The sequence below is a fragment of the Schistocerca piceifrons genome, chromosome X (genome assembly GCF_021461385.2).
Source record: "Schistocerca piceifrons isolate TAMUIC-IGC-003096 chromosome X, iqSchPice1.1, whole genome shotgun sequence".
NCBI classification, from domain to species: domain Eukaryota; kingdom Metazoa; phylum Arthropoda; class Insecta; order Orthoptera; family Acrididae; genus Schistocerca; species Schistocerca piceifrons.
Window position 1 is genome coordinate 446,580,707 of NC_060149.1, and position 529,455 is coordinate 447,110,161.

The 529,455-nt window shown below is 41.8% G+C and overlaps 1 protein-coding gene across 1 annotated transcript; it reads left to right on the plus strand.

Annotated features, from left to right (window-relative positions):
- Positions 1 to 231,922: 231,922 nt before the first annotated feature.
- On the plus strand, positions 231,923 to 487,325 carry LOC124721710 (cytochrome P450 4C1-like). Its single transcript, XM_047246795.1, has 14 exons — positions 231,923 to 232,064; positions 333,980 to 334,139; positions 381,547 to 381,722; positions 399,804 to 399,910; positions 403,194 to 403,284; positions 414,172 to 414,357; positions 414,446 to 414,515; positions 418,184 to 418,310; positions 421,135 to 421,213; positions 446,654 to 446,754; positions 454,310 to 454,378; positions 454,496 to 454,664; positions 467,980 to 468,159; positions 487,073 to 487,325. The coding sequence occupies exons 3-14, from the start codon at positions 381,548 to 381,550 to the stop codon at positions 487,225 to 487,227; spliced, it is 1,509 nt and encodes a 502-aa protein (XP_047102751.1). The 5' UTR covers positions 231,923 to 232,064; positions 333,980 to 334,139; position 381,547; the 3' UTR covers positions 487,228 to 487,325.
- Positions 487,326 to 529,455: the final 42,130 nt, after the last annotated feature.

A 529,455-nucleotide genomic window follows, 5' to 3' on the forward strand; every position in this document is an offset into this window, starting at 1 on the left:
GTAGTGCTCACCAACACACCAGATAACCGAAAATTACTGACGATGAAGATCATAGCCAACACTGACGTCACAATTGAGGAACCTCGGGGCAAACGTGGCCCCACCATCTGCTATCGATGCCAAGGCATTGGCCATGTAACCAGACACTGTGCAATGCCCTTCAAGTGTGTGAAGTGCGGCCAAGAACACACTTCCAAAGATTGCCCTAAGGACAAAGACACTCCTCCCACATGTGTCCGTTGCAACAAAGCTCACCCTGTTAGCTACCTTGGCTGTGAAGTGATTAAAGCCTATAGCACTAGACAAAAGGCAACCACTCACCAGGGTCTCACTTATGCTGCTATTGCAGCTGCCAGGAGAAATACAAATGTAGCAACAACCAACACCAATAATGCTTCATCCTCTAAGGCCAATGCCTCCACTGCAGGCATACAGAGAATCAACCTACACCACCATAGGCGTACTCAGTTTACTCCCCATCGCCCAGCTCCACCTCTTCCGACCATTGCTGCACCTCAGCAGCACATAATCAGTGCCGGACCGCCAACAACTCAGGCACAACACAACACTTCCCGCCAAGAGTTTAATCTGACCTCAGTCATGCAAGTCATGACGAAAGCTATCACTGATGCCCTTCAGGCTATCATGGCTACTATTCCGCAACAGATTTCTGCTGCAGTTCAAGTTGCCCTACAGGCCATTCCAAAGCGAACCTCCACCACCCAATATGGCAGCTAGATATGGGCTAACTGTGTGCACATGGAACGCCAATGGAATTCGCGATCAAGTAGGAGAGTTCCGTCAATTCCTCCAAGATGAAAGAATCGACGTGTGCCTAGTCACCGAGACACACTTGAAACCCGACATCCAAGTACGAGTCGCCAACTACAGCTGTTTCCGGACGGACCGGCTGACTGCTGGTGGAGGAACAGCAGTATATGTTAGAAACTTCTTGATGCATCACCAACTGCCACTTCCAGCATTAGCCACAGTAGAAGCCACATCGGTTGCAGTCCAGACATCAAGAGGCCGCATACAATTCATTGCAGTGTACAGGCCCCCCACCCCCCCCCCGTGGCCATCTAGAAGAAGCAGACTTTGAGGTGCTACTGTCACAACAAGGAAATCTTTTTCTTGCTGGTGACCTTAATGCCAAAAATACTATCTGGAGTAGCCGCATCACTAACATCAGCGGACGTCGTCTCCTGCGAGTTGCAGAAAGAAACCACGCCATCATCGTGGGACCATACGACCCCACTTGCTTTCCGAACAGAGGCCAAAGTGATGTGCTGGATATAGCCATCATTAAGGGATTTCCCAATGGTGTACTGCCACTACCAGAAGGGCCCTTACATCTGATCACGAACCTGTCATTTTTGATGTCGACCTCGTCGGCATCAATAAACCGCCTAGACACTATCTTGATATTCGAGTAATCAGTTGGGAAATATATCGTCAACTGCTTGAAAGAGACCTTCTGGATACACCAGACCCAGAGACAGCAGGAGCAGAAGCCACTCTATTATACCTAACATCTAAAGCATTAGACGCTGCAACAGAAGCTACACCTCTGAGACGGCCTATACCACCAAAAACTCACCAACTGCCTCCACCTATCATAGCAGCCATCAGGGAAAAACCGAGCATTCAGAGAATGGCAGGTAATCCAGCCACAAAGCCCCTAGTAAATCGACTACAACGAGAAATTAAGGCAGAAGTAGAAAAACACAGGAATCAAGACTGGGCAGATAAGGTTGCACTGCTACAATTACAAGACCAATCGGTCTGGAAGATGAGGAAGTCTCTACTAAGAAGCGGACAGAAGTTACCGCCACTACATGTGGGCAACCATATAATTAGTGAAGCAGATGGCAAAGCAAATGCTTTGGCCGATGTATTCGCAAAAACTTCACACCGATGAATGACCCTGCCGACGCAGACCACATTGGCCTAGTCAACGAGAGACTTCCAAGATTCCTCGCCAATCGAGCCGAAGATGACCATATTCAACCTATCACGACAGCAGAAGTTACAAAACAGCTCGACGAATTAAACGGAAAGAAGGCTGGAGGACCAGACCTTCTAACAAATGAGCTGTTGAAGCAATTACCACCTACTGCAGTACCAATAATAGCGGCCGCGTTCAATGAGATCCTGGCAACTGGCGACTTCCCCCTCATATGGGAACATGCAGAGGTCATCGCCATACCGAAGGCAGGAAAGGACCCTCGATCACCTGCTAGTTACAGACCAATCAGTCTTTTACCTGCCATATCGAAACTTTTTGAACGTTTATACATAAAGAGACTTCAAGAGCATGTGGAAGCAGAGCATCTCATACTAGACGTCCAGTTCGGCTTTCGCCAAGGCCTTTCCACCACCCAGCAGCTACTACGCCTAGTTGAGGAAGCATTCAGCGCCATGGAAAGAAAAGAATTCTTCGGGGCTGTATTTCTGGATGTTTCTCGTGCCTTTGATTGGCACGAGGGACTCCTGTATAAACTCCTAGATATAGGGGTCCCCGTGTCACACGCAACACTCCTGAAGAGTTATCTAGAAAACCGGACTTTTCATGTCCGCACTCAAGATGGTATATTGTCCACCAGACCAATAAAAGCAGGAGTAGCTCAGGGCAGTGTTCTGGGACCACTGTTATACATCTTGTATACATCCGACCTACCATCGACGGCCAGACCACATCTATCTTTATATGCCGATGATACACCCATTTACTCCCGAAATATGAATGCTGCACACCTCCAGGCAAGACTGCAACAAGCATGTAATAAGCTGAGTGAACGGGCAACGAAATGGCGACTGTCTTTCAACGCCACAAAGACGCAGGCAATAGCAATCTTTAGAAGACCACTTCCACCTAACATCCAGCCCATTGAGATAAGGGGCGCCCCAGTCACGTGGTCAAAAACAGCAAAATACTTGAGTGTGACCCTTGATAGGCGATTGACATGGCAACCTCATATAGAAGATATTCGAGAGAAAGCCAGGAGAAGAACGGTACAGCTCTACCCATTATTAAATCCAGCGTCAACACTACCATCAAGACTGGGGGTGATATTGTATCTTACACTGGTGCGACCAATCTTAGACTACGCTGCTGTCGTGTGGGGCAATGCTGCTCCAACCCACATGCAACGGGTACAAAGAATTCAGAATCGTGCTCTGAAAAAAGCACTCCATCTGCCATACCGGTTCCCAACGAATGAACTTCACCAACTCGCAGGGGTACCCTATTTGAAAGACCGATTCAGAACCACTGCAAAAACCTTCTATGAAAACACGCAACAGTCAGATAACGAACTTGTACGATAACTTGGACACAGGGTGCACTACCTGGCTTCCACCAGATGGCCCGATGACCTACGCGAATAACAAGACTACACATCTTGTGTATATATTTTTATATAATTTTAATAATTTAATATTTTAACAATTTTAATAATTTTACCTTTAATTTTAATCTTTATTTTATTTTAACTTAAAATTTACTTTATTGTAATTATATTTTAATCTTATTTTATTGTATTTATCATTTACTTATTTATTATTATTATTTTATCAAAAAGTGAATGAATGAGTGTGAGAATGTGTTAACTGTAATATTTATGTGTGAGTACAATGTATATATTGTGTGAATTTTTTAGCGAATGGGAGGAAAAAAAGAAAATAAAAAAATAAAAAAATTTACCACAAAGCTATTGTATTTTTAAATCATTTAAAAGCAGAAAAAAATATGACAACCAAAAAGCTATTGTTTCAATGTCAATTTTTATTATTGAAGGCGTAGCCGCATGGCTGGAACTTATATTCTCAGACTGGGCAATCCTTGATGCCCCAATATATTCTGCAGCGCGGCCCCAGGAGCTCAGTTCGTCAGCGCACCTGACGATGGCGACATGTCTGATCGCTGAAATATTGTGCCCGTTGGACACTATGGACCGGCAGTGCACCCATGGACTGTTTGAGCAGGAAATACGCCGGGAGAAACTGAAGAATCACAATAATGGGAGGAGCTTGCCAATTGCAAGTGCGGAGTACCTTAAACATCAACACCTCCTAAATACACTACAAATGTCAGTGACTGCATATCATCTGTATAAGCTACTGTTATATACTGATGAGCCAAAACTGTCCACCGCGAGACTGCATGCCAGCTCCTCAGGGCAATTGTCCTAGGGTAGAAGTTCAGTTCAGAGAATTAGCTGGTAACTCCATACACAGTCTAGACGCTGTTTTGAGGTGCTGCAGTATACGTCAGTCGCAACCAAGCATGTCTTAGTATATGCAGCAAGTATGACATTTGCTGCTGAGAACAGCAGTGTTAGTGGATTTACATATGTTAGAGTGAGATGGGATATGAACTAAACTGCTGTAACGCTGGTTCCCCTCTCCGAAGGAAGAAGTATCCACCAGTAGCAAAGCGACGTAAAACACAGTTCTTACTGGCCATTCTACAAAGGGCAGTGACGTTTGGTTTTCAGCTCAATGCTGTTGCTACGAAGCATTGAGTTTCTTAGTTTAAAGATCAGGATCATCCCTTCCTATAGATTAGGAGACAGGGAAGAACCTGGACATGGTTGGCCACGGGCGTCATGGAGGTGCAGAGCTACACGAGACATTGGCCGATGCCTATAATGTAACATTAGGCTACCGATAGGCAGAAACAGCGCATCGTCAGGATCCTTTAAAAACCAGTGGCACAGTAAAGGGGTTGCGGGAAGGTGGGGGGGGGGGGGGGGGAGGATGCGGGCCGCACTGGATATCAGCCCCATGGAGGTCACAAAGCTTACTAGGTTCTGTGGCACGAATTCTCAAAATATTTTTTTTTCGGCGATTTACTCCTGGCACACGGGAGTGGGCAGGCAAATAGAAAGCTTGTGGACTGGTCCTGAGCTTGCATGCATGCATTTTACCGCTAAAACAGCGTGTCAACAAAGCAGTGTATTTTCTTATATCGTCTACAATTCTGGAATAGTATAATCGATGTCATCGTTGGAATTATTATTGTCTACATGTCTGGAATAGTGTAATCGAAGTCGTCGTTGGAATTATTATTTCACGTTAACCTGTAATTATTGTGCGTCTGACCCGATACGACTGTTAGTAATATTCTATTACCGTGCGTGACCGGTTGCGAGTAATACAACTTATAGAAGATCGAATAAAGTAATTATTCAGCTTATGTAATTAAATGGAACTCTTTATGAATATTTTTGTACATAATATTTTATTCTCTCAGTTGCACGGAAAGATACAAGAGGTTATTGTTTTCTTGACGCAAAAAGCCTGAAAATTCTTGCGCTATTACTTCGCTACGATGATGAAGAATCTGTGAGATGTCTCTCTGAGCTTAAATATGATAAGGTTTAAAAGGTGAATACGATACTTATTCAGATACTACAGCCACATTTAGTGTTCAAACACCACGAAAAAAAGCACTGAAAGTAGCAGTAATGTTTTATTTTATCACGTCTCTCAGTTACCTTTCCCTGTTCCAGAACACCTAAGAGTTTACTTAATTACGAAAAGGGAGTGAATCATTGCAAGACAAAGATCGACCACTTGTCTCTGTTAGCAGACAAGGTCATAAGGATAAGACCAAAGGTGCTAATCGAAGTTGAGGTCTAACTGGTTTCATAATAATCGATAGCCAAATAGCGAAAAAATTCTGAGAACGTGGGCGGCATAATCCACTAAAAACCACACTGTGTACTGTTTTTGTTGTAGGATGTTTAGCACAGATACAAGATGGAACAATATATAAGGAAAATATTTTAAATAATACAGAAAATTCATAGTACCTTAGTATCATCTTCGACAGTACGCCAGACATCTTACATAGATCAAATCAATGAAATCATTCATTAAGTCACAGAGAAATACAAAAGGTGGAAGTAAAGGAGTCATTTCCAGGTTATTTTCAGCAAACTCGGGAAGAGAGCCGTTAATAATGGAAGATAATTTTCAAGTTGCTGAACGGGTTGATCTGATTATAACGATGTGACGAGGACAAAGATACAATAGACAATGATGGAGTGCATTTAGTAGTTGAAGCAATAATTTGTGAACTACATCCTAGGGCATTGTTTGTACCCTATTCAAACCACTCTCTCAATTCTTCTGGATTACACACTTTTTCAACAGTTTCATTATGTGTGACATTTTTTCGAACCTTCGAAAGTTTGTACGTATTTTACTCAGTTTCGACCCACAAATGGACGATCTTCTGAAAACCCCAGAGTATCAGATACACGATAGAATGGTGGCTTCAGAGCTGTTAAACTTGTGTTTAAGTGCTTTAAAAAGTTTATCGACGCCACTGAGGAACTGTTTGATTCTTGTGAAACCACCAGGAGATAGTCCAACTCTGTGCCTGCATTGTGTGAGTTCTCTTTTTTGTGTTTATGGAATAGTGTGTTAGAAGAAGTCAGCCGTGCTCGGAAGAATTTACAGATTCTTGAAGTCAGCTTCAGAATATGTATTACTATGCCGAGAAGCCTGAACCTGTTTTTGAAACATAAGAGAAATTATCTTGCTGACGAAGTACATCGATAACAAAGGACAAATGTGATGATATGGACAACTCTGTGGAAAGATGTAGACATATCAGGAAGATGGAATTTATGCCCGGAAGGAAAGCTCCAGAAGAGAAAATAACTTTGCACAAGAAACTGAGAAGGTCAATGTTACAGTGCATCAACGGGCTTCTACAAGAAGTCGACAAACATTTAGCTCCCAGTAATGTGATTAAAACCTAAGAAACGGAATTTCTCAAATTGTAAAAAGTTTAGTTGACAATTGTGAAGAGATTTATGAAGATGGTATCCCTGCAGAAATTCCATGCCTGAGGATTTCTGGAAACTACAAGAACCAAAAGAAGAATCTGTTGGTTGGACATCTTTAAGACTCTTACAGTTGACCTTTGAATATGAATTTCCCGATCTTCATTTTGGCGTTAAGATTTTTCTTAACTCCACGTGCTTAGGCAGTACCACATCATAAGAGTTTCTTAAAACTCCAACTAATTAATAATTAAATATGCATGGTGTCTGTTCTGTCCGAAAGGACAGACATCACTTTGATCCTACAGCCACAATAATGAATTAAAACACAAAGGAATTACAGACATCAACTGCAAGTGGGCATTGATTTAAATCAATGGGGAAAGTTGAAAAATTGTGCCAGACCAGGAGTCGAACCCAGGTCTCCTGCTTATTTCGCAGATGCGCTCACCACTGGGCCCTCGAGTCACAATGGCCAGTGCAGCTGCAAAGACTACCCTACCATGCCTGTTGTAGTGTGTGACTATTTTCAAACAACTTACGGGTATTCATCCACGTAATATTTTCAGCGACCACCGATATTTCGGCGGGAGTACACCCTGCCACTTTCAAGGCAAACTGCAACGGACAGGCGATGTACAGGCAAATTTAAAACCTTGGCTCTTAGACTGATGCAGGAAAGATAACACACACTGAAGACTAGAGCCACCAAATGTGACAAAAGTCAGAGATATCGATAGTGAGACTATGAACTAGCAGGTGAGGTAACACTGACTCTATCCCTCTGGTTTTTGACAAGGGAGAGAGCAGGATTCCAAACAGAGTTTAAACAAAAACCTCCATCCTGTTTACAAGGTTGCTCGCTAATTTAATCTCAACTGACTCCTTAATTAATCTGTCCCAATAGCAGGACGTGCATGCCAATATCTCGGTGTTGTTATATAGCTTGGGGTATACAGCAGTATCCAACCAATGTTCGGCAATAGCAGATCTACTTGGCTGCTGTAATCATGTGAGCAGTTTATGCTCAGCACATTGGTCCTCCACGGTCCTGATAGTTTGAACAGTATATGCCATGCCACAGCTACAAGGAATGCGATATACACCCGCCTTACGCAAACCTAGATCATCCTTAACAGAACCCAAAAGCACTTTAATTTTAGATGGAGGGCGGAAAACACATTTCACATCGTATTTCCGTAAAATACGACCGATCTTGTTGGAAGTGCTTCCTACGTAAGGCATAAAGGCAGTAGACTTAGGTGTCGACTCAGACTTGTCATCAATCACCCGATGCACAGTTGGTCGATAGCACAACGCACGTTCAATCTGTCTATCACTATATCCATTTTGACGAAACGTAACTTCAAGATGGGACAGCTCAGGTGGCAAAGTCTCGGCGTCGGAAACGACATGTGCCCTGTGTATCAAGCCACGAAGTACCCCTTCACGCTGAGCCTGATGGTGACAACTATTGGCCTGTGAATACAAGTCGGTGTGAGTTCGGTTCCTGTAAACTGCATGTACCAATGATCCATCATCCTTCCTCCTAACCAAAACGTCAAGAAAGGGAAGACAACCATTCTTTTCCACCTCCATGTTCGGGTGGATCGAGTTCAGATGTTCTAGAAAGGTATTCAAATTCTCCCTACCATGAGGCCAAACAACAAAAGTATCGTCAACCTATCTGAAGAAACAGGCGGGTTTCAATGTTGCCGACTCCAATGCACCTTCCTCGAAGTCTTTCACAAACAAATTTGCACTCACAGGGGACAACGGACTACCCATCGCAACTCCATCTGTCTGCTCGTAATACTGGTCATTGAAAAAAAGTAAGTGGATGTCAACACATGCCGAAAGAGATTAGTTAATTCAGCATCAAACCTAACTTCAATTAACCTCTACGAATCAGACAGAGGAACACGAGTGAAGAGAGAGACCACATCGAAACTTACTAAAATATCAGAGTCATTCAACCGCAGTCCCTCCAAACTTACTAAAATATCAGAGTCATTCAACCGCAGTCCCTCCAAACGCCAAGCCCAACTGCGCTTAACTTCAGAGATCTGTTGGGAACTGGTGTTACTACTGCAGCAAGGCTGTTGGCCTTCACACAGCATGTTTACTCACTTCCTTAACCACTGGTATCAACCCCCACCACAAAAAATTATTCGGTCCTTTTGTGGGATTGATGCAATGATATCACCGGTTCGCGTCGGATCACCGAAGTTATACGCTGTCGGGTTTGGCTAGCTATTGGATAGGTCATCTCTAGGTCTGCTGAGTGCTGTTGGAAAGCGGGCTGCACTCAGCCTTGTTAGGCCAATTGAGGTGCTACTTGTTGAGAAGTAGCGGCACCGGTCACGAAAACTGACAATGGCTGGGAGAGCGGTGTGCTGACCACATTCCCCTCCGTACCTGCATCCAGTAACGCCTAGGGCTGAGGATGACACGGCGGTCAGTCGGTACCGTTTGGCATTCAAGGCCTGTTCGGACGGTGTTTTTTCTGTGGACTGTGTTTTTTTATGTGGGGCTGATGGTGGTGGGGGATGGGGGTGACAAGATAAAGCAAAGCTCCAGGTGCCAAACTACCTAGCTACGCCACAGTTAAAAACACCGGGTTTTCGTATTCAGACGACTCCTCAGTGAGAACGTTTCGACGCCAACTCTGTATTTTTTGACGCTACTCTCAGGTAAGCTCCAATTTAATACTGTCTTGTCACTTGGATTGATGCTTAAATATTTGTACTTTACAATGTTGCTAGTGATTGCTACTTTTGTTAGCTCTCACACCTCGGACTCAGACACTGAGCTAAATTTTGCAAACAGCCTATCCCTTTGCTTTTCTAATGTTTAGAAACATCCTTCAGCATATTACTTTAATCTGGCACATCTGGCTAAAGAATACAACACTGGTGCAGGCACAAGTGTTTCGGAGCACACCTTTCAGCGTACGTTGTTGAACATTGTGCTCTGGATGGAACGCCCCTACGAGTTTCCATCTTGACCCAATGACATCGTCAGTTACGATTACGATTGGCACAGAATCATCCAGGTTGACCGTTGTGAAATAGAAACGTGACACCTGGTGGGATGAATCACGTTTGTTGTTACTAAAATCCAATATATGCCGCCATCCAAGTAAACGGCTCCTCGAAACATGCACCGCCAAGATCGCAGGCTGATGGGAACAGTGTTATGCTATGGTACTATTCATCTGAGCTTACATGGGGTTTGTGGTACTAACTGAAGGCACCTCGACAGTTGTGGACTACATGAACAATATTGTGGATCACCTGTATCCCTTCATGCTTAATGTCTTCCCCGACGACGATGGCATCATCCAGCAGGATAATTGTTCGTGTGACAAGGTAAGAACGCATTACATTGCTTTTAGAAGAATGATAGTGAACTCATGCTGATGTGTTGTCACCAAACTCCCCTGATCTGAACCTGATAGAACACATCTGGGTTGCTGTCGGGCACCAACTCCGCGCCCACAAACCACTGGGTGGTAATTTGTGGAAGTTCTGTGATATCTGCCTACAAATATTCCAGAATTCTACCAAGGCCTTGTGGAATACATACCACGCAGAATACATCCCAAAGGCGGCCCAACAAGCTTTTAAGCAAGTAATTAAAACGTTTTGGTCCAGCGGTCGATTCAACAAATACTTATTTCGTGCTTATACAGGGTGGTCAGAAACAGTCTGAAGAGCTCATCAAGTTGTTACAGGGTTGATTGTGCTGAGAAGTAATTGTTAAACAAAAATTCGATACGTTGCGGAGTTTCTGAATTAATTAGCATTGAAGTTAGCGAATCCGACAGCTGCGCAGACGTAGCTTTTGTTCACATAGCTTATATTTGTCACTTCCCAAAAAGGCACATTTTAAGTGGTAATCAGCATGTGAACAAGCGGTAACTCACTGACCCATAGATGTCTGTGCGTTAACGCATTTTAGCGCGTCCAAGTGCTTGAATTGGTGCGCCCCACGACCTGATTGGCTGAAGTCAATCTTAATTAAATCAGAAAGGTCACAACGTATCGAAGTTTTTTCTTAGCAATTATTTCTCAGCACAGCCTACCCTGGGACACCCTTACAAGCTTTTCATACTGTTTGTGACGACCTTCTATATACGAGTGGTAGATCTGAAAATGATTTGCACCAAGAATAAACTAATGTGCAATTAATACATCAAAAATAAAATGATACAAGTAAACGTTGAAGTAAAAATATTTGTTACAATGGTGACGGTATCAGTTTATTTGTAGACCATCTTCAGACCACACTCCATTGGTGGCAGTCGGAGGTGGTGAACGGATCACGTACCGCCTGGTGAAAGACGAATGTCAACTACAACATTGGAGAATGATCTGAAGACGGTTTACAAACGTATTGAAACCAGTCGCCACTGTACTAATTATTTTACGTGGTGTAGACTATTTTAATTTGTATTTTTTTTAAATTGCCTTCAAGATCGCTGTTCTTCCAGTGATGTTTGCAAAAACCATAAACGATTAAGTCACAGAGCTAGATGATGAGTTCAAATATTTAGTGTAATCGACATTAATAACTGTACAGCAAAAGAAATAAATTAAAAAGTAAAGTAGCCTGAAGTGATTTTTGTAAGCTATAGCTTAGAGTTTTCAGAAACAAGCTACCAATGTGTCTGAAACGAAATGATTACAGTATGTATATATTACTAGTTTTGACTTATCGCAGTGAGAGAAGTGTTCGAAAAAAAAAATGGTTCAAATGTCTCTGAGCACTATGGGACTTAACAACTATGGTCATCAGTCCACTAGGACTTAGAACTATTTAAACCTAACTAACCTAAGGACATCACACAACACCCAGTCATCACGAGGCAGAGAAAGAAGTGTTCGAAATTTGTTCAGTGAGCAATGTAGTGGTTCATGGTTGCAACAGAAACAAAGTGGAAGTCATTAGCACAAGCAGGTGAATGGATGATAGATGGACCAAGAATGTTCTTTACTAGATGCCAAGAGGGATCAAGATGACGATAAACTGGACGTTGGGCAGATGAAATAAGAAAACAAAGAGGAGCAGCGTTGTTGCCTATAACCGAAGACTGTAATACATGGGAAAGTCTGGAGGAGACTTGTGGATGTCAAATGGTGGATGCTGGAGAGGATAATGGATAGCTTGTGATACTCTGAAACTCTGTATTAATAGCTCCTATTTTTTGCATGTATTTCCTTTTCTTTCTGATGATACTTTCATACTGTTGCAATGTGCTCATACATTAATGCATACCGCAGTAACACTTGGTTCGGTAGTAGGTCTGATGTTACACTGCCCGCCAAAGAAAGCAAAGGACCCAGAAGTAGCAACGCTAGAAGGCGGTATCGCTTTGCAGAGTGATCTGCAGAGGATTGATGAATGGTGCAGGTTCTGCCAGTTGACCCTGAACGTAAATAAATGTAACATATTGCGTATACGTAAAAGAAGGCAACAACTAAACAATTACACTGTTGATGAGAAACTGCTGGAAACAGTATCTACCATAAAGTTAAGTGGAATGACCACATAAAACTAATAGTAAGAAAAGCAGATGCCCCACTGAGATTCTCAGGAAGAACCTTAAGGTTGGTCTGTTGATTCGGGGGAGGGGACTAAACAGCGAGGTCAACGGTCCCATCGGATAAGGGAAAGATGTAGAAGGAAATTGGCAGTGCCCTTTCAAAGGAACCAGCCCGGCATTTGCCTGAAGCGATTTAGGGAAATCAAGGAACCGTCGTCCTCCCGAAGGTGAGTCCATTGTGCTAACCACTGCGCCGCCTCGCTCAGTGAAGAATCTTAAGGAAATATAAGTCATCCAATGAAGGAAGTAGCTTATAAGGTGCTTGTTCGATCGATTATTGAGTGTTATTCGTCAATACGGGAACCTTACCAGGTAGAACCGACAGAAGAAACAGAGAAGATCTAACAAAGAACGGCGCGTGTCGTCAAGGGATCTTTTGCCCTTTGAAGTGACGTCGCTTATGAGCGCTCGACGACAAGGTTATCAACGTTTGAACTGACTTACCTAGCTAGTTACAGTAAGACCTGCAGCTCAACACGAACACCGAACCACGGGGTAACTAAACATATACGAACCATTGCCGGTTGTAAAAGAAGCGATAAGTGATCATAGAATCAATAGAACCAAGGAAAATACGAATTTATAGCGACACTTAACTACCAAGCCTTTCCCTTGTCAGTTTACGTAAATAAAATAACGCCACTAACATTGGGCATTCTCATTAGCAATACAGTTTTTTTATTCACTTAGGCGTTGTTCGTATACCATATAATTTTTGTTATTCACGTATAGATAACCATGTCTTCAGAAGAAAACAAACTTCAGTAGGGAGCTAGCTATTGCTGTTAACCTAATTCAAGTAAACAAGAGAACAGTTTAACCAACAGCTACTTATTTATTTAACCACCTGATTAAGATGGACGTCATTCACCTGGTGTTGTAGGAGCAGAAAGGTAATGTCTTCTTTAAATAGTTTGTCTTACACAGGAGACACTTGTATAAACGCTGTAAATATACAGGAACTTCTCAGTGAATTAGATACGTAGAAGGTGACGAGAAAGAGTTCAGGAAAAGGACTGTCAATGAAAGGAAGCGAGGCAGGAGGTGAACACTCTGTCTCCAAGGGCATGAGACCCAGCTTACTGGCTTGCGGCAGACGTGGCAAATTATCAAAGGCTCGCCGCCCTGGGGGAGTGAGATGGTCATTTTATTGAATTGGCCCCCACTGAAAATTACAGCCGCTCTCTGGTCCCGGATGCTAAAGAGAGCGCCCGTCTCTCAGCTCTATAGAGCTTGATGTCACCACACAGTCTCAGGTTAAGGAATAGATATCCCACTATCAATGACAGAACACGGTGTCATTTAGTCAATTCCGGACTGTATGAGGAAAACCATGTAAGACTTAGTTCAGGTATGGCTGTCGCAGTGCTGTCACCGTGACTATTTTCCTAGACAATTTAAAATCAAAGTTTTCCACCTATTAAGGAAAAAAAAGCCAAACGCTGCGATAAAAGCGGCGATTATGTTTACTGAATTTGATTAATAGTGTGGACACGTCATAAACAGATCACAGAAACAGTGTTCCAGACAAAGAATTTATGTTCGAAGTTGGAACATATCTGCAGCATATAGAAAGGTTATGCCAATTTACTACACTCCAAGTAACGTCAATATGGAGATTACTTTGCATCCAGCATCGACACAATCCACTCACTGGTGTGTGAAGCAGTTGATCATTGTGTCTATAATATTCATAGAAAGTGAGTCACACATTCTTATTCTGCAGTTGCTCTCAGTGTGGCTAGTTTATGAAAAAGAGAAATTTCGAGCTGAAACACTACTTTTGATACCATCCTACAGATACTCTGTGGGACTGAGTTAAGCAGAACGAGCCTCTTCCCGCAACTGAACTGTTTACTGTTGAAGATACTCGTCTTCGAGATGTGACAAGAACTAGTGATCGTTATTTCGGTGAAGAGCCATTTTCACCTACACAACGACGTCCTAAGAATAAAGAATTTCATCTCAACAGCCATTCGCGATCACAGTTACGCGTGCAAGGACATAGCCGCATGAGTATATATCCAAACATTCACCACTCTGCTAACACACGGTCTACTTTGAAGGTAACCCTTTGACAGAAGTTTGAACTATGATAGTAGGATCAGTTTTCTCAAGAAATCATAACACTGATCATTTTTTCTCATTTGGTAAGCATAATTAGGCTAGCCTCTGAAGAGATTGGTTCATTAACTGATCTGCATTTCAAGCAGTATGTTAGCGAGCAACTGCTCCCGGCTTTGACTATTACTAAGCAGTATTACACATAACTGATCAATTCGCGTATATGCCAACTTAGTGAAATATGTACACGCAATACTGAAAAATCAGCTTACTGACGGATGTAGGAGCGGAATAAAACAATTACTGGTCATCACTGAGAGTCGTGCCCCATAACTTACTTCTAGAAGTTTTGGGTGCCAAAACTGGTGGTTAGAAATTATTGCAATCTGTGAGCAACCACCTGTCCGCTTTTCGCTACGTATACACCGTGCACGGTGCCATTGAGTTTTATAGAATTGAACTGGTTGACACTGAAATTCCACAGAAAATTATCATGATGAAACTACCCTCATTTATTTCTGAATATAGAGCTGTATAAATAATATCATGACGAATCTGACTACCTTTCAGGAAGAACTTAACACAGACACATATACTGTGCAAAGGTCAAATCGGGTATCTGAACTACGTATTTCTGTGAAATCACAGACATTAACACTTATTCATATACATATTTCCTATGTTGCTATTTACAGGCAAAACATGTGTCATGAGCATGCTGGGTTCCCGACTGCAATTCAGAACACCTTGCTTTCTATAAAGAAACCGATAACACTGAATTTCCGTTGAACATTGAATGGAACGTGGCACAACGAGCGTTGATCCGAATTCCTTGAAGGAAATTTACTTTCTGCAATCTAAAAGATGTTTACTAGAATAATGCAAGCAATGGCACACTGTCGAAAGACCTGTACGACCTGAAAAGTGATTCTCAAGGAAGTAATGATCGTGCTGAAAGTACGAGATAACAGCCACTGAACCATGAATCAGTGTGTAGCCTCCTGGCTCCTCGAAGACAATAGTTATAAAAATATGTATATAATGTTTCATGATGGGACGATATGCAAATAAATGCAAAAGATTTTGTATCAATTGATAATTGTTGAAATCCAAAAGATACGGTTAATTTACATGAAACACCATTATTGATGTTCTAAGAGGCACCTAAGACAAAGACTTCGTTTACAAGTTATTCGTGGAACCAACGAAAAATCCAAAAAACATTAGGCGATTGAAGAATGTGTTCATTATGCTCGATTATGATTCAAATGTATCTCATAGAGAGAATGGACTCTGGAGCGCATTAATTGAAAATTTAAGTCTCCTTTCATTACTCATACCGCCTCAGTGCAGACAAAAACTCATCATTTCAGTATGGCTTGCCAAGCCACATTTGCAGAAAAAAGTTGCCTTGTTTTCCAGTGCAGGTGCACAGAGAAATGCTGTTCATTGTTATCTCACATATACAAACCAGACTGCAGCTACATATCACTCTCTTTCCTTCTCAGTACATTGCAGAAAAGTCACGTTTCTTACCAAACTATAAAACAAGAAGCGGAAGACAGAACAGAATAGGAATCTTAGTCTGTCTTAAAACCAACAGGCCAGCCCTCAGATCTCATTGACTGAGCCCCAATGATCCAAAGACCTCAGTTAAGGTAAAAAAAGCATAGCAGAAACAGTAGTGACTACTTAGATATCACAGTAAAAGAGTGCTCGCAAGTCACAAGCATGTAAAACATACAGGGTAGTTTGCGATAATAACAGAAAAATTTCATCAGACTACTTCAATATAGGAGAGCAGAATTGGAATGGTATCTGATGAGAGATCAGCAGAGCACATTCCAGGCTACTTTAGAGCAAAAGCTGTACGAAAATTACATAAGTGGTTCAATATGGGAAAATACTGAAATACGGCTTCACTATGGTCTCAGTGAACATGCATCTGGGCGTAAACGTCCTTATGTTACATACCAAATACTCTGGCAAGGTATAATCTAATCATGTGGCTGTGATACAGTCCATAAGAGTGTAACTTTAAAATCAGTTTTCCTCGTTATTACTATAAATGCACAGATATAGAAAAACTGCTTAATTATGGCCGCACTTTAGCATCAATGAAAATGAGTTGTTGTTATTGTGGTCTTCCGTCAGAGACTGGTTTATAGCAGTTCTCCATGCTACTCTATCCTGTGCAAGCCTCTTCATCTCCGAATAACTACTGCAACCTATATCCTTCTGAATCTGCTTAATGTATTCATCTCTAGGTCTCCCTCTACGATTTTTACCCTCCACGCTTCCCTCCAATACTAAATTGGAGATCCCTTGATGCCTCAGAGCCTGTCCTGCCAACCGATCCCTTCCTCTAGTCAAGTTGTGCCACAAATTCCTCTTCTTCCCAATTCTATTCAGTACCTCCTCATTGGTTACGTTGATATGCCCATCTAATCTTCAGCATTCTTCTGTAGTACCACATTTCGAAAGCTTCTATTCTTTTCTTGTCTAATCTATTTATCTTCCATGTTTCACTTCCACACATGGCTACACTCCATACAAATACTTTCAGAAAAGACTACCTAACACTTACATGAATACTCGATGTTAACAAATTTCTCTTCTTCAGAAACGCTTTCCTTGCCATAGTCAGCCTACATTTTGTATTCTCCCTACTTCGACAGTCATCAGTTATTTTTCTTCCCAAACAGCATAACTCATTTACTAATTTAAGTGTCACATTTCCTAATCTAATTTCCTCAGCATCACCTGATTTAATTCGACTATATTCCATTATCCTCGTTTTTCTTTTGTTGGTGTTCGTCTTATATCCTCCTTTCAAGACACTGTCCATTCCGTTCAGCTGCCCTTCCAGGTCCTTTGCTGTCTCTGACAGAATTACAATGACGTCGGCAAACCTCTGAGTTTTTAGTTCTGCTCCATGCATTTTAATTCCTATTCCAAATTTTTCTGATGTTTCTTTCACTGCTTGCTCAATATACAGATTGAATAACATCGGAGATAGGCTACAACCCTGTCTCACTTCCCTCTTAAACACTACTTCCCTTTCATGCTCCTCGACTCTTCTAACTGCCATCTGGATCCTGTACAAATTGTAAATAACATTTCGCTCCCTGTATTTTACCCTTGCCACCTTCAGAATTTGAAAGATAGTATTTCAGTCAACATTGTCAAAAGCTTTCTTTAAGTCTACAAGTGCTAGAAACGTAGGTTTGCCTCTCCTTAACCTGTCTTCTAAGATAAGTCGTAGAGTATGTATTGCCTCACGTGTTCCAACATTTCTACGGAATCCAAATTGATCTTTCCCGAGGTCGGCTTCTGCCAAGTTTTCTATTCGTCTGTAAATAATTAGTGTTAGTATTTTGCAACCGTGGCTTATTAAACTTTTAGTTCGGTAAATTTCCACTTGTCAGTACTTGCTTTCTTCTGGATTGGAATTATTATATTCTTCCTGAAGTCTGAGGGTATTTCGCCTGGCTCATTCTTCTTGCTCACTAGATGGAAGAGTTTTGTCACGGCTGGCTCTCCCAAGGCAATCAGTAGTTGTAATGGAATGTTGTCTACTCCCGGGGCCTTGTTTCGACTTAGGTCTTTTAGTGCTGTCTCTAATTCTTCACCCAGTATCATGTCTCCAATTTCATCTTCATCTTCGTCCTCTTCTATTCCCATAATATTGCCCTCAAGTAGATCGCCCTTGTATAGACCCTCTGTACACTTCTTCCACCTTCCTGCTTTCCCTTCTTTACTTAGGACTGGTTTTCCATCTGAGCTCTTGATATTCATACAGGTGGTTCTCTTTTCCCAACTGTCTCTTTAATTTTCCTGTATGCAGTATCTATCTTACCCCTAGTGATACATGCTTCTACATCCTTTCATTTGTCCTCTAGCCACCCTGCTTAGCCATTTTGTATTTCCTGCTGATCTGATTTTTACGACGTTTGTATTCCTTTTCGCCTGCTTCAGTTACTGCGTTTTTATATTTTCTCCTTTCATCAATTAAATTCAGTATCTCTTCTGTTACCCATGGATTTCTACCAGCCGTCGTCTTTTTGTCTACTTGATCCTCTGCTGCCTTCACTACTTCATCTCTCAAAGCTACCCATTCTTCTTCTACTGTATCTCTTTCCTCGGTTCTTGTCAATCGTTCCCTAACGCTCTCTCTGAAACTATCTACAGCCTTTGGTTCTTTCAGTTTATCCAGTTCCCATCTTCTTAAATTTCTACCTTTTTGCAGGTTCTTTAGTTTTAGTCTGCAGCTCATGTGGTCAGAGTCCACATCTGCCCCTGGAAATGTCTTACAATTTAAAACCTGATTCCTAAATCTCTGTCTTACCATTGAATAATCTGTCTGAAGCCTTCCAGTGTCTCCAGGTCACTTCTACGTATACAACCTTCTTTCATGATTCTTAAACTAAGCGTTAGCTATGATTAAGTTATGCTCTGTGCAAAATTCTACCATGTGTCTTCCTCTTTAATTCCTTACATCTAGTCCATATTCACCAAAGCTACATAAACATAGAAGAATTGCTCAATTATGGCCTTTCTGTGACCTCATTGAAAGTTAGTAAAAATCAACAACAACTTCATAGAATTATGCACATATTCGCAGAACGAAACAAAATAAATATATATGGTCTATGAGAAGGGACTAAAATGATTTTGGACAACACAGGCAAATTGCTTTTGATTAAGTACAGTACGACAATAAAATTCAGAGGTGCTGCTGTCCCACGCCTTACTAGCTAACAAGGGAGCCTGTACACAATAGTACTTTATTATAATTATTATTATTATTAATAGTAGTAGCAGTTTTGTTTATCTGTATATTTCTCTTACAGACATATTGGATATGTCTTGAAATTACGGTGTAACGATAACAAAAATGGTGTAATTCAGATATGCAGACATCTACAGACTAACAGGTCTAGAATGACGAGGATGCAACAGGAGTTTTAGTAGGATTCATCGCGGCATTTGCCTGAAATAATTTAGGGAGAGCACCGAAAATCTAAAGCACCATGGATTGTTGAAGACTGGGGCCTCCACTCTCCAAAATATAAGGCCACTCTGTTTAAAACAGTGCTACCTCACTTGGTTTAACACTATTCTACAATACAGTTTTATAAATAAGTTATAAATTGTGTCACCACTCTTATATAACGAGTGAGAAGCCGAGCTCAGAAAGAGGACACGATGTTAGTATTGTACATTGCATAGCTTTGGGAGTAAGCCCTTCCAGAAAATAGAAAAAAGAAGGAAATAATATAGTGTGAAAGTTTTACGTGGAATGTTAGATGTCGTATTATCGTCATAATTATTTGTGTAACACTTTTTACCAAACAACAACTTTATGTTATCTAAGTAATCCTTCAACGTATAGAATGTTTGGGGTAACAGGCACTTTTTAACTATCTTTTTAAATAAGTTTGTTTTAGCAATTTGTTTAATCAGACAACCCTGCGCCAGGCGAGAAACCCGGGTTTTTGCGCTCTCGTAATAAACTGTAATAACAGTTTGTTTAGTATAAATTACTCATTAAATACGTATATCAGTGCGCTTTTTATGCTAAAAGTTAAAGGTATCACTTTCCTTTACGTATTAGTCTAGAAAAGGCGAAAAGATCGTAAGGTCGGAATGTAGTAGTATATTTGTTTACGTTTTGGCACAATTAACATAGAGAATCCCGTATAATTATTCTGTTCTTTTTTTTTACAACATTGTAATCTGAGCCTGTCCATTCACTGATAAGTTCATATTTCCAGAAAGTAGCGTAAATCTTAATTTGGTTGATTTAGAATCTTTCGCACTAGTCGATTGTTTACGTGCAGTTTGCGTACAATAAAATTGCTTTCTATTATGATTAAGACAATTTAAGGGATATTGCCGATGAATGAGTGCTAAGCTCTTGTTGTAAGCGGAAATACATAACTTTTTACGTTATGTCATACACCTGAAGCGCTAACCTGTAGGCCTAATTTTTGCTGATCATAAGTAACGGAAATTAGTGTAGTGTAAAGTATGTTAAGTGGTTTAATCCCATTTCTAAGGGTGTAATCTGTGTTGCAATGCTTGATAAGTGTGGATGTTGCCGTAAGAAAGTCAAAGATAGAGTGGTATGTGTAGGCTGTGGTTTGAAATTGCACTGGGATGACTATAGCGGGGAACTGAATGGGGAACTCAACGAGGCTCTCCCATGGAACTGTAGGCTTTGAAAAAAATACGGGAGACTCGCTGAGCAGGCGGCAAAAATTTATGCCCTTCACGCTGAATAAGATCACCCGAAATTTGAACTATGTAGGTTGAAGGCGGAGAAAGATCTTGGGAACTGGGCAAAGGTGACACGCAATGGGCGAAAGAAGAACAGCTCTTCAGCTTTATCACATCTGACCTAACAGTATCTAATAAACTTGGTTTGTTGCCTGAAGTAGGAGGGGAAGAGCCTCGTCCAGCTGAAGGTCACAGTAGAGTGCAGCAGACTTCTAGCAAAGAAACTCAATATAGATCAGGTACCAAAAGAGAGTAGGAAGAAAAGAGTGTTGTTGCTGGGTACTAGTCATGGGAGGGGTGTAGGCCAGATGTCACGGGGCAGATTGGTCAGGGTTGCAGACCACAAGCCGGTCACGGTGGTCTCGCGGTTAAGGCGCTCAGTCCGGAACCGCGCGACTGCTACGGTCGCAGGTTCGAATCCTGCCTCGGGCATGGATGTGTGTGATGTCCTTAGGTTAGTTAGGTTTAATTAGTTCTAAGTTCTAGGGGACTGATGACCTCAGATGTTAAGTCCCATAGTGCTCAGAGCCAGCCAGCAGACCACAAGTATAGCCTTAGCCAGGTGGCAGAGCACCTAGGGAATTTGTGCAAAGGTTTTGGCAAAGCGGGTCAAGTTATTATAGTTGGTGGAGCAAGGAACAGCGTGCATAAGAGCAGTAATTGCATTAGGGGTGACTTGGATGAAATAAGACAACGGACGTGCCGCAGTGGTAACACCGGTTCCCATCAGAACACCGAAATTATGCGCTGTTGGGCAGGGCTTGCACTTGGATGGGTGACCATCCAGTCTGCCGAGCGCTGTTGGGAAGCGGGGCGCTCTCAGCCCTTGTGAGACAAACGGAGGAGCTACTTTATTGAGAAGCAGCGGCTCCGGTCTCGTAAACTGACTTATGGCCGGGAGAGCGGTGTGTTGACCACATGCCCCTCAGTATCCGCATCCAGTGACGCCTGTGGGCTAAGGATGACACGGCGGCCGGTTGGTAGCGTTGGGCGTTAAAGGCCTGTTCGGATGGAGTCTAGTTTTTATTTTAGTTTTTTTTTTTACCTGCATGAAATAGGAGTGGCAACTACTCACACAAGTGTGAGTTTTTTGGAAGTCCTGCATTTCCCTGACCAGCCCTTGGTAAACATTGCCTTGTGCTGTGTAACCAATGAGTCGAGCAGGCTGCTGCTAACTGAAACGAAATCTCATGTGAGTGCAATGCCAATTGCTACAACTGGGAGATGGAAACGTACTAGACATGGCCTACAACTGAATAGGAGAGGGAATGATAGGTTGGCTGAGCTTCTTGCAGATAATATCACACATAGCAAGGTCGCTGTGGTTACTGGTGTCAGAGGGGCACCTTTTTTAAGTTAGAATCAGGATTCAGGTACCCGGTTTCGAAAGAAGTGAAAATAACACAGGAGCCTCACAAAATGCTTAATAAGGCGCAGAAAGTAAGGTTAGCTTATTTCATCAGAATATTAGAGGATTGAGTAATAAGGTAAAAGAGCTTCTTGTCTGTTTGGAAAATTTAGAGAGCTCTGGAAAGATAGACATCCTGTGGTTGTTTGAACACCACATAACCACAGGGTTAGATAAGTTACAAATAAATGATTACACTTTTGCAGCTTGTGAGGTAATGGGCGAGTTGTGGCGCCCTGGAAATATTCTGGCGTGGCCGCGCGGGGGCCTCTTGGCGGGCCGCGGCCAGGCAACAACCACGTGGTGCCGAACGTTAGCTGAGCATTAGGGGTAGCCCCAGCGCGTGATCCAGCTGCGTGGCTGGGAATTCCATACTGACGCAGTGTCGATAAAGGAGACACGCCGGGAGTACCAAAGATGGAGGACTTTGTGAAACTTCAATGGCAGACATTTCACAGTTCGTATAGACATTAATAGTAGCCATATGAATGATGATACCTCAAAAAGAAGCAAGTACATTACCATTATTTGCACGATGATTCTGTTGGTGTAATCAGATTTTCAATATCTTTATTAGTTTAAAGTTTAGTATCTGGCTGTAAATTATACAAGTAACATGCAGCAACGAATTTCCAAAATCTAAACGGGCCATCCAATTTCGTCGATCGACGTGTCTTTAGGAAGCTATTAGTGTAAACCTAAATTGATATAAATTACTGGTATGTAACTTGAATAGTACATGAGTTATTGGAGGTCAAAGTGGCCGATTACTATTGTTCACGTCAGGCCGCAAGTACTCCACAGTTACACGAAAAAACGGTAGCAACATCCTTATAAATATATTTATTCATCTATGTCTTTGTTTAGATCCGATATATACTATTCATGAAGAAATTAGTCAAATATTTACTGCGTTTTAGAAAGCACAGAGACATTAGGCTACTGGCCTACTTTTGCTTGCTATTCTTTTGATATATATTTTTATATAATTTGTTTATGTATTTAATAATGTACGATAGAGCGTGTTTATGGTCCATCTGTAGGAATATTTATTTACTTTCAAGTTATTTAACTGTAAATCCAGTATTTCGAATGTGTTTCATTATGCTTGTGAGTGAGAGTTGGCTTGAAGACAGGGTAGGAACGCTCTAGCCAATCACAGCGATCGTTCCAAAAAGGACATGTAGAGAGACTGTATGGAAGTGGGGAGGAGCACCGTTCCCGGAGAGGACAAGGGAGTGCTGAACAGGGTGGCGTGGGACAATACGGCACAGGACACGGGAACTGCTGGACGCGACGGCGCGACGGACGCACCGTCGCGGCAGAGACTTTGAGAGTGTGGAGCGGTTTGCACGTGGTCGCGAGAGATAGAAATACTTCGGAGTGGCGAATTGTAAACCTGTTAGATTTCCGTGGTTTCTACAGTGAAGATGTAGTATGCGTTTGGAAGTGAGTATCTCGGGAGCTATGTTGTCGTTCATAACTAATTACGCGCAGTAGAAATCTATTGTTTCCCTGTTATTTAACTTATATTTTATTTAATTGCTGGACCATCGACACCAGTAAGTGTTTTGTAGAAATATATCGCATTCTCAAAAGTACTTCTACTATCGTACTCATCATTTAAAGTCGTTAAGATAGTACCTGCGCCGGCCGGGGTGGCCAAGCGGCTCTAGGCGCTACAGTCTGGAACTGCGCGACCGCAGCGGTCGCAGGTTCGAATCCTGCCTCGGGCACGAATGTGTGTGATGTCCTTAGTTTAGTTAGGTTTAAGTAGTTCTAAGTTCTAGGGGACTGATGACCTCAGAACTTAAGTCCCATAGTGCTCGGAGCCATTTTTGATAGTACCTGCAGATTTTATTTAATTGCAGTCTTTCACTTACAAATTTCTACGTTACATTCGCAATTTCCGAGTGATAGGAATCTTCGACCATTCGATTCATGTGTATACTCATATTGTATACTGTAGACTCAGCAGTATTTGGCTTGTAATGCGACAACTACGTATCCCAGCCCCTGGACAACCAGACCAGCCAAAACTTTTAACATTTCAACTCTGAGTCAGAGGGTACATAGTTGAGGGCCACACCACACCATCACATCGTATCATTTCTATTTGAAAGCTCGCAAGCTTACTCATACAGAAACAACATAGGGAAAAGGAGGAGTTGTTACATATATGAAGATAGAGCACAAGTTCAGAAACAATGAGGCAAGTAGATTTTGTAGTGAAGAGCTCATATCTACATCTACATTTACATTTGCATAGATACTCCACAGGCCACCGTACAGTACGTGGCGAAGGGCACCCTACACCAGTGCTCGTCATTTCCTTTCCTACTCCACTCGCAAATAGAGGGGAAACGACTATCTATATGCCTCCGTATGAGAACTAATTTCTCGTATCTTATCTTCGTGGTCCTTATGCGCAGTGTATGTTGGCCGCATTAGAGTTCTCTAAATTTTCTCAAAAGTGTTTCTCGAAAAGAAGGTCCCCTACCATCCAGGAATTCCCATTTGCTTCGCGAAGCATCTCTGTTACACTTAACGTGTTGTTAGAACCTACCGGTAACAAATCTAGCATCCCGTCTCTGAACTGCTTCGATGTCTTCCTTCAATCTGACCTGGTACGGATTCCTAACACTCGAGCAGTACTCGAGAATAGGTCGCACCAGCGTCCTATGTGCTCTTTCCTTTTCAGGTGAGCCACTATTTCCTAAATTTCTCCTAATAAACCGAAGTCGACCATTCGCCTTCCCTACCAACGTTCTCACATGTTCTTTCCATTTCATATCACTTTGCTACTTTACGCCCAAACATTTAAACGACTTGACTGAGTCAAGCAAGACACTAGTAATACTGTATCCGAACATTACAGGTTTGCTCTTCCTACTCATCCTCATTAACTCACATTTTTCCACATTTAAGGCTAGCTGCCATTCATCAAACCAACTGGAAATTTTGTTTAAGTCGTCTTGTATCTTCCTACAGTAACTCAACTTCGACACCTTACCGTACACCAAAGCATCATCAGCAAACAACCGCAGACCGTTGTCCAACCGTAACGCCAAATCATTTATATATGTAAAGAACGACACTTCCATGGAGCACTCCTGACAATATCATTGTCTCTGATGAACACTCGCGGTCAACTACAACATACTAGGTTGTATTATTTAAGAAGTCCTCGGGTCACTCACGTATCTCTGGACTTATTCCATACGCTCGTACCTTTATTAAGAGCCTGCAGTGGGGCACCATGTCAGATGATTTCCGGAAATCTAGAAATATGGAATCTGCCTGTTGCAAAAATGGTTCAAATGGTTATAGTCGGCGCACGAGCGTTGGGGCACAGCATCTACAAGGTAGCGATGAAACGGAGATTTTCCTGCACAACCATCTCATGAGTGTGTCGTGAATATGAGGAATCCGGTAAAACATCAAATCTCTGGCATCGCTGCGGCTGGAAAAAGATCCTGCAAGAACGGGGCAAGCGACGACTGAAGAGAATCGTTCAACGTGACAGACGTACAACCCTTCGGAAAATTGCTGCAGGTTTCAACGCTGGGCCAGCAACAAGTGCAGCGTGTGAACCACTCAACGAAACATCACCGATATGGGCTTTCGGAGCCGAAGGCCAACACGTGTACGCTTGATGACTGCACAGCACAAAGCTTTACGCCTCGCCTTGGCCCACCAGCACCGAAATTGGACTGTTGATGACTGGAAACATGTTGCCTGGTCGGACGAGTCTCGTTTCAAATTGTATCGAGCGGATGGACATGTACGGGTACAGAGACTACCTCATGAATCCATGGACCTTGCATATCAGCAGCGAACTGTTCAGTCTGGTGGAGGATTTTTAATGGTGTGGGGTGTGCGCAGTTGGAGTGATATGGGATCCCTGATAAGTCTAGATCCGACTCTGACAGGTGACACCTACGTAAGCATCGTGTCTGATCACCTGCATCCATTCATGTTCATTGTGCATTCCGACAGACGTGGACAATTCCAGCAGGACAATGCGGCAACCCACACATCCAGAATTGCTACAAAGTGGCTCCAGGAACACTCTTCTGAGTTTAAAAACTTCCGCTGCACACCAAATTCCCCAGCCATGAACATTATTGAGCATATCTGGGACGCGTTGCAACGTGCTTCTCAGAAGAGGTCTCCACACCCCCGTACTCTTACGGATTTATGGACAGCCCTGCAGGATTCCTGGTGTCAGTTCCCTCCAGCACTAATTCAGACAGTAATCAAGTCATGCCACGTCGTGTTGCGGCACATTCGTCTTCTCGCGGGAGCCCTCCACGATATTAGGAGGGCGTACCAATTTCTTTGGCTCTTCATTGTATATGCAGATCCCCACTAGGAAATTTTGAACTATTTATGAGGAATCTGGATTCCTTGCTCTGCTACCTGTCAGACAGCAGCAAGCGGTTAGTAGGCTGTGGTGACTTCAGTGTAAATTTTCTAAAGGATTCTGGTTGGAAACACGACCTGGAAATCTTATTTGGATCCTACAATTTTGCCGCCATAATTAACTTTACAATACAGGTGGGTAAAGACAGTAGGACCCTGATTGATAATGTTTTCTTCGATGAAACTTTAAGTAAGAAAATTGCTGTTTACTCAGTGACAAATGCTCTCTCTCTGATCGTGATGCACAGTTAGGATAAATAACGTAGCACCTTACAATGTAGATACTTCTCAGTGGAAACCAGTTAGAATATTTAATGACTCAAAGACAAATGTTTTTAAGAACAGTTTCCAGGAGATGACGTGGGATGTAATTTATAATGAACCAAATGCTAAAATAAAATTTAATATATTAAATGATAAATTCATATCATTATCTGAAAATAGCTTTCTACATAAGCTAATCACCAAGGACACTAAACAGCCGTACAAAAAATCATAGACCACTAGAGGGATTAAAGTATCTCGTGAAAGGAGAAGGGAGATGTATCTTTTGGCAAGAATAAGTAAGAATCATTCAGTAGTTGCACACTACAAGAACTACTCAAAATTACTAAGAAAGGTTGTTAAAAATGAAATAACATGTACATAATGTCAGAAATCTGTACTTCCGACAACAACATAAGACTATATGGAATTTAGTGAAACGAGAGACTGGACAACCAGCAACAGAACAACATCACATCACTATCGAACTGTATGGAAGGGCTACAAATGATTAGTCACAGGTAGCAAACGCATTTAATAATCATTTCTTAAATATAGTAGAAAGCATAGGGACAAATAGTCCAAGTGCAAAATCGCAATAGTATGTTGACAATGTAACTTTCATAAACTTAAGTTATTTGAATGATCATATGAATGTGACTGTATCACCAACTTATCATTCTGAAATTGAGGACATCTTACATTCTCTCAAAAATAAAAGTACATCTGGTTTTGATGGTGTTTCCAACAGAGGTACCAAAAATTTGTTCCTATATAATAAACACAGTCTTCTCTAACATATAATGCTTCACTAACTCAAGGTATTTTTGCAGAGAGTCTGAAATATACCATTGTTAAAGCCGTCTTTAAGAAATTCCATGAGCTAGATGTCAACAGCTATCGACCTGTTTCACTGCTGACATCATTCTCCAAAATTTTTGAGAAGATGATGTGTTCTGAAACAGTATCTCACCTTAGCAACTATAGTATCCTTAGTAAATCACAGTTTGGGTTTCAGAAGGGTTGCTCTACTGAGGAGGCCATTCACGCATTCATAAATCAGATTTTTCAAGCACTAAATAATAAAATAGTGCCGGTTGGTATTTTCTGCGCCTCTCTAAGGCATTTGACTGTGTGAATAAAGTATTCTCCTAGATAAACTGACGTTTAATGGGATTGATGATATATCCAACCAATGGATAATGCAGAAAGTGGTAGTTAGTAATTCAAGCAATGTAATCAATGGGCGTAATACTGACTGGGGAGAAATCACGTATGGGGTTCCCCAAGGTTCAATCTTAGGTCCACCACTGTTCCTCATATACACTCATAAAAAAAGTTTTGCATCCAAGAATTCCGGAACCTGTACAGAAAACAGGAATAGAGATCAACATAAACATCACTTCCGCCCTTTTTACTGTTCATGAAAACCACACATTGCGTGTTGCACCACCATATAGCGAGACCTTCAGAGGTGGTGGTCCACACTGCTGTACACAAAGGTACCTCTGATACCCAGTAGCACGTCATCTTGTATTGATGCGTGCCACTATTCGTCGTGGCATACTATCCACAAGTTCATCAAGGCACTGTTGGTCTAGATTGTCCCACTCCTCAATGGCAATTCGGCGTAGATCCTTTAGAGTGGTTGGTGGGTCACATCTTCCATAAACAGCCCTTTTCAATCAGTCCCAGGCATGTTCGGTGGTGTCCATGTCTGGAGAACATGCTGGCCACTCTAGTCGAGCGATATCGTTATCCTGAAGGAAATAATTCACAACATCTACACGATGGGGGCGCCAATTGCCGTCCATGAAGACAAATGCCTCGCCAATATGCTGCCCATATGGTCGCACTATCGATCTGAGGATGGCATTCACGTATCGTACAGCCGTTACGGCGCCTTCCATGATTACCAGCGGCGTACGTCCGCCCCACAAAATGCCACCCCAAAACAGCAGATAACTCCACCTTGCTGCACTCGCTGGACAGTGTGTCTAAGGCGTTCAGCCTGACCGGGTTGCCTCCAAGCACGTCTCCGACGATTGTCTGGTTGAAGGCATATGCGACACTCATCAGTGAAGAGAATGAGATGCCAATCTTGAGCGCCGGCTGGAGTGACCGAGCGGTTCTAGGCGCTACAGTCCGGAACCGCGCGACCTCTACGGTAGCAGGTTCGAATCTTGCCTCGCGCATGGATGTGTGTGACGTCCTTAGGTTAGTCAGCTTTAAGTAGTTCTAAGTTCTAGGGGACTGATGACCTCAGAAGTTAAGTCCCATAGTGCTCAGAGCCATTTGAACCAATCTTGAGCGGTCCATTCGACATGTTGTTGGGCCCATCTGTACCACGCCGAATGGTGTCGAGGTTGCAAAGATGGAGCTCGCCATGGACGTCGGAAGTTAAGTTGCGAATCATGCAGCCTATTGCGCACAGTTTGAGTCGTAACATGACGTCCTGTGGCTGCATGAAAAGCATTATTCAACATGATGGCGTTGCTGTCAGGGTTCTCCCGAGCCATAATCCTCAGATAGCGGTCATCTACTGCAGTAGTAGCCCTTGGGCAGCCTGAGCGAGGCGTGTTATCAACAGTTCCTGTCTCTCTGTATCTACTCCATATCCGAACAACATCGCTTTGATTCAGTCCGAGATGCCTGGACACTTCGCTTGTTGAGAGCCCTTCCTGGCACAAAGTAACAATGCGGACGCGATCGAACCGTGGTATTAACCGTCTAGGCATGGTTGAACTACAGACAACACGAGCCGTGTACCTCCTTCCTGGTGGAATGACTGGAACTGACCGGCTATCAGACCCCTCCGTCTAATAGGTGCTGCTCATGTATGGTTGTTTACATCTTTGGGTGGGTTTAGTGACATCTCTGAACAATCAAAGGGACTGTATCTGTTATACAATATCCACCGTCAATGTTTATCTTCAGGTGTTCCGCGAACCGGCATGATGCAAAAAGGTTTTTTGATGTGTGTATGTAAACTATCTTCTGTTTAGTATACAACATGCAGAATTAGTTCTATTTGCAGACGAAACTAGTATTTTAATCAATCCAAACATAAGTACAGAATCAGAAGTAAAGAAAAACATAGTTCTGAAAATTTGAATAGGCTCACCCTAAATTTTAAAAAGACACAACATTTTCAGTTCTGCATATCTAGATGTACTACACCAGTTTTAAGTGTAACACATGGTGAGAAAATAATAAATAGGTTGGAACTTCAAAATTCTTAGAGGTCCATATGGATGAGAATTTAAATTTGAAAATAACACATTTTGGAACTCCTAAATCAACTTAATTCAGCCACATTTGGACATAGAATCATTGCAAATCTTGGCAATAGACAAATCAGTAAGTTCACATATTTTGCATATTTTCGTTCAGCAACGTCATATGGAATAATGTTCTGGGGTAATTCATATTTAAGGGAAAAAAAAGTCTTCATTGTACAAAACATGCTGTAAGAATAATGTGTGGTGCTCACCCACGATAATCTTGTAGACATCTGTTTAAAGATTTGCGCATTCTGATTACCGCTTCACTGTATATTTATTCCCTCATGAAGTTTGTTGTAAGCAATCGGCTACAGTTCAAAAGGAACAATGACGTACATAATTACAATACCAAAAGGAAAAATGACATTTATTACTTCACATTAAGGTTTTCTTAAGCACAAAAAGGGGGTGCACAATGATGCAACAAATATTTTTGATCACTTACCCACTGATAAAAATGTCTGACAGTAAAAATATGCAATTTGATAACAAATTGAGAAAGTTTCTCCTTTACAACTCCTTTTATTCTGAGAAGAATTTCTGTTACTGTAACGTGTAGAAGGTGGTGGGTAGAAATTACAAACTCACACCCGTATATCTTTCTTCTTTTTGAAAAAATCTTAGAAATATTCAGAATGTAACAGTATGTACAAATTAATTTGCGATGGGAATGTAAAATGACTTGTTCGACAGCACTACGATCTATCGTGCAAAATGTAACTAACTAACTGTCCATAGGTAATTTATTGTACAGTTTCATTCCTTGGTAGAAACTGCTGTTTTGAGTTTCATGTTGAGTTTTCTTGGTAAAAGTAAGTTCAGTCTACCAGAATGAGATTTTCACTCTGCAGCGGAGTGTGCGCCGATATGAAACTTCCTGGCAGATTAAAACTGTGTGCCCGACCGAGACTCGAACTCGGGACCTTTGCCTTCCGCGGGCAAGTGTTCTACCAACTGAGCTACCGAAGCACGACTCACACCCGGTACTCACAGCTTTACTTCTGCCAGTACCTCGTCTCCTACCTTCCAAACTTTACAGAAGCTCTCCTGTGAACCTTGCAGAACTTTGGAAGGCGAAAGGCAAAGATCCCGAGTTCGAGTCTCGGTCGGGCACACAGTTTTAATCTGCCAGGAAGTTTTAAGTTCAGTCTAGATCTTGGTCCTTTGTCATGGACTGAGCTCTTTGTCCAGTAATTATCAATGTTTCTTTTGATGTGTACAACAGTTAAGTAAAGGTATTCATGCAGTGCAGTTAAAATACTCAGTGTTTTGAAGAGATCTTAACAATGAGCTAGACGACTATTTTTGTTTATTATTCTTATGATCCTTTTCTGTAGTTTCAAAGCTGTGTTCATATTTTATGCTTTTGGTCTCCGGGGAAGAATGTTATGAACAAGATGCATATATGAGTATTATGTAACTAAAAGACACTGGCTGCTACATACTGATGACAGCAGTCTAAAAGCATAACATGCTGTTGACATTCTGTTCGTAGGTATCTTTGTGTGTTCACACCACTTCAACTGAGAATCAACTTTCATTCCTAGAAATATGGCGTTTATTGCACTGTGTATAGAGATGCCAACTACATTTAATTTAACAGTGTCATTTTCTCTCTTTAAACAGAAATTGATGGCGTTTGTTTTCTTTATGTCCGATGTCTCTTTATTGTTTATTGACGAACTGTAAACTTTCTTGAGGATTTCATTTGCTTCCTCTGCGACGAGTTTTCTTGTTTGTTCGGTGACTATAATAGCGCTTTTATCAGCAAAGACAATTTTCCTCCATGACTAAAATTAGTTGTAAAGTCAATAATTTATAGCAGGAACATTGCTGTTACTAAAATGCTACTCTGAGGAACTCCGATATTGATATATTTTGGCTCTGGTAAACGTTTTACTAAGGCTTTAGATTTATTTGAAGTAATTGTCGTCTCTGTTCTTTGTGCCCTCTCTGTTAGATACGATCGGAACCAGTCACTAGCTATCACACTTATTCCTACGCTTCTAGGTTATTTAGTAGAATCTTGTCGTCACAGGTATCAAAAGCCTTAGAAAAATTTAAAAATATACCTGTGACACACTCATCTTTGTCAAGAGCATCAAGTACCGCTTTTGTGAATTTTAGTACAGCTAACTCTGTACTTCCACCACTTCGGAAACAAAACTGACGACGAACACTTTTCTCCCAGCAAGTGACCAGTTTGTTGATGCCGTCATTGTAAAATGTTGGATATTGTTGGCAGAGCTACAGCCTCACCTCTGCCTGTACCGCTTCATCTCTATCGAAGTGAAGCGCTCGAAGGTGTTCCTGAAGTCTTGCAAACAGACGAAAATTGGATGGGCCCAAGTTGGTGCCGTATGGAGTATGATCAATGACACTGAAGCCAGGGTGTCGGATTGTTGCAGACGTCCCAGCGCTCGTGCATGGTCTGGCCAGTCATGCCGAAGGAGAGGGAGCTCCATGTGCCGACGAACTCTTCGAATTCGAAACTTGATTACAGCACGGTGTTCTCAAGCACCGACATAGTTACGTTACACACCACCTTGCTGCACCCTAAATTCGGAGCCCTCTAGTGGCAAAGGGTGGCTACTATGGAGACATGGGAATAAAGTTATAGAAAGTTAATAAGCTTTGTTTTATTTATAAAATTTTAGGAGTTTTCACTTACAAATACGGAGGCGTTACTTTTCAGTGTGCTCTTGAACGCAATTCATATTACTCAATAAGAGGAAATAAGTGATAAATATCTTATGAACTCTCATTCCATGACATTTTTGTGGTTATTCATTCTTTCCCCTCACACTCAAAATCCTTACGTATGTATAGGAAACATACTAATAGATAAATGAAAAGCACCAGTTTGCTTTTGTTCTGCAATATTACTATTATTTAATGTCTGAAGATGGCCTTGTAAGCCGAAAACCGGTTAACACAATAAAAGTAATATTGTAGAACAAAAGCAAACTGGTACTTTTCATTTATTATAATGTTCTACCAAGAACCGACGGAAGGTTCTGCTAACATCATACTTATAGATAGTCATACTTCATTAACAATACTCACATAAGAAAAAATCTGCTCCATCTAAAGGGAATAAATATAGTTCGAAAGAAATACAATATTACCAAGAAATTATTCCTATCGTTGACACAGTCATCTAATGAGTCTCTTCCCGTGGAGGAAGTGCCCACGAGTCAACACAATTATAGAAAACACACTGTACAATCTAGGAAACAATACATACAGTTTTAACATAGTATCACTACCTTGTGAGGCAATGTTGGCCGTACGATTTCTAATAAAAGATAGTTTAAGGAAAGGCAAACATACGTTTGTAGCATTCGTAGACTTAGAGAAAGCTTATGACAATGTTGACTTGAATACTCTCTTTCAGATTGTAAAGGTGACTGGTGTAAAATAGAGAGAGGGAAAGTCTGTTTACAAGATATACAGAAAGCAGATGGGAGTTACAAGAGGCGATGGGCATGAAAGGGAAACATTGGTTGAGAAGGGAGTGAGTTAGGGTTGTAGCCAATTGTCGATGTTATTCTCTGTGCGTTGATCAAGCAGTAAAGGAAACCACAGAAAAATTTGGAGTAGGAATTGATGTCCAGAGAGAAGAAATAAAAATTCTAAGGTTTGCCGATGACATTGTAATTCTGTCAGAGACAGCAAAGGACTTGGAAGATCAGATAAACGGAACGGACAGAGTCTTGATAGGAGGATATAAGATGAGCACCAACTTAAGCAAAACGAGGATAATGGAATGAAGTCGAATTAAATCAGGTGACGCTGAGGAAATTAGATTAGGAAATCGGGCACTTAAAGTAATAGATGAGTTTTGCTATTTGAGCAGCAAAATAACTGATGACGGTCGAAGTAGAGAGGATATAAAATAAAGACTGACAATGGCAAGTAAGTGTCTTTGAAGAAGAGAAATAGATTTAAGTGTTAGAAAGTCTTTTCTGTAAGTATTAGTATGAAGTGCAGCCATGTATGGAAGTGAAACATAGACGATAAACAATTTACACCAGAAGGGAATAGAAGCTTTCGAAATGTTGTGCTACAGAAGATGGGTAGATGACGTAACTAATGAGGAGATACTGAATGAAATTGTGGAGAAAGGACATTTGTGGCCCAACCTGACTAAAAGAAGGGATCGGTTGGTAGGACACATTCAGAGACATCGAGAGGTCACCAATTTAGTACTGGAGGGAAGCGTGAGGAGTAAAAATCGTAAAGGGAGAGCAAGAGATGAATGCTGTAAGAAAATCCAGAAGGATGTGGTTTGTAATAGTAGGTCAGAGGTGAAGAGGCTTGCACAAGATAGAGTAGCATAGAGAGCTGCATCAAACCAATCTTCGGACTAAAGATCACAACAACAACAAAAACAACACTACCTGTTGCATCTGTTCTCGAGTTTGCACTCTTTATACCTGTAAATAAGAGACACACAAATTAACTGATTACATTACAACTTTTTTCTACTGTAAAACATTGACCAGTATGTCAAGTCATTTCTTTGGTGCCCGCCCGGTTAGCCGAGCGCTCTAACGCACGGCTTTCTGGAGCGCCTGGTCCCCGGCACGAATCCGCCGGCGGACTTGTCGAGATCCGGTGAGCCGGCCAATCTGTGGATGGTTTATAGGCGGTTTTCCATCTGCCTCGGCGAATGCGGGCTGGTTCCCTCTATTCCGCCTCAGCTACACTATGTCGGCGATTGCTGCGCAAACTAGTTCTCCACGTACACGTACACCACCATTACCACGCAAACATAGGGGTTACACTCGTCTGGTGTGAGACGTTCCCTGGGGGGCCCACCGGGGGCCGAACCGCACAATAACCCCGGGTTCGGTGTGGGGCGGCTGAGAGGTGAAGTGGACTGCGGTAGTCGTCGTGGGATTGTGGACCACTGCGGCTGCGGCGGGGACGGAGCTCCTCCGTCGTTTCTACATTTCCGGTTAACATACAACATACATACAACACTTCTTTTGTCCCTGAGACAATCTGTTAGACATATGTTAGAACACATCAATGGAATAATCTTACAGTAACACAAAATCGAGAGATACAATGGATAATCACTCAGTAATTAAAACAAAATCAAATCGTAAACACAATCGTTATTACTAGTCTGCATAATCATGCACTTCCTAGTACCAATACATCACATATAATACGCACACAAGAATAAACGGTTCCCTAGGGATATATAATTATATATATATATATAATGAGAGGGAAGAAAATATCGGTGTGTGCTATGCTATGCTAAAGATGATAATCATAATTAAAGAGGTAGCTCCACTGACAGGAGACATCATAATGCAAAAAACAAAATGTAGAAACCGCTACAAATCAGCTAGGCAGTTCATTGAAAATAAGAAGATAATTCAAAACCATTCGTTTTATCAGTCGCCAGTTATTTGCTACAGATTCTTTTTTAAACCCTGAAGAACATCTACTTTTCCATTTCAAGAAAAAATCTTACGTCTTATTAACCAAATTCGTATCTCTATTCCAAAATGGTTAGTTTGGTTCACCGACATACGCGGATGAAGAAAGCGAAAATTACAGAATTATTATGCTCAGGTTCAAGTTCCAGCTGATGTTATCCTGTATGGGAAAAGTATTCTCTTTAGAAATGATAGTAACCAAAATCCAAAAGGAAAAGTAACCGATCGCACAGAAGATTTCAGGATAATAACGATACTGAAGGCTATCTGGATGTTATCAGGAAACTGAATAGCGGAATTTCTGAAAATTGCAAACGTCTACATATCCGCGGATGACATAATGCATATCCCACACACCGAGGATTGGTTCAAATGGCTCTGAGCACTATGGGACTTAACTTCTGAGGTCATTAGTCCCCTAGAACTTAGAACTACTTAAACCTAACTAACCTAAGGACATCACACACATCCATGCCCGAGGCAGGATTCGAACCTGCATGCATGAGGCTGTTTGCATGTACGTTTTTTACATTTGGTTCTGAACGAATCACGAAAGAAAACAAATGGAACTACTGTTTCACGGACACATGAAGGGCGAAGAAAGATGATATACATATACACAATGTGACACTTGTGTAATTGTCCTTAAATATCTGCATGGTAATAACACGTGTCGAAGTTCCCAAAAAATATGTGTCATAAAAACGGATTTTATTGGTGACTTAATTACTTTTTGAAACACATGGCTGCAGTTCCGCGTCAACTGTCAGTAAATGAGTGAATTATTAATATATACCTCTCAAATCATTTTGTACTTCAAATTTCTTGAATTAACTTACGTGCTGAGCTACAATAAAATACTCACTACAACTGCACATGCACAAATTCGGTAGACGAAAAAAATGTTATGAATCGTTACCTATCTAATAATACGTAATTGCTAATATAAGAAATTTCAGACTTTGAGCAAAGAGTTTAGTTGTTACTTGGATATAATCGGTATGTTAAAAGTGAAAAAACTTAGCGAATTGTCAGAAAGATTCCATAATTGTAATGAATGGTGAAAAGTGACGAAATTTTGACACCATCTTCGTTAAGCTTGAAGGAATGTGATACAGAAATGTGACACTTAAGTATCAGTTACTTAGTATCAGGAAAATGTGAAGTTACCGGTAAAGTGTCAAATTAGCACAAAATGACAAAATTATAAAAAAATTACTATTTATTTGGAAACACTATTTTCGGGTTTCAAGCCGACAATAGAAGTAAGGACGATTAGGATTAAATATTCCGTCGACAATGATGTCATTAGAAACGGAGCACAAGTTCAGCTTTTCGGAAAAGCTTTTTCAAAGCAACCATCTTGGCATTTTTCTTCATTCGATTTAAATAAACCACAAAAAATTAAATCTGGATGGCAAGAAGTGGATTTGAAGCGTTGTCCTCCCGACTGCGAGCCCAATGTACTAAACACTGCTCCACCTCACTTGGTAAACTCAGAGCGGAGCAGTAACGCGGTATAACTTTATGATGTGGGACGCTAGTTCAAGCTAATTAATTCCTAGTGTGGGAGAAATTTTGGAAAATTTGTGCAACTTTGTAGCTATGATTGAATCTGAGCAGAGAAAATTTTGTTTTTGTCGAGCTGCTATCAGGTCCTCATCCGACCATCAAGACATCATCTTCCAGTTGGCCTGCGGCATGAGAACTATGCGTCTGAACTGCTGTACACCCTACAAATCCACGTGGAAATGTTGTCAAACCACAAACACAAGGCTCACAACGCGAAGTATGTTCGTTGGATGAGATGTCTTGCCAAAAACAATCGAATTACAGGTTCAGCGGACTCTTATCCAGCTTTGCAGAGACAGAAATCTCGAACTCGCATTTGCACATCGTACGTCGCCATGGCTGTCGGACGGCTGATTATTGAAGCAGTAGACTGAAACGGTTTCCCAGCTAGATGGTTTACCGATGCTTCAGACTAGCTTGCTTCAGCCACAGCATGGCTCACGTGAATTCGTCATACAATTAAGGCTCCTGCCAGAGAAATTCAGAAAACACATGCATTTATTCCATCATTTAAACGGACCATATTGTACGTGTCCTCAAGAGTTAACAAAATTTCAGTTTTGTATATCCTCTGACTGGTAAAATTTCAGAAAAGTAACGAGAAATGAAGAAAATCTGGAACAAATTCCTTCATTCGACTCCGAGGTATTATAAACGCGACAACCTACCACTCTGTGCTCTCCTCACACAGGAAGTATCTGCACCGAAATGATTACAGGTTTCGTAATTGTATGTGAGTAGCGCTTTTCAGAAAGAGATTTGGTAAAACAGTGTGAAACATCAGAAAAATCACTGAAGCAATGTGTTTTAAACATTGCACTATATTGCTTTATTAACTCGTGTTGGTATGGGTATATTGACGAGATTATGAAATACGATACACATTGATATTCGTGGGGATATGTCCGAAACGTGTTTCTGCAGAAAATTTAGTAAATGCTACAGAAAGACGACCTTCACTTGAGTAGATAGTGTACATTATAGCTCGTGTGAATGTAGTGAAAATTGTGGAGGACAGGTAATGATCATCATGCCGTAGCCCTATAGTAAACACATACTTCGCCAGTAAGTAGCGGAAGCGTCATGGTGGTTGCTAGAAAGCACAGGAAGTGTTTCATGAAGGTCACCGCCGCCTCCAGCAGAGTTGCAGTCGTTTGCTAACAGCGCTACGGTTAGTACAAAAACTTTTGGTCTCCAAACAGAATCGGATGTTCGCAAAGTCAGCAGTCCCTACATCAGAGGCTGACGATATACTGCGGAAAACAATAAACAGCATCTCTTCGCCGCAACGAAAGCACTTCTGAATCATTTACTCGAATGCTGCATCTCTGACGTTGCTCGAACAGATGTGATGCACAGATTTTGCATATCAGCTAGGGGAAGTCCCCAAAAGCACTTTGCGAGATTTTTACGCAGAGTAGAAAATCTGTTACCTTGGCCAGGCTACAGTGGGTTCCTGCACCAGAACCTTGACACCTTGGGGCATCAAAACAGAATGTAAGTTTACGTGGGGTTGCTGACTGAGAATTTCTTTATACTACTATTTTATACTACTAATATTTTTATATTGCTTGATACTACTAGTATTTTACACCACTAATACTACCGGTACTTGACTATGGTGATACTATTCTAAAAGGACTGTCGAACGGAAACTCACTCAGGCTAGAACTGGCTATGAAAGCTCGTATACGATACATTTGTGAAGTACGCTATTTCGACCAAATCACTCCTGCCTACGTGACGCTAAGCGTAGGAACTATCATACCCTATGTCTCCTCTATCATCTTCTGAATCGTTGCAATCCGTCAAATAACTCTTACACTACTTTCTGAACCACCACATAACGCTGGCATGTTCTCTAAATCATTTTCTGTATGAGGAACACGATTTTGGAATAATTTTCCTCTAAATATCAGAGAAATCAAATTCACAAGACAGATAATGGTCCACCCTCTGTCACGATAGCCATCTTTCCTATACACTAGTCTGCAGCTCACTCTCGTCGGTCGCCCTCCCCAATAACTTGTCCTCCCTCTCCCCCCCCCCCCCCCCCAATGCGACAGAGTTCCTTACTTGTATTCTATTCATTCCTAACAGCCGCTGGCACTGTCATTTCAATCGTCTCCTCTTTCTTTATCCATTCCTAACAGCCGCTGGCACTGTCATTTCAATCGTCTCCTCTTTCTTTATCCCTTCTGCTTCTGACGATACTAAAAATGGCTTCAAATGTGCTAAACTGATATATATTATTTTTTATGTCTTTTACTTCTACTATTACTATTATTAGTGTTGATTAATAATGATATTATTACTGTGCTTATTTTTGTAATATATTCGTCACATGGTGTTTCTGATCAGCTGTAAGAGAGGTCGGGCTAATTAAGCAGTAAATAAATAAATATTTGGAGTGTTGACTGAAAAGTGGCGACAGTCATTCACATACATATCATTTGGTAAATATTTCATAGAGAATGTGAAATAGCCTCCACTTTGAAAATCGTAAATGGGTTTGTGAAGAACGGAAACCCGGGCTACATTTTTACATTACCAAACTTCATTTTATGCACAGTACATTATTCCTGAAACATAATGCTAAATTCATGATACATGTAGTAAGAGTCAATAGGGACCCAAGGAAATTCAAACATTGCGAGGCAACGAGCAGCAGTATATGTGTAGATAACGCATGTTACATCATAGTAAATATAGAAGTATTCAATATACAGTTTCAACTTACATTTCACAGAACAAAAATTGTCCCACCCCTGAAAATTCTGTCTAGCCATCTGCACTATCTGCCAACATCACAGGATACAGAAATGTCTGGAGGAAGTGTTGTCTTCCGCATGAGTTGTTAAAATGCTGTCTCTGCTCGTGGACCAGTGGAGAACGTCGGAAAATAGGCGCAGGGTCTCGAGCTCGAATCCACTCACACCTTACATTTTTGTAAACAGCTTTTCGGCTGTCTTCTAAAGATATCAGTCTTATGGAACCTCAATGATGATTTGCTTCACTTTCTAACCAGACAGTAATAGCAAAACCTTCCGCGAAAGAGCTCGTGGCTATGTCAAATTCAGAACACATGCTCGAGAGGTTCCTCGCCCTCCTGCGACCACCGGAACTGACCACCCGCCACTGGCCGCTTAACGGCCGTCGCCATCCGACCAGGTGAAAGCGGCGTGTCGCGTCTTCGGCACTTTTCTGCTCTCGTGTTAATAAGCATAACATTGTTTCTTATTTAACTTTGATTATCCACGTGAAATAACTTCGATAAACTGAGTGAACACCGTCCTGTTACGCAACACACGTAGATTACTGTGAGTGTGTTTATAAGCTGTCATTTTCTTACTTGAAATTCTAGTTACAAATTGAATTTAGCATGTTTCGATATTGTGAAGGCAGCAGAGGCAGCTTGAAACATTAGTGTCGTGTGTGTGGCTAGTGCTATCAGAAAAAAACCATTTTATCGTTTCAAGAAAGATCATTTTGGCATGAACTATTTTCCACATTCAGAAGGTCTCAATAATTGACATATGTGATGAACTGCGAACGTTCATATCCTTCAATAGGCAAGATTTAGAAGTTGGATGAAAGAGTGCTACATGCTCTAATTCAAAGAAACACAAACCAAACGAGTGAGCATTACTGAATTTTTATTTGAACGTCATCAGTTCGCTAACTGTGCATTCCTGTGCAATATGGTTATTAGTGACGAGTGTTGATGCCTTTATGTTAACTTCTTAAGAAGAAATTAATGGCTGAACCCTAAGAAATTAATGGCTGAACCCTATAAAAGACATCTCCTCGAGCAGTGTGAACAGATAATATTCTGCATGTGGTGGCAAAAAAGGGTGTTTTATACTATGAACTGTTCACATGGTTTTGTCCATCACATCTGGAATTTGTTGCCAACACCTGTGACAGCTTTTGGTGGCAATGTGAGACAAATGGCCAACAAAACTGCATCAAATGATGCTGCTATATGATAAGTCACTCTGTTGATCTAACAAACAAAATATGCCGCTCATTCATGACACCCAACTACCACTGATTCATTTTAATAGTGGTCATTGTTAGTCAGATTATAGTACGTATGTGAATGAGAGTGCACTACCTACTAACTCAAATAACTAACGGTCATTATATTTTCGAACAGTGGAAGTAGGATTGCTGTGAGCTGTTTACACAACTAGATGTAAGATATATAATCTCTGTAGTGACTGTCATTTCAGGTCCACAGGGGACGGTAATATCTTTTATGCAATTATTTGTAGAATTAATGTAATTACCACAACAAAGAACTCCATTGTCATTTTTGGTGCTCAGCCATTAATTTCTTCTTAAGAACTTAACACAGAGGTGTCATAACTAGTTACCAGTAACAGTACTGCATAAGAATGCTCAATAAGTGAACTGATGATGTTCAGACAAAAATGCAGTAACTGTCAACGATTTTATTTTTGTTGCTTTGAAGTAGTGCATACAGTACATCTACACCCTATTCTGAGCCTTGCCTATTCAATGCAAATGTTGCACGAATGGTAAATGGCCACAGTTCACCACATATGTCACTTACTGAGACTTCCTGAATGCGGAAAATTATTCATGCGAGAACGATCTTTCTTGAAACTAGAACATCCTATTCGCCCCACAGACACAAATTTTTCTGGCTGCCTCCGCTGCCTTCAGCTACAGTATCCATTAAAGTCACAGCGTACAATATGTCACCAATGTTAGATCTTTTTCACGTGCGTGTGTGTTTTGTAACTTTTACACAACTTTCGTAAGATTCAAGCACCCAAAATCCAATTCGTAACTACAAGACTAATACTACACTTTCTGATAAGAAAATGACAGTTGATATATACACTCATAGTGACCTACATGTGTTGTGTGACAGCCCGGCGTTCACTCGGTTTATCGATGTTATTTCAAATGGAAAATCAGACTACGATAAGAATCAGTTTCATGGTTACCAACGCGACATCAGATACGTGCTCAAGATGCGCCACGGAGTGTTCTCCTGATCGGACGGCGGTTGGCGCCAAGTGACCGGTGGAGTGGGCTAGTTGCCGGTAGCCGCTTTAAGGCGATGAACTTCTCGAGCATAACGTGTTCTAATCTTAATTCGAGGAAGGTTCTGCTATTACTGGTTGGTTAGATAGTGAAGCAAATTTTCTTGGAGGTTCCGTCAGACTGATCCCTCTAGCAGACAGCCAAACAGCGGTTTAAAAAAAAGTAAAGAAAGGAGACGACGAGGAGATGCAACATTGTAACAGCTCGAGCTATAGACAAAGCTTCCTCCTGTCGCTTCTGCATTATACAATGTTGCCAGTTCATGGAGATACCAGAAATCAAGTTTTGTGCTGTCAGGTGCACAACAGAGGAATCTTTAGATGTTGAAACCTTACATTGCCGTCTTGCCAATCAGAAATGGGCTCAAACTGATGGAAAATAAACACTGTCATGAAAATGTACAAATGGACTTCACGAAATACATTTATAGTTAGAGAAAGCTACAAGTTGTTAATTTCTTGTAAAAGGCAGTCTCAGACTTGGTCAGTTTACAACACTTCAGAAGACAATCAAAACAGTTGTTCCCAATAAGATGAGGGGTATCTGTGCAATGTTTAGAATATTTGAATTTAGTAGAAAATGTCGCAAATTTTGGACAGTAAAATACACAAGAAGAGAGAAAACGATTATTGTCTGGAAATCACTACTACTGGACTGGGACTAAAACTGGGTCAGCAAGCAGTTTTGGCAATTATGAAATATCTGGAACGTGAAAATAGGTGAAATTAGTGAAATATGTAGAAATGAGTCTATGTAAAGACACGGATACACGAAGCCAATTTCAAAACTCACGCAGAAAGGGCGGATGAGAAAAACAGCAGATCTGGGAGGAGGTAGAAGGAAAATTAGGGTCTAAAAACCAATTTGTTCTAGAAAAAGTTGTTATCTATGAAATTTAGGTTATTTCTTGATTTTCACGTCATTTTCACTAAGGACAAGAGGGCATATGGAAGTTACGACTCTTTGATTTACGCCAGGGGAGAGAGTCTGGCCGGCTCTAAGCACTATGGGACTTAACATCTGAGGTCAGTACCGAGCGAGGTGGTGCAATGGCTAGCACACTGGACTCGTATTCGGGAGGACGAAGCTTCAATCCCGCGTCCGGCAAATGCCGGGATGGTTCCTTTGAAAGGGCACGGCCGACTTCCTTCCCTGTTCTTCCCTAATCCGATGAGACCGATGACCTCTCTGTCTGGTCTCCTCCCCCAACCAATCCAATCCAATCCAATCTGAGGTCATCAGTCCCCTAGCCTTAGAACTACTTAAACCTAACTAACCTAAGGTCATCACACATATCCATGCCCGAGGCAGGATTCGAACCTGCGACCGCAGCAAAAAATGGTTTAAATGGCTCTGAGCACTATGGGACTTAACATCTGAGGTCATCAGTCCCCTAGAACCTAGAACTACTTAAACCCAACAAACCGAAGGACATCACACACATCCAAGCCCGAGGCAGGATTCGAACCTGAGACCGTAGCGGTCGCGCGGTTCCAGACTGAAGCGCCTAGATCCGCTCGGCCACAGCGGCCGGCCGACCGCAGCAGCAGCGTGGCTCCGGACTGAAGCGCCTAGAACCGCTCGTACATAGCGGCCGGTGGAGAGAGTCTGGATGTGACATATTTTCCTGTGTGAGGATGAGAAGGAAACAGAAGTCACGTCTTCAGGCGGGACTAATTAGCCGCCAATACACTACGTAATCAGAAGTGTCACGACGCCTATCAGGTGACATTAATATGGGGTGTGTCCACCCTTGGCCATTATGACGCCTCTGTCTCTGCTGCGAAAGCTTTCAGTGAGTGTCTGAATGTCTGAAGTGCAATAGTAGCCCATTCTTCCTCAAGAGTCTAAACCAGAGAAGGCAGTGATGCTGAACACAGGTGTCTGGAGCGAAGTCTGCGTTCTGACTCATCCCACAAGTGTTCCATTGGGTTCAGGTCGGCACTCTGGAAAGACCAGCCCCTATCAGATGCTGCTTTATGCCAGGGTGCATTGTCATGCAGATACAAACAATCATGGTCTCTGAACCCTTTCTCTACCGTATGAAGTACAGAATTTCGTAAAATGTTTTCGCATCTCACCATAACCACAAAAAGCATTCTCAGTCCCTAAATCCACCTCCTCGGTACTTCACAGTTGACAGTGCACGTGATGGCAGGTAACGTTCTCCATTGGTTTGCCGTAGAGTACAGAGACAATTATAACTCGTTTCCAATCATCCAGTTTCCAGTGGTCTCGCTCTTTACACCACATCAAGTATCGCTTGGTTTTGGCTACAGATGTGCGTGGATTATAAGAACCTGCTCGACCATATTATCCCACTATTTTTAACTCCCTATACACAGTCATTGTGCTAACTGATCTGTTGATAACACTTTGGAACTCAACGAGTGATTTCTTCCACTGAATTCATGCGATTTTTTACAACCATCCTCTGTAATGTTGGACCGTACGTGTCCGCCATTACTCGAGGTCTGCCTGGTCTTGGTTTTGTTGTAGTTGTTCTTTCACGTTTCCACTTCACAGTTACATTAACAGTAGACTTGGGCGCCTTTCGAAGGGTTGAAATGTCTCCGATGGATTTGTTACTCAGGCCACATCCAGCGACTAGTCAACGTTCGAAGTCAGTCATCTCACCTGACAAACCCATTCTGCTGTTACTGCTTCGCTACTGACAACACAGCTCTCTCCGCCTCCTTTCATACAGACGGGTCCGCCTTTTGTGACATCTAGTGGTCAGTTCCGCGTTAACTAGGGTTGCTCGGCTACTTTTTGTCAGATAGTGTAATGCTGATACTGGAACTGTCATAAAAACTTAAAAGGCTTTGCTCAGATTTCAGGAAAATTAATGTAGTATGCAAGCAACACCCTAGTACATACCAAATATATTCCATGTGGTTTGAATTATTTTGTTATTAGTATGTGAGTGCTTACACCAAGAATTTGTCGATTTCAGCTGGACCAAAACTACATTTTAATTAACTAATGTAGGAATTAAATGTTCAAGTAAAAGGCAGCAAGTAGTTTTACAGATCATCGTCAGATTGATGTAAGCAATTTATGTATGAAAGACTGCATAGTTTTTGTAATATTTCTTGGCGCCAAAGCTACAATCTTCAATCTATGAATACTACAGTAGTAAATCGGCAAACACAGGCCAGTTTAGGCTCGTGACGCAGATGGGTTCCTCTTTGTGGCAAAAATGATAAGTGAAGAGTAATGAAAGCTTTTCGCACACTAAGAATGTCAATTTGCAGACAATGTGAACAACACAAAAAAAAAGTTGGAATTTAACCAGAATCCGGCCAGCACTGACTTTGGACGCAAATCGGTTCCTCTTAATGACACACGAGATATGTGAGTATTAATGAAAGCCAACTGCACAGTAGGAATGCCAATTTGCAAGCAAAATGAACACCACGACGAAAAAGGTGGAGTCTATCCAAGTTGTACTGTAACCTCAAGAGTTCACGTACGTTCGTCTACTCCATCTTAATATAACGTTGTGACTTCCATGTAAAGTACTATTACAACTATATTTAAAGATTTTTTCTGGGATTCTGATGTGGTGGTTTTGCAGAAGAAAATCGTCTTAACAATGGTACGACAGGAACTCGATTCCCAAACCTAGTTAAGAGTTCACTGTGTCGGTGAAAAATCACTCATGGTTGATTTGTCCCTCTGTTTCTGCCAGATCATGTTTCTGGCATGTGTCATTGTTGTGCTACTCTTCCTACCTGATGAAACAAGGGTAGAGGTAATCGTCTACATGCGTATTATAATCTGTATGGTATTTGTTACTGGGTAAAAACCTACTCTAGTCTTCTCCACGTCTACCAGTCTGCAGGCTCGTATATCACATTAATTCAGTCGTATTCCGGGAATCCTACAGAGACTGCTCTCTGGGATGGAGAAATAAACTTAGAATTAGAGTACTGTTTGGGTTTAATAAATTATTTGACTTGACATTATTGATTATTGTAGTATTACTGTGTTAATATTAATTATATATAGTAATCTAATACAATATTTTCAAGAGTTCCTGTAAAGATATTCTTCAATGGAGTAAAAGCAGCTGACCAATACCAAGTTTGTACATTCTGTCCTAAACTCCATAGCATTAACGTCAAGATATTGCTGACAAGTTGTTGAAAACTTATGTACCCCCGCATCTGGAATTCTGAATACTTTCTGTGCTAATGCGAAGTACCTGTTGTTTTTGGTCCTTGTAATATATTCACATTTCACTCTTTTTTTTAGAAGCTGCAATATTAGTAACGATAAGGACATTATAAAAAGTGAAACAGTTGTCAAATTACCAAGTTTTTTGAGGAGGCATCGGCAGGATGTCCTAGAGCAGGAGTCGTGAATCTATTTTAACATGGCCCACTTTTGTACCTCTGCTAGTAGTAAGATTTTTTAACCGACCACTAGTTCCACATTAATGTTAATTCACGAAGTGGGGAATCAACTTTGCTTTTATAAAAATTATAAAGCAAAGTTACAGGAAGTTAAAGCACACAATAACAATTGTTTACCAAACATTTCACAATTTTCACAATTTTACGAAAACCTAACGAAAATTTGTTTAAAATCCGCAGAACGTACTGGCCATCATGAAAGCTGGGACGCCCACTAGTGAGCAATGGGGAACAGGTTGACTGCCTTGGTCCTACATCTAACACAAGATCAATTGTCATAACATGTTTCCAGAAAAGTTATTCTGAAATGATTCTGGATGGAAATAAACAGAATAACTAGTGACTTTTTTTATTATTCAGTTCTGTTATAGCAATAATCATGTGTACTACAAGTGTGGGCGAATTAAGAAGTTTTAGCCGGCCGTAGTGGCCGTGCGGTTCTAGGTGCTACAGTCTGGAGCCGAGCGACCGCTACGGTCGCAGGTTCGAATCCTGCCTCGGGCATGGATGTGTGTGATGTCCTTAGGTTAGTTAGGTTTAATTAGTTCTAAGTTCTAGGCGACTGATGACCTCAGAAGTTAAGTCGCATAGTGCTCAGAGCCATTTGAACCATTTTTTAAGAAGTTTTATTGATCCTACAATGTAAGTTTTCCAGGTAAGGTTGTGATCTATGTGTAACCCACAAACTTGACGCTATCTATTTCTTTCAGTGTTTGAAATTAATGACTGTATGAGCAAATTCTCTCGACACGCTTATAGATGACGTGACGTCAAACCATAAAAAGGCATAAATGAAAGCCAACCTGCCAAAACCTCTTTCACCCTCAAAAAAAAAAAAAAATTACAAACGCTCAGGTTATAGCTTTAGGCTTAAAATAGAAAAACAACCATGAACTTTCTGTATTATTTTACAGGAGATGACATATACGCATTGTAAAATCTCGTTCTGTGTGACTTGCTTTTACTTACGGGGATAGAAAAAATGTTGTCTGATTAGTGAGAGAACAATAATTTAATAGTTTTGAAAAGCATATAGGCCTCCAATTTGAGGATGATTCTTGATGGAATCGACAGTCGCAGCACACAAATGGATTTACATTAGCGAGAGTGGTACGAAAGGGTTATTTCCTAGTGCCATATTTTATGATTATGGTTAGGTTTACCTATCTCGCCTTAGATCGGTATGCAAGAGGCAGAGGGCTTCTTTGATGAGCTGTTTCCTTTTATGTTTTGACCGTGAAATCGGAAAGATAAAGACCACAAGCTCTTGAAAAGGATGAGAATAACTCTCTTAATTTTTACGTAGCGCACAAGAGGCCATTTCGATACACTCCAAGCCAGCCAGGAATTACTCCGTTCCCACTTATCTCCTTTTACAGCCTAGGAGAAGTGCTAAACTCATCGCCTTCTATACAGTAAAACGTCCCATAGGACAATAACAACGTTGTACACCGATTTATTCGCTTGATTAAGTAATGAACAGTCATATTCCAATCCGCCCACGCTCTATTCAACACTAAAAAGTAAAGATGCCAGACTGTGACAAAACAAGATCAACCTTAACATATCTACTGTTTTTCTCCAGAGATGATAATATTCCATAAGGCACGTACGTTATCTATTGTAACGTTTCGGTATCAAAACGTGTTTGGGTAAAAAGAAAGAAGAAATACATGATTTTAAGAGAAATACAGATCTCAGTCACAATTAAGCATTGAGGCACTGAATTAACTTCAATGGCGACGAGTGAAAATTTGTGACGGACTGGGACTCGAACTTGGATTTCCTATTTTACGTGAGCGGTAATCTTAATCATTTTTTTTTAGTGCGGCTCGATACATTAATACAAAGATAACTTTTGTTTCTTCACATATATCACAAATACAAACACTTCAAATAATGTTGAGGTGAAAAATGTGCTGTACCATTTGAATAAGATTTTTGTTTTGAGTCCAGTGGTCTTATATGGACCCAACAATGGTGAACACAATAAAATTACAATGGAAATAGAAACCTGTGTGAGAGTGATGTATTTTATTAGGAAACAACATAAAACAGAATATAACCAAACGGAGAATACTCTTCCATTAGCACGCCATAAGAGCGACCACTGCTCGAAACATAAAAAAATAAACTCTGTCTGTTCCCAACTCTCCACAGCAGGGACTCGAGTATACCTTCTCGGAGTACGTTCGTCTTCAGTGTTTCATTGCTAGACGCAAATCAGAGTCCACCAGAATCAACTTCTTATTCATCGTGTCTTTCTTGTAGGGAACTCCGAAAGTCAAGCACGTCTTTGAGACTACCCCAGAAAAGATAGTACACAGAAAGCCCTTTGATACAGTTCATCGCACGTGTCTTTCATTGGAGAAAGTATGTCTCAACCAGGCGAAGGAGTATTCTGGGCTTGTGGGACGGCACTCAGAGATAGAAGGCAGGCATCTTCCGAATTACAAGCCACATATCAGATGACGGTTCCAGGCGATGTTCATCCGCGTCGGTCCCACGACAACGCATGCACATTGGGGTTCCGGCCAGAGCAATGTTGTGCAGTATACGTCATGCTGGAAACTTTTCGTTAACCACAAGGTACCAGGTGGTGCATAAATTCGTCGCGAAATACGTCTGGTGAGTCGCTAGCTACCCATGGGTGGTGCCTCTCGGTCACATTCCGATGGTTATTCGTCATTAGCAGACCGTACACATCACGGACCGTAGGTGTTTTGATGTGTGAGAGCGCAGACACGATGTGACCAAGTGAAACAGGTGGCAGGCAGGACGGAGGCGCCACTTCATCAATGAGGAAACCAGTGGGTCCATATCTTGAGCAAGGTGTTGATATTAAGGGCCGCCGCAAATGCACTAACACTGATAAGTCCCAGTCCTCTGCTATGCTAGGGGAGGGTGACGATATCATATCGTACACTGACGGAAAAAGAAATCGCAATACGAAGGAAGAGTTGTGCGACATAACCTAAAGTTAGTAGGCGTGTTTCTACAACCGAAAGGTGATATCTATTCAGATTTCAAGCCAGCCGCATAAGAGTGGCACTCGTAGCACCACTATTAAGGATGTAAACAGGTTTGCTTTAAACACACACTGTAATGGTCGTGAACGTTAGTTACCTCTGAGATTGGATGTGGTGACTTTGTGTTAGCCGGCCGGAGTGGCTGAGCGGTTCTAGGCGCTTCAGTCTGGAACCACGAGACCGCTACGGTCGCAGGTTCGAATCCTGCCTCGGGCATGGATGTGTGTGATGTCCTTAGGTTAGTTAGGTTTAAGTAGTTTTAAGTTGTAGGGGACTGATGACCTCAGATGTTAAGTCCCATAGTGTTCAGAGCCATTTGAACCATTTGAACTTTGTGTTAGTCAAGGATGCCTTTAACGTGACAAAGGAGACAATACCAACACCTCTCTGATTTTGAAAGAGATCTTTTAACAGGGCTACAAGAAGGTGGATGTCCATTGTGCGATATTGCAGGAAGGGTTCGGATGAATGTAGCCACTGTACACGATTGTTGGCAGTAGGGGTAACAGGAATGTACGGTCGCAAGAAGGTCGAACTCTGGACGGCTATATGGCACTATCAAGGTCGAAGACCATCAAGTATGGCTATCGCTTTGGCGCTCACACTGCATCTGAAACAGCAGTCTGAGCAGTAGTTGGCACTGCAGTGACACAACGAACTGTTACAAATCGGTTACTTCAAGGACAGCCACAACCTGACACCCTGTAGCGTGCGTTCCACTGACCTCAAAACACCGTCGTTGGCGAATTCAGTGTTGTCAAGCGAGAGCTCATTGGAGGAGCGAGTAGAGGTCTGTTGCGTTTTCTGATACAAGCTGGTTATGCCTCGGTGGCAGTGCTGGAGATGTGTTGGTTAGAAGGAAACCATTTCCGCACTCTATACGTGATTGGAATAATAGAGAATTGTTAAGGTGGTTCGATGAACCCTCTGCCAGGCACTTAAATGTGATTTGCAGAGTAACCGCGTCGATGTAGATGTAGAGGGCCTGCAGCCAACCTGAATGCGTTCTAGACACACTGGACCTACACCTGGAGTTATGGTCTGCGTCGCGATTTCATATGACAGCGGGAGCACCTTAGTGGTTATCCCATGCACCCTGAATGCAAATTTGTACGTCAGTCTGTTAATTAGACTTGTTGCGCTGCCAATCATCAACAGCGTTCCAGTGGGAATTCTAAAAGGATAATTATTGCCCACATACCGCTGTTGTAACTCAATATGCCTTACAGAGTGTCGACATGTTGCCTTGGCCTGCCCACTCACTAGATCTGTCTCCAATCGAGCACATATGGAACATCATCCTGCGACATTTCCAATATAATTCACAATCGACATTAATGGTCCCCATATTGACTGACCAAGTGCAATAGGCATGGAACTCAATCGCACAAATGACATCCGTCACCTGTAAAACACAACGCATGCTTGAATTCAACATTCTGGCGGTTACACCGGTTATTAATGTGCCAGCATTTCACATTTTCAGTGGCTTTTCTCGAGCTTATATTAGCCTGTGATCTTGCAATGTTAATCATTTAAACATGTTACCTAGACAGACGTATCCTCGAAATTTCATTACTCAACATCAATTATTTTTTGGTCTAGCTATTTTTTCCATTACTGAATACTGAAGAGCAGTCCATAGCTAACGAAGTATCAAAAGGCTGCCTGAATCTTCTGTGGCATCACTGATATCATCAGTAGGATCTACGCCAAATGAGAGATTTAGGACGCTATGTGGGCATTAACAAGGTACCCTTTGTATCATATATAGCCCTCGGAGGAGGAGGCCTCGGACGTCTGTGTGGAGAGCTTGTGAAAGGCGTTTATAGCTCAGCACCGTTGTACGGAGGACATCTCTCGTAAATATGATGCCCAAAAGCTGAAGTGTATCCATTCCCTACAGTGGGGCCACCTTCCTCTCATTGAGCCCTCTGCCAGTTTTCATGTCATGTTAGTGTTCATGTTGATGCCACATTCTCATACCAGAGATAAGGCCGAAATGACTAGATCATCTGCATAAGGGTGGCATTGGAAATTGTGTCCTCTCAGCGTGATCCCCGAAAGATGTTGTTTCAGCCTACGTCGAAGTGTCTCTGTCGCTACTGCACAAAGGATCATTGAGAACGGACTGCCGTGTCAGACCGCACGTGAAATTATGATGCGTACTTTCACACTACCATTAATCATCACACTCGATGAGGGAAAATGAAGAAAGGACATGATCAAGTGGACAAGGGAGACAGGGAAGCCCGTGGGACCCATCAGGCAGCCAGGAAAAATGGCTCGCTTTCTCATACAGGCGATCGAAGTCTATGGAGACCACGGCACCACGCAATCGACAGGCCGACACAAGGGCATTCACATCTCGATAGTCACTAAGGGCTGCCCTTTGCTCATATGAAACAACTTGGCGCAATAATCGCTTAAGATGCATCACCTAGATTCTAGTGAAAACTTTGAAATCACAGTTTAGGAGCGTGATCAGGCAATAATGTTCATTCTATATGCCTCCAGCTGGTTAGTTCACCGGAATAATATGTACTGGCACTACCGTTTACGATAGGGAAAATCACTCAAAAGAGGAAAGTCCACTGGACCTGGCGGGATACTAATTCGATTCTACACAGAGTACGCGAAATAACTTGCCTACCTTCTAAAAGCCGTGTACCGCAAGTCTCTAGAGGAACGAAAGGTTCCAAATGATTGGAAAAGAGCACAGGTAGTCCCAGCCTTCAAGAAGGGTCGTCGGGCAGATGCGCAAAACTATAGACCTATATCTCTGACGTCGAACTGTTGTAGAATTTTAGAACATGTTTTTTGCTCGCGTATGATTTCGTTTCTGAAAACCCAGAATCTACTCTGCACGAATCAACATGGATTCCGGAAACAGCGATCGTGTGAGACCCAACTCGCTTTATTTGTTTATGAGACCCAGAAAATATTATATACAGGCTCCCGGGTAGATGCCATTTTCCTTGACTGCCGGAAGGCGTTCGATACAGTTCCGCACTGTCGCCTGATAAACAAAGTAAGAGCCTACGGAATATCAGACCAGCTGTGTGGCTGGATTGAAGAGTTTTTAGCAAACAGAACACATCATGTTGTTCTCAATTGAGAGACGTCTACAGACGTTAAAGCAACCTCTGGCGTGTCACAGGGGAGAGTTATGGGACCATTGCTTTTCACAATATATATAAATGACCTAGTAGATAATGTCAGAAGTTCCATGCGGCTTTTCGCGGATGATGCTGTAGTAGACAGAGAAGTTGCAGCATTAGAAAATTGTAGCGATATGCAGGAAGATCTGCAACGGATAGGCACTTGGTGCAGGGAGTGGCAACTGACCCTTAACATAGATAAATGTAATGTATTGCGAATACATAGAAAGAAGGATCCTTTATTATATGATAGCGGAACAAACACTGGTAGCAGTTACTTCTGTAAAATATCTGGGAGTATGCGTGCGGAACGATTTGAAGCGGAATGATCATATAAAATTAATTGTTAGTAAGGCGGGTACCAGGTTGAGATTCATTGGGAGAGTCCTTAGAAAATGTAGTCCATCAACAAAGGAGGTGGCTTATAAAACACTCGTTCGACCTATACTTGAGTATTGCTCATCAGTGTGGGATCCGTACCAGGTCGGGTTGACGGAGGAGATAGAGAAGATCCAAAGAAGAGCGGCGCGTTTCGTCACAGGGTTATTTGGTAAGCCTGATAGCGCCACAGAGATGTTTAGCAAACTGAAGTGGCAGACTCTGCAAGAGAGGCGCTCTGCATCGCGGTGTAGCTTGCTGCCCAGGTTTCGAGAGGGTGCGTTTCTCGATGAGGTATTGAATATATTGCTTCCCCCTACTTACACCTCCCGAGGAGATCACGAATGTAATATTAGAGAGATTCGAGCGCGCACGGAGGCTTTCCGGCAGTCGTTCTTCCCGCGAACCATACGCGACTGGAACAGGAAAGGGAGGTAATGACAGTGGCACGTAAAGTGCCCTCCGCCACACAGCGTTGGGTAGCTTGCGGAGTATAAATGTAGATGTAGATGCAGAAAGTTAGTTTTGTGCAATATTCTGAGCACAAGCTACAGACAGGTGCGGTCCAGATTGCAGTGAGTTAGGCACACCAACAGTAGCGAAGTAGAATAGAGGCTACAAGGCTGTCAAATTGCTGAAAGAGTATACGTAGCAGCTTTTAATGTCGCAAATCACAAGGAGAAGGGGCCCAATGGCCAACCTAGCGTGTTATGAGTTCGTGATGCAAAGCGGCGCGTATGGCAAAACAGAGGTGCACAACCGCATATGGCAAAACAGAGGGCACAGCCACATATAAATAGGTGCAGGTTTCTCACGAGATTCATTCAAGTGTGGTAGCTCACCTGGATGGTGGAGCGGGGGGGGGGGGGGGGGAGGGGGCATGTCACACCACCAGCTACATGCAGCAGCAGATGGAGCGCCAGCGTTCCAGTCCACGGCTGGTCGCTGGTTCGACCCTCTGAGGCCGATGCAGGGTTCGTAGCCAGCCAGCGGCGGGCCACTCCATGGCTCGCTACCATGGGCAGTCGTCCTGGCTTCCAACACATGCCAGAGGCATCCCGAGGCGAGGGCTGCAGATTCGGACGCTGGATCGTGGGCGCTTGTTGTCGCCGCGATCTCAGCGACGCCGGCGAGAAGCATTCAGCTGGCCGCCTGCGGCTCATACCGAGCGGCACCGAGTCGGCAGGGACACAGACTGCTGAGTTGACTGCCGGCATCCTGACGATGCCGCAACTCCGCTGGTGTACAAGGCCGACACACAGTGAATGCACGGGTTGCTGAGGCCTGGTGATGCAGACCGAGGGGAACACGGCAGTGCAGTTGGAAACAACAGATCACTTGGAAAGCTCGGACAAGTCTTAACACGGTGCCTTCTACCTCTTCCCACTACATTTGGTCATCTTGATACATTCGGTGGCAGAAGTCGCCACTACATTTGGTGTCAGAATAGCGGACGTCGTCTGTCCAGTACGATGTTCGAGCCCACCGCCCGCATTACATTCACAAGATGCGATGAGTTTTGACCAGTCTTCTTTTGAGTATTGGACGTTTTCATGCCTTTTTGTGTTTTTGAATATGGCTCATGGCAGGCCATTTTAGATGTTTTGCGTATTCATATTATTATTTTCTTTTTGTCAGAATAAGTGCTAGTGTATTTGGGGCAGTAAGTTTATTATTATGTATTTTGTGCCGTTTAATTACTTTAGTATTGGTTTGAGTGTGATGTTACCGATTATCATGATGCTGTGGTGCAGGGAGTCGGTTTATTCTTTTACTTAAATGTTTTGTTTCTGGACTAACTGGGAACGAAAGCAACACAATGGCAGAGTGCAAGGTGTTTCGGAACCAGAAGCGGTATGGATTTTGTTGGAAAAAGTAGCACAATTGACAGCAGACAATACGCAATTGAGAAATGAATTAACATCTAGAAGTGAGCGGGAAACCACATGTGATCAGTCGTTGTTGCCTAGGGTGCAGAAGACTGATCCTGTTGCCGCGAGTTTGATTATTCCGTTTTTGGCAAGGCATCTGAGGATGCGCGTTCGTTTGCGGAGGACTTGAAGACTTCAGCGGTGATGAATGGTTGGTCTGATGAGCAGTTGTTACATATAGCCAAGATTAGATGAACGGTGAAGGGAACATATGTAAGGTGTTCTGAGGCCTTAAGGAAGGCAGGACAGCTCAATCAGTTAAAGGAAGGGCTTTTAATAAGGCACAAAAAACAGAATAACTCTGGGTACTTTAGAGAGAGGTTAAGTACAATGTCAAAGAGACAGGGGGGGGGGGGGACGATGGAGAAATTTGCGGACAGGATAAGGGAAATTGATGAGTAGACTTACGAGTTGGGTCAGAGTGATGAAGCGAATAATGTTCTGTTGCAGGAGGCCGAGCAAAGGGCACTTGATGTGTTTTTGAGAGGGTTACCGGCGCATATGTCACGGAAAGTGCGTGAAGGGACTCCGAAAGCTTTGTATTCGGCCATTCAGCTGTAAATTCAATGTAAGGAAATACATGTGGCAACAGAGGTACGCGAGAGGCAAACAGTGTTTACAGCAGGTGTGAAATGTTTTAAGTGTGGTCGTACGGGACTTGTGCAGAGGCAATGTACCCAGTCACCGAGGAATAAAGGAAGGGGTGGAAATCGGCAGCGAGGAGGATGGAGAAATGGAGATAGGAGAGGTGGACAAACGTTAAACGGCAGAGTGGGCCCAAGATCCACCTAAGGGAGCTACCGTTTAATTTCAATGCTATGAATACGTATGCAGAGGTGGAATGTTCACTGGTAGGATCCATAGGAACTAAAAAGTTTAAGATTTTTTTGGACACAGGGGCGCAAGTATCAGTAGCTACTAGGAATATAATGGGACGAAGGAAGCTAGACCAACTACGTTATAGGTTGCGTGGAGTGGGGAATAAGGAGGTCACGCCTTTGGGGTCGGCGACAGTTGACTTTCGAATAGAGAAAGTCCGATTTAGTGCTGGCATGGAGGTAGTGCCATGGGTAAGCGAGGGCTACGACATGATCCTAGCAGTAGATTTCTTTCATCAACATCATGCCAAAATTGACCTTGGACAACGAACTGTGGAACTTCGTGGAATGTTATAAGCTAGGGGAAACTGTTGTCAATGCAGAGAAATCGCGAGGAGCGTTCAACATAATGAACAAACCAAATGAACATACATTAGCATTAAGGCTTAATTCGCATAAGTGTGTGTATAGTGGCACCGGGAAGTCGCTTTGGGCAAGTTTGTTATATTCTCATTTGTTGTTGATTAATACTGTCAATAATAGTAGTTACTTCCCTTGTAGAGCAAGTTTGTGATTATTGTAGTCAGTTTTTAACATCTTCTTATTGTAGTAGCGGAACTTAGATAAAGTTGTTTTCTTGTTTCAATAATTGTAAAATTTTACCATGAGTGAGAAGTGTGGGCTTTGCCGTAGGTTCGTGAGTAGTGGATTGCGGTGTGAGACTTGTTCGAAGTATTTTCACTGGGGGGAATGCAGTGGGGAAGCCAGTGGGCATTCTGGTGAGATCCTCTCCTGGAACTGCAGGTTATGTAGCAAGAGTAAATTGATAGAGGAGCAGGAGCGTAAGATCTGTGCCCTTCAGGTGCAGTTGAAAAACGCACAGGAGGAGCTAGATAGGATGAGGAGGGAGAAGGGGGTTGGGGAATGGGAGCTGGCTGTTGGCAAGAGATCTGCTAGGAGAAGGAGATTTTCAGATAGTTTTACTATTGGTGTTTGTAATAGATATGACCAACTGTCAGAGTCTAGTGGAGAGGAATCTCTAGTAGCTGTAGATGTAGGAAGTATGCAGCAGACCTCAGCAGTTACGGTGGCTAGGACAGTTGCAAAGTCTAAGAGAAAGAAGAAGGTTCTGCTGTTAGGTAGTTCTCATGGTAGAGGTGTAGGCCAGCAGTTGCAGGAAGTTTTGGGGAGTGAGTACCAGGTCACCAGCATTGTGAATCCTAATGCAGGATTGGCTCAGGTGACTTTTAACATAGGGGGGTTATGTAGGGATTTTACTAAAGAGGATAAGATAGTGATTGTGGGTGGGGCTGGTAATAGTATTGATAGGGATGGGGAGTATGACATAGATGGTGACCTGGAAAAGATAGCCACTCAGACTGGCAAAACGAATGTGCATTTCGTGGAACTGTTTCAGCGTCACGATCGGCCTCATCTTAATACAGCCGTCAGGCGTAATAACATGAGACTTGAGGGTGCGCTGATGACAGAAGGCATGAGTCACATTTCAGTGGTGTCGGTGGAGTCTATCAGCAGGACGGGTTTCACTAGACATGGCCTGCACCTCAACAAGTATGGGAAGGGGAGGTTGGCAAAACTTATAGGTGACAGCATAGGTGGGGATGGTGGGATCACTCATGGGAAAATTCCGGTAGTTGTGGGTGTTAGAGCTGTACCTTTTTTAGATTGAAGTCAGCTGATAGGTATTCCTGCTTAAGGGAAGTCTCTCTAACAAAGAAACCACTTTCTACAAAGCTTGGCTATCCGATTAATGAGGGAATTAGTATATCTCATCAAAATATACAAGGTATTAGAGATAAAGTTAGTGAACAGCTTATAGATGTTGACTCTGAAATTATTGGTATATCTGAACACTTCTTAAATAAGGAGATAATTCAGAGGCTTCCTTTACCAGGATACAGGTTGGCTGGCAGCTTTTCTAGGAGCTCTTTGCGGTGTGGGGGAGTAGCCATGTATGTAAAAAAACGGTATCCCATTTGAGTCAATTGATGTTTCAAAGTACTGCACTGAAAAGGTGTTTGAATGTTGTGCAGGTGTGGTTAAATTTAGTGGAGCTAAACTTCTTACTGTTGTTATTTATAGATCCCCAGACTCCGATTTCACAACATTTTTGCTAAAGCTAGAGGAGGTTCTTGGTTCACTTTGTAGGAAATACAAAAAGTTAGTTATATGTGGTGACTTCAATATTAATTGTATAAGTGATTGTGCAAGGAAAGGATGCTGGTAGACCTCCTTAATTCATATAATCTTATGCAAACCGTATTCTTTCCAACGAGAGTGCAAAGGAACAGTAGAACAACCATAGACAATATTTTTGTTCATTCGTCATTATTAGAAGGGCATTCTGTTAGCAAAAAGGTGAATGGCCTTTCAGATCATGATGCACAAATTTTAAGTCTAAAAGATTTTTGTGCTGCAACACATGTTAAATATAGTTACCAACTTTTTAGGAAAGCTGATCCAGTTGCTGTACAGACTTTTGTAAACCTTATCAAGGAACAAGAGTGGCAAGATGTTTATAGTGCTGATACAGTAGACGATAAATATAATGCTTTCCTCAAGACTTTTCTCGTGCTCTTTGAAAGTTGCTTTCCGTTAGAACGTTCAAAACAGGGTACTAGCACAAACAGGCAGCATGGGTGGCTGACTAATGGGATAAGAATATCTTGTAGAACAAAGTGGCAATTATATCAAAACGTTAGAAACAGTCAAAATCTAAATGCAGCAGCCCATTACAAACAGTATTGTAAGGTGCTTAAAAAAGTTATTAGGAAGGCAAAAAGTATGTGGTATGCAGATAGAATAGCTAAGTCTCAGGATAAAATTAAAACCATATGGTCAGTCGTAAAGGAAGTGGCTGGTCTACAGAGACAGGTCGAGAATATAGAATCAGTGCGTAGTGGGGATGTCCGTGTTACTGATAAGTCGCATATATCTACAGTACTTAATAATCACTTTCTGAATATAGCAGGTGAACTAAATAGAAACCTAGTCCCAACAGGGAATCATATAGCGCTCTTAGAAAAAAGTGTTCCGAGGCTGTTACCTGAAATGCTCCTCCATGATACTGACAAGAGGGAGATTGAGTTAATAATTAAATCACTAAAGACCAAGAACTCTCATGGATATGACGGGGTATCTAGCAGAATACTGAAGTATTGTTCCACGTATGTTAGCTCAGTACTTAGCCATATCTGTAACTTTTCCTTTAGGAGTGGTCGGTTTCCTGACCGATTAAAGTACTCGGTAGTGAAGCCACTTTATAAAAAGGGAGACAGGGATAATGTTGACAATTATAGACCTATTTCTATGCCATCGGTGTTTGCTAAAGTTATCGAGATGGTTGTATATACAAGGTTACTGCAGCATTTAAATTTACATAATTTGCTGTCAAATGTACAGTTTGGTTTTAGAAATGGCTTAACAACTGAAAATGCTATAGTCTCTTTTCTCTGTGAGGTTTTGGACGGATTAAATAAAAGGTTGCGAACGTTAGGTGTTTTCTTTGATTTAACGAAAGCTTTTGACTGTGTTGACCACAAAATATTACTGCAGAAGTTGGAACATTATGGAGTAAGGGGAGTAGCTTACAATTGGTTCGCCTCCTACTTTAAGAACAGAAAGCAGAAGGTAATCCTCCGCAATATTGACAGTGGTAATGATGTTCAGTCCCAATGGGGCACTGTTAAATGGGGCGTTCCCCAAGGGTCGGTGCTGGGGCCACTGCTGTTTCTTATTTATATAAATGATATGCCTTCTAGTATTACAGGTGATTCAAAAATATTTCTGTTTGCTGATGACACCAGCTTGGTAGTGAAGGATCTTGTGTGTAATATTGAAACAGTTTATGAAATAAGTTCGTGGCTTGTGGAAAATAATTTGATGCTAAATCACAGTGAGACTCAGTTTTTACAGTTTCTAACTCACAATTCAACAAGAACTGACAGTTTAGTCAGACAGAATGGACATGTTATAAGCGAGACGGAACAGTTCAAGTTCCTAGGCGTACGGATAGATAGTAAGCTGTTGTGGGAAGCCCATGTTCAGGATCTCGTTCAGAAACTAAATGCTGCTTTATTTACCATTAGAACAGTATCTGAAGTAAGTGACATTTCAACACGAAAAGTAGTATACTTCGCATATTTTCATACGCTTATGTCATATGGTATTATTTTTTGGGGTAATTCTTCTGATTCAAAAACGGTATTTTTGGCTCAAAAACGGGCTGTTCGAGCTATGTGTGGTGTAAGTTCGAAAACCTCTTGTCGACCCCTATTCAATAGTCTGGGAATTTTGACACTGCCCTCACACTATGTATTTTCTTTAATGTCGTTTGTTGTTAGCAATATTAGCTTATTCCCAAGAGTTAGCAGCTTTCACTCAGTTAATACTAGGCAGAAATCAAATCTGCATGTGGAATGCACTTCCTTGACTCTTGTGCAGAAAGGAGTGCAGTATTCTGCTGCATCCATTTTCAATAAGCTACCACAAGAACTCAAAAATCTTAGCAGTAGCCCAAACGCTTTTAAGTCTAAACTGAAGAGCTTCCTCATGGCTCACTCTTTCTATTCTGTCGAGGAGCTCCTGGAAGAGCTAAAAAATTAAGCAAATTCCAGTGTTACATTCTTGATTTTCTTTATTTAAACTAACGACTAGTCGCCTGAATATGTTTCTTATATTTCATTTTAACTATTTCTACAATCGTGTTATAATTTTATGTATTGACTCGTTCCATGACCATGGAGACTTCTCCTAAATGTGGTCCCACGGAACAATAAATAAATAAATAAAAAAAAGTGTGGTGTCAAATGTACCTGTGAGTACAGTATGTGTTATTGAACCATTGGAGTTCAATAACACAAGTTTTGGGTCCATTCGATTGTTTTGTGAAACGTAGTGTTGTACGCGTACAGGAGGGGAACGACAGGCATGTAGTTCCTGTGAACGTGGATAATTTTAGCGCTGTAGAGGCGAATTTAAGGAAAGGAGTTTTAGTAGCAAATTTGGATGTGCCACATGACGAAGACTGGTGTTCGAGAGGCAGGCGAAGTGATCAACCACTAACTGCCTATAGAACTGCATTATGTGACAAAATTAAGCATTTGCAAGGGAGAGAAAGAGAGAATTTGTAAGAATTATTGTGGGAATTTAAGGATTTGTTTTTTCCACATGTGCCGTTACCAGCAACTCCGTTAGTTCAACATAGGATACTAACAGGGAATGAAGCACCTGTTTACCGTAAACTATACAGAATACCGAGGTAATTGCAGCCGATCGTGGAGGGTTTCATTGATCAGCAGCTTGCGGACGGTATTATAGAGCATAGTAATAGTTGCTGGGGAGCGGGCATTGTCGTTGTGCCTAAGAAATCTGTGGATGGAACTAAGAAATACAGGTTCTGTTGTGACTACCGATACCTCAATAATAAGACAGTAATGGACCGATACCCCACGCCAAACATATCGGAGACTTTGGATCACTTAGGACAGTGACAGCACTTTGCTCCGATAGATTTGACAAGTGGTTACCATCAGTTAGAGGTGGCTCCATAGGATCGTCCGAAAAATGCTTTCTCTACTCCTGGAGGCCATTACCAGTACATCAGAATGCCATTCGGTTTGAAAAATACTCCGGAAACGTTTCAGAGGTTGCTAGACAGTGTCTTGAGGGGTTTCAAAGTCATATTATCAGTAAGGACGGAGTGCGAACAGATCCGAGGTTGGTACAGGCTGTAAGGGATTTTCGGGAACCAAAAACAGTTAAGGTAGTGCAGTCATTCTTTGAAATTTGCAATTTCTATCGAGTTCGTGAAGGGTTTTTCAGATTTACACAGCCGTTGACGCCGTGTTACAGAAAGGTGTGAAATTTAAGTGGACAGAAGAGTTTCAGAAAACGTTTGACAAACTGAAAGAAGTGTAAACCTCAAGTCCGGTTCTTGTGTTTCCAGATTTTGAAAATGTGTATTACAACATTTCATTCATACGCTCCAGCTTCTCAAACACGAGATCGAAAAGCAGTAGTACAAAATTTGTATATAAATTTAGAAGCGTCATATTCTTCCATATAATTTGTGTGATGTCCATGTTTCTTCTCCTTCCTCGTTCTAACAAAAAATCCTGTCATCACTAATTCTGAAACTATTCATGAGATTGTCAAAACTTATTCTCCGGTTAACTTCACTAATCCTGATAAAATCACCAATTTAGTTATCTCGTATTTATTCTCCGGTTAGGCGTTATTACGTGTTCGTACAACGCGTTTTCTAGCTATTCCAAGAACTAGTCTTAATAGGCTGCTAACTTGAGGCTGTACAACTGGCACTTAGTAGTGTAACGATCTGGCAAAAGATTTCTTTCAAAATTTCATTGTCTTGGATACAATGAGAAAGTGATCTTTCTTACCTATTATGCGTGTTAGCCGTTTATTTCCACTCTGGTAGTCTGAATCTATGGATTTCTCTACTAATTATAGCAATGCTGACCTTTTGCACATCCAGTCAATCACATAAACAAACAGCGATTGGCATTCATGTGCTCGGGTTTATTCGACGTGATTTCCCTAGTCGCTTTAGGCAAATGCTGGGATGGTTCTTGTGAAAGGACATGGCCACCTTCCTTCCCCATCGTTCCCTAATCCGATGGGAACGATGACCTCACTGTTCGGTCCCCTCCTCCAAATCAACCAACCAACCAATCGTTTATTCGGCTCATCTCGTACAGCCCCGTCCCCTTTTGTCTGCGGGAAAGTTTTTTATTTCTTGATGCGACGGGAATTCCCCTGGCAGAGACATCACATACACTATGCATGCATTAAAAAATCAACTTGTGATTCGTTCAGTAATCGACCCAGAATGTGTTCAAAAATGTTCGAAAACCAACAGGGATGCGTTTCAAAATCATATGAATTATCGAATTATCGATAGAACAACGTGCGCTGGATGAAGGCTGTTTTCTTCAACAATATGAATTTGGCGCCCATGAAATTGCTGTCCAGGGCAGATAACCTGATTTGCACCCCCCTCCCACCCCCCCGTCCCCTAGATCCAGGGGGCCGGTCGGTGTGGCCGTGAGTTTCTAGGTGCTTCAGTCAGGAACCGCGCGACCGCTACGGACGCAGGTTCGAATCCTGCCTCGGGCATGGATGTGTGTGATGTCCTTAGCTTAGTTAGGCTTAAGTAGTTCTAAGTTCTAGGGGACTGATGACCACAGATGTGAAGTCCCATAGATCTCAGAGCCATTTGAACCTAGATCCAGGCCTGACGTGACGAGAAGTCCTTCTCCTCCTAACGCCGGTTTTCACTGATTCCCACTATATCCAACTTCATCCTATCAATTTCCCTTTTTAAATTTTATAACCTACCTGCGCTGTTGAGGGATCTAACATACCACACTCCGACCCGTAGAACGCTAGCTTTATTTCTCCCGATGACGACATCCTCATGAGCAGTCCCCTCCTGGAGATCCAAATGGGGAACTATTTTACCTCCGGAATATATATATATATATATATATATATATATATATATATATATGTAACTCCGCCATTGTCGGTCCCAAGCCCGGATAAGAAAGGAGGAGGGTTAGAAGATCCTCCTCCTTCTGCAGAAAAAGAACCTCGTTAAAGAAAAAGAAGCAACCGGACATATCAAAATGATGATAAAACTGGATATGTGAATGGATTCTCTGGATTTAGAATTGGAACATGGAATGTGAAGTCAGTCATGACCGGGGGAATGAAACAACTTGCAAGAACACTAGGAAAATATCAGTGCCTAGTGACAGCAATTCAAGAAACAAGACTTTCTCAGGGAGTCATGAAGATAGGAGATACGCACACGCTCTTTAACTGCAAAGAGATAAGTCAAGATTGGACTTCAGGAATTGGATTTTCTGTCCATAATAAAATGAAATCGGCTGTCAATAAATTGTATCCAGTAAATGACGGCATATGCTGGATGAAATTAAATGCTAAATTATATAAGAACTGCTTAGTCAACTGTCATGTCCCATCAGAGGATGCTGACGAAGAAACAAAGAACAATTTCTATCTCCGGCTAGAAACTGTAGTAGATGGACCACATAGGCGTTCAATCCAACTGGTAATAGGAGATTTCAACGCCAAAGTGGGAAGAGAAAAGAAGTAATCGCCCAACAATTGGCCCTGATAGTAGCCATTAAATAAGCAATGAGGACGGTGTCACGCTAGTTAACTTCGCTGAAACAATGAGAATGACCATCAGAAGCATGTACTTTCCACGTAAAGAAGTACATAATGTTACCTGGATGTCCCCAGATGAAAGTGCGAAGAACCATATCGGTCATGTTCTAATTGACCGAGGGCATCATGGAAGTGCTGAACATGTACGAAACTTACGTGGGGCAGATATGAACTCCCACAACTTTTTGGTTGTAGCCAAACTACGTCTGAAGCTGTCCACCAAATGACGAAATAATGCGGAAAGGACGGTCCGCTTTGACAAGGATAAAGTGAAAGATGTAGCAATGAGACACCGCTACCAAGAAAAAATTGCAGAACATCTCACAACAATGGAGATCCTAACAGAGTGGAAGGTGCATGGCTGGCACTACGGAATGCAGTACTACTGAGAGCAAATGAAGAACTTGTATCCTTCCAAAACGCAAAAGTAAACTTTAGTTTGATGAAGAATATCGGAAATCGGTAGAGACACCATAGCAGCGGGGATGCTGAAATGGCTAGAGCAACCTTCAGAAGAAACAAGAGTAGCTTACTGTCAGGCGACGCGAAACACAGACCAGCTCATAAGGAGGAAGAAGCGGGAACACAAAAAAGCTCTGTTGATAGCAGAATGAAATGATCGTGTGACACTGTTGGCCGGGAGGCCCCATCCGGGGAAGTTCGGCCGCCGAGTGCAACTCTTATTTCAGACAACGGCACATTGGGCGCTTGCGTGCCGTGATGAGGATGAAATGAAAATGAGTAGAAGACGACTACCAGTCAACGAGCGGAGAAACTCTCCAATCCGCTGCATGGGAGGCAAGGGAGGCAAGCACGTTACCACTCAGATGAGGAGGGGGGGGGGCTATTGATAGCAGTCGAAGAGTCAAAGTCATCACGCTCTTTTTTCCAGGCCTCATGATTGGCAGAGGTGTCTACCGGCAACACATATTGGTTTTAACGAGTGAGACTGGTGAAGTGGTGCAACCACTAGACCAGATAAACCTATTTAAAAAACATTTTGAGAGTTTATTGAACCATGACAGCCCAACAGTGTTGACAACTCAGATACGGGTCCAATTTGATAGAGAGGAAATCCCTGAATCATCAGAAGAAGAAATCCGTGTTGTGTTAAAGGCCCTCAAGAACAACCAAGCTCCAGGTGGCAGCGGTATCACAGCTGAGATGCTAAGCCTGGCGGGTGAAGCATTGATGGAGGCGTTGGAGAGGTTAATATCTACCAGCTGGTCGGTGCAAAAAATTCTTGAAGAACTGAAGGGCGCAATTATATGTCCCGTCTTCAAGAAGGGAGATGCCACTTAAGTATCCAACTACCGCGGAATTTCACTACTTGAGACTGGGTACAATGTATTTACAATGCTGTTCCTAAACCGCTTAAAACCATTGGCTGAAAAAATTATAGTCCCGTATCAAAGTGACTTCATCTCTGGGCGGTCGCCTCTTGATCACATATTTACCTTGAGGCAGCCAACAGAAAAATTTTACGAGTTTTATCGGGAACTGCACCTCATCTTCAATGATTTTAGACATGCTTATGACAGCACTGACCGCTCCATGCTATGGAAAACGTTAGAAGAGCTCGACATTCCATCTCAATACATGCGACTAATAGCAGCTTGCTACTCTCAATCAACTTGCCAAATAAGGTTCGGAAGCCAACTGTCATCACCATTCGGTATTCAAAGTGGATTGCGACAGGAAGATCCATTCAACTTGGCCTTGGAAAAAGTAAGCCGCGACACTGGTCGAAAGGAGAGGCTGAGCGGTTCTAGGCGCTACAGTCTGGAATCGCGCAACCGCTACGGTCGCAGGTTCGAATCCTGCCTCGGGCATGGATGTGTATCATGTTCTTAGGTCAGTTAAGTTCTAGGGGACTGATGACCAGAGCAGTTAAGTACCATAGTGCTAGAGCCATTTGAATCATTTGAACTGGTCGAAATAGAGAAATGGAGATGGTGGGAACAGACACAATCCTGGCATCTGCTGACGATGTTGTGATCCTTGGCAACACCCAGGAGCAAGTAAGTGCTGACACTTGACGATTCCTCCGCAACGCGAAACAAATAGAGCTGGTAGTGAACGAGATTAGAAGAAAATATCTTGTTGTCTCGCGACATCAAGCTCCTCTCCCCTCCATAATATGCCTTCGAACGAGTAAGAGAATTCAAATAGCTGGAATCCACACTGTTCAATAAAAGTGAAGTGACGAAAGAGGTGCAGCAAGGAATAACAAACGCTAATCGCGTTTCCTTCAGCCTAAACAGTCTATTCAAATCCCGGCTGATAACGCTAAAAAATAAGATTCGGCTGTACATGACAATGGTACGGTCGGTACTTTTATATGATTGTGAAACAACAACTGAAGAAGCAATTTGTGCGTTCGAGAGGAAGTTACTTCGAAAGATATATGGACCCGTCTACAATTCCATGGAAGGTAAATGGGAACGAAGAACAAAGGAAGACCTTTACCAACGGTACGGAAAGCCACACATCGACCGAATATTGGGTTAAAATGGCTCTGAGCACTATGGGACTTAACAGCTATGGTCATCAGTCCCCTAGAACTTAGAACTACTTAAACCTAACTAACCTAAGGACATCACACAACACCCAGTCATCACGAGGCAGAGAAAATACCTGACTCCGCAGGGAATCGAACCCGGGAACCCGGGCGCGGGAAGTGAGAACGCTACCTCACGACCACGAGCTGCGGACGCCAAATATTGGGGCAGAAGAGGCTATAGTGGATCCCTCCGTGGATCCCTCCCTAAAAACCGTGTTCTCCGTTCCCAACCTGCTGGGAGACGCCCAAAGGAACGACCGAGGACGCGATCGAAGGATCGGGTACTGCCAGTACTCAAACAAGTGGAGCCGACAGCCGTAGAAGATAAGGCTAGGGACCGACAGCGATTGACCGCCATCTGCAATAAATGTTTCCTATACTGAGACTGTGACTGTTTTTTTTTTCTTTTTGTAATGTGTACATTTGCAATTTCTTATAATGTGCAGTTTGTTGTAATCTTTTCATATTGTACTTTGTACCCTTTGTTATTCTGCTGTAGGCCTTATTTGTTTATTTAGCGTATGGCTATACATGCAACATTAATACATCAAGTGTTAGACATTAAAATCTTATAACAATCATAAATATAATTTATGTTTATATTGGTCAGTTAAAAGGTTATATCGAGGTTTGAGATCCATTCTAGCGCCGATGGGGATGCCTCCAGGAAGTCGGACCAGTTCCCTGCATATACTCGCAAGGAGCATTCACCATGCCTTAAATGCCCGTAAATGCAATAAATGACGATGATCATCGTCATCATCATTTAGTCAGGCAGTAGAGCTGCATGATCTCACGAAAATTATGGTTTTAATTTTCTCTTGCTCTTAGCCGTTCGCAGTAACAGCACAGGAATGCCGTTCGGTTGATGCTACAAGGACAGATCTGTCCATCGCCCAGACTGTTGACTCTGCAACTATTGAAAAGTCTACTGTCCCTTTTCAGGAACCACAAGTTTGTCTGGCCTCTCAACAGATACCCCTCCATTGTGGTTACACCTACGGTATGGCTATGTGTATCGTTGAGGGACGCAAGCCACCCCAACACGGTTCATGGAGGGTGGAGGAGAGGCATAGACATTTGCATGGGCGCAGCATCTGCGTCTGCCGCCCTGAGTATTTCACACAGCATTTGAAGCTTGATACGTGTACCGCTCTTGTTGACATTGATGGAGGAAACCTTGCAGGCTTGCAGCTGTTCCACAGGCAGCGAGACGTTCATAACAACGCGGGAAGAAGGTGTAATTGTAGCACTAGATCAACCTCAGCGAGACGCCCCTTCACCACATAAGACATTCTATCGCTCCTCTGCCGCTGAGGCAACAGTCGCCTGCGCATCCTAGGCTGAATATTAGATCATCCGCTCAGGCCTTCGTGTGAACAGCAAGGTTTTCGAGCGTCTCCGCAATCGGATGTGGCAACTGAAGGGAAACTTGGCAAGACACAGAGCATCATTCGTCGGGGCGGATTAACAACCGTAAGCTGGTATACTGGCCAGCCTGAGAGTGGTTTTTAGCCATTTTCCCACGTTCATTTAGGCAAATACTGGGCTAGTCCTCGCATTTCGCCTTGCAGAATACACGAACAGTTACACTACTGGCCATTAAAATTGCTACACCACGAAGGTGACGTGCTACAGACGCGAAATTTAACCGACAAGAAGAAGATGCTGTGATATGTAAATGATTAACTTTTCAGAGCGTTCACACAAGGTTGGCTCCGGTGGCGACACCTACAACGTGCTGACATGAGGAAAGTTTCCAACCGATTTCTCATACACAAACTGCAGTTGACCGACTTTGCCTGGTGAAACGTTGTTGTAATGCCTCGTGTAAGGAGGAGAAATGCGTACCATCACGTTTCCGACTTTAATAAAGGTCGGATTGTAGCCTATCGCGATTGCGGTTTATCGTATCGCGACATTGCTGATTGCGTTGGTCGAGATCCAATGTCTGTTGCAGAATATGGAATCGGTGGGTTCAGGAGGGTAATACGGAACACAGTGCTGGATCCCAACGGCCTCGTATCACTAGCAGTCGACATGACAGGCCTCTTATCCACATGGCTGTAACGGATCGTGCAACCACGTCTCGATCCCCGAGTCAACAGATGGGGACGTTTGCAAGACAACAACCATCTGCACGAACAGTTCGACGACGTTTGCAGCAGCATGGACTATCAGCTCGGAGACCATGGCTGCGGTTACCCTTGACGCTGCATCACAGACAAGAGCGCCTGCGATGGTGTAATCAACGACGAACCTGTGTGCACGAATGGCAAAACGTCATTTTTTCGGATGAATCCCGGTTCTGTTTAAAGCATCATGATGGTCGCATCCGTGTTTGGTGACATCGTGGTGAACGCACATTGGAAGCGTGTATTCGTCATCGCCATACTGGCGTATCACCCGGCGTGATGGTATGGGGTGCTATTGGTTACACGTCTCGGTCACCTCTTGTTCGCATTGACGGCACTTTGAACAGTGGACGTTACATTTCAGATGTGTTACGACCAGTGGCTCTACCCTTCATTCGATCCCTGCGAAACCCTACATTTCAGCAAGATAATGCACGACCTCATGTTGCAGGTCCTGTACGGGCCTTTCTGGATACAGAAGGTTCTAGTGCTTCCTTGGCCAGCACATTCTCCAGATTTCTCACCAATTGAAAACGTCTGGTCAATGGTGGCCGAGCAACTGGCTCGTCGCAATACGCCAGCTAATACTCTTGATGAACTGTGGTATCGTGTTGAAGCTGCATGGGCAGTTGTACCTGTGCACGCCATCCAAGCTTTGTTTGACTCAATGCCCAGGCGTATCAAGGCCGTTATTACGGCCAGAGGTGGTTGTTCTAGGTACTGATTTCTCAGTATCTATGCACCCAAACTGCGCGAAAATGTAATCACCTGTCATTTCTAGTGTAATATATTTGTCCAATGAATACCCGTTTATCATCTGCATTTCTTATTGGTGTAGCAATTTTAATGGCCAGTAGTGTATAACACAGTAACAAAGAGAACAAAGTTGCGTATTCACTGATAGCCGCATCCCGGGGCTTCCCTCTCTTAAATTACCTGGAAGACTGTTTCCTACTTTCCTACCATTTTCTTTTTGGCAAAATACTGTCTGACAAACAATGCTATGTGTCTAGGAGCATTTTCAGGGCTGAGGGACCAATATTTTGTAGGTAAATTGTGGTACATTTGGAAACAATTTCATGGTGCAATATCCTCTTCATATCGAAAAAATGTAATATAATTTTCAGATTATTTCTGAAGTATCAGATCCTTTTCTCCACGATACCAGAGTATGTTCCGTAACACCAACACCCACCATAGTAGTAAAAGATGATGTAACTACTAGCTGTGCAGGTAGTTAAAAGATTGAAATAATGTCTGAAGAGATTAGAGAAAGTATTCAGATAGTTAACGGAGAAGAGAGTTCAATTGCGATGGGGAACTGGAATTTGATAGTAGAAAAAGGAAGAGAAGAAAAATGGTAGGAGAACATAGACTAGGAGTAAGGAATGAAAGACGAAGCCGCCTGGTAGAATTTTGTTCAGAGCATTATTTGATCATCAAGTACCATTAAAGAAGGTTAAACACATGGAAGAGACCTAAAGACATAGGAAGCTTTCAGATAAATTATATAATGGTAAGACACTGATTTCGAGATCAAATTTTAATCTGCGAAACGTTTCCAATAGCGGATAGGGACTGTTGCCCATATTTTTTAGTTTTTGTACTGTAGATTAAAACTAAAGAAACTGCTGAAAGTTAAGAAATAAATGTGATGGGACTTAGGTGAATTGAAAGAATTATTGATTACTGGGAGTTTCAAAGGGAGCATAAGGCAACCATTGTCTGAAACAGGGTGACGTAACACAATATAAGACGCATGTGTGGCTTTGAAAGTTAAAATAGTGAAGGTAGCGATAATCAAAGAAATGCAAAGGCAAGACCCAGCAGAAATTCTCGCATAATATACGAGATATTAAATTTAATACATGAAAATATAAAATAAAAGAATGCGACAAATAAAGCAGGCAAAAGTGTATAAATATGTCTAAAAATGATATTAATAGAAAGAGCAAAATGGCAAACCATGAATGGCTGCGGGATAAATGCAACACTGTAGAAGCAAGCACGACTATTGGAAAAACAAATGACATCCATAGTGACATTAAGGAAATATTTAGAAGGAATAGAAGCTGCTGTATAAAAACAAATTAGGGAAGGCTGAAAGGTGGAAGGAACATCTAGAAGGGTTACACAAAAGAAAAGAACTTGAATGCAGTATTATAGAAAGGGAAGAGCAAGTAGATGAAAATGAGATTGGAGGAACTGCGAGAAAAATGTGAAAAAACTCTGAGCACGTAAGTCGAAATCAGACATTTGGAGTAAATGACATTCCCTCAGAATTACTCAAATCCTTGGGAGAGCATACCATGACAAAACTATTTCACCTGGTATACAAGATATGACACGCACGTCAAGAAGAATATAATAATTATAATTCCAAAGAAAGCTGCAACTAGTAAGGCCGGCCGCGGTGGTCTAGTGGTTCTAGGCGCGCGCGGGGCTGCTACGGTCGCAGGTTCGAATCCTGCCTCGGGCATGGATGTGTGTGATGTCCTGAGGTTAGTTAGGTTTAAGTAGTTCTAAGTTCTAGGGGACTGATGACCGCAGAAGTTAAGTCCCATAGTGCTCAGAGCCATTTGAACCATTTTTTTTGCAACTAGTAAGTGTGGCAGCTGCAGGCCAAGGCAGAGTGGCAACAGTGAAGTAACCTATTTTGTGACTTTTACGATTTCCTAACAAGTAGCGAATAATACAGTTTCATCTGTGTGCTCTGGTAGTTTAGGTTTCGAATTTCTGCGTGTTAATTTAATATTTACTAGATACATTTCTCGCGTTCCCGTTTGTGTCGGAAAGTACCCCATTTTGTGACATTTTACTAGCTCCTAACCAGGAACGAGTTATTTAGTCTCACCTGTTTGCTTTTATAGTTCAGTTTTTGAATCTCTGTGTCACCCTAATTTACTAGACACAGTTATTGCGTTTACGTCAGTGTCTACAGTAGTGTTTTGTTGTGTGTGCCGACAGTCGTTTGTTTGTCTGTGTTGTGTAGCTTTCCACCGTATTTTAGTATGGATAGGGACTGTCATTGCTGTGTGCACATGCATGCTGAATTGGTGACACTTCACTCACAGCTGCAGGTTGTGTTGGCTTCGGTTACACAGCTTGAGGCTGCAGTGGCTGGGCATCACTGTTGTCGACTGATTGTGAGGATCCAAGAGACGTCCAGCACGACCTACGAGTCCTCCTATTGGTCCACACAGGTAGCTAGCCCATTTAATGATCGTATTAAGGTTGACTCATCACCTGTGGTCGAGTGGGAGGTCGCCTCAGGGTGTGGCAGGCTGAGAAAGTCTTCCTGGGGTACTGAACGTAAGGCCCCCATGGTGAGTCTGACAAACGGGTTCCAGGTGCGGTCTGTGACTGACAATGTCCCTCAGACAGATGCAGTCGCTTGTCCTGTTTCAGAGGAAGCCTCTCAGCCTGAAACACAGGGGCAGTCACAGAGGGTGGGATTATTGGTAGCCAGGAGCTCCAACGTCAGGAGCGTTGTGGGGCCCCTTAGGGACACGGCTGCCACGAAGAGGAAGAAGGCCAGTTTGCACTCCATGTGCATACTGAGTGGAGTCATTTCAGATGTGGAATGGGTCCATCCGGACGCCATGAAGAACACAGGATGCACCCATCTGCAGGTGATAACTCATGTCAGTACCAGTGATGTGTGTCGCTTGGGGTGGGAAGAGATTCTCTTTGGTTTCGAATGGTTGTCAGAAGCGAGTAAGACTGCCAGTCCTGCCTGCGAGAAGAAAGCACAGCTCACCATTTGCACCACAGTTGACAGGACCGGTTGTGGGCCTCTGGTACAGAGCCGAGGGGACGACCTGAATCAGAGGCTCAGACAACTCCGCGACAGTGTAGGCTGTAGATTCCTCGACTTGCGCCATGGAGTGGTGAGGTTTCGGGTTCCGTTAAATAAGTCAGGCGTCCATTATACGCTGGAGGCGGCTACACAGGTATCAGGGGCTATGTGGCGTGGAATGGGGGTTTCTTAGGTTAGAGGGTCTCGCGGAAACAAAGCAAGGGCTTCAGTCTCAAACCGTGTGAGTCGAACACAGGAGTAATGTAGATCTAGGAACAATAGGTATAACAGTTGAAAATTATCGTACCTGTGTTGGGAAAGTACCAGAGCTCCAAACGCTAATAGAAAGCACTGATGCTTAAATCGTTATAGGCACTGAAAGTTGTTTGAAGCCGGAGATACGTTCAGCCGAAATTTGTGCGGAGGTCCTAACGGTGTTCAGAAAGAATAGGCGAAATACAGTTGGCGGTGGAGTGTTCTTGCTGTTAGAAGTAGTTTATCTTGCAGCGAAATTGATGAAGATAGTTCCTGTGAGTTAGTATGGTTCAAATGGCTCTGAGCACTATGGGACTTAACATCTATGGTCATCAGTCCCCTAGAACTTAGAACTACTTAAACGTAACTAACCTAAGGATATCGCACAACACCCAGTGATCACGAGGCAGAGAAAATCCCAGACCCCGCCGGGAATCGAACCCGGGAACTGAGTTAGTATGGGTAGAGGTCATACTAGGTAACCGTAATAAAATAATAACTGGAGCCTTTTACCGATCTCAAAATTCTGATAGTAGAATTGTTGAAAAGTTGAAAGAAAATTTGAGTTTGATTTGAAATACGTACCTGATTCATACAATTATAGTTGGTGGTGACTATAATTTACCCTCAATATGTTGGCGAAAACACATGTTTAATTGCGGAGGTACGCATAAAACATCATCCGAAATTGTGCTAAAGGCATTCTCTGAAAATTATTTCGAGCAGTTAGTCCATGAGCCCACGCGAATAGTAAACCGTTGTGAAAACACACTTGATCTCTTAGCGGTGGACGTGTACTAGGCGCGGTTTGCTACCTATGAGCGCAGAAGAGGGAGCGCTCATAGGTAGAAAACCCGTCCTAGTACACGTCCACCGCGGCGCTTGGGGGCCACAGCACAGTTGCGACATCGGAGGATGGGCTTATAGGAGCCCGAACCGGTCGTGATAATAAAAGAAATTTACACTTGAATCGATATTTTCAACCTCTAGCCAACAAAAATAAACGAAAAATACATCTATTCAATTAAGCACATAAAAATTCGATTGACGTCTTCCTGAGAGACAATCTCCACTCCTTCCAATTTAACAGTGTAAGTGTAGACCAGATGTGGCTTGAATTCAAAGAAATAGTATGGACAGCAATTGAAACATTTATACCAGATAAATTAACAACCGACGGAGCTGATTCCTCGTGGTACACAACAGGTCAGAAAACTGTTGCAGATACAACGAAAAAGCATGATAATTTTAAACGAACGCAAAACCCTCAAGATTGGCGATCTTTTACAGAAGGTCGAAATTAGCAATTATTTCAATGCGTGACGCTTATAATAGTTTCCACAACTAAACATTGTCCCAACGGAAATACTACTGATGACAGTGCTGCTAAAGCAGAGTTACTAAAATCAGCCTTCCGAAACCCCTTCACCAAAGAAGACGAAGTACATATTCCAGAATTCGAATGAAGAACAGCTTACAAAATGAGTAACTTCGACATAGATATCCCCAGAGTGGTGAAACAACTTATATCACTTAATAAATGCAGGTCTTTCGCTCGAGACCGTACACCAATTACGTTCCTTTCACAGTAATCTGATACAAATTCTCCATATTTAACGATCATAAACTACCGCTCGCTCGACGAAAGATCCGTACCCAAATGCTGGAAAGTTGCACAAGTCAGAATAATATTCAAGAAGGGTAGAAGGAGTAAACTACTACATTAGAGGCCCATATCATTAACGTCGATGTGCAGCAGGATTTTGAAATATATATCGTGTCAGAACATTATGAATTACCTCAAAGAGGACGGTCTATGGACACATAGTCAACACTGATTTTGAAATCATCGTTCGTGTGTAACACTTATTACTCTACTCACGCGAGATGTTACGTGCTATCGACAAAATATTTCCGTATTCCTGGATCTCCAGAAGGTTTTTGACTCCGTACCTCACAAACGGCTTGTATTTAAATTGCGTGCTTATGGAATATCGCCTTAGTTATGCGAATGGATTAGTGATTTACTGTCTGGGTGGTCACGGTTCGTAGTAATTGACTGGAAGCCATCGAGTAAAACAGAAGCGATATATGGCGTTCCCCATTGTAGTGTTAGAGGCTCTCTGCTGTTCATTATCTATATAAACGATTTCGGAGACAATCTGAGCAGCCGTCTTAGTTTGTTTGCAGATGATGTTGTCTTTAATTGTCTAGTAAAGCCATCAGAAGATCAAAACTAACTGCGAAACGATACAGATAAGACATCTGTATGGTGCAAAAATTAGCCGTTGACAATAAATGTGTGTCATGGCGGCTGCAGTGTAACACGTGTTAAGTTCGGCTCGCGAAATTTAGTTGAATTCGAAGGTGTTCTCGCAGGTGGTGTTGTCTAGTACAAGTGGAAATCGTGAAAACAACAGTGTTCTGTGCAGTAGTGCTATTTTTTTTCTGTGCTCCGCCAATATCTTCGAGAAAATGGTAAACAGAAGAGTGAACAGCAGCGCGTCCAGCAGCGGGGAAGCAGCAGGTGCGGCGGGCCCGCTCTTGGCGGAAGGTGCGGCCGCGGCTCCCGGTATAGCGGAGCTGGTCCGCTCTGAGGTAAACGCTGCGCTTCGCGATAAAAACAATCTCGATCTGATAGCAGGCACTATATCAGATACTGTAACGGCAGCAGTATTGACCAAAATGCGTGAAACTGTTGAGGCCAATACTGCCGAAATTACAGCACTAAAAAAGTCTGTGTCTGAATACGAGAAAAAGGCACGAGAGTTGGAAGTCAAACTATCTGCCGCAACTGACGAACTAGAACAGTACCAAAGGCGAAATAGTCTACGACTGTTTGGAGTAGTAGAAAATAAGGAAGAAGACACGGACAACCTGCTTATACAGGTTGCGCGTGAAAAATTAGGCGTTGAAGTGACCAAGGCAGACATTGACAGGAGCCATCGGGTGGGACGAAAATTACCAGGTGCCACCAAACCTCGTCCAATAATAATTAAATTTGTCTCGTACCGAAAAAGGGCAGAGATCTTTACCCAGAAGAAGAAGTTAGCAAGGACAGGGCTTACAATAAGGGAAGATCTGACACACGAACGGCTAAAGATTTTAAACAGTGCCATATCCCATTTCGGTCTTCAGAATGTGTGGACTCAGGATGGCAGAGTAATCATTAAGACAGCAGCTGGAAAGAAGACAGTCACAAACATGACAGAACTGAATAGTATTAAGTGAAGCTACTCGAGCCAAAAGTGCAAACTTAACACCATTTGCAATTGTAACAGCCCCAATACTCAGATATAGTCTTGTAATTTTATTAATTTTTTAATTATACCCATATTTGTACCTTCAACTAATTGTTTTTGTAACTGTATTAACTTTTCACTATTTTTTTGTGTCTGTAGCTCTAACCATTACTTAATTTTAGTTACTGCCAATTCTTTTTTCATTTTCTCAGTTTATTCTCTTCCGTTCTGAAATAGTTCTATTGCAATTATTAGTCTCTCTTTTAGTTCATTAATCACCCATCTATTCGGTTTAAATTGTTCATAACAAAAATCACTACCAGTATCACTTTAGTAAATTTCAATTTAATTCTAGCTTCCTACGATAATCTATTAATTATTAAGCTTACTTCTCTCTGCTGGCAGCATCGGCCTCTTAAATCACTCCCTTCTCCCTTATTTCCACCCTAAGCTGTTTCAAATACGCTAATTACATTTCTCCTCGTACGACAGAGGATACACAGTGACACACAGCCGTCACTATTTTGGTCATATTCTCCTTGCACAGAATACCACTAATCCATTTTCTATACTCCCGCAACCTCAGGAAGTCTTTAGCAGGCGCCTTTCTTTCGGCACTCGCGGTGTCACAAACAGGGCGTGCAAAATCTCGGACACCCCTGTGTTATGTCACTTGGCGGAAGCAGCGGCCAGTGCCCCTCGCGGCAGGTAGTGCATAACAAAGGGACAAACCAGTCTGCCACCCTACTCCAGGCTGCTCGGCGGAACGCGTCAGAGCTTTTAGCAGCTCACTGCAACATCCAGTCTTTACCTGCGCATTACGAAGAACTTAGCCTCCTCTTCAACCAACTAAACTACCACGTAATCCTCTTATCCGAAACGTGGTTGAAACCACACATATCCTCTGCATCTTTTCATCTCCCAGGGTACACATTTCTTAGGGCAGACAGATCAAAAAAGCGAGGTGGTGGGGTCGGCGCATATATACGAGCAGATCTCAAAGCGAAAGTCTTATGTACGTCAAATCCTGCTGAAGAAAAAGAGGCTGAATTCATGTTCGTTGAAATAAATATACAAAGTCGGAAATTCTTGACTGGCGTCGTGTACAAGCCGCCAAAAATAAGCTCAATGAGTTCCTTCCAGTCGGAATTACATTCACTTTAGTGTCAATACGAACATGTCATCGTAATGGGTGACTTGAACATAGACCTGCTAAGAGACACTCCCTCCGCAATAAACCTAAGAAGACTGTTTAGTTGCAATAGCATGAACATTCTTCCATTACAACCTACACACCATACGGCGCACAGTCATACTCTTATAGACGTAATCGCAACGAAACAGACTGACAAAGTAAGAGATGTTGGTCAAACATCGGCCCCTGGCCTCTCAGCACATGATGTAATATTCCTGGCCTACTCTGTGCAGCCCCCAAGGATCAAATCGCGTTACATAACTTGTAGGAACATGAAACGTATTGACCTTGACGCTCTAACAGCCGATTGCTCAGAAATCTCATGGCATCAAATAATCAGAAAACCCACAATCGACGGCAAAATTAATGAACTTGGTGATAAACTCACTGCCTTCTATTACAAACATGCATCTGTGCGCACAATCCGTGTAAGAAAATCTCCTGCTCCATGGCTGACAGCTGAATTACGTCAAATGATGACTAATAGGGATGCTGCCCACAGGCGTTTCAAGGCAGATCCGAAACCCGAGCGTTTCGAAGAATATAGAAAGCTACGGAACAGAATGAAACAATGCATTCGCAATGCTAAAATCAGGCACGCTCTCTCCCTTATATGCAGCGATCTGACGCCCACGACTCTATGGAAGAATCTCCGTAGCTTGGGGGTCGGAAAGGCAAAATCGGAAACTACTTTTCATGTGTCAGCTAACGAATTAAATGAATTCTTCTCTGCACCTCTGAATACCAGCACAGCTGATAATTACCGTCCACAAGAATCCCCAAACAGGATAACTAACAACGATACCTTCCATCTAAAACATGTAACAACAAATACGGCAAGAAAAGCAATAATGAGAATCTCTTCTGATGCAATAGGCAACGACAGTATCGGTATAACCATGATTAAGAATGTTGCCGATATCTTAGTACCTGTCTTAACTGACATATTTAATTTTTCCCTCGTGAACGGAATATATCCCACTGCATGGAAAAGAAGCCTAATTCGACCCATCCCTAAGATCGAAAACCCGCAACTGCCTAGTGATTACCGACCAATTAGCATACTGCCTGCTGTTTCCAAAGCACTTGAATACATTGTTCATGACCAAATCACTGAACACTTGCATGAATTCAGCCTATATGACAAATTTCAATCCGGTTTCCGTAAACATCACAGCACAAACACTGCTCTAATTAAAGTAACTGATGACCTGAAATATGCCATCGACAATCGAAAGGCAACAATATTGACGCTACTGGACTTCAGCAAAGCTTTTGACACTGTTAACTTTGACATATTGCTCAGAAAAATGCAACAGCTTAATTTCTCTGATAGTGCAATGAGATGGTTTGAAAGCTACTTAAAAGACAGACAGCAATGTGTTGTCTGCGTAAATGAAAAATCTTCCTGGAAACATGTTTCCTCGGGAGTGCCACAAGGAGCAGTCTTAGGACCACTTTTGTTTTCTTTATATGTCAACGATATTTCGTCGGTTCTGTCCTCCTGTAAATATCATTTCTATGCCGACGACCTCCAGCTCTACCTAAGCGTCAGACCTGAAGATGTAAACACTGCAATCGCTCAGATGAATGATGATCTGTCTTCAGTACTGAGATGGGCGAAAAACCTGGGGCTTAAACTAAATGCAAAAAAGACGCAAGTAATCTTAATAGCCCATCAGAAATTAATAAGTTCAGATTTCCGCGAACGGCTACCTCCTATTCTGCTCGACGGTACTCCAATACCATATCAGAAAACAGTGAAGAACTTGGGTGTAACTTTGGATGAGCATCTCAGCTGGGCGGAGAATACAGTCGCAGTGTGCCGAAAGACGTCTGCTTGTCTCTATGCTCTCAAAAAGTTTCGGAACATATTTCCACAGGACTTGAAACGCCAGCTCGTGCAAGCACTCGTTCTACCGAACCTCCACTATTGTGATGTGATTCAACAAGGCATGAGTAGTGAAAACAAAAGACGGCTAGAGCTAACCATGAATGCCTGTGTGCGTTACACCTGCAACATTCGCCGATATGATCATGTTAGTGCTTCATACTCCGAGCTAGGGTGGCTGCGCCCGGACAAATTGCGTGACTACCACACTCTATGTCTACTCCACCGACTCCTCATCGCGCAAGCACCCCAGTACCTTGCTTCAGAGATTAAAAACCTGTCATGTCATCATAATCGAAACACGAGGTCACTCTTATTTGGTATCCTAACTGTACCCACTCACAAAACAAAAACTTTTGCAAACTCCTTCTCAGTTGCCGCTGTCCGCCTCTGGAACAAACTGCCCCTTACCTTGCGCAAAATTCGATCTCCTGCTGCTTTTAAGAAGAAGTTGAAGCATTTCCTACTATCATCCTCACAAAGTTCTCCACAAAATTAATGTACAAGGACAATCCCCTCATCTGTCAAATAGCAAAGCTAGCGTCTCCTATCTTGCTCCTGAGATGCCTTCCTCTTCATCTTTTTCTATTAGCCACGCAATCTTCTTTTCCTTTATATTTCCTTAATTATGTTTCATCATGTCTCTATTCTTCTCCTCACCATGAGTCTCCCTCATACTCCCTGCTTCCGGCAGTCCTATCTAAAATCTGTCTCTTCAATAATGTCTAATTATAACAGTACTTGTGACCTAAGAATATAAACTCTATATGTATGTATTTTTCCAGGTGTACCTTTCAAATTGTTTATTTCATTTTTTGTACTAGATCTAGTTTAACACGCCTACTAAAACATATGAATGTAAAATAAGTAGAATGCCTGGTTAGATGTAAGAGAGGGCCTGATGGCCCTAATCTTGCCAGGTTAAATAAATCAATAAATAAATAAAAAAAATAAATAAATGAGTAAAGGAGGGAGGTCATCCACATGAATGCTAAAAGGAATCCGTTAAACTTAGGTTTCACGATAAATCAATCAAATCCGAAGGCTGTAAATTCTACTAAATACCTAGAAATTACAATTACGAACAACTTAAATTGGAAAGAACACATCGAAAATGGTGCGGGAAAAGCGAACCAAAGATCGCGTTTTATTGGCAGAATACTTAGAACATGCAACAAATCTACTAAAGAGAGTGCTTACAATATGCTTGTCCGTCCTCTTTTGGATTACTGCTGCGTGGTCTGGGATCCAGGATTAACGGAGCACATCGAGAAAGTTCAAAGTTGGGCAGCACGAAAAATAGGAGAGAGACTGTTACTAACATGACACAGGATTTGGGGTGGACATAATTAAAACAAAGGTATTTTTTGTTGCGGCAGAATCTTCTCACGGAATTTCAGTTACCAACTTCCTTCTCCGAATACGAAAATATTTTGTCGATGCTGACTTAAATAGTGAGAAACTATCATCATAAAAAATAGTATAAACCAGAGATCAGACGGAATGATGTAGGTGTTCTTTCTTTTCCGTGAGCTATTCGAAAGTGAAAAAAGAGAGAACTACTGTGAAGGTGCTTCGATGACCCCTCTGCCAGGCACTTAAGTGTGATTTGGGGAGTAGCTATGTAGATGCAGATGTAGATGAACTACCAGTTACTTAAGTCATGGCTGAAAAACGCTTGCATAGATAATCGACAGAAGAATGGGGTGACTGGTAGAAGCAGACCTCGAGTAAGATCAATTTGGGTTGTGAAGAAAAGTAGAAACGTACGGGGCAGTATTGACCATACAGTATATCTTAGGATATAGACTGAAGAAAGGCAAATTTACGATTATAACATTTAGAGACGTAGCAAAGGCTTTTGGCAATGTTGAATGAAATGTGCAGTTTGAAATGCTGAAGGTAGCAGGGATAAAATATAGGAGCGAATAATTACCTATAATTGGTACAGAAACCAGACTGCAGTAATAAGAGTCGATGGACATGAAAGGGAAGCAGTAGATGAAAAGGGATTTAGCAGTATTGAAGGGTACTCCGAAATTATTCAATGTATACATTGAACATACAGTAAATGGAACCAAGACGAAATTTGGAAAGAGAATTAAAATTCAAAGAGAAGAAATCGAAAATTTAAGTTGATGATTATTATTTTCTTTCCATGACAGCTTCTGCGGCCTGGAATATATATATTGTGTTTAGATTATTTTGCTGTACGTTTTGGACTTTATATATTGAGGTTATAAACAGTGCCGGCACATTCTGCGTATCTATACTGTAGTGACAGTAATTATATTTCTTAGGTGCTGGTCTACATATGTTCTTTTTCCTATTTTACGCTGCTGTTCATCTTGTGCTTCCTGCCACACGCAATTTCGTTTCCTCAGACTAGGAAATGAACATTTGTTTTCTTGATGTTATGTTTCGGATGGTGATGCTAACTGCTGAATGTTTACCAACTGTTCAATGCCTGTTAATGATCTCAGTGACATATCCCTTTATGTATGTGTGTGTGTGTGTGTGTGTAGGCACTCGCGCGCGTGCGGCCGCGTTTGCGTATGTGTGTTTCAGTATGATTCGGTGATTTACAAAGCTCTCTTATTTTATTTTTATTTTTTATGTTATTTATTTTTTGTAATAATTATCAACATTGTCAATTGTAACACGCCAATGAGGGAGACAGGAAAAGAAATAGATAACGATGTGACAAAACTTTAAGGTTTGTCGATGACATTGTAATTGTGTCGAAGACGGCAAAGAGCTTGGAAGATCATTTGGATGAAATGAACACTATCTTGGAAAGACGATAGCGGATGAATACAACAACAACAAAAAACAAGAGTAATGGAATGTAGTTGAAGTACATGAGACAATGCAGAGGGAACTAGAGTAGCCGGCCGAAGTGGCCGAGCGGTTAAAGGCGCTACAGTCTGGAACCGCACGACCGCTACGGTCGCAGGTTCGAATCCAGCCTCGGGCATGGATGTGTGTGATGTCCTTAGGTTAGTTAGTTTTAAGTAGTTCTAAGTTCTAGGGGACTTATGACCACAGCAGTTGAGTCCCATAGTGCTCAGAGCCATTTGAACCATTTTGATTTGGAATTAGAGTAGGAAACAAGACATTGCAAATAGTACACGAGTTCTGATGTTTGGGCAACAAAATACCTGATAATGGTAGAACAAAAGATGATAAAAAATGTAGGCAGGCAATAGCAAGAACACCATTACTGGAAAAGAAATGTTCGTTAACATTGGATATAAATGTGTTACGCAGTGTTTTCTGCAGGTATTAATCTGGAATGTTCCTTTGTGCGGAAGTGAATCATGGAAGATTTGTAGTTCAGAAGCAAAAAGAACAGAATTTTTGAAATCTTATGCTACAGCAGAATCCCAAAGAGTAGATAGATCTAAAGACTAATGGAGGACAATGAATCGAACTGGAGAGAAAATAAATTAGGAATCGGTTGATAAGACACATTCTGAGGCATCAATAAATCATCAGTTTGGCAATGGAGGGAAGTGTGCGAGGAAAACGCCTTAGAGGAAGACAAAGGCTTTACTTTAGGAAACAGGTCAAATGGATGTAGGTTGCAGCAGTTGTGCAGAAATGGAAGGGCTTGTACGGGATAGTCTTCCGTGGACAGTTGCATCAAACCAGTTCTCGGATGGAAGACAGCAACTAAAACTGTAACATTCTGTGAATACTCAATACGTGCTTATAGTAAGAGTTTTTTATTCGTTCTGACATTCTACGTTCCAAGAAATGTTATTTAAAGAATGCTGTTCTATCACGCCTGGAACTCCACAATTAGCTAACACGTGGAACAGAGGAACAGACGTTGTTAGCCCCGTACCGAGACTCATATGTTGACACGGGCTTAGTCAGTCACCGTCTCATAAGACTTTCTCCATATACTTGGCTTACTAACGAAGTCGGATCAAAACACACAAGAAGGTAGTGACTGTTCTGGATTTACCAACTCGGTACGATTGTTATTCTCTCTCTTAATATCTTTATAATCCTAATATCTGCCGGCCGCGGTGGTCTCGCGGTTCTAGGCGCGCAGTCCGGAACCGTGCGACTGCTACGGTCGCAGGTTCGAATCCTGCCTCGGGCATGGATGTGTGTGATGTCCTTAAGTTAGTTAGGTTTAAGTAGTTCTAAGTTCTAGGGGACTGATGACCACAGCTGTTAAGTTCCATAGTGCTCAGAGCCATTTGAACCATTTGAGCCATCCTAATACCTCCTCTGTGAATTATTGCTACAGAATAGGCTCGCTGCTGCTTTTCACTGCTATGTATATGTTGGCCTGCCCAGCGACTCTAAATGTGTGACTGTTGTTTTGTTACCTTTTATAAAATGTAAAGTTGATACTGTGCTACAGTCAGCATGTAGATATCTAAAAATGTACCGCTTGATGATATTACATCATCTATGACACTTAACGATTCGTTGCAAACACTGAACTGAATGCTCATGCTGTATGTTGGCCACAGTCAATTCCTTCCTCGTGTCTCATCGGAATTAGTTTTTTGTAGCATTCCGAGTAATCCAGTGATCAGTGTCACGCCAAAACTCAACAGAAAAGGCTACCCTCTGATTCTCACTGTGAGAAAAAAGCTGCGTTAAAGTGTGAACATCAGCGTCTGCAGTGATATGTATTAACCGTCCAACAGTATTTTTAAAAAAGAGCCTAATTTTTGTAAAATTTATTAATTTATGTTATTACACGGGATTTTACTAATGCAGAACTCATTATTTGAACATGCTACCAAGTTCAAACAGAAAAAGGGCATATGAGACAAGTACCTTCCATACTAGCTACCATCATACACAGACGTTTCTGGTACCTAGTCACTTCAGCAGTCCATTAACTCCTGGACACCGTTCAATTGGCGCGAATGCCATGCTTAATTTTTGACGGACAGGGCTGAGTTAACAGGTCTGCAGGGTTAGGCTCCATTTGTGGAATATGGACATTTGCCCTGGAGGACCCGAGGGCTGGAGGGATGCGAATGACATTGGGATCCAATAATACTGCGCTGCCCCACGGAAATCGATGGCAGTTATTCTTCGCAAATTTAAAGCAATTCTGTCCCGTGCGGTTATTGGAAAGAGCACAGTTCACAGAGGGCACGAGCAGCATGTCAGCAGCGTATGAAGACTCGGACGAGCAAGGCTAGACTGTTTCTAGGCAGTCGATAACATCTGTGGTGCGCAGAGTTTCAGTAACGTAGCGACACAGAAAAAAGGAGGTATTTCTGTTGTTCCGCAAAATAATAGAAATGAAATATTTATAGTCTGACCCGAGAACAATTTGCACCGTTACGTATCCATGGCCCATTCTTCTTTACTACACGTACCTGCTTTTAAACCATTCCTAAACACAGGTTGCATCGCCACGTACAAATAGTCTGTAAAAATTCCGCACGACATGACAAGAAGTGCATTCTGGATTGTCGACGAAATTAATTCTATGAAGTCCCTCATTTGAGAGTATTACTTCATATCCTACTTTGTACATCGAGACTTCATTTCATTTTTAAATGTATGCGTTTGATATTGCCCCATGCATATTGTCAATATATGTTTTGTATTTACTTTCAAGTACATACCGTTGCTTGTTCTGTGTAAGCTACATAGGTATTTTCCTCGTGATAATTTTTTCATACGCGGTTTATTTCTAAAACGAAATTATTAACGTGCCTTTGGTTCTAGTGAGTCAATTAATCACTTTGAGTAGGGACTTTGGGTGATTTTCCATGACATCTTTTCATTACCTTCCTCTTTTATGCTGATATCTATGAGGTCTAAGCAGCCACCTTATGTTCTTAAAGTTGTAACATTCTGCATTACTTTAATACATTTTCAAGTCATGCAGGCCAAGTACACAAACAGTCTGAAAAGCTTGTATGGGCGTTGCAGAGTCGGTTGTGCTGCAAAATAAATGTTAAGAAAGAAATTCGAAACGCTACGCCGTTTCCGATTTAACTAGAGCTGAAGTTAGCCAGTCACGTCGTTTCGCCCGCAAATTCAAGCAGCCTGCCAGAGATGGTGATCCCAAACGTCTTCTTCTTTAGGTTTCCTAAAACTGAACAAGAGAGCATTACAAAAATAGGAGACTGCACGGTAGCAAGCATCGAACCCGAGCCAACATCTCAGAAGTCTCGTGCGCTGTCATCTACTCTATGAGAACAACTGACATTGATAGCTAAAGAAGTTCACCTCAACACATTCACATCTAACTAAATTATTTAACAGTTACATTGCAGACCCATACACATTCCCTGATACACTTACACATGGAATAACTTATCTGAAACCTAAAGATCAAGCAGACACAGCAAACCCAGCTAAATATCGCCCCATAACATGCCTACCGACAATATACAAAATATTAACTTCAGTCATTACACAGAAATTAATGACACATACAACACAGACCAAAATTATAAATGAAGAACAAAAAGGCTGTTGCAAAGGAGCACGAGGATGTAAAGAGCAACTAATAATAGATGCAGAGGTGACATATCAAGCTAAAAGTAAACAAAGGTCGCTATACTACGCATACATTGATTACCAAAAAGCTTTTGATAGTGTATCCCACTCATGGTTACTACAAACATTGGAAATATACAAAGTAGATCCTAAATTGACACAGTTCCTAAACATAGTAATGAAAAATTGGAAAACCACACTTAATATTCAAACAAATTCAAATAATATCACATCACAGCCAATACAGATTAAGTGTGGAATACACCAAGGAGACTCATTAAGTTCTTTCTGGCTCTGCCTTGCTCTGAACCCACTATCCAACATGCTAAATAATACAAATTATGGATACAATATTACTGGAACATACCCACACAAAAGCACACATTTGCTATACATGGATGATCTAAAACTACTGGCAGCAACAAATCAACAACTCAACCAATTACTAAAGATAACAAAAGTATTCAGCAATGACATAAATATGGCTTTTGGAACAGACAAACGTAAGAAAAATAGCATAGTCAAGGGAAAACACACTAAACAGGATGATTACATATTGGATAACCACAGCGACTGCATAGAAGCGACGGAAAAAACAGATGCCCATAAATATCTACGATACAGACAAAAAATAGGAATAGATAATACAAATATTAAAGAAGAACTAAAAGAAAAATATAAACATAGACTAACAAAAATACTGAAAACAGAACTGACAGCAAGAAACAAGACAAAAGCTATAAATACTTACGCTGTACCAATATTGACCTACTCATTCAGAGTAGTGAAATGGAGTAACACAGACCTAGAAGCACTCAATACACTTACACAATCACAATGCCACAAATATAGAATACATCACATACATTCAGCAACAGAAAGATTCACATTAAACAGAAAGGAAGAAGGAAGGGGATTTATCGACATAAAAAACCTACATTATGGACAGGTAGACAATTTAGGAAAATTCTTTATAGAACGAGCAGAAACTAGCAAAATACACAAAGCAGTCACTCATATAAATACATTTGCTACACCACTGCAATTTCATAACCACTTCTACAACCCTTTAGATCACATAACATCAACTGATATGAAGAAAGTAAATTGGAAAAAAACGCATCCAACACATGGCTAAGAAAAGGCAATATATACAGTGAGATGGAAGGATTCATGATTGCAATAGAGGATCAAACAATAAACACCAGATATTACAGCAAGCATATTATTAAAGATCCCAATACTACAACAGATAAATGCAGACTTTGCAAACAACAAATAGAAACAGTAGATCACATCACAAGCGGATGTACAATACTAGCAAATACAGAATACCCCAGAAGACATGACAATGCAGCAAAAATAATACATCAACATACAAGTATGCACCATAAAATGTACTGGAGAATGATGAATACAAATTATACTGGAACAGAACCATTATAACAGATAAAAGAACACCACATAACAAACCTGACATCATACTCACCAATAAAAAGAAGAAATTAACACAACTAATCGAAATATCCACACCCAATACAACAAATATACAAAAGGAAACAGGAGAAAAAATTGAAAAATACATCCAACTGGCTGAGGAACTCAAGGACATGTGGCATCAGGGTAAAGTTGACATTGTACCGATTATACTATCAACTACAGGAGTCATACCACACAATATCCACCAGTACATCAATGCAATACAGCTACATCCAAACTTATATATACAACTACAGAAATCCGTAATTATTGATACATGTTCAATTACCCAAAAGTTCCTAAATGCAATATAATGTATACCGTACAGTTAAAAGGAAGTCACGCTTGATCAAGGTCCGTGTCACTTTCCGTTTTTGAACAGACATAACGTCTGAGAAGAATTTTAAATAATAATAATAATTATAATAATAAACAGGGCAGCAGCAGAAATATTATTTATTTGAAAGACATACTAAACACGCTATACATGTTATCAAACAAAGTTTTATGCCTGTGTCAATGTGAATAATTTATGAATTTTTCAACACGATAAAAACTAGTTGATAGTAGCAGCTCTTCAACTCTTTCTGAAACCAACTTTTAAGTTCTTTATTTAAGAAAACAATAAATTCAAAGTTAATTAGTGTGGGTAATGATAACAATATCTGATACAAGGCCTTTTTATCTATTTCTAAATCTAAATCATATTAATAGGGTGACTTTTCGATGTGTATGGAAAAGCAAACGAGATACAGAAAATGATGAAAAGAATCGGAAACTTATGTACCATTTTCCCCGCAAATCAATAATTATGGAGCAATCATTGCATTTTTAGGTGACAAAATATAAGTTGGAGAAAAATAAAACTGACTAATTCATATGTAAAATGTTTACACCATAAAGATTTCATAGTGCTGTCTTGTCTAACTGAATCCAATTAATACAAAAAGTTGTAGCATTGAACCAAGGGGAAGAGGTTCATAGCGCTGGAAGAAGTTTTGCCTCTGGACTTGGCTGGAAGTGAATGTTATCGAGCAACTGTTGCACAATTTTCCTTGTATCATACTGACAACCTGTAACATACACTTTATAAGAAATGCTGTTATGTTGTAAATACATCAATCTCTTAACTATTATTCCACCTTTGACACTGTGACAATTAAATATATTTTTTTTACGTCTCAGCGTCCTTCCAGAGTATTGTTCACTCAGTTTTATTATAAGGGTTTACAGTTATATAATTTGTTTATGTTTATGTTTCCAGAGATGGTATTCCTACTGTAAATGTTGCTTAATGTTAAACGAAAAGTTGGTTTCCAACATTGTATTATGTTGTTTAACATATCAGGCAGAAAATACTAATATATTAATATGTTTTCCCTGAATATGAATAATTACATCATGGATCAAACAAGATAGTTTCAAATAAAGTAGTTTTAATGATTTTAGCTACTTCTATTTAACACATGACTATCTTACAGGTCAATATTCAGCTAATTTCACTGTCTGAGTGTGCAGTGGATGGGGTGTAAATAGTAACCGATTACATCTCAGTGTTCTTTCACATCAGTACTCATTCATATTGAGTATAGAGGTTTGTTGTCAACATCATAAATATTAATTACTTGTAGTAAATGGCAAACACCCCATCTATAAATTGTTTTGATTCGACTGTAAATTAATAATCAACAATGTGTAGTAACATGAACATTCCAAAGGCAGAAAATATTATTGACTTATTATTTGAACTTGGCTATGGGTTACTGTAATTTCATGTCTACTCTGACTTGAGCAAAATAACATTAACCCAATCTTAAGACTGGTGGGCTGGACAATTAGTGATCTATAATTTACGAAAAATGCTGTTATATTTTATATGCACTGATGTATTGTAATATTTGGAATATATTTTCTGTGTGAAGACTTGCATGTCAGGATCCGACCTGTGTTCCTGAAACAGATCATGTGGCACAAAAATTATGAAACCAATTAAAACTTGAATACACATTACTGATGCTCCAAAATAATATTTATTTAATAGTTCCTTATGAAACGGCTTTCACCTTCTTGGGTACCTTAATATTAAACAGATATTCCATATAATGTTAGCGAGAGTTCACAGCTGTACAAAGATTGTTTCTCAAAGGCAGTGACATTTTGTGACTATATATCGATATAAAAGACAAACATGATGTGACAACGAAAGAATCTCAGGATAAACAGATCTTATAGTACCTTATACTCGAAGATAAAAAAATATGGGAATATATAAGCCAGAACATTGTACAAGACAGTAAAAGCACAGTCTACTATGTTATATGGACGTATTGGTGAATGTGATGTACATGAAGTAAAAAGGGGGGGCGGGTAGGGGATGAGGGGAAAAAGGAGTCTACGGCACATCAGTGTGAAAATTGATAACAAGCGTATTATCTAACGGCCAGAAAAATGTTAAATGGATGCTCCTACTCTAGTAAGGATGAATTATAAAGCTGAGTTTGGTATTAAGGACCAGGCCCAGGTTCTTTGATGGGTGTTTCTTAATAGTCATAATTTCGGGTTGTGTTGGTTTTCTACCTTTACTCCGTCTCTGGTGAACATCCCATTTAATATCATAAGAATGACATTCATTCAGACTATTTTCCACAAAGGTGGAATATTTCCTTTCCAGTCTCCAACTCTTTCAATCTTAGTCAGTCTACTAGTTGTAGCTCTACTTGACTGACCTACATAAATGGTGATTCGGTAGTCACATCGATAGGACAAAAACTATACTGTTGATGGAATAATCTTGACACATAGGACAGAGTCGTGTTGAGGGATATGACAAGAATTATTATTCGAAGCAAAACAGTCCAGGGCTCTAAAGTACATACAGCGTGACAATTATTGAACTATATGAAATAAAATCGTCATAACTTCTGAACGATTTGCGTTAGGACGTTCGAATTGCATCGCTGATCATGGGACATGATGGAAATTAGTCGTTTGGGCTTCGACTGGCCGCCATATTCTGCGTATCTGAACACATGCGACTCCTTTTTTGGAGCTATATTAAAAACAAGATGTACAGCAATAACCCCAAAACCACTGCTGAGCTGAAGACAGCCATTCAGGAGGTCATCGACAGCATCGATGTTCCGACACTTCAGCGGGTCATGTAGGATTTCGCTATTCGTCTGCGCCACATCATCGCCAATGATGGCAGTTATATCGAACATGGCATAACGTAAATTCAAATATCTGTAATGACGTTTACATGCTGAAGACAGAGTGTACATGCAGTAGTTTGTAACTAATTTACGTTTTTATTCATATAGTTCAATAATTACCACCCTTTACCTTAAGAACTATGAGCACTTGTTCATCTTCGCCATTATGAAACACATCTCTTCTACTGAAAAACGTACTGACAGCTCTCAATGTATGCATTTAAAAGCCCTTGTATACTACACAATTTTGTTTTGTTTTTGTTCAATACTATCCCCTCCCAAAATATGGAAAGGAAATAGTCTGCAGTAGAAGGGATATGTTTCTCAGTATTGAAGAGGAAAATGTGCTAATAACTCTTAAGGTATGCATTTGAGTGCTCATGTTTACTTCACTTTTTTGGTTCGAATGGTTGTTCCTGTCATATCACCGAATATGACCTTGTGCTACGGGCCAAGACTGTTTAGTTAGCAATGTTTACTTTGTCCTATGGGACATTACTTCTGAATCATCCTTTATGCAGGTTATTCAGGTAGAGCTTCAACTACTACACTCACTGAGCATGAGAGAGTTGGAGAATGAAAACAAAAGTATTCCACCTTTGTTGAAAATAGTTTGAATGAATGTCATTCTTATGATATTAAATGGGATGTTTTCCACAGAGGGAGTAAAGATAGAAAGCGAACACCAATCTGAATTTTGGCTATTAAGAAACACTAATCAAAGAACCTGGACCTGGTCCTTAATACCAAACACAGCTTCATTATTCAACCTTACTAAAGTAACAGCATCCAGTTAATATTTTTCTCGCCGTTAGAAAATACGTTTGTTATAACTGCTCACACCCACATTACGTAGACTCCTTTGTCCCCTCATATGTATGTGGGAGCCAATCCTAATTCTACAATATCTATATTTGATTTTATTGTGGAGAACAAGAACATGGGTTGAGAAAAATATGTTTCTCTGGCGTTATATTAGGTTGATGCAAAAGACTGGGGCGTCTTTGTTTTGCATGTTGGTATTCCGACTGTTGTGGGCTTATTTATCGATTGTTGTTTTTTATTTGTAGTTCACCGTTGCTATTTGAGGATATGAGGATAATACCAGTTGACAGAGCACGGCAAGAGAATGGATTTCTCGTTTTAAGGAGGATCATTTCGACATTAGTGGCTCTCCACGTCCAGGAAGACATTCGAGGTTTGATGAAGATCGTTTAAACGCGTTAAATGGTTGAAATAGCTCTGAGCACTATGGGACTTAACTTCTCAGGTCATCAGTCCCCTAGAACTTAGAACTACTTAAACCTAACTAACCTAAGGACATCACACACATCCATGCCCGAGGCAGGATTCTAACCTGCGACCGTACCAGTCGCGCGGTTCCAGACTGTAGCGCCTAGAACCGCTCGGCCACCATGGCCGGCTTAAACGCGTTAATCCAGTGGCCCCCATGGCACTGTACTCGAGAACTGGCAAACGTGATGAACTGTGGTCATTCCACCATCGTGCGACGCTTACATGGAGTGGGAAAAGTTGAAAAAGTCGGATTTATGTGTATAGCAGGCTCTAAGCAAAAATCACAAAAATCATTTGACTCGTGAACAACACTGACCATTCCTGTCGCGTATCGTTACCAGTGACGAGAAGTGGTGTCTTCATGGTAACATAAGGAAATGGAAGGAATGACTTAGCCAGAACAAAGCAGTAACTCCCTGTACAAAGATCTGCGTGCATGCACATGGTGGTACCAACAATTGAGAAGGACAGAAGAACAACGACCAGGAAGACTGCGTGAAGTGATGCTACTCCACGATAACACCCGCCCGTATTCTGCTAAACTGACAAAAAATCACTATACAGGATTTGGGTTGGGCCGTCATTCCGCACCCACCTTATTCACCTTATCTTGTCACCTTAGATTTCCTTCTTTCTCGCTCTCTATCGAACAAACTTCAAGGAACTTCCTTTTCGGATGAAAATACACACCGCCGGCCGGTGTGGCCGAGCGGTTTTAGGCGTTTCAGTCTGGAACAGCGTTACCGCTACGCTCGCAGGTTCGAATCCTGCATCAGGCATGAATGTGTGTGACGTCCTTAGGTTAGTTAGGTTTAAGTAGTTCTAAGTTCTGTGGGACTGATGACCTCAGATGTTATGTCCCATAGTGCACAGAGTCATTTGAAACATTATTTGAAAATGCACACCGAATATGTCTCGACGAGTTCTTCTCCTCGAGACCACGTAATTTGTGCAGTCGCGGAATCGAAAAGTCATCCCAGCGTTCACAGATGGTTATACACTCCTGGAAATGGAAAAAAGAACACATTGACACAGGTGTGTCAGACCCACCATACTTGCTCCGAACACTGCGAGAGGGCTGTACAAGCAATGATCACACGCACGGCACAGCGGACACACCAGGAACCGCGGTGTTGGCCGTCGAATGGCGCTAGCTGCGCAGCATTTGTGCACCGCCGCCGTCAGTGTCAGCCAGTTTGCCGTGGCATACGGAGCTCCATCGCAGTCTTTAACACTGGTAGCATGCCGCGACAGCGTGGACGTGAACCGTATGTGCAGTTGACGGACTTTGAGCGAGGGCGTATAGTGGGCACGCGGGAGGCCGGGTGGACGTACCGCCGAATTGCTCAACACGTGGGGCGTGAGGTCTCCACAGTACATCGATGTTGTCGCCAGTGGTCGGCGGAAGGTGCACGTGCCCGTCGACCTGGGACCGGACCGCAGCGACGCACGGATGCACGCCAAGACCGTGGGATCCTACGCAGTGCCGTAGGGGACCGCACCGCCACTTCCCAGCAAATTAGGGACACTGTTGCTCCTGGGGTATCGGCGAGGACCATTCGCAACCGTCTCCATGAAGCTGGGCTACGGTCCCGCACACCGTTAGGCCGTCTTCCGCTCACGCCCCAACATCGTGCAGCCCGCCTCCAGTGGTGTCGCGACAGGCGTGAATGGGGGGACGAATGGAGACGTGTCGTCTTCAGCGATGAGAGTCGCTTCTGCCTTGGTGCCAATGATGGTCGTATGCGTGTTTGGCGCCGTGCAGGTGAGCGCCACAATCAGGACTGCATACGACCGAGGCACACAGGGCCAACACCCGGCATCATGGTGTGGGGAGCGATCTCCTACAGTGTCCGTACACCACTGGTGATCGTCGAGGGGACACTGAATAGTGCACGGTACATCCAAACCGTCATCGAAGCCATCGTTCTACCATTCCTAGACCGGCAAGGGAACTTGCTGTTCCAACAGGACAATGCACGTCCGCATGTATCCCGTGCCACCCAACGTGCTCTAGAAGGTGTAAGTCAACTACCCTGGCCAGCAAGATCTCCGGATCTGTCCCCCATTGAGCATGTTTGGGACTGGATGAAGCGTCGTCTCACGCGGTCTGCACGTCCAGCACGAACGCTGGTCCAACTGAGGCGCCAGGTGGAAATGGCATGGCAAGCCGTTCCACAGGACTACATCCAGCATCTCTACGATCGTCTCCATGAGAGAATAGCAGCCTGCATTGCTGCGAAAGGTGGATATACACTGTACTAGTGCCGACATTGTGCATGGTCTGTTGCCTGTGTCTATGTGCCTGTGGTTCTGTCAGTGTGATCATGTGATGTATCTGACCCCAGGAATGTGTCAATAAAGTTTCCCCTTCCTGGGACAATGAATTCACGGTGTTCTTATTTCAATTTCCAGGAGTGTAGATACTGAAGGAGAATATATTATTGATGACTATAATGTCTGTTGTGTGTGTCTGTTGTGTTTGTTAAACTTATGGAAAAACGCTATCAAATTATGCACCATACCAATATGACATTTATGTATAATACCTATGATGTTTTTGTTGGAATGTGTGTTAATAATTTCCACATAGTTTACAGGCAAATAATTAAAAGTGCTGTGGAGCTCACTGTAAATACTGTTTGTTGGCATTTAATATACTTAAACAGTCTTTCACAAGGTCACACACACACCATCCATTCTGTAGTTGCATATTGTAGCTTCCAGTCCGGTAATACCATGTTCTGTAGTGCAGGTAAACATAAAAGTTCCCCATAGATGCAATCAGGACGCTTCATAAAATCGATAAGATGCTTAGTGGTATCTTTGTTCACTTCTTTCCTGTGATTTGACATATAAATCTGTTATATATCTTTAAAATAGTGCTCATCCACGTGCAACAATGATTTTCGTCGGGCAATGTATGTAAACATCAAACCATGGTTCTGTATTACAAATCAGTTTTCTTGAAATACGGAAAAAACTGACATAACTTCAGTATGGTTTTCGATTTTATCTGATAGTTAGGTAGAGGATTCCGTAACCAAATTACGTCACACCGTGCCCTAAATAAGAGGCTGTAATTACTATTAAAAGACACACTAAATATTCTCTCCAAATTCTTTTCCCCTATGGCGAATTTGAAAAAAAAAACGATAAAACTGCTGCTAACAGCTCTGCCGGAATAGATGGAATTCAGCATTTCATGACAAAAAAATATCCTTCAGAAGAAGCTGTTACAGTCCAGTTGTGGCCCTTTTCCAGTTATGGTAGAAGAGTGAACTCGTGGCCACAAGAAGGGCATCTGACCGTCCTCTACCACTGTCATTGCCAAATCCACATTAACATGCTGACGTCGTGAAGGTACGGGATACGGCCTGACAAAAGAAGTCCAAAATGAAAAGGCAGCCGTGGTTGTAGTGTCCAAGTTAAAGATTAATGTAAGGCGTTCACCATATTGACTCAGCAGAAACCGTGCAAATCACGCGTGAATCTTGTGACTCGTTGCGTCTAACGAGACGCTGGAGTGCGTCCGCAGTGCAACGTTTTTTTGCGGCGCTACCGCCTGTTCGCAGCAGACGGCTTTTTCCACCGCGCCAGCAGGTTGCCGCGCAGCTACGCAGATGGGCCGTGCACATATTCACGACGTCCACAGAGGAACTAATACTGTCTTAGTCGACTGAGATGAAACTGTTCGGCTTAAAAAGTTCATATTTTCACATCCTATAGTCTCCCGTCGCTACTTGTCAGTAAATTAGATATCTCTTCATTATTAGTCACAGTGAATATAACATTTAAGTAATGACAGTATTATGGAAAGGATAGTTGCTACTCACCATATAGCAGAGGAACTGAGTGGTAGATAAGCAAGACAGAAAGACGGACTGTGGTTATGTGTGTGTGAGTTGCGCTTGCTTGAGTATGTGTGTGTATGTTGCCCAATTCTGATGAAGGCCTGTTCGGCCGATAGCTTTGTTTGGCAGTCTTTTTGTTGTGCCTACCTGCGACGCAGCATCTCCGCTATATGGGGAGCAGCAACTATCCTTTTCATAATACTGTCATTGCTCCACCCTGGATTTTCTATTGTTTAATATTTAAGTAACAAATTCGTAGAGTGTGCATTGAGAAATAAACACACCGTATTTTACATCTGGTGGGTTTTAGATCATACATTCTTGCGGAAGAAGTATGTCTAACTATCGTAATTTCTTTTAAAGCTGATGGATGCGTCATATCTATTTCCAATATACGCTAAATTGACGTAAAATTATTTATTTTAACAGTTTCAGCTGACATAGGCAGAAATAATTACTAGTTCTGATCAATCAATGATCATTTTCTGGTCTGATTAATCACGTGTTCTGGAAAGCCAAAAATATTTAGTTCAGGAATTCAGTCATAAGCTAAAAAATAACGGAAAAAGTTCTACGCCAGACTACTAAAAAAACAGTAAAATAAGATAAATTGCTTTGTACTAGGTTTCAGTATGATATAGAAACATTCCTCTTATTTTACAGCTTATGACTGAGATAGTTTACAAAAAAAGAATTTTTGGCTTTTCACAACTAGTGATTAATCAGATCTCAAGATGGTCTTTAGTTAATCGAAACTAGTAATAATTGGTGATAATTTGCAGGCGGAACTGTTAAAACAAAAGTTTGGAAAATATGAACTTGAGACATCTCTCAAATAATATTTCATATGCCACCGAAACAGATGAAAAAATGTATAGGTAAACCGTGCAGACACAGGCTATCATATTTCCAGTGGTATATTTATGTCACATATTTTGCTGTCGGTAGTGTGAAAGGTTTATTCACAAAACAATATGTAGTAACTGTTGCTGATAGTAACATGTCAACATCAATGTAAAGAAATATTAAGTACAAATGAGTTTAATGATATTAATACATTCACTATCAGATCAGAAGGAGAAAACTGTCTTTGTTTCCTTTAGTGATAACAGAAGACAGGACAATGCATGACTCATTGTAGCCTTTACTGTTATCGTTTACGTGAGATCATTTCATCTTGCAAGTGAGTTAGAAGTTAAAGGACTTGTAAGCTAAAGACCAGTGATGTTTTTGGCAGCCACCGATCCAAAATCACTCCTGCTCTGTTTACGGTGTGGTTTACGAGATTCTGAATGGAAGTAAAATAATTGCAGGTCATTCTGAAGGAAATATAAAACCATTCCTAACATAAAAAAACTTGTCGCCTCAACATATGCATTTGGGACAGGTATCTTAGGCAATTTATGTGATGCAGCCACCAACTTCATTCTCTGAAAAACTCTTCAACATTAACAGATAACCTTTTTGTTTGCCACTAATGCTTTTGATCTGAGGACCAAACATCTTTCATATGCATAAATCCATCTCTCTTCCCTTCTTCGTCTTCTATCACATTTAATAAACTTAATTCTTCTGTTCAGGCAGTAGTTCGTTGCTACAACTCCATGTTACCTGTCTTTGCAGACAATAGAGGTTCTTGGCATATTAGGTCGGTACGCGAATATCCTTCCCTGTATCTAAGTGTTTGTCACTGTATCTTCACTGAATGTTATATTGTTTTCGGGAGTCACTCCCCGCTTATGTCATAAATCAGAGAGCGGTCTGTTCCAAATCGATTACTTCAGAGGAAAAATGCTTTGTTCATCATTTCCTAAATTCTACGTGATAAAATTTGGTTCTAATTAACATAACAGACACTTTCGGTCATTACACAAAACTGCTTGAAATTATTTGTTCCTTTACGTATCGACGTTTTATTTTCACTATCCGATGAAAAGTTTATGGACAACTTATGTCCACCTTTCGTCTCTGTGGCGGCTCTAACGCTGGTGCGATCCTTTCAGTGAGGTGTCTAAATGTTTGTAGAGGAATGGCAACCCGTTTTTCCTCAAGCGCCGAAAACAGAGGAGGTAGTGAGGTTGGATGCAGAGATCTGGAGCGAAGTCGACATTCTGACTGACCTCCAAGGTGTTTGGGACTGTGATTAGGCAGTCGATTTCAGGAATGTCATTGCCAACAAACCATCGTATCACAGATGCTGCTTTATATCAGGGTGCACTGACATGCTGACACAAATAATCATCGTCTCCGAATTCTTCCTCAAATGTATGCAGTACACAATGCTGTAAAATGTGTTCATATAATTCCGAATTTATGGTATTATTAGGCGAAATATCGGAACCACATGCTAACCACGAAGAACACCCCCATATCGTAACACCACCTCCTCCGTACGTCACTGTTGACATTACATGTGGTGGCAAGTAACGTTCTACAGGCATTCGTCAACTCCAAACCGTTCCATCGGATGATAACAGGATATACCGTGATTCGTCACTCAAAATCACTCGTTTCCAGTCATCCACTATCTAGTGGTGGCGTTCTTTACACCACCTCACGCATGGTTTATCACTGACGACAGAAATGTGTGTGTCCGCAGCTCGTGGTCGTGCGGTAGCGTTCTCGCTTCCTACGCCCGGATTCCCGGGTTCGATTCCCGGCGGGGTCAGGGATTTTCTCTGCCTCGTGATGACTGGGTGTTGTGTGCTGTCCTTAGGTTAGTTAGGTTTAAGTAGTTCTAAGTTCTAGGGGACTGATGACCATAGATGTTAAGTCCGATAGTGCTCAGAGCCATTTGAACCAGAAATGTGTGACTTACGAGGCGCTGCTGGACCACTGTATCCTATTCTTTTTAACTTCCTACTCACAGTCATTGCGCTAGCTCGACTGCTGGTAGCACTTTGCAACTCACAAGTAATTCCATCTACTGATTTCATGTGATTTTTATATATACATTTCACAGTGCTGGACGGACCCTTTCTATCAGTAAATGCGTTCTGCCCGGTTTTAGTTTAACTGTGGTCATTCCTCGCCTTGCCACATCACAAGTATAATATCTGACGTCGACTTAGGCAGCTCCAGAAGGGTAGAAATGTCTCTAATGGATTTATTACTCATGTGACGTCCAATAATTAGTGCAAGTTTGATGTCACTGAGCTATCCTGACCGATCCATTCTGCTGCTACTTCAGCTCTACTGATAACGCAATACTCCTCAACTGCTTTTATACTGGCGGATCCGCCTCTTGTGACATTTACTGGCCAGTTCCGTTGGCTGGTTGGTTGATTTGGGAGAGGGGACCAACCAGCAAGGACATCGGTCCCATCGGATTAGGGAAGATTGGGGAAGGAAGTCGGTTGTGCCATTTCACAGGAACCATCCCGGAATTTGCCTGAAGCGATTTAGGGAAATCGCGGAAAACCTAAATCAGAATGGCCGGACGCGGTTATGAACCGTCGTCCTCCCGAATGCGGGTCCAGTGTGCTGAACACTGCGCCACCTCGCTCGGTGGTCAGTTCCGCATTACATAGGCGTGTCGTGATACTTTTCATCAGGTAGTGTTTTCTACTTTGTCAGCTTTCTCCATGTGTTTCAAGTCTTCATGCTGCGATTGTCTTTTAGAAATTATTCCCAGCTTTAGTAACATGTGTTGGGAGTCAGTACCATACAATTTTCACAGCGACATAAGAGGTTTTGTGGGGGTAGCTTCCTCCAAGTCCGGTATGAGATCGCCGCTCATCTTATTTTTGATTCATGTCTAAATAAGACTTTGCAGCAACTGATGTACTTAAATCAAAGCAGGAGGTCAAAGAGCCCCGCTTTCGATAACTAGTTTCAATTAAAAGACTATGGTTTAATTAGCATTAGAGAAGTAAAGCGCCGATAAAGCATAACAATAACTTTCGTAATACTTTGCCTAGACGAAATCCAATAACAGTTTTGTAATCCTTTTGTCAAGTAGGATCTTTTGATCTACATCACGATATTATAGTTTGGTTTCTATTTTGGTATTTTTCCAGTGATTTTTGTTTTTGTATCTTCCTAGCCCCTGCAGCCTGCTTCAACCAGAAAATCATCAACGCAGTTCGCATGCAACTAGAACACGCAATATATGAGATTCCCGATGTCATTTGGGTGCACTGAACTATCTGTATCGTTAGCCACCAAAATAACATAAATTTGCACAATACTTAATTTGATTCAGAATACACACAGTAATTCTGACGTAGGGCTTGTCTAACGTCATGCGGTGCACACGCGAACGAACTTACGACGTCACAATAGTCACCTTACCCGAATACACTGCGAATGCTCAGCTACGTCAGGGGCCTGGCAGGAAATCAAGATATGAATGAAAGAGTGCAAAAGAAAGTCTTTACCTTTGTCACGTGTTATCGAAAGCGTGTGTGTCAACGCGCAGCTACGAATTATTAAACTGCTCTGAATCAGTAAGTCGCTCCCCACTGAAGATAGTCGCTGCAACTCATAAGATCTGCAGTGTTCCGTGCTGTGACGTACATGGCCCGTATATCTCGTTAGCCTTGGACGCCATAGAAATGACGTCACTAGGAACTAGGGAAAAAAAAAACTGCAGCCTCAGTGGAGGGGGAGCTCTTTTTTGGCAGCAGCATTTGAATGGGCAGTTGTGGCGAGAGTCTTAGCAGGCGCTTTAGTAGACGACACTTGTGCATATATTTCCAAGACGGCGCTGCCGTGTTTTTGAGTGGTTTTTGTTTAGGTTGAAGGTGGAAACGCTGACTCACTGAGGTAGGAAGATATTTCAGTACATCGATCTCATGTTATTGTTTATGTATAGAGAAACAAGAAACCAAGATCATTCGAAGTTTTTGTTTGTGATTTACAAAGTTAAAAAGGTCACCTCAAATGTGCATAAGAAGCTACGGACGTGCAACCCTGGATATCGTACAACTAGAAGGTAAGTATAGCCATGGGAGTCTACACTGTCAGTGAGGGCTCGAATTAAAGACATTTACAATAAATTAGAAATAGATCTCAGCTGCTCCCCATAGATTTTTGTTTTGTTTTTGAGGTGACTCCAAGTATTTTTAGGAGAAGAGATTAACGATCTGTTGTGCGACACTTTTTTTCTTTCCAGATCATGGAAACTGCAAGGAATGTGTGAGGTGAGCCTTTTACCCCACCAGTCAGTAGTGTATCATATAAAACAGCGTATGTGGTGGAAGGATTAAGTTTTTGTTTAAGAGTATTCTCCACAGTTATAGGAAAAGCAGTGGTATTCTTCTCTCAGGTGTGAGGCATTAGAACATGACTAATCAAAGTTGTTTCACAGAGGAAGATTGCACTGTAGTTCCTTCTCTAGATTGTCGCACAGATGACAAAATGGTAGATATCGAAATAGACGACAGAGGGATAGAGAAACAATTAAAATCGCTCAAAAGAGGAAAGGCCTCTGGACCTGATGGGATACCAGTTCAATTTTACACAGAGTACGCGAAGGAACTTGCCCCCCTTCTTGCAGCGGTGTACCGTAGGTCTCTAGAAGAGCGTAGCGTTCCAAAGGATTGGAAAAGGGCACAGGTCATCCCCGTTTTCAAGAAGGGACGTCGAACAGATGTGCAGAACTATAGACCTATATCTCTAACGTCGATCAGTTGCAGAATTTTGGAACACGTATTGTGTTCGAGTATAATGACTTTTCTGGAGACTAGAAATCTACTCTGTAGGAATCAGCATGGGTTTCGAAAAAGACGGTCATGTGAAACCCAGCTCGCGCTATTCGTCCACGAGACTCAGAGGGCCATAGACACGGGTTCACAGGTAGATGCCGTGTTTCTTGACTTCCGCAAGGCGTTCGATACAGTTCCCCACAGTCGTTTAATGAACAAAGTAAGAGCATATGGACTATCAGACCAATTGTGTGATTGGATTGAGGAGTTCCTAGATAACAGGACGCAGCATGTTATTCTCAATGGAGAGAAGTCTTCCGAAGTAAGAGTGATTTCAGGTGTGCCGCAGGGGAGTGTCATAGGACCGTTGCTATTCACAATATACATAAATGACCTGGTGGATGACATCGGAAGTTCACTGAGGCTTTTTGCAGATGATGCTGTGGTGTACCGAGAGGTTGTAACAATGGAAAATTGTATTGAAATGCAGGAGGATCTGCAGCGAATTGACGCATGGTGCAGGGAATGGCAATTGAATCTCAATGTAGACAAGTGTAATGTGCTGCGAATATACAGAAAGATAGATCCTTTATCATTTAGCTACAAAATAGCAGGTCAGCAACTGGAAGCAGTTAATACCATAAATTATCTGGGAGTACGCATTAGGAGTGATTTAAAATGGAATGATCATATAATGTTGATCGTCGGTAAAGCAGATGCCAGACTGAGATTCATTGGAAGAATCCTAAGGAAATGCAATCCGAAAACAAAGGAAGTAGGTTACAGTACGCTTGTTCGCCCACTGCTTGAATACTGCTCAGCAGTGTGGGATCCGTACCAGATAGGGTTGATAGAAGAGATAGAGAAGATCCAACGGAGAGCAGCGCGCTTCGTTACAGGATCATTTAGTAATCGCGAAAGCGTTACGGAGATGATAGATAAACTCCAGTGGAAGACTCTGCAGGAGAGACGCTCAGTAGCTCGGTACGGGCTTTTATTGAAGTTTCGAGAACATACCTTCACCGAAGAGTCAAGCAGTATATTGCTCCCTCCTACGTATATCTCGCGAAGAGACCATGAGGATAAAACCAGAGAGATTAGAGCCCACACAGAGGCATACCGACAGTCCTTCTTTCCACGAACAATACGAGACTGGAATAGAAGGGAGAACCGATAGAGGTACTGAAGGTACCCTCCGCCACACACCGTCAGGTGGCTTGCGGAGTATGGACGTAGATGAAGACGTAGATGTAGATGTTGCTAAATCTCCATCATTTTCTGGCGATGGGTTTCTGAACTAAGAGTCATGTTTGAACATTCCTAGTATGTAATGCGATTATTCTTCAACAGTTACACCTGTAGATTAATCAAATTAATTCCCAACAGAATAACCAACATTCATTGTTTTCAAGAATTTCTGTATATGGTGGGTAATATGTTACAAGAAAAGTGAGTCCGGTAAGCTGAAACTGATTTCCTAAATCATGACCCACAACTGAGCGAACATGTCATTCACAATCTTTGTAACAAAAGCGATGTTGACCATTGCTATAGTAGAGTATGCTCTGTATCAGACGACTTATTGTTACGACATAATAAAGAGCATAGTGGAGTGCAGAATTATAAATGCTTTTCAGCCGCTGCACCGCTGATATTAGTCGTATCGTGCCGCCGCGACACTTCCACATCAAATTTCGACCGCCAAGCAGCCATACCAATAGAGGAACTTCGAAACTGGAATCTTATCGACCGGTTGCACTGTCCTCACATATTGCGACAACTGTCGAACGTCTCATGAAGCAGCGGATATAACGGCTACTTTATTGTAGAAAACTATTTCCTGAGTCCAAATTCAACAATATAAACGGTAAAAACGATGGATAATTTGAGCATCTTAATCACAGAAACATATGATGCTGCTCGTAGGAATGTTATACTACGAGGGCGTGTTGAAAAGTAATGTCTGCGAATTTATTATTCTGTTCTGAATATTGGTTGAGGTATTACATGTCACACATATTACCCGATCGACTATCCAGAATTGCTGATGTATGTTGCAACTGTCGACCGCTACAGGGCTCCGAATTGCAGCGTCTGACAGGGCAATGCCTAACGTAACTATGTCTGCGCGTGAGAAACAGCGTGCTGTAATATAGTTTCTAACCACAAAAAACGTGCATCAAAATTTAATCAACAGAAGAATGAAATCTTTGCATAGTGATGACTGTATCGACATCAGTAATGTGACAGGTGATGAAAGCTGGGTTCATGACTTTGACCTAAAGAACAAGTGAGCATCAATAGAGTTCGCCACAAATCATCACCGACGTCAAAAAAGCTCAAGATCATGCCATGAACGGGCAAATTCACGCTCACAGTGTACTGGGATGGTTAAGGTGTGGTGAATTCGGAATTCAAGTCTAAAGGTATCACCATAAACTCTGCAACGTCCTGTGAGACCCTCAGGAAACTGAAAGCACAACTTCGAAGAGTTCGTCCACACATAGAGCACCCTCTACTTCAGCATGACAATGCAAGACCACACACGAGCTCTGCGACATCTGCAACAATCCAAATCCGTACTCTTCCAGCTTGGTCCCATCCGATTTTCATCTGTTTCCAAAACTAAACATTTTCTAGGACTTCACTTTGATACTGATGAAGCGGTGCAAGCAGAGGCGAGGTTTTGCTCCATCAACAAAGTTAAACGTTCTACAGTGACGGTATAAAAAACTGGTCTCTTGTTCGAAGAGATGTGCGCGTCACCGGGGTGACTATGTTAAGAAGTAAATATGTAGGCACGAAGAATAATGATATTGAATATTCCACTTAATTTCGGGAATGCAGCCACGCAAATAAAACTTCCTCCACTGATATTTCGGCCGTGTATCGTCGGCCATCCTCAGAGTGAGTCCTGTGCATCACTCTTGAGGATGGCCGGAGGATCCGCGGCCGAAATATCAGTGGAGGAAGTTTTATTTGCGCGGCTGCATGCCCGAAATTTAATGGACTATTCATTACGCCGCCAGAAGTTGAAAATGCACAAAGATATAGAATGTTAATAAGGTTTTTTTTTTATAAAGCTTTCAGAGTTTTCACGTAAAGAATTGGAGACATTACATTTCAGTAAGCCCTCGTAACAGCGGCAAAGCTTGACGTCATATAGAAATATGACATCGACCAAATACATATATTAATACAAAAGTTACGCCAGATCGGATTGCCTTCTGGAATATCCTGTGGACTTAATTAATTCCTATCACCGAGCGAGGTGGCATACTGGTTAGGACCCTCGACTTGTATTCGGCAGGACCACAGTTCAATTCCGCCTCCTGTCATCCTGATATCGGTTTTGCGTGATTGTTCTAAATCGCTCCGGGAAAATGCAGTGATGGTTGCATTAAAAGAGCACGGTCAATTTACTTCCTCATCCTTTAGCAACCAGAGCATGTGTCCCGTATCTAATGACCTCGTTGTCACTGGTACGATAAACCCCAATGTTCCGTTTTTTAAATTCATAAAATATAGAAAGATATATGTGCGATTCAGAGATGTCGTAACAAAAAAGTACCTACGTGATCAGGCCTAGACGACCAAGCGACGATTATTGGTTTCCATGTCATCCAGTGCCAGATGGTGTCATTTGTAAGCGGCCTGAAGGGGAAACCACTCTCCCACAACACCACTCTCCCAACTGTTGCCAGCTTTCCAGACCTTAAATCGGTCACTTCTTACACAAGTGGTTGCTCAGTTGACGTCACTAAGTGGCTGTGCCCTGTTCCATCGTTCTTACCAAGGAAAAATTCTTGACGGATCGGGAGTACAACCTGTGTACTCTGCGTGGTGCTGACTGCTCAGGGCCGGCCAGTGTGGCCGAGCAGTTCTGGGCGCTACAGTCTGGAACCGCGTGCCCGCTCCGGTCGCAGGTTCGAATCCTGCCTCGGGCATGGATGTGTGTGACGTTTTTAGGTTAGTTAGGTTTAAGTAGTTCTAAGTTCTAGGGGACTGATGACCTCAGAAGCTAAGTCCCATAGTGCTCAGAGCCATCTGAACCATTTTTTTGATTGCTCAGCTACGGAGGAAGACAGAGATGTCATAAATTAAAAAAAATGTTTGGTGTCATGTGGACTGTATATATGCCCCGTGTATCGTTATCACTTCCCAAGATATTCTGTATTGTCGGTTGGCAAATTTTTCCTTCCAGATTCATAATACGCTTCTCGCAGCATACGATTTAAATATAAAGATCGTAACTTTATATACTTTATCTATTACTGTCTTCCTTATTTTTCGTGTTCTCCAAGGAGGCCCCCCCCCCACATGGATACATCCATTGTCATGCTGTATGCAGAAGAAGTACTCGTCTGAAAAGACGACGTGGTGCAACTCCTGCGTTGTGTTGTTATTGTTGGGAGCACCTATGATGGCGTGGCTGACAGTTCCTGGTACGCTAGTAGTCGTCGCACCAGTGTCTGTGCGGATACTTGTGTTGCTGCAGATAATCCCATTTCCTGGCTCAAGGTACGTTATATGGCTTTATGATCCAGCACAGCCGAGCGAACAATACGTTTATCCTCTAGGGCGCTAGTCGTGCCAGGTCACTGAGATCCTGCATGCCATTGAGAATGGTCTTGTCGATACCAGCGATTCCATATTCGCATGACAGTCGTTGGATCCAGACTAACGCGAGCAGCAGAAATGCGAAATGATGAACTACTGTCTCTGGAGACAATCCTGCCACTGTGGAATTTCGACACGTACTGGTAGGCTTTTCTTCATCTTGCACGAGACACAACATGAACTTCTCACAAACAAACAATACTCAAGTGAAATTTGTTAATAAGGAACCAGCTGCGAAAACTATTCCTACATACAGAATGTAGATGGCGTTAATCCTAACTCGTTTGAGTAGTTGCGCTGAAGTGCTAATCATTTAGCCTACATACCCAAACATGTAGTACCTTTCATACTAGTTCGACGTTTGTTTCATGTAGCCTTCAAGGAGCTGTAATTATAATGGACTGTAGTGTACAGTTTATACGTATTTCCACAAATATGGAATGCAACTCTTGGAAATAGTTATGACATATATAGGTTTATTAATAAGTACCTCCGCGGTTTCAGAAGGCAACTGTGTGAAAACTACAAGAGATGCAGAAAACATATGTCAGTGGACAGAGAATCTTCTCACGTCTCGTTTCACAATACGTACCATGGCATAGTTGCAGATGCACAGTGCACATTTAGAGACACAGTCGAGTCAGAACATGTATACAAATCATCTGCTCTGTATTGTTATATCTATTGAGTTCACGACTGCAGACTGGCAATCCAGTGGTTAGATTTCCAAAACGGGTTGCTATAGCACCTTCCCGGGCAACGACTTCAATAAATTACACACAGGTATTGACGTTTCCTGCGTAAAAAACGGTGCCCATGTTGAGAACCCGTAATGTGAATTAATTACTTGGAGAGATGCTCTATCCACTGATACGTCTCTATTTTCTATGTGTCTTGTAGTATTTGAGCAGTCGTCTTCTGAAACCCTTGTTTTAGATGTTGACTGTTGAGGTACTATGTCACTTATTGACTGTCACACTTGCTATTTCCCTACCTTTCTTAACAATGCTTGAAGCACCTCTAATCACTTTCACTATAACAGTTATATTGACAATGATTCCCTACTCCACGGTAAATAATTAGAAAAGTTCGAATCCATTAGCTTGTAGATCTCTCGGTAACTTCTCATGCTATTTGCTGCAAGTACCGGATGTTTATAACTAATTTGACGATGTCCCAAGTGCTGCATTGCGGCCTGTATACATTACAGGTGACGGAAACGTCATAGGTTATGTTCACTTATCAGTATGCTCACGGAGTATGCAGAAAAAACTAACAGCTCCACTTTCTACATCCCGGTGAAAATATGGTGTTGTAAACAGTCAGAACGTGAAATGTTTCCTCTATTGACGTCAGTATGATGTTTGTGTCTTAGCGATGCGCGTCGATTTCTTTTGTGAAGTGACTGTTGGTATAAACGGCTAAGAACGTTGAAGTTTTCAGTACGAAATGCAATTGATATTAAGAAGAGAAATCATGCGCTGCTGGTAAAGTTGTTTTATCAGAACGACCAACAGCAGCGCTCCATTGTGGGAATATCGCCGGCTGAAACAGCTGCGAAGGTCCTCCATGTCAATAAATGAGCTAAAGAATACGATCAAGAAATCCGAAGAAACAAGAGAATTAAGTGGTGCAGCAGGGAGAAAGACACGGCCAAATCCTATGGCAGTTGTTAATGAAGTTGCTGTTGCTATATAACCGACCGTGCAGCACATGCCTCAGATTCTGTAGCCAGTGCTCGAGCTGTATCATGGGAATATTCTGTCCCTTGGCCAACAATTCGAAAGATACTGCGACGCATTTTACGCTGGTATCCCTACAAGGTCCACAATGTGCACTGAATGAAGCCCCAAGACATGCAACAACGCCGTGACTTTGTCCTTCGTTTTTTTGCACACATGGAACTGGAGAAAATGTGGTTATGTGACTGTGTGGTGAGGTGTCACAAGGTCCTTCATTCTCCGTCCGTTTTCCTTCGAGGTGACACGTTGCTGCCCTGTTTGGTATACAATGACATATACACCTGCGCGTTATAAGGACCTCCTTGTGCAACACGTGATTCCAGTTTTGCTAGTGAGCAACTGTGTCCACATTACTATTTTCAAGCAAGATTGGGTGATACCAGATGTCGCTGGCTACACAAAACATTGGCTTTGGGAAACCTTCGGTAACGACCGCATCATCTCTAGGCAATTTCGAGATGTGTTGCCTTCCAGATCCCCCAACCTAAACCTACGTGACTTCCAGTTGTGGGGATATCTGAATGTGGTTCAAATGGCTCTGAGCACTATGGGACTGAACATCTATGGTCATCAGTGCCCTAGAACTTAGAACTACTTAAACCTAACTAACCTAAGGACATCACACAACACCCAGCCATCACGAGGCAGAGAAAATCCCTGACCCCGCCGGGAATCGAACCCGGGAACCCGGGCGTGGGAAGCGAGAACGCTACCGCACGACCACGAGATGCGGGCTATCTGAATGTGTCTGTGTGTGACCAAACTGCTGAGGTCATCGGTCCCTAGACTTACACACTACTTAAACTAACTTATGCTAATAACAACACACACAAACATGTCCGAGGAAGGACTCGAAGTTCCGGCGGGAGGGACCGCGCAGTTAGTGACATGGCGCCTCTAACCGCGCGGCCACTCCGCGCGGCGGGATATCTGAAAAATCGTGTCTATCAAGGATGTATCCAGACTCTTCCTGATCTGAAGGATGGCGTACGATGACATATTGCTCTGATTACATCAGATATTCTGCGAGCAACTGTCTATCGTGCCATGTTATGTATGGAGCATGTTGCTGAGTTGGGAGATCATGTTGAACCCATGTTGTAATTTGTGACCATATCCTAATAACCGTACTAGAATCAACGTTATCATGTGTTTGATCGTTCCACTCCTTTTCCTGCACTCACACCATATTCTAACAACTTACAGCAAAATTTTTTATCAGGTGACAGAAAGTGGATCTACAAGGGTTGCCAGGAAAGTAATGCACCGCATTTTTTTCTTCAGCTGTTCTTTACTGAACATGATGAGAAGTATAAACATGAAAGAATGGTGTTTTTTCTACACACCCTATTTTTTCACGTAATCCCCATCCTTTCAATGGCCTTCCTCCAGCGCGAAACAAGGGCGTATATGCCCTGTCGGTACCAATCCTTGCCCTGTTGGCAGAGCCAGTGCTTCACTGTGTGAACTTCCTTTGCTGATTGAAAGATGAAGCGCCAACCGCCGAGTCATGATGCGTCTGTCCTCGCGAATGACGTCAGCTCGCTGCAGCATGTCAGGTGTGACAGCCACGGTTGGTCTCCTCGACCGCTGCAAATCGTGGAGCTCCGCCGAACCGCCTTCTGATCACCTCACCCTCCGTGCCCAGTGACTAACGGTACTTCTGTCTACAGCAGATGCTCCATAGACTTTTCACAAGCGTTTATGAATATTTCCCACAGTTTCTTTCTCTGATGTAAGAAATACAGTGACGGCATGTTGCTTGTAACGTGCATCACCTACAGACGCCATTTTGAAACTGTCCTGCAGCTATGCTATCTGTCGGAAGTGACGGAAACTTGGCGCCCTCACTCGGGAGACTTTAAATAATACATACGTAGCGCTTCGCATTCGTAACATTGTTCTCGGCTGAGAAAAAAAAATGCGGTGAATTACTTTCTGGGCAACACTCGTGTCATTTTGTTCGACATTTTCTGCGAATGCAATGATTAATGAACATACAGGATGACAATTATTGAACTATATGAAATAAAATCGTCATAACTTCTAAACGGTTTGCGTTAGGGCTTTCAAAGTGCACGGCTGATCGCCGAACATGATGGGAATTAATGGTTTGATCTAGCGACGAAGCCCACTTTCATTTGGATAGGGTCATCAATAAGTAAAACTGACGCATTTGGGGGATTGAGAAAACACATTTCGCGATCGAGAAGTCTCTCCACCCTCAATGGGTGACTGTGTCGTGTGCAACGTCCAGTCATGGAATAATCGATGCAATAATACTTGGTGGCATGGTAACTATCGAACGGTATGTGTAGGTTTTGGAAGATGATGTCATCCGCATTATTCAAAATGACCCTGATTTCGACAAGATGTGGTTCATACAAGACAGAACTCGACTCCATCGAAGCAGGAGAGTGTTTGATGTTCTGGAGGAGCACTTTGCGAACCGCATTTTTGCGCTGGGGTACCCAGAGGCCACTGCCACGAGCCTCGATTGGCCGCTATATTCTCCGGATCTGAACACACGCGACTCATTTTTGAGGGACTATATTGAGGACAAGGTGTACAGTAATAACGCCAAAACCATTGCTGAGCTGAAAACAGCCATTCAGGAGGTCAGCGACAGCATCTATGTTCAGATACTTGAGCGGATCATACAGAATTTCGGTATTCGTCTGCGCCACATCATCGTTAATGATGGCAGCCATATCGAACATGTGATAACCTAAATCATAATATCTATAGTGACATTTACATGTTGAATAAAATGTGTGCACGCCGTTGTTTGTAACTGATTTACGTTTTCTTTCATATAGGTCAATAAGTATCACCCTGTACCTTCGACGGATCAGCGTCCTGCGATGAATACAGCCCACACTGCAGTACTCGAACACCTGCAGTTTAATTATAACTACCCCATATTTTTGTAAGAGAGATTTAGAACAGTTTCAGACGAATCTCTTCTCCTAGCACCAGATTTATTCAACTTTTAGCACGTGATTTCAGAACAATTTCACACAAATCTATTTCTGGCACCAGTTTTATTGGGGTAATTCCATCATTCTATAGCTTGAAAATTCAGTTCTTCCGCTATTACAACAGCATAATGAGGAAATTTATCCTCAATATTCTCCAAGTTTTCTCTGTAGCGCTCTGCCACTAGAACTTAACTAAAGCTCCTGGTCAGTTAAGCATCCGATTACTGAATTTGATACGCCTTTGATATTTGCCTCCACCCAATTTATTTGTTATTCGGAATCTGTAATAACTTTACTAGATATTATCGAATGCCTTACGGCAATAATTACATTGTCACCACTAGTGTATAATCTATGCTTGCCATACAGTGCTTCCCAAGAGGAATGGTCCATATTCAGGGATGTGACAGAAAAGATCATTTGAATAAAAAACTTCATATGGATATATTCCCTATTTCGAATGGTTTCCGAGATAGAACACATTTAATGAACATTGTCTACATCTACATCTACATATGTACTCCGCTAGCCACCAAGCGGTGTTTGGCGGAGGGCAAAATTCGCGCCAAAGTCATATTTCTCCCCCTCTGTTCCACTCGCGGATCGCGCGAGGGAAAAACGACTGTCTGAACGCCTCAGTACGAGCTCTAATTTCCTTTATCTTTGAATGGTGATTATTGCGCGATTTGGAAGTTGGTGGTAATAATATATGCTCTACATCATCGGTGAAGATCGGATTTCGGAATTTAGTGAGCAGCCCCTTCCGTTTAGTGTGTCCCACTTCAAACTTTCTATGAGATTTGTAACGCTCTCGCGATGGGTAAATGTACCAGTCACGAATCTTGCCGCTCTTCATTGAACCTTCTCAATCTCTTGAATCAGACCCAAGGTCCCATACAGACGATCAATACCCTAAGACTGGACGAACTAACGTACTGTAAGCAATTTCCTTTGTTGAAGGACTGCAACAATTCAGGATTCTACCAATAAACCGCAATCTAGAGTTCGTCTTGCCCGTTACTTGTGTAATCTGATCATTCCATTTGAGATCATTTCGAATAGTCACACCCAGGTACTTGACTGATGTTACCGCTCCCAGAGACTGGGTATTTATTTTGTACTCGTACATTAATGGGGATTTTCCCCTTGTTATACACAGTAGGTTACACTTACTAATACTGAGAGATAACTGCCAGGCATTACACCACGCATTCATTTTCTGCAAATCATCATTGATTTGTTCACAACTTCCGTGTGACACAACTTTCCTGTAACCTACAGCATCATCGGCAAACAGTCGAATGCCGCTGTCAATACCATCAACCAGATAGTTTATGTAAATCGTAAAAAGCAGCAGACCTATTACGCTGCCCTGGGGCACACCTAAAGTTACGCTTGTTTCTGTTGAAATCACCCCATTAAGGATGACATAATGCTCTCTGTCTGTTAGAAAACTTTCTATTCAGCCGCATATGTCATGGGATAGACCGTAAGCTCACACTTTTTGGAACAAGCGACAGTGCGGAACTGAGAGGAACGCCTTTCGAAGGTCGAGAAATATGGCATCAACCCGCGAGCTAGTATCTAGAGTCTATTGTATATTTTGCACAAAGAGGGCCAGCTGTGTTTCACATGACCTCTGTTTCCTAAAACGGTCCTGGTTTCTGCAGATGAGCTTCTCAGAGTCTAGAAAAGTCATTATATCTGAACACAAAATATGTTCCATGATTCTACAACAAATCGATGTCAGTGAAATTGGCCGGTAATTATGTGCATCCGATTTTCTACCCTTTTTATAGATTGCTATGACCTGGGCCTTCTTCCAGTCCAGTGGAACTTTCCGCTGTAAGTTAGTTGCTGTATTATTCAATACACTGTCAGGTTTACACACGTACAACAGTTATCAAATATACGTTTTACAAGGTATCCATTGCAAAATACGTATTTTTAACGCACTCACCGCTAAGCATTATCGTACACGTCACATTACAGCTGTTATATCGTTCATAATAACTGCTCTAATATACCACCGTCAACTTTAATGCATTTATGCTCTGTGGGGTGAACATGTAGAGTTGCTTATCTGAGTGCCTTTGCACGATCCTTAAAGAGAACAACAGCGTCCAGAATGCTACGAAGGGGCTCATCTCGCGTAGTCACTCTTCGTTTGTACACCTCAGACATCATCCAACTCCATAAATAAAAATCCACTGGCGTCAGGTATGACAATCCTTGCGTCCAGTTAACTATACCACCGCAATCAACCTACTGGTTAGGATAAGTGCACATGGGATGTTCCCTCACACATTAAATGTGGTCTACCTCAGCATCTATGGAATGCGGCACATGTCCACATGAAGATTTTTACTTCAAGTGAGCGTTTCGCTCGTATTTCTGAATACTGACATTTCCTCCTGGGACACTCTGTATATGTTATTATGTGAATCTAGCATTTCGCTGTTAGTCACTTCCAGTTTTGCCCAATTGGTAGCGGAACAGCTCGCGAAGAATGTATGAAGCACTGTATGTATCAGTTATGAAATTGCTGCCTTAACAGGCAATTGGCGCAACAAAAGAAAAACCCTGTTAAAGTAGCACTAAACTGCTACAAAATTAAATATCGTGAGCTGTTGTTACTACTGGTCTGTAGAAAATTCCGGTTATTTCACTGCAACGACACACATTTGATTCTGTTTCTCACCCAAAAAGTTAATTATTGATTGCAATCAATCTGGACTGGTTGTTACCCTGACTTTCAGCAATTACACGATCATACAAGATGACTCAAACATCGTATAAAATTTTCCCCTGCAAAATAATGCACCAAAAATTTATAACAACAAAGCAAACAAATTTTGTAAAACTGTTTTAATAAAAATTTAGTTTAAGTGAGTCTTTGCAACACTAATTTACTCACAACGCAGCAGTATCACACTATAAGAAAAGGAAGAAAAAGCAAAGTAAATAAATAAATAAATAAAGGTAGAAACAGAAACACATGCACTTTTAGATTCGTGACAGCACAGCCACACTGTTTTCAAACGTTCACAGTCATACTCCATTGTTCATAAATAATTAGAATAATGCAGTATCTTGGTAAAATATATAGTAATTCCACTGTATAAGTTGCCATGTATAATGCAACATAACTTTTTATATAGAATTCTGAGCAATAACTATTAGAATGGATTTGGAATAATTCAGGTTAAATACTGAAATAAAATTGGTTCAAGATTCTAATTACAATTTAAGACAGAAAAAATGATCTTAGTTTCGGATACAATGATTCATACTAACAGAAACACATCTAAAGTATGTTGTAATTCTGTACAAGTTGCCATATACAATGTAACGTAACACTTTGTACACTGATCAGCCAGAACGTTATGCCCATCGAACTATTATCGATATAGACCCATACAGGCGATAGCAGCGTCACTTGGCGAGGAATGACTGTTAGTCAGAGACAAGCACGGTGCATGTAGTAACAGTGAACGTGCTGTCCGTGTGTAGAAGGGGACGGCGCGCGATAATCTGAGTTTGACCGAGGACAGACTGTGATGGCCCGGAGGCTCGGTAAGAGCATTTCGGAAACTCCACGACTTGCCGGGTGTTCGAGGAGTGCTGTGGTGAGTGACTTTAACACGTGATGAAACCAAGGTGAAACCACTTCCAGATGTCGTGGGTAGCGCGGCTAACCTTCGTTACAGACGTCGGACGTCGTAGGCTGGTCAGACAGGTAAAACAGGACAGGCGGCGAACTGTGGCGGAACTAACATCAGACTTTAATGCTGCACAGAGTACAGGTGTGTCATAACACACAGTTCACTAGACACTGGGCCTCCACAGCCGACGACCCATGCATGTGCCCATGTTAACACCACGACATCGGCGGTAGCGTTCTCGCTTCCCACGCCCGGGTTCCCGGGTTCGATTCCCGGCGGGGTCAGAGATTTTCTCTGCCTCGTGATGACTGGGTGTTGTGTGCTGTCCTTAGGTTAGTTAGGTTTAAGTAGTTCTAAGTTCTAGGGGACTGATGACCATAGATGTTAAGTCCCATAGTGCTCAGAGCCATTTGAACCACCACGACATCGGCACCTATGACTGAAGTGAGCACGTGACCATCGGCAGTGGAAGTTGACGCAGTGGCAGAGCATTGGGTGGTCTGATGAATCCCAATATCTTCTTCATCTTGCCAGTGGGCGTGCGCGAATCATTCGTCTTCCAGGGGAACAGTTCCTTGACACCTATGCTGCGGATCATGTTTATGATTACAATTCAGGGCAGAGGAAGAGAGTTTATTTTGGTATAAGGTATTTCATATGGACAAAATCACGGCTAAAGTACATTTAATGCACTATATTCGCAATTGTAGTGTATATGAAGCTAGCGAATCGTCAAGCTACAAAGTCGACTGGGGCCTAACTAAGGTCTAGCAGTTCTTCACCACGTTACCAGAGCTGTTGACACGTAGAAAGATGTTGCCAGCGTCCTCACCTTCATGAATGAGCTAGTTCACACTTGCTTAATCGCATTGCTTCTCATTGAGTAATTTTATGGACATATTTAACATACAAGTAGTCCTCTTGATAATGCCGATTTACAGATGCTCAGCATTCCGCTCAATTCTGCTAGCTAGCCAGCTTCTTACCGCCCCGTCTGCCTTTTCCTAAAAAGAGTTACTTCAGAAGTGCTATAAATCCCACCCTCAGAATATCTGTTGTTTCAAAAGGTTTTCCAATATAAAAGTTTTCATTGCAGTGCTATACTTTCATACTAACTGATTCCAAAAGCGTAAACATTAAACGAAATTTGAATACGATAATTTACAAAAAATTAGAGTTACGTAAACGGCCAACAAACTTGTGAAGCAGCGTATATGCACATTCAATACAGAAAATATATTTAGAAGAAAAAAATTCTACTTGTATAGCCTTAACATTACAAATTTTCTATTCCTACTATTACTTGGGCATTATTACATGTAATAACAGAGGCTCATTCTCGGATCTTGTCATGGATTCTCCTGCTGTTTACTATACTGCATTGACATTTTCTCTTTCCAGTCTGAAAGAATGAAAGATCTGCTCTGAGAATAGCGTGCCTGAGTTTTCTAATTGCGTCAGGTAGTTCGTCGCTGATTCTACGGGACCTGTTCCTATAACCTGAAAAACACACGTGCGGGCCGCACGTACCTTGTCACTGGAGTAGCTGGTGCCATTGCATTGGTTACTCTCAGAACTATCTGTACAAACAGTGATGTCAGAAACGTCAGCATGGTGATGTTTGAGACATCAGTGGGCTGTCGCAGTATTATATTATTTCAAAGTACTTTGTATAACTCAAGTAGGAGAGTGTTTGAAATGCATTTGTACTAGCTCAGTTCTTTTGGACTGATAAAGTTACAGTCCCATTGTCAAATACATGAAAATCGAAGAAACACGAATTTTATGAAAAAGTGACTTTAGTTATAGTGTGGTGAGATTCGTATTAGATTACGAATATTACTTGCTTGCAAATTATTTTGTGTATTAGCACACAATGAAGCGCCAAAGAAACTAATACAGCTATGTGTATTCAAACACTGAGATATGTAAAGAGGCAGAATACGGCCCTGCGGTCGGCAACGCCTATTCAATATAAGACAAGTCACTAACGCAGTTGCTAGATCGGTTACTGCTGCTACAAGGCAGGTTATTAAGATTTAAGTCAGTTTGAAAGTGGTGTTATAGTCGGCGCACGAGCGATTGACTCAGCATCTCCGAGGTAGCGATAAACTGGGGATTTTCTCGTTCGACCATTTCACGGTTATAACGTGAATATCAGGAATCCTGTAAAAAATCAAATCTCCGACATCGATGAGGCCGGAAAGAACTGGACTAACGACGACTGAAGAGAATCGTTCAGCGAGACAGAAATGCAACACTTCCGCAAATTTCTGCGGATTTCAGGACTGGGCCATCAACATGTGTCAGCGTGCGAAACATTCAACGAAGCATCATCGATATTGGCTTTCGAAGCCGAAAGCCCACTGATGTACCCTTGATGACTGAACGACACAAAGCTGTATGCCTCGCCTGGGCCCGTCAACATCGACATTGGTCTGTTGATGACTGGAAACATGTTGCCTGGTCGGACGAGTCTCAGATTATATCGAGCGGATGGACGTGTACGGGTATGGAGACAACTTCATGAACCCATGGACACTGTATGTCAGAAGGGGGCTTTTCAAGATCGTGGAAGGATGTAATGGTGTTGGGTGTGTGCCGTTGGAATGATATGGGACCCCTGATACGGTTAGATACGACTCTGACAGGTGACACGTATGTAAGCATCCTGTCTGATCACCTGTATACATTCATGTTCATTGTACATTCCGACGGACTTGGGCAATTCCAGGAGGACAATGCGACACCCCACACGTCCAGAATTTCTACAGAGTGGCTCCAGGAACACTGTTTTGAGTTTAAACGCTTCCGCTGGCCACCAGACTCCCCAGACATGAACATTATTGATCATACGTGGGATGCCTTGCAACGCGCTGTTTAGAAGAGCTGCCGGCTGGTGTGGCCAAGCGGTTCTAGGCGCTTCAGTCCGGAACCGCAGGACCGCTACGGTCGCAGGTTCGAATCCTGCCTCGGGCATGGATGTGTGTGATGTCCTTAGGTTAGTTAGGTTTAAGTAGTTCTAAGCTCTAGGGGACTGATGACCTCAGATGTTAAGTCCCATAGTGCTCAGAGCCATTTGAACCAATTTTAGAAGAGCTCTCCACCCCGTCGTATTCTAACGGATTTATGGCTCTGCAGGATTTATGGTATCAGTTCCTTCCAGCACTACTTCAGACATTAGTCGAGTCCATGCCACGATATGCTGCGGCACTTCTGCGTGCTCGCGGAGGCCCTTCACGATATTAGGCAGGTGTACCAGTTTCTTTGACTCTTCGCCGTATATTGTAACGGTTTCTAGGGCATAATTTTACTTTTGTACTCTATACTGCCACATTATACTTCAAATAAAAATAATACCAGCATTGTTGTCAAAATTTAATTTCTGTTAATTCATTAATAACACATTTATTCTCATTGACGTCAAAATTTTCTTATTGTTGTACATAATGTTGTATTTTGTGTTAGTAATAAGTGCATCGAGATGTAACTTATCTATGGAGGAAGAATGTTCTCAGAACCTCCGTATATTGTCACAAAATTTTGATATCTAAGTTTGCTGTGTAGTTGTTTGACACCAGTAAAAATAAAGAAAGGAAAAAGAAAGACTGAGGTAGTTGAACCATATAGAACTGTGCCACGTAAGGTGATGGGCTCATTATTTTAAAGATTTGTAGTTATATCCTTACCATCTCACATAACGAAGACAAATGACTATGTTACCTAAGTACAGGGTGATCAAAAAGTCAGTATAAATTTGAAAACTGAATAAATCACGGAATAATGTAGATAGAGAGGTACAAATTGACACACATGCTTGGAATGACGTGGGGTTTTATTAGAACCAAAAAGTACAAAAGTTCAAAAAATGCCCGACAGATGGCGCTTCATCTGATCAGAATAGCAAGAATTAGCATAACAAAGTAAGACAAAACAAAGATGATGTTCTTTACAGGAAATGCTCAATATGTCCACCATCATTCCTCAACAATAACTGTAGTCGAAGAATAATGTTGTGAACAGCACTGTATAGCATGTCCGGAGTTATGGTGAGGCAGTGGCGTCGGATGTTGTCTTTCAGCATCCCTAGAGATATCGGTCGATCACGATACACTTGTGACTTCAGGTAACCCCAAAGCCAATAATCGCACGGACTGAGGTCTGGGGACCTGGTAGGCCAAGCATGACGAAAGTGGCGGCTGAGCAGACGATCATCACCAAACTACGCGCGCAAGAGATCTTTCACGCGTCTAATAATATGGGGTGCAGCGCCATCCTGCATAAACATCGTACGTTCCAGCAGGTGTTTATCAGCCGGGCTGGGGATGTTCGATTCTGTAACATATCGGCGTACCTCTCACCCGTCACGGTAGCAGTTACAAAACCGGAATCACGCATTTCCTCGAAGAAAAAAGGCCCGATAGCGGTAGATGTGGTAAATCCAACCCATACCGTGACTTTCTCGTCGTGCAATGGAGTTTCCACGACAGTTCTAGGATTTTCGGTAGCCCAAATTCGTTTTGCTGTCCAGCGCCATCTGTCGGACATTTTGTGAACTTTGTTTTTTTTCCCAATAAAACCCCATGTCATTCCAAGCATGTGTGTCAATTTTTACCTCTCTGTCTACATTATTCCGTGGTTTATTAAGTTTTCAAATTTATACTGACTTTTCGTTCACCCGGTATAATTAGAAATTTTCGTTGGCAACTCTGTTGAGGTATGCTGAAGTTCTTTCCGTATTTCTGGTGGTCCTGTCTACTTAAGTTAGGACAGTCTTCAAGGTGAAGTATTTTATATAATTTTTCTTTTGAAAAGTCGTAAGGAACATGTCCTGCCCATATAGCTCACAACGTTTGCATAAGTAATTCATTAAGTTTAATTTAATGATTTGTCTATGAACAGTCTCGAACTTTAGATCAAGGTAATAATACAAGAAGATAGTGTTCGCCAGTCAAGTTCAGATTTAGTAGACCAAAAGTAAATTTGCAATAAAAAGTTCTCGTCTAACATTGAATAACGTCAGTCGTCTACAGTGCCCTCGTCACGTAGATTTACACGGACAGAACACGAAACTGTGAAAAATGTTCTGTCGTCAGATTCACCGCTAAATTCAGGTCAGTCAATGTTCGATAATAAATTTGTCGCAAGAAACTGAAAGTCACTCAAGCGATCTCCTCGTGAAAAGACAGCCAAAAACAAAATCATGCTCAATACATTTTCCGAGTCAGACCAACATGAAAAATGGGTCTCACTTCACGTTCTACATCTACACCTGTATTCAAATGGTTCAAATGGCTCTGAGCACTATGGGACTCAACTGCTGTGGTCATAAGTCCCCTAGAACTTAGAACTACTTAAACCTAGCTAACCTAAGGACATCACACACATCCATGCCCGAGGCAGGATTCGAACCTGCTACCATAGCGGTCGTGCGGTTCCAAACTGTAGCGCCTTTAACCGCTCGGCCACTCCGGCCGGCTACACCTGTATTCCACCAACCACTGTGATGTGCTTAGTGGATGGTACCTTTTTTGTTATACCATATATTGATGAATCTTCTTGTTCCATTCGCGGATGGAATATAGGAAAAATAACAGCTTGTACCGCTATACGAGCAGTTGTTTGTCTAATTCCATTTGCATGCCATCTGCGGGATAGGGACGTAGCTTTTGCCATAAAAATTATTTTTGAAGTTGTGCAACAACGCAATCGTGAAAAGTAATCCATTTTTCTTCTATTGTCTGACAGTTTAGATGTAAAGATCTTTCAACATTTCTATTACGTTCTCTCGTCAAACAAAGAAGCCTGTGACCATTCGCATCGACATTCGTTACATACTCTCCTTCAGCTGAACTTTATAATGTTTTCATACACTTGAGCCGTATTGAAGTATGTGGCGCACGAATGTTTTGTATGCAATCGCTTTTCTAGACAAATAGCAATTTTCCGATATCCTGCAAATGGAATGTAATCTGCCGTTTAATTAGCTACGACTGAGCTTATGTGACCATTCGAATTCATACAATATCTGACTGCTATGTAGAGATCTGTCTTCCAATGCTGAACCCTTTCACTAAACTCAACTTCGTCCGAACAGGTCTCTGAAGGCCCGACGGTACCGACCGGCCGCCGTGTAATCGTCAGCTCATAGGTGCCAACGTCAATGAACATGGAGATGTTCAAAATGTTCAAATGTGAGTGAAATCTTATGGGACTTAACTGCTAAGGTCATCAGTCCCTAAGCTTACACACTACTTAACCTAAATTAACCTAAGGACAAACACACACACCCATGCCCGTGGGAGGACTCCAACCTCCGCCGGGATCAGCCGCACAGTCCATGACTGCAGTATGAAGATGGAGGGGCATGTGGTCAGCTGGTCAGCACACTGCTCTCCTGGCCGTTGTCAGCTTTCGTGATTGGATGAAGCCTCTCACTACCTGTTCTTTTTTTCAGAATGAAAGACATTAGTATTTTATTATTTTAATTAATGTCACAGTCAGAAGCACGAACATGAAAAAATATAGCCCCGTTTCGTTTTTCGAAAATGGTGTGATTGGTCATACACGGTTATTAATAACTACATCCAGACCTTCAGAAGACGATTATACAAAAACTACAAGACATACGGGAAAAAGGCACATCACTGAATAGATCATTTCTGCAAGTTTTTACCTCAGATTATGGGTGGCCACTGTGTTTGTGATGCGATGAAGTCAGTACGTGCATACAGTTCATTGGCACAACTCTTCCCGGAAGTTGCGACAACAGCTCGCTTTGCAAATTTGTTCATTGTGTTGCCCGCCTGCAGGCACGAACTAATTCGAGGTGACAATTCGGAGTAAAAGTTTTCATCGAAACTTGAATAAATCGTAACCTACAGGTCCCAGCTGTCATAGTAAGAGTTCTGAAAACCATTACCAGGCTTTCTTTTACCAGTCAGACACTGATACATCGCATTAGTACCCAGCAAATTCTCACAGACCCTCTGACAACTTACAGTGGGATACATACACTGAAGCGCCAGAGAAACTGGTATAGGCATTCGTATTCAAATACAGAGATATGTAAACAGGCAGAATACGGCGGTGAGGTCGGCAAAGCCTATGTAAGACAACAAGTGTTTGGCGCCGTTGTTAAGTCGGTTACTGCTGCTACAATGGCAGGTGATCAAGATTAAAGTGAGTTTGAACGTGATGTTATATCCGGCGCACGAGCGATGGCACACAGCATCTCCGAGGTAGCGATGGAGTTGGGATTTTCCCGTACGACAATTTCACGAGTGTACCGTGAATATCAGGAATCCGGTAAAACATCGAATCTCCGACGTGGCTGCGGCCGGAAAAAGATCCTGCAAGAACAGGACTAACCACGACTGAAGAGAATAGTTCACCGTGACAGAAGTGCAACCCTTCCGCAAATTGCTGCAGATTTCAGTGCTGGACCATTAACAAGTGTCGCCATGTGAATCATTCAACGAAACATCATCGATATGGGCTTTTGCAGCCGAAGGCCCACTCGTGTACCCGCTATGACTGCACGACACGAAGCTGTATGCCTCGCCTGGGCCCGTCATCAGTCTGGAACTGCGGGACTGCTACGGTCGCAGGTTCGAATCCTGCCTCGGGCATGGATATGTGTGATGTCCTTAGGTTAGTTAGGTTTAAGTAGTTCTAAGTTCTAGGGGACTGATGACCTCAGATGTTAAGTCCCATAGTGCTCAGAGCCATTTGAACCATTTGGGCCCGTCAACACCGACATTGGACTGTTAATGACTGGAAACATGTTGCCTGGTCAGACCCGTCTCGTTTCAAATTGTGTCGAGTGGTTGAATGTGTACGCATATAGAGACAACTTCATGAATCCATGGACCCTGCACGTCAGCAGGGAATTGTTCGAGATGGTGGAGGGTCTGTAATGGTGGGGAGCATGTGCCATTGGAGTGATATAGAACCTGTGATATGTCCAGATGCGACTCTGACAGGTGACACGTACGTAAGCATCCTGTCTGATCACCTGTATCCATTCATGTTCATTGTGCATTCCGAAAAATTGTGCATTGCGAAACACTTTTCTGTGTGAAATGTGTTTTTCATGTCAAGGTAGAAGAAATTAATCATGTTTAATTGATTGTTAAACCCGAAATATTTTTGAGAAAGCGTCAATCTCACGTAAGCGGCGCTATTAGAAAATCATCAAGAACACACTGTGCCTGAAATATTGACTATACACAGACCTCAGTTCTGCACAATCTCATAAAATTATCTACTCTAAAAGATCTTAAGGAATGGAGTCGACTCATTAGTATTTCCGGTACTAAATTAGTAAAATTTTCGGTGACCAAGCGAAAAATGTATAACATATGGAACAGGACTGAAAATAATGACGATTAGCGTGTGTGCTTCTATCGAAAGCATATCTAATGACAAAATTTGGGCCCTTCAGCGGCCTCAACAACATCTATAAATTTTTAATTAAAGACAACACAATAAAACGAAGATTATGAAATTGGGTACTTCTGACATTCTATTCTCTGTCGATTGATATTGCAAGGTGTATACGGAGTTATATGCTTCCTACCCTGAACAGTTCTAAATTTAGAAATCTGGTAATGCATTGCTGGATATAGTTACTGACTTAAATTTGCTCTTACCTATAGCAAAATGACTGAGGTAAATTGGTGTAAGTTTACTGCTTGCCATCTAAGGCAAACGAAAATATTTTAATTGTATCTTCATTTTAACACTCAGAAAATACAAAGAACCGATTCGTCTTTGTGACTTTTATAGTCAGTTTTCTATTAAAGTCCAGGACTTTATTCCGGCCTGGCAGCCCACGGGTATACTCATTCATAAGCTGTCTGTTTATTACAGGATGAATTAACACAAATGTTTTTGCAGCTATATCTCTAAATAGAGTAATGACTGTTTTTTCATGATTACGCTCAGCCACAGTTACGAAACATTTTAACAATTTTACTTCTACTACTTGTCTACCAATATACCATTCACTTTGGTTTGCTTGTTCCTTCACTCATTAGTAGCTGTAGCTGACGAAGCGACGGTGGATGCTGTGTAGTTCTCAACGGAGTGTTGCCAAATGCTTGCAGTAGTCCTTCAGGAATCGAATCTGTTGACTGCTTCCCGTGCCAGAGTTCATTTTATAACAGCGCTACAATAAACTTATCCGGCCGTTCCCCAATTGCTTGTTGTCTACCAGTCGTAACAGTGCTTTAAGTTGCACCATACCCATCTCGAGACATTCAAGATGACCGCCAAGTGAAAGACATAGTTTTTTTTTCTCAACTGAAGTTATTTAAGAATTTATGCCGCTTCACATGAATACGTTATGTAGTGAATACACACGTTAATATCTATACTTGTCGCAATAGTGAAAAAAATGGTTCAAATGCTCTGAGCACTATGGGACTTAACATCTGAGGTCATCAGTCTCCTAGGACTTAGAACTACTTAAACCTAACTAACCTAAGGACAACACACACATCCATGCCCGAGGCAGGATTCGAACCTGCGACCGTAGCAGTCGCGCGGTTCCGGACTGAAGCGCCTAGAACCGCTCGGCCACAGCGACCGGCCACAATAGTGAAAAGAAGACTTTATGTTCTGTAGGGCATTTTAGTGAAATGTTATATTGTTTAAAATTCCTTATTTTCCGAGTGTATTAATTTCTTAACGATGTACCACATAAAAATATTACCACACATTCTATAGTAATTATGTAATAAATTAAGTGGTATCTTGTCATATAACGTCTAAACTTGACCATAAAGAGTAGAAAGGCATGATTATGCGTACTTACTATTTGATTACATTGTGCTGACGTTAATTAACTCGTGCTTGTTGCCAAAATTTGCATAGTCTTACGTATTTACGCTTTTTACAGTTGATTCTTCGTTCGAAATTTTTTAAACGCCTGGAAAGTGTGAGTGCTGTCGTTTAGTTGAGATGGCGGTATTTATTGTCAATCTTAAAAAATATCGTTTCACTGAGGTTGACGCATTGGTTAAAAAAGTGGGGAAGGCAAAGCTGCCCTCTCTTGGAACGCCGGACACGATAGTACGAATTTTTTCATTAAGAAATTGACGCAGGTTCGAATCCTGCCTCGGGCATGGATGTGTGTGTGATGTCCTTAGGTTAGTTAGGTTTAAGTAGTTCTAAGTTCTAGGGGACTGATGACCTAAGATGTTAAGTCTCATAGTGCTCAGAGCCATCTGAACCATTTTTAAGAAATTGAAATGTTGAAATGGAAAGTCTGTGCCGTTTAGGCACAGTTGGAAGAAGCAAGGAGATGGTAGCTGAAGATGAAGGACGAAAGCAAGGAGGAGGATGGCTGGGAACTGACAGCTGGTGGAAAAGGTGGGAATAAGATGAGATAGTCTGAGAGTTTTATCGTGTGCAGAAAAAGAAAGTGTACTAGGGCCATCAAAGTCAGATGGAAAGACGTTTAAGACAGATGAATGATATCCAAATTCACAGAAGAATCTAACCATGATAGGGAATATTAGGAACATAAAACATCTTAGGAAGCAGAAACTGCTGCTGGCAAGTAAGAACCAGAGGCGAGATGTAGGCCGTTAGTTGAAGGAAATGCGAGAGACAAAGTACGAGATCATGAGTGTTTTAAGCTCAAGTACAGGATTGAGCCGTGTAAGAGAAGACTTAGAAGTTTCATGTAGATATTTCGCAAAGAATCAAGTGTTAATAGTGGATGTGACAAGAAAGAGTTTCATCCTAAATGGAAACTACGAGCAGATGGCCTCACCTGAATTGGAGCCTCAAACATCTTTTTTGAGTCGTCTATATTCTACGTCACTTTAACGCAAATGCAGCAGTGGTCCGTTAATCGTTGGTATCAACTGAGGGCACAGGATGCAACAAGTTTCAGGGTATGGCCCACGTCGGAGCAAACGATCCTTGTCCTATGGTTTCTGAGCTCATACTTGGCTCCTTTTGTCGTTTTACTGAGAAACTTGCTCTTAATGTTTCGTGGACGCTCGTAATCTGTAGCGTTGTTCCTAGAAATGGCGTGATCATTGGGTTTTGAACAGAGTGGAAAGCCTGAATCAAATACTTTGGCATTTCATCTACATCTGCATCCATACTCCGCATGCCACTATACGGTGCATTGCAGAGGGTACATTTTACCACTTTCGTATCTTGTCTTTGTTCTTGCACGAAATGTACATTGGTGGCAATAAACTAGTACTGTAGTCAGCTTCAAATGCCGGTTCTCTAAATTTTCTCAGTAGTGTTACTCGAAAAGGACGTCGTATTTCCTCCAGAGATTCTCATTTGAGTTCATGAAGCATCTCATTAATACTTGCGTATTGATGAAACCTACCGATAACAGCTCTAGCAGAACGCTTCCGAAATGCTTTGATGTCTTCCTTGAATCCGAATTGGTGGGGATCATCAACATTCGAGCTGTCGCAAGAGTCGGTGTCGTGCACACGGTCTTCTTTATAGATGAGCTTCACCTTCCTAAAGTTCCCCCTAGTAAAACGAAGTGGGCCATTCACCTTCCCCTACTATGAACCTTACGTGAACGTTCCATTTGCAATGTTACGCCTAGATATTTAATCGATATGACTGTGTCAAACAGCACACTAATAATACTGTATTCGAACATTACAGTATTGTTTTTACTACTCATCTGCATTTACTACCATTTTTATACACTTAGAGAAAGCTGCCATTCACACATCAAATAGGAATTCTGCCTAAGTCATCCTGTAGCCTCCTATAGTCACTCAATGACGACTTTTGCTGTACATCACAGCGTCATTAGCAAAGGTATTTGCTGCTCATTGTGTCCGCCAGAACGTTTATGTGTATGGAGAACAAGAGTAGTCGCATCGCACTTCTCCGGCCACTCCTGACGATAGCCTTGCCTCTGATGAACAATGTAGGCTGAGACTTCCCAGACTTGGGCCACAGAGTTGAAAGCTGCGGGATCACCCTTAACCAGTAAGGGGTGCACTACATGCCACAGACGGTTACCACTGCTGCTGACTGTGTGTGGAATGCATAGTAGTTTTCTTTTCTCAATATGAAGACCCTGCGTCCAGCCAGGATAAACGCTGCTGCACTGGGCTACCAAATACTCATATCATACCTCACGCCTCAAGAAGTGCCCCATATATATGTGAATATCAAGGTATTAGCGATGTGTTGTAGATGTTCCTGGATTTGACGCTCTATTGTAAATCTGTGGGGCTTATATAAAATTCGACACAGATAGTTGGCTCAAACCGAAAATTCATAGCAGTGAGATATTCTGAGGAAACATAAGTCTACACAAAAAATTGTGCGTGTGTGTGTGTGTGTGTGTGTGTGTGTGTGTGTGTGTGTGCGCGCGTGTACATGCGTGCGTGCCTGTGTAGAGGTCAAATCCAAATCAGTTTTTTTTTGTTAGCTAATGGGCGTTGGATAGTAGCTCTTAGTACACTAATCGCTCTTGGGCGGTGTTGGTCGAGGTGTTTTGATGTTCTACAAAACTTTCATGCTGTTGCTGTCCAACAGCTAGCGGCGTAAAGTATACTATACAACACCTGATCAGTTCAACAGGTTTCAGAAGGATTATAGTAACAATATGTTCTGTAAACTGTGTCGATCGTATGGGACGAAAATTTCATGAGAGTCAGGTCGCAGCACTTCATTCTGGATGGAGAGTATATCTGGTGTGCTACGGGGAGGAGTAACAGGATCGCAATTCTCAGTGCTATGTATTAACGACTTCAGCCCAGTGCATATTCAGTAACAAAGATAAGACCCAATTACTAGCCAACAGTAGGGCATACAAAATTGCTTGTCCTGATTGTGATATGTTTTATATTGGTGAGTTAGACAGAGACATATCAGCTAGGCTCACTATACAAGAACGCAGCTGAAGGTAGCAGAATTATGAATAATTTTTCGGAGCATGTACTGAGTGAGAGCCATAGCTACCAGCCACAGTCCAATGTCTTCACTTATCGGACAAAGGCCACAAACTCAACCTGCTGGAAGCTCTGGTATTATACAGATATCTAGCCCAGAGCCCTGTGATGAATAAACACAACTTAATACTTTCTCTCTTCTAAACGTCATCTAATGGTGACAGCTTTCCATTAATTCCTACACTGACTGTTCCTTCCTGTTCCTCCATTTTCCTGTACTTACTCATTCATTTTATTTTATTGTACTGCCGCTTGAAGTAGTCATAGCAAGTACTACTTTTATTTTATTTTATTGGGTTTGTTTATGTAAGGTAAGAAGTTATGTAGACGCTGTTTCTCGAGTTTGGTGTTAATGATTTTCCTTGTTTGTTTCCTTTATAATTGTTTATCGTTCAACTTTTCGTCTTTTAAATTGGATTACCATTGTATAGCCAAAGATGCCATTTACTGTGTGTTTGTGCCTCATTCTAGAGGAGTAACATCTTTTCCAATGTTGTTTGCAAACATTGTGACTTTTTTGAAGATAATACTCAGCTGAAAACCCTTTAAATTGAATAAATTAATCGTGTTGTACATACTCAGTATAACGCTTTTCATTTATTAAGCTTGCTCAATTCAATATCGACTATAATTTCGTTGAAAATTCTATTCTTTTGAAAATGTGCTTTGGCAGTTGATGCAACTACCTTCCCAGGATGTTGTTAGTCCTATGTCCGTATCTTTCGCATATTTTGCCCGGTTTTTCCAAATACACTATGTGGAAAAAATACACTATGTTTCATCAGATTAAAAAAGTTCTTCTCGAAGTCACTACATGCACCCATGCCTTTTTGTGCGTTAATCTCAACATATCTCCATCCAGAAAGCTTGCCTAAATGATAAAATTTGATGAATCATCTTTAAAACCAGTTTATTTTATAAAACATTGTTGCAAACTTCTGTAATGGGTAACATATGTTTTTCTTATTATATAAGGTCAAAAATAATTTCTTTGGTTTCTTACTACTGGATGGTGGTGACACTTGTGAAGAAAAAGATTCCTGGAGATTTAATATGGCCGAGAATAAAATCAGAAAGTAATTAAAGGAAAATTGAATCAAGTAAATTAATATTGCATAAACCCCAAGAACCCATTTTACCTCTGGAAACTTCAAAATCAAACCTCTACATGAGAAGATTCCCAATTCTGTTCAAATTCTGATAATAAAATCCTTTGATAGTGGAAAACAGTAAGTCACTCTGACGCTAATATAATAAATAATGACACAGTATACCGTAATTTTGCTTACCAGTAACAGTAAAACCCAGATAAATATGCATCTAGACATGATGAATGAAAATATGACGTTAAGTGACATATAAAGAAAGATCGCGTACTTTGACAACTGTCAGATTCAAAGTTCCCTCTAATATGCTAACTTGAACCAATGGCGAATAAGCTACTTGTTTGTAATTGGTCGGTGTAAATAACGTCAATGGAGCATGCCTCAACTTACACATATGGCAACGTTTCACAGTACAACACATAAATTCTTTTGTCTAAACTACTGTATATACACATCGAAGAACACCCTTCCAAAAGACACATACAACGCATGCAACTACTAGTACAAATACACTGAAAAGCAACGAGAAATAAATGATGGCAATAACTACTGTTAGTGGTGGGGTCAACAATCACTGAAGGTGAACGGACTTTACAATACACTGCTTTTATTTATAGAGAGAAACATTAAGAGATAGTCTATTACAATGCAGAAAGAAATTAAATTGGTTACAATTGTTTTTCTCGAAAAGAGGAATGGTTTTGAGTCTTATCTCTTCTGGGTCGGCATGATATGGCGACGGCGGTAACAGCAGTCTGAAATTGCCGATATGAATCCTGTATGTTCATCCAGCCGTGTCACTCGTATTAATATATCTTCTTTTCCCTACATCCTGTTTCGGCTGACGGTGGTAGTAAGTTGCGTAGCATCCATTTGTCTTAGGCTGGAACAAAGTAGCTGTTTATGCAGAACCTGAAGGTCATATTAGTTCAGCTGCAACTTTCACACACGACAGTTTGGCACAGTTCACATGACGTGTTTAAATTAACATTCCATTTGCTGTAATTTGCCAATTGAGAAGTTACACAGTCCATCTACAGTTATTCATTGTTCACGATAACACTGTTCCCGTGAAAACAGTCACTTACATAGCAACACAGTTCACAATTTCCACATTGGCTGTTAGTGTTTTAGCATTCGCCACATATCGTAGTCAAGAAAATGAGCAATATTAAATTCACAGGTTGTGTAACGTAGCTCAATTCTAAACCGACGACTATACTGTCTGTTCGCGAGTGCATTGTCACTGCCACAAGCAGAATTCTGCAAAAACCAATAGCGCTTGCGTAATACAACGTCCGTTTAGAATATTCATCATAAAGTCAAATTTCAAACCGGTCTAACACAAAAAAGTCTGGTATTAAGGGGAGACGGAAGGCAATTTTCATCCCTATTCTGTCAATGCTATTTTACCATTTGAATAGGTACACTTTTCAAAAGAACTATAAATGATAAAACAATGAAATTTTTACTGCGTATATATAACACACATGCCTTAATTTACAAGTAAAATGAACATAATACCTCTTATGATTTTGAAGAAAAAAATTATTCTCTCACTAGCAAAATGTAACTTTTTTTGTACATTAATTATTATAAAACAGTTTCTGATTGTTTGGTGGTTCACAATTTACTTGTAATAGCTACAATACTACAAAATCCTACCTGCAAGAACTCATATTTAACCACATCTTTCGATTAAGTCATGAATATTGTAATTAAGTTCTCCATCTAGATGCTGAGTAATACCTTCAACTACCCATTCATCCATTTTACCTTCTTGTCTTTCGAAGCAAAATTATACACTATACCTCAACTCATTTTAATCTAATACTCTTACTACTTTTCACATTATTACTTCTCATCTTACTTCACTTATTCCTCGTTACCTATTTATTATACCTATTTATTACTTCTTCATTTCACCAATTATGTAATATATATTTTTCCTTACCACTGTTCATCAAAATTACTGACTTCTTTCAGCCCTCACACCTTAAAATTTTATTCACCCACATCAGCAAAACAACAATACTTCTTAATTACTCTCCAATCCATACTTATTATGTATCAGTGACTCCTTCACATCTTCAATCATTAATTCTACTACACAGAAACAAATACCTAAAATTCCTTGTTATTCCTGTATAAACTGTGCGCTTTGAACCACTACCATTTCCCAATAAGGTGCTCCCAAATAATTTTCCTCTACTCACTGATTCCTAAGCACACTTCTATCTCTAATTCATCATCATCAAAACTGTCACTTTCAGGTGAAACTTGTCATATCAGATTACTTTTACTCATTGTTGTTTTGAAAGAGATAAAGAATAGTAAAAGAGTAGGCAGCAGTGCAGAAAACTAAAGAAGAAATAGCACTCCTACAGTTTGGAGCCCTGTGCACGCTACGGCACATATTCACCGAAGTGTAGTGAATCCCCTGAGCTCTTACACTCTGGGTCTATATGGTTTCAAATCTACTACATTCTTCAGACCAAACTTCTTCCTTGACTTTGGACACACCAGATAATATCCATTTGGATGAGGTACATCCACAACCTCAAACGTACCTTTATACACATAAAAACTTTGATGTCTTATTGTTAATCTCCTTAGGTTTCTCGTAAGTCTTCACTAACACTAAGTCTCCTACCTTGATCGCGACATTCCTTATCTTTTCATCATGCCGTCTCCTTCTCTCCTCTAACTTATTTTCCACTAATTCTCTCAGTCTTCTATTCTTTTCATCCCAACCCAACTTATCCCTGGCGGGAAACGACAACTTCTCCTATATAAAACTCAAGGATCTCTCTCCTTTCATAATGTCATATGGGGTAAACCCAGTTACATCATGAGGTACGGTGTTCATTACATCCACAATATTTTCCACAATATCTCCACATGAACTATGGTTACTACTACAATACATACAGCATAACCTTCCAATTTCCCTGATAGTACACGCTGCCGGATTTCCTTCCGGGTGGTAAGTCGACGTATATATCACTGCTATTCCCTGGTCAGTAATACCTTTCTTCCAATGCTAACCAGTAAACTTGGATCCGTTTTCAGAAAGTACTGCCTTCAGTTTACCATATTTTATAAAACGGTCCCTTTCAAGTTTAGTCAGAATCGGCTTAGTAGTTGCTTTACACAAAGGGTACAACCTTATGAATTTAGAAAATACTTCCAATACTACAAAAATATATGCAAAACCTCCTCTCGTCTTTGGAAAAGGTCCATAGAAATCCACAGCTAATAATTCCATAAAATCATTAGGTTTTACATTTTGCATAGGAAGCCAGCACATCTGATGTGTAACCTTGACTCTCTGACGCTTTTCACTCTTCTTAATCTGGTTATTTTCTGTATACACTTTCTTGTGCCCATATGCCCAAAACTCAGATGAATATAGTCAATTATATCATTTATGTACTCACTGGGCCAACACACCTTCCATTCCTGTGAATTTTCATTAGTTCACCTACACAAGATCCCACCACTCACCTTTTTTCTTTTCTCCTTGAACCCCTTTAATATAAAATAATTTCACATGTTCTCATCTATTTCTTGTCTTATTTTCCCATTTTCCGCTAAAGGTAATCTGGACAAAGTACCCTTAATATACTATCCACCTTGTCAACCTAGTATGCATCAACCTAAACTTCTTCAAAAATATCAAAGTCCTATGATCAGTATATACGATGATGTCATTTCATCATATATAATCCCCAAACTTTTTAAACCCCCAAATTATTGCCAAAGCCTCTTTTTCTGTCACACTATAATTTTTTATACTTAGTTAATGACCTGCCCGAAAATGCAATTGTTACATGATCTTCCTTCCCACTTTCTCCAAAATCCTGAAACAATTATACTCCAATACCATACCCACCAGAATCAGTTCCCAAACAAAAAGGTCAGGATGACGCAAAATTCTATATGCTTTTGAAGCTGCCTTTATCTGGTTACAAACCTCCTGACACTCACTGGTCCAAACAAACAGCACTTTAGGACTTAATAACTTATTCAAACATGGATTGTTAAATACTTGTCGTAATTCAAAATTTCTATAAAAATTACACAAACCGAGAAAGAATTTCAATTGTTTCCAATTCTTCGGAAATGGACATTCCATAATAGCTGTGATCTTTTCAGGGTCAACTCTGATACCTGTAGTGGACAAGATTCTACGTAGGAACTTTATTTTCTTTCTCCCAAACTCGCATTTCGTAAGTCTAAGGGTCATGCCCCCTCTCTCAAAGCCTGAAATGCATCATTCAATAAACTACAATATTCTTCCCACAAATCGTCCATGTGTACAGTTATTTTAGAACTCAATTCTGGTCCTAAGACCTGGACTAGTGCCCAAATGAACAATGAGACACTAATATTCAAAGCGAATGGTACTGCAGTATACTGGTAACATTTCCCATTTACCAGAAATGCCGTATACTTCCTATACTCCTCCACAAGCAGGAATTGCCAGTGCCCGGCCGTGAGATCAAGGCTAGTCATGTAGTTCATTTTATAATGTTTTTGCAATATCCCATCCATATTCTCTGGGCGATTGGTCTCTCTATTAACTACTGTGCCCAAAGCATCAATGACCACCCTTACACTGCCCTGTTTCGTACCCACAACTATTAAGGGACTATTGTAGTTACTCTTACTCCTTTCCATAATCCTATAGTCTACCATCCTCTCAATTCCTTTAGTTTTTCTTGCAAAAAGGTTCATCTGGCTTCACATCTGGTTTACATTCAAACTTCTTAACTTTATCAGGTCTGTCCGAAAATACCTCTCTATTTCCCCAAAAGACTTCCCTTAACTCTTCTTTCTGTTGCTTACTTAACCCTTCTACCTTGTCCATCTGGTTCTTCAATTCTTCTAGTACTCCTCTTTGCTCTCTGCTATCCCCATAATCCAAGTTCAATCCTAAATCTCCCATATCAACTCAGTCTCATTTTTAACTGATCAATTAAATCATTGCTTTCCACTATCATTCCATCAAAATTCACACTTGTTTCTGATCCTTCACTATGAAAAGTGATAAAACTGTCCCCGCAATTTACTGCTGCTTTACACTCTTTCAACCAGTCCTTACCCAGGATAATTTTCGCACTGAGCCCAGGAACTAGAAAAAAATGTAATACTAAGATTATGTCCTTAAGTTCAGATTCTAAAATGATCTGTCACTTGACAGCTTTGTTCAATTTGCACATAGCACCAACTACTTTTCAACCCCAACACAGGTATGTCCATTACCTCATTACCTTCCTTTCTAGAATTATATAATTCCTCGGCTACAACACTTATTTCATTCCCTGTGTCCAAAATAGCCTTTTGCTCCCTACCATAGGCTTTTATTTGCACAATAGGGTGTCCTGCTTTAATATCCTTCACATCTTCATCTTCATGTAACAAATCTCTTTCAGTATTGTCATATTCCCACTTTCTATAACTTATCTCTGAGCTGTCTTCTTCTTTTGACTCCTGATTGCACATGAACTCATTTCCTCCTCGCTACAAGTTCCCACACCCTTACCTTTGCCAATAATAAACACATGAACTTTCAAGTGGTTCAAATGGCTCTGAGCACTATGGGACTTAACTTCTGAGGTCATCAGTCCCATAGAACTTAGAACTACTGAAACCTAACCAACCTAAGGACATCACACACATCCATGCCCAAGGCAGGATTCGAACCTGCGACCATAGTGGTCGTGCGGCTCCAGACTGTAGCGCCTAGAACCGCTCGGTCACTCCAGCCGACCCATGAACTTTCTCCTCCTCAATAGTATCTCTACCATGGTCCAAGGAATTGGTAGAAGGCACTCCCTCAATAATCTCAGAAATTGGCCCTTTCTCTCACTCGTGACTCTTGTGCAAATTACTTTTCAAAAGAAATGTATCCTCCTGTACCTCATCTTCTCCCTCCTCACTATCACTACTCTCACTGCTTGTTTCTTCCTCCTCACTTCCACTACTTTCCAATTGTATGACTTTATTCTTCTTCTTCTTGTCTACTTGCTTTCTTTCATATTCTTTAACAAACATCATGATACACATGGGAAAACGCCTCCATACGTCAACCACTGATTCTACATTATTCCCACACTGAACTTCGGGCGTAATTACTACAGTCACCAAGCTCTGACTTTCACAAACCCTATCACCATGATTAGCATCACTATACCTGCCCCAGCATGGGACCTCACTTTTGCAGGGTACCGTTTCCCATATTAAAACTTCCTCTCCTCTCATAACGTATATTATTACCACCAAAATTTCCTCGACCTCTTTCTCCTCTAACTCTCACATTTATTTGATTCACTCTGTTGTTCTGTTCCTTGTTCTCTTGGTACCTCCAAGAATCTCTATTTTCATTAAATGAACAATTTTCCTGCCATCTATCTACATCTCTCACCCTATTCAGAAAATCTTTCAGATTATTATGATGCTCAATTAATCCACATCTCCTATTAGCAGGTAACTTCTCCATCAATACCTCTATTGTATCTCGATCACTCCATGTACTATCCAAATGTTTCAACCTTTTGAGCCATCTCTCAAAATATTCTCTCATACTCTCCCTCTTTTGGTTATCATACCACGGTGCTTTCTTAAATGCCTCTGTGACATCAGTCTGTTTCTCCTCAGACCAGCACTCTGCTAGGAAAGGTAACACAAAAACCTCTCACCTTCAAACAAGCACTAGCCCTCCTTAATTTATCTTTCTCAGTCCACTCTACAGTAAACTGACTTCTTAAACTATTCACAAAAGCGACTGGATGGACACTGCCTTTAGGATCAAACACTATATTATTAAAATTACTACCATCTATCACATGTACTAACACAGATGGAGCTGTGCAATTCCTATCCTCTACCTTTATTTCCAAAGCCTCTACTCTTTTCTCAATCACAAAAGTGGATCCTATGATTTCTTCCACTCCTGCTTGAGCTTTCTTGCTATGTTCCTGCAACGTTCTATCAAAATACTCTTTCACTTCTCTCATTCTCTTATCACACACTTCAGCTTGTGCTACAGTATTTTTATCCAAGCAAAGCACCCTTCAATTTACCTCCCTCCTGAATCTCTTTTCCTTTTCTACCAACTCGAATTCTGTTTCTTTAAATGTCTTTTTAACATCATCTTTAAATTTGTCAAAATCTTCGCCTACATTTTACTTTATGTCATCAGTCTTTTCTTATCCCATCACCTAGTTCCCTTTCAGAATCCTTAAACCTTTGTTCAAATATCATATCTAAATTCCTCAGTTCTTCTCCCATATCCTTTTGAGATTTATTAACTGTTTCTACGTACCTAGTAACAGCTTCCAACTTTCTACTCAATCCTTCTTTTACATCTTTCATTTCCGTTAACAGTACAGAAAATGTACTTTCTATTTGTACTTTCTCCCCATTTCTGTCTCAACACCTGGTTCTGTCTTAATTACTATATCTTTTTCCATCTTTTCCATAGCAGGCTCATGTTCTTTATATTCCATTTGCTCACCACTCCACACCTTAAAACTCGCTACCCATTTATCCTTTTTGATAGTCATCTTTTTGTATTTGCTGTATAAACAACAACACCAAACAAATAACACCTATTGCCAAAATTTCGAAACTTCGATCCGAATTCTGCAGATTCGAACAGGCAGCATCCACATAATACAGTCCTGTCACTACACGGTCGACATTTGTGAATAAAACGATTTCTGGAGATTTACTATGATCGTGAATTTGTAATCAGAAAATGTTGAAAGAAAAACTGCATGAAGTAAAGTAATATTGTATAAAACACAAGCGCCTGTTTTACTTCTGGAAACTTCAAAAGCAAAGCTTTGCATGAGAAGTTTCCAAATCCTGTTAAAATTCTGATAATAAAATCCTTTGATAGTGGAAAACAGTAAGTCACTCTGAAGCTAATTTGATAAATAATGGCACAGCACACTGTAATTTTGCTTACTAGTAACAGTTAATCCCCGATAAATTTGGATCTAAACATGAATGAGTGGAAATATGACGTTAAGTGACATGTAAACAAAGATCGCGTACTTTGACAGCCGCCAGATTCAAAGTTCCCTCTAATATACTAACTTGAACCAATGGCGAATAAGCTACTACTTTGTAATTGGTTAGTGTAAATAACGTCCATGGCGGCTGTCTAAACTTACACGTCTGGCCACATTTCACAGTACAATACATACATTTTTCTGTCTAAAGTACTGTATATACACGTAGAAGCACACCCTTCAAAAAGACACATACAACACGTGTCACGACTAGTACAAATACACTGAAAAGCAAAAACAAATAAATGGTTGTAATAACTACAGTTACTCGTGAGGTCAACAATCACTGAAGGTGAACAGTCTTTTACAATACACTACTATTATTTATAGAGAGAAACATTAAGAGACAGTGTATTACAAAGTAGAAAGAAATTAAATTAGGTGCAATTGTGTTTCTCGAAGAGAGGAATGGTTTTGAGTCTTATCTGTTCTGGGTCGGCGTGATGTGGCGACGGCGGTAGAAGCAGTTTGAAGTTGCTGATATGAATCCTGTAAGTTCAACCAGTCGTGTCCTTCGTATTAATATATCCTCTTTATCTTACATCCAGTTTCAGCTGGCGGTGGTAATAAGTTGCGTAGCATCCATTTGTCATAGGCTGGGACAAAGTAACCGTTTATTCAGCACCTGAAGGTCGTATTAATTCAACTGCAACTTTCACGCACGATAGTTTGGCACAGTCCACATGACGTATTGAAATTAACATTCAAATGGTTCAAGTGGCTCTGAGCACTATGGGACTTAACTTATGAGCTCATCAGTCCCCTAGAACTTAGAACTGAAGGTCGTATTAATTCAACTGCAACTTTCACACACGATAGTTTGGCACAGTCCACATGACGTATTGAAATTATCATTCAAATGGTTCAAGTGGCTCTGAGCACTATGGGACTTAACTTATGAGCTCATCAGTCCCCTAGAACTTAGAACTACTTAAACCTAACTAACCTAAGGACATCACACACATCCATGCCCGAGGCAGGATTCGAACCTGCGACCGCAGCGGTTACGCGGTTCCAGACTGTAGCGTCTAGAACGGCTCGGGAAATTAACATTCCATTTGCTGTAATTTGCCAATTGCGAACTTAGACAGTCCATGTGCGGTTAATATCCATGGTTCACGATAACACTGTTACTGCGAAAAACAGTCAGTTACGTAAGAACACAGTTCACAGTTTCCACATTGGCTGTTAGTGTTTTAGCATAGTCATATATCGTAATCAAGAAAATGAGCAATATTAAATTCACAGTTAGTTTAACGCAGCTCAATTCTAAACCGACGACAATACTGTTTGTTCACGAGTGCATTGTTACTGTCACAAGAACCATCTGCAAAAACCAACAGCGTTTGTGTTATATCCTCCATAAAGTCATATTTCAAACCGGTCTAACACAAGAAAGTCTGTTATTAAAATCGCGTTAAACGCACACCATTACTACACACAGTACTTGCTTCCGTACCGCTACGCTCACGCGCTATCAGCGACTGTCTGCATCACTTTTCGACCCGACAACTATCGATACATCTCACGCTGCACAGTTCTTACAGCACTTAAGCCTATTGATTTCTGTTTCACACAATACATTTAATAAAACTACCTGAAAGATCATCAGAAAAAAATCCTAGTCTTTACATAAGGATTTCGTATAGAAAATAGCACTGTAAACATTGTCACACACACTTCATTTTCTACAGTGCGGTATATAACCAAACGAAAAATATTCTGTCATCAGAAATAGATCTATGAAGTACAAGGTAGTACAAGAAATGAAAAGACATTGTATCTCTTCATTAGTCATGGCTTCACACACTTTTACCGAAATAACGGCAAGTCCTAATAAATATTATGAATACTCTGAGGGTACTCCAGATCCACTTGCAAAATATACCCTACGTTGAAATCGTCTGATCGTTTTCCATCAGAATTAATGCTTCAACACCCTCTAGAGGAGGCCATTCAAAATTAGTCTCTAGGAGAAACTGCAACATCGACCAGCTGTATACATATATATAAATTATTAAGATTCGTCAATTTTGCATATTAATTGCTCAGGAATCGTTGTCGACAAGGCCATGTCTAGAAGGAAAATGGACAATACTGCCTCTAATGCCCCTTTCAACCAACAGGAGTAGTTCGATGTTGGTTATAAGCTGCAGTTTCACTTTCCTAATTTTCAGTACAGGATCCCTCGCCAAGCCAGGAGAAGTAATGTAATTAAGAGGATCCAGTTTAAATGTTTGAAGACATAGACAGTGGAAGTTTTGGAACACATCGGCAAGCAGTAGCACATTAATTTTCAAATATAAGTCGTAATACTCTCCGAGTGTCTTACAATTGAATACACTGCAAGCTCTTTGGTAATTGGCTTCTCTTATAGTTCCTCCAGTTAACATAGCTTTAAACTTTTCAGTTTGTTGTAAGTGACTGTCCAGAAATGATTCATTGCATAGATATCCATATGGAAAAATGCTATTCTGGTTGATTATGATCATTGGGAAAATATACCGAAATTATCTTGAGTTCTTAGGTTTCATGTAAGGGAGCATGTAAAAGAGTTTAGTGAATCAATAAATCTGAAAATTATACTACATCTCTTCTCTTGGTCCACTACTGCAGTACTCTTTGTAAACGATTTACATTTCTCCATATTACATTGGATTAGAGAATCAGGGTATGGGTTTAGTTTAATTTCTCTGTCATTATCAGTTTCCTTTTGTTCCCATGTGTTTGTGATTACGTCATAGCCACCGTGACTTTTAAGATTGTGGAGTATAAGGGGCACTTTCTAGTAATGGAGTTTTCTCGGTGTTTTAAATCACCTTCCATAATCACTTTCCAACAAATCTATCAATCTTCAGTTCAGTGAGAAGCTAATTCTTCCTCAGGGCTTAATTCTATCTTTAGGACGTTCATATTCACAAGACATATACCTTAGTGTGTTCTGCAGAAGTGATTAGCATTTGAATCATGTCACCCCCGGTTTCAAGGTCAACATCGATATCGCGGTGCAACACCACCTACCGGTAAAATGTACGTGCGGCTCTCATTGTCATTGTAACCCGAAGGTAATGGGTCAGTGTGACTTGAGCAAACCTGCAAGATGACTCGCAGATATATGCGCGGACCGTATCGTCAGATCATTGAGTTTTAAACAGGGCGCATTATTGGTATGAGAGAATATGATGCATCCATCCGGGAAATTGCTGCTAGTGTGAGACGAAGTGTTTCGGGAGCGCCAAGGGTGTGTCTCGAATGGTTCACGGAAGACCGTAGAACACGACGAGATGGGTCGAGTAGCACCACACAGCCCACCCCCTCGAGAAGATCAACACCTCATCCGAATGGCACTGCAGGACAGATCTGCGTCCTCCTCGGCTTTAGCGCAACGGTGGAGCAGTGTAACAGTCGTACGCTATCAGGGGTGACAGTCAGTCGCTGTTTATTACGGCATGGGTTACGTGCACGTCGTCCACTTCTTCGCCTATCTTTGAGGAATGTGCAGAAACATGCTGGACGCAATAGTGTAAGGAACGACGTCACTGGGGCAGGAGTGGCATTTCGGACGAATTCAGATTATGTTTGTTTGAAAATGATGGTCGCATTTTTGTTCGCCGCAGACGGGGGGAGCGTCGTCACAGTGACTGCATTCGCAGATGACATACAGCGCCAACTCAAGACCTTAAGGTGTGTGGCGCTATTGGGTTCAACCATAAATCACAGTTGGTGCATGTTTACGGCACTGTGATCAGTGTGACCGACGTGAATGATATCCTGGGACCCGTAGCCATACCTTTTCTGAACAACACCCCAAACGTCATTTTTCAGCAAGACAATTGACGACCACATGTTGCTGCATGAACACGTGCCTTCTTGGTGTCACAGGACGTCATCCTTTTGCCCTAGCCCGCCAGATCCTCAGACTTGTTGTCAATCGAAAATGTGTGGGATATGGTGTAATGACGGGTGCAGTACTGTGACCCAATGCCAACAACCACAGACGAACTTTGGAACCAGGTGAATGCTGTATGGTTGGCTGTACCGCAGGACGCCATTCGCACCTTATAAGCGTCGACGCCATGGCACAGGTTACCAAGGCCCATGTGCCTACTAGGTAACAGGACAGACGCTGAACAGAGGTGACTGAAATGCTAATCATGTCTGCAGAACATACAAATATATTTGTACTGTGAATATGGACGTCCTAGCCCTAGTCGTTCAAGGTGTTCTGTTTTATCTGAACATGAGTGTACTTACCGCCTACAATATAACCCTAAATTTGTTGAATTCCATTAGCAGTAACTAAAATATAGGAAAGACGACCTTGAGGATTTTTGTTAGTATAATGAGCGGACCACTGTTTTCTTATTTTAATAGCAGTGATGGAAAATGGTAATTATCTCGTAATTATGTGTGATAAAAAGTAACTGAAATTAACTAGCCATGTGTGACGAAACAAGCACTGCATCGTTTGAGAGATACGGAGGCGAGAGAGTGTGCCAGGATTTACCCTAGTTCACTGATAATAGGGCCACGTCACCATAACGTGTCTGTGCGTGACACAGAAGTATTCCACCATAATTAAGAATGACATTAAAAGTTAAAGTTGCTTTTCCAAACTTCGTCAACATATGCTTTAGTACAATAATGTTGAAACTGGTAAGTCTCAGACTGATTAGGTCAATATTTTTACCCAAATACCTCGATTTAAGAAAAAAATAAGTGACGCTAAATAATAAAGCTAGGAAGCCAAAAATGGTCATAATGTGATGATGCATGTCAAAATTAACTGGTACAATTATCAACGCGATTACAGCTATATTTTGGTCAGAATTCACGTTTTTAAGAAAAATTCAAGGCACTAATTAACGGACTTAGAAATGTGAAATTTGTATGACGCTTCAGTTCAACATAAAAATAATAACTACGTGATCCCATTAAGCTACCTCTAATAGTTCTCGAGTAATTTATCGACAACTAAATTTGAGACAAAAACGTCCTTATTTGTAATAGATTAAGTGTCTGTTATATTAATGCTAGAAAGTTTTTGTTACAGCACGTGATGGAACATATTAAATAGTACAGCTACAACAAGTTTTAGGACCTTGATGTTAATAACAACCAAGACAAGGTCTCTTACAGTTGTAGTTCAGAGGTCATGTTTTACTGTCAGTTCCGTTCTAAAATTTCTAGAAGGCAAAGTTTTAATGCAGCTTTTTCTGTGATTTTAACCAACTTACCTACATACATGCAAAAATTACGAAGATTCTAAGTTGATTCATAACATTGGTATTAAATATTGTACGTCCGAGAAAGCAGCCGTTTAGAGACGGCTACCGTGTGCATAGGGCAGAGGACAGCAGGTGCTCCCTTGGCCGTCCGTTGCGCCACATATACACACATCAAAAAAAGTTTTACATCACTTCGGTTCCGAGAGTTCCGGAACCTGTACAGAAAATTGGAATAGAGGTCAACATAAACATCATTTCCGCCCTTTTTATTGCTCATGAAAACCACATATTGCGTGTTGTACCACCATACACTTCCCCCATGAACCATGGACCTTGCCGTTGGTGGGGAGGCTTGCGTGCCTCAGCGATACAGATGGCCGTACCGTAGGTGCAACCATAACGCAGGGGTATCTGTTGAGAGGCCAGACAAACGTGTGGTTCCTGAAGAGGGGCAGCAGCCTTTTCAGTAGTTGCAGGGGCAACAGTCTGGATGATTGACTGATCTGGCCTTGCAACACTAACCAAAACGGCCTTGCTGTGCTGGTACTGCGAACGGCTGAAAGCAAGGGGAAACTACAGCCGTAATTTTTCCCGAGGGCATGCAGCTTTACTGTATGGTTAAATGATGATGGCGTCCTCTTGGGTAAAATATTTCGGAGGTAAAATAGTCCCCCATTCGGATCTCCGGGCGGGGACTACTCAGGAGGACGTCGTTATCAGGAGAAAGAAAACTGGCGTTCTACGGATCGGAGCGTGGAATGTCCGATCCCTTAATCGGGCAGGTAGGTTAAAAAATTTAAAAAGGGAAATGGATAGGTTGAAGTCAGATATAGTGGGAATTAGTGAAGTTTGGTGGCAGGAGGAACAAGACTTTTGGTCAGGTGAATACAGGGTTATAAATACAAAATCAAATAGGGGTACTGCAGGAGTAGGTTTAATAATGAATAAAAAAATGGGAGTGCGGGTAAGCTACTACCAACAGCATAGTGAACGCATTATTGTGGCCAAGATAGATACGAAGCCCATGCCTGCTACAGTAGTACAAGTTTATATGCCAACTAGCTCTGCAGATGACGAAGAAATTGATGAAATGTGTGATGAGATAAAAGAAATTATTCAGGTAATGAAGGGAGACGAAAATTTAATAGTCATGGGTGACTGGAATTGGAGAGTAGGACAAGGGAGAGAAGGATATATAGTGGGTGAATATGGATTGGGGGAGAGAAATGAAAAAGCAAGCCGTCTGGTAGAATTTTGCACAGAGCATAACTTAATCATAGCTAACACTTGGTTCAAGAATCATAAAAGAAGGTTGTATACACGGAAGAATCCTGGAGATACTAGAAGGTATCAGATAGATTATATAATGGTAAGACAGAGATTTAGGAACCAGGTTTTAAATTGTAAGACATTTCCAGGGGCAGATGTGGACTCTGACCACAATCTATTGGTTATGAACTGTAGATTAAAACTGAAGAAACTGCAAAAAGGTGGGAATTTAAGGAGATGGGACCTGGATAAACTGACTAAACCAGAGTTTGTACAGAGTTTCAGGGAGAACATAAGGGAACAATTGACAGGAATGAGGGAAACAAATACAGTAGGACAAGAATGGGTAGCTCTGAGGGATGAAGTAGTGAAGGCAGCAGAGGATCAAGTAGGTAAAAAGACGAGGGGTAGTAGAAATCCTTGGGTAACAGAATAAATATTGAATTTAATTGATGAAAGGAGAAAATATAAAAAACGCGGTAAATGAAGCAGGCAAAAAGGAATACAAACGTCTCAAAAATGAGATCGACAGGAAGTGCAAAAAGGCTAAGCAGGGATGGCTAGAGGACAAATGTAAGGATGTAGAGGCTTATCTCACTAGGGGTAAGATAGATACTGCCTACAGGAAAAGAGAGCCACTTGTATGAATATCAAGAGCTCAGATGGAAACCCAGTTCTAAGCAAAGAATGGAAAGCAGAAAGGTGGAAGGAGTATATAGAGGGTCTATACAAGGGCGATGTACTTGAGGACAATATTATGGAAATGGAAGAGGATGTAGAAGAAGATGAAATGGGAGATATGATACTGCGTGAAGAGTTTGACAGAGCACTGAAAGACCTGAGTCGAAACAAGGCCCCGGGAGTAGACAACATTCCATTGGAACTACTGACGGCCTTGGGAGAACCAGTCCTGACGAAACTCTACCATCTGGTGAGCAAGATGTATGAGACAGGTGAAATACCCTCAGACTCCAAGAAGAATATAATAATTCCAATCCCAAAGAAAGCAGGTGTTGACAGATGTGAAAATTGCCGAACTATCAGTTTAATAAGTCACAGCTGCAAAATACTAACGCGAATTCTTTACAGACGATGGAAAAACTGGTAGAAACCGACCTCAGCGAGGATCAGTTTGGATTCCGCAGAAATGTTGGAACACGTGAGGTAATACTGACCCTACGACTTACCTTAGAAAATAGATTAAGGAAAGGCAAACCTACATTTCTAGCATTTGTAGACTTACAGAAAGCTTTTGACCATGTTGACTGGAATACTCTCTTTCAAATTCTAAAGATGGCAGGGGTAAAATACAGGGAGCGAAAGGCTATTTACAATTCGTACAGAAACCAGATGGCAGTTATAAGAGTCGAGGGGCATGAAAGGGAAGCAGTGGTTGGGAAGGGAGTGAGACAGGGTTGTAGCCTTTCCCCGATGTTATTCAATCTGTATATTGAGCAAGCAGTCAAGGAAACAAAAGAAAAATTCGGAGTAGGTATTAAAGTCCATGGAGAAGAAATAAAAACTTTGAGGTTCGCCTATGACATTGTAATTCTGTCAGAGACAGCAAAGGACTCGGAAGAGCAGTTGAACGGAATGGACAGTGTCTTGAAAGGAGGATATAAGATGAACATTAACAAAAGCAAAACGAGGATAATGGAATGTAATCGAATTAATACGGGTGATTCTGAGGGAATTAGATTAGGAAATGAGACACTTAAAGTATTAAAGGAGTTTTGCTATTTGGGGAGCAAAATAACTGATGATGGTCGAAGTAGAGAGGATATAAAATGTAGACTGGCAATGGCAAGGAAAGCGTTTCTGAAGAAGAGAAATTTGTTAACATCGAGTATAGATTTAAGAGTCAGAAAGTCGTTTCTGAAAGTATTTGTATGGAGTGTAGCCATGTATGGAAGTGAAACATGGACGATAAATAGTTTGGACAAGAAGAGAATAGAAGCTTTCGAAATGTGGTGCTACAGAAGAATGCTGAAGATTAGATGGGTAGATAACATAACTAATGAGGAGGTACTGAATAGAATTGGGGAGAAGAGAAGTTTGTGGCACAATCTGACAAGAAGAAGGGACCAGTTGGTAGGACATGTTCTGAGGCATCAAGGGATCACAAATTTAGCGTTGGAGGGCAGCGTGGAGGGTAAAAATCGTAGAGGGAGACCAAGAGATGAATACACTAAGCAGATTCAGAAGGATGTAGGTTGCCGTAGGTACTGGGAGATGAAGAAGCTTGCACAGGATAGAGTAGCATGGAGAGCTGCATCAAACCAATCTCAGGACTGAAGACAACAACAACAACAACCACCATACAGTGAGACCTTCAGAGGCGGAGGTCCAGATTGCTATACACACCGGTACTTCTAATACTCAGTAGCACGTCCTCTTGCATCCATGCATGCCTGTATTCGTCGTGGCATACTATCTACACATTCATCAAGGTACTGTTGCTCCAGATTGTTCCACTACTCAACGGCGATTCACCAAAGATCCCTCAGAGTTGTTGGTGGGTCACGTCGTCCACAAACAGCCCTTTTCAATCAATCCCAGGCATGTTCGATAGGATTCATGTCTGGAAAACATGCTGGCCACTCTAGTCGAGCGATGTCGTTCTCCCGAAGGAAGTCATTCACAAGATGCGCACGATGGGAGCGCTAATTGTCGACCTCGAAGACGAATGCCTCGCCAATATTTTTCGATATGATCGCACTACCGATCGGAGGATGGCATTCACATTCACGTACCGTACAGTCGTTACGGCGCCTTCCATGATCACCAGCGGAGTACGTCGGCCCCACATAATGCCACCCCACAATAGCAGGCAACTCCACCTTGCTGCACTCGCTGGACAGTGTGTCTAAGGCGTTCAACATGACCGTGTTGCCTCCAAACACCTCTCGATGATTGTCTGGTTGAAGGCATATGCGACATTCATCGATGAAGAGAACGTAATGCCAGTCCTGAGCGGTCCATTCAGCATGTTGTTGGGCCCACCTGTACGCGCTGCATGGTGCCATGGCTGCACAGATGGACCTCGCCATGGACGTCGGGAGTGAAGTTGCTCATCATGCAACCCACTGCGCGCAGTTTGAGTCGTAATACGACGCCCTGTGGCTGCTCGAAAAGCATTATTTATCATGGTGGCGTTGCTGTCAGAATTCCTCCGAGCTATAATCCATAGGTCGCGGTCACCCACTGCACTAGTAGTCCTCGGGCGGCCTGAGCGAGGCATGTCATCGACAGTTCCTGTCTCTCTGTATCTCCTCCATGTCCGAATAACATCACTTTCGTTCACTCAAAGACGCCTGTACACTTCCCTTGCTGAGAGCCCTTCCTGGCACAAAGTTACAATGCGTACGTAATCGAACCGCGATTTTGACAGTCTAGGCATGGTTGAACTACTGACAACACGAGCCGTGTATCTCCTTCCTTGCGGAATGCCTGGAACTGATCGGCTGTCGGACCCCGTCCGTCTAATAGGCGCAGCTCATGCATGGTTGTTTATGTTGTGTTGTCAGAAGATCCAACACCGTGATACGAGTAGAGGCCGAAATGCACGCGTTTTAGCTCACGCAGGCTGGCGTGAGGAGGGAAGGACTATACTGACGTGAGGTCTGGAACATGACTAGGAATTAGAATTCAGAAAGCGGACGTAATTAGTTTGATACTTAACTTTAATCGATTAATGATGAACGTAGCTCTTGACGGTACATGATTCACAATATTATCTGTTCAGAATACATTCTTGAAGAATATGGCGTCTTGCTAGGTCGTAAGAAATGACGTAGCTGAAGGCTATGCTAAAATGGCGTCTCTGCAAATGAGAGCGTATGTAGACAGTGAACCATCGCTAGAAAAGTCGGCTGTACAACTCGGGCGAGTGCTATGTAGTCTCTCTAGACTAGACCTGCCGTGTGGCGGCGCTCGGTCTGCAATCACTGATAGTGGCGACACGCGGGTCCGACGTATACTAACGGACCGCGGCCGATTTAAAGGCTACCACCTAGCAAGTATGGTATCTGGCGGTGACACCACAGTTTACATCTTTGGGCAGGTTTAGTGACATCTCTGAACAGTCAAACCATGATACAATGCCCACAGTCAACGTCCATCTTCAGGAGTACTGGGAACCTGAGCGATGCAAAACTTTTTTTGATGTGTGTATAAATACAAATGGTTGAAATGGCTCTGAGCACTATGGGACTTAACAACGGAGGTCATCAGTCCCCTAGACCTTATAACTACTTAAACCTAACTAACCTAAGGACATCACACACAACCATGCCCGAGGCAGGATTCGAACCTGCGACCGTAGCAGTTGCGCGGTTCCGGACTGAAGCGCCTAGAACCGCTCGGCCACCGCGGCCGATGTATAAATACAGCCCGAGAGGCAAGACAAGGCTTCTCTTCGCGCCCATCCACCGTAAGATCCGCGTCAGTCAAAGGCCTTTTATGATGTCAGAGACAGGCTGTTACAAAACGCTTATTTTCAGCAACAGTAGATAATGAACTCGCCTGGATCGCTTAGACTTCGCAAAAATAACTGAGAGTGTGCCGCCCGTCATGTTAACATCCGCGTGGCAAGTGATGTCAATTATTTTCCACTTTTATGGCGAGCATTTATTTTGATTATCAGTAGTCAGGGCGAAAGACTATTTAGTAGCAATTTACCGTAGAGGTCGCCACTGAACTGCTGATGGTGCAGTTTAGGATAGAGAGAGTTACTATCAGTATGAACATAATGAATATTATTATGTTGTGCGTGTGAAACTGTTGTGGCGCAACAAGCTAGTTACGCCACACTGAGAAGGGAGCCGAAAGGCACGCGTTCACACACGCCGACTGGCGTCAAGTCTGGAACAGGATACGTTATGACTGCTATCAAGAAAATACGTAGCTTTGGAATATACTTAACTTTATTCTTTGTTGGTTTACAACGTTCTTCTTGAGACATTTATACGATAACTCTCAAACTAGGTAAGGCTAATGGCGCCTTGCTAGGTCGTAGCCATGGACTTAGCATAAGGCTATTCTAACTGTCTCTCGGCAAATGAGAGGAAGGCTTCGTCCGTATTGTCGCTAGCAATGTCGTCCGTACAACTGGGCGAGTGCTCGTCCGTATCTCGAGACCTGCCTTGTGGTGGCGCTAGGTCTGCGATCATACAGTGGCGACACGCGGGTCCGACATGTACTAAATGGACCGCGGCCGATTTAAGCTACCACCTAGCAAGTGTGGTGTCTGGCGGTGACACCACAGAAACTTTACCAAATATATGTATCAATTAGAATTCAAAATCTTCATTTGTAATCATAGAGCTGATCCCACTGAGTAAATAGAGAATAGAAACAGTTCTTTCAGTGGGCTGGACAAGAATGTGGAGTTGCAGACTGGGAACTATGGTCAGTATGTTCTCCATCGCTTTTTGGCTGACCTCAGAAATACTTGCCGGGCTCTCGTAAAAGACGGTGAACAATATTTACAACACGTCCAATTTCCTCCTATGAATAATTACTAATTATTTTAATATGAAAACGAAATTGCCGTCCTACACATGGTCAAAAAGTAAAATTGCCTTAAAAATAAAATTATGATAATACTTTTATTTGCATTCCGTCAGCTGGCATACATAATCCCTTTATTTATTAAAAGTAACTCCAGGTACCATACTTACTAAGTCTTATCTAATAATTAACATGTGTAACTAACATTACTGTATTTCCCGGCATGGGGCCTAACTAAACCCATCATTATATAATTGCCTCCAGACGTGGGGCAAAAGTAATTCCAGCTATGACTGTTGATATTTTTAAAAATTACGGGAGTCTGATATTTCAATATTTAAAAAAAATGTCATTGGCGACCCTCGATATTTCGAAAAGAAATATCGATATCTCGGTATATCGACAGAAAAAAAACATAGACGTACTGCCTATAAAAATATTACTGCTGGTTTTCGAACAGTATATTTAAACATTGATTTATTATTAGATTTCCGTACATCAGCAAGCTAGCAGCCTGCTTATCCCTCTTAGAGCAACAATTGGTAGGAAAACGATGCACGTTCATACTTGGCGATAATCACTTTGCTAAAGATGGTAATTGCATGTAAGTGGCACAATAAAAGGTGTCCGACGCGTCCATCGTTTAGTTTCGTCACATACCGGATTTTGTTCGGAGTACTTCATGTCGACTACCCTGTTTTTTTTTCTTTTTTTAATCCATTTCTGCAACGCCAGCGACCTAGCAGTTGTAGTGTCAAAACTGACGGGTGAAATTAAACGTTGCAGTTCTGTTGGTAGCGCCGAGCGCCGATTACGTCAGCATTTCCCCTCACACGTCCCCGCCCTCCGCAAAGAGCAGTCTTGTCACTTATATCTTTCTTCATCATTTTCAGTAACTGTTTTTGAAGAACGCCGATGTGAGGAAACAGCACACTAGTTGCGTTAAAAATTGTTTATTTATCGCAACTGGTGTGCTGTTTCTTCACATCGGATATCTCGTTATTCCATTCACATCCCCACCTCACAGTGCAATCGGACTTCTTCTTTGTGCCACCGATACCTACTTCACATGAACGCGATGAAAACTCAAAAAGTAGTAAGACTCCTTCATACAGTGAAAATAAAATTATGTTCTGCTAGAATTTCAAAAGAATAATTTTAAATATTTACCGAAAATTACGAAAAAATATAATATAAAATAAAAATATCGGCACTCGATATAGCTCTGTCGGTTCATACATATCAATATCGAATAAATGTATCACCAATATACATCGATATGCCTTGAAGAAAGGTCGATGTGTAGATATTTTATCAACGTATCTAATTACAACACTACAACTTAGTCCTGAATCCAAAACACTCACATAATTTTGACTGTCTACCACACTTAACGTCGTTGTCAGCTACAATAGAAGGAAGGTCCCAATTTTAATTTGCTCCTGTCTTCTTGGCAAATATGAAACGTACTCTGTTAAAATGTGGCATACGATGATTCCTGTGCCACATGAACTACAGTCTGGTAGCTTTATTGTTGTAGTGCGAAACCACACGTAAATGATAGTTCCTAATTCGAAGGCGGGTCACACCAATTTCGTCTCACTGTAGTGAGTGGTATGAGATGTGCCACAGCCAGAAAATAAGCTTCACTGACTGTAGCTTTCGTCCCACAACGTCAGTCATTACTACTTCCTCATTACACGGCTCTCTGATTCAACAGTTTTCAGAAGAATGGCAGTAATTTTGGCTCGTTTTTCCGGATTCCCATGTGTCCTTGCACATTACAGGGTCCAATTTGGCTCTGTAGAGTACTTGTCTGTGAGGCTTAATTTCGGGTACTGCTCTGTCTCACAGGTGAATCCAGAACCGAAAGTGGCCACTGAACTGTGAGTTGACTATCACACGTTCCAGAGGATTGCGCATGAGGATTGCAAAAGATGCGGCAGTTGTGAAGCACGCGCTCTGCCCCTTGTTTAATAGACACGTGTGTGGTGATAACAATATGCTGCCAGTGACCGACCCTTCATCCCCATAGTTTATTACATACGTTAAAATCATCACTTTGGACGAAATAGTCGGGGGAGCTCCGTAATACGCTCTGCAAGAACTTCATGGGTTAGACGGTAGGAATAGGAAACGTATGGTTACACTATGACGAATGTTCACTTATACAACGACTAGTTGCAATTGCTTTCATGATAGAAAAGTGGCTATTTCTCATCTAGTCTATGTGAGTAGAGAGCAGATGTGGTTTAAATTCGAAGAAATAGTATCGACGGAAATTGAGAGATATATACCAAATAAACCACATGGCACACAAAACAGATCAGAACACTGTCGCAGAAACAAGGAAAAAAGCATGCCAACTTCCAAAGAACGCAAAATCCCCAGGATTGGCAAAGTTTTACAGAAGCTCGACACTTATCGCGTGTTTCAATGAGGTGCTTTTAATAGTTTCCACAATGAAACTCAGTCTCATAATCATGCAGAAAATCCAGAGAGATTGTAGTTGTACGTGAAGTGCACCAGCGGAAATACGTAATCAGTACCCTCCTGGCGCTATAACAGTGATGTTACTCATGACAGTGCTACTGACGCAGAGTTACTAAATATGGTTTTCCGAAATTCCTTCACCAAAGAAGAAGAAACAGGTATTAATGAATTTTTAGTTCCAGATTGTATACCAGTCAAATTCCTTTTAGACTATGCTGATACAGTAGCTCCATACTAAGCAATTTTATAAAACCGCTCACTCGTCGAAAAATCCGTATCTAAAAACGGGAACGTTGCACAAGTTACACTAATACCCAAGAAAGGAAACAGGAGTAATCCACTGAACTACAGACCTATAACACTAACGTCGATTTGCAGTAGGATTTTTGAGCATACAATGTGTTCAGACCTTATAGGTTACCTCCAAGAAAACGATTTATTGACAAACAGCCAACACAGATTCAGAAAATACGCTTCGTGTGAAACTCAACTAGCTGTTTATTCCCATGAGTAAGTAATGAGTGCTATGACGGGGGATGTCAAATTGATTCCATGTTTTTAGATTTCCAGAAAGCTATTAACACCGTTCCTCACAAGCAACTCCTAATCAAACTGCGTGCCTGTGGAAGTATCGTCTCAATTGTGCGACTGGATTAGTGATTTCCTGTCCCAAAGGCCACAGTTCGTAGTAACTGACGGAAAGTCATCGAGTAAAACAGAACTGGCATTCCCCAAGGAATTGTTATAGGCCGTCTGCTGTTCCTGATCTACATACACGATTTAGGAGACAATCTGAGCAGCCCTCTTAGATTTTCCGCGAATGATGCCGTCATTCACAGTCTTATAAAGTCATCAGATGATCAAAAGAAATTGCAAAACTATTTAGATAAGATATGTATATAGTCCGAAAAGTAGTAGTTGACTCTACATAATAAAAAGCGTGAAGTCGTCCACAGGAGTACTAAAACGAATGAAAAGTGGCAACTGACTCTGAATAATGGAAAGTGTGAAGTCTTACATGTAAGTACTAAAAGGAATCCACTAAATTTCATATACGGGATAAAACACAAAGATCTAAAGGCTGTAAATTAAATACTTAGGGATTACAGTTATGAATAACCTAAACTGGAACTACGACGTAGATAATGTTGTGGGAGGAAGCAAACCAAGGACTGCCATTTATTGGCAGAACGCTTAGCAAAATGTAATAGGCCTACTAAAGAGACCACTTACATCACGCTTATCCGCTCTCTTCTGGGATATCGCTGGGCGATGTAGGATTTGCACCAGATAAGATTGCCGGAGGACATAGAAAAAATTCAAAGATGGGCAGCTCGTACAAACGATCGCAAAATAAGGCAGAGTGCCACGGGTATGATACGTTAGTTGGGGTGACAATCATTAAAGCATAGGCGATTTCGTTGAGGCAGGATCTTCTTATGAAATTTGAATCACGAACTTTGTTCTCAGAGTTTGAAAATTTTTGTTGGTGCCCACCGGTATAGGGAGAAATGATCGCCATAAAAAAAGTAAGGGAGAGCAGAGCTCGCACCGAAAGATTTAACTCTTACTTTTTCTCGCGCGCTGTTCGAGAGGGGAAAGTTAGAGAAATAGCTTGAAAAGTGCTTCGATGAATGCTCTACCAGGCACTTAATTCTCAGTTGCAAAGTAATCATGTAGATGTAGGTGTAGCTCTCCTCCTACTAAGGTGGCCGATTTGGCGCTTTACAGAAATATGTAAAACATAGCAAAATGTTTATCCTGGAGTCATACAGAGCTTAGTTCCCTGTGCTAAAAGTTTCCGTTCATCCACACGTGTACTGAACCCACTGATGTTCCACAGTAATAAGGGACTGTTTTCCTGATGACGTTTTCCTCTTTCTTCTCCCCTTTCATTCTGAGGAATCTGCAGTCTGGTAGCACCTACTACGACGAGCGGGTTACCTCAGGCGCCGGAGCAATATGGAGCAGCAAGCAGCCATCCTGAGTCGGGGCCTCCACCGTCGCCGCACCATATTCTAGAACCAAGTCCACCTTCCTCTACTTGGTGTTTCTCCACTGATGGGCGTCTCTAGGCTTGCTCCATCAGCAGCCAGACTCCTCCATTGGAGGGCAGCACGTCGACACTGGGGCGATACAGCCACTCACCCATCTGCGCGGGTACTGGCGCTCTGGCGCCACGAGCTGGCACTCACAAGGCGAGTCCATCACCGGAGGCTGGCATCCCCTGCTAGTATACTGCCAACTTTCTGCGCTGCTGGCACCGCTCACTAACAAACAGGGGGAGTGTACAGCTGCGCGAGCTTCTGGTGCCACCATTTTTGGGCGCAGACGTCACAGCCCAAAGGCCATCAGCTTGCCAGCATCGCGCAGCGCTCTCCTTCCTTTCCAGGTGTTGAGAGGGCACATGGCTACTCCACTGTGCGGCTATACGTGTAGTCGGATAGGTTTTAATAAGATATTTGCCTTCAAATGTTATTTGTCACGACCCATTTTCACAACTCCGCCCTACGCAGAAGTGCCTCTTCTCCCTGGATCCACTTCAACTTCCATCAGATAGGATCAAGATCGCACTCTTTGACAGCTCCTCATCGAGCCTCTTAGGCATGATGTTCTTGATACTTTGTCTATATTTTGGAGGAATAGAAGGCTGCATTTGCTATTTCTTGTCTGCCTCCTGAGAGACTGCGTTATTTTTGTTAGTATTACATTATACCATAACAGTCAGTTCTGTGCTGCACATACTTGTTGATTTAATGAGGCCGGCCGTGGTGGCCGAGCGGTTCTAGGCGCTCAGTCCGGAACCGTGCGACTACTACGGTCGCAGGTTCGAATGCTGCCTCGGGCATGGATGCGTGTGATGTCCTTAGGTTAGTTAGGTTTAAGTAGTTCTAAGTTCTAGAGGACTGATGACAACAGCTGTTAAGTCCCAGAGTGCTCAGAGCCATTTGAACCATTTGATTTAATGAGCTGTGCAGATTTGCAGTTTCGTGGAGAGTTGCAAGTTGTTGTGCGTTATTTACGGCGATCGTCCTAGGGCTCACACTGTTTGCTGGTACAGGCTATTTCGTTTCTAGTTAAAATGTTAACGCGAATGTAGGCGTCTGAATGGTACTAATTGCGTTTTTCGCCTCTGAGTACTGGATGCGTTGAGTAATTTTGAATTCTTGTATGTTTTTCTTATCGATAAGGGCTCGATATTTCTGCTACAAATTGGGTATCTTTCAAAACAATTCACAAACTTGGATGGAGTAATGAATTGATTATTTGCTGTGTCAGCAGCACATACTCTTCCCTTGTGCACCGCTGGGGCATACCTGAAGTAGTGGCACAGACAGATTAAATCCGTGGCAATGTTTTCTGGAGCTATTCTGCAGTTCTATAGCTTAAAGGTGCACTATATCTCTGCAGCTGACTATCCATTCACTGTACTTGATCTCCTCCTGGAGATTTAGCTTTTAATAGATTTCTTACTTGAACAGTTCTCGCTTTCTGGACCAGAAGTGTAGTGCTATGCAGCTCTTCAGTTGATTTTAATGTCCTAAACCAAAATGTCAAGAGCACCTTCCACTCCTTTAATCGCAAGGAAAATAATTTTTTAATAGTAGGACTGTTTCCGATCAGTTTGAAACTGCTGCAACGGCTGACGTAATTCACCATTTCACAATTCGCCCAATGAAAAAGTAGAAACTCGTATGTACTCTTTTCATCAGGAGTGGGAATGCTAGACTGCACGTAACAGAGGTAGTAATCTCGGAAGTTCGGTGGTTGTAATACGGTAAACGGCTGGCGTTGATACAAAAGCTATCTAATGTACTAAAGATTACATGAAATGCTGATTATCTGTTTTAAACATATTACCACAAATTCATTGAGAATTCAACGATCGCCGGCCTGGGTGGCCGAGCGGTTCTAGGCGCTACAGTCTGGAACCGCGTGACCGCTACGGTCGCAGGTTCGAATCCTGCCTCGGGCATGGATGTGTGTGACGTCCTTAGGTTAGTTAGGTTTAAGTAGTTCTAAGTTCTAGGGGACTGATGACCTTTGAGGTTCAGTCCCATAGTGCTCAGAGCCATTTGAACCAATTCAACGCTCGGTAAACACTAAACTGGTATTGTTTAGTGAAGTGCACGAACGACAGTAATTCTAAGGTTCGAGAACTTAATATATTTATTGACCCCTTCTGACCCCACAATAGAGAAAGTAAAACGCCATGGTATTCTTCTGATTTAGTGTTTAGGAGATTGGTGAGGGAGAAGGTGGAAGGGATTGGAGGTTCATTCGTGCAGTTACATTGTTTATTAGATCACTTGTTTTCTTTGAATTCCTGCTTTACTTTTCCTGTACTAATGAGACAATTCTACAACACTGTAGCTTTTAAAAATAACGGACTGTCAATCGCAAGAAGTATTTTAATAATTTCTGTAATTCTGACAGTGAATTTTACAAGTCATTCTGGATTAATTTTGCCTTTCACATTTTCGTCAGTGCTCCACCGAAAATCATAAGAACCTGCAGCAGTGTTTTCTAATATCTGGACTGCAATTTAATTCTGCCATCTATTCTTAGATACAGGCAGCGCATGGCGTGTAATGACCACACGAGTATTATCAAGCGAACCAGTAATCGGTGCTACAAAATTAACCGGTCTTAACCCTCAAACGGTATGGTGCGGGTCGGATCCGACCGAACGGTTCAGTTTTCCTCTACACTGCTCTACCCGCTCAGTGCAGAAAGTCGAGCTGGCCAAGAACCCTACTAATCACTCGTGTGATGGCTATTGGAGTGACTGCAGTTATCGCATAAGTGACCTTGGCTTGCTGTGTGTTTTTCGGGCCGTATCAGACCCGACCGTACCAGTAATGTTACTAATTGTACTATGAATCTTTTTCGCAGTTGTGATACGGAAATGGCTTGGAAACAAATGTTACACACGGCTGAAGCGGTTCTAGGTGAGCTACGTCTTCAGGATGGTCCTTTAGACCAAGAGGACAGTGAACCTAACGCGGAAGAGTGTCTCAAAATCTGACGATGGAAGTCTTATGAACAGCGATATAGGAGAAGATGTTTTCGACTGTGATGAAGTGGGTGAGAGGTACAGGAGTGAAGAAGAAGGAACAGAAGATGTAAATTTTGAGTTAGGTATGGACGAGCAAGCAATGTGGACCGACAAGCTTTTACGTTCATTTCTCTGCCTCGTGATGACTGGGTGTTGTGTGATGTCCTTAGGTTAGTTCGGTTTAAGTAGATCTAAGTTCTAGGGGACTGATGACCATAGATGTTAAGTCCCATAGTGCTCAGAGCCATTTGAACCATTTTTTTACGTTCAAAATATTCAGGAACCCTTCTTCAAATGTGATTACTCAATTGCCCGGACTCAAAAATACGGCGCGAGGGATTACAATCGAAAAAAACATTATTTTTCACTTTTTCTGACCGATGAAATGACGGAAAACATTGTTCGCCATACCAGTAATGAAATAGAACACTCCAAGCTCAAGTACAGTCCCCCCAGCAATTCACTTGTACATCTGACAGACGTAACTGAGATAAAAGCTTTAATTGTTCCATTGTTCATGAGTGATGTCTGGAAATATTTTCGCTTGTGCCAAGATGGTACGTTTTCCGTGATATATGAACCACCGATCTTTCGTTGTGCTACATCGCAGTAAATATTTACATTCCTTCTACAAAATTTGAGATTCGATGATAAGAGTACTAGGGAGTCGAGAAAGACTAAAGACAAATTTGCTACGTTTCGTGAAATATAGGATACTTTGGTAAATCATTGTTTGCAGTATTATAACCCGATTTAGTATGTTCTTAGGCTTTCTTACTCAGTGACAGAGAGCAGTCAAAGTGTGTCAGCTTATAACTGGTTCACTTCGTATGAGTTGGCAGAGAAACTGTCTTAGAAAAAACTTACGTTAGTCAGGACAATATGTAAAAACAAGAGTGAAATGTGAGATACCACTATCCGTGTTGCCTACGGCCCCTGCTGGAACTGCAAAATTCGTCTATCAAGACGACAAAATGTTGGTCTCTTTCACCCCTAAAAAGAAAAAAAAAATGTTATCCTAGTGTCAACAATGCTTCACAGTGGAACAATAAGCGATGAGTGAAGCAAGCCAAAAATTGTTGAGTTCTATAGTCTAACAAAACGTAAAGTGGACGTGTTGGACAGACTTTGCAATGACAAGACTACCAAACAGAAAACTCGAAAGTGGCCATTGAGATACTTCTTCGGAATGTTAGACATCACAACTGTGAACAGTTTCATTTTACTAAGATGTAATACAAACCAAGATTCATTCCCAGAGCGTGCACAGACCACTTTCCTAAACATCTCGCGTTGCGTTTGACAAAACCCGTGTTTGAAGAAAGAATGCCCAACTCACGTATCTCGAGAGCTCTTGGTTTTGACAACTGCCAAGGTGTTTGGAAAAAATAGGAACAATCCACTGTCACGTCCAATCAGAATTTGCAGACAACCGAAGAAGATGTAACTTACGTGATCCTTCTAAAGACAGAAAGGAATATATCGTGTTGTGTGTTAGGTGCGTGACTGATGATTCTACTGAGGAAGCATAGATATGATATTCATTTCTATTTCTAAAGACATTTCCTTTTTTATTTACATTCTTCTGTGTTTTATCAAAAAAGATGGGAGCTGTGTTTCATTTTTTGTTGGTGCATTGATTTGGATTTTGCGGCTGCTAAGGGCTAACGCCCTCAGTGGCCCAGCATCGGTTTGCTCGGTACAGGCATGGCGACCCTGGGGTTCCTGAGCTGGGGACTGGCATGCTCCACCAGTCCTCTCTGTCACTATAAGCTCTCGGCATGTTTCAGCGACCACCATGCGGAGCGGCGGTGGAACCTTTTGTGTCACAGTGCGCCGTCCCCAGTGAAATATTGAAAATAAACCTGGAACGTAAATATTAAAAAGAATTAATATGGACGAGAGCTTTTATCTCGATGCGAAATATTATACTGAGTGCGATACTGGCCGCACAGGCGGCAAAAATTTTTCTCATTTGTGCTAATACTATATAAAATGTTAATTTCAGTTTTCGAGTGCAGAGATTACTAATTATTTACAAGACAATCAATGTAAGTTTAATGTGAAGAAGAACGGAGTTCAATTGTTCTTCTACTATCCTTTTTCTCTCTCTCTTGTCTAATGTGGTAGAGGTCGGACATGTTTATTAATTGCTGATGAATGGAAGCTCAGTTGTGAAATTAATTTAATAATATATTAGTTTAAAGTTATTGTTCACTTTTATTTGTAGAATGTGAGCCCTGTGTCATCTCCGCTTCCTTTTTAAAATCAGTATTCTAAGTAATTTTCAGCACAACAGTTGCAGCCGCCGCTGAAGCAACAGACGCCATTACGTGGCAATTTTGATTCACGAATTTAACGGACGGGAAGAGATCGCCCGCTCATACCAGTTTTTCAACAGCCTCCTGACGCAACGGAAGAAAACATAGTTTTTAATATTTTTTATTTTCAGCTACTCGGCGAGATCTAGAGCCACAACTCGAGCTTCAATTATTTGTTAACGGCGGTAAAGAACAATTCTCTCGCGTGTGTGGGCAGCAGCAAATTATAAAAAATAACTCATTCTTGTAAAAAAAAGATATTTTAGACGAGGTAAAATACAAAAATATTATTTCAGTTCTCAAATTAAATGCAATGTGTTTCTAGACTGACTCATATTACAGTAACTAACGTGAGCAAAAAGTTCGCTCATATTAATCTTTATTGATCAGCTAGTTATTAAAAGCATAAACTCAAAAATATTTTCAACTCAATTCAACGTTACATCCAAATTTCAATCACGTCCACACTACATATTTTTAGTATTGTCACGCGATACTGGCGCCGCAACTCGGGTCTCGAATTATGTACTTTATGACTGATGTAATTATGTATATATATAACCACTGTAATGCATTAATGTTTGTGTAAAATTTTTTTACATGTACACCAAAGAATACGCTGAGGCTAAGTGGACAAGAGAAAAACTCTAAAAGAAAACGAAATTGATTGAAAGAAAATGCAAAAGGTAAGGCTTATTGTGCAAGAACCCTAAAGAATTGTGTGCGAAATATTCAAGCCATAAGCGCATGAGATGCCTTTGGTTCAGAACAGTAAGTTGTGAAAAGTGAAGTGAGTGTATTTCTGTTTATTTGTGTATGTATTTATATGTTTATTGGCTGGCTCTGAGCACTATGCGACTTAACTTCTGAGATCATCAGTCGCCTAGAACTTAGAACTAATTAAACCTAACTAACCTAAAGACATGACACACATCCATGCCCGAGGCAGGATTCGAACCTGCGACCGTAGCGGTCACGCGGTTCCAGATTGAAGCGCCTTTAACCGCACGGCCACACCGGCCGGCTATATGTTTATTTATGAAGGGATATATGTATACAGGGTGTTACAAAAAGGTACGGCCAAACTTTCAGAAAACATTCCTCACACACAAATAAAGAAAAGATGTTATGTGGACATGTGTCCGGAAACGCTTAATTTCCATGTTAGAGCTCATTTTAGTTTCGTCAGTGTGTACTGTACTTCCTCGATTCACCGCCAGTTGGCCCAATTGAAGGAAGGTAATGTTCACTTCGGTGCTTGTGTTGACATTGCTCTACAGTACTAGCATCAAGCACATCAGTACGTAGCATCAACCGGTTAGTGTTCATCACGAACGTGGTTTTGCAGTCCGTGCAATGTTTACAAATGCGGAGTTGGCAGATGCCTATTTGATGTATGGATTAGCACGGGGCAATAGCCGTGGCGCAGTACGTTTGTATCGAGACAGATTTCCAGAACGAAGGTGTTCCGACAGGAAGACGTTCGAAGCAATTGATCGGCGTCTTAGGGAGCACGGAACATTCCAGCCTATGACTCGCGACTGGGGAAGACCTAGAACGACGAGGACACGTGCAATGGACGAGGCAATTCTTCATGCAGTTGACGATAACCCTAATGTCAGCGTCAGAGAAGTTGCTGCTGTACAAGGTAACGTTGACCACGCCACTGTATGGAGAGTGCTACGGGAGAGCCAATTGTTTCCGTACCATGTACAGAGTATGCAGGCACTATCAGCAGCTGATTGGCCTCCACGGGTACACTTCTGCGAATGGTTCATCCAACAATGTGTCAATCCTCATTTCAGTGCAAATGTTCTTTTTACGAATGAGGCTTCATTCCAACGTGATCAAATTGTAAATTTTCACAATCGACATGTGTGGGCTGACGAGAATCCGCACGCAATTGTGCAATCACGTCATCAACACAGGTTTTCTGTGAACGTTTGGGCAGGCATTGTTGGTGATGTCTTGATTGGGCCCCATGTTCTTCCACCTACGCTCAATGGAGCACGTTATCATGATTTCATACGGGATACTCTACCTGTGCTGCTAGAATATGTGCCTTCACAAGTACGACCCAACATGTGTTTCATGCACGATAGAGCTCCTGCACATTTCAGTCGAAGTGTTCGTACGCTTCTCAACAGATTCGGTAACCGATGGATTGGTAGAGGCGGACCAATTCCATGGCCTCCACGCTCTCCTGACCTCAACCCTCTTGACTTTCATTTATGGGGGCATTTGAAAGCTCTTGTCTACGCAACCCCGGTACCAAATGTAGAGACTCTTCGTGCTCGTATCGTGGACGGCTGTGATCCAATACGCCATTCTCCAGAGCTGCATCAACGCATCAGGGATTCCATGCGACGGAGGGTGCATGCATGTATCCTCGCTAACGGAGGACATTTTGAACATTTCCTGAAACAAAGTGTTTGAAGTCACGCTGGTACGTTCTGTTGCTGTGTGTTTCCATTCCATGATTAATGTGATTTGAAGAGAAGTATTAAAATGAGCTCTAACATGGAAAGTAAGCGTTTCCGGACACATGTCCACATAACATATTTTCTTTCTTTGTGTGTGAGGAATGTTTCCTGAAAGTTTGGCCGTACCTTTTTGTAACACCCTGTATATTCATTTGTGTTAGTGTTTGAAACTGTAATTGTGTCGAATTGAATCCAGTATGGGTAAAGTAGGGCAGGCTAAAGCACCTGTACCGGACGAGCGAAATTTGGTCGACATAGAAAGTGAAAATCATACTCAGAATGTAAACGACTCCCATGCCACCGCCTCGGAAAAAAAACCTTCTGAAGCGGGGGGCGAGGATCTGTGTACGTCATAGGACGCTCCACAGCAGAATGACAATGAAATATTAATGACTCCTCTGCCTGTGTAGGGGACCTAACAAAGTAGCAGACTAGGTGGGGCACATGGGCACTCGCCTATCGCAGATCCTTTCGCAGAATTTTTGCTAAGACTTGAGGAAAGAGACAGAGAAAAGGAAAGACTTTTAGAACAGAAAGAGCGAGAAAAGGAGCAAAAATTAGCTCAAATACTCAGTGAGCGAGAGCAAAAACTAGCTCAAATGCTCAGTGAACGAGAGCAACGTATAAATCAAAACTAACAAGGGGAGGCCGCCAATTGCGAAAATCAGATTCGATTCATACTGCGCATAATAAAAGCTCATGGCCAGAGGTGTAATGTGGCAAAGCACCAAGATGCACTTCTCAGCCGTTGTCGAAAAGTCGACAGTTAAAAGAAACCGTTGTAGTGAAATACTCTCTACGATTAGTAACTCTATACAGCGTCGTGGCGCAGCGGTAAGCGCTCTGGTTTGTAATCCGAAGGTCACCGGATCGAATCTCGCGCTATGCAAACTTTTTTTTTTTTTAGTATTTGTTTCTTATAATTCATATATATGTATATATATATATATATATATATATATATATATATATAAATAATTCCCGGCAATCAGTTGCAACAATTATGCATATAATAAGTTGTTGAAAGTCGTTTGTCGTGGAAAAACTGGCGACTTCGAACATCATTATGTTTTCCGCAAACAAAGTTATATCTCAAAATAATGGTTCAAATGGCTCTGAGCACTATGGGACTCAACTTCTGAGGTCATTAGTCCCCTAGAACTTAGAACTAGTTAAACCTAAGGACATCACAAACATCCATGCCCGAGGCAGGATTCGAACCTGCGACCGTAGCGGTCCTGCGGTTCCAGACTGCAGCGCCTTTAACCGCACGGCCACTTCAGCCGGCAGTTGTATTTCACAGATGTTATTAATTGTCTTCATAATGTTAACCACGCATAGTTAACGGAAGACGTAGAAACGATATTCCGAAACGAATACGTATAGCGTAAGTCAAACGTTCGAATTAGAATAGAGACCCCACGAACACAAATTTGCTGTGGCAGGTATGAAATGTAAACTCCGTTACTCGCTCGTTACAGTTGAATGACAGATGTTGAATGGGCCGAAACGAGCCGCCGCATAACAGCGTAGTTGCCTGCTAACTTCGAAAGAAGGTAGATGCGGTCCCTTGCGCAACTTATAGCATTGTCGAAAATCAGTGCGGACGGGAGAGCTTTGGTACACCCTGTTAAAAAAAACGGAAAAATGGAGGTGGTACAATTGGAGAGCGATCCGCCTTCACCAACATGCATAAGCAATTCATTAATACTTTACATATATTAATACTTTATATATATATATATATTTGAATTACAAAAAAATAATAATAAAAAAAATTGCATGGCGCGAGATTCGATCCGGCCGTCACGCCCAAGCAACGTGTTCGAGTTCGAGGATCGAAGGATCAGGAAGAGGATGGTGTGGGTTTGCCAATGTTGTTCTTTTTATTTATTTATTTCTTTAATTTTTATAACTTTTTTTTTGTATGATAGATTTATTTTTGTTTCATTACAAAGAAAGATCCTACAACTGCCGTAGCCGAGCGTCCGAGTCGTCTTCTCGTCTGTTGGGAGGGGTTCCCCCCTATTCCGTCCGTAGAGGATCAATATGCTCCAGGATTCTTCTTCATTTTCAGCGTCTCATACCCGGAACGCCCCAGTGAGCAGGAGGATCCGTAAATAATGAACCTAAATAATTTGCGAAACGAGTTCTGTACTTCGGGTGGCGGCTGAAAGCTGCATGTGTCGTCATCAATAGGGACCAAAAGTCGAGTGTGCCTTTGGGAGCATCGCAAAATATGTAGTAAACGGTCATGCCTTTTAGCCAGTTAACAGCGTTCGTTCTGGTTGATGGAAAGTATACGACGTCGGGGCGCAATACGTCATCAGGGGAGATAGACTCCGGCAATCGCCGCAAGAGTAATGCCAGCATGCGCTGCGTCAGTAGCCAGCACTCGCTGGTCGCGGCACACGTCAGACGGTGTGCATCCGAGTCAGCGACTGAGCATGTCGGACACAAGGGGTCGTCCGTCAGATGTATGGAATGTAACCTCTGACGAGTAGCGAACTTCCCATTCACAACCACGTACCACAATGAACGCACCGTCGTAGGAAGAAAAGGCGTGTGTACCGCTCGCCACACCGTGTTCCAGGCAACTTCAGAATGTCTGTGGGTGACCGTATTTACAGGTTGCCGCTGCTGATAGAGGCGATAATAGTCTTTTGTGCTGGGCTTCCGTGTCGTCGGAAGTTCTGACCGTAAGTAGCTGAAGTCAATAAAGAAGTCTCTGATGTGGGTGACTGCCGGTGAAATGTGTCCTACAGAAACCGGGGGATGCAGAGAGTGTGGTGCCACTTCCGCTATCAGGGCGCCCGTCAGAGTGGCGTGGGCAGAGGTCCACGTGCGACGCATAGTGTTGAGATAAAGCGATCGCGCACGGTTATATACGTGAATTAAACCGATACCGCCCGCCCGCTGCGGCAGTGTCAGGGTGGCGTATCGGACTTTAAAAACCAGACCGGTGCTTACGAAATGTCCATATGCTGCTTGAAATATGTCGGCCATCGTAGCTGTCAAGGGAAGGATATGCGCAAAATAGTTCAGTTTTGAGACAAGATAGGTGTTGACATAACGTGTTCTGAGGAGCATATCCAAGAGACGCAGTTTGTTGTCCTGCAGCAGAGCACGTGTCTGGTGTAGGAAACGGCGGTACGTAGCCGCCGCCGTGCGGCGGACATTGCTATAGAATTGCACTCCTAAACACTTGAGTACGGGCACCTTGTCAAAGGGCACCGCCGTTGTGTGGGAAATCCCCCCTCCGACATCCATGTATTTTGTCTTCTTCACGTTGATGACGCTCCCAGCGACCGCCCCGTACTGGCGTAGCCACTGTAGCGCCATATGCATTTCATCCTCTGATCTGGCCAGGAACACCACGTCATCGGCGAATGCACCACTACAAAAGGTCACGTCCCGCAAGGAGATACCAGTTAATTGCTGCCGTAGACCATGTAAAGCTGGTTCAAGCGCTGCAGCAAATAATATGCCCGACAGGGGGCACCCTTGTCGTACTAACCGTCCAACAACAATGTGACCAGACTGATAACCGTTGACCATCATGCGGGGGCGCGCTCCGTGGACCAGTCGAAGGACCACCTGTGCAGACTCCGGAGAGAGACCCATGTGTTGCAAAACTGCGCGTAAGAAGCCGTGATCGACGCGGTCGAATGCGTGGTCAAAATCTACGGCGACAAGGGCGCCTCGTATTTTGCAGGCCGCCGTCAAAGCAATTACGTCGCGGTATGCTCCTAACGCCGTATGAATGTTGCTGACACCACCTAAACATGTCTGATCGGTGTGGATGGCTTTCCCGATAGCGGTGTGGAGACGCGCGCGGAGGATACGGGCGAAGATCTTGTAGTCGTTGTTGAGGAGTGTGAGTGGGCGAAAATCCTGCCACCTACAACCACCATTCGGTTTCGGAACTGGGATCAAGATGCCTTCTGTGAATTCTGTGGGGACAGTGAAATCAGGGCGGATCAGGTCTTGAAACATTTGGAGCCACTGGTTACCCATAAGGTGGTAAAAAGTGCGGTAGAATTCCAGGGGTAAACCGTCCGGTCCAGGCGACTTGTTCGGTGCTCCACGTGCCAAGGCCGATGTCAGCTCGTCGGGTGTAATGGGCAACAGCAGACTATCATCGGGTGCCACGTCCCGAGGGGCGGGAAAATCGTGCAACAGCTCGTCATAATCACGTACATTTCGCAGATCTTCCATGTACAAGGTCCCATAGTGTCTGGCGAACGTGTGCGCGATGTCCGTTTGTGTCACTGCGCGCCCGCCGTCCTCCGTGTTTACCGCCGTAATGAGCTGACGTTTGCGGTGGCGTCTCTCGCGCACAATGTGATACACTGACGCTGTTTCGTTGGGGATACAGTCTTGCACTCGCGCACGGATGCGGACACCGTCTAGCTGCTCTGTCCTGATGCGAAGTAGACAAGCTTTGATGCGTTGTACGGACATCTGACGTTCGGGAGACGGCGGTTGCGTCGCCAGCTCACGTAACGCTGTGTAGTAAAATTCCGATGTTGCCCTTTGCCAGTTCGATCTGTCACGCCCGTAGGCCATCAAGGTCTTTCGGAGGGCAGGTTTGACACATCCCAGCCACCACAGCAACGTGGAAGCATACATAGGCAGGCGCCTGATACATCGACGCTACGTGTCAGTGACTGCTCGCCGACACGCTTCCTCGCGAAGGAGGGAGACGTTCAGCGTCCACGGGCCCCTGCTGCGTCTTGTGAGTTGTCGGGGCAAGGTGACAGTGCAGATGTACGCGAGATGGTCCGTGAAGGCCGTCGGCCAGAGTTCTGCATCACGGGTTGCTGTGCGGAGGGCACGCGAGACGTATATCCGGTCCAGACGACTGGCAGAATGGCTGGTAAAGTGCGTATATCCACTCTGGGTCCCATGATGTAAGAGCCATGTGTCAAGGAGCGCGAGGTCACGTATCAATGCTTGTAGAGCCGGGCATGGGACGTAATGCGGTATCTGGTCCTCGGGCCGCAGAACACTGTTAAAATCGCCGCCCACTATGTAATGGTCCATATTTCCTTGCAAAAGTGGGGCCAACTCCTCCGAATAGAAGACATGTCTGTCACCACGGTGCGAATTACCGGACGGAGCGTAGACGTTAATGAGGCGCACTGCGCCAAGTGTGAGTGCGATGCCTCGCCCGTTCGGCAAGTACGTCGCGTCCGTCGCGTCTATGCCATCTCGGAGAAGGATGGCCGTTCCTCCTGCGCCATCACCTACGGGTAGGCTGTACGTGGTGTAGCCAAATAGGTCTAAACACAGCTCGGGACGGACCTCCTGGAGAAGGGCAATGTCCAAGTCTGCCGCTCTGATCATGTCGTGTAACATGCGGGTCTTGACAGTGGAGTGGACACCATTTACGTTGACTGTTCCCACACGGTATGACTGAGACATATCAAGTGGCGGAGGCAGTGTGCCGGTGCAATCCCACAGTGATCTCAAATGGTTCAAATGGCTCTGAGCACTATGGGACTTAACATCTATGGTCATCAGTCCCCTAGAACTTAGAACTACTTAAACCTAACTAACCTAAGGACATCACACAACACCCAGCCATCACGAGGCAGAGAAAATCCCTGACCCCGCCGGGAATCGAACCCGGGAACCCGGGCGTGGGAAGCGAGAACGCTACCGCACGACCACGAGATGCGGGCACAGTGATCTCACACACCACACACCACACAGCCATCCATCTGCATGCCGTGCATTACTGTGCCGTAAGAGTCCCTGACTGGCAGAACCCTCCGGGCTCAATGTCAGCCATGGGATCTGGTGGAGATATCGATGTTTGCTGTGCATCATCTGCCTCCATATCGTCTGCCCAATCACCAAGAGACGATTGTGATGTCATTGGGGGCTGGACGCTTTCACAGGAGCCCACATTTTGGGAGTCGACGCAGTGCGCCTCGTTTTCTGGGCCACCAGATTTAGGAGAGTGTTCCTTGTCTTCAGGCACCTTCTGGTGAATGATGCCACTGGAGTCTGTTGCAATTGTGAGCGAGTCAACGAAGTCGATGTCTTCCGCCGGCTTCACATTCCTGTCCTGTTCGTCAGCTGACAATCGCCTCTTCTTGTGTCGCTTGGGTGATTTTTGCTTTCGGGTCCGAGATTCGACATCCACCGGAGGGTGGGGCTCGACACAGTCTCGGACGCTAGGAACCCCTGTTTCTGATCCCGACAGTGACGGTGGCTGGGTGCCCACGACGCTGCGGTGGGCGGAGGCTGTAGGAACCTCTGCACCGTTGGGCTGCGGCGTCGTCGACGGCGCTGACTCTCCAACGGAGCTGGCAGCGGCTTTAGGAGGTAGCAGGTTTTGATCATCCATCACATCATGTCGTGCCGCCTCCACATATGTTAGCGGGAGAGAGGTCATAGTGGATCGTTGGGGAAGTTCATTGCGGGGCTCCTGAACGAGGCGGCGCTGCAGACACTCAGTTCTAACATGGCCCTCCTGGCCGCAGCCGAGCAGGTCCTCGGTTGTCCATCATATATAACAATTGCGCGGCAGCCACCAACGAAAAAATACGATGGAACGTGTTTCTTAAGTTCTATGCGCACTTGTCGTACCCCGTTAAGGACAGCGTACGTTTCGAATGTGTTCCATTTCTCCTCTGTGTGGCTCAAAACTGTCCCGTATGGCCGCAGCGCCTCAATGACTAGGTTGGCAGGAACTTCGAACGGTAGTTCAAAGATGCGCACGGTACGCACCCCCAGACCAGCATGGTCAACTCCTACCACGCTCACGTTACCGTCTGCGTGACAGAAGCGAAAGCCGTTCGCAGATCGTTGGAGTAATCTGTCTCAGGCCGCTTCGTCAATCAGTTTGAGGTACACTGTGCTGGTTACAATAGACAGATGAATTCCTATCAGTTCTTGTGGTTCGATGTGCATGATGTCTCGTAGAAACCGTTCAATTTCATGGGCCTTCGGTCTCGTGTACGATGCGTTGAACGTTAGTTTGATTGTAGCTTTTCGATACGAGAACGCCATGTCGGGTCGGTACAGGTACTATACGGCAAGACAACGACGCGACCGCGCGCTAGCGGGTAAACAACAACACCTGCGGAGCACTGCCCGGCGCGCCGAGCCCGTCCGCACGGTAACACGGCTGAAAGCCAACTGTTTTCTTTTAACTGTCGATTTTCTCGACAACGGCTGAGAAGTGCATCTTGGTGCTTTGCCACATTACACCTCTGGCCATGAGCTTTTATTATGCGCAGTATGAATCGAATCTGAATTTCACAATTGGCGGCCTCCCCTTGTAAGTGGTATACAAAATGAACTTGTCGGGATGCGGGACGAGTGTAAGGAGATACCCAATCTTGTACAAAGTTTGCCTAATGAGATGCAGAAATTGCGAATATCTCATATTAGTCTCAAACACAATGTTCAGAACCTAACAAATCGTGTAGACAATGTGGAGCTTGAAGCGCGTAAAAACATTGACGAGTATTTACAAGTCCAAGCACACTAAGTTGAGAAGGAACTTGACGAATGCCTAGAGATTAAAAATCGCGAAATCTCATCAAAGATAGAGAGCGATATAAAGTCAGCTGTTGAACAAGCGACAGCGGCTATGGGTGTAAAGACTGACGCCAGCGCTGCCGCAATAAAGTCGAACTAGCGCAGATAAGATCACGTGTGCCGGCAGAATTACCAATTTGGCAACGAGATGTCGCACGAAGGCAATCTGAGCTAGAGAACCAGGTAAACAGTGGAGGACCGGACTCCGCGTACAGATCGTTACGACAACATAAACAGTGTGCAAAGCGCTTATGCGCAGACACAACCAGCTGTCAGTAACAGACATGAACAATATCCAATACCATGTAGTTCACAACATGAATTGAAACGGACAGTAGCAATCCACTGTATCGGAAGGAGGATAATGTGATCAAACATCGAACATTTCAGCCGTTCAGTAGTGAGAAGCGTAATGTCCACCCTGTTGTTTTTATCAAGTGCTTTCGTAATGTTTTTCCCAGGGGTTGGACAGAAAAGCAACGTAGTCTCTTTCATAGAAGGTGACGCGGCACTGTGGGCAACAAATGTATCGGAAAATTGCCACACTATGCATCAATTTGAGTGTCCATTTTTTGCAGAACTTTTGGTCAGACAGTGTACAAGAAAGACTGCGTAAGGAACTATACAGCCCTGAAATGTACAATTCGAAATTAGGAACCTTGTGCAAGTACTTTGAAAAATTACATAAATAAGACTAGGTATTGGTACGAACTCATGTCTGTTCGTGATGTGTTCACATTGATAAAGATGAAATTACCAAGTGATATTAAGAAATATTTGCTCAACTTCCCTGAGTAAGGCATTGAACAGTTCATGGACATAGTTGACTCCGTGGATCTGTTAATTGAGGATATAAAAAGTGAAAATTAGTGGAATCATGCCCGTTGTAACCAGCAAAAACCTGATTATAACTTCATTAATAGTAACCCAATAACAAACGGTAATGGGAATAAACGAGAATACAGGCAACCGAATCGGGGACAAAAATAGTAACGGTCAAACTAATCAAAACAGAAAAAGGAGGCATAACGGGCGCATAAGTAATGGTTACGATGGTAACGATAATCCGCAGTGGAGGAATAACCGGAACCAGTGGCGCGGATATAATGAACCACCAGGGCGGTGGCCTATAAATGCAGTGCCACCGTGGAATACAAATTCAGGTCCACAACAAAACATGGCTGGAGACTATATCCGACCTTCACATAATCAGAACAATGCGACATACCAAACTTCATCATCGGGGAGGCACTGCAGCCAACCTAACCACAGTAGCAACAACGAAAATCATAGTGTGAGGATAGTGGAGGTGACAGATAACTGTCAAAAAATGGTTCAAATGGCTCCGAGCACTATGGGACTTAACATCTATGGTCATCAGTCCCCTAGAACTTATAACTACTTAAACCTAACTAACCTAAGGACATCACACAACACTCAGTCATCATGAGGCAGAGAAAATCCCTGACCCCACCGGGAATCGAACCCGGCGTGGGAAGTGAGACCGCTACCGCACGACCACGAGCTGCGGACAGATAATTGTCAACCCAATGTTACTCACCCGTCAAACTAAAGACAGACGCAATCCGCTCTCCGTTGTTGGCTGCGAGAACGTGTAGTGAGTGCACATTCTATAATGACAATAACAATCTCTGTATGCTGAGGGATAATGACAGGGTGAAGATAGAGGAGAAATTAGTAAATGTATCTCAAAAATGTAAACAAACAGATAAAGATGTTGTGCAAGCGGTATTACAAGCCGAAATATACGGTGCACCAATTCAAATAATAGTAGACACAGGTGCGTCAACTAACTTCCTGAGTTTATAACTTTACGAGCACATAAGCCAAAACAATCAGATACCTGTATTTCCAGTAAAAAACTGTCGAGTGACAGGTGCAATTGGTGCACAATCCCAAATCATAAAGCATCTGGTGCAAGTTGAATTTGTGGTATTTAATGAAGCAATAAGAAGCTCGTTCCTTGTTGTTCAAGGATTGATGGTCGCTTGCATTCTGGGAACAGAATTTTTACGTCAGAGGGTGCAAAAATCGACCTCTTGTGCGGTGAATTGAGCATTATGAGCAAGGGTACACGTGTGACATTGCCGATGTTACGAACACGAGAAATGCACGGAAAATATTGCCGTAGCTTTCAGGTTAGAGTTGAGGGCCTACAGGTTATAAACTCGTACTCAGACTTATGTGGAAGAAAAGAATATTATAATGAATCTATAACCGAAGACACTGATGAGAAAGGAAATCTGATTAACATGAAGGACATGGAATCAGAATATTTGTCAGTGGCACAACGGTATGAATTAACTCAGCTGCTTGTAAGTTATGAGAATGTGTTGTCAGAGAAACCAGGTGCTATAAAAGGCTACACTTATAACATTGAGGTACAGCCTCATGATATGTTTTGCCATGCCAACTACACCGTCCCATGGTCCAAAAGAGAGCAGTGTTCAAATTTTTAAATAGTAGATTAAGTTTGTAGTATATTTTTCATATGTAAATGTCATATATTTAACTGTAGTAAGTAAGAAATGTTATGAACAAAGAGATGTGTCATATGATTCATTTCTGTAGATATTAAAAATACAATTACTGTGAAAATAATTTCAATTTTGAAGGAATAGCAAAAGTAGATTAAAGAATGTTTTCAAATCTTATTCAGGGATATGCAACAGCATACAAAGCTGAATGAATTTCTATTAGTGTGTATAAAATGTTTTAGTTGTAATAGTAATGTGGCTTGTAGAAACAAATATTATATATTGTGTTGCCAGTATCTAAGTGTGTTCCAAACTTCAGACACCAATTGATCCTAATTTGCTATAGAACATGAGTGTAAGGTGTGTATAACACCAAAGGTACCTCATGTGTTGTGGGCAGAGAATGACTTATATCAGCAAACGCGAGTAATGCTAGGCCCTGCTAAGGTGTAATTTTCCTGTGAAGGCAGAGATAGTTTCACGAGTTTATCGAGTAATTTCAATTCATAGTCACCTGACAGCCTAGGAACTTGCAAGTTAGGCCTAGGTTGCAAAATGAGTAAATAATAATTTAGGCAAAGTTTTTGTAAAGTTGAGCCTGGCTCTGGAGGGCAAGTACGCAATCTATTGCCAGACATGACATGGGATTTACCTCAGATCAGACGCTAATACAATAGCACTGTCAAAAATCTGATGGAAAGTATGAATGCATAAATGAAAGCTTGAATTGTGTATTTGCTGAAAGAAACTGGTAGAACACCGTATGAACTAATATCCAGTTTGAACTGAGCTAAGTGTGTCAGTGCTTGTTAGCTAACCGAGAGAGGTGCTTTTGAACAATGTAAAACTGTGAAAGTGAAACTTCGATATCCAACAGTGAAGTGGATATATTGAACGTTCAATAGTTGTACACACGCAGAACGACAATATTTTGCACGAGAAACTATGAGTGTTATTATAAATGTGTAAAGTTGTAACGCAAAATGAATCCACAACCCATGTTTTTGAGACAGCGTTTCCGTTAAGTCTAACAATGCGTGTTCGATATGCTATGCGCGGACTGTCATAAACACAGCGAACGCAGAAGCAACGAATGTTTGTGCAAAGATGCGTACTCGTATTTGGACGCTCAAAAGTGCCTGCGAGTGTAACGGAGAAATTAAAGTGACCTTAACAGAACCAAAGTTTGACGTGTAACCAAAACTGTGTCACGTATAAACTGCATTCTAAGAAAACGAGCCATGTCATGTTTTTCTGCTAAACGATGTGAACTTGATACTCCAAAACCGGTGAAAACTTCACATCAGGTGCCGAGCTAATAAACTATCGTACCCAACTAGCCATAAAATCTGCAGCGGGAAGAGAATGTTACGTTGTGCGTGTCTGTTGTTTCATGTATAATGCTGGAGACGCGTTGCTGAGTAGAATCTTGTCAACGAGAGGTAGGTCCTTTCTCGCTCGTTCTACTCCACTCGCCCGGCCGCTGACAGCTGAAAAACGCGCATCGCCTGCTGTTCGGTGGATCAGCTGATTCTGACATTCAACACCGGCGGGTACCACGCCTACGGCACGCGGGCGTCGACCTCTCCGTCGCCACGGCGGACGCAGGCCACACCTACCAACGCCGTCGGGAACTGAACGTCGCACCACAACCATCACCACCACAACAAATGACAACGGAATTGATCACAAGACTCTCTTGCATGTTTTAACAAGCAATCACTAATTAACATACACATTTCATTACTTTACCAACGTCGTGCCACGAGTAATTAATTGAGGATAGTGAAAGTGGGTTGGTCTATCGCCGCGCCTAGGTTTTTACCTGGGGTTTCCCTCAGGCCGTGCCGAATGGGGAGCGAACAGCCGATATCCCTAGGACTTCATAAATTTTAGACTAACCCATAACTGAGTGCCTCCGAGCACCACACAAGCTGCAACAGTCAAAAGCAAGCAGCCAAAGCTACAGTATGACCTTTGGATAACAATACAGTCTACAAAGTGTTTTAAGTTCCATGTTATAAAATGTCAGTTCAATAGCATACTATTTCCTTTTGTGCATAACTCTATTTCTATTGTTTGTTGAGCGACAACATAACTTAATATAATTTTTTGAGAACGATGATGACGTAGATGGAAAAGAACAAGCGATCAGTCTGTGTGACGAAGTGTTGAACTTTTTACCAGGAATGTGAGTTGTGTAAAGTGTGAAAAACGGCGTGTGCGAATACTTTGGACGCACGAATTGAAATGTTAATGTCAATAGACATATATTTTGTGCCATGAACATTTCGGGGACGTTGTGCAGTACCTCGAACGTAATTATTAAAAATAATTAATATGGTCGAGAGCCTTTATCTCGATGCGAAATATTCTACTGTCTTCGATACTGGCCGCACAGGCAGCAAAAATTTTTCTCATTTGTACTATTATTATATAAAATGTAAATTTCAGTTTTCGAGTACAAGGATTACTAATTATGTACAAGACAATCAATGTAAGTTTAATGTGAAGAAGAGCGGAGTTCAGTTGTTCGTCTACTATCCTTTTTCTCTCTCTCTCTCTCTGGTCTGATGTGGTAGAGGTCGGACATGTTTGATAATTGCTGATGAATTTAAGCTCATTTGTGATATTAATTTAATAATATAATAGTTTAAAGTTATTGTTCACTTTTATTTGTAGAAAGTGAGATCTGTGTCATCTCCGCTCCCTTTTTAAAATCAGTATTCTAAGTAATTTTCAGTGCCACAGTTGCAGCCGCCGCTGAAGCAACAGACGCCATGACGTGACAATTTTGACTCACGAATTTAGCGGAAGCGAAGAGATCGCCCGCTCATAATATTTTTTCCACAGCCGCTGACGCAACGGAAGAAAACATAGTTTTTAAGACTTTTATTTTCATTTACTCAGCGAAATCCAGAACCACGACTCGGGCTTCAATTATTTGTTAACGGCGGTAAGAACAATTCTCTCGCGTGTGTGGGCAGCTGCAAATTATAAGAAGAACTCATGCTAGTAAAAAAAATAAGAAAGATATATTAGCCGAGGCAAAATACAAAAATATTATTTCAGATCTCAAATTAAATGCAATGTGCTTCTAGGCTGGCTCATTTTACAGTAACTAACGTGAACAAGAAGTTTGCTCATATTAATCTTTATTGATCAGCCAGTTATTAAAAGCACAAACTAAAAATAATTTCAACTCAATTCAACGTTACAGCCAAATCTCAATCATTTAAAAAGTCTTTCGCGCCCATAATAGATATTTTTGTTATTGTCACGCGGGGATCTTCGCTTGACCGCCTGGATCGCGAGGATGGTACAAACCTCTATAAGAAAACCCTCAGTCTCAAGGTGTGCTGCGTGCTGATGAGATGCACGGCGGTTGAGGTGGAACAGTCGTTAGTGGGCAACTTCTGGGGAACCTGCCAGTTGTATAAGCTTACCCAGTCAAGTGGGGCTCTGTCTGGGTGGACTTCCTTCCCTAGTTGCTCGTGGTAACACCATTAAGCTTAAATGTCATGTTTCTACTCCCAGCGGTTTGGGTGGGCCACTGTGCGGTGTTAACACCCAAAATCTCAAGAGGCCTCGTGTGGCTTCTCCACCTGGTCATCTCTGACTGTCGACGACAGTAAGCACAGTAACAGACCACACCCTGTGGTGGATAACGTTTTTATTGTAATGAAACGTGTGGACCGTTCTTTTGAAAAATTGTCGTCGTTCTATATCCATAAAGCCCTCGATGGACTTGCAGGGCAACTCAAATCTATTAAGAGGCTGCGGAGTGGTACTCTTCTGCTGGAGACTATGAAGGCTTCCCAAGTAGAGAAGCTGTTGGATACCAAGCTACTTGGAGAATATCCCATGAAGAGTGAGCTGCACACTGGGTTGAATAGTGTTAAAGTGTTATCACAGGCCGGGACACCATGGATATGGATACAAAAGAACATGAATGAGAAACTGCACATGTGACTGAAGTCCAAAACGTTATGCAAAGGGTTGATTGGGAGCTTCGGAAGTCAGCATCATTAATTCTGACATTCAATGTGCCAAAGTTGCCAGAGTATATTGCAGCAGGATTTCTCCACCTTAAGGTAAGACTTCATGTCTCAAGTCCAATGCGCTGCTTCAAGTGCCAAAGCTTTTGTCACACCGCTATGTGTTGTAATGGTCGGGCTACGTGTGGACGATGTGGCAGTGTGGCACATGAACAGGGTTTTCAATGCACTGCGCCATCCACGTGTGTTAATTGCCCCCAGGCCCTTCCTGGTTGGAGCAAGGACTGTCCGGTCTTCGCTGAAGAGAAAAAGATTCAAGAAACTATTGTCACACAATGTGTCTCGTACTCTTATGCAAAGAAGGAATTTTAGGCTACTCAGCCACCAAAATCCGTCAGGTCTTTTGCATCAGCACTGTCCAGGAGATTAGTGTTAGCATCCAGACCACGAGTGTTGTGCAGGGCACACCTATCTGCACCTGTAAATGCAACTGACAGCCTGCACAGCCATCCTATCGCTGAAACATTGAAAGTTGCCGAACATAATTTCAGTGTAGACAGGAAAACCTCATGGCAGACAGTGAAAGAGATCCAGCAGTGTGTTTCTGTTCCATCAGCCTTGCCATTGTCCCCTAGGTCAAAGATGGGGATGAGGGCCAAATGGTCAAAGTGGTCCACTCCGAAACCATCGGACCAGTCGTCCTTCTTGCTGTCTGACGGATCTGAAGATGGTCATACCACTGCTGGTATGGACGTTGACGTTTTCCTGAGGGAATCAGCGAGCCTATCAAGTGATTCCCTCCGCCCCCCCCCCCCCATCCCCCAACCATGCCGTCCGTTGCTGTCTGACCACCATGGCGGAACGCGAAGGGGAAAGTCAGAGTAGAACCACGCCGTTAAAATGGCTTCCGCAGTGCAGTGGAACATTAATGGGTTCAGGAAACATGTGGAGGAACTGAAACTCCTAGCACAGGAACGCCCCCTGTGCTTGTGTTTGCAGGAAACCCATTTCAAAGTCTCTGATGACTCTGTGATAAGGAGCTACACACTCTATCGAAAGGATGACCTGACTCGCAAAAGGGCCAAGGGAGGGGTCACTTTGTTTGTCAATAATGCGCATCACTACTCCGCTCTCCCCCTAGGTACTGACCTGCAGGCAGCTGCAGCTAAAGTTCATGTATGTCAGAGGATCATTGTTTGTTTACTATATTTACCTCCACGTGATGTGATTGACTCTGAGGCTTTAACAGATCTTACACAACAATTCCCCCAACCATTTCTCCTACTGGGAGACGTCAATGCCCATAATATATTGTTGGGTTTGACCTCTGCTCTCCCTCGGGGTCGGGTATTGGAGAGCCTCATGACATCTGAGGAGCTGTGCATACTCCTCTTTCTGCTCCCCGCTCTTGTGGACTCTGTGCAGTGTGAAGTCACTGACGACCTTCATTCCAGTGACCGCTTCCCACTCCGTATTCACCTACTGGATGGGATAAAGCTCTCCCTGAAAGGACACAGTCACGATGGATGATCAGCAGAGCCAACTGGTTGATGTTGAGCCAGCTGGCTGTATGTAAATGCTGCAGCAGCATGCAGGAGTGGTTCGACCACATCACACGAGCAATCCACCATACCGCTGACTTTTTCATCCCAAAGCCATCTCTTCATCATTCTAGGAAGCTCCTGTGCCTTTGTGGACTGATGAGTACCGTGCAGTCATTCGGGTCAGGCGTGCAGCTTTGCGTCTGTTTATGAGACGTCCAATGGCGGAATACCTAGAAGCCTTTCGACTATCGAGAGCAAAGGCTCGACTCATCATCAGTGAGAGCAAGAAAAGGTCATAGCGAATATTCCTGTACTCTGTCAACCATTCGACCTGTTCTACTGCAGTATGGAAAGCCATAAGGAGGATTTTCGGTAAAGGCAGTCGGTTACAAATAGCAGCGTTGTTGACTCAAGCGTGTCTCCAAACAACACCTGGAAAGATTGCACAGACAAAGGCAGAGCACTTTGCGCTCACTACTGCCACTGCCAGCCAGGATCCAGTGCTCCGTTGGTACTGTGCCACCATGGAAAGGGGATACTTCAGGCCTTCCAATTCGGAGTCCTGTAACTACCCATTCTCCACATGAGAACTGGATTCGGCACTGTCTGCGGCCTGTGAAGTGCACCTGGTCACGACCGAACCAGATACAACATACTTCGATATTTGTCAGCAGCGTCAAAAGAAATCCTCCTCGAATGTTTTGATCTGATGTGGCAGACAGGCAACTTTCCCAAATAGTCCAGAGAGGCTATTCCGGTACCTCTCCTCAAACCAGGAAAGGACCGCACATGTCCCAGTAGTTATTGGAGAGTTGCCTTAACGAGCTGTATACGTAAGACCTTGGAGCGTATGGTTAACCGTCGTCTGGTTTGGATGTTGGAGACCAGGCAGCTTCTAAGTCGCTCTCAGTGTGGATTCAGGAGATTTCGATCCACTGTCGACAACCTGACTCTGATAGTGCAGCTATTCAACAGGCTTTCCTACGTAAACAGTATTGTGTAGGTGTGTTTTTTGATAACAGTAAGGCGTACGATACTACTTGGAGAAATCATGTTCTAGGGCAACTCCACCAATGGGGTTTCCGCGGCCATCTCCTCATCTTTATTCGGTACCGAGTTAGTGACGTGCTGTCGAGTAGTTTCGAGCAGGAGAACGGTGTTTCTCAGGACAGAGTTGTAAGTGTTACCCCTTTGCCATAGCCATAAACAATATCACGTCCTGTACAGTACTCCTTAGATTAGATTAATACTTGTTCCATAGATCATCAATACGACACTTCGTAATGATGTGGAACGTGTCAGGTTAATAAAAGATGTCTGTACAAGGTATTACATTACACAAAATATTCATTACACTAATGTTTAAGTTGTTTTTTCCCCTTAATTTATATCTAAAAATTCGGCCACTGAGTAGAAGGAGTTGTCATCTAGACATTCTTTTAATTTATTTTTAAATGATAGTTTGCTATCTGTCAGGCTTTTGATGCTGTTTGGTAGGAGACCAAAGACTTTTGTGGCAGCATAATTTACCCCTTTCTGTGCCAAAGTCAGATTTAACCCTGCATAGTGAAGATCATCCTTTCTCCTGGTGTGATAGCTATGCACACTGCTATTACTTTTGAATTGGGTTGGATTATTAACAACAAATTTCATAAGTGAATATATATACTGTGAGGTTACTGTGAGGATCCCTATATCCTTAAATAGATGTCTGCAGGATGACCGTGGGTGGGCTCCAGCAATTATTCTGATTACACTTTTCTACTCAACGATGAATTACCCCAGAATATGATGCCATACGAAAGCAGCGAATGAAAGTGGGCATAGTAAGCTAATTTACTGAGATTCATATCACCAAAATTTGCTATACCCCTAATAGCATACGTAGCTGAACTCAGACGCTTCAGCAGACCATCAATGCGTTGCTTCCAGTTTAACCTCTCATCAATGGACACACCTAAAAATTTTGAAAATTCTACCTTAGCTACAGACTTCTGTTCAAAGTATATATTTATTACTGGAGTTGCGCCATTTACTGTACGGAACTGTATATACTGTGTTTTATCAAAATTTAAAGAGAGTCCGCTTGCTGAGAACCACTTAATAATTTTGTGAAAAACATCATTTACAATTACATCACTTAGTTCTTGGTTTTTGGGTGTTATTACTATACTTGTATCATCAGCAAAAAGAACTAACTTTGCATCTTCATCAATGTGGAATGGTAAGTCATTAATGTATATCGAGAACAGTAAAGGACCTAAGACCGAACCCTGTGGGATCCCGTACTTGATAGCCTCCCAGTTTGAGGGATCAGCTGTTGTTTTAACATTACATGAACCACTTATTTCAACTTTATGCATTCTTCCAGTTAAGTATGAATTAAACCATTTGTGTACTGCCCCCCTCAAACCATAATGATTTAGCTTATCTAAAAGAATTCAATGATTTACACAATCAAAGGCCTTTGAGAGATCACAAAAAATATCAATGGGTGATGTCTGGTTATTCAGAGCATTTAATATTTGATCAGTGAAAGCGTATATAGCATTTTCTGTTGAAAAGCCTTTCTGAAAACCAAACTGACATTTTGTTAGTACTTTATTTTTACAAATATGGGAGGCTACTCTTGAATACATTACTTTCTCAAAATTTTTTGATAGAGCTGTCAGAGGAGAGATTGGGCGGTAGTTGTTGACAACCGACGTATCCCCCTTTTTATGCAATGGTTTTACAATGGCATATTTAAGTCTATGGGGGAAAACACCCTGCTCCAAAGAGCTATTACATACGTGGCTGAGAATACTACTTATCTGTGGGGAACAAGCTTTAAGTACCTTGCTGGAAATGCCATCAGTTCCGTAAGAGCTTTTACTTTTCAGTGAGTTTATTATTTTACTGATTTCAGAAGGAGAACTTGGTGGAATTACAGTTGTTTCAAACTGCACAGGTATGGCCTCTTCTATTAGTAGCCTTGCCTCTTCTAGTGAAGATCTAGATCCTATTTTCTCCACCATTTAAAAAAAATGATTATTGAAAATATTTTCAATTTCTGATTGTTTGTTAGTATACTTGTCATTCAGTTTTATGGCACTAAAGTCTTCCTGTGCTCTTGGTTGCCCTGTTTCCCTTTCAATAATATTCCAAATTGCTTTAATTTTATTATCAGAGTTACTGATCTCAGACATGATACACATGCTTCTGGACTTTTTAATAACTTTTCTTAGTACAGCACAATAATTTTTATAATATTGAACAATTTCGGAGTCAGTACTCCCTCTTGCTGTTAGATACAGTTCTCTTTTACGGTTGCAAGATATTCTTATTCCTTTAGTTACCCAAGGTTTATTATATGTTTTCTTGGAATTATGTTTAACTATTTTCTTGGGAAAACAATTTTCAAATACCCTTAAAAATGTATCGCGAAATAAGTTATATTTCAAGTTTGCATCGTGTTCCTTATACACTTCATCCAAGTCTAGCTGCTGTAGGCTTTCCCTTAAGTTTGCAATATTTATATTGTTAACTGAACGCACTGCTTTGAAAGTCTGATTTGAGACACTGCATGGACCTATCTCATGTACTGTAACTAGCTGTGCACCATGATCTGAAAGACCATTCTCAACAGGATAAGCACTTATGTCCTTAAACTTATCTTGGTCTCTAAAAAAGTTATCTATCAATGTACTGCTGTTCTTTGTTATCCGAGTAGGAAAATCAATGACGGAGCTCAAATTGAAAGAACTGAGTAATACTACAAAGTCATTCTTCCTATTACACTCTTTCAGGGAATCAACATTGAAATCCCCACAAATGATAATTTGCTTCCCCCTGTCTGACAGATAGCACAACAAAGCATCCAAGTTTTCTAGAAATAGCTGGAAATTCTCTGAGGGGGACCTATACACTGTTACAATTATGAAAGTGCCATCATTTAGTTTAAGTTCAGTGGCACATGCTTCCATATGTTGCTCTACACAAAATTTTTTAGTTTCTAAATTTTCTACACTGTGGAAGCTTTTGTCATATATGGTAACTCCTCCTCTCATCATATTATCTCTACTTACATGTGCAGTTAATTTGTACCCAGTGATGCTAACCTTTTGCATATCAGTGACAATGTGATGCTCAGACAGGCATAGTACATCTATTACATTCTCAGTTCCTATATCTTCTAAACAAAGCAGAAGCTCATCAATTTTATTCTTCAATCCCCCAATATTTTGATGAAATATACTAACATTATTTTTCACTTTACTTTTGTGAATATCTTGAACTTTTTTAACATCTTTAGTACTTGCCTGGCTGGGTTTCCCACTGGAAACTGATCTTACACTAAAAAAGAGTTTCCACCATGAGATGTAGTTCCTCCCCCTTTAAATTTCCTGCTATCAGCCCAGCCAGTTTACCCTTCCCTTTCCTGTTGAGGTGTAGGCCATGTCTAGTATAGTACCACCTACAGAGTGAATCAACAGGAACCACACCAACGTGTGACACTGCACCAGATCCAAATAGCCGTTCCAACTCCAAATTAACTCTCCTGACAGAAGAGCTCAAATGAGGTCGGTCGTGGCGCTCCAGAACCGACACCAACCCAACACTGGTATGACTCGATGTTGATGCAATCTTTGCCAGGTCACACTCTATGCTGTACCCCGGATCTCTGTCAATACTGTTGCCCAGCCCACCCACAATAACCACAGTATCTTCCTTAGTAAAGCCTTTACATAGTGAACCTAAATCCTCTGTAACCTGCCCCAGTCCAGCACTAGGTTTGAAAAAACTTGTGACCTGGTATTCTGACCCTAATTCATCCTGCAGAAGTTGGCCCACACCCATAGCATGCGAACTACCTAGCAACAATACTTTCTTTTTCTTTGCAGACTTCCCTACATTCTTATTCAATTTGCTGCTGAAAGCTTGTTGAGCCCTGTCTACATCTACTTCTGTGAGAGGTTCATCAGTTTCCGACTGAGGAAACAGGTCAAACCTATTTTTTACATAATAACAAAGCTGTCAGAAGAATGTCTTGGCTTGTTCCTTATGCCTGTTGCCACTTCCCAGCCCTGTTTACCCTTCTCCACCCTTAACCTGCCCAATTCTCGCCCACTCTCATCTAACTCAGCCTGAAGGACAGCAATTTTCCCCTCCTGTTCCACAATCTTTCTATCTCTACTGCATAGGCTACAGAACCACTGATGAGTCTCGCTCATTTTCCCAATTCCCACGCCACTACAATCGCCCCAATGAAAAAATTTACAACATCCATCACACCAGACCCCGGAGCTAACGATTCTATGGCACTTCAGACACTTTACACTCATGGTACAAATCGATTTTAGTGACAGAAAGACAATTAAGTTACCGGAAAACAATGAAAATACGTGTACGAAAAATTAGGTCTACTCGCGATTATGTAAACAGTGGTTCAGAAGTTTTTTACTGGAAATTACTTAAGAGATGACGATACTCTACAGATATAAATGGACAGCAAGCGTATTTAGCACACTAAACTATCAGTAAATGCACTTAAAATTGCGGTATGAAGTTTAGTCTGAAAGCTCAAAAGTTCGGCCTGGCCGCGATATGTAAACAAAACGAACTTTACTTGATTACTGTGAAAATACGCGAGTAAGACAAACACCTTTAATGGTACACTTGAAGAGCACTATAATTAACGTAATAAATTAGTTTAAAGTGTTAAAAACAGTTTATTACTACTTTAATTACTTATCTTGTACGAGAGCTGTGACTCAGATGTCCGTATAGCAGGCGCAGGGCTACCAACGTTTGTGGACGATTTTGCAGTTTTCTGTTCTTCCTCCAGTACTGTAACAGCAACTCCTAAGTTGCAACTTACATTGAAGAGATTGGAGGAGTGGGCTGCAAGGGCTGATATTACAATTTCTATGGAAAAGTAAGTGTGTATTCATTTTAATCGTTCTCGTCGTATTTTTAGTTTACCTGACTTGCGTATGTGGAACACTGCTCTCCCTTTTAAAGACTCTGTGCTGTTTCTAGGTCCCATTTTTAACTCCAAGCTGTTGTAGTTAAGACACCTGAAGGACCTGAAAGCACGGGCATAGAAATCACTGAACATTTTGAAGTGTCTTAGCCACAGGCCTTGGGGACCGTACAGGACGCGTCTGCTCCAGTTTTATAAGGGTTTTCGTTCGTTCGTGACTGGACTATAGGTGCACAGCGTACGTGTCAGCGAGGCCTTCATATCTGAAAATCACTGACGCTGAACACCATGAGGGCATCAGGCCATCCACGAGCTCTTACAGGACCAGCCCCATTGCCAGTGTCTGAGATGAGGCTGGTGAACAGTCACTTACCATCCGGCGGCAGCCTCTCATGGTGCACCAGGCATGTCAGCTCCTCGCTATACCCACTTCTCCAGCATACCATATCATTGCTCGTCCAGCTATGGAACGTCTTTTTGCGAAGCGTCCACAGGCAACGAGTCCGTTTGAGGTCCGTGCAAAATGTATGCTGCAGTCCCTTGGCGTGGGGCATGTACAGGTTCTAATCCGGGGGTTTTAACCGACTGCCACCCTGGTTATTGCAGAGGCCCACAATAATTGTAAATTTAGTGCAGTGCAGAAGAGATTGAGCTCCTGCTTTTGCTTTTAATGTGATATTTTCCGGCACTTTGAATGATCACTACAACCATGTAACTGTCTTCAGGGTCGGGTCTAAACAGGGGGAGTCCGTCGATTGTTCTGTTATTTTCCCAGATCGTGTCCTCAAGATTCAGTTGCCCCTACAGTTCACTGTATCTCATGCCGAACTGTCTGCGGTCTTGAGGGCGCTGGAGAAGATGAGACGTACCATACTTTCTAAATTTCTCGTCTGTTAGTACCTTTTAGTCTCTGCAGTGCTTGTATTTAGTTGATAAAGTAGTTCTAGATATCCAGGACGCCCTCCTCCGGCTACAGCTGCTGGGGACGGATGTGTCCTTTTGCTGGGTCCCAGGGCTCATGGGTATTGCGGGGAACGGAAGAGCGGATGTAGCAGCCAAGGAGGCGTGTAGCTATCCTCAGCTGGTTCATGTGCCATCCCTCTGCGTGCTATTACCTCGCTCTTGAGGTACAGAGCCATACCTCGAGGTGGCGACGAGTGGCTGGAAGTGACAGATAATAAGCTCCGTCTAGTAAAGCCCACAACGCGGCCGTGGCGTACTTCTTTCCAGTCACGTCGACGGGACGAGGACCGCCTTATTTGTCTTCGCGTAGGCCACAGCCTGGCTTCTTGCTCCGGCGAGAGGACCCTACAATGTGTGATGCGTGTGGCGTACAGATTACTGTGCGCCACATTTCATTCGACTGTGTGTGTGTCTTTTTTTTTTTTTTTTTTTTTTTTTTTTTTTTTTTTTTTTTTTTTTTTTTTTTTTGCGACAAGTGGGCCGTGTCGGATTAGCCGATGGATCTGCCCTCTGTTTTAAGTAACGTTCAAACGAATGTGGTTCGAGTGTTCAAATTTTGTGAACTGTCCAATATGATTTCCAAGATTTTAGGAAGATGATTTTAGTGTGTCAACAGGGTGACTGGCTCATCCATATTTTTTGTAAGAGGTCAGCTAGTGACATTTCCCGTGCCTTTCTTTTAGCTCCTTTCTACATCTGCATCTACATGGATACTCTGGAAATCAAACGCCTGGCAGAGGGTTCATCGGACCACCTTCACACTAATTCTGTATTATTGCAATCTCGAACAGCGCGCGAGAAAAACGAACGCACATATCTTTCCCTGCGATCTCTGATTTCCCTCATTTTGTTATGATGATCGGAGGATAAGAAAGTTGGTGACTGAAGTTTCGTGAAACGATTCCGCCGCAACGAAAAACGCATTTACTTTAAGGATGGCCACCTCAAATACTGTATCATGTCAGTGACACTATCTCCTCTATTTCGCGATAATACAAAACGTGCTGCTCTTCTTTGAACTTTCTCGATGTACTTCGTTAATCCTATCTGGTAAGGATCCCAGACAAGGCAGCAGTACTCCAAACGAGGACGGACAAGTGAATTTACGGCCTTTAGATCTGACCGATTTATCGTATAACCAAAGTTTAATGGATTCTTTTCAGTACTCACGTGGATGGCCTCACACTTTTCGTTATTTAACACCAAGTGCCAATTTTCGCACCATACAGATATCTTTCCTAAATCATTTTGCAATTTGTTTTGATCTTCTGATGAGTTTACTAGACGACAAACGACAGCATCCTCAGCAAACTTCCTAAGACGGTTGGTCAGAATTTCTCCTAAATCGTTTGTAAGGAACAGCAGAAGGCTTATAGCACTGCCTTGGGGAAAGCCAGAATCATTTTTGTTTTACTCATTTCCGTCAGTTACTATGAAATTTGATCTCTCTGACAGAAAATCACGAATCCAGTCACATAATTTGGACGATATTCCACAAGCACGCAGTTTCACTACAAGCCGCTTGTTTGATACAGTGTCAAAAGCCTTCCGGATATCTAGAAATATGGAATCAGTTTGAAACCCTTCTCAATAGTACTCAACACTTCGTCTGAGTAAAGAGCTAGTTGTGATCCACAAGAAGGATGTTTTCTAAATTCATGTTGACTGTGTGTCAGTAGACTATTCTCTTCAAGGTAATTCATAATCAGCGGCGGCTCGTGAGTATAAATTCTGGGCACTCACAAATTTATAGATTCAGAAATTATCAGTATCTGCTGTGTAACAGTTACGCTTAACAACAAGTTTATGCAACTACAGCCACTGCCAATAATAATAATAACAGTAATAATAATAATCATACTAAGATGCGTAACGTATCTGACAAAATAAAGAATTGTTTCTCTGAAAAATTTGTTGTTTTGTACTGATTAAAGCTGTGTGACAGCCCGAGACTCAAACGCGGGACTTTTGCCTTTCGCGGGCAAGTGCTCTCTGACTTTTTTTTAAATTGATCAGTTTGTTCGTTATCGTCCGTTGCATGTGGTCGGGCGGACGTCACAAGACACCCGTTCACGTTCATCGTTTATCCTTTCACTCAGTTTTTTTATTACAGAGGGCATCCAGCTCTCTGACCGAACACGCTGAGCTACCGTGCCCGCAGACTGAGCTAGCCAAGCACGACTCACGACTCGTCCTCACTTTTTTACTTGTCTGTTAGCATCTAAAATAAATTCAACGTAGTTCATGTTTACACTGCACACGAAAGCCGATTCCCGCACAGTCAACAACCAACTCCAAACACAAAATGCCGTTTATGTAATTGATTAAACTCAAATAGTAAAATGGCTCTGAGCACTATGGGACTTAACTTCTGAGGTCATCAGACCCCTAGAACTTAGAACTATTTAAACCTAACTAACCTAAGGACATCACACACATCCATGCCCGAGGCAGGATTCAAACCTGCGACCTCAAGTAGTAATGTCTTCTAAATTGGTCACTTGGCTAGAATACATATGAGGCGCTGAGATCCATAAGGGCATAAAGCACGCCGATCCCACACTTAAGTTCGGAAATTTGAAAATTTGTGGTAAGTTCTATGGGACAAAACTGCTGAGGTCATCGGTCCCTAGGCCTACACACTACTTACTCTAACTTAATCTAACTTACGCTAAGGACAACACACACCCATGCCCGAGGGAAGTCTCGAACCTCCCACGGGAAAAGCCACGCGGACTGTGATAAGACGCCTCAGAAAGCGCTGCTACGCCTCGCGGCACACACTTAAGTGAATTATCAGAGAAACCAGTGATGCAGATTTTCGTGAATTTTCATATATAGAGTGTGGGCCACAGCATAGATAAACCTGACTCACCATAAGAGCAACAGATTTCAGAAGCGTGAATAAATGCTACAGTCTCACGATCGACCGTGATGTGCTTTAGGCCCTTATGATTCTCAGCGCCTCAAATGGATTGCTGTATGATAAAATTCATAGCTTAATATACTATAATTCATTTCAGAAACCCTCAAAATAGGTTTACTGTCAGTATAACTTTAACATATACTGACGTCCGATCTAATATTACTACAGTATGTACTGGGTGAATCAGCCTATCTGAGGATGTGCTGTCATCTAGGAGGATTTATGCCGAGCGAACTGGGATGAAAGTCTACTGCAGTGTGTTACCGTCTGGTGTCACTGACGTAAACCTGTAGTTGAGTGCAAGGGCTAGGTGTGCACATCGTGGCCGGCCGTGGTGGCCGAGCGGTTCTAGGCGCTACAGTTCGGAACCGCGCGACCGCTACGGTCGCAGGTTCGAATCCTGCCTCGGATATGGATGTATGTGATGTCCTTAGGTTAGTTAGGTTTAAGTAGTTCGAAGTTCTAGGGGACTGATGACCTCAGAAGTTAAGTCCCATAGTGCTCAGAGCCATTTGAACCATTTTGCACATCGTGAACCGTGCACGTTGTTTATCAAAGCCGTATGTATTTGGCCTGTAAGGCAATTACGTGACGCGAGTTGCGCACCTCGAAAAGCTTCTTAAAGTGTGCACAACAGGAGGTGTGTTCGCGATCCCGATGCCACTGTTCATAATATTCGAACACAATATATGTTACAAAATACTGCTGCATATCGACGTGAATGATATGGGCCTGTAATCACTCCTATTGCTTTACTTGAATATTGGTGTGACTTGTAGAACTCTCCAGTCTTTGGGTAGGGATCTTTCGTCAAGCGAGCTGCTGTATATTATTATTAAGTATGGAGCTACTACATCGGCATACTCTGAAAGGAACGTATTTGGTACACAGTCTGAACTGGAAGATTTGTTTTTACTAAGTGATTTAAGTTGCTTCACTACTTCGAGGATATCTATTTCTAAGTTACTCCTGTTGGCACCTGTCTTGATTCGAATTCTGGAATATTTACTTCGTCTTCTTTGGTGAAGGAATTTTTGAAGGCTATGTTTAGTAACTCCGCTTTGCAGTGCAGTCATCGGTAGTATTTCTATTGCTATCGCGCAGAGAAGGCATTGATTGTGTCTTGCTGCTACCATACTTTACATACGACAATAATCTCTTGATTTTCCGCCACGTTTCGAGACCAAGTTGCGTTGTAGAAACTATTATAAGCGTCTCGCATTGACGTCCGTGATAAATTTCGAGCCTGTGTAAAAGATCGCCAATCTTGGGGGTTTTGCGTTCGTTTAAAATTATCATGGTTTTTTTTTTTTTTTGTTGTAACAGTATTCTGACCTGTTGTGTACCATGGGAGATCAGCTCCGTCGTTTGTTAATTTATCTGGTATAAATCTCTCAGTTGCTGTCGGTACTATTTCTTTGAATTCAAGCCGCATCTGGTCTACATTTACATTGTTAATTTGGATGGAGTGCAGACTGTCTCTCAGGAAGGCGTCCAACGAATTTTTATCTGTTTTTATTTTTTAAATAAATATATTTCTCGTTTATTTTTGTTGGATTTGGAGCTACGGTATTCAGTCTCGCTGTATCCATTTTGATGCATGTTATTTGCTCAGGATTATTTGTTGCTACGAGGTCAAGTGTGTTTTCACAACCGTTTTCTATTCGAGTGGGCTCATGAACTAATGGCTCGAAATAATTTTCAGAGAATTCGTTTAGCACAATTTCGGATGATGTTTTATACGTACCTTTGGATTTAAACATGTATTTTCGCCAACATACCGAGAGTAAATTAGAGTCACCACCAAGTATAATTGTGAGAGTCAGGTACATGTTTGAAATTAAAGTTAAGTTTCCTTTGAACCTTTCAGTATTTGTATCATCTGATTTGGGAGGTCGGTAAAAGGATCCGAGTATTATTTTATTCCGGTTGCCAAGGATGACCTCTGTCCGTACCAATTCACAGGAACTATCTATTTCAATTTCGCTACAAGAAAACTACTTCTAACAGCAACAAACACGGCACCGCCAACTGTGTTTAGCCTATCATTTCTGAACACCGTTAGGTTTCTTGCAAAAATTTCGGCTGAACGTATCTCCGGCTTAAGCCAGCTTTCAGTGCCTATAACGACGGGCTATTAGCGCTCGGAGCTCTGGTACTTTCCCAACACAGCTACGTCATTTTCATCTGTTATACCGATGGTTCCTGGATTTACTTTCTTCCTGAGTTCGAACTGCATCCTTTGATACTGAAGCACTTTTTGTGTTTACTCGAGACCCTCTAGCCTAACCCTTTGTCGTTTTACTTGTGATTTAATCTCATATATACCTAATTCTACTCTTTCTCCGTTGTTTTAGCTTATGTGAGATAGAGTGATTGTGTGGTCAGTTCGAGTGCATGATATTTTATCGACATTCGTCTGTTTTAATGAGTGTGAGAGGGCTGATAATCTCACCGCTGAGCACCCCATAAGCTCCAACCACGCACACTACGGGCTAATGGTTATATATTATGTCTTCATCAAGGATTTTTTATGTAACATACTATCAATAAACTTCATTATTAAAAAATAATACTTACGGTGTACCTATATCCACACAAACCTCATCGAAGAAGGAGCGGGTCGGATCGGACTGGACCGTACCGTTTAACTTCGTCTCGAATCACCTACAGTTTGATGTTTAATGGGGACTCAAGCCGAAAATGTGCTTGGCAGGAGAGCCAACACCGTGTTACTAGAGGAAGCCGAAAGGCACGCGTTTTAGCTCACGCAGGCTGGCGTGAGGTCTGGAACAGGACAAGGAAATTAGAATTTAGAAAAAACGGACGTAGCTGGTGGAATACTTAACTTTAATAAATTAATGGTGAACGTCGCTCTTGACGGTGCATGCTTCACAGTATCAATAGTAACTAGTAATGGCGCCTTGCTAGGTCGTAGCAAATGACGTAGCTGAAGGCTATGCTAACTATCGTCTCGGCAACTTAGAGCGTATTTTGTCAGTGAACCATCGCTAGCAAAGTCGGTTGTACAACTAGGGCGAGTGCTAGGAAGTCTCTCTAGACCTGCCGTGTGGCGGCGCTCGGTCTACAATCACTGATAGTGGCGACACGCGGGTCCGACGTATACTAACGGACCGCGGCCGATTTAAAGGCTACCACCTAGCAAGTGGGGTGTCTGGCGGTGACACCACAGAAAACACCCAAGACTCAGTCGACTAGCACACAGTGTTATCATTGAAAGAAGAGAAACACTCAGAGACAAAAAAATTGTTTACAGGAAGATAATCTTTAACGCAACCTCTTCTGGTATCAGCAGTTGATTCCGGAATCGTGCTATGAGAGTGCGTGCTTTCTCTTCAATATTACTGGCACTCAATCCACAGATCGCTTCTTACTGTTCCAGTGACCAGTGAAAAAGAAAGTATATCCTTTAAGAAAGACTGAAACACAAACTGTGTAACATTCTGAAGATCAATAACTCAAGTTCTTCAATATTCATATCCAACAAAGACCAATATTCACCGTTTAGGTCACTGACTGAAATATCGTAACAAAAGTAAAATTATAATCTTGGTTGTAAAATATGAAGAGACATCTGTTATTTATTTATTATCTTGTAGTAGAGAAATAGCAATGTCTTGTGCCTGAGCTGTGCTTCTACTACTTCATTACATTCCTCTTGTATGTCTAGGTCAGTCCTTACGAAAGCTGTATACTTCGTTCTCTTTGCGACGCTGTGATACGAGAACCAGTCAGATCATGGCCTCTGTTGGCATTGACCATCAGCCACTATCACCTTCAAACGTTGTGTTGATGGTTTAAAATGTTCGTTTTCTTTGGAGGAGAAACCGTATCTATGAAAATAACAAGTTCCCGCTTCATTTTAGTCTTTCTGATTTAAATCTGAAGTCTCACTATTTTTATTGCTGATTTCATTTAACGTACTTTTCTTGTCACTGCTGATCCTCGTTCTTCGTACACATGTAATATGTCTTCGTCGATATCGTAATTAACTGTGTGAATGTTTCATTTATCAATTACCTCTCATCTTCAGTTGTGCTTCCTGAGAATACCTTTGAGTTTACTTGTGGCTTTCTCCTTTATCAAAATAATGGGGCCGTATAATACTTGTTCTTTCAAGCGAAGCTCATTAATACATGAATATCTTTAACTAGACATTTTTGTCAATTTCACTCGATTTTGTAATCAGTAAAATAACATCACATATGATCTCAACCCGTGATGTTTCATTTCGTTTCCTTCTCTCCTTCTGGTTGTTTCACTTTTCTTGTTACCAAGTGCATTTGCATGGCTAAAATTTTCCGGTTTTCTCTTCATTCCATTTTTACCTTTCTCTGTCGAATCTGTCGGAAAACAATGCAAATGAAGCAAGTGTGTGTTGGGGAGGTATAGGCATGTGTAAGTAAGTCGTGTAAATGGTAGATGAGTGGACAGGTGATAAACAGTCATGTAAGTTATAGGTTCAGAATTCTCCATGGGTCTTTGCTAGCTGGTAGGCTGTTTGAGGTCCACAGAGTACCTGAGTACTGTCCGGAGACTTTTTTTTCCCATTTCTGTTCCGTACTCCTATTGCTTAGCCTGTTTCCTAGTAAGGTAGTTGTAAAACGCAGGACAGCGGTGACAAGGTGATACGTAGATCAGTGTCGCAACAGTATTTTATGGTTTGGGTTCTCTGCCCTTACATCACGTGGCACTGACTCAAAGCAGCAATGTGCTGAAGGCACCACACGTATGTGAGACAAATCATTGGCCCTGACTTTATCAATTAAACCGCTCCTGGTTCGCTGAGATATACATGATACAGGAAATCCGCCCGGATAACTGTCAGAATCAGTGTAAGTGAGAATGTATCGGATACAAATAAGTTCTACGGAATATCATGACTGGTCCTAAGATGGTTAAGTACGGCAGTGGATCGTAGAGCTCACGGAGCACGATACATTGGACAGGTCTCTCGGAGTGAAAGATACAGTTTCAGACGTAAGTGATAGTTCTCCGGCTCTTATAGAGATTATAACGCGACATCAGTGACTCAACCAGGCATTGTTAAGATTTTCTTCAGAAAATTAGTGTCTGTTGTATAACAGAAATGTCTATGCTTGAATTCAAAGACTGAAAAAATATAAGGTGTTGCATTCATGCAAGAGGCTTGCATAGGAGTATAAAGGAGACATTTTGCTGTAGTTAAAGTAAGTGATTAGGTTGTAGGTTAAAAGAACGTCCTGGTGAGGTGTTTAATTGCGTGAAATGTATAATGTTGTGGCATCTATAGTGGAAACTTAGCGTATTTAATTTGAAGCGTTGATATTACCTAGTACAACATGTTGATCATTTTGTGAAATGTGATAACGAGGTTCAAGAGACTAAATGATACTTCCTAAGGTTCATTAGGATAGCATGTAAGGAAGAGTGAGACCATAGTTCCGTAATGTTCTAGGAGGCATCCCGGACCCCACACCCCTATCGTTGTCAGATGGTTCAACACCGTTGCCGCATTGTCAAGTGAATATCGTGAACTGTAAGTGTTCAATGAGTAGTTTTGCCTAAAGGCTCAGTGGGACAGCACAGAAAATTTTGTAGGATTTCAGGGAGTGGACTGAAGTATGAATGGTGCCGACAAGGGTAACCAGTGGAGTCAAGTATCGGATACTGCATATCAAATATACCAGAGCCGGATTCGACTAGGTTCAGTATTTGTTCCACAGACCCAAAAATGAGATTATTCTCGTGGGTGTGGAACACCAGAAAGAATAACCTAAGAAATATAAAACATCTGAATACAATACTTACTACACTGATCATTTGCCGGCTGATGTGGCCGAGCGGTTCTAGGCGCTACAGTCCGGAACCGCGCGACCGCTACGGTCGCAGGTTCGAATCCTGCCTCGGGCTTGGATGTGTGTGATGTCCTTAGATTAGTTAGGTTTAAGTAGTTCTAAGTTCTAGGGGACTGATGACCTCTGATGTTAAGTCCCATAGTGCTCAGAGCTATTTGAACCATTTTTTTTTTTTTGATCATTTGTCAGGAGATTGTCAAAATAGGTGAATACAGCACAATAAACTAGAACTGTCAGAATGAAACATTGTTATTCACTTTTAATAAATTTATCATACACAAAATACCTAATCGTGACGGTTGTGACCAAGTGCTGTCAAAACTGAAATCTAACAGACATTTTTACTTAACCTGTCTAACAGTCCCTGTTAAGATATTCATCTATAGAGTAGAAGGAGTTGCCTATCAAAAAGTTTTTTAAACTGTATTTAAGCTGTGCTTCTGGCTCCTTCGTAGCCCGCTACCGCCGGAGGCGTACTCGCAGCTACGAGGGCAATGGGTTCGGCTAAGCCTGCCACGGCTCGCCTGCTGTGAGTTTCCACTGCACTCGGGAGACTCGAGGACATTCCAGTGCCGTTTGTCACGGAGCTATAATGACGAAAGAGGACGTTCTGCGAATGTTAGCAGACGGGACGTACGTTCTGCTGGACAGATCTAGAACAAGCTGGGCAGTTCCTGCCGGGATAACTTCAAGATACTAGTTTAATTTTCCTGTCAGTTTGTGTCATTTCATGTTAGACGAATGAGGTGTCCACAATAATGTTAACCGATTTTCCTGAAATTCACTCTTACAGCCACGTCAAACAAGAGAGCTCAAGATTTATTTTCATGTCTCTTTTACGTTCTGAACAGTGGCGGATTAAAGCTTGCAGTATATTATTAGAGCGTTCAGTTTATTTGCGAATGTTATTTCGAATGCGGCCTCTGTGCGCTCGTAACAGGTATGCTTTTCCAGTTAGTGAACCAAAGACGCTATGCTGAGTTAAAACTTTTGTATCCCATGCTGTTAATTGCTTCCACTTGTTGACCGAAAAAGCTAGTAAAACTAAATCTCATTTGAACTCGTACTTACTTCTAGTATTCTCTTTGTCTGTCTAAGACTTCATAGGAAACGTATGATCTGTACTTAATAATGGAAATAAATCAGTGTCTACAAGATATTTTGAATGCATGATTTACATTATCAAGTCACCACAGAAGCTGAATTAATTATTTACGCACTTTTCGTTGAATGCGCAGTTTGTCGAAGAGCCATCAGTTTCACTGAATCAAAGAGCCTCTAGCTACTAAAGTCTAAATTTCCTACAGAGCCTTTTGCTCTAGCGGACTAATATTGTGGTGTGTAGTACGAAGTTTCGTTATCTGATGAGTTTTTATTACAATAACACGATACAATGTAGAACCTGTGCTGTGTTTGTATGAGTCCGATGACAAGTGTATTTACATTTTATTCAGAACTTTAGAAAACATGATTAACGCCAAGTATCCAGGACGCTGGACGTGCACATTACAAACTATACAAGCTGATGCACTTCTTTCGCTGATAGTCTAATTTCAGTTAGATCAGTTCCACGTAAAGGTGAAAAGCTCTGTCACGACGAAGGTCATTGTTAAACATAAAAGTAAAATAAAACAGACAATACTTTTTACGAACAGAAATAGAAAAATTGTTCCTTCGACTTCATCGAGATTTGAGTGATATGTATAATGTACTGAAGAAACTGTTCACCAGATTTCAAATTGCAACATTGTGGGAACAATAATAATAATATTTTCCGCTTTACTTTTTGCTGTCTTACAATTTCGTAAAAAATTGCTTCGTTACTTTAAAGAGATGCGAGAAAAAAATATATGCTGTATTCGTCAGAAAAGATATTGATTACTGCAGTTTTTAATTCCAGATAGTGGCTGAAATGGATACTTGTGATCCTGTGGGTTACGTCCAGTGCCGAAGAGAGGGATGCGAAGTGGTACTAATATACAAGGGAGCCATCACGAGCATGAAAAGACATGCGAGCAAAAATATCACATATTCGACATCTACAATAGTTTCGAACAGTTATAGAGAGACAATCAGGGACAAGTGTGAGCAAATGTGCGCGTTGGATCTACGACCGTTCGACACTGTCTGTTCAAAATGTTCAGATGTGTGTGGAATGCCGGCCGCGGTGGTCTAGCGGTTCTAGGCGCGCAGTCCGGAACCGCGCGACTGCTACGGTCGCAGGTTCGAATCCTGCCTCGGGCATGGATGTGTGTGATGTCCTTAGGTTAGTTAGGTTTAAGTAGTTCTAAGTTCTAGGGGACTGATGACCACAGATGTTAAGTCCCATAGTGCTCAGAGCCATTTGAACCATTTTTTTTGAGTGAAACCTTATGGGACTTAACTGCTGAGGTTATCAGTCCCTAAGCTTACGCACTACTTAACCTAAATTATTCTAATGACAAACACACACACCCATGGCCGAGGGAGGACTCCAACCTCCGCCGGGACCAGCCGCACAGTCCATGACTGCAGCGCCTAAGACCGCACGGCTAATCCCGCGCGGCTCTGTCTGTAAGGAAGGGTTTATTAGCCTATCACAAGGACCAATCGATATTTGTGCCAAGTACGGGACAGTGACAGGACATGAGATTTTTCCATCTCCGAGAACTGTTTTTCGATATGTACGAAATATTGCCGATCAAGTGAGAAGTGAGGTCTTGCCTCAAGTAAAGAAAGCTATTGAGCAGGACGGGTGTTCTATGATGTACGGTCGTTGGACTGACAATTATTGCAAAATACGTTATCTGACTGTCACATCTGGTATTATTGTAGAGTCTGAGGATAGGTGTGAATTGACAAACAATGTGCTCCTCACAACGAAGTTTCCTGACTTTGAAAAGTGAGAGTGAAAATAATCTTATAGAGTCATATGAAAAATTGTTTGCGATAGATATATCTCCTCTGGAATTAAACAAAGTGACATTTGTGACGGATCACGGACCGAACGTGAAGCAAGCTCTTCAACACCACAAATGTCTACGATGCGCATTGTGCTGTATAAACAGAGAATTAAAGAACACATCGGATGACAAGTTCCTTAATGAAGAATTGCCTGATAGACTCCATATATGCAGCGCGTATAACTGTAGGATATTTGAAACGCTCAGGTTTCGTGGCAAGACTAGAAAAGCATTACATGAAGATGTTCAAACGAGATCGAGTAGCATCAACATGATGTTGGATTCGTTTCATTAAAAAAAAAAAAATTAAATTGAGAATTTGCTGTTGGAAAAAACGAATAGGAAACGATATCTTCGTATCAACCTGATGTAATGGAGGGCGTAATTAAATTCCTTGAACCTTTTAAACAACAAATGACGTGGAGGGTGAAACAGAACCGCCCTGCCCCTTGTGGTGCCGAGGGCACTTCGTTTACTACATACACGCCAAAGTGAAGAAGGCAGTGCAGTAGTTAAATTGGTGAAAGGACATGCAGAAACCTACATAAAAGAGAAAGTCGTTGACGAACTACAGGATCCCCATTACATGGCTACAGCTATCCCCACATTTCATGACGCTTTTAGTAATGAGTGAAGAGAAGAAAGAAAATATTTATCAAGATGATCGTCAGAAGCTAAATAGTGCAGTCGTGGAAGAAGAGAAAGAAGATCTCCTGCCCTCTCCCGTAAAGAAGTTCCGAAGCTGGCGTTCATCAATTTCTAAATGCAAAGATGAAGTTGAGAAATATTTGAACATGGAGACTCCGGGTGATAACAACAAGAATGTTTTGTCGTGATGGAAGGCCAATGCCTGTGCCTCTCCCAAGCTCTCAAAAGATGCGAAAGAAATCCTCTGGATTCCCGCTAGTAGTGCTGCAAGCGAAAGCAATTTTAACAGGGCAGGCTTAATGGTATCCGAGAAGCGCTGCTCTGGTGTATCAATCCAGAACATGTCGATGACATGTTCTTAATTCATAACAATAAGACCAACAAGGAAATTATTTTATGAAGACATTCAAATCATACGAAACAGAGCACAAATAATCCCCGTAAACAGCCTCCACTTGTGTAAGGTACAGGGTGACAATTATTGAACTATATGAAATAAAATCGTCGTAACTTCTGGTCGATTTGCGTTAGGACATTCAAACTGCACGGTTGGCCGCCTGGAATGATGGGAATTAGTATGTGCATGCGCCCGCGTTTTGTTGTTGTCAGCCATTTGCATGTGAAAATGTCACGGTACAATGTGCCTGAGCACATAGCACTTGTGAAGACCAGCATTAAATACCCAACTGCGGCTCAAAGGAAGTTTGAGACAGAGTTAAAGCTTAAGGCAACCGGTCCAAGTGTGCTAACAATCAAAAATTTGTTTTGCAAGTTTGAGAGAACAGGTAGTGTTCGTGATAACAGTGTTGGAAATTTCGGTCACCCGAAAAGGGTGAAAACACCTGAAGACATCCAGAAGTCACGTGCTGTGTTTCAAATCAAGCCCAGGAAATCGATCAGACGAGCTGCACAACAGTGGGATTCAACTCGGGGAGCCGGCCGATATGGCCGAGCGCTTCTGGGCACTTCAGTCTGGAACCACGCTTCCACTGCGGTCGTAGGTTCGAATCTTGCCTCGGGCATGGATGTGTGTGGTTCCCTTAGGTTAGATAGGTTTAAGTAGTTCTACGTTCTAGGGGACTGATGACCTCAGATGTTAAGTCCCATAGTGCTCAGAGCCATTTGAACCATTTTTCAACTGGGAGACACTGCGGCAAATTCTTGTTGAAGACCTGCATCTTTTCCCATACAAAATTAAAACCCAGCAGCCATTAATCCTCAGGGCCATGGAACAGCAGTTGCGTTTCACCAACACTATTGTCCACAGATTTGATGAACAGGACTTTGATGTGAATATGGTTTGGCCTGGTGAAGAAGCCCACAGCCATTTGGATGACTTCGTCAATAAGCAAAATTGTTGTTTTTGGGGAACTGAGAATCCGCACTTTGCGATCGAGAAGTTTCTTCTCCCTCAATGGTTGACTGTATGGTATGCAATGACCAGTCACGGAATAATCGGTGCGATATTCCTTGATGGCAATGTGATTGCCAAACGGTACGTGAAGAATTTGGAAAATGATTTCATCCCCATTATCCAAAGTGATCCTGATTTCGACAAGGTATCGTTCATGCAAGACAGCGATCGACCCCATCGTAGCAGGAGAGTGTTTATGTCCTGGAGGAGCACTTTGGGAACCGCATTCTTGCTCTGAGGTACCCAGAGGCCTCGATTGGCAGTCATATTCTCCAGTTGTGAAGACATGTGACTGCTTTTTGTGGGTCTATATTAAAGATAATGTGTACAGCAATAACCCCGAAACCATTACTGAGGTGAAAACAGCCATTCAGGAGGTCATCAACAGCATCGATGTTCCGACACTTGAGCGGGTCACGCAGAATTTCGCTATTCGTTTGCGCCACATTATCGCCAATGATTTACATGTTGAATAAAGTGTGTGCACGCCGTAGTTTGCAACTAATTTGTGGTTTTTCGTATAATTCAATAATTGTCACTCTCTAAATGTAATAAATAGATTTGTATTCGAAAATTTCTATTATGAATAGATTTTTAAATTCTAGACACATAGTTCCGTGTACTGTGTTACATCATCTTCAACCCCTACTTCATTAACTGATTCCATTTGATCAGTCATTCCTCTAATAGTTTTAATCTTATTTTTCATGTAAGTACAAAGAATGTTATTTCTTCCATTAAACAACCATGAGATGGCTTCATAAATTGAATTTGGTAATAGCAGAGAGACGTATTACTTCTTGGCACATGCTCGACGAACAAATCCTGCGAGCATTTCCTGCTTCTACAATGTTTCTAAACAAGATAGCACGAAAATACAAAGATCGAAGTACTGTAAAGAGAAAATAATGAATTCATCGAACGTGTGTAGATCATACGTGCAGTTTTCATCGCAGGCCTTTGAGTACTACATTTGTTCGATTTCCCTTCCGCTACAGATACGACCGAGTTGCCTCGCTCATGAGCGCCTGTGCTCTAGCCACGAGTTACTTGCTGCCCCAATTCCGAGCAGCTGTCATGCTCCCGATTAACGAACGAGCTTGATGCGCGTACTGACCGCTTCCGAAATACGTATACTAGTGTCGATATCACATAACTTGTGCATGTAATATACAGGTAGTGATTAGGAATATACGAACTGTAGAGACACAAGTAATTCGTAGCGTTTTGTAAAATATCAACTGTAGAAAGAACTTTCTTACTGAAGCCAGACTTTAGCCACGCAAGAATTCGTTGGTCCGAATTACTCCAGAAAGGCTGCAGTGTAGCGGCGAGTGCACCAATCGGGACCGGATGCCGAAATACGAGCGCTTGTCAACACCCGCAAGCCTAGCACTTACGCCATGCCAGCAGCTCCCCAACTACGACCCGGGTGTCGAGGCAATATTCATTGCTTCGAGGCATTTCGACGGCGGTTGAAGGACTGTGTACGTCACAACTTTATTTATTTGCTGGTTTCTTTTGGTTTGTTACCTGTATAAAAGAACAGACCGAATGTTGACATGAATGGCATTAATAAAGCCCACAATATTTTAACATAATTTCAAATGTATTAGTAATAGTTAAGCATTACGCTGCTTAAGGGGGAAAAATTTACATAGAATCACACCATTAAATCAAACTAAAAAAAGTCTACGTACTACCATTTGGCCATTTGGCGCGCAGTTATCTGTTCATCAGGAATCCAGAAGGCACACACTGCTGGTTTATTACACTATGCGGCAGTGGTAGATGACAAATTTTATAATTTATAATTCTGGACTGCATTACTACAACGCTATACTTCACAGCACCACACCACACTACTGTTCTGTCAGGGTCTCAGGAAGCCTGTCCTGGTCCTCCTTGAGGCTCGTCTCCTCACTGCTTCCAGAAGGTTGTTGTGGGTGGGTGTTCTGCCGTGGCGCATCTCGTTATCATGATGTAAGACCTCGTCTTGGTTGTCTCTCACCCATGTAGTTTTGCAGTTAATAATCCGATATCTTAGCTGTAAGCGAGTCCAGCTTATGCCACAGTTCCTTATTCCTTTTACAAAAATGGTTCAAATGGGTCTGAGCACTATGGGACTTAACTTCTGAGGTCACCAGTCCCCTAGAACTTAGAACTACTTAAACCTAACGACATCACACAAATCCATACCCGAGGCAAGATTCGAACCTGCGACAGTAGCTGTCGCGCGGTTCCAGACTGTAGCGCCTAGAACCGCTCGGCCGCTCCGGACAGCTATTCCTTTTACAACTGTAACAAAACCTCCCTTGTCTTGTATAATAGTTGGCCGTCCGGCTGGGCTCCGAATCGGCGTCCGCCGTGTGTTGGTTTCCGTCGTCAGGCCATCATTGATCTTTCTGCTGCAGGCTGCCGCCAGGTTGAAGCGATACCCTCCTAGCGGGAGATATGAGGGCTCCATGGCGTACGTCACAGCACGTGGCACTACATGTCTTAAGACTTGCAGCTACCGTCTCCAGCAGGGGGCGAGTTGGTGTTAGAGACCACTTAAATACTCCGCAGCTGCGCATTTAAAGAGACGCAAGCTCTCCATGGCACATGAGAAAGCTAACGACTTTATTAGGCACCTTCTCATTGACATGCTGATTTTCTCCCTAGTCCCAGAAGTAGCTGAACATTATCAATGTAAACTGAGCAAGGCAACTAGTGTGACGTCAAAAGTTCGTTGTGGGGCCCGTATATCCCATGGGCCCCGCCTCACAGTCACTTACGCGCTGGCCTGCCAGCGCCTGCACTCGCTTCACCTGGGCGGGATACAGCGGCTGCGCCACCAGCGTAGCTACGTAAGGCGGCAGCGTCTGATGCAGTACTGCTTAGGTATGCTGACCAAACAAGAACTACGCTCTACTGGGGAAACGGCTACCGCACTCCTCGTGACACTATTTCTCACCGTCGTAGGCCGCGATATCGACTCCTGACCATGCCTGCGGATCATGGACGTCGTGGGTCTCTGCTGGACCTCGCCACTATACGAGCAACTTCTGTAGCTTGCTGGAGAAACACAGAGTTTACACGCACACTGTCTGTCTTGCTGCGGTCACCTTCACCACCGACGGACTCCCATAGACCTTGCCATCCTACCCACAATGTCCAGATGGGAGAGCTTGTTGTGACTTGGCAAGACAGCCAAGTCACAATGAGAGGAAGCCGAAAGGCACGCGTTAAGCTCACGCAGATTGGCGTGAGGTCTGGAACAGTTAAAGGAATTAATAGTAGCAAATAAAGTACGTAGTTGATGTAATACTTAACTTTAATCCACAATTGTAGAACATCTCTCTTGACGGTACATCTTATAACCACAATATAAAATAATATCAAATGCTATGGCGCCTTGCTAAGTCGTAGCAAATGACGTAGCTGAAGGCTATGCTAACTATCGTCTCGGCAAATGAGAGCTTAGTTGTCAGTGATCCATCTCTGGCTAAGTCGGCTGTACAACTGGGGCGACTGCCAGGACGTCTCTCTAGACCTGCCGTGTGGTGGCGCTCGGTCTGCAATCACTGACAGTGGCGACACGCGGGTCCGACGTATACTAACAGACCGCGGCCGATTTAAAGGCTACCACCTAGCAAGTGTGGTGTCTGGCGGTGACACCACAGAGCTATCGCCGTCCGGTCTACTTGGAGCACAGCTCATCCACCCCTCCGTAGCACCCGCTACATACTCGTGACCACTGCACGCGAATAAGTCTTTTTCCAGCACTAAATGAATTCTATCTAATGCAGAAACAGATAACATTTATTTTACTTTGTTCAGTTTTACAGAAACAGTATTTTGCATATCTGTTACTTCAGTACTGGCTGGATATGCACCTATTTCATTACTCCCTTGTTTTTAGGGTTCCGTGCCTCAATCAGTTAAAACGGAGTCCTTATATGATCATGTTTTCGTCCGTCTAACTGTTCGTCTGTTATGGCCCCTTTTCCTCAGTAGAGGGTAGAGGTATCGAGTTGAAATTTATACCAAATACTAAGGTCTATGGTCCCTTGGCGGAGTAAAACATTTCAGCTTCTAAGTCAATGCAATCAAATGATACGCCTGTCCGTTAAGATCCCTTTTTCTCAGGAACGGGTAGAGGTATCAAGCTGAAATTTATATCATATATGAAATCTACGGTCCCTCGATGGTGCAAAACTTTTAAACTTCTGAGACAACACTATCGAACGATGTGGTCATTTATGTCACACATTTTGATATTTGAAATTCACTCATTAAAACCTAAAAATGACCAATCTATGTAGATAATTAAGTTTGTACAGAAACCTCAGAGCGCGACTCCTACTCGCTCTTGTCCGATTACATCATATTACGAGGACTGTTCAATAAAGAATGATAATATTTTGGCGACATACTTTTACTCATCCTCATAATTTTGATGGTCCTTCTCGAAGTAGTCTCCCATGAATGCGATGCACTTGTTCCAGCGTTTCTTCCAGTCTTCAAATACATGCTGGAAACCATTTTTTGAGAGGTCCTTCAAAATCGCCTCCGCAGTCTTCACCACTGCTTCTGATGATTGATAGGAAGGCATTTCTTCATATTAGGGAATAGAAAAAAGCCACATGGGGCTAAATCCGGACTATAGGGAGAATGGGGTATGCACTTCACGTTGATTTTTGCAAGATATTCAGCAACAACAGCGACAATATGCAGCCGCGCATTATCGTGGTGCAGCATCCAGCCTGCTTCACGGAAATGTTTTCAGGACATCCCTGTAGTATTGTCCAGTTCCTGATGTGTGTGCAGGTACAACATTCTGATAAACCATTCTATGAATATCAAAGAATGAGATGACCATAACTTTTCCAGCAGAAGAAACCACTTTTGCTTTTTTGGGGGTTGGTGATGAAGGAGATTTCCACACTGAGCTCTGCTGTTTGCTCTCAGGATCAAAATGATGGAGCCAAGTTTCATCAGCAGTGATTAAATTTGAAAGAAATTCCGGATCTTCCTCTAACATCAACTTTAACTGCATGCAGACCTGCAAGCGAATGTCCTTTGGTTCGGGAATCAACAGTCTTGGAATCCATCGCGCACAAACACGTGTCATGTGTAATTTTTCCGTCACCAACGTGTGGGTTGCACCCAGTGAAATGTTCAGTATTTCAGAAAGTGATCTTAAGTTAATTCGTCGATCCTCTCTTATAATGATAGCAGCAGTTTTGATGTTTTCTTCAGTAAGAGCAGTAAGTGGACCACCGGGTCCTCCTTCCTTTGAAATTGATTGTCTCCCCTGTTTAAACGTTTCAAACCCCCTTCGAGCTGTGCTGTAGGGAAGAACAAACTCTCCATAGGCCTCCTTTAACATTGTATAGGCCTCAGCTGAAGATTTGTTGAGAAGAAAGCAGAATTTCAAAGGCACATATTGTTCCTCGTGTATAACCTCCATTGCAGCGGTAGGCGATACTGAACATGTCTCACCTTGCCTGCCTCTCACAGGCGGGAACCATGAGTCCCAACAATGTAACTACTACGGCGTGTTTGTTGCACGTTAAGCTAACAGAATATCATAAGATTAAATTTTAGCGCGAGAAATTATGACTATAAAAAAATTATGATCATTCTTTATTGACCAGCCCTCGTATATGTGCCCTAACTTCCAGGGACATTAGGCCTTTAGCGATTATATAGGAAGAAATGTTGTGTCACATTAGCTGACGTTTGATACGATTCATAGATTGGTTTGCATAAGACAGCCACGTGTTTCTTTCAGTTTGTTGTTTACAGATTTTGAATATACCTGGGAAAATCATATTCACTTTCACTGGTGTGACTGGCACGTAAACGCAGTGGACACTTTCTTTTCTGACTGGCTGAATACCCGGCATTGCTCGTATTTATTCCAGTCTCCTCTTACTCCACCTCCTCCTTCCGCCTTTTCTGTCCATCTGCTGCTCCACTCTCTCTGTCCATCTCCTCCTCACCCCTCTCTGCCCACCTCCTCTACCTTCCCTCTCTGTGTTCACCTCCTCCTCCCCCTCTCTCTGTCCATGTACAGAATAAAAATGAAAGCCCGACTCCGCGTGGCGGGACACGGGCAACAATATGATCAGATATCTATAAGATTCTATAAAGATTAAGTGAAAGAACTTGCCCCCCTTCTAGCAGTAATTTATCGTAGATCGCTTGAGCAACGAAAGTTTCCTAACGATTGGAAAAAAAGCGCAGGTCATTCCCGTTTTTAAGAAAGGCCGTACGACAGATCCACACAATTATAGACCTATATCGTTGATGCCAATCTGTTGTAGAATTATGGAACATGTTTTATGCTCAAGAATTATGAAGTTCTTGGAAAATGAACAGCTCGTCTATAAAAATCAACATGGATTCCGCAAACAGAGATCCTACGAAACTCAGCTCGTTCTGTTCCTCCATGAGATCCACAGCGAAGTGGACAACAGCGCTCAGGCTGGTGCCGTCTTCCTTGATTTCAGTAAAGCATTTTGACACAGTCCCGGAATGCCGATTAATGAAAAAAGTACAAGCAAATCGAGTATCGGAGCAGGCCTGGGACTGGATTCAAGACTTCTTTGCAGATAGAACTCAACACGTCGCTCTTAACGGAACTAAATCGACAGAGGTAAAGGTAATATCCGGAGTACCACAGGGAAGTGTGATAGGGCCGTTGCTGTTCACAATATATATAAATGATCTAGTAGAAAGCGTCGGATGCTCTTTAAGGCTATTCGCAGATGGTGCAGTCGTCTATACCAAAGTAGCAACGCTAGAGGTTTGTAAGAATTTGCAGAACGACCTGCAAAGAACTGATGAATGGTACAGACTCTGGCAGTTGACCCGGAACGTAAATAAATGTAACATATTGCGCATACATATGAAAAGAAATCCATTTCTGTACAGCTACACTATTGATGACAAACAGCTCGAGACAGCGTCTGCCGTAAAATATCTAGGCATAACTACACAGAGCGACCTTAAGTGGAATGACCATATAAAGCAGATAGTGGGAAAAGCAGACACTAGACTCAGATTCATCGGAAGAATCTTAAGGAAATGTATCTCATCCACGAAAGAAGTGGCTTATAAGGCGCTTGTTCGCCCGATTCTTGAGTATTGTTCATCTATCAGGGATCCCTATCAGGTAGGACTGATAGAGGAGATAGAGAAGATCCAAGAAGAGCGGCGCGTTTCGTCACGGGATAGTTCAGCTGGCGAGAGAGCGTTACGGAAACGCTAAACAAACTCCTCTGGCAGACGTCACGAGAGAGACGTTGTGCATCACAGAGACATTTACTACTGAAATTTCGGAACAGCACTTTTCAGGAGGAGTCAGACAACATATTACTTCTCCCCACATAAATCTCGCGTATTGACCACGAGGAGAAAACTCGAGAAATTAGAGCCAATACATAGGCTTACCGACAGTCATTCTTCCCACGCACTATTCGCGAGTGGAACAGGGTGGGAGGCATCAGACAGTGGTACCGAAAGTACCCTCCGCCACACACCATTAAGTGGCTTGCGGAGTATGATGTAGATGTAGATGTAGATGTGGGCGCCGGCTAGGACTGCTACACAGATCCACTCGGATCCCATATCCCGATCATAGTGACCAAGAAGCAATAAATGACCCACCTTAAGGAATCGATGGTCGATCGCTAAACAGAAGCAGAAAGCGAAAAAAAGTGTCCATCTCCTACTCCCCCTCTCTCTGCCCATCAGCTCCTCTCCTGTGTCTATGCCCACCTCCTCCTCCCCATCTCTTTGTCCATCTCCTTCTCTCCCCCTCCCCCTATCCGTGTCCATCTCCCACGCTCTCTCTCCATCACTACGTTACAATATCAACCACAATAGTGGGTTGGTGATTCTAATCCCCCAGCATTTCTTTCGAAATAGTAGGTAACATATCAATATGTATCAAGTTTGGTTGAAATCGCTCCAGAGGTTTACGATAGGCCTTTTACACGCGGCTTTGTCCAGGTTTACATGTGTCACACATATTTCATTCGTATTTGTACACATACTTCATTTATATTTGTACACATATTTCACCTGTATATGTAGCGAATTTAATCACACAGTTTCGTTTTCAGGCAGCTCAATGTTTGTGATGTCATATCTTCTGAACTAAAATTAAAGCAATAACAGCCCTCGGTCGCAAAAATTAAGTCTTTTGACCTGGTTTCGGCACTACTATGAGTGCCTTCATCAGAAGTAAAACACTCAAACTGGCCTATAACATAAGTACAAAAATTATGGGAAATTTTTTATTTAAGTATGAGTACTGATTAACTGTACAAGAAAGAAGCAGTACTTACATGTGGCGTGTGAGATAAATATCAAGACATAAAGCTTCAGTCACAAAGTTTTAAAAAAGAATACATGGAAGACAAGCCACTATGGGCTCTCACACATGTCAAGCCACAGGTAGCATCAGACTGAGGCGTCCGCGTTAGCAATTGCGAGCATGTGAAAATGACACCAAGAGTGCCATCTAGTAGACGCAAATACAAACTGGGTACTTAACATTCAGAATGTAGACAAACGAATATTATGATGGACATTATTTAGTACGTGAAGTAGAACGCAATATTTTATCTGACAGTAGCAGACATGGTAACACTTTGTCTACGTAAGAGCTAAGAAGTACAGTTTAAAGGCTGAAAACGCCATTATAGAATTACAAAGGGGGCTGAATGAGTCAGCGTGTAGAAAAACGATATGACATGAAATGGAGCCAATATAAACCATTTAATAAACAAAAAATTATGAGTCGACTTAGATAGAAAGAACATTTCGGTAACTGCACGAGGGAACACGAAATCAAATATCAATCAATTTCTTTACACCGTTGAAGAAGTTTTTCTTACGTAATTGTAGCTGCTCATTAAGAATAAGCCAATCATTTCGAGAAAGATGTTTAAAATTTTCTAAGTCTCCAAGAATATCTAATCTGCGCCCTTTCTTCTCTGTATGCAAAATGTTGATATAGTGAACTGCTTTACGGGCGTGACCTATAATCAGACGGTGGTCGGCAAAAGACGAATTTTTAGTGCTACTGCCATTTTCTCTTAAAAGATGTTTTTTGTATCTGATTGTGAAGGCACGTCCTGTTTGTCCTATGTGGTAAGAAGAGCAGGTGTCGCAGAAAATCTGATAGACACAAGAGTTTTCCAAAGGCGAACGAGCCTATTTTAAATTATGAATACAATTTTTTTCAAGCTGTTTTCGGTTGAAGAGGTGACATTATAATTGTATCTATTACGAAGAAGGCGTTGAATCTGATAGGAGATGGGCCCCAAGAAAGGAACAGAAAAAAATATTCTTTTGGTTGGGTTCAATAATAGAAGTGCTTTATGTACTAAATAATGTTCATCATAATATTCATCTGTCTATATTTTGAATATGAAGTAGCCTATTTGTATTTGCAGCTACTAGATGGCACTCTTGGTGTAAAGTTCACCTTTCCGCAGTTGCTAATGCCGGCAATTCAGGCTGTTGCCATCTGCAGTTTGACATTTATGAGCAGCCCATAATGACTTGCCTTCCATGTATTCTTTTTTAAAAATTTTGTGACTAAAGCTTTGTGTCTTGAATCTATTTCACACGCGAATGTAAGTACTGTTTCTTTCTGGTACTGTTAGTCAGTACTTACACTTATATAAAAAACATTTCCCATAATCTTTGCACTTATGTTATAAGCCAGTTTAAATGTTTTACTTCTGATGAAGGCACTCATAGTAGTGCTGAAACCAGATCAAAAGACTTAATTTTTGCGACCGAGGGCTGTTATTGCTTCAATTTTACTTTGTAAACGGTCTCTGACCACGCAGTCCTGTTTAAAACTTTAAGGTCTCCTGAACTATGTGTGTCACACAGTGATTTAACTTTGCAGGTACATTCAGTGATATATGTATTACTGTATGCGAAATGTGTTGCGAATAGAGTTTGTATTAAAGAAGTATTAAATTAAAACGTTGTGCATGATGCGGCGTCTTTCCTGCATCTCAGTGTCAATGAGGTCATATCTTGTGAACTATGAGTCGTACAATGATATATTTTTGCAAGTACATTCGCGGTATATGTGAATACTCTCTGTTAAGTGTGTTTAGAATAGAGGTACTAAGAAATAACTGATAAGTTAAAGCACCATGCATGATGCCAATTTTTCACCCAGCTCAGTTTTTATGAACTGTGTGTCCAACAGAGATATATTTTTGCATATACAGTCAGTGGTATATGTGAAAACTGTCTGCAAAATGCGCTGGGAATAGAATAAGTAGCAAATCAGTAATAAATTGAAATGTTATGCCCGATGCATCACTTTTACTGCGTGAACAGCGAAAATGTATTTCATCATTTTGTGAGGGGTACCAAGTGGAAACAGTTTCGTAAAGGTTTGAAATTAAGTGCAAAGTTTGTTGTAAGTCACTAAGTACTCTCCTTCTCAAATACTGGATGAATATAGTATGGCTATTTGCGCATCGCGAGCTACACATCTTTCTCATCATAACCTCACCCCTTTGAGAGGTTGATGGTTCTTCCCCCACAGTAGTCTTTCCATACAGTAAATGATTGTTGTACCAAGTTTGGTCGAAATCCATCCAGTGGTTTAGAAGAAGATGTAGAACATACTTACAGACTTCTATTTTATAGTATGTGGATATATCTTATGACTTGCCTCTTATGCATCAGAAAACAAATGGTTCAAATGGCTCTGAGCACTATGGGACTCAACATCTTAGGTCATAAGTCCCATAGAACTTAGAGCTACTTAAACCTAACTAACCTAAGGACATCACACACACCCATGCCCGAGGCAGGGTTCGAACCTGCGACCGTAGCAGTCCCGCTGTTCCGGACTGCAGCGCCAGAACCGCTAGACCACCGCGGCCGGCATCAGAAAAACAATGAAGGTTGGAATTTAACGCCTCATGTATGAGAAAGTCATTCAAGACGGAGCACAAGCTCAGGTACGATAAGGATAAGATAGGAAATATGCAGTATCCTTTTCGAAGGAATCATCCTGGCATTCACCTTTGCTGGTTTACGACTAACTCGAAAAACATACATCTGCTTGGCCGTACGGACGTTTGTATGCCTCTCCACCTGAATACGTGTCTGGTGTCTTAACTACTCCACCACTCACTCTGTCTAAAACAGGAAGTGTTTCTTGCGAGGTACTTCGCTCCTTCGTAGATGTTCCTTCTTCCCTGGAATCTCCTCCACTGCCTTTAAACGACATTACGGGAGACATTCAGTTGGTGGTCCATTTCATGCTGTCTGCGACTTGGATCAAAAGGTCCTAATTTCCAAAGGAGCATGCAGTTTTTGATTTCCGATAGAGTAGTGCTCCGACATGATATCAGTATATCACTTGTAAAACCTCGAATGACTGAACGAATTTTTTGTGTAGAAAATAGCCTTATAATGCTCTGAAATCGGTAACAAATAAATAAAAGTTGGTGCATGGTGAAAATTTTTCCCTTGCATAATAATCACGCTATACTAGAAAAATTTAATACTTTCGGCGACTGAGTATTAAATTCCTATGCTCGTGCTAGAACTGCCAGTAAAAATACGTCATTCATTACTGAGATTTGTCTTTTATCCACTATATGTTTAATAAGTCATCTTGCATACGGATTCGCCTGGACAGCCGTGAGCGGTAAAGCGCCACTTCCGAGATGGTGAGACATGCGGAGCCCGGATAGAATGCGACCCGTGGGTTGACGAGACGACGGGGACGGCGCGCTAGCCAGCCTCAATGTGGTTTTAAGGTGGTTTCCAGCATCCGGAAATCGGGCTGGCACCCAAATCCCACCTCAGTTACACAATTCACAAAGATTTAAAAAGCTTTCGCTCTCTTTCACACGACTAACACTACACGCAGGCACTTGGGGTACGCATATTCTGTCCCGGGGGATGAGGGGTGCGACAAGAAGGGCATCCGGCCACCCCTACACATGCAACATCCATTTATAACCACGCCAGTACTGCAGTGATGCAGGAAAAAGACATTAGAAAAAGAAAAAGTAAACTTAGATACAGCCCGTAAAGCGTTTAGATGGACGCACTCAGTGCATGATGAAGTAGCACTGCCGGTTTTGGAGAAAGTTTGAAACGAGCACCGTAACAGAGTGGTTTTAAAACCGACAGTATGTTTACATTTGAAGCTGATTGCAGATGAATATTGCTTTGTTATTAAGCCTGCCGTGCGAGCAGTCATTGTTTGCAGATGACGTCCTGTGCTGTTGGACCTGAATCGTGTCAAATATTAAAGATTTTTAATAGGGTCAACACGTTGTCGCCCTTGGAGCTCGTGCGACTGTGACCAAAGTGGTACCTAAACACTATGTACTGAATCAGAAACAACAGCACTACGAAAACACGAGTGACATCGATAGAGCAAGGTAAGTGCAAGGGGCTGAAGGACTGTGTGTAGAACCTAAATTAGAAACGAAAAACTGCCAAAGTCACTTCCGTGCTGAATGTTAACTGTTTCAGATACCATCAGCAAATAGTTACATGAAAAAAACATTTGTTGGTTAGCCACAATTGCAAGACTATAAATGAGCCATATTAATGATAATACGAAAAGAGAGTGTTGCGACACAAGAGAACTATCGTTTGATTAGGCGATGTAGTATCCCCCTGTTTCAGACAATACGACATTTATTCTGACCAATAATTTCGATTTCATGCGAAGCACATATGATAATCAATTACGAATAGAAATAGAACCTTTTTACTGTATCTGTTATCTCATCCTAATATAAGGTAAGGTGACTATTAGAGATTATTTAGGCATTTTGTGCATCCAACTTCGATTGATGGACCAGATTATGTTCTTGGAGAGATGGATATTACACAGGCAATAATGATACGACACATCTGATCTGCACAGTTCTGTCACAAACCTGAGTAATTTTCGATCGAGATCGACTATAGAATCTCATCATTTGTCATACGAAAATAGTGCTTATAGTGTTAACTGATGCATAGGAGACTATGGACCATTTTCAGTCTCTGTCATATTCGTGAAGTGTGCCCAAACGTTTGATCCATTTTCATTGGTGCTCCTCGGCTACACACTGAATTACTTATGAAGTGGCCACCTTCTTTCCTCAGTGTAGTGTGTCAAATGTGTACCTGCATTCTTTTTATTACTGCAATGAGCTTTTCTAGTGCAAAATTAAGATTACTTTTTAACATTCCATTGACATCGAGAGTATCGGAGAGGATTAACCAGCAGTAACTCGACAAAGATAGGCGAGAAGCAGACGCTCTGTCTTCTTGAAATAAAAATTCTGCTCTAACGGAAAGGGAAAGTGTTACCCCATGTAGCACCAGTTCTACATTTATCAGACTTTGTGAAAATGTTCATTACGTACGAGGTCCATCATCAGCACTGGTACGAGACGTGACCCCAAAGGGCAAGAATGAGCTCTAGTATTCGTTATGGCTTGGAAATAGACAGCCTATGAATGTCATTTTGAGGAATTTCTTGCCATGCCTGAAACACATGCTGTATCTGTTTTTGAAGATTGCTGGCAGGGGGCTGGTATAAAAGTAGACATCTTCCATCTCAGATATGCTCTAAGGGTGACAAATCAACGGACCGGACAGACCAGTAGAGAATCCTTACACTCGTTAAGGCGTTTGTGATGTAAACGGCACTGTGGGATTTTACATTAACCTGCTGAAACATGCCATTTGGTGCTCGTGTCTTGAAGGGATGACAACATGGTCTGCCATTGTTGCCATATACTAGCGTGCGGTTGGTCGCTCTTCAGTGACTGGTAAATCAGTCCTGTTATCATATTCCATAGCTCCCCACAACATGATTCCAGTAACTGGAGAGATACAGGTCTCGAGGATCACTGCTTCCCGTGATCTTCCACCAGGTCGACTACGGACATTATACGTCGACCTGACCGCAATAAACAGAAGGGAGTCTCATCGCTCAGCACCACAGAATGTCGCTCAATAATCATGTTGACTCTGACTCTTACACCGTGCAAGTCTCAATTTTATGTAGTATGGCGTCGGCGGTAAATGATGAAAGGGAACCCGAGATCTCAAACCATCTTCGAACACTCTATTCCAGACAGTTCGTGGAGACACATTGCCTGTGATCTTTGCACGAATCTAGCTATTGTCATCCGTCTGTTTGTCAGAGCCAATCTAACAATCCCACATGGTGTATTCATTCTGGAAGCACTCGTGCCTACCGTTCTCGTCACGGTCCTATGCCGAGTCCATCTCGCCACCGCTTATTGTGCAGCCATTGCACAACAGTCATCTGTCTGTTCTACCTGTCGGTCTGTCAGTATGATGTTCCCACGCCCTTCATGCTAATGATTCTACATTTCTCAAAGCCGGAAAGGTAGCGGCAAATTGTACTTGCACGTGCACGTCCTCTGCGCATGGCGTGTTGCGATCTCCTCCTGAACTATCTCGGTAACGTTAGACACTCCCAATAACCATGATGTACTGACACCACTCTACAACTATAAGAATAGTTTTTTTCTGTATTGAAAATAAAATCGCAGAAGGGTGAAATTTCAATCAACGTAAACCACAGGCATGGAAATACTCGAGTATCAGTTTGGTAGCGTTCGGTCAAGGTGTAACACTTCCTATTTTCATCGATATATTATTCATGTGAACTTATTTAAAGACACTACCGAAAATATGAATTATTCTGAATCGATAGAGTTTTAATTCCAATTCCGTAGCTAAATCGTCAGCATGTATGACCGTTATGTGGAGTATCCAAGTTCGATTCCTGGTTTGTGAGGGGGGACATTGTAAAGAAGTTTACTCAGCCTCTTGATGCCGATCGAGGAGCCACTTGAGTGAGAAGTAGCGGTTACAACACTTTGGGAAGCGCGGTGTGCTGACCTCATGTCGCCGGCCGTTGTGGGCGAGCGGTTCAGGCGCTTCAGTCTGGAACCGCACGACCGCTACGGTCGCAGGTTCGAATCCTGCCTCGGGCATGGGTGTGTGTTATGTCCTTAGGTTAGTTGGTTTACTTAGTACTAAGTTCTAGGGAAGTGATGACCTCAGATGTTAAGTCCCATAGTGCTCAGAGCCATTTTTTTGACCTCCTGTCTCTCCACAAGCCACCCAAGTGACGCCATTGACCGAGGATGACACGGCGGCAGATCGGCCCAAGCACCAGCAGATGGACCTCGAGCTCCACATACAGCGGTTGGGCAAAAATATGGAAAAACCTCGAGAAGTGGATGCTTGAACATAAACGCAGATGTTAACTAAGCCTGCAGTTTGCACTGTTGTATTTGACCACGAACGGAAACTGTGAAATGTTCTGAATACGCAGGAATTGTCAATCTTTGTCAGAACAGTGTTCTGTGTAGTTCTGAGTGCCTTATGTCAGAGCTAAGTGAATTCCAACGAAGGCAAATTGTTGCTGCTCGTATAGTGTGCTTTTCTGTAAACAAAGTAACCGAAGTGTTTGTTGTTTCAAGAGGCACCGTATCGAAGAGTTATACCGCATATAGGGAAAGAGGAAAAACATCATCCGCTAAATCACAAAGCGGACGAAAGTGTGGGCTGATGATCGTGACAGACGATCACCGATGAGGCTTGTGACGAAAAATAAGAGGACGACAGCTGCAAAAGTCACTGCAGACCTGAATGTCACCCTCGTGAACCCTGTCAGTATCAAAAGTGGAATTCCAAAAACACTCGTCAGTGATGCAAATGTCCGTAACTGAAAAGCGACTAGGTGTAGCCGAGCGGTCTTGGGCGTCTTGTCACGGTCCGCGCGGCTTTCCCCGTAGGAGGTTCGAGTCCTCCCTCGGGCGGAGTGTGTGTGTCGTCCATAGCGTAAGTTAGTTTAAGTTATATTAAGTAGTGCGTAAGCTTAGGGACCGTCGACCTCAGCAGTTTGGTCCCATAAAGCCTTACCACAGATTTCCAATTTTTCCGTGACTGAAAAACGTTTAGTCTACCTAAGCCATATATGCAGTACTACGGAGCAATGGAAGAAAGTCATGTTGCCGAGTAAGTCTTGTTTTACACTAATTCCATCATCTGGCAGCGTTTAAGTCCAAAGAGTGAAACAAGGCGGGGTTCGCTGATAACTTTGGCAACCACATCGTGGTATTACGTAGGCCCCAAGATTACTCTGCAAGGTCGCGTTGCAGAGAAAGATTGTGTGACCATTTTGACTGATTAGTATATCTCATGATACAATGTTTGTTCCCCAATGGTGACACTGTATTCGAAGACGACGGGCCTTATTCACACAGCTCGCATCGTCCACGGCTGGTTTTGTGAGAACGAGGATGCATCGCCCACAGCCACCAGATCTCAATATTACCTATCCTTTGTGGTCTGCTTTGCAGAGAATGGTGCGTGAGAGCTACCCACCTCGATCATTGTTACCTGTATTTGTCACTATTTTGCAGGAAGAATAGTATAAGAGTCCCTTAAGGACTATACAGAAACTATATTTATCCACGCCGTGATGACTGAAAGCTGTTTGGAATGCTAGCTGTTTTCCTCCATCGCATTAGGCATTTTAATGTGTTTCCATACTTTTTTATCCACCCCCGCATGTGCAGTGTACTTGTGTGTTGTTGTGAATGTTTAGGGTTGTGAAGGGATGCCGAGTGGTTGGAACCCAATGCGGAAACATAGCATATTCCTCTCGATTATCACCAAGCGAACTACCGATCTTAATGTCGCCATGTGACGGATGGATCACCACCGACGGTGTTAGTGGCCTTTCCTCATAAGACAGTAACGATATGAGCACAATATAACTTAACACACTTGGAGATGTAACATGACGAATCAAAATTATAGGCCGATACCTCTTCTCTTTACTGGCGAATACTGACGATGAAAATTTCTTTCGTTGTCAGGAGTCGAATCAGATGCTACAGAATGGACCTAGCGCACTAGCGTTCGTTATAAATTATCAAAACCCTACGATGTAAAACAGGAAAATTAGGGTGTTATAGTTTTGTTCACACAGATTTTTATAGGAGTCGTGCTGTGTGTGTTTAGTTGAAACTGATGACGTCCATCCCATTCTTTGTCTTGAACAATTCAGAAACAGGAATTCATCACAACTCAGTTAAAGTTTATAAGTAGTCTGCTACTTCATTTCCTTTTATTAAGGAACTGGCGGCTGGGTTCAAACGTGACCCTACTTATTGTGAAGATGATCCACGTGAAGGACTCCGAAAACTACAATCAGAGATGAAAGTACCAAGGAGGAACACATGATAATATTAGTCGATCGGGGTATGAAATACACACATCAAAAAAAGTTTTGCATCACCCCAGTTCCTAGAACTCCTGAACTGTGGATGTTGTATCAGACACAGTTCCTTTGACTGTTCAGAGAGCCGACCGGAGTGGCAGTGCGGTTCTAGGCGCTACAGTCTGGAACCGCGAGACCGCTACGGTCGCAGGTTCGAATCCTGCCTCGGGCATGGATGTGTGTGATGTCCTTAGGTTAGTTACGTTTATGTAGTTCTAAGTTCTAGGGGACTGATGACCTCTGAAGTTGAGTCCCATAGTGCTCAGAGCCATTTGAACCATTTTTGAACTGTTCAGAGATGTCACTAAACCTGCCCAAAGATGTAAACAACCACGCATGAGCAGCGCCTATTAGTCGGAGGGGGTCCGACAGCCGACCAGTTCCAGTCATTCGACCAGGAAGGAGGTACACGGCTCGTGTTCTCTGTAGTTCAACCATGCCCAGACGGTCAATACCATGGTTCGATCGCGTCCGCGTTGTTACTTTCTGCCCCTCAACAAGGGAAGTGTCCAGGTGTCTCGGAGAGAACGAAAGCAATGTTGTTCGAATATGGAGAAGATACAGACAGGAACTGTGGATGACATGCCTCACTCAGGCCGCCCAAGGGCTACTACAGCAGTAGATGACCGCTACCTACGGATTATGGCTCAGAGGAAACCTGACAGCAACGTCACCATGTTGAACAATGCTTTTCGAGCAGCCACAGAACGTCGTGTTACGATTCAAACTGTGCCCAATAGTCTGCATGATGCGCAACTTCGCTCCCGACGTCCATGGCAAGGTCCATCCTTGCAACCACGACACCATGCAGCGCGATAGAGATGGGCCCAACAACATGCCGAATGGACCGCTCACGATCGGCATCACGTTCTCTTCACCGATGAGTGTCGCATATGCCTTCAACCAGACATTCGTCGGAGAGGTGTTTGGAGGCAACCCGGTCAGGCTGAACGCCTTAGACACACTGTCCAGCGAGTGCAGCAAGGTGGAGGTTCCCTGCTGTTTTGGGGTGACCGATAGCGCAACTATATCGGCAGCATATTGGCGAGGCATTCGTCTATGTGGACGACAATTCGCGCTCCCATCGTGCACATCTTGTGAATGACTTCCTTCAGGATAACGACATCGTTCGATTAGAATGACCAGCATGTTCGCCAGACATGAACCCTATCGAACATGCCTGGGTTAGATTGAAAAGGGCTGTTTATGGACGACGTGACCGACCAACCACTCTGAGGGATCTACACCGAATAGCCTTTGAGGATTGGGACAATCAGGACCAACAGTGCCTTGATGAACTTATGAATAGTATGCCACGACGAATACAGGCATGCATCAATGCAAGAGGATGAGCTACTGGGTATTAGAGGTACCGCTGTGTACAGCAATCTGGACCTCCACCTCTGAAGGTCTCGCTGTATGGTGGTACAACATGCAATATGTGGTTTTCATGAGCAATAAAAACAGCGGAAATGATGTTTATGTTGATCTCTATTCCAATTTTCTGTACAGGTTCCGGAGCTCACGGAACCAAGGTGATGCGAAACATTTTTTGATGTGTGTAGCTAACAATTCAGATCAGAAGAAATGACGTGGTACGTTTTAAATCAATAATTAACTCCAAGAAAGATATGTGCGAGAGAGTTGCCGAACTTGTTGAATGTACAATAAATACTCCCTTCCCCCCCCCTCTCCCAACAAAAAACCTCAGCAATGTGTGCTTGTAAGTACGGACGAAAAGAAGGTCCTCTAATCACGCCAGAAGTGAAACAGTATTCATAGCATTGAATGGGACTGATGACCTAAGATGTTAAGTCCCTTAGTGCTCAGAGCCATAGCAGTGAATGGAAGTTCTGGACCATACAAAGAGAAGCAGGTTCCACCTTCTCGATGACTACTGTCAATGTTTCCTGGAATGCAAAACATGTTTTTACTATTTACTATATTGCAAGAGGCAAACAACAACTGGTGAATACTATGCAAGTCTTCTATCCCAATTTAATGGAGACATTGCGTCGGAAGAGGACTGAATTATAAAAGAAAATCAATTTTCATCAGGCAATGCCGCTTCTCACCATGATACTTTGGCAACGGCGCACCTAAGGGATTAGAATCACTTATCTACTCTTACTCTCTGACTCACCTGTCCCCACAAAGTGTAGTCGATTTTTGGCTTCTTCAAGTGGCCTCTTGCACAGTATTCTGTCTTCGGCATCTTCTTCCCTTGCTCCCTTATCCTGCAGATCATTGGCAACCTGGTCTCTCCATCTCATTCTCAGTCTGCCTAGAGGTCTTCGTCCTTCCGGTTTATTCTGTGGGACTTCTCTCTTCTATGTACATGGCCGGTCAATCTTAGTCTTCTTGTCTTGCCTTCTGCAAATACATCTGGTTCATTGTATAGCTCCCTGAGCTCCCCGTTCTTTCTTCTTCGCCATTCTTCTCCCTCATGGATTGGTCCAAATATCTTTCACAGTATTTCATTTTCAAAAACTTTTGTCTTTCTCTCCTTGTATTTATCTATTCTCCATATTCCGCCCCATATAGTAATACTGATCTGATAGTGCTTTTTATGTATTCCTATTCGGTTCCTCTTGAAAAATTTTTAGACAGTAGTTTGTTGAGTGAGTATGATGCTCTGGAAGCAGCTTTGATCCTCGCCTGTATTTCTTGCATCGCATCGTTTTTGTTGTTTACTACTATCCTCAGATTAGAATCACGGATTGTAAAAACATCCACTTCTTACACAATATTTGACACTTATTCACTTTTAAGTACTACTGCATCTAAATGAATTTAAACCTGCAGATGTGAAAACATTATTGCTTCTGCTCATCTCCTTAGTATGTCTAGTGATGATATACTGATAAAGTGTCTACCACTTTGTTGATTCGGCCTATGGATCATAAGGGATCCTTACTTGTAACTGACTATGTAGACGCAAGCAACTTAATGAATGTATGGTTTCCTTCACTGCTGAAGATAATGACCACTGAAACTCAAACTGAGCCAGTAGCTGTAGCTGAAAACTCATAGAATAATCTTTTGTGCAGCAAAGGAACAGAAGATTCAGATATCCAAGATACATTTGGAACTACAATCACAGAGGATGTTCGAGACTGGATGAATAAAAATGCAAAAAAAAAAAAAAAAAATAGCAACAAAATCCTGAATAAGGACGAAATAGTGGACGATGCGCATGGAGTTTCCAGCGAAGAAGAGGAAGTCAATTATATTAGCGAATGTACGGGTAATAAGTCAATATTAACACTGTCAAATGCAAGACAGAAATTGGACACACTTACCAACTTTGAAAGCTACTACTACCTGTTGTAATTTAACCACACTACATAGCCAGTAATGATTCCGACATTAACACTCTGAATATGTTCCCTTTTGTATGAAATTTGACTCATGAATGGACAACAACGTGATCTGGCTACAGTTAATGAAACACGAGGTAGTAGGAAGAATTCCGAAGTCCGATGGAACATACAACGTTGCCTTCAACATAAATTAAAGGAAGTTAAATTGTAGCCGAGACCTTCAGCCGTCTTAATAGAATCAATCAGTATTTATGTGCCTGTCCTTGGAGGGATGAGGCGTGCCATCACAGATGTAATTGGACTTTTTATGTCCTAATTCCTAACAGCGAGAAAATGATTCCCCAGAATACAAAGTCGAAATGTATTTATTGCTGCAGCAGGTGTCTTGAGGGTCTCTGCTACTCTCACTTATCTTGCCTTGCTGGAAACAGCATATACGAGAGTAAAATTCCATGTATCCTGAGAGCAGTATATTGTAAGTACGTTGTACTCGCACCTAGTACTAATATGAACAAAGGATAAGTGAGCACAAGTGCCAATGAGCATGAAAATTCGTAAGACTGAGAAATAACTACAGGAAAAAAGTAATTCACGGGAGATTTTAAATTAACGTCAGTTATTTTTCCAAAAACAGACACAAAAATTCATGAAGAGAAGATAAAAATGTCATCTCATGGACAACCACATATTAAGAAAAATCAGAAAAATAACCCCATTTACTTAAGCTGAGGTGACAAAAGTCATGGGATACCTCTTAATACCGTATCGGACCTCCTTTTTCTCGGCATAGTGCAGCAATTTGACGTGGCATGGACTTAACAAGTCGATAGAAATACCTGCAGAAATATTGAGCCATGCTGACTCTATTGCCGTGCATAACAGCGAAAATGTTGCCAGTGCAAGATTTTATGCATGTGAACGAACTGACCTCTCGATTATGTTTCATAAATGTTCAATGGGATTCATGTCGGGCCATCTGGGTGCCAAACCATTCGCTCGAAATGTCCAGATTGTTCTGACACAGCCCATTGTCAGTCGCAAAAATCCCATCTTTGTTTCGGAACATAAAATCCATGTCAGTCCGGAACCGCGCGACTGCTACGGTCGCAGGTTCGAATCCTGCCTCGGGCATGGATGTGTGTGATGTCCTTAGGTTAGTTAGGTTTAAGTAGTTCTAAGTTCTAGGGGACTGATGACCACAGATGTTAAGTCCCATAGTGCTCAGAGCCATTTGAACCATTTTGAGCCATAAAGTCCATGAATGGCTGCAAATGATCTTCAGGTAGTCAAACATAGCTATTTTCTGTCAATGATCGGTTCAGTTGGACCGGAGTACCCAGTCAGTTACCAAGTAAACACAACCCACACCGTTATGGAGCCACCACAAGCTTCCACAGTGCTTTACTGACAACTTGGGTCCATGGTTTCGTGGGGTCTGCATCACACTCGAACCATACCATCAGCTCTTACCAACTGAAATCGGGACTCACCTAACCAGGCCACTGTTTTCTAGTCGTCTAGGGTCCAACTGATATTCTCGGGAGCTCAGGAGGGGCTGTCGTGCTGTTAGCAAAGGAACTCGCGTCGGTCGTCTGCTGTCATACCCCATTAACGGCAAATTTCGCCTCACTGTCCTAATGGATACGTTCGTCGCTCATCTCATACTGATTTTTGCGGTTCCTTCACTCAGTGCTGGTTGTCTGTCAGCACTGACAACTCTACGCAAACACCGCTGCTCTCGGTCGTTAAATGAAGGCCGTCGGCCATTGCGTTGTCCGTGGTGAGAATTTGTGCCTGAAATTTTGTGTCTGCCACTCTTGACACTGCAGATCTAGGAATATTGAATTCCCTAACGATTTCCGAAATGGAAATGGAAATGTGTCTAGCTCCAACTACCATTCCGCTTTCAAAGTCTGTTAATTCCCGTCGTGCGGCCATAATCACGTCTGAAACCTTTTCACGTGAATCACCTGTGTACAAATGACAGATTCGCCAGTGCAATGCCTTTGTATACCTTGTGTACGCTATACTACGCCATCTGTGTATGTGGATTCCTCGCAATAGTACGAGGGGCGTTCAAAATGCAACACATTTTTTTCTCGTCCAGTCTCAGTTGATAAAATGCGGAATTTGTTGTGGAACATCGTAGAATATTCCCACTTTGTCTCCTATAGTTGCTGAAGCTCCAATAGGTGGCAGCGCTATATGTAGGCATCAATATGGCGGTTATTACGGTGGTGCGTCCCAAGCAGGTAGTTGTCACTGAGTTTCTTTTGGCGGAAAACCAAAGCACTGCAGATATTCGTAGGCGCTTGCAGAATGTCTGCGGAGACACGGCAGTGAACAAACGTACGATGAGTCGTTGGGCGAGGCGTCTGGCACCACTGCAAAAAGGTCGTACAAATCTGTTTGATCTCCCGTGTGTTAGCCGTCTGCAACTAGTTGTGACCCTTGCAATTTTGGAACGTGCGGACACTCTCATTCGAGGTGATCAACAGATCACAATAAAACACCTCTCTGCTCAAAAGGACGGCTCTGTTGGTAGTGCTAACATACTAGTACACCATTTGAGGTACTCAAAAATGTGTGTCCGAATCTCACGCCTTCCTACTTCCCTCTGTTTGGCCTAATGGAGGATGTTCTCCGTGGGAAGCCGTACGTGGATGATGGGGAGGTTATTGGTGCACCAAGACTTTTGCACCGACGTCGACCAATCGAGTTGTACTATGCGGGCATACAGGCCCTCCCAGTAAGTTGGCGTAAGGCTGTCATATTGACTGGAGATTATGTTGAAAAATGGGATTTTGTGGCCAAAACTGTGGGGAATAATGCGATGTGTTGGAATCCTCAATAAAACCAACCTGCTCTGAGAAGCAAATGCATTGCATTACTTATTGAACGCCCCTGGTATTTAGAAAGAGGAAAAGTAACGTGAAAGACGACCTGTATCCTCGGATGACTCACTGAAAAACAGATATTGGTTCTTGCATATTCAAATGTGACACGACCTTAGCATTGTTCACATGAATACACGAGTGCAAAAACATGTCCTGCAGCAGCACTTGAAAAACCATGTGTAAGGGCGTACTGAAAAGTAATGTCTCCGAAAGCTTTTTAAATAAAACCACCGTTATTAACATTCTACCTCTATATTCTTCATGTCTACATATTTATTTCTCAACATAGCCATCCTGGAACGAACACATTTCTCACAACGAGAGTCCAGTTTGTTGGTACTACCACTGCAGAATGTTTGAAATTGTTGACGGGCCACAACTTCACCGCTGCTTGCACCGATTCATCACTATCAAAGCGAAGTCTTCGATGGTGTTCTTTAAGTTCTGGAAAGAGATGAAAATTGGGAGGAGCCAAGTCGGGACTGTGTGGAGGATGATCGCTGACAGTGAACCCAAAGAGTCGAATTGTTGCAAATGTCGCAGAGCTCGTGTGTGGTCTGGCACTGTCATCGTGAAGGAGAGGGTGCTCCATGTGTAGACGAACTTGTCGAATTCGAAACTCACATAACGCTGTTTTTAACGCACCGACATAGTTCCGTTAAACACCGCCATGTTACACGCTACAATTCGAAGCCCTCTAGTGGCAGAGTGCTGCGAATATGTAGGCATGAAGAATAAAGATGTAAAATGTCAATAACGTTTGTTTTATTCAAAAAGCACTGAGATTTTTCACACACAACATTTGGAGACATTACTCTTTAGCACGCCCTCGAAACATGGAATTATACCAATACAACGCAAGCGAGTAAATGTCTCACCGATAATGCTAGACGATGCACCTTGGTAATACTGATCTCAAGTAATTTACAAGACAGAATTCTAAACTTCACAATTCGCGAGCAGGCAGTAGTATGTCATCTACGTCCAGCACAGACCAGACGAAGAGGAAGAATAGAACAGGCCGCTCTGCCCAAACGAACTTGAAGCTGAGCGCCAAGCTGCCTGATTGGATGATAAGGCACCGTGCTCAAAGTACAGCGTGAAGTCATCCTTTTTCACTACTCAACAAAAGATAAGACTTCTGCAGCAGACGATAACGTTGACTATAAAGTCCTTGAGTCTTACGAGTGTTTCGCAACTCGAGCAGTGATACTTTACGTGAAAGACGTTTTTAACAAATATCTTTCAACTTTATAGACATTAATCTGGATAACCTCACTCGGAAAGAGATGTGACAACAGGTGATAAAAGAACAATGAACAAAAGAGTCTCAACCAACCTTCTTTAAGCTATTATCAACATCAAAATATTTCCATGGCATCAACATTAGGTACTAGTGCCACTTTGTCTGCTCTCGACCATATCATTATAAATCCAGATGACAGCACAAAATAGCCGGTAAAGCAAGCACCATTCTACAGTAAATGTAGCATATAAATTTCAGGCTTTCATTTTTGAATACATACGGTAGCGTATATGTGCAGTAGTGTATACATAAAGCTTGTTTAATAAAATATTTAAGCCACTATCAACAGATATTGGGGATAGAAATATCCCATCGGTCCAAAAAGTTTCGGGATTGGATTAATAAAAAATACACTACCGTTTGGAGAAAGTGGAACAGCAAGACCTAGAGATGTTATCACAATTAACTTTATTCCACCGGTTAGGACCATGACACTACACAAATGATTACTTTTACGGATCTGTACATGCGCTGTGATTGTGGGAATTCGGTACGGAGTAGCGCCACCACCTGCTGCAATCAGAACCGCTAGACGTCGTGGCATGAGATCAAAGATCGCCTGAATATGATGCTGGGGAATATTCTGCTACGCCGTTTGTAGGCGCTTCCACGAAGCATCAACTGTTGCTGCAGGGATATCTGAGCGAATTAGTTGCCGACTGACGTATCCCAGACATGTGCGATGGGCATCAGGTCAGGCAAACGGGGAGGCCACGGAAGCAAGTGTACCCATAGTTCTTTGAACGAAGCTTGCACATTCCTCGCCACATACGGCCGGTTGTTGTCCTGCTGAAATATGGCATGTAGAACGACTTGCAAGGGGTGCAATGCCTCTGACTGTAAACCGTCCATGATGTGGCGGTAACAGTGACTGCCCTCAAAACGTAGGAGACGAAATTACGTGTTATGAAAACTGGCGCCCCAAGCCATGACACTTGGCGTTTGTCCGATATGCCGCTGAACAATGCAGTCTGTCCGACTGCGTTCACCACCGCGGCGTCGAACGAGTATGCGGCCATCACTGTAGACGCTGAAGCGGGATTCGTCCGAAAGTACTACATTTTGCCACCCATCACGGGCCGGCCGGAGTGGCCGAGCGGTTCTAGGCGCTACAGTCTGGAACCGCGACCGCTACGGTCGCAGGTTCGAATCCTGCCTCGGGCATGGATGTGTGAGATGTTCTTTGGTTAGTTAGGTTTAAGTAGTTCTAAGTTCCAGGGGACTCATGACCTCAGAAGTTAAGTCCCATAGTGCTCAGAGCCATTTGAACCATTTGAACAACCCAGCGCGATAATGTCGGCGTTCACGTGTCAATTGTAGTCTGTGGCGTTGGTGTGTTCTGGTCAGTGGAAGCCGACATAATGGCATGCATGCCACAAGTGCAACTCACAGAAGACGGCGTCGAACCGTCGACGTAGACATGTGGCGCACGGGGTAGCCACGCGGTCTCTGCGCCTTTTCACGGTCCGCGCGGCTTACCCGTCGGAGGTTCGAGTCCTCCCCCGGGCATGGGTGTGTGTGTTGTCCTTAGCGTAAGTTAGTTTAAGTTAGATTAAGTAGTGCGTAAGCTTAGAGACCAGTGACCTTAGCAGTTTGGTCCCGTAAGACCTTACCACAAATTTCCAAAATTACCACGTAGACATGTCCACATCCGTCGCAGAGCTCCAGCGTTGTTCCAGCACTGTGGGAGACGCTGTTGTGTCCGTAACGGCCGAGAGAATAAGCTGGCGGTCATCTCGCTCAGTAATCACAATGTGTCGTCCAGTACCCCGTCGGCATTGCGTAATGACCTCTTCTCTCCACTATTTCCACGCCTCACTATCGAAGCAGCGTGCCATGTACGAGACGCAATGGCACGGTTGCTTACAGGTTTCCACTTCGCATGACGGTTCCGCATCGACTGAGCGTTGTGAACACTGACCTGTCTGGTCAACCACAAGAGGGCCCTGTGGGGTCTACGTGCACACCACCACCTCTCTGTCATTTAAATCACTTACTATGGTTCCGCTGCTCGACACGTCCTCTTATCGTGGTGCGTTGCAAACCATTGCTTCTGAGTGTTTCACTTTTTACAAACAGAAGTCTAGGTAAACGTTAAATTGGTGGTTTTAATGTTACAGGTGTTCTACTTGCCCCTCCCCTCCCCCCCCCCCCCACCTAAATTGAGTACTACGCACAAAAATGCTCATGTGAAATTGTATGAAAAGTCCTTTTTGGGATGTTGTTCAACATACATGTCTTATTGGCTCGAATGACAGTTATGTTGTCAAATCATTGACCCATCATTCGAATTTCTGCACTTTGTCGTTTTGTGATCGGTTCATGTGATAACACCAAGTGTCGTTAACCGTGATAGATTTCTGAAAAGCAGAATTGTTGCATTCAGCATTTTAATTACATCACGAAGGCGTCCATGAGTAATTTTTGTTCCAGATTCAAAGTGTGCAGGACCAATTTTGCAAACAATTTTCTCTACGTCGAAACATTCTGTAGAATGTTCTGATCTCTTGATTTAGAGATGTTGCTCGAATGTCGGAACTTTTTGGATGGGCGCCATATTGTCGTGGATAAAAATCAGGTAGCAGTGCCTCTTTTGTTGCTGTGGATCATACACTGAAGAGCCAAAGAAACTGGTACACCCGCCTAATATCGTGCACGGCCACCGCGAGCACGCAGAAGTGCCACAACATGACGTTTCGTGGACTCGACTATTATCTGAAGTAGTGCTGGAGGGAATGGACACTATGAATCCTGCAGGGCTGTCCATAAATCCGTAAGGGGACGGGGGGGGGGGGGGGTGGAGATCTCTTCTGAACAGCACGTTGCAAGGCGTCCCAGATATGCTCAATAATGTTCATGTCTGGAGAGTTTGGTGGCCAGCGGAAGCGTTTAAGCTGAGATGAGTGTTCCTGGAGCCGCACTGTAGCAATTCTGGATGTGTGAGGTGTCACACTATCCTGCTGGAATTGCCCAAGTCCGTTAAAACGCACAATGGACAAGAATGGATGCAGGTGATCAGTCAGTCAGACAGGATGCTTACGTACGCATCACCTGCCAGAGTCGTATCTAGACGTGTCAGGGCTCCCATATCACTCCAACCGCACACGCCCCACATCATTACAGAGCCTCCACCAGCTTGAACAGTCCCCTCCCGACATGCAGGGACCATGGATTCATGAGGTTGTCTCCATACCCGTACACATCCATCAAATCGATTCAATTTCAAACGAGACTTGTGCTACCAGGCAACATCAGTTAGTCATCAACAGTTCAACGTCGCTGTTGACGGGCCCAGTCGAGTCATAAAGCTTTGTGTTGTGCAGTCATAACGGGTACACGAGTGGGCCTTCGGCTCCGAAAGCCCATACCGATGATGTTTCGTTGAATGGTTCTCACGCTAACACTTGTTGATGGCCCAGCACTGAAATCTGCAGCAGGTTGTGGAAGTGTTGCACTTCTGTCTCCTTGAACGATTCTCTACAGTCGTTGTTGGTCCCGTTCTTGTAGGATCTTTTTCCAGCCGCAGCGATGTCGGAGATCTGATGTTTTACTGGATTGCTGATATTCACGGTACACTCGTGAAATGTTCGTACGGGAAAAGTCCCGCTTCATCGCTACCTCGGAGTTGCTGCGTCCTATCGCTCGTGCGCCGAATATAACACCACGTTCAAACTCACATAAATATTGACCACCTGCCATTGTAGCGGCAGTAACCAATCTAACAACTGCGCCAGACCCTTATTGTTTATATATAGGAGTTGCTGACTCCAAAGCCGTATTCTGCCTGTTTACACATCTCTGTATTTGAATGCGCATGCCTATACCAGTTTCTTTGACGCTTCAGTGTACTGTAAATCCAAATGATAGCAGAAAATAACTGTTAAAGTTCATACCATTCTACAGTAAATGTGACACATAAACTTTCAGCACACTCCAGACTTTGTTTTGAATATGTATAGTGGTTTTATGAGCTGTGTCGAGGCCTCGCACTAAACTGCCAGCAGTCAGTAACACAGACGGGTTATACGGGCAACGGACCTCTCTGCAGACGACAGACACTAGAGGACTGTGGTCCTCCATGTGCAACCATAGTGCCGTTAGAGGTCATGGCCCCACGGAAATTTTCAGTCCTGCTGTCCAGCACCCCGTCTTCAGGCTACAAGTGGCCTATCGGGACCATCCGACCGCCGTGTCATCCTTCAGTTGTGGATGCGGATAGGAGGGGCGTGTGGTCAGCACACCGCTCTCCCGGTCATTATGATGGTTTTCTGCGACCAGAGCTGCTGCTATTAGGTCGAGTAGCTCCTCAATTGTCATCACGAGGCTGAGTGCACCCCAAAAAATGGCAACAGCGCATGGCGGCCCGGATGGTCACCCATCCAAGTGCCGGCGACGCCCGACAGCGCTTAACTTCGGTGATCTCACGGGAACCAGTGGATCCACTGCGGCAAGGCCGTTGCCAATCCTGCTGTCCACGTGACCGAGAATAGTACCAGCAGTATCCTAGAGCATGGGCAGTACTGAGGCTGGCGCTCGGCCACGGTGGGCCAGTTCACTCCATGTGAGTTCCTGGGCCAAGCGCCAGTTGTGAAAGCATTCCAACAATTATTATCCCACTCTGGAGCCACGGCAGTGATGACGTCGTAATCCACATCAATCTTCCCATCCAGACGCTACCAGCATAGCCCCTACGCTAATGAGACATAGCTCCGTCGCCATGACTTGTAAACGGGCTTCATAATATCCGTTATTGTTTTTATCGTCGCTTATGCCAAGCTCAAACTCAAATTCATTAATTGAGGACTTTAACAGTTGCTCGTCCAGGACAGAGTTCGATTGTGGCACTGTTAGCATATGGAGCTTGACATTTACATAGTTCCTTTGCCACGCCCTTTCAATCTTTCTACGTTCATTCCATATTCAAGAATTGACTTGTGTTAAATCACCGTGTTTAGAGTTAACTCTTATCAGAGACAACGTCAGACCTTAGTCCTTCAGTTATTATTACTATTCATTAAATGTTGAAGAAGAGGTTTGTGTTCAGTTACTGTATTGAGAATTAACTGTCAGCCGGGATAACTACAGGCCTACGGCCCTCAGTTAAATCCATCGTTTGTTTATTGTTCACACAGGGGCACTTGATTGTGGAACTAACTTTCAACGTACAGTGATAAGTACAGGCATTCTGCCTCAGATATCGGGTTGTGGTTGCACATTCAAGAGGTTTCTGCAAGTTTTTATGATTGTGTTTAAACTAACGTCAATCAGAGAAGTTTTTTTTCCTTTTTATGATACAATAAGCTTCATTTTCATTGCAATCCTGGGTATTCTTCCTTTGGTGGACATATTATTTGGTGACGAGGTATTCTTTCGAGGTAGTTCTCACACGCGTGCTCTGACCCTGGTAAACAGTGTTTTGACGTGTGTTAGCCCACTTTGAAGTACACTTGCAGTTACATTGCTTCCAGCATGGCGGAATCGACGAATATCTTTTCCAAAGTGTTGTGTCGTTGCTGCACCAGCAGATGAAGTTCACCCACGCAATCCTGATCAAGAGACTGGCAGCAGTTTCGGTGACGTCACAGGAGTTCTACAACCACCTCCGATAAACCCCGACGTTGCTTTCTCCTTCTGGCGTGGCTTCGGTGTATTTGGTCAGTATCTTCATGACACCATTCCCGCCGCTGCTCCAGAGACAATTGCCGCCAGATAGCACCGTCGCAGTTTCCTCCTTGTGACCCACATCTGCACCTTTGTCCGCAACTGTCCTCCTGCATACTCCTTCACTCGATGTTTTCCCGCACACCTCCATAGCCTCGCCTGTTCCCTTCCACATGGTCCTGGTCGTGCCTAATACATACACGTAAAATTTTTCTCTTTTCCTGTGCCTATTCCACGCACGCAATTTCTAAATCTCTTTTCTATGTCTCACCTATGCACACATTTCTGCTTCTATAGCCACCTATACACTGTGGACAAAATCCTCTTCAAATTCAAGTGCGGTTCACCCACATTTGCCCTCCCAAAACGCTCTCATGCCTTTCGGACCCAAGATTTTCACATGCATCGTCCTACCGCCCGCTCTTCTGCCCTCCTCTTACGCACTTCTGCGTTAATTTCTGCCCTCTAGTCTCCCCAAGTCTACTTCTCCTGTGCTTCGTGAGGTGCTCGCCTGATGCAATCTGGAGACCACCAGACCGCAAGCAGCTGCAACACCTGGATATCCAGGCCTACTGGTCTCAGCAGAATGAGTTCTTCCACTCAGCTTCTAATCGTCTACCTCCATGCTCCGTCCATACCTTTAACTCCCAGTTGTCCACGCTACACTGCCATCACGCTTTGGACGAGGCCCTGTTGGCGGACGACATTGAAATCATTATCAATACATCTACTATACCCCCGGTGTCATATGCCGTTATCGGATCAAAATCGATATCGCCTTTCTGAGTTTATTAATTTTTTTTCAGCGGTGTACATAGCTGGATAATTTGCGCACCGTGAATGGTTCAAATGGCTCTGAGCACTATGGGACTTAACATCTGTGGTCATCAGTCCCCTAGAACTTAGAACTACTTAAACCTAACTAACCTAAGGACATCACACACATCCATGCCCGAGGCAGGATTCGAACCTGTGACCGTAGCAGTCGCGCGGTTCCGGACTGAGCGCCTTAACGCGCGCCGTGAGTTACGCTGCCTGAAGAGATATACACAGCTTGAAACTGTAATACATGACTTACTGTGTTAAACCTTTAACACAAGACTATAATTCTTAGTGAGTATATGACAGCATTTTAAATTTTTAAATTCGTTCAATAAGTACAAGAAATATTGAAAATGAAACTTTTGTTGCCCAGGAAACTATGAGGTAGTTAACCTGCAATTTGATTGTTAGCCACTGAGTAACACATATTAGAGATGTTTCGCTACACAGGTGAATCAAAAGTAACTGTACAAACTTCGTGGGTTTAATGTATGCCTTAAAATAAGAGTAAAATATTAAATAAAGCTTTGCTTGCAATTGCTTTATTTTCGAGAGGCGCGGACGTGGAGGGACTTGGTGGTTAACGTCCAGTCGACAATGAGGTCATTGGAGACGGAACACAAGCGCGGATTAAGGGAGAATGGGGAAGGAAATCGACCGCGCCCTTTCAAAGGAACCATCCTGGCGTTTTCCTGAAGCAATTTAGGGAAAATCACGGAAAACCTAAACAGGATGATCGGACGCGGGTTTCAACCGTCGTCCTTCCGAATGCCAGCTCAGTGTGCTAACCAAGGCGCCACCTAGTTCCGACTTATGATGCACAATGCCATTTGTTGTAGGTTTTACATCATATATCAGTAAAGGCTTTTGGCATGTGTTGTTCGTCTGCATATCGACTGATGTTGCCTTGTACACCCCTCTACACCACTATGTTGATTCTAGTTCTAAATGACTTTATATATTTGACTTCGGTGTGGTTCGCTGTACTCTGTGGCGTTGTGGGGCACTTGTGGAGGTATAGGAACTCTCGTGTGGCTGCTGTACGACGATATTAACATCGTTTCGCAGTGAACATTTGGTGTGGTATGGTGCACAATCAATTACTCGGACCGCATGTCATTCCACAGCGCTTGACTAGCAAAGTGTATTGACAGTTTTTGGAACATGAATTTGGTGGTCTGCTTCATGTTGTCACGCTCGCTCGCGACACTGTACATTTCAGGCGGGAGGTAGCAGAGTATCTCAATGTTTCCAGAATGAAATTTTCACTCTGCAGCGGAGTGTGCGCTGATATGAAACTTCCTGGCAGATTAAAACTGTGTGCAGGACCGAGACCCGAACTCGGGACCTTTGCCTTTCGCAGGCAAGTGTTCTACCAACTGAGCTACCCAAGCACGACTCACGCCCCGTCCTCACAGCTTTAATTCCGCCAGTACCTCGTCTTCTACCACAGTTTTAATCTGCCAGGAAGTTTTATCTCAGTGTTGCTTATCACGATAAGTGGAAAGGTCGTGCAGGCCCAGTCGCTTGGCCCACCATATCCTCCTGGACTTGTACCTTTGGAGTACTCTCAAGGAGCTCGTTCATGGTGTTCGTATCGATAATGCAGAAGTTGGACCATTATGGAGTAAGGGGAGTAGCTTACAATTGGTTCGCCTCTTACTTTAAGAACAGAAAGCAGAGGGTAATTCTCCGCAATATTGAGAGTGGTAGTGATGTTCAGTCCCAATGGGGCACTGTTAAGTGGGGCGTTCCCCAAGGGTCGGTGCTGGGGCCACTGCTGTTTCTTATTTACATAAATGATATGCCTTCTAGTATTACAGGTGATTCAAAAATATTTCTGTTTGCTGATGACACCAGCTTGGTAGTGAAGGATCTTGTGTGTAATATTGAAACAGTAACAAATAATGTAGTTCATGAAATAAGTTCGTGGCTTGTGGTAAATAATTTGATGCTAAATCACAGTAAGACTCAGTTTTTAAAGTTTCTAACTCACAATTCAACAAGAACCGATATTTTGATCAGACAGAATAGGCATATTATAAGCGAGACGGAACAGTTCAAGTTCCTAGGCGTTCGGATAGATAGTAAGCTGTTGTGGAAAGCCCATGTCCAGGATCTTGTTCAGAAGCTAAATGCTGCTTTATTTACCATTAGAACAGTATCTGAAATAAGTGACACTTCAATACGAAAAGTAGTCTACTTCACATATTTTCATACGCTTATGTCGTATAGTATTATTTTTTGGGGTAATTCTTCTGATTCAAAAAGGGTATTTTTGGCTCAAAAACGGGCCGTTCGAGCTATATGTGGTGTAAGTTCGAGAACCTCTTGTCGACCCCTATTCAAAAATCTGGGAATTCTGACATTGCCCTCACAGTATATATTTTCTTTAATGTCGTTTGTTGTTAGCTATATTAGCCTATTCCCAAGAGTTAGCAGCTTTCACTCAGTTAATATTAGGCAGAAATCAAATCTGCATGTAGAATGCACTTCCTTGACTCTTGTGCAGAAAGGAGTGCAGTATTCTGCTGCATCCATTTTCAATAAGCTACCACAAGAACTCAAAAATCTTAGCAGTAGCCCAAACTCTTTTAAGTCTAAACTGAAGAGTTTCCTCATGGCTCACTCCTTCTATTCTGTCGAGGAGTTCCTGGAAGAGCTAAAACATTAAGCAAATTCCAGTGTTACATTGTTGATTTTCTTCATTTAAACTTACGACTTGTCACCTGAATATGTTTTTTTTATATTTCATTTTATCTGTTTCTAATATCGTGTTATAATTTCATGTATTGACTCGTTCCATGACCATGGAGACTTCTCCTTAATTTGGTCCCACGGAACAATAAATAAATAAATAAAAAATGTAGCACAACTACAGCAGCGAACTGGAAACGGGTGTGCAACTATGAAGAATTAAATGAACGGAGCCTTCAACATTCTGACCGTGGTAAGACGTCGAGCGCGTCACTGTCTTCGTCTACATGGCCATCATTTTGTAGTTGTGTTGAGTTTTTGGCCCATTTGTGACGTTGCTTTCTGACAAGAATTAATTTTGTGTTGCATTTGTGGTCCCTACTCTGCTGCATAACTCTGAAATAAACAGTTTCAGACAAAACGTTATTTGACATTTTACGCTTATTTTGATGTATACATTACACCCACGAAGTGTGTACAGTTACTTTTAAATTTGCCTGTAAGTACAAAATCGAACAGCGTCAGTCTTCTATCTGGACAGAGAGAAGCGTCCGAGAGGTCGCACTAGCGCTGACTTTCGTGTCCCGCCCGCTGCCGGCATGCGTGCAACGCGTCAGTATCCCGATGACGTAAGTCAGCGGCGCGTTGCCTAATGTTGGCGTCGTTGGGTTAGGCCTCAGAACTTGACTTTCACCGCCAGAACTGTGTTACGGACACCGGGAAGCCGCTCGGGTTGCGTGACGGTCACTCGGGGCGGAGATGGTGGCGGCTAAATGACGGCAGCCTTGGAAGCGGCGAGGAGCGCCGACCCTGGCGGCTCGTATTTGGCGAGCAACCGCACGCGCAGGCCGCAGTCTGCGCTGCGCCGCGCCGCCGGACCGCACGCTGCAGAGCTGCGACGCTCCTCGCCTGGGTAAGCGCGCCACCCACCTCTGCAGCGGGCATGTTGCGCGCCAGGGGCGCTTCTTAGTTTACCATTGCTGCCAATGAATCACATAAAATTTGCATCCCGTTTATATTTCGTGAGCCGTTCGAGATATCGAAACAAAGGTTTTGGCAATTGAGACTGCGCACTGGGGAACGCAATTTTATTGCATGTTTAATCAACCTACCTCCTCAGATGGAGAGCACGATTATTCTCATATCCGGCACAATTTAACCAATGTCTCACAGACGTGGGTAATGATGATCGAGAAGTCCGGGTCTTGTACCACGCGATTTCCATCTTCTCGATAAACTAAAAGATCATCTGGGGGAAAGAGATTTTTGTGTGATTAGTACGTCCAGACAGCGGTTCTCGAACGGCTTCGTAACCAAGGAGTGGATTTCTATCATCAAGGAACTGGACGATTGATAGAAAATTTCGATCATTGTTTAGAGAGACTTGGTGTCTATGTTGAAAAATAGTGTCATGTAGCTATGTTAGTTGGAGGTGTTTTACAGTATTCAATGAAAGTCACTTAGCTTTACTTTTAGAAGTTCCCTCGTAGCTTCACACATAAGCCGGTCATTTACTTTAACTACAACTTACTCTATTCGTGATTTCACGTCTTACTCCGGCGCACTGCCGCTCGCAGATTTTCGTACGGTTGAAATTCTTTAATATGACAGTGGAATGCAGCTAAATTCTTACGACTTTTCTCATTTCTCCTTTATGAAACGGCTAACAGTCTCTCCACAAAGTCAACTCTTTGTCACCCGCATCTACATCTACATATTTACTTCGTAAGGCACTGGCAGAACGTATATCGCACCAGTATTATCGATTTTCTCTCCTATTACATTCGCGTATTGAGAGATGAAAAATGAATGTCTGGATGCCACAATCTGACTGGATATTATTTAAGTTTTGCACACTACCCACACGCAAACGCGCCGCCTCGGAAAATATCGTGGTTGCAAGTAATACTCTCCGATAAGTCTCCATTACAATAACCAGTGGCGGCCCATTCACTTACCTGGACACAATCGAAATTTTTATCGTGTCTGCAGTTGACTCTTCGTTTGAGATAACGCACTCGACTATGCCTGTCAAATAAGGCTAAATCCAGTTGCGAACTGGTGTAATGTCCCATACAAACATATTTTCTTTAGCAGCTGTGAATTTGGTACAGATTCGAACATTTCGAAAGCCTACACTTGTATGCAAAATTTAAGGATGAAAGTAACTTTCGCATCATGTGGACCTTCGAAGTAACTTAACTCAATGGCACTTGGACGATACATAGAAAGAACTGCTACTGTACAATGGAGAAGATAACTGAAAGTAATACGTAATGAGACGAACAGAAATGACACTTTTACACAAAGACAAAAATTACACTGAAGTCACCACGTTTTATGATGGTACCCAGAATATTACAAAAGGATGGACATAGTTCTTAATAGAGTGCCTGATCATCACGGACGGTAATGCATGCCCTGAAACGTGCTCCCATTCTGGCTAAAATGTTGGTAAGGAGTTCTTGTGGTAGGGCGTTCCATTTCTCTACCAACTCGACTGACAATCGCTGGATAGTCGTTGGTACATTTGGACGTGCTGCAATTCGTCTCCCGAACCCATCCCACTCGTGCTTGATAGGATTTAAGTTGGGGGAGCGGACAGGTGAGTCCATTCGCCGAATATCCTCTCGTTCCAAGAGCTCCTCCACCTGCTCATTTCCATGTGGTTGCACATTTTCATCCATAAATATGGTAAAAATGGCTTTAAGCACTATGTGATTTAACATCTGAGGTCATCAGTACCCTAGACTTAGAACTACTTAAACCTAACTAACCTAAGGACATCCATGGCCGAGGCAGGATTCGAACCTCCGACCGTAGCACCAGCGCGGTTCCGGACTGAAGCTCCTACAACCGCTTGGCCACAGCGCCGACCATAAATATAAAGTCAGGGCCAAATGCATCCCTGATAAGACCCACATAGGGAAGGAGTACAGTGTCAAGATAACGTTGAACGCTGAGTTTACCGTGTTCAAAGATTTAGAGGCCAGTATCCTGATGCAATTTCTTGCTATCACAACTAGACCACCCAAACGATCATGTTCGACATTTTTCCTGGGTGGATTACGTACCATCAAAAGGCGAGTGATGGGGACACGTAAAACTCCCAGGAACATTATCGAACACGATCGTTTTAGTGGTTCAGATGTTATGGTGTTTGGTGGCATAATGTTACATGTGTGACCTGACCTCCAAATCTCTAAACTTGGTAGACGCACTGGGAAACGCTATTGTGACACTGTACTTCTTCCCCATCTTTTCAGGGGTGCATTCGGCCCTGACTTAATTTTTATGGATGACAGTGAGCGACCGCATCGAACTGGAAGAGGAGATTTTGGAACTAGAAGATATTCAGTGAATGTACTTGTCTATCACCCCCCCCCCCCTCCCCTCTCCCTATCGAGGACTTAAGGAATGTGATGGGGAGGTGTTTCGCAGCACGTCCACATGCAACAATGACCATCCAGCAATCAAGCAACCATTTTAGTTAAACCAGGTCCAGCAGGTTATCCTAATAGGACTTGAAGTGCAAACAGTTAAAATTTGATTTTGCATGATCGCTGTTTTGCAAACCACATAACTTGTTATTATGGTCGTTTCGCTTCTGACGCATTTTATTTTGGTGACAGCAGAATTTACCATAATTTAGCAGTGAAAGCTAATTTTCGAACATTTTACAATAATCTCTTCAGCATGACCAGTGCTATCCACAGCTACCTTTTACAGATAACTTCTCTTAAGACATGGCTATAGCTTTCCAACTCTGAACACTTTCGCTGGAATACATTAGTGTAAGTAATATTTATTACAAACCTTACGAACCTACATGGAGACCGGTTTACATGATGCGATGGCGAGTGAAAGAGCATCCAGACCTCATAGCTTGGGGATGTTTGAGGTGTCTACTCGAGGTAAAGAACCTATATCAGAAGTGATATTCTACTCGTTGGTTAACAAAAGTTGATAATAATCGGGCAACCATACCAGTTTCCTGAAACTTACCCAGGTTGTTTTTAAATTTATGCTCGCAAGTGCTTAAAATTATTAAATATTGGTAGTCACTCGAAAAAATATTATCAATTGCAAGCAATATACCACAACCAACACAGTTTAATGTTAGGGAACGCAATACCAGTATCTCGTACAACGTTGCTTTACGTAACTTTCAGTCTAATTGCAATTCCGACTACTTTAATAATATCATATCGCCAGGTTCCAGAACTCGACGTTTAGGTTAGGACTAGGTCACGTGACTTCTAAACGGGAACTGACCTCCCATTCGTCATTGTCTTGTCCGTTGGGCTTCCAAAATATGAGAGCCAGTCATAAATTACAAAGCACTTCAGAAACTTCCTCGTACAATAGACATATCCTTTTAGGTCAAGGTTAAAGTAATTATTTACGCTACAACGAAAAATAAATAGTAGTTTCCATTTGTAACTGTACAATGTATGACAGTACAGTATCGAAACAGTATCTAGAAGTTTTACCAGTTTTTATCCACAAATCTAATAGTCGCGGAAGAAATAGTCACACAGTCGACTGGACAGGCTACTTTGGGTACTGGGAGAGTGAACTGACTGACGAGTATCCACAGACAACTGCCTACTAGCTGATCATTTAAGACTATGGTAGGGGAAGGGAAGCAAGCGCCAGAGCACGAATTATTGAAGGACTTCTGCGATGTAGTTTTTCTGCCAAGGATGATGCTCAGATAACTTCCGTGCGTTCCGCTCGCGAATATCATTAATGTACGTGGGATTCTCAACAAAACTGTTCTGTGGAGGAGCTCGAGAAAATGCAAGGTAGAGTTGCGCAGTACGTTATTTTAATTATGAATGAACATGACAGCGTCAAATACAGGTTCGCTTATCTTCAGTGGGAAATTTATATCGCGGAGTGAACATGTCAATAAAATTCAAGGAATCAGTGTGTACAGAAGAACGTATATGTAATGGTTTATCTTCAGCGTCGTTCGGTACTGAAACAAATAGATCCACAAAAGATACTGACATATGACGCAAACCCCACTTCACACTGTGCGATAACTTGTGAGGTCTAATATGAATGCAGTAGATGCGAAACGTCTATTAGATATCTTCTGCTAAGAATTCAACACTTATGGTGGAGCCTAGTTGTTAATGTTCCTCACACGCCTCGTCTTTCACGTTGACTGTGGCTGGCTCTGAGCACTATGGGACTTAACATCTATGGTCATCAGTCCCCTAGAACTTAAAACTACTTAAACCTAACTAACCTAAAGACATCACACACATCCATGCCCGATGCAGGATTCGAACCTGCGACCGTAGCAGTCGCGCGGTTCCGGACTGAGCGCCTTAACCGCGAGACCACTGCGTCCACGTTGACTGTGTTTACCGACAGTAAGTAAAATCCTGATAAAATCTATTACGCCGTCAATTTAATATTCGCGTCCTGTTAAGAGGAAGGAAGATTGAGTTTATCGTCCCGTCGATATGGAGGTCATTAGAGACGGAGTACAAGCTCGAATTGTGTCAAGGATGGGGAAGTAAATCGTACGTGCCCTTGCAAAGGGACCATTCCGACATTTGCATGGAGTGAATCAGAGAAATCACGGAAAACCTAAATCTGGATGGCGGGACGCGGGTTTGAACGTCCTCCCGAATGCGAGTCCAATGTGCTAACTACTGCACCACTTCGCTCGATACGTCCTTTCAGATACTTGTAAAATTGGAGTTATATTGTTAATCTCTGTAACCGTATCAGGCGAGCCTTAATTTTTATGTTTGTAAATTCCATCTCGTCAACTTCTAGCTGCATATGCTGTACGTAATCTATAAACTTGTTTGTATGAGTCTATGTCTCAGCGTGTGCTTGAAACTCCAGATCGATAATTGTGCAATCGCTAAAACTTGGTGTGGCACATTCTAGAAGCTTGCGAACACAAGGAGCGAAGTGGGGGAATAGCTAAACCACCGAAATCGCCAGAAGTGGGTTTCAAACTCGAGTCAGCTCTTCCTAATTTAGAACTTTCGTGATTTACCTTCAAGTGACGCTTGGAATGGCTCCATCTTCGAAACAAATACCGAACTACTTAGAACTTTTTCACCTGTTTCCTAATTTGTAATGATTTCTACCATTTAGGTGAAAAGTATAAACACACCGCCTCTATGAAAAAGAGCTGTCTGTATTGCTGGCGAGCCAAGCTATAAGAACGCACAATCGTGACCTGACTCACACCCAGATGCTTTGTCAGACGAGTCGGAGAGTTCAGCGACACTGTAGCCTGTAACACTCAGCTGCCCCACTTTCACTGCACAAGCTCCTTCGGTGCTGCGCTCCTTCTGACGACACATCCATACACTTTGAGTGACATTTATACAGGGCTATCCAGACACTTCTGATCAGATAGAGTATAATTGTAGGCAAATACATTAATGATATCTTCGTGATTTTTTCAGAATGTGTCAATGCAGAAGTACATTGGTTAGAAAGAGGGTGACTGTAGCAGCCCACAGCTACCAGCAATCACTCGGATGGGTTTCACTGGAATTAAGTGCGGCCACGTCGACTGTGACTGTGAAAATAAACATCAGGAAAGTAGTAAACCTTATCTTCGCCCTTGTACGCCTACGAAGCTAACGGATAAGGATCGCTGAACACTAAAGAGCGCTGTACGAACCAATCGTTAACATAATAATCAACTGTAATAACATATTTTTCTCTTGGAGAAGTATAAGCTACGACTGACATTTTTAGGATAAATTAAAATTGTGTACCTGAATTAGATTCGAATACGTAACCATTGCCTCTTATGAGTAGGGCGTTACCAACGAAGATAAGGAAGGGTCCACACCTTCCTGATCGGCTAAAAGATTCAAGACATATTCCTGCTTTACTGTGCTGAGAGTAAAAAATTTTATTCTATAACAATCCTAATGCTGTGGTTATATCGAACTTTCCTCTTTTTTTCTTCTCCGAGAGGTGCCACTTGTTTAGCAGCCTAGCAGGAAAACTTCTATGCGGCTTGGAATATAAGACGAGAAACCAGTCGGTAGGCGAAGGACGTACTGGTTTAGTAATTGATTGTGCCCTGCGGCAAGATTCTAGACCCGCGTTCCGGAGAACGACTGAACAAGTCATCGTTCATTCATCTTGATGTAGGTTTTCCGTGATTTCCTTCTAATACTTAAGCAAATGACGGGATGGTTCCTTTGAAATAACAAGGCGGGTGTCCTTCTCTGTCTCTTCCCCCTCCAGGCTTATGCTTCGTCTCTAATGACCTTTTTGTCAACGGGGCATTAAACCCTAATCGTCCTTCAGTCAGAAGCGAGTAAACTCTTGACCTTATTCATGTAATAGCAAAGGGTTTAATATACACTCAAAACAGTTGGTATTTATACAGAGTAGACAATTAAATATCTTGAGTTACTTTTTCTCGTAACGTTATATGTCGGTTTCAAATGTGGGATATACGACAGATTAGTTAAATGTCTTTAACTATAGTTGTCACATACACATACACTGAGTGATAGGAATATTTTACGGGCGAATGTGTTTTGTAGCCTTCTGGCTAGATCTCCTACGTTACAACTGGTATGAAATTCCGCGTTATGCAAGAAAAGGAAAATTAAATATAAGGATTTAACGTTTAGTCAACAAGGAAGCGAGTGCAATCGGGTACAAAGCCGTGTTGAACGAGGGTCGAGAACACAGGCATTGCACTTTCTAAAGGAGCCATTGTAAAATTAGACTTCATTGGTTTAGGAGAACAACGGATGGCAGGCCATATTTTCAAATCAGGTCCACCAAATATCAACACTTGTGTATTGACCACTGTGCCTGAAGAAATGAGGTAACAGAAAACTATCTTTAGCAATAATATAATGTAACAATGACAATTACCTTCTATAAGAATGTTACAAAAGAGGAAAAAAGAGTCGTATGGCATTGTTGACGGGAGACCCAGAGGGTTAGTTAAACCACGTAATCGGAAGAGGTCTTTTTCTCATCGCACCCCATTTCCTTGCGATATGAGTTGTGTCCTTAGTAGAGTTGCGCTATACCAAACTTACGATTCGGTACTTTTGGTATACTACACAAATGACGTAGTAATGGTAGGATCGCCGGTAGTATTGGTAGCACTGACAGGGAAAGAAACATAAATTAATACGGAAGAGAGAAAATGGGAGCCGACTACTTCTTTTTTTTTGTCTGGATGTTTTTTTGCACATAATTTTCTTGCTTTTTACCTCAAAATCCGTATTTTTCACGCTAAAAATCAACATTTTTCGGATAAAACCAGTATTAAACGTTGCAAATTTCAGTTTTGTCATAAATACATTTTATTCTTAAGTAACAGGCAGGAGAATAAATATGTAGAACGATAATGTTCCGTCCGGCCGATGTGGCCGAGCGGTTCTAGGAGCTTCAGCCTAGAACCGCGCGACCGCTACGGTCGCAGGTTCGAATCCTGCCTCGGGCATGGATGTGTGTGATGTACTTAGGTTAGTTAGGTTTAAGTAGTTCTAAGTTCTAGGGGACTGATGACCTCAGATGTTAAGTCCCGTAGTGCTCAGAGCCATTTGAACCATTTTGATAATGTTCTGTAGGTCACCTGACCCTTTATGCACTTTCACACAACTAGACGGCTCACTGTTTGTGGTTTTTAGGGGTATCTATCTAAACATTGACCGCATAGCAAAAACAGAAAGCGATCGTCGTAAGGTAGCGCCGGATAGGTATGGAACACACCCAACGTACAGATGACGTGGGTACGACCTTAACTGATCCAAGCTACTGGGAAAGCAAACGTAGACTACGCTTACTTATGGTGGTCTATAGTAGCGTACCGTAATTTTACAACTCTAGCCTTAACTGTGGCTGCTGGGTGCAGGTGACTGTAATGGATGCGTGGATAGTGTAGTGTCATATTTGTGTTGGATGATGATGAGAAAAAGTAGCTGTCGAAACCTGATGCCAGAGTATGACCTACTGCTCTCGAATAGCGCCAAGGGGACCGCTGGGCCTAACGTTCCCACGCGAGACACTGATCATCAACAACAGCGCACTTGTCCTCTCTTTATGAGACCCTGTAGAGAGATCTGGAAATTAATCCATGAATTTGGCATAAAGTCTGATATTTGAGTCACCACATTTCTCCCGTTGTCGATCAAATGCCCGTACTGAAAATTTCTTGCCAGGATTCAAACGGGCCACTTGCAAGGCGAGCGTCACCTAACATGCGTGCGTTAGCGCCCTGGAATGAGATGTCGACAATGGCATAGGATATATTTTCTGCGTCTGTCGCTGGTTTGATTACAATATCAACATACTTTTTAAACACAACTATTGTACAGTTTCGGCTATGTAGCCATGTTCAAGTTGGTATAATCCATCCAACGGACTTATTTGGGCCACCACCCAAATATTCATACGGCCATACATAGTTAAAACGTAGTAAGTTGGCTAGGCTTTATGTACAAAACTATTCACTTGCTGGTCTCTGGCTTATCCATTCGTACATTTAAGTTCTCGGTGTAATCGCAACAGGACTCAAGGCCTTCCCCTTATTTCCATTCAAAACAAATACAAGAACGCAACATCATTAGATGTAAAAATATGTTTATTCTCATAAATCCCCTACCAGGTGCACAAGACACCCACTTGTTGCGGTGCTTGGCTGGCTAAGTAACGGGTCCGCACACGACGGTGTCTCCGTCTCCATGCTACCTGCAGTGAACAACGGGCTGGATAGTCCAGGTAGACGCACCCAGCACAGTTACAACAGTTCCCGATAGGTAGCGTATTATAATGGACAGGTTGACCTCAGAGCTATTGGAGTCGTGAATGACGGCGGTCGAGTTTAGGCTTCTTGTACGCGTCTTTACTTTTTCTGACACCCAATGAGCGCACAGTAGTTTTCCGAGTGCTCCACTGTGAACATCATAGCCAGTGCGAGGGTTAAACTTATTTATAGCGCATTATTTACTGAATCTTTATTCGATTCATGGTTGATGATGGTGGTCGTAAGCGAGATACATTATTTGCAGACTACACGTTTTTTTTTCAAATAGAAAACCGTCTATGCGCGTACCGCAACTGTCGCTTGGAACTGACAACGCTGGAATCCCTGTCGGCGATTTGAACTGCGCGACCTGCCATTATTCGTGAATAGGACTACAGATGCCGGTATGAATGGCAAAAGTGACTTACAGAACGCAGCACTTTAATTTTAATTTTAATGTTTTTCATACTGAAGGCTATTCCCATCACAAACGAGATTTACAACTGTCATGTCTTGATGTGGAAGTATTGCCCAGGGCTTGTGTTAAAATACCTACTCACAATGAAATTCATCACAACACAAAACAGATCATGGTGAAGAAATCCGCCGCAACTTAAAATTTAAGTGTTAAAGAAATTCCTCGACAAACAGTAGGAAGCAGTTTCAGTCCTTCCAAAACCAGGAAGCAGCCGTGGTTTCACCAATAAGTTTTCCTGCATCACATTCTCCAATTGTGTACAGCAGGCCTTTGAGTGCCTGCTAAACCCCAAACTTGTCTGTTTCTTGAAAACCAAATATTTCTTTCGTAGCACTGTGAGTTGAGAAGATATAAAACTGTCGCTAGTAACAGGGCACTGCTGAGAATGACTGCGCGACAGATTTTACATGACTGGCTGCATACAAAAGCTGCCTTTCTTGATCTAGAGAAGGTCTGAGACACTGATTTGAGATTCCGCGAGTGGGTCTTCCAAGTATATCTCCGCCTCCAGTCACAACCGAGGAAAGACATGCGGTTGTTAAGACACTGGACTAGCAATGTAGAAAATTAGATTTCACAGCCACCTCCTGCCATCCAGATTTAGCTTTTCCATGGTCTCCCTGATTTACTGACGGCGAATACCGGGATGAGTCGTTCGAAAAGGGCATGTGCCATTTACTGTACCGTAAGTAAAACACAAGTCCTTCTGCCATTTTCATTTTTCATTGTATACAGTATGGGATCGCTTTGAAGAAAAGATTTTTCGAGGCTCTATCTGAACTGGAGCTGGAGCAACAGGTTGACAATAATCACTGCTCCCTGCGTGCTGCCAGGAACGATTTTCGGAGTGTTACATCTAGTAGCGGTACTGTACATTTTATTTGTGACAAGAGAACAGTTCTGAATTTAAATGGCGATATACACTTCTTTTCGCGTCAGAAAGAATTCGTTTCTATCTTTATTTTATCTGAACCCTTCTCTTAAGTGTGCGTGTGTGTGTGTGTGTGTGTGTGTGTGTGTGTGTGTGTGTGAGAGAGAGAGAGAGAGAGAGAGAGAGAGAGAGAGAAGGCGAGGGGTGCTGTATTAATGTGCTGCAGTGGCTCAATCGCTTAATATCAAGGGGCCTGTTAGATTAATATGTCTCATCCATTCTTCCGATAATTTCATGTGATTTTACTGATTTGCAATGTATTCGTGTGTGTGCGTATGTGTAGGGAGGACTAACGTGATCAAAGAACGAAATGTTACATACGCACACATACGCAAGCCTTTTGGCTACTGCGCGTCGTCTGGAATTTTTACTATTTGTGTTGTACTGAACGATGTCACGGTCACAGTAGTAGAGATTTGGTATTGCTAGCGACTGGACTATTTCTTTTTTGGGAGAGATCTCTGATCTACATGTAGGCGATATACGGTAGGCAATACACTGATGGGCCTGTCATCGCATGGTGATTTGCTGTTATGATTCTTGGGCTTAGGTCGAATTAAGCCCCGTCCACACTGAGTACGAGACGTTAACGAGGGAGTCATTGTAGATGTGTGTCAGTACTGGAATAATAGTTTCAGATGTGCTTTTGATCAATCTGTATTTACTCCACAACAGCTCACTTCCTAAGACGAGATACCTGTCATTGGAAATATCAAAATATCCACATACTTTTGCTGGGGCATCATGGGTGACGTATTTCAGATTTCTGTTCTGAGTTAGGAGCAACTTTAGATGTGAATATCAGACTTGGAACGGAATATTCAAGTGGTCATAGATTAAGAGAGCTATACGAAGTGCGTATCTGACTGTTGCATAATGGCTACGGCTACATATAAGAAAAGGTCGTAACGGATTATTAGTTGGTCGACTTTCAAAGGCTGTATAGCCGACGAGAGTTTAGCTGAGCTCCATTTTCCTATCTTGTGTAAGTTATGCATTTTGTTATAAAGGTCTTAATAACAGAAAACGCCTAGCATGTGTCACAAATTACGGTATTTGCAAATTTAAAGCAAATTAAAAATCTCCTGGCCACAGATGACACAGACGCGGCTACTATAAAGGGCGATCAAAAAGTTTCCTTTTGAAGGCCTTACAGTCCAGAATCAGTATGGTAATCAGGCAAAATTGCCGTGAGCATTGAGAAAATCATAAATCCGACGCAGTAGGTTAAAGATACCCGTTTGATAAAACGTGTCCTGCCGCGTGAAGAAGTCGACCCTTTAAGGCCTTTTTTCAGGAACCTAATGAGTGATAATCTCGAGGTTTGAGATCACAAATATACAGCGGGTACTCGAGTGTTGCCCACTTGAGCCGGCATAACAACGTTTGCTATATGGGGACGTGTGTTATAATGAAGCAACAGCATCCATTGCTGTTGGATGGTTTTCAACTGACATTGTGCCCCATACACATTCTCCATTTTCCGATGGATGTCTACCAGTGTTTGTCCTTCGGTAGCCAAGAAAAGAATAACAGCATGTTGGTTCTTTTTGAGCGCATTTGGTAATAACTTCGCCATATGTAGTGTTTCTGCATTTGCTGCACGCTTGTCGGAAAGACTCGAATGCCGTACTAATCCCTTTCCTACATATTGGTGCTTATACAAGCGCACCGGAGTACCGCTACGATGCGTGTACGCTGCAGCAACACCCTCAAACGGAAACCTTTTGATCGCCCGACACATTATTAGTCGGACAAATTGGCAAGCCACCAGACTCTCTGTGGAAAACTTGTTTCCTTTATAAACCACTCTTGCAGGGAAGGGGAATTATTTACATTTTTCTTAACATACTCCGAGCAAGCCTTACATAAAAAAGTCGTAGGCGCCTCTGTATGCCTGTTCGTGCAAGTCTGACGTCTCACTGAGGATGGTGTTACTTGTGGTACAGAAAATAAATCACTTCAAACAAGATTTCCGTAAAGGAAGTGACACGTGTTTTATAACACAGAATACAGTAAATGTAAAATGTAACCAGATATTTTCATATCTTGCTTCTGAAGATTGTCTAAACCCAAATTATTGCGATCGCATATTGCAACTAAAGAAACACCTATGTTTTTACGACTAGTGCTACGTTTATATTTAATGATGTACTATATCAAATAAAAGTGTAAACAGCTTTATATTTCTGGAGCATCAAAACAAATGTAAAGAGTTGCTGCTTACATAAATGAAGGATGAGGAATGATTGTGATACAATCTAGTGATCTGTGTTTACCAGAGATTGTACGAATCACATTTAGCAACTCGCTGGTACTTCTGATGTGTGCTTCTAACAAGTAATGCCTCTACTTAAAAAAATTACACGCACTGTTTTAACGTTTTGTAAATTAAACAAGAAATGTACCTTATAGCATCCAAAATTACCAGTTATCTTTCTCGTCACCACGATGATTTGCATCCGAACTAAATATTGGACGTATATGCACGTATAAAAAGATGTGAAGAAATTTTACATGCGCTACATTCGCGTCTCACTTTACAGCACCTAGGTTCTACGCCGATCAGTATGTTTGCCATTCCTCACACATGGTCCGTCTTAGACAGTTACCGAGCGAGGTGGCGCAGTGGTTAGACACTGGACTCGCATTCAGGAGGACGACGGTTCAATCCCGCGTCCGGCCATCCTGATTTAGGTTTTCCGTGATTTCCCTAAATCACTCCAGGCAAATGCCGGGATGGTTCCCCTGAAAGGGCACGGCCGACTTCCCTCCCCATCCTTCCCTAATCCGATGAGAACGATGACCACGCTGTCTGGTCTCCTTCCCCAAAACAACCAACCATCTTAGACAGTTTCTGTGTTGCTTCATATACAAGTAGTAGCGTAGAGAGGTATTTAATCCGATTAATAACTTTCCACACAATCCATTCGCATAGGAACAGTCATTATTTTTCAGACGTGACTGTGATTAAAGTCAAATCAGTCAGTAGCTTCAACAGGGAATAAGCAAGCCTCGGGGTGAACGGATTGTGGTTATGTCAGTTCGAATTGGCCTCGGAAGATCAACAGTACTGAGTGACCGCCGTGTCATTCTCAGCTAAGAGGCGTCACTGGATGCGGATATGGAGGGGCATGTGACCAGCACACCGCTCTCTCGGCCGTTGTCAGTATTCATGTCCGGAGCCGCTACTTCTGCGAAGTAGCTCCTCAATTGGCCTCACAAGGGCTGAGTGAGTGCACCCCGCTTGCCCACAGCGCCTGGCACAACCGGACGGTGACACATCAAGTGTTAGTCAAGCTCCACAGCGCGTAACTTTGGTAATCTGACGGGAACCTTTGTTACCACTGCCACAAGGCCGTTGGCGCAGCGGTAATGACCACGGAAAAACCGTTGAACATTGGCGCTCCAGGTATATCTAATCTGCGACCGCGAGTTCGACTCTAGTCCACCACGTGCAGGTGAAACGCCAGAAAAATCATCAAACAAACGTCGGTAAAAGAACCCGAGACAGAAACCAACAGGCAATTGGCTGTTTTTCTTTCATTATCCTCTCGGGAAAGTTTGTTCATATCAACGAAATAAAAATTTCACAAATTTTCAAACAGCCATGGTATGGCGAGTAATTTCTCAAATTTTTTAGGGCCAGACTTACGTTATCTTTGTGTGGCAAAACAACTATTTTATTTAAAACAATTACCGTTTTCTTCTACATCATTTTGGTTTGATTAGCTTGACGCGTTGCCCTTGACATACGAAGAGCCTAGACTTTCTTACAAGTGGAGACTAATATGGCAAAGAAATTCTCACCTCGTTCAAGGACATCCAAAATCAAGAAGGTAAATAAAAAATTTGTAACCATCTATCCTGGTTACGTTTTAATTCGGTGTTTTGATCTGGGATACGTTGAAAATCATCAGGACAGTCTTGTTAACTATTTCTAAGTTTCAGGTACCAACGTATCACAAACACGAAATTCCAAATTAAGAAACTGCCTATCGAAAATATGGACGCACTGATAACAACACGGGCTACAAGTCAAACAAAGAGATGGGAAAGGAAAGTGAAGAACTGAATAACTGGAAATAATTTCGGGGGACATCATCTTTGGAAGATGTCGAAAAAGATAAGTACTGTAATTTATTTTTGTACCGTAATGAAAGACAGTATTGTAGACCGTGTGAAGAACTTTCTTTTTTTATGTATGTGAAGTGCTCTGACAATAATTAGACAGGGCAAACCAGTGGGAAGTAATTAATGATGATTTACTTTCAAATGACAACATGGAACGTGATGGTGGCCATAGCGGAGCGGAAGTAATTTTGAACAACAATGACGATCTAAACCAGAGAAGGGCAGAAGAGGCAGGTGGTGAAAATGCTAGTAGCACTTCCAATCTAATCTGAGGTCTCGATAAAAAAATATTACAATTTAGTTGAAAGAAAAGTAGAAAGTGCTGAGAAACTTAACGAGAGTCAGAAGACGGATTTAAGAAATTTTCATGGGAGTATTTTGATGCTTTTAATGAAAAACCGGGAAGAGAAAACAACTACCCGTGTAAACTTAAGATACGATGTCACGAACTGTTTTTCGTTAAACTTTATGGAATACCTGTGTGTAGAATGGTGGCTGCAGAAAGGGAATTACAAAAGATTGGAAGTTGGGGACATATAGAGAGGAGCTGCAGTGAATGCCATAACACAGCGGTTGTAGTATGTAAATGAGATGGAGGGATAAGGCTTGTAGTAGATACCAGACACTTAAATAAAATGTTTGAGAGAGAAACTGACCATCCTGAAAATACAGACGAACTATTGCACGAATTTAAAGATGTAACCTACATAACTAGTTTTGATCTCACCTCAGACTTTCACCAGGTAGCACTGGAAACCAAGTCTAGGAAGCACATTGCCTTTGTGTACAGTGCCAGATTTTATCAATACTGTGTTGCACCATTTACATTAAACGTTTCTGTAATAGAGTTTATCTGAGTTATAGGTTTTGTTCTAGGAAAGGAATTAAATATTAAAATGGCAATTTAAGGGGGTGATATTTTTGTTACTGGTAAAAATTGGGAAGTGCATCTTGAATTATTAAGAGGAGTAGGGGAAAAGTTAATGTCTGCCTGCACACATCTCATTAAAGCTGAAAAAGTGTAAATTCGCTGTGAAACATATGAAACTCTTTGGTCACAGTATTATAGAGGAAGAAATTTTGCCTGAAAGTGATAATATACTGGCCACAGCGAAATTTCCTTCCCTTGAATAAAAGAAGTTAAAATTATTTACAGGTTTAGCTAATTTTTATGGAAAATTTGTAATGAGTCGGGCTTTGAATGCACCTTGTTTGAATAATCTTTTGAGGAAAAGTGTCATATGGGTATGGAGTAAGGAATTAGAGCAGGCGGTTATGTGATGAAATTCTACGCAGACCAGATTTAACATTACCGTGTTGCCTAATGTCTGATAGTAATGCTAGTGGAGTAAGCTCTCTTATTTGAGGAGTAAGAATAGAAAGACAGAAAATCATTCTAAAGCATTTGCACGCATGATATAACAAAAACAAGAGAAGAATCACACTGTAACAGAAGAAGAGTTGCTAGCAGTATCGTGGGCTTTCACCAAGTTTGGAAACTATTTATTAGGACATAAAAGTATAGTGTATTCTGATCATAATGTTTTGAGTTATCTGCAGGAATGCAGGTTGTATCACAGTAGAATTACAAGGTGGGCACTTATCTGTGAACAGTTTCATTATTCAATAAAACACCTAAAAGGAAAGGAAAATGTAACTGTGATGCACTGTCTAGATTACCAGTAGGAGGTGAATGTGCAGAGAGAAGAAAGGTATTTTATGATTATGTACATGAAAGGAATTAAGTATGAAAGGAAAATTAGAAACACTTGTAATGAGATAAGGAGGAACCTTAACCACGATGAAAATTGGAAACTTATAAAGTGCCTCATGGGACAGAAAGGTAATAAAAAAGTGGGACAATACTATAGTTTATAAAGGAGTGTTATTTAGGAGAAATAGTCCGGACTGTGATAGGCGAAGTTGCGTTATCCAGAACAGTGTATTGATGGTGTTACGAGGTATGTACAAAAAAAGTTGCATACACTGTGGAACTTTGAAGTCCACAAGATTGAAGAAAATTTATATATTCACAACTTAATCAAAAGAGTCAGAAGTATTTTCGCGACTTGTGACAGATGTTAACATGTAAAATTCATCAACCTAACTAGGAGAGGGTTCACGAAGAACATTAATCCAATGATGCAGATTGAACTAATAGGAACTGATTTATTTGGGCTGTTACCAAAAGCCAAAGGAGGCACAGTCCCATTTTTGTTATGTTAGATCTATTTTCGGAATTCATAAAGTTATATGACGTTGAGGAATTCTGCTACATGGGTAACAAAATAACCCATGATAGATGGACCAAGGAGGAGATAAAAAGCGGAATAGCACTGGAAAAAGAGCATTCCTAGCAAAGAGGAGTCTACTGTATCAAACTTAGGTCTTAATTTGAGGAAGAAATGTCTGAGAATGTACGTTTGAAGCATAGCATTGTACGGCAGTGAAACATAGACTGTGGGAAAATAGGAGCAGAAAAGAACAGAAGCATTTGAGATGTGATGCCACAGAAGAATGTCGAAAATTAGGTGGACTGATATGGTAAGGAATGAAGACGTTCTCCACAGAATTGGAGAGGAAAAGAATATATGGAAAACACTGACAAGAAGAAGGGACAAGATGATAGGGAATCTATTAAGACCTCAGGGAATAACTTTCATGACTCTGCGTGGAGCTGTAGAGGATAAAAACTGCTGTCAAAGACAGAGATTTTGATACATTCAGCAAATAATTGAGGATGTAGCTTGCAAGTGTTACTCTGAGATGAAAAGGTTGGGACGGAGAGGAATTCATGGTGGGCTGCAGCAAACAATCAGAAGACTAATTTCTCAAGAAAAGTGAAACCCTATACAAAGTAACCAGGAAAATTATAATACAAAATATTAAAAAAAGATTATTTTGAAGAGGAAGGCATTCCAAAATCTTGTCCATCTGATAATGGAGGCCAGTTTATGTATAAGCTGTGAAATTGTTTTACAGAGGAAGAAAATACAAAACACATATTAATGTCAGCATAAAATCAATCAAATAATCCCACTGAAATATACGTGAGAGAAATTGGGAGACTATGTAGGACCTACTGCAGTAGAGAACACAAAAGTTGGATTGAACATATAAGTGGTTTTCAGGATAAACTAAATCGGTTGCAACATTCAGCCACTGAATTTTCACCATATGAGTTAATGTGTGACAAGAAACCTACTAATTTAATTAATGAAATCATAGAATTCCCTACAAGCAAAATATAACTGAACAGGAAAGAGAAGAGTAATTCATAAGAATATAAACAGTGTAATATTATTAAGCAGAGACGTGATAGGAGGGTAAAAGTAACACAGTTTATGGTACAAGATCTGGTTCTTGTGAAAACCAATGCAAAGTCAAGGGGAGTTAGTGGAGAAACCAAAAGACACTTGAGATTTATATTTGATGATTCGAAATAATAGAGATTCCTCATCCAAATGCTTATAGGTTAATTAATGTCAAGTCAAGAAAGTTATTTTGGTTAAGAAATATTGTACAGCTGAAGCCATATGTGTGACAAAAGCCGTTTAACACCCTCTGTCATTTCAAAAAATAGTAACATAATGTAGATGACTACAAATTTTTTTTAATGTTTTTGAAAACATTATAGGAAACCCTCAGAGGGATGCATCTTCTTTATGCATTAAGTGCGTGGCATATACTAGATCCCTAGCCATGCAGTTCTTACTGCAAAATTTCATGGTGTCCAGAATCACATTATTCTTTATTCTGTCCTGTTAAATACACATCTCTCACTATTTTCACACTTCTATAATACACAGCATCATGCAGAGTTTGCTTTGTTATGTAAAAACCATGAATGGAATGAGAGCCGTCTGGGGTGGCCGAGCGGTTGTAGTCGTTAAAGTCTGGAACCGCGCGACCGCTACGGTCGCAGGTTCGAATCCTGCCTCTGGCATGGATGTGTGTGATGTCCTAGGTTACTTAGGTTTAAATATACACTACATATAATACATAACTGATAATACTTCTCTGTTTTTTCACCTGTGATGATGTTACCTTTCAAGAGGAACATACCATTTCTGATGACACAATGATTACTATAATTATAAATACATGATTTTCCTGTTATTGGTTTATAAACAGAAGAAATTACCATGTCAAGTTTATACTAACTACATACCGAAGTGAATTATCAATACATTTAGTTACCAGTTTATGTTGTAAACTTTGGCTCGACCTACATGTATCCTCACTGTTAGAACAAAATACCCTAGATGTTAGGAATTTCTGCTATGTACTTGCAGTAGCTAGCTGATAATGTACTGACATTTTTGAATTTTGATTTCTGAAATATTCAAAATTGTAAGATTTTGCATCAGCCGTTTGATACTCTACAAACTTCTTGTATTGTATTCTGACTCAGCTGTTTGTGATACGGACTATGTGTTGTTTCAGAGAAGAACAAACCATTTGACAAGACTCAAGGAGAAGTGAGATGCCTTCTGATCACCAGCTGAATTAGCGTTCCCATTGTACTAATGACCCATATATATGAGAAAGGACATGGAGAAAATAAATTTGTAAAATGAAGCAACTTTTAATAATTTATGTAATGATATTATGTATATACCTGTTAAAATAGTTCTTTACCTAATATATATGTAATGGGTTGTTTGGTAATACTTCCAATCTGCAACCGAAACAGATACAGATATCAACATTATTGTATAACATACCCCTCTTCTCATACAATCATTCTGTGGTAAAGTCTGGCCCATAATTTATATATTTGATAGCTTTTGGAGGTGTAAAAATGCAGACTGTGACGATTCTTATTGGAAACTGCGATTATGACTGTATGAAAGTAGCCGATACTCTCTCGCTATGTTTACACTATGTAAAACACATAATCAAGGACTGTAACATTATAAATTCAATATATGTATGTGATTAGAATATCTGGAATGTAATTACCATGAATTGTACTTACAAATTCCGTACACAGAAACCTGACTGTAATAACTGTTCAGCTAAGTGTAGAGATGCAGGTTTCATGTTATTATCAAAATTAAACCTGCATTTACAATTTTATTAAGATTTCTACCTTAAACATTATTGTGGAAAGGTATGTCACGTAATCTGGCGATAACTGTAATATTTTGGGATTTAATTATTCTGGAAACAGTGTAACAAAACGTAAATCGGAATTCTGTAACTTGTTTTAGAAAACCGATCAACTTTTACTTGTAAACATCGAAATCACTGTTTGCAACAATGAATGCTTTCATATTTCATTTTTCAGAACATATACAAAGACCAGCAGCAACAGCTGTCGTACGGTGAGTCTCAGATTTCGTGGGGTCAGTGTTACATCATCTTTGTGGCGCAAATCAACAACTTTATAAGCAATTAACTTTTTCTGCCAAATCATTTTGATTTGATTAGCATGGTGGGTTGCTCCTGGCATATAAAAAGTCCAAACTTCCTTATAGATGTAGGAAAGAGGTACTCACCTCCATCAAGAACATCTAAAATCAAGAAGTTATATAAACAGATTCATAGCCGTATAACCTAGTTACATTTTAAGGTGATGATCAGTATTTGTCTGGGCGGACTCCAGCTATGTATCGCAAAAACGAAGTTGTAAATATCTACTGAAACACCAGTGGAAATGTGCGAACTCGTGTACTTGCTCTCCTTTCTGTGCAGACAGAGTCCACTAGTATCTGTCAACAGACTCGAGTGATGAGTTGTCAGTTAAATGGGTAGCGGAAGAGACTCACAACGTACGGAGTCGGCGATTTCGGAGATGGCGTCACAGAACCGACTGCCGAGTTTAAAGTGAGTATACAGAGCTCATTTACGATCTGTAATGAAGGCACAAAGCATGGAGAAAACGTCACCTGGACTACTGAGCTGTGGTTCGTCCCAGTGGCGGTGTACAGGTACATCGAAAAGCATATGAGACGATGCATCCTACTTGCCAGTTGGGTACATTTCGGGTAGGTGGTTAAGATGTTCTCATATGGGAGGTGTCTGTGTACAAGACAGTAAGAAGGGGTGGTGATGTAGGCCCCAACCAAGGGTGTAGGCACAGATGGGACGCAAAAACTGACCGAAAAAGATAGGAAAGAAAGACAGTTTAAGAATTTCCTGGAAGAAGTGGTTGAGTTCTCCCACCTCTCGTGTTCTTATCTTCTGCCTACGAGGAGAAGCCTGTCCCTCAGCCTGCGACTGTAAACATATGCTGTTGTATCAATGTTGTTTTTGCAATGTCGTTTCGTAAAAATAGGGTCATAACGAAAACGACTGCTACTGAGAGACGACTATAGTCGCTAACGTGGGTTGTGGCTGCACTGTGCTTGATTCACACAGCTTGCATCTAAACGGTTCGCTCATGGTCAGCAGTAGACTTCTTACTACTACTTGATATGGTGTTGTATGATCTCAAAGATCGGCGAGTGGGTGGAGGCTTCAAACAGTAAGATACACATGTCGTTCTAGGTTAAGACCATTGCGCAATAACAGTGGTGAGTTGACAAAAGAGAGCATAAATTCTGATCTTCCTGTAGACGAAGTTCTGCTGCGGTACGGAAAATAGGTGCATCACAGTGTGCGAGAGAAATGGTCGCGGAAACTGGAAACGTACTCCAAAGTGGAAGTACGAGGGACAGCATGATTCGTGTAGCCAAAACGTCTAAACTGCACATAGATTCATCGTGACATTCTGGCGGTATATGGACCAAATGCAATGTCGCGTTCAGCTGTAGTGAAATGGTGTCAATCATTTTACCAAGGCTGCTCAGACACAGGTGATGTCGATGGGCTACAAAGGCCATAGATATCGACGATAGACGGCGATGTAAAGACAGTGGAGGAACTAATTCGCAGTAATCACATACTTTCTGACGATGAGGACGTTCACAAAGTGGTTCTCGAATAGCTCCGTGATCAAGGAACGGCATTCTATCGTCGAGGAACTGAACGATTGGTAGAACGTCCCGAGGGTTGTTAACAGGGGCTTGGTGACTATGTTTAAAAATAGTAACGTGTATGTGTGTCACTTCGAAGTGTGCAGCATTTAATAAAAGTCACTTGGCTGCCATAACAATGTGTAACTCACGTTTTGAAATCCTTCGTACCTGTAGGGACTCTTCCCAGGTTTCCGTTGGTACGATTCAATTGTTTTTACAAAGTTTATACAATTTGTTATTAAAATCTGCGCAGAAAAATTACAGAAATGTAGTTTTACAGGAGGAGCACAACTTTGGCTGTTCCGCCTGGGATAGGAGCACATCACTACAGTTCTGCTTGTATACCATTTGCTTCAGCAAGACGAATCGTGCCTATTCGCTTCCACATCGGCCGAATGGTTTGAAGAACACCCCATAGACATGCGGCTACATGTGTGTCCATATAGCTCTCCTCGATTCAGTCATGTTGTGTATTTCTGAGGCGCCACCAATGATACGTACACCGATAGGACTCGCAAAGGAATCATACACACGAGTCACAGACTTTGCTCATACTTCGCACGACTGTAGTGGGTACTTATTCGAAAAGTCGAGGTACAAAGCTTTACAAGCCTGAATACCACAGGAGAGCGCCATTGTCGAGCAGTGCGTTAGCTCAATCTCTGTCCTCAAATTTCTCCACCATTACGGTTCGAACTGGCTACCACCATCTCGAGTGTCTGGTAGCGAACTTAGATACATATTTTGATTATATGTTGATAAACTTGGTGCTCATTTTCAAAATGTTGTTCGATAAGTAACAGCAAGCGACAACAGTTCATACCTATACAAATATTGTTTTCCATATACGTGACCTTTAACAACTATGTATCTATAAAAAGCGAAAGCATAACTAAATGCAGGAAGAAGCTATGGACAAATAAATCTTACATTACTTTATTTTCAAAGATTAAAAGTATAAGATTGTACGGACTAAAACAGGTACATAAGTCAGTAATGGCACAGACTATTGCAGTATATAGAGAAAATAAAGAAAATAACTGGTGAATAGGATGAACAGGCAAAAAATGGGGCAGAGGCGAGGAAGGAGTCAATGGAATGTAGGTGGACAATAATAATACTGTTTACAACTACTGTCTTATTCTGTGAAAATATTAACTGCGCTAAACCCCATGCATGTTTAAAATGTTTACCCTGGCCCAAGAAGTTAATCGAGAGTGGGACACACTTTTAAGACCCAAGCTGAAACTATTGTGCACAACAGAATGACAAACGTGAAAAATCTATGGCCATAGTTGTGGATCCTAAAGTGGAGTATCAAATCTAATATAAACGGATGGTGTTAACAGAAGCAAGTTTTAGATGCACACATTATTTTTTTCAATTAAAAACACACATTAAACGCATTTGACTATGAAAGAACTTCCATTAATATTACAAAATGTGTCCTAGATGAATTATGCCAAGTTAGGCCGCTGATTTTCTGCGTTACTTGAAGTTAAATGAGAATGCTTTAGACGCAAATGACGTTCTAAAATTACTCACGAGCTTTTATTCAAACAGATGCAGTGACAGTTATATCACTGAATACGTGTACCTACTAAAACAATGCTGGACTTGAGACAGATCACTGCAAAATCTGAGCAATTGCCGACAAAGGGTTGACCTGTGATGCCACTGCTGCTAATAATGCTCACCATAAATATTCAGCATGCAACGTGCAAAAAGATGTCATCGTGCCTGTGTCTCTGCTGTACAACTCAAGGATCGAGCTTCCGCCAACACGAACTTTGGCCCCCGATCGGCTGCTAAGATGCATATCAGGCCCGCACCTCCATGTTTCTGGAAGAACTCTTCTGTCCGTCCACATCTCCGTCCACCAACTCTCCATATTCTAGCTGGATCATGCAGCCTGCTTCTTTCTTCCAGCCATACAGGATATGCTCGCCAATCGCTGAATAAGAACAATCACCCGGCCAATGGTGTGATTCCTTGTTGCACAAAAATCTCACCAAGAAAGCGCATCGCTTAAAAAAGCTATCGAATTTCCGATTCGACCTTCTTTCTACTGCTCTGTCTTCATGCAATCATAAACATTTTTACCAGTCACGCGTATTTATGCCCAGCAACTATCCTCGCATCCAAGGTCCTCTAAATTTAAAAAACTGCGCCTGCGGCTAGACTGTTATTTTTCTGCACGCTACGTTTCTCTAGGAAAGCGTAAGATTCTTGTCTGTTGAGGGCACTCTTCAAAACATGAGTAAGCGCCGGCCTCCCGCTAATGAAGTTCCTTCCCTGACCTCTGCTCAGTCGAAGGATGGAGGGTGGCTCATGAACCCACAATAGCTCTGATCACCTGGAGATCATTCCACAAGGTGACTTTCATGGAGACAAAACCTGAGGATGTCCGCCTGTGCGGATGCCAGAAGCCACCTTTTCTGTTATTTCAGACACCACTGTGACTGTCCCCGATCCAGCGTTCTGCCCTGTTCCCAAGCACTCTCAAAAGTAAAAAGAAAAGAAGATTCCTACCATGTTAAATGCGGTTAAGATGTGAAGTTAGTACAGTCAGTGCAGTCCATTTCACTTTTATAATTATTTCTAGCGACCTCAGCAACCCTTTGCAATTGCTGAATATGTATGGGAATTGGATATATGTTCTAAACTCCTTCTACCCCTCTCTCTGCCCACTCCCTCTCCCCACTCCCTATCGTCCACTTCCTCCTCTCCCCCTCTCTCTCTCCACCTCCTCCTCCCCATATTTTTGTCCATCTCCTCTTTCCCCCTCTGTATATCCACTTCCTCGTCTCTCCCTCTGTCCATTTTCTCTTCTTCCCTTCCCTGAGCTTGAGACTTCTGTATTGTTATTGCCAGTGAACCCTTGGTTGTGAACTGAAGTCGCTTAAAATGAATAGGTAAGTCGTATACGGACTATGACAGACCTCCCACGCTGCTGCATCATCAAATGGGTGGGATTACACAGTTTTGGACGATTCATATTCCATAGTAGGATTCTAATCATAAGTCGATAAGCCATAAATGCAGCTTTCGTGTTGCCTATTAAAAATAACACATAGTTGTGTACAATTTATGTCTAAAATTATATGTAAGGGGGAAGAATATGTATGTGGAAATCAATGTATGTTATGTTTAGAAATCGTGCTATTGTAGTTAACACTGACTGCGGGAAAGAAAATGAAATAGCGCATTTTCACAGCGCGGTACAGCACATCATTTTCACTCTTGCAGTCGATTTTAACAGAACACCTATACGTTGTCGTTTAAAGAAATATAAAACCTGTGTCCCCCTGGATATTTAAAATAGAGTATCGTGTAAAAATTTCACGTACGTCGGTCAAGAACCTTTCTGTCAATATTCCCCTGATACACGTATACAGCCTATGTTCGCCCAAATGTTTATTAGAACATCGTGTAAAAATCTGAAGTAAATTTGTCAAGAACCTTTCTAGATATTCGTTGACTCTTACACAGAAGATTACAGCAACCAGCCACTTTTTACAATGCTATTTATTTATTTAAATAGCGCCGTTACCGGTTTCAAACCTATAGGTTCATCTTCAGACTGCTACTTTACGTTTCACATTAGATTTCGTAAATGGAAGATGTAACCGAAACATCTTCCATTTAATAATAAAAATTTGTTTACATCACTTAAAATCGTCGTGAGGCACAATTACAATTAAAAAGACGTTGTCTCACATCTTATTTTGGTTGTAGGGCATCACCACCCCAAGGAAGTTTCGTCAGGTGGGAAAACAAAACACGAAATGTAATGCAAAACGTGAACTATCTGTGTGAAGATGAACCTATTGGTTCGAAACCGGTAATGGCGCTGTTTAAATAAATAAATAGTATTGTGAAAAGTAGCTGGTTGCTGTAATCTTCTGTGTAAGAGTCAACCTATATTTTGTACACAGCCACATGCTCAAAATGTCAGTTTTTGACAAAATAGCATTAACTATTCTAGATTTTTGCTTACAACCTTTCCCCTTGTTGACCCAACGACGTCGTCCATTACGATTGCAGTGAGCACGGAACTATCGGGACTCAACCGTCGATCAATGGAAGCGTGTCGGGTCTTCAGGTGAAGCCGGCCGGTGTGGCCGAGCGGTTCTAGGCGCGTCAGTCTAGAACCGCGCTGCTGCTACGGTCACAGGTTCGAATCCTGCCTCGGGCATGGATGTGTGTGATGTCCTTAGATTAGTTAGGTTTAAGTAGTTCTAAGTCTAGGGGACTGATGACCTCAGATGTTAAATCCCATAGGGCTCAGAGCCAATTGAACCATCTTCAGGTGAATCACATTTTTGCTACACTAGGTCGATGGTTGTCTTCACAGGTGCCATCGTCAAGGTGAACGGCGACTCGAAACGTGCAGCGCACCGTGGTCGCTGGCTGGTGGGAGCATTATTACGCTATGAGAGACATTCTCCTGCGTTTGCAAGGGACCTGTGGTAGTAATCAAAGACACGCTGACATCTGCGGGCCACATTAATTCCTTCACGCTTGATGTCTTCCCTGAAAGCGATTTCATCTTTCAGCAGTATAATTGACAGTCTCTCGGAGCCAGAACCGTGCTACAGAGGTTTGAGGACCATTATAGAGAACTCACGCTGATATCTCGGTGACCAAATTCACCTGATGTAAATCCTATGGAACCCATCTGGGTCACTATCGGGCGCCATAAAGCGTATGAACATCAGCGACTCGCCATTTACGCGAATTACATAGTGCATAGACATGTAATGCCACATACCTCCACAAACCGATCTACAAACTGACGGATCCCTGATATGCGGAATCAGTGATGTATTTCATTCCAAAGACGGAAAAACAAGCTATTAAGCAGATAGTCGTAATGTTTTCGCTCGTCAACTTATGTCCGCTCGTGCAAAAATTTAAGCAAATCGGTCAAGAACTTGTCGAGATATTTGGTAACACCATTAAATGACGACTTGTCTTTATATAGTAGTGTAAATTTTACAGATATATTCATATGCTACATGTATTGCAACAACATGTGTTCTGTTTCTGTCTGAACGTTTTGTAGAGCGTCATGTAAAAATTTGAAGTAAATCGGTCCAGAAAGTTTCGAGATTACTGGTAACAACCCTTCCCCTTTATATACGAGTAGTATATACATATTACGACATGTACTAAAGAAGTGTGTAGCCTATGCCATCCGAACTTTTATTATAGTTTAGTTTAATAATCTTAAGTAAACTGGTCAACATCTTTTCAAGATTTTTGCCAACAACTTTTCCCTTTACGTGTTTTATGTACATATATTTATATACCTCAAATATTAAAAATATGTATCCTGTCTGTCCAAGTGTTTGTTAGGTGCAGCCTGTGTCCGTCTGAACGCTTATTAGAGTATCGTGTAAGCGTTTGAAATAAATCGGGCAAGAACTTTTTCGGATTTTTGACAACAACGTTAAATGACGACTTGTCTTTATATATCAGTAGAAGAATATATTATGATGGTCCTAACCTCATTGTCCTCTAACTAGAGCGTTGTTCTCATCTTCAATGAAAACAGACATGCCAGATGGCTCGCCAGTTATCAACTGGCTGCTCTAACTTTGGCAAGCGTGAATAACGGAACTGTATTTAATCATTAAGAATGAAGTCAGGATTCTGTTATTGATGTTTCTTAGTAGCCAGAATTTCAAGTGCTATTACTTTCCTGCCTTTAGTTCCTCTATGGAGAATATCAACTTTAATATCATAAGACTGAGATTCATTCAGAGCATGTTCAGCAAAGGTGGAATCTTTCTTTTTCAATCTCTAACTCCTTTCATGTTCAGTCAGTCTAGCAGTTATACACCTACGTGACTGATCTACAAATAATTTACCACACTAATTGCAGGAAATCCTATAATTCTACTCTGTTCTAAAGGCAGAATTCTGTCTTTACTGTTGAACAGAACATGGCCAATAGCATTCCTAGTACAAAAGCTGGAGTATATTTCCTGAATTTTAATTTGCTGGCAGGTTCATGTGAATTCCTACCTACATGTGGCATAGGGCCCCATTGTTGTCAGTGTTATTTAGTGCCTTCTAAGGAGCATACAGCGGTGCTGTTATCCTCTGTTTCTTCTATCTACCGAGCATGTTATCAATTTTTGGCTTGTAAATTCTTATTTTCTTAATGTTTGAGCGTAAAATAATATGCTTTTTCATAGCGTCTTTGTGAATTTCATTATGCTTGCATTCTGTATAGATATATAGTTATAAAAGGTCACACATACTTCACAAAACTATCGTTGGTCTGCTATTAACTCTCGTTATTGTTCTGTGGACTATCTGCTTAGTATTCAGTGGTCTCAGGACGGCCTAGAAAGCCGAGAGCCAGTTCACGATGAAATATAAAATGAGTATAATTGTGGAACATCCGTTCTGTGTATTTCACTTCTTAAGAAGATAGTGACTTTCTTTTCTGACAACTGAAATTGCATAATAGACACTTTACAGGCCGGTGTGTTTTATTCAATAAATATTCCTCCAACGGAATATCATCAGCTGCAGGCTACTGTAATTCATCACTGCACGAAAAGTCCGTACACTGTTCCATATTCCTGTTATGGCACTACATACGCCAACCGATGCAGCGTTTAGCACTTGTCAGTATGATGTGTGGCTTGTTAGCAGCTTTCCGGACGTGGGAATCCGGTTTACACCTTTCGCACCGAACAGTCATTGTGCTAGGAGAAGCTGATGCCAGTGTGAATTTTGTAAAGCGAGCATGGTGACAGGACAATCAATTTATTGTTTACTTTACAGTCGCTAGATAATATACGCCCTTTCTCTGAGAAGTAATCGAAATTCCTATGCACGCAGTGAGTCATTTGCAGCTATTTACTTGCATAAAATCTCTTCAGTTTGCAGACTTACTGTTGACAGTTTTAGAGAGCGATCAGTAGTGAGAGCTATTCAGATTGTGTATTTAGTTTTATTTGCTTAGACAGCATACGTAATTCTTTCTTACGGAAGGAGGAGTTTAAAAAATGCCTCCAGTGATTTTAAATTTATTGTGTATAATATGACAGATTATTCACTCATAGGTAATCAAGTCTGATTTTGTGACCTACCTTAAGTCTAAAGTTCAGCATTACATTAAATGTGGTTGAGATATACGCCCCTTCTTCTGAAGAACGAACCGATTATAGTAAACGTCCGGTTACCTAGATACTCCCTTGATGAAAATCAGATTCCTCTTTGGGACTATAGTCGCGGAAGCTATCAAGAAAATTACAAAAATTATGGACTATAGCGGTAAATATACTTTCACCTTTTATATCACGCACAATAATATACTACTGGATAGGGAAAAACTTTTTCATATTTTTCTCTTAGATGAACGACTTTCTTCACGGTCCATCTACTTACGTCGACACAAGAAACACATTTGTTCTAGTCCCATTAAGAAATGCGTTTACGTGAATAAGAAGATGAAACATGTCATATAAATATATAAATTTAACGTGAAAGTCGCTGCGAAGAGAGATGGAACTAGGATTAGCTTCTAGGCGCGACTAAATTGTGTTAACGTGTATAATAGTTTGAAAAAATTACATGGCCCCTTCCTTTTGAGAGCGCCCATTTTTTATAACGTAACTATAATTACGGATGAAGCATACGAAGAATCAAGAGATACTCATGACCTCTATAGTACGTGCTTCCGTTGTCTGCATATACTACACTTTTTATCTCCGCTAGAATATATCAACTATACCCTGTCATGCGCATGGCGACATTCACACACACACACACACACACACACACACACACACACACACACACCGACAAGCTTGCAAGGGCCTTGTTTCATGTGTGTCAGCGGCAGTATTGAACGCAATAAATATGTCTGAACTGAGCCAAATTAAAGGGATCAATAATATTCTTTCTAGTTCTAGTTTTGTGCATTTTTAAGAAGTGAAAAATAACATTTTAACTAACTTTTTCATGATTGAATTAATTTTTTGTGTTCTTGGCTGGGTAGTGAATAAGCTAATATTTGTAATTTTCCACTGATATTTGTAGTTTTATCACTATTCTGTGTGAAACACATATGTCCTGCCGTTACTTGTGAAGAAAAACATCGGGGAAATATTGTAAACGGTAACTTTGTGTTAGTAAGAAGTGATAATTCAAAAGTTAGGGTAGATGAGATGCTTCAAAACAATAATGAATACATAATGGCAGTTTAAAGTGACTGCTTATGATGTTCGTCCTTATCTCATAATTTCTTGTGCTATATTGTCTACATAGTTGCCGTGTTCTTTTTCCTGACACTTGTCGTCGCACATTGTGCGGAAATCCACTAACTCCTCTCGCTTTGTGAGCTATCTTTTGACATATAAGACGTTTTTGAGACGTGAGCAGTCAATAGAATTGTTATTGGATTATCGTCTTGGCATTCTATAGCAGGAGAAGAGAGATTAGGGCTCGTTCAAAGGCATCTAGAGTTATTTCTCTCAATGTGTGAATAGAATAGTACAGAAATTCGATAATACTGGGGCGAGGTATGTTCCAACATACACATTGTCTGACACAAAAAGTGAAGTACAGCGAAGGGTAGGGGGAAAGGAAATGAAACTTCCCGGATTGAGACGGTACATGATGTTACGAGTATTTCAGTCATTAAAAAAAAGTCATATTTACAAATAAGTTACCAGTATCAGCCCACGTACCAGTATGTTGTTGACCTCCTCTGGTCTGGATTCATATACTGATTCTGTTGGTAAGAATGTAATAACACAGTTGTACCCCCTCCTGAGGCAAGGTGGCCCACAAACGTTGGAATTTTTTTTTTAAATTTGGATATTTGTAGTACGTTCCTCTGGAATCAAACTGCTGAGGCCATCGGTCCCTAGGCTTACACAATACCTAATTTAACTTAAACTAACTTACGCTAAGGACAACACACACATCCATGCCCGAGGGAGCACTCGTACCTCCGACGGTGGGAGCCACGCGAACCGTGGAAAGGCGCCTCAGACTGCACGGCTACCACATGCGCCACACAACTGTCGTAAATTGTCCTTGATATCCAGGGTACTGACATTGGGACAGGGTTCCCGTCCGAGTTGGTCCCATACATGTTCTGTTAAGAACAGATTTGGAGATCTTTTTGACCACAGGTATAGCTCAACATCACACAGACTGTCCATAGAGACACGTGGCATGTGTGAACGAGAACTGTCCTGTTGAAAAATTGTACTACGATATTGGCACATGAGAGATGACACATGAGGACATAGGATGTCCGTGACACAGCAGTGTGCCGCAAGAGTTTCATGAATCACTACCAGCCGTGAAATTTAGACATAGCCGATGGCTCCCCACGCTATGATGCCAGAAGTAACACATGAGAAGGATGGGACCTTTTTCCCATGTCACGGACGTACTCGCTCACGATGGTTATTGGGGTAAAGCAGAACCACGATTCATCCCTAAAAACCGCGACGTGATTCATCGGCAGTCAATGCTTCTCGGCCACAGTACCATTGCAAACGCAAACGTTTGTGTTATGGTGTTGACAGCAGTCTAAGCATGGGACGAGATTTGCGTATCCAAATGCTGCTAGCCTCTGAGCAGCGGTGCTGGATGACACAGACACCTTTTCGGTCAGGCAATGTATTTAGATGTAGACACATATTTGGATGACTGGATCAGGATCGAATGAGGTAATCTGGGTTACATTTTGTCCACATAATCTCTTTAGATCGTATTAGTTAGGCCTGGTGCAAATCAAAAACTGGAGATTATTAAGGAGTCATAAAGCAGGGCATAATATGAAAGTAAATATTCTGCATAAAGAGATAAAAATTTATAATTTTTATTTGAATTTAATGTTACAGTTGTTACTAACGTCAAACTCTTCAGTTTCTGTGCTCAACTGTTGTGGAAAGTCATCGGACAAGCAAGTCGAACTTAAGTCAAGTCTTGAAACGAAAGAAAACAGTATCCAATAAAAATAGTGCTCACAAACCTGCATTTGCGAGTTGTGTTACGTATACAAATACATTCATGGTGTGAAACTCTCCCTGCGATTTTTAACACAGAGTTCGTTGCATCACTAATAACAAACTGGGAGATGGATCAAGTAACATACGAAAATCTGAGAATGTAAATCACTAATTCGAGGCTATAATCTCGAACTTGAATCCTTTTCTTACATCTCTCCCATAAGTCAGAAAACATGCACAAGGAGTTAGGGTTTTTCAGAGCGTCACTACAACATATCTTTGAATGCAGTTTAAAGGTTACCAGTATCAGCAACGGATGAATTGTTTTGACTTCACCGAACTTCGTACCTTTGGTCTGGACAGCACAGATAATAATTGATAGCCTGTTGGTAAAATTGAATCGGATAACTCAGCAATGCTACTTACAACAAAAGCGTCTGCGGGCTATCTTAAAGTGTAAAAATTTGCAACTCATCGTTACGAATCAAACAGCCCTTGAGTGTGCACGTGTGCTACATCGTACATTTCAGATTTACATGTAATGATCTGATAATAAAATTTCTCAGTCATGTTAAAGCTGCGAATACGAAATTTTATAGACTGTACACTGAGGTGACGAAAGTCACAGGATAGAGATATGCACATATACAGATGGTGGTAGTGTATAGGCGGAGCTGTCATTTGTATTTTGGTGCTTCATGTGAAAAGGTGTCCGACGTGATTATGGCCGAACGACGGGAATTAACTGATTATGAACGCGGAATGGTAGCTGGAGCTAGGCGTATGGGACATTCCAATTCTGAAATCGTTAGGGAATTCAAATTCCGAGATCCACAGTGTCAAGAGCGTGCCGAGAACACTAAATTTCACACATTACCTCTCAAATGGACAACGGAGTGGCTGACGTCCTAGACTTAACGCCCCAGGGCAGTGGCGTTTGCGTAGAATTGTCAGTGGTAATAGAAAGGTAAAACTGTCTGTGGGCTGTACGACGGACGTATACGTAAGGACAGTGCGATGAAATTTTGCGCTAATGGGCTATGGCAGCTAACGACCGAAGCTAACACTACGACGTTGCCTGCAGTACCTCTCCTGGGCTCGTGATCGTATCGGTCGCACTCCTGACGACTAGAAAACCATGGCCTGGTAAGATGAGTCCCTATTTCAGATGGTAAGAGCTGGTGGTTGTAACCTCCCCCTCACTTATCGACCTTAATGACAGTGAAAAATTAAACCGCTTGTACCTAATGGAAATTTGGGAAAAGCAATCGTCACCGAAGTTAATTTGTCGGTAAAGAGGGAGGAAAGGGTTACATCTAAATGAAAGGAAAAATGCAAATGAAACTGGTGGAAATTAATTTTGAAAAGGGGTAAAGTTAATAAAGAAAGTAAATGTGCGGCCGTTACGTTAACAATTAACTAGCGGTAATTAGATATTTGAGATTTGGGGGAAATTACGGTCGCCAGTCCTAAGGACAATTACTATAGTAACTGAAAAAGAAAGGTTATTACACATATAATAGCACTAGAAGCGTGGCAACTGAAGGTTGACACGTGTAGTGTGAAAACTGAAAGTTTGTCAGAAGTAATAGATTTCGCTACACTCTGACTTAATTTAGCAAAAGAATTGATAAAACCGGAAAATCGAAAGTTAATTTAGTGACTGAAGTTAATAGTGAGCTTTCTTTGAACTTGAATTAAATGATTCTGAACAATTAACAATAGTAAAATTTAGTACGTACCAAGCTGAGCTGCAGTCACAGGTAAGCTAAAATACGGTAACAAAACTCGCACTCTTAATTTGTGCTTGTGTAATCTAAATATTGTAGCCAGCTATGAATACCTTAACTGAACTTTGAAATTAAAGCAGTGAAATCGAATGATGCTGGCGTTTGAATTTCAACGACACTCGGGTTCATTCCGGAAAAGGAAGGGACCCTGCTTGGGAATGCAATTGGGACAATGAGCAACAAAGGTTCATGCTACGTTGCTGTAATTTAGTTATGAAAATGGAACAGTTTGAAAAGCTGAGGTCTGCCATATAGTTCTAAGACTTTACGTGCTTCCAGTCTTCCTTGTTGCTTGATTGAAGGTTTGAAGCCGTCGATCGAGGAGGTGGCGACAGTCACTCATTGTCGGCCGTCGCTGTTGCAGAAGCTGGATGTTGGCGCGCCTTCTTCTCGACACGGTCACCAGGCGAAACGGGCTCTTGATGTGCGCCAGCTAATGCTTCCCGTCCGCGACACCGTGTCCGAAACTATCATAGCGAGTCGAGCGCAATTACATGCTGCCCAACCCCGAAAGCGCGGCAACTCGCGGGAGCGTCACACAACCCACCTGCTCCACTGCACCACCCCAGCCAGACTCCCCCTCTGCTCTCGCTCCACGCGACAGAGTTAACACTACCAAAGATCCTAAACACTTTGGTTCTCCACACGACCTATCGATGTATTCGTTCGATAGCATAGTTTTCCCTCGGCAAGACCCAGAGTAAAAATACAAATAGTATTTACGAAACAAACCAACATAAAAACATAAATGCATAAATATATATATATATATATATATATATATATATATATATATATATATATATATATATATATATATACAAATAGTAAAACAATTACAATATATAAAGACACAGAAATGTCATATCTTCAAATAACAAAATAAGGAAAAAAATTTATAGTACAATAGATGGAAATAGGAGGATATGCATTTCCGGCGTTACATGGTAAGGTTCGAGTGTGGCGCAGACCCCACGAAGACATGGACCCAGGTTGTCAACAAGGTACAGTGGTGGCTCCATAATCGTGTGGGCTGTGTTTACATGCATGGACTGTGTCCTCTAGTCCAACTGAACTAATCATTGACCATAAATGGTTGTGTTTGGTTACTTGGATACCATTTGCAGCCATTCATGGTCATCATGTTCCCAAACAAGGACGGAATTTTTATGGATACCAATCCGCCAAGTCTTTGGGCCACTGTTGTTCGCGATTGGCTTGAAGACCATTCTGGACAGTTCGAACGAATGATTTGGCCAGCCAGATCGTCAGACATGAATCCCATCGAACATTTATAGGACATAATCGAGAGTTAGTGCACAAAATCCTGCACCGGCAACACTTCCGTAATTATGAACTGCTGTAAAGACAGCATCATTTCTGCAGGAACTTCCAATGGCTTGTTGAGTTCATGCCAAATCGACTTGTTGCACTATGCAGGCAGTATCCCACAAATTTTGTCACCTCAGGGTACTTTAAGAAGGAATTTCCCGAATTGTGGTACACTGACTGTCTGATGGGGACCATTTTCATTAAGAGCATTTTCATAAACCAGGACTAACATATCACTTCAAAACGCTCAGAGTTTTGTATGCATTTTCTTTAGTTTTATTTGAAGCGCTTGTACGAAATAGTTAAAGAACATACAGAAACTGTTGAGCGTAAATAGTCAACACTGTATACTCCAATGTAGTCTCATAAATTAGTTGGTCTGGTTGTCACACAGCGATTCCCCGAAATGTTATTGGTCACTTACGTGATAAATGTTTTTAATTGAAATAGTTATGATTTAGATTTGATTCTGAAATTTGTTATTTATAAGCTCCATTAAAATTGCGGAAATTATTTCATCAACATAAAGGCTATACAAATACGATTTCTTGCATCCACCTAATTACTTTATTTTGAATTTTGTGACAAAAGAAATGTACCTACATCTAAATCTCAAATAACTAAGAATATATTTTTCCACAAAAACTTATATAAAATGAAGTAAAATGTTTTTTTGGTAGAAGAAAGAAGCATTGTAAATTATGTTTTCGACTAAGTGATATTGAAGCATTTTCTCTCTGAAATAGCCGGAAAGTCGTCATGGTAGACGTGGATTGTTTGAAGTACATAAATCACTAGAATTTGTCAATTCATAGCTCAAATTATTACGGTGTAGAAAAGAGAAAGGAGGAAGTTAAGCTTATTTCACGATCTAATTCGAATTAACTCAATGATCTGCTGTGTGGTGGGTGTGGAGCTGTTCAGCCAACTTCAGATGGGTTTCCACATTTTGCCAAGCTGCTGGAGGCAAATTGTTCTTGGACGCCTGCTGGTGAATGTCACCCATAGTTTTCTGTAAATGAGCTCGAAATGTTAACCTCTGACCCTCCTTGCGTTTCGAGTATAATTCTCAGTGGTCTGAAAACAGAATCACCTTCGAAATTAGTCATTATTGCAACTTTTCTACTTAACATTAAGATATATTTACTCTGAGGAAACGCAACAGTTATTGAAACTTACCAAGGCTGGCCATGTTGAAGTGTTGCGCCACTTCCTAAAGTGTATTCACAAAAGTTTTCCTCTATTTTATTAACAATGAGATGTAAATTCGATCAAGGATAAGCCTAGTCTCTGTAGCTACAGCTTCCTCTCTTGATCAGTCCTCTTCATCTCCACGTATGAAGAGCTTCCCATATAACTGATCATATTTTTTAAATACGGTGTTCTCGGTCGTCCCCTTGTTTCCCTTGCTATGAATTTTCCCTCGAAAATGTTTTGTGAAAGCATATCATGTCTAATTAAGTATCCAACGAGTTTTCCTTTCGAATTGCCTATAACTTTCAGTAGTTCTTTCTTTACTCCTATTTCTTGTAGAAGTATCTCATTCTTTCATCTGTCACAGTCCAGCTAGTTCTTGTAATTCTCCTCCGGGCCCTACGTGACCAATTAGTTACTTGCGCGAACTGTGCAACGAATGTCTGTTGCAAGGAACGGTCCCTGCACCGTGAAAAAAACGCTGGAGTGGTATCAATTAGTAAAGGGAAAGTTAAGGATCCAATGATATCCAAATCCTACAGACTAATTTGTCTTTTGAACGTTCTCAGCAAGATAACTGAAAAACTATCATGCAAAACATTACAAGATCATAGCCTGCTACACGGGATGAGCCCTCAAAAGTAAGGGTTTAGATAGAGGCACGTCAACTGAAGACGCAATTAATAAGGTCATTTCGCTAGCGACAGATACACATTCTACGTACGCTCTAGCGATGATGATAAATATTGCTGGTGCTTTTGATAACTTATGGTGGCCGTCTTTCTTGGGTCGCCCTAGGGATTTGGAGTGTCCAGAAGCGCTGTACAGCTGCCTACGAGATTATTACCACGGGCGACATGCATCTTTAACATGCTCAGGAAAGAAAATAACGAAGACAATAACAAAAGTCTGTAAGCAGGGATCAGTGTGAAGTCCAGAACTTTGGGATGTAGCATTGGAGCCCATACTATAGACGGCGGCAACGTAAGTGGACTGAGGGCATTTGCAGACGACGTGCTGTTCATTGTTTAAGTGGTGGCTCCATAAGAATTATAAAAGACAAACGTAACGCGGCGCTCCACGAACTCCAGTGCTGGTGTCGAAGTGTTAAATTGTCACTAGCACCTTACAAAAGAACGTGCCTCCTGCTGAAAAGGAATCTAGTAAGAGCCCTAAAACAAAACTGAATGATGTAACAAATAGTAGAAGCGCAGTAACGAGATACCTAGGGGTATTTCTGGATGAATGTCGTAACTTTGCGTATCATATAGAGGAAGCAAGCAGAAAAGGTAAAAACATGATGAATAAAATTATAACCATTTCAAACAGACAATTTCGGCTTCTCTTGAAAACAATTAGAGTATACCACCAATCTATGTTAGCATCAGTGGTAGGATATGGTGCGTGCGTTTGGGCTCATAGAGTGTAGCTAGTGAAGCCAGAGTCATTAGTGAGAAGAGTTCAACGAGGAGTGCTACTAACGAGAGAAACTCCCCATCACACGCCCCTCAGATTAAATGGTAAAATGGTCCAGTGAAACTGAACACAAATCAGGTATGAAAACAGGAATAAGGTGTACTCAGCTGTGAGAAAAGAAGCAAAATAGAAACAGCGACGGTTCAGACTGAAGATTTACAACATCGAGCGCATTGAAAGAACCCCGGCGTTGTGGTTGCGTGCTCACAGTGTTGGAATGCAAATCGGGAGATCCGCCTTCAAATCATTCTCTTCCACCATTTTTTTCACAAAATTACTAACTGTCCGTCCGGTCATTGACATGTCTGTTCTCCTTCTGTAGTCTTGGAAGTTGTCATACTATACATTAGTTATAAAATAAGAGTCATATGGTAAGAATATGTTACCGTCCCAAGTAAATGTGATAAATAGTGAGAGCAGGCGAGATAGCGCACAACAAAGAAATTCAAGAGTCAAAACTTCCAAAATGGAACACAGGAGTTATAACATGTGGCACTTGTGTAGAACAAATAGGAAGTACGTTCGTCTGGAGGTCATTTCCGTACACCTTACTGTTGCAAACGGACGTTACACCACGACACAGACATAGATTTGAACAAGACACGTCAATGATCGTACTGACAGTTCTTAATTCTGTGAAAAAATGGGGCACGAGGGAGATTTGAACACTGATCTTCCCCCTCGCATTTCAACACCATGGCCACATAACCACAACCTCGTAGTTGTTGCCGATCTTGAGCTTAGAGCGTTCACTGATTCTATTTTGCTTTTTTTTTCACAGTTCAGTACACGTTCTTCCTGTTTTCATGCTTGATCTGTGTTCAGTTTTTGACGGGCTATCCACTGGGCCATCTTACCACCAAATCTGAGGGGCGTGCGATGGGGAGTCCCTTGTAAGAGTAACGTGCGCCTACTGCACTACCGCGAATGATGCTTTGTTAGTAATTCTAAGAATAGTTGGGTTGGGTTCTTTGGGGAAGGAGACCAGACATGGAGGTCATCGGTCTCATCGGATTATGGAAGGACGCGGAAGGAAATCGGCCGTGCCCTTTCAAAGGAACCATCCTGGCATTTGCCTGGAGCGATTTAGGGAAATCACGGAAAACCTAAATCAGGATGGCAGTCGTCCTCCCGAATGCGAGTCCAGTGTCTAACCACTGCGCCACCTCGCTCGGTCTAAGAATAGTCCCACGGGACATAGAAAATAGGAAAAGGGGAGATTTTTACTGCTTAAAGAATGACAATCAGATGGAAGTACAAAGGGTGCTTGGAACTAAGGCCAATTAGAAAAAGGTGATAAAAGATCGCGTATTTTAACTGTGGTAAAATGAATGAGACACTTCGGGCACGGGCAGGAGAACATACAAATTCATCCTTAATATCAGCGTGAGATTAAAAATCAAATTTCTTGATCCGTCTAGTGGACTGATACATTACCTGACTGGCCACGGCCCATATGCTACGTATCTATACAATAAGGGTGAATGACAGCTGTGCCGCGCGGGATTAGCCGAGCGGTCCACGGCGCTGCAGTGATGGACTGTGTGGCTGATCCCGGCGGAGGTTCGAGTCCTCCCTCGGGCATGGGTGTGTGTGTTTGTCCGTAGGATAATTTAGGTTAAGTAGTGTGTAAGCTTAGGGACTGATGACCTTAGCAGTTAAGTCCCATAAGATTTCACACAGATTTGATTTGAATGACAGCTGCGCCTGCGGTAGTGTGACACACCAGAACACACGTTGTAGCACTGCGCGCTCTATGAAGATGCGGCGGGTAATGGTTGTCAGATATTAAGGACGTTGGACTCCAAAGCAGTATTAAGGAGTGAGTAGTAAGTCGACCTGGCGCATCTTTGACGATACTGGAGCCGCAGTATTGAGGAAGGCCAAGTAAGACTTCACATTCAACCATAAGCCAGCATACTGCCATCCAGGCTAGACAATACACTCTGCAGTTAGACAAAAGATAACTGAAGTCGGCAACCCCCGAATAAAATAACTCCCCAAGAATCTGCACTACGTTGGTGCAAGTGATTATGAAAGTGTGGATTTTAAGAAGTATCAGTGATGGGTGGACTTCCTTGCTACAGTGAAAACGCTGCTGACGTGCTTTCCGTCGCCCTAGAAATCCGGCAGACAATTTCTGTTACTGAGATAGTAGGAGGGCGGATCCAGTAGCGGAAACAGCCATATACAAGTTAAATGTACCAAAATAAACGAACTAACAGAGAACAGATTCTGTAGGTCTTACAGTAGTAGTAGTAGTTGGGTGACTGGTTAAGGGTTTTATTGTAGCTTTGTGTTAGTAGAAGTAGTTGTAGTATTTGAAAGAAATTAAATATTAAAAATAAATAGTTAATATATGAATTTATTAATATCGAAGAAGATGTGATTGTATGGTCTATTTTAGCTTTTCAGATACTTGGCTGTTATTATGACGAATAAATAAATAAATAAACCTCCTCCAGAACCACATTTCCGCAGCTTCTAGGTGAGCTTTCTCCTGCTTTGCTAACTTCCAGGTTGCGCATCCATACGTTAGGACACTTCACATATTTCTGTCGTTGTTATAGTGTAAAGTTCGTTTCTTTTTCCTTCATTGATACTGGAAGTTAAATTTTCGCTATAAGCAGTTCAGTTTCACAGCAGGTACTTCCATTTTATCTAGAATGAGACAGAAATAAGAAAATATGGATTGTCGAAACTGATCTCTCTTTCTTTCTCTCTCTCTCTCTCTCTCTCTCTCTCTCTCTGTCTCTGTCTCTCTCCATCCCACCCCCCTCTCTCTCTTTATCTCTGTGTGTCTCTCTCTGTCTCTCTTCTTTAATACAATCACATACGAAAAAATGTCTGTACCGATAAGACTGAAGATTTATTAGTAGACGAGCATTCTCCTAATCGACTGTAATTGTAGACATTGGTGAGAAGAATTTTGTTAAGGTTCAGTTTTGTTTTTTAGCTTCTGCGTAGAAAAGCCGTCTTGTCGCAATTTCGGCACATACAGCCTGAAAGACAAAAGGAATACAGCAATATAAACTTTTGTTTGCGGAAATTTAAGAGATGTGGATTACTTTTTACGCGCACAATATTAATGTGCCTGTGCGTTAGGGTTTCAGGGAAACGCAGCGCCGTTATCGAGTCTAGCAGCTAAACAACAAAAGCAAAACGCTCTGACAAGAGACTATAGCATCGCAGCCGTATCTAATCTGACGTTGTGCAGCGTGAAAGATACAAAAAAAGTAACTTCATGCTATAACAACCATACGGTTTATAATATACAACAAGTCACAGATGTTACTTCAGAAAGCGTAGAAGCTGAAATTCATGTCAGATAGTTGACTTTGAAATAAATTACTGAAATTTACGTCCCACTTTTAATAAAATAGAGAAATATACTACAAATACACCAAGGTGGCCAGACTTCATACTTTTCTTCGTGAACTTCCACGTTTCCGAATTCGTTCCTTGTTTTCCGTATAGTCCCAGTGACATGAATATATATCTGTGTGTATACGTAAAAGCTAAAGAGCAAAACTGCAACGTAATAAAATTCTTCCCGCCAGTGTCTACATTTACAGTCCGTTAGGAGAATGCTGTCTACTAATAAATTTTCAGTCTTGTCGCTACAGATACTTTTTCAGATATGATTATGTGTGCGTGTGCGTGTGTGTGTGTGTGTGTGTGTGTGTGTGTGTGTGTGTGTGTCCGTGTGGGAAAGATAAATTATGCAGCCAGTGATCGGAGTTCACATTGTATTTGTACTTTCATAGCCTAGCAAGCGCATCCGTTGAACGTGTACATCTCTGAAAAACTAAGAGTCATGTGAACGCAGAAAACGTTGCGTAACTAATTATACCTGTGACATGCTTGGCGGTCAATAGACACGCCAAGGTTACAAGGCAGCGTACGTAACTAAAAATAGTGTGTGTGAAGAGGGGAGCAATTTTGTGCATTACACAAATCTGTTCAAATGGCTCTGAGCACTATGGGACTCAACTTCTGAGGTCATTAGTCCCCTAGAACTTAGAACTAGTTAAACCTAACTAACCTAAGGACATCACAAACATCCATGCCCGAGACAGGATTCGAACCTGCGACCGTACACAAATCTGTGGTGCGTGACATATATGTTTCGTATCTTCTTCATCTGCTACTCATCGCTACAAGCAGCCGAAGTTCACCTTGCACTCAGCCTCCTCATTCAGTACTCGGTATACAAAGAGTATTGAGGCCTTAGTTCATCACAAACTCTGGCAAATTTCGCTATCTATTGTGTTCTCCACACTGTCACAGCGGCAGCATAGCCTGTTATGGAGAGGAAATTAGGGCACATTTGAATTCTATGGCATATATGCTTTCCTGGTTAATTTCTTGCACATATTCGTAGGAAAAGTTTACAGATACTTTATCAGTTCATCCGAGCACTCAGGTATGTAATCATAAGCCTACAGCTGTTCTGTTTCCACTAGAAACTTAAAAATTTCATCTACTCGAAGATTTCCAGTAGTAGGTAAAGATCGACTCTGAACTTCTGAGATTAAGATTCTCAATGATGCACAACTTTCTTGTTAGCTTATCGGTACTACAGTTTCCACTGATATCCTTTACCTAACAGTTATGATCCTAACTACTTCCTCGACGTTCGCCGAACACTTCTCTGCCAGCCGTTGTGGCCGAGCGGTTCTAGGCGCTTCAGCCTGCAACCGCGCGACCGCTACGGTCGCAGGTTCGAATCCTGCCTCGGCCATGGATGTGTATGATGTCCTTAGGTTAGTTAGGCTTAAGTAGTTGTAAGTTCTAGGGGACTGATGACCTCAGCTGTTAAGTCCCATAGTGCTCAGAGCCATTTAAACCATTTTGATGACCTCAGATTTTTTGAACACTTCTCTTTGTGACGATGTCTTCCAGGCAAGAACGACTTACGTAGTTCTGATCGCAAGGAAGTATTGAGTCCAATCACATATCTGTCCAGGTATTTCATATGCTCGTCTTTCGTGAATTAGCTGACTGAACTAAACTCTATGGAAAGCTTTGTGAAGCCTGAGAAACACGGCATCAACCTGTCTTCTAGATCTAGCGAACGAAGAGAAGACAGGCAAATTCAAACAATAGCCCATTCTCCCTGTTAAGGCCTTTTGTGACTTCCTATCATTATTGTTGTCGATGGTGCCAAATATGATGGTTTTGTCAACTTTAACCCACTCAGCATTGCTGCCAGATCTCCCCCCCCCCCCCCCCCCCCAAGGTTACCCCTCTCCTACACTCCCTCCCCATCCCTATCCTCTTCCCATCCCCCTCCCCCTATAGACCACGCCTTCTATTAAAGGGCAGTTATTCTATTGGTTGAGTATATTGGGCCACTCTGCATAGTTACCAGATCTCCCCTACTCTTATCAATGATTTAGGACTCCACATCCATCCTGCCATGGCATCAGTCCGACCAACAGCATGGAGTTACTACCTCTGGAGCCACTATCATTTCCATTACCAAGGCTAGGGCATCACCACCCTTGAGCAAGGATGGCATGGTGTATATGTTGTTGTTCTCATTTGTACAATGGAAAAATTCGGTAGATCCTGCATATATGTAACCACACATACAAAAATACACATTAAATATTTTTCGTTTCTTACTTGGACTGTCAGCATTAAGAGGCGTGCATAAATGGCCTTCATGACCTTCTCCAGTGCTAGTGCCACTGCATGAAAATTTCATGGTAAAAGTTCAGATGAGTATTGATGTGAATTCCACCTGTGAAGTTTTGTCTTATTTGTAGCTACTGAGGGCAGAGTGGATGGGAAGCATATGTTCACATGTGACTCCAGTTGTCTTACAGGCAGGGGGTTATATCATATGCCCGCTGGAGGTTCTCTAGACATCTGGGACCCAAGATGTCAGGGCTGGAAGACATGTGGGCTAGGAGTGGCTGCAGCAATCTGGGAAGCAAAGGGTCAGAGCCGAAAAACTTCTAGAGGAGATATCAGTGATGGCTGTGCACATTAGACCACACTTGGCATTCACAAGATGCCGCCGCGATACCTAGCATCAGCATAAAAACGAATGTTCGTAACGTTTAAATAAATAGACCATGCGATCTGCAGTCTGTTTGTGATGTCCTAATAATTAAATACTGCTACACACATGCCCCTAAAACTTGTGATGTATTATAAATGCTCCTAAATTTTTAAATAAATGGCCTGTGTAGCATACAAGCTATGCCACTTGGATTTGTGGCCATTTTTTCATTGAAGTTATGTCTTAGTGGCGGATCTGTTTGACAATTCATGGAGCTAGCCACCTTGGATTGTGACATCTTGACGTAGAAGGAATCAATAGGGTAACTGCCTTTGAATACAATTCATGGAGCTAGCCACCTTGGATTGTGACATCTTAGTGTCAGACATCTTGACGTAGAAGGAATCAATAGGGTAACTGCCTTTGAATAGGGTAGAGGGGTGGGGGAAGGAGGAGGAAGGCCATAAATCATAGATAAGGGTGAGGGAGATCTGGCAACCATGCAGTGTGGGCTTCTATCGTCAACCAGTAGGATAACTGCCCTTCAAAAGACAAATGGTCCAGAGTGGAAGGGAGACAGAGACGGGGAACGGGATGGGGAGGGGAGTGACCTTGGAAGAGAGATCTGGTAAAAATGCAGAGTAGGCTCGTTTCAGAAAAACCACCACACTCACACCAGCTTCCTTTAAGAAGTTTTGTCTACATGTGCCAGAGTTCTTTTTATAATAACATGGCAGTCAACGGTAGGTGGTAAACATTCAGAGATAGAACATCACTTGTAAAATTTGAACTGTACAAGATGCTGACAATTAATCAGAACAAATTGTCACAGAACGCAAAGATCATCACTTGGGCATAGTGCTAGAAAGTGAAGTGATAGTGAACTCAATACAAAACCATATACTTTTTGATGGAGGTAATGTAAGGAGATAGAAACCTGTGTAAAGAGACTTTACAACTTACACGAACTGACTAAAAGTATCGAAAACGTTCTGAACATCCTATGTTTCATCAATGACACCAATAACAACGAAAACCCTTGACGTGAGATCACATACTAATTGAATACGTGTTTCATGGTCAGTGTCCTCCTTACTACGCCATAAGAAGAATTCGAAGCAACTTCGAAATCGCGTTCTCAATGGCTATATATTTTATGCACGTCAGCCAACTGTGTCCTCTCTGCGAGACGATTACTCACAACTGTGTTGAAATACACTGACGACCCCAGTAGCCACTCAGTTGGAACCAGATGCGCCTTCGAAGGATGTAAGAAATTTCTTGCAGCAGTACTTGTAGCGCTTCTAGGTAATCGTGATAACGCTGCCCTGTAGGTTATTAGGCGGAGTATCTAGTTACACCATCAATGTAGGTTAGTACTATACTGATCTACATTGATGGTGTGACAAACAAAGAGCCAACAGCATGTACATCTGCAAGATGGCGAATCCGAAATCGATCTGATGTTCTACAAACGATTTCTCAATGGCGGAGCGAACAGGGTGGGAGGTTCATTTAGCCTCGGGGGGAAACAAGAGTGAAGTGAATAGCTTTCAAAAGCCTCATTGCTTCCATCCACGACACGTCGCCGCTTTTATCTGTGCCAAAGGTGGACATCCCAGCTATTAGGTAGGTGGTCATAATGTTCTGGCTGATCACATACGCATCTTCCAGTTAAAAACACAATTCCATAAGAAACATTCAAGCGCTCATAAGCTCGCAAGCCATATGTATCAGTCTAAACCTTTAATCGTGATCTATAAATAACACGAAGACTCGGATCGCATTCGTCTTGTTCTCAACACCAGATAAGCAAGGTGGTTTTTTCGTCCTTTGTCTATACAGTTGCACATGACGTTCTGCATGCAGACCAGAGATGTTTTCTTCTGTCCCCTGCTTTTTCTTCTTCAAGAATGCCGAAGGAAAAAGACGTCGCGGACTATACACTGCTGTAAGCGTAGCACTCTTAAAATTAATGACACGATAGCTGCACTGGTGTGCTACGCAAGAGTGCTTCCTTTCGTCACCTATAAAATGCACATACAACATATACCGCGGAGTTCTAAGAACAGCTGGTGACATAGCTATCTGCTAAGACCTACAAATTTTTGTTTCACATACAAATTGTCATTTATAGATGAAAGAATAGGTTCCTTTTCCTTTTATCCTTGTGGAGGACCAGCTAAACAGTACAGCTCGCTGATGCAGTATTCAAGAGCATTAACTTTTAATTTATTAGTTTTGATTAATTTGTTCTTTGGCTCTCTTTTTCTCTTTAATTTCAGTCTTTCTCATGAATTTCTCTTGCAGGGGCAGCGTAGTAGCCTACAGCCTATGCGACTCGAGGATTCCCAACGAATTAAAAGCACACGTTTTATTTTTCAAATTCACGTCTCATGAAGCTAGTGGAACTACGACGTTTGTCTACTCCTGTTCGTTAAATTATTGGAGACCCATCATTAGAGTGCATTTCAATGACACTTTTTCTGTCCTCCTTTGTTACGTGGTCTTCACAATGACTGAACTCAACTTTTGTAAGTGTTTGTCAGGATATTGTCCTTGCGGTTGTTGACGCAGTACTTATTAGAGTCCTACTAACAGCGATGTTACAGAAACTGTACGTGCGAAGCGTGTTCTGGTACTTACTTCCATCCAACGTGGTGTCTCATCAATTTCTAGGGCAGCAGCCAGAACTCGTGCCAGCAGATCTTCCTCTGTCTGCACAGGAGTCTCGTAGCAAGGCAAAAGTTAACATCAGCTGACGATCTGACATAGCGCACGTCATCCTGTGTACCTTGTTGCATGCCAGGACAAGCGACTCTGAAACCTTTCTCTCTCCCTCAGCAGACGTGGACGCGCTACGCACCTGAACTGAAACCGTCGTAGAACGGGAACGGTAATTTTCCGGACATGGGTTCCTATTCAAAATATTATGTAGAAGCTTAGAACTGGAATTTCCGAACACCCTGTACGTCAAACATCGCTGTAGTATCTGTCATTCTGTCATTCATGGTACTGGATTAAAATTAGCCATGTTTTCCGTGCGTTCCTATTGTCACTCAAAGACTGAAAGTTATCTTTATATTTACCGCATTTTAGGCAATATCCTGATCCTTGCAAACAACAATCCAATCAGTGCCGTGTCGTTGAGCAATCCATATACAAGTCCATGACGAAGTAGTCACTGTACGTTTTCGAGCTCGTGACGATGACAGAAATACTGAAAACATAATCGTGCTTGTAGCAGTTGCCGCCACTGCTGTCAGACTCTTTACAGGTCTGTGTGATGTTCGAGCACTCCAGATGTTAAGCTTGCACGTCTTGTTAGTGAGCTTGGTGGCTCAATACTTAAGACAATGGACTCACATTCAGGAAGAAGGTGGTCAAAATTCCCATCCCGTCATCCAGATGTAGCTTTTCCGTCTTTTCCCGAAATCGCGAAAGGCAAATGACGGGACGGTTCCGTCGTAAGGACCCAGACGAATTCCTTCACAACCTTCCTTAATCTTTCTTCGGTGTCCTCTTTGGTAGTGATCTTAGATTCTCTTTTGATTGCCGTCACTGGTTCCCTTTTCGTCTTTGTCGTTCCTATTGTGCTGGCAATGAAGCTGACAGCAGTAACTGGCCAGTCAGGCACTACGTAAGGTGTGGACGTGCTGCTACTTACAGGGTGACAATTATTGAACTATATGAAATAAGATCGCCATAACTTTTAAACGGTATGCCTTAGGACTTTCAAACTGCACGGTTGGCCGCGGGTCATTATGGGAATTAGTACGCATTGTATGGTTTGGTTTTTCCACGAAGCCCACTTTCATTTCGATGTGTATGCAAAACTGGTGCATTTGGGGGACTATCAATCCACATTTCACGATAGAGAAGTCTCTTCGTTCTCAACGGGTGGCTGTGTGGTGTGCAATGTTCAGTCACAGAATAATGGGTGTGATATTCATTGATGCCACGGTGACTACCGACCGGTGCCGGCACGGTAGCTCAGCGTGTTCGGTCAGAGGGTTACCTGCCCTCTGTAATAATAATAATAATAATAATAATAATAATAAAACTGAGTTAATCGCTTAACAACGAACTTAAACGGATGTCTTACGACGTCCGCCCCGAGCACATGCAACGAACAAAAGCGAACAAAATGAGATTTAAAAATAAAAAAAATGGTACTTGAAGTTTTTGGAAGATGATTCCACCCCCATTATCCAAAGTGACCCTAATTTCAACAAGTTGTGGTTCATGTAAGACGGAGCTCGACCACATCGAAGCAGGAGAGTGTTTGATGCCCTGGAGGAGCACTTGGGGACTGCATTCTGGCTCTGTGGTACCCAGAGGTCACTGACGTAGGCCTCGATTGGCCGCCATATTCTCCGGATATAAACACATGCGACTCTTTTTTGTGAGGCTACATTAAAGGTAAGTTGTACAGAAATAATCTCAAAACCATTGCTGAGCTGAAAACAGCCATTCAGAAGGTCATAGACAGCATCGATATTCCGACACTTCAGCGGGTCATGCAGAATTTCGCAAATCGTCTGCGCCACATGATCATCAATGATGTCTGGCATATCTAACATGTCACAAACTAAATCCGAATAACTGTAGTGACGTTTACATGCTGAATAAAGTGTGTGCATGCCGTCGTTTGTAACTAATTTACGTTTTTCTATAAAGTTAAATAACTGTCACCTTCTACGTCACCAATTCCTCCCAGCTGGCAGCTTAGTATCGTCCCCCAGCTGCCCTCGTCGTCTGGCAGAGCGTCTAAGGTAGTTTTAGCACCTGGTCGAGCGATGTGGTCAGGAAGAGGACCAGGGCGGCTTGAAGCAGTGGCGGTCTGGCCGCGGAAGAGCTGGACTAAGAGATCAGTGACTGCCAAGTGAGAGCACGTGCAGTTAAAATCAGTGAGACACAAATGGTGTTGTCTAAAATCGGTGGATTAGATATGGATAGAACGTAAACATCAGGCTACTCTAGAGACTAGTCTGTTACCACAACTTATTTGTCATTCACATTTCTATGTCTACATCAACATACATACTCCGCAAGCCACCGTGCGGTACGTGGAGGATGGTACCCTGTACTATTACTAGTCATTTCCTTTTCTGTAGCACTCGCAAACTGAGCGAAGGAAAAACGACTATCTATATACTTATCTTAGTAATCCTTACGATGAATGTATATTGGCGCCAGTAGGATTGCTCTGTAGTCACCTTCTAATGCCGATTCTCTAAATTATCTCGAGGGAGTTTGTATGAATCGACAGAGGATGAAATGACGCTTCGTTTGATGTATAGGAAGTCGTAGTTTTAGAAAAAAAATTTCGTCCAAAATCTACACTCGCAATTATGCATAGTGGTCGTTTGAACGCTTATAGTGTGAAAGCATTTGAGTTCCCGAAGCATTTCCATAACACTTGTGTGCCGGTAACAAATCTGGAAGACCGCCTGTGTATTGCTTCGATGTCTTCCTTTAATCCACCTGGTGCAAGTGCCAAACACTCGAGCAGCACTCAAGCATAGATCACTCTAGCGCCTATATACGGTCTCCTTTACAAATGAACCACACTTTCCCAAAATTTTCCTAATAAACCGGAGTCGACCATTCACCTTCCCTACCACAGTCCTGACAGCCTCGTTCCATTTCATATCGCTTTGCAACGGTACGTCCAGATATTTAAAACAAGTGACCGTGTCAAGCAGAACATTAATAATGCTGTATCCGAACATTACGCTTTTGTTTTTCCTACTTATCCGCATTGACTTACATTTCTCCACATCTAGAGGCAGCTCCCATTCATCAAACCACTAGAAATTATGTCTAAGTCACCTAGTATCATCGTAGCGTCACTCGTCGGCGACACCTCCTCGTACACGACAGCATTATCAACAAACAACAGCAAATTGTTCCCCACCCTGTCACCCAAATTACTTAGGTACACTATGTCATCAAAAGTATCCCGACACCACCAAAAATATACGTTTTTCATATTAGGTGCATTGTTCTGCCACCTGCTGCCAGGTACTCCATATCAGCGGCCTCAGTAGTCGGTAGACATCGTGAGAGAGCAGAATGGGGCGCTCCACGGAACTCACGGACTTTGAACGTGGCCAGGTGATTGGGTGCCACTTGTGTCAAACGTCTGTACGCGGGATTTCCACACTCCGAAACATCCCTTGGTCCACTGTTTTCGATGTGATAGTGAAGTGGAAACGTGAAGGGACACGTACAGCACAAAGCGTACAGGCCCACGTCGTCTGTTGACTGACAGAGACCGCCGACAGTTGAAGAGGGTCGTATTGTGTAATAGGCAGATATCTATCCAGACCATCATACAGCAATTCTAGAATGCATCAGGATCCACTGCAAACATTATGACAGTTAGGCGGGAGGTGAGAAAACTTGGATTTCATGGTCGAGCCTCTACTCATAAGCCACACATCACGCCAATAAATGCCGATCGGCGTCCGCTTGGTGCAAGGAGCGTAGACATTGGACGATTGAACAGTGGAAAAACGTTGTGTGGAGTGACGAATCACGGTACACAATGTGGCGATCTGATAGTAAGTTGTGCATATGGCGAACGCCCGGCGAACGTCCTCTGCCAACGTATGTAGCGTCAACAGTAAAATTCGGAAGCGATGGTGTTACGGTGTGGTCGTGCTTTTCATGGAGGGGGCTTGCACCAGTTGTTCTTTTTCGTGGCATTATCACAACACAGGCCTACACTGATGTTTTAAGCACATTCTTGCTTCCCACTGTTGAAGAGCAATACGGGGATGGCGATTGCATCCTTCAACACGATCGAGCGCCTGTTCATAACGTACAGTCTGTGGCGGATTGGTTAAACGACAATAACACCCGTGTAATGGACTGGCCTGCACAGAGTATTGACCTGAATCCTATAGAACACCTTTGGGATGTTTTGGAACGCCGACTTCGTGCCAGACCTCACCGACCGACATCTATACCTCTCTTCAGTGCAGCACGCCGTGAAGAATGGGCCGCCATTCCCCAAGAAACCTTTCAGCGCCTGATTGAACGTATGCCTGCTGGAGTGGAAGCTGTCATCAAGGCTAACGGTGGGCCAACACCATATTGAATTCCAGCATTACCGATGGAGGGCGCCACGAACTTGTAAGTCATTTTCAGCCAGGTGTCCGGATACTTTTGACCACATAGTGTATATAGAAAACAATAGCGGTCCTATCACATTTCCATGGGGCGCTTCTGATGACACCCTTATCTATGATGATCACTCGCAGTCGAGGACAACATACCGGGTTCTGTTTCTTAAGAAGTCTTCGGCCCATTCACATGTCTGGAAACCTATTCCGTATGCTCGTATCTTCGTTAACAGTCTGTAGTGGGTTATCGTGTCAAATGCTTTTCGGAAATCTAGGAATAGGGAATCTGCCTCTTGCCCTTCATACATAGTTCGCAGCATATCATGTGAGTGTTACAACTTCCTTACACGCTGTGTGGTTCTTTAGTGGATACAGGAGCGAGGAACATGAACAGAGAATTCAGATATTAATTTATTTTACATCCAATATCAAATAGTAAAAATAGTACATAACTTTGTTGTTTTAGATGCAGCGTTAGTTGGTAACAGTTGATCTGAATTTAGAAATATATACAGATACAAAAGATTTATAAATCTGTAACCTTTCAGTACAATGTCTAATCAGAAGATGTCGAGCACTGGCTACTATGAAAGTCTGTAAATGTCATGGAATAGGTAAACACTCAAATTGGGGTCCGTGCATCAATGTTCCAACTTACGTACACCCGTGCTGGAGCTCCGGAGAGGGGATACTTGCATCTCATCGGCAGCGACGTAATCATTCGTGGCAGCGCCGTCGTACCGCGGTGGCTGCTGTAGGAAACACGGCGGCGTAATTGGGACGAGCGTGTTTGAAAGTGCGCCGACCGGATGGCGGCCGATACTACAGTGAGAAAAGGGCAACCTAAGTTTCGCACGGGCGATGCTTTCTAAAATCATTCCGATTTGTGGACATAAGCTTTTCAGTCTCTAGGACATTTAGTGTATTCGAATTTAGAATCTGTTCTAGAATGCTGCAGCAAACCGATATTAAGGATGTTGGTCTGTAATTTTGCGGTTCCGTTCTTTTACCCTTCTTACACAAGGGAGTCACCTGCGGTTTTTTCCGGTCGTTTGGGACTTTGCGCTGGGAGAGAGATTCATGATAAATGCAGGCTAAGTAAGGAGCCAACGCCGTAGAGTACTTTTTGAAAAACCGAATTGGGATTCCATGAGGGCCTAGTGTCTTATCTGTCTTTGAGTTGTTTCTCTACCTCAGGCATATACTTGTCCTGCGCACTATTTACAGTCTGTTTAGCCGATACCATTAATTCCTCTGTGTCCATCGTACTGGAATTAAATGATTGCAATCATTGTCTAAGTGAAATGCTAGCAACTGCTCATCTGCTCTTTCCAGCAGAAACACTCTCCTAACCTTCTTGACTGGTTTATTAGCTTTCGTAAACATAGTCGCTATGATGACATCATGATCACTAATCCCCGTCTCTATACTGATGCCATAGATAGGGTCCTGTCTGTTTGCAGCTATAAGGTCTAAGAGATTTCGTTTGCGTGTCGGCTGCCGAGTTAGCTGCTTAAGGGGCTCCGGAAAGGCTCAAAATCATGAAAAGTTCAATTTTTACTTTTTTGCGTTTTCTGAATCTGCAGACTATTACCTTTTAATAGATATATAATTTATTCAATTCCGAAGACTACAACTATTTTTAAATTTTTTTTGGAATGTGATCTACATGGGCGTGACCCACTGTGGCGCTGTTAAACTGCTTTCAAATGGTGTTATTATTAACGTCCGTGTTCATCAGGTACATTTTAGTGATGTGAGATAAAGTATGTGTTGTGGCTAACCTGTGATGGTTCAATATATATCGCTGGTGTGATAGTCGATTGTTTCATGTTTATTTACTCTGTCGTTATCTCGAAAATATTCGTAATTAATTCTGTTTCTTGAGTCTCTGTTTTGTTGAAGTATAATAATGAGTAAAAGTAAAGTTATTAGAAATCCTCTGAAGGCTTTTAAGAAAAGGAGAAATGTTGGAAAGCCAAAGGTATGTGTTATTACTGTAAACAATAAAGACGATAACCAAGTGAGTGAACCTAACCTCTCAAGTACACCTGCCCATAGCAGTCAAAGTGGGAAAGAAAATACTTCACGGAAGAAGCTTGGTTCAATGAGTGAAAACTATGAATGTTTTATGGGCGAATCGGATGTGAATGAAATATTTGATATGTCGGTTCTCAAAGGAATTTTTTCAAACTGTGTAAGATGTATTCATTGTAGTGAAGTTGGTCTGGAACTCTCAATAATAAAGCACGTAGGACTTGCTAGTGAAATACAACTGAAATGTGATAAGTGTTCATACATGACCACCATTTGGAACAGTGTTGCAGTAACTGCAACTGAAGAAAATGGTAGCAAAATCTACGAACACAACAACGAGCGATGCTTGATTTAGACAAGGAACGCCTTCGGGCTGCAGACAGGGCTGTAAAGAGTCTAGAAATACAAGCAAGAGTAAACAGGAGGAGGAACAAGAGGAAGCTGGAGGAGGAGTTTGCAGAGGATGAAGATAATCCATCCTAAGGACCTGGAATTCACTAAAAAGTTAATCCAATCTTTGTCGCTCGATTCTCAAAACTTTTATTATCTCATACTAATTACATGTTTTCTAAGGGTCTTCCAAACATATTTGTTTCAAACTTTCAGTAAATGTTACACAGTACCTTCTGCATAATTTAACACAGCCTTTTTCCAAAAAACTGTATATTTTTGAATATATAAATAAAAAATTGCAAAAAATGTTGTGAATTTTCATTACAATTGAAAAAAAATCATCTTTAATAACCGAACTAAAATTTTGTAAAATCCCTGTGTTAAGTTGTAGCCCATATTCCAATAAATAATCTGTAAAAAGTTCAACTTCCTACCTCAAATACTTTGTGAGGAAAGATGTAATTTATAAGCGTTATTTTAACATTGCAAGTATAGGGCGTTCCGGAGCCCCTTAAGACAGTTTTCGAAAACACGTTCGTGGGATTCGCCGACTCACAATCAGATTATCGCTTTTCAACCTAACCTACACCTCGGTCTACGCTACAGATCAGGTTGTCACCACAACAAAATCAACAGAGTTCAGTCGAACGCCATTTTTTCCGTGCTCATTTTAGTGACTCATTGTGGAAAATAAAGAGTTGCTCGCATTCTCCTGGGTTCGATGTACGTCCTGGGCTGGCAGTGGGCACCGTGTCTTCCCCATGGTAGGCTCATCACGCTACATCCCTGGGACGCAAGGTGTGGCACGTTTTCTGACACACACGCATCGTCTCTGATAGCGCCTGGTATGCCAGCGGAAATTGTAGCTGTATCTGTCGCGTCTGGTTCAGGCATTTCAGCGATGCTGACGTCATCCCCCGGCTCCACAGCTGACATCGCACCCGGAAGCTGATCGGAGCGCATGCGGCTTGTGTGGCATACTGTGCTGGCGATCAATCGGGCCTTTGTGACTTTTAACTTCTCACAGCCAAGGTAGCTCTCTTCATGACCGCCGTTGGGGTATTTGAATCTCGGTGGATACTTCTGGAAAACGGGCACCTCTAAGGCGGTGTAAACATTCACATGACCTGAAAGATTTTCCTGTTCGTATGGCTTCAGAGGCGGGAGCTAGAAGAAATGTAATGTCTCACTGCGTCTTCGGGGATCTGATGCGCGTTACTGGCTCTCGTTTGGGGTGATCCAACTCTATACTGCGGGGGAAGACCTGAAAGTCCGCTCAGATCACATTGACTGGACTAGGAGGATGACAGCAAAACGTAGCTGGTGTGCTGCTACCTCACTCGCCGCCTTCCTTTAGCCTCTTATGATGCTTCTCTCGTGGTTTAGACTACGGTCGTTCACTGCTTGGGCAGCTGTCGAATCTGCGGTAGTCGTTATTCAGCGACAGGACGACTAGTGGTGGTCTAGGCTCGGACCGTTTAGCATTTTATGTCTTAAAGAATTGTATTGAAATCCATCTGCTCGACCGAAGAGTCTTCAGCGTCCATCTACTCGTCCGGAAATTTTTGTCGGTCGTTGCAGGTACTGCGGCAAACAGTTTCGCTGGACGGGCCGTGCTCTTTGTAACAATAGCAGTCTAGGCAAGACTCACAGCGCAAGAGTCTCGCACAGCGCGTCTTTTGCTACCGGTAGTGGCGACACCAACTTCCTTCTTTATCTTGTCGTCCGCCTTCGAGGAGTATCCGTGTTCGCTCTGTCGTCATATTCAGTTTCTCGCAATACTGTCGGTGCGCTACGGCTAGTTTAGCCACCACTGCAGTGTTCTCGCCTGGTGTCAAGGTCTTTTAGCCACACTGCGTCCTTCCTGCTGCATCCGTATCTACATTTATACAGCGCAAGCCAACTCTTGTCGGTAAAGCTGCGTATGCATTCTAATTTCTCTGATTTTCTTATCATTAGCTCAATGCTTCCGAAATGATAATCACTTTCAAACACAAATTCTGCCCCTGGTGGTCACCTCAACTCCACAAGGGTTGCCGACCGAGCTCCTAACCGCGCCACGAAGCAATTAAACATTTCGGCCTTCAAGCAGTCAGCCTCATGAGTAGAATTTAGGCATTTTCATTAACATTTTTGAAACATTTAATCTTAGTTTATGTTGGAACGTCAGCGGTTATAACAAATTTAAAATTTTTTTATTATTATAAAACAGCCCCAACTTCATAAAGATGTTTATTTATTTACTGGTGACCGGTTTCGACCACTATTCTGGTCATCGTCAGACTGCTTACTCCGTGAAGAGAGCAACGTGAATGTACTTAGAGGAATGTAAACTACAAGCACAAAAAGAAACATAGAAGATCAGCAAATACGTAAAAGAAAAGAAAGCGATATCTGTGGGAGTCTGCAGAAGCTGGTGAGGACCAGGCGCCACGGTAGGAGGCATGTAGCCACTGCTGCATGACATGCAATTTACATCGCTTAAATAGCGGAAGCTCCACCAACCGTCTCCAGCATTACATAATCGTTAGCCAATGGCCGTAAAACACGTTAAATAAAGACTAAATGCAATTATTAGTGTACAATATTTTCGTCCAGGCCACGGGTATACCGAAAATACAAATAAGCTTTATGAAAGCTCTATCTCGCCCGCTATACCTGATATATGCTATGCACTGGTCCCTATAGAAGGCACTAATGCTTTATATCTTAATATTGTTTGCTTGTAGCTCCTTTTAGTGGTTAAAGGCCACTTTGCTTTTGAATATAATTGTGACACAAATAATTTCCAACCTATAATAACTATTTTGTTCTCTGATTAGTGTAGAAACATAACAGTCTTGATTATGGTACCTTGATTACTGGCGAGCCAAAGATTGTAACCCATTACTGATGTATCTTTGATGTGTAGTGGTAAAAGATCGAATTTCGGAACGTTACCATGGTTATTGGTGGCGTCCCTGTAAAACATATTTGCCTCATGGTTGTTACACACAGAGCGCTACGGAGGGCACCACACGTATTCTTATACGTTAACAGCTTATTTTGTTTCATTCTATTCAATTTTAAGTTTTATATTATGTTTTAATAAAGCTTATTCGTATTTTAGATATACCTATGGTCTAAAAGTAAGTATTGTACACAAATAATGGTATTTAGTTTTTTTTAAACATGTTTGACGGCCGCTGGCTGACAATTATGTAATGCTGGAGATGGTGGATGTAAATTGCATGTCATGCAGCTGTGATTATACGCCTCTTAGAGTGGCGTCAGCTGATCACGAGCTTCAGCAGACTTTCTTCGTATTCTTGATGTACTATTTTTCTTTTTGTCATTTTAGTTTACATTCCTCTAAGTACGTTCATGCTATTATCTTCACTGAGTAAGCGGTCTGATGATGACCAGAACAGTGCTCGAATCCGGCCACCAGTAAATAAATAAACATGTTTATGAGGGTAGGACTGTTTTAGCGTAATTTTTATAACTTTCATTAACCACTTCTCTCTCGTGGTAATAACCACTGGAAAAATGCGGCTTCCTACCAGAGATTTTCAAAAGTTTATCTTCAACAGTTGGTGGGAGAGCACCTGTCATACTGGTAACATTATTCATTTTGAGCCAGTCTCTTAGGTCCTCTTGTAGGGAAGCAGCCTACTCACGCCGTATAAAATTCTCATCAGTCATTCCATTGTGTGCCAGCCTAGTCCGCTGAAACTAGCTCTGACGTCATAAATGTTGTGCAATACTTTTAAAATCAAGTAAATAACCTGAAACGTTTCTGGCATGTCAGGAGTAATACTAAATCATTATGTGTTGACTGTCAGTTCAATAACTTTAACCATTTTTGAAATTTGGACGTTTTTCTGTAAAAATCATTGGCGCAACAGAAAAGAGCTAGAGACTTAAAAATTTATATTTAGATTCCTTTTTCATAATAATTTAATAGAAACAGTACTTTGGATCTCACAAATTAAGATTTTAGTTCAAATTCAATATTTTGTGGTTTTTGTCTTAAAAATTAAGGAAGCAAGATAGATTAAGTAGGCTAATAAATAAGGCTAGGATGTTTAAATTTAAGTAGAATGGAGATCAGCTATAATCATAAGGATGTGAGAAGTTTCAATTGAATAACTATAAAACTATAGCGATAGCGTATCTCCAAAGGGCAAGTTCAGAGCTCGTCTACTGCGTGTAGTGTAATTAAATTAATTCTCTCGCCCAAAATAATTGACTTAGCCACGTCAGACTTTTATTATGATTACTTACATGTGTGCTGAATGCACATTTAAATTGAGAGCTTCATCGGCCATCAGCAAAGGAAGCGATGATTTATTCAATAACTTAAAGTGGTGCATTACTAGCCCAGTGGCTAGTTGGGAGAGCCGATTTGATCAGGCGTTCCCTTAGCCGTCCGCACCGCGGCTTTATATATAAGAACGTTGCGCGAGGAAGCAAAGCCCCAGTTCTCTCCAGACGCTGAATAGCACTCAATCTGTGTTGGGAGTCGCGTCGCGTCGGTATCATTGCTATAAACAGCCTCGGATGCCGTATTAAGTTACTCGGGTTACGCGTAACCATGAAATCATTTTTGAGCGAAGTGTTAATTCTGGGATGACTTTAATGATCTATCTTCAGTTTGCGTATGTCGTATTTTCACGTGCCGTCGCGGGATAAACATTCTACCATTATTTAGTGTGGCGTTTGATGAACAGTATCATCAAATTATGGCGAGCATTCACTTAAACATTTAATTTGGATAGTTATAGTTGCATCAGCGCATTAGACTCTGAACTGCTCTGTTAGTCAGATTGTGTGGATTCTTTTTCTTCCATCTGTGACTTTCAGAATATAGCGAACGTTTTTTCACGATCGTTTTTGATTATGAATCCCAGACAATCTCCTAATTCCTCAGAGCTATAAGCTGTAGCTATAAGTGTATTTCTCAGATGAAGTGGGCACTAGGGATTCTAATTACAGGCTTCACGTTTTGCTAATCACTTTCTGGTTGCCAATATTGTAGTTATAGAGCCAGTGTTGAGAACGGCAAAAGACAGCATAAATAATAGGAAAATTTATATAACAATTAATTCCACCCGCCGCCCCACATATGGTTAAACGGCAGGGAAATGCATCTTTTCTGCAGTTACATTATATTTTCATATCTTAACAGCAATAATTCCGCCAGCCGCCCCACATATGGTGCATCGGCCGGGAAATGCATTCTTTACTACGTTACAATTCTACATTTATATAATAAACATTATATAACAGCATAATAATAATTCCACCCGCCGCCCCACATATGTTGCTAATCGTCCGGGAAAAACATTCAACATTTTATATAAACAAATAATAATTCCACCAGCCGCCCCACACTCTCCACAACCCGTTTAGGATAATGATGATAAGGTTTTGAGGGCGACGACAGCAAGGTATTTTTAGTGCCCGTAGTAAACTCGTTTGGGGCGATTATGGAAAGAGCAGCTCATCGTCTCCAGGTCAGAGAAAAATTTCTGGTCTCGACTATATCATCGCGTACGTTATGTTCTTCAAAAGCGTTTATGTGTTCTTAAATAAAGTATTAGCGTTGCAAGTTCATTCGTTTTCGTCGGGGAGCGACTACATGGACACTCCTGATACTTTACATAAATAACTTTTTCAGAATGAATCTTTCGTTTGCAGTGGAAGGTACACAACAAAGTTTTTGGCGGATTAAAATTGTGTCACGGACAGGGAATCTAAACCTGAATGTTGCTTTTCGTTGAAAATGCTCTCATCGACTGAATTATTCAGGACTTCCTCTCACACTTTTAGTTCTCTCCTACTTTCCAACTTCACAACCGTTCTCCCACACGTGTAGCTACAAGGTTACCATAGTCTGAAACTCCAAAATCTCAACTCTTTTAGGACTGTATTTGCCCATATCTACACTCCTGGAAATTGAAATAAGAACACCGTGAATTCATTGTCCCAGGAAGGGGAAACTTTATTGACACATTCCTGGGGTCAGATACATCACATGATCACACTGACAGAACCACAGGCACATAGACACAGGCAACAGAGCATGCACAATGTCGGCACTAGTACAGTGTATATCCACCTTTCGCAGCAATGCAGGCTGCTATTCTCCCATGGAGACGATCGTAGAGATGCTGGATGTAGTCCTGTGGAACGGCTTGCCATGCCATTTCCACCTGGCGCCTCAGTTGGACCAGCGTTCGTGCTGGACGTGCAGACCGCGTGAGACGACGCTTCATCCAGTCCCAAACATGCTCAATGGGGGACAGATCCGGAGATCTTGCTGGCCAGGGTAGTTGACTTACACCTTCTAGAGCACGTTAGGTGGCACGGGACACATGCGGACGTGCATTGTCCTGTTGGAACAGCAAGTTCCCTTGCCGGTCTAGGAATGGTAGAACGATGGGTTCGTTGACGGTTTGAATGTACCGTGCACTATTCAGTGTCCCCTCGACGATCACCAGTGGTGTACGGCCAGTGTAGGAGATCGCTCCCCACACAATGATGCCGGGTGTTGGCCCTGTGTGCCTCGGTCGTATGCAGTCCTGACTGTGGCGCTCACCTGCACGGCGCCAAACACGCATACGACCATCATTGGCACCAAGGCAGAAGCGACTCTCATCGCTGAAGACGACACGTCTCCATTCGTCCCTCCATTCACGCCTGTCGCGACACCACTGGAGGCGGGCTGCACGATGTTGGGGCGTGAGCGGAAGACGGCCTAACGGTGTGCGGGACCGTAGCCCAGCTTCATGGAGACGGTTGCGAATGGTCCTCGCCGATACCCCAGGAGCAACAGTGTCCCTAATTTGCTGGGAAGTGGCGGTGCGGTCCCCTACGGCACTGCGTAGGATCCTACGGTCTTGGCCTGCATCCGTGCGTCGCTGCGGTCCGGTCCCAGGTCGACGGGCACGTGCACCTTCCGCCGACCACTGGCGACAACATCGATGTACTGTGGAGACCTCACGCCCCACGTGTTGAGCAATTCGGCGGTACGTCCACCCGGCCTCCCGCATGCCCACTATACGCCCTCGCTCCAAGTCCGTCAACTGCACATACGGTTCACGTCCACGCTGTCGCGGCATGCTACCAGTGTTAAAGACTGCGATGGAGCTCCGTATGCCACGGCAAACTGGCTGACACTGACGGCGGCGGTGCACAAATGTTGCGCAGCTAGCGCCATTCGACGGCCAACACCGCGGTTCCTGGTGTGTCCGCTGTGCCGTGCGTGTGATCATTGCTTGTACAGCCCTCTCGCGGTGTCCGGAGCAAGTATGGTGGGTCTGACACACCGGTGTCAATGTGTTCTTTTTTCCATTTCCAGGAGTGTATATAGCGGTGCTAGAATGTTTTTCTTCGTTTTAAATAAAAAGTATGATTGCCATACCTCTTACCTGTAGCGTAGCCCAGGTTATCTGTACTACATTGGGATGTTTTTTGGTTTTGAATAAGAAAGTACGATTGCAGTGAAACAGTGACTGTCATGTTCCTATCGAGGTCAGGACTAGTCCCTTCAGGGCTAGCGGATGAAATATGATTAGCTCAGTTTTCTGGTGTGAAACTATTGTATTACATATGAAACAAACAAGAAGCAGCTGGATGAATACACTAGTTCGCTAAAAATTTGTGTATAGCACAAAAATAAACTGTTAAGTGAAAACTGGAGGAAAGGTGAACTACCATAGCCAAGAGATGTAGACATCACATATCTCTAAGCTAAAAAAATCGAAATATTCACTGTCAGCAGACTGAATCGACAATATCCGTTTTACTAGCATAGGAGGTCAACTGTAAGCAGTAATCTAAATAAACAGTAGATAAATTGTTAACGATACGAGATGAAAACAAACAACTGGGGACTTTAGTATGAATAGTATAAATATATGCGGGCGCTACATTAAATGCCGAAAGTGCGGACATGTACGCAAAATGTGGACGTATGGTAACCTAACCTAGCAGGACTGCAAGAAAGGAGGAAAAAGTCTGAGATTAGTTTTGGAAACGACCTCTAGGCTGTAGCTATGCTAATTCTCTTGGCCAGCAAGCTTAAATTCAGGACCTTTAAAACATCATTTTATGCCCACAACAATATTGGACACTTTTTACCCAGTGGAAAAGACAGCACTTCAGCTTTGGAAAAGAGTGGAGTACTCAAAATCACTTGTAACTGAGGCAAATTCTATATTGGCCAGTCTCACAGGGCAATATCTACACGCTTGAAGGAACACCATAGAAGTTGGAGACTTAGAAAAGGATATTCTACTTTTGCAGACCATCTACTTAAAGAAGGCCACATTTGCACGGTACAGCATGAAGTCTTACATAACATCCATCAAAGAAGGAAGATAAACTGCCCTGAAATAATGACAATTAATAAACATATATCCATGTATCGACTTACCCAGGTTAGAACTGAATGATTAGATACAGCTCCGCTACTCAAAACTTCTAACTGCAGGTACTGCTAATAATCTGATGCAAAACGCTTTGTAAACTATTCCTCTCACTCACGGGCCCGATTTTTTCCTTTCTTCCGTTTACTGTAGTTTCACTTGCCCTGTTAAAATATATTGTGTATAATTGCAGTTGTTTCAATTAACTGTCTAGTCTCACTTGCTATACTATACCATTTTGTAATATTGAACCTTTTAAGGGCAATTATGATGATGATGATGATGATATTTGGTTTATGGGGGCACTCAACTGTGCAGTTATCAGCGCCCCTACAAATTACCAATAGTTACTCAGCCACAGCTGGTCAAGGGACAGTCCGCCTTTCGCCGCGGAGCAGCTCGGACTTGTTTACGTCTCGGCTGCGAACGGTCGCGGAAGAAGCGGTGTTTACACCGTCGTCACTCGCGTGTGTTACTGTTTGAATCGAACGCAATGGCACACAATTTCCGAAAAACCACGATACAGTTCACGTTCTGTAACGAGTATGCAAGACCGAAGGCTTTCGAAATCGAACGTTTCTTGAGGGACGAAGTGCATCTTAATTACACGGAGATTATTGGAATTCATTTATCAATCGTGAGCAGCACTCTTTACGTAAAGATGATTGACGACGCAGCATGTGATAGGATCATTGAAGCCGCCAAACGAGGATTCCAGTTCCGACACTCCGATGGTCATATTCGCGAAGTTTTAGTCGCCCATTCGGGCCTGGGCGTGCGTACGATTCGTATCTTCGAGCTGCCTTTCGAGGTACCCGAATCATTGGTCACTGAAACACTCCAGCCATATGGCAGAGTTATTAGTCATACGGTCGAACGTTGGGCAAGTTTTAGCACGTATCCTGTGCTCAATGGTGTCCGACAGGTGCGAATTGCCCTTAAGAAACATGTGCCATCGTACATAAACATCGGCGGCTGTAGAGCTATTGTCATCTATGATGGACAGCCCCGGACATGCTCCGGGTGTGGTGGTGAAGGACATCCTCGATCAGCGTGTATGCAGAGGAGACTCGTGCAACTCCCCAGCGGAGACTTCCAGAATCCGACTACACCAACGTCACTGCCGATGACTTACGTGACGGCACTTCGCGGGTAGGTGACGCCGAGGTCGGAGCGCACCATCGAACCGACGCCGCAGTTGATTGAGGCGCCTTCAGACACCACTGAAGAAGGAATGGCTCCGACCAACCTCCAATCTCAGACACTACAGGTGGCGCAGAAAGAGGATGAGAGCATCACAATAGGCATGGAAGCTGAAGTGGAACGGCCCCAGGGCATTGTGGCGGCGGCGGGAACGCAGGAGACGCAAGATTCGCCAACACCAGAGGCCGAGGTTAGGGCCCGCAAACAACGCTCGCCAAAGCGCCGCAAGAAGCGCCGACTAAACTCTGCGGAGACACTCCCTTCTCTTCTAGGGAGCCCAGACGAGTCTAACACTATGGACCTGTCTGACATGGAACCACAAGCTTCGGATGTCGCAGATCATATGAATTCGGACAGTGAAATGATGTCATATCGTTCAGACGACGCATCCGCTCAGGGGCCTGCTACCCCTTCGGCGGTGGAGTCTACAGCTGCGAAAGAACAACAGATGTCACACATCAATGCCGCACAGGGAAATTTGGAGCACACCAATAGTATCAGCTGGTATGAGCAGGACGACGAAATCACCGATGCGGACCATTCTATTGGTGGGGCCTTGCATCCGTCCACATCTCAAGAAACCTAATGCCACAGGGACACGTTCCTCGGGCGACCCTCGGCGGATGTGCAAAGGGACTATCGACACGGTGAAACTTTGTCATTTTAACATCATGTGGAGATGACAGCTACTCGACCCCAGGCATACAGAATAGGGACAGTGAATGTAAATACCATTAGATCGCCCTTGAAACAGCAGTTGTTTAGGGACATGATATACGCGTCGGATGTGGATATACTGGTGGTGCAAGAAATTTACATTCCTGAGTTCCAGGAAGCACATGGATACATCTCCTACAGCTCGCCGCACTCGAACAACGACAGTGGAACGGCGATATTGGTCCGGGACAGGATTCCGGTCCGAGACCTGGCTTATCTACCTTCGGCACAAGGACTGGCGATTACTGTTAATGGAATTCGCATTCTCAATGTTTATGCCCCTTCCGGCACAGACAACAGACGGGCGCGTGCGAGATATTATTCGGAAGAGATTGTGCCCTTATTTACCGGCAGATTCGATCATTTCATTATAGGTGGTGACTTCAATTGTGTTTTAGCCCAAAAAGACCAGACACCACATTACAATACCTGTCGTGAATTGCATTTGCTATGCCGGGATCTGGAGTTAAGCGACACCTGGGACATGATTCATAGGAACCGTGAGGGATATACTTTTTTTACTAGCCACTCGGCGAGCAGACTCGATCGAATATATGTTTCGGTTGGCCTACAGGATAAGGTGGTCGACGCGGAACGATGGCCTGCGGCATTTACTGATCATCTGGCTTACATTTGTACCATGTCACTCCCTAGGCAAAGTGTGTGGAGAAGCCGCGGGACATGGAAGCTCAATTGTCCCTTTTGGCGGACCCCGAATGTTGTCAGAGAGTCGAGGAGGTATGGGCCACATGTCAACGCCGTCTACCAACGTATACCTCCGTGCTTCAATGGTGGCTCGAGTGCACTAAGCCGGCAATAAGAAGAGCTCTAATACAGTATGGTCGGGATAAGACGAGATGGCAGAGAGACACTCTTGATTATTATTACACCATGCTTCGTGAGCTGTCCTTCCAGGTGCCGTCTGCAGAACATCATGCGGAAGTTCATCGTGTCAAGGCACAAATCCTATCGATCACGCGACGACGACTGGGTGGCATCCCAATACGGGCAAGATGTCTTGACACCATCACTGGGGAACGTACCTCGATGCACCATGTGTCGCGGGAACATAAACGTTACCGCCGGGCATTGGTAACAGTGCTCCACGGTTTAGATGGCCGTCAACTGACAACACAACAGGACATTGCAAATGAATTTTTAGAGCATTTCCGCCATCTCTATGCCGGTACACCGTTGGACCGTCAGGTAGGGGAAGAGATACTGCAACATCTGCAAACGACACTGACAGAGACGGATAAGGCAGCGCTTATGGAGCCACTCACAGAAGACGACATAAAGGTGGCACTCACAAACGGAGAGGCCCATAAATCACCGGGGCCAGATGGGATTACGCTAGAGTTTTATCGAGAATTCGTGGACATGATGATGTCACAGTTGGTGTCGATGTACAATGAGGCGATGAGTCCGAACATGCGCCTACCGACGGATTTTGTGACGGGCTTTCTTCTTCCCATCCCGAAGATGGCGGGGAGTCGGAGTGTTAATCAATATCGGCCTCTCACTATGCTAAACACCGATTATAAAACTTTTGCACGGCTACTAGCGTCTCGTCTCAAGCTGGCGATATCCAGGACAATATCCCCTGATCAGGCTTGCCTAGGGGTGCGAAGCAACATCTCCTCGGCGTTAAGTGAATACCGTGACGTTATCGCCCTTGCGGAAACGTATAAAATGCGAGCAGCGATGATATCTGTGGACTTCGTTCGTGCGTTCGACAGGATAAACCATGACTTCTTTGCGTCAGTCATGAGCCGAATGGAGATTCCACCTGTTTTCATCTCCATCATTATGAGGCTAATACGAGGGGCTACATCGAAGGTGATCGTAAACGGTCGGGAAGCGGGCTCGGTTCCTATTAACAGCTCCGTCCGACAAGGGTGCCCCCTCTTCATGATGCTGTTTGCGATAGCGCTTGAGCCGCTGATGTGTGTTATGAGGCGCTCACTTACTGGGATAGCGCTTAATGAGAACTCTTTCGCTTGTCGCGCATATGCGGACGACCTGATCCTTCTTGTCAGATCAGGCCATGAAGTGCGTCAGGCTGTTGAATATCTAGACTCTTACGGGACGGCAGCAGGCAGTGTCATTAACATGACGAAATCCAAAATTATGCACATTGGACGGGGTCTGAAAGACATACCGGGACCGTTTCAGACGGTGGAATCGCTGAGATGTCTGGGGATCACATTTACCGTTCACTACGGCGGTCAGCGGCGGCGAGTTCTCGGCGGCTTCTGCAAAATGTTCGTCTGGCGATACGAAACAACTCACTGAGAGCCTTTGACATGATCCAGCGTGTGGCATACACTAACGTTCACATAGCGTCACGACTGCCCCATTTAGCGCAGATCCTACCAATACCGAAGGGTATTGCAGACCACCTCATGGCTGCCTTTGGTTTTTATGTTAGTACTGGGATGTTATTTAAGATCACATATGACACGTTAACGCTACAATTCCGGAACGGTGGCCTCAACCTCACAAACGTGCGAAACAAAGCTCTGGCGCTTTACATGCGAGCGATGATACGAAATTGGCAACAACGAAAGCACACCATAACGTCAGCTCTGATAGAAGTACTTGTTCCGCCTTCATACGAACCCCCTATTGCGGTGGGCAATATTTCGCCTTCTCTTGCACACATTGCCTCATTTCTTGTTGATTACAGTTATGTTCGTCTGAAAGTACCTTCGACGAGAATACCTACAACTCGGAAGATCTATAGGTGCTTGATGGATCACCATGCCCGCAACGTAATGGAATTCAAATACCCGTCGAGAACGTGGAACCACATTTGGTGTGCAGTGCATACTCCATTACTGTCATCAGCAGCGAGATCGATGTGGTAAATTCTTATAAACCGTAAACTTGTGACCAGGAGTCAATTACATACAATTCATATGGTCGATTCTCCTCTTTGCACAAACTGTGGCCTGTTAGCAATGGAAGAACATGGTTTAGTGTGTGGCGCAGCGAGGGACGTCTGGATGCTGACGCGTCGAATATTGGCCTTCCTTCGGCGCACTAACTACACAGAAACCACATCGGATGTACTTTTTCTACCGGACAACACCTTTTTTCCCAAACAAAAGACGTATCCGGTCAATTGGATCGCTGGACATGCGACGAAATATTTGTATTCGTACGATATTAAGTCCGTGATGGATTATTGGATGTATTTACAAGAACAACACGAGCTCATACGGAGTCATACGAAATACAGGACTTACTTTTCCAATTTTTTAGGAAGTGTTTTTCACAATCCGCCCGACAGCTGGGGTGTCCCAGAACTGAGAAGACTCCTGCAGCAGAACGACTAGAGACAATACTGCGCGGTTCACTTATATTGGCATACAGCACACTGAGAAGAAAACTGGCCCCTACCTAGTCGACGCAGGAGAAATACATAAATACATGCCGCCCACAAAGGCAGAAATGGTCAAGGTTATGTGGTTGTCTGCCAGATTTATGATGCGACACCGTGTGCTGCAGGGATTGTGATGCAGATGATAACTTCATTTTCACTCCCGCCCGTGACTAGGATTGTCATTTACTTTATTCATGTTACACAAAAAAAGGGCGGCCTTTACGTTGATTTTCTGGTTTCCAAATTGTTTTTGCTTTGTTTTTGCTGTCTCGATCCTTTTCTTATCCCTAAGATAGTACAATTGTACGAATAAAGATTGTTTGTTTACCCTGCCTTCCTGCTCCCAAAAAAAAAAGATAAAAAAAATCCGCTTGGAATATGAATATTTATTTTTTCTTTTCACTTTCATTTAACTTGTATAATAATAATAATAATAAAGGGTAGCGTCTTTGATTCATAATCAAAACGTCTTCGGTCCCGGGTTCGATCCCCGCCACTGCTTAAATTTTGATAAATAATCAGCATTGGCGGCCGAAGACTTCCGGCATAAGAAGTCAGCCCCATTCTGCCAACGGCCTTGTCAAAGAGGGTGGAGGAGCGGATAGTGGTTCAGGGCACTCTCTTGTCCTAGGGGTGGGAAATTGCCCCTAAAGGCGGAAGAATCAGCAATGATCAACGACATGAGGATGCAGAAGGCAATGGAAACCACTGCGTTAAAGACACGTAACGTGTATCCACAGGACATGTGGCCTGTAATTCAAGAAGTGTCATGATGATCTCTCCATTGGCAAAAGATTCCGGAATAAAAATTCAAATGGCTCTGAGCACTATGGGACTCAAATGCTGTGGTCATAAGTCCCCTAGAACTTAGAACGACTTAAACCTAACTAATCTAAGGACATCACTCACATCCATGCCCGAGGCAGGATTCGAACCTGCGACCGTAGCGGTTGTGCGGTTCCAGAATTCCGGAATAGTCCCCCATTCGGATCTCCGGGAGGGGACTGCCAAGGGGGAAGTTACCATGAGAAAAAGATTGAATAATCAACGAAAGGATAACGTTCTACGAGTCGGGGCGTGGAATGTCAGAAGCTTGAACGTGGTAGGGAAACTAGAAAATCTGAAAAGGGAAATGCAAAGGCTCAATCTAGATATAGTGGGGGTCAGTGAAGTGAAGTGGAAGGAAGACAAGGATTTCTGGTCAGATGAGTATCGGGTAATATCAACAGCAGCAGAAAATGGTATAACAGGTGTAGGATTCGTTATGAATAGGAAGGTAGGGCAGAGGGTGTGTTACTGTGAACAGTTCTAATCAGAATCGACAGCAGACCAACACCGACAACGATAGTTGAGGTATACATGCCGACGTCGCAAGCTGAAGATGAACAGATAGAGAAAGTGTATGAGGATATTGAAAGGGTAATGTAGTATGTAAAGGGGGACGAATATCTAATAGTCATGGGCGACTGGAATGCAGTTGTAGGGGAAGGAGTAGAAAAAAAGGTTACAGGAGAATATGGGCTTGGGACAGGGAATGAAAGAGGAGAAAGACTAATTGAGTTCTGTAACAAGTTTCAGCTAGTAATAGCGAATACCCTGTTCAAGAATCACAAGAGAAGGAGGTATACTTGGAAAAGGCCGGGAGATACGGGAAGATTTCAATTAGATTACATCATGGTCAGACAGAGATTCCGAAATCAGATACTGGATTGTAAGGCGTACCCAGGAGCAGATATAGACTCAGATCACAATACAGTAGTGATGAAGAGTAGGCTGAAGTTCAAGACATTAGTCTGGAAGAATCAATACGCAAAGAAGTGGGATACGGAAGTACTAAGGAATGACGAGATACGTTTGAAGTTCTCTAACGCTATAGATACAGCAAAAAGGAATTGCGCAGTAGTCAGTACAGTTCAAGAGGAATGGACATCTCTAAAAAGGGCCATCACAGAAGTTGGGAAGGAAAACATAGGTACAAAGAAGGTAGCTGCGAAGAAACCATGGTTAACAGAAGAAATACTTCAACTGATTGATGAAAGGAGGAAGTACAAACATGTTCCGGGAAAATCAGGAATACAGAAATACAAGTCGCTGAGGAATGAAATAAATAGGAAGTGCAAGGAAGCTAAGACGAAATGGCTGCAGGAAAAATGTGAAGACATCGAAAAAGATACGATTGTCGGAAGGACGGACTTAGCATACAGGAAAGTCAAAACAACCTTTGGTCACATTAAAAGCAACGGTGGTAACATTAAGAGTGCAACGGGAATTCCACTGTTAAATGCAGAGGAGAGAGCAGATAGGTGGAAAGAATACACTGAAAGCGTCTATGAGGGCGAAGATTTGTCTGATGTGATAGAAGAAGAAACAGGAGTCGATTTAGAAGAGATAGGAGATGCAGTATTAGAATCGGAATTTAAAAGAGCTTTGGAGGACTTACGGTCAAATAATTCAGAAGGGATAGATAACATTCCATCAGAATTTCTAAAATCATTGGGGGAAGTGGCAACAAATCGACTATTCACGTTGGTGTGTAGAATATATGAGTCTGGCGATATACCATCTGACTTTCGGAAAAGCATCATCCACACAATTCCGAAGACGGCAAGAGCTGACAAGTGTGAGAATTATCGCACAATCAGCTTAACAGCTCATGCATCGAAGCTGCTTACAAGAATAATATACAGAAGAATGGAAAAGAAAATTGAGAATGCGCTAGGTGACGATCAGTTTGGCTTTAGGAAAAGCAAAGGGACGAGAGAGGCAATTCTGACGTTACGGCTAATAATAGGAGCAAGGCTAAAGAAAAATGAAGTCACTTTCATAGGATTTGTCGACCTGGAAAAAGTGTTCGACAATATAAAATGGTGCAAGCTGTTCGAGATTCTGAAAAAAGTAGGGTAAGCTATAGGGAGAGACGGGTCATATACAATATATACAACAACCAAGAGGGAATAATAAGAGTGGACGATCAAGAACGAAGTGCTCGTATTAAGAAGGGTGTAAGACAACGCTGTAGCCTTTCGCCCCTACTCTTCAATCTGTACATCGAGGAAGCAATGATAGAAATAAACGAAAGGTTCAGGAGTAGAATTAAAATACAAGGTGAAAGGATATCAATGATACGATTCGCTGATGACATTTCTATCCTGAGTGAAAGTGAAGAAGAATTAAATGATCTGATGAACGGAATGAACAGTCTAATGAGTACACAGTATGGTTTGAGAGTAAATCGCAGAAAGACGAAGGTAATGAGAAGTAGTAGAAATGAGAACAGCGAGAAACTTAACATCAGGATTGATGGTCACGAAGTCAATGAAGTTAAGGAATTCTGCTACCTAGGCAGTAAAATAACCAATGACGGACGGAGCAAGGAGGACATCAAAAGCAGACTCGCTATGGCAAAAAAGGCATTTCTGGCCAAGAGAAGTCAACTAATATCAAATACCGGCCTTAATTTGAGGAAGAAATTTCTGAGGATGTACGTCTGGAGTACAGCATTGTATGGTGGTGAAACATGGACTGTGGGAAAACCGGAACAGAAGAGAATCGAAGCATTTGAGATGTGGTGCTATTGACGAATGTTGAAAATTAGGTGGACTGATAAGGTAAGGAATGAGGAGGTTCTACGCAGAATCGGAGAGGAAAGGAATATGTGGAAAACACTGATAAGGAGAAGGGACAGGATGATAGGACATCTGCTAAGACGTGAGGGAATGACTTCCATGGTACTAGAGGGAGCTTGAGGACGTAGGTTGCAAGTGCTACTCTGAGATGAAGAGGTTAGCACAGGAAAGGAATTCGTGGCGGGCCGCATCAAACCAGTCAGTCGACTGATGACCAACAAAAAAAAAAAAAAAAAAAATTCCAATATTTACTCAGCCACAGCTTGCCACTTTCATGAATAATGACGAAATGATGAGAACAACACAAAGACCCAGTCCGCGGGCGGAGAAAATCCCCAACCCGGCCGGGAATCGAACCAGGGACCCCGTGATCCAGAGGCAGCAACGCTAGCCACTGGAACACGAGCTGCGGACTTTTAAGGACAAGATTAACTTTCTCACTATCCCACTTGAAACATGTCACTAAATTTTTGTTGTAGACTGTTCACTTATTTTTCCTCTAAGAACAATTCTTGGCATGTAGTTCGGTATTTAATGTGTCTCATATTTTATCTAATATAAATATTTTTTCATCGCATTTTTACTGTAATAATCACTCTCGTTTTAGTTCTAAATCGAACAGTAAGATTTTCTGTATTTGGAAACCAACTGAGATACCCTGTAGTTACACTACTGTAAATCTTTGATCCAAGAAAAATCCCACAGCCAGGCATATTTATCTTTGTTCGTGACAATGGTGTAACAGCCGAAAAACGGTCTGTAAGATAGTAGATAGTGTAGACTATCACACCAGTGTTGCGTGTTTTTTCATTCATGATGTATTTCTCTTCTGTATCCAAGAGTGCTAGTTCCTCTACGTTCATAGGATAACTTACGTCACGTTTGGAAAGTAGGACACAGGTGCTGGCAGAATTGAATCTGTTAAGCGGGGTCGTGATTCGTTCACGGATAGCTCAGTCGATAAGAGCATTACTCGCGAAAGGCAATGTCCCGGGCTTGAGTACTGATCGGGCACAGTGCTTCAATCTTCCAGCAAATTATAAATAAACTTACTGCATTCTTACTGTCGACCTGAATGTAGGCTGCTACATCTCACGTTACACTGCACTCCGAGAACTCCCTACGCGCGGCATTAAATTCAAATATTAAGTTTATTAACTGTCCAATGAGAATACTTTCTTTGGTAGAAGTCTGATATTAACCATTTTGGTCAAGGACTGGACATGTGCGAATATTTCCAGGTCTTCTGGTTTCTAACTATACCTCGTACCATGTAGCCGCGTTCCCATTATCCACCACGGTGGATGGTGAAGATAAATTCTGAGATGATCAGTTACTGACTGTGACATGTGAACCATGTGCTGATGATAAGTTTCAGTAGCTACTATAGACAGGAATCAGCTCGTTACCCTTCCATCTCTGGTACAAGATGCGGAACGATGTGGCCCAGGCAAACGGTTTGCTTATGGAAGTAGCAAATCTGGGAGCGTAGTTTTCGCTATGACAGTCGGTTCTGAGGAAAGTAAAATGAGCTTCCACTGGTGATGTACCCTTATTAGGAAATGCAAAACGTATTGGGAACATGATTGCTGTTGTTTTCTTAGTCTGGTGGGATCCTATGGCAGCGTCTTTGCACTGTGTCTTCAAGTAATACTATTTTTGTGTACAATTCTATCGCAAGCCCAATTTGCCCGATATTTGATTTCGAACTTTAATTTAAAACTCGTATCCATACTTCTGTGATACACATTTACTCGGGCCAAAGGAACTGCATTAAAAACTCGGTCTAAAGGAACTGCATTAAAACTTTGATTTACATATAGACCTTCGCTGATTCGTCAAATAGAGAGTCTCCACTCGGATTGTCATGATTTCACCAAAATGGAAGAAAGTTATAGCCACATACCCGTGTTGATATAGCTTTCCAACTATACGAATTTTCAACATACTGCATATCAACGTGTGAATCTCACGAAACACAAAATACGTGCACACTAGCAAACAAACCAACGTGGCACGGAAATGAAGAGATAGCACCATTGCACACGATCGAACGACAGGCCATGTTGATTTCAGCTCACAATTAACTATGAGAGCTAGATTTTCTACCGAAATACATATGTCTGCTTGCAGGCGCTGCACAATCTACGATGCGCATGGATTCGTCACCACAAGTCGTTTTGTTATGGCATATTAGAGAGCGACCGGAAAAAGTTTCGTTAGTTGACAATAGTGAAGAATATCGTAAATGATGTGATTGTAATGTGAGAAACAAAAGAAAATTAATGGTCTCATAATCGGAGCTACAATATGTTTTTCAGAATTTCTGTGGTGATTAGAGTTTAACGTCCCATCAACATCATGGTCATCAGAGACGTAGCGTAAGCTCGGACTGATTCAAGGATGGGGAAGGAACACGGCCGTGCGCTTTCAAAGGAACTATCCCGGCATTTACCTGCAGCAATTTAAAGAAATCACAGAAAAACGTAAATCTTGATGGCCGAACGCAGATTTTGATCGTCGTACTTCCGAATGCGAATCAAGTGTGCGAACAACTGCGCAGCCTCGCTCGGTAATTTCTGTCTAAGGACAAGAATAAAACTATACTGGGTTGCCAAGAGGAATGATCAATATTCAGGAAGATGAAAGAAATGATCGTTCGAAGCCAAAAAGTCTAGTAAATATGGGCTCTAAAATGCATAGCTTAAGAGCTATGGGCACTTCCTCATCTTCTATACTGTGAAACAAATTTCTTCTACTACAAATTCTTTGCTTTCCATATTTTGGAAGGAAGTGGTAAGGACAAAAACAAGAAAAACTGTCTGTATAAATGAGCTCTAAAGTACATGCCTTGGAAACTATGAGTACTTATTTAGTACTAGTTCAGCTTAACTCGTTGAGTCAGAAAGACAAACCAGGCCCTTATTAAACTCTCACACTGAATTCTGAGTTTGCATTTATGGGACAGCTACACCAATTAGCACAGTGAGAGTTTTAGGTGATTTCTCACACCTGCTCTTAGCTGTATCCCTGACGTGTGTCTGAGAAACTCAAACAATTGGTTCAAACCACCAAATTACACAGAGTAAAATGACTGATTTTCATTGTTATCCCTGAATTTTATCTATATATTTATGGGCCACCAATTAAAAACGGATAGTCGGGGGCTGAGTTTAATATTTATTATTTCCAGAGTTATCCGAGTAGCTGTCAGGTTACTCGCAACTTAGTATTTAGTCCCTGGACGGAAGCACAGATGTAAATTGTTCATTACGTTTTGCACCTCGGTACAGTGGAGAAGCCTTTCATAATATCTCTAAAATTGTAAGCCAGAAGGAGTGCAGCATGGTACGGCACCAGTTATGGTGCAATGTTCACGAGACTACACTCGTGTTCGGTTGGAACATGATTCAGTGTGCCGTTCAGACTTACTGATTTCGTTTCTCCGAAGTTACTTTAGGCAAATGCATGAGTGATTCTCTCGAGGTCACGACCGGTTTACATCTACATCCTTGTGCAAGCAAGAAATTTTTTTGTCTCTAACAATCACCATGACGTTGCAGTATGAGACTCATTCCTTTCTTTCTTTAGTGGCCTTCAACTAGGTAACTTTAACCGTTATGTAACGTATTGGAAAATAACTTAGCAGCTTTGGACTTCAGCTGGGGGATAAGGAACCATCAGTAACATTTACAAGTTCTCTTGTGTCAGCTGCCATTACACTGAAGATTCATGATAATGAATATCTGTGAAACGCCGCTTGCCTTATCTGCTGCTAGTTAGTCATTGCACTTCAAGAGGTATATATATGGCATTCTGCAATCCGAGTTTCTCTCTCATTGTGATACATAAATTTAATGTGTTGTCAGTACAAAGATTTTTTCAGAACATCCCTATCCATTTGGAAGAAATTGGACAGTCTCATTTAATCTTTTGTGTAGTGTCACCAGTGCCTTGTTGTGAAAATATATTATTCCACATTTCATGAAACTGAATTTATGATTTCTAGGGACTATATGAGTGGTTTCTCTAGCTAGTGACCTAACGCAGAGGGCCTTCATCCTGAGGTGTTTGGTTCGAATCGTTGGGGTAAAGAAAATTTCATATCCACAATTCGGTCGCAATGAGAAGACAGCTGGTAACGCACAAATTCTGATCACTTATTTGTGTGACGATCGGCTTGTCGGAGAAGTCGTTAAGAATTTAGTTCATAGGTAAACGGGTGAGACAGACTGTCTACAAAAAGCATCCCCTCCGTAGCCCTAATTAGTCCTGTGTGGAGCTACCCGTAGTCTACTGACAGAATTCACCTGACATCCATCCGAGCACGGTGAATGTGAGTCTGCAAGTGAATTCTCGCTTAGGTAATATGGAAGTGAGACCTAAGACCCACCGTCGACTTACCCCAGTACATAGACAGATGGGTCTGGCAATCCGCTTGCACCGACATATCAGTCTGACCGATCTGTATGTGAACGGCACACCTTAACGCTATTCGAGAAAAGATGGCTGTGTGTCAGCACTCTGTTTCAATTGATCCCCATTTTATTTCAAGCTTGCATCGTAGCAACCACAACACTACACTGCAGAAGCTTTCATCATAGTTATCCACACGATAAAGGAACATACCTGATACGAGGACGTAGCTCAAGAGAACAATTCAGGATTTTTTTGTTTCCAGCAGACATTGACGAGAATACGATAGAGTTTGGGACTAAATCTCAACTGTTTTGTGTATCTCTAAACGTCTTTTTTTCCTTTTAGTGCGTGAACCACCTACAAGCTTTTATAAGAAATTAACAGAATTAAAAAAAAAACAGCTAATCGTTATGTGCAGTTTCATAAAATCACTGTTATACAGGGTGTTCGTAAATTCCCGTTACAAACTTCTATGACTTATAGAGGGAAGTGAGTACATACTATTTTGAATAGGAGCCCATGTCCGGAAACTTACCGTTTCCGTTCTACGACGATTTCAATTCAGATGTTTAACTCATCCACTCCTGCTTGAGGAATTAAAATTGGACGTGACAGAGTACAATGTTTAGGCAACAATTCGAAAGGAAACATAATGAAACATCCATTTATCACTTAAGCACATTTGCTTGTGTTAAAACTTGAACATTACGTGTTTACATTATTCCAGAACAAAACAGAACCCAGCACACTGTACGTACAGAACAGAACTGATGCATTACAACAGCAGCTCGATGTGGCGACCACCAACGTTGTTACAGACACAATACCTGCTAAGCATGTTCTGGTGCACCCTCTCCTTTCCATCTGGTGTCTCTTCAGTTTCTAGTGCAGCGGCCAGAACTCATACCAGCAGATCTTCTCCTGTCTCTACAGGAGTATCATAAATTAAACTTTGCATACACCGAAAGATGTGGCGCAGTGGTTAGCACACTAGACGAGCATTCGGGTGGGCGACGGTTCAAAACTGTATCCGGTCATCATGACTGCGGTTTTCCGTGATATCCCTAAATTGCTTGCGGCAAATGCCGGGATGGTTCCTTTGAAAGGGCACTGCCGAATTCCTTCCCCATTCGTCCCTAATCCGATGGAACCGATGACCTCACTGTGTGATCCCCTCCTTCCAAATTAATAAATCAAATTTTGCATACGACTCCACAAGAAGTAGTCCATAGAAGTTAAATCCGGTGATCGCGACGAGTACACGGTGAGACCGCCTCGGCCTACCATCTTTCACCATCTCGTCTGTTGAGATGTCTCCGAACCGCACGTGGGAAGTGAGGGGGTGCTTCATCAAGCTGGAACCACATTTCCTGACCAACATTCAGTAGCACAGCTTCCAAGAACGGGTTTAATACGTTTTGCAGGAAGATCAAATACGCAAGACCAGGTAGCTTGAGTGGAGGGAGGTATGGCCCAGTCATGTGGCCGTCGAGGAATACCTGCCCACACGTTAGTATCAAACCGGTGCTGAAATCCCTGAACATGCGTGGCACGAAGTTTTTAGTCTGCCCAGACATGGCTTTATCACGAATTCAGAGCACAATCCCTAGAAAACTTAAATTGATCTGTGAACAGAACTCGGAAAGAGGAGTGTATCGATGCAGCGGTGCAGGACCCACCCTCTGTAAGTGGTACGGATGTAACTGCTGCTCACGCTGAACGTCCCAGACGATACTGTGACTAACATCCATTGCACGCTTAGTTGTCCGAATACTCGTTGACGGGTCCTCTTCAACGTGACGTAGTACATCTTGAAATTCGGGCGTGCAGCGTTGCAGTGGAGTACCACAGTCCTACCTTCTCACAGTGAAGTTACCTGTTTCTCAGAGCCGCTGTGTAACTTGGGCAAAAGTTTATGCGATGACGTGCTACGTTGCGGAAAACGTTCGTGATACAGCCGACTAGCAGGTCCTCCGTTACCTCGAGCTTCGCCAAACACAAGGAGCAAATCTGTGTATTCAGAAAACGTGTATCGAACCATGTTTACTGTATCGGAGACGCTCAGGCACTGAAAAGGTCTCGCAGCAAGACAGAGATTAAGTGACATCAGGTGACCGTTTGACGTAGTACAAGTCATCCTGTCTACCCTATTGAATACCAGGACAAGCAACTCTGAGACTTTTCTCTTTCCTTCAGCATATGTGGACTCGTTACACACTTGAACTGAAACCGTCGCAGAACGGAAACGGTAACGGGAATTTCGGTATAAACTGTATATATTAATTGATGACGAAGTAAATGGTTGTACAAGTACTGCTCAGTATTTCATAAACGGAAAAAATTTACATCTTTAAAGTGAATTGTATATTTTATTTTATATTAGAATTTTAGTGTTTCATGAACTCTATTAAATATGTTCTATGCTATACAGGCTTAATGTTGGAATCCCAAGTTTTATATTGAGAAGATCTGCAACATTAGATGGTGATTCTATGAAGAGCGTTGACATAGATATACCTCCACTATCTCATTCTCACAGAAATTCGGCTCAAAATTTCAGACAAAGTATTGTGCTTTTCTACTGGGGAGACTATGCTGTTTGTCTACCACCTCTGCCACTTAAAGGTAACAATTACAGCGATGTGCTCTTCTCTTCAACACCTGTTTAAAAAAAAATTATTTTCTTTGATGAAAATTTCATCCCATTAGCCTTTTGCGGGTATGTAACTCAACATTAAAAACATGCAGGGTGGTTTTGAATAACGGGAACAATTCTTGCGAGAAAGAACAAATAAAGTACAATGAAAAAACGCCCTTGATTGTAAGATTTCCATTCTAGAACGCAGTTTATCCAAATTATGTAGCACCCGTGAATTGCATCCCAGTGAGCACAATGAAGTAACAGCCACGTGACGCTTCGAGAGGCCATAGTTAGTTCTTCCGGTAGGGCAAACAGTGTGTGTGCCAGCGCGGGAGTGTGTGTGTCACAAGATATACCAACACGTATCGCGTGTGAGACGTCATAGAAGGACGACCGGTTGCACAAGCTGGCCGCCGCCAACATATTTTACTCTTCGAGGCTAAACACGTACTGATGGATCGCGGCTATCGGGAATCCATGTATTACCAGGTGGCTGTCGCAAAATTTAACGATACCATCGTAGGTAACGGTGACTTCATCTCGGAATAGGATAAATGGATATTACAGGAAGAAAGATCAGGGTTTAACGTCATGACGAAGTCATGGAGGATGAAACTCAAGCTCGGATCGTGAAAAAATGGGAAGTCACATGCCGTGTCGTTTTTCAAAGGAATCAGCCCATAATTTTTTTAAATGATTTAGAGAACTCATTAAAATTTTTAATATGAATAGCCGGACGGGGATTTGAACCACAATCCTGCGAATGCGACTCCATATGATAATATTGCGTCTCCTCGCTCGTTATGGATGATACAGGTTTCACAGAATGGTGATGGCTGGTATACAACCAAACGACAAAACGTTGAACGCTGAGGAATACTCGTTTGTAATAAACCTGCACGTAGGGGTACCTATTGTAGTGTTGGCAGAAGAGCCAACACTGTGTTGCTAGAGGAGGCCGAAATGCACGCGTTTAATTACACGCAGACTGGCGTCAGGTCTGGAACAGTTAAGGGAATTAATAGTAGCAAATAAAGTACGTAGTTGATATGATACTTAACTTTAATCCACAATTGGTGTACATCGCTCTTGACGGTACATGTTATAATGTCAATATCAAATGCTATGGCGCCTTGCTAGGTCGTAGCAAATGACGTAACTGAAGGCTATGCTAACTATCGTCTCGGCAAATGAGAGCGTAGTTGTCAGTGATCCATCTCTGGCTAAGTCGGCTGTACAACTGGGGCGAGTGCTAGTAAGTCTCTCTAGACCTGCCGTGTGGTGGCGCTCGGTCTGCAATCACTGACAGTGGCGACACGCAGGTCCGACGTATACTACCGGACCGCGGCCGATTTAAAGGCTACCACCTAGCAAGTGTGGTGTCTGGCGGTGACACCACACCTGTGACCAAAAATTTGTAGTCTGCCGGAGTGGCCGTGCGGTTCTAGGCGCTACAGTCTGGAACCGAGCGACCGCTACGGTCGCAGGTTCGAATCCTGCCTCAGGCATGGATGTGTGTGATGTCCTTAGGTTAGTTAGGTTTAATTAGTTCTAAGTTCTAGGCGACTGATGACCTCAGAAGTTAAGTCGCATAGTGCTCAGAGCCATTAGAAACAATAATTTGTAGTTAGAGGTCATCAGTTGGTGTTCACGTGCTGGCCGCTGTGGCCGAGCGGTTCTAGTCGCTTCAGTCCGAAACCGCGCTGCAGCTGCGGTCGTAGATTCGAATGCTGCCTCGGGCATGGATGTGTGTGATGTCCTTAGGTTAGTTAGGTTTCAGTAGTTCTAAGTCTAGGGGACTGATGACCTCAGATGTTAAGTCCCATAATGCTTAGAGCCATTTGAACTATTTTTGGTGTTCACTTAACTTACGGAACTGCAACAGGGTGATGTCGTCGACAACTGCCGATATTTTGACAGGAGCACAGCCAGTCATTTTCAAGGCAAACCGGCAGGAAAGTAAGCGCTCTGCAAGGGAATAGGTGATATTGACCGCGAGTAACTATTCCGAGGCACACCTTCAATGTTGATCTTTCTCACGATAACTGTTGCATTTCGGAATGATGTCTACATCATTAATTTGGACGCCACGGTTTGTAGCGAAGGACACTTTTCGTATCACCATCGTTTCTCCAATTCGTTGTTCCATCTGCAAACGGTACTTGGAAAGTACAGCTATCGGTAGGGCTGTAATATCTCTAATCGTCTCGTCATACTTCAGCAAATGTATGCATGAGGTAGTAATATGTTGCCTGATTCTTCTTGGATCGTATGCTCTTGGAAATTTAATAGTATCTTCGCGTTGTACGATGCCACATTTGTACCGTCTGTCACGGGAGTTTCTTGAGTATCTCCGTAACATTCTCTAGCTTACTAAACGAAACAGTGACGAAATTCTCCGCTCTCCGTTGGATGTTCTCTCTTTTCTATCTCTCTCTCTTTCTCTCTCTCTCTCCCTCCCTCTCTCTCTCTCTCTCTTCTATTAATCCCACTTGGCAGGTGTCCTAATCCCACTTTGCAGGTGTCCTAGACTAACAAGAAACACTGAAAAATCGGTGGAACGAATGTTTAGTTAGCCACTTCTTTCGTGGACTATTGCATTGCCTTAAAGTCCTCCCAGTGACCCTCAGCCTGGAATTTAATTTTCATACATGTTTTATGTGGTTTTTGCACTTCGTGTCAATCAAATGATTGCTCTTAGGTCTTGTAAGTTACTTATTATTCCAATGATTATTTCCAGTAGCATCAACTAACAGCAGTGGATATCTTGGTCTATTTACGCACAATTCGTTATACACTGTCCAGTCACATTAATGTGACCATCTGCAAAAATCCTTAATAACCATCTGTTGCCGCACTGACCGCTGCGAGGCGTGCAGGAAGCAAGTCAGTGAGCTTCTGGGAGGTATCAACAGGGATGTTGAGCCATTCCGACTGCAGTGCCGTGGCTGCACAAGGTTTCCCGGTTGAGGATCCGTGACTCGTACAGTCCGATCGAGGTGGTCCCACAGAATCTCGATTGGGTTTAAATCGGAGTGGTTTAGTGACCAGAGGGGTACGGTAAACACATCCTCGTACTCTTCGAACTACGCACATACATTGGGAGTTGTGTGACACGTTACATTGTCCTCTTCGTATATGCCATAGTGCCGAGGAAAAACAAACTTCATGTAGAGGTGGACATGCTCCCCAAGGATAAATGAATACTTGTGTTGATTTATTGTGCCTTTCAGAATCACAAGATCACCCATGGAATGCCACGAATTGTTGCCCAAATTATAACGCTCCCTGCTCCGAGCTGGACCCTTCCGATGACTACTGCAGGGTATTTGCTTTCAGGTGCTTCACGCCGTACAAGCCAACGGACATCTGTCCAGTGGAGCATAAAGGGCCACCCGTCACCATTCAGTGGACGTCTAGTTGTGGTATTGGCGTGTAAATTCCAGCCTTCGCCCCCGATGAATGGCAGTCAGCACGGGTGCATGAATCAGGCGCCTGTTGCAGGGGTCCATAAGCACCAACGTTCACTGATCGATCATTGAGAAGACGCTATTGTTGGCCCCTTGATTCTTCTGGTCAGTAAGCGCCATTTTGTCATGCACGATATACTTTAACCACGACAGCACATTAACAGTTTATAAACTTAAACGTTTCGAAAACGATTCCACTGATGGCCCGAAAGACAATGATCACGCCCATTTGGACATCATATTAATCGCTCCGTTTCCACATTAAGATACCGACTGCACTGTTCTCCGCGTTTCCCCGTCATGCTTTATACACCATCCACTGCTCTAACCGCCACCTGCCGTCAGCGAGTGGCTGTTGCACGTTGACGTCGAAAATAGGCGTTGTTCACATGAATGTGACTGGACCGTGTATTTATTTACGTTCAGAGTAAATCGCCGGTCCATCGACCAACCGTCCGTCCTCTATAGGTGTTCCTACATTTCAGTACAGTTTTCTGACGTTGCAACCTTGGATCACAGGACTTCTGACATTATTCAGTAGATCATTTATACAGGGTGAAAAGTATTTAAACCGACAAACTCTGGGAAGTTGTAGGGAACATCAAAACAAACATTTTTCCCTAATGTCATTTTTTTCCTATGAGAATTATTTAAACCGGTGGAGGCCGTATTACGTTCTTCAGTTGTTAGAGGCCGTATTAGGATCTTCGGGTGTTAGAGGCCGTATTACGCTCTTCAGTTGTAGGAAACTGCTGTCCACCAGTGAAGTAGTGCATTGTCTCTGTTTACTAATGGAGCGATACACCTGGAGTGAGTACACTGATATGGCTGGTGCGTACTACGTAGCGCACCACAACGGACGAGCTGCACAGTGGGTTTATCAACAATAATATCCTAATCGCCGTATCCCGCATCGTACGACCTTTGCTGCTGTGTACCAACGTCTGCGTGAGAACGGGTCATTTAGCAGATTACCTGGACAGGGATGCCGTCACACGGGAAGAACGCTGCAATTTGAGGAAGCTGTCTTGCAGCATGTGAAGGGGCATCCTTCAATCAGCACTCGTGCAATTGCACGTAACATGGGGACAAATCAGACGAATTTAAGAACAGTCCTTCGAGAACAATTGTTACGTCCATTTCACTTACAGCGTGTCCACAACCTGGAAGCCGGCCGGGTGGCCGAGCGGTTGTAGGCGCTACAGTCTGGAGCCGCGCGACCGCTGCGGTCGCAGGTTCGAATCCTGCCTCGGGCATGGATGTGTGTGATGTCCTTAGGTTAGTTAGGTTTAAGTAGTTCTAAGTTCTAGGGGACTGATGACCTCGCCGGCCGTTGTGGCCGTGCGGTTCTAGGCGCTTCAGTCTGGAGCTGCGTGACCGCTACGGTTGCAGGTTCGAATCCTGTCTCGGGCATGGATGTGTGTGTTGTCCTTAGGTTAGTTAGGTTTAATTAGTTCTAAGTTCTAGGCGACTGATGACATCAGAAGTTAAGTCGCATAGTGCTCAGAGCCATCTGAACCATTTGAACCACAACCTGGAACCAGTTGATTATCCACCCAGAGCACAGTTTTTGCAGTGGTACCTGGAACAGTGTGAAATGCATCCTACATTTCCATCCTCTGTGTTGTTTACCAAGGAAGCAACGTTCGGGCGTGATCGAGTCTTCAACATGCAAAATTCGCATGTTTGGAGTGAGGGTAACCCACATGTCACAGTTACTAGCGCTCATCAAGTGTGGTTCTTCGTTAATGTGTGGGCCGGTGTTGTTGGGGACTGTTTAATTGGGCCGTATCTGCTACATAGGCCACTAAATGGCAGGCACTATTGGAATTTTCTCGCCAGAGCATTGCCAAAACTGCTGGAAAACGTCCCGCTCCCTACAAGACACATGTGGTTCCAACATGACGGGGCGCCAGCGCATGTCAGTCATCGTGTGCGTCGATTCCTGGACCGACGGTTCCCAGAAACGTGGATTGGCAGAGGCAGAGTGTTTGTTGGTTTAATAAATTTGTCGCCAGAGAAATCTTCCTCTGCCGATTTAAATACTCCTCATAAGAAAAAATGACATTAGGGAAAAATATTTGTTTTGATGTCCCCTACAACCTCCCAGAGTTTGTCGGTTTAAATACTTTCCACCCTGTATATGTTTTTACGTCTACCACTTTCGTACCGTTCCAGTGATTCTTTGGTCACAATTTCCTAGACTGTCCTGAATGCAGTCACGAAGGTGGTCCGGTACTCGGCTAAGTACGTATTTTGCCCTCTTAACGAAGCTGCGGATCTTCCGTAACTCAAGAAACAAACCATAAACCTGGACGCCGTAGTCTACGGCGCTCTGAGTCTCATGGACAAACAGGGCGACATGTTGATTTTTTTTTATAGAGGAGATATTCGTTCTGAAAAGTGTACTCAGGGCGTGAGCGTAAAATACTCTTCAATTACACCCCAACAGACTGATATCATCGGTACAGGTATATAATTATATCCAGCTGTCCGATGTGTGTGCATAGATGTCTGGCAACTTATCATGCCGACAATCCCCGCTTGGCGTGAAGAGATGATACGAGCACGGCCTAAGCCTACAGTGATAATTCGAGGAATGTTGACAGAACGTACAGCGAACTCAAGCCGCAGTGTTTCATTTGTGACTGGAAGCTCAGTGCGGTCTACTGGGCTGCACTGAGTATGCTGGTCTACCTTTAGCTCTATTACACAGGTACGTAGTGACTTCCTGTGGTCAAAATAACAATGAGAAAAAAGCTTCTGAAAAAAAGACAATAACAATGCAAGTCATGATTGTGGTGTAAAATCTTTCTGAGTAGTTTATTCTAACACATCATATGGAATGCATCTTGCCTCAGCGTCACTGAAAAGAAAAAAAACGTGCGCTGCCGTTGACCTTGTGTTACATGTTTGCTGTTTTCTTATTATTTTTGACTGTGACTAACGGCATATTAATTTTAAGAACTTGGGAATGGGATCATGTGGTCCCGAAACTGTGTTAAATAAATCTCGCATTTGGACTACTGGTGCGTCTTACTCTGTTCTGATACAGGGGTTGCACAAATACACGGAAACATTGCGAAAAACATATTCTTGAACATAAATGCAGAAGCAAGCCAAGGTTGCAGGTTAACCACTAACGGCAACTGTGCGATGCCCGAAATACGTTGCAAGCGTCAGTCATGGTCAGAATAGCGTTCTGTGTGGTTGTGAGTGAATTATGTCGCAGCTTACTAAATTAGAACATGGGCAAATTGTTGGTCCTCGTATGACGGGTGCTTCCGTAACCAAAGGAGCTGAAGTATTTGGTGTTTCCAGGGGTTCCGTATCGAAGATTTATACCGCATACAGGGAAAATGGAAAAACATTATCAGCTAATTCACAACTCGGATAAAAGTGCGTGGTGTGTGATCGTGACAGACGGTCATTGAAGATGATTGTGATGAAAAATAAGTGGGCGACAGCTGCAAAAGTCACTGCAGAATTGAATGTCGCATACGCCAACGCTTTCAGCACCAAAAACACAGCCGGCCGCGGTGGTCTAGCGGTTCTAGGCGCTCAGTCCGGAACCGCGCGACTGCTACGGTCGCAGGTTCGAATCCTGACTCGGGCATGGATGTGTGTGGTGTCCTTAGGTTAGTTAGGTTTGAGTAGTTCTAAGTTCTAGGGAACTGATGACCACAGATGTTAAGTCCCATAGTGCTCAGAGCCATTTGAACCGTTTGAACCAAAAACACAGAAGCTGAGCTCCACAAGCAGGGAATTTCAGGGCGAAGTGGAACTTCAAATCCATTCATCAGTCGTGCAAATACCCGTAACATGAAAACGTGGTTCCGGAGCCATAAAGTCTGGACTATGGAGGAACAGACGAGAGTCATTTTGTTCTATGAGTTTTCTTTCACATTATTTCCAACTTCTGGCCGAATTTACGTCCCAAGAATGCTCATCAGGGGTTCTGTGATGATTTAGGCAGCCAAAATTATTCTGCAGGGTCACATTATACCAAGGATTATCTGACCATTTCGGCTGATCATGCCCATCCCATGGTACAATGTTTATTCCAAGATAGCAGGATCCCTGTTTACACAGCTCTCATCGTCCACTGTTGATTTTGGGAGGATGGGGATGAAATGTCGCATCTTGCCTGGCCGCCACAGTCACCATATCTTTACATAACTGAACGTTTGTGGCCTACTTTGGAGCGAAGGGTGCGCGATCGCTGTCCACCTATATAATAGTTACTTGAACTTGCAACTGTTTTGCAGGAAGAATGCTATAAGATTCCCTCGAAAAAGGTACGGGTCCTGTATTTATCCATTACGAGGGGACTAGAAGCTATTTTGAATGCCAACGGTTTCCCTGCACCGTATTGGGCATGGTAATGAGTTGTGTTTTCAGTGGTTTCACATTTTTCCTACTTCTGTATTATCTCTGTCATGACAGTCACTCACACTCTTAGTTAAGAATTCCTGAACATTGAGACTGAAGTATGTTGGAAACTTTTGCAGCACGTTCAGTTTCGTGTATTGTGTAATGAAATTTCTCATGATGAAAAAGAGGTCATAAAAGGAAAAGCTGTGGCACTACACAGCACATATTAACTTTTGTTAGGTCTCCGATATGCTGCATGAAACTGTGGGGACTTTTGTAGTTCTAGATTCGTTCATCCTAATTATTCACTGTACCATTGACCAAAAATAATAATTCATGACTAAACTCAAGTTTTCACGCAAACCACCTTTTTCCATAGGCTGTTGCAGTCGTGCAGCAAATTCAAAACGAATTGATGATAGTGCTGTGGTGTACGGGAAGCTGTCGAAGATGAGTGACTGTAAGAGGATACAAGATGACTTAGACCAAATTACTAATTGGTGTGATAAATGGCAGCTAGCTCTAAATGTAGAAAAAAGCAAGTTAACGTGCATGTGTACAAAAGCAAACCAGTTTTGTTCGGATACAGAATTAGTAGTGTCCTGCTTGACATAATCACATCGTTAAAATATCTGAGAGTAACGTTGCAAAGCGATATGAACCGGAACGAGCATGTGAGGATTGTTGCAGGGAATTTTAGTATGGTGTGGTTCATCTGTAAAGGACACGGCATATGTGACGCTAGTGCGACCTATTGTTGAGTATTCCCTGAGTGTTTGGGAACCGCACAATGTGTGGTTGAAGGAAGACATCTACCAAGAGAAACTCCCCATCGCATCCCCCTCAGATTTAGTGATAGGCACAGTGGACATGCCGTCAAAAACTAAACACAGGGCCATCTTACCACTAAATCTGAGGGGGTACGATGGGGAATTTCCCTTGTAAGCAGTTCAGAGGCGGGCTGATAGATTTGTTACCGGTAGGTTTGAACAACACGCAACCACTACGGCGATGCTTCGGGAACTCAAATGGCAATCTCTGGAGGGAAGGCGACTTTCTTTTCGATGCACACTGTTGGGAAAATTTAGAAAACCGGCATTTGAACAGACTTAAGGACCAAAGAAATAAGATGCCAGAAATTTGGGCTCCTACGGGGGTATGTAGACAGTCGTTTTTCCTTCGCTCTATTTGTGAGTGGAACAGGAAAGGAAACGACTAGTAGCGGTACAGGGTGCCCTCCGCCACGCGCCGCATGGTCGTTACTGAGTGTGTATGTAGATGTAGAACTACTTCGTCCGTGGGCGTCATAGTTTGAAGCAAGGAGACGCTGGAAAGTTTCTGCTACAATATTTTTTTAGTTAGATTTAACGGACTATGGGTAATAAAAATCTGCTCGTCGAAATCTGTGGGTTACGTGGTGAAGTAACTTAACTGTTTCTTCAATCACTGTCCGTAGACTCTCTGATTACTTCTCACGGAGTCATTATGTGGGGGAAGACTGCGCCCAAAACCGCTCAGTGGAGTAGGAAATTGTTGAATCTGTGTGAAAACTTATTCAGAAGTTCCGCTACTGTCTTCAGACACATTGGTGGAAATGAAATTCAAGCCGGCGTAAGGTCTGTAGCGATTGTGCCTACCTTCACTAATCACTACTGTTGCTATTCGACATAAAGAAGCGAAAACTGGTGAATTCAAAAAATTGGTTCAAATGGCTCTGAGCACTATGGGACTTAACATCTATGGTCATCAGTCCTCTAGAACTTAGAACTACTTAAACCTAACTAACCTAAGAACATCACACACATCCATGCCCGAGGCAGGATTCGAGCCTGCGACCGTAGCAGCAGGGCGGTTCCGGGCTAAAGCGCCTAGAACCGCTCGGCCACAACAGCCGGCGATAATTATTTTCACGGAAGTATATACACTGCTGAACAAAAGAAAGTGCCAGTCGGATGCCGGCGTAAATTTGTATACATGCACGCCGTCAGCGAGTATGTAACTGACTGGGGTTACATTCTCTGTGACAGATAGAACGGCCAGCAGAGTGATTAATGTTGTTCGTATTTATTGTTGTTAATAGGTCTGTTAAGGTATATAACAGGTATGATTAGCGTCAACTGCTGAATGATCACTGCTGTGGACATGGAATTACCGTGTACTCGAGTGAGACACATTACCACCATTTGACAGAGTTTGAAAGAGGTCTCATTGCGTGTCTCCATTTGGCTGACCGGTCGAATTGTGCAAAATCCAGATATGTGGGGCTTCCGGAAGCGACAGTGGCCCGATATTGGACTGCACGGGAACATGAGGCTAGGCTCACTCGTACTCAAGGGGGGTCTACCAGGTTTGAACATTACATGGGAGGATCGTCGTATTGTGCACGAAGTACATTGTAATCCCTTCATGTCTAAGTCTGCCATCCGATAACAACTAATGGAACCCCCTGCTGTATTCTGTGTCATTCTGCTCCATTGGTCAGCGACTAGCAGCAACCAGACTAGGGAATACCGTGCCATGAGTTAACAATACAACACAAACGGCTGCGTTTGGAGTGGGGCCATGACCGGGAGGGATGGGCTGAAAATTAATGCGTCGCATTATGTTCAGCGATGAATCACGGTTCTGCACTACAACAGATGACTGTCGTAAGCGAATGTGGCGGCGACCTGCATAGAGGTCCCACTCTTCAGTGTTTGGGGAGACACAGCTGTGGTTCTCTTGACGTCATGGTGCGGGTAGCCGTCAGCTATGACTTCTGATTGCGTCTGGTAGCGACTTGGAGACTCTGAAGGCATAACGGTACGTCACGGACGTACTGCGTCTTCGTGTGTTAACTCTCATGTGACAGTATCGTGGTGTCATTTTTCAACTGGACAGTGCTCGTCCACATATGGCACGTGTCTCAATGAGCTGTATGGATCATGTTGAGGTATTCCCGTGGCCAACAAGATTCCAGATATGTTCCCAATATAACATATGTGGACCCAGCTCAGACGGCAACTCTGTCACTGTACCAGTATCCAGGATATCAAGGATCAGTGAAAACGGTTGTAAGCCAGCATGCTTCAACAGAGGACACAACGGCTTTGTCACGTTCTTCCCACATCAGAGCATGCATCCAAGCCAGAGGAGATGCAACGCCATACTGTTAAGTGGGCTCATACTCCCAAGTACATTGCAAATTTGACTCGAATTTGTAATCAATGAAATGACATCATATACCCTCTCAACCTGTTAACTTTGATTTTGTTTCTTCATCCTCTTCCCTGTACTTCACTGTATATGTTATGCAGTGAATTTTTTTTTTCTCAGCTTCTTAGAAATCTAATTGATACGGTTTTCTCAGTTTGATATAAAGATTTCTTGGATTTTTTAAGAATTAACGGCTCTGTCGTTCAGACTAAAACTCAGTTATTCTGCAGTTTGAGTCCACAGTACTTGTTTCATAATTGTGTAACCTATCGCGGTATTACATAAATCATCCAAAACCTGTTTTTGTCTTTCTAGGGAGTATATCACCTTCACTTGTTGCTGATAAGCTGAGATTGGGTTTCAGGCTTCAACGGAATATTAAGTCAAACATGCTGTTATAACGTACCATCTCCAGGAAGTTGAAATTATTTTGACACTTGTTTAATTTGTACAAAGAAAAGACTTTTTTTTGTATGGTAAGATCCTATGGGACCAAACTGCTGTGGTCTTCGGTCCCTAAGCTTACACACTACTTAATCTAACTCGAGCTAAGGACGACACACACACACACACACACACACACACACACACTCATGCCCGAAGGAGGACTCGAACCTCCGGCGGGGGCAGGCACGCGAACCGTGACAAGGCGCCAAGACCGCGCGACTACCCAGCGCGGCAGCAAAGACTTACTGCAATTATTACGCAGCATATCATCGTTTCGATTTTCATACTCTGTTGACACAAAAATACAGAGTACGTCATTTGAAACGCTATAGTTTCTTTTGGATTATTCAGGCCGCTGGATGTGCCGGTAACTACTGTTCTAGATCAGCTGATAAAGTGATAACCAACGTATCGTTGTCTTTATAATCCCACGTTTTACCGCCGTAGTTCAAGGTTTGCTGTTTAAGATAAGATAACTTTGCGGTGATGTAGGCTCTGGGAAACTGATGCCGCTCCTAATTTTTACCTGTGCGACAAACCTTAATCACGCCACCCTCTGTGAGGTCGTGGAAGCGCTTCATAGAGAAGAGGTAGCGGATTAGGTACGAATTTGAATTTTTTTAATGAGCATTACGTATTTGTATACTCCTTAGGTGCAGGACTGAAACTTGTGTTAGGTGCTAGTTAATTAAATAATGAGCAGGCGTAAGTATGAAGGTGAATAACCACAACACAAGTGAGCTGGCTGTATGGCCTGGCCTAGTATAAAAACGCCATGTAAAAAAAAAATAAAAAATGAAGGAACGATGGAACCATGGTAATATCTTTTTCAGATTTCTGATGACAATAACTACACTTCATATTACATTCAGTACTAACTGGAAAAGTTCCACAATTTTCTCCTTAGGCAGGGATTACAGCAGGACTAGATCACTGTTCGTTAACTGACGCCATGGGGATGTCAGTTTTATAGATGTCTAGTCAATGTCTTATTTGTTGACGATGGATCTGAGAAGAACCATAAGGGTAATTACAGTTGTACTTTATACAATTACCCTTTGATAAGATCGCATTGCACGAAGGTCAGCCGTTGATTCAGAATAACGTTTTCGATATGTCGTCGTTTGATAGTAGAGCCTTTATTTTCTTACAGGACATACTAGTGACACTTCCACTTTGTGATACTGACACTGAGTTTACATTGAGGTGAAAAGTGATCTTAGTATTAGATGAGGTACGTAAAGGAGTTGTTGGTTCAATTTACACTTGTCAGCAATAATCGTAGATTTCAGAGGTTTTCTCTGCATTTCTTTGGATATAGTATGTACAGCGTGGTTCCACCCAGAAATAATGAGATATGAGAAGTAGTGCTACAAGTCTTTGTTTTTAAATATTACATCATTGTGTGTCTCTTGCGCTTATTGATGGTGACTACTGTCGGACTTTCATCCATTGCCAAAACATCTCACAGGAATAGAATCACAGCAGATGCTATAATAGTAATACCATTACCGCAGGAGTGTGACACTAGTTCATGTTGCAACATGATACAAACAAGGTTCCATACCTCTTCGTAAATGATTGAATACAGCTGTGTATGGATACCTGGAAAACCACATCAAATAATCCAAATGGTAATGCAGATGCTTAAACATACGGTAGATAAGTTACTATGAGCAGTGCGAAGTGAACTAGTGCTGGAGCTCAGCAGTAGCTATGAAGGAATAGCGACAGAGGCAGCTAGTGGCGGCGTGCAGATAGGACAAAATGTTTATTATCTAATAAATTGTTCTAACACTGTAATGTTTTCGTGACAGAGTATGTAATAATAATTAAAACGTACTGAAACCACCTACTGGTAGTAACCAACCCAAGCACAATTAAAATAAGAACCGGCTGCATAAGATTTACCGCCACATTCGTCGTGATCTGCAAGATCATACTCAGGTTACACCTTAAAACGTTAACTATCGAAACGAATATTGATCCATCTCCCGGATGTTAAACTTCGCCGTGACATATATCCTTCCTTCTAACTGTAACCTGGACTTCTCTCCCCCCCTCCCCCCAAGGCCCCCCTTTTCCTCTCCCCTCCTTCTCACAGAGCGGATTTTCCTTCTTATTCCCCCCCCCCCCCACCCGAGTCCCTGCAGCCCATCCTCACCTCTTTCCCTCCCACGTCCTTCCCTCCACGGCCCTCTTCGGCGCGCTCTTCGCCCGTCTCCCTCCCTCATTTCCCCTTCCTCCCTTCTTCCCTTCTCCATCATCTCCTTGCGCCTGGCAGATCCTCCGTTTTGCTCAGCGTCATCAGTGTGCTACGATAGTGTTGTGTTTGGTGCTGTTCCCCTGTGCGTCGAGAGGTGTGCTTTTAATTGTGTGCTGGACTTGTACGTAGTGTTACTGTGAGTGATTGTTATGTGCTACGCCGTCTGTGGATACTTTTATGCTCCGGTCATACTTCGCCTTGTGTTCTTTTAATTGTCCCAGTGAGTGGTTTTTTGTGCTCAATACATTTAAAGTTTTTGTCTCCATTTTACAGTCGCCGCCTTTTTGTCTGTCCTCGTCAATTGTGTTTCCCATTTTTTATATTATTGTCCGCCATATTTTCTCCTTTGACTTTTAAATATCTTCTGCTGTATCATTATTGTCTTTTGGCTGAAGAGCAGCGCATTTGCTGCTGCCAGCCGGCCCCGGATGGGGAATTGAAATTCGAAAAAGAAAAAAAACTAATATTGAGAATAAGTAATATAGTAAATGAACAGCACAAAATAACAAACTGTATAAGAAAATAACGGCATATATATGGCGTTGTTCGAAGTACATGTCCAGATTGCAGTTCAAAGCGCAAACAGGTGAAATAGATTTTAAACAGTGACGGGAACAGAAGTTTAATATACAGCAGAAACACTTTCCCTCAAGAACAAAGGACTACTAGATGAGCTCGAGAAGAAGGAAAGAGTAATTCTGAGGAAGATTCTTGGTGGACACAAAAAAATTGGTGGTAAACGGGTAAAGATGAGCGGTGAGAAGATCTACGAATTTATTAAACCAGTGACAACGCGAATGAGAAAGAGAAGGCTGATGTTCTTTGCTCATCTGGTGAGAATGGATGACGGCAGATTAACGAAGAAAATCTTCAATATAATTCACGAGAGGAAAACATCCAACTCTTCGTTGCAAGGAATAAAGAAAGACCTCAGTGAACTTGGACTTACAGAAATGGACGCAATGAATAGGGACAAGTACAGAAAGGGAATAACTGAATTCGAGGTTTTTCAGGAGGCTCCAAAACCGAAGACCAACAGAAAACTAACAGCTGAATATCTGGCAAAAGTGGCAGCAGGCAGAAGAGCAGCCCGAGAGAAGAGAGACAGAAAAGTAAACACGAAACAAAATTTGTAACGTGGTCCTTAGTTGGACAATTCATGTAAGTAAATAATAAAATAGTAAACTATGTTAGCTGACTTGTAATCAATAGAGGCCACTATAAACTCTGTATGCAAAGATCCAAATGTCTATTCTACAATAAAACCATTATTTTCATTACAACGCTACGTTTAATAAAACACAATGGCAAATGGAGTTTGTCCACTTTGGACTAACATTGACCCAGTATCCATTAGCTAAAGAAGTTCACAAAAATTTGTAGCTCAAAATGTGTGTGAATTCCTAAGGAATCAAACTGCAACATCTACATCTACATCTACATTTATACTCCGCAAGCCACCCAACGGTGTGTGGCGGAGGGCGCTTTACGTGCCACTGTCATTACTTCCCTTTCCTGCTCCAGTCGCGTATGATTCACGGGAAGAACGACTGCCGGAAAGCCTCCGTGCGCGCTCGAATCTCTCTAATTTTACATTCGTGATCTCCTCGGGAGGTATAAGTAAGGGGAAGCAATATATTCGATACCTCATCCAGAAACGCACCCTCTCGAAACCTGGACAGCAAGCTACACCGCGATGCAGAGCGCCTCTCTTGCAGAGTCTGCCACTTGAGTTTGCTAAACATCTCCGTAACGCTGCCACGCTTACCATATAACCCTGTGACGAAACGCGCCGCTTTTCTTTGGATCTTCCCTATCTCCTCCGTCAACCCGACCTGGTATGGATCCCACACTGATGAGCAATACTCAAGTATAGGTCGAACGAGTGTTTTGTACGCCACCTCTTTTGTTTTTCTAAGGACTCTCCCAATGAATCTCAACCTGGTGCCTGCCTTACCAATCATTCCACTTCAAATCGTTCTGCACGCGTACTCCCAGATATTTTACAGAAGTAAGTGGTACCAGTGTTTGTTCCGCTACCATATAATCATACAATAAAGGATCCTTCTTTCTGCTGAGGCCATTGGTCCCTAGACTAACATACTACTTAAACTAACTTATGCTAAGAACAACAAACACACCCATGACCGAGGGAGGACTCGAACCTCCGACGGGAGGGCCGCGGAATCCGTGACATGGCGCCTCAAACCGTGAGGCTATTTGTAGCTCCACACATGGCTTTATAAGTAGGTTACATACCCTAGTCATAGTACTTTTCTCAGTCAAACAATTTGTTAAAATACGAATTAAAAACAAAGCTGTGTATTCCGTCACAGACGTTGACACAAAGCCTCTTTGGGTACTCTACAGATAAGTTAGGATCTATATATGCTTTGTAATTCTGTATAAGTCCTGTACTATATAATAAGGTGTACAGTATCTGACACCAAGCGCGTGGTTGCGTACGGCATTATCATGGACATTTGGCGCCGACTGTAACACCGTGGAACTATTAATGAATACTAGAAGGTATTTAACTCAAATTTTATAATAATTATAATTATTATAATTTATAGTTGTAGCAGCATGATGGTTACAATCTTCGAATACAGGTTCTCCAAATGTCCCCAGCAGAGTTTCTCGAGAACGCTGTCTTTGTTTCACAGATTCCCATTTAAGTTCTCTAAGTATTTCTACTACAATGTTGCATGAATTACACCAAAATTTTAAGATTCTAGCAGCGCACCTCTCAATTCATTCGATTCCTTTCGTCATACCCATTTGGCATGGACTCCGGAAATTAGTCGGTCTAGCATGTTGTGTACAATTTCGTTCATAGACGCAGTGAACTTTTCCAGAATCCTTCACACAAATCTAACTCTTCCATTCGACTTCACTAATACTGATTTTACGTGATCGTCCCAGTTCATACCACTTCCTAGTATTTCCTCTATACACTGTCGTGACAAACGTCAAGGGATAGCGATATGCACATGTACAAATGGCGGTAGTATGGCGTACACAATAAATAAAAGGGCAGTGCATTGGCGGAGCTTTCATTTGTACTCAATGTGGTACATGCGAAAAGGTGTTCGACGTGATTATGGCCGCATGACGGGAATTAACAGACTGAACGCAGAATGGTAGTTGGAGCTAGACGCATGGGACATTCCATTTTGAAAATCGTTAGTGTATTCAGTATTCCGAGATCCACAGTGACAAGAGTTATCCGAGGATACCAAATTTCAGGCATCATTTGTCACCAAGGACAACGCAGTGGCCTACGGTCTTCACTTAACGGCCGAGTGCAGCGCCGTTTGCGTGGAGTTTACAGTGCAAACATACAAGCAACACTGCGTGAAATAACCACAAAAATCAATGTGAGACGTACGACGAATGTATCCGTTAAGACAAGGCAACATGATTTGGCGTTAATGGGTTATGGCATCAGACGATCGACGCGAGTGCCTTTGCTAACAGCCCTAAATCGCATGCAACGCCTCTCCTGGGCTCGTGACCATATGTATTGGACCCTAGACGACTGGAAAATCGTAACCTGGTCAGATGAGTCTCGATTTCAGTTGGTAAGAACTGATTGCAGTGTTCGAGTGTGGAGCAGGCCCCACGAAGCCATGGATTCAAGTTGACAAGCCACTATGAAAGCTGGTGTATGCTGTGTTTACATGGAATGGACTGGGTCCTCCGGTCCAACTGAACCGATCAATGACTGGAAAGGTTATTTTCGGCTATTTGGAGACCATCTGCGGCCATTCATGCATTCATGGATTTCGTGTCCCAAACATCTATGGAGTTTTTATGGATGACATTGCGGCTTGTCACCGGGCCATAATTGTTCGCGACTGGTATGAAGAATATTGTGGAGAATTCGAGCGAATGATTTGGCCACCCAGATCGCCAGACATGGGACATAATCGAGAGGTCAGTCCATACACGAAGTACTGCACCGCCAACGTTTTCGCAGTTATGGACGGGTATAGCTACTGCTCAGTATTTCTGCAAGGAACTTCCAACGACTTGTTGATCCCATGCTACCTCGAGTTGCTTCACTATGTCGGGCAAAAGAAGAACTTATATTAGTAGGTATTTCATGACTTTTGTCGCCTCAGCATGTACGTATACAATGTAACATGCTCAAGATGTTATCCACTAATGTTGTGGTCGGGTACTACCAGGCACTTCATCTTTGCTAGATAAATTATGTTACATCTGTCCGCATTAAAAGAGAACTGCCATTCATAACACCAAGTGTATTTCTTTTCAAATCTTTCTGCTATTCCTTACGGGCATCCAATGAAGATACTTTCCTGTACATTACAACATCTCAGCGAACAATCTTACAGTGGCGCTCATCCTGTTCGAAAAATCATTTCTTTGTATTATATATGATTGACAGCATTCAAGTATGGGGGCATTCTAGAGTATTATGAAATACAAAAGTAAGAATGCGAGAGCCGCTATCGCTAATTAAAATTTTATTTTAGATCAGCGGTTTCGACAAATCTAAGTTGCCATCATCGGATCTGTAAAGCACACAGATCGAAAATACAAGCATAATCGAGTCAGATATACACTCCTGGAAATTGAAATAAGAACACCGTGAATTCATTGTCCCAGGAAGGGGAATCTTTATTGACACATTCCTGGGGTCAGATACATCACATGATCACACTGACAGAACCACAGGCACATAGACACAGGCAACAGAGCATGCACAATGTCGGCACTAGTACAGTGTATATCCACCTTTCGCAGCAATGCAGGCTGCTATTCTCTCATGGAGACGATCGTAGAGATGCTGGATGTAGTCCTGTGGAACGGCTTGCCATGCCATTTCCACCTGGCGCCTCAGTTGGACCAGCGTTCGTGCTGGACGTGCAGACCGCGTGAGACGACGCTTCATCCAGTCCCAAACATGCTCAATGGGGGACAGATCCGGAGATCTTGCTGGCCAGGGTAGTTGACTTACACCTTCTAGAGCACGTTGGGTGGCACGGGATACATGCGGACGTGCATTGTCCTGTTGGAACAGCAAGTTCCCTTGCCGGTCTAGGAATGGTAGAACGATGGGTTCGATGACGGTTTGGATGTACCGTGCACTATTCAGTGTCCCCTCGACGATCACCAGTGGTGTACGGCCAGTGTAGGAGATCGCTCCCCACACCATGATGCCGGGTGTTGGCCCTGTGTGCCTCGGTCGTATGCAGTCCTGATTGTGGCGCTCACCTGCACGGTGCCAAACACGCATACGACCATCATTGGCACCAAGGCAGAAGCGACTCTCATCGCTGAAGACGACACGTCTCCATTCGTCCCCCCATTCACGCCTGTCGCGACACCACTGGAGGCGGGCTGCACGATGTTGGGGCGTGAGCGGAAGACGGCCTAACGGTGTGCGGGACCGTAGCCCAGCTTCATGGAGACGGTTGCGAATGGTCCTCGCCGATACCCCAGGAGCAACAGTGTCCCTAATTTGCTGGGAAGTGGCGGTGCGGTCCCCTACGGCACTGCGTAGGATCCCACGGTCTTGGCGTGCATCCGTGCGTCGCTGCGGTCCGGTCCCAGGTCGACGGGCACGTGCACCTTCCGCCGACCACTGGCGACAACATCGATGTACTGTGGAGACCTCACGCCCCACGTGTTGAGCAATTCGGCGGTACGTCCACCCGGCCTCCCGCATGCTCACTATGCGCCCTCGCTCAAAGTCCGTCAACTGCACATACGGTTCACGTCCACGCTGTCGCGGCATGCTACCAGTGTTAAAGACTGCGATGGAGCTCCGTATGCCACGGCAAACTGGCTGACACTGACGGCGGCGGTGCACAAATGCTGCGCAGCTAGCGCCATTCGACGGCCAACACCGCGGTTCCTGGTGTGTCCGCTGTGCCGTGCGTGTGATCATTGCTTGTACAGCCCTCTCGCAGTGTCCGGAGCAAGTATGGTGGGTCTGACACACCGGTGTCAATGTGTTCTTTTTTCCATTTCCAGGAGTGTAGTAGAGTGGGGTACACATTTACACAACTTGGACATATACAACATATCTTATGCAAATACACCTCAACAAATCCCTATCATATGTGCAATATATAGTGTCAAGTCATATCACGTCATTCCAGGGACATGAAGAAAGTGATACATTGGCATGTCAGTAATGCAACAATATTTACATAAAATACCATGCATGCTGCACCAACTGCACAAGCTCATAATCACGCAACAGATGAGAGACGACAGGGAATGACAAGTCAAAAGTGAAGAAGTTACGGACTAACACCAGGTGGCACTGCAGTGATAAACAAACCGAAATACAGTCGTAACATAGAAAGCATCAGGAATAAGTTGACATCCAAGGAGCACACAAAAAATGAATTATACATAATCCAGACCAGATATTGGAGGAACTAAATTCCTTTTATAAATCTTTTTTAATTTTTTTTTATTTTACAGTTCCAATAACACTGTAAAAGAAAGTATTTTATATTAACTGCACTAACCTACTACATATATAGTCAAAACAGTTATGAGGCAAGTACAGTGTGGAAAATATATCGCCACTGAATAAGCTTACAGAAGATCACTCGATGTATAGGTGATAAGAATACAGAAACAACGAACGAATTACATGCCACGATGTATGTAGATAACAAAAGGGATCAACTAAAATTCTGCATTCTTAAATTATCAGATATTATACATTATTGTAGACCAACGACAGTACAACACTAGGTCTAGGTGCTACCATAACATAGTGGTCGAGGTCTACGTTTGGTGTAACAAATTAGTAGTATAAGACCAAAATTTTGTAATGAATAAGTGTATGCAAATTGTTTGCAATATAATTATGTAAGTACAGTATTATGGTAACCGTGTTTAAATTATGTACAGACTTAACAAAACAACCGTAAACGGGAATGGTAGCTCAAGGTCTAGGTGTAGGATATATACAGAGCTATTAGCACAGAGAAGGATGTCAGTAATGTGAAGTATACTGATATCATGTAGAGGATTACAGTGTTCAATTGACATAATATCAGAGAAAGGGAACACTTAATATTGTAAATGAGTGCATAGTGCAACGGAAGGTGCCGGTGTTAACGTAACATGGAGCTCGAAGTCTAATTTTGGTGTCATGAACACCTAGTAGCCGGCCGGTGTGGCCGAGCGGTTGTAGGCGCTACAGTCTGGAACCACGCGAACGCTACTGTCGCAGGTTCGAATCCTGCCTCGGGCATGGATGTGTGTGATGTCTTTAGGTTAGTTAGGTTTAAGTAGTTCTAAGTTCTTGGGGACTGATGACCTCAGCAGTTAAGTCCCATAGTGCTCAGAGCCATTTGAACCAACCAACACCTAGTATATGGCCAGGAAATACTGAGTTCAAAAATGGCTCTGAGCTTAAACCTAACTAACCTAAGGATGTCACACACATCCATGCCCGAGGCAGGATTCGAACCTGCGACCGTAGCGGTCGCGCGGCTCCAGACTGTAGCGCCTAGAACCGCTCGGCCACGACGGCCGGCAAAATACTGAGTAAATGTGTTTAAGTAATTTCAAAATACTGATATAAGTACAGTATGTCATGTACATATATACGGAGTGAACATTAATAAAACCGAAAAACTGCAGGGACGGATTCCTGACTGAAAACGGAGGGGAAAAGGTGATACAAATATGTTTGCACCGAGCGAGGTGGCGCAGTGGTTAGACACTGGACTCGCATTCGGGAGGACGACGGTTCAATCCCGCGTCCGGCCATCCTGATTTAGGTTTTCCGTGATTTCCCTAAATCACTCCAGGAAAATGCCGGGATGGTTCCTTTCAAAGGGCACGGCCGACTTCATTCCCCGTCCTTCCCTAATCCGATGAGACCGATGACCTCGCTGTCTGGTCTCCTTCCCCAAAACAACCAACCAACAAATATGTTTTCGGAAATGGACGCTGTGCGTGCAATGAGAACAAATCGTCCAGGGACACAGTACAGAGTTGCACTGCATCCACGTCACAACAGATGTTCAGAGTAGCCTCCATGGGATTGCAGCTGAGAGGGATAGTAGAGGTTGTCAGTCAGGATACACAATGTCGTACTTCAGCTTACGACAATGTCCGCGGGACACTTGCCTGGAGCATGTATTAGGTAGGTTTCGTCTAAGTCTCCTGTAGAACCCGCTCCTCCAAATCTGGTGTAACACAGTCCAGCGCCTCCCTGCACATTCGTCTATCTGAAAGGACCCATGGTCACACAAATTCCCAAAAAGGGCTTGAAATATTGTTTGATATGCTTGGTGTCTGAAGGGGTACTTGTTTTGGCATAGCTGTGCTGCCTCTCGACCGTTCTCATCTGGTTGGCCGTACACAAACACCATCTCGGCTTGTTCCCGGTGGAAATATCAGATCATTCTGCTGCTTACAGTACGCTGCATCAACCACACGGCCTACAGCACATACGGAACACACGGCACGTAGTCAGAAGAACTGTCATTCGTCAGCTCCATCTATCGTGGCATCATTTATTTCCGAACACATATCCATAGGACCATTTTTCCTCCGTTTCCAGCCAGGAATCCGTTCCTGCAGTTTGTCGGTTTTATTAATGTTCACCTTGTTCATTGTTTCTTTGTTCTTACCACGTTAACATCGAGTGAACTACTGCAACCTCATTCAACGGCGATATATTTTTCACATTGTACTTGCTTCATAACTCTTTTGACAATAATGTGCAGTAGGTTGGTACAGTTGATATACAATACTTTCTTTTAAAGTGTTATCATAATTGTAAACTTTAAAAACTAATTTTTTATAAAACGAATTTTGTTACGCATTCCATTATCTGGTATGGATTACCTGGCCTGTGTAATTACATACAGAATTGTATATATTGCATTATTTTGTGTTCTTCTTGGATGTGACTCCTTCCTGATGCTTTCTGTGTTATGACTGTATTTCGGTATGTTTATTACTGCAGTGCCACCTGATAGTAGTTGGGAACATCGTTGCTTTTGACTTGTGATTCTCAGTCGTCTTTCACCCGTTGCGTGAATATGAGCCTGTGCAGTTGGTGCAACGTGCGTGATATTTTATGTAAATCTTATTGTATTATTGACAAGTCGTCGTCGTCCCCGCCCCCCTCCCCCCCCCCCCCCCTATAGCTGAGTGGTCAGCGTGACGGATTGCCGTCCTACGGGCACGGTTTCGATTCCCGGCTGGGTCGGGCATTTTCTACGCTCGAGGACTGGGTGTTGTGCTGTCTTCATCATAATTTCGTCCCAATCCGGCGCGCAGGTCACCCATTGTGGCGTCGAATGTAATAAGACCTGCACCAAAGCGGCCGGACCTGCCTCGCAAGGGGCCTCCCGGCCAATGATACCAAACGCTCATTTCCATTCATTTCCATTGACATGTCGATGTATCACTTTCTTCATGTTCTTGGAGCGACCTGATACGATTTGACACTATGAATATATATATTTATATTGCACATATGATGGAGATTTATTGAGGTATATTTGCATAAGGCATACTGATATATCCATGTTGTGTAAATGTATAAATTATTTCAATTTGTAAATTATTCTTGTATTTTCCATCTATAGGTTTTACAGATCCGATGATGGCAACCTAGATTTGCCGAAACCAGTCATCAAAAGGAAAATTATAATTAGTGGTCTGGGCTATTGAAAATTTTTTCTTCTGCGTTTCAGTTATGTATATAAAACATTATAGCTGCTGTTGTTCTTTTTGGGACATGTTACTTTCGGTTATGTGTAACATTCGCCTTTCTGTGTAAAGTACAGGATTCTTTCAGTCAGCCGGCCGCGGTGGCCGTGCGGTTCTGGCGCTGCAGTCCGGAACCGCGGGACCGCTAGGTCGCAGGTTCGAATCCTGCCTCGGGTATGGGTGTGTGTGGTGTCCTTAGGTTAGTTAGGTTTAAGTAGTTCTAAGTTCTAGGGGACTTATGACCTAAGATGTTGAGTCCCATAGTGCTCAGAGCCATTTGAACCATTTCTTTCAGTCAAATGTTTCTCGACCCAGTCACAAATTTAAGAAGATACCCCGTATGACCGTATGGTAAAGTGCAGAACTTTCGGAAACCTAGGTAATCCGAATCGACCTGTCGTTAACAACACGTCGAGTATAAATGTTTTACACAAGCGTTTTTTTCCTGAATCAGTGTCGATTCCTTGACAGATTGTCTTCCTCCGTGAAAGTAATAATGTTTGAGCTTAGAACATGCTATAGGATCCTGCCACAGACGAACGTCAGTGACATTGGTCTGTAGTTCTGTAAATCAATTACCTTTTTTGTAAACATGAATGACCTGCGCTGTTTTCACGTCATACGGGGCCATATGTTGTGCAACATATTCTAGATGAACATGAGCCAGGAAAGGAGCTAATTTCGCAGCCTATTCATTCTAAGATCTGTCTTGTGTACTATAGGTAGTCACAACTGCTTTTAAATTACTAGGCTACTAATAACGGTATCTGTCATTTGTGATGCTGTGCAACGATCAGATATTGGTACGGTGTTGTCTGCCTGAATAAATTTTAAATGCGGAATTTACAGTTTTTGCTTTCCGTCTGCTGCCTTCTGTTTTAATGTCAGATGGATTCACGAATGAATGAATGGAAGTTTTGGATTTTCACGCATGGTCATTCTTAAAGATGATCGACTTTTCTCTATCAGTTAACCTCATTCTCTTTTGTAGCGTGAAAGTAGTAGTCTCGCATCACCCTTCGAGTAGTACCATCAAACGGAGTGGTATTTACTGATCTTTACTGCTATAATTGGAGTGTACTTATCCAGTCAGCTATAACCGTAATTGTTTTGCTTTTATCAGATCTGAATTAAGTGTCCTGATTCCGTCCTTTATGCAAGTTTATAGTGACTGTATTATTTCTATCGAACTCAAGTCCTTTCCTAGCTTTCCTGATTACCTTCGATGCTAAAAGTTACAGAAGAGAGAAAAAAGTGAGATTCAAAAATTTTGCATTGTCACCGTTTCATCCTTTACAGCTCTTGGCACGTTCGAAGATAACAGGAGAACGTTATCGGAGATCTGCTGAAGCGGGGAAGGGACAACAGCTGCCAGTCCCAGCTGCGGAAGTTGGGAGTTGCTAGCGGACGCGACGCGCTGTCACACCTCAGCAACTCCGGGCCACCGGTATTCCCACAGGTAAACTGAGGCACAGCCACCATCTACATCACTTTTTCACGGATAAAGTAGTGGTAAATTTTTTGATGCAGGCTTCACCTGTTCGTTCAGTTTTTATGGTGATGTGATAGAGAAAATTTATTTTTTGTCCACTTTTTTCCTTGAAAGTTCTGCATAAAGATCTGCAAACCATTTCCTCTCAAAATGAACTGAATCGACATTTTTTGTGATATAGCAGACAGTCTGTTCAAGCAATGAAGTTCTCGATTAACGAATACGAAGGAGCTGAGAAGACTGTTTTGAAACGAAGACCATCAAATGATACGTCTGGAATGCCCAACTGCTGTTCAAAGGTCATCCGACCTGTTGTTTAGTTGATGCCTTGTCGATCTGCGGCAATGCGTCTAGCTAGCGGGAGTCCTAGACGGTATTATCTACCATACTCGTGATTTTAGTTCAATCACTGCATGCTTTTTGATTTCCTACGTCGATGTCGTTGCGTTAATAGTAATCAAGCCTGATTAGAAAAAAAGAACTCACCCTGCAGTTCCATCAAACAACGACAGTTAGTGCCTTGAGTCGTCGAATCCTGAAATACGTTTTTCCGTTAGCAGTACTAGTGCAACCATTTCTCCTAGCTCGGTTATTAATTCCTTTTTTATGTTAATTACCAGCAAACCCCTGCACTGATTCTGTGAAGAATCGAACTCCCATGTATGAAACAGCTTCAGACGTCTGATTGCTTTACAAATGAATTAATGTGTGAAATATTTGAAGTTACGAAGCTAAACGAAAAAAAGTTAGAAAAAGGTTTGGAATTATGTTTAAAGTTTGTTGGATGTCAACCTTATTATCAAACACCAGACGAGTATTGTCGGGGAATTCTGCGCTCCGTTTTAAGAAAAGCTAGTTTTTTACGCATCTCAATGTTTACGACGTCATGACAAATACAACAACTATGGGTCGTACAGTGGCATAATTTGCAGGTACATTCTGAGGTATAATGGACGCTGTCTGAAAAATAGATAGAGTTACCAGTAAATAAGTAGTAAATTAAAATGTCGTGCCTGATGCTGAAGTTTTACTGCATGAACAGCGAAAATGTAGTAAGTTGCAGACTACTTTCCTGTCAGCGTTTAGCCAGGGCTTTCAGGGAGAAAAACTTTCGAAAGTGTTAGAAATTATGTGTAATGTTTATTTGAAGTCCCTAAGAGCTTTCATTCTCAAATACTGGATGCATATAGCTGGGTAATTGCGGGCCGTGAGCTATGCTGCCTCAACACATACACAGTTTCTAATTGTAATTCTTGTCTTATTGTGTTAAACCTTTAACGTAAGATTATACGTCTTCATCAGTATGTTATTTTTAAAGTTAATCAATAATTATATGAAAGCCTGAAGATCAAATAATCTGTGTTCCCCTGGAAGCCTTTACACAGGTAACCTCGTCTGTGCATTATGAAACTTGTTAGCCGTTTAGTAATATAGATTATTGTGAATCGAAGCGAAGTAAGTCTGATCCTAACTCGAACGCTGGTCTTAGCACCGCAGTGCTTTACTAGTTGTGGTCTTACTAACCTTCCGTTCGTTTCACCTTTGATGAACTGAGTTACTGAAATAGTTATGTGGGAACTTCCAGTTTGACGTGGACTCTTAATAATTTTTAACATCAAGAAATCATTTCCAGAGTAGTAGGTGATAGGACTGACTTAGTATCGAAACTCACCAATTTGTAGTTGTAGTGTGGCATTTATCCGCTTATACTAGGAATTTTACGTCAGATCAGAACAGGTGTCGACATACTAAAAATCTTGTCGATGGAACTGTGAAAGCTCTACAGGTACACCATTATTTAAAAAACTTTTAGATGCTTTAAAAAGCGGGAGTTAATCATCAAATTTCAAAAATTTGAATCACTTGTATTTAACTGATAGACCTATGGACCACTTTGGGCCAGTGTCTATAAAGTAATTATTTCTGTAATCATGGCTATATTTTATGAAGATAGGTGGTGCAATGTTTAAGACACTGGATTATCACTTGGGGAGATAAGTTCAAATTCCCGTCTCATTAGGCAGATTTACATTTTCCGTAACATCCCTAAAACTTTTAAGACGAATAGAATAGTTCCTTGTATGAGGCAGCAATCGACTCTGTTAGGTTCCTTTCGGGTAAGAAATGCTAGCATTACGATGAGGACGATGGGGAGGGGGGGGGCGGCAGTAAGAGGGGGAGAGAAAAGGCGAAGGGAGCAATGATCAGGCATTCTCTTGCGGTAAACACTCTCCATTCGATCAGGACAGTGACGATGGCATTTGAACACCGTTCCTAACATTGCACTACAGTGCTACGTCTCACAGCCAAAGAATGCCGTAGGAACGAACTACAGTGTTCGACAAGGAACAAATGACCATCCTACTTGTTATATCTTCCTACCGTGATCAATTAAAATTCACATGAAATGAGCAACGCAAGCTACTATGTAACTTGTTTCTCTTGCGTAGATGACACAGCTAACTTCGTTTCATGGCGTGATATGACAGCCTTCCTCTGAAGGTCAGTACCACCGTCATACACCTCACAATTATTCTTGTATTTCCTTTTTCCTTGAACACCGGAGTACACGCTCATTATTGCACAGTCTGCAAAAGCCTTTGTTCATCTTTCTTTTGATGCTGCAGCTGTATTCCAGTTCGGGAGTAGAAGGGTCAAGTATTTGCCCAGCCATTCAACGTTTCACTAAGGATCACAAATTCACTTCTGTTGAGTTTCCTCCATTCTTCTCCATCTAAATCTGCGTCATATCTCTAATGACTTCGCTGTTGATAAGATTATAGACTCTAGTCCCCCTACATTCCATGTGACACAACTCTCAAAACAATGCTATGATCGACAGGAGATCAATTTTACTTCAGTTAACCCTTAAAGGAATTTAAACTGCAAAGTAGGTTTCGTAATCAGCTGAATATTTTGAGACTACTGTCCTCCTGTTGAGGGTTTCTAACATTTATTCCCCACTGCTTGATTCAGAAGTATACAGATATTTAAAAAATTTTTGTCTCCTTCAGCACTATTATACCACCCTCTATAGGATAAAATTTAAAATCTAACAGCAAAATAATGGCATAAACCACACATTCTCTGAAACGTATATTAAGCTTAGAAACTCGAAATACATCTGATACCGATTTGGCGAGCTACTATGAGATGATAAGTAAACTTGATGAAGTTGAAATGTGATGTGTATAGCGATGCCATAAACTTGAAGTCCCTTCCTCTAAGCAGTTTTACTGAAAGCAGTGGTTAAGACACTGGATTCGCATTTAAAATCCCCCTTCGGTCGTCCGTATTTAGATTTCCTTAGTTACACTAAATCGTTTAAGCTGAATAAGATGGTTGTTTTGATAAAGCTTCAGATGATTCATTTACACATCTCTCTCCCCTTGAGCTAATGCACCGACTGTAACAAGCTCTAACCTCCGGCTTTATGCTCTTTGAAATATTGATCTAAACATGTCTTCTTATGTCCTGAAGTGTTCAGATATGTTCTTGCATTTTTGAGTGTGGTTCTGAGAGCGATATTGTTGTAGTTGACCTTTAATGGTCGTCACAACAAATGTATTAGTTGCTTTTCTTTATTTCCTAGCGGGGATTTTATACATCTGTGGAGTGTGTTGAATTCGTATATTAACTACATTATTTCTCGTCTCTATTTTCTTCCGTTGAAAGCATAGGTGAGACAAACATCATACTTTCGTTGTTACTTACTCGGGATTGTCCCAACAGTAAACAAAGACAATAAAGCAAAGGCCAAAGTCGTCTGATAGGTAAATCGAACACAAAAGGTGTAATTAACATCAAATTATATAACAGAAACATATGAACCACCTCAAAAAACTATTGCAGCATATCTTATTTAGGAAGTTTATCTTAGAAATTCCAAGCTTATAGCCAAGGATAAACGTTACAATCCCCTTCTCTAGAAACAGCACATTACGAGACTGCGAAACCATAAAATATAAGTCACGTGTAAGAAAAAAGAAAGTCAGTGGTTGTAAAAGTTTCACCGCCAAAGCTACTCAACATTTATATTAGTCATTCCGGCAGAACCTTCCAGATCAGATTTAATGGGAATATGAGAGATTCCATGCTGAAATATTGTGACGAATCAGCAAAGCTCAACTAATATTCTCGATTTAAAAGAGGATATATGGAAATTGATGGAGAAAACTAATAGCAATTCTAGCTTCAGTAGGAGAGCCAGAGCGGGATGCCTGGGAAAAATTCCACAGTCTACTATACAAACAGAAGTCAGCAGACATGCAGCCGTATAATTAAATTCTACATTTAGTATTATATCTGAGGATCATACTCCAGTACCATGGTCAGACTGCAAGACAAACTAAGAACGGAGTTTTTTGTAATACGCACTCTTTACACTGAAAAAAAACTGAAAGTACAAGACACAAGTACGACCTGGTTTAGAAAACTGCTGTAGTGATGAAAGCTCTTGTTAAGCTGGTTTAACAGAAAGCGGCGAAAGAATTCCGAGCTGCAAGGATAGTAAAAGCCAGATATACAGCCCATACGCAAGTATAACAGGAAGCTTCAGAAAACCTAGATGAGGAGTTTTGTGTCATAGACAAAGCTGTTCTCGCGAGAGCCAAACGGGGAAATTTAAATATGAAATTTTCATCGTGGACTATACCACGTATCTGCTGGCTTCATCGTATATCTCACGTAGCGATAATGAGAATGAGATAAGAGAGATTTGGCCACATACCGAGGCATACAGACAGTTATTTTTTGTCGCTGTGAGCATGAATGGAATAGTATACAGCGTAATTAATATTTGTCTGAAGTGCTCTCCACCATCGATTGTACAATGACTTGCACAGTAAATGCATAGAGATGGTAGACAGTGTACCACCGCACAGCTTATTATCAAAATAAGCGATGATCTCACCTTTAAACTTACAGCTAGTAGGCTCTCGGTCGTCCTAATAATCTCACTCGTTTTTTTCTTAAATACCTGGCCGTATGTAATGATAAACTTGTTTCCATTTTAATACAGTGTTTAGCAACTTTTGTTGCATATATTTAGGAGCCAAAGGAAATGCCACAACGAAACTACAAGAGTGACCTTACACCTTAGAAAACAAATTTCATGCTACCTAGCTGCAATGTATTTCCTCTGTGCTGTTTTACTATGTCATGTTTGTAAAATGAGCTCTATGAATCCTCTAAGTGTTTCTCCTGAGAATTTCAGAAAAAAATGTCTTTAATATGTGTACTGTCATTTTTAATTGTTGATAATCTCCAAATTTTCTTTTGATTCTGTACTGCAGATCATTAAAGGCAATCACAAATAGCATTGTGCGTCGCGAAAAGACGATTTCTCATTTCCTTTAAATTGAGTGCTATAGCACAGTCTCAAAACACGGCCAATCTGTATTAAATACGATAAAAGTTATTTTCTTCATGTGTTACATTTGGGTGACGATTCTGAATTTCTTTCTAAAAATGGTGTCGTTGTGTTCTTATCTAGATAGCTGGAACTGAACAAAAATTTCGAGAGCAAAATTAGTGTTCTATCATTTCGTTTATCAGTAGCGAATAACAATAGATCAGATACGAAGTATGTTTGTGTGCACGTCATTGGGAAAAGTCAATGGAAATTAATTCCGCTCAGAAGCCTACATTTTTCTGCTACCGAACGTAAAGAGGAGGAGTTGTTAAAGGAAGTTAGTGTGAATTAATTTAGAGTCAGTAATTGAAATTATAAAATAATTTAGAGTAGTATTTTTCTATAGTCTGCCTATTCCAGGGAGGAATTCATTCACTTACAAAAATGGCGATTCCCCTAAGGAATTTCACTTATAATTGGAATACTCTCAGAAGTTCATTTAAAATAAGCTGAAATCATTCTTTATTATATGATGAACCTTTCTTATCTTGTAGTTCCGATGCACATTAATGACAGTTCTAATACAGGAAGTTCGCTACACTGCCGTGAAGCCTACAGAACATGAAGACCTTCCCTCGTCTACTACTGACAAACATGAAGGCAGTTTTTGTTAGTTCACAGCTTAGAACTTCAACATACTAATATTAGTTACTAAATGCTAACTAAAATATAAATGTAATTGAGTTTCATCATTTCATAACAATAATCTTCTCTAAATAATACGAGGGCTATTCGGAAAGCATATTCCGTTCGACTGCGAAATGGAAACCACAGTTAAAATCCGTTGAAGCTGTGCATAGATGTCTTGGAAAATGTCTTTAGTATATCCACCGATAGCGTCACGCCGTTCTTTTCCTTTCTGAGAGGACTGTGAGCACGTAAAAGTGTCTAGAACAATAGTGTCCTGATTTCATGCACCCCACACAACGTGATTGCCATGCATTTCCTTCTTCGTGACAATTCTCGGCCACACATTGCAGGGGCAATGAGCATGATCCTGCAGCGCTTTCGACGGGAAGTGTTTGATCATCCATCATACAGCCCGGTCTTGGCACCTTCTGATTTTCATCTCTGCTCGAATGAACCGCTGGATATGAAGAAGTTTTGGCACAGACAGCAAGCTGCGGACCAGAGCACAGAATCGGTGGAAACAGAAAGCAAAGGCCTTCTATGACGAGGGTATTGGAAAGTTAGTAGAATGCCACGACAAATGTCTTAGTTGGAGCCGCGACTGGTAGAGAAGTACCTAGAAGGAGTAGCTAAATATTGTAAATAAAAAAGATTTCATTTTCAGTGTTGTTTCCATTTCGCGACCAATGGGACCTTACTTTCCTAAAAGCCCTCCTATTTTGTTCCCTGTATCATCACCTGTTCAGAGACTGTGATTTCTGTAGGCTTCTCAAAGAATACACTTCAGTATCCATGCAACTTTGTTGGCTTATATAGAAATAATTAACGAGTTAAACTAAATCAACAATTAAATCATGTCACAGTTTCATCTGATGTCAAAGACAACATTCTGGTTTAGAACATTATACACAGAAGTAAAAGGTAGTAATCAAATTACAGATACACTATGTGATCAAATGTATCCGGACACCTGGCTGAAAATGACTTACAAGTTCGTTGTGCCCTCCATCTGTAATACTGGAATTCAACATGGTGTCGGCCAACCCTTAGCCTTGATGACCCCTTCCACTCTTGCAGACATACGTTCAACCATGTGTTGGAAGGTTTATTGGGGAACGGCAGCCCATTCTTCACGGAGTGCTGCGCTGAGGAGAGGTATCGATGTCGGTCGTTGAGGCCTGGCACGAAGTTGGCGTTCCAAAACATCCCAAAGGTGATCTATAGGATTCAGGTCAGGACTCTGTGCAGCACAGTCCATTACAGGGATGTTATTGTCGTGTAACCACTCCGCCACAGGCCGTACATTATGAACAGGTGCTCGATCTTGTTGAAAGATACAATCGCCATCCCCGTATTGCTCTTCAACAGTGAGAAGTAAGAATGTACTTAAAACATCAATCTAGGCCTGTGTTATGATAGTGCCACGCAAAATAACAATGGCTGCAAGCCCCCTCCATGAAAAACACGACCACACCGAATGTTACTGTTGGCACTACACACGTTGGCAGATGACGTTCACCTGGCATTCGCCATACCCACACCCTGCCATCGAATCGCCACATTGTGTACCGTGATTCGTCACTTCACACAACGTTTTCTCACTGTTCAATCGTCCAAACGCTCCTTACGCCAAGCGAGGCGTCGTTTGGCATTTATTGGCGTGATGTGTAGCTAATGAGCAGCAGCTCGATCATGAAATCTAAGTTTTCTCACCTTCCGCCTCACTGTCATAGTACTTGCAGTGGATCCTGATGCAGTTTGGAATTCCTGTGTGATGGTCTGGATAGATGTCTGCTTATTACACATTAAGACGCTCTTCAACTGTCGGCGGTCTCTATCAGTCAACAGAGGAGGTCGGCCTGTACGCTTTTGTGCCGGACGTGTACCTTCACTATCACATCGGAAACAGTGGACCTAGGGATGTTTAGGAGTGTGGAAATCTCACGTACAGACACAAGTGACACCGAATCACCTGACCACGTTCGAAGTTAAGTGAGTTCCGCGGAGCGCCCCACTATGCTCTCTTACTATGTCTAATGACTCCTGACGTCGCTGGTATGGAGTACCTGGTAGTAGGTCGCAGCACAATGCACCTAATATGAAAAACGTATGTTTAGGGGGTGTCCGTATACGTTTGATCACATAGTGTATGACTAATTGTACTGCAGTCGTCAATCTGTGTTCAAATTACTTTATGACACTATATACAAATGATTGTTTTTCGTAATCATCAATCGGAAAATATTTTTTTTCTGATGAAAGTAAAATTTTAATTGCTGGTGGTGCACAGGAACTCTCACAGAGAAAATAAATGAGTAGATTGTTGTTGTTTGTTGTTGGTGTTGGTGTTGTTGCTGAAGTTGTGTCCTTCAGTCAGAAGACAGGTTTCATGCTGCTCTCCAAGCTAATTATTCCTGTAAAAGCTTCTTCAGCTCTGCATGACTACGACAACCTACACACATTTCAACGTACTCACAGTAGTCGAGCCTTTGTCTTCCTCTGCATTTATTTCCTAGCACATTTCCTTCCATTACCAAACTGATGATTCATTCATGCCTCAAGATCTGTCCTATAAACCGAGTTCTGCTTTTAATTAAGTTGTGTCAGAAATATTTCTTTCTTGTGAATTCGGTGCTGTATCTCCTCATTAGTTATCTCGTATATTCATCTAATTTTCAGCATTCTTCTGTAGCACCACTCTTCCAAATTTTCTAACATCTTATTGTTTGAACTGTTTATTGTTCCTGTTTCACTTACTTGTTAGGCTACACTCCAGAAAATACGTTCAGAAAAGACTTACAATTATTTAAATTTATATTCGACGTTAACAAACTTCTCTTCTTTAGAAACTCTTTTCTTATATCGCCAAGTCACATATTATATCTTCTCTACTCCGATCATAATCAGCTACTTTATTGCCCAGACAGCAAAACTTATCTACGACTTTTAGTGCATCGTTTCCAATACAGTTCCCTCAGAATCGGCCGATTTAATTTGACTACATTCCATTAGCCACTTTTTGCATTTCTTGATCATCTTACATCCTCTTTTTCAAGACACTGTCAATTTCATTCAACTTCTCTTCCAAGTGTTTTGCTGTCTCTAACAGAATTAAAACCTCAAAGTTTCTATTCCTTCATCAACATCAACGTCTACATGATTACTTCTAACAGAATTAAAACCTCAAAGTTTCTATTCCTTCATCAACATCAACGTCTACATGATTACTCTGCAATGCACTATTAAGTGCCTGGAAGAGGGTTCATCGAACCATCGTCAAGTTTCTTCTCCACCGTTCCATTCTCCAACAGCAAGCTAAGAAACCGAGCACTTGAATCGTTTCTTGCGAGTTCCGATTTCTCTTATTTTATTATGATGATAATTTCTCCCTTCGAAAGTGGGCGCCAACACATTAATTTCGCACTCGGAGGGGAAATATGGTGGCTGAAATTTCTTAAGTGAATCCTGCCGCAACGAAAAAGTCTTTGTTTTAATGATTGCCACCCCAATTCGCTTGTCATCATATCCGTGGTACTCTCTCCCCTATTTCGCGAAAACGCAAAATTAGATACCCTTCTTTGATCTTTTTCGATTTCCTCCGTCAGTTCTATATGATGCAGATCCCACGTCGCTCAGCAGTACTCCAGAAGATTACGGAAAAGCGTAATGTAGGCTTTTTCTTTAGTAGACCTGTTGCATTTTCTAAGCGTTTTGCCAATAAATCGCGATCATTGGTTCGCTTTTACCTCAACATTATCTCTGTTATCGGTCCAGTTTAAGTTAGTCTTAATTGTAATCAGTAAGTATTTAGTTGAATTTACGGCCTTTAGATTTCAGTGATTTGTCGTGTAACCGATATTTAGTGGATTCCTTTTGGTACTTATGTGGATGACTTAACACTTTCGATTATTTAGAGTCAACTGCCACTTTTCACACCATACAGATATCTTGTCTAAATAATTTTGCAAACTATTAGTTTTGATGATCTGATGACTTTATAATACGATGAATGACAGAATCATCTGCAAGCAGTCTTAGAGGGCTGTTCAGATTGTCTCCTAAGTCGTTTATGTACATCAGGAACAACTGAGGGCCTGTAACACTTCCTTGGGGAAAACAAGACATTACCTCTGTTTTATTAGATGACCTTCCGTCAGTTATTGCGAACTGTGGCTTTTCTGACAGGAAATCACAAATCCATTAGCACGGTAGAGACGATACTCCATAGCCACGTAGTTTGGTTAGAGGTCGCTTGTGAGAAACCGTGTCAAAAACCTTACGGAAATGTAAAAATATAAAATCATTGTGACATCCCCTTTCGATAGCACGTATTACTTCGCGAGAATATAGAGCTAGTTGTGTTTCAAAAGAACAGTGTCTTCTGAATCCGTGCTGGCCATTTGTCGATAAACTGTTTTCTTCGAGGAAATGCGTAATGTCGAACACAGTACATGTTCCAAAATCCTACAGCAAATCGACATTAGTGATATGGATCTGCAATTCTTTGCAAGGCTTTGGTGTGACCTATGTAACTTTCCAGCCTTTAGGTACGCGTCTGTCGATGAGCGGGCAAATGTAAATGATTACTAAGTAGGGTGCTATTGTACTGATTAATAATTAGGGAGCTATCGTATCAACATACTCTGAAAGGAACCTAACTTGTATACTGTCTCTATTGAGTGATTTAACATGCTACACTACACCGACGATGCCTACTGCTATGTTATTCATGTTACGAGCTGCTCTTCATTCGAATTGTGGAATATTTAATTCGTCTACTTTGGTGAACGAATTTCTAAAAATCATGTTTAGTAGCTCTGCTTTAGTGGCACTGTCATCAACAACATGATCATGAAGCACAGTGAAGGTATTTATTACGTCTTACCGCTGGTGTTCTTTACATACCACCAGAATCTCTTGAGATTTACTGTCAGATTTCGGGACAGAGTTCCTTAGTGGAAACTATGGAAAGTATCTCACATTGAAGACTTTGGTAGATTTCTAGCTTTTGTAAAACATCATCAACCTTGGAGGTTCTGCGTTCTTTCCAACGTGGCATGCGTTTTTCGTTGCTTCTGCAACAGTTTTCTGATCTGTTTTATATACCAAAGAGAATCTGCTCCGTCTCTTACTAATTTATTTGATACAAACATCTCAGTTGCCATCGATACTGTTTCTTTAATTCCAAGCCATGTCTGGTCTACGCTTACGTAGTTTTGAAGTAATACAGACTGTTTCCAAGGAAGGCGTCTAACTAAATATATTTTGCGTTTATTTTTGGTGGATTTGGATGTTATATTATTCAGTCTCAATGCGGCAATCTTGTGGTCACTAATACCTGTATCCACCATGATGCTCCCTATCTGATCAGGATTATTGGTTGCTAAGAGGACAACTATGTTTTATCAACCATTTATACTTCTAACAGGCTCCTGTACCAATCGTTCGAAATAATTTTCTGAGAAAGTATTCAGTACGATTTCGTTCGATGTTTCATGCGCGTCACATCCTGAACATCTATTCCTTCTTTGATTTGATTTGCTTGCTCAGTGTACAGACTGAATAATATAGAGAATAAGCTACAATTCTGTCTCACTCTCTTCTCAACCACTGCTTTTCTTGCATGCCCCTTGACTGTTATAATGCCGTATAGTTTCTGTACGAGTTGTAAATAACCTTTGGCTCATTGAATTTTACCCCAGCTACCTTCAGAGTTTTAAACAGTGTATTACAGGCAACATTGTCAAAAGCTCTCTGTAGGTTTGCCTTTCCTTAACCTATCTTCTAAGAGATGTCATAGGGTCAGTAATGCCTCGCGTGTTCCTTCAGTCCTCCGGGATCCAAACTGATCCTCCCCGAGGTTGGCTTCTACCAATGTCTCCGTTCTTCCGTAAAAAATTTTGCCACCATAACTTGTTAAACTGATAGTTCGATAATATGCACACCTGTCAGGACTTGCTTTATTTGGAACTCTAATTATTACACCATTTATGAAGTATGAGGGTATTTCGCCCTCATCATACATCTTGCACATTACCCGAGCGGATATCGGACTGGCTGAATGCGCGCTGTAGTCGGCTGGCAGCATCTCCCGACAGAATGGATGCGACGGACTTTGCGTGTCCTTATCTTCTGGCAGAGCCGGATGGATGTCCAGCGTCAGCGGTAACGACGCTCAGCAGCCAAGTCCCGTCAAGGCCATCACCGATGCTTGTACTGTGGCGTCTTCAATCGAAGTCTCTGATAAAGAATCTCTCCGGCTCTAGATTTTGAAGACATACTGAACTTTCTGGGGACTCCAAACTGTCGTGGTTAACACACCAGAGAGACCTGAAAGCCAGACTCCTGAGGGCAATGAATACGATAAAGTGCCCTATCCACAGAGCCTGGGGAGCAGACAGGGCACGTCTACTGCAGTTTTATAGGACTTCCATGTGATCGGGGCTAGACAACAACTGCACAGTGTACGGGGTCAGTGAGGCCTTCTTACCTGAAGATCACTGATGCTATCCACCATGAGGGGATGAAGGGATTAGGCTGGCCGTGGGTGCTTGTAGGATCAGCCCATACGCAGTCCCTGTGCTGACACTGAGGAACTGACACTCACCATCTGGCAACAGCTCCTCATGGCGCGTCATGCATCTAAGTTACTCGCAGCTACGACTTCTCCTGCACACCATACTCAGTATTGCTCGTCCACCTGTGGAAAATATTTTCTCCAGTCGTTCACGAGCAACAGTACCATTTGGGATCTGTGAGCAGTGTATGCTGGATTCAATAGTTGTGAAACGGGTACAGCCCTTAATTCAGTGTTTTAACTGCTGCCACCGTGGTTACTCCAGAGGTCCAGAGCAATTTTAGATTTAGTGCAGTACAGGAGAGACTGCACTCCTACACATGTTTTTAATACATTATTTTACTGCATTTTAACTAAGCACCACAACTCTACAGTTGTCTTTACGGATGGGTCGAAAAAGGGGACTCCGAGCGTTGCTGCCTCTGGAACGCAGGGTTCCAGGTTCGATCCCCGGCCAGGTCGGGGATTTTCCCCGCCTGGGGTTTGGGTATTTCCGTTGTCCTCATCATTTCATCGTCATCCGGGAAAACGGCAAGACTATACTGTGACAAGATTGGGAATATGTATGGGCGCTGATAACCGCGTCTTGAGCACCCCACAAACAAACTTCATCGTCATCAGGGGCACTCCATTGGCTGCTCTTTTGTTTCCCCGGTCATATCTTGAAGGTCCGACAGCCTCAAGACTTTACTGTCTTCAACACAGAATTATAAGCAATCCTGTGGGCACCGGAGAAGATGAAATGTACCTAGAGCGCTAAATTCCTTGTCTGTGCCCTTCACTCTCTGCAACGCTTATAATCAGGAGATAGCCCAAAATACCTAGGAAGCCATTCTCCAACTGCAACGCCTGGGGAAGGAGGTATCTTTCTGTTGGGTACCAGAGTACGTAGATACTACAGGGAACGAAAGGGTGAATGTAGCAGACAAGGGAGCATGTGGCGATCGTCATTTAGTTCATGAGTGTATGGGAAGACGAGTGGCTGGACGTATTACGTAATAAGCTGCACCTGGTAAAGCCCCCTTCGCGACCGTGGCGTACTTCCTTTCATTCATGAAGACGGGATGAGGTCCTCCTTACTCGTCTTCGCACAGGCTTCTTTCGCCGGCGAGAGGACCCGCCAACGTGCGGTGCCTGTGGCGAACAAATCACTGTACGCCACATTTTACTAGATTGTTTTATTTTCAGACCAGAAGGCAGTGGAAGATTTGCTGACAGATCTTTCGTCGGTTTCAAATCACGTTGAAGCGAATGTGCTTAGATTTTTAAGATCTTATGATGTGTCCAAATCGTTTCCAAAATTTTTTCGCAGATGTTCTTAATGTGTTAAAATGATGGCTGGCTCACCCATGGTTTTTTTTGTCAGTCAGTCACATTCCCCTATGCCGTTGGTTAAGCTCCTCTGTCGTTTTATGTATGTTTCCATCCCAGATGTGGCACCTTTCACTATATCTCTTTTATTTTACAGCGTGTTATATGGTGTGATTGTGTGGGTCAACACGAGTGAGGTAGAAGTGACCGAGCTTGTGAGTGAGTGAGCGTGACAAAGTTTTTAGCCCTTTCATCCACATTCGTTTCTTCTAATATTTGTAAGATCATTGATAACCACGCCGTTGAGCGCCCGTAAACCCACCTACCAACCCACCAACCACTCAACCCCCCGCCCCCTCCCCCCTACACACACTCACACACAGTAAACTGAATGAGTTTTGAAACTTTCCTGGCAAATCAAAACTGTGTGCCGGACCGAGACTCGAACTCGGGACCTTTGCCTTTCGCGGGCAAGTGTTCTACCAACTGAACTACCCAAGCACGACTCACGCCCCGTCCTCACAGCTTTACTTCCGCCAGTACCTCGTCTCCTACCTTCCAAACTTTACAGAAGCTCTCCTTCGAACCTTGCAGGACTAGCACACCTGAAAGAAAGGATATTGCGGAGACATGGATTAGCCACAACCTGGGGGATGTTTCCAGAATGAGATTTTCACTCTGCAGCGGAGTGTGCACTGATATCCTTTCTTTCAGGAGTGATAGGCCTGCAAGGTTCTCAGGAGAGCTTCTGTAAAGATTGGAAGGTAGGAGACAAGGTACTGGCGAAAGTGAAGCTGTGAGGTCAGGGCGTGAGTCGTACTTGGGTAGCTCAGTTGGTATAGCACTTGCCAGCGAAATGCAAAGGTCCTGAGTTCGAGTCTCGGTCCGGCACACAGTTCTGATCTGCCAGGAAAGTTTCATGTCAGCGCACACTCCGCTGCAGACTGAAAATCTCATTCTGAATGAGTTCTCATTAACGCCGAGGCGTTCCACGGGATCACTAACCCCTGCTCTTCGTTCGACCTCTTGATAACAACACGACCCCGGCTCGGGCCGTAAAACTTCTGTCTACAGTAAGAAATAATAGAAATAAGCAAGATAAAAGGCTTTCTAACTACTCATTACGAAGCTGATGCATAAACAAATTGATAAACACGAATCTCAACTATTAAAACAGGAGTTATTTTCATAGACACTGTGCCAAAAACAGGAACTTCGAGAAAACTACAGTGAGCAGAAGAAATATGTATCTTACACCGATAAGCCAAAGCTTTATGACCACTGCCTACTGCAATGTTGGATACCGCCTGGTGGCGTTCCGGGCACGTGACGCGGTAATAACAGTATGTAAGCTGTGCAGACTTGGACGGGGCATCATCCTAGCGAAGACATGGGTTGCAAATAGGGAAATCCATTGAATAAGCGACGTTGACAAAGGGTAGATTATTATTACAGAGAACCTATAAACAAGTATCTCGAAAATGGCAAAGCTTGTCGAATGTTCATGTGCTACTGTCGGGAGGCTGTACGGAAAGCGGTAGAAGAACAGTGAAACTAACACTAAGCGCCAAATGGTTGGACGCCAACGACTCTTCACAGAGCGTGGGGTTCGGCGGCTTGTTTGCAGTGCGAAGTAGGATAGATAGTGATCTGTGACATCTCTGCCGAAAGAGCACAATGCTGGTGCACGCACAAGTTTTCCGGAGCACAACGTTCATCGAACATTGTTGAACATAGAGCTCTGCAGCAGACCACCCCTACGTTTTCTCATGTTGACCCAACGATATCTTCATTTACGATTGCAGTAGGCACGGGACCATCGCGATTCGACCGTCGATCAATGTAAACGTGTCGACTCTTCTTTAGGACGCTGGTCGTTTCCACAAACGCCGTCATCGAGGTGAGCGGCGGCTCGAAACACGCAGCGTGCCGCAGACGCTGGCTCGTGGGAGCAGTATTATGCTACGGGAGAAATTCTCCTGTGCTTGCATGGGACCTGTGGTAGTAATCGAAGACACGCTGACAGCTGCGAACCACCTACATCCCTTCATGCTTGATGTCTTTCCCGACGGCGACGTCATCTTTCAGTAGCACAACTGTCCGTGTCTCGGAGCCAGAACAGTGCTAGTTTGGTTTGGGGAGCACTGTAGTGAACTTACCTTGAGTTCTCGGCGACCAAATTCACCTGATGTAAAGTCCTATGGAACCCATACGAGTCGCTATCGGGTGCCATCGCCGCATACGCAAATCAGAGGCCCGTTATTTACACGTATTACATGACCTGTGCGTAGACATCTAATGCCACATACCTCCAAAAACCTACCAACAAACTGTCGGGTGCCCGATACTCAGAATCACTGATTTATTTCATTCCAAAGACGGACAAACAAGCTATTAAATAGGGAGTCATTATTTTTTGGCTCATAAGTGTATAGTTTTATAAGTATTTTTATATTGTCATACAATAATAATTCGCCTCTCCTTTGTATGTTACCTTACGCACACCACACCAACGCTCACCACTAAGAGTTTGTTGAACAATCGTAATCGTTATGATCGTCATACCATAAAGGGGCCTAGCACGATGTGGTGAAGGAGGATTCTGAACGTCAGTCATTCAGGAAGTTTTCATCTTGTGAATTTAGAAACCAATGTAGGTCATGAATTACATTTTAATGTATTTGAAGGATACATATAGTAATGGTACCGTTAGATCCTATGCCGATTTTCAAAGCAGGACTCCAACATACAGGATTCGTTTAACAAGTCAGCAAAGTTGCCTCACATAGAAAGGCCAAATAATAACGACGAAAGAACATAGCTTACGCAAAATAAACCTTGTAGAGTGCATCTAATGCACTGTCACTAGTCCGTGGCAAAACAGTTGTGAGTTGGCTGGAAATAATGTGAAGAACATAAAGGGGGAAAAAGGTATAAGTGCTGATATTTTTATTGGTGACTGACGACAGCGTATTGAACATTTCATCAGTATTTACTTCATTTGCAGGCTAATAATTATAGATAATAAGAGTGGTAAATTTTTAGGTTGGCTAGTCCCTCCAAGTACGTGTGTCTAGAAAAAGCCAAACAGTCGGTCAGATGTTGAAGTTTGGACGCAAAACGGTTAATCTATACTGACAGGCATAGTACACTTACACGGGAATGGACCAATCCGATACGACGAGACCTGCCTTGAGTTATTTTATAAACGAAGCATATCGCTAAATAAATGCAATGTAAAAATTTTAGCTATTAAGATGCACTGCAAGTATTTAAAAAATGTTGAAAAATTGCCGAATTCGTATCCCGCAAGACGGCGGGAGAAATGGACGCCCCTACTGAAGCTGTAGCATCTGCGCTTTCGCAACGAACCAGGCGCATTGCCTTGGTCGCGGTACATTTGTAAGCAGGAAACACGATACAACACGATCGTAATTCGTAAAGCGAATTTGCGCAGATAGTTTCCTCGACACTATTGTAAACGGTGTTCTGGAAATCTATAAAAATTATCATTTGCTTTATGCAGCATGTTATTGGAAACTGTGGAAACCTTAGAAGAAACAGGAAATAACTCTGACGATTACGTGAACAATGGTTCGGAAGACGACAGTTGTGCCAGTACTGCATGGAACAAGAATACCTCCCTGGGCCAAAGGAAACATGTGCTAAAATAGATTCCAATGACAAAGAAAAGACTGTGAATTGTGGAAAACGCTTAAAGAAAAGCAGATTGCGAAACCAATTTTGTTTCGTAAAATCGGAGCATGAACTGAGTAAATTGAAGAAAGAGATACTCGAATTAAGAAATATGCGCCAAAATGAAACTCGCAGAAGTGGGAAAGAAAAACTGTTCGAAAGATTTAGAACTGCTCGCGAGAAACGATACTCCATGACAGATCGATATCTAAGAGACTGGAGCCTTCGAATCGCTGATTTCCAGGATTTCCAGCTGCTATTAATAGGCAGTACTATAGAGAAATTCATAGCTTACGTAAAGATGAAGTTTGCTGTTATCCTCGCAGCTACAGTGTGCAACGCTGATCAGTCAAGTTTCATGAAAGAACTGCGTACACACCACACTTCACCTTTTCAGAGCGAAAAAAGACGGAGTCAGTTGAGCAATCGATGAATGCTATGACACATTCGCTCACAATAATGCCAGTTATGCGTCAATTACTGCTTCTGCAGCTTTACACTGAGGTCACGAAAGTCATGGGATACACCTAAAGCCGTGTCGGACCTCCTTTCGCCTGGTGCAGTTCAACAATTCGACGTGGCATAAACTCAGTAAGTCGTTGGAAATCCCCTGCAGAAATATTGAGCCATGCTGCTTCTATAGTCGTCCATAACTGCGAAAGTGTTGCCGGTGCAGGATTCTGTGCACTAACTGACCTCTCGGTTATGTCTCATAAACGTTCGATGGGATTCATGTTGGGCGATCTGGGTGGCCAGATCATTCGCTCGAAATATCCGGAATGTTCTTCAACCAGTCGCGAACGATTCTGGGTCGATGATATGGCGCACTGTCATCCGCAAAAATTTCATCGTTGTTTGAGAACATGAAGTCCATGAATGGCTGCAAATGGTCTCCAAGTAGCCGAACGTAACCGATGACCTACTCCATTCCATGCAAACATAGCCCACACCATTGCGGAACCACCACCAGCTTGCACAGTGCTTTGTTGACAATCTAGGTCCATGGCTTCTTGAGGTCTGCGCTACACTCCATCGAACATCAGATCTTGGAAGTTATTTAAGAAATTTTTGAAATAACGCACTTTTGTATAATTAAAGCCTGATTTACACAGAGACGAACACAAGAGAACAAGCATCAGTCAACTAGAATTCTCTCTGATGTTAACGGCATGCAAACGCGAGCGAACTTCATTCAACTGTGATCGATTAGCATACGATTGTGTTCCGCTGGTGGTCGGTCTTCTAGCGAACCATGCAAACGAGTTCTCGTCATGTCGACTCCACACATCGTTAAGGGGAGAAGGCTAGGTTAAAAAGTAAATTGAAAAGTGGATGGTCCGCCTGGGATTCGATACCACGATCTTTTGGTTTTCAGGCAAGAGCTTTACCGCTTTTTTGGCATTGTTCTTGTCATTTGTTCTGGGCAAACGTCATAGGACACCCCTTCAAGTTTGTTGTTGAATACTTCACATAGTTTTTTTATTGCAGGAAAACAGCCAGCCCTCTGACTGAACACGCTGAGCTACCGTGCCAGCAGCGCTAGATTGCGAGATCCGACAATCAGAGTGTATATGCTAGTTTTCTTCAGGTTATGTTGATCGTCGGTAATTAGTGTCCTGTTTATAAATTTCCCCCTCAATTATAAGGAGAAGCCAGAGAAAATCGTCAGCCGTCATAAGTGCAAAATTTTGGACTAATGCTAAAGAAATATGGAGCTGCAATTCAATGTTAAATGGACTATTTCCACGCATTTCACGCTACCGTAGAAATTGAATACTTAAGTTCATCTTTACCTACTCCATTTTAAGTCCTTCGGCACGAACATAGGGCTCGTCATGTAAAATAATCCTCTCTGACTATCTAAGTTTTGCGTCGTGGCTCTAACAGTATAGTGATGTATCCTGAACGCCGATTATTAGCTACATAAAACAATAATGAGACGTTTACAGTCAATGTTCGTTGCCTCGTGTTCTTTTCCTTTCCGTCTCAAAAATGGCTCTGAGCACTATGGGACTCAACTGCTGAGGTCATAAGTCCCCTAGAACTTAGAACTACTTAAACCTAACTAACCTAAGGACAACACACACATCCATGCCCGCGGCAGGATTCGAACCTGCGACCGTAGCGGTCGCGCGGTTCCAGACTGTAGCGCCAGAACCGCTCGGGCACCTTTTCGTCTCGTTTAAGCGCTTGTGCAGAGATAACAGTGAATTATAGTGAACACAGGCGAAATTTCTGCTGGTGCTCCTTCGCTTGTGTTCGCTTTCATACCCTCTGGTGTGAACCAGACTTCAGATACTTCAAACTGGTGTATTTGCACTCCGGATATTTACGCTACGCAGCGCTGAGCGCACTTGGCACAGCTGCTTCTTCTCATTCACCCAATCCCGCGCTCGGCAGGCAGGGCTGCACAAACTTCTGTTAAAATCGGTTCTTCGTGCTGCAAAAATGAGTTATTTCAACATTTTTTAACATTTGGAGTGCTTCTAAGGAGCTGAAATTTTGGCAGTGGATTTCTTTCGATGTATTCGTCCAGTGCAAAAAATTTCAGAGTAGGTTTCGACATGTCGGATTGGACTATTCCATTGATAGTGGTGCAGTTACTACTGTGCAGAAAACATCGTTAGTAAATTATGTAGCGTTTTCGTAGGAAGAACGTTAGATGCAGAGAATAAACAACACACACACCGAAGTGTGTACATATTATGTTACCAGTGATCACAATGTCTGCGCTTATAGCCCTAACACCCTGAATAGCGGTGATTCATTTTATAAAGCGCTCATCACATCAAAGTCTTCAAGAGCTGCTTCTTCATATAGAGGCTTAATGAATCATAATATCCTACTGTCCTAAGGTTCAGCAAAATCAAGAAATGAGAATATATTTTCTGAGAAGATCGGAAAGGTAACAGAACAACGGAATCCTTAATCACAACATATTTGGAACACAACAGTGCCAGTACTGTATCATCAGAAAAGTTCTCAGCCGAAATGAACTTGCTTCGTGCCATAGCGGTTAAGGTAGTAGGCTCGTATTCAGTAGGAGCATGGTTATGACCGACCGACCATCTAGCTCAGGCCTGGCCAAACACATCCGCCAGCGCGAGCGCTCCGGCGCACTCTGCATAGCGATCCGAGCGCAGCAGCGAGTGGGCTGAGGGGTGAGGAGGGAAAGGAAAAGGAAGGCTGCAGCCGGACACTGCTAGAGCAAGGCAGTTGCTCTGTCAGATGCCATACAGTTTGCTGACAATACTTCTAGCGTTAAATTAGATTCATGTACTGAGTCAGGAATACTATGGCGTCTACGCACTTGTCAAAAAACAAAAAGAGGAGAAGCCATTCGTTCAATGCCAAATGGAAACTGCCTTACTTTTGATATCGTTTAAAGACCATGAAAAGTACTTAGTATGCCATTGCACTATTATCAGCAGGAAAAACATTTATTGGAACATCATTACATCAGCCACAAAATCAATGTGGTGGACTTGTTTCTGGAAAACGACTGTGAATGCTGGTTCAACTGAATGCGGTCATTAGGGAGAACTGAGTTAATGGTAAGCGGAGTGGTGACAAAATCTTTTAACATCCATATCACAAGTTATTTGAATTCATTAAGTGTCCTAAGGTAAGGGGAGAATCATTTGGTAGCAGATATGACAGACAAACGAAAAGTAATCCTTTGAAAAATCAGCTTCATGACATGGAACATTTCCTGTAACTCAAGGCAGTTATTTGTGCACTGGACATGACTGACTACGTTTCTGTAATTGAAAGATATCATAGGGAGTTCTCAAAGAAATTCTAATTACGCTACTTTAAATGGATTTCGATTTGTTTGTCAGACTATTCTCGCTTTTGGCTGCTAATGTACCTCGTAACTTTCAACTTGAGCTGAAAGATATTCGGCATAGCACGCAGCTCATAGACCTGTTTGTCCTACAGAGGAATTTAGAAGACGTCTTTTAGAATGTTACCTCAAGAGCAATATCCTCGACTGCAAGGACAAGCTTCTAAAGTTATTTCAGTGTTTGGTTCAACACATGTGTGTAATCGCTTTTTTTCTGTTATAAAATTGACAAAATCCCACCAACTTTCAGGTTTCACAGAGTTTAATCTGCTCAACTCCATATGCCTGAGTGTATCACGAACCACAGTTCCTGATACATTATGTATTCTAAAACTGAAATGTGTGTAAATTTATAAACGTCACAATTTAGTACTAAATGCCTGTATGTAAAGCTTCTTGTAGTTCCTATGTACTAGTATTATCTAAGGTGCTTATTCAATCCAGTAATAAAAGTTACTGCTTTGGCAGAAAAATAAAAAGATGAAAATAAACACATTTGATAAACTCCAGCTAATAAAAGTATGCTGCAGTATTCGCCTCTTAGAAGTAGATGTACCGAGCTACAATCACGTCTTCCTAAGTTACCAGCGTGTGCAGCCTTCGGTATATAGCCGTCTTATTCACACACCTGCTCGGAATAGTGTAGTCGAGGGGAAGACGGTGTGCTGAGTGGACTCAGCTGTGCGCACGGAGCGCGAACGCACTTCGGGAGTGCAAATCTTGGCCAGGGCTCATCTAGGTTTAGGATTTCCATTGTTTCCCCATTCGCTTAAGGATAATGCCGGCTCGCTGCCCTTGAGAAGGTCACGGCTTATTTCCTTCCTCGTCCTCAGTCCTACTGCCCTCTTTGTCGACGAGAACTTAACCTTCTTCCATTCTCTCTCTTTTATAACAGTTTTTGAATTTTTTAAATCTGTATGAGAGCGACCCAAACATTTATGTTCAATTTAAGTCATCCAACATCTAACTCTGTACCCCGTTAAGAATGTTGCTACTTCATGAGTTGCAGGTTCTAAGAGCATCATTGTTCTCTTATTTATCTGTCCTGGAGTGCACAACTGAATACAATAATTTGCCGATAATGGTGGAGGCATGTAAATTTGATTCTTGAACATACAAGAAAATTTGCCCTGTTACCTTTAGATGAAAAGATGTTTACACTTACTTAGTTTCCACACTCGTGTCCATAGTCATCTGTACTGTCTGGCATATATCGGCGAAAAATTTAAAAATTCTACAAATTAATACTTTTATAAAAATGAAATAATATCTACACTTATTGCCAAGAGAATGCATTGAAGCTCTGTGCTAGCGCAGGCTCAAGGGTGATGTGAAAAAGGCCTATATGTGAGAATTTTCTGTTGGACTGAAGGGCCATTTTTGCTCATCGTTAAAGTGCAACTGAAACTCTTCGGTCAGTTATAAATTGTTTTCCTTAACAAAGATGTTAATGTTGTAACCATTAAAAAAAACTGGTTTGCTTTGCTTTCACTGCAGAGTCCGCACCTAATAAGTTTCCCTCGAGTTACAGTATCACCTCAAACTACAAGAAGAAATTTCGGGTGCCTCGTCGCTCTGTAAACCTTGTTAACTTCGTTGTGTATGTTTTTATTGTAACTGCTTGTTTTTCTCAAGCGAGGATAGGGGACCAAGAACGGAGTTCGCCTAAGTGAAAGTAGTACACCAGCTCAATGCATATGCGCATTGGTCGGTATATGAAACAAACGATAATTAAATCGGTACGTAGAATTGAACCAGATCGAGCTCACTTCCTTGCCTTGCCCACTGACACCTTGCCCAGAACATTATAAGAGCAGTGTCGGTTTAGTCATTTAAGAGTTTGGCGTTATTGATTCAGCACATCACAATACAAAGTGAAGTACTGTGTTAAATCGAGAAGAAGAACGATTTGGACTAGTCATGGATTTTTATATCATAAGCTACCATGGCACGGGAAACCATTTGATCTGTGTTGTTGTGCGACTGGCTTAAACAATCGCTGATTTATCCCAACGGTTCGTTAAAAAATTAATCTCATTTATCAACTATTTTTCGTTTCAAAGTGATTTCGTTTTTGTAAATATATACATGGTATTAAAGAAAGCGTCCAACATTTTGAAAGGCGGTAGTACCCTTCAGAACAAGAACAAAAAATGTGCTATAAATGTAGAATCTAAAATGCATACCTTAAGAGTTAAAGCTCTTGTTCATCTTCGCTGCTGTCTCTTCTATTCAATAAGTGCTCGTAGCTCTTAAGTTATGCACTTTAAAGCCTATGGTTACTGCACTTCTTTTGGTCCATACTACCTACTCCCAAAATATGGAAAGCAAAGAGGCTGCAGTGGAAGAGATGAGTTTCACGGTATCGAAGATTAACAAGTTCTCATAGCTCTTAAGGTATGCTTTTTAGAGCTCATGATTCTTGGAATTTTTTTCCTTCTTTCGGTGAGTATTACCACCCTTCAAAATAATCGACACTTTTTTAACACACTACTTATCAATGGTGCGGCGGAAACAGAGGTGTTGTGAAGCTATCCCCGTACCGCGCGAGAATCCTGAATAAAACAAGTATTTCGTTTATTTGTTCCAAATCTGTAGTATTTCGTGCACAAAGTTTAACATGTAGTTTCAATATTTAGGATGTCAGTGTTATTGGATGACAGATAAAATTTCTCGTTGTCATTTATCTGAAAAGCAGAAATTTTGTTGAATTATTACCAAGGTATTCAAATGCTGGAATTTTGCTGCAATGATATCGGTGTATTCGAATGACAAAAACGGCAGAGTCACCGTAAGACCAAATCATGCCGATACATTGCGATTATGTCTTCAGTCTCCAGGATATAGCATCACATACTGACATCGATCTCTTATTAGGCTATTTCTTGGCAGGCAAAACTATCTAAATGAGAAAAGAACTTTTTAAAAGAACATGTATGATTTTCGTCAGTACGTTACTTTTTAACGATTGCTTAGTCTCAGAAAAGAATTTGACGATAGCCAAGACTAAGCAGCCACATTAAAATCCGACAAGACTTCGTTACAAACATGCCAGTAAGTTTTGGACAGTGCGATGATGCGCATATTTGACAACGGTTATCTTGTATACTGTTTTGTTAAGTTGTATCAATGCAATCACTTGACTGTAACGAATTAGTAAGTGCAATTTTTATAGCTACGGAATATTGATTACTTCAGCGGTGGATAAAATTGATACCTGAGCCCACTGCGAAGAGTAGCCGCGAGTATTGTGCTGTATGTGATCGGGAAGAGTGCCCACTCTGTGTCCAACATCTGTGTCGTGCTGTAATGCTTGGTACAATCATCTACAAACGGTCTATAGGGAGAGTTACTGCAGACGTATAATCTAAAGTAATTTCGTTAGCCGTTAAGGCGTTTATCCCAGTAGTTATATAGTATTGTCTAGGTTGCCGACCGGATGATGAAATTCGTAGCATTGTCCTCGTGCTTAGAAATATTGATCGCGGTCTTTCTTTGTGTCGCCAAACATTTGACAGTCACACGACGGGTGCCGAACGGTTTTCTTGAGAAATCACCCACTACACCTGCAATTTGGAGCAGGTATCACTAAGGAGGAGGATAATACCATTAACAGGATACTAGAAAGTTTACACATCAAATGGACAATTTCTATTTGACAGACGTAAATACTTAACTTCCTAGTATCATAAGCTTTACACACACAAGAGGACACCCATAAATTATGTCGTATGCTAATAGTGCTGTAAGACGACTGTGTTTGGAAAAAATACTTTTGTTGTGGTAGTTAAAGTCGGTTATTACTTGGCTGAGATATTACGTTACCGCTTCATTATGTAAAAACTACGTCTCCTCATATCGTCCTGCCACTCAATGAGCTTTTGAGCTGGACGAAGAAGCACTTGGAAACACTGAAGTGAGCTCTTGATTGATTTCAGTTGGTTACAAAGTTTACGAATTTCCCCTGCCTTCCAGTTGCGGGCAGCGTTTTGGCACTGTCTAACCCAGCTAGCTTGTGCATACGATGATCTTTCTCGAATGGTTCAAATGGCTCTAGGCACTATGGGACTTAACATCGGAGGTCATCAGTCCCCTAGACTCAGAACTACTTAAACCTAAGGACATCAAACACACCCATGCCCGAGGCAGGATTAGAACCCGCGACCGTAGCAGCAGCGCGGTTCCGGACTCAAGCGCCTAGAACGGTTGGGCCACAGCGGCCGACGATCTTTCTCGTCTGCGCTAAATATTATCAACTTGAAATGCTACTTAAACGTCATTTATTTAATGTTTGACATGGTAAATTGCATATTATGTATTGCGCTTTTCGATTATCAGAAGAGCCAAAGATTATCTGGCCGCCAGTACTTTTTTTTTATTTACTTTATGAGAAGCAGTTTCCACGGCTATTTACGAGAAGACGAACTAGCATTACATTATGTAATATGACTGGCCACGCGATAAGCAAGTAACCTCTGGCAATACGAGCTAGTTTAGATGTACTGTGCGATGCTTTTGCACTCCTGCACATCCCCATGGGGCCTAGATCATTTATCATAATAGTCATGATTGCCTCAATGTACCACGCAAATAATTTATGGCCGCAACACGAGGCATATAAAGTTGCATTGTTGTCATGAATACAAATTGAAATGTACGTTCTCTCATAACTGGCACACTGAATCGCTTATCAGGTTAGAGAAGGACGACGGCATACACTTCCAAAAGAATCGTGCCTAGTAAACCATTTTGTCAGTCAAACCATCCTTTTCGTTGTTGACTACATTTATTTTATTTACCAAAGATTAATAATAACAGTGGTTATAAAATGGTGACTTTCATAATTTTCTCACACGTTTAGTCATTTAGATTTCAAGGCCCTTATTTTGCAGACTTCATTGTTATGATTTTTGAGTGACTGACTTCACATAGGTGTAGTGCCTGACATTCTTACCAGTATATCTTTTTACTTAACATTGTTTGTATCTTTAAGCTAAGCAATGGGAATCTGTATATCCATAACTCCTGCACGGATGTAAAATGAAAGACTGAAACACATGCGACCCGCAATTCGCACACAGTGTAATGCATATTAATGATATAATCAACTGTGTTTGCAGGATATAGGTAACGACAACGACGATGTTGTAAATTCAGATAGCAGAGAAGCTGAAAACTCTACCAGCAGTGGATTTTATCTTGTTATTTCCCTCTGTGATCACTTAGATGTCCATATCCTTTTCAAGAAGTCAGGCCATTGTTACAGGGACACCTTGGAAGAAAGTTTGAGTTCAGAGACTACTATAAATTCTAAATTTAGTAGAGCCGAGAAACTGAGCCTACAGCTTTCCTGAAAGAGGAGAATTCTGCAATTAACAGCATCTATAGCTACGTAACTACTTTATAATTCACAATCAGATGCTTGGCAGAGGGTTCACTGAACAACCTTCGGACTTTTTCTGTGACGTTCCTCTCTCGAAAATGGTGTGGGCAAATGAACACTTAAATCATTCCGTGAGGGTTGTGATTCCTCTTATTTTATTACGATGATCGTTTATCCCTATGTAGGTGTGCGTCAACAAAGCATTTTCATATTCGGAGGAGAAAACTGGTGATTGAAATTCCCTGAAAAAACTCGCTGCATTAGCTGGGTCGACAAACTTTAAATTTGTGTGAATATCGTTCATTGGCATAACACTTAGAAGGTGCAACAGGTCTACTAAAGAGACTGCTTACACCACGTTTGTCCGCCCTATTCTGGAATATTGCTGTGCGGTGTGGGATCCGCATCAGGTGGGACTGACGGGTGACGTCGAAAAAGTACAAAGAAGGGGAGCTCGTTTTGTATTATCGCGAGAAAGGGGCGATAGTGCCACAGACATGATACGTGAATTGGAGCGGCAATCTTTAAAATAAAGGCGTTTTTCATTGCGACGGGGTCTTCTCATGAAATTTCAATTACCAGTTTTCTCAAAAATGGTTCAAATGGCTCTGAGCACTATGGGACTTAACATCAGTGGTCATCAGTCCCCTAGAACTTAGAACTACTTAAACCTAACTAACCTAAGGACATCACACACATCCATGCCCGAGGCAGGATTCGAACCTGCGACCATAGCAGTCGCGTAGCTCCGGGGACTGAACGCCTAGAACCGCGAGACCACCGCGGCCGGCACCAGTTTTCTCCTCCGATTGCGAAAACATTCTGTTGGCACCCACCTACATAGGGCGAAATGATCATCACGATAAAATAAGAGAAATCAGGGCTGGCACAGAACTATTTAAGTGCTCGTTTTTCCCGCGTGCCGTTCGAGAGTAGAACGGTAGAGAGACAGCTTGAATGTGGTTCATTGAGCCCTCTGCCAGGCACTTTATTTTGAATAGCAGAGTAATCACGTAGATGTAGATGTAGATCGTGTAAAGGAAATTTAACGGATTCTTTTTAGTACTCAGGTGGAAGACATCACACTTGTTATTGTTCAGGGTCAAGTGTCACTTTTAGCACCATACGGATATCTTGTCTAAATCATTTGCTAATTCATATTGATCTGATGATTTTACTAGATGGTAAATAATAGCACCATTTGCAAACAATCTCCCAAACCGTTTATGTAGATCAGAAACAGCAGAAGGCCTATAACCCTTCCTTGGGGAACGCTGTATATCACTTTCGTTTTACTTGACGGCATTCCGTCAGTTACTACGAACTATGATCTTTCTGGCGGGAAACAGTAAACCCAATCGCACAACGAAGGCGATACGCCAAGGCAACAACTTAATTAGAAACCTCAATTTGATTAGATTGTGAGTAATGGTACCAAAATCCGTCCAGAAAACTAGAAATGCGAAATGAATTTAAGGGTCCCTGTCGACAGCATTCATTACTTCATGTGAATAAAGAGCTAGTTGTGTTTGACAACAACGAAATTTTCTGAATCCGTGCTAACGATGTGTCAGTAGATCGTTTTCTTCGATGTAATTAATAAATCTTGAACACATACGTTCCCAAATATTACTGCAGAACAGTGATATTGGTCTGTAATTCAGAGAATTACTTCTGTTTCCTCTTTTATGTATTGGTCTAACCTGTGCAACTTTCCAGTCCTTCGGTACACCTACGGTATCAACTTCTAAATTATTCATGTTACTGATTCGAATTCTGCAACATTTACTGCGTCATCTTTACTGAAGTAATCTCGAAGAGCAGTGTGTTGTAACTCTGCTTTAAGGCACTGTCTTCGTTAAAATTACCATTGCTATCGCGCAGTGAATGCAATAAATTGTGTCTTGTCACTGTGTACTTTATGTACGACTGGAGTTTTATGGAATTTTCTGTCAGATTTTGGGACAGAATTTCGGTGTGGAAACTATTAAAATCATCTCGCATTGAAGGCGGAGGAGGAGATCAGAATTTAACGTCCCGTCGATAGCGAGGTCATTAGAGACGGAGCACTAGCTTGGATTACGGAAGGATGGGGAAGGAGATCGACCGTGCCCTTTTCAGAGTAACCATCACGGTATTTACCTGGAGCAGTTTATGGAAACCCCTGAAAACCTAAATCTGGTGGGGATTTGAACCGTCGTTCTCCCGGATGCAAGTCCAATGGGCTAACCACTGCGCAACCTTACACGGTCGCGTTGATATACATGTAAATTTCTAGTTTTTGTAAAATATCGCCAACCTTGGAGTTTTTGCATTCATTTCAATGGAGCATGCGTTTTTCGTTGCTTCTGCAACAGTATTCTGACCTGTTTTGTATACCAAGGAGGATCTGCTCCGTCTCTTATTGTTTTATTTGCCATAGATACCTCAATTGCTGTCGGCTCATCAATCCCTTTACCCATCATGACGCTCTCTACTTCCTCAGGATTATTTGTTGGTAAGAAGTCAAGTATGTAGCCACAACTATTTAGACTTCGAGTGGTCTCCTAAAGCGATTATTCAAAATAATTTTCAGTGAAAGACTTAGCACAATTATTTACCGCTACGGTCGCAGGTTCGAATCCTGCCTCGGGCATGGATGTGTGTGATGTCCTTAGGTTAGTTAGGTTTAATTAGTTCTAAGTTCTAGGCGACTGATGACCTCAGAAGTTAAGTCGCATAGTGCTCAGAGCCATTTGAACCATTTAGCACAATTTTAGACTATGTTTTATTCTAGCCACCGATTATAATATGTATTTTAGCCATCGTGCCGAGTGTAGATTGAAGTCATCGCTAACTATAATTGTATAAGTAGGGCATCTAATTGAAATGAGACGTTCTTTAATACCTATTTAAGGAAAAAACTGTCAGATGCACGAAAAATTTTTTGTGACTCCTTAAATCCTGGTGAATGACAAAAGCTTTTCTATCTTCGCTCAAAATGAATATTTCACACAGATCATGAGCAAATGGTAGCAGAGCAGATATCTGTAAAAATTGGATACAGAAAGCAGTCAACTTAATATTTATCCACTAGTATTTATATTATCAATTAAATAAAGACGTTCAAGAAGCAATAGAGCAAAAGGGTATTATAAACTGTAATCAAGTGTAATCTGAGAGTTTTTGCAGTTAACATACGTAGAAACGTCTGCAGCGTGAAGTAAGATCATCATTAAGAGTAATTTCAGTTAGCAGTCAGTTGAAATTTATGTGATTCTATACAGGACACTTAAAGCAAGGAATGGAACCTGGCACTGGATTTTTGTGTACTGCTGGTTAATATGTGCTACAGTCTAGAAACTTCTCCATGGCCTTCGAATGATGTTACGGGCGAACTTCAGTTACCGGACCACCTCACGCGTGCTGTTGCCCACCTTAAATATGACAGTCATTTGACCAGACGTGACGTCATCCAAATATGTTCTCTAAACTATCTCACTTGCCTAAAATTTTACTATGGCGTGTCAGATGCACACAACACAAAATCAGAACCCGTACATCCAGAAACTGTTGCCCAGTGTTCGTAGCACGCCATGTATGTCACTTCTTTCCATGTTGTAGCATCCGAGTTTACACGGAACTGTATCGCCATAACGAAACGTTCTTTCGTCGGTATTGAAGATCTCCTTAACTTACAGAGCCGAGAGGCTCTAGGCGCTTCAGTCCGGAACCGCGCTGCTGATGCTGTCGCAGGTTCGAATCCTGCTTCCGGCATGGATGTGTGTGATGTCCTTAGGTTAGTTAGGTTTAAGTAATTCTAAGACTATGGGACTGATGACCTCAAATGTTAAGTCCCATAGTGCTTAGAGCCATTTGAACCATTTTTTGAACTTACAGAGATAACTATAGTCCTTAGTCTCAATGCTGCTCAAATCTAGGTAAAAGCATCTTTTCTCGATGTGTCAAAGTGTGGGTAGGGGTGCAGCATGTTAAAAGAAGTAAACTGCTCCACGAAATACAAACGTAGATTTGTTGTTATCTCTGTCAGATGAACTGAACACAACGAAACAATGCACACACAGGGTGACTCAGCTACCGCGTTTTAAGCAACTCGTAATGTTATATCTGACCTTCAAAAACTATGCGCGAGATTTTCGTGTTCTTTCACTCGCTACACGCAAACAATTAGTCCTACAGAAAAAAATGAACCGGTAGTTTTTTTCGTACGTTTAATGCAGTTAAATTTGTACTGGGAAACGTTTTCGCTAGGGGTCGCAGTTTTCGAGGTATTCAAGAACAACATACGAAAGTGGCCTTCAAACGCACCTCTACTCCCACACTCAGCCTTTACCGGCCAGGATTTCTAGTATGATGTTCATGGCACTTTCTCCTATCACTGTACAGAACTTTGCGACTGTAAGAATATTTCCCGTATTAGACATATGTTTTAGTCTTCACTGACTGGCCCTTTTACACCATCGACTTAGTGGAGCCCTTAGAAATAGTAAAATTGTTGTTTGTGGAAATTTTACCTAACAACGTTGTGAATTTTGACGGCATAAATAAACAGTTACATCGTTGTATTCGTCAGGCCTTCCGACTACGAAACTACTGTGCTTGTAAGGGTTAAGTTTGAATCGAATTGTGAACGTAATTAGTCTTAGCGTAACGTTTACAAATGTCGTTTTTCTTTCATTACCCTAACGGGCACGTTTAAATTAATAATGTGAACGAAATAGCCCAATCAACTGAGACCCAAAAAGGTCGAATTTCGGAAATAGTTCGTGTAGCCGGAAATTTTTGTTCAGAGATTGGAGAGTGTGTAACGAACAACATACTGGAAATCCTTATTGGTGAGGGATGACTGTGGGGGTAGAGGTGCGTTTGAAGGTCTCTTTCGTACGTTGTTCTTGAATAACTCGAAAAATCATCCCAGTACAAAATTTAAATACATTAAGTTTTTTAGAAAAAGGTCCTATTCATTTTGTCTATAGGACTAATAGTTTTGTACATCGAGCGAGAGAATACGGAAATCTCAAACGTGATTTTTAAACGCCAGATACAACACTGTGGGCTGCATAATACGACAGCGGTAGGTGCGGCTGAACACCCTATATATTTTTAAATATTAATTCATTTAGCAACTCCAATACGGAGAGATGTTCCAGAGACACTGTGTAAACAGTTTAGAAAAATTATAGCTCCGTAGGCTGAGGAAAGGCTCAGCATTAGAACAGTGACATCGCAGATGGAAGCAATCGGATTCAGTTGTCGATACGTATAGTCAAATTTAAAATTAAGTCCCTTATCGTAAAAGTTAGTACATTTTGTGTATAATGACATTTCACTTGTGGAAATAAACCTAGATCCCCTTCCGCCTTCCATCGAAGCGTTAAACCACAATAAATAGCATATTTTGCTTAATTCTATTACAAATGCAATCGTCTGCTACTGCATCAGAAGACGTGAAAAGCGTTGCGTATGTTACGCGCTCTGCTCATTAAGTACCCCGAAAATAACATATCATCAGTAAAATGTCAGCAGTCTGACAGACATATGACGTTACACAAAACGCAGTGCAAAAAGGCAGACCTGATGTTGGCAAAGCGAAAGTTGTACTGCAAGGCAGATGGAGTAACCTTGGCCTGCGTCCTTGCGCACGAGGAACCAACGCGCCTGTCATAGCTTCCGCGCGGTACATCGGTCAAGGTAGGGCACTTATTCACATCCTCGACGATAGCGGGTCACTGTAAACTCCGATATCGCGAGTTTTACTTATTTCCTGGTGTGAGAGCGATTCTGTCTACGTTATCCGGATTCATTTCTTCATCTGAAACTAAGCAACAGTGCACAGACACACATTTTTGACTTAGTGCTCGAATGGCGATGATTTAATAAACTGACTGGAACGTTCCGACTCTGTATGGATTTATTTACTGCCTTTGAAGGCTGTCTAGGGTCTCTGCGTATCTTCCATCACATGTAACTCTGTTTAGACCGTCTTTCTTACCTGGTTTCTTTTTTTTCTTTTTACTCCGGTTTGTAGGGTCCACAGTAATGACTCTTTGCTCATCGTGAATCTTCATTTTTTCTGTGGCCAGATGTCTTCCTGATACCTGAGCGTCTTCGTAATCTAAGGGAGGAATGTGGAATACAGTGTGCATAATATTCCGTAAATCTTACGTAACTGTATCATATATTTTTATGTACAACTGTGTGCGTCTTGGTTCTCTGAGGCCGTGGTTCTTAGTTAGCTCGAAATTCTACTAAATGAGTGTGAAGCACTGCGTAAAATGACACCTAGGTCAGCCGGTATCCTAGAATAACACTTGCAAATCCAGTTTGGAGATTTTATCTGACTCCTGCACACCCCCTAGTGTCGCTTACTAGCGCTACATGCACTACGCTGTACGAACAAGTCTGTGTATACTTTGATAGGTTGCTTCCTCTACATAGTATATGGAGGACAAGTGTAATACAGTCTGCATTGATCATCACCAAATTTGCTCTTAGGATAAGATTTTCATAGCATCGTTTCTTATGAGACTATTTACTGTCGTGAAACAATAAGTTGCCTACAACTGTTTATGGCTTTAGGTTTATCAGATACAAATATGACTTTACCAGAAGGTGTTTCCTCTTCGCTCAAAATTTCCGGCCGGCGGCTGTGGCCGAGCGGTTCTAGGCGCTTCAATCCGGAACCGCGCTGCTGCTACGGTCGCAGGTTCGAATCCTGCCTCGGGAATGGATGTGTGTGATGTCCTTATGTTAGTTAGGTTTAAGTAGTTCTAAGTCTAGGGGACTGATGACCTCAGATGTTAAGTCCCATAGTGCTTAGAGCCATTTGAACCATCAAAATTTCCAATGCTGCTGACAGCTTCGACGAGTAGACGCTTACAACTAATTCTCCTTTACGAAAATTTACTCATTGTTTTTCCTTATAGCAATTTACGACATGCCTGGCACTTTATCTTTCATTCTTATTACTGCATAATGTAACTAATATTAATATGTGTTCATCAAGAGGAAATTCGTAACAGACAACCGTACACCATTAATTAATTGGCCGTTGATAGTGTCCATAAACTACACACACACACACACACACACACACACATACACACACACACACACACACACACACACGCTCGCACGCATACTTGGAACTGTACCAAAATATGTTATCAAATGTCTGAAAAATTGAAAAGTAATGGAAGTTTATTCTTCTTGAGAATAAACAAATTATGCTAATACTTACTTTTTGATTGCTGATTCATTGTGCTAAGCACGACGCATTTTGTGAATTTACTAACTGTTTGAAGAGCTTCAGCTTCTACACAGGGTGAGGCGGCTAAGAGAGGCCATGTAAAACATATAGAGAACTAGAAAACCTATCCAGGTGCAATCTGCACTACGTTATAGTGAAATATGTCACAAGTTTTCTGACGTATGCGAGTGGCTTTTAACATTTGTTTATTAGGTCCCTTTCTTGTCTGTCTGCCTGTTCAGTACAAATTCCACATTTAATTTTAAATGAACTTCCCTGTAAGCTAGAAATCTGACATTTTAAACATAGCCTAAAACTGGATGACAGAGCAATATTGACTCGTTACTTGTCAGTCTCACCGGTGGGGTTAGGCTAGGGGTGAGAAGGCTGGTAATGCCTGACATGTCAGCTGTCCTGCATGACGAGCAAGTTGTGCAGGTAGTATTAGAATGTCTTCCAGGTGGTATGCAAGCAGATATGCACGGATGAGCAGAAAGAGGGTGGAAGAGGACATGAGCATACAGAGGGGGGGAAAAGAGATGCGTGTAGTATATATGACACGTGCACACATGAGCAAAGCCACAGGTAAATAGCTAGTAGGCCCAATATATACATAATGAATGTTCGAGTGCAGGTTGTAGACAAATGGTTGGCGATGTATGGAATTTTGGGTCTGGCCATGAGTCATGCTCGGATAGCCTAAAGGAAACGCGACCTCTCGCTTTGAGCGGAAAATCCGTGTTCGAGTCCCACTCCGGCATAAATTTTCATTGACTTCTTTCCAATATACAGCTAATGGTTGTCCATATTCGCGATTTAGAATGCATTTCAAGCATGTGATATGAGCTCTGCGCTATGCCTTCATTTACTTCATTACTGCGGGCAGCGGGTGACGCTGTCGTTGTGGACCTACTGATACCTGACTTACGACACGACCGCGCCTACTTGTCATCACCGATTTCGTCCAAGTTCATGGTATGTGCTGGGCTTGGCTAGAAATGAGACATAAGTCGGAACACCAGACGGCCAAGTGTTTAGAAAAAAAATACATTTTTGGCGCGGGTTCGGCGAGGCAAGTGTAAAATAAACTGAAGCGCCAAAGAAACTAGTATAGGCATGCATATTCAAATACAGAGATATATAAACAGGTAGAATACGGCGCTGTGGTCGGCAACGCCTATATAAGACAACGAGTGTCTGGCGCAGTTGTTCGATAGGTTACTGCTGCTACAACGGCAGGCTATCAAGATTTAAATGAGTTTGAACGTGGTGTTATAGTCGGCGCACGAGCCATGGGACACAGCATCTCCGAGGTGGCGATGAAGTGGGGATTTTCCAGTACGACCATTTCACGAGTGTACCGTGCATTTCAGAAATCTGCTAAAACATCAGATCTCCGATATCGCCGCGGCAGGAAAAAGATCCTGCAAGAACGGGACGAATGACGACTGAAGAGAATCGTTCAATGTGACAAAAGTGCAACCCTTCCCCAAATTGCTGCAGATATCACTGCAGGACGATCAAAAAGTGTCAGCCTGCGAACCATACAACGAAACATCATCGATATGGGCTTTCTGAGGGGAAGACCCACTTGAGTACCCTTGGTGACTGCACAACACAAACCTTTAGCCTCGAAGGGGCCGTCATCACCAACATTGGACTGTTGATGACTGGAAACATGTTGCCTGATCGGACGAGACTCGTTTCAAATTGGATCGAGCGGATGGACGTGTACGAGCATGTAGACAACCTCATGAATCCATGGACTCTGCATATTATCAGCGGACTGTTCGAGCAGGTGGAGGCTCTGTAATGATGTGGGGCATGTGCAGTTGGAGTGGTATGTGACCCCCGATACGTATAGTTAAGACTCTGACAGGTGATACGTACGTAAGCATACTGTCTCATCACCTGCATCCATTCGTGTCCATATGCATTTCGACGGAGTTGGGCAATTACAGCAGGACAAAGCGACACCTCATGCGTCCAGAATTGCTACAGAATGGCTCCAGGAACACTCTTCTGAGTTTAAACACTTCCGCTGCCCAGGAAACTTCCCAGACATGAACATTATTGAGCATATCTGGGATGCCTTGCAGCGTACTGTTCAGAAGAAATCTCCACCCCCTAGTACTCTTACAGATTTATGGACAGCCCTGCAGGATTCATGGTGTCAATTCCCTCCAGTACTACTTTAGACATTAGTCGACTGCATGCCACGTCGTGTTACGGCACTCCTGCGCGCTCGCTGGGACCGTAGACGATATTAGGCAGGTGTACCAGTTTCCTTGGCTCTTCAGTGTGTATTAGTGTAGTTCCCGGGCCGCAGTTCGCGCAGCAGAAAAGTACAGGACGGTAATCCACTGGTCGTGGGTCGAGTCCCTATTTCTACTTGTTCTGCTTTAAATATTTACTTTACTTACTCTCCAAATATATAGAAATAATACCTAATATATTGTAATTATTAATATTTTCAGAAAAGGAATGAAATGGAAAGGCAAAGGGAAATTTGGGATTTCAAATAAAAGTCCAGGAAGGGATTGTAAGATGTACACGAGAACCACGAGAACTTCGAACATAAAGTTAGCCTAAAGAAGTTCATGACGTCATTCTCCTGCACACAAAAAAGAAAGGCTTCAGACTTTATATCTGTTAAGAATTAGAAATTTTCGAACACCTTTCTCTTAATGATGGTTTCATTGTGAATGAGCAGTTGCAGCTACATAACAAAAATTTCTTTAATACTATAATGCCCTTACTTACAAACTCCTAAATCTGACTCCTTGTTTTCCTCAGAGTAGTCTCTAATATGGTCTTCCTCTCTCCACATCGATATTTGCTTTTCCATTGTCCGCATACATTTTTATTTTGCATAATAGTGGCTGTTGACATTTTGTTAATGTGAGGCTTAATTTCTTCGATTGTTAATCGATGGCGCGACTTGTTTCATGTCCACATTGTAGCAACTTCGGCCTGTGATCCTCTGTGTGATGCCACCTCCAGTGCCTGTTTCCTCTTACCGCTCATAGCGGCGTAGAGTCTGCTACGTCATGTAGCTATAATTTTTACCAAGTACCATTGTTATATCAGTTTTCAATACTTGTAATTTTTATATCGTTCTTAAACGTGATTTTAAGAAGTTATTTCATATGACGAGAGCATCTTGCTCGTAAATCTGTTTTCATCTCCACGACATGTGAGTACAGTCACCTCACAAATTTGCTCTGTGTAACAATCGTCTATTCTTGGTTTTTCTCTATGTCAATAGTTTTGTAATCTTTGTAGGTAATCGTTCTTGGTTGTCCTGATGAAGACGCCCATAGTCGGTGTCGATAACATATCAAGTTAAATTTTATTGCAACCTATTTTCTTGTACGGTTGCTGGCTTACAGCCATGTTTAAAATTGTACAAAATCAGATACTTTCCTCATATTTCAGTTCATGAGATACACATGCAGGAGTGATATCTTTGTAGAAACAAGGGAAGCAGTTATCGTTTCGGCATCTTTCTCAGGTTATAAACGCTACATTTTTACAATTAGATGGCTGTTTTAAAGTTTCTGCAGAAAGGAAAACTTGGTTGACATTCATAAAAGTTTCTCTCTCATCGCACAGTCTGGCAGTAAACCATGCATACCGTGTCATTCCGCCAAATATTAGAGAGAAGATATCTGGAGATGTACAATGAAATACGTTTTCATACTGTCTTCTCGGGATGTGATTTATTTTACTCTCTCGTCGTGACAATTTTACCCATACCAGGAATCCACTGTTCATGTGCAGCTGCCGAGGGCTGTTCGAAGGTTGAAATGAAACTAATGTAATACGAAGTGTTATACGCTTTAATTGCAATTCCTTCTTGGAACATTATTTGGAGAGTCATCGCGAACGCTGTACGTGCATCCTTCTTTGTAAATTTATTTGCAATCCCAAATTTTCCTTTGGTTTTCGTTTTCATAAATTTTATGAAAACACAATATTATGAGCATTTTTAGGTTTATTTACAGTGTAAATAACGTAAACCCAGAAAAGTAACAAAAAATCTCAAGCGTCGCTCAGCATTGACTACAGAAATTAGATCAGATTAGATTTACTTTCATTCCAATTGATCCATAGTGACGAGGTCCTTCAGGATGTAGAACATGTCAGAGAAACAATAATACATGACAAATATTTACAACTGAAACTAATAAGCTAATGTACCTTCCACAGGTCCCAAGTGGAATGATAATCATTTCTTTCAATGAACACTATATGAAAGAATAATTTTACAAACACTCACTAAGATCGCATTAATGCACTGAATTTAAAATTAAAAAAAGTTTTTTATTTATGAGGTAATAAACATATAATAGAACCGTTACAATACTTTTTTACAATAAACACATTACTGCACTGAAATGGTGCAGAAGTTAGATTGTACTTATACACACACACACACACACACATATTTACAATGAACACATTACTGCACTGAAATGGTGCAGAAGTTAGATTGTACTTATACACTCCTGGAAATTGAAATAAGAACACCGTGAATTCATTGTCCCAGGAAGGGGAAACTTTATTGACACATTCCTGGGGTCAGATACATCACATGATCACACTGACAGAACCACAGGCACATAGACACAGGCAACAGAGCATGCACAATGTCGGCACTAGTACAGTGTATATCCACCTTTCGCAGCAATGCAGGCTGCTATTCTCCCATGGAGACGATCGTAGAGATGCTGGATGTAGTCCTGTGGAACGGCTTGCCACGCCATTTCCACCTGGCGCCTCAGTTGGACCAGCGTTCGTGCTGGACGTGCAGACCGCGTGAGACGACGCTTCATCCAGTCCCAAACATGTTCAATGGGAGACAGATCCGGAGATCTTGCTGGCCAGGGTAGTTGACTTACACCTTCTAGAGCACGTTGGGTGGCACGGGATACATGCGGACGTGCATTGTCCTGTTGGAACAGCAAGTTCCCTTGCCGGTCTAGGAATGGTAGAACGATGGGTTCGATGACGGTTTGGATGTACCGTGCACCTTCAGTGTCCCCTCGACGATCACCAGTGGTGTACGGCCAGTGTAGGTGATCGCTCCCACACCATGATGCCGGGTGTTGGCCCTGTGTGCCTCGGTTGTATGCAGTCCTGATTGTGGCGCTCACCTGCACGGTGCCAAACACGCATACGACCATCATTGGCACCAAGGCAGAAGCGACTCTCATCGCTGAAGACGACACGTCTCCATTCGTCCCTCCATTCACGCCTGTCGCGACACCACTGGAGGCGGGCTGCACGATGTTGGGGCGTGAGCGGAAGACGGCCTAACGGTGTGCGGGACAGTAGCCCAGCTTCATGGAGACGGTTGTGAATGGTCCTCGCCGATACCCCAGGAGCAACAGTGTCCCTAATTTGCTGGGAAGTGGCGGTGTGGTCCCCTACGGCACTGCGTAGGATCCTACGGTCTTGGCGTGCATCCGTGCGTCGCTGCGGTCCGGTCCCAGGTCGACGGGCACGTGCACCTTCCGCCGACCACTGGCGACAACATCGATGTACTGTGGAGACCTCACGCCCCACGTGTTCAGCAATTCGGCGGTACGTCCACCCGGCCTCCCGCATGCCCACTATACGCCCTCGCTCCAAGTCCGTCAACTGCACATACGGTTCACGTCCACGCTGTCGCGGCATGCTACCAGTGTTAAAGACTGCGATGGAGCTCCGTATGCCACGGCAAACTGGCTGACACTGACGGCGGCGGTGCACAAATGCTGCGCAGCTAGCGCCATTCGACGGCCAACACCGCGGTTCCTGGTGTGTCCGCTGTGCCGTGCGTGTGATCATTGCTTGTACAGCCCTCTCGCAGTGTCCGGAGCAAGTATGGTGGGTCTGACACACCGGTGTCAATGTGTTCTTTTTTCCATTTCCAGGAGTGTATATCAGTTGGTTCCACTGAAAAATTCAGCAATGTAGTGGAAGGAGTTGGCCATGAATAAATCCATTAGGCTTTTCTTAAACTGAATTTCATTGGTTGTTAAGCTTTTTATGGCTGCTGGGAAGTTATTGAAAATGTGTGTTCCTAAATAATGCACACCTTTTTGTACAAGAGTAAGTGACTTTAAATCCTTGTGAAGATTATTCTTATCTCTAGTACTGATTCCATAAATTAAGCTGCTGGTTTGAAAAAGTGATATATTTTTAATGACAAGTTTCATTAAGGAATAAATACACTCCTGGAAATTGAAATAAGAACACCGTGAATTCATTGTCCCAGGAAGGGGAAACTTTATTGACACATTCCTGGGGTCAGATACATCACATGATCACACTGACAGAACCACAGGCACATAGACACAGGCAACAGAGCATGCACAATGTCGGCACTAGTACAGTGTATATCCACCTTTCGCAGCAATGCAGGCTGCTATTCTCCCATGGAGACGATCGTAGAGATGCTGGATGTAGTCCTGTGGAACGGCTTGCCACGCCATTTCCACCTGGCGCCTCAGTTGGACCAGCGTTCGTGCTGGACGTGCAGACCGCGTGAGACGACGCTTCATCCAGTCCCAAACATGTTCAATGGGAGACAGATCCGGAGATCTTGCTGGCCAGGGTAGTTGACTTACACCTTCTAGAGCACGTTGGGTGGCACGGGATACATGCGGACGTGCATTGTCCTGTTGGAACAGCAAGTTCCCTTGCCGGTCTAGGAATGGTCGAACGATGGGTTCGATGACGGTTTGGATGTACCGTGCACCTTCAGTGTCCCCTCGACGATCACCAGTGGTGTACGGCCAGTGTAGGTGATCGCTCCCACACCATGATGCCGGGTGTTGGCCCTGTGTGCCTCGGTTGTGTGCAGTCCTGATTGTGGCGCTCACCTGCACGGCGCCAAACACGCATACGACCATCATTGGCACCAAGGCAGAAGCGACTCTCATCGCTGAAGACGACACGTCTCCATTCGTCCCTCCATTCACGCCTGTCGCGACACCACTGGAGGCGGGCTGCACGATGTTGGGGCGTGAGCGGAAGACGGCCTAACAGTGTGCGGGACAGTAGCCCAGCTTCATGGAGACGGTTGCGAATGGTCCTCGCCGATACCCCAGGAGCAACAGTGTCCCTAATTTGCTGGGAAGTGGCGGTGCGGTCCCCTACGGCACTGCGTAGGATCCTACGGTCTTGGCGTGCATCCGTGCGTCGCTGCGGTCCGGTCCCAGGTCGACGGGCACGTGCACCTTCCGCCGACCACTGGCGACAACATCGATGTACTGTGGAGACCTCACGCCCCACGTGTTGAGCAATTCGGCGGTACGTCCACCCGGCCTCCCGCATGCCCACTATACGCCCTCGCTCAAAGTCCGTCAACTGCACATACGGTTCACGTCCACGCTGTCGCGGCATGCTACCAGTGTTAAAGACTGCGATGGAGCTCCGTATGCCACGGCAAACTGGCTGACACTGACGGCGGCGGTGCACAAATGCTGCGCAGCTAGCGCCATTCGACGGCCAACACCGCGGCTCCTGGTGTGTCCGTTGTGCCGTGCGTGTGAGCATTGCTTGTACAGCCCTCTCGCAGTGCCCGGAGCAAGTATGGTGGGTCTGACACACCGGTGTCAATGTGTTCTTTTTTCCATTTCCAGGAGTGTAGATTGTGAAGCAGTAGTTAGTATCCCCAGTTCCCTAAACAGGCTTCTGCAGGATGTTCTTGAATTCACACCACTTATAAATCTTATTGCACGTTTTTGTGCCTGGAAAACTTTAGCTTGGCTTCATGGATTACCCCAAAAATAATCCCATATGACATTATCGAATGAAAGTAAGCACAGTATGCCAGCTTTTTCATTTTTATATCCCCTATGTCTGAAACAATTCGCAATACAAATAGAGATTTGTTAAGAAACTTCAGCAGTTCTGTGGTGTGCTCTTCCCAGTTGAATTTATTATCAAGCTGTAATCCCAAGAATTTAACACTGTCCACTTCTTCTATCTGCTTGTCATTGTATGTCAGGTATATACTCGTGGGACCCCCCTTACAAGTTCTGAACCGCATGTAGTGTGTTTTTTAAAGTTTAGTAACAAAGAATTGGCTGAGAACCAGTGATTAATGTCCACAAATATTTTATTAGCCGATCTTTCTAAGACCACACATGATTTGATATTTATTGCAATGTTTGTATCATCGTCAAAAAAAACAAACATGGCATCTGGTAATGTTACTGACGAAAGGTCATTGATATACACAGGAAAAAGTAAGGGCCCTAAGATGGAACCTTGTGGGACCCCACATGTAATTAGTTTCCAGTTGGATGATGCCTGATATCATAATACATGGCTCCTTCCTAATAACGCCCTTTGTCTCCTGCCAGAGATATAAGATCTGAATCATTTTGCAGCATTTCCTGTTACACCATAATATTCTAATTCACTTAAAGGGATATTGTGATTTACACAGTCAAATGTCTTTGACAGATCACAAAATATACCATTTGCCTGCAATTTTTTTTGCCTAATGAATAAAGTACATTTTCACTGTAAGTGTAGATAGCCTTCTCAATATCAGAACCCTTTAGAAATCCGAACTGTGACTTTGACAGTATGTTACTTGGGATAAGATGCTTATAAAGCCGATTGTACATTACCTTTCCTAAAATTTTTGAGAATGCTGCCATAGTGAAAATGGATGAAAATTTGATGCTGTTTCTTTATCACCCTTCTTAAACAGTGGCTTCACTTCAGCATATTTCAACCATTCAGGAAATATTCCACTGATAAACGACTGGTTACACAGATAGCTTAATATGTTACTTAACTCAGAATCACATTCTTTAATTAACTTTGTTGATATTTCATCATACCCACCATATGTTTTTGATTTTACAGATTTTATGATGAACATTACCTCTGCTGAGGTAGTGAGGGTCAAATTCATATTATGAAAGTTGCTTGAAATGTCTGGTCTTAGGTATTCCATAGTAGCACCTACAGAACCTGACAATCCCACCTTTTCAGTAACAGTTATGAAATGTTTTTTAAAAAGTTCTGCAACACTATACACATCTGTCACCAATGTATCATTTACTCTAAATGCTATTTGTCCCTCTTCATGTATGGTTCTACCGATCTCCTCCTTCACTATATCCCGTATTGTCTTTATTTTGTTATCTGATATGACTATCTTTCCTTGTAATATATTTGCTTTGATGTCCATATTACAGTCTTTAATATTTTGAAGTATTCCTTGTAATTGTGCTGTAGCATCAACATCAGAACTGTTTCGGATTGATAGATAGAGTTTTCTTTTTGTTTTACAAGAAACCTCTATTCCTTGAGTAATCCATGGCTTCTTTGTAGACTTTGCTCTAACCTTGGTTAGTCTTGGAGGACAACAGTGTTCAAATAAAGTAAGCACTTTATTACGAGGGTAATCCCAAAAAAGAAGTCTCCTATTTTTTTATAAGTACATAGACCTGTTTATTTCTACAATGGTTTACATCAGTTTGCAGCTTGAACATTTATCTATTTTTCTACATAATCACCATTTCTGTCGATGGATTTTTGCAGACGCTGTGGCAGTTTTTGTATGCTCATGTCATACCAGCTCGTCGCTATGCTGTTCAGAAAGTTATGAACCTCTTCTTTCACCTCGCCGTCGGAGCTTAATTGCAGAGGGCCAAACAAAACAGTGTATTACAGCACAGATCACAGAGCACAGTGCGCAGAGCTCCACCTTCGTTCGACTACACAGAACCACACGCATGCGTCCGACTGTGTAAACCATAAAAAAAAAGTTCAAATGTGTGTGAAATTTTATGGGACTTAACTGTTAAGGTCATCGGTCCCTAAGCTTACACACTGCTTAATCTAAATTATCCTAAGGACAAACACACACACCCATGCCCGAGGGAGGACTCGAATCTCCACCGGGATCAGCCGCACAGTTCATGACTGCAGCGCCTAGACCCCTCGGCTAATGCCGCGCGGCTGTAAACCATCGAGGCGGGTCCGCCAACCAAGCACGGAACGCGGACAACCGGGCTTAGGTAAGGTATAGCTTTAATGAGCACTGTGCTAGTTTGCGACACAGAGGTGAGCCACATCCGGATTAACGGTTGTTATTGTGACATACTGGCAAATGTGTGTGCGTGTGTGTGTGTGTGGCGGGTGGTGGGGGGGGTGGGGTGTAAGAGGGTGTAAGACATGCTATGTGTAGGTCACTAATCTCCGCATCAGAAAATACGAAGCACAGATATTTCAAAGATAGCATACAGAATAGACTTCACATGATTCATAGACACACAGTTCCCTCCTCTGGGGTACTGATGACTGGTGACACGAAGCGCATCCGGTCACACAGTTAAAATAAAACACTTCTGTCAAATCAGAAAAACACTGGGTCTCGCACGACGGAATAAACGCTAGGAAAGGGAAACGCTGCTTATCGCATGTCCACACGTTCACGGTTTCCTGGAAAAAAGGGGATTGGGGAGAGCAGCTTGAAGGTGGTACTGTCAGGATGAGGTAGGTTTCAGCCCACCTGCCATCGTGTTTCTTCCCACTCTTTTTCTTCCACGCGACATATGTTATTGCTTTAAGGTTAGGGACGTGTGTGGATGCATTGACTCTGACACGCACACACAGGCATAGCGGGCGCTTCCACAGGCACAGGAAAGAAAGCAAAAGATGTTCACACTTCGCAGCGTCACAACAACAAATTACACTAGATATATAAGTGCATCTACGCAACATGGAAACAAAAATATATCCAGAGTAAGTAAAGTGCAACGTTTTGAAATTCGATCAACTATTTGTGGAAGAACATTAGGAATGAAGCAGGATGCAAATATCATGAGTAATTTAATACTGTTTAATAGTAGTACCGTAAAGCATGAGAACTGTGTACGATATTGATAAATATGTTTGTAAGAACACCAAATTGTTACAGTAATCACTATACATGCTTTGAAAGAAATTGAAACGCTTATGAGATTTTTATCGCAGTCGCAAAGGACGGTATATAATCTACATTAGTTGCGTAATTGCGACTGCGAAAAAAACAGACCTAAAAACAAAAAACAAAAAATGATTGCTGATGTTCCTTGTATTTTGTACAAAGAATTACACGTACTCCATTTGTTGGAGCTCTTTGTGCGACGGTATTCAGGAAAAATTCTCAGAAGTTCTATTCCACTGTTGCTCAACAAACATAATGAACGTTTTTAACATTTTTATGCAGCGACAGCAACTGATATTGTTTATATAAGAATATACAGCCTACAGTTGCAGGTTAACTTTATCGTTTACCTAGGTTTCAACGTTAGTAATGGCGTCTTCTTCAGAATATAAAATATTATTTAAATGTTTGCCTAAAACAAGCCATGTCCTAAGTCAACTTTATGTATATGCATCAAGTTTTATAAAGTTGACTTAGGACATGGCTTGTTTTAGGCAAACATTTAAATAATATTTTATGTTCTGAAGAAGACGTTATTACTAACGTTGAAACCTAGGTAAACGATAAAGTTAACCTGCAACTGTAGGCTGTATATTCTTATATAAATAATGCACGTAATCCTTCCTCAGCGTTGTCGGTTCGTAGTGACCCACTGGAACACGTACCGCGTCAGATATGAGGAATATCTGGTTTAGATCAGTTAGCCTGTCGAACTGGAAAGGTCAGCCTATGCGACAAATAATGACGTATTCTGGGGGAGTATGAATGATCATTCTTCTTAGAGATCACAACGAAAGAAGGCGCTATACATGTACAGTGGTCAGTTGTTGTCGACCACTCGGCGAAAATTTGAAGCCCATCTGGAATCTGGATTTTCACTGTTGACGAGAATGTGTTGTTGGTTCAAAATGGCTCTGAGCACTATGGGACTTAACTTCTGAGGTCATCAGACCCCTAGAACTTAGAACTACTTAAACCTAACTAACCTAAGGACATCACACACATCCATGCAGGAGGCAGGATTCGAACCTGCGACCGTAGCGGTCGCGCGGTTCCAGACTGTAGCGCCTAGAACCGCTCGGCCAGTGTTGTTGGTGTTTAGCGTTTCACATTGGGAATCAGATGGATATTACATAAAGCGAGTTGCTAAGAGAAAGGAAATTTGAAGTGTTGGTTTGGTTTAGCCAGAGGAACTGGGAGGTAAGAACGTATTCGTATTAAGTAGCGGTTAATATCCAGTAGCGCATTTTTTGTTTCGAAGAAGTTCTGTATGACAGTTAATTTCTGATCAACTGAGAGCTCCAAAAATTTTATTTGCTGCAATATTAATTTATTCCCCATGACCTGCCGCCGTATATGGAGAGGCATTTCAGCAACTAATGTAGATTACATACCGTCCTTTGCGACTGTGATAAAAATCTCATAAGCGTTTCAATTTCTTTCAAAGCATGTATAGTGATTACTGTAACAATTTGGTGTTCTTACAAACATATTTATCAAGATCGTACACAGTTCTCATGCTTTACGGTACTACTATTAAACAGTATTAAATTACTCATGATATTTGCATCCTGCTTCATTCCTAATGTTCTTCCACAAATAGTTGATCGAATTTCAAAACGTTGCACTTTACTTACTCTGGATATATTTTTGTTTCCATGTTGCGTAGATGCACTTATATATCTGATCGATGTAGAAGGCATCACTCCGATACAGGTTCTAATGAAACAGTACAGTGTTTTGTCTAACTTCGTGAATACTGAATTAGAGCCGTTGAGGTAAAAGGCCGCACCGTAATCTTATTGTGGTCCCATCAGCGATCAATACGAGGTGAACACTGTCGCGGGAAGAGCGCTGCACCAAATGTGGGTCAACGCACGGAGAACGTTTGTCACTCCTTACTTTGTAAACCTCCCACATGTCAGAAAAAATACCTACCAGGGTTCACAGATCTGGAAAGAACGCTAAACTCAAGCCATGTCTCTGCTGCAAGCGGTATGAAGAGACTTCTTCAAATACAAGGCGGAATCTTTCTACTGATAAGCGTATGACTATATCAACATGAGTGCCCCACTTCAGCGTAAACCTGTATGAAAAGTTAAACGAAAAATTTTAAAATTTCTCTTTATTATTTGCTGTTAGCATATTCTTTTGTCTCTCTTAAGCTTCTGGGAATTTATCAGTGCAAGTGTATTCTGTTTGCCTATTACTCGAATGTAGTTTTTCAGTTTGAATTAAACAGCAATCGATCTTTACTCTTTTTCTTGCAAGTTTCGAAACTTCGTTGACTACATTTGTCACTGCTAACAAACTCTGTTCACAGGATGGATATCGTGGTGAACATTCTAGCAACGGTTGCCGTCGTTCTGGTGATCCAGCAGGTTTGGAAATTGCTGAAAGCGCAGAAACAGTTGGCATCTAGGCTTGCACATATTCCAGGACCTAAAGGCTGGCCGTTGCTTGGTAATACCTTCGAATTCGGAAAAGGGAATGCACTCGGTAAGAAATCTATTGCTATTTGCTATTATATCATAAGAAACATAAATAAACTTTGTTTAGCTATTCTTAGAAATGTGTTTTTCTAGGCGGAAATCATAGAGACCCATGTCTTTTGTAATATAAAATTAGCAATGGTATTTCACCGAGCGAGGTGGCAGAGTGCTAAGTCGCTGAACTCGTTTCCGGACGACGGAGGATCAACTTCTTGTCCTGCCATTCAGATTTAGTTTTCCCTTTATTTCGCAAAATCGTTTAAGATGAGAGCCGGGGCGGTGCCTTCAATGAATCATGTCCGATTTCCTTATCATACATCTCGACGGTATGTTCAACTCTTATCTTCGTTCTTTTAAATTTTTAGAAATTCAAATAAAAAACAAATCCATCTTTTTTCAGTTTAATCCAGAACTGTTAAAACTGTTTCTAAGCACCATAAAAGTTACTCGAACAACAGTTCTAAAAATTGGTTCAAATGGCTCTGAGCACTATGGGACTTAACAGCTGTGGTCATCAGTCCCCTAGAACTTAGAACTACTTAAACCTAACTAACCTAAGGACATCACACACATCCATGCCCGAGGCAGGATTCGAACCTGCGACCGTAGCAGTCGCGCGGTTCCGGACTGCGCGCCTAGAACAACAGTTCTAAGCGGCTTTTCATGGAGTAGCATATTTACTGTTCACAGTGGTAAAGAACAATGAAAGCAATCTTGGAAGGAAGTTCTTATTACTGTAGAGATTAAAGACAATACTAGGATAATAATAACGGAAGATTAAAAGCCTTACATCAATTTGCAACCAAAAATTCCATTATCGGCTAAAGTTAGAAATATAAAAACAGGGCCGCAACCTCTTTTATTCTGATGCAAAAGTACCACAGTATTAGTGCAAATTGTTCCTTCAAGTGCAATCGTAAACATTTGCTGAGACGTGAATTCACTGGGATTGTTGGAAATGTCACGATCTGTAATGTGCAGTAGATGGAAGTGCAGAATCATAAACGACTTTTGCTACTCAAAATATCCACGGGTATGCTGCCGGTCTATAGTGTCCAACGGGCACAATATTTCGGCGATCATACATGTCGCCATCATCAGGTGAACTGACGGACTGAGCTCCTGTGAACGTGCCGACACGGAGATCCGTACGCTATGGCTGCTCAGAGGGAACTGGGTTCGGTCACGGCGGCGGCCGATTTAAATAAGCTCCGCCCGCGGCGCGCTCCCTCCGCCGTCCGCGCCCCGCGCCCCGCGCCACGGTCGCGCGGTGGAACAGATTGCGACGGCGTCTGAGATGACGTCGGTGTGATGGCTTTGTCCGCCGTGGTCGTCACAACTATACGTTTGCTCGATTTACTCTTGATTAACCCGATCGCTGGTTCCCAAGCCTTGCTAAGATTATAGCCACAGTCACGGTTTATGAGGTCGTCATTGGTGCGAATTTCGATGGCCTCTCTAACAACGCTGTCCCAGTATCTCGATGTCTGTACCAGAATCCTCGTGCGGTCATACTCCATGGCGTGATTTTCCGACAAACAATGTTCAGCGACCGCTGACTTGCTCGGATACATCAGTCGAGTGTGCCTCTGGTGTTCACGGCATCGATCCTCGACGGTACGCATCGTCTGACCAATATACGACTTGCCACATTGACACGGAATCTGGTACACGCCGGCCTTCCTCAAACCGAGGTCATCTTTGGCGCTCCCCACCAGTGCACGAGTTTTATTTGGAGGAGAAAACACAGTTCCGACCCGGTGTTTCTTCAGAATGCGGGCGATTTTCCCCGAGAGTGCGCCTGTGTATGGAATAAATGCGGTGCCTACCTCCTCCCTCGTGACTTCATCCATCTCAACAGGTTGTGCTGCAGTGGTTGGGCGGAGAGCACGTTGAATCTGCCACTCTGAGTACCCATTTTTTCGAAATACAGTTTTTTTTGCTACTTTTCTGTATTCACATACAGCAGCAATGTTATTCATAGATTCTTCTATTACCAATAAACGTTATTCATAGGTTTTACTATTGGTAATATGTGTTGGGAATGCCTTCCCCACTCCTGAAATACCTTTCGCAGTTAGTTTGCTTTTAAATGTGATGGACTGTATCTGCCATCAATAAATTTAGCATCGTATGTACTCAATACTAAACACCTCATAGAGGCCTGCGGAGTATATGTAAAGACAGAGTAGTTATTATCTGTCTTACAAGGGGAGACCACGAAGTTCGGATCATGGTTTACTTCGAGCTTTGTACACTTTTAGTAGTCCATTAGGACACCATAATGTGCAAGCGGCAAGGCATATAGCTTAGATGATTTCGAGAAAATCCCAAGAGAAGTTTTACGCGTCATCTATGTACCAATCCTCTGCGATCCTGTGCACGAGTTGGCGGCGGTCATGTGGTTACCGTTCAAACACTGCAATCGGTGGCTCGCTGGATGGAGTCCTGTTGATATTTTCTTTTCTTTTGTTTTTAATTTGCATTTCTTTCAACACTAGTCATATTATTTCGTATATATTACATCTGAAACGTAATATGATGAATAGACACATGTACTTGCCTGAACTTTTATGGAATTTCCAATGTTATTTGGTTGTCTGCTAATTTTTATTATTGCAACAAATATTATACTCATTATTATAGAACAAGTAAACGACCAAACACAAATTTTTTCCTGAAAATGTATTCCTACCGTGACTGCCGAGATTCCTAATACCTACAATTGGGTATGCCGAGAAATGCTTTGGATCAGGACTTTTCGATCTGCAGACACAGGTTTCAAGGACGAGGTATAGACTTTAAAAGCTCAAGTCAAACATCGATAAATAATACTTTAAATAGCTTCATTCACTAATATAGTGAGTTACAATATGCCAGAATATGATGGTAATGTAAGATTAATTGCCGGATCTGCTTTCGACATTATAAGTTATAGGATAGTATTCTTCATACAGACAAAAATTAAAACGGCATCTACTACATCGAATGAATGCAGTTTTCAGCATGCACAAGGAATCTTCAGAGTTTCTAAGGAAAAACAAATCTGGTTTACATTTTGAAAATTTCCTCTTTCTCTCAATAATTTGGATGCAAACCACGCGTAACGCAATACTGTCGTAACTGTCGATGGCTAAAATTGGCGATGTGCCATTGAATGTATTTTAATAACACTTGGCTAGAGAAATAAAAGTGGCATAATTTTTGTTGCAGTAATAAAAATTGGTAAACAGCCAAATAACACTGAAGATTCAATAAAAGTTCAGGGAAATTAACGTGTCATCATTATATTATGTTTCAAATATAACGTGTACCAAGTAATATGACTAGTGTTGAAACAAATATAATTTAAAAGAAAAAAAAAGATGAGCGGGACTCGATCCAGCGATCCACCGCTTAAGGAGCTTGAACGCTGACCGCATGACCTCTGCCAGCTCGTACTCAGTGTCGCAATGCACCGGTACATCATTGACGCTTAAAACTTTTCTTGCGATTTTCTTGGAGTCACCTAAGTAGTACGCCTTACTACTTTTAGATGATTTTGAGTACTGTACTATTAAAAAGATACAAAGCCTATAGTAAATTCAAGATGCGAAAGTCATGACATCCTCTTGTTAGAACATTGTCCTAGGCCAACATCGTTGTGTGCTTCTGAACTCTAAATTTGTTTTCTGCTTTGTAACACAAGTTTGCCGTCCAATTAGTTACTGTAAATCTTATATATTTACGCTACCCTGTCACACTCATGCGTCCTCTTAAAGACGCAGCACGCGTGGTAGCCGCGCGGTCTCTGGCGTCTTGTCACGGTCTGCGTGGCTCCCCCCGTCGGAGGTTCGAGTTCTCCCTCGGACATGTGTGTGTGTGTGTGTGTGTGTGTGTGTGTGTATGTGTCACCCTTAGCGTAAGTTAGTTTAAGTTAGATTAAGTAGTGTGTAAGCTTAGGGACCGATGACCTCAGCATTTTGGTTCCATAAGACCTTACCACAAATTTCCAGTTTCCTAAAAGATGCAACGAGCAATTCCAACAGCTGAATGCTGAACTTCAGTACTCCACAGCGAATGACGTGCGCGTCTTTCAGTTTATCTTACTAGTACACTCTTTATTTTCTCGCCTATAAGATAGTTCTATCCCATACTCCCCTGCGTATATACTTTACATTTAATAGTAGATTTATTCCTTTTACATACACCGATGAGCCAAAATGTTATGACCACTGCCCGGCGTAAGATGCGGATTGCAAATAACCGACTGTGGCAAAGAGAAGATTGTTATGGCCTTGGCGCCTGGGAACGAGCATCCCGGATACGGTGAATCTGGTAGGCTGTGCGCTTACTAGTATCGTTAGAGTCTGTGTAAAGTGGTTGAAGAACGGTAAAATCACAAGTAATCGACAAGATGTTGTTGATCATTGACTCTCATCAGTGAGGGTCGAAGTAGTATGCTTGCACGCTCTGTAAAGAATGGCAGGTGATCTGTGGCATATGTGATAACAGAGTACAAATCTGGTGCAGGTGCATGTATTTAGGAGCACACAGTTCAGAGAACATTATTGAACATGGTTACACCAGGCTGATGGACATGCCAAAATACGTCACTTTCCAGGTGAACGGTGCTAGATACATGCAGCGCACCACGGACACAAGCCTTCGAAGGCAGTTTATGTTATGGGGGACATCCACGCAGGATTCCATAGGATCTGTGGTAGTAATCGAAGACACCATGGCAGCCGTGGACTACATGAACAATATTGCGGACCACCTGCATGTCTTCCCCATTGGCAATGACATCTTCCAGCAGGATAACAGTCCATATCACAAGTCCAGAAATGTGCTGCAGCCGTTTGAGGAGCATGATAGTGAACTCTCATTCATGTCTTGGCCACAAAATTCACTAGATCTGAATCCAATGGAACACACCTGGGAGACTAATGGGCGCCAGCCCTGTGCACGCATACAACGACCACAGGATTTACTGATATTGCGTGTGTTCAGACATCTGGTGCCACATATCTCCAGGTACCTACTATGGACTTGTCGAAACCATGTCACGCCAAAGCCGGCCGGGGTGGCCAAGCGGTTAAAGGCGCTACAGTCTGGAACCACGTGACCGCTACGGTCGCAGGTTCGAATCCTGCCTCGGGCATGGATGTGTGTGATGTCCTTAGGTTAGTTAGGTTTAAGTAGTTCTAAGTCCCATAGTGCTCAGAGCCATTTGAACCATGTCACGCCAAACTGCATTTAACTGTCACGATATGTGAGTTGCGATGGTCACTTACGTTCTTCGTTTGCTTTTGAGTGTTTTGTGATCCCACAGATGTCTTGCAGAAATGAATGAGGCCTACTGACTACCTGTAACATTACACAAACTGTTGTATTCAGAGATCTGAGAAGAGTTTTATTTATTTGTTCTCGTTACAGATTGTTCTCGTGAATCTAGAAAACATCATATAAACCCATACACGTGAGGATAATAATTATTACTACATGTTACATACTAATAACGCGATGTGCACAATGGATAAAATATTTTCACTCCCAAAGTGTCGTAAGGCTAATACCGTTTAACACCACCTCGCGCCTTGATAATGGCCTTATCATTTAGGAAAGGAAGAGGTTCCACAGATATTTCAGGTATAACATTTCCAACTAAATCCACTCACTGATGATTAGACGGCATAGACCTTCTAAACTGAGGTTATGCTTGTGGCTACGTTTCACCCACTGTCCAAAGGGTCCTTAACACGTTCTGTGTGGTTAAGGTGGGGTGATTTAAGGGGCCAGTCGAAGCACGATATTCTCGAGTGTTCCTCGAACGTGGAACGTAATTGAGGAGTCCTGCGAACACTGCTGCCGCTTCTTGGACGGCAAGATGCTCACAGCATATTCATCATGCTGATGTAGAAGAAAAGACAACACTTGGTCACCGAGAAAGTTGAAATAAACGTCCCGGTACGTTACGACGGTAACCTAAATGAGTGGTTCTCGGTCATGATACGAAAAACACACCCAAAACATCACGAAACCCTACACAACCTGCGGATTAAACGCCTCTTTGGACCGCCGGCGCACGCATCGCCTTTAATCATTTGAAAAGAGACGAAATCGCGAATCGTCGGATCACACATCAACCAGTTACTGTCCAATTTCTCTGCTGTTTGGACCATTGAAGCTGTGAAGCTCCATATGCCTCTGTGATCAATTGCCTTTTGCTATGTACCTGACTCTAAATGCCGGTTCCATGCAGTTCAGTTTCCAAAATTCACTCGAAAACTGTGTAAGACTGACTTGCATTCCTTGAAAACAGAAATATTGTGAGGTTTAGATCCGAGTTACTAACAAGGCTTGGCACTCATCTCCTGTCCCTGTTGGTTAGGATCGTTTTACTCTGAAATAAGTCATGGTAATGAAGTTGGTCGGTTGCATGGAATCATTGTAATAAGACAGGTACTACAACTGGCCATACCAAACGACGACTCTGCAGATTGATGTCAGGACCAGTTTAACATGTCAAAACCAGGACCCAACTAAAGCAACGGCAGTGGCATTCCTGTCTCATTATCACGATGCGTGTGTCGTATATACAAATGGGTCCAAGTCTAGTAAAGACGCTGGAAGTGCTTATTGGGTACCACGAAGCAGACAACAAGCCCTGTTCAAGCTGGATCCACACTCCACTATTATTGACATCCTTGCTGATTGCCATTTTCGAAGCCCTATTGTTCACACAGACGTCCACGTCAGACGTAATGGTCATCCTGTGTGATAGTATCTCAGGCCTACAACTGATTACAAACCATCATCATAGTTGTACCAACCACATAATGGCAGCAATTGTCGATTGTGTTTCGAGTGCAGAGGAACTGTCGCAACATCGTGATGGTGTGGATGAAAGGCCATTCTAAGATACCTGGCAATGAGCAAGTAGATGCCGTAGCAAAGCAGGTGTCTCCGTTTGGAGCTATTAAATATGATAAACTCCCTCTCACAGATATGATACCCATTCTCAGAAAGCGGTTGTCCTCAAATGGTTCAAATGGCTCTGAGCACTATGGGACTCAACATCTGAGGCCATCAGTCCCCTAGACTTAGAACTACCTAAAACTAAGCACATCACACACATCCATGCCCGAGGCAGGATTCGAACCTGCGACCGCGACACCACTGGATGAATCGCCTAGAACCGCTCGGCCACCGCGGCCGGCGGTTGTCCTCAGACTGGCAGGAAGAATGGTCGTGGACATCTAAAATCAATGGCAGTCACTACGCACTAGTTCATTCCACGATCCCAAGAGTATCATGTTATGATAAGGCACAAATATCAAGGAGCTTCACGACAATTACACCACGGCTGAAATTTAATCATTGGTAGTTCAACCAACACCTCTGTCGGGTCAACGTTAACGCCAACCCTCTATACGTTTGAGGAGAGGAAGAATATTCAAACAATATACAGGGTGACAATTATTGAACTATATGAAATAAAATCGTCATAACTTCTGAACGGTTTGCGATAGGACGTTGAAGCTGCACATTTGACCGCGGGGTGTGATGGGAATTAGTATGTGCAACCACACGCGCCTTGTTGTTGCCGATCATTTGCACATGAAAATGTCACGGTACGTGCCTGAGCGTATTGCGCTTGTGAAAGCCTACTATGCTAGCAATAGCAACCCATCTGCGGCTCAAAGGAAGTTTGGACAGAGTTGAAGCTAAATACAACCAGTTCAAGTGTGCTAACAATCAAGAATTTGATTTGCAAGTTTGAGAGAACCGGTAGTATTCATGATAACAGTGTTGATAATATCGGTCGTCCAAAAAGGGCGAAAACACCTGAAAACCTCTAAAATCATGCGCTATGTTTCAAAACAGCTCCAGGAAATTGATCAGACGAGCTGCACAACAGGTGAGAATCAACTGGAGACGCTGCTACAAATTGTTGTTGAAGACCTGCAGCTCTTCCCATACAAAATTCAAACCTATCAACTACTAAGTCCCAGGGCCATGGAAAAACGGTTGTGTTTCTCTAACACGATTGTCCACAGAATTAACGAACAGAACTTTGATGGTTTGGTTTAGCGACGAAGCTCACTTTCACTTGGATGGGGTCGTCAATAAACAAAATTGGCGCATTTGGGGGACTAAGAATCAGCATTTCGCGATCGAGAACTCTCTTCACCCTCAACGGGTGACTGTATGATGCGCAATGTCCAGTCACGATATAATCCCTTGATGGTACCTAACGGGCGGTACGTGAAGGTTTTTGGAAGAAGATTTCATCCCCATTATCCAAAGTGACCTTGATTTCGACAAGATGTGGTTCACGCAAGGCGGAACTCGACCTCATCGAAGCAGGAGCACTGCTGTCCTGGAGGAGCACTTTGGGGATACCCAGAGGCCACTGCCATGGACCTCAGTTGGCAGCCATATTCTCCGAATCTGAACACATGCGACTCCATTTTGTGGGGCTGTATTAAAGACAGTGCACAGCAATAACCTCAAAACCAGTGCTGAGCTGAAACCAGCCATTCAGGAGGTCATCGACAGCATCGATATTCCGACGCTTAAGCGGGTCATGCAGAATTTTTGTCTTTTTTCATATTCAGTCATTGTCATCCTGCATTTCTACAGTATCCTCAGAACACGTATCACACGAACGTCCTTGCAAGTTATCTTCGCGCTCTTGGTCATCAGTTCCCAAGTAGCCTCCAAATCTTGTTCGCGTTCAACGATGAAGCAACGTATAAGCTACTGTACGTGTTTGTGAACGGTGCCAATATCAAGATATAGCTCCCTATGCTGCTACACTAGTGCTCCTGATACTTACACCCAAACCACCAGACGTCAGACTCTCAGGTCGATACCAAACGTTGTGTGTCGATAGAGTATCAATCAAAACACCGATTTAGTTCGTGCTGTGTGCTATCGTCCAGTAGATCAGAACCACGGAGTATAGGAAAAGCATATCTGTGAGGTGTAAATGTGAAGGTCTCTGGTATGTGAGCTGGTAGCGCGTTGGGTCGTCGTGCTCACGGTCCGGACATGCCGGCACGGTAGCTCAGCGTGTTCGGTCAGAGGGTTAGTTGCTCTCTGTAATAAAAAACCGAAGGATCAACGATGAATCTGAACAGGTGTCATGGGACGTCCACCCCGAACAAATGCAACAAACAATAACGAACAAAATGAGATCAACTACAACAAAATAAAGAGTTGGAAGTTTCTTAACAGTTTACGCGTGAAAATGTTATATGGGAGAACATGTTTCTGACATGTAAAAGAACGTTTCGGATTTTGTAGCATTGTTCTTTTGGCAGTCTGCTTTCACTTCGTTAGTTGAAAGTAACAAACCTATAGCATACATTTGTATAACACCACACCTATACATACAAATGTACTCTAACTTTCAACTAACGAAACGAAAACAGACTTCTAAAAGAATAGTGCTACAAACTCCGAAACGTCCTTTTACATGCCAGAAAAATGTTTTCACATACAACAATTTCACGCGTAAACTGTAAAAATAGAAAAAAAGCAACACCAGTACTGGGCTTCGAACTCGGGACCATTACCATGACGATCGAACGCTCTATCAGCTCACATACCAGAGACCTTCACATTCCCCGCTCACAAATACTGGTTTCCCGTACTCCGTGGTTCTGGTGTTACTTTCAGTTACCATTTACACATATTAAACTGGACGACAGCACACAGCACGAACTAATTCGGTGTTTTGGTTGATACTCTATCGACATACAACGTTTGCTACCGAACTGGGTGTCTGACGTCTGAACGTTTGGGTGTTAGGATGCCAGGGGAAGACCAAAGTGCAATTAACTGACTATATCCTGTCGTATTACTCTGCAGGCCATCGAACGCTTAGCCTCTAAATTAGGTAATCATCGACCTAGACAAATATTCAGTCGTATATCCGTAGCTTTTGAAACAATTCTTACAGGACTTACAAAGAACATTTTATTCATAATTTAGATAAATATTCATTCATTTGGACTCAATTTGGAATATCCTAAACGTCTACCAACGGCGATTTATTATTTCTTCTTGTGTTAGCAGTAGGATTTTTGTAGTATACCAATACTATATATTCTGTGTTCCATTTTCTTCTTGTTACTCGTTTTAGTATACTCTGATTGTAAAACTTGTTTTAGGTCGAATCAGTCCTTTGTTAGTCCTATTTTACATTGTACCTGGATACAACTTAAAATAATGTCACTATTAATTGTCAAAACTAATTATAATATAACATGTCCTGTGTTTGGATGGCTGAATGGCACGTTCAGAAAGATAATAAATTAAAAAAAAACATATACAGGATGAGTTAAGTAAGACGTAACACCACTTTTATTTCCTGAACGGTTACACATGTCGAAACGCGGTTTTTGGAAAATGTTAGAGCCTCGAGGCGCACGTACGTTTTTGTTCGGTAAATGTTTGTAGCGCTGGTATCAACTGTTTAAAGTAAGTACATTTCTTTAAATCTACATCTATATCTACACTCTGAAAATCACCGTGAGGTGCATGGCTGAGGGTACGTTCCATTGTACCAGTTATTATGGTTTCTTTCTGTTCCATCACGTACGGAGCGCGGGAAGAGTGTTTGAATACCTCTGTGCGAGCAGTAATTATTCTAATCTTATCCTCACGACCCCTGCGCGAGTAGTATATTCCTAGAGTAATCATTTAAACTTGTTTCTTGAAACTTTGTTAATAGACTTTTTCGGGAAAGTTTACGTCTGTCTTCAAGAGTCTGCCATTTCAGTTCCTTCAGTATCTCTGTGACATGGAACCGTATACTTTTTGTAACTGCATTAGATAGTTCTTGGGAAGACAATTGCTGTGATATATCGTTCGTTGAAGTTGACGTTGAAACCTGTCGTAAAAAATTCGAGAAATGCCTTAGAATGTGAGAGAGCACGGTCGCCGGAAACAGCATTTGTGGTGCAAACACTGCCAAGCATGCGTCTGGGAACGGGCTGCGTTGTTGTATACCGTAAGGTAGGCCTGCGCTACGGGAATAAAGCTGTATTTCCGCTTGAACCAACTTACGACCTAAATTCACGTTCACCTACGGATGTTGTTTATGGAAATACGACATAGGCAAGAACCTAGCGCATCACAAAGTGCTTAGGAAAACTATTTCACATTTGTGTAGCGTCCCAGATTTACGTGAGCTGAAACAGAGAAATCAGCTGTACATTCTTCAAAAATAAAAACGTCTTATACGCTACAAAAAGCAACTACTGTATTAAATATATAAATGTTAGAACGGAGATTTGACCTATCTTTTCCTGAACTTGGCTGTGTGCTTCTTAGAGGTAAAATACATGCTATCGGACAACTATTTCTAGCTTCACTTCTCTAAGTTACATCATATGCGATACATTCGTTGAACTAAACATTTTATTAAAAACACTGTGGTGACCACATGTACACCGCAAAATACATATTATTCTTAGTGAAACGTTGTTTCATGCTGAACGTAAGTGCATAATGACAGTGTTACCATCTACCTGCAATACACGCTGTCGACTTATTTGACATTGCAGTGCAGTTTCGTACACATGTAAATGAAATAAAAAATTTACTAACGTTGATTTGGCAACCACCCAAATCACAAAACATAAATTTTGTCTTAAAAAAATAAATTTGTCCTTTATTTAAGCATGTGTTCAAACTGTTGACCATGGACTGAAAGGAACATGTTCTATCACCGTTCGAAAGAACGATACTCAGATGTAGGTACAGTGGCTGATATGGTAGAGCAAGCACTGGCGATTCAACGACACATATCGTTTGGTGTAGTTGGGGCTTCGTCGTAGACTACATCTTTGAGCGCTCCCAAAGGAAAGAAATCAAGAAGAGTCAAATTGGGGACCTCTCAGACCATATGACAAGATAATTTCGTCCTATCCAACGTCCAGGAAAGTTCTCCTTGAGTATCTGGGTTGCAACACGGGACGAGTGAGCTGGAAAACCGTCGTGTTGCAGCTACATACACTGTTGAATATCCATTTGTACCTCTTCTAGAAGAACCGGCAGAATGTTAGAAAGTGTGCTTGCGAAAGTCCATTTAGAACGCTTGAAGTGAAGTAAGGTCCCACAACGTAATTTCCTATGATGCCGCACCATACGTTTACGCTACACGGCCGTTGATGTTGCACTTGACAAAGCCAGTGTGAATTTTCAGCTGCCCAGATGTGCATGTTATGCAAATTTACTTTAGTGTGGTCAGTAAACGTTGCTTCATCGGTAAATAGCACACATTGGAAAAACGTACGGTCGTCTCTCAGTTGCCGAAAGGCAAACCAACAAAACTGTGTACGACGTTCGAAATCACGGTCGTCGAGTGCCTGATGTAGTGATAGGTGATAGGGATGGAAACTCTGTCGATGCAGGATACGAATGACACTCGTCTGGCTGATTCCACATTCGTTGGCAATATGTCTCGTACCAGAGTGCGGATTCATTAGCGTCGTAGCCAGAACAGCTTCTTCGTGTTCTCTGTCAGTTGTAGTCTCCTTTTGTTATCCTCTTTTTGACGTTCAAGCAGCCTGTCTGCACTAGCGTCTTAATAATCGGTGCAACTGCCTGGCGCGTCGGACAAGGCGATCCGGATAGGTAGCCCTGCACTGCTGTTCTCTTTCTACGGCATTTCTTTTGCATTCGCCGTGTAAATGTAGTATATCAAATTTCTCCTCATTGGTGTACATGTCTGCATGCAAGGAATGTTGAAGCAGACAAAGTAAACAGGCAAATGTGTTGACATTCTGACATAACGTAGCACGAGAGCTCTGCCTGGTGGAGTTTGCACCGCTAATACCGATTTCGGCCACCGTGCTCTCAAATTTTAGGACGTTTCTCGATTTTTTTACGATAGGTTTCAACGTCAACAGTAACAAAAGCTATATCACTTCTCAAGGGCGATCGAATGCTATTATGAAAACTATACGGGTCCATTTTTTTAAAAGTACTTTCTTCAATATCTCCGTTGATACCATCGCTAAAAACATTAATTAAACAAAAAGTACGTCCTCCTCGACGCTCTAACATTTGCCGAAAACCGCGTTTCGGTATGTGATTCACCCTGTATATTGTGAAAATAAATGGTATTATAACATTCCCTTGTGGTACCCCCGAAGCTACTTTTACGTTTGAGTATTTCTAAATCTACGTCTACCGAGCGAGGTGGCGCACACTGGACTCGCATTCGGGAGGACGACGGTTCAAACCCTCGTACGGTGATCTTGCTTTAGGTTTTCCATGATTTCCCTAAATCGTCTCAGGCAAAAGCCGGGATGGTTTCTTTGAAAGGGCGTCGCCAATTTCCTTCGACATCCTTCCCTAATTCGAGCTTGTGCCCCGTCTCTAATGACCTCATTGTCGAAGGGACGTTAAACCCTAATCTCCTCCTCCTCTTCCTCCCCCCCCCTCGCCTCCTCCTCCTTCTCCTCCTCCTCCTCCTCCTCCTCCTCCATTGCCTCGCCCAGGCAGCGAGATGGTCTATCGCCGCTTAAACTCAGTACTGCAGGATATGTGCCCTTGTGAAGGAACAGGTGTCATCTCAGCACACCGTCTGCTGTACCCTTTGCGTTTTGCTGCAGATTAGTGGCATACAGTACGTAAGAATTTGGTTTTAGGGCCTAGCGAGGTGTTTCGGCTGGCGCAGAGGTCATCTAGTTGTTTATAAGTGAAATTACGACTTAATATAGTCAGTCTATACTGTTGTATTTATTGTGGAGTTAGCTGCCTCTACGTCATCGTACGATACCAGACTAACAGGCTCACTAAACGACGTGGTGCAGTGTTCAAAGCATTTGCATGATATTTGTAAGAAGTGGGGTTTAAATCCCCGCTAGGCTAGCCCGATTTACTTCCATGGCTTCCCAAAATCGTCTCAAGTGAACAGTTGTATAGTTTTTGCCACAATACAAGAGGCAGTTCGTTCGTCTACGTTTTCTCAAGGGCTTAGTATCCAATCTATTATGACACTGATCTAGATAGGACGCTTAACTCCGTCTCCCTCTCCCCCTTTCCACCTCCTTCTTCTCTTCTTTTGCAGTAGAACTGAATTCATAACAATTTGCAGCATTCACATTTCGGCCAGTTTTGTTATTGGCCAATATTTGTCATGTACGTAGTTACGTGATGTACGTTTCATATCGACGAATTTAACGAACTAGGACATTAGCCGCACGAGAACGACAGACAGCACATCTTCGATATTATATTTCTACAGCTGTATTTGTGCTCATCAAACAGTTTACAATGAATGACGAAGTGAATAGAATATACACTCTCGGATACTGTGTAATGCGGAATTAAGCACTAGATGTCACGAGAGGCGGACCCGCCAGTAGAAAAGGAGACGAGGAGTCTTATGTCGTCATATGTAGAAATAGTGAAGCAGTAACACCAAGATGCGTCTATCAGGAGACCTCAATAACTTCGGGTGTGGACTACTGATTAGATGTTATCTAAGTAACAGATTCATCAATGATGTTTCAACCTTTTTAAAGTTGCCCAAGTCGACTATTATTGATGTGATTGTAAAGTGGGAACACGAAGGGACAACCACAGCTAAATCAAGATCAGACTGACCTCATGTACTGACGGACAGAGACCTTACTGAGAGTAACTGCAAAAATCGAGTGAAATCAACGGAAGGATACATTCGTGAGTTCCAAGTTTGCTACCAGCAGTCCAGATAGCACAATGACTCTGCGTGGGAAGATAAAAAGAATGGGGCACAGCTGTCGAACAGCTCCTCGCAAATCGCACATTTCTGTATTCACTGCTAAGTAACGCTTAGGCGGTGTAAGGTGCAAGGCCACTGGACAGTAGATTGACTGCAACGAATGATTTGTCGTGATGAATCACGCTATATCCTGTGGCAATCCAATGGAAGCGTTTGGGTTTGGCGAACGGTAGGAGAACTTTTACGTGCCATCATGTGAACTGTCAACAGTGAAGTACGGAGGAGGTGGTGTTACGGTATGGAAGTGACTCTCGTGGTTAGGGTATGGTCCACTTATTGTGCTTAAGAACACACTAAATGCGGAAGCATATGAACGCATTTTACAGCACTGAGTATTGCGTACAGTAGAGGCTCAGTTCAGAGATGATTGTTATTTGTATCAGCATGACAATGCACCCTGTCATAAAGCAGCATCTTCGAGGCAATGGCTTTGTGGTCAATAACTTTCATGTAGTTGACTGACCTGCCCATGTTTCCGACGTTAACCCAATGGAACACCTTTGAGATGAGTTAGAGCATCGACTCCGTTCCAGACCCCACCGTCCAACATCACTACATTTTATGGTTTCGGCTCTCAAGGAAGAATGGTCTGCTCTTCCTCCACAGACATTCAGACACCTCATTCAAGTGTCCTCAGCAGAGTTCAAGCCGTCACAAAGGCGGACAGACACACGCCGTATTAATGTTTACCAGTAAGTGTTCGGATACTTTTGATTAGATCGTGTGCTACTACCATCCATCCTTCCTCTGTTTCAGTTGCAAATGTTCAACGGAAAGGACAACTGTTGGGTAACCTCTATATAAATCTGACCATGACTTTGCTGTAATTTGCATTTTTGGCATTTTTTAGTAAACTCAGCGTGGTGCATAACTCCTCTCTTGCAACGTGTGTCGTTAGAATCAGTTGCGGATTTCCGTGACGACAGGCTTTCTTTCATGAATTTTTCTGTCCGCTCTGTTGATCTTACTGGAACAAAGAATTTCTGATACATAATGTTGTATAGTAGGATATACGTGGGTGAAGGAATAATTGCGCTTGAAATGCTTCGTTCGTAGGACGGAACTCTGGGTGCAGCCCATAGTGGGAACAGACAACTACGCATGGCTCTCTATAGACAACGCATATTCAAATGGACTTAAATGTGTACATAGTCCAGTCTTACGAGCTCAACCGATACAGAAGGAGTAGAGTTTAACGATCTGTCCATGAGGACGAAATCGGATGGAGTACAACGGTGCAGGAGGCTTTCAGTGGTGGTCTTTCCAAGGGAATCATTCTGACATCAATATTAGTCAGTTTAGGGAAGCCACAAGAAACCTAAACCTGCATGGCCAGATCTGATCGCGACCCGTCTACGATGTGAGTCCCGTGCCTCCGCTATTAAGTCTTTTCAATCGGTACAGCTACAGAACTAGGTGTTGTAGTGGTAAGACAATTGACTCATATTCTTGAGGAAGGCGGTTCAAATCCCAATCTGGCCATCCGGATTTTGATTTCCTGTGCTTTCCCTATATCGCACAGCGTGAAAACCGGGATGCTTTCTTTGAAAGGGCACTACCGATTTCCTTCCCTAACCCTCGTAGTGTTCCGTCGCTAATGACCATGTCGTCTACGAAACGTTAAACAGAAGTTTTTTTCAGTACAACTACTAAATGCTGTTATATTACTAAAGAAATGAAAGAAAAACAAGACTATTGTTGTTGTCCAATATACTAATGTACGTATTTCTGTGTATGCTCGACGAGTAATATTTCCAGGAAATAAAAGTATAGCACACAGACCTTCCTGTGTGATTTAACTTTAATTTACGGCATATAAATTTTAGTTTCAGTTTCTTCTCTTTTACGCAACAAACAAACATTAGAACTGTAGTGTTAAGAACTGATGAAGCATCACTCGTCCGGTGCCACTGTGGGTTCCTTGGTTACTTTGGGGGATCGGGGAGTGGAACTGGAACATGCTAAATATTAGTTCACTTTATTAAAAGAATGATAAAAATGTTTACTCAGCTTTATACAATCCACTGCTACATGAATTTACCGAATAACTGCAACTATTCTTGAATATTTAAGCATCACTTGAAGCACAGATTTACTAAACTGTTCTCTTTAAGTACAAAGTTCACAAAATTCAGAATGCGAAGCTGGGGGAAAGGGTGTAGCTACGCTAGCTCCTCGTCGTTGCAGCATGCCGCGAGACATCGATATGTTCTGCGAAATCGATGCGAGTTGTCAAATTTTCTTATGGCACCATGTTTGAAAATGAAAGGAAGATAAGGGCTTAACGTCCAGTAGACAGCGAGGTCATTAGAAAGGGAGCACAAGCTCGAGGTCATTAGAAAGGGAACACAAGCTCGGATCACGAAAGGATGGGGAAAGGAGTCGGCCGTGCCTTTCGTGATGAACCCTCGCGGCATTTGCCTCAATGTACTTAGGGAAACCACGGAAAGGCTAAATTCGGATGGCCGGACGGGGATCTGAATTGTCATCCCCCCGAATGCGAGTTCATTGTGCTAACACCACTTTTGGGAGGTGTGGATATTTAGTGAGAAAGAGTGTTCTGTGGAATACATTTTTGCTGTGATGTTACGGAACTTCCAGAGATACTTGATCAGACGCATGAATTAAAAACTGGTCCCTCAAACCCGACTCGATTAGTTGAAGATAAACTGTAGTAATGCATTACAGGTGGAACGACTTTGGTAGTCCTCTGGTTCGAGGTTTTATGAAGTTGTATGTGGTTGTTTCTGTTGTATCCTTAGAAACGCGCTTCATAAGTTCGAGTGAAATAAAATACACAACCTATTATTTCCGCGCAAAAAAAAGAAAGAAAAACCTATAAGAAAATGGCTATGATGTACCAAGCCATGCATCAACGTTCCTCCAAAATCTGTGACCACAGTCTTAACTATTACCCTCTCTCACTCTGTGTAAGTTCACTGAAATGTTCGTTTCCTTGAGATTTTTTCACCACGCTGGTTTCATATAGCTTCAAAATTAATATAGGTTCTTATCCACTTAAACTAATGCTCGGAAATCGACAGACACTTTGAAAGTCATACATTTCTTTATCTGTAAGAATTAACTGGACCGTTTTATGCAGACTGAAACTTCTCATTAAAATTAACTGTTGACTGTGTATGCAGGCTGAAACCTCTCATTAAAAGTAACTGTTGACTGTTTCTGGTACTGTAATTTATTTAACTAAAACCAGCATTCGTTGCGTAGTTGAAGAAATCTTGTTAAACTGTAATTAATTAGTTTTGAATTTCTCATGCTTTCAGTGAAAAATAAAATATTTTTGTTGCTATGTTTCAGATATCTTGCACAACAGCATTAGGCTGTGGAAGACCTATGGGTCAACATATCTCGTCTGGCTTGGTACCAGACCATTCATATTCCTCATAGATGCAGATGAGGTTGAGGTAAATGTCTCATTATAGTAAGATGTGATATTTTCATGCAGCTTAACTTAGCGTGAAGTTTTACATTGTCATTTTTTTATATTGATCGGGGTAGCTAAGAACGTCCATGTACGAATTTTCCCTTCATCAGATGTGATAAAACCATCTTTCTGGAATTTCAAATGCATTTCAAGACGTTTATGATCATCTCATATAGACCTATATCATTCAATTTTCTCTAACGTCAGTACATTAACAACACAACAGAAATTCTAGTTTCTATTGAAGTACGCCCACAGGTACATATGTACAGATTCACCCAAAACTTTATGGTCAAAACTATGCAGATGCTTGCGAATACAAAACTGAGTACTCTGAGGTAAACAATAATGATCACATATGCCTATCAACAACTTACAGCAACAACTTCAGATAACAGCAACAGTTCAAATTGACGACCGCTCCATTGATGGATGCTTATTTATTCATGTTCCCTACACGATTCAACATCATCTCGTCCAGTTATATTTTGCGAACAGTTCTTTATAGAGAGCCGTGACTAACACTCTGTGGCGAGAACTACACTGTTCCTCCAACATTTATGTCTATAGCAACAGATATGTTCGTCAGTTATACTCTTAAGTTGAGGGGAAATATTTACAAGCGTTCAAAACCTACTCTCTGCAATTAAAAATTCACATAAAAGGTCTTGCAGTTTTACTAAATCAACTGTCAGAAACTGAAACATATGTTAATGATTTAGGCACTCTGATTAGATGAGCTGGTCCTGCCAATGTGAAATATACGGGGTGTCCATGGTCGAGTGGTCAGTATTTGGAGATACAGGGTGTACTCTGCCCTTATGAAGCCAACTGAGGAGCTACTTGATTTTGAAGTAGTGGCTTTGGTCACGAAAAGTGACAACAGCCAGGAGAATGGTATGTTGACCACAAGCCATAAATATCCGCATCCAGCTATGCTTATTGATTGAGGATGACATGGCGGTCAGTCAGTACCATTGGGCCTCCAGAGACCTGTTTGGGCGGAATTTAGTGTAGTTATATGTGCTATTAAAATGGTTTCTGAGACAGAACACACATAATTTATTTATTTATTTAGCATCCAATAGATCACACATGCGATACAGGATTTGTCATTTGATTACACGTAACACATAACAACACATACACATAATAAATGGACAAACATATACAAACAGCAAAACAAATTACATACACATAGTACATAAGTAGTGTACAAGAACTTATTACACAAAAACAAAAGTATGTGCTCATGATAAACAATTATATACATTGTTGCTTATTTTCTGTATTATTCAATACACTGTCAGGTTTACATATGTACAGCAGTGAATAATAGCACAGATCAGCATACAACAAGCTGACTTTTACTCACTTGCTGTTTATTCTACATCAAGATGCTGCTTTCTAGAGAGTTATAGAAAACCAAATATGCCCAACCCAATTAACTGCCTTTTGTTCTGCAATATATCTCCATAAGGAATCCCATTACTTAAAGAGACAAATCAATGATTGTTTAAAAATGTTATCTGTATCGTGATGCAAACTCTTAACCTGCTCACTTTAGGTCTGTGATGAAGCACCTTCTGGATGCATCCAACTGGTCATATACAGGTTGTTACAAAAATGTAGTGCCAAACTTTCAGCAAACATTCCTCACACACAAATAAAGGAAAGATGTTATGTGGACATGTGTCCGGAAACGCTTAATTTCCATGTTATAGCTCATTTTAGTTTCGTCAGTATGTACTGTACTTCCTCGATTCACCGCCAGTTGGCCCAATTGAAGGAAGGTAATGTTGACTTCGCTGCTTGTGTTGACATGCGACTCATTGCTCTAAAGTACTAGCATCAAGCACATCAGTACGTAGCATCAACAGGTTAGTGTTCATCACGAACGTTGTTTTACAGTCAGTGCAATGTTTACAAATGCGGAGTTGGCAGATGCCCATTTGATGTATGGATTAGGACGGGGCAATAGCCGTGGCGCGGTACGTTTGTATCGAGACAGATTTCCAGAACGAAGGTGTCCCGACAGGAAGACGTTCGAAGCAATTGATCGGCGTCTTAGGCAGCACGGAACATTCCAGCCTATGACTCGCGACTGCGGAAGACCTAGAACGACGAGGACACCGGCAATGGAGGAGGCAATTCTTCGTGCACTTGACGATAACCCTAATGTCAGCGTCAGAGAAGTTGCTGCTGTACAAGGTAACGTTGACCACGCCACTGTATGGAGAGTGCTACGGGAGAACCAGTTGTTTCCGTGCCATGTACAGCATGTGCAGGCACTATCAGCAGCTGATTGGCCTCCAAGGGTACACTTCTGCGAATGGTTCATCCAACAATGTGTCAATCCTCATTTCAGTGCAAATGTTCTCTTTACGGATGAGTCTTCATTCCAACGTGATCAAATTGTAAATTTTCACAATCAACATGTGTGGGCTGACGAGAATCCTCACGCAATTGTGTAATCATGTCATCAACACAGATTTTCTGTGAACGTTTGGGCAGGCATTGTTGGTGATGTCGTGACTGGGCCCCATGTTCTTCCACCTACGCTCATTGGAGCACGTTATCATGATTTCGTACGGGATACTCTACCTGTGCTGCTGGAACATGTGCCTTTACAAGTACGACACAACATGTGGTTCATGCACGATGGAGCTCCTGCACATTTCAGTCGAAGTGTTCGTACGCTTCTCAACAACAGATTCGGTGACCGATGGATTGGTAGAGGCGGACCAATTCCATGGCCCCCACGCTCTCCTGACCTCAACCCTCTTGACTTTCATTTATGGGGGCATTTGAAAGCTCTTGCCTACGCAACTCCGGTACCAAATGTAGAGACTCTTCGTGCTCGTATTGTGGACGGCTGTGATACAATACGCCATTCTCCAGGGTTGCATCAGTGCATCAGGGATTACATGCGACGGAGGGTGGATGCATGTATCCTCGCTAACGGAGGACATTTTGAACATTTCCTGTAACAAAGTGTTTGAAGTCACGCTGGTACGTTCAGTTGCTGTGTGTTTCCATTCCACGATTTGAAGAGAAGTAATAAAAAGAGCTCTAACATGGAAAGTAAGCGTTTCCGGACACATGTCCACATGACATATTTTCTTTCTTTGTGTGCAAGGAATGTTTCCTGAAGGTTTGGCCGTACCTTTTTGTAACACCCTGTAATTGCATACGTCCCTCTATTTGGTAGCAACAGTAAAAAGATGTAATTTGAGAATTTATTTATGGTTGCTTTGTTTCAGACTATTCTCAGCAGTCCAACTCACATTAAAAAATCTATAAGTTACAAGTTTGTAGAACCATGGCTCGGACAAGGACTTCTTACCTCAGATGGTTAGTTACTTTAATACTAATTACTTGTACCATGTCATTATGTACAGTTTTTACAGGAGGTTGAGCAACACCTCAGTTAAAGTAAATTTGTACTTGAAAATAGCACAAGTTGCTCACATGAATCTTTTCACATAGTTAGATAAGAATAATAAAAAATGAATTTAGTTAAATCTTAATTTGAATATCAAAAGTTAATCTGGAGAAAAACAGAAATTATATGCAGAACCATTCGCTTTACTCATTAGATTTAATCACTTTAACTACTTACAGAAATATTTGCCCTTACACAGTGTGTCTCCACATTTTACAGTGAAAGATAGATTTTGATTTGTTAAAATGTACTAAATGGATGTTTTAAAGAGAAACATGAATGATCTATTGTGAGTTGGCAGGAGAGCCAACACCATGTTACTAGAGGAAGCCGAAAGGCAAGCGTTTTAACTCACGCAGGCTGGCGTGAGGTCTGGAACAGGACAAGGAAATTAGAATTTAGAAAAAAACGGACGTAGCTGGTGGAATACTTAACTTTAATCCATTAATGGTGAACGTCGCTTTTGACAGTACATAATTACAGTATCAATAGTAACTGGTACTGGCGCCTTGCTAGGTCGTAGCAAATGACGTAGCTGAAGGCTATGCTAACTATCGTTTCGGCAAATGAGAGCGTATTTTGTCAGTGAACCATCGCTATCAAAGTCGGTTGTACAACTGGGGCGAGTGCTAGGAAGTCTCTCTAGACCTGCCGTGTGGCGGCGCTCGGCCTGCAATCACTGATAGTGGCGACACGCGGGTCCGACGTATACTATGGGACCGCGGCCGATTTAAAGGCTACCACCTAGCAAGTGTGGTGTCTGGCGGTGACACCACATGATCAATTTTTATTACACCATTTTCTCTTCAACTCCCTTATACTTAATACCAAGTCCAAAAGTTTAAGATTATAAGGCACAATTTCTGATCAGTGCTTAACTTCAAGACCACCTTCAATAGCACAACGTCAGTCTGATGTTGTTCCTTGCAAGGTGTATGTACCAAAGGCTGGAACATTTTTAATTTTTGACTTCAGGATGTCTTCTTGCAATATAATTTCATGGCTTTTAAATTTTCATTCTGTTGACGACATCCTTAGAGGTGTTGAAACTAAAGTAAATGCAATAAACAATTATTTGAAAGTGGTTGTTATTTCTCCCTTAAAAATTGTACTATGGGATGGACCTGGTCAGCCAAAATGGTCATAGAATCGTTGGCAGTAATGCCACTTGCAGAGTAATCATGGGGCTCATAGAGTACCATGATATAGCTACCCTAATCATCACGAACCACCCTGCCATGTTTCACTTTTAGAATTTAAACTCAGCCAGAAGTTGGAAAAATTGTGAATGAAGATTCATCCAGTCAAATGACTTTTCTCCATTGCTCCATAGCCTAGGTTTTATTGCTATGTTTTCCTCTTATGGGCATTTGCATCACAGATGAGTAGTTTCCGAATTCCAGATTGCCCTCCAATTCACAGCCTATGGAGCTCCCTTCATGTTGATTTGGTGCTGACAGGGTTTGCAAGAAGAGCATTCAGTTCTGTAGTGACTTTTGACTTTTGCAGCTATCATCCTCTTAGTTTTAATCACAATACTCTCCAATGTCATCCATCGTGATCACTCAACACACACTTTCATCCTCATTGTGACTTAGTGGCTGATATTTTTCCATTTTCACTGTATGCAGTATAAATCTTTATACAGGGTCTCTTGAAGTGCCAAGCACTTCAGCTACCTTGGTTATGGAAGCACCCACCATTAGGGTATGTACAGTTTGCCCATGTTTAAATTCACTTAGTTTAGACATAATGACTCCCAACTATACAGTATACTGTTCTGACCATGACTGACACTTGCAACATGTTGAGTACATTGCATAGGTGCCATTCGTTGTTCAATACAACAGTGCAACTTAAAGACTTGGCTAGAATCTGCATTTATGTTCAAACATGCATTTCTTGCAGTGTTTCCTTACTTCTGTCCAGCCCCAGTATTACGTTATTGGCTGGGAGACCCCAAGGGGTATATCAGCTTCCTCTGCACACAACAGCAGCTTTCCAGGATGTATGTGTGGAAGTTCTGTCTTAGATGTATCTGTCGGGTGTTGGTGACTGTAAAAAGTCTGTCTATAGTGCGGTGACGTGTTCGTGTTTGACAGTGATCAGAGGAGAGAGAGGGTGAAATCCAGTGTCAGCACATACGGAACTCCTTGTGAATACTAAAGTGACTGCTGGGCTTTAGTCACCATCTGTGTAGATCACCACAAACTGTATCACATGATCTGACTTCATGAAACACTGTGGAGAGGCTGGAAGTTTAATCCAGGACAATGGCACAAAGTCAGGTGGTCAGGAACAATGTCACAAACTGTCCTTTCATGCTGACCAAATAGTAGGGGTGAAAATTTCTTCCATTATCAGGATTAATACCTGAGTACCTCAAGTAAAGCCCCACCACACAGGTGTGCTGTAACAATTTTGGCTAGGTAGATGAACTTATGGTACAGTGATATTGTGCCTCAATTAATGAAATAAATGACATTTTTGTAAACAGATATCCTTGTGTTGGCATAATAACATCAAATAGCAGTATCCAAGTTTTTGTGAGGAATCAGTGTATGACAAGCTCATCTGCAAATATAAAAGGAATAGAGATTTCTGACTTTAAACAATTGCTGTGATTGGGGACATTGAACCACAAATTGTTCATATCTCAAAGAAGTCGCCATTTAATTGCACCCAGTGTGTGATTATTTCAAATAAATATAGTCAAAATGCTCTACAAAGCCTATAGATGTTGTACTAAGTGACATGTATCAAAGACTTGTAGGATGAAACAAGGATTATCATTAATGGTTTGAGGTTACTGTGACCACTTGATATTTTCACAAACTATGATTATCACCAGATGATGTGAAGGTTACTATTCATTATGGAATTTTGAGAACTGGTGCCAGAGCATAGAAGTCTGTGCATGTTGACACGTTAACATGTTAGGTATGCTGTAAGTCTCATGAGCCCAACAGTGGCTTCTTCGTTTGGGTGGAGTCAGTTCCCTGGGCCTGGCAGTGTACTTTTCATCTGGGTGAAGTTAATCCATGTGAACTGAGACAGTACTTATCATTCAGACAACATCACTGTATGGGAATCACTGTAACAAGGTTAAAAAACAAATGTAATTTTAATAAAGTTTATTAAAATATTGTGTACAAATATGGGGTTATGCATGTATTAAAAAACACAAACAACATCTTTAGTTAATTTTCTAGCTGCATTGTGCCTGAATGGTTTTTTGTTTGTCTTCTAATGTTCAGAACAATATCAATGCACTTTATGCACTTTTCCTTCCTTTTTGTCCACCTAGTGTCTGCTTCTTTGTGTATCAATACTGCCTGGAGTTTCTTCATGTGAATACTGTGACACTACATCTACCAACTTTTTCTGAAATATTGTGATTGACACTTTCTGTCCCATCATGTCTTTGAATACATCAAATACATTCACAACAGTGATGTTCAGAAAGAGATTAAATTGTAACTTTTGATCCATTTTATTGTCTTTCTCAGTTGATCTGATCAGAAAGGTGAATGGCAGTTTCTTCCTTATTGTATTCAGTGACCATTTTTAGTTTTTGTAAACCCCTAGTCTCATTGCTACATTTCCATGTCACTCAAATACATGTGTGAGCTCCCCCCCCCCCCCCCCCCCCTGCCAATGAACCATGGACCTTGCCATTGGTGGGGAGGCTTGCATGCCTCAGTGATACAGATAGCCGTACCATAGGTGCAACCTCAATGGAGGGGTATCTGTTGAGAGGCCAGACAAACATGTGGTTCCTGAAGAGGGGCAGCAGTCTTTTCAGTAGTTGCAGGGGCAACAGTCTGGATGATTGACTGATCTGACCCTGTAACACTAACGAAAACGGCCTTGCTGTGCTGGTACTGCGAACGGCTGAAATCAAGGGGAAACTACAGCCGTGATTTTTCTCGAGGGCATGCAGCTTTACTGTATAGTTAAACAATGATGGCGTCCTCTTGGGTAAAATAATACGGAGGTAAAATAGTCCCCCATTCGGATCTCCGGGCAGGTACTACTCAAGAGGACATCATTATCAGGAGAAAGAAAACTGGATCGGAGAGTGGAATGATCCCTTAATCGGGCAGGTAGGTTAGAAAATTTAAAAAGGGAAATGGATAGGTTAAAGTTAGATATAGTGGGAATTAGCGAAGTTCTGTGGCAGGAGGAACAAGACTTTTGCTCAGGTGAATACAGGGTTATAAATACAAAATCAAATAGGGGTAATGCAGGAGCAGGTTTAATAATGAATAAAAAAAATAGGATTGTAAGTAAGCTACTGCAAACAGCATAGTGTACACATTATTGTGGCCAAGATAGACAGACATGAAGCCTACACCTACTACAGTAGTACAAGTTTTTATGACAATTAGCTCTGCAGATGACGAAGGAATTGATGAAATTTATGATGAGATAAAAGCAGTTACTCAGATAGTGAAAGGAGATAAAAGTTTAATAGTCATAGGTGGCTGGAATTCGATAGTAGGAAGAGGGAGAGAAGGAATCATAGTAGGTGAATATGGATTGGGGGTAAGAAATGAAAGAGGAAGCCGCCTGGTAGAATATTGCACAGAGCATAACTTAATCATAGCCAACACTTGGTTCAAGAATAATGAAATAAGGTTGTATACTCGGAAGAATCCTGAGGATACTAGAAGGTATCAGATAGATTATATAATGCTAAGACAGAGATTTAGGAACCAGGTTTTAAATTGTAAGACATTTCCAGGGGCAGATGTGGACTCTGACCACAATCTATTGGTTTTGAACTATAGATTAAAACTGAAGAAACTGCAAAAAGGTGGGAATTTATGGAGATGGGACCTGGATAAACTGACCAATCCAGAGGTTGCACAGAGTTTCAGGAAGAGCATAAGGAAATAATGGACAGGAATGGGGGAAAGAAATACAGTAGAAGAAGAATGGGTAGCTTTGAGGGATGAAGTAGTGAAGGCAGCAGAGGATCAAATAGGTAAAAAGACGAGGGCTAGTAGAAATTCTTGGATAACAGAAGATATATTGAATGTAATTGAGGAAAGGAGAAAATATAAAAATGCAGTAAATGAAGCAGGCAAAAAAGAATACAAACGTCTCAAAAATGAGATCGACAGGAAGTGCAAAATGGCTAAGCAGGGATGGCTAGAGGACAAATGTAAGGATGTAGAGGCTTATCTCACTAGGGGTAAGATAGATACTGCCTACAGGAAAATTTAAGAGACCTTTGGAGAAAAGAGAACCACTTGTATGAATATCAGTAGCTCAGATGGAAACCCAGTTCTAAGCAAAGAAGGGAAAGCAGAAGGGTGGAAGGAGTATATAGAGGGTCTATACAAGGGCGATGTACTTGAGGACATTATGGAAATGGAAGAGGATGTAGATGAAGATGAAATGGAGATATGATACGGCATGAAGAGTTTGACAGAGCACTGAAAGACCTGAGTCGAAACAAGGCCCTGGGAGTAGACAACATTCCATTAGAACTACTGACAGCCTTGGGAGAGCCAGTCCTGACAGAACTCTACCATCTGGTAAGCAAGATGTATGAGGCAGGCAAAATACCCTCAGACTTCAAGAATAGTTTAATAATTCCAATCCCAAAGAAAGCAGGTGTTGACAGATGTGAAAATTACCAAACTATCAGTTTAATAAGTCATGGCTGCAAAATACTAATGCGAATTCTTTACAGACGAATGGAAAAACTGGTAGACCTTGGGGAAGATCAGTTTGGATTCAGTAGAAAATTGGAACATGTGAGGCAATACTGACCATACGACTTATCTTAGAAGATAGATTAAGGAAAGGCAAACCTTCATTTCTAGCTTTTGTAGACTTAGAGAAAGCTTTTGACAATGTTGATTGGAATACTCTCTTTCAAATTCTGAAGGTGGCAGGGGTAAAATACAGGGAACGAAAGGCTATTTACAATTTCTACAGAAACCAGATGGCAGTTACAAGAGTCAAGGGGCATGAAAGGGAAGCAGTGGTTGGGAAGGGAGTGAGACAGGGTTGTAGCCTCTCCCCAATGTTATTCAATCTGTATATTGAGCAAGCAGTAAAGGAAACAAAAGAAAAATTCGGAGTAGGTATTAAAATTCATGGAGGAGAAATAAAAACTTTGAGGTTCACCGATGACATTGTAATTCTGTCAGAGACAGCAAAGGACTTGGAAGAGCAGTTGAACGGAATGGACAGTGTCTTGAAAGGAGGATATAAGATGAACATCAACAAAAGGAAAACAAGGGTAATGGAATGTAGTCGAATTAAGTCGGGTGATGCTGAGGGAATTAAATTAGGAAATGAGACACTTAAAGTAGTAAAGGAGTTTTGCTATTTTGGGAGCACAATAACCAATGATGGTCGAAGTAGAGAGGATATAAAATGTAGACTGGCAATGGCAAGGAAAGTGTTTCTGAAGAAGAGAAATTTGTTAACATCGAGTATAGATTTAAGTGTTTCTCAAAGTATTTGTATGGAGTGTAGCCATGTATGGAACTGAAACATAAACGATAAGTAGTTTGGACAAAAAGAGAATAGAAGCTTTCGAAATGTGGTGCTACAGAAGAATGCTGAAGATTAGATTGGTCAATCACATAACTAATGAGGAGGTATTGAATAGAATTGGGGAGAAGAGGAGTTTGTGGCACAACTTGAATGGAAGAAGGGATTGGATGGTAGGACATATTCTGTAGCATCAAGGAATCACCAATTTGGTTATTGGAGGGCAGTGTGGAGGGTAAAAATCGTAGAGGGAGACCAAGAGATGAATACACTGACAGATTCAGAAGGATGTAGGTTGCAGTAGGTACCAGGAGATGAAGAAGCTTGCACAGCATAGAGAGCTGCATCAGACCAGTCTTAGGACTGAAGACCACAACAACAACAACAACAACAACAACATGTGTGAGGTTGTCACTAGCATGCGGGACTATCACCTGAACCAAAAGGCCAGTAAAATTGGCTCCACACACAATGTGTTAAGGTTTATACAAGAGAATATTAGCATGGAACAAAGACAGTTTAAATTGTCATTACATACTGTATTAAAGATCATTTAAAAAAGTCTGTGTGTACATTTCTTTGTATTAACTACTTTTTTAATTTGTTTTCCATTTACATATACACCTGCAGTATCATTAATGCTTGCATAAAGGCTATTATCATTTACCATGACAGGCAAATGAGCCTGTTTTCTGCATTTCACTCTGTGCTGAGGAATAAAGGTTTTTAAACAAACTTGTTTGACTTTCTCAAGGCTTATTCACTTAAAGATTGAATTTATTTCTTCTTTTTATCTCATTGAGTAGCTAAATATTTACAAATTGTGGTACTGTAGAGATGCTATCATCTACATATAATATGCATACTGGGACTACCAGTGTAATACATTCCATTTCACTGTATACAGCAGAGCAGGAAGGAACATAGGACACGAGACATTAAAGACACATGGCACTTGTCACGTAGTGATTAGTTGGTTACGTCACTCTGACACAGCCCCTCCCCCAAAGTATGGAGCACTGGGGATAAAAGCATATTTGAATTTTACCTTGCGACCAGTCTGTGCACAAATACCTGCACATGAAAGACACACAACTACACTCGGTGACACAGCTGGTTCTGACACATGTATATGTTCACGCAGTTGTTGTAACAGCTGGGGAAGCTGTTGCTCATCTGACAGTGGTGAGGGGGCAAGGAATTATGCTGGCATGTGCAAGAGCTTGCCACAAACCATCTCAGTCGATGAGCACCTAAGATCCACTTTGAAATCCTTGCATATTCCTAATAGCACTAGTGGTAATGTTGGAGTACAAGTATCATTGTGGCACATTAGTGTGGTTTTTGAAGTGTGATGCCTTCTCTCAACTATGCTGTTGCTTTCTGGGTGGTTACTTGTGATCCAGTGGCACTGGAGCTCACACAGTTTTGACAGTTCACTGAAAAGGCTGATTCTAATGATTGTCCTTGGACAGTAGTCATTTGAAGAGGGCTGCTGAAATGTAACAACCAGGACTTGATGAATGCCCCAGTGGTTGTCTTAGTGGATGTGACCCCGAACAGAACTGTCTCTGCCTACTGTGTACATCTGTCCACTGCCATGTAGATGTATCTGTAATCTTCAGATAGGAAGGGAGAGCAATCTACTTTGATGTGGGTGTGGGCAAAACTCATTTTTGAAGCTGGAAAATGTCCCACATTTTTGTCTATATAACATCTGTTCTTGCAGTGTTGGCACTGTAAGCATTTGCAAGCCTAGGTGCGCACATCCTTCTAGGTAGAAGGTTACACGAAATTATGTCATCTGTTTGGCTGTGGCACTGGTTCTGAGTTGTGACAAATTGTGTTTGTTGTCAAAAACTATGTTGAAAGTAAGGTGTGATGTAAAGCCTTGGTTTGTTTGCAGATACTTCGCATCATATTTTTGCCATAGGCATAGCTCAGTGGGTAAGTGCTTCAATAACAGTTGAAGTTGTTGATCAGAAAACTGAGCACAGATGAGCTCATTGTAGTCCACAACCCACTTATGCAGGAAAAATAATTGGGTACAATCTTATTGGCACCAGGAATGTGGTGGATGTCAGTTGTACGCTAGAAAATGTATTTGATGTGTCTGAGCTGGCATGGAGAACACTTGTCACTGATCTTTTTGAACAATGAAAGATTGGATCTGTGGTCCCTGTAGCTGGTGACAGCATGAGCTTTGATCAGAGGGTGGAAAAGGCAAATGCTTTCATAAATTGCTAAAAGCTCTCTGTCTAAGTTCTCCAACATATTTGATGAAGTAGCAGTTCTTGGGAGAAGAACTCAGTGGTTACCATTATCCATTCACCTCCATTTTCCTGCATTTATTTATTTCTGTTTATCTTATTGATATTGCTTAAGTTCCTTGTGTATTCTGTATATACATTGATAACTGTCTCTTCTTTTAATTGGTTGTGTATCACTCTCCATGTTTCATACCTCCTGATGCAGCCTTGTCTAGTAATAATTTTAATTTAATTTTATTTTATCAGTTTTGTTTATTAATAGAAACTATTATGCAGGCATGCTATTCCTATTTTGTGCTAAAGGTTTTCCTGCCTACTCCACTGTTATTTATGTACTGTTCAGTTTTTACTTTTTCATTGCAAAGATGTTACTTACTGTATGTTTCTACTTCAGTCTAGATGTGTTACTTCTCTTCCAATGTTGTCTGCTAACATTTAACTTCTTTGGTGATAATACTCTGTAAATGTCTGAAGATGGCCTTGTAAGCCAAAAACCGGTTAACAATTAAAGTAATATTGTAGAACAAAAGCAAATTGGTGCTTTTCATTTATTTGCCTGAATGTTCTCGTGATGAGACTAAGGTGGTGTGGCATGGGAGCCACATGTGTCTCAGCTGCTGCAGTCTGTAGTTGAAATATTTATAACTGCTGAGCCAGCTTCTTGATGGTGGCGTGGAGAGTTCACAGGTCATAGGGAATGAATGATGGTCTTTGGGCAGGGACGGCATCACAGCAAAACAGCAGTGCATTGGGCTAGTGTGAGATGCCTCAGCTAGCCTCAGAATGAGCAGAAATTGTCATGGTAGCCACAGTGATGTGTGGGTTGAGCAAGGTGTATGTTCTATCAGCAACTCAACGCAACTTGCATTATACCTGCCCTTCATGAGCAATTAAGGTTAATGTGACTTTAGGTAGCAATTGTTGTTGCCAAATGTGTAGCAGCAAAGCATCTGAAATGATATTGGCATCAGTTATTCCACATGGATGTCTCCACAATTTAGATGGTATATTTTTGCCCCATCTCTCATGGTTCAGGATTTGTATGAGTCCTTTATCCATTGCTTTTGTAAAATGAGAAATCAGTGCCATGTTTAGATCATTGTAGCCAAGCTGGAGAGGGGAATCTAATATAATATTTGACACCATTGCAACAGCTCGGTGATCAAGATTATTGATCACTAAGGTAAACTATTGAAAATAATCACTAATTTTCTGTTGAGTGCAAATATTCTCCATTATTGTAGACGAATATCTGGTTGATCGGGCACAAATGGCTGGGTCTGTATTTGAAAATGCAATGCAGAAGGAGCAAGAGTTGAAGAGCAGAAAATCTTTTGCCCTCAAAAGTGGTACTGGGACCAGTGAAAGAACTAGGAGCATATTCACATTGGGCTTAATATCATATGACACTCCTGTATTACTGTGTGAAACACTGATCTGTGACTGCATCACTGTATCCGATGGCATGAGCGGCGTGGTTCATACCATGATGTTCAGAGTCAGATCAGTGTGTGGTGCAGAATCCAGTGGTTGGAACACTTGAGATGGGTACTGTGGAACTGTGATCTTATTTTTAATATCCTGGATGGCACTGTCAGTGGCGCAGAGTAGGTTATGCACAGTAGTCATTGTGGCACATATCTGCACAAATCATGGCAGATAACATATCCATAAGAACCCAGTTTCTTCTTTGGGGTCACAACTCATGTAGGTAAACTATTGTCTATGTGTAATATGCGTACATGGATTGACTATCCATAAATTACACAGACATAAAATACATGTGCATAAACATTGGCATAAAAAGCAGAACAAGAAGCAACAAGTGAGAAATTAAAGACATAGAGCACTTGTTACATATTTATTAGTCTATTATGTCACTTCCACAGTACTAAAATATTTTTAATATAGACAGAGACATATGTTAATTTCATAATATATTTTAGGAAAAATGTCAGTTCTCAGTAGTTTACATGGCACATCTTCTGTTTCTTTTTTCTTTCTGGACAGGTAACCATTGGCGAAAACATCGTAAGATAATCACTCCTACATTTCATTTTAAAATTCTTGAAGAATTTATCAATGTTTTCAACTCAAACGGGGATGTCATGATCGATTTGTGGAAAAAGAAATTAAATGGACCGGCATTTGATATTTATTCTTATGTCAACCTGCTTACCTTGGATATTATAAATGGTAAGTGATAATGTCTACATGACATTTCTATACTAGTTGGAATGAGGACTAGACACTAAATTTATACTTCTTTCTCGTGATTTTTCAGAAACAGCAATGGGAGTAAGTTTCAATGCACAGATCAACAGCGACTCTGAATATGTCCATGCTGTTCGAAGGTAGGGCACATAACTGTCAGCAATCTGCAAAGACTGTTCACTTACAGTCCTGATAATGACAAGCACTTGGCAAAGTTTAAGTTCCATGTTTATAAAAGTATTTTCATAATTTCATGTTAATTTAGCATTTAATGAGTGTTCTTTCATCATAAATTAATATTTCATTATAGGTCTTTGAGCACTGTATGGGTTATGAATTGGTATTCTTTGACAAACATCAGTTTAAGACTGTCATACAATCAACTATGGGTATTGGAGTACAAAGTACAGAATGGAAATTAATTGCTGTAAGAGTGTTTTGGTTATGCAGTGCAGTAGTTTAGACAATTTATAGAATAGATGTGCTGAATGTAAATGAATTCCTATTGACAAGTTTTGGGTACCTAACCCAGTAACTTAGACTTTACACATGTAGAGAATGGCAGTTAATTCCTATCACAGTGTTTCACAGTGATGCAGAAATTTTATTGAAGACTGGTACCTAATGTGTGCTGTTTTCTTCTTAGTCATGGTCCGAGTGGGCACTTTGCTTAACGAAAATTTTCAAAATGTACTGCAGAGCAAAAGTGAGCCAAACCATTACATTTTTATTTGAATAAATTCACTAAAGTGAATGGAACAACTGGGGATGAAGTCAGTTAAATATAGTGACAAGAAATGATGTCAATGAAATCAACTCATAATTTTTTTCATTTGTCATGACATATTCATTACACTGCAGGTTTAGGAGTTACAGATGAATTTCACTTTTATCATTTCATCGATTCAGTATTCATTGGTGCTATTATAATTTTATTTCAATGGGTTTAATTAAGTTGGTGAATATTCCACTGGAAGCTTTCACTGTTAGAGCTGTTTCTCTGGTGGTGCTATGGCTGAAGGAAGAATCTCTATCATTTTTTTCACTAAACAGAGGGAACATAAAAATGATGTAAAATGTTTGACTTTGTCATTTATGTGTGTTCAGATGATGTGATTGGTTAAGACATCTGCTTACAAACTGCAAGGGCTATTAGCATGAATCCTGATCCAGCACCAATTTTCATTTATCATTATAAATGTACTACATCTGATTTTGTATCACACCATCATAAATGCTAAGGAAAATTGTATATCTTGAATTGTGAACACAATTCTAGTGAGCAGACATTTTCATTTGACCTTGGAGAGATAAAATTTCTCATGACTGACTGAACATATTTCCAGCTGACATGGTCTTGTAGTGAATGTATGAAATGTGACTATTCCCAAAACACTTTGGAGTTACACTTCCTTCATCACATTATGACACATCTTTTGGCAAGTAAGGAAACATTATCTTCTGAAAAATTCAAACACCTGGCACAACTGAACTGGTTGATTTATTAGTTTTCTGCTCCTACATCATTATCTGCAAATAATACTAAAATTTTATTTAGATACTTTTGTAATCTAACCATAGTACATTCCTGCTACAGTCAAAGATGAATGAGCAAAATGAAGTTAACTGTGACCCATGAATCAGTGTACATAATGTATTATCATTAGTGCCTGAAGTTCCATAAATCTTTCATTGTAATTTTTAAAAAGTTATTCAGTGATAAGGATGAAAAAAATGCACCCACTTAGCCTTCAACTTATATGCTATTACTATGGATGTGACAATGACAGACCAAAATGTGAGCATAAGCTTTTATGGATTTTGTCAGTTTCAGTAAAATTGTAGTTATGTGACTGTTTTGTTGTTTTATGGTAACTGAACAATGTTTTTCACACTGTTTCAAGAGACTTTAATCATTCTGCCACGTTTTCTAGTGCACCAGTGTAGCCACAGAGCTTACATATTAATATTTCATCCTATGCCCAATACTACTAGTAAGAAACAGCTTTTGATTGTGTAAAGGGACTGAAAAATAGGCATCTAATTCATTTTAAAATTACATACACAGTTCATCCTTCATTGAAGTACTCAAAATGTTTTAAGGAAAACATGTGGTAGCACTTTAACTGAAAACTGTGTTATGATATAAAATGTTAAGAATATGTGTCAGAAATAAAAAATGAAAATAGAGGTGGGCATATACTTTGAAATAATGACTTCATTAATGGTACTACCACCACAACACTACAATTGTATATTTTAAGTTTGTCTTAATTAATGAAAAAAAATATTGGATATTTTGCCAATTAATAAGCTATGTCTACTACTTGGCTTATGAGAGCATAAAATTTAACAGCTAACTTAATTCGTGTGTTTTACATCTATAGATTTAAACTGGGTTTAACTGAACCCATGTAAGTAGGCTCTCAAGATTAATGCAGTGTATCAAAACTAGACGTATTTGCCAGAGGGAGTTATGCACAGTCCTTAAAAGTAGAAGATAGGTTTACTTTCCATCTGTCAATCACTGATTTAAGTGTTTCAAATTGACCAGCTATGGACAGTGTTGCCCATCTTCAAATCATTTGTAGTAGTTAAAGGGTAGCCAGTCTTAACCCTACAGTAGCCACACATGGACTGACAGTCCACATAAATGTATTTTTTTCCTTTTCCTTTACTCTCTTTGGACCAGGGAATCACATGAATGAGTACCTTCCTGCTGTTACCAGTACTATTTTACTCCTTTGTTTCATTTGGACTAGAGCAGCAGTGGTGGAATGGTCAAAAATTGCAGAGTGACAGTCCCATGTGAGCAATGGTGTTCAATATAATTTTCATTGTTGCCTTTAGGAGAAATAATAAAAGGGAAGCCATTATAGCCATATTATAGTTAATTCTGAAGGGATTTGTTATTATTACAATATTGCTTTGTGTTAGATCATTGTCTTGTTAAGTATAGGTTAGTTAATTATTATGTTTATATATTTTTGTGGAATGCAATTGTTGTTTCCATTTGTGAAGAGAAGTATGCATACAGAAGGTTCAAATGTGTTTGCCTTTGGAAAATCTTGCATATAATCCTAAGAAAGGCAAAACTGTTGTACCTGTGTTGTGTCTGCACCATGATGACAGTGTTGATGAAGAGACAAGCAAAGTAGAAATAATAGTTATGTACAACAAGGCAAATGTTGTAGACATGTGTGGCAAATTATGTGCTGTCTACAGTTATGCAAGACACACTTGCAGATGGCCTGTGGTCATATTTTATTCCCTATTGAATGCTGGAAGTATCAGTTCCTTAATAACTCATGCTGCCAACAACCCATGCAGCTGCACTTGACAAAAAGATTTTCTGCACCTGTTATCTCATCAATTTGTTCCAGAACATGTGTGAGTCCAAACTTCCATTAAAATTTCAACATCATAAATTATGTATTCATAATTCAGTAGTCAATGTTTACTTGTAAATCTAGTGATAGTCTACTGTGATGACTTGTGGTACGAAACATGGCACAAATATGGCAGTGTTAACAGTACTACTAGATTTACTGTCATATACTTTGTAACTATGAGAAATGATCTGAAGATGGATGACACTGCCCAGTCCTGGACAGTATGAAATGTAAAAAGTAGCAATTGACAGACAGAAAATAAATCTGTTTTCTAATAACAAGATGATTTTTATTAACAATGAGCAATATATTCTAGTTAGGACAGTTAAGTCACTTTCACACATTTATATTCTTTTTAATAAGCTTCATTTTCTTAGTTTTTAAAATTATCTTATTTTAATTTATTTTTGTTCTAGTGCTTCAGATATTACTCTTCAGCGGACATTTAGACCTTGGCTTTTTCCTGATTTTCTGTTTAACTTGAGCAGCCTTGGGAAAGAATGGAGAAAACATTTACATGTTATGAAGACTACTACACAAACAGTAAGTTTTTAAGAAATCAAAAGGTCATTCACATGAATTCATTCTATCTGGAAGAGGATACTGACTTGGTAAAGCAATAAACTTACTCCCTCCACTGATCATAAGTGCATTGTACGGTAATAGCTATAGCAGTAACTGCTGCTACCTGGTATTATCTCAAGATATTTTGTAATAATGATATATTTTTCATGAAAATATGATAACATGAAGAGATTGAACTCATGGCTTTTGTGAGATGTATTTCTGTACTGAAGATTTTATTTATTAACATTGTTGTTGTGGTCTTATTCATATTTTGAAGATAAAGAACTGATTTCATGTTTTGATAAAATCAGTATCAATGGCACTGGTATTTTAATAATGTGCTTTATTATGGAGGTATTGTGTTCATGTTGTGACTGTATTAAAGATGGTTCTGGAGCAGTTTATTCACCTAAAAGTTGTGCATATTTTTAATGTGTATGTATATTGCAAACTTAACACTGAATATCATTTATTTATGTACCAGTATGTATTACACTACACTTGATATGCTGAAATACTTAGTTATGATCTACTCCATTTCTTACAGTTTTATCTAAGGTTATTGGCTTTAAAGAGGCACAATTTGATCACAGTGTTTATTCTCACAGGACTTACTCTAAGCATGAGTTGTACTATTTTATCTTATTTAGGTACTAGCAGTGAAACTAGGCATCCTTTCTTTCACTGGTGCTATGTCCCGCACTGACGCAGGGTCGGCATTGTTAAAAAAAAATGGTTCAAATGGCTCTGAGCACTATGGGACTTAATATCTATGGTCATCAGTCCCCTAGAACTTAGAACTATTTAAACCTAACTAACCTAAGGACATCACACAACACCCAGTCATCACAAGGCAGAGAAAATCCCTGACCCCGCCAGGAATCGAACCCGGGAACCCGGGCGTGGGAAGCGAGAACGCTACCGCACAACCACGAGCTGCGGACGGGCATTGTTAAGAATGGATTAGGCAAGGTTAGGATGAAGGGGTGGCCTGATGCCCTTCCTGCCTCCACCCCGTACCCCCTGAGATGGAATTAATGTACCCCAGTTGTCTGTGTCAAGTGTAATTCATGGAAAAGTGCGAACTTGTTCAGATGTCGGCGAGTCATGTAACTGAGGCAGAATGTGGGGACCAGTCCGGTATCCACCTAGCGGGATGTGGAAAACCGCCTAAAAACCACATCCAGGCTGGCCGGCACACCGGCCCTCATTGTTAATCCGCCAGGCAGATTCGATCCAGGGCCGGTTTGCCTACCCGAGTCCAGGAAGCAGCACTTTAGCACTCTCAGCTATCCTGGCAGGTAGCAGTGAAACTTGGCATCCCCCAGATACTTATTTATCGCTATGAGTTTTCTTTCATACCACGCAGTGTCTGGCATCATGCTTAATGTTTTTGACATCATATCTTCTGAACTATGTGTTGTACAATTATTAATTTTGTAGATACATTCTGTGGCATATGTGGATACTGTCTGCAAAATGTGTTGCAAATGGAGGTAATAGCAAAGAAGTAATAAATTCAAATGTCATGCGTGATGCAGAAGTTTTTCACACACATCATTGTTTAAGACATCACATCTCCTGAACTATATGCCATAGAATAATATAATTTTGCACTTACATGTGTATACTGTCTGTAAAATGTCTCATGAACACAGGTAGTAGAAAAGAAGTAATAAATTACCATACCATTCCCCATGCGGAAGTTTGACTGCATGAACAGTGGAGAAATTGTGGGCAATAAACATTTTTTCTTTCATCAGTATGTAAGGGGGGCGGCAGCAAGAAAAAAATTATAAAGACTTCAAATTCTGTGTAAGATTTGTTGCAAGTCGCTAGGTGTTCTCATTCTCAAATACTGGATGAATAAACTAAGATTGAAGTTAGGTAATCAGGCCTTAGCATATGGAAATTCAATCAGCCCACCAGAGACGCTGTCACTAAATGTGATCTTTGTTTAGTTTCCTAAAACCAAACAAGAGAGTGATACAAAAATTGGATATGGGATGGCAGTAAAGATCGAACCTGAACCAAAGGCTGAGCAGCCTCATGTGGTATCATCCATGCTATGAGATCAACTGACACTAATTGTGTCTGGTGGGCCACTTTAATTTGCACATGCAAAGGCCTGATAGACTATTTTCACTGCTAATTAACTCAGAAATGGTGCAGTCTATGGAATTTTTTCTTATCAATTATTTTTCGCTACACCCTACCCTGCAACATCTTTACAAGCTTTTCAGACTATTTCTGACCACCCTGTACATGTCTATAGCATGAAGTTATTATTTCAGTCTCACTTTTTGTCTCTGGTATAATAGTTTCATGTTCAGTTGTCTGATTGACTTCACTGTGAGAAGTACTGCATTGTAAATAACTTTTTACCAGAGTGTATATTGAACAGCATTTGAAATAACATTAATGTTGACCAGTGTTACAGAAATTAGTTTCAGAATCTTGATGAAGACTAGGTCCACAGTCATTGTGAAATCTTTGAATGAAGTCATTCTGCTTTAAGCTGTTGAAATATTACTTATTGCATTGAATAATATTGTAACAGGCTAAAGTGGAATGACTTCACTAAAAAATTCACTAATTTCAGAGCTAACAGGTATAATTCATTTGCTTTGGTTTCATGTACAGAGACTGATAATGTATCTTTACTTTCGTAATAAATGTAGGTCTATTACTGCAGAAAATCTTAGTTATTAGTTATTATTGTTATCTGAAGTAATTATACTTTTGCACAACTTAATATTAGGGCCTTTTTTCAGTTAATGGGATATGTTTAATTTTGCAGATAATACAAAATAAAAAATTACAGATGTCTACTGAACAGGGGAAGAGTGGAAACCCAAATAATAATGATAATGATGTTGGTGAGTATCTTTAATTCTTCTCAAGTTTTCAAGTTTGTTTTAAAATCATGAACTTGCCACGAAGTCTCTAAAGTGTCTAAGGTACGTACCATAAGATTACTTGTGTTATATCTTGAATAGGTTATGATTTTATGAGTATAGTGAGACTAACCATAATGCTTGACAAAATTTGATGTGTTTATATGAAACAATAAATCAGCCATAATGTGTCGAATTTACCTAATGAACTGTATGTTTCTTATTCTGAATAGGACAGGTGGCTAAGGCTACAGAACATATTGATATACTGAATAATGCTCTGAATTAGTGGCACAGTATCATTTAATCTTTCAAGCCTTAAAGAGTTAAAATTCACTACCCTTCTATCAAGCAATTTCAAATAGCAAGTTTGAATCACTGATTACTGTCTCTGTACACCCACATCGTCGTTGCAAACATTTCCCCCCATCTCAAGTGAAGACATTATGTTTGGTAATAATTAGCACATATTTACTGTACTAGTTTAAGAAAATATTTTTATTGGAACACTATTAGTTTCCTATAATGTATTTTAGTTTCTAAATACAAAACAAATTTATAACAAATACTCAAATAAAGTAACTCCAGTCAAACAGACCTGGGAGGCTCAACAGTAGTGATTGATGGCCATGTCATCTTCAGCCCTAGGTGTCACTTGACGTGCATATGCAGGGGACATGCGGTCAGCACACTGCTCTCCTGGCTGTTGTCAGTTTTCATGACTGCAGCTGCTACTTTTCAATCATGTAGCTCCTCAATTGGCCTCACAGGGGCTGTGTGCACCCCACTTGCCAACAGAGCTTGGCAGACCCAGATAGTCACCCATCCAAACTGAACAGTGCTTAACTTCGGTTATCTGATGGGAACTGATGTTACCACTGTGGCAAAGCTGTTGACATATAACAAATACTCAAATCTGTAACATAGGTGAGAAATTTAGAGCAAGCATTCATATCACAGTTAACTGTTATATTCAGTTTTCCTGGGAAATTATAGAATTAGGCTAACACCTAATGTCCATATTTCTGGAGTAAAATATTTAAATAGTCATACTTCAGCTAGATTATTTTAGATGCATAATTTCAGATGAGCTTCTAAAACTGTGGCAGTAGTTAGCACATTCTGGAGTTATGGTCCAACTGTTACTTGTTACACATGTGCTGTGCAGCATATAAAGTATTGGGCTTTTTCTGTGTTTTCTTACTATCACACTTCTTACAGTCCATGTACGTTTTTCCATTTGAGAGGTGTAACTGCAAAGAGTAGATCAGATAATCAGTAGAATAGTTGTCATTTTTTCTGAACAGCCAGTTGCACAGCTCATTAAGGCATCAGTCTCCATTGGTGACACATCAGGAGGGTACTGAGTTGCATAATTAGGTATCTCTGGGTGCTTTCATAGATTACTTTTTAAGTTACTCATGCTCGGGTGGATGGGATGTATGTGTGTTGACTTGCAGATGCAAAAGGAGCTGGCCACAGTTTGTGGACAGTTGAAGGCACTTTCGGCTGTGGTCAGCTATCTTCAGGCTGCTGCCTTAGAGTGTAGTGGTGGTGGAGAATCTGCGGCACTGCATGGAACATTTCGGGTGTCACTTGTTTCACTAACAAGTCCCCTTCCATTGTATCCAATGCAGCAGATCTGCCCTCACCACAGGGTAAATGGTGGGTGGTGATACATTACCATCGCTCTAGGCAGAGGGCCAGTGTGGAGGCTGGCTGGCTGGCCTTGCCCATTCTCCCTGTGAGTGGACAGGTGGCCACTCCTTCAACAGGGTCTGAGCAGGCATAAGGAGGGGGGGGGGGGGGAGGAGTTTGCTAGTTATCAGGACCTCCAATGTTAGGCCCATTATGGAGTCTCTTAGGGAAATGGTACTCAGGGCCAGAAACAAAGCCAGTGTGCACTTGGTATGTCTGTCAGGGAAAGCCTCACTTGAGATCTGGAGGTGGCCTTGCATGTAGCTATTGATCATGAAGGGTGCAGTCAGCTGCAAGTTGTTGCTCCTGTCAGCACCAATGATGCCCAGTGCTTGGGTTATGATACCATACTCAGGCCATATGTGTGGCAGAAGGACACTTCTGCCTGTACACCTGTAAGAACATATGGTGACATGAACTGCTGCAAGTCTGTTGAAGTATGATGAAAATTTCCTGAAGATGGCTATTTATAGCCAGAATCTTAGTTTGCAAGAATAATGAAAGCTAATGGAATAGTCACTGAACTCTGTGAGCCTCTCCTTCCTTATAGTCTTTGGTTGCTGTGCACATCAGTTCCTGATGGAGTCAAAGCTGGTTAAATTGCTCATGCTCAAATTAATCTTGGGACTGAGAGCTGGCTGAAGTGCGAAGTAGAAAACTCTGAAATACTTAGCGAGTCATCGGATGTATTTCAGAAAAGCAGATTAGACACCACAGGAGGAGGTGGGTGTTCATTGCAATTGACAATAATATTGTCTTTACTGAGGTCAAATTTGAGTGTGACAACGAAGTTATCTGAGTGCATATAACAGGTCTAGGTGAAATAAAGTTAACTGGATGCTTGTACCAGCCATCTAATTCCACTCTGTCAGCTTTAGAGTAATTCAAAGAAAGTCCAGTCAGTAGCACAAAAATACCTAAATCATGCAATATTAGTGAGAGGTGATTTTTAACTTACCATGTATAGACTGGAACAACTATGGATTCCCTGCAGATTGTACAGACAGACAGTCTTACAAAGTACTTTAGGATGGAATTTTCTAAAAACTTAAAAACTGTCTTCAGCAGCTAGTTTAACAGTCCACATGGAATGGAAATATTTTAGACCTTGTAGCTACAGACAGACCTAACCTTATCAGTGGTGTCAGTCTGGGCACAGGGATTAGTGAACATGATGTCATCACAGAAAAATGGTTACCCAAGTAAGTAAATAAATCAGTGAGGCTAGGACAGTATTAATGCTGGAAAGAGAAAATAATCAGTTGTTAGTATCCCACTTAGACAATAATTAGACATCATTAAGTTACAGTATTATGGTTGCAGAGATTATTAAGGGCAAATTTTAAATTGATTATAAATTGTGCTCTGGAAAAGTATGTGCTGAGTTAGTGGATTAAGGATGGAAAAGACTAACAACTGTGGTTTAACAACAAAATTCAGAAAATGCTGAGGAAGCAAAGAATGTTGCACTCTCAATTCAAAAGAGAACATGCAGATGATGCCAGGAAAAAGTTAGTAAAGTTTCATGCTTCTGTAAAAAGATCAGTGTACAAAGCATACAACTACTACCACCATCAGACTTTAGCAAAAGATCTTGCCAAGAACCCTAGAAAGTTATGGTTCTATGTTAAATTGCTTAGTAGGTCAAAGGCTTCACTGACCAGTCTGGTGTGGCAGAAGAAGATAGAAAGAGGAAAGCTGAAGTTTCAAATTTCGTGTTTAAGAAACAGCTCACACAAGAGAATCATACAAACATACCATCATTTAAATATCATACAGACTCCCATAAAGAGGACACAGTAATAGACATCCCTGGCTTAGAAAAAACCTGAAAGAGTTGAAACTAATAAGTTGCTAGATCCAGATGGTGTCGCAATTCTGTTTTACAAAGAGTGCTCTGCAGCACTCACCCTTTACTTAGCTTTCATTTATCACAAATCTGCTGCCCAGTACTAAGATCCAAGGAACAGGAAAAAGCATGTGTAAGTTCTATATATGAGAAGGGTAAAAGAGTGGACACACTAAATTACAGATAAATATTCTTAACATGGGTTTGCTATAGAGTTCTTGGATGTATTCTCAGGTTGAATATAATAAATTTTCGTGGGACAGGAGAGCTTCAATCCACAAATAACCATGGTTTTGGAAAGCACCACTGATACAAAACTCAGTTTGCCCTTTCCTCATATGATATCCTATGAACCTTAGATGCAGGGCAATAGGAAGAAGTCAAATTTCTAGATTTCTGTAAAGCATTTGACGCTGTGTCCATTGCAGATATTAACAAAGGTATGAGCCTAAGGAACAGTTGCTCTTTCTCTCTCTCTCTCTCTCTCTCTCTCTCTCTCTCTCTCTCTCTCTCTCTCTCTCTCTCTCTCAGGATGAGCAGCAATCTGCAGCTGTTTGCTGATGATGCTGTGGTGTACTGGAAGATGTTGTCATTCAGTGACTGTAGCAGTACACAAGATGACTTAGACAAATTTTCTAGTTGGTGTAATGAATGGTGGCTAGGTCTAAATGTAGAAAAACATACGTTAATGCAAGTCAGTAGGAGAAACAAACCCATAATTTTCAAATACAGAATTAGTTGTGCACTGCTTGATGCAGTCACATTGATTAAATATGTTGCAAAGTGATAGGGAATGGAACAAAAATGTAAGGATTGAAACAGTGAAAGTGAATTGATGGCTTCAGTTTATTGGGAGAATTTTAGGAAACTGTGGTTCATCTGTAAATGGGACCCCAGGCAAAGCACTAGTGCAACACATTGAGTACTGGTTGAATGTTTGGGATCTCCACCAGGTCAGATTGTAGGAAGAAACTGAAGCAATTCAGAGGTGGGCTGTTAGATTTGTTACAAGTAGGTTCCCTAGAGGGAAGGTTATGCTCTTTTTGAGGAACACTGTTGAGAAACTTAATAGAAACAATATCTGAAGCTGAATGTCGAACAATCTGCTGCCATCAATATACATTTTACATAAGGACCATGAGCATAACATAAGAGAAATTAACACTTGTAGAGAGGCATATGGACAGTTTCTTTTCCTGCAATCCACTTGTGAGTGGAACAGGGAAGGAAATGTTTAGTAGTGGTTCAAGGTACACTTCCCCACACACAATACGGTGACTTGTGGAATATGTATGCAGATATAGATGATAGTTCAAATCCTCATTCACTTATCCTGATTTACGTTTTCTTCGATTTCCCTAAATTGATTCAGCAACTGTCAGGACAGTACCTTTGAAAATGACATGGCCAGTTTCCTTCCCCATCCTTTCATAATCCAAGCATGTGCTTGATCTCTAATGACCCCTCAGAACATTAAACTCTTGTATTCCTTCCTCCCTTCCTCTCTTCTATCTGAAACTATGCTCATGCTACCTTCATTATCTGACAAAATGATTGTTTACATACACTCATTTACACATTATGCCCAACTCCTTACTGAAGGATGATATATACTAGTGAATAAGAAATATTGTTGTTTTCTTTGTATAAGTCTGTAATGATTAGGTGTTCTACAAAGGAAAACATGTTTCTTATGATGAACCCCAATGCAATTTATTGAGCATTTTTGTGCGACTTTCATATTGACTAAATGGACCTGTGACAATGTGTGCAGATTTTGTTTTAATCCTCTCTGTCTCTTCTGTTGATTCAAATTGGTGAGAGTCCAAGGCCATCAGACAGTAGTGAAGAAGTGCAATTTCAGCCTGAAATCCTTAGCCTACTGCTTGCTGGTTGGGACTAATGAACAGAAAAAGTTGGGTTAAATAGAATTAATGCTCACAGAAATAATTCTTTTGGAGTAGTAGTTTGGTCTCCAAACAAGTCATCATATACAAACACAAAATATCTTGCATAGTCCTGCAAAATACTGATGTGAGTGAGATTTATCTATAGTTCTGTGATCTGTCCTGCAACTGTCCATATATTTTGGACTAACACACTCCTTATTTATGTTGCTCGGCAGGTTGAGTTGTTCTCATCATTCCACAGCCTTGTAAATTTTCACAGTAGGGAATCATTGAATTCATAATGAAATAAGTAAATAATAGTGACCTGCAGTAAACTATTGATAGAAGATGAACCAGTACTTTTACATATGCAATACAGAATCCAATGACATCCTGTAGGATTAAGTGACATGAGAAGTTTTTCAGTATCACACTCCCTTATTTCTATATCTTATGTATATAGATCTTTAGTGAAGCATTTTTGAAAAGAAGAAAGTAGTATTTCTGCCAAAACTTCATCATCTTCCAGCTGGGTAGCATCATAATCAACTATCATCTATTGAGGTAGTTTTGCTTCATGAACTGATTTACTATAAGACCAGAAGTTTTGAGCAGTTTTTGAGAGTTCAACATATAATACTGTGCTTTTGTATTAAGTGAATCCTTCTCACTTAAGTGTCCTTACCCTTGTTAATTTGGCTTTTGTTTATCAGTAAAAACTTAATTTCATTGAATCTGCCATGCAGCTGTCTCTGCTTTCATATTTACTTCCTGATACTGCTATTGAACAAAGGAGAGTCCTACCCATGCCTCATCATCTTCCAAAGACCTACCTAGTCTAATACATCTTAATGTGTTCCACACTTCCTCTATGTATGCCCCTCATGAACTGTATGTTGACATATTAGGTAGTTTCTAATCATTTTATTGTTGTAATTGTTAATTGTAAATTCCTTTCTACCTTTCTTACCTTTTTTGCAACACCAGAGATTAACCCAGTAATAATAGCATTTTACCTCTACAAGCACTAAATCATAAAATTTAGGCCTGATTCTTGCCAGCAAATCAAACAATTCTCTCTTGTGGGTGGATTGTCTAATCAGTTGCTCAAGATGAGCATAGTAAAATATATTTAGTACACTTGGGCAAGATGATTTCTCACTTCCTCTTATTATAAGCACATACCTCTCCCCCTATTACTATGGAATGGTCTCAGTGAATTTATACGAGATAATTTCCCAGATTTCCTTTAAGTATTCGAACCGTTTGACATATGATTGTACCTTTGATACTCAACTTCAACTAGATTATTTCCAATTTTGACGTTTTCTATATCTCATGACATATTACAAAGCTTTTTATGACAATAAATTCACCACTGTCATTGGTGCCCAGCTTATCCCACTGGTTTGTGTTTGATTTAGAATTTAATATTTCACTGCTATATCTTTCTGGCTTCAGTCAAGTTTCTGTTCCAAATATTACCTTCATGTTTTTATATTCAGTGAGTAGGGTCATTCTGAAACAGTATTCCAGTATAACTGAAAATTTATGCCCATATTATACAAAGTTGTACTCTGTATATTATCATAATGACCATCAGTTATGAAAGCACAGACCAGCATGAGAATGAGTTTGATATTGCAGTTCAGTGCAGTTTGGGGATGTTCATATTTAATGCTTGGTACATTCACCCTAAAATTATACAAACTTGCATTTATGTTAGCGTCACCACTAATATTAAATGATTTCTATAACAATATCTAATACCAGATAAATCACGGGTTTAGGGGCACAGCCAGTAAATCCTATACAGTTCATGACCTAATTGTAGGCTATCTTCAACCAAAGTATTCAAGTAATTAACTGTTGAAGCATTCACAGCAAAGTGTCAGAGTTTGAAGTGCTCCTGAAAAGCAGGGAAGCTCATATAATAATAGGCACAAAAAGCTCATTGAAACCTGAAATTCATAGCGGTGAGATTTTCAGGGAAAATTTAAGTGTATCATTAAAGGGCAGGTTAATGGGAAATGAAAGTGGTGCATTTGTTGCAGTAAACAATAAACTCAAAGCCACCAAGATAGAAACTGAAACAGTATGCAAGACTGTTTGGGCAAGACTCAGTGTCAAGTGTGTGCATAAAATTATAACTGAATCCTTCTGTCATGCAGGAGCCTCACCTCCTGATGTAATCACAAACTTCAAATAAAACATCAGTTCACTTGTACATTATTTCCCCAATCATATTGTAACCAGTAGTGGAGACTTTAATCATCTGATACTCACTTGGGAAAATTACAATTTTGTTAGTGGTGGGTGTTAACAGACATCCTGAAAACATTACTAAATGCCTTCTCTGAAAGCTACCCAGAAAAAATGGTTCAGAATCCCACTCATGATGAAAATATGTTAGATTCGATGGCAACAAGTACACATGCGCTCATTCAGGATGTCCATATCAAAACTGGTATCAGTGGCTATTGGGCAGTTGTGGCAACAATGATTACCAAAGTACAAAGAACAACCAAAACAAGTAGAAAGATATATATGTCCGGTAAACTAGATAAAAAAAAATCAGTAGAGCCATATATGAATGAGGAGCTTGAAACTTTCAGCACAGGGCAGAAGCATGTAGAGAAACTGTGGATCAGTTTGAAAGAATAGTTGTCCATGCACTGGATGGATATGTATCATGTAGAACAGTTAATAATGGGAGGTACCCTCCATGGTATACAGTAATTCTAAAGAAACTTCTTAAAGGACAAACTACTGATAATAGGTGTTGTATCATACTTTTGATACAACCACAGAAGGAGATTTTACTCATCGCCACTCTTAACTATTTTTAGTGCACTGTGGGGAAACACTATGAGAGGAGAACAAGGAGAACACTGAAAAACTGATAATAATTAATGACAAGAACACATACATCTATGACAAATGCTCAACTTTGTACAAATTGGCTCAGGCAACAGATACTGAAAGTCAAGTACTATTCCAGAAACTAAGGCTGGGTGGTATACAGTTCTTTTCCCACTAAAATGTTCACTGAAGATGGGCTTGTGTGGACTCACTGGAGGCAGATGATGTGGCATGAAGTAAACAAGCAGAAGGCGGTCTTCTTGGCAGCTCAGCTGACTTGTAACTGACTGTTGTGCTGTGGTGCTGGTGGATATCAGATCTCTGGTGATGCCACTGCTGCTGCTTCCTGGTGTGGCAGTTACTGGGCTATATGCTGTCTCTGGAGTGGGTTGTCAATCTATTGGTGCCTGTGGTGCTGCGTGGTGGTGTATACTGTGCTTATGACACTACAATAGTGTAAAACATAGCACAGTGTTATAGACACAGTAGTAGTAGTAGTAGTAGTAGTAGTAGTAGTAATAGTAGTAATAGATTTATTCATCCGTAGATCTCTTTTTACAAGGATATAGGGCATGTCAAAACATTTACAAGTTTAGACCAATTTAAAATAAGGTAATTCATACACACATACATTTTATAGACTTCTAGTTAGAGACAATTATTAGATTTATTCCTGGTATACAATACTTTTTTTTTACAAATAACTTATTAAATAATTTAATGCCACACTGCTCACTCATATCTCACTATCAGTCACTGCACATACTATACACACATTGTTTAATAACACGTCACACACACACACACACACACACACACACACACACTGGTGATCTCTGGGCCATTTTCTGTATCACAACCTCCTATTTACTATTCTGAAAAACTGAGTCAGCATCCCTTTATAATGAGTGAGATGTCAAGCTTTTCTAGAAAAGGAAAAAAGAAGAAAAATAACATAGTGTGCAGGTGTTATGTGGAATGTTGGATGTTTTATAATCATTATTTATTTGCATAACATGTTTTTTACCAATCCCCTACTCTTTTTTAGCTAAGTAATCCTTCAAGGTATAAAATGTATTGTGTAACAGGTACTGTTTAGATGCCTTTTTAAATAAGTGTATTTTTTCACTTTCTTTAACCTCCTTTGGTGATTTATTGTACAGTTTTATTCTACCAATGTCATTTAGGATGTGTACAACTAATTGGTAAATGTATTCACACGGAGCAGTTAAAATCCCCAGTATTTTGAACAGATCTTTACAGTGAGCTCAACTGCTATTTTGTTGGGTTATTATTCTCATGGTTCATTTCTGCAGTTTGAAAATTGTGTTCATATTTTGTGCATTTGTTCCCCAAAACAGAATGCCATAGCTAAGAATTGAGTGTATATATGAATAGTATGTAACTAAGACACCGTGTTTTACACACTGATGATAGGATTCTAAAGGCATAACATGATGATGACATTCTGTTCGCAAGTGCCTTTGTGTGTTCACACTATTTCAACTGAGAATCAATATTCATTCCTAGAAATTTTGCATTTGCTACACAGTCTATAGAGGCGCCATCTACATTTAATTTAACATTATCATGTTCCCTCTTCAAACTGAAATTCGTGGCATTAGCCTTCTTTATGTTCTATGTCATTTGATTGTTGATTGACCAATCACAAACTTCCTTGAGAATTTCATTTGCTTTCTCAGCAAGGAGTTCTCTAGTGACTATAATATTGCTGTTATAAGTGAAGAGAATTTTTTCACCATGAGTAACACTACTGGGAAAGTCATTGGTGTATGTCAGGAATAGTATTGGTCCTAATATACTACCATGTGAAACCCATATATTAATGCATTTTTGTTCTGATAAGTGTTTTACTAAATGTTGAGAACTATTTGAAATATGTGTTCTCTCCTCTTTTTACCCTATCTGCTAGGTATGATTGAAACCAGTCATTAGCTACCCCTCTTATTCCTAATGCTTCTAAATTATTTAATAGAATGTTGTGGTTGACTGTATTAAAGTCCTTAGAAAGATCCAAAAATATGCCTGTGGCACAATTATCTTTGTCAAGAGCATCAAGTACAATTTTTGTGAATTCTACTGTGGCTGACTCCATATTTTTGCTACTTTGGAAAACAAACTGTGATTCACTTAAAAGATTGTATTTATTCAGGTAACTCATTAATCTTTCTTTCATAACTGCTTCTATTATTTTTGAGAATGGTGACAGCAGGGAAATGGGCTGGTAATTTTCTACGTCTTCTGCACTACCTTTCTTATGCAAAGGTACAACTCTTGCCTATTTTAACTGCCCTGGAAACCTCCCTGATGTGAAGGATTAATTTATTATATTTGTTAAGGGGCCTTGTATAATCTTTATGCATTGTTTCAGTACACACATTGGTACTTCACCTAAGCATACTGACTTTTTAGTTTTTGAACAGTTTTATTGACTTCATTCTCAGTGGTTGGAGGTAACATCATTGTATTTAGTGCAACATTATTTACAAGTGCTATATTTGTTTTGGGGATTTTTCCTGTAACTTCTCTGAAATACTTGAAAAGTGCTCATTTACATAGTTTGATAAGTGTTATTTATCATTTATTACCTTATCCCCCTCCATTGGCAGTATGTTATTTTGTGTTTGTTTGCCAGTTTCCTTTTTTACAACATCCCAGACTGCTTTACTTTTGAAACTTCCTGGCAGATTAAAACTGTGTGCCCAACCGAGACTCGAACTTGGGACCTTTGCCTTTCGTGGGCAAGTGCTCTACCAACTGAGCTACCAAAGCACGACTCACGCCCGGTACTCACAGCTTTACTTCTGCCAGTACCTCGTCTCCTACCTTCCGGGCGTGAGTCGTGCTTCGGTAGCTCAGTTGGTAGAGCACTTGCCTGCGAAAGGCAAAGGTCCCGAGTTCGAGTCTCGGTCGGGCACACAGTTTTAATCTGCCAGGAAGTTTCATATCAGCGCACACTCCGCTGCAGAGTGAAAATCTCATTCTGCTTTACTTTTATTTTTTGCATTATATGTTATTCTGTCATTAAATGACTTTTTTGCAGAAATCAGCAGTTTCCTTTAGATCTTCTTGTATCTATGATAGAAATTTAAGAATCTGGATCATTGCAGCTCTTTTTCATGGAACTGAGGTATTTAAGTGTTTGGGAGGACTTCTTAACACCTGCAGTTATTCATCTGTTTTTGTGAGATGTTGATACAGGCATGCATACTTTTGGAAATGCCTTTTCAAAGTTCAGTTTTAATAACATGGAGAATTCAGAGAATTTAATATTCACATTGGTTTCCTTATACACTTCATCCCGGCTTTGTCTTGCTAGTTCTTTTGAAAAATCTTTAATTTTGACTCCTGATAGATGTCATTTGTAGGCTTGTAGTTTAGGGAATGATTCAATGTCCATTTTCACTGTTGTTATTTGACAGAGACGGTCTGATAGTTCAGGATCTTTTACAGCTACATCACATTTTTCCATATCCGTATTTGTGGCCACATGGTCAATTACTCATGCAGTCACTGTAGTAACCCTTGCTGCACTATTGACCAATGGGGACATGCCAAAACTTTGAAGGATGTTTGTGAGGGTGCTGCTGGATTCATTTATGATATTAGTGTCGATTTTAAGGTCCCCGCACAGAATTATGTTGACCTTTGTACTTGAGACTTTATGTAGAACTTCTGTTAATTTACTGAAAAAAGTGTACATTCTACCACTGGAAAATCTATAAACAGACAAATGATTAGTTTCTTGGTGATATCAAGCCCTGTTAATTCAATAGCTGATTTTTCAAAGTGTTTGTCTTCACTTATTGTACTGGGGTCATGTCTTCATTTGAACTGTGTTCCTTTTCCAATACAAATGGATGATCCTCCACCCCTTGAAGTACTTTGCAGTAAGAGTTTGCCCTTTCATACAATGATAATACTACTTGAATTTCTGTGTCTCTACACCAGTGCTCAGTAACACAAACTACTGTGCAGTTCAAAGATTTGAGCTCAATTTCTAATAGTTGTATTCTATTTTTTATTGATTGCATGTTTTGATGGAGGATTGTTAAGTCTGTGAAATGCCCCATGTTACTCTTTCCATTGGTTTGCTTTTCTTTGCAACATCTGGTCTGTGTGATATTTGAAGTGTTAAAATCTGTCTTGTGAGTGATTGTTTCAGTATTTTTTAAACTGCTGGAGATACTCTTTAGGCAGGGGAACCTATTGTCTAGATTTATCCTAAAAAAGACTTACTTTTCCTACACATAACAACAGGTATTTGATCATGTGTGGCCCAAGATCTACCCCCTATACTTTCATGAATCAGCTGTACCAATCTTCCCTTCCCAGTCCTGTTTAGGTGTGGGCCATGCCTAGTGAAACCCCATCTGTTGATAGTCCATATGGGCACCAGAGAAACATGAGCAAAATTGGCTGCCCTGAGAGCCATCGCCAACCCCACATTGAATCGCCTCGCAGCTCCATGGAGGCGGTGGTGCCAGGAGTCAGGGAAGTGGACAATATTAATAGTATCCTCAGACTTTTTGTAGATGATGCAGTTATCTGTAATGAAGTACTGTCTGAAAGAAGCTACATAAATATTCAGTCAGTTTTTAATAAGAATTAAAAGTGGTTCACATATTGGCAACTTGTTTTAAATGTTCAAAAATGTGAAACTGTGTACTTCAGAAAGTGAAAAAATGTAAAGCCTGGATTCCATTGGGAACCATGTGCCCAATGACTGCAGTATTAGTAGTGCAAACAATAAAAATGGCAGCCTCAGTTGTAACATGTTTTAAATCTTTTATTACAGCAAATCAATTTCAGTGCAAATTTTGGAGACTCATGTAACAAATTCTCAACTCAAAAATTTTCTAGTTAGTTGTTGTGTTGTTCTGTGCTGATGCCATATTGAAATTGCAATATGTGCTTACATGAGTCTTCAAGACTTTAATATTTGCACTGAAGATGGTCACATAATGACTGAGTAAATTAGATTGGATGCACTTTTCATTTCAATTGGTCCATACTGAGGAGAACTTCCAGGGTGTGGAACATGTCAGAAGAATGAGAATACATACTAAATATTTACAATGAAAAACAAATATGAGTATGCTAATGTACCTTCCACTGATCCATAGTGGAATGATTGTCATGGATGTGGAATGAGTCAAAATTTTTTAACCATATTTTCATTTATGAGGTAATAAACACTGAATAGAAGAATCATTTCACTCAATTTACAACACTTATTTACAGTGATTGCATTACTGCAATGAATTTGTGTAGGAGTCAGATCATAATAAAATTCCCTTTTTTACATTATTGGTAAACACACACACACACACACACACACACACACACACACACACACACACCAGTTGTTTCTACAAAGAAATTCATCATTGGAGTAGATGGAGCTAGCCACCAAAAAATTCTTAGGGCTCCTCTTACACTGAACTTTATTTGCAGTTAAAATTTTTTTAGCTGCTGGTAAACTATTTAAAATGTGTGTTCTTGAATAGACACCTTTTTGGGCCAAAGCAAGTGACTTCAAATTTTTGTGAAGATTATTCTTATTTCTAGTACTGATTCCATGAACTGAGCTGTTGGTTTGAAAACAACATATATTCTTATTGATGAATTTCTTTGATGAGTAAATGTATTGGGAAGCCTTGGTTAATATTTGTAGTTCCCTAAACAGGCTTCAACAGGATGTTCTTGAGTTCACACCACAAATAATTCTTATTACACTTTTTTTTACCCAGAAAACTTTAACTTCGCTTGTTGAGTTACCTCAAAAAAAAATTCCATATGACATTATGGAATGGAAGTAAGCATAGTATGTCAACTTTTTCATTTTTTTATCCCCTGTAGGTGACTAAATTCACATTGCAAAGAGAGATTTGTTTTAGTGCTTCAGCAGTTCTGTGGTGTCCTCATCCCAGTTAAATTTATCAAGCTGTAATCCCAAGAATTTAACACTGTCCATCTTTTCTATCTGTTTGTCATCATATTTTGGCCATATACGAGTGGGAAACCTCTTACAAGTTCTGAATTGCATGTAGTGTATTTTTTCGAAGTTTAGTGAAAAAGAATTGGATAGCACCCATTTGTTAATGTCCATGAAAATTTCATTAACCAATCTTTTTAAGATTACAGTTGATTTGCTATTTATTGCAATGTTTGTATCATCTGCAAACAAAACAAACTCGGCATCTGGTAATATTACTGATGAAATGTCATTGACATACACAAGAAAAAGCAAGGGCTCTAAGACAGTATCTTGTGGGACACCAAATATAATTAGTTCCCAGTAACATGATGCCTGATAGCTTAATTCATGGCTCTTTCCTTATGACATCCTTTTGTTTCCTGTCAGAGATTTAGGAATGGAATCATTTTGCAGCATTTCCTGTCACACAGTAATATTCTAATTACTTAAAAGGATACTGTTATTTACACAGATGACAAAATATACCAGTAGCCCATAATTTATTGTTTGTGAGTTAAGTACATTTTCACAGATATGTCGAGAGCCCACTCAGTATCAGCACCCTTTTGAAATCCAAACTGAGACTTGGGCAATATATTATTTGTTGTCAGGTGGTTAAGAAGCTGATTGTATATTATCTTTTCTAAAATTTTTGAGAATGCTGGCACAAGTGATATTGGTTGGAAATTTAAAGCCTATTCTTTAAAATGTGTGTGAAATCTTTTGGGACTTAACTGCTAAGGTCATCAGTCCCTAAGCTTACACACTACTTAACCTAAATTATACTAAGGACAAACACACACACCCATGCCCTAGGGAGGATTCGAACCTCCACCAGGACCAGCCGCACAGTCCATGACTGCAGCACCTTAGACCACATGGCTAATCCCACTCAGCGCCTATTCTTTACCTCCTTTCTTGAATAAAGGTTTAACTTCAGCATATTAAACCATTCAGGAAATATTCCACTCAAATGACTGGTTACACAGATAGCTTAATATGTTACTGAACTCTGAAGCATGCTCTTCAGTTAACTTTGTTGGTATTTTATCATAAACACTAAATTTTTTTGATTTAAAAGATTTAATGATAGACATTACTTGTGCTTTGGTAGTGATGGTCATGTTCATGTTAGTGAAGTTATGTCTGAGGTAATTAATGTTAGCATTTACTCAACCAGACAACCTCATCTGAGGCTGCCATTTTTCTTGTTTACAAGAATAAATGCTTAGGCTCAGTCATGATTAATGCAGTTAATAGCCTTTGGCTTATTGGTAGAATACTAGGAAAATAAAATCAGTCCATGAAGGAGATTATTTACGAAACACTCGTGCGATCCAGTGCAGTTAATAGACTTTGGTTTATTGGTAGAATACAGGGAAAATGAAATCAGTCCATGAAGGAGATGAATCACTCATGCAATCCATTCTAGAATGTTACTCAAATGTGTGAGGCCCATACAAAATGTGACAAATGGGGGAGATCCAACACATACAGAGTAAGACAGCATGAATGTTCACAGGCTTGTTTGCGTCTTGGGAAAGTGTCACAGAGGTGCTGAAAAAACTGAACTGGCAGATTCTTAAAGTTAGACATAAATTATCCTGAGGAAGCCTATGTACAGAGTTGCAATAACCAGCTTTAAATTATGACTCTAGGAATGTACTACAACTCCCAACGTACTGCTCACATAGTGATCATGAGGGCAGGATTAAATTAATTACAGCACACACAGAGGCACGTAAACAATTATTCTTCCTGTGCTCCATATGTGAATGGAATGGGGAGAGACCTTAATAACTGATACAATGGAATGTACTCTCTGCCATGCCCTTCACAGTGGTTTCCAGAGTATAGATGTAAATGTAGATATGACACTTATCAAAAGAATATTTGCTCAACACATGAAAAGACGAATATGGATTAGTTTCTTGTGGCAGAATTATGCTGGGATAGACCATTAGTTATTATCAGAGACAATGCAAAATAAATATATTTTGTAAATATTATTACTAACCAGTTGCTACCTTTTACATCTTCACATATTATATGGCAATATCAAAATTCCAGCGGTTTTAGGAGTGTGATAATGAATAACAGTTGATACACCAGCCCCCCCCCCCCCCCCCCCCCCCAAATTTGCAAGATGTTAAATTTTTTGATCATATTTGAAAAGTTTACCAAGAGATTAGAGTAGGACTTTTAGAACCCACATGCAAGTAATCATAGTTATTTTATCTTGCAAAAATTATGAACATGATGTAGGGCATATTTTCATAATACTCTAGCAGATTAAAGTATGTCACTGTCATCATGGGGTACTGTTGATGACCTCATAGTTCAGTTCTGCAAAACAAATCCAAAATTCAGTCCAGACATAAGGAAAAGGTAATGAGTAAAACTTCTCTCTCTCTCTCTCTCTTTGACTCACACTGATAAAGCACACCTCACACCTCTAAAGGAAAAGTCGTTAGTGTGTAGTAACACAAAAAAATTTGACCTAGTGTTTGATTTGCAAGAGGAAGAGCAGTGGCAGCGTACAGTCCCTAGCCATTCTAGGTTTACTCCTAAACCTATTGACAATGTCTGATAGTGTTTGTCTGTGAAACTGTTAATGGTGGTCTACTCTTTGGGCAGGAAATTTAAAGTGTGTTTACATGGGACATATTTTATGGCAATGTGTGGCTATAATATTATTGCTGTCAATATTGCTGCATTGTGGCTGCTATAGATGGGAGTACTGCAGTATGTGCAGCAATATTACCGATGGATCATGCTTCTGCAAGTATTTGTTGAGATACAACTGAGATGTCACCTGTGTTGTCCATTAAAGGTGGAGAATATTTCGTATGGCTGGGCAATATACAGGGTGATCCATTGACCATGAACAGGCCAAATATCTCACGAAATAAGCATCAAATGAAAAAACTACATAGAACGAAACTTGTCTAGCTTGCAGGGGGAAACCAGATGGGGCTATGGTTGGCCTGCTAGATGGCTTTCTGCCATAGGTCAAATGGATATCAACTATGATTTTTTTAAATAGGAACCCCCATTTTTTATTACATATTCGTGTAGTACATAAAGAAATATGAATGTTGTTGTTGGACAACTTTTTTTGGTTTGTGATAGATGGTACTGTAATAGTCACAAACATATGGCTCACAATTTCACACAAACAGTTGGTGACAGGTAGGTTTTTTAAATTAAAATACAGAACATAGGTACATTTCAACATTTTATTTCAGTTATTCCAATGTGATACATGTATCTTTGTGAACTTATCATTTCTGAGAACGCATGCTGTTACAGTGTGATTACCTGTAAATACCACATTAATGCAATAAATGCTCAAAATGATGTCCATTAACCTCAATGCATTTGGCAATACATTCCTCTCAACAGCGAGTAGTTCGCTTTCCGTAATGTTCGCACATGCATTGACAATGCGCTGATGCGTGTTGTCAAGCATTGTTGGTGGATCACGATAGCAAATATCCTTCAACTTTCCTCACAGAAAGAAATCCGGGGACGTCAGATCCGGTGAACATGCGGGCCATGATATGGTGCTTTGAAGACCAATCCACCTGTCATGAAATATGCTATTCAATACCACTTCAACCGCATGTGTGCTATGTGCCAGACATCCATCATGTTGGAAGTACATTGCCATTCTGTCATGCAGTGAAACATCTTGTAGTAACATCGGTAGAACATTAAGTAAGAAATCAGCATACATTGCACCATTTAGATTGCCATCGATAAAATGGGGGCCAATTATCCTTCCTCCCATAATGTTGCACCATACATTAACCCACCAAGGTCGCTGATGTTCCACTTGTTGCAGCCACCATGGATTTTCCGTTGCCCAATAGTGCATATTATGCCAGTTTACGTTACCGCTGTTGGTGAATGATGGTTCGTCACTAAATAGAATGCGTGCAAAAAATCTCTTGTTCCCAGTGGCAGAACTGTACATGACGTTCAAAGTCATCACCATGCAATTCCTGGTGCATAGAAATATGGTACGGGTGCAATCAATGTTGATGTAGCATTCTCAACACCGACGTTTTTGAGATTCCCAATTCTCGCACAGTTTGTCTGCTACAGATGTGTGGAAAACACCTACTTGAGCATCATCATTTGTTGCCAGTCGTGGTTGTGTTTCACATGTGGCTGAACACTTCCTGTTTCCTTAAATAACGTAACTATCCAGTGAATGATCCGGACACTTGGATGATGTCCAGGATACCGAGCAGCCTACATAGCACATGCCCATTGGGCATTTTGATCATGATAGTCATACATCAACACAATATCGACCTTTTCCGCAATTGGTAAATGGTCCATTTTAAAACAGGTAATGTATCATGAAGCAAATACCGTCCGCACTGGCAGAATGTTAGGTGATACCATATACTTATACATTTGTGACTATTACAGTGCTATCCATCACAAAGCAAAAAAAGTGGTCCAACTAAAACATTCATATTTCTTTATGTACTAAATGAATATGTAATAAAAAATGGGGGTTCCTATTTAAAAAATCGCAGTTGATATCCGTTTGACCTATGGCAGTGCCATCTAGTGGGCCATCCATAGTGCCATCTGGTTTCCCCCTTCAAGCTAGACGAGTTTCGTTCTTTGTAGTTTTTTCGTTTGATGCTTGTTTCATGAGATATTTGGCCCGGTCACTATCAATGGACCACCCTGTATATCTCTGACCTTGTCTTTAAATGCTTCCATCTCACTCTCAGCCTTGCTGCCATTTTCTGCTGATCAGTGCTAAGTTATTTAATCTGAGTGATGAAACTGTTATTTAATTTTGTTTCAAAATATAGGGCATGTAGATTCAGGCACTCAATTTGTTTCTTGCCTACAAGAATGTTTCAGAGAGGAATTAAGTTTGATATGTACATCCATACATCTGCAGTCAGAATATAAGATTTAACAAGTAGTAAAACTATTGAACTTATACCCCTACTGCCAGAAGTATCCATCTCCGAATCTCGCTACTGTATAACATGACAGTTACTGGCCACTGTTGAAAATCTTGCAAAACTGTATGATACAGAAAAAGCTGGAACACTAACAACTCCTTTTGTGGAGGAGCTGACAGCAATAGTGACAGTAAAAATGAAAGGAGTAGCAGCAGTGTCAGTTAGAACATCACCATCAGTGTTAGCAGTAGCACCAGCACTAACAACACTAACAGAAGCAGTGAAAATAGTAACAATGATAGTAGAAGCAGCAGCAACAACAGCAGAAGTAGCAACAATAACAACAGATATAACAGTAGGAGCAGCAGTAAATCCAAGCTTCATCATCAGTATCAACAACTGCAGTACCAACAAGCCTAGCAGCATTTGCACCCAATCTGGCAACAACACCAACAGCATCTAGAGAACTATCAAAAGTAGCAGAAGCAGTACCAGCAGCAGCAGTTGTAACAATACCATCACAAACTTTAACAGAAGTTTCACCAGCAACTGTAGCAGCTACACCAACAATAATAACTGTATAATCAGAAGGAAGGAAGAGAGCTACAGTAGAGAAAGCAGTGTGAAGTGTTATGGAAAGACAGAAAACAGTGCCTCTTTTCAGTTTAAAAATCATTTTAATCAAAGACACCATTGTAACTAATATTGGACTAGTGAAGAAGTTTGATATTTCTTGTTTGGGTAAACAATGGGCCACTGATACTGAATTTACTGTTGTAAAATAGTTGGTAACTATAATATGGCAAATAATACAAGGGATCAAGGAAGTCTAGGCAGTATTTTTCTGAATCTTAAAAATACAGAAGATTCATACAGGGTGTTTCAAAAATGACCAGTATATTTGAAACTGCAATAAAAACTAAACGAGCAGCGATAGAAATACACCGTTTGTTGCAATATGCTTGGGACAACAGTACATTTTCAGGCAGACAAACATTCGAAATTGGACAAATATATTACACTAGAACTGACATGTGATTACGTTTCACACAATTTGGGTGCATAGGCCCTGGGAAATCAGTACCCAGAACAACCACCTCTGGTCATAATAACAGCCTTGATACACCTGGGCATTGAGTCAAACAGAGCTTGGATGGCGTGTACAGGTACAGCTGCCCATGCAGCTTCAACACGATACCACAGTTCATCAAGAGTAGTGACTGGCGTATTGTGAAGAGCCAGTTGTTCGGCCACCATTGACCAGACATTTTCAGTTGGTGAGAGATCTGGAGAATGTGCTGGCCAGGGCAGCAGTCGAACATTTTCTGTATCCAGAAAGGCCCGTACAGGACCTGCAATATGCAGTTGTGCATTATCCTGCTGAAATGTAGGGTTAGGCAGGGATCGAATGAAGTGTAGAGCCATGGGTCATAACACATCTCAAATGTAACATCCACTCTTCAAAGTGCTGTCAATGCGAACAAGAGGTGACCAAGACGTGTAACCAATGGCACCCCATACCATCATGCCGGGTGATACGCCAGTATGGCAATGACGAATACATGCTTCCAATGTGCGTTCACCGCGATGTCGCCAAACACAGATGCGACCGTCATGATGCTGTAGACAGAACCTGGATTCATCCAAAAAAATGATGTTTTGCCAGTCGTGCACCCAGGTTCGCCGTTGAGTACACCATTGCCGGCGCTCCTGTCTGTGATGCAGCGTCAAGGGTAACCACAGCCGTAGTCTCCGAGCTGATAGTCCATGTTGCTGCAAACGTCATTGAACTGTTCGTGCAGATGGTTATTGTCTTGCAAACGTCCCCATCTGTTGACTCAAGGTTCAAGATGTGGCTCCATGATCCGTTACACCCATGCAGATAAGATGCCTGTCATCTTGATTGCTAGTCATATGAGGCTGTTGGGATCCAGCATGGTGTTCTGTATTACCCTCCTGAACCCACTGATTCCATATTGTGCTAACAGTCACTGGATCTCGACCAACGCGAGCAGCAATGTCGCGATACGGTAGACCGCAATGCGATAGGCTACAATCCGACCTTAATCAAAATCGGAAACGTGATGGTACACATTTCTTCTCCTTACATGAGGCATCACAAAAACGTTTCACCAGGCAACGCTGGTCAATTGCTGTTTGTGTATGAGAAATTGGTTGGAAACTTTCCTCATGTCAGCACGTTGTAGGTGTCGCCATGGCGCCAACCCTGTGTGAATGCTCTGAAAAGCTAATCATTTGCATATCACAGCATCTTCTTCCTGTCGGTTAAATTTCGCGTCTGTATCATGTCATCTTTGTGGTGTAGCAATTTTAATGGCCAGTAGTGTAAATAATTAGTTTTCTACCATGCAAACACAATGTTTAATACAGTCTTTCTCTATGTGCATTACTACATAGCTCTCATGACTCACATGACCTCCAAAAGATCTAGGTGTGCTAATTTTGAGTTAAAGGGTGGGTGCAATGTTCTGGTTGATTAACCTTGATCTGCATGATAAAACACAAAAATTATAGGGAAATAATTGGATTTCCATATTCTTCTAGAACTCTTCTCAACCCTACAGGAGTTTTTGGTATCAGGAAAGTTGATTATTTGCTTGATTTGTACTAATTTTACTATGACTAAATGCCTAAGTTAATTTGTTGTTGTATATATTGCTATAAACTTTGTTTTGAACTGACTGAACAAATTATTTTTCTGTTATGCATAGTGGCATAAATTATTTGATAATATTCTTTACTACTTACATTTTACTGTTTGTTTAGTGATTTCACAATTTACGTTTTGAGAATTTCCAAATTGATTTTATTTTTCTTTTAGAATTATAAATTATGGATGTAACCCATAAACTTAGTGATTCCTTAATAACCTTCAACACAATTTGAATAAAGTGTGGGAGTAATTTCATATCTTTACATGTCATGACCATCTACTTAAAAAGTTTAGTTCCCATATACATTTATATGAATCATTGACTCCTATAAAATTGTGTTATGTATCTCACATCCCAACTGTGAGTTGCACAGTTTGCCCCTAAAATGTTAATGTAGCTGACTAAAAGTATTGGGTATGAGCATACATAATGATACATGCATGTAAATGTCCTGTGACTTGAAGAAGCACTTGCAAGATTTCTAGATACTAGAGCTCCAGTTAGTTCATTATGTGTTATTACAAAACAAAGGAGTTGTAAATTACCTTATTTTCCTAGGATATTTTTCCCCAGAATAGCAAAGGATAGAAGACATCATCCCTTTACACTCCTATCTCTAGGGGCACAAGAAAGGTTTCATGTGTGTGGACCCCATTTCAGATATTCAAGTAACTCTTTCATCTGTCTGCAGAACTATCTGTGGTAGGCTCGAGATTTGAATGAGTGCCACAGTGTATGCTGCAGCATTTGCATAGATGCCTCAAGATACAAGGGCATCATTTTGAATACCTCATTTAGGCCACATTTTAGTGTATCATACCCTGGGATGTAGGCCTACTAAACAGGTTATTATATTGCAATGTGTCATCTACTGGAATGAACTCTACAGGGTGATCCATGGCATAAATATATTCCAGTAATAGTAGTAGTAGTAGTGGTAGTAGTATAGTTGTTGTTGTTGTTATTGCTTATCGATACAAAGACAATGCATACAAGGAAGTACCGTATCCTACATAATGCAAGTGTGCATAGTACCCCACACCATAATATTACATTCAGAATTACCCATACAACTTTGATTAAATTGCATAGATGGCTGAAAAGATATTTTAAATGCAACACATAGTCCACACTTACATATAACACATAATAGTTCTAAGACTTTTGTTTCAAACATTCCTTCAGATCATAGTAAGCACTTAATTAAACATATTATTGATATGTAGGACATGAATATTATTATTTCTGCTGCTAGGTTATTATAGGTATTCATTTACAGATAATAGCAGCTGGTCATTAAAAAATTTGAACACTGCTTCCATAAATAAAGCCCTTTTTTATTTCTTTATTTGTGCTGGAAATTTGTTATTGAACCTATTACTCTGAATGTTTGTTTGTTTGTGTGGTAAAGCTTTGTTTACTTTTTTATGTGGATGCCACTGCACATTCTTTTATTGTATGTGTGAAGATCTGAGTTAATTATGAAATTTTCAATGTTCTTTTTATATTAATTACACTTTTTTGTATGTAGAGGCATAATAAGTGCAGAATATTTAGCTGCTGAAATAACTGTTTGGTGGGTGTTAGCCTTGAACTGTTGGTAATTTTTCTAATAGTTTGTTTTTGTAGAGTGAAGATGATTTTAGTTTTATATAATTATGACTGCAGAAAGCGAGATCACAGGTAATAGCAGAATGTATGTAAGCAAAGTAGACAATTCTGCAACACCAGCTACTGCACACAACACTAAAATGAAGTGTGAAACAAATTAGCTTTATATGAAATGGAACTCACTCCAAACTGACAAAATCATGTTAACCATTCTTTCATAAACATTAGTGAGGGAGAGGACATGGGCTTTTGAGACTAAATTTTCGTCTACATGGACACCTAAAATTTTTGTGGTGGCTACGCTCTCAGTTTCTTTATTTTCTTTTCTGAGAACCAGGTTTTTATGTGACTTTGCTTCTCGGTAATGGATATAATTAGCATTTGAAATATTTAAGGTTGACTTGTTCATTTCAAACTAATTTTGTAAATATTCCAAAATTATGATTGCAGATGGTTGTGTTAGTCCCCATTGTTCAAAATCACATTATATTACTGGAAATCGGAGTAAAATTAAAAAAAAAAAAATGAATATTACTATTCTATATTCTGCACTGAAAAGCTGTAATAGGGATGTTGACAAATATTTTGAGGTCTTTCGAGTTGGTAGTATTGTAATTATTAGGTCTAAAAACATTCTTCTCTAAAAATACATTCATATTTTAAGAAATGTATTTTTTTCATTGGACCTTTTAATTTCGCACTAAAATGCTCATGGATTTGTTGAGCCATTGCTGTGATTTCATGAGTCAGTTAGCATTCTGTCAGATAATGTGAGCTAGAGACATCAGGAACATTTCCGCAATATCTCATTAATGGCAATATTTATATGAAAATGGTTTTGTCCACGTTCAAGAGCACTAGAGTTTGCATCTTCCAAATGCTGTTAAAATATAATTACAGGTCCAGGACTAGGTAAATTGAGGTATGGAACAGACTGGCCATACACAAAATGGAACTCACTTTGAACTTACAAAATTGTGTTGTCCATTATTTTAATGCCAGAAGTTTTGGCAAGTGAAGTGGTATGGGTCTGATGACTTACCTCAGGGAATTTTATGTGAGGTAGCATGGATTCTTAAGGGAGAATTCTGATTTCACTCATATTAACTGTCCCTTGAAAAATTCAGCCCAGTTACTTCACAAAAAAATGTCCTCTACAATATTAAGAGGTTGCACACCACAGTATTAAATTAAAGAGATTTCGTTGTTTTAAATTTTTGTGTTGCACAGCCTATGTGATGTTGGCCCCTAGGCAGCAGTCTAAGAAGCCTGTGTGTAAATGCAGCTCTGACTATGAATGGCAGAGAGGAGTATGAAGCTGATGGAGGGAGAATCGAATATGCTGTAAGTGTAGAGCAGATAACTGGGTGGGACAGCTATGGAGGTAAACAGAGAACAGGAATTAGTGGAAGTTTGGATGTGGTAGATAACACAATCAGAGGATGTGTATTTCAGAAAAGTCCATTGCAGTTAATCAGTTCAGGAAAGTTGGCATTGAGGAGAAAGAAGTAGGAGGAGATCTAGACGGCAGATGTGATATGAGTGTGAAGAAAGAATCCATGAACAGAAAGTTAATGAAAGGAACCCCCTGTTGTGTACCTTACTGTCTCTTTTCATTTATATTTGTACATCCAGGTATCTTGAAACATGAATTGTGACTAGATTTGAAAAGAGAGAGAGAGAGAGAGAGAGAGAGAGAGAGAGAGAGAGAGAGAGAGAAAGAGAGAGAGAGAGAGAGAGAGAGAGAGAGAGAGAAGGGGGGGAGGATGTTTCCTTGCTGTGTGTCCTTCAGTAACATTCCATCCATAAGGTAATACTTATGTTTTATAATCTTCAGTTGGACCTACTGTTTATATGCTTTATTGTAAAAAAAAAAACATCTTGGTGTTCCTTTCAGGACAGAGAAAACGTATGGCTTTTCTTGATCTCTTACTACAAAGTCCAGATAAATTGTCAGACAAAGAAATAGAAGATGAAGTGGACACATTTATGTTTGCTGTAAGTAACAACTTGTGATTTATTTTCCCTTGGTTTTATTTATGGGTAAATTGAAATGCTATTTATCTAGTTCTGTGGTCAAATATTTGAGAATTTTTGGTGGAACATATGTTTTAAATTTACGTAGAATATGTAGTGTGATGCTATGAAAAGTACAAGCAAATCTCTGATGAAGAATCAAGAATCTTTATTGATCATTGAACATGCAATATGAGAAAGGCTTGGTCTTTGGTAAATATCAGAATAAAATTTCTGACAATGTGTACAATGAATAGATACAGTTCATATACAAGCAGTTTGTAAATACCATAAATATTAAGGCACTGAGTATGTGTTCAGTAGACACAACAGCTACAAAGTTGGAGAACACAATTAATATACAGAGCTGCAAAATATGATACATGTTGAAACAGTGACTACAGTGACTAAATAGAATTAACAATGTTCAATATACATTATAAACATACAATGTGTGTGCTGCTAAAACTCAGAAGCAAGTCCGGTGAATCAAGGCAGTTATATGATGTGGTAGCCCTCTATCCCCCATCCAAGAAGAAGGTTCCCATCTTTATCTGAAGGGAGTGCTTTTTAAGATATAAGAGCTGGGAAGTTTTGACCCCTAGAAATTTCTAGAACCTTCCAGAATACTGAAAAGTATTTGAGAACATTCCACAACATTCCAGAATGTTCTGGAATATTTGGGAATATCCAGAATGTGCAGGAACATCGCGGATAATTGTGGAACATTCCAGAACACTCTCAAATATTGTAGAATGATCTGGAACATTGTGGACCATTAGAAGCCTTTTCAGTACGTTATGGAATTCGTCACTGGTGGCACTACCCATTGGTAGGGGTATATAAAGCAAGACCTGTCATCAGTTTGAACATAAAGTTTTTATCATTGACAAAGGAAGTATTCAAAAGTGTACTGCAGTGAATGAATGAAATCAGATAGTGAAGTGTGAGTAGTCAGAGTGATACAGTGATTGAATATAAAGTGAAAATAAAGACTGAAAAGTGTGTAAAGTGTACTTGGTGTATTTGTTAATAAAATGTTGATTTATATTTTAGACAATGCTCAAACGTAAAAGAGAAGGAGATCTTGCCAGTTCTGAAGCAGAATGGTGAAAACAAAAGAAAAATGGAACATGTGGAAAACACAATAGAAGCAGGAAATTCTAATGAAAGGTCAATAACCTTAGCAAGGAATTTCAACCAAAAATAAGATAATGTAGAGGAAATAATAGTGGACTAATAGCACTACAGAAAGGAATGTTACATCATTGGACAGAGTAATTTAAGGGATTATTATACTCAAAGAATACTCAAGCATGGGAACTAAGAGAAAACCAGTAAGTGGAAGAAGAGGTAAGTGGGATACCTTAATGCAAGAGAATCAGCTAGTAATAAAAAAAAAACTAGCCAACAATAAGTAATCTAGCAATGACAGCCTACCAGCTGAGCTTGTAATGTGTGGTGTAGAACATCTGGTTATTAGCATGGAAGCCCTGATCTCAGATATATGGACAAAAAAAAAAAGCTGTCCCAGATCATTTGAATATGGGAGTAATATGTGCTGTACATAAGAAGGGGGACATCCTGGACTGTACAAAATATAGGGGAATTACACTATTGAACACTGCATATAAAATATTCTCCTCCCCATTAACCAGATATCCACCCTGAGGGAGTACAGTATAGCAACATATCATATATTTGTTCGTTTTAAAGCACCAATGACACTGTAAAAAGATTTAATCTTATTGAAGCCATGAATGAACTGGGAATACCACAACAGTTAATATGCGACATAAGTTTGACTATGGAAAAAGTAGTATGTAAAGAATGGATATAAGGAAATTAAGCACAAAGTTTGAAATTAACTGGATTGAGGCTATGGGATCACTCTCATGTTATGCTTTTTAACATAGTGCTAGAGAAGGAAATAAGGACAGCTGAAGTCAACACAACAGGCAAAATATACAACAGAATGTTACAGATTCTGGCCTATGCAGATGATGTGGATATTACTGCAAGGACAGAATAAAAATGATTACCGGCTGGCCCCACAACTTAAGTCCATAAATCTGGCCAGAACAACAAAGTGTGAAATGGATAAAACTTTAATACATCCACTATTAACATATGACTCAGGAACTTGGAGACTGATACTACAGTGTGAAGAGCTAATAGGATATTTTGAATAGGACAGTTAATGAAGCATGGTGCAGACAAATATAATTTTGAACTTTACAGATAATATGAAGATCTTAAAATCATAAAGTTCATTAAGATAAACTGCCTGAAATGGGTCAGCCATGTTTTTCACATGGAACATAAGAAACCAACAAAAATACTGCTGCTACAAAACCTAGTGGGATGAATACAGGGAAAGACTAAGACTTTTATACTCAGATGACATATGAGAAGATTTAAATATTGTTGATGTCAGAGGATGGAGACACAAGATACTGGATAGTGATGAATGGAATGATGTCCTAGAGCATGCCAAGGCCCATTAAGGGCTATAGGCCCAGGAAGAAAAGGAAGAAACAGTCATTTTACAAATTGGTTTCAGCACAACTCATTTAATAAAACTTTTATTCAGTAAAATGGGTTGTCTGATAAGCAGTTATACAGTCTTTCTTAAAGAATGTTTAATTGTATACCTTAAGCAGTTTGTAGTAGTTTATCAAAGAGTTTTAAAGTACAGTATTTACTTTGTGGGAGTTACCTTTCTTTTGTTATCCTGTACCTCAGTATGTCCTGCTCTGCCTTTAGTCTAGTGCTGTAGTTATGAATTTCTTCCCTGATAGCACTGTTTTTATACAAATAGTACATGGTTGTATATGTACATGTTTACAATAGTCTTAGCCTACTAAAGAGAGGCAAACAGTGCTCCTCAGGACCAGTTTTGCACATTATGAATAATTATCTTTTATGTATTTTCGAAAGTTCAGTAACATAAGAGGTGCATCCCCAAATCAGAAGGCTATAAGTAATATACGATTCAAAGATCCCAAAATACATTACTCAAAGATAGTCAATACTAATTATGTCTATACGTTTCCAAAGGAGATAGGAGACTCATGAAGACTTTTTGCACATGACTTAGATGTTATGCCCAGTTAATTTGGAATCAATATGTATTCACAGTAGTTTTGCAGACTTATTTTTTGTGGATATCAGTAACCCTAGAGGAAGATACTGTGATTTCTCTGAATCAGAGAACAATTTATTTGATGTGAACAGGTAGAGCTTTAAAACTTCTGTAGGTTACGTTAGACTGTCATTAGTACATGTAGACTACAGTAGTTTTTCAAGCAGCTTTGGTCACTTAAGGTCATATCCATGTTACCTGGTATATTTGGTGTGTTGCATACCTGTTGGCTATTAGCTCATAATAATCACTTTCTTCGCATATGTGATCAGTGTCTTGCTAGATTCCCCTAAGAGCAAGAAGCTGTGAACCATCTAGAAACTGATTAAGGATATATTAAGGGCCGGGTAACCATACAACATTTTCATGCTACATAGTTATCCTCCTATCTGTTACTTACAAATAAACAATATTTATAGCACAACTGATATTGTCAGTGGTTAATTCAGGTTTTATTAAAAATTGTTGATTTGTAATATGAAACATAGGGACATTGTAATAAAAATAAAGAAACAATACAGATTTATCATATAGTGCTAGAAAACACAGTTTCTTAACAAACTCTTGCCTTTGATCATGATGAAGAATGTTCTAGAAAATTACAACAATAATTGTATAATATTTCGTATATTTGTGCATGGAAACTGTTCTTGAATCAACAATAGATGCTTTGGTTACATAAAGGCAGAGATCTTATGTGATCAACTAATTTTTAATACTTATAAATGCAATTTATATTCTCTATGAATTTAAAATACACAATGGACTAATACTGAATGATGTACAGTTTTAACTATGTGCAAAAGGAAAAACCAAACAAACAAAAAACAAAGTGAGGACATCAGGTCCTAGTTTCTCTCTGACACATTCATTTATGTTTCTTTCCCTGCCTATTCTAGCAATACTGCTGGTAATTTTACAGTTTACTACATCATCTATATAACGTACCAAAACTATGAAACTGTAATTCTGGTAGAGCAAAACTCTAAGAACCAGTGGAGGACAGAGCTGAGTGATTAGTGCACAAAGTTGAGGTGTTCTGATGTGAGGTGATCAGGGTTGTATCATCAGCATAGTATATCAGTATGATGTCGAGCCGTTCCCTGATACCTCTAATGCCCCGATGGGTCATTTTGACTCATACTGTATAACAATAATGTTCTGAGCTATTATTTAAAAACTGAATGCAATTATTATATTTTGATGTTTTTATATTATTTATATACCATTTACGATATATAATTCTGAAGAAATTGCAACATAACACAAATAACATCAGTTATTAAAAAATAAACAAACCTCATTGAAATCCATACATCCTGAAGAAGAGTAAGAAAGTGAGGGCGTTTTCTTAGTTTTAAATGCATAGAAACATTGAATTATTTTTATTTACAGAAAATTTAGCTAGTTCATACTTCTGTGCAACTGACACTTTCATATTCAGTTTTCTTTGTGTGTATTGTATGAATCATCTTCTTACGAAAAGTGCACTTGAAAGCAGTGTTTATCACCCTTGCAGAATTTGAGAACTTGACATTTTTGGTGTTTTTGGGTGATTTGTCTTCCTTTTCATTCCATTGTTTTCATAATTCTCTGTGCTCCAACAAACTGAGTGACTGTTCACTTACTCAGAGTGTAGTGCCTCTGCAAGCAGCTGAAGAATGTCTTCTTGTGATCTACTTCCCAGTACTAGTCGAGAATATGACATATGCATTTATTCCTGTTAGATCAAGAATATTGTGGAAGGCATGTACTGGCCATCTTTTTGAGGCAGTCTTGGCTGAATACTGTATGGTGAATCCCAAACATTGTATTGCTGTAATAACATAGTTTCTGAATTTTTTTCTCATGTGTATTTATAGTGACACTAGGGTGAAGGGAACTCTTCACTAACATGTTGTCATTTTCTTTCCTTAATAGACCCACAAGAAAATGTCATCACATTTTTAAATTTTTATCACCTACAGAGGAGCCTTCAAACACTTCAGAGCATGTAGTATTTCTCTTCTTACTCTATTTACTGTTCCTAAGATGGTGGCTGACTATTGTTCCAATTTTGCTGCAAGTTTGAGGGAAGTGCAGTAATTATCTGTTGAAATGTTCCTGCTTTTGAATAGAAATGGTTCCATAAGATGCATCACTACATAATATGATATCCTTCCACTTTGTGATATGTAATATCCTTACCAATATAACAGAAACCATTGAGAATATACATGGTATCAACATCTACAGCTAACCAGAGCTTTTGTTCATACTTGTCAAGCTTCGAAGCAATGAAATGTGTCAACAGGCACCAGCCTTGTTCATGTCTTGTTATGTCAAATCAGGGTTTGTAGCACATGGTGAGGTTTTCTATGAATTAGTTTCAAACATCAGAAAACAATCAAATTTATCAGTCTGTAAATGGACAGAGCATGTAGACTTCTCATTAAATCTTGGGAATCTCTTAATTTCACTGAACATATTTCTACTCATCATTCAGAACACTTTGTAAACCTGGAAGTATCTTATCTTGATGTAAATAGTGTTTTTGATACATTTCAATCTTCACCTCACCTCACTATATCCTTGCGGCATATCCAGTGTAATCAGAGTGATATTTCATTGTAAGCTATCCTTCAGATCAGGAAGAGTCTGGATACATCGCTGATAGACACGAGCTGTAAGACAAAAGACTGATCCTTGTAAAGGAATGATAAACTAAAGTATGTTGTATAGTGGCCATTGCTGTTACTATGTACCACATTAATAATAATAATAATAATAATAATAACAAAGATAACTACTGTATCATAAAACAAAATAATTTGGATGCAGGTGTGCAAAAAATAAAGTGATTTTTGGAAGGGAATGACAAACAAATGTAAACTTTATTGAATCCATTGTTGTCCATTCACACCACAATAGTATGATGAAAAGTTAATTATTTCATTACAATGGAAGTATGGGAGTGAATGAAATACATGTAAGGCATACCAATAAATACAATTATAGTGTTATCTTAAAGGTTTCAATATGACCACTCTGGACAGTAAAGATAAAATTCACAAAAAATCATAAACAATTGTGCAAAATGTACTGTTCTTCAAGTCTGTTGATGTCAGCTGTATCAGGACTTTATGCAGAATTAGTGGTGATGAGTGAAAATGTGTGTCTGGAATGGCACTCAAACAAGGGATCTCCTGTTTACAAGGCAGTTGTGTTAACCACTGTCCCACCTAGACACACTACTTACTGGAATTGCATGGACTACCGCAGCATACTTCTCAACTGATTCACCTAGTGCCACCTATCTGCAGTCCTCACCCATGTCCTCCATACTCACTACTATGGGATTTCCTCAGGAAGCCAAACATAATTGTGCAACTTCACTTAAGGTGGTGGATTCATTGCCCATCGAGGTAAATCAATTATATGAATGCATGGTGTCTGTTGTTTTGGTCATGAATGATATAGTCAACAACTGTGGCAATACTGATAAATATTGTGGTTTTGTATTTTGTGTCAGAACTGGCATAAAACATCCATCTGTATATACGCCTATGTGGTATTACATTTTGTCCTTGTTAGTAAGGAAGCTAATTGCTTGTAATATTAAATATTAAGGTATTCTTCAATTACCACCATGCAGTTTATGACAATAGTTTGAACACGTCATCCTGAACATTTGTTGAGTCATGGTGCTCCTCACTCTGCACCACTAGTATGGTAATTTAAATAAAGATGAAGTGCCCTGCATCACTAGTATGGTAATTTAAATAAAGATGAAGACTAATTTCCTCAGCATGAAACTTGAGTATGATCAAGAGATGGTGCTGTTTAATATACTGGTCTGTTCCCCGAGGTGAACCATTACATTTCTTGTAGCTCTTGCTTGCATTTTTTTGAGATTGACTATGTTTACCAATAACATTATGGACTTTATAACTTTGATGCAACCATTGATTGCTAATTGCATCTTTTCAAAAAACATCAGCAGAAGTATAACGTGGGAAAAGCTAGTATTTAAGCAGTAGTGACACTGCTGAAAAGTACGAAACATGGAAAGCGTTATTTGATTTCTCATGATGTCTTTCAGTTATTTGATCCACAGGAAGGTAATTTCATTTATCCTAAATAAATATCCATAACAACATGTTTTCAATTGTTACATAGTTTCTCCTTGGCAGAGTGAAAGCTCACAGAATTCCACATTTATGAGGTTCAGCTGTTAATTTTTGAAAATGTCACTTCTGTTTATAAATAATTGTTATAGCCACCTATTGCAGAATAAAATATCTGTCTGTAATAATATTGCTTAATATTGATAGAAAGAGGCTACTCATCAAAAAGGACAGTACTGAGGATATATTATGAAGTACCTAGCTTAATAACTCTGATTTATTTCAGGGTCATGACACAACAGCATCATGCACCAGTTTTGCTCTGTGGGCACTTGCCAAGCATGCGGATGTACAGGTAAAGAACATGGTTACCTCTCTCTGATTTGATGATTTAGCACTGATTAGAAGTAAGGTAGTAACAAATATTTGTGATGCACACCATAATTTTGAAACCTGATTATTATTATTTCAGGAAAAGGCTTACAGTGAGATTCGTGAGCTTTTTGGTGATTCAGATCGGCCTGCAACATTTCGAGACTTGCAAGAGATGAAATATTTAGAGAGAGTGATAAAAGAGACATTGAGACTGTATTCAACAGTTCCATTGTATGCTCGTGAACTGGACCAAGAACTAAAAATCAGTGAGTTATTATTGAAATTTGATTTATTTAAAAGCATTAGTTATGTGTGCTATTCAACTGCTCCGATGTGTTTCCCCTCTTATTCCTTTAAAAAATTACTGGTAACAACTTCAGAAGATTGTGATCAAATGTTAACCACTTCTTCCATCTACAATTTCTATTCTCCAATTCTTAGTTCATTACCATATTAATTCCCCCATGAACCGTGAAACTTGCTGCAGTGAAATAGCTTGTGTACTTCAACAATACATACACTGATCAGCCAGAACATTATGACCACTGGCCTACTACCAAATATAAACCTGTCCAGGCAATAGCTGCATCACCTGGTGAGGAATAACTGCTAGTAAGACACATGCACAGCGCATGTACTATCAGTGAGCATCCTGTCCACATGTAGCATGGGGAAGACATGTGATGTATTTGAGCTTGATCAAGGGCTGGAGGCTTGGCACAAGCATTTTGGAAACTGGATGACTTGTTGGGTGTCAAAGGAGTGCTCTGGTAAGTGTCTTCAACATGTGGTGAAACCAATGTTACTCCCTTCAGACATCATCGGGTTGGGTGGCCACCCCTCATTACAGATGTTGGACATTGTGGGCTGGGCAGACTGGTAATACAGAACAGGCAGCAAACTATGGCGGAACTAACATCAGACTTTAATACTGGGCATAGTAAATGAGTGTCTGAACATGCAGTGCAGTGAACATTTATAGCCATAGGCCTCTGCAGCCGAGGACCCAATCATGTGCCAATGTTAACACCACAACATTGGCAACTACAACTTAAATGGAGACATGACCATCAGCACTGGTCAGTGGCACAGTGGCAGAGTGCTGCATAGTCTGATAACTTCTTCATCATGCTGATGGGAGGGCGCAAATACATTGTCTTCCAGGGGAACACCTCCTTGACATCTGTACTGTGGTACGGTGACAAGCTGGCGGGGACTCCATTATGCCCTGGTAAATATTCACATGGGCATCCATGGATCTAGTGGAGATCGTACAAGGCACCATAAAGGCCAAAGCATATTATACACTGGTTGCAGACCATGTAACCCCTTCATGACGATCATGTTTCCCAACAGCAGTGGCATTTTTCAACAAGATGAGCCATGTCACAAGACAGGAGTGTGATGGAGTGGTTCAATGAACACATTGGTGAGCTCCAGTTGATGTGTGCTCCCCCCCCCCCCCCCTCCCCCCTAAACTTGCCAGATCTGAACCTGATTGAACACATCTGTGAAGTGAATAAACATGGTGGCAGAGCTCATCACCCCTGCCCCTCCCCCTCCGTAGAACTTATGGGAATTAGGTGACTTGTATGTGCAGATGTGGTGCCAGCTCCCTCCGGTGAACTACCATTGCTTCATTGCTTCTATTCCATGCAAAGCTGCTGCTGTTATCCATGCCAAAGGTGGATGTAGTAGCTATTAGGTAGGTGGTCATAATGTTCTGGCTGATCAGTGTACACCAATAACACTGGTGTAATCACTTCAGAAGGATGTTTGTGGATAGGCCAAATTAACTTATTGTTCCTGAAGAGCTGCAGCAGCCTTTCCAGTAATTCCAGTGCCAACAGCCTGGATAATTTACTGATCTGGCCTTTTAACATTAGCCAACATGAAATTACTATTTTTATACTGTGGAAAGATGAAATAAAGGGGAAACTACAGCCATTATGGTTCTCAAGAACTTGCAGCTTTAGTGTATGGTTTAATAATGGGTAAAATATTCCAGATATAAGATTCAAATCTATGTACTGGGACTACTCAGGAGGCTGCTGCAGTTAGAAGAAATGCAAATCTGACAGTCTACAGCTAAGAGAGTGAATGATAGATCACATAATTGGATGGATAGGTAGGATAGAAAAGGGAATAGATAATTTGATATTAGACATAATGGGAATTAGTGAAGCATGATGGTGGAATGAAAGAGATTTCTAGTTAAATGAATACAGATTTATCAAACCAAAATCAATTGCTGGGGATATGGAACTAGGAAAGAGGGTAAAGTACCATGAACAGCACAGTGAACTTATTATCATAGCCAAGACTGACACAAAACAAGACACAAAACTAAGACATACACAGGATCATAAATCTACATCTACATCTACATCTATACTCCGCGAGCCGCCTTACGGTGTGTGGCGGAGGGTACTTATTGTACCACTATCTGATCCCCCCTTCCCTGTTCCATTCACGAATTGTGCGTGGGAAGAACGACTGCTTGTAAGTCTCCGTATTTGCTCTAAATTCTCGGATCTTTTCGTTGTGATCATTACGCGAGATATATGTGGGCGGTAGTAATATGTTGCCCATCTCTTCCCGGAATGTGCTCTCTCGTAATTTCGATAATAAACCTCTCCGTATTGCGTAACGCCTTTCTTGAAGTGTCCGCCACTGGAGCTTGTTCAGCATCTCCGTAACGCTCTCGCGCTGACTAAATGTCCCCATGACGAATCGCGCTGCTTTTCGCTGGATCATGTCTATCTCTTCTATTAATCCAACCTGGTAAGGGTCCCATACTGATGAGCAATACTCAAGAATCGGACGAACAAGCGTTTTGTAAGCTACTTCTTTCGTCGATGAGTCACATTTTCTTAGAATTCTTCCTATGAATCTCAACCTGGCGCCTGCTTTTCCCACTATTTGTTTTATGTGATCATTCCACTTCAGATCGCTCCGGATAGTAACTCCTAAGTATTTTACGGTCGTTACCGCTTCCAATGATTTACCACCTATGGCATAATCGTACTGGAATGGATTTCTGCCCCTATGTATGCGCATTATATTACATTTATCTACGTTTAGGGAAAGCTGCCAGCTGTCGCACCATGCATTAATCCTCTGCAGGTCCTCCTGGAGTACGTACGAGTCTTCTGATGTTGCTACTTTCTTGTAGACAACCGTGTCATCTGCAAATAGCCTCACGGAGCTACCGATGTTGTCAACTAAGTCATTTATGTATATTGTAAACAATAAAGGTCCTATCACGCTTCCCTGCGGTACTCCCGAAATTACCTCTACATCTGCAGATTTTGAACCGTTAAGAATGACATGTTGTGTTCTTTCTTCTAGGAAATCCTGAATCCAATCACAAACCTGGTCCGATATTCCGTAAGCTCGTATTTTTTTCACTAAACGTAAGTGCGGAACCGTATCAAATGCCTTCCTGAAGTCAAGGAATACGGCATCAATCTGCTCGCCAGTGTCTACGGCACTGTGAATTTCTTGGGCAAATAGGGCGAGCTGAGTTTCACATGATCTCTGTTTGCGGAATCCATGTTGGTTATGATGAAGGAGATTTGTATTATCTAAGAACGTCATAATACGAGAACACAAAACATGTTCCATTATTCTACAACAGATTGACGTAAGCGAAATAGGCCTATAATTATTCGCATCTGATTTATGACCCTTCTTGAAAATGGGAACGACCTGCGCTTTCTTCCAGTCGCTAGGTACTTTACGTTCTTCCAGCGATCTACGATAAATTGCTGATAGAAAGGGGGCAAGTTCTTTAGCATAATCACTGTAGAATCTTAAGGGTATCTCGTCTGGTCCGGATGCTTTTCCGCTACTAAGTGATAGCAGTTGTTTTTCAATTCCGATATCGTTTATTTCAATATTTTCCATTTTGGCGTCCGTGCGACGGCTGAAGTCAGGGACCGTGTTACGATTTTCCGCAGTGAAACAGTTTCGGAACACTGAATTCAGTATTTCTGCCTTTCTTCGGTCGTCCTCTGTTTCGGTGCCATCGTGGTCAACGAGTGACTGAATAGGGGATTTAGATCCGCTTACCGATTTTACATATGACCAAAACTTTTTAGGGTTCTTGTTTAGATTGTTTGCCAATGTTTTATGTTCGAATTCGTTGAATGCTTCTCTCATTGCTCTCTTTACGCTCTTTTTCGCTTCGTTCAGCTTTTCCTTATCAGCTATGATTCGACTACTCTTAAACCTATGATGAAGCTTTCTTTGTTTCCGTAGTACCTTTCGTACATGATTGTTATACCACGGTGGATCTTTCCCCTCGCTTTGGACCTTAGTCGGTACGAACTTATCTAAGGCGTACTGGACGATGTTTCTGAATTTTTTCCATTTTTGTTCCACATCCTCTTCCTCAGAAATGAACGTTTGATGGTGGTCACTCAGATATTCTGCGATTTGTGCCCTATCACTCTTGTTAAGCAAATATATTTTCCTTCCTTTCTTGGCATTTCTTATTACACTTGTAGTCATTGATGCAACCACTGACTTATGATCACTGATACCCTCTTCTACATTCACGGAGTCGAAAAGTTCCGGTCTATTTGTTGCTATGAGGTCTAAAACGTTAGCTTCACGAGTTGGTTCTCTAACTATCTGCTCGAAGTAATTCTCGGACAAGGCAGTCAGGATAATGTCACAAGAGTCTCTGTCCCTGGCTCCAGTTCTGATTGTGTGACTATCCCATTCTATACCTGGTAGATTGAAGTCTCCCCCTATTACAATAGTATGATCACGAAACTTCTTCACGACGTTCTGCAGGTTCTCTCTGAGGCGCTCAACTACTACGGTTGCTGATGCAGGTGGTCTATAGAAGCATCCGACTATCATATCTGACCCACCTTTGATACTCAACTTAACCCAGATTATTTCACATTCGCATTCGCTAATAACTTCACTGGATATTATTGAATTCTTTACTGCTATAAATACTCCTCCACCATTGGCGTTTATCCTATCCTTGCGGTATATATTCCATTCTGTGTCTAGGATTTCGTTACTGTTCACTTCCGGTTTTAACCAACTTTCCCTTCCTAATACTATATGCGCACTATTTCCTTCAATAAGAGATACTAATTCAGGAACCTTGCCCTGGATACGCCTGCAGTTTACCAATATTACGTTAACTTTTCCTGTTTTTGGTCTCTGAGGACGGACGTTCTTTATCAACGATGATAATGTCCTCTCTGGTAAGCCGTCAGGTATTTTATCGTTTCGCCCAAGGGGGGGTCCCACTAACCTAAAAAACCCCCGTGTGCACGCCACACGTACTCTGCTAACCTAGTAGCTGCTTCCGGTGTGTAGTGCACGCCTGACCTGTCTAGGGGGGCCCTACAGTTCTCCACCCAATAACGGAGGTCGATGAATTTGCAATCATTATAGTCGCAGAGTCGTCTGAGCCTCTGGTTTAGACCCTCCACACGGCTCCAAACCAGAGGACCGCGATCGACTCTGGGCACTATGCTGCAGATATTAAGCTCAGCTTGCACTCCGCGTGCGATGCTGGTTGTCTTCACCAAATCAGCCAGCCGCCGGAAGGAACCAAGGATGGCCTCAGAACCCAAGCGGCAGGCGTCATTCGTTCCGACATGTGCTACTATCTGCAGCCGGTCACACCCAGTGCGTTCAATAGCTGCCGGAAGGGCCTCCTCCACATTACGGACGAGACCCCCCGGCAAGCACACCGAGTGCACACTGGCATTCTTCCCCGACCTACCCGCTACTTTCCTGAGGGGCTCCATAACCCGCCTAACGTTGGAGCTCCCTATAACTAATAGGCCCGCCCTCTGTGACTGTCGGGACCTTGCCGGAGAATCGGCCACTGGCCCAACAGGCGAGGCATCCTGTGGTGGCTCGGAAACGATGTCATCACCACTAGGAAGCACTCCGTACCTGTTGGAAAGGGGTAAGGCAGCTGCCGCGCGGCCAGATCCCACCTTCGCCTTTCGGCCAGGCACGCGCGAGCCCACCACTGTCCGCCATTCACCCTGGAGTGATGGCTGACCGGTAAGATGCTCACTGCCGGAAGACGCAGCGACATCAGGGGTTCCATGTGATTCCAAGGCCACCGAAGTAGGCATAGGTCTCACCACAGTTGCCCCAACGCCACTACGAGCCGACGCCTGCGCCTCGAGCTCGATGAGCCTAACAGACAAAGCCTCCACCTGCCCCCGAAGAGTGGCCAATTCTCCTTGCGTCCGCTCACAACAACCACAGTCCCTACACATGACTATGTTTACCCTACTCTATACGGTGACAAATTCCCAAGATAATCTTCTGATGAGCTACTCTGATAATCAAGAAACACTCACTGAAATACGAGACGCGAAAACTACGCTAGGTTTTCCCAGAAAAACTATTTAGAAGCTAAGCGCAGCAAATAAGTACAAAAACGCTTTACACAAACAGTACTCGCTGCTGCTGGTGCTCTCGCTCTGGCTGTCACAAGACAACTGCTGATTCAAGTGACTAGTGGCTAACGGCCGCGAAACAAACAAAAGACGGTTTTAGGGCGCTTTCTGTTCTAAACGATCAAGAAAACACTAAGAAATCTAACACGAAAACTACGTAAAGTTTTATCAAGAACTGTTAGTTACTATGCAGAGCAGATAAACACAAATAGAATCCCTTCCTTAGTGGAAGGTCGTAAACAAAATGCAAAATAAACGCTTTATACAAACAGTACTCGCTGCTGCTGGTGCTCTTGCTCTGGCTGTCACAAGACAATTAGCTCCTGAAGATGATGAAGAGATTGAGAAATTGTATGCTGAAATAAAATAAATCATTTGGTACAGGGAGATGAATATTTGGTGTTAAGGGGGGATAAGAATTTGATAGCAGGAAAAGGAAAAATAGTTAATGAACATGGCATGGAGGAACAGAATGAAAGGGGAAACACCTGGTAGAATTTTGCACAGATCTCAATTTAATCATTATCTATGATTAGCTTAAGAATAATGAGCAAATATTTTAACTATGATAAGTATATGGAGACATTGGAAGGTTTCAAATAGATTGTACAATGGTAAAACATATTTAGCAACCTGATTTTAAACTAAAAACATGTGGACTATCAGCATAATCTATTATTTGTGCAGTGCAGATTAAAACTGAAGAAACTGGAGACAGATAGGAAATTAAGTGTTGGGTTGGTGAATAAGTTCATTGTGTTTTTCCATATGTTTAGTAAATAAAACAAATACACATAACAGAGACATCAGTCATGAATGATATATTCTCCTTCACTATTACAATAGTCTGCCAGCACTGGGGTAGCTTTTTGATTCTGTGACTGTAAAATCTTTCTATTTTGAGACAAAGATCTCACCAAGTCAAGTTCGGAGGGCATTTTCATCCAGAAAGGAAGTTCCTTGAATGTTGTTCGACTGAGAACAGAAAAGATGAAAATCTGAGGCCACAAGATAAGGTGAATAATTTGGATGTGGAATGACTTCCCTACAAAACTCCTGTATATAGTGTGTTTTGTCAGTGTAGCAGAATGCAAGCAGTCATTATCGTTGAGTAGCATCACTTCATGCAGTCTTCTTGGATGTAGTTCTTGGATATCATCTGCAAGAGGTCTCATCTGTTGACAATAAATGTCAGCAGTAATGGTTACACCTTGGGGAAGCAATTGTTAGTACACCAAAATATTGCTGTCCCACCAGATGCATCAAATCATCTTTTGTGGATGCACTCAGGTCTTTGTAAGAGGAGTTGTTGCATTTTTTGGGCTCAACCATTTCTTTATTTTCCCTATGTTAGCATGAAGAGACAATTTTTCATTAGCAGTAGTGATACTGATTAGCAATGGTTGGTGTTTTGTACTAGCCGATTGGTGATGAGCAATACAAGCCGATTGATGATGAGCAAGCAGAGATTCACACATGGCCATCCACTGGTTTTTGTGATTTTGGCTTAGGTCATGTGGTACCCATGCACTTGATTTTTGAGCCTTCTCCATGGCATGCAAACATCACACAGTGCTGGAATGATCACAGTTCGTCACGTTTGCCAGTTCTTGAATACAGTGACATGGACCATTGTGGATTGATGCGTTTAAATGGTCATTATCAAACCCCAAAAGTCTTCCTGCAAGTGGAAAATCACTGATGTCAGTATGATTCTCCTTTAAACAAGAAAGCCATTTTCTAGCTTTTTCTGTGCAATGGCATTATCTGGATACCCAGTACAAATGTTTTGGCTGCCTCCATTGCTGTCACCCATCTGTCACACTCATACAGAAGAATATGTCATAAATATACTAGTTTCTCCAGTTGGCACTTCATTTTCTAGTGTCCACAAGCAAATTAAAGTTAGGGAGTCAATACTACCTAGCTTGAAATGACAAAATGACAATATGTAAACTTAAACAGCTACATTAAACTAAAATGAAAAATGACAATCAATAAAAAACCAAAAGCAATCTGAATACCATCATGCAAAACAAAAATGCTATGAACTTACGCACCAGCCTGATAGATGGCACCTGGGTACATTGAAAGAGCCAGAAAATGTTGAGAGTTTGAAGGGAGTGTTATGCAATTATTTACTGGAACAAGAGGAAGCAGTAGATCAGAAGACAATTTGGTAGCTTTGAGACATGAAATAGAGAAGGCAGCAGAGGAACAATTAGGCAAAAGAGATGGCTCACTAGGAATACTTGTATAACACAAAAACTGAAATATAATCAAAGAATGAGAATCTGTAAAATGCATTATGGAAATAGATCTCTAAAAATGATATTAATAGATGATGCATAGTGGCAAATTAAAACAAGGGACTGAGTGTAGATGAAATTGCCTCAAAATTATTAATGTCCATGGAAGATCTAGCCATGGCAAAACTATTCCACCTGTTATGCAGGATATATAAGACAGGAGAAATAATGTCAGACTTAAAGAATAATGTGTTGATTGCAACACCAAAGAAGGCAGGTGCTGAATATTGCTGAACAGTCAATTTAATATCTCATGGTTGCCAAATAATAACATAAATTGGCAATAGAAGGATGGAACAACTAGTACAAGCCAACCTGGAGAAGGATTGATATAGATTCTGGAGAAATGTAGGAACATATGAGACAATACTGCCCCCATGATTCATCTTAGAAAAGTAGCTGAGGAAAAACACAGGTAGCAAGAAGTTTCTGTAGCTTGTAAACAAAATAGTACTGTAGTTATAAGAGTCATACAATGAAAGGGAGGCAATAAATGAGAAGGGAGTGGGACAGAGTTGTTGCCTATCCCTCATGTTCTTCAGTATGTACATAGAGTCAGCAGTATAGAAAACTGGGGAGAAATTTAGAAAGAGAATTTTCAAGTTCAAGAACACAAAATAAAATATTTAAGGTTTCCAGGTTACGTGGTGACATGGTGACTGTCAGACATCACAAAGGATTTAATGGAGTGGATATTGTCTTGAGAAGAGGCTGAAAATAAAATCAACAAAAGTAAAATATGGGTTAGTGAGTGTAGTTGTAATAAATCATCTGATGAGAGAATTAGGCACTGGTAGTGGATGTTTTGCTATGTAGGTAGCAAAACAACTTATGATGGCAGAAGCAGAGAGTAAACATCTTTGAGAAGAGAAGTATGTTAAGATCAAATATGAATTTAAGTTGTAGGAAGTCTTTTCTGAAAGTATTTGTCTGAAGTAGACTCTACACCAGTAGCCTTATTTGGATGTGAAGTGTGAATGAACAACAGTACTTAGAATAAGACTGTAGTAGCTTTTGAAATGTGATGTTACAGAAGGGTAATGAAGATTAAGTGCGTAGAAATAATAATGAATGAAGAGGTACTGAAATGAGTCACAGACAAAAGATCTGTATTGTATAACTTGATTAAAAGTATGTATAGATTTATAGGACACCCCAGAAGGCATCAAAGTATAGTTAATCTGATAATGGAGGGAAATGTGGTGAGCAAAAATTGTTGAGGGAGGCAAGGCTCAACTACAGTAAGTAGATACATATCGATGTTTGCTGCAGTAGGTGTGCAGAGATTGAGGCTTTCACAGGAGAGACTGGTGTGGATAGTTCCATCAAACCAGTTCATCTACTGTAAGATGCATGTGGATGGAGAAGAAGAAAAAAATAAAGAATTTTATGCATTTATTTGTCAACTAAACATCATTCATAACATGAAAGCAAGAAGTGTTTGATGGGCATGTGACTTTCATTGTTGTAAAAAGCAGTGCCACTGCAAAAACCAGAAACCACACACTCTTAGCAGACCCAGAACGTGATCATATGGACAAAATCAAATGCTCAAGACAGTTGTGTCATGAATCAAAGTGGATGCAAACAGCTCAAGAGTACAATCACTGCAGGCAGATTCTTAGGTCGGTACATGTTGTTCTAGATTAATAAACACCAGATAGGCATGTAAGTATCACTACTTGTAACATAGCCAAAATAAATACTCGAAAACCAACATGTCAAATTAAAGGTTTAGGTGGATAAATAATGTCTAATTAGTTTGAAATGTTATGTATCCAAACTGGTGCAAGTAATGTGAATAACAATGGGGAAAAAATTTCTTTCACAGAAACATGTCATTTCGGTTTTCAGATTTTAACAGTAAGCTTACATTGATGAAAAAATAAGTATATTTATCTGTCTTGGTTTTGAACTACCTCCTGGTAATGGACATGTATTTGCAGAGGTGGAAATAATTGCTTTGTAAGGACTGGTTTTCGGCAATATATTTTGATTACTATATGTCATTTGCAGATGAGAAATAATGGCAAAAAATTATTAAGTTAGGAGCTTAAGGTACCGATACCATTATTTCATTTGTATTTAGAATGATGGAAGTAAAATACAATGAAAGGTAATGATATCTGTAGGCTTATCTTCATATTGCACTCCCTCTCAGTTAGAAGTGCGTGATGGAAGGAATTATTTTTCATCAAATGAACATTTGAGGCTCTTGTCTAAATATTAGAAGTACAGAAACTCAAAGTTTACTACCAACCAGAGACAGTAAATTCATAGGTTCAAAATTTAGAGAAAGATTGGAGATACATAAAGCAATTAAACTATTTACTAGGTAACAGACTACAATAGTTAACCAAACACAATTACTCATGGCCCCTATGGGAACATTACCTAGGGGTAGTCGTATATTCCTAGATACATCATTTAAAGGTGGTTCTTGGAGCATTGTACATATGCTTTCTTGGGATAATTTGCACCAATCTTCAGGTGTCTGCATTTCCTGTTTCTTCCACATCTCTGTGACACTCTCCTATGGGTAAGACAAACCTATGGCCATTTGTGGTGCCCTTTTCTGCATATGATCAGTATCCCCTGAGCCAGATATTTGTATTTACATTTCTGAACATTTAAAGCAACCAATACATGCACAACTTTTAACTCTTATTGAGATCTGACAGAATACTTGTGCTGCTGTTTTCAGACAGTACTTCATTATAGATAACTGCATCATCTGTAAAAACTCTGAGATTGTTAGTAACATTGTCTTCTTGATAATTAATATTTGACAGTTATGGCAACAATCTCAACACGCTTCCATGATGCTTGCTTGAAGTTACTTCTACATCTGTTGATGACCCTACATCCAAGATAACATGCTGCATCCTCTCTACCAAGAAATCCTCAGTCCTCAATCCAGTCACAAAGTTTGGTTCATAACCCACATGACCACTCCTGATAATAAACATACTAGTAGGTGTAGTATTAGGTCCAGTGCTTTCTGGAAATCAGGAAACACTACATCTACCAGACTGCCTTGATCCATGGCTTTCAGGAAATCATCCGAGAAATATGTGAGTTGGGTTTCACATGATCAATGTACCTGCATACAATTGTCAGTCCCCAGGGTAACAGCCTCTTATAAATAATGGACACATGTCCCATTAAGGGGACCCTACAGTTCTCAACCCCATGGTACGAGTCTAGGAAGTTGCAGTCTAGCTTGTCTCAGAACCTGGTTCAGTCCTTTCGTTTGACTCAGAACCATGGGCCAAGATCAGCTCTGGGGACAATGCTGCAAATTGTGAACTTCACTGAAACTCCATTTTCAAGGCTGGTCTTCTCAACATTCTCTGCCAGATGCTGAAATGATCCCAGCGTGATCACAGAGACCAGACAGCAGGCATCGTTTGCTCCAGTGTGCACCTCAATCTGAAGTTCGTTGCACCATGTTACCCCAATGACTGTTCAAATAACCTCTTCAACATGTTGAATGAGGCCACCAGACATACACACTAAGTGCACCTTGGGTTCCTTCCCATAGATTGCTGCCATTTCCCTAAGAGGTACCGTTATTCGCCATACATTTGAAATGCCGAAGATTAATAGACCCTGCCTTTTTGCATTTTCCTCCTCTTTATACGTCTGGTTTCCCATCAGGTGAAATAAGTCTTAGTAGCTCAGTTTCAGTAAAAGACAGCACACCAATTTTGTTGCATTCTCTCTGATTCCTATCTTCTCTGCGCAGGGCCCCTAGCCCTACCACTGACACGCCATTCATGGTCAAGTGGATGAGAGTGACAGATCCTGTAGCTCCTGTAGAGGAGACAGCATCCAAAGGAGATGATAGCACTTCTGGCACCTTCACTATTACGGGACCATATGCATTTATTTGCATTTTACTAGAGAGCATGTGTGATGTGTGATATAATGCTGAGGAATGTTCTACCTGCATTAGCAATCTGCTGTTTTATCTCCTGCTTTAAGCTGCGCTTGTTAAACGACATGATAAGATACTTCATGTTTTCTGCCTTAGCCCATCTCAGGTCCCCTGCTTACAATGGAGTTCTCTACACAGATCCTCTGCATTACTTTCGTCTTCTGGGCATTGATGTTCAGGCTAGCTCTGGTTGGTTTCTACATTAGGTCCCTCACTGTCTCCATTGTCTTGGGTTACGACAGTGCTTGGACTGTGGTGTCATTGTGAATATTTCTGCCTGGTGTTTCTACCTTTGCTCTTGCCTCTGCTGTGCATGCTTTTATCATGCCCATTAATTTCCTTGGTATACCATATTCCATCAGGATGTTGTACAGGCACGATGTAGAAGGTTTTATAAAAACTAATATTTAGTAAAAATACAGATGACATGATGTACTTTAGGGGAGTAAAGCAATATTGAACAGTTATTCCAATAACAAAAGATTGCGCAACACTGTTACTATGAAAGTACCAATGTTATTACTGTATATAGCTGAATACCACCATTTTGTTGGGCATCCTTTGACTTATTTGGATAGTTTGTAAGTACTCATAAGTTTCAACCATCATACATAATGCTTGTTTGGAAAAAAATTTCATTCACAAAAATATTTCCACAAGTACCTACCAAGAAACTTCACATTTTCTATATGTTTTAAAACTTACTGTATCATTTATAGAAGCGTGTGTTCCAAAAGACAGTATCATACATGTTTGTAAAATTAATCTACTCCTTAGTGGGATTGCGTTTCGAGAAATGCTTGCAAAACCAGTAATATAGATGTCTTAAATAAATTTCGAAAACAAATAAAAGAAACTTGAATTTTTTTCTTTGTTGCAGGAAATAAACTTGTACCAGTTGGAACTACTCTAGTCATCAGTACTTTCCACATGAACAGGAACCCAGAGCACTTTCCAAATCCGGAAACTTTTGATCCAGACCGTTTCCTGCCGGAAAGAATGCGGGGCAGGCATCCTTACTGCTTTGTTCCATTCAGTGCAGGACTGAGGAACTGTGTTGGTAAGACTTCACAAATTATAGTACATCTGAATCTTATCATGATGTGCGATGAAAATAGGAATGGTCTTGTTTCTATCTACCATTTACCGTTTGTCGCTGCATCAGCTGAAATATTCAATGAGAGGGAAGAAAGGGAGCTTGGGGCCCCACATATGCGTAGAGAAAAATCTTTGCCAACTCCATTCATATCCTGCTTCGCAAAAATAAATAAACGTGTTAATCTGAAGAAAACCAGAACATGTAAATAGATACTAACTAGTAGCAAGTATGCCCAGAACTATTTGTCACGAAACCTGAAGCCTATTTCATCATTCATTTAATGAGTCTGACTTCAGTAAGGGAATTAATAAGACTTCAGTAAGGGAATTAATAAGTGCAGCTTCTCCCTACATACACATATAAACGAAACGCTGTGCAACAGGAAAATTGTTATAAGAAAAATGAAGCATAAGATCTTGCTCTAAGAGAAATGTAGATTTAAGGAGCCCCTGCTGGCTAGGATATGCTCAAATGTCAATTACTGATCAGTTTAAAACCATTGCAGCTTCGAAGGAGGGTAACGGTTTTAAAGATGGAGCTGCTTCAGTTTGGGTGGTATAGTCATTTGGAATGGAATTTTTTGTGAGGAGGTTCCTACATTAATCCATAATAGTGTCAACTGTGAAGAAGATTGTATACTTTGCAAAGGAAATCGTATTTGTGAAATAACTTACCATTAGTAGAACAGCAAAGTTTATTGCCAAGATCCTTTTTGTTACATAATTTAGACATTATCTGCTGAACCTCTCCCATGAACAGCCAGCTGGAGTGGCCGAGTGGTTCTAGGCGCTACAGTCTGGAACCGCGCGACCGCTACGGTCGCAGGTTCGAATCCTGCCTCGGGCATAGGGGTGTGTGATGTCCTTAGGTTAGTTAGGTTTAAGTAGTTCTAAGTTGTAGGGGACTGATGAACTCAGAAGTTAAGTCTCATTGTGCTGAGAGCCATTTGAACCATTTCTTCCATGAATATGGGAAATATTCAGACCTGCAGTTTAGTATATGTAACTGTTCTGGTAGAAAGGAAGTAAGAGCACGTTTTAATGTACCGTTGACGACGAAGTAGTCAGAGACAGAACTCAAGATCGGAACTATAAGGATGGGTGCAAAAGCGACTGTGAATTTTGTTTTATGAATAATAGGCCTTGGTCCAAAATATATTTCTGTGTCTAACGTTTTTGTCTTCTAATCATGGGGACATCATCAATGGCTAAGAAGTTTCAGATAGCAGTTTTGAGCTTGAAAAAGCTCAGCTATCGAATATAAGGAGTCAGAGATCGTATCAATAGAAGACCAAGTTGTCAAGGTATTAATACATTGCTCAAAACAACGAGAAAGGTGCGTGAATTTGAACACTGCATAGGACTTATGCCTGCCGCATGCCACAGCAGAAACATGCAAAATCCCTTGCACATGTGGTCAAGAGCATACACAAGCTACAAAAAGAACCATTAACAGCCAGCTTAAGAAACACAAAAGCAATTGTCCTCTGCGAAACATCAGTAGCAGATAATACACAGGGACCAGGAAAGCACCAAATTTGTTTCTCCAGTACTAAGAATTTATCATGAGCTAGCCATTACTACCCTAGGATGTACAATCGTTGACACAAAACCTGACCGGTGGCAACAGAGTATAGGTCCGCGCCGAATGGGACTTATAACAGGATCTCTCTGATGATACTCCAAGTCCGGCTACCAGCACAAACTGGCAGTTGCGGCGGTTCCTGGAGGAAGTCCTGTGTTCTTTGCAGCTGTTATGCTGTATTGATGCCCGTGGTCTAGCGGTAAAAGGCGTGTCGTCTGACTACAATATCTCACGGCCTAAGCCGCTTGTTGCCTCAATTTTTATAGCGCCTTTAGTCTAAATGCTGAAGTCCAGAGTGCAATGATAGCACAGCTACTATTTATTGCATTTTGTCACACTGGTAACAAAATTTCTATTCAATAATGTTTTTAGGAAAGATTTCTTGGCAGGCAGTCTGCCTTTTAATGTCAAATGCGCCAGACCTCTCTGGCGCTCTTTTACTGGCAACCAGCAGCAAATGCCGCAGCGCCGCTGTGCTCCCTCATCCTTTCTCGATAGCGTCAGCTACAGCTCATCGTTTTGGATAGTATAAAATGGTTTATTGGCGTTGAGTAATGCTCTACAAAAAATGTCTACAATTTGCATTTCGCGCTCGACAGCAACGGAGACAGACGAAACTTTTTAATGTGATGGGTATTGTATTACACTAATCTGAAAGACACGAGTATGATTCAAATTAATTTTATAGTTTGTGGTCCAATCAGAATGTTCAAATTTGTGTGAAATGGTTCAAATGGCTCTGAGCACTATGCGACTTAACTTCTGAGGTCACTAGTCGCCTAGAACTTAGAACTAATTAAACCTAACTAACCTAAGGACATCACACACATCCATGCTCGAGGCAGGATTCGAACCTGCTCGGCTCCAGACTGTAGCGCCTAGAACCGCACGGCCACTCCGGCCGGCGTGTGTGAAATCTTATGGGACTTAACTGCTAAGGTCGTCAGTCATCAAGCTTACACACTACTTAACGTAAATCATCCTAAGGACAAACACACACAGCCGGCCGCCGTGCCGTGCGGTACTAGGCGCTCCAGTCCGGAGCCGCGCTGCTGCTACGGTCGCAGGTTCGAATCTTGCCTCGGGCATGGGTGTGTGTGATGTCCTTAGGTTCGTTAGGTTTAAGTAGTTCTAAGTTCTAGGGGACTGATGACCACAGCAGTTGAGTCCCATAGTGCTCAGAGCCATTTGAACCATTTTGAACAAACACACACACCCATGCCAGAGGGAGGACTCGAACCTCCGCCGGGACCAGCCGCACAGCCCATGACTGCAGCTCCAAAGACCGCTCGGCAAATCCCGCGCGGCCAATCAGAATGCCTCACTACATTGTTTAATAATATTATTAATGCTTTGTATCTTGTTTCTTTTCTTTTTAGAAGCGATCATTTGTGCAGTTTTTTCACCAGGAATTCGCATCTTTTCGTCACACTTTAGTGAGGAACTGTAGTGTGATGAGTTTTACTCTTGCTGTTTGATTTCCTTTGGCAATTGTATGTGATAAACTATCTGAGTACGTTACAGTGCTTGCTCTGTTGTAATGCAAGCACATTGGACACTTTGAGGTCCGTGCACAGATTCATGGAAAACTTAATGCTGAATGAAGCGATATCAGAAGCACTAAATCATATTTCAGCCAACAAATCTGCCCATTTTTGAAGTTACTCAGAGTGGAAGGAAGTTGCTAACGCCAATATCGGCAAATACCTACGGAAGTGCCTAATCGCTATCACACTGATTTCACACTGAAAAAGTATATTCACTTCGTAATTATTCCCATTTTGTAAGGGTCGTAGGTGATGAAAAAAACTCAAATTCGTATCATTGACTGTTGAGTAAAACCTCTTCAGAGAAATTTGTGTAGTGAAGCAGCCTGGCATTCACAAAGCTGACATCTGAAACCACTAACACAGCTTACTGAGTCTAGGCTTGTAACAAGACTTAATATGTAAAGGTTTTCATCATATGTTATTAAAGAATTTCTTGTAGCAATTTGCAGCTCCATCAAATAAACAGAAAATATTAATCCAAAGTGCACTGGTGAACACCGTGATTAGAACTTGATGACTCACACCACCCTTCCGTAGCAAGACGTGCGGAACTGTGGATCTAACGAGATGTTGGTGGGAGCAAGTCTCTCTAATAGCACTATTGGTTGCTACTTAATTACGCTACATTAAAAATAATAACATTTATTACTACTGGTTGCTGCTTCCTTATGCAATAACAGTTATTACTAATGTGGACTATGGCAATCTGTGGAGCCCACAAATTAAATTTTATGGCTCAGTGTCATAAATTAAATGAGTATTATGCACCATGAGCCATGAAAGCTGAAAGGGAATGCCACGTGAATATAGCCGAACAGTTCAGGACAACATGCAGAAGTGCAGCGAAATGTTTGTCGTGCTCATTTTACAAAGGGCGTTCAAAAGGTTTTGCACAGTCGTTTCTAACTTTTTTTATTTTTTGCTGGAGGAGAGTGAAATTTTTTGTGAACATACTAGGAACATTTAGCTATACATTGAGCCTACTCGATGTAGCCTCCATCAGCTGTGATGTATCTGGTCCAACGTTCTTTCCGTGATGTAAATGCACTTTAGTAAAATTCTAGGGATTGACTTTTACACCATCGCTTGACACATAGGAAGTAAGATCATTCTCACTATCAAATGTTTTACCGCGCAGGTGGGCCTTCAGACGAACAAAGAGGTAAAAATCAGACGGAGCTAAGTCCGGACTGTAGGGAATATGAGGAACAATTTTGCAACCCATTTTCCTGATTTTCTTGTGCGTCATAAGGGCTGTATGGGGTTTGGCATCGTCATGGAGTAGTCTGATGAGCTGACCCTGAAGCTGTGGGCTGTGGGTCTTGGCACGTCGCAGCTTGTCCAACGACAAACAGTAACGGTTACGGTTAATTGTGGAGCCAGGTTCCAAAAAGTCAATGAAAATGACATCACACTGATCCCTGAAGAAGGAGGCCATCACCTTTCGGCCTGCTGTTCGTGAAAGTCTTGGTTTCTTCTTCCGAGGGGAACCCAGATGATGCCACTCCATGGACTGGGTTTTGCTCTCAGCTTCGGGCTAAAACGACCATGTTTCATCCTTGGTAATGGCGCCGTCAAAACACTGTTTCCACTCTTCAATAAGGGTCTTCATGAGACCCTCGTACACATTCTTCCTCAGCGTTTTCATTTCTCTTGTCAATAATCTAGGCACCCAACGCGCACAGATTTTTCTGTATCCTAGTGACTATACCAGTGATACCACACTGCCCAATTACAAACGAGTCACTTCAGCAAGTTGTCGTGTGGTCACATATCTGGCGTTTTGGATGATTTGATCAATGGTCTCCTTATTCATGTCACTCACTGCTGTCGATGGTCTACCGCATTGTGTATTGTCCAGTAGAGAGAAATCACCTTCTTTAAACCACTGCAACAACCGCTGGATACTGCTGTGATCCACTGTATCATCCCCATAAACAGGGAGCAACTTCCTGTGAATCGATGTAGCAGAATCATCGCCGGTCTTGAAGAGGAACTCCATCACCGACCGTTGTCTCAACCTGACATCTACTTCACGGTCCATTATGGCTCATCTGTAAATAAATGAAGATATTTTTATATGCCAAATTACAGCTAAATGATCCAAGTATGTCCACAAAAAATTTCATTCTCCTCCTGCAAAAAATAAAAAAAATTAGAGACGACTGTGCAAAACTTTTTGAACGCCCTTTGTATATAAGGTCCCAGAGGAGGGTCACGAGCGCATATAGTTTTTATGCAGCGTTATCTCATAATAATTTCCTACTTCACTTTTCACACTATCAATATTTAAGACACTTAAATAACTTTAATCTAGAACACCTCATTTCTTAAGCTTTCCAACATGGAAGGGGGTTGTTAAAGTCGGTGTTACATACATTTCACTGCAGGGATACCAAAACTAGTGATATTAGTTTCTTCTCATGTGGTATATGACTTGTGAAATATTGACGTGTAAAATTTTCCATCATGATTATAATTTCCCGAACATACAAACGAATAAAACACTTACTTCGATAATTTGCAAGGGAAAACTAGTTTCAGTGGAATTAAAAGTTATTGGAAATCAACCTTGCCCCACATGACAGAAAACACAAGATATCTTTGAAATCGACTGTGTCTATGTGCAGTCTTATGCCACATACAAATAGAATTTCATGACAACCAAGAGAATACAGAAGTATGTTGGTGGAGATGGAAACAAGAAGAATGCATTTTCATAGCTGTGCAGTGTGCACAATGTCTTACGCTAAACTGGATGTCTGGATCCGATCAGCTACGTAAACACATCCTTCTTGCCTTAAGCGTAGTCATTGGTTGGGAAATCTGTTGTCATAATAGCGATGTGGGACTGGTTGATTCTGCTAAATTAGCATAACCTTCTCTTTTCATCTTGGTGAAATATTCTGAACGATTCTCACTTAAGATATCACATTGCCTTAGTAAATTAAAATTTTTTTATTGCAGGAAAATCGTTTTACGCATAAGCTACCCCTACGCTCACCTTTCATGTTGCAAACTATCTACCTGAGGTATGATTACAGCAATGAGAGAGCACTGCGTTAGTTCCTTGCCTGTATAATTATAAAGTGTTACTTCCAAAAACAGTATTACTTTTGAGGCTTTAATTTATTTCTGTATGGCGTAATTTTATCTGCGTACCTTATTTTCCACAAAACTGTATCATATTTTTCATTCAATGAGCTTGGACTTGAATAATTGTAATCACCAGTATAGCTTGAAGTAGCTACTTAATTTTCACACTTTCTTCTAACAACAGGGATATAGAGTCCTTATGAACGTTGTTTGCATCTGTGAAGTCATTGTGTGTGCAACTTTTTTATCACCTGTTTGGCATCATTTACTAAACGCAAACACAGCGTTGCTATGCAAATGGTGGCTTCAATATGGGGACGTTACACTAGCACCAGTAAGCAGTCTAGTTAATTGTAGTAAGTCTATGTCCAGTCCACCGTGGTAGGTACGTGGCCAGCACTCCAGATTGCTAATTGAAGAGGCCCGGTTTCCCTTCCCGGCTGCGGTCGAGCTTTCCTCTGCTCGGGGCATGGGCGCCGGCCGCGGTGGTCGTGCGGTTCTAGGCGCTCCAGTCCGGAGCCGCGCTGCTGCTACGGTCGCAGGTTCGAATCCTGCCTCGGGCATGGATGTGTGTGATGTACTTAGGTTAGTTAGGTTTAATTAGTTCTAAGTTCTAGGGGACTGATGACCACAGCAGTTGAGTCCCATAGTGCTCAGAGCCATTTGAACCATTCGGGGCATGGGCGTTGCGTTATCCTTATGTTCATATAATCATAACTGACAATCAAAGATTGAGATGGCTATATGAGCATATCCCGTAATCCAATAACTAAAAACAAAAAAAAGTCTATGTCCACTGAGGCGAGTGTGTCGGTAAGGCAGCAAGCATCTCAATAGTTTATTGAAGCCTTAAGTATGTGCCATTGATCACTAGAGTTTTGATCTTGCTTGTGTTATGTATCTGATACAGATTGGTTCGTGAACTGTTTAAAGAGATTAAGATGACTTTGCTACCATCTGGACTTGTTTTTGGTTAGTAGTTCACTTTGTGAATTCCACCATCATCGACCCTAGGAGTCGCCTGTTTGTTCCACCGGTCTCTGGTTTACCATAAGTGCTAGTGATCATGAACTGTGTTCTACCTACACAGAACAGGACGGTAAAAATAGCAATGGGTTTAAACACTGGACCTCTAGGCCTGGAGTAGTAGCCACTACCTACAGAACCATGGTGCCACGATAGCTCCTTTTTTTAACATCAGAAGTCACTTATGTACAGTTGTTACTTGTTGTATTAAATTGACAGGTTGCCATTTTCAAAGGAAGAAAGGACAGATTAGCTTCCATAATTACAGTGACTCTACCAACTGAAGATACAATGAGCTGTCGCTTTAATTCATGTGCTACAATGGCTACTGTAGTTTAAGATCATGAGACTGTGGCAACCGAGATAAGTTCACTGGATAAAAAATTAGTCACCCAAGAAAAATAATTAGAAGCATCATACAGTGCCATGTAATTCTGCCTCTGGACTTGATAATAGCCTAGATTCAGTTAGAAAGCAAGTCCACAATTCTGTGCAGCTACATCGCATCCAAGTTAAGCCATTTGCTGAGTATTTGATCGCACAGTTCCCCCCAAATTGTTAGGATGATTATGTCGACGCCTTACCTACTGTCCAACAAGTCCTGCAGATATTCTGTGGGGATCAGGTCAGGTGATTTTGCAGGCCAATTGAGATGTAACAATGTGGGGAGTGTTCAGAAAACCATCACAGATTCTTCCAGACTGTTGATCTTTGCTGTCATCATTTTTACGAGTGTGTCAGTGTGAGTAGTGGCCCTTTGCGATGTGACAGACTCAAAATGTTCATTGCATGCGGTTTGCATTGCAGTGTTCTCTCGCTAACTTGTTCAAATGGACCTTCATTCACTGCTGCAGTAATTCGTGTTTGGTTTGGAAGCAATTTTGATTCACAAGCTGTGAAACGCGTCTCCGATTCCTGTGTGAGGATCGTTTTTGACCACAATTTGGACGTCGTGTCTGGTGTTACACCACAGCTTGTAAACACGTTGAACAATCCATCTTGAAAAACCAACAGATGCAACAACTTCAAACACCTGGACACTGCCCAACATGATTGCCCCTCCTTGCTACTCTGTCACATCCTTACATTTACACATGTTAGAGTACAGTGTATGCTTGAATCATGAATGTCTCACTGGTTGCTAAAGCCTTATCCTCATGTAGAGCCAATGTGTGCGTGGTTGCACATGTGACTCGCTTGCTGCGCTATGTGTAAAGGCTTAATGATTCATCTGTGACTGCACGCTGTGGTGACTAAGTGTTTGCTCGGTGACCTTATTCATTGGTACTGTGGGTAGTCCAGGGTGTCAGTCACAAAAGTCAATGCATACAATTTGTACACGTCACAATGGCGTCACATTCATGTCACTTTGTGTGAAATGAATGCTTTGTGGGGCCAACTAGATATTTCCCATAGGCCCTGAGCAGCGGTCTGGTGTCGTCACGACCCAACCATTGCGTGGATACATTTAAACAGTTCGGCTTGATGAGCAAGTTTAAGTTTGAAATGGTAACTGAGTCTTTAGTACCATTTATGATGTCTCCAGTCTTAGGAGACAATATCTTATGCACAGACCAGGGTATGTCCCCTACAGAACAAAATTCATTAAGGATGCAAATACCGCCCGTGAAAGCCACCGTTATATAATCGACTGTTTCGAGTGAATCATTCCAGTATTCACCTGATGTGGTTAACTAAGACTGCAGGCAATCTGAAACGGAGTGACTGGATGAGGATTTGATATCCCATTCCTCTCGCATGCTAGTCCTGTGACGTTACTGCGCCAGTTCGCTCACTTATTCTAGTGTAGTATCGGTATAGGAATGTAGAGAGATATTGTGTTTGTATCATTGGTGCTTGAGAGACTGAGAACTTGAGATGGGTATAGGAAAATTATGTGTCCTAACAAACAGAAGGTATTTGACTAAAGGAAAGGGTTGACTGATAACACACTTCTTGAGGCATGGAAGAACCTTCAGTTTGGCGATGGAGGTATGCATGGTGTGTAAAAGTTGCAGAGGGATACCTAGGCTACACTGGAGTAAGCAGGTTCAAATGGTTGTAGATTGCAGTAATTACGTAGAGATGAAAAGGCTTGTACAGGATAGAGTATCATAGAGAACTACATCAAACCACTCCTCAGATTGAGTATGACATCAACATCAACAACAGCAGCAGTAGCAGCAACAACAACAACATGTACTATCACATGCCATGGACTGGAATATTAACATGAACATTGATATTTCTTCATATTTCTAAAGTAGTGTGAAGCTGTTGTAAATATGAAAGGCTACTTTTGGTAGCCTATCTCAGTAGAATATTTTAGTAAATCACTATTGGTCATGGAAACCGTTACACAATATCTCTACATGGAACTCAGTTAGTAAATCACACACTGGCAAATAATGTCAAAAGCACAAGTGATTTGTCAACCAAGTATGTAAAAATTTCATTTTTAATACTAATGCCAACAGATTGGTGTTTGATGAAGATTACCATTGTGGCTATGCAGTAAGCAGCTAAACAGTGGAATACCCTGCGATATTATTTTTACATTTTGTACTCAGTAATTTTTGCCCAATCGTCATGCAGGTACAGCTGTATATCTGACATAATTTGCGAATATTGTTAACTGTGACAAATCATTTATGAATGTTACAAATGTGATTAAGAAGTGCCAGATAGAGCACTATGATAGAAGGAATATTGCCAAGACCTCACAGTGGTGATTCGCTGAACTCGTCATATAAGCACAAGGATTACTTTGCTGCAAAACTGCAGTGTGTATGTTGCAACAAAATAACACCAAGTGCAGTGAAGAACTTTCCTGATATATTGCTGCGATGTTTCCTTGTCTTCAACAAATGTGACAGATAATTTGGATCATCATTAGTAGTATTACACACTGTAATATAGTTTACACTATATAAATGACTTTCCTGAATCACGGTTAGTACATTGATCAACCAGAACGTTATTACCACCCACCTAACAGCCAGTATGTCCACCACTGGCACAGATAACAGCGACAACGCATTGTGGCATGGAAGCAATGAGGCCTTGGTAGGTCGCTGGAGGGAATTGGTACCGGGGGGGAGGGGGGGTGGCAGTGCATGAATTGGAACCTGGCCTTGTGTTGTGACATGGCACATTATATTGTTGATAAATGCCACTTGCCAATGCCATGGGGAAACATGATTCTCTTGAAGAGGTGCACAACCAGTGTATAATACACTTTGGCCATTATGGTGCCTTGCATGATGTCCACTAGACCCATAGATTCCCACATGAATATTCCCCATAGCGTAAAGGAGCCACGCCAACTTGTCTCTGTCCTGCAGTACAGGTGTCAAGGAGTTTGCCGTGGCATACGGAGCTCCATCGCAGTCTTTAACACTGGTAGCATGCCGCGACAGCGTGGACGTGAACCGTATGTGCAGTTGACGGACTTTGAGCGAGGGCGTATAGTGGGCATGCGGGAGGCCGGGTGGACGTACCGCCGAATTGCTCAACACGTGGGGCGTGAGGTCTCCACAGTACATCGATGTTGTCGCCAGTGGTCGGCGGAAGGTGCACGTGCCCGTCGACCTGGGACCGGACCGCAGCGACGCACGGATGCACGCCAAGACCGTAGGATCCTACGCAGTGCCGTAGGGGACCGCACCGCCACTTCCCAGCAAATTAGGGACACTGTTGCTCCTGGGGTATCGGCGAGGACCATTCGCAACCGTCTCCATGAAGCTGGGCTACGGTCCCGCACACCGTTAGGCCGTCTTCCGCTCACGCCCCAACATCGTGCAGCCCGCCTCCAGTGGTGTCGCGACAGGCGTGAATGGAGGGACGAATGGAGACGTGTCGTCTTCAGCGATGAGAGTCGCTTCTGCCTTGGTGCCAATGATGGTCGTATGCGTGTTTGGCGCCGTGCAGGTGAGCGCCACAATCAGGACTGCATACGACCGAGGCACACAGGGCCAACACCCGGCATCATGGTGTGGGGAGCGATCTCCTACACTGGCCGTACACCACTGGTGATCGTCGAGGGGACACTGAATAGTGTACGGTACATCCAAACCGTCATCGAACCCATCGTTCTACCATTCCTAGACCGGCAAGGGAACTTGCTGTTCCAACAGGACAATGCACGTCCGCATGTATCCCGTGCCACCCAACGTGCTCTAGAAGGTGTAAGTCAACTACCCTGGCCAGCAAGATCTCCGGATCTGTCCCCCATTGAGCATGTTTGGGACTGGATGAAGCGTCGTCTCACGCGGTCTGCACGTCCAGCACGAACGCTGGTCCAACTGAGGCGCCAGGTGGAAATGGCATGGCAAGCCGTTCCACAGGACTACATCCAGCATCTCTACGATCGTCTCCATGGGAGAATGGCAGCCTGCATTGCTGCGAAAGGTGGATATACACTGTACTAGTGCCGACATTGTGCATGCTCTGTTGCCTGTGTCTATGTGCCTGTGGTTCTGTCAGTGTGATCATGTGATGTATCTGACCCCAGGAATGTGTCAATAAAGTTTCCCCTTCCTGGGACAATGAATTCACGGTGTTCTTATTTCAATTTCCAGGAGTGTAGATTGTGTACCTTCCCTATTCTGCACAGGAACAAGATCCTCACTGATACTACATGCACCATGCATGAGTCTAATTAGCAGTCAATCCTGTTCTTGCTGATCGGTGTGTTTTGCTGCTAAATGATGGAAACACCGCCTATTGGCGAAATCAAGTTCATCGCAGACATAAAAGTGCTTGCGGCACTGATTGCACAGTGTTGATGTGTGATATGACGCCAAGATATGAAGAAAAATGACGAATTAATCAAGTGTGATTCAAAAAGCAACTGGCAGTCTTTGTTGAGATTTTAATATCGGTTGAGGAGTCTTCAGACTATGTCGCTGCTGTTTACTGATCTTCTCTCACAGGTATGACAGTTTTCTTCAAAGCATGAAGAACGAATGGATTAGTATTTTCTTTGTTTGAAGCACGTCCTGCACGTCCTTGTTGTAGAGACCATTATACTGCCAGTAGCCTTGTTGATACTGTGACCCAGCCAACCGAGTGGCCTCTTACAGTTACACTATATTCAAATCTCCTAATATGTGATGCCCTACACTTATATTGTGCTATCTACGATTGCAAAATTTCCTTCAACATCAATATATCGACTTGCTGCTAAATTGACTGAATGACATAGATGTTGACGGTATAGTGCTCATAAAATATCAATATTTTGAACATAATGTAGTTTCAATAACATATATCATAGTGAAATTATTATTATTTTTTTACTTGAGACAGAAACATTTTATTTACATTTGTTGTATAAAACGTTTTCTATGGGGTTACACAAAAAGTGGTTTCACGAGATTTGTTTAATTTTTATTAGTAAAAACTGTAACATTTCCATAGCCTTTAAAATAAATTCGCAGAGCTAGCAGGGTACATTAAATTAATTAAGTCATTAGTTTATATAATGATAGGAAATAGTGATACTAAACTGCAAATAATGCAAATAATAATAGGAGATCAGAAACATATGTTATGTCTTTATTGACAGTAAGAAGGCAAGTACGCTTACCTCCAATATGTCTGAGGCACTCAATTAAAAAGAAGATTTTGGCACAATTTACTTTCTTTCAGTGATGGTGTTGCCAGCCTTTGAAATTAGCATCTTAACCAATAGAGACATTACAGTGAGATTTTTAATCTGTTTTAGAGATATAAATGGATTGAAAAAGTTTTGTTTATGGATCTTGGATCCAAAAATATTTGCAGAGCAGGTAAACGTCTTCACTCCACGTCCCCAAATCCCCTGTCAAATTTCTTGAGGGGGAGGGAGTTTCAAGTTTGTGGCCAGGCTTTATTTCGTACAATATGCAAATACTGACTTAAACTTAGTAATGAAAATTACCATACTTGCTCAGAGATAGGTTTCTATATTTCTCCTATTACTAACTCTAAACTTGGACTTCTATCCTTTAACGGCTTCAGCTACATAACAGTCAGCTTGCACGAGGACCAAGGACAAGAGACAAGAATGTTGTTGACAATGTTTGATGAAATTAAAAATCATTTCATCATGCAGAAAATATGGTTCCAAAGCATCCTCATTGCCAGTGCAGTTTTCCATATTTTCCTTTGAAAAATCCTTTAATTTTTTTACTCTCGTCTCAACTTTATGAGGTTAACAATGTGTGTAATGTTCTGTATTATGTGTCATGTAACATTCCGGTGCTACAAATTCTTAATGAATCTAAATTTAAAAAGTTTATTTGACATGATGTGTAACAAAATACTGAGTACTTAATCCAAGACCCAGTTAATACATATACAAAGTGAAATTATTAATGCATGATATCTCGGAGAAATGTATCGGTGTCAGCCATTTATCAGCAGTATAGTATCGAAATAATTCCTTAGAAATAACTGTGTATTGATATATCATTGTCATCTCCAGTGTTGCCTTTCCCAACATATTTTTCATTTTTTTTCCTCGTCGTGTTGTATAGCTCTTTCAAATAAGTCTTTCTCTGGCATAATAAATTTCTGCTTAAGTCATCTATGTTTTTCTGCTCATGTGATCCTACTCGATACGTTTTTTACTTCCTTGTATAAGTGCCTGACAGTTTCTAGAATATCCCGTCAGAAGCACATACTGGCAGAACACTCTTAGGTCCACACTGAGGATGGCAATGGGCTATTAATGTATTGATTCCCTAAATGTATTGATTACGATACACAGTATCTGTGTGTGAAATGTGGTTTCATGAGCACATTTGTTCATATGTCTCATTATCCTTGTTGAGTAATGGCTTATGGATCGGTGATGGCAACTAACTAAATAGAAGATTATGTTTCTATGAATTTAGTTGAGGGCAGTGGGGAGCTATCACCCATCCTCTGGAGCACAAGAAACGTGGCTATAGAATAAAGATCTGTTATTCTTGTAAATTTGTTTATGAAGGAGTGGAGCAAAGAAATTTGGAAAAAAGAGAAAAAGACAAGTATAAAGTTAAACCACTGATACAGAAATTCCTTTTTAAGGAACAGGGAACAAAAATCATGATTTAGTTAAAATAACAGTCTAGATCACAATTATATTTATTTGTTTACTTAAGACAAAGTCATCTTCAGAATGTGAGCCCACTATGGCTGGTGCTGGCGGCTCCTCGGCCGATCTTGTGGTGGCACCAAATCGTTGTTCTCCTATGGACAACGTTGTCTAAATTTATTTTACAAAACTGATGATGCCAACAAATAAAAGTAAGATTATCATTAGGGGAGAGTCGATTAAAATAGGGTACTTAATAAACAAAGTGGCATATGTAATGAACTATGTGTACCAATCTGTTGAGTTTTTAATGACAAATTGCCCTCTCTGTCTACTTACAATTGGGCATGAAAAACATACATTTAAAAAATATGTCTCATCACAGAAAAGAATTTTTTACGCTTGTGTCAACTACCCCGTTGGATAAAACATGGTACTACATTATAATGAAATTAAAAAAAAACAACTCTATTACAAACCCTGACAATCACTTCATGTACAAAAAATCACATTTATATGGTTCATCATCATCATCATCATTAATGCCGGCGCACTGATCATGAGCCCATTCACTACACTCATAACACTTCACCCAGCCTACTTCAGACTTAGAATTGGAGAAAAGTTCGTTACAATAAATGCAAGCTGTATTATTATCTTCTCCTTCCTCTTCTGACGATGTGCTATACTCCTGTACTTTTCCAACTTTCTTTGCTTTCTTCTGTCCATCATTTCTGACTTCAGTAGGCCTAGAACTATTAGAATGTGGCCCCATTTGAAGTTTCCTTTTGGGAGTCCTCCCCTTTTTCATAGAAGACTTTAATTCTTCCTTATAAGGTGAATTTGTAAGAACAGCTGCCTTTCCTCTTCTTCTATCAGATTTTTGTTCCTTTCTTTCAGCTATCGGCACTGCTTTTATGTCTTTCAGAGAGATGTGGAAAGGTGAAGTTGAAGGCTTAGGCCTATCCGACTGGGAAGACCCTGGTGTGGTAGGAAAAGATGTTTCTCTGTTTAATGACTCTGAAGTAGGTTCCGAAGGCAGGACATCACCTTTCTGCAACAATGGGTCGGTGTCTGTTGTTTCAGCAGGCTGATACATCCAATAGGGAAAAATATCTGCATCCAGGGGAAGATTCCAGACGGAATGCATTTACAGCAGTCTCAATAGAAGCAGCCTCAATGAATGCTGTCCCATACAGCCCTGCAGCTTGATTGATGGTTATCACTTGTCCAGGATGACACTGAAGCCACTCTCGAACCTCTTGAGAGTAATAGTTACTCAATGGGGCCATGAATGCAACATCCAGGGGCTGCATTCAGTGGGTGCAGTGTGGGGGGAAGCATAAGAGATTAACATGATTTTCTCTAGCCATATCAATAAGTTCAGTACTCTTTGTGAGTGTCGAGTGACCATCCAAGAGCAGAAGAACAGGTTTCTCTGCCGTTGGTTTAGAAAATTCAACAAGTCGTTGAAACCACTTCGGGAAAATTTCTTTCTGCATCCATCCGCTACGGTGATACTCCGCAGTGGATTCTGACGGAGCATTATCCAGCAGCTCAGGCTTGGTTCTTTGTCTAGGGAACCCAAACATTGTAGGCATATAAATTCCAGAAGCGCTCATACAGGCTACAGCAGTCACTAAGATGCCTCTCTCCGCAGAAACGAAACCGCCAACTTGACGTTTTCCCCTCAATGTAAGTACCTTTGATTGCTTATTAGGGACTGTTATAATTCCTATCTCATCCACATTACAGACTATATCCGCTGTGAAGTTGTACCTGTTATAAGGTTCTAACAGGAAACCAAAGAACTGCCTCACCACTGCACGGTTAAAGCCCATTGCTCTGGCAAAAGATGTTGGCTCGGCAGAACGCAGGCTTATTTCCGGATTCCTCTTCAAAAACGAATAGAACCAGCATTTACCTGCCATCTTCATAGTCTTGCTGAAGTTATGCGGCAAGTTATTTTCCTCTGCCAGTTCGAAAGCAAGACTCCACACCTCATCTATGGTCAATACAAACTATCTGCTTTCCATTAACAGGATATATTCAGCCAGTTAATTTTCCTGCTCCTGATTAAACGTAGGTTTGTAGCAGCCTAGACCTAAAACAACAACAACAACAACAACAACAATAATAATAACTGCAGCAGTTTAATTAATTTCTTCTAAAGCAGTAATTACGCCTACCTTTCTTTGTAGCATCCTCTAAACACATTCCACTCAGGGCCTTTTTTACACGTGCTTCCAGAGTACTCTGTGGAACGCCGAAGGACTCTGATGCTTTCAAATAGCCCATTGTTTGGGCCAAAACTGCCGCTACAGCTTCTTTCATACTCTCTTCACTCCATGACTGTCTGTCAGTTTTCCATTTATAAGGTGCCATAATTATGGCATAATTTAAGTTAGATCCTGTGAATAACAATAACAACAATAATAATAATAAATTTTCTAACTGAACAAACTAAATAAACAATTTGAAAATCGCAAATGGCGATTTTTAAATCAGTTCGATAAAACGGGGACCTACCCTGTTTTACCAAACTTAGAGGCACCCTGTTTTATCCTACAATTCCATGTTAAGAAAAAGTTGATTTCAACAGCCCCTTGAGTGGTACAAACATTTTGAAACACTCAACAATCTGTAGTGCAAACAACGTTTAACTTATATCATGCTTAATTTACAGTCTTCAAAATAGTGTCTTGCAAATATAAAAGCACAATTCACCGTCGAATATTACAACACAACACTGTAAGAATATATTTTGTCACTTAGAGAACTCACTGTTGCTTTCAACAGACTGCAGCTACTCTAAGAATGAAGGTCATCGAGTGGGAAAGAGCTTACTATGTTTACCGGGAGATGGCAGCACATATCAGACGAGAAAAGTACAATACCCTGTTTCATCAGATTACCCTGTTTTAGCAGACTCTCCCCTATGTAACTGTAAGCCTAATCCTTGGTGAAGGAGTGTAGCCTCTCGTATAATACATTCTTTGTGGGCCATCCACGATTGTTGCTAATATTTTTATGATGTATAAATCCACTCCAGTTGTAACCGAGAAATCGTTTACTTGGATAAATAAACAGTGTTTCAGAATGTAAATCCCATCTTCAGGTGCTACAAAGACAAAGGAAACTAAGAAGGATACTACACAAAATTAATTAACATTAAAAGTGTGCATACAGATGTGAACATCTGGTCATGCCTTGATTGCATACAAGAAAATCATGTCAGTCATGTAAAAAAAAAAAAAAACAAACAAAAAAAAAAAAAAAACAAAAAAAAAAAAAAAACAGCAAAGCAAATTTGTCAAGTAGCATGCGAGATCCTGTGTGGGTGAGGCATGGAAAGGTTCTTCAAGTCAGTCAGTACCAAACCAGGCGAATGGGGCCTAACCAAGGGAAAAAAAAACGGGGAACTAATGTGAGCTACAAACCAATTGAGAATGACTTGACATGTGGCATAGCGTTAACAAAGTAAAATGAAGGCATAAATGTCGTAAAATGCCTATTTCTCAACCTCAAAAGTAGCTTACCGTATAAATGCCTGGCCCGCCACATGTCCTGGATACTCAGCAAGACCGGTCAACCACCCGTCGAGCAAAGCGCAATGAGATGCGTCAGTGCACATATAGGTTGCATACAGTGGCCGCTGTCAGAAGGAATACTGAGGGCGGGAGGGACAACCAAAGAAATCATAGGTAACAACACTGCCAAATGCCCACATTTTGTTCCAAACGCCACCCACTACTATAGTCTGATCCACGAACGATGGCAGTTCGCTCTTATCGATGCACGAACAGGAATGGCATTGTTGACGTTTCCAAGCGACAGTTGCAGTACGCGCTTGCGCATCAAGGAAGTGTATATCATGCAAATTATGTTTCTTACTTGCTTATGCAGAATTTATCACTTACCGCGATCATCAGTGATGACAGCTCACAACAAATGAAATATAAATTCACTAAATTTTTCATACTACACCACAGAATCTCGCATGTTACTCCATAAATTTGTTTTACTGTTTTTTTTTTTTTTTATGACAGGCACGATTTTCTTGTGCGCGATGAAAGTGTGACCTAATGTTCATATTTGTATGCACCCTTTTAATGTTAATTAATTTTATATAGTATCCCTCTTACTTTCCCTTGTTGTTGTAAAGCCTGAAGATGGAATCTGCAGCCTGAAACCTGTCTCGTGTGCACAATTTTATGCAAATAAACGCTTTTTCAATTACTAATGGAGTGAATTTATTCCTCTTGTTAAGAAATGGTATTCATGGGCCATCTTTCATAGGGATCGATGACCGTAGCAGTCTGGTCCCTTTAATCCCACAAACCAACCATCTTTCATAAACTCGCATTACAGTGTGTTGTGACAACCACCATGATGACTGCATAGGTACCACTGTCATTAAGATGATACAATTTCCGAGTTACACTTAAAGTGTCTCACTTAAAATTCTCTTTGCCAATAAGTAATATAGAAGTTTGAAATAACTGTTAGCTTCATCACAGTCACGTTTGATGAGTACTTTGAATTTTGTTTTCAGGGCAAAAGTTTGCACTGCTGGAGATGAAGTGTACACTTTCAAAAGTTCTACGTAATTTCAAGCTCTCAACACCACAGGACGAACTGGTCCTGAGTCCAGAAATAGTTATGAAGTCTGCCAACAACATCATGGTGTGCGTGGAACCACGAAAGTGATAGCCTATCATAGCAAAATTGAAACACTTGTTTACCAAAATCATTTTGATTAAATAATTGGTTATTTATTTACTAATAAAGTAGTTATATATTGTTCATTTGGAGTTTTCTTTGCATGTAGTTCTCCTTGTATATTTTAATCCTGTTGCTCTCCTATTGATCACTCGCCCTGGCTTGCATCTTATTATGGACGAGAATAACATGTTACATTATGTCTCAGTTGTAAGAAACTGTATTATGTATGGCAACTGTGCCAGTGACAAAGTCGATGCTCTTTTAAATTTAGACTAATTCATGATATTATGAAGAGATATTGGCCTTTAATTTGTTTCATGTAGTGCATAATGCATCTATGACACTTTACTTTCTTAAAGCCAGACAAATATTTACAAATAAACAGAGTTACAGAAAACATGAAGATCCTTTTGCCTCAGGACAGTCAAATCACAGAGGAGTGAAGAGAGCAATTATTGCTTTTAAAATAACTTTACGTAGTGTAAAAGATAGTTCGGATATGATCTTCAGTACCAGAGTATGTTTCTATTACATACTCATTAATAATGAAATACTTTCAGTCCTTAAGGTTGGAAGGTTAATAAACTGATATAAAAATTTGCCTTATGGTTATTAAAAGATAGAGGAATCTGAAACAGCTATTACTGCTCTCATTTAAAGTACCAGTTTGTGTTACCTCAGATCTCAAAGACAAACAACTCAGTCAGTTATTGCACTTCCGTTATTTTCTTTTATTAAGTTGTATGAAACTTAGGACACCGGTGCAACTGGTTTATCAGACTATAAGTAATGTGTTTCCGATACGGGAGAGAGTAATAGTAATGAGACAGTTCTAACAAACATGCTCTACTGGCATTCATACTCGATACGATGACAAAACATTCTCTGGCCTTTTGCATCATCACATGGTTTGTAATGTAGCCCGTGACATTAGTACTGTTGTGTCAGTGGACTCCAAATTAGTCTTTTTGTTCACTATTAAATCTACTTTTTGTGCAGCAAAGGGATAAATAGACTGTGACAGGTCAGTCGTAATATTTCAGGCCTTAATTGCTTCACATAATCACAAAAAATCATAATAATTCTGTATCCTATATATACTGTTCTTGTTTAAAACCACTGCCTACATGACAAATTAAACTGGTTGCCTAACTGGAAACTAAACAGTGATTTTTCTAAGTTGCAGAAATTATCGCTTGTGTCACATCGTAACAATCAATGGAAATGCAACAAAGATCTGTAACTAAATGAGTGTAAGCTCCTGCCATACGTGAATGGTTACACCTTGTGAGAAATGGCTTTTGTAATTTTGCAACTAACAAATCACAAGCCTTGTCTGACGTTCCAGCTTCTAAACGTCTACTTTCAACAATTTATGTACAGGAGCTAGTCACTGGCGTACCACAATTCTTTGATTTATTATCCATCAAACTCCCAATTAGCCATATCCCTACTGTCTCCTTAATACCAATTCGGACAATGCTGAATGCCCTAGCATGATTCATCAGTCACATCTTATTGGTCAGATATATTTTTAGTTCCACTGACCCGCAGTGAGGAGACTTTTAAGGATGTAAAACACGTCATAAAACAAGAATACGTAATACATACTTACAAAAAATAAATTTCTAATTTTATATCCACAGATCCTTAGTGAAATGGTCAGATTGTGTGTGGACTAAGTCAAAGTATCTGAAACACATTTTCATTTAAGAGGAATAATAAATTTGTCACAAATATGTATGTATATACACTTAGGTGTATAAGATAATTCCTAGGCAATTGTAGCCACCCATCATCAAACAGAAAATCAGTTTACAACACTTATTTTCATTGCTCACATTACTGGACTGCAAGCGTGAAGAACTTTAATGATTTTACGTAACATTCATGTTGTTTGTTGTTGTTGTTAATAATACATATGACAGCTGGAAGAAAGTGGAGTAGGAGGACTTGACCACCTACAAATCCTGCAGGCTCCTCTAAAACGGAACCTTATTCGTAGGTAATTATGTAATGAAATCAAGCAAAGTATACTAGCTTTTTTATTTTTATATCTCAACTGTTACATGCGCATTGCAAATATATACAGGGTGGGACAAATAAGTAGCCAAGATGAGTGAATACGACCGGACCACGCATATAATTACACCACGTTACTTCAAACAGGATGGAGCAACTGCCCAAACAGTCAGCCGAACCTTGGAGCACATTTATACAATCTTCATGCCTGACAGAGTTGTTAGCAGAGGTCAGTCTGGTCGCAGCCATACAGGCCACCTAGGTCACCTGATCTGTCAGTGTGCGATTACTTTGTGTGAGGAGCCCTCAAGTCTAATGTGAATCGCAACCACACTCATAGTCTTCAAGAACTGCAGCAGAACATTTTGGATGAGATTGCAGCAGTTCCAACAGTCCAGCTCCGATCTGTCTTCAGTAACTTGCCGACTAGGGCCCAAAAATGCGAATAGATGAATGGTGGTCACTTCCAACATCTGCTATAGTCAGGTTAGTACTGTATTTCCTTTTATCTGCCGTATTTCTTTTTAGCCTACCCTCGAATTCTGTTCTTCGGGCCTATACCATCCTGTATTTCTAATCCACGTCCGGTCATCCAGATTTAGGTCTTCTGTGATCTCCCTAAATCGCTCCTGGCAAATGCCATGGTGGTTCCTTTGGAAGGGGACGGCCGATTTCCTTCCCCATCTTTGAAATATTCCGAGCTAACATTCCAGGTTTGTGCTCAGTCTCTAATGACCTCGATGTGGACGGGACGTTAAACCCTAATGTTCCTTCCTTTTCAATAAATATAAATTTAGGTTCCTTGGAACTCAATTTAATAATAAGTTTTAATCCCAAGAACTTAACACAATCAACCACTTCTACCTATTTGTTATATTTTAGGCATATACAACCGCCATGATGGACAGTTTGAAGGGACAAGGTATCTAATATTCCGCTAATCCACAGATATGATGACCGATTGGAAGCGTGACGGTGACATGAATGGTGCATGGTCCCATAACTTAACGTCGATCTTGGCTTCCACACACCACGTGTTTCGTGCCGGCAAGCTGCATAGTTAGGCCCTATTCAAACGGGGATACTGAAATCCTGTCTCCAGCTACCTGACAAGCAGTAGTCTGGCTGACTGGAGAACTCTAGTGATCCATCACCTTCACACAACCATGACTCGAGTACCCCATACCACCAGCTTGTCTGCCTCCTCGGCCAGATGTTGGTTTTAAGACAAGGCAGACAACTGCAGTGAAACATTAGGAGTAGGTTCGTGTGTAGGGTCTGGTTCCTCCGACAAATTTCCTTCTGGTATACTCATGTGTTAAGAAAAGAAAGTGGAATCTTTATCACCTCTGACAAATAATTTTTTTTTTTTTTTCCTGCGCAATCCACTGGGCAGTGGCGGACAAATACATAACGTAGATTTTTCCACTTCCTGCGCTCGTTCGCTATGCAACATACAATAAAAGTAAATAACATAATAATTAATAAATAACGCAAAATAAAGCAGTATAAACTTTGTCAAATACATACAAACACACACGTACCTATGTTATGGATTTTTGTGCACTACAACATTATTACCTCTTTCAAGTACCTGCAGCGGGATGTACTTTCGCATCGCTGACGGTGTACTCTCCTAGACCGCACAGTACAATTACATAGACCGTCCTTGAAACTACCAGACTAATTTGGGAAGTGTTGAACTATACCTACTTGCCTATTCCAAACGAAGGACAGAGGAAAAAGACAGATCAGGGTTTTTATTCGCTGTGGAATTTACCTAATTGCTGGCTGCGATGGACGGGACGCCTATCCCCACTGAAAATTTACGTGGTACTGGATCAATATTTATAAATAGTTTCATGCCCTATTACTATCAAGAGTATAGCTGTACAGTAGTGGACTTCTTTTCCTATGTACGTCCAGTATGTTACATTTATTTACGTGCAGGGTCAACTGCCACAGTCTGCAACATTCATCAATTCTCTAGAGGTCATACTGCAAATCGTTACTATCTTCTGGTGTTGCTGCTTTGTTATAGATAGCAACCGCATCATCTGCGAACAGTCTTAAAGAGAATCTGACGGTTTGTTCTAGATCATTTATCTATATTGTAAACAGTAACAGTCCTATCACACTTCCTTGGGGTACTCCGGAAATTACCTTTATATCTGTCGATTTAGTTCCGTTCAGAGCGACGCGTTGAGTTCTATCTGCAAGGATGTCTTGAATCCAATCGCAAATCTGCTTCGATACTCGACAAACTCGTATTTTTTTCACTAAATGGCAGTGCGGGGCGGTGTCAAAAGCCTTCCTAAAGTCAAGGAATACGGCATCAACCTGAGCGCCGTTGTCAACGCCGCTATGGATCTCATGGAGGAACAGAGAGAACAAGCTGAGTTTCGCAGGATCTCTGTTTGCGGAATCCATGGCGATATTTATAGAGGAGATTTTTATTCTCCAAAAACTTCGTAATTCTGGAGCATAAAACATGTCCATAAATTCTGCAAGAGATTGACGTCAATGATATAGGTCTATAATTGTGTGCATCTGTCCTACAGCACTCTTTAAAAACGGGAATGACTTGCGCTTTCTTCCAGGCACTAGGAACCCTTCGTTGCTCAAGCGATCCATGATAAATTTCTGCTAGAATGGAAGCAAGTTCTTTCGCTTTATCTTTCTAGAATCTTATAGGTATCTCATCTGGTCCTGACGCCTTTTCACTACTAAGCGATTGTAGTTGTTTTTCTATTCTGCGATCGGTTATCTCAAAACCTGCCATTTCGACGTTCGTACGGCGATTGAAAGGAGGGACCGTGCTACGATCTTCCGCAGTGAGACAATTTCGGAAGATCGAATTCAGTATTTCGGCCTTATCTCTGTTATCTTCCGTTTCGGTGACAGAATTGTCACTGAGTGAATGAATAGATGATTTTGACCCACTTTTTGATTTTAGATGCGACCAAAACCTCATAGGGGTGCATTACGTGATATCAACAAAAAATCTGTAAAACATGTACATTATAAACAGTGCCTGAAAGAAATAGGTGTTGATTTTTACACAATATTGAGCCGTAAAAGTACCCTGTATCCTTAAACTAACTTACGCTAGCAACAACACACACACCGATGGCCGACTCGGACCTCCGGCGGGAGCAGCCGCGCAATCCGTGACATGGCGCCTTAAACCGTGCGGCCAGTTCGCGTGGCTATCAGACAACTGCTGCCCATTGTTGTTACTGCGGCTGGCGCGTCCACTTGGCTCGGCGTCAGCCGGTACCAAAGTAATCAAATGGAAATCGATAATATTTCTCGTTGATTACTATATACGAATGGAACATGAAAGGGAGAAATGATTCTATTACGACGTATATCCATCACCATCCACTGTACGCCAACTGACGGATCACAAATGTGGATGTTGATCATATTTTATATACATGACGTTTGCGAAAAGTAATGCAATATTAAGTTAACAATAATTCTTAAGCATTAATTTGTCAACCGATGAGCCGTGGAATTCTCATTCATTATAATCATTAGGGAATTTTCCATTAAAACAATGCACTACCTTAAACAAGCAATAATACATGACAGAATACTCACTCCTTACTTACCTGCTGTTTGCCTGTCGAATTAGTATTCATCTAGTCATGATGTTCATTGTATAGAGACCATGAACATAATCTTAGCTAATTTATAATTTTACCAAAAGATAATTTACTGACTTAAGCTGCCTTTAAAACTAGATTTTAAGACGTTGTTAAAACGGATGTACAACAGCTTTCATTGACGAAAAACAAACTTTCTCATAATTCAGGTCAGTAATTATATAGAAAATCTTACCATAGACACGACTGCATCTGTTGAAGCAAGACCGACACCTTCATATATTCCTAGAGTAATTGGTATGGTTTCCATTACATTCCACCGAACCTCCGTAATTAAGACTTCCTCAAAAATTTAGCATTCCATGGATCAAATTAGCATGGTTTCCATGACTTTTAGTTTGCATGAACACTGAAAAATTCTTATAGACTTTGAATAGACAGTTTTGTAAAGTTTTCGATGTTACCTTCTTTTGCAAGAATACGTCAACAGCTTTCGCAACTTAGACGTGAAAGGACGGGTATCAATTTTGACTCTAAAAGGATATCTTTTTCTTGATGTGGACTTCTGAGAGTTTTCGAACTTAATTACTTTCTTTTACATGTGTCAAATTAAGAAAAAAATAACTTTCCTTAACAGAAATTCAGTGGAGGTAATGGGAGCATATTCAAATATAAATCTCCAAAATTAACGAATATTTCTGTTTTGCTACATCTTTTACGCTAGCAGTCTTAACCACATTGGAAGTATGATGTTGTTCTTTAGAATGAACATTTCGATTTTTACGGCTGAGTGTCAGAGTGTCAAATTAAAATATGAGTTTTATACACAAATTCGCGCTTTTCATTAATTATGCCCACATTTGGTATATAACATACACTGTCTGATCAAAAATATCTCTCTGCTGGGGACACTTTCGATGAGGTGTCTGAATTTCTGTGGAGGAATGACAGCCCATTCTTCCTCAAGAACCGAATCCACAGAATGTAGTGATGTTGGATGCTGGGGTCTGGACTGAAATCGACGTTATAATTTGATGTGTTGGCAGAAGAGCCAACACAGTGTTGCTAGAGGAGGCCGAAATGCACGCTTTTAGCTCACGCAGATTGACGTGAGGTCTGGAACAAGGTAAAGTAATTATCCTATAAAGAAAATAACGTAGTTCTTGGAATACTTAACTTTAATCCACAATTGGAGAACATCGCTCTTGTTTAGACATTATTACACTGAATATAAACTGGTAATGGCGCCTTGCTAGGTCGTAGCAAATGACGTAGCTGAAGGCAAGCTAACTATCGTCTCGGCAAATGAGAGCGTATTGTCAGTGAACCATTGCTATTAACGTCGGCTGTACAACTGGGGCGAGTGCTAGTAAGTCTCTCTAGACCTGCCGTGTGGTGGCGCTCGGTCTGCAATCACTGACAGTGGCGACACGCGGGTCCGACGTATACTAACGGACCGCGGCCGATTTAAAGGCTACCACCTAGCAAGTGTGGTGTCTGGCAGTGACACCACATAATTCATCTCAGTGATATATTCCATTGGGTTCATGTCTTGGCCCTGGTCAGGCCAATCCAAATCAGAAATGGTATTGCTCACAAACCATTGCCTGACAGACACTGCTTTACGAAGTGTTCTTTTACTGTAAGCAGTACACAACGGCGTAAAGTGTGTTTGTATGTTTCTGCATTTACCGTTTCCTTTAAAGTAATAAGGGAACCACACCCTAATCACGAAAAACTTCCCTATGTCGTAAAAGCACCTTCTCCGTGCTTCAATGTTGCAACTACACCTGATGGCAGGTAACGTTCTCCAGACAGTAACCAAACAGGAATTCTTCAACCAGATTGCTACATTGTGCAGCTTGATTCATCACTCCAAGTCCCTTGTTTTCAGTCTTCCACTGTCGTTCTTTACACCACCTGAGCCGTCGCTTATCACTGATTACAAAAATTCATGGGTTATGAGGAGCTACTCGACCACTGTACATCATTCTTTTTAATCCCTACGCATAAACAGTGTTCTATCTGAATTCTAGTAGCACATTGGAACTCACGGGTGACTCCTTCCGCTGATTTCTTGTAATTTTTTACAACCACCCTACGCAATGGTTCGCGATGTCTGCCCATCGCTATAAGAGATGTGATAGTCTTGGCTTATCTGTGATTGTTCCTTCGCGTTTCCATTTCACATTCATGTTACCAATAGTTGACGTAGGTAGCTGTAGAACGACTGGAATGTCACTGATGCATTTGTTACTCAGGTGACGTATAATGAGTAGTCACTGAGCTCTCGCGGCCAACCCAATCTGCTGTTACTGCTGGTAGGCTGCCAACTCAGTACTCCCCGCCACCTTTTATACAGGTGGGTCCGCCTTTGGTGACATCTAGTGGTCAATGTCGCATTTTATAGGGGTGTCCGGATACTTTTGATTAGACAATGTCCACACACATAAAGAGCTGAATTTGACACTGCTATCTAGCAGCAGGTAGCTCTCTGTTTCCTCCTGATGGCGGCAACAGCGAGTCGTTACACCGACTCCACAAGACATCAGAATTGTAGGAGAGCCATCCTAATGCATGGCCATTCACAAAGAATCGACATAGTTGTATTCGAGACATAGACTTCTCCGAATTTTACTCATAATGAATGTTGTAGACCTTCATGACTGCTCCTTTATGGAGTGCAGGATAATGCAGTTAATATGAGAAAATCGAAATACGTTTGTAAAAAAAAAAAAAAAGGTGACAAATGTGTAGTTACGATTTGGATATACCAGCTGTTTTTAAGTACACTAATACCTTCAACACATGTCACAAAGCCACTTCCAGTTTCTTCACTTGTGTCTATTTAGTCACCGTCATGTAATCATGTAATTTGCCTTTTATTTAAACAGTGAACTCCAACATTTTTTTATGCTTGCAACGAATTGAGGACATTTCACAGGTGTTGTTCGTGATATAATACAAGAGCGTAGCCTGCAGGCTTTTCTAGCATCTGCATTTATGTTCAAGCGTGCTTTTCTCGCAGTGTTTCCATAATTTTGTCCGACCCCTGTGTTAAGGAGTAGTGTTTATAGCAAAAAGTAAACGCATGCGATGTGAACTATACTGCAAAGTAATATAGAAAGAATAATCGGCATTAGCGGACTTCGTTTAATAACTGGATGTTTCTACCGGCTCCTTGATTGAGACACATTGGTCGCAACACCATTCAAAGACAGCTTAAACTCGATAATAAATAAGAGTCAGAGCATACGGTAGTAATGGGTAGTGATTTTAACCTTTGCTGTACCCAGGGACAAACAGATCTGCAAAGTAAATTTCAACACGCAGTTTGACAATTGCTTCACACAACTAGTCCGACAACACACGTCAAAAGAAATATTTTCACCTTCTGGCTACAAGGAGACCCGATCTTACCGAGTGTGCAACCGATGAGAGTCATCGAACACTATGATGTTACAGAAACTACGATCAACAAAGGCAAAAAGGTCATCAAGAAAGGTTTGAGAATGTTTGTGTTTGGTCAAAACAGTCACTAACAGTCCACTTAAAAGACCAGCTGAAAACATTTGGTCAAAACAGTCACTAACAGTCCACTCAAAAGACCAGCTGAAAACATTTGTTCGAGTTCGATACTCTCAGAACAGTTTTGGTTACAGCGCAAAGAAATTGTAAGTCATGGTCTCGATAAATACGTACCAAATAAAGTAAAGAGGACCATAAGACCAATATCTGTTAACTGTACCATTCAAAGAATGCTACGAAACCGAAACTACTACACTATCATTGCAAAAGAGGCGGCAGCGAAACAGATAGGAAAAAAAAAAACTTCATGACAATTCGTGCATCCGCGAGATGGCTATATCTGAGGTGAAAGACCTATTAGAAAATCCTAGGCAGTTCTTGTAGGATGCAGTGTCAACGAACGCATCCGACCGGCCCGAGTGGCCGAGCGGTTCTAGGGGCTACAGTCTGGAACCGCGCGACCGCTACGGCCGCAGGTTCGAATCCTGCCTCGGGCATGGATGTGTGTGACGCCTTAGGTTAGTTAGGTTTAAGTAGTTCTAAGTTCTAGGGGACTGATGACCTCAGAAGTTAAGTCCCATAGTGCTCAGAGCCATTTCAAAAATGTTCAAATGTGTGTGAAATCTTATGGGACTTAACTGCTAAGGTCATCAGTCCCTAAGCTTACACACTACTTAACCTAAAATATCCTAAGAACAAAGACACACACCCATGCCCGAGGGAGGACTCGAACCTCCGCCGGGACCAGCCACACAGTCCATAACTCGGCTAAACCCGCGCGGCTCAGAACCATTTGAACCATTTGAACGCATCCAAATATCTCGTTCAGTCTGAGATGAAACACTCTGGTTTTGAAACTGCAGGAAGTAGAAAATTGGAGAAAACTTAAAATTCGGCAATTAAAAAGGGTACTCGAGCAGGAGCAACCATCGTACAGGGTGACAATTATTGACCTATATGAAAAAAAGTAGATTAGTTACAAACTACGGCATGCACGCACTTTATTTAACATGTAAACGTCACTACAGATATTTGAATTTAGGTCATGACATGTTCGATATGTCTGCCATCATTGTCGATGATGTGGTGCAGACGAATAGCGAAATTCTTATGACCCGCTGAAGTGTCGGAGCATTGGTGCTGTCGATGATAAAAAAAAAAATGGTTCAAATGGCTCTGAGCACTATGGGACTTAACTTCTGAGGTCATCAGTCCCCTAGAACGTAGAACTACTTAAACCTAACTAACCTAAGGACATAACACACATCCATGCCCGAGGTAGGATTCGAACCTGCGACCGTAGCGGTCACGTGGTTCCAGACTGTAGCGCCTAGAACCGCTCGGCCACCCCGGCCGGCTGTCGATGACCCCCTGAATGGCTGTTTTCAGCACCGAAATGGTTTTGGGGTTATTTAGTACACCTTGTCTTTAATACAGCCTCACAAAAATGAGTCGCATGTGTTTAGATCCAGGGAATATGACGACCAATAGAGTTCCATGACAGTGGCCTCTGTAACCCCAGAGCCAGAATGCGGTCCCCAAAGTGCTCCTCCAGTGCATCAAACTCTCTCCTGCTTCGATGGAGTCGAGCTCTCTCTTTCATGAACCACATATTGTCGAAATCAGGGTCACTTTGGGTAATGGGTATGAAATCATCTTCCAAAACCTTCACATACCGTTCGGTAGTCGCTATGCCATCAAGGAATATCGCACCGATTATTCCGTGACTGGACACTGCACACTACACAGTCACCCGCTGAGAGTGAAGACTTCTCGATTGCGAAATGCGGTTTTTCAGCCCCCAAATTTGCCAACTTTGCTTTTTGACGAACCCAACCAAATGAAAGTGGGCTTCGTCGCTAAACCAAATCACGCATGCGTGTACTAATTCCCATCATGACTCGCGGCCAATCGTGCAGTTATGAAAGTCCTGTCGCAAACCGTTCAGAGGTTATGACGACCAAGCCCTGACGAAATTCCTGTTACATTTTACATTGAGTACGCTGCAGAATTATCTCCTTTATTAGCTGATATTCATCAAGAATCTATTGTGAAGTGAATAGTCTTGCGGGACTGGAAAAGAACGCAGGTTACGCCTGTTAATAGAGAGGGTAAAACAACATATGGACAGAATTATAGATCAGTAGCACTGACGTTTTTCTGTCGCCTGATTCTAAGCATTTTCTCTTCTTAAAAATTATGGGTTGACTTCGATTAGTTAGATTAATTTTCGACTAATAGAAACCATGAAGTGCAATAGGACCTCCAACACTTACGAAATACGGGGTGTCCCAGAGGTGACGCAACGAGTTTAGAGGGGTTATAGCGGCTCTCTTGAGGACAAATCGAGAACAGGAACCCGTGTCCGTAAAGTCATCCAATGACGCTGTAGGGCGTCGAAGTTTAGGAGCCGGCTCTTGCCACTAGGTCACCCCTTCGACAGCAAACGTGCTTTTGTACGCTGACGGACCGTAGGTGGAATGTCTCACAATGTTGTTCGTTATTCAGTGATCGCGACTGAATGCCACGATCGCCAGTGGAGAACGTGAAGGTAGCTGCTGCGTAGAAGGGCCTTGTATCCTACGAACGCAATATTCTGTTGCCTTGTTGGATGATGATTTCGGACACTGGTTTCTATCCGCAGTTTATTTTTCTCCTGGAATTCTCTAAAATCTCCAATGTCTTTGGTGTACAGGAGAGAAACAAACTGTGGATGGAAACCCGTGTCTAAAACCGTAACCCACCAAGATTTGTTCAAAGCAGTCAGTACACAACCGTGTACCCATGAAAAATTTGGCGACAAGGCGTCCGTTACGAACAACAGTAAGAAGTTTCTCTTTGAGTGGTTGAAATTTTTCATGAAAACATCGGAATAAAATCATAACTAGTTTTTCGTATTAATACGTAATTCAGTTATCAATCCCTTTCATGCAATCGTTACACAGCATAGTGTAATGGTTATGTAATAGATAAATCACAAGTCTGGAGTCCCGCTGTATGCCCGATGGGCTAGATGGGTAATTCCTTTGTGCCGTTTTTTCATTTTCTTTTCGACGCTGCCGTAGCTCTCGCATTCGCTAAGCACTGGAGTTTTTAGGCTTTTTGGACTCCTTTCCAAGCGAACTTTCCTCTGACTTGCGTTTCCTATAATTCAGAACATATTTACGGGTCATATGAGATAATATCTTTCACTGTTCTGTAATTTTCCGAGCTTCACTTATATTCCGGCAAATATTATTATTGTCTCACCTCGGATCCTAATAGTGCTCCACAAGGCCTTCTCAATGACACTAAAATAAACGTCCTAACTAAACGCGTTTCACACTGCAGAAATTTATAACTTCATACAAAACTATTTCCTAACAATCACGCGCATGTGCCTAAACTGGTATGACGACGTCACAGCAGAACAAATACTGCGCTACAAACACCTAAAGACATGACCTATCTGTTGTGGATACAGCCACTGTTTACGCATAATTATTAGTCTCACAGAGATAAGCGATTGAAAACTAAGGATATTTTGTCGCACTAGAAAGATCGCTAATGGAGTTGGGTAGAACACCTGGAATCAGTGGAGTCGGGTTCTCTTCACCAATGAGTACAGGATTTGTTTGATACATGATCATTATTTTAGAGTAAATGTCATCAATGATAATATCCGCTACAGTTGTTTGTGTGCAGTTACAACTGAAGCGGAGTTTTTCATTGGCGATGAATATCAGCCGTTGTGGCTGTCGTGTCAAGAAAAACAAGTCGATTGGTAAATGCGTTTAGCGTAAGTATCACAAGGATGTTGCACACCTCTCATCGTTATCGTGGGTAGTTTGAAGGCTGTGTATTATCAGGACAGAATCTTCCAACCTACTGTCCATTTCTACAGTCGACATTTCGTCTTCCAAGACGACAATATTCGCGCACATCGCTTGCACCTCGCAAACACATACCTCCAGGACGGAGGAACCACCGAATGAATTAGCCTGCGGTATCTGTTGACTTGCACAAGATTAAGCATGGTAGGCACCTGCTCAAATTTGCAGCTCGTTGTTACAGAAAGCCTACTCACACGACGGATGACCTCACCATGGCCACCGTAGAAGAGTGCGACAGCAACTTCCCGTCCACCTCGACGAAAGCGTATCAAAGAGGTATTGAATGTTACCCAGAAACAGCTTTTTATTCAAATAGGTACTGAGATCTGTACATTTAAATATTCAAATACTTTTATTTATACCTCTTATGTTAACTTACGTCACTGACATTCCATTTCCTTCAAATATTTTTCAAAAACTGGAATCTTGGCTGATGACACAGCCGCTAATATCATGTGCCCGGAATGAATTAAGATTGAACGACCACATGAAGCTATGTAGATAATAGTCAAGCAAGCCCCACACTAGTTTACAGCAACAATTTTATGTCTTAATTCCGACAAAAACTTGCATTGCAGCATTTGAAACTAATAGAAATGTAAATTTGATACCATGAACAGTTGTTAAATACCTTACAGTTCAATTTTCATCTATTCTCCGCAAGGATACTTCGAGTACCACTGTCGGTTGAGCCCGAATGGTAATTATCTCAGTTTCACTGATTAACTATTCATTCAGTAATAAGCCCAATCAGGGGATTTAAAGCTTGCTCTTTGTTGGGTAAATTATCGTTAGAATTCTTCCAATGAATCGTACTCTGATGTCTAATTACCCTAGAGGTAGTTTCATGTGGTCGTTCAATTTTAATTCATTCCGGGCACATAGTTCGACACTAAATGTAACACTGCATTTTTAATTTCTTGGCATCAGACATGAAGCAAGAAAGTGGAATTCTGTTTATATTTTAAAAAAACTAAAATTGAACCTGGATATTATCTGGATATTATCTGATATCTAGAACAGGAATCGTATCTTAAATGTATGATCTGTTGCACCGTTTATGGGGAGAAACACATTCGGACAAATTGTTTCATAAATTTGAATGTGGTGTCCGACTGGTACGAATGTAGCTTCACCAGCAAGAAAGGGACAGACTATATTATCTCCCGACAGTGTGATGTCTTCACACTTATTGGGAGTGCTTTTTAGTTGAAATCTTCTGTAAAAAAACTTTTGCTGTTGACTTATTATTTGCCTGTTTTGTCCATTTATGTACGACTACTATTTTAAGACAGGTGTGGTGACAATAATTACGACGTTCTCGATTTAAATCTATAAACAAAACGGAGAATTTTTTCGTTTTTAAAAGGTCTAGGGTCTCGACCAGTGGTGCTTACACAAGAGCACTTCCAGAGTTCAAGTCTAGTCACGAGGCAAAGTATTTCTCACGAAGTCCTGTTTGAGTTAATTACGCTAGCCTACGCGCCAGTATCATTTGCAGCGGGGGAAAAGACGCCTTAGAGCGTAGCGCTGGAGAGCACGGCGGAATCCGCTGAGTGCAGTTCACCAGGGCTGCTCTTTTAACTTTTAGAGTCTACAATTGCTGGCCATTTCTCTTACAACCTGTAGAAGACACCCAATAGTTACAATAAAAGCTGGAATTCCTTAATTTTTTGGTTTTAGAATTTTGTGATACTGCCCTTTCAATGTTTCATGTCATATGAGACAACGTCTGATGAAATGGATAGTGCTTCACCGAATGTAATAACACGCACCTCAGTCTCAGAATTTTTCTTACTCGACGGTTGGATGACTGTACAGGGCTGAATCACGAAGTCGCATCAATACCCGCACGAGATGATGCAGCAGTGAAATACTATAACTTATGAAATAATTTTTTTTAAATTTGTATTGTATTTTTACTTTAACTCGTATTGTGTGCCATCAGAACTATGACATTAAGTAGAAATAAACTTCATCGTGAGCGAACCAGGTTGTAAACCATAGCCTCGCAAGACTCGCAAGATGAAGGTAATAAGGAAGACCTGTACAATTGTAAATAATGGGTTTTGATGCAATTTTCACTAATGTAACTGACCTTTCGCTTTCCTTATTATCGTCATCTTGCAAGTTATGGTTTACAACCCGGCTACCTCACGATGAAGTTTGTAACTGCTTAATGTCATAGTCTTGTTGGCCCACAACACGAATACATGTAACTGCGTGATTACAGCTAGTGATGACAGTTTTTATTGCACATTCACAGCTTCTTTTACGGTTTGGACGATATGGCAATGGTTGTAGAGAGCAACTGAAACTAGTTATCGTGCTTTAATTGCTTAAGGTAACAAACATCTGCGATCTAGGCATTAAATTTTTTTTAACTTACAATTTTTTTAAATTTCATAAATAAATTTAAGACTTCCCATACAGTGTCAGGGTTTCCTAAATACTATATTGCTATTTGAATGAAGACGGACTGAAATTTGGTCCAATGATACAAACTTGGATACTTTTTCATCGATCCAAATGACAGAGGGGAAGTCAGAATAGTCACTTCAATGATTAAAAGCGCCGTTATTCCATTCCCTCTGTTTATAAGAACAAAGCTAGTGCGGCATCTCTTATGACTGCAATGTTAACGGGATGTGAAATCTTAAAAGAAAATAATTCTTACAAACGTTGTCAGAAATTTTACTTTACTTGGTTTATTGACACTTACCTTAAAGGAAAAGTTCAAAACCAGTGTCCATTTTCGCTCTTTGATGAGGATAACCGGTTACTTAATGGCAACAGGAAAGGCATACGGCTACCCGTTAAATCAATCACACTAAACACGTTCATAGCCCATACCGACCCTGCACCAATGCGTGACAAAGGCAAAACAAGAAGAAGAAGAAGACTATTGACTTAAGTGCTTCGTCGAAAATCATTAGAGAGCAATGTATTGTATTTTCTGAACATGTACCTTGTTAGGAAGTGTATCACGTTAGGTACTGAGGAGCGTGGAACTGAGGCTAGATTTGACGCACCAGCACTCAGCGAGTGGGCGATGAGAGGGACACACACACACACACACACACACACACACACACTCCATTTCACCACTGCCTCCTTTCTTTTTTCTCTGTCTCATTACTAAATTAATGCCCGCCCTTTGCCTCAACTTTGCAGTCACTGTTTACAACGTTTACTCACCTTCCCCCACCATCACTATCTTCCCCCCCCCCCCCCACAACCCCCCCCCTCCCTCCCTGCCTCTGCATCATTTAAACCTTATCTCGATCACTACCTCTTCATTTCGCTTACATTTTAAATAAATACACAGTAAGATAAGTAACTGACATAGTACACTTATGACAGATCAAAGAGGGACAAAATAAAACAAATTTAAAAAAGGACAAAGTGTAAACCAAAACTAGCGTGTACTTTGGCAATACAAAACCACAAAGGAACATGTCTAGGCAGAAGCATGCAAACATGCTGTGGTGGTACTACATTGCTTTATGTTTCTCATCAAGAAATGTTTAGTGAACGTGGGATTAGACAAAAAAAGCAGTGCCAAATGAGGGAATACGTACAAAATGGGCTAGCAGACGACATTTCCTGATGTGACCGAATATTTGATGTAAATGCCGTAAGTTAAATCAATAGCTGTTCTTACATGTAGACAGCAATCCAAAGTGTAAAAGTGTTTCATTACAGACCGCTGACGATTTTTTGTATCAATAAAACGAACCGCATTTGCTAACAAAATTTCGTGTTTTCCTGTAGCTGTACAGACAGATTTAAGATATCTTCTACAATAATCGGAATTCATTCTTAAGATGCAGACAGATGTATATAACTGTTGACGATTTTAATGTTGGACACACTTTAAAACTCTAACCTTCCATTCCGCAAACGTGGATTATATTTTCTAGTCTACGTTGCATGAATGTGGAATTGTGGATCACTTTATATACCCTGGCCTTATTTTTTAGCGTAATACAGGCAGTAAGGAATGTAACAGCAGTGCAGAAGTGTGTCTTCCTCTACTTTCACAAACGAATACCTGTTATAACCACTAGTTTCATCTTCTTTACTTTGTAGGATCGTGAAGACAAGAACAACACTCACATAAGGCAAACTGAAGACTGTCCCGATTCTGGTTCCTCATACTTGTGTATTATCTATCTGATCAAAAGTACCCGGACACCCATTAGTGGGCATTATGTGGGGTGTGTCCACTCTTCGCCTTTATGACGGCTTGAACTCAGTTGGGGATACTTTAGTGAGGTGTTTGAATGTCTATGAAGGAATGGCAGCGCCGGCCGCGGTGGCCAAGCGGTTAAAGGCGCTACAGTCTGGAACCGCGCGGCCGCTACGGTCGCAGGTTCGAATCCTGCCTCGGGCATGGATGTGTGTGATGTCCTCAGGTTAGTTAGGTTTAAGTAGTTCTAAGTTCTAGGGGACTGATGACCTTAGAAGTTAAGTCCCATAGTGCTCAGAGCCATTTGAACCAACCAAGGAATAGCAGCACATTCTTCCTCAAGAGGAAACCAAAGAGAATGTTGGTCGTTGGGATGTGGCAGGAAGTCGGCGTTATAATTCATCTAAAAGGTGTTCCATTGGGTTCAATTCGGGACTCTGGGAAGGCAATTTAAGATTATTTCTGTCGACAGACGATTGCCTAACAGACACTGCTTTATGACAGGCTGGATTTTTGTGCTGATAGAATCACTGTCTCCGACCCGTTCCTCTACCGTACGCAGTATACAATGCTCTAAAATTTGTATATATCGTTCCGAATTTAGCGTTTGCTTAAGGACAATAACGGAACCACACCATAACAGCATAAAACATCCCCTTCCTTAATACTTCACTGTTGGCACTGCACTAGACGGCAGGTAATGTTCTCCAGGCGTTCGTCAAACCCCAACCCGTTGATCGGATTGTTGCAGGGTATAGCGTGATTCACTATTCCAAATCACTCGTTTCCAGTCATCCATTGATCATTGATGTAACTATTTACACCACCTCAAGCATCACTTTTCATTGACTACAGAATTGTGTAGCTCTTATGAGCTCTCAACCATTATACACTATTCATTTTAGCTACCTACGCGTAGCCATTGTGCAAGCAAGTCTATTGGTAGCACTTCGGAACTCACAAGTGATTCCATACCTTTGATTTCATGTGATTGTTTACAACCATCCTCCACAATGCTCGAAGGCCCTGTCCGACACTATTTGAGGTCTGCCTGGTGTTGGGTTAGCTGCAAACTTTGCGTTTCCAGTTCACAGTTACGTAAACGACAGTCGAAATGGGCATCTTCAGAAGAATTGAAATGACCGTGATGGATTTGTTATTCAGATGACATCAAATGCGAAGTCACTGAGCTGTCTTGACCGACCCATTTTCCTGTTGCTGCATCTCTACTGACGACACAATACTCCGCGCCTCCTTTTCAACTGGCGGGTTCACCTCTCGTGACGTTTAATGGTCAATTCCGCATTAAATACGGGTATCTGGATACTTTAGATCAGAAATGCATGAGAACCTGGACTCTTCGCACAAACCCATTATTAACTTATGTCTTTAACATATACTGTTCTATATGTTCAAACATCACGTATATCGCATTTCTCCGTTAGAATTTACTAAACTGCTCAAAAAACATCTAAGATTAAATCTACATCTACATCATACTCCGCAAGCCACTTAATGGTGTGTGGTGGAGGGTACTTTCGGTACCACTATCTGATCCCTCCAACCCTGTTCCACTCGCAAATAGTGCGTGGGAAGAATGACTGTCGGTAAGCCTCTGCATTGACTCTAATTTCTCGAATTTTTTCCTCGTGGACAATACGCGAGATGTATGTGAGAGGAAGTAATATGTTGTCCGACTCCTCCTGAAAAGTACTGCCCCGAAATTTCAGTAGCAAATCTGTGTTGCACAACGCCTCTCTTCTAACGTCTGCCAGTGGAGTTTGTTTAGCATCTCCGTAACGCTCTCTCGCCAGCTAAACGATCCCTGACGAAACGCCCCGCTCTTCGTTAGATCTTCTCTATCTCCTCTACCAGTACTACCTAACAGGGATCACAGATAGATGAACAGTACTCAAGAATCGGGCAAACAAGCGTCTTATAAGCCACGTTTTTCGTGGATGAGTTACATTTCCTTAAGATTCTTCCGATGAATCTGAGTCATGTGTCTGCTTTCCCCACTATCTATTTTATATGGGCATACCACTTAAGGTCTCTCTGGATAGTTACGCGTGGATATTTCACGGTAGACGCTGTCTCGAGCTGTTTGCCATCAATAGTGTAGCTGTACAGAAATAGATTTATTTTCCTATGTATGCGCAATATGTTACATTAATTTACGTTCAGGGTCAACTGCCAGAATCTGCACCATTCATCAGTTCTCTGCAGGACGTTCTGCTAATTCTTACTAACTTCTTGGCGTCGCTACTTTGGTATAGACAAGTGCATCATCTGCGAGTAGCCTTAAAGAGCATCCGACGCTTTCTACTACATCATTTATATATATTGTGCGTCTTATAAGCCACGTTTTTCGTGGATGAGTTACATTTCCTTAAGATTCTTCCGATGAATCTGAGTCATGTGTCTGCTTTCCCCACTATCTATTTTATATGGGCATACCACTTAAGGTCTCTCTGGATAGTTACGCGTGGATATTTCACGGTAGACGCTGTCTCGAGCTGTTTGCCATCAATAGTGTAGCTGTACAGAAATAGATTTATTTTCCTATGTATGCGCAATATGTTACATTAATTTACGTTCAGGGTCAACTGCCAGAATCTGCACCATTCATCAGTTCTCTGCAGGACGTTCTGCTAATTCTTACTAACTTCTTGGCGTCGCTACTTTGGTATAGACAAGTGCATCATCTGCGAGTAGCCTTAAAGAGCATCCGACGCTTTCTACTACATCATTTATATATATTGTAAACAACAACGGTCCTATCAGTACTTGATGCTGGCTGCTGAGATATTCTGAAATTTGTATCCTATCAGCCTTGCTGCGAAAATATATCTTCCTACCATTCTTAACATTTCTTGTAGGACCCGTCGTCATAGATGCTGTCACAGCCTTATGATCAGTGATACCTTCCCCTACGTTTACTGATCCGATATGTTCAGGTCTGTTTGTTGGCAGGAGGTCTAAGACGTTATCCTTACCAGTTTGTTCTCTAACTATCTGTTCAAGGTAATTTTCGGACACGACATCCAGAACAATGCCACACGATTTAGTGTCTCTGGCACCAGTTTTGATATCATAACACTCCCAATCTATACCTGGCAACTTGAAGTCACCACCTATTACAATGGCATGATCAGGAAAACTGCTAAAAATATTCTCCAAGTTCTGTCTGAAGCGCTCTAAAACTACAGATCCTGACCCAGGTGGTCTATAAAAGCATCCGACCACCATTTTTGACCGTTCTTTGTTATCCATTTTCTCCCAGATTAATTCACATTCTGAATCCGTGATAACATCGCTAGATTTTATCAGTTTTTTTGCTGCAATAAACACGCCGCCACCATTGGCGACTAACCTATCCTTACGATAAACATTCCAATCTGAACTTAGGATTTAATTGTCATTGACGCCTGGTTTCAACCATCTTTCTGTTCCCAATACTATCTGTGCTGGCCCAACAGGAGAGGCATCTCATGCTAGATCAGAGTTATCATCAACACGGAGTAGCACCTCGCTCCTGTTGCTAATACGTAGGGAGCCAGCCGCATGGCCTGCTCCGTCTTTCGCCTTCCCCTCAGAGGCACGCGAATCCACCACTGGCTGCCACCTACTCAGGAGCGGTGACGGACCGGTCAGATGTTGCGTATCAAAAGCCGCTGCGACGTCCGGGTCACCAGGGTAGCCCAGTGGCACCAATGGTGTCGCAGGTCTCGTCACTGGCGCCCCGATGTCACCGCAATTTTGAGAACTAGCTAGAAGCTTGTCGACGGTAGCTAACGCAGCTTCCAGATGTTTACGGACAGCAGCCAACTCTCCATGTATCCGCTCACAACAAGCACAGTCCCTAGCCATATCGTACTGTGTACTTAATAGATATAACATTTGCACAACTTGCATATCTGCAAATATGTGTAGGTTTAGATTAAAGAGGAACATGGAATGAAACGAAAAAGCTTACGAAACTTAAAGAATTATTGTAAAATAAAATCTAAATAACAACCAGAATAATTACATTCAGATCGAATGTGTTCATCTCTGGAAATCTATGAACTGAAAATTCTGCTGCTGGGAAAAATTCAAAATTATGTTGCTCATCCCTACGCATTGCAACATGTTTCGATTCCTTTTGACAAGCTGTCCGTGAGAAGGTGGAAACGTTACCGCTCAAGTCTGTGCTGTCTTCCTGAGGTCATCCATTGTAAGAGGAGGGTTCATTCTACGAGCCACAGCATGTTTCAACTGTCTGCAGTCATGTTCAACCTGGTTTGTGGCAGCAGATACTGCAGACCATTCCATTCCGTTGAACACATCTACACGAAGGTACATCTCCTCGAGTTGGGCGCTATGTACTCTTGCGTTATCGGTTTGAAAGACGAGCCCATCGCCTAATACATTGACTGTAGGGTTGGGCATTATATTGAGAGATCTGGTTCCGATACTGTGTAGCCTTCAAATTATGCTGAACAGCGATGAGAAATGAGTGAGACCTGTGTACGAGGCTGGTCCAAAACATGACTGGCTCACCTTCTAGTGAACTCGTGGAATTGTTTGCCTCAGACTTGCGTTGGTGCCTTGTACCTCTATATCTTTCGACGACGATCATCTAACCCGAGAGAAATACTGTACTCGTCAGTAAAGACAGCTCAATCTCACTGATTCACATTACGTATCAGGGATTCCTTTGCATAACTGATTAGCGCAACACGGTGTTGGAGAGCTTACGCTGTTGTTCGTTATGGAAACCTAGAAGTCAAATTAATTACATGGAGGTGGTTGGTTGTTTACTGTGTCGACACAGCTCTCCCATTTGGTAGTCTTGTTGCACACTCTTGGGACACCTACGAGCTATAATTTGTAGGTATCGATCAGCAGTTGGTCCTGTTCATGGCAGGCAACTATTACGAGGCAAAAGATGTTTCACCAAAGCACTCCAGTGTTGAATGGCGTGTTTGCAGTGTACGCCAGTTCGGCGGCCGGCTATAAACTGGGATATACTATCAGTGATCGAAAGCAACTGATATAAATGTACGCACGTAGTAAAAATTTTTGAAGTCCTTTTCATGAAAATGAGCCTCAAAAACTAAAATGAATTCGATCTGCACGTTTGGTTCAACACGACGGCGTGCTTCTAGTTTTTGCTGAGTGGTGGTATTTTCTCTTATACAGCCTCTCAGTCAGCACAGTGATTTTGGTCAATGTGACCACTGTAGCGATCAAAAAGGTTGAAAACTGCAGGAAATGTATAATTTTGAAACATGCAGAAACATTCAAATATTCTTGATAGATAAAACTTCCTGCAAATGAATATGTTAATACAGTTTTTGGTAATTGAGTCTAAAGTTTGGCGCTGCCTAAGAGCATGTTGCTCCGTGGGTAGTATTTAAAATAAATTAAAACAAATATTTTTTTCGTAACAGCCGCATTAGATCTTTATATATATTTTTGCTATTGCGAATGATTTGCAATGCCACAGACGTAGCCGTATAGTGTTTCTAGAACAATTCCACACGTGTGTGACGAAAAAGAATTTAGGTCACGTTTCCAGTAAAGGGCAGGAAGCTGCAGCTGAGGTGGTTAAGTGCAGGTCGCGGAGGAAACGATGCAGAGGGCAGGAAGCCATCGCCGCTGGCTTGCTAGCAGCACCCCGATGAGGAAGGGAAGTGCCCGTGTAGTAGCAGGGAGACACGCCACCGCAAGGCCACTGCTTCTGTTGGGAAGCTGGAAATTTCTCCCATCCCCTGAGGCGAGTTCGGCTACTGGGCGATGGAGCAGAAGTCGTTTCCGCGCAATGCACCCTGACGCAGAGGGTGATCGTCTGGTGTTAAGGGCAGAGCCATTGGAAGGATAACGGTAAACGTTACTAACATCATGACAGGGATGAGCGAGTATCAACAAACATTTGGCACTGCAGAATTTGTCGTCATTATGTGCGTGGAACGTATGTACTTCAGACTAATACCTAGTATTGAATTTTTAATAGAGAACAATGAAATGTTATCTGAGGAATGAAAATTGTTTGTACCTCACAATCAGAACATTTAATTGGTTACTGTCTTTTGTCAGGTACTTTCTTAATTTGAACATTTGGTTTTTATTTAAGAGAAAAGTCAGATCAGAACAGTTCTGTGTATATATTTAGCATCATAAAAATGTACTCACTTATTATTAGTCTGAATCATGAACACTGAGGTGACTAAAGTAATGAAGTAACTCCCAATATCACGTCGGACCTCCTTTTGCCCGGGATAGTGCAGTAACTCGACTTAGCATGGACTTAGCAGGTCGCTGGAAGTTCCCTTCATCAATATTGACCCACGCTGCCTATATAGCTGTCCAGAATTGCGAAAGTGTTGCCTATGCAGGATTTTGTGCACAAACAGACCTCTCGATTATTTCCCTTAAATGTTCGATGGGTTTCATGTCGGGCGGTCTGGGTGGCCAAATCATTCGCTCGAGTTATCCAGGTTCTTCCTCAAACCAACCACGAACAATTGTGGCCAGTTGACACGGCGCATTGTCGTCCATAAAATTCTATCGTTGTTTGGGAACATGAAGTCCATAAATGGCTACAAATGGTCTCCAAGTAGTCGAAATAAGCATTTCCAGTCAGTGATGGGTGCAATTGGACTTGTGGACCCAATCCATTCCATGTAAACACAGTCCGCACTATTTATAGAGCCACCACAAGCTTGCACAGTGCCTTATTGACAACTTGGGTCCATGGCTTCGTGAACTCTGCGCCACACTCGAACCCTACCATCAGCTCTTACCAACTGAAATCGGGACTCATCTAACCAAGCAACTGTTTTCCAGACGTCTAAGGTCCAACCGGTATGGTCACGAGCCCAGGAGAGGCGTTGCAGGCGATGTCGTGCTGTTAGCAAAGGCACTCGCGCCAGTCGTCTACTGCCATAGCCCATTAACGAAAATTTCGGCGCACCCTCCTAACTGTCAGAAGGCACCTCATAAACCCCGAAAGGATTTTTGAGTTAAAAAGTTACTGCACATTGTTCCTTGTCTCTCACACATTTCCTGTGATTAAGTAGTAAAATGTTGACATATCCTGGACTCTGAAGCTCCTTACGTAGATTTCACTAAGTTCAAGTACTATGTTTAGGAAAAATGCCATTGATACGTTTTATACGAATGATCAATGCGCCGGCTCATCAACGTGCTGCTGAATGTTGTACAGGAGTATTTGTCTGTACTGAAGAAATTATTTTCCCTTTATATTTATCCGAAAACTTCCAGTTTTTCTCACAAGTCTTTCTAATATTGTTCTTTAGACACTGCTGTCGATCTACAAATGGCAACTAGAACTTAAGTAACTTCTTTTCACAATATATCCATATCTTAATCCACACAAAACTAATGTGTTAATTTATCTCAGAGATACGTGTGTACTATCACACGTTCACTGGCAACTTCGCCTAATTATTCTGTTCTTGAGTAAAATTCTAGTATCTTATTAAATAAGGATCCTTTCCTTCGTTTATAAAGAAGCGTATTGCATCGCCTTCAAAGTGGAATAGATCCTGCCGAATAATCGGAAAATTTGAAATAAACTTTAACCTTTTCATTGTGGCCCGTCGTGGGGCAGTGGGATGCGCAGCCCACAGCATCGTCTGTTATGCTGTCGAGTACATCGCTATGAACATCTACCGCATGTAACCAGTATTGCTGAAGCCACAGGGACGTTCCCAGACTTAAGTTCGAAAGCGGCTTCTGAGTATTGTACAGAAGTATGATTTCATTTATAGAACCATCTTCGATTTTATTATAAAATTATTTTCATATTAAAAGACGGTCGTTGTGGTCCAAAGGTCCTTGTCTTCGACTGGTATCCATTAGAGCTCTCCCGATCACTGAAAGATCCGTAAGTCATTTTCGTAGCTATGTACTTGCTTGCTTGCCATTACCTACTAACCCGACCGTGCATACCCCTCCTTCCACCAACAAAACATTCGTGGGTGGTGACCATATTACATCAGAACAAATTCTTAGGAGGATGCACTAAAGCTTGATTTTCAAGGTATTTCAGAAAACGTTACCGTACAAAATGATTTCATACTCTATCCTCGTTATATGTTGTTGTTGTTGTTGTGGTCTTCAGTTCTGAGACTGGTTTGACGCAGCTCTCCATGCTACTCTATCCTGCGCAAGCTTCTTCATCTCCCAGTACCTACTGCAACCTACATCCTTCTGAATCTGCTTAGTGTATTCATCTCTTGGTCTCCCTCTACGATTTTTACCCTCCACGCTGCCCTCCAGTACCAAATTGGTGAGCCCTTGATGCCTCAGAACATGTCTTACCAACCGATCCCTTCTTCTAGTCAAGTTGTGGCACAACTTGTGTCCCACCTTTTTGCAGTTTCTTCAGTTTTAATCTACAGTTCATAACCAATAGGTTGTGGTCAGAGTCCACATCTGCCCATGGAAATGTCTTACAATTTAAAACCTGGTTCCTAAATCTCTGTCTTACCCTTATATAATCTATCTGATACCTCTTAGTATCTCCAGGGTTCTTCCATGTATACAATCTTCTTTCGTGATTCTTGAGCCAATGTTAGCTATGATTAAGTTATGCTCTGTGCAAAATTATACCAGGCGGCTTCCTCTTTCATTTCTTAGCCCCAATCCATATTCACCTACTACGTTTCCTTCTCTTCCTTTTCCTACTGTCGAATTCCAGTCACCCATAACTATTAAATTTTCGTCTCTCTTCACTACCTGAATAATTTCTTTTACCTCATCGTACATTTCATCAATTTCTTCATCGTCCGCAGAGCTAGTTGGCATATAAACTTGTACTACTGTAGTAGTCGTGGGCTTCGTATCTATCTTGGCCACAATAATGCGTTCACTATGCTGTTTGTAGTAGCTTACCCGCACTCCTATTTTTTTTATTTATTATTAAACCTACTCCAGCATTACCCCTATTTGATTTTGTATTTATAACCCTGTATTCACCTGACCAGAGGTCTTGTTCCTCCTGCCACCGAACTTCACTAATTCCCACTATATCTAACTTTAACCTGTCCATTTCCCTTTTTAAATTTTCTAATCTACCTGCCCGATTAAGAGACCTGACATTCCACGCTCCGATCCGTAGAACGCCAGTTTTCTTTCTCTTGATAACGACGTCCTCCTGAGTAGTCCCCGCCCGGAGATCCGAATGGGGGACTATTTTACCTCCGGAATATTTTACCCAAGAGGACGCCATCATCATTTAATCATACAGTAAAGCTGCATGCCCTCGGGAAAAATTACGGCTGTAGTTTCCCCTTGCTTTCAGCCGTTCGCAGTACCACAACAGCAAGGCCGTTTTGGTTAGTGTTACAGGGCCAGATCAGTCAATCATCCAGACTGTCGCCCCTGCAACTACTAAAAAGGCTGCTGCCCCTCTTCAGGAACCACACGTTTGTCTGGCCTCTCAGCAGATACCCCTCCGTGGTGGTTGCAGCTACGGTGCGGTTATCTGTATCGTTGAGGCACGCAAGCCTCCCCACCAACGGCAAGGTCCATGGTTCATAAGGTGAAAACTCATGGGATATCTCCTCAAATCTTGTCGTATCTCCTTTTTCCCGCTGTAATGCAGCAAATCAACGTGGTATGGAGACTCAAAAAGTCGTCGGAAGTACCCATTAGAAATATTCAGCCATGTTGCCTCTACAGCCCATATAATTAAGAACGCTCTGCCGGTGCAGTATTTTGTGCACGAACTGAACTCTAGATAATGTCCCATAAACGTTCGAAGATGGGTGACCAAATCATTCACTCGAATTGTCCACTACGTTCTTCAAACCAATGGCAAACCATTGTGGCCTGGTGACAGGACATCGTTTTTTGGGAACATGAAGTCCATGAACGGCTGCAAATGGTCTTCAAGTAGCTGAACATAACCATTTCCAGTCAATGATCGGATCATTTGGACCAAAGGACCCAGTCCATTCTATGCAAATGCAACCCACATCGTTATGGAGTCACCACCAGCTTGCACAGTGCCTTGTTAATAGCTTCGGTCCATAGCTTTGTGGGGTCTGCGCCACACCCGAATCCCACAATGAGCTCTTACCAACCGACATCAGATGTCATCTGACCAGGCCATGGTTTTCCAGTCGCCTATGGTCCAATCGATAAGGTCACGAGCCCAGGAGAAGCTCTGTGGGCGATATCGTGCTGTTAGCAAAGACACTCGCGATCACGCGCTGTCTTCCTGACGTTTCAGCCTTCCAGAAGCTTACGCAGCGGCAACGTGTTTTCGTGCTTCCTAGCGTCCCGTCTGGCGTTAGGTTAGCCATCTACAGTCACACAATGTGCAACATTACTATTCTCACTGCTTGATCTTGGTATCTCACACGACTCATTCGCGACACTACCATCAAACGACAACGTGTAGAAATTGACATGTAGTGTCAACGTTTTGACGACGTAACCGGCATTCTAGATATTGTGACGCACGCGTTGAACAACAAACCAAAGAAGGAGTTTTCTGACAATTTCACATGGTTCTGCGAACGTTCTGTGCTCTATACGCTAGTGGGTGAGATACCATGTAGGACACGTGAAGCATTAGAACCATCTTAACTGTTCTCTGTATTTTGTTAATCCAGTCTCGAAACTTGTTAGACTGACGGACTAAGAACACGTCATAACCATATTGGAGACTGAGGTTGGGAAGCTGAATTGCGTTTCCTACACATCGTATACGAAATATACAGGGTGAGTCACTAACTGTTGCCACCAAGAATAACTCCGATAGTACGATAGGAGCAGAAAGGTTTGTGGGACAAAAGTTCCATAGGACAACGGGGGCGATAATACGACGTTGGTTTTTTGTTGCTAGGTGGAGTCGCTTCAGAGATATGAAGGTCAACTTTGTTTTTTTTAAATGGGGTGCTATACTTTGGTACTTATTTTCTGATAGCGGCTATCGAGACGAATCCAATTATGTGTAACAGTAAGGTCTTTGAAGGTCAACGAGAGTCACAAAGGTGGCATGAACGTCCATTTAAAGAGAGTGTTCGAAGTGATGACCATTGGTATCAATACAGTGCTGCAATCTGCTTATCATGGATTGAGTCGTATTCCTTATCACATTGAAGCACATGCTCTGACAGTTAGCACAAATTTTCTGGACTATCTGCTTGTGAATGAATCTGTATGAGGCTAGGAGAAATTATTTTATACTTTTTAGGCCCATTTAAATACGTGTTACATCGAAAAATTTTTTAAAATAATTATTGCATTTTTATTTGTTCGGATTTTAGCGTTGCGGTAACTGAAATAAGTCGCAGCTAGCTTTGGTTCTCACCTATACGGTCCTCACGCCATGTCTACGCGCAGTAATCCCACGGTCTACTTGCTGTCCTCCTAATAACCACGATTAATCCCTGGACAGTACGTACCGCCAGTGTCACTGATTTATTATCACTGCTAGTAAATGACAGATCGACACACTACCTCCTCACAAACTTTGCACGGTTGTCTCACAACTCGTGTCGTCTTTCTACCTGCTCGCGTCTCAGCAACACCTGTCATCTCACAACAGGGTCACTCAAACTGTCCGTTCTGCCTTTAACTCCGGTTTAGCCAATATTAAGTTGCTGATACATAAAAGTGAGTCAAATGCAGTTAAGTTCCTCAGCCATACATAGTGAACAGTATAGATCCCACGCAACATTTTCGGACGTGTCCTTATGCTGACGCTGATTCTCTTCCTTGTTCATACTACTTAAATACTCGATCCAAGATTCCTAGGTATGTTTAAAATAGCTTTTCACGGAGTGGTTTCTTTGTAACCCATATATTGTTGAATATTTGATTCCTTACACTAATTATTTAAAATGAGCAACGTTTTGACATCTGATTTGAAAACTCAGCTTAAAAAATTGTTGCTCTTAGTATGATTCGGACTGTTTTCGTTAGATCCATTGCCTCCTTTCACGTTTGAGCGTCCATTGTTGAGAGTTTCAAGTTATTCGTCTACTAAATCTTTATACACTAAGTACATAGGATCTTACACTTTTCGAGAGATGCTGATATAGTAGCTTCTCCTTACAGTGAATTAGTGTTCCAGGACAATTTTGCTTGGATAGTGACCATATCCCACAATCTAATTTAAGAGTGCTCATTAAAAATCATTAAAAACATCTAGAGATACTAAGCACAGGTCGATCGCTGATGCGCGGTTGTGGGTAGCTAGGATTGGTTGGTTGGTTATTTCGGGGAAGGGGACCAGACGGCGAAGTCATCGGTCTCATCGGATTAGGGAAGGACGGGGAAGGAAGTCGGCCGTGCCCTTTGAAAGGAACCATCCCGGCATTTGCCTGGAGCGATTTAGGGAAATCACGGAAAACCTAAATCAGGATGGCCGGACGCGGGATTGAACCGTCGTCCTCCCGAATGCGAGTCCAGTGTCTAACCACTGCGCCACCTCTCTCGGTATAGCTAGGATTATTGCCTACATTCAATAATTTAGGATAACTAAATTAAAATACTCTATTACCTTCATCAAAGAGAGAGAACATGCTTATTTTATCTCATTTCTCTGGCAGTGGTGACTGATTAGGTGCAATGTGTATTAGCGTCGGCATTAGTAATCCCTCGTTGCAATTGGTAGCAGCTTTATGTGGTTGGGTGGACTGAAGAGCGGGAAGAGGGGAGGGGGTTCATACAGTTTCCACTCGAGGTAAATGCTTCAGCAATAGCTATTTCTGTATCTAATATACTGCAGATTCATTCAATACCTCGAAAATAGTCTCTCTCTTTAATAAAACACATCTCCCCTGATGTCATGTTTGTCCACCCCTGAAAGACTATGTCCTTAGGAATGAACGGAAAAATTCGGTTTGAACCATGTTTCACTAACCACAGCTTTTGTGACCAATTGAGCATGTAACCTTTCCCGTGGATCAGAGCTTATGATAACGTTTGAACTATATAATTAATTGTTTCTGTTAGCAACGATTGGGTTTCTTAAAACGTTTAATTTTTCTTGAAAGAGAACTTCGATTTGTGAAGATATTTCTGCTTCAGACATTGGAACTAAGCTTGAATTACGAGAGATAGTTTGCTGCACAAGGACGGGATGTTGTAGGGAGTAAGAACAATGACGAATCGGTGCGGATGGTAGAGTAATGGTGTGCAGTGGTTACGAATATTTCCTTCTTGATAGTGTGACACGGCACTTCTGTTTGTTGACTATAGCTCTGCACGAAAGAGTCAACAAACCGGAGACGCTAGTTCATCGCTTGTGGCTGGTAGAGAAAGCACATATTCTGTTTACGGTTATGGAAGGTGCCGACTGGACTTCTACAAAGGCAATATGATCTGCTGCGACGTTCTTCATATGCCTTTTTTGGGTTTATTCAGGACGTTGTCAGTTCAACGCATCATGCATACCGTCGCACTGTACACATTCCTTCTGTTTTAGTACAATCGGTAGAAGCATTATTATCACCAGTTTTGGACAATTTGAAGGACGACAATGGCTCTTAATATAAGGCAGCTGAAACACTGTTTACTGGAGGAATGCAAGCATCCACTACACGACATATACTACGAAATACAGCACAGACAAGAGCACAAGTATATCAAAAATGTACGATTAATATTCTAAGAGGCATTATGTAGCTAATCAAGCTTGCTCGCCTTCCAAAGTGGCCAAGCGGTTCTAGGCGCTACAGTCGAATCCTGCCTCGGGCATGGATATGTGTGATGTCCTTAGGTTAGTTAGGTTTAAGTAGTTCTAAGTTCTAGGGGACTTATGACCTCAGCAGTTGAGTCCCATAGTGCTCAGAGCCATTTGAACCATTTGAACCAAGCTTGCTCGTGAAACGATAGTGGATGAGGTAGATCAGTGTAGGTATCTTCTTCGGTTAAGGTGCTGTCAACGTTATGGATTATTCAATGAAGCGCAATTACGTAACTCGATATATAGGCTGACCTGCAAGTGACGTAACTCCCCTTCCGTTTTCTGAGCGATTAAAAACACCGAAACGACATTTTTAGCAGTGGTCAGGGACAGAGGGGTACGTAATTTTGTTATGCAGTTAATGCCATTAACTCTTACAACAAAAAAGATATTGGAGCCAATATATGTTTTCTTTTTCCAAGTCAAGCGGTATACATAATTGATTGACCATTCATACAGTATAACACGGTTGTTCGCATATGGGTGTTAAGGCTTTTAAAATAGAAAACTGAATGAAAAGTCTAATAGTCCGCAACAGCTGTATTTACTGACGTCTATTAGAGAATCACACAACCGGTTTCGCAACTTTTAAGTTGCCTCTTCTGGTGTATATCTGTACAGAAATTTTATAAATTAGTGCATCAATAATGGAAAATGAAGTTATCCGAGTGAACAGATATAAATACGACAGCAAATATTATGCATGTGAGCAGGAAATATATTTTAAAGGCGTTCTAAACCCCTTGAAGAGACAAACACACTGTTAAAATACTTGTTACTTCGGTCTTAAAATTTTTTGTAAGATTTTCTGAGATTTGGCCTAAGATTGTGGGATGCTGTGATGTAAACATCCCTTGATGTCTTAGGAGGAGTCATGGCTACCGACCCCTTCTTTTAATCAAATTATGCCACAAATTTATTTTCTCCCCAGTTCTGCCCAGTACCTCCTCATTAGTTACATGATCTACCAAGCTAATCTTCATCATTCTTGTGTAGCACCAAATTTCAAAAGCCTCTGTTCTCTTCTGGTCTAAACAGTTTATCGTCCATGTTCCGCTTTCATACATGTCTACATTCAAGACAAATACTTTCAGAAAAGACGTCCTAACACTTACATCCACATCAACGAAAAAAATCGCAGCACCAAAACATAATTAATGTAGAGTAATGAATTTCCGTGAATACAATTATCCAGGTAACATATTAAAGTGATTAACATTGTACGATCACAGGTTAATGTAAGTGCGGGATAAACCACTGCAAATGTGAAATTCTGGTACATTAATAACAGATGTAACTGCCAGAATGTTAAACACTAGCATGAAAACGCGCATGCATTGTGTTGTACAGGCGCCTGTTATCAGTTTGTGGGATGGAGATCCATGCCTGTTGATTTGGTCGGGCAGTGCAGGGAAGCATAACGCTGTATGTTGATGACACTGGAGTTGTCGTCTGACGATGTCTCACATGTGTTCGATTGGAAACAGATCTGGTGATGGTGCAGAGCAGGGCAACATGTCGACACTGCACAGCATTTTGAGTTACAACAGCAGTATGTGGGCGAGCGTCATCTTGCTAAAAAAACACCCGACGGGAAAACTGTTCACGAATGGCAGCACAATAGTTCCAGTCACCAGACTGACGTACAAATTTTGTCAGGTTGTGTGGGGTATCCATGAGAGTGCTCCTACTGTCATACGAAATCGCATCCCAAACCATAACTCCAGGTGTAGGTACAGTGTGTCTAGCACGCAGAATAAATTAGTTACAGCCCTCAACTGGCCTCCTAACCAGCACACGGCCATCTCTGGTACCGAGGCAGACCAATTTTCATCAGAAAACACAACAGATCTCCACCCTGCCCTCCAGTGAGTTCTCGATTGTCACTATTAAAGTCGCAAATGGCGGTGGAATGCACGCTACACGGCATCTGGCTCGAAACTATCGTTGAAGTAACCGATCTTTAACAGTTTGTTATGTTATTGTGGTGCCAACTGCTGCTCCAGTTGCTGTAGCAGATGCAGTACAATGAACCAGAGCTACACGCCAAACACTACGGCCTTCGCTCTCGGTACCGCCCCTTGGCCGTCCGGAGTCTAGTCTTCTTGCGTGCGCGACCACAGCTGCCAGCAACCATGTACAGTGACTACATTCATACCAAGTCTTTCTGCAGTGTGGTAGAAGGAACATCTAGCTTCACGTAGCCCAATTACGCGACGTCGTTCAAACCCAGTAGGGTGTTGATAGTGACGTCTTCGTCGCCTTAAGGGCATTCTTGACTAACAATAACTTACCACGTCCAATCTCAAAGGTAACTAACGCTCACGACCGTTCCTGCGTGTTTTTAAAACAAACCTGATATTCATGCTCACAGTGAGGCCACCAGTGCTAGATGCATGCGACGGGTGCGAAATTTGAACAGACATCGTCTTTCAGGTGTAGAAACGTGCCTACCAACTTTCGTTTATGTCGCACAGCTGCTTCTTGGTGCTGTGATTTTTTTACGTCAGTGAATATTCGATATTAACAAATTCCTCTTCTCAGGAACACGTTTCTTGCCATTGCCAGTCTACATTTTATATCTTCTCTGCTTCGGCCATCATCAGTTATTTAGCCGCCCAAATAGCAAAAGTCATCTCCTACTTTAAGTGTCTCGTTTCGTAATCTGGTTCCCTCAGAACCACCTACATCTACATCTACATACATACTCCGCAATCCACCATACGGTGCGTGGCGGAGGGTACCTCGTACCACAACTAGCATCTTCTCTCCCTGTTCCACTCCCAAACAGAACGAGGGAAAAATGACTGCCTACATGCCTCTGTACGAGCCCTAATCTCTTTTATCTTATCTTTGTGGTCTTTCCGCGAAATATAAGTTGGCGGCAGTAAAACTGTACTGCAGTCAGCCTCAAATGCTGGTTCTCTAAATTTTCTCAGTAGCGATTCACGAAAAGAACGCCTCCTTTCCTCCACAGACTCCCACCCAAGCTCCTGAAGCATTTCCGTAACACTCGCGTGGTGATCAAACCTATCAGTAACATATCTAGCAGCCCGCCTCTGAATTGATTCTATGTCCTCCCTCAATCCGACCTGACAGGGATCCTAACGCTCGAGCAGTACTCAAGAATAGGTCGTATTAATGTTTTATAATCGGTCTCCTTTACAGATGAACCACATCTTCCCAAAACTCTACCAATGAACCGAAGACGACTATCCGCCTTCCCACTTCATATCGCTCTGCAATGTTACGCCCAAATATTTAATCGACGTGACTGTGTCAAGCGCTACACTACTAATTGAGTATTCAAACTTACAGGATTCTTTTTCCTATTCATCTGCATTAATTTACATTTATCTATATTTAGAGTTAGCTGCCATTCTTTACACCAATCACAAATCCTGTCCAAATCATCTTGTATCCTCCTACAGTCACTTAACGACGACACCTGCCCGTACACCACAGCATCATCAGCAAACAGCCGCACATTGCTATCCACCCTATCCAAAAGATCATTTATGTAGATAGAAAACAACAGCGGACCTACCACACTCCCCTGGGGCACTCCAGATGTTACCCTCACCTCCGATGAACACTCACCATCGTGGACAACGTACTGGGTTCTATTACTTAAGAACACTTCGAGCCACTCACATACTTGGGAACCAATCCCATATGCTCGTACCTTAGTTAGGAGTCTGTAGTGGGGCACCGAGTCAAACGCTTTCCAGAAGTGAAGGAATATGGCATCCGTCTGATACCCTTCATCCATGGTTCGCAAGATATCATGTGAAAAAAGGACGAGTTGCGTTTTGCAGGAGCAATGCTTTCTAAAGCCGTGCTGATGCATCGACAGCAACTTCTCTGTCTCAAGGAAATTCATTATGTTCGAACTGAGAATATGTTCGAGAATCCTGCAACAAACCGATGTTAAGGATATTGGTCTGTAATTTTGAGGATCCGTCCTTCTACCCTTCTTATATACAGGCGTCACCTGCGCTTTTTTCTCAGTCGCTCGGGACTTTACGTTGGGCAAGAGATTCGCGATAAATGGAACCTAAGTAAGGAGCCAATGCAGTAGAGTACTCTCTGTAAAACCGAATTGGAATCCAATCAGGACCTGGCGATTTATTTATTTTCAACCCATTTAGCCCAGCCATCATTTAATTCGACTACATCCATTATCCTTGTGTTGCTTTTGTTGATGTTCATCTTATATCCTCCGTTCAACTGTTCTTCCATGTCCTTTGCCGTCTCTGACGGAATTAGAATGTCATCGGTAAACCACAAAGACTTTTTGTGCCTGGACTTTAATTCCTACTCAGAATTTTTGTTCGGTTTCCTTTTCTGCTTGCTCAACGTACAGATTGAATAACATCGGGGATAGCCTACAACCCTGTCTCATACCCTTCTCAACCACTGCTCCCTTTCACGCATCGCGACTCTTATAACTTCCGTATGCTTTCTGTACAAGTTGTAAACAGCCTTTCGCTCCCTGTGTTTTACCGCTGTTATCTTCAGATTTTGAAAGAAAGTGTGCCAGTCAACACTGACAAAAGATTTCTCCAAGTCCGCAGATGCTGTAACTGTAAGTTTACTGCCGGCCGGAGTGGCCATGCGGTTCTAAGTGGCCATGCGGTTCTAGGCGCTTCAGTCTGGAGCCGAGCGACCGCTACGGTCGCAGGTTCGAATCCTGCGTCGGGCATGGATGTGTTTGATGTCCTTAGGTTAGTTAGCTTTAATTAGTTCTAAGTTCTAGGCGACTGATGACCTCAGAAGTTAAGTCGCATAGTGCTCAGAGCCATTTTTGTAAGTTTGCCTTTCCTTAAACTATCTTCCAAGAGAAATCGTAGCGTCAGTATGACATCGCGTGTTCTTACATTTCTCCGGACTCCAAACTGATCTTCCACGAGACCGTCTTCTACCATTTTTGCCGTTCGTCCGCAAATAATTGGTTGGTTGGTTGGTTTTAGGGAAGGAGACCAGACAGCGAGGTCATCGGTCTCCGCAAATAATTCGAGCCGGCATTTTGCAACCATGACTTATTAATGTGATAGTTCGGTAATATTCATACCTGACAGCACATATTTTCTTTGGAGTGGAATTACTGTATTCTTCCTGGAGTCTGGGGGTATTTCGCGTGGCGTGTCTCGTAGACTTTGCACACAAGATGGAAGAGTTTTATCATGGCTGGCACTCCCAAGGATGTCAGTGGATCTGACAGAAGGTCGTCTACTCTATAGGCCTTGTTTCGATTTAGGTCTTTCAATTCTCTGTCAAATTCTTCTCACAATAACGTATCTCCCATCTCATATTAATCTACGTCCTCTTCCATTTTTATATAATATTGCTTTTTAGGACATCTCCCTTGTATAGGCTCTCTATACACTCCTTCTACCTTCAGCTTTTCCTTCTTTCCTTCGGACTGGTTTGCGATCTGAGCTCTTGGTATTAACACAACTGCTCCTCTTTTCTCCAAAGGCATCTTTGATTTTTCTGTAGGCCGTATCTATCTTTCCCCGTAGTGATATATGCTTCTAAATATTTACATTTGTCCTCTAGCCATTCCTCCTTATCCGTTTTGTGCTTCTTGTCAATATAATGTTTTAGACCTTTATATTCCCTTTCGCCTGCTTGATTTACTGCATTTTCGTATGTTCTCCTTTCATAATTTAAATTCAGCAACTCCTGTTTTATCCAAGGATTTCATCTTGACTTTGTCTTATTATCTATTTGATCCTCTGCTGCCACTACTATTTCATCTCTGAAAACTACTCATTGGTCTTTTACTGTATTGTCTTCCCCTGTTATTGTCAATCGATGCCTATTTCTCTCTCTGAAACTCTCAGAAACCTCTGTTTCTTTCAACTTATTCATGACCATCTCCTTGGTTTCCTGCCTTTTTGCAATTTCTTTACATTTAATCTACAGTTTATAGCCAATAAATTGTGTTTCAGAGTCCACATCTCCACCTGGAAATGTTTTACAGTTAAATATCTGGTTCGGAAATCTCTCTTACCATTATACACTGAAGAGCTAAAGAAACTGCCTAATATCGTCTAAGGCCCCCGCGAACACCCAGAAGTGCCACAACACGACGTGGTATGGACTCGACAATGTCTGAAGTAGTGCTGGAGGGGATTAACACCATGAATCCTGCACGGCTGTCCATAAATCCGTGACAGGACGAGGGGGTGGAGATCTCTTCTGAACAGCACGTTGCAAGGCATCCCAGATATGCTCAATAATGTTCATGTCTGGGGAGTCTGGTGGCCAGCGGAAGTGTTTAAACTCAGAAGAGTGTTCCTTGAGCCATTCTGTAGCAGTTCTGAACGTGTGGGGTGTCGTATTGACCTACTGGAATTGCCAAAGTCCGTCGGAATGCACAATGGTCATGAATGGATGTAGCTGATCAGACAGGATGCTTACATATGTTTCATCTGTCAGAGGTCGTATCTAGACGTATCAGGGGCCCCATATCAATCCAACTGCATACGCCCGACGCCATTACAGAGCCTCCACCAGCTTGAACAGTCCCATGCTGACATGTAGGGTCCATGGATCCATGAGGTTGTCTCCATACCCGTACATGTCCACCCGGTCGATACAATTTGAAACGTGACTCGTCCGACCAGGCAACATGTTCCCAGTCATCAACAGTCCAATGTCGATATTGACGGGCCCATGCGAGGCGTAAAACTTTGTGTCGTGCAGTCATCAAAGGTACACGAGTAGGCCTTCAGCTCCGAAAGCCCATATCGATGACATTTCGTTGAATGGTTCGCACGCTGACACTTGTTGATGGCCCAGCATTGAAATCTGCAGCAGGTTGCGAAAGGGTTACACTTCGGTCACGCTGAACGATTTTCTACAGACATCGTTGGTCTCGTTGTTGCAGGATCTTTTTCCGGCCTCAGGCATGTAGAGATCTGATGTTTTACCAGATTCCTGATATTCACGGTACACTCATGAAATGGTCGTACTGTTCGTCAGATTATTTAATTATACAGACAATAATGACCGTTATATCACACTTCCCTGTGGCACTCCTGGCGAAACCCTTATCTCTTATGAATACTCGTCATCGAGGACAACGTAATGGGTACTATTACTTAAGAAGTCTTCAGGCCACTCAAAAATCTGCGAACCATTTCATACGCTCGTATCGTCGTTAACAGTCTGCAGTGGGGCACTGTGTCGCAAATCTTGCAATATTAAATCTACCTATGCCCTTCATCCATAGTTCGTAGGCCATCATGTGAGGAAAAGGCAAACTGAGTTTCATACGAGCGATGCTTTCCGAAACCGTGCTGGTTTGTGTACAAAAGCTTTTCCGTCTCAAGGACATCTATTATATTCGAACTGAGAATATATTCACGAACTTTGCAGCAAATCGATATTAATTATATTCGTCTATAGTTTTGTGGGTCCGTTCATTTACTCTTATTATTTACAGGAGTCACTTGTGATTTTTTCCAGTCGCTTGGGACTTTGCGCTGGGCGAGAGATTCGTGATGAATGCAAGCTACGTTGGGGGCCACTGTCGTAGAGTACTCTTCGTAAAACCAAACTGAGATTCCATCCGGACCTGGTGGTTATTTATTTTCAACTCTTACAGTTGCTTTTCTATGTCAGGGATGTCTATTACTATGTCCTCCATAGGGGACTCTGTGCTATGGTTAACTCCGTATGAGCTCTGATTTCTCTCATGTTGTGATCATGGTCTTTTCGCGAGACGTCTGTGAGGCGAGTAAATATGTTACACTATTCTTCTTGGAACGTACGCTCTTCTAATTCGAACAGTCTTCTTTTCCGTGACGGATAACGGTTCCCCTGTAGCGTCAGCCACTGGAGTTTGTTATGAACTTCGATAACGCTCTCGTACGTACTAAATTTTTGATCTGCAAAACGTGGGTGACGAGGAATAGGTGGGTGCTTAGACAGAAAGCAGAAATGATTAAATTAATCTTTTTTTTTAATTTGTCGTAAGATCTTATGGGACCAAACTTCTCAGGTCATCGGTCCCTGAGCTTACACACTACTTAATCTAACTTAAAATAACTTACGCTATGGACAACACACAGACCCATGCCCGAGGGAGGACTCGAACTTCCGACGGGGGGAACCGGGCGGACCGTGAAAAGACGCCTCAGACCGCGCGGCTCAGAAATGATTAGAAGTACACTGAATCTTACTGACTCTGATGTTAACTTGAAACAACAAGCCCGACAGGGTCTTTTAAACAGATCCTAATGGTCAGAAATGACCACAATACAGAAACGCTATTGTAAACTGCTGTTGCGGCTTAGACTGACTCCATTCGTAGAACGCTAATATATAGGGATGGCCTCGTTGCGGCGTCTTGTTATGCCGTCTCGGTGGTGATACTGAGTGCGCGTACATAGGTGTGGCTTCAAGACGGCCACGGATTCCCAAGGCCGTCGTATGGTTTACTGCCAACCTCAGGATACGTTCTGCCTGGTGTGGTATCTGTGGTGTCACCGCCAGACACCACACTTGCTAGGTGGTAGCCTTTAAATCGGCCGCGGTCCGTTAGTATACGTCGGACCCGCGTGTCGCCACTATCAGTGATTGCAGACCGAGCGCCGCCACACGGCAGGTCTAGAGAGACTTCCTAACACTCGCCCCAGTTGTACAACCGACTTTGCTAGCGATGGTTCACTGACAAAATACGCTCCCATTTGCCGAGACGATAGTTAGCATAGCCTTCAGCTACGTCATTTGCTACGACCTAGCAAGGCGCCATGTTCAGTTACTATTGATATTGTGAATAATGTACAGTCAAGAGCGGCGTTCACCATTAATGGATTAAAGTTAAGTATTCCACCAGCTACGTCCGTTTTTCTAAATTCTAATGTCCTTGTCCTGTTCCAGACCTCACGCCAGCCTGCGTGAGCTAAAACGCATGCCTTTCGGCTTCCTCTAGTAACCCGGTGTTGGCTCTCCTGCCAACCCACAACATTGGCGACGAGGCAACACTGCGTACTTAAGTTCATGCCACTCCGCCCAGTGCCACTCTCTCTAACAGTGACTGTGTTCGCCCCACAAATAGTGTGCGTCGACATCGCAGGAACTCCCGTCAAGTCGCAAGTGATTTTGTACCAGTGTCAGTTCACGTTGCACGAGACAGTCGCTCTTGTCGTCAGTAGGACAATAAACTTTTTGTGGACTTGGACATTAACGGCAAAGTGATACAATTCCAGCTCGATACCAGGGCTGCAGTTTCACTGATCAATCAAGACACTTACAAACTGCTGGGCACACCTCCGTTGCGTGCCGCAACTGTTAAGTTAACTACCTATTCGGCTCACAAGATCCCTGTGTTAGGACAGTGCAGTCTTCTTGCAACATACAAGGGACAAACGAAACTTGTGTCATTTTACGTCCTTCGTTCTTCTTCTGCAGTGAACTTGTTTGGTTTCGATTTATTTCAGTTGTTTAACTTGACTATAGTGAATCAGGTCCTATCAGTGAACCAGACTGTGCCTTCCGACAGTGTTTCTCGTCTATGTGAAGAATTTGCAGACATTTTTGCACCGGGCCTCGGTTGCGCTAAGAACTATAAAGCACATTTGGAACTGAAAGTAAACGCGCAACCGAAATGTTTAAGAGCGCGCAATGTTCCCCACGCATTGCGTGATGAGGTCGCAAAAACATTACACGATTTGGAATCACAAGGTGTAATTGAACGTGTGCAGGCTTCTCTCTGGGCATCACCCTTAGTAATTTTGCCAAAACCTTCGGGAAAATTGAGACTTTGTATGGACTTCAAGGCAACAGTGAATCCAGAACTAGTGACTGCAACTTTTCCTTTAACCCGCCCGGAAGATCTTTTTGATAAACTGTGCCCGGGTAAATAGTTTTCGAAGTTGGTCCTAGCAGATGCGTACTTGCAAATACCGGTGGACGAAGAATCCCAGCGCGTTTTGGTGGTTAACACGCATCTTGATTTGTATCGATTCAAACGACTGCCATTCGGGTGTGCATCCGCCCCTGCATTGTTTCAGCAATATCTACAAACTGTTTGTGCGTCGGTCCCTACTGCAGCAAACTATCTGGACGATATTGTGATCTCCGGAAAGACGGAAGAAGAACATTTAGCCAATCTCAGAACATTATTTCAGGTCTTGCGACAAAATGGTCTTCGTTTACGGAAGGGCAAATGTGTGTTTTTTGCTCGTGACTTACCCTACCTGGGGCATGTACTCAATGCCCAAGGCATATATCCCAGTCCCGAGCACCTCTGTGCCATACAAGACTTGCCTTCGCCGCAGAATTTGAAGCAGCTACAGAGTGTGCTGGGCAAAATTAACTATTATCATCGCTATGTTCCCCATGCCTCTTCCATTTCAGCTCCGCTTCATCGCTTACGCCTTAAAGATGTTCCGTTCGTCTGGACGACGGAATACGAACGCGCCTTTCACCAGTTGAAAACGGCGTTGCTTTCCAATACTTGTCTTACGCCATTCTATCCCCGGAAGCCCCTTTTGTTTATGGTGGATGCATCGGATTTCGGGATAAGTGCTGTGCGTGCGCACAAAAATGGATCGCACGATCACCCTATTGCCTTTGCGTCCAAATTTCTCTCGTCTGCGCAACTAAATTATTCACAGATCGAGAAAGAAGCATTGGCTCTCGTATTTGGTGTTACAAAGTTTCATGATTTCTTGTACGGTCGTCACTTTACCGTCTTCACAGACCACAAACCTTTGACATCGCTTTTTCATCCTACCAAGCCTGTACCTCCACGTACAGGGCAGAAATTCATTCGTTGGTCTATTTTCCTCTCGCAGTACCTCTACGATATCTTGTATCGGTCCACTGCTACGCACGGAAACGCCGATGCGTTGTCCCGTTTGCCTGTTGCTGAGGATAGAGCATTCGATTCCTCCGAACTTGCTTGCATGTTCATGGATTCGGAAACCGATGACGTGGTCGAATCGTTTCCGACTGATTTTCGTCGTGTAGCTACAGTCACAGCTGCCGACCCTGTCCTTGCTACCGTTCTGCGTTTTGTTGCTACGCAATGGCCCTTGTCAAAGTCACGGATCGGGGATCCTTTGGTTCGCCGATTTTTTGCTCACCAGGAGAGACTTTTTGTACGACGTGGTGTTTTGGTGTTGCGTTCTGATAATGATCAGTCCAGGGTCGTGGTCCCACGTTCGTTACAGTCCTCTGTCTTACAGCTTCTCCACCAAGGACATTGGGGTATAGCGAGAACGAAACAACTTGCTCGTCAGCACTGTACTTGGT

What these genes read in the sequence shown, in the direction of transcription:
- LOC124721710 (XM_047246795.1), top strand. Translation starts at nt 381,548, where the DNA reads ATGGATATCGTGGTGAACATTCTAGCAACGGTTGCCGTCGTTCTGGTG. An exon ending in TAGATGCAGATGAGGTTGAG is followed by an intron (nt 399,911 to 403,193) that starts GTAAATGTCTCA and finishes GCTTTGTTTCAG; the next exon opens with ACTATTCTCAGCAGTCCAAC. An exon ending in AGGACTTCTTACCTCAGATG is followed by an intron (nt 403,285 to 414,171) that starts GTTAGTTACTTT and finishes CTTTCTGGACAG; the next exon opens with GTAACCATTGGCGAAAACAT.